Raw genomic sequence first — 576,716 nt, 5'->3', positions numbered from 1 at the left:
AAATGACGTTCATATGAAGATGGTTATCTGGGTGCAGCAAGGTAGTTATTCCGGGGGAAATTATGGCTGATGACATAACAGAGTCTGGTTAGTAATCCAAGGGACATCTTGGAATATGTAAAAGATTAAGTAACAATGCCTGGAGTGGACCAGATCAAGACAAATCAGATTCCAGTGGGAACTTTAGTGGCTAAAAGAGCACTAAATAATCACAGGAATCCATCTAAAGATTTAAGATGGAAAGAAAAAAAAAATCTATTTCTTTGCTTATATCCCCTTTGTCTGGTTCACAGTTTTATCGTTGGTGGATGCCTATCTCTTTAGCCAATGTCTAGCCTGGGTCTTTAGCCAACAGTTTATAGCAATAAAATACATTATTTATATGAATAAAACCTATTTGTTAGCAACAAATCCTGATTTTTACCAAATATGGTTTCCTTTCTTTGAGTAGCCCATCATGGGTCATAACCAAAGGAAAAAACCCACGAAGTTTTACTATTCACATTAGAAGTTTTCATAATGGATGAATGTTTATTTCTGAAGCTTTCACCCAGAAGTAGAGATCAGAACGTGTGTGGGAAGGTACAACTACATTTATACTTGGGAGCAATGAAGACCATCTCTTCTGGATTGACAGTGGTCTGCTGAATTTCCCTACCCACCAGGTATCCCGACCAAACTAGAAAGCTGACAATCCTAAGATACCTCAGTGCATTTGGAAATCTTGCCAAGAGACCCTTGACCTGGTGTATGCACACATCATTTTTACAAATATGTATTTATTTTTAAAATCAGCCTTGCTGTGTCACCTTCCCCGCTAAGCAGCTAATCAAGCAACATAATATAGCTAAAGAATTATGAAATTTATAAACTGCTAAATAAAAGAGCACAGCAACTACCATTCATCTCTCCACCCTCCGAAACCTGGTACCCAGCTCTTCACATCAACTTAATGCTTAGTAATCTGCTAGCACCACCTCCCCACTGTTGTAGAACACTTTTAGGGATGATAATTATCAAAATACCCTGAGCCCAGTAAGCATAATCATCTTGGTAACTAAGATAACTTGGACTCAACTTTCAAAAAAACCAAGCCAGGCAGTTTTCTCTATGAATGACTGTGGTATTTTTGTCCATGCCTCAACTTAAAGAATTGTGCATGTAGGTTTCGGAGCTACTGAGGCCCTGCAGCTCACCCTGCCTTCAAGAAGGTCTTTCCATAGCTCTGACAAACACATTGGAGGAGAGCAGTAACAATAGCAGACCAGAGTTAACGTTACATTTGGAATCCTGGAAGCAGATATAACTTACATGTCATCCTCTTCTCCTGAGATGACTAAATTGTCACCCACTGCAGTCAAGTCTGTATGTATTTTAACTGCTTGAAGGTAGATAGGGTGATCCGATCCACGAAAGAGACATTTTCTGAAAAATTAAGAGCAACGTTAGAACCTTTGTCCCCTCCATCAACTCTTTCAGGAACTGTTGTGCTCATTAGCGATGGTGCTGGCACAGGCTCACACGCTGCCCTCTAGATAAGAGAGATCCTAAGGGCAGATCCTATGCATCTCCGTATTAGGTCTCAATAGCAGTCCTACCTAAATCTTATGGTGTAGGACAGGAAAGCCTCTGAAAACACCCTCCCAGGCAATAAATGCTAATCAAACGTGTTTCAAAAGAAGCTAAGCAGAGCTCTGAAGACGGAACAAGAAAGCAGTCTACACACACAAAACTTGTACTGTGTCATAAATCGAATCTATGTCTCTCATTCAGAATTAACTGCCCTGCTCTTGCTCTAACGAAGTACAAGGCCAACATATTCTACCCACCTTCACTGAAAGCCAGTAATAAAGCTGTATGTGTCTCTGTGCAGCATCAAAACAGATTTCACATGATTGTTTTAAATAGCAAGAGGACTGCATGGAAAGATGTCTGTATTTTCTTAATAGCTGTAACCACACTACATAGCACATGTCAAAATTCTGAAAAGAGAACAGATTCCCAATGCTTTGTACGATGTATATAGTTTCTTTGCTTTGATGTCTCTGCTTCTTTATTGTATTAAATTATCCGGATTAAAAGAGACAAAAAAAAAAAGGTTGTCTTTTGTCTTATTACTGAACTGTCAAACATTATTTGAGCTAAGAGAACAGCCAGGGCCTCCAGAACAATTTGGGGAGCAGAGGATGGAAGAAGGAAAGCTGTTAAGTATCCTGCCTATTTGCACGGTTAGGTTTTTCAGCCAGAGAGATGCAGGGGGACCACATTGTTCTAAAAGTTGCTGTAAGTGACTTTTAAAACTTACATAAAAAGAGATCTACCCTGTCACTCCTTAGGGGAGTCCTGCATCCCTGTCCCACTACTTTTTTCTGCAGTTCTCCTTCCTTTCATACATTCCCCAGAGGGGCTTTTGCACTGCAGGATGGAGCAGTGATGGCAAGTGTCTCTGGTCATTGCTCTGGGGTCTGGGGTGAGATTTCTTGCATTCTTTTTCTTCTAACAAACAAGCATGACAGAGAGGGAAAAAAATAATTTTCTCTTTTTTTTAATATCTAGGGGAAAATGCCTGCCAACAGGAATTATATTCCTTCCACTGACTTTTTTTTTCTTTACCTGAAGCATCTTTAAAATCAATACCAGCTGTTGCAGAGAGGGATTTTGGTGCCCTAAACAGAGATTTATGACTTCAGGAGAAGGAATAAGCAAGAGGAGCACAGAAATCTCACAGAGAAAAGATTGTCCTGCCATGGCAGAGAGCTATACATCAAATAGACCTGGGTCTGCAGAGGAGCTGAAAAAGTGCTCCTTCAAATCACTTGTGCAATTGTAGACCTGGATGGATGAAAAGTGTGGCCCTTTGAAGTCAAAGGCAAAACTCCAGATGACTTTAGCCTGGCCACAGTTTCAACTTTCAACTCAAATTTGAATGCAAATTTAACAAATCACCAGGCATAATATGGTTCAGGTTATTACAAAATAGGCACAGGAGAGAGAACTGACTGTGCCAGAGCAGCATCCTGTGTGTGGGTCTGGAGGCCTCCTTTGCGCTTCGCTCTGGCTTATTCAGTGAGAGTTTCCACACGCTCTGCTTGCTATGTCGCTCAATAAAAGCACAAATCCCAGCCTGTAACCCTGAAAATAGAGTCGGCTCTCATTGAACTGAATGGTGCCTTCTGTAAAAATAGTACCTAAAGTTCACATTCAAGGATCTGGAAGACTGAGATCTGCTGACCTGGCTTGAGATCATCTAGCCCCTGGACATTCACAAATCTCTGTCTCTAACATCAGAAATGTTCGAATGCTAGCAGATTGCGATAAATTACGATTTTGAGGTCACAAGAGGGAGAATTAAGAGTTTAAATGGAAAAATGTTAGTGGAAGTGACATGAACTTACAGGTCTGCAGTTGATCATATTTAATAAATGTTGCTCACATATTTCTTGATCTAGAGCCAATGGCTAATACAAGCATGAAGAAATGTAAGCTCCTCCACCTTCCCTGTGCTGCTTCTGAGCCATAAACAAAGCCTGACAAAGAGCGGAAATGGATGCGGTCAATATTCAGTCCTGTAGTACAAGCTAAGCATAGGGTGTAGGCAGGAGAGTGCAAAATTTTGGGGGCAGTGCAGGGTAAATCAGTTCCTGGAGGGCTCCACGCAGCAATGGCTAGACCGCTTCTTATAGCTCAGGTTGTTCTGTTGGTCTCCTTAGTGCAGACAAAGCATACATTCGTTTTCTAGTTTCTTATGTAAAATCATTGATACGTAAAATAAATAGAGCTAGAAAGATGACTGATAGACACAATATCCAGGAAGCTCTAGTATGTTCCCATTTGAATTCCAATGCTTATAAGAGTTTAAGACAGGGAATTCACATATAAAAAGTCATAAGAATGTAGACCAATTTTATATCTTTTATATGCTCTACTTTAAGTCTACAAGCACAGTAGCAATGTCATTACTAACACTAGAGAATAAGCTCAGATTGCACATGAGTTAGGGGAAGTGACCGAACATTGCGGGGGAAAAAGCAGGAACAAGGAAATTGGCTTTGCCACCAAAGCCAACATGCTATACACTATGCACGCTATATACACCTATACACTGAAGCGCCAGTTCCAGCCTTTCATTTGTTAGCATCAGAAACAGCTTAGGCAGCTCTTTCCTCTTGCTCCCTTCTTCCTATGCCACCTCTCAGCTGAGGTGGTTCAGCTATCCATAGCACCATGTGGAAAACCAGAAGAAGGGATTAATCTTACACAAACATAAACATGCACAAATGTGTACAAAAAATAATTTTACACAAATGAAAGCAAAAAGGGTTATTTTAACCAGAGCAAGCCAGTGATCTCATTTGCCATGCTACATGACAGGAGCAACAGCAGTTCTATGGGCCAGCATGGGACTGGAACAAACTGCTGGAGTCAGAGCAGGACCAGCAATGGATGGCACAGGGAAGGCAATCACAGGCTCTCAGCAAGATTAATACTTGTTTCCCATTGATAAATCAAGTCCCATGAATACCACTGAAAGTAGAGCTGGGACTGCTGTGAAGGTCTGATGTTTAGCACTGCTCAGGAATCACTAAAGATACCTCGAAAGATGAAAATTCATAGCTCTAAGAGGTGATGCTCAGTGATGGTTCCTCACCCTGGTAGTAACTCTGATTGCACCTGATTACATGCTTTGCTATATCAGATCCTACTCATAGCTGCATGTATAGACTAATACTGCATTTAATCCATTACAGGAAAAAAAAAAAATCAAGACAGGAAAAAGGTTTAAACGCATTTCTTAAGGTGTGTTAGACTTGCAGGAGAACTGACCATACCTGAGTGCTATCATTTCCCAGGTTGGCATTATAAACAATTTTGGAGCCTGCTGCAGTGTAGGAACAATTTCACCAACAGTAAGTGAATTATTTAAATACCGAGCATTAACTATAGTGAGCATTAACTTTTTTTCTTTTTTTTTTTTTTTTAACTTGGTTACTAAAATAGCATGAGTTGACTTCCTTCTATTGAGGCTAAGAATGATATAATTTCTCTTAGTAGGAAGCCTACTTAAACAGAGGCTGGAAAAAAAGTGCAAGTTTTATCTAATCTTGTTTAAAATGCTTTTGCCTTCTTACTTGCAAAAATTTAACACTGAAGCCTTGACCATCTAATGTAAAAAGGTCCATTTCTATGCAAAGACTAACATTTGAGAGGTCTTGACTTTATTTGGTACTGGTATAAAGCCACCAACAGATTCATACACATTTAAAAGTCATGTAAATACCACCTCATAACTCCACATGTAACTTCATTCTAAGAGGCACTTGTAGTTTAACAAGCACTTTATTTGCCATGGAAAATTGAAGGATAGCGTACAGCAGCTCACACAGAGTGCTTAGTTTTCTGAAGACACGTGTGACAAAAAAAACAACAACCAACCTCTCAGCGAAAGCCAAAGCAGTAAGAAGTTGCTCAGCAATCAAATCATGGTGTATCATTTCAATGACATGAAGCTGACTTTACAGCAGCAGTGTTCACCACTTAAAATCAGCCCTTAACAAAAGCAATTGCTGAGACAAACACTTTTCTTCTGCTATACTTAGGAGATGGACACAATAGCCATGGGGAAATTCCAAGCTGCAGAAATCACCCTTAGTGGTTTTGGCCTCAGCCACATCCTGCTCCAAGGTATAGGATGGGAGCTGAGTGCTCTTGCAGAGAGGAAAGCAGGAGACAGCTGGGGAACATACCATCTTTCCTAACAGGGAGGACGAAAATCAGAAGTGACACCACACGGTATGTTCTATCATGCATGTAGGTAAACTTGGGTGTTTTTTTTTTAAATGTAGAAACAGAAAAACAGCACAGCAACTGCCTCTGTAATTTCAAATATCATGAAACAAACAAAAAACTAATTATATTTGTCTCATGATTTGTGAAATTGCAACACTAGCAATACCAGCAATTTTGCCCAGAGCTTAGCCCCAGCTTATGTCAGGATGTTCACAACTGTGGGAACTCATCTCTTCAGGAATTGGAGGTAAAATGCACAAGCCATCTCTTTAACCAAATAAAGTAATACATGGCACGTTTCCTTCCTACTATCCCTCCCCCCAAACTCAGTAACCTCAAAATCTAGCACTCTAGCATAATGGGGAGAGAAACAAGGAACACATTTGTTTACTTTTTGAAATATCTGGGATATCGAGTGATGCCTCAATGTTTAATGCCTGAGAGGATTACTCTCAGCTGTAAACTGGAGAACTGACAAGGGAAAATTTGAATTCCATTCACTAAAGTGATGAATTAAAATCTTATTAACTGTTGACTATTAATCCTCACCAAACCTGATGTCTACAGGAGCTCCCTCTTCCTGGCAGAATCCACCAATGAACACTTTCTGCCTGCCTCAGTGACCTTTCAGGAAAGGGTTTTTGCCTTTTTAACTGACTTCTTTTTTTCCCCTGCTACTTTGGTGATGAGTTCAGCATGGAAAACCATAACTGAGGCAACATTATTACATCTCTTACTTGAAATCTCCTTTCTTTACAGAAAACACCTAGCCTACTCTGCAGTAAGGATCTCCAGATGATGTCTGTCCTATTACTGCTCAATCATTTCCATTCCCATTGATCATACTCTATCCTCTTAAATACCTCCATCAGATATGGATAAAATGTATATGTTCTTTTTTGAAGGAAAATGAGAACAGAGATCATCATATAAAGAGTGCACATTGAAGTCTTTCCTACCTATTAAGATCTTCCCAGATTTTTTTTTAGTTTTATGCTTTGCCTTTTCTTATCTATTTGATTCTGCATGCAGTTGTACTCTTTGAAACAATGTTAGTGTCCTCACTTGTTTGTGTTCCTTGTACTCCATCACATCTCATCTGCAAAACACATCTCTTTGGGATAGATTTATCATAGCATCATAGAATGGTTTGGGTTGGAAGCGACCTCAAAGATCATCTAGTTCCAACCCCCCTGCTGCGGGCAGGGACACCGTCCACTAGACCACGTTGCCCAAAGCCCCATCCAACCTGGCCTTGAACACTTCCAGGGATGGGGCATCCACAACCTCTCTGGGCAACCTGTTCCAGTGCCTCACCACTCTAACAGTAAAGAATTTCTTTTTAACAGCTAATCTAAATCGACCCTCCTTCAGCTTGAACCCATTACCCCTTGTCCTGTCCCTACACTCCCTGACAAACAGTCCCTCACCATCTTTCCTGTAGGCCCCTTCAGGTACTGGTCAGCCGCAATTAGATCTCCCCAGAGCCGCCTTTTCTCCAGGCTGAACAATCCCAACTCTCTCAGCCTGTCCTCATAGCAGAGGTGCTCCATCCCTCTGATCAGCTTCGTGGCCCTCCTCTGGACTCTCTCCAACAGCTCCATGTCTCTCTTGTACTGGGGCCCCCAGAGCTGGGTGCATACCCCAGGTGGGGTCTCACAAGAGCGGAGTAGAGGGGCAGGATCACCTCCCTCGACCTGCTGGTCACACCTCTTTTAGAGCACTCTCTTTTAGAGCACTCATAGAGCTACTTTACCCCTAACATTTTCCTGTATCTTGCTCCGAGCTTCCATCTCTTATTGTGACTGTGTTTTCATGCAGCATAATGGAGAAATATGACCTGAAATATGAATGCCAATGTGACAAATTTTCCTTCAGAAAGAAAAAGTAGTCTTAATTATGCCATGTAGATAAAAATCTATCTCTTGGGACTGTGCACAGGTCCTTACATAGGAGCTACACAGAAGCCAAGCCCCAAGAAGGGGGCATGCATTGTTAGCATTAAACCCTGGATTGCATGCATTTCTCAGATTTATGTGGCAGGTTTCATTTGATCACAAAAATGCAAGCATACTCCTCAGGTTTAGTTCAACACACTTTCAGAACTGCCTGGGAATGTCACATTCTGAAACCAAGGTATTTCTATAAAGTTAGGACTCAACAGCTGAGCGTTGGTAGAGCTGTTTTCAATTATAACATTAAGTCCAACAGTTTAAATCCAAGACTCCTAATTTACAACAGTACTTGTTAATTTACAACACTGAGCTTGTATAACGTTTAAGTAAACACTGCACTTCTGGATGACAGAAAGCTAAACAATGAAATAAAACTTCAGAAACATATCTACTCCTGCAGTTTTCAAAGAGCTTCCAGTTCTCCAAAAACAAACAGCTCCCAGCTGCTGCCCAGCATTTACACTCAGGCATCCTGTACCGCTAAATATGTAGAGAGAAAGGGACCAACAGCCTTAACGTTTTTCAGTCAGAAGATCCTTCCATCAAATCAGATTTCAAGGTAAATTCTACTTTTGTCCACTGTATTTAGTTTTGTTTTGTGAAGGGAGGGAAATGCGGAGGAGAAAATAAACACTAAGGATAAACATGAAACGTACTCTATTTTTACCACTGAAGAGCTAACGCAGTCTGCAAGTCTTTCTTCCAATTAAGCTAAACCCTAGTCTTTTTAACAAGCGTTCCAGCTGAAGACAGCTCCCTCACGTTTCAGCCTTCTGCGGCTGAAACAAGTCAAATTGCAAGCTCTTCTTCCTAACCATCCATTGCCTCACCTCCTTTCCCACTAAAAAAAGTTTCGGCTACCCAATTTTATTTTTCTCTCTAAAATGCCACTCTCCTTTTCTCACTCTTTACAAGACCTCAGTACTAGGGGGTTGATCAAATAAGTAGAAGCTGTGCAAAATGTCAATTTTTCACAAAAATGTCTTCAATATATTTGTCTAAAAACCCAAAATAAGATGGCACTGGAAACACTCTTTTTTGATTAATTTTTGCAATTGTCACAAGAGGCATACACTTCATATAAAACAACCATTTAACTGAAAACCTAGTTTTTTACTAAACCATCCCAAAAGCCTGCTGTTTCAAAAACTCTGCAGAGGATGACCCCCTTTAAGGTCCTACTTGGTTTTCCCCCCAGGTCTATAAAAGCAGAGCTTTCAGAAGTTTTGAGCTTTATACTCAAATAAAGCGGTTTGGAGAACATTTCAATATGGAAGCCCTCGAAGGGGCAAGAATGCAGAAAATGTGTTTCACAACAGTCTTCCACGGTACAGAGTATGAAGAAAGGACTCGGAGACTGGAAAAGCTGAGGCATGTTCAAAGAAGTTGAGAGCCTGAGGGCAGGTTTTGCAAAGCCTAAATAACACTGGTGAGCCACGGAATAGGACCAAGAGCATCAAAGGCCTCTTAGGGAGAAATGGGATAGGACAGTGGCTTCACAACGTTTTTCTGAATATGCACTATTCAGGATCTATAATACCATAACAAATTAAAAAGAGTTTAATAGACATTATTCTTTGGGGGTGGGTGGGAGGGCGGGTCATGTTACCAGCAACATTTAGTCCTTTGGGAATATTCTGCATATTTGTGAGTGAAACTTTGTGTAACAGCCTAGGAAAATGCCCTCCAGACTCTTTGCCAGGTCTCTGGAGCAATCCAGCTAGAAGCATATACAGCCTAGTCCAGAGAAAGGCCGAGAGCGACAATTCCCTCTCAAATTAATGGGATTTTTGAGTGTTCAGCATCCCACAGTTGGCCAAGCCCTTTATGTAGCAGTAATTGCAGACAGCTCTCTGACTTGGGCAGGGAGAGAAACTTGGGGTTGACAACCTGAATAGCACTCTGCCTGAGTGGCCATTCGGCTACTGTCTTAAGACAGAAATCCTGACATTAATTGCTTGTGCATTTTTGAAGGCAAAAGTCCCAAGGACACTAGTGGGATTCTGCCTGTGTTAGCAAGGACTTCAGGCTTTGAATTATTACTGATTATTACTGATAAAGACGTTAAAAAAATAACACAGATACTCTCCAGCAAGATCAAATATCACATGTATAGCTTTAAATTTTGAGAGTTTTGTCTTTTTTTTAAGGTCTAGAACAAAGACTAAGATATATAACATCGAGGTCCCCTCACAAAGAGCTGAAACTCATATTCCAGTATAACTCTGCAAATAATAAATGCTTTCAAAATACTAACATGAGAAAAAAATCAATCCTTATCAAAAAACCAACCCCCTCCCAACCCAGAAACATGATAAGAAGAGTATTCTCACAATACTTGAACAGTAATGAAAAGCAAACACAGAGTTAAAACGAATACTGAGAAATGGGAAGTTTGAAGCAGAAAGCTTAACATGAACTGGAGAAAGGAGGGGTATATTTCTACTAAATGGAAAGGTTAGTATTTTGCAGAAATAAACTAAATTAGACTAAAAGATAAGTACAAGTCACATCAATCTGCTCTCCTGTAACAGGATACATGCCTAGTGGATAGTAGAAGTGCAATAAATGTCATTCAGTTTGAGCAGAGCAAGCCTTTTAATACTATCTCCCTTGATATTTTAATAAGCCACCAATATATACACAGACTAGATAAAACACTGTATTCAGGTTCTTATTAATGGCTAACTGGAAATACATACATACATATGTGTGTGTGTGTATATATATACACATTCTCAAGGAGTCTGTCCTCAGTTAGGTATTTCCAGTATTTTTAATAATGGCTTGAATTATAACACTGTCCAGGGAATTAAATGCTCTAAGTGGAAAAGGGCTACAAGGACAATGAAGACAACAATTATTTTTCATAACAATACTGATAACATTTAGAAATAATCCATGTTTAAAAGAAAAAGAACAGCAGCCAACAGAAATAGAAGGCACATGAAAGACCATACAGTTGATAAAGTCTACTCACAGTTAGACCACACAATGTAAGGAGCCTAAAAAGAATTGCCAGAAAAATATATCCTACTTTCAATTAGTGAGAACTTGTAACAACCCTTGGGGCTTCAAGCAGAACTAGAGAAATAAATGTGAAAGCATAAATCACAGCTAAAATTGAATAAATAAACCAAGAATAAAACAGATATGTGTTCTCTTTCTTGTCTCCTTGTTTTTAAGCTTGTTTTTATATCTTGCAAGTTCAGGAAGAAACCGTATCATCCATTTCCAGTTACATTTCACCCAGGATTGCCCCAAGGTCACATGAAAGAGAGTGGTGTTGGCAAAGGGTTGGGAACAAATGATATAACATTGGGTATGGATGCCACTGGCAAAACAGAGAAGAGGCTTGGTATGAGAGCGTGGCACAGCAAGTTCCACCACTCCTACCTCCCGCAGAGAGGAGGGTTGCCATCTACCCAGCCTCTCTCCTCACTTGCCCTCCCCACCAGGCTCCAAATGTCCTGTCAGTATGCGCATTCTACGTTCCTCTGGCCTATTAAAGATATATTGATACATTCCTAGCATGGCATTCAAGGGAAAAAGTACGCCCAAGAGATGTAACTATACTCCCAACTCTCTCAAAGTGAAATACGGATCATCGCTATCAGGAGATACAGGCAACACATAGGAAGAAACATATTTACAGGCAATAAAGACGAGGTTTGGCTCATGAAACTGGAATTGAGCATAGTTTGCCTGAATGGCTGGTTTTAATTTACACCTCCTGAAAGCACCAATAAGCTTTGGAGATACGCACCAGTGCCAAGTCTCAGGGACGTCAATGGGGCTGCAAGCAAGTATGGGGCTCGGCCAGGCTGCACGCTCAGAGATAAAAGCATGTCTAAGAATCTGGCTAGATCAAGCACCTACGGACCTTTAACTTATACTAATTGACAGAAGAATGTCCTCTTGCAGTAAATCAAAATGGGTTTTGTATCACTTTGTGGATAACTTGGTTATCAAGTATTGGACACCGGCCCAGATGTTTCACTGAGAGTGAAGTAGTGCAAGGGTATGTCATCACAGTTTTCAGTGAAGCCATAAATCTGCTGAATTGCTGTGTGACTCTTATAACACCAAACTGAAGTTAACTGCATATCCTAGCAAAATAAAACATTTCACATAGATTACTTTCACAGTGTGTTGCCTTATATTGCCATTTGCAATATAAATACCATTTTTTGCTGTTCTATAAAGTCATGTAGGAAGGTTTGAGGTCATACACGGAAATGTGTAAAAACTGGTTTAAGGAAGAGGGTTCATCCCCACAGGCTATGAAATGAGGCTCTGATATGGTACCTTCAAAACCTGTAAGAATTTTGCTATTGAACACAATACAAATAGGATTTGGACTCGAATGAGGGGATTTTCTACAACACCTGTGGATGTTTTTAATTTCTGCAATACATGTTAGGTCCCAAGACTACATCTGGCAGTGGTCAGAAGGATTCTTCCTTTCCTGTCTCTCTAGTTTCTTTGGTAGTAACTGTTGGATCACACTGACTTTCCATTCGTATTTCTAGATAACACAGTACGCTAGAGGTTCCCACACCAGACACCTCAGGCATCTTTCCCTTTTGATCTAAAAGAGGTTTCCTTCCAGACTGCAGTAACAGCCTTTTCTTAATATAATCTGTTTCTTACAAAACACAGAAACAGAAAATGACTTGAAAATTGTAGTATAAAAAAATCTTAGAAGACTTAATAAAACTAGAGAAGAGAAGGCTCCGGGAAGACCTAATTGCGGCCTTCCAGTACCTGAAGGGGGCCTACAGGAAAGATGGTGAGGCAGTGTAGGGACAGGACAAGGGGTAATGGGTTCAAGCTGAAGGAGGGTCGATTTAGATTAGATGTTAGAAAGAAATTCTTTACTGTTAGAGTGGTGAGGTACTGGAACAGGCTGCCCAGAGAGGCTGTGGAGGCCCCATCCCTGGAAGTGTTCAAGGCCAGGTTGAATGAGGCTTTGGGCAACGTGGTCTAGTGGACGGTGTCCCTGCCTGCAGCAGGGGGGTTGGAACTAGACGGTCTTTGAGGTCGCTTCCAACCCAAACCATTCTATGATGCTATGATGCAACTACACTGTATTTTTCACATTTCAATATTCTATTCATAATTGATTGGAAAAGCCTGCTCATTAACAGCAGTTGTTCTAAAAAACACGCAGTACTTGTCAGTTCCAAGAGGACAAGTGAAAGAACTAGAGATATTTACAAGCAAGCTTTTGATTTTTTGGGTTCCTTAGTGGGCTTCCAATATTAAAAAAAAAAAAAATCTACTGCACACTTGTTAACTCTTTAAAGTAATAGTATTCAAACCATATAAATACAATATTTGTCTCATCTATCAAAACATACTCCAGATATATTCCATATCAAAATATATTCTACTATATACTCCAACACGCACTGTATGAAGCGGCACAGCTGCTTGTTCCATTTTATGAATTTTCAGTAAATGTTAAGAAAATAATGGGGAAAAGGGAAAAAAAAGGCCCAGACAGCCAATGGAGAAAGTAGGCATGTATGATATGACACTAGTTCACTTATTTCTTTAATGTAGCCCAGCCTGCATGAGAAAAGCCTTCTGAGGCTCCGCAATCAAAACTTTGTGTGATTTCTCACTTGGAAAACCCTAGCACAACAAAATGAGCCTTGCAATGAGACCCAAAGGACAACAAAGAAAGTTCTTGGCAAAACGATAAAAGATTCAATTTCCATAGCTATGGTCCTCTAGCAGAGTATGTCCCTTTTTGATTAAACCAACTATGAGATCATCTCCAGCACAGAGCAAACAAGTGCTATATTGTCATGCCAGGAGTATGTTGCTATTTGCACTAAGGCAAGAAGACTTTCTACTTAACACTTAATTTATTTTTATTTAAACATGACATAGCTGTAACATAAAACAACAAGAACCTGGTGCTGACGGGTGTGATGATCTCTGCACTCCCGCACTCCACATACAAAATGGCTTTTGGTCTTTTCAGACAGACGTAACAAACATGGTCACTCCACTGAAGGAATGAGGTGATTTCTGAGGTAACATATTCCCAAAGTATTCAAAACTAGTTGCAGAAAAAATTTGCACTTAGTTCCAGAAATCAATTTCTCTTCATGCTTTTTGTTATCTTGATTAAAATCTCCCTGGGGATAGATATTTCTGAATAAAAGTGTCTTATTTCTTAATAAAGGGGTTTATATAGCGTATTTGTTGAGGTTTTCTTGCTTTCTGCTAAGAGACTGGCATAGGAGGTAGTGTAAAAGTCATTAAGGAAGTCACCAATCAAAGCTAGTTTTATAGATGTAAGGAAGAATGTGCTTCACAATCAAAAATATGGCTAGGTGAGTAGGAAAAAGCTAAACAAAATCTTGAAGTCTTAAACTGAATAGAAGATATAATGTAAATGTACCTGGACTGACTTATTCTCCTATATTCTTCCAGTGCTGCATACAGATTAGCAAATCAGGTATGGTATGATTTAAGAAACAACCATTTTTCCTACTGTTTGTTTTCAAGAAATAGTGCTACTGGTTCATAAAATGAGGCAGCAATAATCTGAAGGCATAGTTTTACATTTAAAACCCTATCATTTCTTAATTTGGTATCTACTATTAGATTCAAATTTTACAAAAGGGCTAGAGAATCTCTGTTTCACGCTATTGTTTTTTCAACAATTTTCATCTCAGGTCTTAAAAAAAAATATTCTTGTCCAGCTCAAAGTATGTTTGAAGTGAAGGCAGATGCATCTATGAGAGGTAGTGTAATATGTTTCCAGTGAATATCATCAGAGTCTCTACCCACTCAACCTATTGCAAACTTGTGTGAATGGAAATGGATTTCGGAAACAATTTGCTTTAACAGACATCTGCACCCTTATAATGGATCAAGGAATCCAAAGGATATTTGTCTCCTTCTGTAATGTTTTTTCTTATACTTGCTGTAATCATCACCTTTCCCTCTACTGTGCAAGAAATGCAACTTCGTTAAGAGCAAAGTGCAGGTGAGAACCTGGAGGAGTACCCAAATCGCTGACCCTCTTATTACCTCAGCTTCTACGAGATTTATATTTGGAAACTTAAAGTCATGGCACCCTTCACTTTGAAGAACACACCAATATTAAGATTCTGCTCAGGCACACAAAGTGTCCTCCAGCTGTAAAAACCCAGTTCACAATCCAACTATGAGGGGGGAAGAAAAGATATTGCAACTTGCCCAACTCCACAGAGCAGGAATTGAAATAGCTTCCAGGCTGTGATCAGGCACCATATCGTGAGCAGTTAATGTCAGGTACCCCAAAGAAAAGTTTGATTGCCTAAGAGTGACTGAAAGGGCTTTGATGACTTGAAATATATGCTGCCTCATCAGCATTTAATACCATTCCCAAATAATAAAGCAAAGGAGGAGAATCAAAGCTGACAGAGGAATTGAAAGGGGACCAATGATATCATCAATGTTGCTAACTGCAGTATCTATATTCTTTTTATTTGATCCCCTTCCCATAAGTAATCCTGGCTGGCACAGAAAAGCTTCGTGGTATTTCAAGTTGTGATACTTCAAAGCTCTGTGCAGTAGCAACAGGAGAGCATAAAAACAGTTAACTTGGATCTGTAGCTTCAGCTGAGGATGACAAAGCCGGTTGCTAGCAATGTGCATCAGCTGGGACTGACCCCAGAAACTGCCTTCACCCTTGCAAGAAAAGCCCTTTCTCAACCGCTTGACTGCCTGCAGAAGATATCCTTTCAAAATCTCCACCAGGATGAAAATTGTTCCTAATTCTTGTTCTAATGGTGCTTTTTCTTGCAGATTACCTGGTTTCTGTGAAGTTAATCTAACTGTTCTACTTACCACTCTCCTTTGGATTGACTACTGCGTTAATCACATATAAATGTTAATTGCCATTACTAAAGCAAAAAGCAAGAGATGGAAGTCTTCAATCAAAGCCCCACAAATCAGTAAAAGAAATGAGAAAACAAAGTTCAGGTGCAAATGTTCTTCTTCCAAGTGTGAGCTGTAACTAATTTAAAGTGCATGTTAGAAAGGAATGTATCATCTTGTTTACTCAAAGACCAGGGCAAATACGTGGCTCCTGAGAGGGGGATACTCAGGGAAGCCAGTAATTTCCTGTTTTAATCCATCACAATCAATGACAAGAAATGTATTGGAATAGTCAGCTCTCCTTTTTACTCATTACTTTTCATTAAACGAATTAAGCAGCTTAAACCAAACATTGTGCTGGTTCACATTAGCAAACTGAAAGCATACCTAAGGATGTTCTCTGCACAAGATTTTATGGCTAATTACAATTGATTCGATATGATAGTTAGAAAGTATCTTTGAGTTTTGAAATTAGGCCTATTTTGCTTTCAGAAAAAAGACTGTAAGACAAATATTCAATATGTCCTTAGGCCAGACCTGTAAATCAATGAATAACAATTTTGACCTGTTTTTGAAAGCCCAGCGGACATTTGTTCTGAAGGGGAGCGCATGTCAGGAGACTGCCTCTGTAAAATTCCTGTGTGATAACGCTCCCACCTGGCTGCAGCTACTGCTCCAAGCTATGATTTCCATCCTATACCATTCCTACATGAACAACTTTGAAGCATCACAACATGAAATATCATGTAACATTTTATACCACCCTGGATTACTTACGGGAAAGGAACCAAATAAAATTGGCTCTGCTACACATAGTCCACGTGCTTTCTATGAGTGTTTTATAACCATAGCTGTCTTGTCTTTCTTGTCTTCCCCCCCCCCCCCCCGCTGATGAGAGTGATTTGTTGCAGAGGCACCTAGCCTGAGCTAGGACTTTGCACATTTCATAGTGTTAGTCTTCAGAGAGAATAAAGAAGAAAATCCCTTCTTTGTCTGCTTTGTGCTGCAACAATACAACTATATTCTGATTTTTTAAATCTATATTATTTCCAGTAACAATATTAACCAAAAGGACAGTTGGGTTTGTTGTAGGGTTTTTCTTGTTCTATGGCATCTTTTTGTGGTGCGTGGGTTTTTTTGTTGGTTGTTGTTGTGTTTTTTTCTAAGAGGCCCAAGGTTCATATGCAAAATGAGCTGTACAATTTTGCATCTAACTTTGCATAGAATATGCCTATCAAAAAATATGAGAATGGATCAAGGGTTAAAGAGATGGATGAAACCTTTGAGAAAAACGCATGCCCGCAGGCTACTACACTTAAAATGTGAAAGGTATTTCTTCTCAACAGAAATAGATTTTTGCTAGGTTGCAATGAAAACCAGGTATTAGTGTATTTTTCTAAAACAAATAGTAAGTTAACCACCTTCATGTTAAGTTCTGGTGCTTATTCTTTCTTGATTAGAAGTACAAGCCATCATAAATTACATTTTATTAATAAAAAGATTCCTAGGGCAAGGATTTTACTGAAACAATGCTAAGAATTTTTGCACAGTGTAAATAATTTTTCAACTATAAAATAAAGGAAATGTGAAAGTCCAAACTTCACCTGTTGGCTCCATATCATATGTTGAAATTCAATGTACACATTCCCAAACTGGCTTAAGGGAGCAGAGCCGTGCAAAACCAGACACACACTCCTCATGGATAAAAAAATATAACACCTTTCAAGTGCACAGGCTAAAGATAATTGACATTTACTGCATTCATACCTTTTTTCCCATAAATACTTATTTGTACACCAAATTTACAATTTTACTTCACTCAAAGAAAGCAAACACCTCTATCTTATGGGCAACTGATCCTTAATTTCCCTGGTAGTGTCTTCATTCTTCAATTTTATTTTATTGTTTTTTAGTTCTTTAAATAGGAGTGCATTATACAAGCCAGGGGGGGTGGTTTGAATTTTGGCACTTCTAGGACTGCAACACTCTCTTACAGCTCTTGCATGTCTCTCACTGGGTCCAGATTACCTTACTTTGGCCTATCTGCCAAGGGATCAGCATGCCAGACACCTCCTCCGATTCTCCCCAGACCTCTTCCTGCATGGGGGAAGCAGCCAGGATCCTGACATTACCAGCGGCCTTCATTGATTTTATTTGACAAGGTTGCAGCTCTTTAATAGTTCCACTCTGCAGGACACTACCTGCTTTAAACACATCAGAGGGAGGCTATTCTTATTCCATGTATTATCAGAAGATCTCAGCTTGATCCCCACAATAGGTCCAAATCCTCAGCCAAAACAAGAGGAAACCAACTTTTTAACACCACGAAGCTCCAGTGAGAGCCTGGCTGTTTTACTGCCACGCGGCTGGCCTGGGTGCACTAGGACTTGTGTGCAGTAAACACTGGCATCTGGTGGCAGCTGGGAGAATCACAGTTCTACCTTTCTAGAGGCATAGCAGGGAGCAAATACAATTACTTCTTTAAAGATAGTAGTATCTGCATGAATTGGTATCCAGTGAGAAGATGATCGAACCTCTGATTGTGACCATCAGCTACATCAACAGCCTTGCAAGCCCCTTGTGATAACATGTTTATATTCCTGGCAGGAAACTTGATTCAGTTCATCAAGTTTCTAGTGCAAATCTGATATGAATGGTTGACCTGAACTCCGGGGGAAAAAGCTCTAAAGATAGTACAGGTGGACAGGGCTTCTGCATGTGGAAAACTAGTTGCTGGAATTTGGATGATGCTGTAATTTGTCCTAGATTAGTATTAGTCCAAAGCCAAGTCATTTGACTGACTTCATATCATCTGTATAAAGATATTTTGTTGACACAGATTTAGGCTGTAACAAGTGCTCACAGATTAGTAGGTGCCTTTTCAATGAATTCCTAGCTAGCACTTAAAACAACTCTTTGTTTCTATTCCAATCTTCTGTCAGTACAGGGACCAGCCTTGCAAGATGTTACGTGGTCTCAAATGCTGTTAGTGAACACAGACGTCAACAGGACTTAAACCTTGCACTATAGGGCCACCTCTCCTCATTAAAAAAAGGAAGAGGGTTTGTGTGTGCAACTATTGTCATTCCCATCTATTCTTCTGTTCATTTCAGTATCTTCTGTTGCATCTCTGCTGCAACATCAGGGATTTTTTCTCATGCAGAGTCTAGACAGATACAGCATATTTGAAATAGCTTGAGTAGTTTGGAATGAGGTTTGTTTATGAATCTGGAGTTTTATGTCCTCATCTGAACCAAACTGCTCATGCTTCTGAGCGTCATGCATTACTGCTCATCAGAAAGTTGTCTCTCCAGACAAGGCACATTGCTCCCAATTTAGAAGAGTGAGCAAACACATTTGAAGCGCAACAAAATTGGAAGGGGCTAACAAAACAAGTACAAGAATGGTTCAAGGTCTCACTTAAATTCAGTTCATTTGCTTTCTTCAAAAGGAAGATTAGAGAGTAGATTGATGTCCTTGCATGCCTATCTGAGGAAAAAAGGACGAGACTGATGAAGGCTACTGAAACCAGATAAAATACAAGATCCAGTGACTGAATCTGTAAAAACTCAGATTAGAAATCACAAGTGTACGTTTTCTGACTGAAGATTAACCATTCAACCAGCCAACACACAGCTACACAGCTATCATTACTGTCCGTCACTTGAAGCCTTTAATTTAAGATTGGATATTCTTCAAAAACACATGTTCTGTCCCAGACAGCTCCTGAAGCACTGTAGAAAACAGGGATTAATGATTTACAAGCCAGAATTGTGCAAAGAGCCTGAGTAGGTGGTTTTAACAACTTTTGGCCTTCAAAATTTATGAATACTTGGTGTCAAATTGAGCACGTGAATAATTCCTTCTCCATTTGCTAATTTCAGTGACTTCAACAGGACTGAATGGCTTAAATTTGTGCGTGGGATGATGTGTAATACTGACAACAAGACCATGATTAGAATCTGTAGGAGGTTACAGATGTCTCTCTAAGTAAAGTTGATCTTACAGCAGCTAAAAATCCGATAGCATTCTCAAGAAGAATAGGGAACGTTGCCCAGTTCTCACTAACCTTTTTTTTATCTCTCAGGAAAACCTCTTTAGAGATTTGGATCTGCTTAACAGCTGAGAATCAACTACTCTTTCAGAACCTGTTATAATCAGACATTTTAAATACTGTGAAAGAAAAAGAAACTTGGAAAGTTAAATTATGTTTCCATTCATCTGACTTCATTCCAAGTCTGTAATGCTTATCAACTGGATTATATTTGAGGCTCATATTAAGCAGTAAGCAATGTTCTGAAGGGCAATTTTTTTACCTGATGCACCACAAAAGGTAGATTTATAAACAGTATTCACTAGCTCATACCTAAGACATCACATCAAAACTATGCCATGCTCTTTCTCAAATTCTTTCTTGCTTTCTTCAAGTCTTTAAAAGAGTACGTCATGTTATGCTACATAAGTCTCTCATTAAGGGCCTTAGAGCCTTTTAGAGGTTTTCTGGATTCTCCACAAATTTCACCATAAGTAGGAAGTAACCTGCCAAGTAGAGGAGTCCAAGAACCACGTTTTATAGCCCATACCTCACAGGTGAGTCCCACAGTTGCCACAATGACTTTCTGCATATGGTACCAAAATCTGAATTGTGTGTCCTTTTAGGACACTGCACACTGTATGAAATGACCTGCTACTGCAAAAAAAAAAAAAAAAAAGCTACTGCAAAGCTAAACAAATACAAGCACGTTCTTAGAAGTCTCTTCATCAAGAAAACATAGTTTTCAAACCTGTGGTTTTCTTATTTTACAGGAACAGCAGGAAGGCAAGACAGTGAATATGGTGGGTGTGTTCATGAGCATGTATTTAAATACATAAAAGCTCCACACCAAAAAATCTCAGGAAGACTGAGAAGGAAGGCCTTCTAGTCTTCCTTGTAAAAGAAGCATGAAGAAAAGACTCCAGTCACCTCATAGAAAGAGCCTGCCTAGTAGTGCAGTATCTGAGGTGGATTTCACATACAAAGCAAGAATTCAAATTCTGTGCTTTGTATATATGTATGTGTATATAGGCATGTGTGTGCATGTATAACACATGTACATCACATATGTGCTTCGGTTGCATTCATGGTGCGTTCTGCGTGGATTTTCTGCTGTCCTTGCCTGAAGCTGATGAGATACCTGGGACACTCTACACTGACCTCAGCAAACTTTGCTCGGGCCTCTCAAAAACACCAGGAGACAATCCGAATTCCAGAATTACATTGCTTCAAGGGGTTTCCAAGAAGGCAAACAAGAAACCGTGGGGGGTTTTTTTCCTGATCACAGAGCCTTCTGAACCTTTTGGGTAAGCCTTTGAACTTCCATTAAAATGTGATCTGTTTAATGTTCAGATCTGTCGAAAGAGAGGCGGTCAGATAAAACCAGGCAACGTTGAAATTACTTGCTTCCAGCACCTCTACAGTTTAATCACATCTCCCTGAGCACCTTTGTAGATAATTATTGAATTATCTACATTATTGAAATTATTGAAATAAATATTCAAAGAGATGACTGACAAATAGAAATAAGGCAAATAAAGATAATTTATCCTTTTTCTAGACATCCAAAGGGATGCAGATCTACAACAAAGGAGCTTTATGTGTTCCACTGCCTATTGTAAGCATTAAACTCTTCACGGCTGGCATGTCTTTGGAGCTGAAAATTGTTGGCAACACATTTCTTGTTTTTGTCTCGGTCTAGGAAAATGAGATATTGTTTCTGTAGTAGAGTACTCTGAAATGAGTCACCTACAGCAGCGTAACCTGCCACATCCATTTAGTAACAATAGAACAGACAGCAATTTTCAATCTTATCAGAAGTCACCAGTCTGTAGGTATTAGTGGCGCCTACTGAATTTTATCCAGGGACCTAACAGAAAACATCTGTTCTTTTACTTCACAGCAAATCAATAGATTAAATCAACGTTCTCTTTCCTCCTTTATTCTGTTCATTAAAGGCATAGGTTTTCTTTCATTTTTCTTCTATTTCTTTTAATAACTCACTTCTCCTTGCAAGTCAAATCCTAGTATATTATAGAGATTTCTATGTCTCTTTCTGGGCTTACTTGGGGAGACATATATCTATACTCTAGCAAAAGACAAGCAGAAGTAATTATTTTTGAGCCACATATTTACAAAGAGCTTGGTAAAAGTATACCTAGACTTTGGACCAGAGCCCAGCAATTAAGAAAAAAAAAAAAAAAGTACTAAAACAAAAACATACCAGGACAAATGTTTATTGCCTTTTTTCAAGTCTACAATTCACGCTACAAAATGTGATGCTATTACTAAAAAAAAAATCTGTAAACAGCAGAATTAGTATTAAAAGTTATCACCAAGATAGCCAAACTGATCTTTTCTCTACTTGCATTGATGTTAAATATGTCTAAATATAGCCTGATAATTACATTTTTTCCGCTGAAATGACAGCTCCAGATAGATATCTTTAACATTAAACTGAGAACAAATGTATGTACACAGTTCGCACTTTTTCTCTTCCCTGTGCGGATTCCACATTGTTTATGCAGTCTCACACGAAGCCAAAATATGATTAAGTGTAAGTTAACATACCTACTTTTCACCCCAATAGGTAGATGTAAATAAAACACAGGAGGGGCATATTTAACTCGAGCTGAAATTATGTTATATTCATGATATACATTGCAGAGGTGTTATGAGAAGTATTTGATAGTTTTATTTCCTTACATATGAGAAGTTGATAAATACAAACAGAACTAGTCTATAATAAGGCAATATATACAAGTATATAAAGTGCTTTAAATCATCCAGCAAAGATAAACCACTGCCTGATCTAGATAACAAGAGTTCTGCTAGAACACTTCATCATACATTGCATATGTACTACAACCTGGCAGAAGCTCCTACATAAAACCAGTAACATTGGAACAGGGTAGTGTAGCACCCACTGCATTCCAATGATTTGGATCAAGGCTTATGCCCCAAATCATGACTGACTTAAGTCACAGTAAATCAAAACCCATTTTTGGCTCTGTGACTTTGAAACGCATCATATAGCGACCCCAGAACCACCATCATCTGAGATTTTTCCATCAATTTAGTGCAGCACCGTGAGAGCCTTGCCACTGGGACTATTATCTGTCAGTGAGATAAAGCTTGAGGAAACTTCTCGCAGCTTGAGGTGAGGATTAGGAGCATGTTGATTGGGGAAAAGAAAGTTATTACTAGAAATTATTTGAATATGGTGTCAAGGCAAAAAGAGACGGAAATAACGAAACATCTCTTAGGACAAGAGAAGAAGCAGAGAGAAGCAGAAGCAGGAAAAAAATTTAGAGAAGTGGCAATCCACAGCCAAGCAAATATTGGTCTCTAAGGGTGCAATGCTAAGCACACCAGACTTGGGATATCTTGTCAGCCAGGAAGGGAACTGATTTAACCATCATCTGATGAATGACAGAACAGCAAAGTCCATCCAAAAAGTGGGATATTGTCGCTTTCTATCTCAGTTCCCATGAACAAAGCAGATTTTTTTCATTTCAAATTTCTCTTTGTTAGCTAATAAAACAATAATGCCTCACTTGCTACTGAATAAAAACAATAAGAAACGGGAGGACCCAAGATGACTGAAACAAAACTCCATAAAATAATCAAACCTCAGACCTACCCAAATGCTGACATCAAATGTGTAAAAGCCATTGATAGTTCTCTGTCTCATTATGGGAAACAGAGATTGATGAAACACAGCTGTGTTCACAGCAATTGATGGTATACATCATCATTTCCACAGCATTCACATTAAATTACTTAGCAGCCATAGTGCCAGTATAGATTATGGGATAACCCAGCCCTTTCTTTTAATCTCAGGCATCTGGAATTTCAGGGCCAGATGAACATTTTTTCCTTTTTTTTAAGGCAAGACAGACGAAGTAGTAATACCAAAAGTATGAGAGTACCAAGTCTCTTCTAGGAACATGTATTCACATCACACTCAAAAATAACTTTAAAAGTAGTTCCTAAATTTTAATATATATTAATATCCAACTGCAGGAGCACAGGAAAAGAGAGCGCCTTACACTAGCAAGAAGTTCAAAAAACGTCCTGTAAAAGTATTGGCAATGCAGCATCCTTCTATATGAACCACAGCTGTGTGACTTGCCTATTTTCATTGCATTATACATTATATATAATGTATATATTAATGTATAATAATGTATATATTAATGTATATAATGTATATATTAATGTATAATACAATAATCAATGCACTAGGATCATCATACCATCAGAAAAGCAGCTGAAGTGTCAGAAGGTTCAAATGATCCCTTCTAACCAAAACTAGAAGGTACTTATATGCAAAACCATTCTGGATCATATGAAGTTCATCCTGGAATCACAACCACGATGCTTAAAAACAGGAACTTTAAGCACTGAGAGATTCAACTGAAATCCATCTGATATGATTAAAACTGGGCAAGTGCTTTACTTGCCAGTTCAAGGATTCAAAGGCAGGTTCTGTATGTAAAGTAACTTTTATTCTGAAAGCAGACAGCACAACTAATAAGCACCGTGATTCTACTGTCGTGTTAAAAATTAAAAGAAGGCAGCAACTGAACGTGTGGTTAAACAGGAGGCCAGACTAATAAAAATAAACCCCTGTATTTGCAGGTTATTATTCTCAAAAATTAAACTCACCATGATATCTAATAGAGTAATAACATAAGGAAGCAGCAACACAGTAAAGAATGTCTTCTAAAACTGGCAAGGGGTAGTTTAAGCTCAACCACAGTGTAAAGTGTGAATAATAAAAACAGGAAACTTGGGACGTCGGGTGGACTAATCTCTATAAAATAGCAATAGCCCCAGGAAACCATAAGAGTAAAGCCACTTGACCATGGTATTGATTTTATGAAAATATGTTCCAGAAAAACCCCAACTCAGACATGTACACATTTCCATGCCATAAAGATCCTTTATGTTCTCGAAATTTTGAGTTTCCCACCATTTCATTTTACTACGCTTTGAGGTGATTGTTACATTACAGCTTTTTTCCCTAGTGTGGGTTGATGGGGGTGTTTTGCTTGTTATCAGCTCCGTTTACAATCCCATTTTTGTAAACTTTTTAGGAAAGGTCATAAAAAACCTAATTTAACTACTAGCAGGTTCAGTAATAAAGTAAACAACTTCACCTAAAGCAAGTTAAAATTATCGAGGTCATTAGAAAGGTGCTTAGCACTCAAAGCAGATTCTGGTTTGTTCTTTGGTCACTGCATTTGTGTAAAGGGAGTTCGCATTTATGAGGTTCATCACAATATCTTAATAAACTACAACTCAGCTTTCCTAGCAGTTTTAAAACATTTTATATGAAATAGGTAAATACTTTGAAGTTCCATTCAGCATCACATGTTTAATACACTCAGTTACTAGAACAAAAAAACCAGTTTCTTGAAAACTTTCCACTATTATTGATGATACCAAATGGCTGTGGCCTAACTAGTTACAGGTTATGTTATATTTATTTCCACAAAAAGTAAACAACTGTGCATACTGCAGCTACAATTTTAACCTAAGATCTGACAGCACTGCCAGCCTGCTCTGTCTGCACAACATCAGACCCCGACATTCATTCTGAACTGAGTGCATTTTGGTGCTCCAATACATCAGTTAGGAAGCTGCAATAATTAATCCAACACAGGAGGATGATATTCCACCTCAAAGCATATCCCAACAAACACCCCTTCCAGCCTGCTGGAAAGAGATGGCCAGAGTGTACCTACTTTGCAAAGTTGACACTTCCCACAGTAACTCTGCTTGTAAGAGGACAGAACCAGGTAGCAGATAAGACTAGAGGTAGAGGAGCAAGTATCCATCATTGTCTTCTGGGATATCTCAGAGACAAATGAATACAATAATCAAGCACATGTCATTCATTCTCCTTAGTCAACATTACATAGAGAAACAACAAGCAATTCTTTCAAGCTGGCTGAGATACTCTCCATGTAGGAAGACATTGCCTACCTGGGAAGGACTCTGAATGATTTTTTATTTTTTTTTCCCCAGTCTTAAACACCTAAACAAAATCATATGCTGCAACTAATAAGTGCAAGGCAAGGATTCATTCACCTTAGCCTACGTCTCAGTTGTCCTAAGACATTCACGAGCCCAAAAGATCTAGGGCAGCCAAAATACACTATTGCACAGATCATTCCATCATTTCTTGAGAACAAAATAGACTCATTAACGTTTTGTATATATTTGTACACATACAAAAATACAGCTGTGCACAGCTTTCCTCAGAGAGAGGAGAGGCAGCCTGGACCATTTTCCAGGCTGGGTGGTAAGGTTTCACACTCTGCAGTTTTGGCAGGTTGCTACATGTCACAATGACATTTCTGTTTTCTGTCAAGGCCAGATGCCTTTTTTTTTTTTTTCCCCCTCCTTTTTTTTCTATGTTTAGGGAAACACCTTGCAGTCCTGGGAACTTTGTCTGCAAATATTTCCCTACCTGAAATATTTGCCCTACCTGAAAAGGTGCTTTGCAAGTCCCTAAATCCCCATTCTAATTGAGGGTCCCAAAGTTTGATTTATGCAAGCAGTAAGTGAGCCATATTGCACTCTGATAAAGCCGTTAAGTAGTCATTAGCAGCCTAGCATACGGCTGGTTTTAAGTGTGGTTACTTGTTCCATTGGTCACATGTAATTGCAGAGCCTGAGGAACAGAGATGTATACCAGTGGACTACATTTCCATTTTTACTTCATTTTTGATCCGCTGGTGAGCTGTAGCAAAATGTGTATTTGTTGCTTTAGCTAGGCTAGGCTGGAATCTAACATTACACGTATTGATTAGGAAGGGCAAATTCTGTCCTGCATCCATTTTTGCTGTGTTCCCATGTGCTGCTGAAAACAGAATAAAAATGCAGCATAATTGGCTGATGTTTTATGCCTCAGAGTAATTTCTCCATGCCTTGCATCTTCACTGCTGTTATTCCAAGGACTGAAGTCACTGCAACCAATACAACCTATGTTTGACCACCCTGGCAGAAAACTCATTTAAAGATCTGCACAAAAGGCACCAGGCACACTACAAAGACAATTTGCCTTTCCTCCCTCGTAGCATTAACCACAGTGCTTTTCTGTGCTCCCTGGGATCAAGTATTTCCCTAAAAGGTTACTGTATTTCTTAAATAGCTATATTTTTAGCTCCATCTGCCTACATTATATACCTACTGTATAGGTAGGTGGTATATAAACTACCTATACCTACTGTATGGGTAGATATATAATGCCTCAGACGAGTATGTTGACTCATAATACGTCCTTACCTCCTGCTTTCCACAACTTGCTCAACCACGGGGCATGAAAAAGGGATGCCTGCGTGTTTGTGTCACCATTGCTATGAGTGACCACAAGTGGCAGGTATTCTCTCCTGAACACCATATTCCTGCATACCCTGAGCTGTGTCTTTGAGAAGCAAGCCATTCAGCATTTCAATCTATTTTATTCTTCCTTCTTAAAAAGTGCACGCTCAGTGCGGAAGTAGGTGACACCGTACAAGCGTATTTCTGATATGCAAATGTCTGCAAGGGCAGCTCTCTGGGTGGGCTGTCTCCAAGATGGGAAAATCCCCAATACTAGCTCCACAGAGGCCAGCAGCGCTTACACAGGGAGCAAGACAGCAGCAATGGATATTATAGTAACTGTGCTGGAAAATTCCCCCCTCCTCCCCTGAGCATCTGTTCTACATGTGTTGAACAGATCTTCTTTGTCTCTTGTCCAGCAACACGCGAGTGAACCCAAGTTCCCCCAGGGAATGGAGGGATACGAGAGAAGTCAGCGTAAAGATTTGTGCTGGAAGGATAAAAGATAACAGCCTGTCAAACTGCAGACCTTTAAAGCTTAACACTTTCTTTCAAATTTGCTCTCACACTGTTATCCACTGCCAAAATGTAACAAGTTTGCGACCCCGACTTACGTTTACTGCTTATCAAGACATGTCAGATAAAAAAATAGAGAAAGAGTACAGCATATAAGCAGAAAAATCTAATTGGTAACTATTTGTATCAAAATTATGGTGAGATCTGTTCAACTTTTAGCAATCACAACTGTGCAAGGCAGCCTACAGACTCAGGCAAACATTTTCTTTGGTTGTTTCTTTGCAGAAGTGACTTTATTACTTCATACACACACACGCCTTCCTTCAGCCCCATCAAAAAACTTCAATTCACAGTTTAATCCTGATACAATCAAAATGCCAAGATACCAGATCTTGTGTCGTTGAATGTCCAAACCACCTAATCACATGAATTTAATACAATCTCATGTAGAATCACAACGTAATCCAAGATCACTCAAAAAAGCATGAACTAGAATGTTGGTAGTGTTTGTTGCGGGTTTTTTTTTAGCTTAGGGTGTCCCTATGAAAGCACTGTGCAAAGGTTCCCAAACTCCCTGCAACAGAGTTGACTTCAGAAAAGTACAGTTAAGTCAGAGCAGTACAGTCCTTGGGGGGGGAAAAAAAAAGTTCTACTGACAACTAAAACTTATTAGCACGGTATGATAACAAGACCATGTTGTTTTCAGGTCCCAAGTCCCTAGTAAGATATTTAGTTGGTAGCATTTGTTTATACTGGTCCTTCTGGAGTCAACCTTGTGCTTCAAATTCACTGTGTAGATAAATTTACCTCAGTTTTCAAACTGTAGCACATATTAAGGCATTTGTATTTCAGACTTTGCTTTGAGTAATTCACACAGGTTTTTGTAAATAATTTTCATTAGAGGAAGAAAAAATGGCCTGAAAACCATTCTTTCGTTGGTCCCTGAACAGAAAGACTGCAAATGTATGTCCTGAGGGATATAAACCATGTACTCATGTGAAAATCTTCAGCTACTTCACAAAAGAATTGGGAAAACTAATACACACATATGACATGTAAAAATGGTGGGCCCAAATTTTTAACATTATCAACTAATTGAATTAATGAATATTTTGAATTTTACTCTGTAGCACTGCTGCATTAAAGTGTCAGCCTACTCTCTTCTCAGGAGGCAACTTAACCATGAGACAGGACAAAAATTATTTCAGAGCCCAGGCATCTGGGCATCTCACTTTGATATTTTGAAACGGTATTTACTGAGAGGTAAAGCAAATTATCAGTACAGGAAGTACTTATGAGAAAAGCGGGGGGGGGGGGGGGAAGGAAGAGCAGTGGGTAATTAGGGACAAAGATCATTTGGAGAGCTGAGATGGCAGGCCCTGCTTCCACAGAGAGGCAGGTTCTACCTGTGTTATGCATGCGGCATCCCCCCCAGGGTTTCCAGGGCATGGCGTAAGCAAATAAGACCTAGTGGAGTTGCTGGAAGTCACCCCTCTGCTTGCATTGTCTGCACCTGGAGCCAGCCCTGCACAAGCTGTACGAGGGACAAGAAGGTTGGCTGCTTCCTTGCACACCCACTTCTGTCAGAGAGGGGTGTAGTACGGTAGTACCAGTTCCTACAAAACCACCTCTGGCCTCCAAGATCCACCTACGTAAGAGCATACAGGATGTGTCTGAGATCACCTGGATCCTCCATCCCTCAACCAGGGTGTTTGCTCATTGCAACTTTCTTCTCACAAAGGCCACCCAGGAGGTGACTAACAGGAAAATCTGTTAGCTGCTGCTCACCTGGTCTAAATTTTAAAAGGTGAACAAGAGGGTCCATATCCTATTATGAATCCCCCATGAGATCCAGTCCCACAGACTATTCCATTATTGCATTTCTTGCTGAGTACAGATCCACATTTTGATATTGTGCATGATGGAAATTCTCTTGGTTTTCTGGAATTCATTACAACCTTGATCCACTCCAAGCATACTGGAAAGCATGAAACAATAGAAAGAGCCTTCCAACTGTCACCTTGGATTTGTCATCAAATGTGGAATATTATGGGAAAACTTTCAAGAGGTGAAATATATGCCTTCCAAACTGGCAAAATAAGCAAAACAACACTTCATCATGTTTAACTGTCTCTCAGGTGTCTCCCTATAACATTTAGCAGTCGCTGACTTGAAGCTAGGTACAGTAATCCTGTCAGATGGGTTTTAAGCCTTATCAAGGGTCAAAACCATGCAAACAAATATTCCAATAATTTCAATATTTTTACAGTGTGATAAAAATATATAATTTAGCAATAAGACTCTGCTGCCTGTGTATATGCCACATACTTAGCCCACAGTGCATCTTTTAATACAGTGTGGACAGTTAAAGTTACTGAACTGTATCAGCTCATTTCTAAGATATAAATTCACTGCAAACCATCAATGAAATCTGTTCAGTTCTGTTATGGCATCTATGCAAAAACCTAATATATTTCACCTACAGTACTATCAAGACTGCTCTCTGAAAACTTGAAACACAGCCATTGGCTTCTGGTCTGAAGTAAAACATAGGCATTGCTGTAATTTAAAATGTGTTAGTTATAATATTTTCTTCTATGTTTTAATGCAGTGGAGTGTGAGTTGGCTGAAACCCAACAGGGAATTTTTCACAACTTCTGCACATCTAGAATCACCAAAATAATTTTAAGTGACCTGTATCATGAGTTGGATAAAATTTGTAATACAGTAGCTATATAAAAATAGTCAATAATTGATTCAGCAACTATTCCTGATGTAGTCATTTTTGGTTGCATTTTTTTTTTAAATAACATAAAAAATTAATGCTGCAAGCCTTCTGCTGTTGGCTATTTTTCTTCAATATAGAAGCACTAAAAATCAGCAGCCTCTACCTCTCAGTGATAAAAGCATAGGCCTATGTGTCCACATATCAATACTATAACATTGAAGATTCTGAGTCTTGGCTAAAATGAGTCCATCTGTTGTACTCTTAGTAAGATATTCCCATAAAATACAGATGCAATAAGAGATGTACACTTGCAGTCTCATGCTTTGGAGTTTAGGGAAAAAAGCTAAACCTTCTGTCTCAAAGAAAAAATATCTAAGCCAAACCAACTAAGCACAAATGGCTTCATCTTTTGATGTTGCTGGATCAAGCATTCTTTGCTGGCATGTTCAGAATCAAAAGAAACATCCTGATAATGAGACATAGTGTTTTTGTGATCTTTTTTGATTTCCTGTATTAACATTAATGAAATAAAGAAGGCAACATCTGAAGTCTAAGGTCTTCATTCTTGCATAACACATGAAAAAAAAAGGTCCTTTGTGGCCAAAAAGGAATAAAAAAAAAAAAAAAAGTTACTTATACATCCCTTAGACAAAAACCATATAAAATTGTTTCATGATAAGCAAACCTATTTCTCATTAAGTTTAATGTTCTCTACTTACTTCCCTCATCTGTTTGCTCATGCTCCATTTATGTGAAAAATCACATAAACGTTCAGGTCATTTACATTGCTCATATCCCCAAAACAGGGTTTACCTTAAGCTAACATGACACGTAGGAACATAACGGCCTATACACAACATGAAATTTCACCTGTTGCTTGTGTATTTACGATCCTTCTATAGAAGGACATCTTCTTCACAACCTTTCACTCCCTGACATCCCAGAAAAATCTAATTAGGTATCTACAAACATATGTTTTTCTTTTCCTGAGTATCAACAGTGAAAATCATCTTCCCTCAAGTAAAATAGAGTTGGAATACAACTTTGGCAAGTCCCACTGCTCTGCATAATACATCTGAACTAATTTCAGAGGAGTCTCTATTCCTGGTTGTTGTTCATTCCTGCCATGATGAAAATACAACAGTTCCAATTTTAAGTACAAAAACTAAAAACCAACAATTTGAACACTGTTCCAACTCAATGTTTGTAGAAATATTGGAAGTTTTTGGATCATTGAGGTACTTAAACCTGTGCAAAACTTTGAGGATATGAGTTGATTGCATTGGCTTCAAACAAGATTATCCCCAAACTGAAGTTTTAGGTGTATATATAGCTTTCCTCTTCTGTCAGTCAGAAAAGCACCTTCTTTGATTTAATGTTACAGCAAATATGTGCTTAATGATGACACCTTCTCAGTCAGCCAAAGAAGGTCAAGTCATCCATAGCACAGAAGCATTTCTCATTTTCTAAGTTTTTCTATGCTGCAGAAAGAAATCACTGTTTTCTATGGGGCTTTGAGAACAAGAGTCTTGAGTGTTACCACGTACTGGAGAAGGGTGTTTGTGAGCCTCCCATTAGACATCCAGGATGCTGCAGCAAAAATGGGGCCATGGGCAGTTTTCTCTCTCTCTCTCTCTCTCTCTCTCTCTGAACACACAAATAGGAGTCAAAGAGTCAGTAATAACAGGCCCAAAGAACCTGCGATCTCTGTGCTTCCCCAGCATCCTAACGTTTATATGCAGAAGACATGTCCTAGTCATATACCTTCAAGACCAGATCGGCAAAATAACATTTGATACAACAGTACAAACTTGATCTACCACCAATGTGGACACAAAAATTGCATTTCTCTCAAGTTAGCCAGAGCCTGAGTTAAACACACTTCAGGATGGCTACTGAAGGACAGAGGATACCTATTCTGCCAGGAGAAGAAATCCACCAGGGCAAAATTACCCTCTCCTAACACATTTCAACTAGCAAAATTATTCTGGATCAGTTTGATCCTTTATAATGCTTACCAATGACATAGTTGAGCCGATACTGGGCACCCTAAAATGGGATTTGCCATCTTATTTAACCACTCCTCATTTTCACTCCTCCTTGGTCTCCTATCTATCTCAATTTTGCAGCCAGCTATGATTCTGAGCCGAGTACAGTCTCTGTAAAGTTCAAATTGGGAAAAAAATTTCCCCTTGCATTTGTTTTACGATTATACAAAGAGTTACCCCCACATAGGTTTTTATATTGAAGCATTAGAGAAATGAGGTATGAGAATAGATGTTAGTTACAATTACTTCACTGAATTTAAAAAATAAGACAAAGCATCATTCTTCGGACTTTCAGTTTAGTTACTTCATCATTCCTATTAAAGCCTTATTTTTGAGTATCTAATTTCTCAAAGCTTAAGCCTGCATAAACATTTAAGCTTCTTATTAATATAGCTGAGCTTATTTCTTTTTATCTTAATATATTCAGTACCTCAGAAGGCGCCACAGCTGGAATGCAGCTCTTGGATATGATCATAAGTGCTTCAAAGGGAACGGGAGAGGTCAGCATGCCTGAAAGAAAAGATATTGCCACTGCGAGGGACCAAAGAGATTGTGACAAGATGGGAATGCAGAAGTTAATATAGAAAAGGAAAGACAGCTAAGAAAACCAGGGACAGAACCAGGTTCTAGTGGTAGGAAAGTTAAAATTCTTTGCTTTCTGAAAAAACACCATGAAGCAAACACAACAAACAGAAAAATCCTTCACAAGACACAAGTGAAAGCTGATAACCCAGTGCAGGGCTACAACAAAGAGATTCCTTACTGAAACGTGAATCAACTTAGGTAAAACAAAAGCACTTTATAAATCTATATTATTTCTGAGAAACAGGCCACACTGTTTTTGTCAAGCTAAACCACTGTGAGGTTCTGACATATTTGAACAGTTAATTGGTCTCTGTGTGTGCACACACTCACACACACATCTTTAATTTTTGGCTTTCAGCCATACTGGAAGTAGTGAAGTACCATAGGAAAATGCTTCTTGCAAAAGAAACATAACGTATCGGTTTTGTTCAAAGTAATATTAGTAAATCAGTGTAAATGAAATCAGCATTTGCCCCCAATTGGCTCAGAGGGAACAAAGTTCTAAACTTATTAAGAAACTTCAAAGGAAATACGAAAAGGAAAAGGTCTAATGAAAAGGAACATTTACACGGAGTTTCAAGTAGTTTGTGCCCATATACAAATATTTGTTCAGGGATTATTGTTAATGAAAATTCTTCTTATTGAGTTCAGCCTTTGTAACATCTTTCAATTTTCCTAAAGCCACATCCAGCAAAACAAGCACTCCAGATGTTGTAGCGGTTTTATGATGCAGACGGATGTTTTGTAGGTAAGGTCACCTTAACCATTTCTGTTGTGTATGTTTCAAGCCATTTTGTTCTTGTCCTGGTTGTTTCCTACGTACAAGAAGTTGAGCTCCTTTCAGGTAAACAGTAAAAAGCAATGAAGAAAAATCTAGATTTCACACATTCATACTTTACATGGTCTAAATACCCAAGCACTCCCACGTTAATTCACCATCCCCAGCACATGCAACAACTCCTCTCATACCTCTGTGAAAGCTTCACCTAAAAAGTGCTGCATTTGATAGGCAAGTGCAATGACAAGCTGACAAAGATTGGTGAAGGACAGACTAGACAGGAGAGTCATTTTATCCGCTGAATGAGGCAAGATAACATCTTGTCAGCCAAAAAGGCTTAGCACATGCAGGAACCTGGAATTGATACCCTCAATGGCCCAGAGTCAACAATAAATTTAATTGCTTTTATAGTAAAACATTAAGCTTTGGGAGAAATAGAGCAGAGACTACAATTCTGGAAGACCAAATATTCTACTTTCCCCAGTGTTCCACTAGTATAGTCTTTAAATGGTTCATGGTACATCATCCTCCAACTACAGGTATATATCTCTCGGTCCTTGTGCTCAGACCCATCCAAGTTTATTCATTACGGATGCAATCCATATCCGCTGCACCTGGACACTAGATTGAGTATGTCATTCTTCTGCTTGTCAGCATCCTCCAAGTACAGATATGTTTGATATTATAAAGGGAGACAGATTAATATTGAAAATGGATCTTCCAAAAGCCTATATAAGTACAATTACTGTATTAATTTCAGACACTTGGAAATTTGACAAGATTGCATTAAAAATATCAGAAAGCCTGTTTCTAGTCAGAAATTTTGCTAGCAACTAAAGAAATATACATAAGACCAATACACAAAACAAGTTGCTAAGCACACATTATTAAATATCAAAACAAAATCATGTAATTTTAAAAAGAAACCACACACACAAAAACTTGTTATTTAAAAAAAGCTTCATTCTTGTTCTACATGAATTTTTCCATTTATTTCATCCAGATTAGCAATTGCAGCTACAGATCCCTTGAGTTAGAGACCCTCAATAGTAACATAAAAATCTATACGCTCAAAACACCTCTTTTACAACAGGTCCTAATAGCTGTCAAATACTATTTAATTTGGGATGTCCATCTCCAATAGCAATTCATTTGTCGAAAAGCAGTGCAACCCATAATCCTCATTCAGGACAAATCCAAAGTTACTGGCAAAGTTCTTTGCCTTATGACAAATCAATACTTGCTACTCACATCACGACTCCAGAGATACTGAGTGGACATACTTGTTTACCCTTTACCCGGCTCAGAGAGAGTAATTGAAATTTGAGCAAATCCCAGACATAGCCAACTGGTAAATGAAAACCGCAAAACGTCGCATCATAGATGTACCATATTACCAGCAATGGTTACTCGTGCCTCATTGCGCCTTGTAGAGGATGGTAACTATTGGAACTGGCACTGAACCATCAGAACAGATGAAGCTTGGAAACAGCTCCATCCATAAGCTTTGTGAGCCCGTGCAGATCCCTCTCCTGCACACAATTTCTGTGGGCGGAATTTTCCAAGGGCTGCAAGTTCATGGGCCAAATCCCTCTGAACTCTGTGACTGGTAAAATGAGTCTGATTTTTCAGCATAGCACATTTAATTTCTCTTTCTCAGTTTTGAACCTGAAGATAACTGGAAAATGTAAGTGGTGATTTTTATTTATGCTATAGACCGAACTTTTCCTACAACATATCTTGAATTGTCCCTTTAAGAAAACAACTCTAAAGACTGAGGGTTAAAAACCAGTATCATTAAATGTCACAGAATTTAGCATAAAAATTATAAGGGGTACCAATCCTTGTTTTGAATGAATTTGGACAAAGTCATTTAGGTTTGGTGTTACAGTTTTTACATGCTCTTATGCAAAAATTTGCAAAGCAACAGTTTTGGTTGATTTTATTTTTCAATTAATTGCAACCTAAAAGTATACATTAATTTGGGAGGGCCCACAAATAGCAAACCCCCTCCAAGCCTCAGACTCTCATACTGAGAATCAATGTATCTATGCTTTTTCCTGACTTCTATCAGAACTGTCTTGCTATCATATTACAATTACTATCATAGTTTTGAAGCCAGCTTTAGTAAATAAGAAAGGCTGCTGCAAACAAACTTGTATCCACTAATTTCAAACACTACAGTTGCTTCATGAATGGAAGTGTCCTTGACAGCAGAGTGCCTTCTAGCACAACAGTGGAGCAAAGGATCAGTAACAGTCTAATGTCCTCTACTGATTCATTAGAAACATTTTTTTTTTTTTGTAGCATTTGAGTTTTCCTTGATGACTTTTCACCTGAGTACTAATCACAGTTGACTCTACTTAGTTCATAAGAGGTTGATCATATCACGCACTCAAACTCTACTGGTCTGCGGTGGAACATAGAACGATAATCTGTTTGAATTGGTGATTCCTTTGTAAATGAAGCCAAACCACAAGATCAGAACACTGTGATTGCATAGCAGGGCAATGAGTGACATGGGTTATTTACTGATTGATACTTCCCTATGATAATAACACAAGCTTCTATTGGAGAACATCTGGAAACATTACAGTGCTATAGTTCTTTAAAAATAATGAGGTCTATCAATCATTCGTATGACCACTGAGTATGAAAGAGCTTCATGTTGTCTATAAAACAACCAGACTTGATGCTACTCACTCGTGACTGGTGATTTCACTTTGGCCAGGACAAATAGGTATCTGCAGAGCAGCTGCTGTAGTCATAATATAGAGTATCTTCTTTGAATGGATTCATGTGCCAAGATGAGGGAGTGCGTGATGTAGAAAATAGCTCACCAAAAAAAAGAACAAAGCCACAACTACAAAGGTAAATAAGTCAAAGAGACTTAGCTCAATAAGATTTATAGGAGTTATCAAATCTTGAGCATGACTTCAACCATCCAAATGGTAACAAATATCAGAGCCATTGGCTGTTGGTTTGGGTTTTTTTTTTAATTATGCCACTTCAAGGAACACAAGTAGGTCATGGTATTATTAATTGTCTCTCAATATAAACTGGATAAGACTAATGTGTAAGGAGGTGTTACCATATAGGGTAAGCAAAGACAGACCTGGAAATACAGAGGTGGAATTCAGTTTTGTGAGAACTTACTGCTCACTATTGGCAGCGTGATTTCAGGAAAGCAACCCCAAACGCTTACATGAGTGACTTGCACTGCTCATTGTAATATCGCTTAGTTCTGCAGAGACAAGCAAACTGAACTGTCAAGTCATCCCAGCTGTTTCCACTCTCCAGTGTTGCACAACCGGTCAATCCCACATCTCCTGCTCACTGCACTTTTTTTTTTAGAATCGCAATGCATTCTGGTGAGCATGAGCAGTGTGTCAATGAGAAACCAGAGAAAGGGAAGAGAGGAAGAAACGGTGCAGATTACAAGGGGGAGAAAACGACAGTGCGGAATTCTTGAAGTTGCAGAGAAGGACAGAAAGATCAGAGTTTGATGTGATGGCTTCAGAGGCTCTGCGTTGCTTGGGGCAAGTAGAATACACTTGGGGTTTTTAGTTTGAGAATTTTCTACTGTCTGCCAAAAAAATGGGATTCAATCTCAGATTTCACAGATCAAATCCTTGATCCAAAATCAGACTTGGTCAACTAACATTAGATACCTCTATCTGCATGAAGGCATCAAATCAAAGGTCTGAATTTCCTTTGCAGCTCTTATCAAATGGAATTCTTTTAAATTGCAGGAATTTAATGTATATGGAAAAGCAGTTACTTGGATCCAAAATATCACTTACCACCTGTTTCGATACATTTTTGCAGGAAACCTAAAATAAGGCGAGTAATTCTCATTTACTATCCAAAATTCCATTTTAGGAGGACCTTTTGTCTGGAGTTCAGGTGACTTTCAAGTTTGGTGTAAAGTGCTTTACTATTTCAATAGTATTTCCCCTACTGTTCACCCTCTACTTTTCTCACTAGCTTTTCCTTTCTTTGTTCTCATCTCATTGTCTAGGTGGGGAGGAAAGAATTGACTAGCCAGTTACATTTCCAAAATAAAGGTAACAGAAACAACTTTGGAATAGAGAATATCAAGGCTAGGGGAGAAATGCTCTGACTTCTATCAGGCACCAATCTACCCTTTCAGCAACATTGCTGTAACACTGCTTCCCTTTCTATCCCAATCCTCTTTCTTTTAAAAAGTTGTTCTGAGAGGGCCATAGAAGAAAGCAAGAGAGTTATATAGAACAGTGCAAAGTAGAAGTACTCAATAAAAATGTGGAGAAGACAGAAACCCTCCAGGCATGCAGAAGGCCAATGAATTACTCAGCTCACTAGAAGTAAATAAAGTCTGATTGTCAATTTGTCTATTTTTTCCCATGCAATTTTTGGGTGAAAAAGATGATCTATCATCCATTTATACTAATAATATGCAATACTATTGCATCACTTTAGGGAAACACCCAGTCAGAAGCATGACGTGATGTATCTTCTAATACAGAGCACGCAGCGCTTCGTGAGGCATGGCCTGGTTTGCACAAATGCCAGCTCCAGACAAGGTACAGAAATCACAGAGCAAGTGCAGCCCAGAAGGTAGAGTTTGACTTTTTGAGTCACAATGTTTCCTGGCTACTGTCAAGCAACACAAGGATTCATTGCCTTATCCAAACCCTATGCTTTCTGAAGACTTCAGCTCTGAGAGGCTCTTCATGGGAAACCTTGATGTAATATATGCTCTCTTGCATTGGCTGGAGCACGTTCACTCCTTTTACCTCAGTCAGAGCAGAAGTGGAACTAAAAGGACTCTTATTTGACACCAGCTGAACTTGCATCAAGACCCATGCTCACACTACTGTGTGGAAGCGGCAGCTACCCTAATGTCAAGCATAACCAGCAAACAAGGGCAACAAGAGCTTGCAAAAGAAGAGTTGGTAATAAATCTGTTTCTCAAGCAAGTACCTGCTATACAAGTACATGCACTACAACTGAGTACTTGGAAAGTAGCTATTTATAACAGAGAGATGAATTAGGTTCATTTTTCACATTCAGTACAAGACAGTTTCTCAAGACCAGACTGATGAAAGGGGTGAATGCTGAGTCTGAGGCCAGATGGAATATTGCCCTTTCAGATCAATGCAGAAAAATGGTCTCTTGCCAAACAAATAAACAGAGGGGAAAAAAAGAAAGCAAGCCTAATTATACCAACCTTTCTAAGAAACATTTCCAAAAATACTTATTGGCCTTATCCGGAGTGGAAAGTTTCAGAAGGAGCACCAGAGGTGTTTTATTTTAGCTTGGCATGAGTAGGGAAATTATAGGAATGATTTCTAAGTGTGGCAAATGCAGCTGCTTCACAAAGACACAGTTTAAGGGTTCTACGTAAAGCCATAAAACCCTTGAGAGACTTGTAAAGAGCTGGCATGGTTTCATTCGAATTTAAGAACTTTTTTTTTTTTTAAAGAGCCAGTTGGATTCTGTTTAAGAGAGCTCAAGGCAACACCATTAAGACAATAGTGGGAATACAGTGATCAATTGCTCCAAAGCATCACCATGTTCAAGGCTAGGCCCTCTAAAACTCCTATTAAAATGACACCAATCCAAAAAATTCAAATAACAAGAGGAGAAAACTTGCCAAGGATTATAACCTCCCTTAGTTTTAGCAAATCACAGTTACTGTACAGAAACAGGCAGAAACAATTCAGAAGAAAAAAGTTAAATGCCTCATTAAAGCTCGCCAGACTCGTGTTATGACTACAGGAAACATTCTGGTTGTGTGTGAACTTTGGGTGGGGAGAGGTACAAAGCTTGGTGACAAAGAGAACTTTGGACTAGGCAGAGGTAACTTTTCCCTTTAGAGAGGTCATACCAGCCAGTGCAGATATGGGAGAAAAGGCTAATACACAAGAAAAAAGTTTCTCAGTTTTCAGCATGAAATTCTTCATAAAATATAAACAAGGCGGAATGAAAAAATGATAACTCCATTGCTGAAAATGTTATGGTCATTTGATGCTGACACAACCAAAGACTGCTCCAGGCAGTAATGTACCAGTTTCCTATGAAAGCTGGGTTTTGACTGGATAAACCACAAACTCACGTCCTTTAGGTGGAAAGCTTTATACGTTTGTCCTCTGCATTTTTGAAAGGCAGAGGTTTTCTAGCAAAAAGATGATTTGACCAAAATACTTTCACAAAACAAGACCCAGATTGGAAGGCAGCAGTAGGGTTACAGATCTGGCTTTGGGGATAGGCGCTGAGGGCATTGGCTGACCAGACACCGAGTTCATTTTAGACTCCACACTGAGGAAGTCCAAGCTCCTTTGGACTCTTCAGTTCACATCATGGCTCACACCAAACATTCACACAAGTTGTCTTACTTTCTCCTTCACACATTTTCTTTCCACTGCCTCACAGGAAAGCAGAAAGACTGTCATGAGTTTGTTCAGGTCTGTTCTGCAGATCTACAGAGCACTTCCACCTAGGATAACAGTTGAGCATTTAACATATGAGAGACTGCTGATGAAGATGGGACTTCCCCAGGCTTCATTCAGCATTCATCTCTGATGTCTCAAAAATCCCAATTCCTCTGCTTTAAAATTTCCAGTATATATATTAAATTTCATTTCCAGTGCATACACACACACCCCATTTTTATGATTTACTAGGAAAATTCCAACATGGCATTCAGTAAGGATACCAATTTTTGTTGTATTTATCATTCTTTTAAAACCTTGCTGTAATTGCAGTTTCCAAGACCACAGGAACTATTGGCAGATGAAGTGGCCAGGCCACTCTCCATCATATCTGAGAAGTCCTGGCAGTCTGGTGAAGTTCCCACCAACTGGAAGAGGGGGAACATAACCCCCATTTTTAAGAAGGGTAAAAAGGAAGACCCAGGGTACTACAGGCCGTTCAGTCTCACCTCCGTGCCTGGCAAGATTATGGAGCCAGACCCTCCTGGAGACTATGCTCAGGCACACGGAAGATAAGGAGGTGATTGGCGACAGCCAACATGGCTTCACAAAGGGCAAATCGTGCCTGACAAACTTGGTGGCCTTCTACGATGGGGTTACAGCATCGGTGGATAAGGGAAGGGCAGCTGACGTCATCTACCTGGACTTGTGCAAGGCATTTGACACTGTCCCGCACAACATCCTTGTCTCTAAATTGGAGAGACATGGGTTCGATGGATGGACCACTCGGTGGATAAGGAATTGGCTGGATGGTCGCACTCAAAGAGTTGTGATCAACAGCTCAGTGTCCAAGTAGAGAACGGCGACGAGTGGTGTTCCTCAGGGGTCGGTACTGGGACCGGCACTGTTCAACAGAGAGAGGTGGGCCCGTGCGAACCGCATGAAGTTCAACAAGGCCAAGTGCAAGGTCCTGTATGTGGGTCAGCGCAATCCCAAGCACGACTATTGGCTGGGCGAGGAATGGATTGAAAGCAGCCCCGAGGAGAAGGACTTGGGGGTATTGATTGATGAAAAGCTCAACATGAGCCGGCAGTGTGCGCTTGCAGCCCAGAAAGCCAACTGTGTCCTGGGCTGCATCAAAAGAGGCGTGACCAGCAGGTCGAGGGAGGTGATCCTGCCCCTCTACTCCGCTCCTGTGAGACCCCACCTGGAGTACTGCGTCCAGCTCTGGGGGCCCCAGTACAGGAGAGACATGGAGCTGTTGGAGTGAGTCCAGAGGAGGGCCACGAAGCTGATCAGAGGGATGGAGCACCTCTCCTATGAGGACAGGCTGAGAGAGTTGGGATTGTTCAGCCTGGAGAAGAGAAGGCTCCAGGGAGATCTAATTGTGGCTTTCCAGTACTCGAAGGGGGCCTACAGGAAAGATGGAGAGGGACTGTTTATCAGGGAGTGTAGGGACAGAAGACAAGGGGTAATGGGTTCAAGCTGAAGGAGGGTCAATTTAGATTAGATGTAAGGAAGAAATTCTTTACTGTTAGAGTGGTGAGGCACTGGAACAGGTTGCCCAGAGAGGTTGTGGAGGCCCCATCCCTGGAGGTGTTTAAGACCAGGTTGGATGAGGCTTTGGGCAGTGTGGTCTAGTGGAGGGTGTCCCTGCCTGCAGCAGGGGGGTTGGAACTAGATGATCTTTAAGGTCCCTTCCAACCCAAACCATTCTATGATTCTATTTAATGCAGTTCTAACCTAAAGCTTATCAAGAAAACATAAAGGGAGGTTCCATATGTTTCAGAAATTTGTCCCAAACCAGCACTCCTGCATAATGCAGTAGAACCATTCATCCTATTATTTTACAGTGTCCTGGTTTCAGCTGAGAGGATTGATTTTTCTTCATAGTAGCTAGTGTGGGGATATGTTTCGGATTTGTGCTGGAGACAGCATTGATAATATAGAGATGGTTTTGTTCTATGGACTTATTGTTGAGCAGTGTTTACATGGGGCCAAGGCCTTTTCTGCTTCTTGCACTGCCCTGCCAGCGGGATGGCTGGGGGGTGGACGAGAAGTTGGGAGGAGACACAGACAGGACAGGTGACCCAAACTGACCAAAGGGATATTCCATACTATATGACATCATGCTCAGTTTATAAGGAGCTTGGGGGAAGGGGGGGGGGGGGGGGTGGCGGCGTTCGGAGCAATGGCATTTGTCTTCCCAAGTAACCGTTACGCGTGACGGAGCCCTGCTTTCCTGGAGATGGCCGAACACCTGCCTGCCCATGGGAAGTGGTGAATGAATTCCTTGCTTTACTTTGCTTGTGCGCGCGGCTTTTGCTTTACCTATTAAACTGTCTTTATCTCAACCCACGAGTTTTCTCACTTTAACTCTTCCAATTCTCTCCCCCATCCCGATGGGGAGGGAGTGAACGAGCGGCTGCGTGGTGCTCAGCTGCCAGCTGGGGTAAAACCACGACATACAGAAAGATGAAAGATTGCGGTTTCCGTGAAGTGTAAATGTCAACAAATGTCATCCTTGGCAAGCAGGACAGAAATCATAGGTCCTGGACATAAGAGATTTACTGAAAATACTCTCTCCTATATAAAGCAAAGATATTTTCATTCAAATATGTCAAACAAGCACTAAAATTGTTGCTTTTTTGCACAAGGGGTGTGAAATGACCAATAAAATCAAGCCACTTTCATCCAGTATAGATTAAAAGAATCAGGACAGACAAGATCGAATTTGGAAACTAGTTCTAAAATAAGCACAGCATGTGGAACTGGAGCTTTTATCACTAGCAAATGTCATCAAGATGAACAATTAATATTTTACAGCTATATTTTCAGGTACATTTCAAGTGTGCCTCACTTTGCATCACGTCTTTAGGCAACGAACTTGCTGTTCTAACAGATTCATAACATTGCTCTTCAGCTAATTTTGAATATAAACAGTTTGAATCTTCACATGTGAGAACAGAAAATAAATATTGTTAGAGTACTATAACTCAGCCATATCCCACTATTTGCAGTTCTTCCTTTGGTTTCAGCAAGCACTGGAGCTGGCTTGAAGTTATGGGGAGTCAATGACTATCCTTTATTTTTGACAAAGTCTAGAATTTCCTTACTCTACAGCAACACAACACTATATAGTAATCAAAAGAATAATCTGCATATCACCTCTTTTTTTTTTCTTGAAAGCAGAGAAAACAAGAGAAATGAATTAACCATTAATAAATGTAAAAGCATATATTTCATTATGAGTGGCTTTTCAGTGGTAAGGATGATGATTAACTAGGATTATGCATGTCAACTGCTAAACTTGTCTACTGTAACCCCAATGGGCATGCTGAGCCTTCTACTTCTAATAACAAGTATGTGATTTTCCCTTTAAATTTATTTTTCTTCAAATAGAGGACAAGCAGTCTAGCTATATTTTATGCTAACACTCAATCCCCAAGTCACTGGTTTTCACTGGTTTTGTTTTCAGCCTATTGGTTAGAGAATTAACCCTCTCCTGTTTTTCTTCAGGATGGATAATAAGTAACTGTTCATACAAAGGTGGTAATGATATCCAATTTCTCAGGGTCTGCCATAATGAAATATGTCTGCAATTTCCTATTTTCTAGGTCCTCTTCTTCTCCTGTCTATCTGAAGCATCAGCTTTCTTCACTGCTTTGTTTCACAGTTGAGACTCTGCCAAGATTCATCATTTCCTGCTTACACAGCAATCTAAACCAGACTTTTTAATCAGATTCTCTATTGTGAATCTTTTTCCTTTTCACTTTTACCTAAGGCTCACGAGCCCTGAGAATTAGAGACATGATGGTTTGTTTCCATCTTCTCCTCTCATTTCCTTTCTTTTATCATATGTTCAAACATGATTTAAAGGTGAATGTACACAAAAGTATAGAGATTGTATCTGAACTCATACCATTTTTTGTGCTAGCTGAGGGCACTGACTAGATTTAAGTCAGTTTCTATCCACCAATTTCTAGGCAAGGATCAAGCCACCAGTTTAATATAGAACCTATCAACTACAAATCCCAAACCAAAAGACCAATATTTCATGTAAAAGTATATTAAAAACTAGGGCCCTGCTTTTCAGAGAGCATTTTGCCCAAGGTGTTATTCCTTTGCTATTAAAAAAAGACTGAGGAATACAATTTCCCCATAATTTCATTGTTACAAGAATTATCAAGAAAGATAGGAAATTAAATTTAGTTATTCAAAGCCCCAAGCAGCAGATTTTCTTATAATATTAATTCTTGGGCATGGGAGAGAATGAAAGAAATTTTCTGTATTCAACATACAGCAGTTTTAATACAAACAAAATAATAAAAAAATGATTGGAATAAACCCTCCTATTTCCTATGTAGGTTCATGTTATTCTCAGTAAAACATGGTAACAGTTTTACTGACAGTTTATGTCTTATGTTACTGGTTAATAAACATATATTAAAATAAGCTTGTTAACACTACACATATCACAGTAATGGATTCCTTAATAAGCACAAAGAGGTATACCTGTTATTAGCCCAACAGGAATGGTAGATGTGACTTTTTTTTTTTTACTGCTAGGATTAGTCCACAAGTTTATAAGTAGTCATTTTGTTAACTGCAGGCAGCATGGGGTTAACAGGAGTCCTCTAACACTCTTCATTTACTACAGTTACATGTTGGCAACTCCATCCCTATTAACTTCCAAAACTTAGCAGTAATTTCAAACCTTCTTTCATTATATGATATTAGTGATTGAATGGCTTAGGGAATTGGCTAGAGCTCAGTGTATAGCCCCTTCAATTCATAACAACCCTACCTTGTCACTCATAGTAATAGTTATTTGAATGTTAACTTCCTTGTGGCATAGTTTGGTGGACTCAAAGACCTAACATGAAACAGGCTGAGAGCAAATTCATACTGCATTCCAGATCAGATTACGTTCCTTATACAAATTACCAAAGTCACTCATACACGTTCTTAGAGCTACATAGGAGCGGGATGCTAGACCCAACCAACAACCTGGGCAAACAGTTTGGAGATACATCTCAGACTGCTACATCGGTAAATGATGAGCTCACAGGTTGTTATTGCCTTCATCCTTTGTCATGAAGCAAAACTATTAAATTCCTTACATATTTTATTCTTGTTAATACAATTGCTGCTCTTCCTACTAACTGTATAAATGTTTCACACTTCTCTTTTTATTATTTTAAGAATATGATGTCCCTATCCTTCACTTGTAAGTTTCATAGATTTTTTTTTCAACTTTGCTATTAAAGGAATTCCACAGTCAGAAGACCAGCATTTCAAAGGGGCTGGAGCCTAAACGATTTGTATGCCTCTCACAGCTCAGGTTGCTGGAGGAAGCTTGGAAGAGGTGGTGCTTGCTAAATGCTACAGAGAAGGCTTTTAGGACTCCCTCTCACTGGCACCACAGTAATTTCTAAACACAGAAAATCCTTCTGTATCACAGACTCAATTCCCTATTTTCATAGTTCACTCTCTAGCTCACCAGAGAAAGAAAACAAGATAATAACCGCACATTTTCAAAACCAATTTTGCTGAATACCTTCATTGTGCATGTATGAATAAGCAATAGTTTTTGCATTGAAAGATCCCAAGCTTATGTTCTACATCTACTGAATGCTCTTTAAACTATGGCCGCCTTGTTCGTAATTATTTTGGAAAAGCACAAGAACACTAACCTTGGGTTTTCTCCTCACCCCTTTCCCCACAGATTATTAGCAATTAGTATTTTAAACAATTCACATTTCTATAGCATGTTGTAGACGCGTTCTGCATCTGACCCCATAATACAATGCACAGTAGGCAGTATGTTACCAGGGGCCTGGCAGGGACATGGGACCAGTCGGTCACTGGAAGGCTGACAAATATACAAGCAAGCATCATAAAAATACACAAACTATACTGATTTACAGTTCTTCTCAAGAGTGCATAGTCCCTTGCTCTTTTAAAAACACCCGAACTCCTCAAGACTTGCTTACAAGAGAGGAAAGAAATTAGTCCTTTTCTAAAAAATCTGGCTTTCCCAGCTGTTTGAATTGAATTGTTAGATTCTGCTGCTCATTGCCCCCAGGGTATCTTGTGTTCCTTCAATGCTCTTTGGTCATCACAAATGGAAAAGCACTACTTTGAAGGAAATAATAAAGCAATAGGACATAAGCAGTTAAACTAGAAGTTCTTATCTACATCTAAATATGAATTTTGTAAGAGAAAGGAGATTTCAAAATATTATTGCCAAACTGATTTCTTTTTCCAGATTTCCATTTAAGTGACAGAGAGCTTTTTAAGGTGGTTAGAGTATTAAATAGTTAAACACATAAGATTAGCGTCAGGATGTATTGTTTATTATAAAAAGTATCACATAGCAAATATACCCAATTGGTATGAAAAGGTGAAAGGTTCTTAAAGGCGTCTTTTCTTTTTCGCATCAAAGTCCAAATAAATGCCTGAAAAAACATTTGCATCTTCTGCAAGGTACATGAGAAAATGATTCATTGATTAAAAAACAATTCTCACATGTAAAAAGTAGAGTATTAGCACAGTTCAATATGCTAATTCCCACAGCTCAATACATTAATAACAGCTGGAAAAAACTGTAAAATCCACAGAAGTCCCACAGATACTACAACTTTAACAGGGAACAATTTAGCCCAGATTCATCCGCTTGCTAAATACAGTACCGATTATATATGTGAGATGATAATATATGCCATTATATTGATCTTTTAGTCTTCATTAAGCATTCTTACAGCTGTTATTGAATTTGAAAAATTTTACTGGGTTAATCTCAGAAGTTTCTGAAGCTATCTTATTTTAGAAATTTCTAGAAAATACAAATTCGTCACAAGTTAATTATACAAGCAAATTTTAATCATCTGATGAAAAGGTTTGGCCTATAAACATGGATTACTCTGACAGGATTAGTTTAATATGTCAAAGTAAAATTTCTTGCAAGATCTGCAGGGCCTAGAGTAGATGTTATCTGCTTCCAATTCCAAAACTACACTGTCATGCCTACAGAATTATCTAAAATGTATACTCTCTTCAGTGATTAAACAGTTTAAATTTGCTCAAGTAGACAATAGCTTAAAAACAGCCTCTTCCACAGTTCTAGCCCTGTTGTCAGCTTGGGCTAGAGGTGGAAAATCATCACGCTGGGCTGACCTCTTGCTATGTCCTGAATGTAAGCATTTTCCTGTAAAAAGTGATGTAGAATTGATAATGTTACAGCCTACATGATGTTAGACAGATCACCAGGTTGCACACAGCTCCCAAAGAGACTCACACAGGTCACAGATTGGTCATACAACTGCATTTTCTTTAGATGACAAGAAGCCCCATAAAAGACGTGATAAGGAAGGCTGACCAGAAGTTGCGTGCAAATAAACCGGATAAATCATTCGATTAGGTAATAACTGCTACAGGAAAGTACAGAAAGCCGAAGAGAGTTCAGTACCTCTTGGAAAAGCACAACCTGAATCTCTCCTATCTTTCTGAATGGAGGTCATAGGCTCTCAGAATTATGACTTCTTAGTCATAATATAAATAGCTCAATATGAATATATTGCACATATGAACAGCAGCAATTACAACGGAAGCTGATACTTGAATTCCTTAAAAAAAATAAGGCATTAAAGAAATAAGGCTGCAAGAGTACCTAGGCTTTGACAGGCTCCCATACTGCAGCCTTCCTCTACCTCCTGTGGGCACAACACACATTCAAAGCAATGTTCTCGACCGCAAGTGATTCAAATTAGCAAAGATGAAAGAGCAAGTGGAAGATCTAGAAATGTTTTTGTGATATTAAGCACTATGGCAAAGCTAAGCTGTAGGCAAAACTCTAGTCCGTATTAAATGACAAGCATTTGTGTGGCACTGATTCTCTTCTAAGATCTCATCTGAGGATGGTCCTTGAAATAACCTCATAATTTCAGCAAATTTTCTTCCAGAACCCTATGCCTGCAGGAGAACATGAATTATTTTGCTCTGGGCCATTTAGTTCTTTGGAGGGCGTTGCATCCGTAACCAGTCAGACATACAAACTGGCTTCACACAGGATGCAAACACCATTTGTCTTTACTTACTATGCTGCAGTATTTTTGAGAAAATCTCTAGAGGATGTGAAACTGTCTCAAATACTTTGGCATTTGTTCTCAGAAAGAGAGAATAGTTTCAGCCCAGCTCAGGCCACTGTCTTTGACCTTGGTCAACAAAAACCACCTCCCATCATATAAGCATGCCTGTATCTTCGCGCCTTCGCGCCTCCTGCTGAAAGTACTTTTTTTAATCTTCTCTAGTCCCTCTTACAACATTTGCCTTCTTTGTTCTGTCTTTATTAATTTTCCATTACTTCAAACCTCCTACCTGCAGACAGGAAGAAAAAAAAAACCTTGGCTTTCATAGCCCATCGCACAAGCTATTTCCATCTCAACAACTAACTTCCACAAAGTAGCCCTGGTCTGCAAGGAATGCAGTGAAGCCCTCAGCAGCAGCATCAGAAATACATTTGAAAGAGATTTTTAAAAATTAAAAAGCCTCATAACTCCATTAAGTCAACCAGAATACAACTGCTACACACAGATTCTGTAAAGTTATCAAAATCATAAATACTTGTTTGTGGGAAAGTTCAGCCCAGAAACGCTTGCAGACCCATGGGAAATGGCATTGATTTCTCTCACAAAGTTTATGGAAGCTTTATCCATGTGGGCATGAATTAACACTAATTCATAAATAATGAATAGTGAAAGACAATTTAAATAAATTATTTGCAAACAACTTACAAGCCAAAAGCTTTTGTTTGAAATGTTCCCTCAGCAATTTCCTAACAAGGAACAAATTCATAAAAATCTAAGTCTTGCACTTAAATAGACCACAAACTGAAAAAGAGCAACATTTGCATATATTACTTACTACAAATGGACCACCCTTCTCTTGATGAAACTCTTAAAAGTCTTAGGGTAAACTGACCTATTGAGCCTTTTCAACTTCTTCCTCCATTTTACAGAACAAGGGAACATTTGTACGTGCTTTGAGCAAAAATTACTAAGGACCAAATTCCAAAAGGAACAGTGAAAAATCAGGCTGTGTGCATACAGACAAAATGCATACATGCAGAATGTTTTTAAGGTGGACTGCACAACAGTCTGCTAAGTAGAAACAGATACATGTCTGCAGGTACGCACCTGTGTTAATGCCAGTGTGACATCAAACTAAATATATACGCACCTCAGTTTCAGTGTAGTATAGCTATAGAAAACCGCCAAATCAGGCACATGTGCCTGGCTGTGACACTAGAATGTAGACAGCGATGAATCCTGATGTATATCCATTCAGCTCCTCAAATAGGCATGTGGAAGAAATGTATTTTTAATGTAATATATTATTGTTGTATATTAAAAACATTTCCAGCATTTACAATATATTGTAACTATAATGAACCTGCCACTTTTAAATAGTAGGAATAATGTATGGATGGACAATGCTGCATGGCACATGTCCTTCCTATAGCTGAAAACAAAATGTATCTGACAAATGGTCTTAACTGTCTTTCTATGCTCTCAATCCCTGGTCAAGTAATGACTAAAATTGGTAGAAGAGGACTGGGTCAAAAGTAGCAGTATGTAGGTAATGGTATGTAGGTATATGTAGGCAATATCATGAAAAAAACGGAGCAACACTTACACCCCTTGTTGCCAGTTAAGAATTACATGGCTACTCAATAATATTAATGTAGTTGTTAAAATGAATGACTACATACATATATTCTCACCATCTCTAGAGTGCTTCAGTATTGACAGTGCACAAATTTTAGCAAAAGGAGGCTCAGAAACAAAAATTTCTGTGCTTTTCAAAACAATGCCCTAAAAATACAAATCTGTAGAAATGTGATTTTTTTTCTTCTTAGGGGAGAAAAACAACCCAGAAAAAAAAAGTTTTATATTTTTTTCTGGAACAGTAGGAAAACTATTTGGGGCAGAGCCCACTTTTATATGAAAGAGTGGAGATTAAAGTGTAAAATAGATTAAATGTTTTATAAGGAACATAAGGCAGACAAAGGAATATGCTCTGAATGGTGAAGACCATACGGTCCACCACCACTTCTTTTGGTGTTGAGAGAGTATTTGAAGGAGGAAAGACTGGGAATCATATGATTGGAGTGGCGAACTACACCTCATAATCCACATTATGAAGTAATGATTAAAAATAAATGTGAAGAGTGAGAGCTGAGCACCAGTTGTGGTGCACTATTTACACCTACATCTGCATAAGCTCCATGTCTTGTTGTTTGTAAAGGAACTGGTTCCTTTTAGGAGCCAGCTGCAGCTGATTGCTTAAAAAAAGAACAATAAAAATAAATTGCTAAATAACTCTTTTCCTTCCTCCTCCTGAAAAGAAATTATTTTCTAATTGTCAACATTCTTATTGCATGCCAAGTTTTATATAATTTTATCTCACTGAGATTTCTGAAGGTTTTTTGCCTTGCTACGTACTCAATGATCTAAAGTGCCAATATTTAAAAAATTAAAAAAAAAAAAGGCACCAGAAAAAGCACTAAAGTGGATGAAAAGTGGAATACAGACAAAAAGTGAAAACCAGCTGATTTTCTTCTTCATCTTCCCCCCCCCCCCCCCCCAAAAAAAAGAAAAAAAAAAAGAAAAAGAGGACTGTTGGTCATACATGACTAAATAAATACAACCCCCGCTCCACTTTTCCCATCTTGGAACATACCACTTTCTTCATTAACATTTAAATTTTAAAAACAAAGCCAAAATGAACTGGATAATAAGCTCATCAAAAAGAAAGCATTACTTTCAGAATATTCTGTACCAAAGAGCAAAATTTTGGCATGGGCTTCCCCCCACAGACTTGATTTCCCATAGAACTGGTGAAGAATTAGAAACTCTGAAAGTTTGAAAGACTACAAGTCTTGGACACAAGCTCACCCACACTGCTCTTGAAGAATCTACAACATGCTCTTTACCAGACAAATTGCAGAGACTGACAACATACGGGTGAGCACAGATAGACACACCAGTCTATATGAAAGAATTTGATGTAGAATGTGCAATAGGATTGTCCAAATAAAATACCTTAAGTTTTGCATTTCATTTCTTCACAGGAATATGGTCCTAAGATTAAGTGTTATCATACACAACTGCGTAACTGCTACATTGTTGTACCAATTACACTGTGGCAATGCTATATTTCACATAAACAGGGTTGACAGAAATGTACACTGCGGCCCTGAGGCTGTAGAAATGTGTAAACTCCCAAATGGAGCTTTTATTTTATCCACATTGCTGTTTGATAAATCTGCTATTTTGTTCTTTTTGTTCTCTGTCTGTAGTCTGTACAGTCTGTACAGACTTCTAGGCTGTATTTGTACTTAAAGTGCAACCCTGGTCATTAAGGAATACTGTTATAGAAGAAAATTATCAGCTCAGGGAGGAAGGTGATTATATAAAAGACATCATTGTTGTAAACTGAAGTGTTTGATTGGAGGTATTTTATAGCTAGGAGTTGTAATTTTCATAGCTGAAAACTAACTTTAAAAAAATAAACAATTCTTCTAAAATGTAATAAGAAAACAGAATCTCAATTAATTTTCTTTTCGCTGTTGCCTGGTCCATGATGCAGGAAGCCTAACAAGCAAGCGTCTGTTGAACTTGTTCAGCTCTATAATCATTTTTGTGTTTCTGTGAGATTGAAAAATGTTAAAATAGGGATTTTATTTTCTTTTTAGTTTGGAAAAAGTTAGTGTTATTTTTTCTTAGTCCTGTAAACTTAGGTCCTGCAACTATCTCTGAAATCAATGAAAGACTGCCTGTTGAAAAGTTGGATCAGATCCCATAGCAATGACTTCACCTTATTTTGATTTAGATGAAAACAATTGGTTTATGACTTTGGTTTCATATGTGGTTTTAGTGTCATAGTATATGAACATCAAACCACTAAATTCATTTATGTTGCAGTATATACTTAGCAGGTGACTTTGGAATGAAAGATCAGTTCCAAAACCCAGCAGATCAGTATCCTAACATATACAGTCACCAGCACCCGATAGAGCAGAGTGGTCCAAAGCCCTGAGGAAAGTACATATGGGATCACTGTCTGCCCACGAGATGGACCAGCTCGGATAAAGGCTCTGGACACCCACATGTATCATACTGCAGCATCTGCTCCTTTCTGTCTCATCCCTAAGACAGAATCCAAACTTAGGAGTTATACAGGACAGATTGTTTATGCTCTACATTTTTGTCCTCATCTTTTGGACTCAGAGATCTGGATCAAGATTAGAGAAGCCATTCATCCGCAAAACCTAAAGCCCACTCCTGCTGCAAAAGATACCGTTGTAGAGAATTTAACAGATTAAAAATAATTTCTGTCAAAGAGGAGTGTTATCTGCCTACTGTAAAAGATTAAAGAGGTTAAAGCAGTTACCAAAAGACTGGGGAAACCTTCCTTAAATCCATTCACTAGACTAAGAGGATTCAAACTTACACTTCCCACCTCCCAGCAAAGTGTCATAATGCCTGAGTTGGGAGCCACTGGCAGAAAAATTGTCTTCCAGCCATCCTTTTGAAGCTGAACCTCTGTCTAGTAAAGAGTGCAGCCAGAAGTTTGGCACGCAAAAAGAAAAACCAATAACTGGGCATGTCAGTTCAGATAATTCTAAGTCATTTTGTTATATAAAACATCCCATTCCTTTTTGACTCTCAATTTCTGCCTTCCACAACTTATTATGGTGGAGTTCCCAGTCCAGCCAACCACACATTCTGTTGGTATTTCTTTCCGTCAGTTTTGAATTTGCTTCCTTGAAATGTCATGAATGTGCCCTTGTTCCACTCCCCTCTCTGAAACCTTTTATTGTTTTATTGCAGCTCTTTCCCTCTTGTCTAAGGGAAACAATTCTAGCCTTTTCATTTTCATTTCTTTTATTTGCATGAGTAATTTTCCACAGGATAATTAGCACAAAGCATTATTCTAAATGATGCAGCATAGTAGGTTTCTGTAAAGGCATTTAATATTTTCCATATGATCCTTCACCCTTACACATTCTAGTGCATAGCTTACATTTTCTAACACAGCTGCACACTAAACTGTCTATAGTGACTACTGATGTCCCTAGACCAATCAACACAAGCTATTAATACACACAGTGAATGCAGCTACACCATGTTATAATTCTTCAGAGAATATGAAATACTCAGTATTTTATCAGATTCACCAATTAATCCATTCATACCTAAATTTCTTACATTTCAGATTTTCTTCATGTCTTCAGAAATTAATTTTTACCACTCTATATGGTACCACTAAACTCTGCTTGCTAATGCCTGTCATCAAGTTCAGTTGGAGAAACATACCATCAGCTTACTATATTGAATATAAATCTATTAGGAGGTGTAAATGGAAAGGGAAGGACAGTCAATTAATCCTCTTTATGTTTACGTTGCAAATTTCTGATTAAAAGCAAACATTTGCTATGGAATAAAGTTGCTCCAGAAAACAGAATAGCTGAATAGCAGAAGTAATAGAACTGTGTTCCTTTTGCACTGGAAACACACAGACTAGGAGCACTCAAGGGATGAAAGAGAATGGTTTGTGTCACTCAGGAATTATTCCATTGTCAAAGAAATTCCTCAGGAGTCATTGCCACTGTGTTTGGAAACCCTCTGTGACAGGGCAACTAAACAAAGAATCAGGCTAATAAATTATGTAAAACACATTCCGCTGAAATTGCATGGTCAAAGATACAGGAAAAACACAGACTCGCACATTTGATGGAAAATGGTGAATGACATGAAATCCATGGGAATTTGGATTCATGGAACAGGGAAGACCCACTTGTTCCTCAGCTGTTGTTACCTGACAAAACTCCTTGAAAAGGGGGTTCTGATCTAATATCTGGGAGGTGTAAAATAAGGATATATTCCTAGAGTTCAGAAAAAAGAAACAGAAGGAACTAGCGCTGAGTCTACCCTTCAAAGACATGGACCACCATGCAATAAATGCCTTGTATAAAAATCAAAATGTTCGTAGGTGGTGATCAATGAGAGTTCTGGGCTGAATTTGATGACTGTGAAATAACTGCGTGTGTATTATTGCAACAGCTAGTTTTACAAACGCTTGAGGAAAAGCTTAGAAGAGTGAGGGAACTGTATGTCTCGCTCCAGCTGCTAACACCAGTTCTCACAAAATACTGGCTGGACCCAGAATTTTACAGGATGTACCAATTCTGGCTGGAGCCAGAATTTTATGGAGTGATCTTTAGGGATCACTCCTACAACCAGGCACACTATTTCAATATGCTCTCAAAAACAGAAATAAACTTTTTGTTTGCAACTAATTTTTACCACTATGCTGCAGTAAAGACAGTGCCCAAAAAATTTTGAGTAATTAGAACAGCCATCATACATGAGATTTTTCTAAACTGTCAGTGCAGGTTAAAGTCCCTGATAAATTCCTGACCTACCAGAAGAATTGTGAACTCTCTGAAAATTTATAGGAAAGATGTATAAAAGATAACTGTACAGTCAACTGGTAAAATTTACAGAGCCATAAATGCTATTGAACTCAGTAAAATAAAAATCTCAAGTAGCTACACTTCAGAACAGGTTTTGGATCCTAAAGAAGTCAATGATACAGAATAAGATTAACATTGAGAACTTTTGGAAACACATTACTTGGGTAGATTACTAAAACCAGATTCTGCCTGCGTTACTTTCTATGTGAAGTGGTTAGTCATCTGACATACAGATAAGCTATTCTACAAAATAATTAATGAAACTACTGAAAAATATAAATAGAAGAAAAACAAGCCGAAGGCACCCAAGAAGATAAGTTGAAGAGAATGCACTCAGACAAATGTCTAGACATGGTGCAAGACCACATCCAGTTTTACCTGAGCTACTCAGTAACAATCTGGACTAGTCTGAAATCGTAATTAGGCAAGACAACAGGTTTAGGTTTACAAGCTATGCTGATGCTCTGGTCCTGAGCTCCATTTTATCAAGCTACCATAATTATGGGAATATCAGTAAAGTCTCAATTTTCTACTGTTTCCTAGAGCTCACCCAACTAGGCTTGTGATGGCCTGTGACTGCTGCTTCTTGTGCCACGTCCTGTTTCTGCCCTCCTCCTAACTGCTTGCTTGCCAATTTCTCCCCCGTTGTTCCTCATTAACAGACTAAGCAGCTCTAGTTCAAGGAAACGTTACTTCTACAGGCACAGCACAGTCCAAAATAAGGAGATTTATTTCAGAACTTAAATCTGAACAAATCATAAAGTTTAGCTTTACAATAATTTTTTCCAATACATTTGACCAGATGTGGGCCTAAGCAGCAAAAGCCAATGATCAGTTTGTAGTTTCTCTAACACTTAGGAATACACACAAGATTTTGATTTTCAGATACATCTCTAACAAATCATCACAGAATGTTCAGACATCTTGAAATTAAATGATTGTCAGGATTTCTTTTGTAAAGCAGCTGAGGTTTTTGTAGCCTTAGACAACTTCCCTAAAATAGGGGCATTTCAATGAATACTAGCAATCCATAAAGCACACCATATTGTCACTACTTTTCCTATTATGAAACATAGGAATAGTAGTTTCACACACTAAAAGTCACAGAAAAAAGTCATGGTGCTTCATCAGAACAGAAAAAAAATTATTCCCTAACAGATGTGCTTATTAATGCAATACAAAAAGTGTGCCAACAGAAGCTATCAGGGAGACCCTGAGGCTTGAAAATTGTTCAAGTGCCATGCATATAGGTATGTAACCCTATAATTTCACTCCAAGGCAAATTTCCCACTGACTTCAGTGCCAAATTTGCCCTGAATAAGAGGGAGAACCTCCTCTAAGAAAAATGCTGCAATACAGAGCTTTGTTGAAGAACTTCTCCAGGGTCCTAGATGCTAGCACAGGTGCTCCTAGAGAGCTCACCCAACTAACTTGTGTCTGGTATTTTAGCTTTAAATAGATACCATACTTTTTTTGAGAAATGTGATATTATTGACTTTTTTTAATTTTTGGAATGAATTTTACTGAGTATTCAAAAATTATGGCTACTTATATTGCATGGCTATTGTGAACATAACCGTATGTGTTAGTGTAACAACAGATTCAATTCATTAGAAGATACTATTTGAAGTAATAACTTTCAAAGATGGTAAATTATCGAAAAGCGTTTTCTCTGACATACTCAAAGCAAGAAAATCAAGCAAGAAAACCCCCCTGAATATTCACACCCCTCCCTCAAACTAGCATCAAACCAGTTTACCAAGCAAGAATCTCCAAAAGCAGAGTAACACCCCAAATTATTTCTGAAAGTCTTTGCCTGAGTGGGCTGCTTCTGCCAGAATTAAAGAAAAATCTTCATCACATCAGAATCTGTGCCAAAAGATGCCAAACATGGACACTCAAGCTCTTTTAGCAGGAAGAGAGGTGACAGCATCTGACAGGAGGAGCAAAATCCATTGCTGCTTTGGGATATTTGATACGCATATACTTTCCCACAAAGGTGGGAAAGTAGCCCTGGACAGTTTGTACACTCAAGCCACATTCATTCTTGTCTCTTCTGTTTTCAACCTGATCACCTCCTTAAGGACCTTTCAGCTGGTCACACATTTTATATTTAACACAGCCTGGACTGCTCCTTTGTTGTGCAATTTAGCAAAATACTGTGCACTACACTGCTAGAAGATGTCAGAGATTGTATGACCTGCTCATGCTTTTTAAACATAATGGATGTCAATCTGGTGGAAGAGGCTCCTATCTCAGAATCATAGGATATCCTGAGTTGGAAGGGACCCATAAGGATCATCGAGTCCAACTCCTGGCTCCATACAGGACCAGCCAAATCAGAGCATATGACCGAGAGCGTTAGCTCGAATGATATCCTTGATGAAATTGTTTTAAAATCAATTTCAATGCAAAACTCACGTCAAAGAAGCAAAAAGGCAAAGAAAAACTGTCATTACAGACAAAAAAGGTAACTTACCACCATCAATCACTTGGTTTCAAGGTGTTGCTTCCTTTTCATGTTGAAACATAAATGTCACCATATCAGAAACCTGATTTGACTCTGCTACACAAAGCATTCAATGCCAAATACATCTTGATATCGATCTGTTTCCGATTTATTGCACAGCTTCCCTCCAGATTATTCTAAAATGGCCATAGAAGCATGTTGTTATCTGCGGCCAAACATTGCCATGCTGGACAAAGCCAATACAGCTAGAGATAGGATTGACCAATATCCTCAGATAAGCATTTCCAGTTCCATCTCTTTCATTCTGTCTTCACATGGAGTACCCTCACATCTTTCTTGTAAAAACAGTTGTTCCTCAGTACTGCACTGTTGACAGAATGACAGAGCATAATAAATTTTTATAATGATCTGAACATTTTCACCTAATGAATTCTGTGCAGCACCACATAAGATTGGCGGTGCCATGTCTTGTTCTTTTTCTTTTTCTGCCATATTATATAATACAGAAAAACAACAAGCCAGAAATAATAAAAAACTATAAAATTATAGATCTTTATTATGCTATAGGACTCTAGTTCACTGTCATATCTGTGGCCACAGAAAGGAAACTTTTTGGGTTTTTTTTACCCTGACACATGTTTTGCATAGGATAAAAATTCTTTGTAGTAACATGCTGGTAGAGTAATTCCTGCAGTCTTGGTTAAACACCAACTATTCAAACCCAAACGCAGATCAGCACAACCCACTGTACAAACTATCAAGCTTTTTACATTGTTTTGCATTTCCTTCATAGTTTTCTATCATTATTTGTACCAATACTACAAGCCTCAATTATCCTATTTTTCATAAGCATCTCAACAGAATATTCTGAGGGAAACATATACTGAGCTATATAGCTGGATATCCAGGTTCATAGAGTGGATGCAATGCCATTGAAATTTTGGGTCACAAACATGACTGAAAGCTGAATTGGAGAGGAGAATATAGGTATTAGTAACAAGCAAGTTCATCAAAGCTAAATTTAGCTCAGCATTATCTGTGCTGTAATTGCATAAATACCTTTCAAGGTATGGGAACATTTTCCAATGGAAAAATTCATGCCTAAAAAGACAAATCGGGCTCTACACTGTGATTTATCAGAACAATTGAAATTTGAATGCTCATGTGTAGAGGCCAGAATACAAAAGGTCATCTATAGTTGTGAATACTACCTGACCCCTGAGGGTTTTTTTGCATGAGCCAGGAAGATAGTACATTGTCCTGGTTTTCAGCGAGGGTAGTGTTAATTTTCACAAGAAGCTGAGACGGGACACAGGGTAGCTGACCCAAACTAGCCAAAGGGGTATTCTATACCATGATGGCATGCTCCAGATATAAGGGGAGGACAGGCCGGGGAGGAGGGATTGCTGCTCAGGGTCAGGCTGGGCATCAGATTCTGGGCAGTGAGCAAATTGCTTTGTGTATCATCTGCTTTGTATATTCTTTTATTAGTATTGTTGTTATTTTCCTCTTCCTTAGCTGTCCCAGTAAACTGTCCTTACCCCAACCCATGAGTTTATCTTTTTTTCCACATCTCCTCCCCCATCCACTGGGGAGGGAGGAACAGGTGAGTGAGCGCCCATGGGGTGCTCAGCTGCCCCCTGGGGCTAAACCATGACATACATACAACTGAAATAGACTGTTTGAAACAGTTGTACAATTTCCATCCCTGGAGGTTTTTAAAGAACTGGCTGAATCTGTAACAAATGTCTTGGGTATAGCTAACCTTAGAATCACAGAATTGTTTAGGGGAAAAGATCTTTAAGATCATCAAGTCCAACTGTTAACCTAGCACTGCCAAGTCAAGCACTAAACCATGTCCCTAAGCGCCACATCTACACATCTTTTAAACACCTCCAGGGCAGAGGGGCAGGATCACCTCCCTCGACCTGCTGGTCACACCTCTTTTGATGCAGCCCAGGACACGGTTGGCTTTCTGGGCTGCAAGCGCACACTGCCGGCTCATGTTCAGCTTTTCATCAATCAATACCCCCAAGTCCTTCTCCTCGGGGCTGCTTTCAATCCATTCCTCGCCCAGCCTATAGTCGTGCTTGGGATTGCGCCGACCCACATGCAGGACCTTGCACTTGGCCTTGTTGAACTTCATGCGGTTCGCACGGGCCCACCTCTCCAGCCTGTCAAGGTCCCTCTGGATGGCATCCCTTCCCTCCAGCGTGTCGACCACACCATGCAGCTTGGTGTTGTCAGCAAACTTGCTGAGGGTGCACTCCATCCAATTGTCCATGTCGCCAACAAAGATGTTGAACAGTGCCGGTCCCAGTACCGACCCCTGAGGAACACCACTCGTCACCGTTCTCTATTTGGACACTGAGCTGTTGATCACAACTCTTTGAGTGCGACCATCCAGCCAATTCCTTATCCACCGAGTGGTCCATCCATCGAACCCATGTCTCTCCAATTTAGAGACAAGGATGTTGTGCGGGACAGTGTCAAATGCCTTGCACAAGTCCAGGTAGATGACGTCAGCTGCCCTTCCCTTATCCACCGATGCTGTAACCCCATCGTAGAAGGCCACCAAGTTTGTCAGGCACGATTTGCCCTTTGTGAAGCCATGTTGGCTGTCACCAATCACCTCCTTATCTTCCATGTGCCTGAGCATAGTCTCCAGGAGGGTCTGGCTCCATAATCTTGCCAGGCACGGAGGTGAGACTGTCTGGCCTGTAGTACCCTGGGTCTTCCTTTTTACCCTTCTTAAAAATGGGGGTTATGTTCCCCCTCTTCCAGTTGGTGGGAACTTCACCAGACTGCCAGGACTTCTCAGATATGATGGAGAGTGGCCTGGCCACTTCATCCGCCAGTTCCCTCAAGACCCGCAGATGCAACTCATCAGGTCCCTTGGACTTGTGCGCCTTCAGGTTCCTTAGATATTCTCGAACCTGATCTTCTCCTACAATGGGCGGTTCTGCATTCTCCCAATCCCTGCCTTCTGTGACCTGGGCAGTGTGGCTCAAGGATTTGCCAATGAAGACCGAGGCAAAGAAGTCGTTGAGCACCTCAGCCTTCTCCATATCCTGGGTAACCAGGTCACCCGTTTCATTCCGGAGGGGACCCACATTTTCCCTCGTCCTCCTTTTATCACTAACATACCTATAGAAGCTTTTCTTGTTGTCCTTGACATCCCTGGCCAGACTAATTTCTATCAGGGCTTTGGCTTTCCTAACCTGATCCCTGGCTGCTTGGAGAGTTTCTCTGTATTCTTCCCAGGCTACCTGCCCTTGCTTCCACCCTCTGTAGGCTTCCTTTTCTTGTTTGACTTTGCCCAGGAGCTCCTTGTTCATCCACGGGGGCCTCTTGATGTTTTTGCTTGACTTCCTCTTTGTTGGGATGCATCGCTCCTGAGCTTGGAGGAGGTGACCCTTGAATATTAGCCAGCTGTCTTGGGCCCCTCTTCCTTCCAGGGCTTTGTCCCGTGGTATTCTACCAAGCAGATCCCTGAAGAGGCCAAAGTCTGCTCTCCTGAAGTCCAGTTCCCTCAGCTGCTCCTCATAAGACTTGTGCTCTAGACCCTTCACCAACTTTGTTGCCCTTCTCTGGACACGCTCCAGCACCTCTATGTCCTTCTTGTAGTGAGGGGCCCAAACCTGAATACAGTACTCAAGGTGTGGCCTCACCAGTGCCGAGTACAGGGCGACGATCACGTCCCTAGTCCTGCTGGCCACGCTATTCCCGACACAAGCCAGGATGCTGTTGGCCTTCTTGGCCTCCTTGGCACATTGCTGGCTCATACTCAGCCAGCTGTCGACCAGCACCCCCAGGTCCTTTTCTGCTGGGCAGCTTTCCAGACCCTCTTCCCCAAGCATTGCCTGGGGTTGTTGTGACCCAAGTGCAGGACCTGGCACTGAGCCTTGTTGAGTCTCATACAGCTGACCTTGGCCCATCGATCCAGCCTGTCCAGATCCCTCTGTAGAGCTTTTTTACCCTCAAACAGATCAACACTCCCACTTAACTGCAAACTTACTGAGGCTGCACTCGATCCCATTGTCCAGATCACTGATAAAGATATTAAACAGACCTGGCCCCAGTACTGAGCCCTGGGGAACACCACTTGTGGCCGGCTGCCAACTGGATTTAACTCCATTCACCACAACTGTTTGGGCCTGGACAGCCAGTCAGTTTTTTACCCAGTGAAGAGCATGTCCATCCAAGTCATGAACAGCCAGATTCTCCAGGAGAATCTTGTACGATATTATGTCAAAGACTTTAGTAAGTCCAGGTAGACAACATCCACAGCCTTTCCCTCATCCACTAAGTGGGTCACCTTGTCATAGAAGGAGATCAGGTTAGTCAAGCAGGACCTGCCTTTCATAAACCCATGCTGACTGGGCCTGATCACCTGGTTGTCCTGTATGTGCCACATGATGACACTCAAGATGATCTGCTCCATAACTTTGCTGGGCACCAAGGTCAGACTGACAGGTCTGTAGTTCCCCGGATCCTCCTTCTTGTAGATAGGCATTATATTTGCTAACCTCCAGTCAACTGGGACGTCCCCAGTTAGCCAGGACTGCTGGTAAATGATGGAAAGTGAGCGCTTCTGCCAGGTCTCTCAGTACCCTTGGGTGGATTCTGTCTGGTGCCATAGACTTGTGTGTGTCTGAGTGGTGTAGCAGGGCACTAACCACTTCCCCTTGGATTATGGGGGCTTCATTCTGCTCCCTGTCCCTGTCTTGCAGCACAGAGGCTGGGTATCCCAATCGATCTTACTATTAAAGACTGAGGCAAAGAAGGTATTAAGTGCCTCAGCCTTTCCCTCATCCTTTGTCACTATGTTTCCTCCCGCATCCAGTAAAGGATGGAGAGTCTCCTTGGCCATCCTTTTGTTACTAAGATATTTATAGAAACATTTTTATTCTCTTTTATGACAGTAGCCAGATTAAGTTCTAGTTGGGCTTTGGCTCTTCTAATTTTCTCCCTGCATAACCTCATGACATCTTTGTAGTCCTCCTGAGTTGCCTGCTCCTTCTTCCAAAGGCCATAAACTTTCTTTTTTTTTCCCCTGACTTCCAGCCAAAGTTCTCTGTTCAGCCAGGCTGGTCATCTTCTCTGCTAGCTCATCTTTCAGCACATGGGGACAGCCTCCTCCTGCGCCTTTAAGGTTTTCTTCTTCAAGAATGTCCAGCCTTTGTGTATTCCTTTGCCCTTCAGAACTGCCAACTCTGTCAACCTGTCTCCTAAACAGGCCAAAGTCTGCAAGGTAGCAGTTCTGCCAACCTCCCTCCTTACTTCTCCAAGAATCAAAAACATTTCATGATTGCTGTGCCAAAGGCAGCCTCCAACTGTCACATCACCCACAAGTCCTTTTCTGTTTGCAAACAACAGGTCTAGTGGGGCACCTTCCTTAGCTGGCTCCCTCACCAGCTGTGTCAGGGAGTTGTCTTCCACGTGCTCTAGGAAGGTTCTGGAATGTTTCCTTTCTGCTGTATTGTATTTCCAGCAGACATCTGGTAAGTTGAAGTCCCCCATGACAACAAGGGCTAGCAATTGTGAGACTTCTCCCAGCTGCTTATACAATATTTCATCTGCCTCTTCATCTGGGTTGGGTGGTCTATAACAAACTCCCACCGTGATATCTATCTTGTTGGCCTTCCTCCCAATTCACACCCATAAACACTCAATCCTATTGTCACCATCATTAAGCTCTTGATAACCAAAACACTCCTTATCCCTTCTGAAGAGTTTATAGTCATCCATTACAGCACTCCAGTTGTGGGAGTCATCCCACCATGTTTCTGTGATGGCAACTATTATCATAGTTTTCCTGCTGCACAATGGTTTCCAGCTCCTCCCATTTGTTGCCCACGCTGCGTGCATTGGTGTAGATGAACTTCAGTTGGGCTATTGATCCCACCACCTTTTGCAGGGGGAGGAGAAGCCCTCATTCCTACGTGAGCGTTCTCAGGCACTTTCGTGGTTTCTAATCCATCAATAACCCTTGCATCTTTGCTGCTGCATGGATCTCCATCCCCTACCTCTACTGAGACAGCAGACCAGAGGACCTTGCTAGCACATCGTCCCTCAAACATTGGTGTGCCGTCCCCAGGCTTGCCTCTAGCAAGCCTGGTTTTATCCCTTTCCCCCTTCAAATCTAGTTTAAAGCTCTTTCAATGAGCCCTGCTAACTCCCGTGCAAAGAACCTTTTTGCCCTTTGAGACAGGTGTACCTTGTCTGTCTCCAGCAAGCCTCGTGTCATGTAGACTGACCCATGATCAAAAAACCCAACATTCTGCTGGTGACGCCAGGCTCAGAGCCAGGTATTGATCCCTTGTTTCAGGATACAAGAATAAATGGATTATATCTCAAGATGCTTTCTAGCCCTACTTTCTACGATGCTGTGATCCAGAAAATGTTTCAATGTAAATACTCTGAGCATGGATTTCATTATGGACAGTACAGCCTGAACAAGTAATACAGTCTGAAGCATGCCAATTCTAATAATATTAACATATAAGTAATATTTCTTGTATTGGCATTGACAGTGATGGAACTACAGAAAGACCAACAACAAAACCTGAACCCCTTGCTTGTCCATCAGTAGCATGGACCAGCTGGTACTCCCAAGACCCTCATGGCAAACCCAGACAAGGTTCTTGCCTGAACTTGATATTTCTCTGTCACTACCACATTGTGTTTTCCCCAAAACATTGTACTTCAATACCTACAAGACTACTAGAAAGAAGTGGTTCTGCTATCACCAGTCAAGCCTTCCTACCCAGTTAAGCCTCTTCTGTGCAGAGCCTGGCACCCCAGAAGTAATCCTGACCCACTGAAGAGATCTAGCTGGAGTCCTTGGGCATCTGGAGCCCATTCACAGGATTATTCCCAGAATCACGAGGAGACTAGAAAACCCACAACACTTTTAACAAGTCTCCCAGGAGTAATTATAAACAACCCAGCCATGCACAAGATAAACAATCCCCAGTTCAATTGCTGAACAATTACTGTTGCAATAACCAAATAGAAGAACAGAGATTTGTGAACAATAATATTTGAGTCCCTGGAGATAAAGACGAGGAAAACATCAGATATGTGTGTTAGACTCATTCCCTACACTCAGGGGAGTACCCACATTTGTTCTTGGCTTTTCATTAGTCATATGCTCTGATGTATACTAATCCAAACAGATTTTGTGCTGAAGATATTATAACATTTATTAATAGAAAAGCAGAGACATTCTTAATAAGTGAGGTGTCACTTCTTCCTGAATCTTTAAGTGTCATATTTGCAGATAGAATGTTCTTTGATAAAAGGAAATGGAGCAAAACAACGGCTGCAAGGACAATGAGTACTTTTGGAGTTAAGCCATTGTAATGTCTTTATTTTGCTAAAAATCTTTTGATGAATCATTACTAATTTTAATTGCCAGTGGGACTGATAAAAAATATGTACTTTGAACAGCAAAGTGGATCTACGGTCTTTCACCAGAGACCAGATGTTTTAAAATATAAATAAGGTGTATCCTGTACGTGAGCTCTTTGCTGTATGGGAAAGCATTCGAGGAATGAAGGTGGGCAAGCATCATGATGCTAAGAGTTTGTTTCAAAAAAAGTGAGATATTGCCATTTCCACACATTTGGAGTGGTATTCAAACTGGAACATCTGTTTAATCCAACATAATAACATGAATTAGCCAAAGGAATAAAAAAAATAATTAGAGGTAGTTATGGATCTAGTCACTTGATTAATCTAGGTCATTTGACAGGGAGCCTTAGAACAAGAAAAATATGAACTGATTACTTTTTTCAACTAAAAAGACACTAAACATGGTCATCTTCTGTATTGCAGATTAAAATAGTTTCTTAAAAATGCAAATGGACTCTTCCTATTTCATGAAATTATTTACTACTAATATTTTTTTTTAAACAAAGGATAAGCGATTTAAACTATGTAAGACAAGATTCTGGTAAGACCTTATTATAAAAATCTCATGTGGGCAATGTTTTGATTTCATTTTCCATATCGTTTTACATTGCACATGAGCATTGACAGATAGGAATTTTCATCTACAAAAATATTCTTAGTTACCTTTTCTACCTATGGAATTTGTTTGTAGGCTTATATAACTGCCCAAAGCTATCCAACCAAAAAAGTCATCTCATTAATTTTAAAATTCAAATCAAGAAAATCACACTCTGATCAGAGAAAATCCACAAGGAGAAACAAGAGCTAATATAATGGTGGGAAAGACATGCTTAGATCTAGCTTTTAGACATGTGACCACTTATCTTTCCAAAACTTCTAACAGAACAGCAGCAGTCTCTTAAATTACCTAAAGCACTACTTCCATGTCTTCCACTTAGAATCCTTACAGAGTGTAATACCAAATATGCAGAGTTTCATGTATGCAACCACAGAACAAAAATGTCATCCCAAAACTGTCTGCACTCATATTTGAAAGTTCTGATGTAGGTAGCTACAATAAGAACAAAATAAAAAAGGCAACAAGTTGTCCTTTTTACAAATTCAAGATTCCTTCCATTGAGTATTCAAGCTCTTTTTTCTGCTACAGCTTCAGTTCCAGCAGAGAGGAGGGAATCAGAAGGAAGAGGACAGACCACCACCCTGAAAACTGGAATGAGATGAAAGGCGTGTGAAATTGAAAATGGGGAGGGGAGCAGAGCAGCTCCTGTGTCAATGGCTACAGCAGCAGACATTTACACTCTTGATTTTCATCTCACAGACATAAAATCTTCACTTCCTTCCTTAAGTCCATGCTTTAGACAATTGTTTTCAAAGGGTACAACTAACACTGCTATATTTTATGCAAGAGGAAACAGTGCCTAGAAGAGAATCCAAGAAGCAGAAAAGGTCTTCTCCTGGATCTGAAGCTGAACAGCCTTTGTATCACTGTGCTACAATACTTTGACCTTCCTTTCCTTTGGATGAAGAAGCCTTAATGTGCCTCTACGAAGGCTGCAGGTATTAATTTGGTACTTGACATTTAAAATTTATTGTGCACAACTTTCAGAGTTCATTTTTAAAGCCATATTGCTTCCTGCATTATCAGAGCTACCACAGAATACTACAGGAGCCAACTATACCGAGAGAGCGAGCTTCTGCAAATATCTACCCTAAGGTACCACACATAACACTGCTATCAGTTCACAGGGCTACACCATCCTAGAAGAAACAGGCCCATTATTCCACACACTGCAGGTTCATTTTTCAAGTTAGTTGGGGATTACGCAAATCTTCAGCTTCACTTAAGTGTAGGGTACCCAAGTCCCCACATCATCTGTGCTGTCACTTTCTTTTACAGGGAGAAAGAGAAGACAGCCAAAGAATAAAACTGATATGGCTCTGAGCTACAACCCCTGGAATTGCTTTGGTCCCATTCCCTGCTCTCCTGGTCTTTTATGAACTCTCTGCTCCTCATCATCCTCTTAATCAGGCGAAGTATGAAAAATAGCATTTCATTACTTCTAGTCATGCTTGGGAGGATAAGCACACTAAAGGCTGCATGTTAATTAATAGACCATTGAGAACTAAAAAGTTCCAGGCCGGCTGCTTTGCATTTCATAACAGTGGGCTAAACGTTGTAAGGATTATTTCTTACTCTAAGCAGGTAGTTTCAAATAACTATGCACGACAACAGGCATCAGAGAGGATGTCTCTGCTTTTGTTCCTAATCGCACTTGTGCATTCTGGAGAATGGCTGGGAAATATTTTCTTAGTAATACTTTCCATTTGACCCGCCATTCCTAATTGAAGGACACACTCTTTCATTATGTTTCTCTTCCCGGGCGCCTACACTGTAATTGCATACAGTAGCTAGAGACAAGTGGACTAGCAGTTCTGGAATCGTGAACAGGAAAGATGAACAATTTGTAAATTAATCTTCTCTTCTTGTGGTAACAAACAACTGAAGTATTTCTAAAAAAGCAGTTTTACACCAGTTCCATTTTGCTGCACGCTGAATAATGTCAACCTATTATGAAAGGTTTTGTACTAGTCAAATAGTAAATGAGCTCCAGCTCCTTCCCCGAGTTCATTACTCTATAAACTTGACTTTCATAGGGGTCCAAAGGAAAATAAAAGGATTTTTGAGGAATAGATGCCAATTTCAGCTGGAGATTAGCGTGCTTTATTCCACTGCTCCCGTTATACATGACACAGGAGAAGGAACCCTAGATCAAACCCAAAATGTGGTTTGTTAGTGAGGTTGGACTGCTTACAGTATGTAGAATGACAGGCATGTCTGTCAGAGGAAAAAGAAAAATATAACCCACAGAATGTGGACACAAAACCTTGTTTTTTACTTACTATGAAAGTCAATCCTACTATTACCATGACAGCTACTTATTTTTCTTTTTTTTTTTTTTTCTGAACCAAATCTTCAGAAGGATCATACTACTGATGTTTAACTGCAGGTGACTTTTTTTTTTATATAATAGAAATAAAACTTTCTTGTTAAAATGCAGAAACTAGTTCTCACTTCAGCATCCAGATCAGTAGATGCATTAAGACATGTGAGGTGCTGAGCTCTACAGAAAAGCCAAGTCAGATAGCCAGAACAAAAGTCCTTTGCAGAGACTACATCAGTATATTATTGTTGGTGTATGCCATGGGTTTGGCTTACCTTTCCCAGTAACATTAAAGCAGACATTGAACAAGTGCTCCTAGCTCAAGCATTGGAGCTAATGTTCTGAAAATCAACACAGGCAGTTTTAACAATTGAATACGTACAATTAGTGAACACTCATGAATTAGATTGGCAAAGCAATTGCATGTATAAATAACTGCATATTCATTGTGAGAATGATGGCAAGCAATACTGAACAGCGGGGCCAAGCTTCTTTCCATGACAAATAAGGGAACTTTGTTCAACTATACGTCTAAAAGCACGGCAGAGAAGATTGATAGTATCCAAAAAAAATCAGGAAAATAAAACTTTTTTATTGTTTTAAGCATCCTATTTGAGACATGAAATAATGTGTCTTTTTTTCACACTTAAACCTTGACAGAATAAAAATAAAGGTCCAGCAAGATGAAAGAAAGGGCTCAAAACAGGAGGCATAAGTCATAGGGTGTTCTGGATAAAGGCAATCAGCTCTTTCTCTCTGTCAGGTTCCATAATTGGACCCCTGTTATAGCTTTCTAAAAGGCAGATACTTAACTCTTGATGATTTTTTTTTTCTTCAGCAGTTTCTTGAAAGTTCTATCTATATGCATGTGAAACTATACCTTCAGGTATTGAAAAGAAAATCAGTACGTGGCCTAAGGAAAAGGATGTTAAAGTATTTGAAACAGTCACTTTTGGGAAACAAATATGTTCTTTTAGATGCAGTGTATGAAATTGTTTTGGGGTGGACGCTCTTCAGTATCAAACCCAAGAAGTTTTCTTTGAACTAGCTTAATTCACTGATCGGTCTATCAAACCAGATCATTTTAACATGCAGCCATCACAAGCAGGCGTCACTCAGAGCATCATCTTAGGCCACTGATTCATGCAAATGTACGCAGATGGTCCTGACCCATCTTGGGAACCCCATCAGCAAACCCACACAAGCTCAGAAATGCTGAAGTTAAGCAGGATGCTGTGGAAGGCAGGCTGAGTTAGCCTGGACAGCAGGATGCAGCGTGCATGCAGGTACAGTGTTTCCAGTATAAAGCGACTTTATTCAGACCCAATTCAGGCATCTCTGCATAAGTCACGTCCCTTGTGCAAAAGAGGCTGTCTGTGCTTGAACATTATGCGGGCTTGATGCAATCTGGAACTCCCAAAAATCTACAAATTAAATGAAATTAAACCATTATTTAAGAAAAGGAAAACCTCAAATGACAGGGTTTAATCAGGAGAAACTATTCCACAGTATAATATATCTTACCATTAGCACTTTCCCCCCCCCAAATGTTTTGGCTAGAATTTTTCAGTTCCACTATTCCCAGTTAGAGTCCCCTTTTTTCCAAGTCCCAAGTTCTTTGCCTTCCCTGGAATTTCCATGTAACAAATACAAAGCCATCATGGTCTGTCTTGGAAATTGTTTAGCCAAGCTTTCCATGTTTAGTTGCTTTTATCTTTCCTTATTAATATGTTCTTCCACCCCCTTGAGCATGTTTAAATGTTGATGGGCTGTGTTTGAGACTAGAAATAAAAAAATACAAGGAAGAAAGATGGTCTAAGATAACATCAGATTTTTTCCAGCTAACTCCATAATTAGAACTCATTCAAAACTGTCCTAGAATAATATTTTCATAGCTAGGAGATCACTAGCTATGAGGAGCAAGAAACAGCAAAGCAATTTATCTCTTTTGTTTGAAGCACTTACACCTAACTACTTCAAGTGATTTCCACATGGTTGACACATAGGATTCCAATGACGTACATGCTGACACTAAAGGCCTGTGTGATGGAGAGAGCTGAAGTAGAGGGTCAGTGCCACAGAATTAAGAGATAGTGTCTTAAAAGTGGATCACAGTGACAGATATTCATGAGATAGAGGAAGAGCAAATATCTGGAAGGCAGATCAAATTATTTTGGGGGGGAGGATGAATGACATTAAAAGCACTGAATCTCAAGGATGAGTCCCATCTTCAGTGTTGCAAGGATTAATATTAAGAGTTTATAACATAGAAACTTCAAAACAACATGTCAATACCATGCTGTGACAGATGCGTTTTAGATGTACCTGAAGCAGCCAGCTCTATCCTAGTCAGGGTGGCAAAGCACAGGAGTACAGCAGATTGACCAATCCTCAGCATATATTCAGTTGCTAAAGCCTACTCTGGGGCAGACCTACTGTTGTGCATGTATAAGCCAGTTTTAATTGGACAGTTTAGATGTGCCATGAGCTGTAATTGTTCCTCTGATCACAGCAGAGCATACCCAACTCTAGCTGAAGATGTAGATCATTTTTGTTTCTCCTCCTAGAGTCTGAGCATTGTATGCACCTAGATAGAATTACATATACACAAAGATATGTGTGTGTATATATATATATGGATTTAGGGTTCAACTTTGTGACTCTGATCCATGGAGTTTCAAATCCAAATCTGGATCCAGATGCTTCATTTGGAGAAGTGGGTGCAGAGAACAGAAGGATTCAGAGTTCTAATGTGCAGCAATATGGATAGAGCTTCTGAAACTAACACAAACTTTGTGCAAACAAACAACAAAAATAGAGAAATGTTTACATTAAAACTAAGGAATAGTCCTTTTGATCTTTTTAAGAAGGGAGAAGAAAAGCTTAAGAGCAGTGCTTTACAGGTGCCATGTGTGCTCTTCTAAAAGCTGTCCATTTAGTCTCAGACCTGGCTCACCTGTGAAAAGCTGCTCTTTCAATCAACCCCCAGTAACAATCACAACATGCCCTTTGTGTGCTGGTGGGCACTAGAAACATTCCCATACTCCAGTTTGTTTCCTCGAACACAGAGATTTCTGCTTCCTACACCTGAACTGAGCATCTCTTAGAAATGCTACAACTACCAGGGAGAAAACTGCACTTAATGTATTTCTTACATAGGAATACATTTGGCCAACATTATACAGGACTGTTTTGCAAGAGGGCAGAATTTATCTCCAGAGTAATGGGCCACATTACGCTGTTAACCCAAGGCAGAGCCAGTGCCTGCCAAACACGAAGTCTCAGCATAAAGTATACAGCATGATGATTCTTATTCCTTTTCCCAACCTGAAATCCATGTTAAAAGGTGTAATCAGAGATAAGAGGACTGTACCTAACAATATACAATATAATACATTCTTTTAAAAAAGCAAGGTCTTTTGAATACTTTCCATCAAAAGTTTCCCTCGCTCTAGGCACCAACCTCAGAGGTTCAGCACTATGACAAGGATTATTTATACTGAAGTAGAAGTCTATAAAGATAAGAGAACTTGCAGTCTTTATAAATAAATTTTGAATGGTGAGTTCCCAAATTCAATCTACTGATATACTAATACATTACAGTCTCAAACACATTAAATGTCATTTCTTTCTCACCTAAAATAAATTTTAAGAATTGGTACAGTATGTTAATTATTTCAGCCAATTAATACATTGCCTAAAGCAGGAACCAGTGTTACAAAATAAGGGGGAATCATTTCAATAGATATATTACATGATCTGCAGTCCTATAAAGCAGTAAAAAAATTTCTGCATTTCTGCAGTGCCAAAATTAGGACCATCATCAGGAGAAACACAAGGGATGTAAGTTAGGAATACAGTCTTACACAGGAACTAATTAGATACATAAGTAAAACAGGTGAGATTTGTGAGGATCAGAGCATAGACAATATGGTTATTTACCTAAAACTAGAAAAACACTTTGGAAAGAAATATGCTAATGAATACAAGACCATAGGGATCCCTGACTTACAAAATCTGGCTGTTATTCTTAAAAGCTAAGATGCAGTCCTATAAATCTATCACAATGCTTGAATACAATTACTGGCAGGAACAAAGGGATTCAGAATATGACCTGGAGTTGAAAAATATCCCTATAAATCTACAGAATGCTTTTATCACTTTTTCACATATTGCAGTGGTATACAGGACCGAAGTGTTACAAGTACACTTAAAAAACCTTTTTAGCATCACTCAGAGGTCCTCCTCACTGGTCCTAAATTCTATTCACCAGGTCTTTGTTGAAGAGCTGTATATAAAACAGCCTTGAAGTGAACTTGCACCTCCCTTTCTATTGTTGGAGTAATTTGCAAAAAAAAAATCAGTGTCAAAAAACCTAAAGACCACTCCTATTTTACAACTGTGTGCTTCCCCCTCCTCCCCAAGACCCCTCCCCAGTGCTTGGTGGCATATAAAAGTAACATCAGACAAGCCCAGTGAAGGATTTCTAAAACAAACATGGCATCTCATGTAGCAGTATGAAGCCATTCAGTAAAAGCAGACATATCGACACCATAAATGCAGTTGTTTGACAAGCCGTTTGTAAGACACATTTTTCTCATTTCTGACCTGTTAGCTTTACCTGCTAAAAGACAAGGCATCATTAAGCACCAAAAGAACTAATGGACACCGCTGATCAAGAGAGTGACAAAAGGAAAGGGCAGGTAGGAGCTTCCAGGTCATGGGCATACACAAAACAGGAGTCTTTTCTCAAAACTGAGCTGCAGCTGTGACTAGCCCAGCATCACAGCTACACATTAAAGACTCCTTAATATAATTTTTTCTGTATTAACAAGAACCAGCCCAATCTCAGCAAAAGTTTTTTTTCTTAATGCAACTTTGATTCAAAGCAATTGGAAAAAACACTGTGGTTTCTAGAGCTATTCAGTCTAACCAAATGTAGGCAGATCCTGCTGATAAAGGAATGATTTAACTGAAATGAATTTCTATAATCAAAAATAAACTAGGCTAGACAGCTCCAAGACAAGTCTGAATGAAAGAAAACTTTAAAAACATAAATTACTTGTTGCAGTACAGTTAAATATTAATGCATCCTCTTTAAACTCCTTCCAGTCAATCACTTAAAAAATGACAAAACATGGGTTTAGAAGGGAAATAAAATGTAATGTCTGGGTAACTTCCCCTCTGTGCTATATCCAAACACTGGAAAGGCCCAAATAACTTACACAGATGTAAAAGAACAGAACCTGAACCTCAGAAGTAAGCCCAGGTTTAGGCCAGACTTGAGCCCCTTACGCTGTCCTGCTGCAGCAAGTCTTAAGGACAGCTTCTGAATTCAGTTCCATGGGACAAAACCAACCATCTTGCCACCAGCCCACAGGAATCACATGGGAAGTAAACCAATACAAAAATAAAAACCAACAGACCTCTCCCAGCACATACATGAAACCTCTCCTCACACCTCAGTCTCCTGCACTGTACTGCTGGCTGCAGTAGCCTGCAACTGAAAGCCATGACAGGAGATCGGAAACACCTGGTTCCCCCTCCCCAGCTGAAACCTATCCAGCCTTACCCAAAACATGCCCCACAGGGAATTGGTTGCTGTCCTGTAAACATTTTAGACACTTTTTTTAATGTTCAGGCTAGGACATTTTCCCTCTTTCCCCACCTTCCTAACCCAAACCTGCAAGTCCTGGGAGTTAGTCTTTCCCAACAGCGGCAGAAGATTGAGCAGAAGGGTTAAGCAGGTCAGTGCAGGAGGGTAATCTCTCCAGAATTACCTGCTGGGAGGTATCACACCACTCCTACACCCCAGAAACCTCGACAGTTTCTCAGAGCTGTTTGTTTGTAATCTGGTCAGCCTACTTCAGCTTGCTGGTTACATCACATTTGCAGGAGAAAATATCTTCAAAGCATTCCTTACCCTGTGAGATATTTGGCAAAAGGAGAATGATGACAACTCTTCCTCCTCTGGCTAGTCTGAGAAACCCTCTGATTCCTTTGGTCTTTAGATGTTCTGATCAAAAAAATAAAAAAAAAATAATAAAAAAGAAATTTAATTGCTTGAGCCTTGTTTCTTTCACCTGCAAAATCAGGGTAAAATCTAAAGTCTACAAAGACATTTAGAAGGCATTTTCAAATCCATGTTTTAACATAAATAATATCTTCTAAATACGTGTATTGTACAGATTACCCTACACTTTCCTAGTTTTCCTGTGCAGGATCATGTGTCCCCAGCAATGTTCCCAGTAACAGCCAATAGCCCAGAAATCCTCCCAGAGATGCAGCAGCCAGCTTGTCCTTCCACAGTCACGTCATAGGAAAGGCGGCAGCTGTGCCATGAACTTTCCACTACCCCAGCCATCTCTTCCTTTCAGTAAATTCCTATTTTCTCTGTATGTACTTCCAAGAGCATGTGTAGACTGCAGGTACCCCAAGCCAACTCACAGGCCATCCTTTTTCCTTATCCAAGAAAAACACTGCAATTCTAGTCTTCCATTTGTCTTTGGCCACTGGGACAATTTCAATTTTCTTCTACAAAGCATACAGCAGTGTGCCTGCACTGAATTGCCAGGGATGCCCCTGGGCTGGAGACTCAAGTACAACATAACAGGGTATTTATTGCACTTTGCCTCCATCTGCTGCCTTCAGCAGTATTGTCCTCACGTAAACCACTGCCTACCTCGTCATTTGCTGCCTCTCAAACTCAAAGGGGAAAACTTCTCCCTGATCTATGTCTCTGACTACCTGTCATCGTAGTCACATCTCCGGGACACAACCAGATGGTCTAGAATAAAGGAAAATATTATTAACAAGTGTGCAGAAATGCAAAGCAATGCAACAAGAAAGGAAGAAATTAAAACTAAAGATGCTTGAAAGAGGTCAAGTTCTCCTCCTTGTGCAGTAATAATCCTTAGATTAGACCGTGGAAACATCACCTGCAGTGCAGTGGAAAAACTATTCTCTTTTTTCACAGACTAAGGTTTCTTCCATCACCGTACATATTCAGTTTTCTATGGCCATTTGCAAGCAATAAACATCCCCTTATCCTGAAGGCTCTTCTGACATAAAAATTTCATTTGTTGAATGTCAGTTAACACCTAAGTTGACTTTGCCTTCCAGATCACACTGAAATTGTAATTTCCTTCATTTGAAACAGTAAAACAGGGCACATTCTCCATCAAATAACATTTCTGGAAAATGACGATTTTTTTTCCCAAACACACAAACACTTGCACAATACTCTCATATTAAGCAGTAAGGACAAGTTAGGTCCTTATAGATATACAGCTGCTCACTAAGAAATGATATGTTTCCAATGTCATCAGTCAGCCTTAACGATTTCCCCAAAACCATTTTTGTGCAGAAGTTACCATTAATTATAAGTGTCCTCCTAGCCCAGTTTCCCAGGATGCAAAGTCATTTAACTACAGATCATTAATATTACATAGGAGACCACATAAGTGAATAAAATTGGAGCTGATCGGAGCTGACTTTGGGCTTTCCATTTTTTCGGTGACATTTTGCCTGAACCAGACAAAGGAGTGTTTTATATTAGCAGTAGGAGCTCCTGCTCTGTTTTGAGGAGAAAAAATAAATAGCCTTCACATAATGTTATGCTGTCTTAAAACAGACTTTTAACAGTGCATTTTGCACTTTATTCAAGTATATTCAAATTATTATTAAAATATATTAAAGTATATATTATTTAAGTATATTCAAATTATTATTACTGAATAAAGCATTATTCAAATAATGCTTTATCCATTTATAATGTGAGGTTGCAGCCAATTGTAAACTTTTTTGCCTGATTGTATTGATTATTATGAAAAAAAATCCTTTGGGGATTTTGACCTTTCTTGATTGATTTAATCTGAATTAAGCTATTTATTTTGCACTCTTTGCAAATATCATAGGAAATGTAAAACTTCCTCAGCTGCAGATGCCTATGCTTTTCCAATATGTAGAAACAGTCTTACAGTACAGTCCATGTAATGCATAGACAGCATAATAATTTTTGCCTCATTCCTTTAATGTTCAAAGTTTACATCTTGTATAGTAAGGCAGCTATATTTTTCTTTCCATGGTCTGCACACATCTCCCTAAATAAAAACACGCATTCACATCAGATGCAAAAAAACCAAGTATACATACCTCCATTTATGTTCGGTTTACCATATTTATGAGTCACAATTGACACATAGTGACCATAATCCTAAAATCTAGTAAATGCTTTGAACAAAATAAACTTAGTTCCTGGTCTACCCACCGCAAGTCTCCAGATCAGTTTTCCTTTCTTGTGATTACTTTGTCATTTTCAACAAGTGTTTTTCCTCTTCTGCTCTACAGAAGACCCTAACAAACAACAGTGAAAACTGGATATGGATTAAATATTTCCCTTTCATGATATAACTGTCCACAAAACTATTCCATAATTTGTGAAATATGCCATCATACACCTTTTTAAGAGTATCTAACCCTGAAAAATGTTGGAGTAGAAACAAGTAGAAATTTGCTAATTTCTGGAACAGCAGAGAAAGAAAGGTACAGCCTTAATTCTGCTCCCTGAAAAGCACAGGTATAAATCACTCCTCACCAAAGAAAAGGGAGGAAACTCGGCATTCCAGACACAGGACTCATTATGAAATAGATTAAATCACTAGAGGTTAACTGTAAAACCATAGGGGTAAAAAACCAATGGCATTATTTTCAAATTGACAGTATGAGATAGATGAGATATTAAAACAAAATCCATAGCCAAACCATTCTTAAAAGGTTCTGTTGTTTGGGAGGGAGGTGGGTTGTTATAGACTACAATACACCAACTATGGAATATTGACATTATTTGACAGTGAAACTGGAACAGACCCAAGTAGAAATAGTTAGCTGGGTTCTTTGTACACAAAAATTTAAAAATATTGATATGAACTTCAAATGTCAGGAATATAATTCAAAAAAGAAAATAATATTGTTGATAGTTATAGCTATTCGCAAGTGCTAGTAGGAAATGCTAGCACATCATTTTGCTTTAAAGCTAGTTATTCCTTCAATAAATAAGCTGGAAACATGTAGGATGCAACTTTGCGGTGAATGTGATAAAAATCATAAACATTTAGCTATTTTATTACTTTTTACGCCGCCTTGTACACAACTCCATTTTCAAGGCAGGGGAGAAAAGATATTATGACAAAATGATTGTCATAGCTTAAAATAGCACTAAGATTAAATTATTTAAATGGACAGAAAATGCTGAAAATTATTGTCAATTACCATTTTAGGTCAGCTTTTCCCCTTCTGCACACATAAAATATGTCTTTTGCCTGGCTTTGCCACCAAGTACGTTCTTTCTACTGGAATGTTCAGTGGATCAAAGCCAGTCATAAAGGTTTATGTTCCTGCAAATCTGGTGTGTATATGTTTTACTTTAGGCACATGAGTTGTGACATGAAACTTCTAAAAGAAAGAGAGAGAAAATAGAGAGGAGACTGAATGTACATGATGTGTCTGAATGACTTTGAGAAAAAGAGATTGGCCATGAAACCTCAAATATTTCACCAGGAAGGGTTGCTTTCTGAGAAGCTCAACCTGAGATGCACAAAATCAAGGGAAAGAGAATTGCTGACTACCTACATCACACTGTTCAAATCAAAGAGACACTTTATAGGTTTTATTTTGGTACAAAATACCTGAGATTTTCTTACATTCCTTAGCCTATATTTTTATAAAAATCTTTACCTGTGTTGTCTCTTTCAAATATTCTGTTTGCATATAACTATGTCATAGCTTGAGTTAAAGATAGTGGGATAATAACCACTTATTCTTCAACTAATAGTATGGCAGATATGAAACTGGGTGAAGTAGGACCTATTAACATGTGTTCAGCTCCCCTCCACATCATCCTAAGCTGTCCAAGAACTAGTAGGCTTCAACAGAATAGTATCTGTACAGACTGATTGTAGAGTTGATATCCCAAGAGTCCTATGCAGAAAAAGAGTTTTCTAGTGACCAGCAACAGCCAAGAAAGCCGATGGGCACATGGCAAAGATGTGAAGTGCACCTGATTCTTTGGACCTGGGAGATCACCAGGTCTGATGTCATAAAACCATTTTTTCCCCAACTTGGACTGTAAAAGACTCTCTGGGAAAAGTTCGTCTGCCTCACAGATCACTGGGGAATATAGCACCTACTTGGGTTCCTGTCACTACACAAGCCTCAAATATTGCTCTTTTCTGCCTTGAGTTAACCTCCCGCTCAGTCTGAAACACTTTATACGGTGGTTGGTCTTGAAAAGGGATATTTGGGTGAAGTATCTCTCCTGTGATAAACCAGAGATATGGCAAAATATTCTACGATTTCCTGCTGAGTTAGGAGTTTCTGAAATCCAAGCTACTCAATATGAATCTATGAGTCTGTATGGAGTGCTAAGTCTCCTCATCTTCTTTCCAGGTTGCTGCCAAATTGTGATTCTACCTTCATTCAGACATAGCATGTACCCAGAATCCTTCTTGTTCTGAGATGGCAGAGATCCATATAAATAGCTTGAGGTGCTATTACAGCAGGTAGTAAGAAGAAAGTATCTTGGCCACCAGTTATTTGGAAGTAAGAATGGACTAATCTGGGAATGCAGCCTATGTGCCAGCACTTGCCCTATCTGAATGTTCTATGTCAATCTATATTGAAATAATGTACATGACATAATAAATAATGTACATAACATCACACAGCTAAAAAGGAAGCTGTCTTGATAAAACTCTGCTAGCTTAAAAAAAAAGGCAACAAACTAATGAACTTGCTTTCTCAAACTGTTTGACAATGGAACAATTTCTGTGGAATTGACTTCTTAGATAGGATGGATGCTTACCATTTCCTCAAAAACTCTGATGGCTTAATGGTTTAAGCATTATTCATTCCCTTCTGGATTGGGCTGGTAACAGCCTAGTAATGTGAGATCTATTAAGATTCTCAAAAAATCCTGGATTTTGCTTTGTTTGAACTCTTAATTATGAATTCATTTTGGCTGAATAATATCCATGATATGCTTGGAGATTTTGCTGTGGAAAATCCCTTTATTAAAGAACAACATCTGAGATCTTGAAATATGCAGAGGTTTTTTTGCAATCCCCAGAGTACAGAAAGCCTTGAATGCTTACCAAAGAGGGTGATACATGTCTGTTCCATCTCCTAAAAACACTTCCTCCTTCAGATTTACAGTCACTAAGAACACAGAGCAATTTTGATCAAAAGAAGCAGCAGCTGTAAGGGAAAAGTGTTCATTTCTGATTGCCTCATCTGGACTAGAAAGGGGTAATAGAATAACTTTATTAGACCAGATGCAGTGAAGGACTTTATTTCATTTAATCTGGAGAACAGAGGAATTTGTCACATAGAGAAGACGAAAATAATCTTGTTCTTCTCGCCACCACCCAGGCATGATGGTTATTGGCTGAGTCCACAGAAGAAGCTGGAGTTTATGATGACTATTTACTAACTTTCTCCTGCATGAGCGTCCTAAGAGGGCTGGTATTTTTCTATGCTCCAGAGACATCTTCTGTTGAAAAGTTATTTTTGTTTGGTATTTTCTGGAAAGCATTTTTTTTGGGAATGTGTGCTTCTGGGATTTGTGGTAGGCTCGAAGTTTCAACTGTACACCATAACATACTATTTGTTCCTTCGTACAGGTCTTATATTTAAGTTGGAATTTATTAACATTTATTCTTATAACCTTCTGTATGCTGAAGTAATTTTTGACTAGCGATGTACACTGATAACAAACAATGGCAACAGATGTTTGGGTTTCTTTTTTTTTTTTTTATTCCATATCCTTTCAGTGATAGGATATATACCATGTCATTTATTTGTTTAAACTTAGTTTTGAGGGTTGCATATTCTGTAATTACATCTACACCATTAATTAAATATTATGGCTCTAGGCGAAGTCTTTTTTGAGCAGGAGCTTTGGGTAAAGTTAATAGATATGATTAATCCATGAGTTTTGGGTTTTTTTTTGACAAATAGATTTTAAATGCCACTGTTTCTGACATGTTAATATATTACAACTTCTTAGGAGAAGCGGTAATATCTATACAGAATGGAAAGCAGGGGAGAATCAAGCCCAGAATTTACCAATGAAGGAACGCCAGGCAAAAGTATTAAATGCATTTTTTGGAAGATGGAAAAGGAAAAGCAAAAGTTATTAATTTATTTTCCTCTAAAAGGAGAATAATAAGTAATAACTTGTTTTCAGTGGACTAGCAGGTTCATTAACATATATTTGGCCCACAATGCAGCCAGGAAATTGGGATCCAGATCATGTACCTTTGAGTGTCCAATATCATGATACCAGGTTGCTCCCATTCCAAGTCATGAGAGAGTACATGGGAAGCAAGTACTTCAAAGTTAGATACAAAAATATAGTTGTGTGTCTCCAGTCTAAATGTACACAGACCAGAAGTGCCAGACAAATTAAATCTTGTAAATGTGACTGACCATACAGATATCTTTCTGGAAAAAAAACAGACTTTATGAAGATTAATGCCTAATGGCCATAAATGGTTCTTGTGCAAAAGTAATGACACAATGGTTGCAGAAAAGAAGAGAGATTTTGGCAGACAGGCAGTCTAGCAGTTAGATTCTTGCCTGAATTCAGTTCTGTCACCCATCAGGAGAAACTCTCTTAGTACTCAGCATGTTTCTACTACATGTTTCTCCTGTTTTCTGGTGTCTTGACTATAGAACTAGAAACCAGCACTAGTGAAAGAAATCACAGGTAAACCACGGGTAAAAATCTCTTTGAAACACAAAGCAATATGCCCTCACACAGACACTCACAAAATATGGCTAGGCATAATTCTTTCTAACACTGTTTTTAGATCTCGATTTGCAAGAATAATCCTGCCCTCAGTGCACTACTTATGGTCTAGCTGGAATCCTACTTGTTATTATGGCTAATGACGTAGGAGTTACTTCATCTTTGCTGTCTTCATAGCACTTACGATCTTCCCCATTTCCTTAGTTTCCAAGGCCACAGAGGTGAAGCACAGTAACAGAGGCTTTGTAGGTACTCAGAACAGCAACAGGAGGGAACCTTTGATGGCCCCATAATGATCTAATACTACTTGAAATCCTGTCCTGTCAGTGTTTTTGTCATTGACTCTGCTTGCAAGTAATTTTTTTTTTAGACTCAGAAAGACAGATCTTCGTTTTCACCCTTTTCCATTGAAATGTCTGATTTAATTCTCCTAGGACCTATTAGTATTTACTCCTTCCTGCTAGTTACTATACTGGAAAGAAATAAAATATCTTTATAAAAGGATGGCAGGGATTATCAAGCACTGGGAGGCAGTGGCTACTAGTTCAGAGAACAGAAAAGTGAAAAAAAAAATGCTTCTGAAATATACATTCATGGTGCACAGTGTCCTGTGCCTGAGGAATTACATCTACTTTCTCCATTAACTGCACGGAGAGCCAAGGCCTATCAGGTCTGCATTATTAATGCTCCAAATCATACATTATGGCCCTAAATATCAGAATTGCATAACTGTTTTAGTCACTAGAGTAGGCAGTCAGTATAAAATCACTGCCAAAATCCTTGTGTTCTGTTAAATAGGGTAAAATGAAGTCATGCATTTACTAGATTAAACTGAAAAGTCAGCAGCGTGCTCTTAACTGAAATTCTTTTGTGATTGGCACAGGAGAACTGAAACACATTTCCTGAAAAAGATAAAAAGCATCAAAAATCAGACGGTAATTCAGTAATACTGAATTGGCTATTGTGTAAAAAGCACTGGCTGTTTCTGCTCGTCCATAAGCTAGTTATTTCCTTGTGCTGATTTAATTCACATTGGTATAAACTTTTATTATATTTGATTGCATTTGTTAGGTATGCAGTTCCCAATTCTGGAAAGTGCTTCGTACTAAGAATAGGACGTGAAGAGCAGTAATCACATCCTTTCCTGGATCACAGCCATTCCAAGGAAATTAATATTAGTCCTTATACCCAACCTAATGTCATTGATTCCAAAACATTCTTTCTTATTATTGTTTATTCCCCATCTCTCCTGTTTCGTGGGCTATCACACTGCTTTTAAACCACTTGTTGAAGACACTGCTGTTACCAGGGCATCTTCCATAGGCAGAACCTTTGGTATAAAACTGCCATAGTCCCGGACAAAGGGTGCGTTTCAGGGGTACAAGCAACATTCTGCTGTAGAGGGTGGGCAATACGCGCTGTGGGACACATCACTGGGCATTTGTCAAAGCTTGAGATGCAACTTCCCTTTCTCAGTGTGGGAATATCCATATGAGCATGGAGTTGGGAAAGATGACCTTCTGTGGGCCTGTCCAACTTAAATTAATTTATCATTTGAGGAACAAACTGTTAAAGCAAAGGTATTCAAAGAATGACACAAGAGCGTCAGTGGTATAAAGCCACAAAGCCTGCTCTAGAGCTGAAAGTCTAGCTGTTTCTTTCTTTCCCTGTACTATTGCGGCTAACAAAGATTTTGAAACCAGACTCTAGTAAAAAATTGATAATACATGAGCCAAGAAAAGATCAAATTATGTATCTTCCACACATTGCAGTCCTTGGAGACAAACTTCTGCTGTATACCACTTATACAAAAACTGTGCTTCTGGAAAGAAAAACTTTAATATTAATCTCTGGCTATCATGCCTCAGGCTGGGCTACCAGTTTCATGAGTGAACAGAGCACCTTCAAGCAAAATAAATTATGCATCTTTCCATCTGAGACAATTGGAATTATTCCATCCTGAGGATGCACTGGGTTTCCACTTAAATTTCTGCTGAGAACCTGAATGAATCCCATGAAGACCCACACAGAGTCAGAAAAATTGATGCTGATGTGCCTCAATAAAAAAGAGGAGAGTTACACAGAGCTGATTGAAGCAGACAAGTGTCAGGCAGAAGGTAAGTCCAAGCTAGCGGCGAGAAGAGCAGCAGTCCTTCCCTAGGAAGGACACTGCTTGAAGAAGCACTCCCACGGTTGTAATGTGCAAGTTCCCATTTCTCTAATTAGCCATATCACCCAGTGAGAGCAAAGTGAAACTGATTGACATTAAAGAGAAGAAGAGGTAGACTGGGATGGGAATTACGGTGGTTCTACAAGCAGCAGAAAGCAGATGTTGATAAATTGTTTTAAGCACCAGGAAAAACCTGGTGGCAACTGTGGACTTGCTTTGAATCTGCCAACTGACACACTCATAATTCTTTAATCTATGGTCAGGACGCTAGTGCCTGAGCACAAACACTGACTCACTGCTGCTTCCCTGTAAGGCAAGAGTAATGCAATAAGAGATGACCATAGTGTAAAAACAATTCCTACTCAGAGAGCCAGCATTCTATTCCCTCACTTCTCTTTTTCACCTCAGATCCTCTGCTGAGAGTGGAAGAATCACATACACCTTGTTTCAGTCCCCTGCTCACGGATCAACTTCATTCTGTGAAAACATAAAAATTAGTAACACAAACCTACCCAAAAAATTTGCCTTGTATCCTATGCATATAGAAGCTGCTTCCACTGTTGCCTCGGAAAGAGTTGTTTGTCCTTCCCTTTAGGCTGTGAGAAAAATACCTGTTTGGCTGACTAACTTTTCCCAAGCCCTAAAAGATAGATTAGTAATCCTCAGGAGGGGACCAGCAGTGGCTCTGGCTAATGACAGCAGATCCAAGGAACTATTTGTCCTACCTGCTGGAGAGCTCGTCTAGCAAACCACTCACGGCTACAGCAGATGTTAAAGCTTTACAGCCACATTTGCTCTCCCCTCCCAGCAGCAAGCTCACAGAGCGTGGATGTCTGGAGAGAAATGGGGCACCGGTACATTAAGAGTGTGCAGGATAGGACAGAGGATGTCCAGAGGCCTGCTACTGTGCTATTCACCAGCATGCTCAGCCTAGCCTTCTGCACCCTCAGCAGCTTCACGGCTGCACACCGAGGAACAAAACACACTGAAGAAATGCACTTCTTGCTCAAGTTGCATGCTTCTTTTTGATTCATTTAATCAATTACTGGGTTTCAGCGCTGATGGTGTTTTATGTTTCTGAAAATAAACACTTGCAAAGTGAGTCTTTCGTACTGATGAGCTTGGTTTGTGCTATCTTATGTGACTTCACAGCTAGAATATTTAAAAGCTTTACAAGCTAGGAAGGTGGAAGAAAGAGCCTAAAAACATAGATCCTGGGTTACAGTCACAGGAAAACAAAGTTCACAGTTCCTTAATGATATTTGAGTCTTTTATCTTTCAGGTGGATTTGTGTCTTCTTTACTATTCACTTTCCATGGATTCTCTAGCAAAAAGTTTAATGGCAGACACAGCCACCAAAACAAGGATTTCTAAATAAAAAGAGTACAGAAAGTGTGCCTAATGTATTTTAAAGTGGTGGTCCCAAATGTCTGTGCTGAAAAATTTATTTTAAAGTTTGTTCTGAATAGCACTAAAGTCTGTAGAGATGATTATGGAGTGTCTAAAGTGAAGCTATAGGAATATCATGATTCATGCTATTATTAATTTGCATGACAGTAACACTTAGGAGCCTCATTTGTCATCCATGGGCTATTTTAAGTCAGGATCATACACAAAGAACAAAAACTGACCCCCATATTCATGACAAATAATCTTCATTTGAAGTATATTTTGAATATTCACTACAAATTTCTTCTGAACAAGTTACAAGCCAAACTACTGTGCAGACACTGATGAATAATGCTGAATAATGAATAAATTCTAGAAAATTGTAAGCAGAAAGGCACAGCACAGACCACGTAATTTTTTCCTCATGCTTTGTCATCCATCTCTCCTCAGCAGGTACTTTTGTGGCAAGTTTCCATGGGTGGTGTTGATTTATTTGATTAATAAATGTCCTTTCACTTACTAAGCAACCAGTGAAATAAAGTCTTCCTACAATAAATGTATATTATATATTATAGTAAATTAAATGGAGTATTACTCAAATGGTAATGTATTTTTAGTAAACATGTTCCCATCACATAATTTTAATGTAACTAGTTCCATCTTCAGATAATTTCTAAAATAAAATGAGATAGAATTATAATGCGCTACAGCTGGTGACAGAAAAATTCTTCTATACCTCCCATACTAGGTCAGTACCTTCAGGGCCTTAAGCATGATACAGGGCATGCTCCATACCAGCTAAGCATGATACAGAAGTCAAGCCATAAATCCAGTGCAACAGGATGTTTTAGCATCAAAAGCGCTTCCAGGTTTATTGTCAAACACACCAAACTGCAGTAAAGTCACCTCAAAATCTTTCACTTTAAAGTGCTCCTTCAATAAAAATACACTGAGATATCACAGATTGGAGATAAAAAACACATCAATATTTTAAAACCAAAACATTTTAAAGGAGAAAAGTTGTATAGAAAGTAATTTGCTACACGTTTTACACATACATTACAAAAAGGGGTTTCTACAACAACATATGGAAAGTATCTGAATCAGTAAGACAACAACCTTCATAAATCACTCCAGGTTCCAATTTTAAATTATGTCTTGTTCCCCCTCTCATGGGATATTCACTGCATCTCACACAAACTCATGGTTATGTGTGCACAGTATTCCTAGCTTTATAGGGAATGATGTCATATTGACACAGAGAGGGTATGTAAAATGAAGAGTAAACACATTTTTACATGTCTCTGACCAGATGAACCCACATACTCCACTCTATCAGTTCCCTTTAGCTTAAGGGATTTTTTTTCTTTGTACATGATTTATTAAACGGATTCACCAAAACTTTGGGGGATTCCTCCTTAGACTTTATTTATGCAGCAGTGCACTGTGGGTGGCAATGGCCAAGAATAATGTGGGACAGAAATCCCATCAGGTACATGAAAGCTTCAGGTTTGTGCAAGCCAAAAAACAATTGCCCATGAATACAATGAAGATTTATGGGATTTTGATCAAAAGCATCTTACAATTCAGTTAAGACAGCTTTTTGTAGCTACTTACCTTTCCCTTCTGGTCACAGATATGTTTACTGGACAGATGTAGTGTATAGTATCAGTCTTTTCGTTTGTCTTCAAAAGCTACAACTGGGCATATTCCTCTCCTAAACGTACAAATAGAGTATATAACTGTGCATGCTCCAATTTTATCTCCTGTTTTCAGTAAATGTATACCTGTTCATCCTGTTTGCATAGTCTCAAATGACCACCTCAAACTAACACAACTTTGCCCAGTGATTTTAGACAATAATAATGTAGCTTTAATTACCTGTTCAGTATGCTCGCTTTCCTCTCTAGAGCTTTCTCATCCATAAAGTTTTCAGGGAAAACTCGTAGTAATTTTCTCCAACAATTTAGCAGTCAATACTTAGAAAAGACATGTCTCCAAATCCAAAGTTTAGTTCTACTCATAAATTATTTGTACCCAGAATTTGTACAATTATTTGTACCCAGAATATTTTCATTCAACAGCTGCTAACAACTATTTTCGCAGGGTGTATATGCAAAGTCCTACCCACCCATTGCCTTTGTAAAGACAAATGCAAGAATTTACATCATGCTTCATGGACATGATTGGTATCATAACCAATATATTTCTATCAAATTATTCTTTAGTGAAATTGAAGGTAAGATACAATAATAGCAGAATTTTACAGTGCTGGCCTTGAACATACATAGATTTGAACAGAATATTATTTCAAAATCTTTATTATTGAATGTGTAATAAGAATATAATCTTTGAAAGGATGCTTGAACTACTACTACTACTTTAGTTTGTGAACTAACTGAACTTGTTCTGGAATATACTGACAGATGATAAACACAAAATCTCAGCTCAGATGATCATACTTCAGTAGAAATCACACGTCCATCTGTACAGTTCAGTTGTATGTGGTAAAATAAACATTCTTTCTCCAGCTTGCTAACAAGAGATTTATGAATTAATAATGTCATTGCTTTGCTTAAACATTTAAATCTGTGTGGTTCAGGATCTTCTTTGGCTCTAGCAACCAGAGATTGTTTAAAACAATTAGACCAAAGTGCAGTAAATTGCAATTCCACATAACAGCTGTGTGAAACGCTAAACAAAAATTTTCCAAGTTTCCTACCAAATAGGCACAACTAAAAATCAAAAACTGGTCTTAAACTGTTGTTGTTTGTTGTTGGGGTTTTTTATGTAACAGATAAATGGATGGTGACTACATTTTTGCTAAAATGGTAACTGTTTCTTTCTAGTGACCTGGATTTGAATTGAGCTTTAATTTCAAATTGTTACATAGTTATTGGAACTTAGAGAAAGAAATGAGGTGTTAGTCCGCAGTCCAGAGATGAATCTGTTTTCTGACCTGAGACCAGAGATTCTCGTAAAATAGCATTTGCCCTCCCTTTCAAACCATATTCCCAGGCAAAGTTAAGAATATCAAACCCCAGACAAAAAGAAAGCATGATATTCAGCTTTAAATCAAGATATAGCTTGGATGTACAGTATATAGGCAAAGCACAGCCACATTGCAATAAAGACAAATTAATAAACCACAACTATATAGTGCAGGTAGCTGTGAAGAGAAAGAAAATACTACCAGTGCTGTATCTTAAGCAAGATACGGTGTTTTTTACTTTACTGGTGGTAAACAATTCAGCTTCTCCCAAGGGTGGCAGGATCTGTCTTGTGTTTTCAGAAATACAGATGAGCTTTCTGGAGGTAATCAACAGAGCTTCAGTGGAAATTTTGTGCCCTCTCCCAACAGGAACACACAGATGAGTGGACAAACACTATGAACAGCTAGTGGACACAAAGCCAGCTACTTGGAAATAAAAATTCCTTTTCATGCAGGTCCATGTTAATGATGTTCTCAAGCATAGCTTTGAAATTCATGTTACAGGTCTGCCTCACTGTTTTTCTGTATGCAAAGCCAAATTTAATCCCTTGGATAACTCCCTTGCCCTCATTAAAGTGCGCCAGCTTACACCATAGAGAATGAGGTAAGGAACAATTTTCCCTTTTTAGCCTAATACAGATAAATTTTTCCATATATAATATCACTCAGTTAAATATATAAACTGATTAAGTAGCAGAAAGGTAGATGCTGGATTTACATCGCTAAAGGGTATATATATTAAAAACATCATATTATTTTTTTTTTTTTAAATGCATTTAAGTTAATGGAACTAGAAGATTCTGATTTGAGATTCATCATGACTAAATAAAGTAGTTCTGGCTTTCTGATGTCTGTTTCCCTTCACTGAGACTAGCCACATGAACACTGCCAAATTTATCACTTATTCTTGGAATGTCTCATCTGCATCCTTTACTGCTCATGCATGTGCCAGAACAACTGGATCAGGACTTTCCCCACCAGCTTCTGCGCTGCAGTCATCAGGTTTCCTGAGCAATTTGACTTCCTCCCCTAAAGTAGAGGGACCAGAAAAATTCCTGAACATAACATCTAGTAAAATCCCTTTCCGACACACTATAATGAGGCCATGCCAATAATTCCATAGTCAAAAGGTAAGACTTTCCTTTAAACCATAATCCCAGTAGTGAATTCCTGTAACAGAGGGAAGGAATGGCACCTTTCAGTTTAAAATATCTCCTGTCTAGACCATACCCGGAGGACGAGATTTATCACGAAATAATCAGACAAACCATTTTTTAATTATGAGACACTGAAAAATCTGAAAGTTTGGAGTTGGGGGGTGCTGTTTGAAAATTATACTCTTTCTCTCTTTCTTATTTTTTTCCCCCTCTCTCCTATTCAAAGGCTAAGGACCTTCAGAGTTTAAAAACTTCCTACGCAAACCAGCCCTCAATGGGCTCAAAGAGCTATTTCCAACAAAAACCCATAAATTTGGTTATATATGAAATGATTGAGACAGGGCTCAAGAGCTTCCCTGACATAACTGACAAAAATCACACTTTGCCATGCCTTATGTAAATTTTTCATATTTGTGTTTTACCTGTCTACATTTTATCTTCAAGGACATGTTTGCTTACAAAAACAGTAGTGCATTGGGTCTGTACAGCTGCAGGTCAATTCCTGCATCACTTAAATCATGGGAACAATTTGGATATTCAACATCTTTGAAAAAATACTGCTTTTATATTTAGGGACCTAACTTCAGGCAAGTGATCTGTTAACTTTTCATTATTGAAATTAATTATAGCATAAAACCAGCAGGTCAGCTTGTAAACCTGTCACAGACTTTTTTTCTTCCCCCCAAGAATCACAGATGATTCCAGTGACCAAAACCAAATTTACTGCATGAAGACAAAGCAAGTAGCCCAAGTTCTATAGTTTTCCTACAAACTGGTAGTGCAGTTACCACATGTTTGTTATTCTCTGAGCAGTGGGTGTGATCAGAAGGATCTGGACCCATAGACAGAAACTTTTCTTTCCCAGTGAGCATCAGCTACCACTGCCAACAACTTCAAGTGCCTCTGCCAGCTAGGAAGGTCCAATAGGGAGAATATTTTCTTAAATCATAGACACCCAGAAGTAATACCACTGCCTTATAGACCTGTTTCCTTCTTCTGGACTATCCAGGGCCACGTGGTCTGTAATGCTGGAGAGGACCAATGACAAGTTTCAGATAATCATCAGTCATTTTCTCAAAAAAAAACCCCAAACAATTTTTCCTCTAAACACAACAACCCAAAACTATCAGGGTAAAAAGGTGAAAACTTAAAACGCCCTCACAGTCCATTGCCTCTATTAAAATAAATGTGCAACACAAAATGTCACATTGCACATTCCAAAAATAACCTCCTTGCCCTTGTATTTCTACCCTGCCTCAGGCCATTGAAAAGAACCCTCATAAACCACCACTCGCCTGCGGCATCTGGCAATTTTTAAAGTTCTATAATGAAAACAAGAAAGGTTGATCAATTTACTTGACACTTAAAAATAAATCTAATTCAGCCAGGGATTAACAGTAGAATTTTTAGGTCACAGAAATTTCCCAGCAAGAGCTATACAGGAATAAATATTGACAAATCAGGTTTCTAATGAACTCCTCGTCCTAATTTTCATTATAAAGAAACCACCATATCTAAATACACAGATTTCCTTGAGTATCACAGAATCAAAAAGTGTTTCTCTGATGGGTGGTTGCTTTAGGGACCCCAGGTTCTGACCATATGCAATCTATTTTAGGCTCTTTTTAAGCCCAGGTTTTGCCATAAAGTTAAAAGCCTCATTAGTTAGGCATGAAATATGCTCACAGAAGTTGCAGGCTCCACAGGTCATGCCAGCAAAGCTGATAAACCTCTGTGAGGCCTCCAATACCTTTTTTGCTCATGCTGGTTATAAATCTGTACGCTACCGAGAACTATACGTGGTGCCTCAAGGGACACCACCACTCTTGACAGCCTTCTGGAGAGCTGTCAGTCTCAGGTGAGCTTCTGATGCAATGGAGGTCTCACTACACCTAGAAGTGCAAACTATTCAGTCATTTTTTGCCATTTCAGTAAAGATAAAGGCATTTTTTAATAAAAATGCTTAGGTAAAACAGAATTAAGGCTGGGGATATATTGTCCTTAAAGGACACTGTCCTGGTTTCAGCTGAGAGGGTTGATTTTCTTCATAGTTGCTAGTGTGGGGATACGTTTTGGATTTGTGCTGGAGACAGCATTGATAATATAGAGATATTTTTGTTCTATGGACTTATTGTTGAGCAGTGTTTACACGGGGCCAAGGCCTTTTCTGCTTCTCCAACCGCCCCGCCAGCGGTATGGCTGGGGGTGCACAAGGAGTTGGGAGGAGACACAGACAAGACAGGTGACCCAAACTGACCAAAGGGATATTCCATACCATATGATGTCATGCTCAGTTTATAAGGAGCTTGGGGGAAGGGGGGGTGGGGGGGTGGCAGCGGCATTCGGAGTGATGGTATTTGTCTTCCCAAGTAACAGTTACACATGACACAGGCCTGCTTTCCTGGAGATGGCTGAACACCTGCCTGCCCATGGGAAGTGGTGAATGAATTCCTTGTCTTGCTTTGCTTGTGCGCGCGGCTTTTGCTTTACCTATTAAACTGTCTTTATCTCAACCCATGAGTTTTCTCACTTTAACTTTTCCAATTCTCTCCCCCATCCCGATGGGGGTGAGTGAGCAAGCAGCTGCATGGTGCTCAGCTGCCAGCTGGGGTAAAACCACGACAGACACATCCCTTAAATGTCAGAAAACCTCAAAATTTGTAGTTAAACTCCTTATGTCTGATCCTGTAACTTCACTGTTCTGTCTCAAACTGTTTACGCCAACTCTGCTACACAGACAACTCTCTACCGCAGGATCTGACTTCCACACTGAACAGTGGATGACTCTCCTTCAGTGCCTTCAAATATTGAAGGGAGCATGACGTCTGGAGACAGATTTGCTCTGGTGGAACCAGTATGGATGGGAACAGACTAGAATTTTACATTAGACTCTCAGTTTGAAGACGCAAGTTTCTGCTGAACTTCCTTAACTGCAGACATAAAGCATTTTCAAAGAGATGAAGAGTAAATCTCCGCTTAAACTGCTTCAGTATCTTGATCTACATGCCAAGAGATTTCAGAGCCAATAAGAAAAAACATGCCAGAGTTAAATTGAAATGGAACTGGCTACATTACTTGTGTAGCTTTTGCTTTTCTCTCTGGCTAGCTATGCTGCTGATTGCTACCATTTGGTTTCAGCTGCCTTGGGCACTGCTCCATCCAGCTCAAAATTAATTCTCACAGTGGCCAAAAAAACTTTGGAGACTTGTGTACTGGGGTCCCCAGCCCGTTTTGAGAGATCCAATAGGGTCAGAACAGCACCTGCACTTTTTACTGCTATCCAAACTAGAACAAACCTCTGAATATTTTGAGATTCACACATCACCACTATGCTATTATTTCTTAGACACTCAGTCTTGCCGGTATGAATTAAACAAGCTTTGCAACCTATAGTTATGGCTACCCATCGAATACAACATAAAGTACAATGCAGAGAACACAGCTGCACTCACTTGAGTTCTACAGGTCTACACGGTTTTGACAGATCTGTTGAACATTACGTTGAAATACCCTGCCTCTCATCCATGATTAGAAATTTTCCCCTTATGTGCATTTGTCTCTGTAACATGCTGCACCTCTGGGACAGGAGGAGCATGATAGCCTTACCTTTTAGCACCCTGTCTGTCCCAAGAGCTTAACAATGGCTCATATCACATTGCAAACAGCAGTTTTATGGAAACAGGTTGACACGCCCCACCCCCCCTGGCCTAGTAGTAACATGCCATTTACCTCAGGTTACTCAACTATTAACATTAAATGCCAAAAAAAATCCAACAACAATCTTTTCATTTTCCACTATTTTCCCACACTGAGAACAACATTCTGGTTGACATGTGGGGCATGATACTACACAGCTTCAGCAAGGAATGTTACACACAAAGCAAAATGCGATGAGTAAGTAGGACACTGATCTAAGGGAAGCCTGATCTGGCATGGGGAAAGCACAGCTGAATAGCCACCAAGTTACTCTTGTCTTCAAACCAGAGGAAGACCCCAGAAGGGAGTATAGCTATTAACTAACTCACTGAGCATATCATGTCATCTTTCACCTACCACGCTTTTACCTTGGCTTTTGAGAATAAAACCAGAGGAAGAAAAAAGGGTTTCAGCTAGTTAGGAAACTCATCCACACTGAAACACTTTGGCTTAAAGCACGGTAGGCTGGTCATCATCCAAAAGCACTAAAATTTTGCTCTCACCAACTTCTCTCTGACGTGGGAGCAAGATGTACCTGAAACCAGAGGTGGCAGTTTATCCTGTTCCCTGCTGTTGACGGGGCAGTTCATGGAGCGATGTGGGTAGCAAAACTGGGAGCCATGCACATGTCTGTCCTATGACAACCCATAAGCTTGTTCTCACAGTGCAGGCAGGTAGAGAGCAGCCAATACATGGCATGGGCTAGAAGAACACTTCAGAAGTAAAAAAGCAATTTAAAGAGAATGGGAGGGAGCTCTTTGGGGATATGGGGTGTGGGGGGGTGTGTGGGGGTGTGTGTGTGTGTGTTTGGTGGGTTGATGTTTGTTTACTTTTTTAAAAAATGACACTTCGTATGTAGAAAGCAATAATTTCCTACTCCTGTATTAAGATAAATGGTCTAGGTATGTTGACTTCAAAGCAGCAGCATCAGTTTACATTGACCAAGAATTACATAAATTTGTTTTTATTAAAACCTGAATAGTTTGAGCTACAGACTTCCTCATTTTTCCTGTGATCTTGTTCTAATTGCTCACTGCTTGCTAATTTAAAGTGTTACCAGTGTGGGGGTTGTTACTCTCTTTCCATTTCCAACCAGCATGACAAAAGTAACTGTAGCTGAGGAGAATATTTCTACAGTATGTAAATGCAAAAGGCTCTGAGAAGCTTTTAAAAAAAGCCTTTCTAAAAAGTGAGGTAGACCTTTATCATTTAAAGTAGTCATGGCTCAGTAGTTGACATATTTTTATGTGTTAGTTTATTGGATCAGACATGGAGGCTTTTGTTAAAGAAAGTGGAAGCAGACTGTGGGAAAGAATGTCATAACTGCAGACACAAAAGCACATTTCACTCTCACTGAAGTTTGTGGTAGTGATTGGTTTGACCCCGAGGTGTTGTGTGAACAGTAAAAGTGGACTGAAAGCAACTGAGGGAAAAAAAAAAAAAAAAAAAGAAGACATCTTCACTGGACCATAAAAAACCTAGGATACTGAACCTTTTTGTGAAGGGAACATAATGCAGTTATTGTTACCCCACATTACATAGATTTCACAAACACTTCCTTTCGAAGTCGTTACCTTGCATTAATTCTTCAGCAAAAATAAATATACAATAAATAAAAATAAATATTTGGAGGTGCCTGCATTGTTTCATGGAGCTATCCATTAACAACATCTGAAAAAAAGACAATTTCTGGTTGCGCTTCATCCTGGGAAAGCAAAATTCAAAAATTTATAGGCTTAGCGTAGCTTTTTCTCAACTTCTCACATTAATAATAATAATAATAATAATAATAATAATAATAATAATAAAGCAACTTACCCTCACTTTCTCTTGCCCCTCCAAAACAAATGAAAGCATTACATTTGCCTCCTCTTGAACTCTGTGGCTGGTGAAAACCCCCAGAAGATGTCTCTAAAATTTCATTCCTTAGAACTGGTGCACCAATAGTACTTTTGTGGTTGCAATAAATTTTTTTGCCTGAGACAGTTTTAATAAGAACAGATCTCCTTCCAATTTTATGGTGGTTAGCATAAAGAAAAACTCCCTCATTCTATACACACATTAGAATTTTTATAATGAAGAAACTCAAGGCTCCATAAAGAAATGTTCCTTCACAAATTCACAAGACAAAAGATTTGGAAGAATATAGACATAGAACTGGGGACGTGGTCTTGAATGTCTGAAAATGAGATGAAAATTCAGATTCTTCTGTGTCTCACATTGGAAATTTGTAGACTCTTTTAGTGAGGCATTCAAAATCACTAGTCACTTCAGAAAATCAAAAGCCCCTCCAGAGTAAAAACAGTAAGACAAGACAGTGTAACTGTAATTAAACTGAGACATCATGACTGTTCTTTTCAAGGTGCAACCCTTCCATCCGAGTTCCTAAGTGGGATTTTTTTAATAAGGATGGATGCAATTAATTTTTTCATGATTGGATTGCAACAACCTGACAAAGACTGCATGGTGGCTGCATAATCAGGTATTTATCTGCAGTACAGTGATACAGAAACAATAAATCTGTCCCTCTGTGTTCTAAGAGACATAGCAGACTCACCCACAGGAAGAAAACAATAAATTAAAATAATTTTTGGCATTTGATTTCTTTTTTTTTTAATGTTTAGTGCAGGGATACTACTTTTTATTTATATACATATATCTAGAATAAACATTTAAAAAACAGAAGGCCACAAAGAATGCTACGCCCTGTTTAACTATTATATTTCAATAATAAAATCACAGCATTCAGAGCAACTGGAACAAAGTTAATGCTTCTTTAATAGCTTCATTTGGGATTTGAACTAAGAAAAGCCACAGTGCTACCACTATTGATATACCTCCTACAAACAGACAAAATACCAAGCAACAAAAAAAATATGCCGTAACAGAAGTTTATCCTTTTTCCTACCATTCATTGTTGGAATGTTGTTTCACTGCTCAGAAAATGGCTCCCAGCACCTTCTTGTCTTTGATATGAATTAGGGAACTACATTATGGAGTTAATCTCATCTGCTAGAGCCACTCTTTTTTTGTGCAAATAAACATCAATTGTATCAAACCAACACTGCAGCCAAACAGTACAACAACCTTTGGGAGGTCCAGACTGAGTAATGTATCAGGCAAGGTAATGCACATCATTCCTCCATTGCAGAAGGCAGCCTATTTATCTCTTCTCTAGCACGTCACTCTTTACAGTTGTGTTTTTATCCACATCTCTATCTTTTTCTCCACTGCTGAATGAACGCAGGTTCCAAAATCTCAAAGTTTTATGCCAAACAGAATTATAGCCGGACCTAATGAAGGCACACCCAGAGAAGGCACTCACTTGCCTCATGTTTCTCATCTCCCTCCCTCCCTCTCTCTAACAATTATATCCTTTCTTGTGACATTAAGCCCTTCTTCCTGGGCTGCACGTTACATCTGCTACATTGCCCTTAACCTAAGAAGGTTCCATTTTAAGCAGCTTCCATCAGTTCAAACCTCAGCAAACAAGAGGCTGAGTACAGACACAAAAGAGATTGGAAACTGCACAACCAAGAGCATAGATCCGAAAGAATAGTTTTCTGGTAGTGTAAGGGCAGAAAATAAAGAGGAAGAAAGCACTACAATGAGATAAGGAAGAGAGAAAGACCTGGAAAGGGAAAAAGAGAAAACAAACCAAATCTAATAGTACCTGATCTTATCTTCACTGGCATATTGGGCAAAATTGCCAAGGGTGATGGTTTTAGTGAATATGAAATGTTTTTTTCACACATTTCTGAGTAGTTGAAAACTAACTATTCAGTTGAATTAAACATTTTTTGAGTCCTCAGTTAAATCTTGTGTTCGTATTTTAGCATTTTAGCCTAATAAAAAATTGAGAAATATTTATTTAGGAAAGCATAAGCCAAGCAATTTAACATGCATAAAATCAAAATAAAATGTTTTGAGAATATCTACTAATACTTCCCAATATTTTGTAGGACTTACAAAGTCATAAAATATCAAAATGAGAAATTAGAAGCAAGAAAGGAAAACCAAATATCTTCAATTGAGTTTTGAAAACAAAGTGTATACAAACAGAAGGCAACTACAACTGATAATATTTGATCAAGAGTATTGCATGTGAAACTATTGAACCAACATTTCACAACTGGGCATTTTGGCAGGAAAGTTATAAGTGCAAACTGTAAAGTGTATTTTTTAGTCATAGGTGAAGAAAAAAGGAAAATAATAAAGTGTTTCAAAGGTGGATGTAATGAAATTATTAGCAATTTAGACTGTTGTGTTTTTATCATCCAGTACTTCAGAAAGCAGGATAATGTGAAGCAAATTAAGAATTAAAAACTAAAAAGGTTTCTGATGAGTTCCTCAGTAGATGGTAACATTATATATTTTTTTTAATTAGTCCTGAAATCATTGTAAGTGCCAAAAAAATATCCTGAAAGACTTCATTCACTATGTAATATATGGAAGACACAAGGTATCAGTCAGCTTGACAGCACTCCAAGGCATAATTAAGAAAAACCTTATGTGGAATTAACTTAATACAGAGCTAAACAGTAGTGCTCTGCCTTTTATAATTTCCATATCCATATGTATTTTGCAATGGATCTCAGACTCCTTGATAGTGAATCTATCCCTCTGAAAAAGTGCTTTTTTCCTCTTAGTTGGTCTTTGCAGACTGTCTTTAGACACTTGTGTACAGTTGACAGCTACTGAACTAATAACCTGTGAAGGTAACAAATGCCAGTTGCTATTGTTTTAGAAAGCAATATTCTTATCAAAGACACATGACTTCCTTCTCAAGGGTTATTACAGAAAAAGTAATTGCATAGATGTAACAGATACAAACTAACAAAATGTCTGACTTCATTCCACATCACATTCAGTTTAAATCACGAACAAGTGAAATGCGCCTTAGATGGCTCAAAAACAAAGCGTTAGAATCAGTATTAGAAAAAGAAATCTAATGGTATTGTTTCTTGTGGATTCTACAGTATTCTTACTCGAATGAGCTTTGCCTATACCTCCCAGAAATCCTTAATGATGATGACAGTAGATATAGTAAAATACAGCAATAGTAAGGAAGACAGGTTTTTAAGATAAACTGATCTGAATTTCCTAGTAACTTGCATCCTTTCAGATTATATTAATTTCAATTCAGTGAAATATAAAGTAATGCATTTGGGGAAATGACGTGCAGGCCAAACCTACAAAATGGGGACCAACAATCCAGAGCCAAGGCAATTAATGAAAACCAATTTCTCAGAGCTATGCTGTGACTTAAGAGGCTGTCATGCCTTTCAGATGTATAAAGAAGGGAATGTGAGTGGGAGACAAGACAGGATCTCTGAATGCAACAAAGCACAAGGTAGTGCCTCATTCACTTTCAGTATCTGTCTTTTCTCTATATTTTTCAAAATTGTAAAAGCATAAGTAAAAATGAAAGCAGCATTTTTCCATCCTAGTCCAAAAGAGAACAGAGCTAAGCGATGCATCAAGACTTTTGGCCAGTTTTAGCAGATCATATAGTATTTCTAGACACTGTCCCCTGAGATCCCACTCCATCCCACTCTAAACTTTTCTCAGTATGAGTTTGAAAGCTGCTGACTATATGAATGACTTGCTGACCTTCTGTCCTACCCATCCCTGCCCCTGATGAGGGATTCTTATGTTTAATTTTTGCAAAACTGTAAGGGATTACACTGGGGACAGCTTATATACACAGATGTATAGGCACACATCTACATATATTTGTGAAATAACACAAAGTGCAAGAAGGCAAAGTTCAACAATGCCCATCAGGAATGAAAAAAACTGTTTGTTCAAATCCACGTTAAGGCACCTAATTAAAAGGTTAAATTTTCAAATCCACTGAGTAAAATTAAATTGAAATTAATCCTCTTAATCAGATGCCTGTATCTGGTCATAGAATCATTCAGTTTGTAAAAGACCCTTAAGATCATTGAGTCCAACTGTAAACCTAACACTGCCAAGTTTACCACTAAACCATGTCCCTAAGCACCACATCTACACGGCTTTTAAATACCTCCAGGGATGGTGAATCAACCACTTCCCTGGGCAGCCTGTTCCAGTGCTTGACAAACCTTTCAATGAAGAATTTTTTTCCTAATATTCAATCTAAACCTCCCCTGGTGCAACTTGAGGCCATTTCCTCTTGTTACTTGGGAGAAAAGACCAACACCCACCTGGCTACAACCTCCTTTCAGGGAGCTGTAGAAGGCCGTAAGGTCTCCCCTCAGCCTCCTTTTCTCCAGGCTAAACCACCCCAGACTCCCTCAGCTGCTCCTCATTAGACTTGTGCTCTAGACCCTTCACCAGCTTTGTTGCCCTTCTCTGGACACGCTCCAGCCCCTCAATGTCCTTCTTGTAGTGAGGGGCCCAAAACTCAACCCAGTACTCAAGGTGCGGCCTCACCAGTGCTGAGTACAGGGGGACAATCACTTCCCTAGTCCTGCTGGCCACACCATTTCTGATACAAGCCAGGATGCTGTTGGCCTTCTTGGCCGCCTGTGCACACTGCTGGCTCATATTCAGCCAGCTGTTGACCAACACCTCCAGGTCCTTTTCCACCAGGCAGACTTCCAGCCACTCTTCTCCAACCCTGTAGCATTGCATGGGGTTGTTGTGACCGAAGTGCAGGACCCGGCACTTTGTTTTAACATGGTCTGGTTAGATCTGTTGTTATCTCAACCCTTCGTGTCCCTTTTCAGGTGTCAAAAAGGACTGTCATGGTTTAACCTACCTGGCAGCTAAAACAACTATACAGCCATTAACTCACTGCCCCCCTTCCAGTGGGATGGAGGAGAGAATTGAAAATGGAAAAAAAAAAAAAAAAGAAAGTAAAACTCATGGGTTGAGATAAAGACAGTTTGATAGGAGAGAAAAGAAAGAGAAGAGTAATAACAACAACCACGACAATGATAATATACAAAACAAGTGATGAACAGGATGATTTCTCACCACCTGACGCCAATGCTCAGCTAGTTCCTGAGCTGTCCTGCCTCCCAGCCAACCCCCAGTTATATACAGAGCATGACGTCATATGGTATGGAATATTCCTTTGGCCAGTTTGGGTCAGCTGTCCTGGCTGCATCCCCTCTCAGCTTCTGGGGCACCCCCACCTTCTCATTGGCAGACCAGTATGAGAAGCTGAAAAGTCCTTGACTGCTCGGCAACAACTAAAACATCAGTGTGTTATCAATCAACATTATTCTCATCCTAAATCCAAAACACAGCACTATACCAGCTGCTAGGAACAAATTAACTCTATCCCAGCTGAAACCAGGATAGTGGTTTAGCCCCAGCCAGTAAGTACCACGCAGCCGCTCACTCACTCCTCCCTGCCCCAGTGGGATGGGGAGGAGAATTAGAAGAAAAAGGTAAAACTCATGGGTTGGGATAAGGACAGTTTACTGAGACAGCAAAGGAAGAGGAAAATAACAACTACAATACTAATAAAAGAATATACAAAACAGGTGATACACAATGCAATTTGGTCACCACCCAGAAGCTGATGCCCATCCTATCCCATCATGGGCATGTAGAATAACATTTAATTCTTTTATTCTTCATCTAATGAAAAGCATTTCCTAAAGGTACTTAAAATATAAGAACCTTAAGGAACACAAAAGGCTTCTCCTACTGCAGGATTTGCTTTTAAATTTTATTTTTTTCCCTAAAAGGCCTCATTTCTGACATGAAGAGAGCAACAGAATTAAGAATAGAGGTCTCATTTCTGATTACAGATGTACCAACTAAAGAACATCCTAACTAAGGAATGATAAATTGTCTGGGGTTTAACAAAGACATTCCTATTTTCTAGATTATTTTTTAGTCTCTAGAGTGGATAGATTTCCCAACATAAAATAGAAAAGGTTAGTGGGTTGCAGATCATATGCACTGTTTGGCATCATTTTTTCCTAACCCATGTTTGGATATGCTATGATGTCAGTGCATTCAAACAGGATTAGTGGCAATCCTTGACATTTTTCAGTTTCTCTGATGTTCTCTTTCGAGCCTATTACCTTTTAATTTCATGCTCTGTGAACAGAAGTACATTCATATAATTTTGGTGGTCTTCCAAGGAATATACCCAGTGCTTTCAGTATGTAGCACAGATTGCAAAGATAATCAAATGAAAGGGAGATACAATGGCCATTTTTTGTTGTTTTTTTTCCCCGGCTGCATGAAGCAGGAGTGACTGCGTTCTAGCTCTTAATTTTACATATGTTTGTTGTTGTCAGCTCAGTTTCAGATATTTAAGGAGAATTATTATTCTTTTTACCATGCCTTTATTTACAGAACAGGCCATTTATGACAGTTTTCTACATACTATACTAAACCCATGTTGGTAAACATATTTATTGTATTAAATGAGTTATGAATAAGAATTTCATTATGAAATGGTAATAGTATGTAAGACTTTCTTCTTCAAAGCACAAGCCCTTACTACGGCTAATGAAGAATCCCTGGCAGACTGTGACAGCTATACAGTTGCAACCAAACACAGCCATAATTTCCTCTTGTTCAATAGAATTTCAGTCTCAAATTCATTTGCATTTTCTTTCCCACTGACCTTAGTCAAATTACAATATCAAACTTTTTATCCCTCACACCCCATCTGAGCTTTCTAAGAATCTGTGGAAGGTTAGAGTCTTACATTAATAGGACATACCTGGCTGGACATGAAAGCAGGAGGGAAAAAAAAGTCAGTGAAAACAGCATTGCAGATTTGCATTATGAACATTTCTATCTGCCGCCTTCATGTTGTTTCCATTCAGCACTTAAAATGTAACTGCATGGGAAAAAAAAATTGTTAAAGTTCGGCTGTTGCTGAAGGAGGTCTCATTTTCATCTGCTGACAAAAGGTTTCATTAGCCTAACACTGCAAAGCCAATGAAACCAACAGCAGCAAAAGAGCAAACTGTCCTGACAACCTTATTTTTGTTAATAACAAAAAAGGAACTGCATGATCATTGTCAAACAAGCTCTGGGGCTGATCCGACTCAGTCTGGTGTTTATGTAATTTCCATTTTTGACTTCAGGAAGATCATTATTGTGATTCAAGTATGTAACATTGCTAGTAATTATAATTTCAAAAAAACACTATCAGGTTAGTTGGCTGTGACCTACATTTAGTAAACCCATTGTGCACTGAATTCCATACTCCACTTATCTTCAAATTATCCTTTCCTTTGAAATTTTTTCCAAAGCCCTGAATAATATTCCAATGAAGCTCATAATCATCACAAGCTTCCTTTCTGCCTTGCCTTAAATAAGCATAGTATCTGAGATAGTCTTGAGGGTCCACCTGACTAGACAGATATACTAAAAATAGTTGGTATTATAGCTAAAACTTTCATATAAGCTTTTTCAGAACTCTGGAAAAGTCACAGTCTAATTCTCATTCTCTCAGTTCATCAATCATAGAATCATAGAATGGTTTGGGTTGGAAGGGACCTTAAAGATCATCTAGTTCCAACCCCCCCTGCCATGGGAAGGGACACCCTCCACTAGACCACGCTGCCCAAAGCCTCATCCAACCTGGTCTTAAACACTTCCAGGGATGGGGCATCCACAACCTCTCTGGGCAACCTGTTCCAGTGCCTCACCACTCTAACAGTAAAGAATTTCTTTCTAACATCTAATCTAAATCGACCCTCCTTCAGCTTGAACCCGTTACCCCTTGTCTTCTGTCCCTGCACTCCCTGATAAACAGTCCCTCACCATCTTTCCTGTAGGCCCCCTTCGAGTACTGGTAAGCCGCAATTAGATCTCCCCGCACCTTTTCTCCAGGCTGAACAGCCCCAACTCTCTCAGCCTGTCCTCATAGGAGAGGTGCTCCAGCCCTCTGATCAGCTTCGTGGCCCTCCTCTGGACTCCCTCCAACAGCTCCATGTCTCTCCTGTACTGGTGCCCCCAGAGCTGGACGCAGTACTCCAGGTGGGGTCTCACAAGAGCAGAGTAGAGGGGCAGGATCACCTCCCTCGACCTGCTGGTCACACCCCTTTTGATGCAGCCCAGGACACGGTTGGCTTTCTGGGCTGCAAGCGCACACTGCCGGCTCATGTTCAGCTTCTCATCAATCAATACCCCCAAGTCCTTCTCCTCGGGGCTGCTTTCAATCCATTCCTCGCCCAGCCTATAGTCGTGCTTGGGATTGCGCCGACCCACATGCAGGACCTTGCACTTGGCCTTGTTGAACTTCATGCGGTTCGCACGGGCCCACCTCTCCAGCCTGTCAAGGTCCCTCTGGATGGCATCCTTTCCCTCAAGCGTGTTGACCACACCACACAGCTTGGTGTTGTCAGCAAACTTGCTGAGGGTCCGCTCGATCCCACTATCCATGTCGCCAACAAAGATGTTGAACAGCACTAGTCCCAGTACCGACCCCTGAGGAACACCACTCATCACCATTCTCTACTTGGACACTGAGCTGTTGATCACAACTCTTTGAGTGCAACCATCCAGCCAATTCCTTATCCACCGAGTGGTCCATCCATCAAACCCATGTCTCTCCAATTTAGAGACAAGGATGTCAAATGCCTTGCACAAGTCCAGGTAGATGACGTCAGCTGCCCTTCCCTTATCCACCAATGCTGTAACCCCATCGTAGAAGGCCACCAAGTTTGTCAGGCACGATTTGCCCTTTGTGAAGCCATGTTGGCTGTCACCAATCACCTCCTTATCTTCCATGTGCCTGAGCATAGTCTCCAGGAGGGTCTGGCTCCATAATCTTGCCAGGCACGGAGGTGAGACTGAACGGCCTGTAGTACCCTGGGTCTTCCTTTTTACCCTTCTTAAAAATGGGGGTTATGTTCCCCCTCTTCCAGTTGGTGGGAACTTCACCAGACTGCCAGGACTTCTCAGATATGATGGAGAGTGGCCTGGCCACTTCATCCGCCAGTTCCCTCAAGACCCGCAGATGCAACTCATCAGGTCCCTTGGACTTGTGCGCCTTCAGGTTCCTTAGATATTCTCGAACCTGATCTTCTCCTACAATGGGCGGTTCTGCATTCTCCCAATCCCTGCCTTCTGTGACCTGGGCAGTGTGGCTCAAGGATTTGCCAATGAAGACCGAGGCAAAGAAGTCGTTGAGCACCTCAGCCTTCTCCATATCCTGGGTAACCAGTTCACCCGTTTCATTCCAGAGGGGACCCACATTTTCCCTTGTCCTCCTTTTATCACTAACATACCTATAGAAGCTTTTCTTGTTGTCCTTGACATCCCTGGCCAGACTAATTTCTATCAGGGCTTTGGCTTTCCTAACCTGATCCCTGGCTGCTTGGAGAGTTTCTCTGTATTCTTCCCAGGCTACCTGCCCTTGCTTCCACCCTCTGTAGGCTTCCTTTTCTTGTTTGACTTTGCCCAGGAGCTCCTTGTTCATCCACGGGGGCCTCTTGATGTTTTTGCTTGACTTCCTCTTTGTTGGGATGCATCGCTCCTGAGCTTGGAGGAGGTGACCCTTGAATATTAGCCAGCTGTCTTGGGCCCCTCTTCCTTCCAGGGCTTTGTCCCATGGTATTCTACCAAGCAGATCCCTGAAGAGGCCAAAGTCTGCTCTCTTGAAGTCCAGGGTAGTGAGCTTGCTGCGTGCCGTCCTCGCTGCCCTGAGGATCCTGAATTCCACCATTTTGTGGTCACTGCAGCCAAGGCTGCCCTTGAGCTTGACGTCCCCTACCAGGCCCTCCTTATTGGTGAGAATAAGGTCCAGCATGGCACCTCTCCTCGTGGGCTCCTCTATCACTTGGAGGAGAAAGTTACCATCGACACATTCCAGGAACTTCCTGGATTGCTTGTGCTCAGCTGTATTGTCCCTCCAGCAGATGCCAGGGTGGTTGAAGTCCCCCATAAGGACCAGGGCTTGTGAGCGTGAGGCTGCTCCTATCTGCCTATAGAGGGCTTCATCTGCTCGGTCTCCCTGGTCAGGTGGCCTGTAGCAGACCCCCACTACGATGTCCCCTGCCCCAGCCCTCCCTTTAATCCTGACCCATAGGCTCTGGGTGGGCTCCTCCTCCATCCCCAGGTGGAGCTCCATGCACTCCAGCTGGTCGTTGACATAGAGGTTGACGCCCCCTCCTTGTCTGCCCTGCCTGTCCTTCCTAAAAAGCCTGTACCCTTCCATCCCAACACTCCAGTCATAGGAGCTATCCCACCATGTCTCTGTAATGCCGATAATGTCATAGCCTTGCAGGCACACACACGTCTCCAGTTCCTCTTGTTTGTTCCCCATGCTCCATGCATTCGCGTAGAGGCATTTCAGTTGTGCCCCCGATGAGGCTGACTTATGGGCTGGGGTGGCTGGGATTCTTTTGATGTATCTTCCCAGTGTTAACCCGTTGGTTCCTGTTGCATCCAGGGCCCCTCTAGGCTTCGAGTGTGCTGTAGTGCATCCAGCACGTCTCTGAGCAGTAGGCTGAGGGCCCTCACCAGCTCCCCGTCCCTCCAACCTGGGCACATCATCCCACAACATGTCGCTGGCAAGCCTGATGTTATCCCCTTCCCCCTTTGAGCCTAGTTTAAAGCTCTGTCGATGAGCCCCCTAGTTCCTGGGCAAAGATCCTCTTCAAAGATCAAGATCTGAGTTTCACTTTTCTTCCACTATGAGATCTTCTGTATCCTCATTTCTACTTTCTTTCTTGCTTTTATCCCTTTGCTTCACATGAACTTTGATTCAAGCTAAGAAAAGTATACTCTTGGAAGCTTGCTTATGCTATCTCTTAAACTCCTCCTCTCCCTCCTTTGCACAGATATGAAGAAGTGTGAAACATATGACACTGGTAAAATGTAACAGCAGCCATGCGGGGTCACATCAACAGTCCATTGAACCCCGTATCCTTCCTCCAAAAGTCATCAGACACATGACGAGGGAAGAGTACAAAAACAGTGTGAGCAGCTGGGGACACCATCCTGGAGCATGCTTTCAGCTGCTAACATTTCTCAACTTCAGACACTTCACAGGCAGTATCTTCATAGTATGTTAAATTATGGTTTACAGCAAATGGTGAAGACTCACTGACCCTACTGACTAATATAAGTAATCTGCTCTGTGACCATGCCAAGAAAAAATTTGTCCTGTATAACTTGCTCAGTACTGACTTCACTGACAGAGATTTGATGTAGCTTCTTCCATACTAAGAGAATAAGATTACACTCAGGCACATAACCGCTAACCTAAATGACACCCTAAGTAAGTCTCTATCACTGTAATCAGAAGTTTTCAAGGAAGCAGAAGAAAAATAAAAAACACAGCCACATTAAATATCACAGTGGATAAGAATGTTTTATACCTCAATTTTGTATTTAATAATCTATTTGTCTTTGAACTTGCTAACAACAACAAATTAAAAAATGGAATATTATATTGATCTGGAACATATTCTGAATTTCATTAACAAGAGATAAATCATTTACAAAAGACCTAGCAGGGTTGTAAATGATGAAATACATATGAAAGGGGGGAGGGGAATGGAAGCTAACACAGTATAGCTGGAGAAAAAATAATCGATAACACCAACTGGAAGAAGAATGTATTGTCAAAGAGAGTTAATGATATTATGTATCTATATTGCAACAGTGCCTGGAAGACCTGCTGAGAACACTGCCCTACTGCATTAGGAGTTGTGTAAAACCAAAACAATACAAAAATGCCCAAACAGCTTGAACCAAGTCTCCAAAGACTTCTTTCTCTGACAGCAAATCAGGAAAGCATGGCTTAAAAGTTGCTTCATGTCATGGACCAACAAGGTGGTCCTCTGCTGTTAATTATGTATAAACTCACAGCTGTTAACAATGCGCTCTTATACTGTGCCCTTTACAGTTCCACTACTAGAAAAATATAATTAAATAGGAAAGAAATTAAAATATGAGAATTACAAATAATTTTGGACTAATTTATATTGAAAAATTCAGAGTGCTAAACATTAAAATTAGGATAGAAAGGTCTTTTCAAACATTGACAGTGAAAACTTGGAAATTTGAACTAAAATATGTACCAGAAGTATTTCTGAAAGGCAGAGAGAAAACAGTTATGTATTATTAACATGAATACAATGCCACTCAAGGGCAAACCTCTACAGTATTAGCATATGACAAAGCAATTAGGTTGTTTTCTCCTTGTGTTACAAGATCAACTACTTCATATCCAAGAGTAGAAAATAACTACTTTACCAGATAGGCAGCATTTCCTCATAGAAATTCACCACTGGAACCAACCAACCAACCAAACAAACAAACAAGAAAAATGTTACCGAATCTGCCTCAATCCCACACAACATCAAGCAGAAATTATGTTAATAGAAAATTGCATTTTTCAATCCATACTATAGATCCCTTTCAGTATATTTATGTATATCAAAGCAGATAGCAAGAAGTTTTGCCATTAGTTTTCTGTTATGCAAATGACATAGTATTGTTTAATAGCTTTGACTCACTTTGCCAAGACGTATTTTGGGTTTGGAATTTTGCTGATCATAGGTTCGGAAACTGATTTAAAGAGAGATGTTTCTTTTGAGTTTTACTGCTGTGGTAGTTTTCGCTCCTTTTAAGCCAGGCCCTTTATTTTCTGCCAAAATGCACAATTACTTGATAACTAGCAGAATCTGACTTAAACATGTATCCTCAGTACTGACTTCCCAAGTGGTGATTACAAATAGGCACTGGAGGGTAATTAAAACAACAAGATTGCAGCAAGTGGAAATCTTGCTTATCTTGTACTTGTCAGCATGTATATAACACAGCTTTTGTCTCTGCCAGGAGCCCCTAAAGCTCTGCAAAATTGGAACCTCCTGCTTCAACTGATTGTTTGGCAATTTGTTCTTGTGCTACAGCTGCGTGCAGGTTTTTTGGCCATGGATTATTTTTACAATATTTTTAAAACACAAACCACTGACATTAAATTGTTTTAAACAGTGCAATTTTGGTGCACTGTTGGCGAGTTGAGTGTCTTTATGCAAAGTCCATTTCAACAAAAAGAGCACTGTTTACTCCAACAGTTTGGATCTGGACTGAATGGGGGAAAAAAAGTTTATTTTCTGAATTGCCAATGATTCAAAATATTTCAGTGAGGTCCATCCACTGCTATAATCTTTCATTAATACTATTGTCCTGGTTTTGACTGGGAGAGAGTTGATTTCTAATAGCTGGTATGGTGCTGTGTTTTGGATTTAGGCTGAGAATAATGTTGATAACACACTGATGTTTTGGTTGTTGCTAAGCAGTGTTTACACCAAGTCAAGGACTTTTCAGCCTCTCATACTGCCTTGCTAGTGAGGAGACTGGGGGTGCACAAGAAGCTGGGAGTGGACACAACCAGGACAGCTGACCCCAACTGGCCAAATGGATATTCCATGCCATATGATGTGATACTCAGCATATAAACTTGGGGGAAACTTGCTGGGAAGGCCACTGCTGCTCAGGGACAGGCTGGGCATTGGTTCACTGGTGGTGAGCAATTGTTTTTGATTTCTTTCATCACTTGTTTTTCTTGGGTTTTATTTATCTCCTTTTTTTTTTTGTTCTTTTCCATTTCATTACAATTTATTATAATTATTATTGCTACACTATTTTATTTCAATCATTAAACTGTTCTTATCTCAACCCACAAGTTTTCTCACTTTTACCCTTCCAATTCTGTCCCCCATCCCGCCAGGGCCAGGGGGGAGTGAGCGAGTGGCTGTGTGGTGCTTAGTTACCAGCTGTGGTTGAACCACGACAGGAAGCAAGATATAAGCAATACCAAAGTAAATATACCTGATACATGCAACAATACTCTAACAAGAAGTTTGATCTAATAATGTAATTTTACATGCCATTGGCTTGTAATGGCCATCAGATACAATAACAAGATGGGAAATCAGGTGGGGGAACATGTTCAGTAAGAAACTTGTTTCTAAAAAATAACAGCAGCATTGTTGACTATAGCAGCTAACAGCACTGCTAACTACATTTATTGACCCTGACAAACCAACAATCAACTACTGTCAGTGGAAAATCTCCAATAAATTCAGAATGCATTTTTGAAGACAGGCAAAATACAACTGAAATCTTTTTTTGACACCAATACCACAGTTTCTCATCCCTCTTAAGCCTTTCCAAGGCACGATTAGTAGTGCTTCAGGTGTATTAGGGAACTTTTTTCTCTGTACTGCCTAGTTTCATGTCCCTAAGGAACTTCACCTCCTCTGAAGGCTGCAGTTCATGATTGCAAGGAGAGCTCAGGCTGTGTCCCTTAGGGATACACAACCCCCTACATCAACACAAGTCCCACCAGTAGAACTGTATTGACCACACCAATGCAGTAGCTCTGCTTCAAGTCCTTGCCAAAGAGACAGGAGCAATGCCAACTATACACATAGAAAGAAATGTGTAAAGTATCAACACATATAGTTTTGGGAGGGTTTGGGCATGGGCACAGAGATGAGCAGGGGCACAGGAGGGCTAAACCAAGCTCTAGAAAGCAAAATATGTTGTAAATACTGTACTATTACACAGCTACTACACTAAAGCCACAGTACTACCATGCTACTGATATACAGTTCGTCACCAGTTCAAACTTGATAATCCTGTATATATAATGAAATAGAGCCTAGAAGAGATAAAAAATACCCTTTGAGGAGGCACGAATAGTATAGTCATTTATTCTCTGCACCAGCTTTGCCAGATGTGTCTTTTAATTCAACCACATTAAGTGATGATTATTTGTATTACATTGCTATACAATTATACATTGTATAGCATTCACTAGCAGCTACAGGAAAGCAGGGTGCCACTTACTTACACAGAAAACTTAGCATTTAAATAGAGAGGAAAAGATCCTTCTAGACAGAGGATCAACAAACAAATAATGCAAGGCTAGGAACAATGAAACCAGTAGGAGATAGATGCCTAAGGAGGGGTGGATTCACCAACAAGGCGGAAGCAATAGCTGTGGCAAGACAGAGCAGCATGAGCTCTCCATCCTGTGGGACAGCTGCATCCCACTCAGCTAGGCACCTCTGAACATCTGGCCACAGTGCCTTGCTCCAGGTCACATGGGAAAGAGGCAGCAAAGCCAAATCCATTTCTTTCAAGATCCAGCCTAGCTCGTAATCATAAGGGAGCCCTCCTTTTGGGGGTTGAATTTACTATGTTTAGAATAAGAATGCTGTACCCAGAACACTGAGACAAGAATGAAACAGGAGTGCTAGGACATAGATGTACCTTTTTTTCCTCTTGAAGCACTTGCAATTGGGCCTGTTTTGTTTTGGGGCTTTTGGTTGGCTGGGGGGAGTGGAGGCTGAAGGGATTGGTGGGAGATGTTAATTTGTTTTTTAACTGATGCATCTGATTGGGAAGGTTTCAGGCATTAAAAGGTACAGCAAGTCAGTTCCAGACTTCTTATTTCCTACGCCAAAAATAACAAGTGATACTTGTTACCAATGAATAACCCACATCAAACAAATAAACAACTGTAGAAGGACCAGTTCTGGTAAATACACAAGGCATTCACAGACATTACACAGAAAAAAACAAACCATTCAGGTACTTGATGAAAACTATTCACCAGGGTTTAATGTTCATTGCCCAACAAATGGGTTTCTAATTTATCAATATCCATTGTGCCAGTTGCACAAAATCTCCTGTACCTATAACTTGGACAAAAACTTTATGAACTATATCTGACTCATCAAATTCTATCCTTTTATTCATGTAATAATCCTCCACGTCACTTGCAAAGTAATAGGGTACATGGTGCAACTGATGATGACAGTGTCTTGCTGATAGTAGAAAAATAATCTTTCCATTGACTTGAAGGGGTTTGGGATTAATAAGTTTCCTAGCAAAATGCAAAAGCAAATGGTTTGATTCCTGTCTTCCTGAGACTCGCTGTCAAACAGGTGAGAGATTTTGTCCGATGAGCTTAAAAACTTCATTTGGAATTATTTATCAGCACTGATCTGAAAAGCTTGTTGATATCAATCTGTACCTCACTGCTCAGGAAATTATTTATTTTTTTCTCTTCTGCTTTGCCCTTAGCTTTGTTCCCTTTAAGCTATATTGAAAAGTCTATCAGCATAACTTCTGCATTTAAATCCTCCACCAGCAGCATGCTTTCAGTCTCTGTAATTTCCTCTCAGTAAAATGGTGGTTAAAATTGCTTGCAACAGCATTCCCAACCTGTTCTCATTGGTTCCTTACTTAATGCCAGAATAACTGATAGCTGAAGTGCTATATCCTCAGTTTTCATATGTAATATGAATTTAGTTTTGCCTTCCTTTAAAGATGCTAAAAGCTGAACAGGTGGTTTAGATTCATTATGCAATTTACACTGTGGCTCAGCCAAAATTCAAGCAGAAAGGTTACAGACATAGTATATCAGAATACTCAAAATCAGGAAGCAACAGCCAAACAAGAGTAAAATTATTTTGCCAATTCACTGGACGTTTCTCTAAGTTTTAAGATGGTCTTTGGTTGAACCCTGCCGCCCCCCCCCCCCCCCCCCCTTTTTTTTAAGGCTCGATCTCAGTAAATATTTCAGCATAAGCCTAACTGCCACAGAGCCAACTTTAGGCCCCACTCGACTATGTTTAGTCAAACAATGCAGTAAAGAATCAGGCCATTAAAGTAAAAGCAAATATATTAATCCCCAGATATATGCTAAGATAGAGGAAGGGATGAGGTCATACGTGGACTTCAGGCTTCTATAACATACTTGTCTGAAAACAATGAATAAGCAGGTTTACCTTTTCCAGAAAGGTTTCCTTCTTTTCTGGAAAACCAGTAGCAATATAGAATCTTACATTCCCATTCCTGAAGAGATAATGTTTCTAGTTCACTCGGTCACCTTTATAGAGGTTGGAGTCTGGATAATAAGAGTACTGTCAAGAGAGGAAATTCTCTGACATTAAGTCTGGGACTGAAGGCTGCCTTTAGTCTCAGAATTCCCAATCTCTGCACTGTGATGCAAGCCTATGCTTTTCATAACAAAAATAGAGAAATTTGAAGAGGTACATAGAATCATTTTGGTTGGAAAAGACCTTTAAGATCATCAAGCCCAACTGTATGTAGCACTACTGAAATGCATTACATCCAATTATCTACTGACTTTCTGATTATGTTCTTACACCATGACTGAAGTGTTACTCAGCCATGCTGCTCCTGTTTCAAGAGAAGCCTTCTTAAGTAAAATTCAATCTTCAGTTCTTCAGCTAAAAGAGAATTATACTCATCATGATCAAAATAGAATAAGGGAATGAAAAAGCATTACCGCTGTTGAACATTGTCATTTGCCTGAAAGGTGAGACAATTGGTGGGAGGTGCTTTTTTGTAAGGCAAACATGGCACATTTGAAGTCAAGAAAATTAATGCCTGAAGAGCGAGAGCTGGAGGCAATACTTACAAAACTGTCAAAGAGACAAAGGCAGATGAACAACACCTGAAAAAGGTCAACCTCTACAATGGAGAATTCTATACCTGTTTTAGGGTATAGAGGCTCCATTTCTACAGTCTCCAATGTATCCAGTTGCATTATTCATCCATTGCTGGTCAATCTTAGTCAAAGTAGTCAAAGTTGTTTGCTTTCCTTTGGAATTTATCAATTCACCTATGACAATATGCATACAAGGCATTTATTGAACCATAGACTGTTACAGAATAATTATTGTTATATAGTTCATTATACTATGTAATCCTTATTATAAGCAACAATGGACAATATTTTCAACACAGGACCAATTTCATTATTCTGAAGCAAATTTTGAATTTTAAGGAATTCAAAAGTTTTTACTCTGATTCCAGATTCCTTAGTACCTACAAAAAAGAGCAAGTAGTACATTTTCATTGCTAATTTAAGGGGGAAAAAAAAAAAAAGTGTTTCTGATTCTTTGAAACAAATATTGTTCAAATGAGTCAGATAAATTCACATTAAAAACCAAATTAATACTGTTCATGGTATTTTCTTAATTGTTTTTCTATGTGAATACTTTCCAGGTTCCACCCAACATGAGGATCTGGCAAAGATATTGAAATAAAGCCAGGAAGGACACTTTCATGCTCTTTCCAGCTCCCATCAAGCTTCTGGCATGCAATTTGTTCAGCCATCTGTGGGAGGAGAGGAAGAAAGGGGCAGTGAAAACAGCATATGCATGACAGCAGTTAGTCAAAGTCACCCCAATGAGGAGACCAATTATGACATTCAAAGCAATAGAAGTAAGTGGGAAAGAAAAATACATCTTAACCCAGCACAGTCATCCTATGATGTGATCTTTCTGATTTTGCCTATTGTCCTATAATATGAACTGGAACAAGACCTAAGCCTTTGACTACTTTGTACAACAAATATGTCCATAATTGACATTTTGAAGACACATTAGCAAAGGTCCATGTTGGATATCTTCATAAAGCTGATTCTGCATGATGTTGAGTGCTTTAGCCACCCTTGAGTTAGTCAGAAATCAAAAATAGCCAGTACTACTTTGGATCAGATGTTCTTAAGAAATGCAACAAGAGCTGAGAATTTGCTTGAAAACAGGTAGTAGTCTGACACAGCTGCTATGTAACAGCTCATTAGTGGTTTTCGACTGCTCCAAGGAAAGTCGGTAGGTATTTATTTATAATGGACACATCTGGAAACAATAGAATCATAAAAAAATGCCAATAGAGAAATGAAATAATAAATATTTTGCATACAGTTGTTCAACATAGTTGGGCTCTGGTACAAAGTCTTCCCTTTCCTGTAAAAATAAGAATACAGGTGAAAGGAGTTACTTCTGTTCTTTCCCTTCCTGAATACAATGAGTTTATAGTGGAAAACAAGTTGCAAAACATTCAGTACTTTTTGACTTACAGGTGCAGAAACAGCCATCCAACAACAAAGGTAAATCCTCCTCAAATTCACGCTCCTTTGTCTGCCCAGAAATCAAGATGGTAGTTTAATGTCCATTTGCCTTCTCATGGAAACTGTACAGTGCCCTCCTGCAAACCCTTCTTTACAGAAAAAGCTCATACCAAGAGAAATTGGATTTTGGATTTATGCCTAAACCCTCTGTGACAGACAAGATGTTTTGGGGGGGGTCAGGAGGGAGATGGGGTATTATTTGGTTGGCTTTTTTGGGTTTTTGGGGGGTTTTTTTGGGTTTTTTTTGGGGGGGGTTTACATTTCATTGCTCCTCTAAAAAATTAGGTCGACAACTTGGAGAGGGGTGTAAAAGACTGTGCTTGGCAGACAGAAGGCAAGACTGATGGAGGAAAGTCAGAGGAATTACAAGTTGCAGCAGGAAGCTTCATACAGGGGACAGAGTCACCGAATTGACAATGGTAAGGACGAGCCTGCAAAAATAGAGCAGGCAGGCGGAACTGGGAGGCAGTGGGAGCTGGGGAAATCTTTAAACCTGTCATGCCTCTCCCTATCAATCAATTTACTCAAAAAGTTAACTTTCTTTTATTGTAGTAAAACCTAGCTTTGAGCTTAAAAGCATTTGAGTCCATTCTATGGAAATCATAGGAGGTCTAACACATGCCAATACTGAGCAACCTTTGGCCTCAAAGTCTTTTTTTATAGTTTGCCAGGATAACTTTCTTCCTTAAAGTGAGAAAGCAATTGAGAAGACAGTATTTTTTCCTTAGTTTTTCTCTTAACTTCACCTTCCCCCCCCCCTCCCCCCCGCTTTTTTGCCACCTGAAGATGTAGATTAATGAAGAGATGGTAACTCCTATGGAACAGATGTTCTTCTACAGCTGTGGAAGGTGATACAGTACAGAGATAAATAATTTTTTTATCTTATAAGACGGGGGGAAAAAAGCATACATCTAGCTTTGTTAGAACAAACAAAAGCAAGTATTTTTATTCCAAAGTTTGTCCCTCAAAGCGTCCAGATTTTCTTCCATAGGTCAGTTGTAACATCGCAAAAAGTAACTTTCATCAGAGCAATACGATTTTTTTTTTTCCTAAATAAAACCTTTTCTTCTTTCCTTTTCTCCATCAGGGTTCATAGAGTAATTTAGGTTAGAAGGGACCTCTGGAATTATCTGATTCAACCCCCCTGTTCAAATCAGGTTACAGTTGAGTTTTGAATACCCCAAGGAGATTTCACCTCCTCTCAGGGCAATTTTTTCTAATATTTTAAAATTCTTGCTATGAATATGTTTTTTCTGAAAACAAACAATTTCATGTGTTGCCACTTGTGTCTGTTGCCTCTCATATCCTGCTATATACCTCCAAGAAAAGTCTGTCTTCATCTTCTCTAAACTCTCACATGCTCTAAATCCTCTCCTCAGCTGTAGGCAGACACAAGATCTCCCTTTAGCTGTCTCAAAGGCTGAACAAAGCCAGCTCTGTCACCCTCCCCTCGTGCTTCATGTACTCCAGTCCTCTGATGATCCCAGTGGCCCACTCCTGGGCTTGCTCCAGTACGTCAATGCACAGACACACTTGTCTCATGTCCTCCTTGTCTCCTAAGAATCCCAGGTCCTTTTTGGCATAGCTGCCACTTAACCCCAAAGCAAAAAAAGGAGTTAATATTCATAATTTTAAGTAGGCATTCTGATGAAAGATCCTAGTGTTTTACTTTACCAGGGTGTTAGAACTATATCAGTTCTCTTCCTGAAGAACTTGTGAAAAGATGATTGGGCAAAGATTCAGAGCCTTACAAATGCCCTTAGACTAAAAACTACAGTTATAATACTCTTGCATGTGTTATTTGGGCTATTGTACCATAACCTTGCATGATGTATAATGAATCAAGTATCTTTACTTCTCAGTCCAATGTTACATCCTAATAATCTATTTTTTATTGAGAAATGAATTGACTCAATATGAGTAATAAATAAAAGCAATAATTGCATATGCTTAATTTACAAATAACTTTGGGCTGAAACCAAACTATTTAAACTGTTGTTTAAAAAGGACAGCTAACCAATATTTATTATAGCCAAGGGACTCTTAGCTTACATGATACCAAGACACAGGAGGAATTTATAAAGAAACTCTTTTGAAAGAAAGGCCTTCTGGGAAAAGGATTATGCTGTCCTCATCATACAAAAAAAAAAGTCTCTTATTCATTATATGATTTAAACAGGCTTTACAATGTATTTTTTAAACATTTTAATTGTATGAAATTCCTGTATCAGAGAAGATATATTTTGTTTGCTTATTTAATTTTGCATGTCATAGAACAAATAATTTCTCCCAGAGTTAATTAACAAACAAAACTATGCTATTTGTAGTAAAACTAACGGATCCAGGTGGTGTTCATGTAAAACTCTGACCTCCTCCCACAATTGTATCTAGCATTATTTATCAAGATACCTCCTCAGATCTTGCTCTCAGGGTAAATGACGGTCTAGTTTTCTTTCAAGCATGGAAAGAGAACAGAGGAATTCAAAAAGTTTATAAATCTGAAGACAGGACACCGAATGTACTCAGCATTTGTTTTTCATCACAGGATCCCTTATTACCATTATATTTTCATATCTGGCAATGTGTTGTTTTTTTTTCTTTTCTTCTATGATACTGAAAGGCTATAAAGTCTTTAGCAGACTGCCTGCCTGCTAATTCAAATATACAGCGTTCATTTCAGCAGGCATGCGCAATGTATGACAGCAATAAAACAGCCAGTGAGATCTCTATAATTCTTATCACCCTCAATCATTCGATGTAATAACAGCACACTTTGCATCATAAGATTTTAAAATGTTATCTTCACATGCCAATTTAAAAGAATGAATAGGTATAATATCCCATCATACGCTCTGAAAGGACTTTGCAGTATATTGAATACAGAAAAGGAGGATATTAAGTTCGTGTACTTCAAAAGTATACAATAGTTTATCTGTATTTTTAGATTTTTAGAGATTTTAGAGATTTTCTTTTTTCAGATTTTTTTAATGTAGAGATTTTTAGATGTATCCTAATACTCTACATTTCTAAGATGTCATAGAATATTCTGTGGAAAAATAAGTTTGTTCTTCAGAATTAAGAGCACATTTAAACAACTATAGGATTCTATACGGGACAGTTAATATCAACTTGTGTGTGAGACAACTCTATGGTAGGCAATGATGTGATACATCCATTCATTTGATAAGAATATCAATGTGATTTTATACGCATTTCATTTTTAGCCAGCTAATGATCCACTCTGCGAACGGCAGCCCTGTGATTATGAGTGTGCGTGCCAGTATGTCTAAATACAAATACATATAAAAGCCTTGAAACCATCGGAAAAATGGCCTCCTTGAAACTTGGATGTTTTTTGAGTGAACTCCCCCTGCCTTTCCCCTTTGGGCCTAATGAGTAGCACTAATGGTGACATCTAATTCCATATTTCAGGACTCTCGGGATTTTGATAAAGGGCTGTGACTGAGGATTTATTCAAAGTACAGTGTTAGGTTAGCAATGGAAATACTTCAATTCCTTGTGAACAGTGCTTGCAGTGCAAAGAGTTTTTGCTTCGATCAAATAGGAAAGGTATTCTGACCATGGCAGGGACAGGAGTTCTTTTACTTCCCATCTCTATCCAATTACACCTACTTTATACTGTTACAACCCTCTGTGTAACAAACAATAACATCACACTAGCCTAATGGCATACACAGGGCCCAAGATTTTTATATAAAAGTTGATTACTTTCTACACATTTTCCCGACACTAGATAGCAAAGTTACCTTGGTAGGGGCCAGGCTGTGTGGTTACAACAAGCCTACTACTCCAAAAGAACCACAGATGTGCACCCTTAACTTAGGTTACTCCTTCTGAAAGAAAAACAACTTACCATGAGGCAGTAGAACTTGCACACACAAGCAATTTTCAGGGGGCAGCTTGCTCTCTCTGTTTTAATATCACTGCTTTCCACTACCAGTTTGTGAATTTGCACCATTGACCTCTGTGAGTAAATCAGCCTTTTTCTCTTGAAAAGAGACTTTGTATACTACAAGCTGTCAAGCAGCAGTTCCACTTAAAAACATTAGTGAGAAGAGTATCATAGAATCACGGAATGGTTTGGGTTGGAAGGGACTTTAAAGATCATCTAGTTCCAACCCCCCTGCTGCGGGCAGGGACACCCTCCACTAGACCAGGTTGCCCAAAACCCTATCCAAACTGGCCTTGGACACTTCCAGGGAGGGGGCATCCACAACTGCTCCAGGCAACTTGTTCCAGTGTCTCACCATCCTTACAGTAAAGAATTTCTTCTTTATATCTAATCTAAATCTACCCCCCTTCAGCTTAAACCCATTACACCTTGTCCTGTCACTACATGCCCCTGTAAACAGTCCGTCTCCAGGTTTCATTTCAGTATGTTAAGAGGGACAGTCACACTACTTGATATAAAACACTCAAGAATTTTTATTATTTTTCAACCATAATGAAGAGTAATTTGCAGTTTATGAGCAAGAATTTTCCAAAAATGAGGAGTTAAAACCCTCTCCCAGCAACAAACAACACAGCAGTCATGGCTGGCAGCTGGCATGCTAAATTTCAGCTGGGTAAAATTAGAAATGCCTCACATGTGGGAGCTTAGGAATTGAATTTGCCTAGCAAAAATGCAACAATTCTGTGTACAAACACTTCTGTTCTAAGAGGTTTTTAAATCCCTCACTACCACAGATATTTATTTCCATCTTTATAAACTACAGTGAACTATTTTTTGTTCAAGGCTTGTATTAATATCTTGTTACAAGAAAGACTAATTGTCCTAAAGTAGGGGTTTTTTTCTTTGCAATTACATCATCTGTTAGGATTACGTGAACATCTAGATTAAAAGTACCTTCCATCTTCATATATTTCTTGCTGAAATCGAGGTACGCCTCTCCTAGGTACTCTTGTTCATCTGACATTCACAGCAAATGATTGCTGATACCAGTCACCGGAAATCAGCAAAAAACTACAGGTGATCAGCTTTCAAACACAAAGCCAAAGTGGTGTATTAGAACCATCCATACACGTGCATTTCACACTTGCCAAACAGAAATGCATAATGGATAACACTGGTTAATAATATACATACTTTCAAATTTTTATAAGCCATTTCCAACAATGGTGGGTAAACAAAAAATTTAAACTTAATAGTGAGCAGCATTATCTTTTGAAAGAAATTAAAGACCTAAAACAGTTTAGCAGTTTTAATCATGAAAACAAGTTCTCACTAGAATTGCCTGCCTGCCTGCTGTTTATGATTTCCATTTTCCACATGTTTTTCTGAAATGAAGCCACAAAACCACCAGGCATTTACCCTGTTGGCTTTTCTGGAGTTCATAGATCTACCAAGCAGAATATTCAGGAAATACGTTGATCCTCTTTTGACATCATTAGCCTGCTTATGTTCCCCTCAACCATATAAGGAAGAAGAATTTGGTCACAGCTGAATGCTTCTGCAAGTCACATTCCTTTGTCGCTGCAGTCAGAGCACCGCCATATGCAATCTGGGAACTTCTCATTCAGGATAAATTATATGAATATATTCTGAACCTTCCTGTGGATCAACTGTACACCTTTGTATAGCTCCTCTTACCTACGATATTTCACCTGGATACTCCTACATCATGCCCAGTTTTGTCTACAACACCTTTCAAAGGCATGTGGCCTTTTGATGAAACAAGAGAAACCATCACACCTCTAGGTAATTTGTTCCAACTGGTAATCATGCTCACTACAAAATACAGGCTTATTTCTCATTCGAATTTCTTTGACTAGTCTCTCTAGATCACGGATCTCTGTTCCTCTACAACTTTAACCTCACTGTGTGTGTTGGGTCTGCGTGGCAAGGTTTTGGTAGCGGGACGGGGGGGGCTACAGGGGTGGCTTCTGTGAGAAGCTGCTAGAAGCTTCCCCTGTGGCTGACAGAGCCAATGCCAGCCGGCTCCAAGACGGACCCACCGCTGGCCAAGGCCAAGGCAATCAGCGCCTCTGTGATAACATATTTAAGAAGAAAAAAAACAGTTAGGGAGGGCTTTTGCAGCCAGAGAGAGGAGTGAGAAGATGTAAGAACATCTGCAGACACCAAGGTCAGTGAAGAAGGAGGGGGAGGAGGTGCTCCAGGTGCCGGAGCAGAGATCCCCCTGCAGCCTATGGTGAAGACCATGGTGAAGCAGGCTGTCCCCCTGCAGCCCATGGAGGGAGGATGAGGGGGTGTAGAGATTCCACCTGCAGCCCGTGGAGGACCCCATGCCGGAGCAGGTGGAGGCACCTGAAGGAGGCTGTGACCCCATGGGAAGCCCATGCTGGAGCAAGCTCCTGGCAGGACCTGTGGATCCGTGGAGAGAGGAGCCCACGCCAGAGCAGGTTTGCTGGCAGGACTTGTGACCCTGTGGGGGACCCACGCTGGAGCAGTTTGCTCCTGAAGGTCTGCACCCCATGGGAGAGACCCACGCTGGTGCAGTTCATAAAGGACTGTAGCCCGTGGGAGAGACTCACGTTGGAGAAGTTCGTGAAGGACTGTCTCCCGTGAGAGGGACTCCATGCTGGAGCACTTTTCAGACCCTTTCTGAATGTATTGAATTTATTATGGAGCACTTCAAATGTCTTTCTGTAAAATGTTTTCCAGTTTAAGTTTATTTGGATCTTATGCTGATTTTTTTTGTATTCTTCCCTTCTGTGCTAACCTAAGATAGCATCTGATCTTTGCAGTTCTGTAGAACAACAGAATCCCACACCCCTTCCTACTCCTGCTCCCTGTTTATAAAAATCAAGAACTGCAGTAGCCATTATGCATTTTTCTTACAACAATGCCATAATCCCTTTTAGCATTTGCACCCTACAGATTTTGCATAGTATAATGATCTTCCCACTGTTTGAACCACAGCCCTTACAAGAAATAAGGAATTCATTGGCTCACATGAAAAAAAGAAAAAAGAAAACAAAAACCAAAAAAACAAACCTAACCAAACCCAGAAAAAAACCCACCCATAAGATGAGCATCAGTGAAGGTTTAAAGAAAGTTCAGTGCTCATCTACACTGAGCTTGGTAACTATCAATTATGAAACACTTAAGGGCTATTAAAGAGTCATTTTCTGAAACATAAGAATCTTGCATTTTGTCATTACTCTGTGTAGAAGGCAGGACAGCTTTGGTTTTTAGAAGATAAAAATCTAAACCAGGGCTATGAAATAAATTTCTAGAGCTTATTGTTTTGCATTACAGTAAGACCACCTTCCAAGGCTTACCTCTAAGTTATATTTCATTTATTCTGAGAGACAAAAATCAAATGATCTCTTCCAAAGCTCTCCATGAAGCTACAACTATCTTAATACTGTGGTCAATCAGAAGACAAACTACAGCAATGCGTTTAAAAAAAACAATCCAAACCCACCACATCAAGTCTCCAATTCCCTTCACTAGAATTTTTAGCAATAGGTATAGAATTAGTATCTTCTAATTAATCCCATATTCTGTTGCCTTGAGCAGTACAGGTGCCCAAAATACAGATGAAACTTAGAGTTCACACATGCTTTCAGAGGTCATGTGTTTTGGGGTCGTTCCTTTTTTCTTCTTTCTAGCAATCTACAAGACTCCTGGCTATAAATTGCTCCTTCTAGCAACCACATGCCATGATTTTGCTGGCTATTTTTATTCATTAATACCAGCTGCTTCACAGTGCCTGGAGGTAACAGAAAAAATATGTATATGTGTTTTAGCCATATGGTAAAAACTGATGAAGGCCTTTTATGTAGAATAATCCATATACCCAGGGTAAAATTCACTCTTACGCAAAGACCAGGCTAAAAGGCCTGTTCTCCACTTGAACCTTCAAGAACCCACACCACTTCAAGTTTCTGAGCCAAATCCAAATGTTTAAGTTTGCATTGCTCCCTTGAAGTCAGCAGAATAACACCCATTTCCACCAGTGTGGATATTCTAATTAAGTGGTAAAAGCAAGCCTTTATTAGCCTTCTGTACAGGGATAGATTTTACCATTGTGCTTAAAGCTAGAAAAGCACGGGGTCCCTTCTAACAACCATTAGCCATGCTACGCTTCAGTTCCAAAACTGTTCTGTTGCCATCACTGCTAAACAAATAAGGTTTTCTCTGAGATTATCAAGTTCCAAAGTTTAACATATAGACAAAAATTAAAATGGGGATGAGACAGCTGCAAAAATAATGTATTCAAATGTAATGTTCTAACTGTCTAGAGAAGTATTCAATAAAATCAAAGACATTAAGTGCTACCACATAATCAAGTGCAGAAGGCTTTACTTAGGAAAATACTAAGTTTGTGCACAATAACAAGTTTTGTACCTCTTAACCACAATAGTCTCCAACACAGAATTATAGGACACATCAGAACAAAACACAAGAAGATCAAAATAGAAAGGGAAATGGGGTTGACAGAAGAATAACAACAAAAGAAGATGGAAAAGAGTCATGGATGGATTTATCCAGGAGTACTATTTGGATCCCAAGCTAAACTAATTCCAAGAAACTATCTGGATTTCTTTTTCTAGAGGTTATAGACTATTCTATGTGACCCTTTTCTTTCCAGGATGATCTACCAATTCAGTTAATGGATTATTTTTTATTCATGAGATTTCTGTTACATAGAATTGGAAGAGGTTTGCGTGGGTTTGGTTTGTTGTTTTGGGGGTTTTTTTGTTGGTTGTTTTGTTTTGCTGGTTTTTTGTTTTTTGTTTTTTTTTGTTAGGGTAGGTTTTGTTTTGGTTTAGGGTTTTTGTTTGTTTTTACAAGACTGCATACATTTGTGAATTTTCTTTCGTACCAGTCTCCCATTTTCTCCTTTACTACTACGTTCAGGTATGAAACATTAATGTAGCCAGCATATTCTCTGACATAAAAGAACAATCAAGTCCACTGAAATCCTGAGCATTCATCTGTGCTGCAACTTCATTAAAAAACTGGACACAGAGAAGAATACCCTTATATCATCAGGGACAATGTCTTCAAGATCTGCCATTGGCTTAAATAGAAAAAAATTCCCAAGTGTGGGACAAAGTTATACCCACTCAGAAAGTTAATTCTCACAGAAGTTGTCAGTGTTATAGAGTAGAATTAACCTCTTAAAATGACACCAAACTGAATTTTACGAAGTGATTAAATGAAAAGTTAACAGTGGACTTTTTTCTTCCTACACTCTCTGTGAATATCAAGATAATTCAAACCATGATTTTTCTATTATATCTATTACAAGAGAAAAAAAATGTTAAGAGCTTTCCTTGAATCTAAAATGGCCTTTATGAAATCCTGAACAGTTCTAAAATCTAATAGCAATGAAAGTCTCTTTACCTTTGGCTTAACAGGAAAACTTTTCTCAGTGATATTAACTATTCTTTCTTTGCTATTGTATATACACAATTAAATTAAAACAAAGTAATAAAAAACCACACTGAGTGTGCTTCTCTGAGGTTAGGAAGGACATCTTGAACTCTAAAAATCTTCCCTTATGTGTTATATGTTCACTTTGTTCTCAAATGACAATAACAAGAGGCCTAGGAGGTTTGTCTAGGTAACAGAAATGAGTAACCTGAAAGGGCTTACAATAACATTCTGTATGCTCCCTTAATCTCCAAGAAACATTCCAACAATGAAAAAAGATACTGTTTGCTCTTCCTCAGTGATTTTCCTGCTACTGACTTTCAATATGCAAACTTGGTTGTATGGCATATATCTTTTTCCCAATTGCCAGCAGAGACAGAATGACAGAATCTGAAAAATCATGTATTATTTCTGCCAGAGGCTATGCATCTATCCTCTGCACAAAATAACCAGACTAACCGACCACTTGGCTGATTAAGCAGTATGGCAGCCAGCTCGTTCTTCTATATCTGTATTAGCCTGCAATCCCAACAGGTATAACCATGTGGCTTTGTCACTGAAGAAAACAGATGAAACTCAATAGAAACATATGTTGTGGTTAACATACTTTCTCTCTTTTCACGTACCTCTATGTATGTATCTATACATATATATACAAACACTTACAAATACCTTAGTATCTCCTGAATGTGAACAACACTGAAGAAAAAAAACCATGTCTACGAATTGTCACTTCATTATCAAGAAAATCTTTATATTTCAGAGAGAGCTTTTTTAAAAAGAGCTCTCTGGTAGTTCTCATTATGTGATTTCTACTAAATAACACTTAGCACTAGAACTCTACAGAACTAATTCTGCAAGCCAGAAAGGACCAGTAACAAACTCACCTCTTGATCATAAATTAGGATGAAACTCACCTAGTAAAACAATTTCACCATACTGAGTATTCCTTGCTCACCCATCAGGAAACTTGCCCTGTGGAAACAGGCTAGTGTTTCTAGTGCACACTCCCAGTGAATGAGAAAATCATCACAACATGAAAAATGAATGCAAATTTAGTATGAAAAAAATATTTTTGCTTCTAAATATGGCTGAAGATTTATGTCGGGTTTTAATGGTAATTGAACTAATTAAGCCACAAGTAAAAGTTTGGTTTATGGGTGATAAGTATCATGTAGTATAAATCCAGACAAACAAAAATCCCCAAACTGATAGAAGTTAGATTTGGCAAGTTCTTCTGAGAAGCAATTAAAAGCTCTATCAAACAGTAGAAAGATTAATTTAGCCTAATTTTACGCCCCTCATACTCTGATGCATAAGAATTCTTTAAGATGAAATAGAATCCTGCCAAACTACATATCCCAGAAACAAAAATGCAATTTTTTTCTTCTTAGGGCTTACAGTGAGTGAACAATTAATAATTTAATTCATTATTTTCTTTATGACAGAAGTAGCCTGATGGCATTACAGTAAATGTAGGCTTCCATCAGAAGGAAATAAAAGAAAAAACAACAAACCAAACATCAGTGGCTAGATATCTCTAAAGAAGAGAAAATGGAGAGCAGAAAGGACCATGTTTCAAAAGTTCTACTCAGATAAATATACAATCCACAACTGTCTGCATAAAAGAAAGCTTAAATAAGCCTGTAATTAAATCCTATTCAGTTCCTGCTTTTTTATTTGGGCAAAAGATCAGAGCAAATGCAAATAAGCGTGTCACATATGAACAGCAGGTCTGGCTGGTATTTAATTCTGAGGAAGACCAATACAGTCCTGCTTGTTCAGCAGAACTCTGCAAAGGGAAGACTTTTATTCTTCTACACTTATTTACAGAGAATGTTCAATTTTACCAAATAGGACAGAAGGGGTAAAAGAAATCCCTCAGCAACCACTGAAGTTTTCGACAATATTTCAATCTTCCAATTAAGCATTCTAATATACAAGACAGCAAGGCCTGTTCAGCAGTGTCAGGAAAAGATCAAGTACTGACTCCTGCAGTGAAACCGCAATGCCCTTTTTTTGCACTTACAAAATTACTTTTCCAGGGACAAGATTCACCTCTAAACATAAGAGGGCATCTGCCAACACTGACTGCCGCAGAAAAAAGGTCCAAGCAGCTTGAAAGCCTACCAAGGCAAGAACATGCTAAGCCAGCTGTTCTCATAGCAGTCTGTTCTCACAGAAGTCTATGTAGCATTTTGCACTACATCCATTAAATTAATCCCAGAGCATGAGCTGTAAGGGCAGATCTGCTGTTATCCCATTGGGAATGACACCCTAATTAGTGCAACATCAACAGGCCCACAGAGGAGCCGTAACAGAGCGTATAGATGTGTTCATGTGTAATAACCATCAACCTGCAGATTCAGCTTTATATTTTCAGGCTGGGTTGAAAACACTGATGGTACCAGAGACAAGGGAAAAATCTAAAACATTAAGAAACTTACAACTTTCCAAGTGCACTTTCCTGTCCTCCTACAATTTAAAAGTGCTATTGATTAGAAGAAATTTAGCAGTTCTTAGATAATTGAAAGTCATTGTAAAAACAAGAAATGGTAATAATCAGTTCTTTGAACAAGCTTAATCTTACAGCTTTTACGCAATCAGCTCTTTACTAAAGAATCCTACTTAAGATCAATATTAGTGAAAACACTAAGTTCCTTTAGTATTTTGTCTGTGCTGATTTGAAGTTTTAATGTCCCCTCAACGCTCCCAATCATTGCAGGACTGGTACGTTTCTATTTGGAGAACAGCAGGCTTCTCCTTTGCTCTTTATTTCCAATAAAGCCTGTAACAAATTTGCCTTTTTGATTATTTCCCAGTTTGTGCATCAGTACCATGGGTGGTGTTAGAACAGTTCTGTGAACATTTTGGAAATGAAGTGCTACCAGATGCAGCTTAATTATGTCATACTGCAAACAAGGAGGCTTTCCTCACTACCATGATTATTTATCATTTTACCTTGAAATACTGAAGAATCATGGCCTTTATGTCAGATTAGTAGCAAACAAGGTTTAATCTCTTCGATCTTCACACTTACATTGCCACTTGATGCTCCATAGGTAGAAGCATATGGAAGTAGAGCAGTTGCAAGCAATTGCAACTATCTTTACATTTTCTCTGGCTACATCAGAAGAGCAGTATCTGCCCAATATGGAAAAATCTCAGGATTTCTGGAGCTGCAGCTGCTCCAGCCTTCAGAGCTCTACTTAAGAAGCAAAGGTTTATTGGGTTTGGTTAGGATGGAATTAACTTTCTTTACAGCAGCCCATATAGCACTGCATTTGGGATTGCTGACTAAACCAGTACTGGTAATACACCAACGTTTTGGCTATTGCTGGACAGTGCTTGCACAATATCAAGACTTTCTCTGTTTCTCAGCAAGCAGGCTGTTGACTGGAAGCTGAGACATGAAAAGCAGCAGCAGAAGCACAGAGAGATGGTGAACTAGGATGCTTAGGTTCATACTACAGTAACTGTTGTTTTCAGCTCCACAAGTATAAGGCAGGGGAAAAAAAAAAAAACATAAAACTCCCCTACAACCAAAAAACAACCCACCCCCCCAAAACCACAGACCACAAAAACATGCTCCAGAGATAGTAAAAATAGCAAAGCTCACTGGAAAGTGTGCTCAAGAAACCCAAAAAATCTGGCTGTGAAAGAGATCCAGCATCTGCCACAGTGAGAAAGCAGCTGAGAGCCCAAACAGAACCAACTCCTGGAGCCCCACAAAGATAGCTAGAGTCCAGGTAATTCCTAAGTATGAAAGATCAAGGCCGACAGGCCCAAGACAAATAATCCCCAAGTAGCCAAGGTTAAGGCAGCAACCACATGGCAGACAATCCTTGCTTTTCTGATGAGAAAAGCAAGTGGAAGAACATTAGTATTCTACATGATTTCTTCTTACACTGACAGGGTTCAACATTATGTACACAAAACTTTTGTAGATGAACATTCCACTAGATAAAGTGGTGGTATATTCCTTGGCTCCAACTCCATATCTAATGTGCAAGAGGTCCCAAAGTTCAGGGTCTCAGTTCCTCTTCTGCTCCCCTTTAACTGGAGAGCAAGAGTTATCTTTCCTTCAGATGCTTGCCTCCTAAGTTTTGGCTGGTTTGGAGCTGTTGTCTTTGCTTTCATTGGGTTCTTACCTGTTTCTGGTAATGTACAAACCCAGAAAGCCAACATATACCAGCAACTTTCTTGTATGCAGTAGATGTAAAATGGAGTTTGGCCTAAATAGGAACATGCTAACCTCTCAAATACTGCCTACTCCATGTATAATCATCTTTTATCCCTTCCTTTGATTTTTATTCTTGTTTCTTTGAATGTTTCTGTACTTTGTAATTTTATATAGACAAAATACGTGAAAACTTCTTAACTGTTATTCTAGACCAATGGTTGTAAACTTGTGAGCTGCACTTCCAGAAAGGCTCACAGACTACCCTTAAAGGAACCTCAGAAGATAATTAAACAATAACACGATTACAGGCTGACTAATGCTCACTAAAACAAAAAAACCCAACCAAATAAAAAATGCTACACACCTGTCTGCAAACCAAGAAAAGATTGTAGGTCCCTGTTATATCAGCCTTGACCAAAATTGGAAACTTCATTGTCACAGAACACTTCAGCCCCTTCTTTCATAGTTTTCACAGGTGACTGATGAAACTGTAAACTGCATGAGTTCCCTTGTAAACTGCGATGCTTCCCTTGGAACATTCAAGTCAAGAGAATTTTCAGCCTGAAACAATAACAGAATATTTTATGAGAAAAGGAAGAAAAAGATACAAGAGTGGAATGTACTATGAGCACATATTTTATTAAAATTTCATGTGGAGATTGAGCAGACATTGAAAATTCCACAGGAGCCATGAAATGCACAATAAATTCATACTGCATAAAATCCTCTTCGATGCTGGAATTCTTCACGTTACTGATAGTCTCCCTGGGGATATACACATGCACAAACCTCTGGGTTTTAGTGGGCAGGTCGTATTTAATTTCTACTGATCATTTTGTAAGCCACTGGCTAAAAAGCTCCTAGTTTACAATTTTTGTCTTTATTTGGCTAATTAAGATAAGTATTACTTTGGAAACCCCCATTGTGTCACATTTAAGAAAACAGTGATTTAACCATTTTCTGCCAAAATAAAAGGCTCTGCGTATTCCAACATCCAGTCACAGACTTACAGAGAGGAGAGTTAACACAAACTCCGCAGGCTCTCAATACAGATTCATTTCTCCACAGGCAGCCAGATCTTTCAAGTTCACATTGATGAACATCGATGATGTCTTCCAGAGATAACATTACAAAAACAATGTGGAAAGGCACCTATTTCCTTAGGATTAGTTTCAAGATCTACAGACACATATAGGATAATAATCAAACCAAGAATAGGTAAAGAGGCTGAGTTTTCTTTCATTAGTTACACAGTTATGTAAAAAAATCTGAAATAAGGAGTTGTAGCAGGTTACATACAGGTGAAAAAAGTCAATTGAGTATGTCTAAATGAAAAAATGAGTTTGCATGTTTGAAACTGTCTAGTGTAGAATTGGTCTAAATAGACCACGATTTTCAGTTCACTGCCAATATTCAGCAAATGCTCAAACTGAAGCCAATGCAACTGTGTGAATAAGAGACAGAAAACACGTTGGTCGCCTATCAAGACACATCTTTTAAGTATGGAAATGGAAAGATCAGGATGTTTATGTTTCATTTTTCAAACACATTCAAAATGTGAAAAGGAAGCTTTTTCCCCCAGAAAACCACCGACTGAAGAATGTTCATTTCTTTCTGTACATCTTTTAGACAGAACACGCTGCTTTGAATTTGCATTTATTTCACAACTATGATTATAGAAAAGGCACAATATTCTTCTGAAAGAATACATATTACACGATGTGGTCTTTTATTGCTGGTGCTTGAATGAAGCTATCCTGGAATTCTCCACCATCAACTCACCGTCTTTAAATACAGTTTTCTCCATCACATGAAGTATTTGACAAGAAATCCTCACAACACAAATGAAAAGCTTGTATGAAAAGGAAACCAGCTATAGTTATTCTAATAGTTGATGAAAATTCTGTACCCAATCTCTACATAAGATCAACCTTTATGAGACTTTTTTCCTCTTTGTACAGAGGAAAAAATGACCAAACTACTAAAAATAAAATAGCCAAGAACGTTTACAAAGGAGAACTTTAAACCTTTAATGTTCTTTCCAAAGCCATTTCATTGTGGAGCTCAGAAGTGTGTGTGTATTTAAAAATACTCACAGCAAAACAGTAAAAACTATGAAGAATCACTGCCTTTCCGAGTGTCTCTAACTACCAAGTAAAGGCAAACGTATTTTCAGTTTTCAAAAAGAAGTATTTTTCCTTGAAGAAATAATGAACAAAGGAGTTATAAATGTCTCTAATGAAGAAGTGTCAATAATACTTAGCATTTTGCACTGTACTTCTGATGTTAACTCTGATGGCATGTTTACTGCTCCACTGTCACATAGCATGATAGGAAACTTTTGCTCATATAATTATAACACTGGATCTTTCAGACTGTACTCTAGTTTATATTTAAACTATAATAGTGATAAACTTTTTCCTAGTGGAAAGTTATGCTTAAACATGATCTTGTGTTATGATTGTCTTCATTGTCTGGAAACAACTGAATCAAATGATCAAAATATTGTTTTTCACAGGTGGTAGATGAACTATACATAAGGCAGAACTCAATGACACATGAGCAATCCTGCCAACAACTTTTCGTGGACTATCCGGCTGCAGTTTTCCATTCTACAGCAGACAACCCATTTGACCCAAATGTTTAAGGGTCAAGGAGTCTCTTCTGCTTCCACTTAAGCCTTTGAGAAAGCTGTTGATCAAATCAAATTAATAGTACGAAAACCTAAACGTTTTTCTCTTTCTCTGTGGAGCACTCCTGAAAACAGATAAGTGTTTCCATGTTAGAGGAGTACGTTTGTCCTCCTGAACAAAATGTCACGTTCTATAATAAATCAAATGCACCAACGATGTTCAGGGAATATTAACACATGGATATAGGTGTCTTTCATCTGTCTCATCACAATTGTTTCAACAAACTTTACTATCAATCATTACAGAAATAATTGATTTAGACCATAAAACTTCAGGCACAGGTCAACTGGGTGGAAAGCCTGGAGATCTGCAGGTGCTCAGTAAAAACTGAAAACCTCACAGCTTAGACTGCAAGTCTTTTACTTGCAATCATAACTGCTGTTACGAGATGAAAATAAGTGGATATGGCCAAAATGTTTGTATTTTCTCATATGACGCAATTTAGAGTAATGAGTGTAGGACCCAACAGACAAAACAGCTTTGTTTGCAGAGGATAAAAGCAAGATTTGGGCACTATTTCCACTCCACTGAAATTTATACTGAAACTAACCTTTTTTTTTTAAAAAATACACAGACAGGTAGCATTCTGACTACAATCACACTTCAAAGCATTGTGTAGTTGCATTTTAACACGAAGGTCGGGTGACAGTCCTTATACTGAATCCAAGGCTTCTTGAGTTTTATGGCATATAAAATCTCTGTATTCTCTGTTTTAAGTTGGAGCCATTTACTATCTAAGAATTCCAGATGTGGCTTTAAAGTAGTGTTTTCTAGCTTTCAGTGTAGTTGCCTTCCCCCTCTCAACTTCAAAATGATATCAAGATGAGGTTTCTAGGGCAAACAGCTCTGGAAATGTTGAAGGCATGATTCTGGCTCACGCACATACATACCCTCCCATAAAGAAAAAAAGAAGTGATTTTAATAAAGACTAAATAATGAAAAAGGATACAGGTAAAAAAAATCCTAATACCACAAGAGCAGACAGAGAGCTTGCAGGAGACACAAAGAAAACCCTTCAATGGACACTTCAAAAGCCTAGTAAAAATCCAGCCATATTCATAATCAAAAAGGGTTTTTTTGTGAAATGAGAAAGCAAATTTAAAAGAGGCCCTGCTATTCCAGCCCTCAGGCTTTCCTCAAGGTAAAATACCAGAAATGAGCAGAAACCTCAGCACAGTCTTCCTTTAAATCACGTTTACCCGACACCTGTTTGGCTGCTGGCAAGGAACTCTCATATCCAACGAATTGGCCGTTGAAGGCTTTAAATTTACCCTTGGTAATCTAGCGTCTCACCTCTGTCTTGTAAAAAACCCTAAACATTGGAAAAAACAGAACTAGTGTCATGCTCCTCTTTAACAGCATCTGAATCAGGAGTTTTGGTAAGCAAGTTTCCAAGACCAATTCATAAAGAACAACAAAATATTAATTCTGAGCTATCAGTTGCTTCCATTCTACCATTTAATTCAACAAAATTACTCCAGGCTGAAGTCCCTATTATTTTACAGTTGGTGTCGGCGAAGGATTCTGTGTCAGGTGTGAGAAGTAGAATACCACCCCTACAGATTCATTGTGTTCAAGCACCACAGTAAATCCTGTTCCTATAGATGCATAAACAGACATATATGCAAAGTTTCTATCTTATTTTTTCCTGTGGATTCTCCAATACTAAGTGAAGGAATAGTTTTCCCTTTCCCTGTCTTTAGAGATGGTGCCATACTAAACTTGTCTTCTGACTCACTGGGAAGCAGAAATGCGAGCTTTTTTCCTATGTTCCTACAGTGCCTAGTACAAAAGCTTAAAGGTTCAAGACTAGAGAGATACAAGAGATACCATGTGTGTAAATACTGAAAATGACACACACATTTGCTTTTGAAGCTGTCAGCATTTACAGGGAAAAGGATAATACATTGATTAGCACCTTTAATCCATCAGGAAGGGAAAAGGATCTGGACTAGTCTGTTAGTATTCGATCAGGATGCTCAAAGTAACTTTTATTCTTTTTGTAGCATGGAAAGGCAGTACATTTAACTCTGTGTGACCTACCTGTGGAACTTTTTGAAATTAAGGAAATATGAAATGCAAAGGAGGTCAAAATTCAACCCAATTACAGTATTTGCAACCCAGCTCATGGTAGCACTGTTCTATTTCCACCACCACAATGACCATCATGCCAAGACATCCACTCATTTTCTTCCCCTCCTGACTTCTACTGAATTATTCCAGATGTAGAAGCTTGGTTAGCTTCAAACTGCATCTAAAAAAACCTGTGACCTGGTCTACATTTTCCATTTCACGTCTCTGATGTATTACTTTGATAGTGCTCAGATCCCCTATTGAAAGATTAAAAAAAAAAAAAAAAAAATCAGACAGAAGTCAGCATCCTCAGCATTCATCAACTATTTTTCTGTCACAATCTGTGGATCCTTACTTGAAAAGTTACTCTGAGTAATTGTGCTAGTCAAAAACAGGCATATAGGAGCTCACATAGGAAAACAGAATTCTCAGCCATGAGGTTCTTAAGAAAAAGGCAAGTTTTTTGTAAAGTTGCTCATAGGTATTGCAGGAATCAAAGTCATCTGGAATTAATCATTTCACCTAGAAAAGGTGGTAATTTTGTACCATTTATTTAACCCTAAGGATTAGGGTTTAGTATTCTCCACCTACCTCATTAACCCTTGTATTTTGGAAAGCTGGGTCCAGATTGTCCTTGTATCAGCCACACGGATTGAGGGTGGTATTACTTTCATACATCAGAATGATCAGCTAGAACTGAATAATCATCCTGAGACTGTACAAGCAGCACAGTATAACAGCCATAAATTATCCTGCACAAGAGTAGCAAGTAAAGAACCGTTTACAAGGTAGATCGATGTAGAGGAAGGGGAAACACTTTTTGACATTTTTCATTTTAATGAACAGAGTAAAACTCCTCTTGATTGCTAATGCAAAATGACCTTTAGAAAAAGGACATACTCGGAAGTTTGATTTTGCTGTTCTTCATAAGAAAAAACCCACACCTATATAACTGCTTAGATTCGTAATTCATGTACACATCAGTACTTTTCCAGTAAGAGAGAGTTGTTTTAGGAACTGAAGAAATGCAACAATGGAGCTTTTTATTTTCCCAGCTGGAAAGTTAGGTCCTGCTTGCCCTCTTATCCATCACATGGTTCAAGAGTATTATTGCTTTTGTATGGCATGCTCCTGAGGTCATTGTTCTTTGGTGACAGAGCAGGTGTGGGAAGACAGGTGTTGGGTGCAACAACCATTATCTCATTAGTACTGTTGCTGCCTCCTAGAAGACACTCAACTGTTGTTTCAGAAGATCTTCAAATGCCATAGCACCCTTAATGAAATTTAACCTACAGAATGAGGACTGGCCAACTGACAATGCTACCGACTGAGATAAGGCAGAGAAAAGCTAAAGAGAGACACTGACAAAAAGAGTAATTTCTGGGGTAGCCCTTTTCTGTAAGTATAGCTTCCTTAAATAAAGCAGCTACAGACAAGAGGAAAAATTTGAACTCTACAGTGAAAACTCATACGATACCATAAGATACTGCTGCATAGAGCAAGTCCTGCCCACAAATTGACCAGATGCTCCTGTTCTTAATCAGCATTATGCTGGGAATGCCATAGCTGTTGGCTTAATGTTAGAATAAACCTGAAAGCTGCTTTAATACAGAGCCTTGCAAGGAATACTTTCCAGAAGCACTGTAACAACAGGCCTCAGCTTCAAACCAGCTAAGCATGAAAACTAGATCTGCTTGTTATCACTGTATTAATTTGCTCAAACTTCCTGCTTCTAAATTAACTTCTAAATGATTCACATTCATGCTCACCACTCCCACTTACTTTCCGAACTTCATATAGCACACATAACATTTTTAAAACATTAACTTCTACAAACTTTCACCTGTATTTGCTATTCTGCCAAAGTATTTTTATTATATTTCATCATAGTTAGCAAAAGAATCAAACCTGACAGCAAAGAGTCCAAATTCCAATTTCCAACAGCAAATCCCATTTTAGCAGCTGATAACTCTTGTTCACCTTCATAGTTGAACTTGAAGTTTTGCACAAACAGCTGCACATAGATGAAGTCTTTCTTCTGGATTTTGCACTTCCTACATATTGATGCAATCTAAAGAGAAAGCCAAGTTTGAAGAAAATCTGTTCAGCAATTCTGAAGAAATAAGCTTTACACTACCAAAACAGTCTCAAGTAATTGTTGTGGTTTGCTAATAAACATGCCTCTTGCCTTTTCCCAATTCTGCCTTACTATCAGAGATAAGAATCCCATTGAAAGATACTTTCTACATCTCTTCAAAGAGACAGAGGAAGAAAAGAGAAGGAAGTAATTATCAAAGCAAGTAAACAAAGATTGCAAGTAGCATTCGTCCCATTCATTACACAGGTCCCCTCATCACAACTTTCCCCCCTATCAAAAAAAAAAAAAAAAAAAAAAAAAAAAAAGAGAGATAAACATATGCTTCATCCAGGCTCAATAGGAGGACAGTATCAACACTCTAAAAACAATTTTTAGCTGGTTCTTCCTATATACACTGCTTAATAACAGAAAAGTAAGTTTCTGTGAGAAGGATATGAGACAGTTTCTAGCTAATAGGCTAAAAGGGGTTACGACACTTCCACCGATTAGCTGCAAATGCTTGAAAAGATCCCAATAGGTCAGTGTTACTTTACACTTGAAGTGTTTTACTTTGTTTTTTATGTCTTCCTTTAGCAGTTAATGTTTCATATACTGAATGAATCAACTTCAGGATTTTTGAAGAATCCTAGAAGAACAACACATGCTTCGTCTTTCAAGCAAGCAGAGTTGAACCAAGAGAAGGACATTACTCTTTGGAGACCTTGAAAAATAGCCAGAAAATTAACCTCAGGACTAAGCATTTGTACCACAGGAAATGCCAAGATCTAAAGTTTTTTTTATTTTTCTTGCAATAATTAAACATGAATTCAAGGTTGCTCTGTCATACTTTTTTTAAAGTTGTAGTAGGCTGAACAAAACCAAAACAGAAAACTGGCAAGTTATATCAAATGAAATAAAACATTTCCTACTGACACCTATGGCAACAAGCACACATTAAAAAATTAAAAAAAAAATCTAGATTAGTTATCGATTCAAAGTGAAAACTGGATATTTTCTTTTATTCATTACTTGGCCACCTTTACAAGTCCACAGCAGAAGAGAATCACCACCGGACAACTCAATGAACTTGAAAGCTAAACAAAGAAAGCAAAAAAGTTTAATTATGCTACATAAAAAACCCTCTGCTTTTTGATTACGTATAGTGAGAAATTAATGTTAAGTGCTTCTGGAGATGAAGATGAGATAAAAATGAGGACACTTTATAGATGTTTTAAAACTTATTTACTTTTTCAATTTATAGATAATCTATTCATAGTTAAGGGTCTAACCATTACCTTTTCTTCTATAAACTACTAAAACCAGGGACTACCCAGCAGTTTAAATAACATGTGAAAAAAGCTGCATCTATTTAACAGCTGCAGAACTTATAGGACAGATGCAGTAAAATATAAAAAAAAAGACAAGAGTTAAAAATCCTACTGCAAGAATATTAACTGTAATAAAAGAGAAGACATTAAAACCAGCAGCTAGTTAGGTGCCAGGACATAATAGAATCCATAAGGACAGGCAAAGAATGATGCTAAGTTAGGGAGAAAGAGTCTGTTTTCAGAGAAGAACTTCCTGACAGACACCACAACAAAGCAACATGAACGGTGACTGTGTGGTCCCCTTCTCGTAAATAAATCAGGCGTCAAAGGTTGATCTGCAGTTAATAAGAGGCCTAAGCCTTCTCCAAGGATTTGTAGTATTCTGTCAGCACAGTCCAAGCCTTAGGAGCCATGAAGCCTTCCGGTGGGTTTTGTCCTTCTCGAGCCAGCTTGCGCATGCGGGTCCCCGATATAAATTCAAAGTCTTCATGGCTGAGAGAATAGGAGTGGGGACAAGGGGGGAGAGGGAGAGGAACAAAGGGGGGGAAAAAGAACATATTTTAAAAGCAGGCAAAGTTGCTCATAACCCTTCTCCTTTCTTGATGCTTTATAAATTTCTGCTTGGGAGTATAATGCTGTATAATGTTACAGGCATTTGGCCAGCAATGCCAGTAAATCTCTAGAATATACATCTTCTAAAATAGTCAAGCTTAGTCAAACTCCTGGGGTTTAGCAGCATGGTCCAACTGATCTGTGGACTGAATTGAGTTTGTGCTTCCATCTATGGAGGATGAGCTTCCATCTGGCTCATTCTTTATGAGGAAATAGGGAACTGCTGTTGGAGACAACCATCTCCTCCACCTCCTGTCTCAGCCCTCTGCCAAGCAACAGCAGCCATCCTATTTTGCACCTCGCCCTGCCATGGCAGCAGACCAGCCCTATGTACTGGCTGAAGGCGGTCATTCTAGTGCTGGTTGAAAAAGGTCATTTCAGTACCACTAGAGAATGTGAAATGACATCATTGCACAAAATCTTATTGAAGGACAGTTTGCAGAACAGAGAAAGTAAAAACCTCAGAGTCTAGAGGCAAGCTCCACAGCTGGGCCACTGCAAGCCACTGAGCATGCATGCACATGTATATGCATATCAGTAATGTGACACATACAGTTCAAAATAAAGAAAAAAGCAGGGGAATAATAAAAATACCTTTCCCTAAAAAACAGAATTCAGTTGGACAAATGCACAAATGAACTCAGATCAAGATTGTTTATTATTGTTAACATGACAATCTAAATTAATATTAACTTCTCAGGTATGTGGTCATAAGCAGCAAAAGCTCCACAAGTTTAACCCTTACTCCTCACAGGACTGAAACAGTAGAAGCAAGACAAGAATGCCAGAGTTCTATCAAATGCTCCAAAGCAAAAATTATTTATTCTTAAATTAAATATGCAATTTTACTTATGTCATTTGCTCAATTTGCAACATGTATGCATTACTCATTCTATACTTGTCTGTTTGAAATAAAAGCCAAGTATTGATCTCAGATGCACATGCCTTAGAGAAAAACAAGAGCCAAGTGTGTGCATCAGAGGGCAGAACTTGGCTCTAAGTGCTGAGCTACGCTCAGTAGGGTATGGAAGTTAGCAAGAAGCAGAAAGCATTCCACAGTTCCCTTTCACAAAACCACTAGCCCCATAACTTTTTGATTTGAATTGTACACATTTACACAGCGCCACTGCCATGCATGCTCTGTTCTTTTGCTCTGAATTCAGGACTGTGGGTTCCTGAAGTACGACAAGGCAAAAAACCCTACTGTGCTTCAATTTCGCAAAATATAAATTACATTAAAATGAAAACTTAAAGTTGATGTAAGCCCACGGGAGAAAAAGTTATGTCACTGCTATTTATAACACGTGAAAATTTTGTTCATTGTAAGAGAGATGCTGACTGTTCACTAATGCTGCTTGAAGATAACTTGCGTTCTTTGCAAAGAACTATTTATATAACCTATATATGGGGACGTGATAAGCCTGGTTAACTCTAGCAAAAAAATATTGAGTCTTCAGATGATCAGGAAGAGCACAGTAAAGCTAGTGCTATAAAGTTTCTCCATGTATGGTTTTCTCCACAGTGTGGTAACCATAACAAAGTTTGAACATTAAAAAAATGTTAGCTGCTTTATCCCCTCCTTGTCTGTTAAGTTCTCAGAAAAACACTCAACTTTCTCCCATGCCCTACAAGTGAAATAAAGGTACTCAGACAATAAATTTAGATATGCCATATAAGTTTGCTTCAATAAGACCCCCAATTCCTTTAGCTGCTTTTTATCCCTAGTTGCATAAAAAGCAGCTCTTGGAATAGGAGATATCAAGAGAGAAACATAAAAAAAGCTAAGGAGATCTACAGAAACTATAAGAAAAGGAAAGAATAACATGAGCGAGAATCATTTAAGAAACATATTGCATTCAGCATCTCATAACATTTCTAGAAATGTTTCCAAAATACTATTAAAAAGTACAAAAGTACTAATGGTGACCTCTCATTATCCCAAACTTCTCTTATGAATGGGTTTTTCTCTTTAAAAAAAAAAGAAAATACCCTCATTAGTAATCCCTAAAGTGACTTAAACAGAGCTTTGGCAATATATACTGTATGTTGAAACAACACAGTAATTTTTGCCTTTTTTTTTCAATTACTGCATTTGCAATTTTATTGTTTCCAGTTTAATCTCCACTGTCATATCTAAACCAGAGAAATATCTAATAACCACTCAATACTCATTGTCTTTGGTAAAAATCAAAACTGTTGAATATCAGAAACTGATATTTCCTCTAAGCAGAAATACCTTACCAGTACTGGCACTGTGGTGTGATGTGAACCACAAGCATTTTGAAATAAAACATATCAGTAAGGGTAATTTACGTTTGTGGAAAAAGAAACCCCAAAGAAGAGTCAAGTAGTTTGGATCATAGTGAATTTTCAGGATATTAGGAGTTACTGTACATAAAATTGATTTAAGCAGAACATGAGAGGGGGAAATACTTGACCATTACAGCTGCCATGAAATATAAATGCCAAAGCCATCCAAATTCCATTCTCAATTGAGATTTGGAATGACTCTCAATGAAACTTAACCCAAGCCTTTTGTGAGCATGAGATTTAAGTGCCTTTGAAATTTTTATTCAGTGGCTGCTGGAATTAGCTTTCTTTCAGTCACATTGTATGTTAGTAAATGCTTGTAACGTTGACTTGACCTTTTACTACCAATTTAGTTTGACTAGTATCAATGTAATATTTGGTGCCAATGTAATTAAAAATGTTCTCCAAAAGAAAGAGGAAAAAAAGGCAGAAAAATTCACAACAAAAACTTGTCAACAGAAAACCAGTCTTGAAACATATTACATTGAGACTAGTATTTGCTCCATGGCATAGCATCCTAGAACCCTATTAGACTCACAGTGTGGAAAAAGCCTTTTATACACACGCTGTGAAATCTCCTTAATTACAGAGGACAAGGCTAGGCAAACAGAAAATACGTAACTTTGCTGTGGTCTCATACATCTAGCAAAAGGAGTAAAGGAATCTTTTCTTACACTTTGGATTGTGCTCTCACACAGAGCTATATACACATACAGATACCCACAGGTGCACAAGATAAGTATTTTATATTTGGAAAGTAGGAAGTGTAACATAGGAACAATTTTGTGCTGTTAATTAATCTTCAAACTATTCACAGTAACTGACTATGAGACTCAAAGGACACTAAAAACTATGCACAGAAGATTAAGTATTCATACACCAGTTTTTTCCTTTCTTTCATTTACAAAGACTTACATTTTAATGTTAAATGGATTTCCCATTTTTTGTGCATTCAATAATAATTTTTCACTCTAATACCACAAGTGACCCCAGCAAAAATTACAGGTCTTTATGCTTTGTTATGAGCTCAAACATGCTAAGAGCAGTGTTTGAGGCTAAGATTTCAAAGACCTTATGGTTCTTGTGAGAAAACAAAGAAGTTGCACCATTTTGCAAGTGGGAAATGACTGCATGAAGATGCCCACAGCCCTACAGGAAACCTCTGCTGTATATCTGATGTGTCAATACAGTACCTTAATACAGCGACTAAGAAGAATATTTTTTCCAGTTCAACAATTATTCCCTACAGGTTTAATCTAAGTATAAAATATATTAAGTAATTGATTTTTCACTTGGGAGCACTAAAGGCCAGTCATAATCTTGGGAACCCTGACCTTCTGTTGGGGTATCTGGCACTGTGCAAATGCCCTTCCTGGAATTCCCATTCTCTTCGGAGGGCAATGTCTGGTGCTCTCAAGGTCTTAAGAAATTACTCTTAAATACAAAACTCATCATAAAAGTACAGACCATTCTTTCACAGTTTTGCCTATTCATAAAAGTATTTTTTTGGGGAACAAGTGTATGGAAATAAAACAATAACATGACTTGTTCACTTTGGTTTGGCTTCAAAATTACTGCCATGTTCTACTCAGCTGGTAAACTTTAGATCCAATTAATTCCTAGGATAATTCACAGCCTCCTTATCTGGGATTCAACCCTTTAACAATTCTCCTTCTCCAACTTCACACTTCCTGAACAGAATTAGTCATGAGGTAAAAAACTAAACTTACAACCCTTTTCAGAAGGATTCTCACTGAATTTAAATTTTGCTTTTGCAGCATCAAGTCATGACTTACACAGTAACTCCTACAGGAACAGAACATTGTCCCTTACAGTGTCGTCTTTGTTACATCGGTCTATGCTGTACCTTGGGAATGCCCCATGATGCTGAATGAACCAACTAGTATCAGCTGGGTTCAAAACCTAACTGTCCAAGAGCAAACTCTTCGTGAAGGTAGAACATAATAATGTGATTACTATCGACATAGGCCAAGAAAATCCTTTACCTGCTGTGAATAAAATTCCTTTCTGACTGGCAGGAGGGTTTAAGTCTTCTGAGCTGCTGTAGTGTTTCAATGTATCCTAAATTATGTACTAATGTTAATTGAGAAACCATATTTCACACAGCTTATCTCAGCCTCCTACTATCACTTTAAAAATCAGGTATCACACCAAATTTGGGAACAGTATGCACTTAGCTGAAACAGCTGTCCTGTAAGTATGACTTGATAGTATTAAAGCAGTCATGACAACCATACTAAAGGTCCTGGGAATAAACTATATAAAGTTTCTCTTTACAGATACCCATACTTCATTGACATTTTACAGAAAGTATGAACCATCTGTCCCAGTACCCTTACTTACGAGTTTCTTTTAGCCAAAATGATCTCATCAGTTTGCTTTCAGGGGGGAAAAAAAAAAAAAAATTCCCGTTTTTCCAGACACTGCTGTGGCTTTTTTAATTGCCAGACTAATTTCCTTTCTTAATTGAGTTTTTTCTCAGCAGCAGTCTGTGGCTGCATTTTATAGGACTGATCTTCTGTAAAGAATTGGGAATCTCTGCTCACCCAAACAACTACTATTATTAAGCCACCAATCCCAAATTACAATTGTCTGCGGTAACTGTTTGAGAGGCCTTTTTGGCTGAAAAAACACACTGTTTTTCTGAAGGGATTTCAGCATTGGGTAGGGATTTTTTGCGGGGTGGAGGTGTTTTTTGTTGGTTGCTTGGTTCTTTGGTTGTTTTTTATTTATGCTTCAGTCTAATAGTGGTTCACAGATCAGACATTCATTTGGAATTTCTCCCTTATAACTAGAATTCTTCCTGTAAACTTTTCCAAAATGTTTGGACATATTCAATTACTCATCCAAAATTCTATGCAATCTAAAAGGGTAAAAACTACGATAAGCAAAGTACTGTACCAATATTTATACTAGTTTCTATACGTATTATTTCTTCAGAATACTATGCAAGTGGAAATGCTCAGGCTTCTCACAGAAACTTAGATTAGGCTTGCTATTTGACTTCAGCAACAATAAAAAGGGAATTTTTATTATCCTCATTTTGATCATAGGAAAAATAAAATGAAGTTAGCTCTACCTGTGCTGCTACACATTGCTTCAAATGCATTCCTCAAACCACTTTCCTAGATCTTAGTTTTAGACACATCTTTTTCAAAAATATGTTTTAAGACTGTGGTTCTATGAGGTGCTAAACCTAGTTCTGATATCCAAAAAATAAAGTAAAAATTGTGGTGGCTTCATGAGGTAAAATACAAAGATAGTTTCAATTCATTGATTGTTCATAGGTCTTAATACTTTAAAGGGCAACTTTAGTCAAACAATTCATACAAGTTAAACTTTGTGCACCACTCTGCAACTACAATTGCTGTGCAACTAGTATAAAGGCTTTTACATTAGTCTTTTCTTACCTCCTTTCCCCACACACAATGCTCCATGACTATCCCTGAATGCCTTTCTCTTTATTCCTATCTCTGCCTTTCCTCATAAACAGGGGTACATGTAGATACACCTGCTGCAAGTGACTTTAGCTCTAACACAGCACCACAGCAGCTCAACGTTGTTAACCAGCAGCATGACACCCTAACACACAGTTATGTTCTCCAGACTGTTCCCAAGCAGAGATACCGGGTCTACTGAAACTGCAAGGGCAGTGTGCGTTCTGGAGGATACTAATGGAAGTGAGAAACAAACCTAGCTTCTATATCAACTATGTAAAACTGCACTTGCATGGACACCTTTGGGAGCTGAAGCCCTTAAGAACAATGACCTCTTAGAATCACAGGCAGCACACCTGAGAAGTAAGGGCCTTTGTTACTAATTTGGAGGCAGGGCCAGTGGTAGGCTTTTCGATGCTTCCCAGGCTTGCCACCAGGTCATGAGCGGCTTAGCCACAGCTAGGTACCGCATAGTTGCCCACTATCTTATGGTACGTAGCTGACCAGTACCAACTCAGCACACAAAAGCACTCCATGTAGGCCTGTGGGGTTAGGTTTTCAGCAAGTGTTACATCTTTCGCATAAAAGCTGAGCATGAATGTTTAGAGATGTCACAAGCAAAGCAACTCTCTGCCACTGCTAATGCTGCAGCCCCAACTTGTCAAACATCCTTCTGGCAGTTGGATCAAGCTTTTGGTAACCTCTTACCACTAGCCAAAGATTCATCCCCTATCGTCCCCACGGCTTGGGATGGCCTTCAGAAGCAGAAAGATAATTTACTAACATCAGCAAAGAGCCCAGCTGCAATAACCTCTGCATGTCTTTGCTGCCAAGCCAGGTGTGGGCCCAACTCTGCCAAATTAGAGACACCCAAGATAGCAGATGGTGTCCATTATGGCTTCTCACAAACACCTTCTCAGATAGAAGAGTCTAGGAGGCCTGAAAGAATAGAAGACATGACCACTCAGGGAGAGAATAACTACTTCCAGCAGCTAAGACACACAGCTCAGCTATAGCTCAGTCCAAGGGAAACCCACTTGCCATAACCTTCTGTGCATCCATTAGCGATGTAAATTCTTGAATTGCCTAGTTGGTTGTCAAATCGCCAAGCCTCAAACAACTGAGAATGGTGCAACAGAAATCAAGTTACTTATTTCCAAAACAAGTCAGAGCAATGCTTCTATGCATACAACCCTCTTCCCCACATTTTCATGCTGTGTTTTTCACCAGGTAAGTGGTGCACTCATGAAAGATTTCAGTGAACATCACTATTTCACATCCAAGGGTCTTCCACCAGTACTGATCCTCTCATACTTCCAGACAACCCTCTCTTCCCTGCCACCCTCCTTTACAGAGTCAAACACCACACAGTCCAGGAGCCTGCCACATTTTCAGCATTACACAGACTATCTTGAAATGCAGCCGGCTGCACCCACCCAAGTTCTAACTCTCTCTGAAGCCTACAACAGTGTTCTGTCTATGGCAAGCAGGAGCAGTAATGGCTCTGTCTTCAAGGAGTCTGCATGTGTCTGCATTGCCATCTAGAGGATCGCTGCCACACTCCAGTCCACCCTGTAGTTTACAAACAGTATCTAGGGAAGGACAGCACAAATGGTCTTACATTCTGACAGCAGCAAGGCAAAAGTGCACACTAATTGCAGTGTGGTCTTTTTTCCAAGACAGTGACAGAAACAGAAAAAAAAAGTCTCAACCCAAAGGGTCCCCACAGGCGTAATGAAAGGACAATAGGGTGCACATAATGCAGTCTGTGACAAAAGGCAAAACCTGTTATCACAGAATTTTTTTTAATTTTTTTTAATCATTTGTTCTGGCTAATGACAGAGGTACAATTTTACTCCCCTTGATCTAAATCAAATCTATCCTAAGAGTACAGTATAAATGATCACAGAATCAATATTCTTCTACAAAGATTTTCTGTTCCATGCAATGAGAATTCTCGCCTCTCATATTGCAACTCCCCTTCTATTCCAAGTTATAAGTGATACACCAGTATAACTATTTCACTTTAATCTTTGTGTATTTATCTTCTAAAATTTGCTGAATTACTTTGACAACAAACAGGACAAATACCCATAGTATCTACTACAACAGCCTTTTGAACATTATGTTATAATGTATACAGGTTTGCACAACACTAGCAATATTTACATCATAATCTAGTTACTGTGCACAGCAACAAGGCTTCCAGATGCATCTCAAATAATGAAAGGCACAAAGGTAGGGAAGTGTTCAACAGCTAGCTAAGAGGCATTAATTCTAGGAAAAGGCTTTCATGTCATATATGCTAGGAGTACCCTTTCCTCTGATTTTATTCCTCCTAATGAAAATACCATGTGTGTCAGGGCATAGATCTGATCTGATGCTACTGTCCATAGCTTCACTTAAGAAGAAAAAACCTGTTGCAATGCCATCCAAAGAGAAGTTTCACAACAATAAGGAGAACCTTACACTGGAATGCTGCCTATATGGGATGGAGAAGGAGGAAGAACATCATCATCAAACTCCAACTGCTAAATAAGCCTCCCGGATTAACTTAAATTTTAAACCATCTGCAATATAGCAGATTTCTAAACACATATGGACGTCAGAGTCATACACAGTGAAACTATTTTAATTGTCAGGTTTCAACAGATTTGCCTTTATCATGCTGCTTATGATTTCCAAACAACAGAAGAACATATGAAGTTATATTTAGTTCTGCAAGAGACAATAACACTTTGCAGCTTTTAAAAATAAAAGCAGACTAATTCAAGTGCTTGTAATTTACCACTGAAATATAAAGCGGTTACACAGCTTACGATCAAGGTTAAGCCAGCACACTAGCTACTAATAAACACAACTCATGGTAAGAAAGACACAAGCTGCTGAATAAAACTTGCTGGTTGCTTGTCACAAGCCACTTGGAGACTTTCATACTCAGTACAAATGCAGCATAAGCAGCTGAAGAACAAGAGATAAGAGATGGGTTCATTTTTACAGATCAATCTATCCCATGCTGATTTCATGCTTTCAAAGATGAATTATGTTGTACAGACATACTTCTTCAGTTAGAAGCAGTAGAAAATAGCCAGAATATAAAAATTCCAAGGTTTTTTCAGAAAAACATCTTGCTTGACAGTTTGTATTTCAGTACTAACTTCAACTGCAGTTTGATGTCAAACAAAAGTACAGTTCAATAAAGAGGTTTAAACTGACAAGTCATCTTCCCAGTCCCACTCATTGGTAACACAGCAACACATGTAGTGAGTTTTGGACTCCGCTATGCCACAAGTGAAAAATAATATTGGAACATGCAGGAGGTGAGATTACCTGTTCTGTAACTGGATTTATTAAAAAAAAAAAAAGCAAGCTGAAAACCCTGGGACATACAATGGACTTAGGGCATCATGTTGCATTATTGTTAAACAGAGCGAACAGCTATTTGTCACCCTCTCGTCTACTATATTCTCCCTGCTACACTCTCTCGTTGTTTCTCTTCCATCATATTTGATGCAAACCTGACACCTGACCTGAGAAGCACATTTAGAAAGATAAACCAGTAGAAAGCTAATCTTACCATTAAAATAAATAGTAATATTTTTCTGTGGATTTACTAATCTGTGCCAACAAGCTCCAGAACTAGAGAAACTTCAGTACCTGGGAGGAAAATGGGAGCTTCCAGTGGCAGCTAAAGTTGGATCAGGTTAGTTGTGCTGTGAAACCGCACCCAAATCATGGTGAAGTCAGAAGTCAAGTTTCATTTGTGATCTAAAACCACTTCTAAACACTGCCATCTTTGAGCAATATGAATTTAATTAAAAACAATTTTTTTATGTGGGCAAGGGGTAAGAGGCAGCTATTGCTCAAGAAGTTTTAAAATGAAAATACAACTTACTGATCAGAGTCATAATAATCCATGCACTTCTTTTTCTTATTATAAGCTGCAACTCTGAAGGGTACAATTTCAAGTGCTCGGAGGCCTGGAGCCATTGTCAACACTTTGGCACCATGGGTTGGTTCATACAGATCTTTCCCAGTGTCAGGGTGTGGCATCCCTGCTGGATCTCGCCCTACAATGTAGAAGTTAGCTCCTGCAACCATCCGTGATCTACAGTGCCATTGAACCTAGAACAGAGACAGTTAACAGAAGAAAACAGTCAAAATATAACCCTTAAAATGTGCATGCATTGTGTAATTACCACTTTTTCCTCTAATCAGACATGATTTTTACTGTGGAGTCACAGCAAAACAAAGAATCAGTTATGTGAATCACCACCAAACTTACAGCTAAGACATACTATTCCTGTTTCAGTTGCACATTAGGATACTTAAAAAGTTACTTTAGAACAGTGTTTGAAACACTATAATCAGGTCAAGAAAGATGGAGCTCATCCATTTCTTAGCTCAGTTCTTCCTTATGTTGTCACCCTCCATCCCTTTCCTTTTACATAAAAAGATCAATTGAAAAGCAACTGCTTTGGGAAGCTAGTGGGATCTATTGCTCTATTTTAATCACAGTAATTTCTCTAAAAAGACACCCTGACCAATACATAGCTGCCAAACATCTCATCGGAAGACAGACAAGATAGGTTACTTAAACACAGTGTTCACAAGTGATCTAATCAATCGATCTGCACAATAAAAAAGAAAAAATACCCATGGTCTGCATTTTCACCTGGTGCACGCAGCAAGGATGCTGTCCGAGACAGGACTTTAACACTTATAGTCTGTGTCAACGTTAAGACCCAAACGACATATAAACTAGGTATATACTGCACATATATGTTTGGAATAGGCTTTCAGAGCATTAAGATTGCCTATTTATACCACAAGCTTCCGAGATGAAAACTGATAAAGCAACTCGAGCTTTGGTAAATATTTAGTCACTTTTCCCCCGATCACTTTGAAATAATTTGATTCTAACACATCTATATGAACTGAGGAGGAACCAATGCCAAAATCAGAAGGCAGCTTTACTGAATTCTTGCTTGGATGCACCAACTCCTTTCCACCTAATATTTGAAGTATTGTAAATATTGATGAACAGCTTTGCCACATTACCTTGCTGCACATTTTAAAATGAGTTTTTCGTAACAACTTGATTTTTACATTTTTCCTTATAGCTCAGTTAGTACCGAAGGTAAAAAAAGAATACTTCAAAGGAAATTCTGCACACAGACTATTCAGTCATCCATATCCTACAACCAAAGAAAAGCTTTCAAATTATTTAGAAAAGCATCTCTTTTACTAAATATGGTGAGAGGAATTTTTTTCTCCAAAAGACTGTTTGCAGTATTTACTACGCCCTAGACTGTTAGATGTGTTATACTTAATGACAGTTTTTAGATATATTGCGTTATAGGACTGTTGATAAATTTTCTTAATTCATTTTTATATTTTTATATTGTGTTGGTTTTGCATGGCAAGGTTTTGGTAGCGGGGGGACTACAGGGGTGGCTTCTGTGAGAAGCTGCTAGAAGCTTCCCCTGTGTCTGACAGAGCCAATGCCAACCGGCTCCAAGACGGACCCACCGCTGGCCAAGGCCAAGGCAATCAGCGCCTCTGTGATAATATATTTAAGAAAGACAAAAACAGTTAGAGAGCGCTTTTGCAGCCGGAGAGAGGAGTGAGAAGATGTAAGAAACTCTGCAGACGCCAAGGTCACTGAAGAAGGAGGGGCAGGAGGTGCTCCAGGCACCAGAGCAGAGATCCCCCTGCAGCCCGTGGTGAAGACCATGGTGAAGCAGGCTGTCCCCCTGCAGCCCATGGAGGGAGGATGAGGGGGTGTAGAGATTCCACCTGCAGCCCATGGAGGGCCCCATGCCGGAGCAGGTGGAGGCACCTGAAGGAGGCTGTGACCCCATGGGAAGCCCACGCTGGAGCAAGCTCCTGGCAGGACCTGTGGATCCGTGGAGAGAGGAGCCCACGCCAGAGCAGGTTTGCTGACAGGACTTGTGACCCCGTGGGGGACCCACGCTGGAGCAGTTTGCTCCTGAAGGTCTGCACCCCATGGAGGAGACTCACATTGGAGAAGGTCATGAAGGACTGTCTCCCGTGAGAGGGACCCCACGCCGGATCAGGGGAACGATGAGTCCTCCCCCTGAGGATGAAGAAGCGGCAGAAACACCGCGTGAGGAACTGACCGTAACCCCCACTCCCCGTCCCCCTGTGCCGCTGAGGGGGGCGGAGGTTGAAGCTGGGAGTGAAGTTGAGCCCGGGAAGATGGGAGGGGTGGGGGGAGGTGTTTTTAAGATTTGGTTTTATTTCTCATTCCTCTACTCTGTTTTGCTTAGTAATAAATAAGATGAATTCCCTCTCTAAGTTCGGTCTGTTTTGCTCGTGATGATAGAGAATGATCTCTCCCTGTCCTTATCTCGACCCGTAAGTTTTCTTTCATTGTACCTTTTCTCCCCTGTCTAATGAAAGAGGGGAGTGATAGAGCGGCTCTGGTGGGCACCTGGCCCTCAGCCAGGGTCAACCCACCACATATATGTAATATTTTCAATAGAAAATTTAACTGTACAGTACAGGAAAAGTAATTATTACATCACTTTAGGTAGCAAAGACACATCACTTCAGGAAATGCCACTATGTTCTCATATTGGGAAGTATTCCCTTAAAAGAATTGTCATACTATCTATATATCTTAGTATCTACCAAAGGATACTCACAGAAGAGTTTAAAAAAACAGCAAGTATATAACAGTACTTTGTTATATGTGCAGCCTCACCTTCACACAAAACTGAAGGGTCTACCCAGTAACTACATAGTGTAAAGTAGCTTCTCAAGTTAAACAGTAATAAACATCTGTCAAACCATCTGTCAAGCACTAAAGGAAAAAAAAACAAAACAAAACACAAAAAGGAGACAGGAGGGAAAAACCCCACAAACCATAGGACAGAAGTTGCTGGCACTACCTTGGAGTAAATGGATGATGTGATGGATAAATTTTCCTTCCATTAAAAAAAAAAAAAAAGTTATGCATGCTGTTCTATGTTAATAGGCTTTAGACAAGAAGCTCAAAAGCTATTTCCAAACTAGCAACTAACTGTTAATTCTACATTAGTTGTGTAACTAACTGTTATGGAAACCATTCAAGGAGAAAATTCTGCAGTCGATAGGGACAGAGTTCTGTAGATGAGTAGTCAGATAATAAAATTAGGAACAAGTCATGAGTTATGAAGGTACCATTGGTATCAGTTTTCATCTTGACCACAGCCAGACGTCACACACGCCGGATTCCACTGCTATTCAAGCATCTAGGTGCTATGGAAGCATCTGGATGCTGATAGCTATGCTACTAATTTTAATATTTATGTTACAAGCACAGAGTGGGCCATACACATGAAATTCCAGCATACAATACCAGCTAGCTGCATATTTTCTGAAACTATTCTAGCACAGTTAAGAAATTTAAGTTGTCATTTGCGTAACAGCAATTAAGAACTCCATTTTGAATAAGTGAGGCTATTTGACTAAGACAATTTAGAACAATGCAAACCACATGTTTGACACATAAAACTAGCAGCTCTTGTCCCATTTCTATACATCCATACTACCTCAGAACATTATTTACTTTCCTAAGCAGGTGAATTTATTGCATTTTGATACAGAATTTTCCCTTACAGAACTGTTTCTTTTCTTCCAAGGTTTTCTTCCATGAGGAATGTTAAAAACACAAAAATGCTAAATTCATGCTAATGAAATATGTCCATTAAAATCTTTACAGACTGGATGGTCACATCCATCCTGTAGATTACCATACTAACAGCTGCTTGTTGTTCTGTAAAGTACTTGTGCTACAGAAACAGATCTGGTGCCAATGTCTTTTAAATGACCTACGGAAAATAACCAAAGGAAGAGTCTCTTTTATTACTGCTCTACAAATATTGAATATTATTGTCAGACTGTATTCTGAGGTGACTGGAAATGCCATATAGGTTAGGAGAAAACTCTTATTCTGTTCAGAATAAGGATTGTGTATTTTGTTCCTCCTTCTATGCTCATCAATACAAGACTGAAGTGAAAGATTTCTGTTAATTCTCACAAAAGGCCTATGGCAAACAGTACCAGAGTCCCTACAGTAGCTCACTTACGTGCCTCAATTAGATCTGGACTACAGTTTTTTCCTCTGGACTGAAATGCAGCGCAAGCTCTGTTCGATCAGTCAACTGTCCAGTAGAAAATAAGCGACACCTGTCTAATTTAATTCCACTGGTGAGATACCCTATCTATTAAAAAGCTACCAGAAAGTTAACCTCTTGAGCCTGGTCAGAATTTGAACTTCCTGTGACTCATGGAGGGTGGAAGGAGGGGGAAAAAAAAAAAAAGAAAAGAAAAAAAGTAATGAGATGGAGAACCAATATCCCCTAAAGGAATTGCCCTCAAATGAGAGCATTTATTCTCTCTGCTGCTTCCCACAAACCTCTAGGGATTCCAACCCAAGATCTGGCTTATAAATAAAGTGTTACCAAAGAATTATTTCATACAAAAGCCTTGAAACAGTTCTCTATGAATCAAGTTTGCCAAAAAATAAACAAAGCTTTTTTTTTTTTTTCCCTAATTTGTGTATAGCCTTCCAACATACAAACTTCTTGCTTAATAGTCATAAAACTTAAGTATCTTAACATTCAGGACAACTATTTGGTATGTTAACAGATCTCATAATTCCTTCTGAAAAAGACTGTAAAAAAGGAGGAAGGATTAATTCATTACCATGCCCTTAAAACTGTAAAGAAATGAGGACATAAACCCAATATTGTCTTCCACCACCTCCAGCAAAATCCTCCAATATAAAAGTTTCTTCATAGAAGAATGTTTTGGTTGATGACAGAAGGAGCCTTTAGAGTCTGGTCTCCCAAGGAAAATTAGCCTCCTCTCTCCATTAAAAAAAAAAAAAAACAAAAACCACCAACCCCACAATGCACAAACATCAGGCATAGCATGAAATACTTTAGTGCACTACCAGAGTGGTTTGGTTTTGTTTTAAACTCTTGATGCATTTACCTCAGTTGGTCCAGCATACATCATGGGGGAAGGGAATATAGCCACTACTGTTGTTTCTGGATTCAAGATCCCCTCCTCCAGTACTGCAGCATGTTGCTTCATGCGCCACATGAGAGGAACATCATCCTCCTTTGTCCAGCCTCCAAGAGGATGCAAGAGTAAAACTGGGCGCCGGTAGCCACGTTCCAAAAGCTGTTTATGAGTATCCTGCATTAAAAGAGCGTGCCCATTGTGCACTGGGTTGCGCAACTGGAATGCAAAGACAGCATCTATGGAGAAAGAACAGACAAAACATATAAGGAAAGCAAGTTATTTTATCAGGAGTTGAACAACCGTAGAAAATTCTTCAAACAGTACAATCTTTCCTCTGAATTCTATTAAACAAGTATAATAGCAGTAGTCACAGGTCACTAAAGGATTATGAATTATTATAAAATCATTATACTCAAAAAGCAAAACTAATAAAAATCCACCACACTAAAAAACCCATAAATCAGCTTCCTTCATTTTTGAGATTTCCGCAGAATTACTCTAGTTTCTCCAATAGGTATAATCTCTTTGGATTTTTCACTTGCATGAGTATATAATATAAAGTTATATTCTAAGAGAAAAATCAAACTATGCTACCTGTCTTAGAGGCTCAATGTATCATTAGGAGAACAAATGGGACATGTTTGCAACAAAACAGAAGAGAATTTAGAGTGCCTTAATAAGTTTCCTTCACCTAAACAGCTTAGTAGAGTTTACACACAGTAAGAACAAAGCCAGGCTAACTGCTATTCCAAAGTATTACAAAGCCTTCAGCAGAAAATCCTGACACAACCAGGTTTTCTCCCTTCTGCAAATTAAGATGAACTTAAGTAACCTGCAAGACAGCAAAATCACCATAACTGAGAGGTTTTCCAATAAAGAACCAGTGAAATCTAAAGAACTGGTTGTTTTCACATATCAAATATATTTATTTAGGGGTTAGCTAAAACAAAGACTGGTATCTCAATCCTGCAGATCCGGGAATTACTGACCACACTGAAAAAAGACAGGAGCTCAGGACTAATCTCTGTTTGCATTCTTGGTGTTAATCTGTTCCTCACACTTAGAGGTGCTTAGCAGCTATCTGCCAGTCACTGCCACAATGAAGGCAGTTATGTTTGATTGTTGTCTGCTTTATGACATTACTCAGCCTCTTATCTGCCTAACACAACTGCTTTAGTAAGAAAACCAGCTTTGGTTTTTCTGCAACATAAAGCTAGCAGTTAGCTCACAATTTTTTAACTGTTGATACCTGTGAATATTGAAATATTAAGATCAGCTCAAGCAATTAGAGCCATTACTCAATAGATGTAACCAAACAAAAAGGGAAACCATTGTAACTTAGAAAATAATTAGTTATAAGATAAGAAGCTCTGGAACAATCTCATTTTAAACAGCTCGGCCTTGGAAGAACAGATGCGCAAAGATAAGAAAGTTACAAGGTGATCACAAAACCAGCCTTGAGGGATAAGGTATATGTGATACCAGGACTGAGTCTGAAGACCCCCGAGGACCACCCAGAGGTGCCAACAAACATGGGCGAAAGACATTAGCATATGTTAACGAGTTCCTGGAAAATCCATGAATATGATAAGCACTACTCGGAAATATACTGAATATGTATATTAACATAGTATAAATACTTGCTAGTTTTGTCTTTTGGGTGTGCACGTTAGGTGGAGTTATCCCCCATGCACCCAGAGCTGCAATAAAGAATGCCTGCTTTCTAAAACTTCAAAATAAGTCTTAGAGAGTGAATTATTTTGCCGCTTTCAGGTAACACTGTGATATATTCCCCTTTGCACCAGTTTACTTGCATTACAGTTATAAACTTTGCTCCCCAGAAGTAGCATGGAACGGACTTAAAAATAGCAGAGCATGAAAGCTTAGTGCTCAACCATACCTCTACAGTGTTAGCCAAACCTGATAATTCTTAAATCACATTCTACCTCATTTTAACATTATCTTTTCTTGCATTAGCAACATTTCTAGTGTGCATGGGAAGATAAAATTCAGAACCTTTGTATTTAGGCAATGCAATGCATGAGATCATGAAAATTAATATCAGTAAGAGGCAAAGAATGCCACTTAAAAGCGCATTCACAATCTTCATCCTTGAAACAATGCAGGCCCCTGTGGTATTGAGGCAGCAGGCATTTGGATAAATCTCTGCAAGAAGAAACAGAACAAGAAAAACTTGCCAGCATTCATTTCCTTGAATTTCTGCCTTAGTTCAGCTGGAGTGAGACGGTATTGATCAAGTCCATCATTCCAATAAATACGATCAAGGACTTGTAGATCTCCACCTACAAGCCAGTTCCCTTGCTCCATAACCATCTAAAAAAAGAAAGGAAATCGTTGTTAGGATTGGTTGTCAGCTTCTCCTGAGCATTTAGAGCATCGCAATGGGGTCACATCTTTACCAAGGGAAGCGTTCCAGGTTAATTTTATTTGACAGTCTCAAGCCAAGCAGAAATGTTTTAAAAAAAAAAAAAATTAAAAACCTCCCCAAAACCACTGGAACATAGTCCAGACACGTTATACCACAGTGCAGGAGAGATGCACAAATCTTCAGTAGGCATATGCCTTTCTCAAAATAAATGATTTATAAGTATAATAAGTAACCAGTATTCTTAACCTACATTATTACATGACAAAAGGAGATAGTGGCTGGAGAGCCTAATACACTAAGTACAATAGAGTTGCACATTTTATAGTTGTTGATCAAAGCAAATGTAGTTCTAGTATCACTCTGCATTTCACAAGATTCTGGTCAGCAATAAAGTAATTAATAAAACAGTTCTGATTAACTACTCACCCACTTCAATTTACAAATAAAATCAGAATCTTTGAGGTAGGATAGCTTTTGGATTTATTTCATGGTAGCACTTTACCAAGGCAACATATATTTTACACTCACTTGAATTGCTTTGATATCATCAAATACCAATTCAGCCTTTTTAAAAAATAATTATGGCAAGCTGCTTAATGTACTCTAGCACTGGCCATAGAAAGCACTCAGAAATTGTTAATTTCTGAGAATACATTTGCTTTTGAAAATGGAACCACAAAACCACTTCCACATTTCATACACATTTCTGATAATTTTTTAGCCTTATGTAATTTAAGGATGACAACAACAGTTGATATAAGACATTATATACTAAACCCACAATCCAAGATGTTAAAATTAAGTGTGGATTTGTCAATTTATTTTTGCTTGAAGGTAGACAACCTGCTGGAATTAAATGATGCTACAGTCACCGCCCTCTTCCAAAAGAAAATGGCAGACTTTGACATCTTACCAAGGTGAGAGGAAGGAGATCTTCATAAAGATATGAAGATGAGAAAACTCTGCACTACAGTAACTCTCAGGCATTTAAAGATTTCTGATGAATTTAGGAGGGCCACCAGATTCATGCGCTGTCATACTACTATGCACACATTCATATGCTGTAATGATACTACTATACGCCCCAGTACAGACACAAGAACATAGCCCCTTACCTTCTACATTAGTTTCAGCCATGTCATTCTGTAATTGCTAATGCATTACAACAAGTCATTCCAATCTTGTCTGCATGAGATTTTCTTAGAATTTTTTAAATTTGTGTTAAGTTTTCAATAAAGGGGTAATCTTATGTTCATCAGCACAGAACACAGCAAGGGCTTTGAAAATCTTCCAGAATACTCTTACTTGTATCTAGCAGGAAACGTCCTTTTTCAGATATACTCCTGAATACAACTTCAGTCAGTAAAAGGATGTCATCACACATTAATAAAGAAATTGATTACATTATTAATAAGAAGTAAAAAAAAATCCATAGTTTTCACATATGTATAACTATTAGTCATACAGATACTTTTAGAACACATCAAAGGCAAGCTCATAATTTGAGGTTTGATTTCTTTTTATATGATTTTAAGTCATAGTTGTAAACAAAAAGAAACTATAGAGACAAATGGGGAAGAAACATGTTGGCTCTGCAGAGTTAAGATGCACCACTTACATCAGCTTGCAAAACCAAACACAGCATTGTGACGAGCATGTTACAATTAGAATATTTCAGTATGACATACTCATAAGGTCAAGATAATAAAACATACTGAACACAATGGATGGGAAATAAGTGCCCAGAGACTTAAATGATGAACCTCCAGGAACCAGGCCTATTTCAAAAGCATCTAAACCAGGCAGTTCTCACGTGCTCCACATGCAAGCACAATAGAAGTTTTCTTGCCTCCACAATGCATATATCCACTGATTAGGGAGCTTTGATGATCCCTCTGGCTACACAGAGGGATGTGTTTCCTAGGCACACTAGAGGGCAAAGTTCCCTCTTCTGTAGCACAGATTCTGCAGTACATTCTAAATTCATTTCATGTGTATGTATTTACATGAGATTTTCACACTAAGTGCAGACTATTCAACAGCTGCATAGAACAACAACAAAAAAATCACCTTTGTTTCTGCTCAAATGTTTTAATTAGTTCCTAAAGTAATTTTGCTGTTGAAATACACCAGTCACAGACATCAGCTTCACTAATTTGCAGCTCCACAAACAGTACAGCTAATAGGACTAGATTTTCAACTTTTAAACACACACCTTGATATAGGGATGTTCCTTGCATGTTGTCCCCCATTGCCTTGCACAGCGTTCCTCTTTCCTGTGTTCGTAGAATTCAGGATTACGGAGAATGGCCACACGGCGACCTGCATACACCAGTGCAATTGCTGTACACCCATCCAGTCTTTCTTTGTCTTCTTGAGTAGCCGTTAGCACTATAGGCACTGACAGATTAATAACTCCCCCTGCAGAAAGAAGGAAAAACAAGTCCTTATCCTTGGTAATGGTCATCAATGACACTATGAAAATCTATCCTCCTAAGAAGGTAGAGTCCAGACCGTATCACACAACATGTAGTTCAAGTACCTATTTTAACAGGGGTTAAAAGCAACTTTTAGCATGAACTCTTGCAAAAGATATGTGTCCTATAAAAACGTGCAAGTACTGAGGTTTGAGAAAGAGTAAAGACAGTACTGAAAAGAGCAAGCACTAATAGCTGCACACAAGTATTTAGACTGTGAAGATACTACTTTTTTGGGATCTCAGATGAGTATCTTGTTCAAGAAGCTATACAGTAAGCAGAAATACACAACTGACATTTTTAAACAGATCTAAAACATTATGCAAAACTGCTACTGGAGTGGATGAGTAAAAAAGAAATAGCATTAGATTGGATATTAGGAAAAATTTCTTCATCAACAGGGTTGTCAATCATTGGAATAGGCTGCCCAGGGAAGTGGTTGAGTCACCATCCCTGGAAGTACTTAAAAGACTTGTAGATGTGGTGCTTAGGGACATGGTTGGACTTGGCAGTGCTAGGTTAACGGTTGGACTTGATGATCTTAAAGGTCTTTTCCAACCAAAATGATTCTATGATTCTCAGGAGCCGTACTTCTGGTCTGTAAGAAAAGTTCAATGCGATAGAAGCAGCCAAATGTACCCAAGTAGTTAGCATGTATAATTCAACTATTTCAAAAGGTGACTTTTTCTGTTTACATAAAACTGTATTCAGATTCAAGCATATGTATTTCAGAAAAAACTGTTGAGTCAGGCAGACATTTTGCACAGTTTGTTCAGCTGAAAGCTTAACAGCTACTTTACTTCTAAAACTAAACCAATGTATCTGAATTTTAAGGTTATGTGTGATCCTCATTTTTAAGCATTTACTCCACTGCTAGATGCTGGAAGTCTTGGGTTTTTTGACTACAAGAGCAAGATTTGAGAAACCCAGTGGAGTAAATACTGTACAAAGGCTTGAATTCTAATGAGCATACAATTGCTGAAAGAGTGCAAAACTTTTTGGTGCTCTCCAGCAGAAGAGTCATGGGGGTTTTGCTATTTGCTTTAGTGGGGTCAAGACTCCAAATAACACCGATTTTGCCAACTTGGTCATAAAATTGAGCTTGGCAACAGTCACAGGGTGATTTGCCACCCCAACTTGTTAAATTAAAAATATCCTTTTGCTTTGCAACCAATAAATACTTCAAACTGGGAAGATATCTCAAACCTGTTGATTATTACAATTTTGTCAGCAACTAATAATAAATATATAATACCTTTGATATCTGTCTGCAGCCACTGTACAAACGAGAAACTGAGGCAAGGTAGTGGAGTGAGTTTGTTAAGTCACAGATGAGCACAGTGTCAGCTTGAGACTATTTCAGATAAGCTTTAAAGCTTAAGTTATCTGAACACACCTGCACAGATCTCCATAATGTAGAAGTCAGTCAGTATGAACGCTGCATTAGAGCCCAAAGGAGGAGATACATTGAAGGTATCAAACAATTTTTCTTGCCAAAATCAAAACCTTGGAAAATGACTGCTGCTTTGAGATTCCAGAACTAACATACCAAGCAGGGAGAAAACGTTTATGTTTTTGTTTTGATTTAACTGTTGCCACTACTTCAAGCAGCAAAGCAGCTTTAAGGCAAACACATTTTTCTAAAAAGGTTCTCATATGTAAATGTTACAGTAGATATTTAAGAAAAGGAGATATGGTAGCATCTAAAAAACCACGACTGTCCTATTCAAGCTTAGGACTGAAAATCAATAAGTTATTCATTACTTTTTATTACTCATATTTTTTGCAGCATACGTGAGGTACTAAAAACAATTGCAAGAGAAGTTTAAAAACTTGTAATATTGGCATACGTGAAACACTCGCTTATACAAGGTCTTAAATGTCTTATAAAAATTCCAATTTACAGAAGATTACAGAACAGAATAAGGGGCTACAAGCTTTTTTTAGCAGTTGAATGCATAGCATGCCATCTGCAGAGGACGTTTCACCTGAATGAACACACAGAAGGCAAATGGAATGAACACAAAACTAGCAGTCCAAAATGATACTTTAGATACTCCAAACTTTAGATACTCCCAAATAACAGGGTGACATTATTTTGCCTAGGATAGTATCTGACAGACTTATAGAAAAGGGGACTAGAAAAATTTAAGAGGGACAACAGATGTCTGGATCATAGATTTGAAAGACAAGCAGCTTCTTTTTTCCTGCTATTTGGTCTCCAGCAAGAGAAGAGTAATGTAGAAGAAAGTGGGGAGACAGGAATTCTTACTATTACTTTTTGATATAGAGAGTGCAAAAAAACCCTAAAAGGCTGGAGTAAAACAGAGCCCTCAGAGAGGAATAAATGAAAAATAACAGACGATCAAAATCAAATTCCAAAACCTGAGGATGTTATCAGTTGTAGACTGCCTTAAGTAATGCTTGCTCTTAGCCAATTGGTAATGACAAAATAAAATATATTTGTTTAAATCATCACAGGATAATTACTATGTTAATTACATGTGACAGTTGTTCATATTCAAGCCACCTCCTCAAGTTCTGATTTCATACTTGCAATAGCTCCAGCACTCAAATCAGTTCATTGTCCTTTCCTTCATTGTTATTATGGAACAAATGTTTTCGCACACATTATCTTTTCCTTCATTACTATTATGGAACAAATCTTTTGGCACGCAGAGCTAAACAGCAGTTCTGAATTCTAAAATCAATTTCTTCAAAACAAATTAGAAATGTGGATTTTAGGTTTAAATGTTTTTCACAAATGAAAAAATTTGAAAAATATAAAGGTAAAATTACAAGACATTCAAACTCTAACACAACAGTAGATACAAAAAGAATAAAACCATAAAATTTAAACTGATGATTATAATATCCCATTCTCTTACCCCAGGTTGCCCACTAGCCTGATAACATGTCACCACACCAGCACAAAGCAGCAAAGCATCAACAATATTTTAGAAGTAGGATTAGTTTGCTCAGTTTTACCAATGCTAAGTTTTACCCTACCATCGAGGAGACAGTCAAAGTGAAGGCACTGTAGGTATTCTCTCTCTCTCATAAAGCCATTCAGGGGTGTTGCCCAACCTTCTGCTAGCACTTGCACCCATTGCATATCCACCTTATAAAGACATGGAGAAATAGAGCAGATAAAATGTGTTGCTTAATGATTGACATCAGGTATTAATCATAATAGATCATGATTTACCCATAAAATGCAGGACAGTATAAATGGAAGATTTCTCAGTATTAGTTTTTAATCACAAAGAATTCAAAGTTTCTACAAGTAAGAAAAAAAAAAAAACCCTAACACCTTGTTGCACGCTGTTCATATTTTTGGCTATTTTCCAGTTCTTACACTAGATCAAATTTGTCAAAAAACAAGCCAAACAGCAACAAAAAACCCCACAACAAACTTTATTTGTAAATGTTTGATGAAGTTCAACTTAAGAGAATTAGAGAGCTCCACTTGCATTTATTTTAACAAAGCAAGATAACCAAGAGGTTAAGAAAGAAAAAAAAAACCCCAACACATACAATTACCCCCAAAATATCAGAATGTTAAGAGGTCTAATCTTAAAACAGATTAGAAAGAAAATTTTTATTGCAGAAACCAATGAGACAATCCAAAAGTAAAATTCTCTCAGGACTAGTACTTATTTTAGTTTAAGAGGTATCAACTTACAGGGAATTTCCTTCTTTAGCACTTCAACAGTCATATTACGACTTAGTGTGCAGCCTCTATTATTTCTGCATGTGCATTACTAAGACTCAGTCAAGTCTTTGACAGACAGGCTATGCTGTGCAAGTCTCTTTTGCAAAGACCATGACTAATTTTACTACACCATATAATTTATGCTGAAGCAAGTACAACATACATTTTCCTCCCAAGCTTACATTATATGCTTGCTTGATATTTAACAAATAACTGGTTGGAGGTGGAGGGGGAAAGGATTTGTTTTTCTAGATAGGGAGCAATTTAGAACAGGACACTACAAAAATTTAATAATGGTGACCTTAAATATTTATTCCTCATCAAAGCAATAAATAGCTTTACAGACACATACGTGAAAAAAAAATCTAGTAAGATGCAGTGAAAGTAAGTATTAAAGTTTATTAGTAATAGAAGGCTAGGAAAATTTTAAAAATATTTAATTCAGTGCTTAGTATGTCATCTCAGTCTTTCAAAGTCAAGTTACTCACTGCAGATGCTCAACTCTGAGCTTAGTCAGCTCCTATCAGCTCCTAGATCAAATGCTTAGCTTTAAATTCTAGTAATACTGTCCAAAAAAAAAAAAAAAAAAAAAGGCAGTGAAAAAACTTATGCATTGTATCTGTGTTTAGGCCTAGTTCTTCAGAAAAAGAAGATGAGGTAGAACAGAAACACAGTCAGAAGCAGCTTTAATTTATCTCAGTTGGAAAATAAAGCATTTAACCAAAATAAGAACAGTTGATCAAGTTGATCCATGCTTTTCCACATTTTCTCTGCTGGAAGTCAGAAAAGTAGCATGAATATGTTCTAACCAGAAAACAAACAAACAAACAAACAAAAAAACCCCAAACAAGCAATAAAGTAGATCTGATCATTTCTCTGTAGACTTAAGTTTGCAACTGTTTGAGCTTGGTATATAAGGTTACTATCACTCAGCTGAAGGTTACCAACAAGGAGAATCAAGAAGCAGTAACTGATTTCCTTCATATTTCTAGGTCATTACCATTCAAAATAAAATGGTTTGTGTAAGTAAACTGGGGAAAAAAAAAAAAAAAACAACCAAAAAAAACCCCCACAACTATTTCTTCTAGAAAACACTATTCATACAAGCCATGCCAGGCATGGTTTAGTCCATAGATGAAGAGGTGGTAGGGGAGACATGGGAGGAAGTCATTGTAAATTTAATCTCCAGGCTTGAGACAAGCTAACACTATACCAGACATTATTTAGGAAATTACGAAGATTCAATTGTTATCTCTAGTAAGTGATCAAAGAAAACACAGATGCTGCTATTTCTCTCAAGAAAAGAAGGCAAAAGTATATTGAGATAAATTGTGTAATCAGTACAGGTGTTTTGACTATATCTACTTCCACTCAGCAATAGATTAGACTGCCTTTCAACTTCACCAATGAGACAACTGAACATACAATACCTTATTTATTTCCAGGGTTAACAGAGACTCAGCATCAGTTTTGGCCAACTGTAGCTTGTTTTCTGGCACATAAAGCTCTTTCACCTCATAAGAGGCATCCACTGGTACAATATCCTGTATAAAAGGAATAAACAGAACTTAATGTTTGCTCAGAATGCTGCTTGGACACTGAACATATGGTCAAGTAGTAAAATTCTAATGTTGCACTACTCTGTAGCAAGAGTTTATTCATTAAGCAAATTTTACTCATTTAAAAATCAGCACTGTTCCAAGAATATGATATATTGCTAGCCAAGCTTCTGGCTTGAGTAACTAAAGTGAAACATTCTGACAAGATTTTTTTTTTCTAAACCTTAAGTGCCTCATGTAACATTTACCTGGTAAATATTTAACTATTGAGTTAAGTGCAGTTTTATGACTTATTAATGCATATATTATCTACAGCAGAAAGGAAAAGTCTATGCTTTTATACCTGCTAAAGTAAAAAAGGTTTTAGAGAGTCAGCATTTATAAATTTAAGTCTTTCACTATACCACAACCATTAGAAGTGGTAACATGGAGGAAAAAAAAAAATAAATCTCTCAACTGAAAGTGATTAACACAGAAGTACAAATTAAATTTATTACCTACAGCTAATGCCATAACACCAGTGTCTTAATCTATATGCTGACACTTAGAACATCTAAATGTGAGGCCATTTGTGCATATACATATGCAATGAACTGAAATCTAGTTTCATAGCCAGAATACCACAGAATATCAATTGTTTATTTGGGGGGAAAAAAAAAAATCAACATTTTCCTCCATGTGTTTTAAATAAGACATTCTCACTCCACGATGCTCAGGACTCAAGACTTTAAACTTCTGATAAGATATGAATGGCCATCACGATAAAACTTTAAAGGATGGTGTAAAATGTCAAAACTTAGTCAAATGTTCCAGTGATACTCAGTAGCAAAAAAAAACAAAAAACAAACAAAAAACCCCAGTGAAAGGTAGTTGACTATTCTTTTTAAAACAGATTTTTCAGTGTTTTGGAAAATTTTGTAAAGTATTGCTTTACTTTTTGAGAAAAAAGCTCACCCTTACAGCAAAGTATATACTGACCTATAACAAGAATAAAGAAGTTATCTTTATTTTTCCAGTATATGCAACTCAGAGTAAACAGGTATGCCTGTAGGAAACACAATGTTTGCCCAAGCATTTTAAAGCATTTATCAGACATTAGGCACTACCTCCATGGAAAGTAAAACAAAGGGAGTGGGATGATGAAAGGAAGTGGGAGATTAAATGACTACGGGAATAAAAACACATAGTGAGTCTCACTGGCTGTTACATAATTCCTATCTCCAAAGACAAATTAGAGGAAAATTAATTAAGCTAGCACTTAGAAATTGTGTTTTATAAGGAAAAGCTCAGTCCATTACATATCAGACATCATTTAGGAAGCTGATTTTATTAGACAGTAAGTTACACAATACCTACCTTCTACTTCCTTTGCCTGAGCAGCAGCATTACAGCCCAGGAGAGCTGCAGCAGACTCCTGCCACAGCAATAAGCCCAGAATCAAATAAAGGTAATACCTGCTGTAAAGAACAGCAGACCTTACAAACAATATATAATGACTGAGTACACATTATGCTGCTTCACAGAAGATTCCCCTCTGGACCCTAGTTCACTACCATGCTAGAATGTCCTAAGTTTACAAACCATCAAAAGCATAAAGTAAACATACCTATTAAAAAAATCTCTTCAAATATTACACTGTTTTTAATGTCCCACTAATGGGCAAAACAATGGAGAAAACAAAGGTTTCACGATGCAGTTTCTGTCAACAACCTATCTCATTATAAGGATGTAAACAGCTTGAAGACAGTTCTAGCAACACTGAGTCAGACATTTAGAAAATTTGTAGGATTAGTAAGCCTAGACTCCCTTGCAGACATAAAAATTGTATTTAAAACAAGATCTTAGATTTAAGAAAAAGCAAACCAACAACCAAACCAACCAAAAAAACCACCACAAAACAGCAGCAAGAGGAATCCACAGGTCTTCAAACTGTATGAATTTTAGGAAAATGCTAGGCTAGCAAGCCATCTAGTGACCACTTTAAGGTAGTCACTTTACTCAAAGGTTCATTTTACCAAGTCTCTAAAACTTTTTTTTACTTTAGCAACAAAACATTCCTCAAGATTTATTATTTCTCAATGCATTCAAATAAATAACAACCAAATAATAAAAACATAAACTAGATGCTTTATGGGAATGTGCTGCCTCAGGCTGCGGTGGTAGGTTCTTTGCTAATGCTGTCTAACATCCTCAACATTCTGTAAAGAAAGGGCCTTCAGGCAAGTTTCCGGTAGATGGGCGCTCGCAACTGACATCCAATTTACATTATTGAATGACTAATCTTATAAGTTCATATTAATTGAGGTGTGAGACCACTGAACTGTTTATATATGGAAAAAACAAACATAAGTATTGCTTGACTAAAAACCACTGAAGTGTTGGTACCTACAGCTTGCAGAGAAGTTTGTCAGTACTTTAAGTATAGGGAAAACTGAAAAGTGCAATGACAGCCATGATCTTAATCTGCCCATCAGTTGTGCTCTATCACATTTTAAATTCACTTGAGCCATAGGAACACTCCTCCTCTTGTGTCAACAAGAGGGATTTCTGACCCCAGCCATTCACTGCCATTTTTCTCAAAAGATGCCCTTTACACATTTGTTTTGGTCAAACTAAGTCATGTTTAGTTTACATAGTACATCTGTATCAACCTAAATCATTACGACCAAAACCATCTAAGAAATACTCATATAAACCTATCAGCAGATTTAACTGGATGACTGTTGCCTAAATGGTCTCTGCAATTAACATGGAATGGCTCTGAACTTAAACCTTGCCTGTGCCTTTTCCCAGGATACAGAAGTTAAAAACAAGAGAAGAAAGCAAAAGAAATAAGTAACAAAAACTACACCATCACGATATTTAATGACTAAACAATTCAAGGTAACTGAAGCTTGTTCTTTAATAATAGTGCTGAAATTTTACATGCTTTTTTACCAATTTGAGCTACTGAAATCTATTTCTATAATATTTAGTAGTATATTTTCAGAAGAAAACAACCACAACCAAAGCACACATACCTCAAAAATAGGAAATCTATAACTTAAAATACAGGAATTTCTGCTTACTTTCCTAAGCACGACAAGAAACTGATGTTTCATTGATGTGGGAAGTTGACTACTGAAGTGTTTTGTGGTTTTTTTAATTATGCTTAAAGACTCATACTGGTTTCTGTTCACTCCAGCTTGTTGCATGTTTAAATCTTCACTGTAACAGTATAAAACCAGTAGTATAATCTTGCATATCCTTTACATAGAGTGTGGGGGTTTTTTCCCAGTTTCTCACACAAAATAAGTATTAGCATTATCACAGAGGGGCCTCTAGAGGTCATTTCATCCATCTTCCTGCTCAAAACTAGTCCCAGTACAACAGGCTGCTCAGGAACTTGGCCAATCAAGTTTTCAATATCTCCAAGGATGGAGCATCCACAAACTCTCAGGGCAACTAGTTCTAATATTTTATCATCTTTATAGTCAAAGATTTTTTCCCCTATGTCTAGTTTGAATTCCCCATGTTTCATCTCATGTCTGTTGTTCCTCATCCTACCCTTGTGCACCTCTGAGAAAAGTCTTCATCAGTCTCCTCTATACGCTTCCATCAGGCTGCTAGAAACAGCCACAAGACCTCCTCTAGCCTTCTCTTCTCCAGACTGAAGAAGTCCATTTCTCCTCAGCCTCTCCTTGTATGGCAACATGCTCCAGCACCTGACCGTCTTGGTGGTCTTCTGCTCAACTCACTCTAGTACATCAACATCTGTCTTCTGCTGGGTGAGGTAGAAGGGCACAAACACAGACATGGTATGCAGATAAGGTCTCACAAGTGCCACACAGAACAGCAGAATTGCTTCTCTCAACCTGCTGACTATGCTCTTGCTATTGGGGAAAGTTCCTACCGACTCGAAGAGGGGGAACATAACCCCCATTTTTAAGAAGGGTAAAAAGGAAGACCCAGGGTACTACAGGCCAGACAGTCTCACCTCCGTGCCTGGCAAGATTATGGAGCAGACCCTCCTGGAGACTATGCTCAGGCACATGGAAGATAAGGAGGTGATTGGCGACAGCCAACATGGCTTCACTAAGGGCAAATCATGCCTGACAAACTTGGTGGCCTTCTACGATGGGGTTACAGCATTGGTGGATAAGGGAAGGGCAGCTGACGTCATCTACCTGGACTTGTGCAAGGCATTTGACACTGTCCCGCACAACATCCTTGTCTCTAAATTGGAGAGACATGGGTTCGATGGATGGACCACTCAGTGGATAAGGAATTGGCTGGATGGTTGCACTCAAAGAGTTGTGATCAACAGCTCAGTGTCCAAGTAGAGAACGGTGACGAGTGGTGTTCCTCAGGGGTCGGTACTGGGACCGGCACTGTTCAACATCTTTGTTGGCGACATGGACAGTGGGATCGAGCGGACCCTCAGCAAGTTTGCTGACAACACCAAGCTGTGTGGTGTGGTCGACACGCTGGAGGGAAGGGATGCCATCCAGAGGGACCTTGACAGGCTGGAGAGGTGGGCCCGTGTGAAACGCATGAAGTTCAACAAGGCCAAGTGCAAGGTCCTGCATGTGGGTCGGCGCAATCCCAAGCACGACTATAGGCTGGGCGAGGAATGGATTGAAAGCAGCCCCGAGGAGAAGGACTTGGGGGTATTGATTGATGAGAAGCTCAACATGAGCCGGCAGTGTGTGCTTGCAGCCCAGAAAGCCAACCGTGTCCTGGGCTGCATCAAAAGGGGTGTGACCAGCAGGTCGAGGGAGGTGATCCTGCCCCTCTACTCTGCTCTTGTGAGACCCCACCTGGAGTACTGCATCCAGCTCTGGGGGCCCCAGTAAAAGAAATACATGGAGCTGTTGGAGGGAGTCCAGAGGAGGGCCACGAAGCTGATCAGAGGGCTGGAGCACCTCTCCTATGAGGACAGGCTGAGAGAGTTGGGGTTGTTCAGCCTGGAGAAAAGGCGGCTCTGGGAAGATCTAATTGAGGCCTTCCAGTACCTGAAGGAGGGCTACAGGAAAGCTGGTGAGGGACTGTTTATGAGGGAGTGTAGGGACAGGACAAGGGGTAATGGGTTCAAGCTGAAGGAGGGTTGATTTAGATTAGATGTTAGAAGGAAATTCTTTACTGTTAGAGTGGTGAGGTACTGGAACAGGTTGCCCAGAGAGGTTGTGGATGCCCCATCCCTGGAAGCGTTCAAGACCAGGTTGGATGGGGCTTTGGGCAACGTGGTCTAGTGGAGGATGTCCCTGCCCGCAGCAGGGGGGGTGGAACTAGATGATCTTTGAGGTCCCTTCCAACCCAAACCATTCTATGATTCTATGATTCTATTACAATACAGTATGCAGTTGGCCTTCTTTGCTGCATGGGCACATGTTTTCATAATGCTGAACAATTTATTGCAGTTCTCTTGCATCCTCCTTACATCTTAGGAGGAGAGATACTTTAGTTATCAAAAAGGTGAGTTATTCCACACAATGTCAACATATATCAAAGTTAAGATGTAGGTATGCTGCAAGTTAATGTCATTGTACTATATTTCATGCAATGCTGGCTTACTTCCAGCATTTTAAACCATTTATAAAATCCCCATGGTTTGCACTTTGTCTTTTGAAACCCAGCTAGTCCCGTCCCATCACCTTTTGCTGTAGATATTTGGTTTGAACACTGTGTCCAAACAACGGTTGTATTCGTACAAATTTTCTGCTGAAATGATTTTGAAAGCAGGAGGAGACAGGAAACAGTTTCATGTAAAATAATGATTCAGTACCCAGCTAGCAGCTGGGTATAGTCAATTGTGTCAAATATACTCTACTGAGGGCCTAATTTACAGTCAAATAATGAAAAAGTGGGCTGAAGACCTGTAATGCCTGCTCTACATGAACATAACAGATATTAAAAACACTAAGCTCCCATGCTTGCAAGCTTCTCAAAAAAAAAAATACTGAAAGATGTTTGGGAGCCTGCTGTAATTCACGTGACCAAAGTGATCACACAGAGTATTCTTTATTATCAAATATTTGATAAGTGAATGAGGAACTAGACAAGATTGAGAACTTTGCTCCAGAGAGAATCATTGTGTTGTTTACAGTTATAGCTGCAGTATAATCCAAGGTATAAAAAAATCCAATCAAACAAAAAACTAGATGTACAGAACAGCAGAATCCATTTCTACATATTTCCTAGGAACCACCAGCCTCAAGCATCTTAAAAAAAAAAAAAAAAAGAGACTGACCTTATAAACCATAACAAAGAACTTCTACTCTGCTTCAAATTCTAACCACTCCAAAATACAGAATTTGAACACAATTGCAGGGAATTGTGTGAATATAGATAGGAAATCAGTACTATAAGATACCATGAGGACCACCTTCCCAAATACAGGTGTAACACCAAGCTCAGATAAGAACTTGGGTGTAACTGTTGGGGGATGGATAGGAGATGGAAGAAGGGACAGAAAGTTTATACATACACTCAGAGAGGATTGATCTAAGTAGTAGTAGAAGTGCATAATGAGATTCCAGTTTGGGGGATGGTATTCGCAGAGCCACCGTTGATGTCCCTAAGAATGGGACTTTTATACAAAGGTAGTTAAAAGTTTAAAGTTACGTACTGGAAATGCAACTCTTTCCTTGTATACTTTTGCACTTCCTTAACAATAAAGGTGACATTCCTGAGCTATGACTTCTTCAGAAAATATTTTCTAGGCTAAATATTGAACTTATTCCATAGTTAAGAAAAGATGAACTCTGTGCAATAGGCTAGATCAGCTATATTTGTTGACAGGAAAAACAAGAATGAAAACAATGAAACCTTTACAGCCAAACACCCACACTGGTCTTGTCTGACTCCATCGGAAAATATCAGCAGATTGAAAGCCAAATTTTTCAAGCTCAAAAGCCACACAAGCCTTTTTGACTGGAGGGGGAAAAAAAAAAAGTGTGCAAGCACTGATTTGTATAGTACTGAAGGGCTGGGGAAGAGGGAAGAGTAACTTTTCCTATTACTCACACTTGGTAGCTTTAGGAGATAGTCATCAGTACCTTGCCTTCTAGGTCCCTAAAAAGAACTTTGCTTGTAAATGCAATAGATACTTCAAAGAAAAAGAAACCAAACCAGGTGACTCTCAAAACCAAGTTATACCACACAAGAACTTTCCAGATTCAACAGCTGCTTATCTCCTATTTCTGTGTGGTTACCTCCCTTTTTCTTCCATAAAGGATTGAACATGTTTTTGGAAAAGACCTGATAAATTTGTTTCAGAGTTCTTCTCAAATATTATGAAAAATTCTAAGAAAATTCTAAGAACCAAGTAATTCCATTACCTATAAAAGAACAATGTTTCAAATTCTTGTTTAATAAATATACACATGTGTATATCTGTCTCTAACTCAACACACATTTATACAGTTCCAGCTGTCTTCTCTTTACTGCCATTATTGTCTGAACTAGTATAAAAACAGTCCTTGAAAGTCAAAGATTATCAATACTTTGAGCAGACTACTTCTTTAATAATCCAGCAGAAGAACACAGATACAGCTTGTTCCAACTAAAGGAAACCTACAGAAATTATATTCTCTACATATCACTGTATTAATACAGCCTGAGAACAAGACATGCCTGTTCAGCCATGCCTTGGTTTCATTGTCTCTCATTAAAGTAAGCAACAACCAAGATATCTTGGCATTCATGATACTGTTGTCTACAAAGAAAGGGGAAAAAAACGTGCTAAGATGTGCCTTAAGCAAAGGACATAGCAAAGCTGACTGGGCCAGGAGCCAGCATTCAGCACTGTGTACCAATGCAAAACTTTGGGGATCACTGTCTTGGCACATGCGACGTTGGTTTCTACAGTTACGAAATGTACTGAATTGTCCCTCTGAGCAGGAGATGCAGGGCCTCCCACAGTCAGGAACTGCCGTCTCCCATTGGTAGAACTCCTACACAGCTCTCCTTTTTTTCTTCCACAAAATATTCAGATGAGCATCAGGGTAAAAATCTAGAATTCTGCTCTGGTTTTCTGCCCTGTCTTATCTCTTGAGCAAACTTGAGCAAGCAGTGATCTATTAACAGAATTTTCTTGAAAATTTAGATGCAAGAGACTAAATTTCTCCAGAGCTGTACTGGCACAGAAAGTTAAAATTAACTCCATGCTGGCTACGTGATGAGGTCTTTTGCTTGTACAACTTCAACACTTGGTGGAGCTTTACTCAAGCAACTGCCTACACCCTAAATTTCCAGAACATCCATCTCACAAAAAAAACATCAATAACTGTCTGCTAGAGTATCCAAATTAAAATAATTGTCTGAAATATCATCTCACTACCCACCGACTATAGATAAGAATGTAAGGAGACACATTTCTTCTACATGAAGATTAGCATATTCTGGGGGTATGATTTCAAGAGGATAAAGCCATCTCATGGCTGCCTTCACTTTTAGTGGGTTTTGGGTTTTTTTGTCTGTTTTCTGTGGATGGTTTGTTGGGGGTTTTTTGTTTGTTTCTTTGTGGGTTTTCTTGGGGTTTGGTGGGTGCTTTTTTTTAGGTTGGGTAATGAGCCGAATCCACTTATCAGACAACAGGAGAAGGCCCGGAGGCTTCAAAAGGGATGGTGTAGATTGTATGCATGACTGAGGAAAGAGCCCTACCTTTTCAGAAGCTATAAACCATTAACTCAACTCAGCCACATCCTGAACTGGTCATTACACAATCGCAGGACCACTTTTACTAGTGCAAGAAAAACAATGACAACAAGGGAAACCAGTCACGAACACAGCAGCCCCTATTTAAGCCAGCTCAAATTACTGTGTAAGCGCATCCCTGCCTCTTCACATCTGCAGTACATATTAATTTGTACACCACAGAGGCAAAGGAAAAAATTTCAGCCTCTTACAAATACTAGCAACCAGTTTTAAAGTCAGCATTCATCGTTGGTTCTGTAACAACTGACACAGCCTTCTCTTCCTTCCAGTTATCAGTCATAATACAAATTCATTTTCCACTTGTTCAAATCTCACTTCACTTAAGAGATCAATGTTGTTGCAATGCTTAGGTTTAAAAAGGAAACATACAATAGGACAAGTTTAAAAGCTAGAATTTAAAGATATATAACCCTTCAACTCTTAAAAACTGTCTCTGCTTTCCCCAGTACAATACATTCAGATTGCAAGCACGAATGTTTTGAAAAAAGGTTACTAAGATATATCTGCATTTCTGCTCACCCTCTCCTGAAGAAGTTCCACAACTTGTTGTATGCAATCATTCACATCACAGGAATCAGTTTTCAGCACAAGCTCTGGCGCTTCTGGTTTTTCATACTCAGAGTCAATCCCAGTAAAACCTACAGAACATAAGACAAAAATTGTAAGTGACTTCTTCCAAAAGATGACTCCAATATTGTTCACAGGCAGTTTTTTAGATATAAACAAACACAACAGGCAAGAGCACAGAATTTTAGCTTCATTAATACAGGATTTCTTAGGGAAAAATCAACATTTTTTTCTTTATCAGACCATCTGCTAACCCTACTACATGACTGCATCAAACTTCAGCATTCTGCAGCGCATATACAGCACGTTTTTGTTGAAGTTATTTGATTTATATTGTGAATAAAGAAAGGAGCACTGGCAGAGGAACTGTAGTGGGGTTTTTTTGCACAGAAAGCATGATGTTGAACAACCAGTATATATGTAAATTTACACTCATGCCACCAAACAGTACTCTGAAGAGTAAGGAATTCCAATACCTATTACATTAGGTTAGCTAATATACCCATCTTAAGATAGCTGTTAATGTAAGGTAGATGTTTGTGTTTACTATAGGTATAATAACTCTTGTCACAGACCATACAAGCTACCAGTGACACTTGTTCTGGTCTACTTAGCTAGTAATCTGCTTTGAAACAGGAGATTCTAACTAACCATGCATAAACAAGAAGGAAAAAAATCAAGCCCAAAGGCAAAGCACGTAAGCACTACAAATCAGATCTGCAGCAGAAATATCAGCTGGGCTACAGCAACTGAACATCTGCATCCTCTACAGTTGCAAATGCAAATGTTGAAAGTTGAGTTTTTCACTTCAGACTTAAATACTCTCAAAATTAGTAGCTTAATTCCTCATCTAAGTAAATTGCTGCAGGACTCCACATGATAAAGAAAAGCCAGTATCTGTTACAAAAACTGTATACTTTATAGGTATCTGATTAATGGAGGAGTGGGAACAGTGGGCAAAGAAAGTGTCCTATTACCATTGCCAGATAAAAAGAAGAGAGCAGTTGCTGACTTTCCTTGCAAACAGGCAAGTTCATTTAATTTTCATCCTACACGTATCCAGTCATAAGATACAGCCACTTGTAGCTTACTCAGGCACTGTATAACCCACTACCACTCTAAAGTAACACAATTCCATCACGGGGCTTGTAAAGTTAACAAAATACTAAGGAAGTTCTACAGCATAAATAAGGATTCTGTACAGAACTACATCTTTTTATTGTGCCACCTCAAGCCATCTTGCTTTGATTCTCAGCAAGCCTTAGTTCAGCCTTATTTATTCTTGGTCTTCACATGATAAATTGGGTAGTACTGGACGTATCAAGCAACCAGTCATGGGGATTGTCTTCGATTTCTTGAATTTTATATCACTTTTGACTAACAGTGCATCTGCAAATGCAGCCCCTGAAAGCTATTGTCAGCCTCTGCAAACTATAACACAGAACAAAGAAGCACTTGAAACAACACTTGCAATGAGTGATCACATATTTAAGCTTTTTTATTGCAGGCTGTACTTAAATCTTGATCTGAGGATAGGAAATCATTTTCATGGGCACTAGCATAGAACCCTAATATGAAAATAAAAGTTAGCCACTTCAGAAGTGTTCTTAATGGTCTTTACAGAAAGATGGTGATCATGCTTTACTTTTTGGAAGTTAGTAACTCTTAGTAATGCAATTCTTTATAGACTTTAGAGAGAATCAGACTCTTTTTTACCTAGTCAATGGGCACACAAAGGAGATAGACTAATCCTCAATCATAAGAGCTTGCAACAGAAACCATGTAATCTGCTCAAGGTTTTCCCGATGTGAGGATAGCCAGGCTTGCCCCTTTTACTGTCCTACGCATTTAACTAGTCAGTTGCATGAGCTAGAAGTTGATCCGAGTTTTCTACTTGGTCCTATACACAGTCCATGCTGCTTTTAAGGATGGTACACCTGCAAACTTGAGCACATCCCCTTGTGTGGGGTCAAATTACACCAATGTTTCACTTATGTAGAAAGGATGTCACTACATCTAGGTTCACCTTTAATTTCTCCAGCCCTGGCTTTCTTATAGAGTCCTTTAACATCTCTCTGCTCACAGACATGCAATGGAGCATCCACAAATACTTCAAAAAAAGGCAAACTTGCCCCTTCATGAATCCGTCTGGCATTATTACGATCCTGAAAGAAAACAGAAAAAAAAAAAAAAACCCTAAAAGATTGCACCCACATATTGTTATTGTCTTTCTGCTTTCAAAGTTCATTTTAAAGAAGCTGATAGTAAACTGTAAACAAGTTCTCAGAGTTTGAAAAAAGAAACATGATTTGATCAACTGATGCCCTGCAAGCTACATCAGTTTAGCTACAGTTCATTACATAGTAAAAGCTGACATGAAGATCTGAGATATTTTACAGTAACGTGATTTATAAAAAAAAAAAAAAAAAAAAAGAAGAAGCGCCAGGCATAGAATGCAGAATTTTCTATGCCTGCCCCATCTTAGGGGTTACATCCCCAGTAGTTACATCTGCCTAGCTCACTGAAGTCAGAGGAGGTATTACCTGCTGCTCCTGATAGGATCGTCATTCTCTCCAGACCACTAGATTTCTCTACATTAGTTAATCGGACAAGACTTGTATACTCCAAATACTATTTTACTTGTATGGCTTGCCAAGCATTGAAACAATTGGTGAATTTCATTTAGAGAACAAAAAAACCTTCCAAAAATTCCACTAAAACCATGTCTTACTGAATATGGTTATTTTTCCTCATATCTAAAGACTTCTGTTTTACTGCAGGACCTTGAGTTCCCCAAATTATCATCAGAACTGTTTGTACCACTATAACCAAAGAATTAACACCTTCTGAAGTTGTGAAACATCTGAGCTACAGCCCCTGGGTCATTCTTCAAGATACTTGGCGTTCACACATCCTTTTTGTCTCTCCTATCCATGTTCTCATACACAGATGAAAAAAAGTCTTCACAAAACAACGTGAATATAGATTTACATTAATTTTCAGTATTATCTAATGTCAGGTTGTATACACAGCATGAAACACGATAAAGAAAACTACGGGAAATTAAACATTTTTCCCCTCAAGCCACTTGATAAAATACAGCTCACACCATTCATTCACTGAAGGAAAAGTTGCTATTAAAAAAAACAATTTAACTGAGTCTCCAGGTTAAGTGCATGCTTAGTCTTCATATTCATAAAGTACTGGAATCTACATGGATCAAACCAAATACTGTAATTTTAAGACTCTTTCTTAGAGTATCATTTGGGTTTGTTCCTAATATTAGATTAATAATTCTGCCTAATAGACTGAAGGACAGTTCTAGTTATAAGACTAATGTAATTTTTTTTATATTTAAGATAAATGTTTCTGAAATTTGAGTAATCATCTCTAGAAAGCACAAATGTCATTAAAAAAAAAACAAGCAAGCATTTGATTCTGGCTAAGTTCAGCGAGGAATTCCTGTAACTAAAATGCAGAGTGACATTTTGCATTTTGTATTTTCCCTACACTTTATCTAGAGGGTTGTCACATTTACCTGAGTATAAGGAGAGATGAAACTAGTAATGCACACCAAACCAGCATCTGCAAACAGTTTAGCAACCTCAGCAATACGACGGACATTTTCTTCTCTATCTTCTGGTGTGAAACCCAGATTCTTATTAAGGCCTTGGCGAATATTGTCACCATCCAATGTGTAGCATGGAATGCCATGGCATACTAAATACTCCTCCAGTGCCATGCTCACTGTAGTCTTTCCAGCACCAGATAGACCTAGAATATTCAATAATAATATAAATATATATTATAAGCATAGAAACATGTTAGGGCAAATTGTAGTACAAGTACCACTGCTAGCATGAAAAATCCAAAGTGACATCAGCAGCAATGCCTTTTGGAGATGCTTACCTGCAATATAAGCCAAGTGCCTTTTACACAGACAATAGGTATAGGAAGAGCAAGGCACAAAGTTAAGTGTGCAATTAGAAGCAGATAAAAGAGCTTGGCCTTGAGAGCTGTTGCCGCTTATAGAGATGATGCACGTTCCCCAGTGCTACTGCTGGCAGTTGTTACTACCTGAGCAAACTAAATTCAGAAACTCAACACAGAGTTCAGATGTAGTGTTTACGTCAGAAGAGGAAGATCTCACACTAAAGTGAATTTCAGTTGACAAAAGAAATGAGATCACATCAAACCACATTCTGTTCTTACTCCTTACAGAATAACAGTACTGAATTAGACACCACAAACACAACAAAACTCACTCGAGACTCACACATAGCAGTCATGCTCCACTAACCAGATTGTGTTAGCAACAAGCAAAGACAATTTCAATATTAAATTTTGGTCTGGTTCAGAATCTTTGGCAACAAACCTTTAAACAATTAAGAAGTCTTGCTGCCAGTCTTTTTTTTTTCTTTTTCTTTTCTTTTTTTCCTTTTGTGTGTGTGTGTGGGGAGGCTGTGTTAACTTTACTGCTGATTTAGCAAGTTGAATTGGCTAAAGGTTGGGCTGGGCAAGCATTACTGCTTGTGCAAGGCAAGAAAAGGAAAGCAAGGCTGGAAACAGAACAGTTGTCTTTTGGCAGCAATTAAGTACATCCCCATCCTAGAAAATAAGCATGGCAGTCCAAATTAAGATTTCAACAACTTCATCATTTACTTCTAATTGATGCAGTCTTTGAATTGCAATTTTTGTCTCCACATCTAGCTTGCTATTCACTCAAATGCTCTAGCTTTTCACACATCATTTGGTCTCCAACATGTAATGAAATGCAAAAGTTAAGGCTATATAATAATGAATTTTAAAAACAGCTTTTGAGCTGACATGTCTTTAAAATAACTTACACTCAAAAATTCATACTATTTTACACATGAAAGTAATACTTTAACATATTTTTGATACATCACTCAGGGCTTTTTTTACTAGGACCCTGTGACTCAACAGCACAAGACATTCATTAGAATTTAGCTCTCAAATAAATCTTACCTTAAAAATGAAAAGTGATCTCTGAAATATTTTTCTATACACTCCCACCCCATGAGTGCTGATGAGGTGAGAGAATCTTGAAGGGAGTATACTACAGTTTCAGCTTTTATTCAAAAACCTAGCAGAGTTTTGAAGACTCATGTTTGCACAGTTCTAGAATGGGTAGTATTGCTTACTTCAATACCTACAGTCCATTTCACTCCCTACTATTAGTGCTCAAACATCTTCAATAACCTAGCTTCCCCAACAGACTCCGCTTAATACCTGAAAGCCTTCCTACTATTCTGTATTCTGCCACCACCCTTCTTTAAAAAGGAATTTTGGCATTAAGATTACATTTGTTTAAAAAGAATGATGACTGAAAAATGTTACCGTGTAGATAACTGAGAAAACATTTTTATCATGACCTTTTTCAAAAAGATATTAATGAATTACCAGGAGAAACACAAACATTCAACTTTGCATGAAAAAAAAGGAACTACAGCTAAGTAGCTTTTCAGAAGAGTAACTAAAACAAAAGGATCCTCAGAATCAGTGAGAGTACCTGTTAACCAGACTGTGCATCCACGAAACCCACTTCTTGTTCCTACCACCTGGCCTCTCTTATTCCTGCTGACATGATGAGCTTGGTAGGTAACATTGGTTGCCCTCTGCATTCCCTGTAAAAGAAGGAGTTGATTAGGTCTAACTTCTGAAAGGGTGAGCTGGCAAAGCACACTAAAACTTATTCACAGGCACAAAGAAAGACTCGGAGACAGACCAATGGAAGTAAAAACAATACCCAATCCGTCAGCTGCAGCATAGATCCAAGGACACAAAGGAAATTAGAAAAGCCACCCATAGCAAACCACATCCCTTGTGCTCCTTCTGTGAAACTTGGGATTGCCAGGTTAAGTCAACTACTACTTGCAAATACAACTTAAGAAAAATCAACTATAGAGATGCACCGCTAGAGATGCTAGACTTGACTTCTATTCAAGTCATTTAAGTCTAAGACGATCAAATGGATTCTCTCTCTGAGCTACAGGTTTCCATCATAAAACAGCCAAACACTGGCTCATTTTCAACTCTTAAGAGGCCTTTTCATTGCAGACTGTGCATGCCTGGTCCAACTTTCAGCTCAGCAGACACACCTGCAAACCACTCTGCCTTTACCTACGATATCTTTAGTCTCCAGAATCGAGAGTTATATATTCTGGCTGTTTAAAGAAAGTACTATTTCTCAGTGATTTATTAAAGAATTTACTTTAAAAGATGGGATTTTAATATAATTTTAATTAAAACAAAGCTAGTTACATACTTTCTTAAAACTACTTATTCATCATAAGAAGCTGCTATATAAATATCTTAAGGAAGATGACACTGCTGTCAAACATATTTCACAATATAAGGCAAGGGAACCCACAGGAAGATCAGCCTCAGCATTCCCTTAAGCTTAAAGGGTATCTGTTTATATGAACTTTGTTCATAAAAGATCAAGACCTAAGATAAACCAGACAAAGCATGAACAATTAAACAGAAGAGAAAGCTTAAATAAAAAGGGAGGGGGGAGAGCGTTAGGATTACTGGTGTATGTAATGCTGCTTTGACTTCTCTTGCTTATAAACATAATGCAAGATATTTGCACTATCTTCTGTTTCATCATTGTATCAGTGCTAGCTGGAAAGGAAAGCACTTATGACATTTAATAAAAAAAAGAAAGAAGGGAGGATATTCATCTACAGAGTACTACCAAAGAGCTGTTCAAAGTTTTAGAGAAAGACACCACAAAGTAAGGTTAACAGAAAAATTGTATCTACTTGTGGCTTCAAGAACTGGTGCTACATCATTCTTCCGTAGAAAAATACTTCAAAAGTTTATCCTTAACTTAACAGGAAGTTATTAATTTCTGTGACTGTACATCCCCACTTCTATACACAGCTGGGCTCATAGTTGATAGAAACAGAAACTCAAGGTAGGAACAGATGTTCAAGTTTTTAAATATGATAACTCCATAATTCAGTGGTGAGAGGCCAGCATCTAAAGTTAGATCAAGACTGAATACCAACCCATAAGAAACCACCACCTGCAAACAGGTTATAACTATAGAAGATTAAGTTATGTTTGCTTACCGTGTTATCTTCCAATAATTTACATCCTAAACCAAAACTGGTTTGTACACAAAATCAGTGCAATACAGCTAACTAAAACCAGAAGTCAAAGACTCAAAATATCAAAAAGTTTTTCTTCTTATAGTAAAAGCAATTATGCACTATATAAAATTGGAGATCTCAGCAAGCGAATGCATAAATCATAGAATTAAAAACAACAAATAGAATTTAAGTACTTAGCCTTCAATTGAAAGAAAAATATACTGTGCATGATGAAAGTACACAGCAATTCAAACATACATTAATAGCAACATTCTTTCTGATTAATTCCAGTTGCACTGTATTGTACCAGGCACTGGATAAACAGAAGACAGTCTCAAAGCACAACTCCCATACCACTGTCTCAGTAAGTTCTATTGCATTAAAACATAAAACCAAACATAAATCATTTGGGTTGGAAAAGACCTTTAAGATCAAGTCCAACTGTCTATTATCAGACTAAAATACTTTGGAAGTCAAATGTCTCATCCAAGGGGATTTCTTCCAGTCCATATTCACTAAGTTACATCAGTTTTCTTTGTTTTCCAGAACTTGTAAAGCAGCAATGAAACTGATCAGGGTATTGCACTAGGCTTATAAACCACATGAAACTCTGAATAGGCAGACAAGAGGCATTCTTAAAATTCTGAAAAAGACACAACTTTAGAAAAGAAAAAACAAAAAAAGTATCAAGTAACAAATTAGCAGAGATGACAAATCCAGGCAATGAGAAGGCCAACAGATTGCTAGAGTACAAGGCACACAAGAGCAACAGAGCAGCCAGCAAGCTCAGTGGTGGGACAATCATCCATCTGTACTTCAGAAGCAGGCATCTCAGACTAAAGGTTAAAGTGCCCAAACAGTCTGCATGTATTCAAAAACACACCCGTCCTCAGCAGCCCCACCTTTTGTTTATGGGCACATGCACACAAACAAGACAGCTCAGTACTGCTACTAGGGAAAGCAGTAGCAAAATCGTCCATATCTTCCAACAGAAAACAGCTTTTTATAGAGGTGCTCTAAAGAGTTCATAATTTTGCAAGTCATTCTCTCTTGCTGGAAAAACAAAAACAAACAAAAAAAAAAAACCCAAAACCTCCAACTAGTAATGTTTCCTAATCACATCCACTTTGCTACTAGACGATTCACTACCACCACTGAGCAACCAAAGCTGAACACTGGATTCTCAATAATAAAAGTTTTTAATTACTATCCCTGATACATACACTTACTACAAATATTGATGTGGCACAGAAAAATACCCAGGAGCAGAAATCAGTGGCTCACATTAGTTGTGCTCTTAAATTACTTAGCCAGACTTCAAATTCCTGTACATGATATCTGATGGGTATCAATTGATGAAATCAAACAGCCATCCAAAATGATAGCAGAAATAAAAATCACTCATTTCCTTTTACACTGTATCAAAGCATCGCTCACCTTGGAGATTCATATTATCAATGTTAAAAGAAATGTATCATAAAAAAATGAGTAACAGAAAAACTCAATGTGATGAGCAAGTACTCTTAAAAAAGCTATTTTAAGCTTCTTAGCCTAATTACATTTACTATAATAGTCATTACTGAAAGGACACGCTAGATTTTTGTAAAAGGGCTAATGAAAAAAAGGGCATTAATCTCAAAGGTCTATTTATCTGCTTTTTTTATAACCATTGGAAATTTCCCTTTTGACGTGCCCACAAAAATATTTCTTCCACCCTGTGTTGCACACTAAGTGCCTCTGCACTACTTATATAAACACTGCATTTTAATAATTTCCCTCCTACTCACCACATTAAATAGAAATAATGCTTCAGTCCACTGTGTTTCATTATAACAGTAACGTCAGCCGAAAAGGCTGATGTATCCTTCCTTTCTTCTCCTCCCACTATACTAGTTTGTTTCCCACATGAAATCTGAAGTGCCAGAAAGAAAGAAAGAGACCAAAAGGAAATACTAACTCTGTCAATTTCTCCATGTAAAGATTTGCTAAGACAGACTTGACCCATTTTTTTCTTACCTTATTCTTGATGTTTTGCCCAGTTGCAACTGTAATTTCTTTTTGCCAAAGCCAAATCTGACTATCAGTGCCAAACACTAAAAAATTAGATGTAAGAACTTAGATCAGACATCCAGATGAAGAAGAGCAAACCGAAGTTGCAACACCAAGATCAAAAGACAGCAGAAAAAGATTGTTTCATAGTTAACAGACAGATCACTACACTGGCATAAACTGAATTTATTCTTCATTACTTCAGAGCAACAATGAAACATTGTGCTGCTACAGTCACTTTACATCAAATTTTAACTCTTCACAAAGCAAGACCTCTGGGGTAGAAGTAAAGCTTTCAATGGCAGGCAAAGACTCCCCAGGCTACAGCACCAACTTGAGACAGCTTTGAGGTTGGAAGCATCAGGAAAGAACTGTGTAAAGAACAGGCATAGTTTCTATACAAACCATACATACTCAAGAAGCTGCAACTAATTCCATATTCTTCTGCTTTAAGATGACAGTGTTGATTGCCCAAGCTAACAACTCCCATAAGCTAACAATAGCAACACACCCAGCATCATCTCTGAAATGCAGTCTTATCTTTAATGTCTTTCCCATTTCCCAGTCATCTCAGATATTTTCTAGGCCATTTACTAATTTGCTCACCATGTGCCTCTTATAAGCCAGGGGTACTCCGATAACAACACATTTTTATGGTACTTATTTTTCAGCACCAATTTCCTTCCAAACTGCTCTCTTCAATAGCCAAAGAGCAACTCAAGCAGAGCGAACATTGCCCATTTTCTTTGTCTACATACAAAGACAAGCAAGGAGAACAGACACAATTCCAACATAAAAATTCGATCACCACGGATGCTAAAACAACCGCACTTCACCTGAGGGTCTGGTTTTTTGCATATTTAGGTGAAGTTTTGGGACCTATTCACCAAAAGCTCTGCCAGCAATGCCTTCCAATAGCTATTTTCTCAAATTCTGGTTTGAAAATTTGTGCTTTGATTTGGGCAACTGTGCTTGGGAAAGAAGGACAAGCCCAGAAATTATATCTGAAGGGTAAGATGTTTTACAGTTATTAAAAAAACCTAACAATTCACCAATCCATATTCTGCCATAGCCTACAGCCTTACATTTTCTCCCACTTAAAACAAAAATTCTTACTCTTATTCTCACAACTGCCCTCCAGAACGCAGTTTGCCACAGCAATACTGATACAATAAGGCATCTAAACATCTTTGCATGTAGCACCACCCAATCTGCCAAATGCGTGCTCTCCTGCCATTTACACAGTGTGGTGGGTTGACAAGCTCATCTTTGCCGGATGTTCTAATGCTGGGACAGCTTCAAAAATCACAGCAGTAGAAAACAGTCAGAATCTTCTATAGTACTGTGGACACAAGCAACTCAGCGTAACCTTACTAGAAGGACTTCACTTGCCACCTGCTGCAGTAACAGCACAACCAAGAGCAGAGACAGCTTATTCACCAGTGCTGGAGTGGAGTCATCGGCTGGCATCAGAGGGAACAGACAAAAACGAAGCCAGAAATCCTCTGCTGAATATGCTCTCAGAAACAAGAATTGGGGCAAGTTCTCATTAGGAGTTTCTTGCAAAATGATGCAACACCTCAGTTGCATTACAAATTCGAGCTACACTAAAGGAAGCATTCCACAAGTCTTCCCATCAAGCTAGTTTAATGGCAGCATTTGTGGCTATGTTCTGTGCTGCTCTGTAACATGGAGTTTTCTGTGCCCAGGGGCGGGCTTGGTGAGGGCATTTCCACAGACAGAGGTGTATTTTGAATAGTGCTAGATGCTCAGAGAAAGTTTGGATGGTAAGGCTCTGCATACTCTCCTAGGGGCTGCCAGTTCCATCAGGGTATAATAGGTCGCTTTGACTTTACTCTCAGCTGAACAGACGCAGTCAGAAGTCCCAGAACATTTGTCTGTGGAACGTGTGAATCAGCAGCATTTTTTTTTTTTCCCTGGTGAAGCTTATTGGGTTATAAAGAGCATTTCAGCTGAGGTCCTCCGAGGAGTAAGGAAGAAGCGGAAGACTTCCTCTGCTTGCCACATAAAATAGAGGGGGTTGCTAACCTCAACTGAACTCAGCAAACAGTTGGTGTCAGTTAAGTTTTTTTTAAGATATGATTTGCTTCATTTGGACAAACCCATCCTGGCTTTGCTGCTGACAAATTAAATGATACAGAGTAACTTTTGAATACACTTTGTTACCCCCATCCAGACACCATCTATTTTACTATCTTCAAAACATGTGATTTTTACCTTTTCCTCATAGAAACATAAAGAATGTAACTTATCAATTGCTCTTTTATGTAAACAAGTTTGAACTTGAATGCAGTGGAAGATGCTTGGACAGGCACAACATGTACTGAATGCTTTTCAGTACAATACTAACTTCCCTGTTTTTCAGGCAACTGCGAGACTCTTCTTCTTTAAAAGATTTGTCATTTTAATAAGAAAGTTATAGCCTGTACTACTCACAGCAAGACTTCGAAGATTGTTTTACACTGTTACTTTCATAGCAAATGTTTTCTGGATCTTATCTCTCATCTGCTTCAGCCCAGCATTGTTCGAAAGAAATTATACTTTTTTTTTTCCACTTGTCTTGCATCATCAAAAGTATCAAATGTTCTCAAAGGCCTGCAGTGTATCTTCTAAATAGCTGCATTTTGGTCTTTGCTGTAAACCGATCTTCCACCATCTTTATGAAGAAGAATGAAGGCTTTGGTTAGATTTTTTAAGCCCTGTCTCGACAGTTTTCCACATAACACCCACCATACAAAGAACCTCAGTCTTTGGCCAACCCAGGGTTATGAATGGCCACATTGTACATCGCATTCTTAAGCCTTCCTTCTTCCAGAACGCTGGAAGCTGAGGGCTCACAACGGAAGAGGCTGGGATGAAACCCCCAGAACCCCGGTCCTCTCCGGAGGGGCTTCCTGCCCTTATCCACAGGCAGCCCCCATCTTCCCGAGGGCTGCGACGGAAAACCAGCACACCGGTACGGGGCGCAGCCCTCCCCCCAGGGCCGCCCCCGCCAGACTCCATGGCGACGCTCCCCTCAGGGTGCCCGCGGGGCTGTTCCGTTAACGGTCTCGGCTCGCGGCGCCCCGCGCGCCCTTCACCCCGCATCCTTCCCCGCCCCGGGCGGGCGGCAGGGAGCTGTGCAGGGAGCCCCCGTCCCGGCTCCCGCTGCCGCCCACTGCCACATCACCACGGAGCTCGGCCGCTTCTTCCTCCCTTCCCTCTCCTCTCTCCCACCCCCCACTCCCCTCCACGCCCGCTCCATTCCCCCGCACGCCCACCTGCCCACAGGCGCCCCGCTCCCCGCCCACTCGCTCACCCAGCTCGGCACCCTGTTGCTCAGCTTGACTTTCTTGCACTGGCTCTCGGGCAGCTCCATGGCCGCGGGGGCAGCGAGAAGAGGAAGGGAGGAGGAGAACGGCGCCTTCCCTACGGATGCTTGACGCGGATGAAGCCGCTGCCGCCAGGGAGCCGTGCCGTGTGCGCGTCCCCGCCCGCGGCTTGGCCAAAGGTGGTGCAGGGAGGAGCCGCGGCCCGGCGGGAGGGAGGGAGCAGGCAGGGAGTGAGGTGGCGGGGGGGGGGGGGGGGGAACCAAGAGGAGGGGGAAGAGGAGCCTGGTCACGCGCGTGCGCCGCCAGGCGGGGCGGTGGCGGCGGGAGGCGGCCACTTCCGCCCCTGCCACGGCAGCCCGCGCGCTGCTGCCCCTGCTGGGCGGCGGGGGCTGCGCGGTGCCCGCCCGGGGCTGCGCGGTGCCCGCCCGGGGCTGCGCGGTGCCCGCCCGGGGCTGCGCGGTGCCCGCCCGGTGCCGGCGCGGTGCCTACCGGCGCAGCATTCCCGCTCGCTCTGCACTATAACGTTACGCTTGGGCGGCATTACGGATGCGTTATCTCTTGCGTGTCACGCTTTGGATTGCAGAGTCAGACCTACTCGTTTGGAAATGACGACTGCGGCAGTAAGAGGCCGTTTGCCTGCTCGTACTGCCGGGGTCGCTCCTGGCACCCGTAACCCAGAAGCTCCCCAAATTCTCCAGTTACCACACAGAGGTGGAGGAGAGGCTGTTACGCCCCGATGATATCAGGAAAAGTTGGGGGGGGGTGGGAGGGGGCGAAGCGACTGTGTCATTTTTCTGTGATAGGGGCAAGCTAAAGAGGTAGCCAGAGCACCCTTTTCCCCTGCCTTTGCAGAGAGGTAGGGCTTTGCTGCAAAGCTTTAGCTTGGAGGTGATGACACTCCGAGAAGCAGCAGAGCGGGCATGGGTGGTGATGCTGTCATGAGTGACTTGGAAGGCAAGGATTGTTTCGATTAAACCTCCCACCTTTTAAGGATTTCCCCAACAGACAAAGCTAATCCTGTGCTGCGTTCTAGGAAATGTCTCGTACTGTGAATTTAGAACCAGTTCTTGGATTCTTACTTCCAGAAAGGAACTGGTTTAGCACTTGGGTGCTAATCCCAAGGTGGAGATGATGTCATACTAACAGGAGTTACATTGGCTGTATAAATATTAGGCCATTTATATTAGTTCAAGAAAGGAATTGCTTTAGCACTTAAGTACTAATCTTAAGGTGGAAATAGTGCTGTACTAACGTGAGTTGCATTTACTGTAAAAATATTAGCCCATTTACAATCTGTCTGTAGATTGTTTGTTCTCTGGTAGTTTAAACAGGAAATAAAAAGGCCGTCTTTGTGGATGAATGTTTACTCCTAGTATATTAGAAAGACATCCTTCCAAAGATACTAAGGTGTTGGTTTTAAAGGACATTTTGGAATTCAGATTAAAAGCTTAAAATCCTTACACAAGGTAGATGACCTCTCTTAAATCAGGAAAAACAATTACAAATACTCTCAGACAATGTGAAGGTCAGATAGCATTGATACAATGTAACAAAGTGTTGTGGTTTAACCCAGCAGGCAGCTAAAACAACTACAAGGCCTTCGCTCACTCCCCTGCATCCTACTCCAATGGGATGGAGGAGAGAATTGAACAGAAAAAAAAAAAAAGCCAAAACTTGTGGGTTGAGATAAAGACAGTTTAATAGGACAGAAAGGAAGACATAAAGGAAGACATAGTAGTAGTAGTAATAATAATATAGAATATACAAAAGAAGTGATGTGCAGCACAATTGCTCACCAACTGAAACTGATACTCAGTTAGTTCTTGAGTTCAACAAGGCCAAGTGCAAGGTCCTGCATGTTGGTCAGCACAATCCCAAGCACGACTACAGGCCGGGTGAGGAATGGATTGAAAGCAGCCCCGAGGAGAAGGACTTGGGGGTATTGATTGATGAAAAGCTCAACATGAGCCGGCAGCGTGTGCTTGCAGCCCAGAAAGCCAACTGTGTCCTGGGCTGCATCAAAAGAGGTGTGACCAGCAGGTCGAGGGAGGTGATCCTGCCCCTCTACTCCGCTCTTGTGAGACCCCACCTGGAGTACTGCACCCAGCTCTGGGGGCCCCAGTACAAGAGAGACATGGAGCTGTTGGAGAGAGTCCAGAGGAGGGCCACAAAGCTGATCAGAGGGCTGGAGCACCTCTGCTATGAGGACAGGCTGAGAGAGTTGGGGTTGTTCAGCCTGGAGAAGAGAAGGCTCCAGGGAGATCTAATTGCAGCTTACCAGTACTTGAAGGGGACCTACAGGAAAGATGGTGAGGGACTGTTTATGAGGGAGTGCAGGGACAGAAGACAAGGGGTAACGGGTTCAAGCTGAAGGAGGGTCGATTTAGATTAGATGTTAGAAGGAAATTCTTTACTGTTAGAGTGGTGAGGCACTGGAACAGGTTGCTCTGAGAAGTTGTGGATGCCCCATCCCTGGAAGTGTTTAAGACCAGGCTGGATGAGGCTTTGGGCAACGTGGTCTAGTGGAGGGTGTCCCTGCCCATGGCAGGGGGGTTGGAACTAGATGATCTTTAAGGTCCCTTCCAAGCCAAACCATTCTATGATTCTATGATTCTATGAATATCCCTTTGGCCAGTTTGGGTCAGCTGTCCTGGCTGTGTCCCCTCCCAGCTTCTTGGGTGCCCCCCTGCCTTCTCATTGGCAGGCCAGTATGAGAAGCTGAAAAGTCCTTTACTGCTTGGCAACAACCAAAACATCAGTGTGTTATCAATATTATTCTCACCCTAAATCCAAACCATAGCACTATATCAGCTACTAGGAAGAAAATTAACTCTATCATCTCAGCCGAAACCAGGACATGAAGAAATACAACAATCATAGTTCTTTATTTGAATTGACTTGAATGACAAGGCTGTACAGCATGTTGTCCTGCAAATAACTGTTCAACAGATGGTCCCTGGCTGTATACAGACATTCTGAGCATGACAAACAATGACAGAGGCAGGGCCTGGATTTTAATTAGCAAAATCTCTCACACAATGCTCTCCCAAGCACGGAAAAAGAACCAGCATACTGCCATGGGACACTGGGTTGAGGGCTTCCCCCTGTTGACCATTCAGTTATGTCCAGGGCAGGCATAGTTAACTGCCCTTTGTACAACGTTGTTTTTCATGGCTTAAGAGTAATTCTAAATGTTATTTGCAATCACATTCTTTTTAAAATTCTATGGTTACTTTATTGTATCTGTGTTGGTATAGATCGGTACTGTTCATTCTGCAGTCTGAGACAATAGTGGGAAGATGGTAGTTTACAAGAGTGGTAAATTAAATCAAAAAACGCAGGCAGCCCACTTAACTATGGAAGTGACTTCTTACAAGTACCTTTGGCTCCCTTGTGATACTCACACACTGACTGGGAGCAAGACACTTTGCATTTTTTTAAATGGTCTGCTTAGGGGTTTTGCCTTGGTCAGCTGTTTGCCAGCAAGGAGTTCCATCCCATCACGGGATTTTTTTTTGCCACCTAGTTTCTAAAGGAACTGTGTTGGAATCTGATTTGAAGGTTGAGAAAATGACGCTTTGAGCACAGGTGAAGTTTTAGGCAATGGTACTTACAGTTTGGAAAATCACAAGAAAAGAAAATACAGTTGTATTAATCAAGATGTATACACAGTACAGCCCAAACAGACTGAAGGTGGGGAACTGCATGATTCCTTCCACAAAGTATTGCAAAAACCTGATGAATGGACCATATACTAGTGAAATATGAAGTGCAAATATTGAAACTGGTGGCCAGACGGATGACATAATCTGTCTGGTAATAAAAAAACATCTCTGAACAGCAATTCCTAAAACAGATTACCTTTTATGATTACACTAACATTCTAAAATAATGTATACATACGTATGTGTATATAGTATAGTAAAATATTAACTATATCATAAAACCATGTGTATGGATGAGGTATATCAGGCAATAACCAACATTTACATATTTTACAGAGACTAATGTCACAAACATAGGTCATATTGGTTCAGTTCTTGTCAACGCCATTTCAGTGAAAATGCAAGTATATTTTTGGTGTTCAGCAGTTTGACGTATAAGTCCATCCAGAACTGCCCAGGCATTTTTCCTCTCTAACATATTAAACTACTAAAAAAGGAGATGAGAAGAGCATTCTTTAAACATAGGGAGCAAAGATATGTTAGTTTATACAAAGTTTTGGGGAAAATGAACAGCCTATAAATTCTTTGTAAGGTTATATGTAAGTTCTGCTTTGCTATTAAGGGGTAAGTTCCAATTTCACTTTCCTGAAATCTTTCATGATGAATTGATTTAGATATCCAAGCCAGGTGTTTTCTGAACTTGAAAAGTAAATTTCTGTGGGAGCTCTTAGTGAAATTCAAATCAATAAACAATCTCTGATGAATTGCTGTTATTTCTTAATCTGCTTCCAATTGGAGATCAAAAACTGTTCTCACGGCAGCAGGTGCTCTTGCAACCGTTCTCCATGGAGCTAATGTGCTGTATGCCTGTGCCCTAACTAAATGTTAAAGTCTGGTAGGAGAATGACAGCAGAAATGACATTATGAGCTAAATCTTTGGCTAGTCTGAGACCCCCAAAAGAAGGCCCACTCTACCTCTGGAAGAACCACCAGGATTTAGTATTCTTGAGTTGATTGTGATGCTGAATACTTCTGTCAAAGACCTACTCTGTAAAATGACCATAATAAATTTGGATTTAACATTCCTGTGGGAGCAACAAAAACAAAACGTCCATTACTGTTGTGCTTAATTTCAAAAAAAGAAAATTACACAAAAATGGAGGTACTTGTTAAAAAGGAATTACTAGAAACTTTATGGGCAGCATGGAAACTGGTTAAAGAAACTGTTGGATCCTGCTTTGAAGGTTGAGAAAAACAGGCTTTGAGCACAGATGAAGTTTTAGACAAAGCAGCCTACACCCACATAATAGCACTGAAGAAGGACTGACAGCTCAAAGCAAATTCTACACATGGAAATGTTGACCAGACCAACTCATAGGGAAATCCTTTCAATTCTACATAGGGAATGCCATAGAAAAGAATTCTCTACTGAGCTAGCTTCTGCATAGCCAGTTACACTATCTAATACCAATCAAACCCAAACATACAGTAAGAGTCCCAATGTACATTATTTAACATTTTCAAACAGAGAGACACATGATACCATACAGTTTCAATCTCCAGTAAAATGTGAGCTACTGACCACATCCGGAAAAAGATGAGAAGATTTCATCTTAAGTTAAATTCCAAAGAAATGTACAAATTTGCAGGGGGAAAAAAACAGCTTTTTAAAGAAAAAGTATTTATGTAATCATAATATCAAAAAATTATGATGTCTGAGATATTTACTTTTTCATATAGTGTTTCATCAGGCAATCTGTCCCAAGATGTCAATTGAAACAACAGAGCTAAATCAAGCTTTAGGATGTTCAAAATTAGACAGGATTATTTCAAATAACTTCCAGACATCAGTTATAACATAAAAGGAATGTCTGAATTAGACTTGACTACAGACTAGAGTCAAAGTATTCTCCTGTTTAAGACTGATCATCTACTTGTATATGACTAATATACAAACCCAGAAATGCCTTACCTATAAATATTATCTTTGAGATGCATGTTCTGTTATTTCTAGGAAGAAAAAAAGTATTAATGAAGCATTCTCAAGAATCCATCTACTGTAGTCACTTTCAATAAAATGAGAAGCTAGGGTACAAATTCCTTTAATACTGGAATTGCTCCTCTAGTAAGCATTCTGATCATATTTTGATGACATGTCATGGTCATGTAAAGATGCATCTATTCAATTATTTTTTTCTTGAAAAATATCGACAGCAATTTTGCCTTTTTTTTTTTTGAGAAAGAGATCATCTTCAATGTAGCTGATGCTGCCTACATAGAAAAGGCTCGTCACTGTTCTGCCAGGATTGTTTCCAAACTTTATTTCTCACATAAATCATTCTTCTTTTGACACCATTCTGGTAAGTGAGAATTTCAGAATGCCTTTTAAACAGATTAAGCATTTTGCTCAAGCTCTTCTCAAGTATTTTTCGACTCTGGAAGTAGGACCATGAAGCAACCTCTCATGGCTCTTAACCATAAATTCCTTATTTAGTGGTGTCCTGTTAGAGGTGCTATTTTTCTTCTGTTAGGTTTGTGTAGCAGAAAAGATGACCACCAAAGGCTACCTGAGATTAATGAAATCAATGTGTGGATACTTCATCTGTAATGCAGCTTAGGTTTGCAGACAAGATATGCTCATCTACATACAAAATACGCAGATGCAGGAAGTCCTGTATAACTCCCATATTTGAGAAAGATGGGAACAGAGAAGATATTTCTGGGAACCCATTCTCTGTCTTTAGCAAAAGCTTTTAATAAATTCTTTAATATTTGGACTGAAATGTACGCCCAGCAGAAGAACAATCTGTCCCAGCTGTTTAAAGAAGCCACAATCAGCAGAAGGGCTAATAAAAACCCTGGGTGATGAGAATACCATTTGTTTTCTGACATACTGCTGAATGTTCACCTCAGATTTCTTTTCGTGTTCCACAATAGTGAGGATTAGAGCTCTCTTCCCAGTTATGTTGCCAGTATTCCGTCTGCTGGGTTTGCTCTTTAGATAGACAGATAAACTCACTCCATGTGCCGTCAGCATTCAGAATGAAGTGGCAGTGAGTTTATTTTGGCCAGCAGTGAGAATACTGGTTGGTGGCCAGTTCCAGGTAATACAACGTTATGAGAAGCTGAACAGGTATCATACAAGGTAACAGGATACACAGTAAGGTTGTGTTGTCTGATGGAAGGCTGCCTCTGACAAAAGTTCAAGAGAGGTGGACTGAGGGAGGTAATGACTGGCAAAGAGACACAGCAAGGGCCAGTGCAGATACTAAAATTCTGGCTTAAAACTCCTCCAGAGTTCACAGGGTACTCACTTTGTAAAGTTGAGTAAAATAGAATTTTAATAGTGAAACAAGGAAGCCTTCCAGGTGTAGAGCAAAAGAGCATGGTGCAAAGTTTTGAAAAAGTTGATCTTCATGCTCCATATTTTGCAAAAACTGCACATATCCTCTGGAATGTTCCGAGCGCTGGCATGTCAGCTGTTGTAACAGCTGTGGTGACCACTAGAGGTCCTTCCATGAATAAGAAATAATTCAGGCTATGGCCTTTCAGTTTGGCGACTATCTCATTTGGGGTGTATTTGTTTTATTTTGTTCTTTGTCATTAACAACATAAAAAGGTAACTTTACAAGAGAGCTAAGTACTGGACTTCTGAAGATAACTGACTATCCATGTACTCTGTAGGTACACAGTGACTATAGGCAGACCTAGGTGACTGCTGACATTTTCAGGAGTGCTAGTTAATTTGATTGGGAACTAGACATACACCTAGGAACCTGAATACTTTGTTGAATGCTTCTTTGTGTCTTTCGTTAATTAACACCCTTAAAAAAGCTGGTCCAGTGTGTAAAACTTAAAAAATATTTATCTATAGGACAAATGTCTATTTTCCATAGAATTTATTTATTTTAAATTTAGGTACTATATAATTTCACTGTGTTGTATCAGTCTTTGACAGATACAAGGACATGTGTATTGTTTATTTAAACATCAGGTGCAAGGCTGAGAAACTCTAGACAGAGGAATCTCTAGTGAAGCAAAACTAAAGCCAGAATAACTTTCAAGGTGATTTCTCTATTTGTATTGAAGTCTTTGTTCAACATTTTTTGAAAACGACTATTTTTTTCCTTCTTTCTTTTTCCACGGCTGGATGTGACACTATGTGGAAAAAGAAATCTTGTGGAAATCCTGTAAATAAGATAAACGTGGTGGTGTCTCTGGGATTAGGAATGGAACAGTAGTAGTTTATCAGGCAGGAAGATAGAGAAGAAAACAGGGAGAAGGATGAGCAGTTACAGCTCCTGTCAGGTGAGCAAAAGATGAAGAAGAGATATGCAATAGTTCTTATCCCAAAGCCAAAGAAGGACCAGCTCTTCTTAGCTATGATCCTAGTAGGAGAGACAAGCTGAGAAAGAAAGTGAACCTGAACTAACACTTTGTTTCCTCAGGGATGAGGACATACAGAGGACTTTCACACTTGTCAACCATCCCAGGACATAACATCCCTAGGACTGGTTTTGCCAAATCCCAGCTGTTGAAAGGGATATTCCTTCCAAGAGAGTAAATGGTTTTCAACTAAAATAAATTTATTGTACATAAAGATTTGCAAAGTAATTTCTAATGTCACTGTGCTATTGAGTTGCTTTCTCACCAGCTACAGGTATTCTACCACTTTCTGTTTGCTACTCACTACATACATTGTTCAGCTTAATAATAGATTTTGTCATTAGAACACAAACAAATTTTCATTAATGAGGAAAGCCCTTTCTCAGAAATATTTGTAATACAATTTCTTCTTCAGTCATTTGATTTGTTGCAAATGAAAACTGAGCCATTAGAGTGCTTTTTAATAATTTATTGCTCTCAACATGCAAATCCATTTCCTAACAATAACACATTTAGGAGAAAAATACCTGTCTCATCTTGAAAAGATTTTTGGACAGCTGAATAGAGGGCTGTATCACAAGCATACCCACCTGTTGGAAACAACTGTAGCAGCCTGACTATCTGCTATGATTAATGGGATGAAATTTAACAAGTCCAAATGCCGGATTCCGCACCTAGGATGGTGTCCTGGTTTCAGCTGAGAGGATTGATTTTTCTTCATAGTAGCTAGTGTGGGGATACGTTTTGGATTTGTGGTGGAGACAGCATTGATAATATAGAGATGTTTTTGTTCTATGGACCTATTGTTGAGCAGTGTTTACACGAGGCCAAGGCCTTTTCTGCTTCTTGCACTGCCCTGCCAGCGGGATGGCTGGGGGTGGACAAGAAGTTGGGAGGAGACACAGACAGGACAGGTGACCCAAACTGACCAAGGGGGTATTCCATACTATATGACGTCATGCTCAGTTTATAAGGAGCTTAGAGGAAGAAAGGGGGGGGGTGGCGGCGTTCGGAGCAATGGCGTTTGTCTTCCCAAGTAACCATTACGCGTGATGGAACCCTGCTTTCCTGGAGATGGCTGAACACCTGCCTGCCCATGGGAAGTGGTGAATGAATTCCTTGCTTTGCTTTGCTTGTGCGCGCGGCTTTTGCTTTACCTATTAAACTGTCTTTATCTCAACCCACGAGTTTTCTCACTTTAACTCTTCTGATTCTCTTTCCCATCCCGATGGGGGGGAGTGCACGAGCGGCTGCGTGGTGCTCAGCTGCCGGCTGGGGTAAAACCACGACAGATGGATTGACGCTGGGCACAAATATAAATTGGGAGAGGAGTGGCTGAAGAGCAGCCCTGCAGGAAGGGGTCTGGGGGTGCTGGTTGGCAGCAGGCTCAGCATGAGCCAGCAGTGCGCCCCAGCAGCCAAGAGGGCAAACCCCTTCCTGGGGGCACCAAACACAGCATCACCAGCCCGTCAAAAGAGGGGATTATCCCGCTGCATTCAGCGTTGGTATGGCCTCACCTTGAGTGCTGTGCGCAGTTCTGGGCCCCACAGTCTAAAGATGTGAAGGTCCTTGAATGCGTCCAGAGGAGGGCAAAACAGCTTGTGAAAGGGCTGGAAGGCATGTCCTGTGAGGAGCAGCTGAGGACTTTGGGCTTGTCTAGTTTGGAGGAAAGGAGGCTGAGAGCAACTTCATGGCTCTCTACAGCTTCCTGAGGAAGGAATTATAAAATGTATTTTGGTGGAGAACACCCAAGGGCCAAAGCTAACAGAGATTCAAAACACATTTCTAGTTCAGACCATAAGGTGCTTAAATGCAGCAACTCAGGAACAGGGAAAACTCTAAAATACCTAATCAAACTACAGACATTTCCCTAAAGGTTAAAAATATGGAATTATTTGCTAGATGTGCAAGTCTGAAGCAGCTTTAACTGAAAGACTGTCTTAAAGACATCTCTAAGGAACTTAGAATTAGTATTTTCCCAGAATAACTGCTTTAATCCACATGGGATGCATTACCAACCAGAGTTAGGAACAGAGCTGTTGTTGCAAGCTGTCTCGGTGATACTTCACACCCAGAATTGGTCCCTTTCCGTGACCCCCCTTCTGGTTAACAGTGGCAGCAGTAACAGTTGTTTGCTTGGTTCATTAGTTAACTAACAGCTAACTTGGTTCCAGAGTAGCAATCTCTCACTTCAGTGCTTCAGATCAATGCTCATCTCAGCCTGACTTTACTGTGGCTTCGGTCAGTGATACATAAGTGTTTGTACCCAGATCTCTCACTGACTTAAGTTAGAACAGATGATTAGTGCACTTAATCAAATCAAAAGGAGCTGAAGGTTTTAGCCCTTTTTAAGAGGCTTTCAGGCCAGTAGCTAATGGGATCAATCTCTAAATGCTAGAGTAATCGTTTATTTCCTTTCATTCCTTCTGCTGTTTGAGAAGAAGACTCTGCTATACTGACAAACACACCAGCAAAATTGAAATAGGAGAAAAATAACCAAAAAATGCTAGCAATTTAACTGTTCTTTCCTGTGGGCACAGTCAATTTGGTCGGACCCATTTATCTAGTCACCTCAGCTCCTCTCTGTCTCCTCAAAATTTCTCTCCTATGACTACAAACAATATGAAAAATGGGAGGGAGAGTTTTATAAAGGTCTCTGAAACCTTTTAAACCTTTTCAATTTTGAATCTCGTTGGAGTAATCCTTTGAGTCACTAGAGGTCCCTAACCATAGAGCTAAATGTGATCATGAGGGTCACTCCTGGAAAAAAGTCTGGAATTGTTGTTACTGTCTGAAAAAAAATGCACAGTCTCTTGAGCTAACTCTTAAGTGAGCAGACCAGATGGGATTGCATCCAGAATCTGACATTCCATTCAGTGACAGCAGATCATGTTTCCAGGCTGGAACCTGTCTGTTCAGCAAAGCTTCAATTTTGAATTGGGGGAAGAAATCCTGAAAAACATAGCCCCAAGATAGTGCCTTGAAGGCTTTCAGAACAGGACACACTGAGGTGGGAGAAGAGTAAAAAGAGCTCCTTTCATCATCATGTGAAGAATGCAGAAAGAGAAGGAGGCAAAGAAACTAGGAGAGCAGCTATACGTCTGGCGGGAAAGTTTTTCTGAAATGTCAACCTGTAAAATATCTCAGTAAGAATGAATCATTACTTCATGAACACTGTAAGGCATGTGTCCTTATCATGCATCTTTCTTTGTTGTAATATCTTTCTGCCATAAACACTTCTAATCATATCAGGCTTTCTCCCCAATATCAAATGGTTCATTTAATATAGACTCCAATCAGATAAACTGGATGACTGTTAAACATTGTTATGAATATGCTGCATCTATGTGGAACACATTTGTACTCCGGTACCTATTCTAAGGATTTGATCTGATTATGAACTGCATTTACCTTGGACTTAAAATATTGATTGTAAGCCCATATGTCATTTCTTTACCTGTATTTTGAAGCAGAATTCCAAGAGGAGTTGGCAGAAGATTGTAACATTTTGGCTATTATCTTTTGGACAAGGAGATGCTTGTATTACAACACACCCTTTCTAGTCTGCAGCAGGAGAAAAGGATAGGGCATTTAAGCTACAGATCACCCGATTCCAGAAGGTAATGACAAAGATAGAGAAGGACTTATGGAAGAGGGTCTGAGAACTTAAAAAACATTAAGAACTATTTTACTTGGGCATTTTCACCTGAAGCAGGTAGAACAATTGCAGGAAGGAGTCCTGTCACATTGAACAGATAGTCTGATAGTGATTTGAAAGAAAAAAGCACATTGTATTCAGATACTGTTTTCTAACCAATAAATCTGCTACCTTGTAAGTAAAGACAGTATTTTAGTTCTTTTGCCACTAAGTCTTTGCCTTCACATCTATGTATGCCCAAAGGACTAAAACACAGCCTCAAATGTCCATGCAAATCAAATTCTTCTTGAAAGTGTGCTTAAAAAACAAAGGAGCCTCAAGAGTCAACAATAGGCACAGGAGTCAGTTTGCTGAACTGTACGTTTGGTTTCAGAAGGGAGCATTAAAATTTGCACCTCACAATACAAACACAAATGAAGCACCTGGAGTCTCTTCAGGCTCCAGAAGCTTAACACATACCAGGCCTTGTGGACTGGGAGCAAACAGCACCATCTGGTAAGTGTCCAAGGAGCAGACTGACCTGGTTTGTGGCAGCATTAACTCATGTATTACATTGTGTTTCATTTGGGCATGACAGATGTGGCTGCAGTTTCTTTGGCATTTCTAAATCCTTATAAAGGTTATGTCTGTATATGGCCTTTAAAGTCCATGGTTTACTATGTATTCACTTGCATTTTAATTCACGCAAAGGATTCAAGTAAAGTTCAAGAGAATGCCTAATAGTAATTAGAGAAATCTTGGGAGATTTATTATTGTGATGAATAATTTTTCATATTAACAGTATTACTCAGAGTTAGATTGTAATGATATAAAATACAGCCATGCAGAAAAAAGAATTTTTCAACAGTGTGCTTTTGTTCTCTAGAAAACTGTGCTGCAGCATCATCTTTCAAGATGTTATGAGAGAATGAAAAATAAAGCTCACAGTAATTTGAAAAAAAGAGAACATCTGAATAGGAGGGCCAAAAAAGCAGAACGGAAAAGTTAAATGAGACAGAAAACAAAGAAAGCTTTGAATTTGTAAAGCGAGGTGTACCTGTGCCAGAATTATCACCGTATTCATATCCAAATTTTCCTTTATACAAAACCTCCCATTTCAATCTTCTGTTAGTCTGGAAATCAAAGCAGATGATCAAGATGAAATTACTTGAAATGCAGGCATTCATATAGAGTCACCCTTTCAAGAAAATTGTTCTTCCTCAGTAAATTTTAGAGACAGTGCTTCATAAACATCATTGCAACATTTCCAGTGTTTACATATTCCCTGATGATTTAGGGTAATAAACACCATGGTTGTTTTGACTGGAAGAAATGGTTACATCTAGGTTTAGCTTACCACATGTAAACATAATTTACATACCTCAATCTGCAGTCAATCAACGGAGTGCTACCTAAAGTCAATCTACAGGACAGAGGGGAAGAAGCATGATGATTTAGTTGTTTAGGGTCTAAGCCAAAATGCTTCTACATAGAGCTCTGAGTTCAATAATTTATCTAAATAATTACATTGACTACCTTGAGGTAAGGCTGCTTTAAACTCCTCTGTAGGAGCTGGGCAGTAAGCATGGTCTTGTTACTACAAGAAGATGGAATATTGCCAAAGGACTATTTTATCCATATTTCAACAAACACTTTATTTGGGGGGGGGGGGGCTGTGTGTGGAAGGCTGTCGTGTAGAATTTTGTCATAGAAAGGTAACCTGCAATGATCATGACAGGAAATACAGTTATTTGTTGTTTATTTTACTATTTATGATTTCAAACTTCTCCAATTAACAAAAAATACAGCTAAGAGATGGAAATGAAGTTCCTTCTGAATTGTTTTAATTTTGCTTATTTAGTTTTTCGTTATCTTTAAAGCATCCTTACTGTTTTATTAAAATGCTTTGAATTAAGGGTAGTATCTTCACAGCAAACTCATCAGACTTCGTTTCAACTCCCATTGATTTTAGTCCCTTAGCTTGGTTAAGCTGTTACTTGACTTTATCCAGAACACGGTTTCAAAGCTGCAGGTGAACAGCTGGCTACCTGCTGTGGGGGTAGCTCCGTGTGGTCCTGAGCCTTTGTGCTTAGTCCGTTCGACCTGGTTAAACTGACCTGTACCATAAAAGGACTTCATTTCTTGCTGCCACTCACATTCACCTTGCCTCATGTGCCTGGAACCATCTCGTCTACTTGGATCCTAAATAATTTGTCTATACATAGAGTTTTTCAGCAGTTATAGTGACCAGTCCACAGTGTGTAGAGACAGGATTTACCAGCAGAAGTTCTTGTTTCTGAGTCTGGTTTTAGCTACTGGCTGTTCTTTTCAGATTTTTTTCTGTTTTGGTTTGGTAGAGCTAAAAATGGATGAGGGGGGCTTTACAGAACCTGTCATTACAGCATTCAGTGAAAATTGCACCAGATGAAAGCCTAGAGCAACTATTGTGGGAAACCACATCAAGAACCACTCTGTGTATATTTACACAGTGGCCTATAAAGTTTAATTCTGATCTGACATATGACTATGTCCTCCATAATCTTCCTGTGTAATTTGAAATTGTAGAAGTACAGTTTAATCGATCTTTTTTAGCTCAGAGAACACATTCTTCTCAGAGAATTTCATAGGTTTCTTGGGAAATTTCCCAGAGATGTAACTAAGGAGGGAAGGGCTAACCTGTCAAAAACAGAAAAAAGAAGATAAAAAAAGAGAAAACCAATATAAGCAACTTACTTACACACATGTCTTTTAAACAACCTCTGTGTCTGTGTATATCAGGGAAGTGTAGAACCTGAACCTTTGTATTAAACCAAACTACAAAAGCAGTTGTTTCTTCTCTACAGATACTATGTCATGAGAGCACTCAAGGCACAATGCTGTCTGCCAAATCTTTCACACAGAAGAACAATTTGTTCAACATGTAGAACACAAACAAACTTCTCACAGACTTTCCCCTGCACTTTAAACAATGCAAACTTTTCATGTTATTTACTCAGAAAAATATAATTGAGATCCAGCAGGTGGTTTTCCATGGCTTCACACTGCATAAGGTTTGCAGCTCAGAGAAAAAAAAGAGCAATCATCTTGGTCTGAGATAACACAGTGATGTATCTTCCGACTGAAGAAAAACATGGGATTGACAGTCCCCATACAAAGTAACTCAAGCACAGTCCTCCACACTCCATGCTTGTCAGAATCTATATAATTTGGCAGGTTTGGATAATTTTGTTTGCTACTCACTTCAGCCTCACCCTTTCTATCTAAGACTACAATTTTCAGGCCACTGGCTTGAAAGGCTCTGTTGTAGACCTAACATTTATAGCAACCCTGGTGATACATCTAGACAAGACTGGCCTCTCTTCAGAATCTGTAGTCTCTCACTTCAGAGCTTATATTTGAAGCCCTTGATTCATTGTGGTTTTAAAAAAAAAAACAACTTTGAAGCAAAATGCACTCTTTGGCAATAATGAAACCCACAGGCTTCTGGCCCTTTTGACCAATCTATCTGATGCCTAGGAAAGCACAGGCCTTCCTCTATCTTAATAGGCATGTCCCTGAAATAGTAGACATGGTGCACATTGACCACCTATTTACATTTCAAGAGGACGTTAACCAAAAAAAAAAAAAAACCTGCAACAACGAGGAGACATTGTTTTCAAAGGTGTAGAATAAGCTAGTGCATCATCTTGAATACCACTGTTAAAAAAGGAAGGCATCAGACCAGGAGAGCTTTCTGTTCGGATGCTCTGGCTTCAGCAGAAACAGCTCCAAAGTATCTGTGGCCAAGGCTTTGTACTATGAATGTTAAGAGAGTGAGACAAACAAATCTGGGAGAGTCAGAACCAAGTGGGAAATACTAAGACCTCCCATATTTCTGGATAAATGTTCAAACTTTAATCCCATGCTTTACAGAAATTCTAACTTGATGGGCTTTCTTTACTTTACAAAAATCAGATTTCTCTGGAGTCATTACTAGAGTATGCTAAATGGCTTCATTTACAGCGGATATTGCAAAGAAAAATCCAGTTCCCTACGCAAGGAGCAGGAGTTCAGATTCCAATGTGAAATTTTTGCAATTCTCCTTCATGATCTCCTTCTACAGCACAGGGCAAACAATGAAATTATTGTTTCATCCTGGAATGGTATTTTTTAAGTAAGTTAGAGATGGATGTTGTAAGGATCTAAACCACAAGTTTTATTTTTCACATTAAAACAAAGGATATAAGGATGACAGTTTCAGATGCCTTAGAGATTTCAGCTCTGCAGTGCTCTGCCAACACAGAAAAATTCAATTTCAAATATATGTTATGCAGTTGGATTTGTACCATTCCTTATGGGAATACCCTGGTCTTTTTTTTGCTTGTGCCCTTTCCAAATTCTGACAACATTCTCCAGAATGCTGGTCAGTCAGAATACTGTGCAGTTGATGCATCTTTCCTGTTTTGGAGTAGATACAGGAAAAAACATCACATGTTAATTAGGAAATATATCTGAGAAGGTCAAGATAATATAAACAACTGAAAAAAGTATCACTTTTTAAGAACATAGCATATGACAGAGAAGAATGATTCAGACGAAACAGATTAGTAATTGTTATGGTAAATCACAGTGACTTCTAATAACAAAGACAGGGAAAAACAGGCGTTTCAGCGGTTAACTTAAATGAGATACATTTACAGTGAGGCTGCTCCTTTTATCTCTAGTTTAGATACAATCCCTGTGGATTTGCTGACCATTAGGCAGGCAGCCAAATGAGTCCTGTATAGTTGTTGCTTTAGGCACCTCAATTCTGCTCCTAATAGTACTGTACTCCTTACCAAGCTTATTTTTGGAATGACAAAATTTTAAAAAGTCTGTTACTTGCCTGAAATGGTGAACTGGAAAGCAGAGGATTAGTTAATTACGTGAACGAGGTAAAGATTGTATCATATTACTAAAGATTAGCAAATGGAGTATGGGGAGAGAAGAGGAAGTAACCAAGTAAACTGCAACCCTATTAAACTGACTTTAATAGTATGCATGGTTTTAAAACACACAGCATAGGAAAAAACAATTAATACATCAAGGTAAATGAAATCTGAAAAATGGTGAAGAGTAAAAAGTCATTTAATGTGAAGCAGACTATATGAGATCTACCTAGTTGCCTTTTTTTCAGACAAAAACAACTTCTTTTTCTAGTTAAAATAAGCCAAATAAGAATAATTTTGATGTGCCTTATTAAACTATTTATACATTAGTCCCTCAAAAATTAGCCCACAGTGGGAAAAAGGCTTCACTGTGAGAGAAAATAAGAATTTAGAAGTAAGAAATGAACTGGAATCAGATCAAAATTACAGAAAAAAACGACAAATTCCTTGGTGTTGGACGGATTGTACTATCTTCATTACCAGGGCAAAAACGCAAAGATTCAACCTGTTGCATTGAAAGGGGAAGTGCATGTTTGGAGGAAAGTTACCAGCAGAATTCTCTAGGATTAGTTTGGAGACTAAAAATAGTGCGTAGTATCATAGCTAATTTTGGCACAGCGTTAAGTGTGTGCTTATGACATTTTCTGATGACAAAGTCTGGAGGCAGTGTCACACTAGAAAAGGCTTGGAATATCATAAAGGTCATTGAACTTCAGTTACTGAAAGGGGATGAGGTTAAAATATACAAAGTGCAAGGTTGTACACTTTGGAATTAACAACAGGAATTTTCTATTACCAGCTATTAGTTCATAGTTCAGAAAAGACACTTAGGGAAAAACCTACTATATTCATCTGTTGCAGCAGAACTATGTACTACCAGGGAGATGAAGCTGTAAAACCCTCCCCACAGTTTTCCTATAGACAGGCAAGTGTACAACCTGTTATGTAAGAATTTGTTATAACTTTTTCTGAAATAATGAAAAATAGGTGAAAATCTTGATAGAGGAGATGAAAAGGATTTCCCTTATATAGCTTATTACTTTATTTAAAGAAAATCTGAGAAAAGGTTTATTATTGCTCTCCAAATATAGTGGGGGTAAAGGAGGAAAAGAGAAACACTGAAAGGAAAGATCCTTAAAGTAGAACTCAGTATCAGTATAAGATCACCTGAGTAAATTGCCGTCAAAATTTATCATGGGGATTAGAAAAGTTTCCAACTGTCAGGGACATAAAATACTGCAACAGCTTCTCAATAAGAGCATGGAGGCAAAAACCCCAAACCCGTTTTAAGATGAAAGCTTGATAAATTTACAAATGGGATTATATGACCTGTTTAACTGCTGCAGGAAGGAGCTAGACTCCATAGTCCATGAAATCTTTTCCGATCCTGTGTTCTATTTAGAAAAAAGTAGATGAGAAGGCTTAAGCAATGAAGGAAGCAAAAGGCAACAAGATTTCAGTCTCAATATAAAAGAACAAAATTTAAATGAAATGCAGCTGTGATCTGATCACCTGGACCTAGGTTAGCTGGCAATAAGGCGAACTCTCTTACTTGAAATTTTGGAAAACATTACTGTTCTGTTTCTTCTACAGCATACCCAGCTGCTCTTATAACTACAGTTCTGGGACATTTCCAAAGCTGCTATGAGAGACAGATTTGCATCCTTTCTGAGTAGTTCTACTTTTGTTTCAGTTACAGCAAATGAGGGCCTGTTTTCACTAGGCTGATAGTCCAGAGACAGAACCTCTTTTGGTAAGGCTCATGTATACCCGCCCCAAAAAAAACACTTTGCTCCCCAGGGATATTCCCTGTGTAGCAACAGCTTTCAAGTCTTAGCCTGAGAGCGTTTGGCAGAACGGAAAGGAGTTCCTGTAATTTGTGTACCTATGACACCTTTCCACAGCTGCACAAACCTGAAGGTTTTGTTTGCCCTAAAGCTTAGCTGGTTTTGCCAAAAAGAGCAGTTAGTCCAATAAAAAGCAATACTCTTTATAAACCTTGCCTTGATCATCTTGTAAACAACGGGAAAGTCAAAACCTAAAGGCTGTTCTTTGACCACTTTATTTACTATGGAAACAATTTTCAAAAATCTAAGTAAAGTAACTCGTAGCCCTTTTTTCACCCCCAGCCTTGGGTTCTGCATTTTGGTGCCCTTGTTTGGCTGGATGCTCGTCTCTGGTTATAACCAGCTGCCGCAGTTGCGCTTCCTCCATCACTGCCGGTAAGTGGATTCACTCCCTTGCAACAGCCATGCCCTCGCTGGAGCAACCTCCCCTTGGACGGTCTTTTCTCCCATTTTCCCAGCACGGGTGAGCCCAGGGTATGCACAACTCGCTTGGGCCACTATCTGCCCCAGGCCAGAGCCTTCTGCAGCGGCTCCGAGGGGGCAGCTCTCACCTTCGGGGCCTTTCTGAGAGAGGGCGCAGTGGGCCCCTGCCCCAATGGCCAACGCTAACGGCTGCCGCAGGGGCCGGGGCCCAGAGGTGGCAGCCGGCATCACCAAGCCCCTCGGCTGGGGCAGCCCAGGTGGAGGGCGGCAGCCGGGGGCCTGAAAGCTCTGCCCGAGTCTGGCCGGGAGTGGGCCGTGGGGATGGACGGCACTGGAGGACTAAGGTGAATGGCAATCCCAGAGCCTCGGAAACAACTGTCATCACTCCTACATTATCCCCAGGCAAGAAAACTTCACCCTGTCCCTCTTATTTCTAGTTAAACCCTCCAGTTCAAAACAAAGTAGCCCCCCTTCTCCCCACAAAAATCAGCTGGTTTATCCATGATTCCTCTCTGCATGTGCCTGCAACTTCGGCTTTTCCACAAAGATATTTCAGTGTAAGGTCATGGCTTTTAAATGCTTCGGGTGGTCTCCTCAGGCAGCCAAACGTGCAAGCTGTGCTTTTATTTTAAGGAGAAATGGGAAAAGCATTTGATTACAAAGGGTGCTCAAACAGACCTCTCTAATTTTTGATTTCTTCCCACTTTAAACTATAAATATAGCTGAAGATTACAAAGGGTTGTAAAGTAAATACCAAAAGACAACATTTACAATTTTCCACACAGCTACACCCTAAACCAATAATATATGGAAATCTGTCCAAAACTTTGAAGTGCTATTATAGTTTGTTATATGACAAAACACTGGGGTTTCTATGTATTTATTTAGCCACCTACCACTCCCTCACCAAGTTTTTAAATCCATTTGTTTGCTACATAGAAAAACATAATATTAAGGGGAGTTGTATTTTCAAGTTATTTGTATTACAAAAACATTAAGTGAAAGCAAATTCATGCTAACAATGTATCTTTGACTTGTATGATAAAATCAAGATCTGCTTTTAATCTATTTTTGGGGGAGGTGAAAGGAAACCTTTGATCTGATATACCTATTTTCTCCTCAATTATTTTCCTCCCACTGAATGTTTTTCATATGATTATAGCAAGAAACTTTTTTAAAAGTAATTTTGACCTTGGATCCCATTAAATAAACAAAACAAAACAAAACAAAACACAAAAAGACAGATTAGTAGTAGTAGTATTTGTGCTCATTTGGGAGTGCATTGAAAGTAGCAGTTGATACAGATGATCTAATTTAACCAAATGATGTAATAAAGCAATACTGTGGCTTAGGAAGATTTCCTTTCCTTATTTAAATTCTCTATCATCTGGATTATAGTGCCTTATGCCTTCCAAAACCAGATTCTATTATTGCAGCTGATGGAATTATATCTGAAGATCAGATATTTTTTTTTTTCCGCATTAGGAATTTGTCAGGTTGCACTGCCTACTTTGTGTTTTAATCTTTTTTTTTCCCAAAGTGTATCTCATTTGCAGTTCTCTGTGACGTTTCCAACCTCAGCAAAATTGCACTCTTGCTTCAGATAGACATCCTACATTACGATTTCACCTTAGAGCTTTATCAGCATATTTAGTATGAGTTAAACTCAGATCTCTTCTCATATAGTTCGGTCTACTGAAGTTTATGGAAACACCTTAATGGATCTGAATTATCCAGCCAGGCGCTGGCTGAAGGATCAGGATGCTTATTTCTTAGGAACAAATGGTAAACTCTTCCAGTAGGAGCGGACTTGATATTTACCATGTAATGTAGCTTCTCTTCTTTGCTACATTTATAAGCAAGCCATTTGGTTTGTATGGAAAAGCTTGAGTAGAATCCACTGAAGTCATGTGTAGTTTGGCTGCTAAGGATTTGAGGAAAGCTAAAAGAAAACATTTGGTTTAAACACTGGATTGCAGTGGTGTGTTCTTGGAACAAGAACAAAAATATTTTGCCATTAAATGAAAATATTTTTAATTATAGGAGAAACCACACTGAGTCTGTGATGCCTGTTTGAATCCTTGTGTCTACAGAAATGCATTAACAGTAAATTTCAAAATTTTCCATCAGATGGCTACTATGCATTGTATGGGATTCTTAGTGCAAATAATTCTACAGTACTATATAATAAGTTCTTCCTAATATTAATAGAAGCTATGTTGCCTCATTTTAAACAGTTCTGACTATTACTCAATTGTCTATGCATCTAAAATTTGTACTATGTATCTAAAAATTGTTAAAATTCTAGTGCTGTGTGCATAGGTGCGTAGCAGTATTGATAGATACGTGCTCCAGGCATCCCCATACACCATGAGATAACTGAAGTTGTAAAGTGTAAGTTTTGTGAACGTGCTACAACCTTTTTTTAAAAGGAGGTATTTACAGGCAAGTTAACCTGAAATGTAGCATTTCTGCAATGGAAAGTTGCAGCTAGCAAAGAGCACACATTTTGTCTCTTCTGTAATTTTAGACAAGAAGGGAGTAATACTAAGCCAGTTAAAACCACTGAGTCAACTGCAATTACTCAAGTAATTTACTGAAATTACTCAAGAGCATAAGTGCGGGTAGTTGTGCATGTGCCATAGGATTTACCATACTCATAAGGAGTTCTCACCTCAGCTCTCAGTTCCCAAGGAACATAGTAGAATTTTCCCATAGTATAGCTTTCCCTATGTATGTATTAGGCTCAACGCTGGCTTAATGGAATTATGGCATGCTACTAATACTGTGTATCAGTTCAGTGCCTGAAATTATTGAGGAATATTTGAACTTTTGTAACTGTAGCAATGAAGATGAAACGAAGACAACACTCCATGAAGTGGCAAGAAAGGCTTCAGGAATAATATGGTCCTTAAGTCTTTCAATGTTACTCATCAGATACCCGAAGAAGGTAGTTTTTTGAGATGTAATACTCCCCCGAACAGTGATCCTGCCTAAAAGCTTCCTGACTCAATCATCAGTGCAGCCAAAACATTATGTGGTGTGTACATGCAGGCTGCATCACTTTCAGAATAGTCAAGAGAAATGTTTTCTGTTGGTTCTTCAAAAACCACCACTGACAGCTCGTAAGAGTCTCCTCCCAATACCAAAAATTGAGTGGGTGCTACAGACTGTGAGGAAAAAACTAAGACTAAATTTGAAACAAGAGATTGTTTGTTACTGCTCACTAATGTCAGTGCCAGATTATTGTAATTTGAAGCTGTACCTCATTGCCTCTTTCAGGACACAGAAAATAAATGACTTTTAACATGTTCTTTGGAGAACCCAGATCTGTCTGATGGGGTAAGAGTCATCTCATTTACCTTTAGCTAGATATGTATCAGAACTAAGCTAGTTGCCTGCTCTTCTTCCAAGCTGCTTTTGACTGAGTTATGTTCATTTCTGTCTTTTTAGATTGGCTACGGAAAGCCTACATGATTTACAGTAAATACCAAAGTTTTAGAAAGCCAAACCAGACAAGATGCATTTCAGAGTCTGCAGCTTGGCTGCATCTCTTTCATATAAAGATTAACAATTTGTAGCACAGCTTTAATCCTTCAAGAGTTAGCTGCAAGAATGTGTGTGTATATATATAAAAATATATTTAATAATAAATAATAAATATTCAATATGTAAATATGTAGGGGTTTATAGTGAAGAATATGTGGAATCAGACAATCCAAGGGAAGGCCGCAATTTAAGTCCTTTAAAATGGGTCATTTAAGTCAAACGATAAACTGTAACTATTTGAATAAGGTTGATCTATATTTATCTTTATAAATATGATCTATCTAAAGGCAAGTTACATGGGAGTTTATGGGGCAACTGAAAAATAGTGGGGTTTGTATTGTAATTCTTAACATAAATTTTGTTGGTCTTCTCCCTCTTTACAGGTCTTTCCGGACATGCTTCACTAAAATGGAGGGTTAGTAAATACATCGGGATTTCGTACAGAGTAGTAAACTGAAATCAAACAGTCTAAGCTGAAATCCATTTTCTGATATCTAATCCATTTACCAATTCAACAGTGCAGCTTTAATTATAGTAACATGATTTGTAATGCGTTAAAGCAGTAGGAAATGCTATGCTAGATCTGGAGCAATACATAACAAGAAGTTTAAAAAAAAAAAAAAAAAAGCAACAATGCTGGTTTTACTTGCAGACTTCAAACTCCAAAAGACTCTCCACAACACAAATTAAAATCCTGGAATGCCTTGAGTGTTTCCTGAGAAGTTAATGGTGTTAGGGCATCTTGAGAAACACCTTTAAATCCAGCTGGTTTTACATGCTTTAGCATGTAATCCCTTACAGTCGTCAAGGAGTAATTATGCTTTATAGGTAAGATTTTTTTCTCATTTACATACTTAACTTAATCCTCCAATGTCTTATATGCTACAGAAAGTGAAAAGAAAAATTTGTATATTGGTAACTGAAGTCATATACGTTGTAGAGCTGTAGAGTTATGTCTGCAGTGTTTTGAAGAGAAACTCAAGCTAGATTCAAATGAACTAGCTCAGTACTGGAAGCAGCGTAGCCATGGCAGCAAGCAGTTCAGTGTCAGCTGTAAAATCTGCCTGTAAAGGTAAGTAAATATTTTGACAACTTGCTGGCTCAGAGTTCCTGTGCTACAACAGTTACACCACTTAGCTATTTTATATGCCGCTCAGGATGACCTCAGCCTAAGAAGACAGCATAGCTGTACCTGTGGGCTGCTCAGTGCCTTGCACAACAGGGTTGGAAGCGCTCATGAAATGAAAAAGCAAAAGAAATGAAAAACTATACCAGTTCTTTATGAGTATCTGTGTAGTAACCTCTTACTCAAAAATGTGAGACTCTAACAGATGCTTATTCCTAGTCTTGAGCTGTCAGTAGCTCTTCCCTTCCCAGTACTCAAGTATCCCACCTTACAGAGGAAGTGATAATAATTATCAGTGTATCCAATAAGTATTACCAGTTATTGTATGTATATGTTTTCTATAAACAATGTGTTTACATATTCTTCTAAATAGTCAGATGATGACTTTACAAACTTATTTTTGTTTCTGCACTGCTAAAGTGAGGAGTCCAAAAAGACTAGTGACTTTGGCCAGTACTGTTTCAGAGAGCCCACTGAAGGCCTCATTCCATTCCTCTTGAAAATGCACACCTGGATCATTTCACTAAGTTGCTTTATAGTGCAGCCCCTATTCAGGGGAATATACATGTGGTAAGACACTATTCAACAAGTTGAAGAGTGTTAGTCTCAAGCCTCTAGGACTGATCATGTAATATCCACATGGTTTTGTTTCCCGCCCTGAAACAACATAAGCAGGCTAGCACTCTGGGGCAAAGAGATATTCCATTAAGGTGCCTTCAGAGGACTGTTACCTAAACTTTGCACCACTGCTTTTATATTCAGTGTCTGAGGGTGGTTTTTACATGGTGATTGAGGTATTATTAGCAACCAAATGATTGTTAGAAATCACTATAGCTAAGCCAGCTGACTTTACAGTTCTGCTGCCCTTAAAATGGATTTCAGTAAAGGTTTTTTTTCTAGAATCTAATTTTGTTTAGACATGAATAATTTACAGACTTCTTTTATGAGACACCACAAAGGATCAATACAGATATCAAACATGCCCACTACTGTATATGCCAGCTATTGCAAAATGCCACACTGTTTGCAGAACAAATTGCAAACATATGCACCTATTCAATACAGATTATTTTCTTTAAATCATATGAGCTATCCATTAATTCAGTAGCTAATAGTGATTTTTAATTCTTTTATCTTTCTTCCAATTACAAAGTCAGATACCAACAAAAAAAAAAAGTTGCTTTTCAGTGCTCAGCTTAGGGAACAATAATGGCTATTCGTTCCCCAGGGTTTATTTCTATTTTAAATCTGTGTACCTATGCTAATAGTTAGAACCCATGTGTCTGTAATGGGGGTAGCCAGGTGTTTGATACATTTTTTGTCATATCTATGCTTTTATGTGCTTATGCACAAAAGAAAATTGGACATCAGGAAATGTGGTTATTTAGATGGCCTATAATTATTTGGCTCTACGGTTCTGAATAGGCAGAAAAGTGCATAGAAATGCCTTTGTCTGTGAACATCTAAGTTCTGCAAAGTACATAGATTGGTCTTTATACTGTTATAATTAGGCTTCAAAAATTAATATTGATGTGAATGATGATAGCTGGCTCTGTCTAGAATGATTTGGATCTGATTTGAAAGTTCTACATTTGAGATGTAAGTTTTGTAATGGAAGCAATTCACATAAACAGAATTCAGGAGAATCTAGAATACAGTGATGCCCTAGTATATAAACTGAAAAATTAATTTACATTAATATCTAACTGGAATCTAATTGGTTAATCTCAAAAAGTGGACAGAAACCAATGCAAGTGGTCAGTTGCTGTGAACAGCAACATCTTAAGACAGATTACATTTACCACAAACCCGGCATTCATGGTTTTTACTGTGAAACCTCAAAATCTTTTTCTAGAATATGTATATGCAGAGTTTACCACCCACCAATACAAGATAACATCATAGTCAACAACATCATATGGGGAGTACAATACAAACTTACCCTTCCCCAGGTCTGGTCATTATTGTTAAAATTTAAATAACGAAGTCATATGCACCTACACTTTCATTTGACCTTGGCTGCTGTCAGTGTTTTAAACCACATTACTGCCTCTGCTCCTGAGAGATTCTCTAGTACATTTTATATTCTGGATTAAAACTGATGTTACACAGCTGCCCTTATGGGGGGTATTCTTCTGTATAATATTGGAATGACTCAGCACTCCCTGGGCAGGGTGTTAAAACCCTAGGTAGCTACCGTTAGGATCTAGTGATGTGCCTAATTTGTACTTTTTCCTTTAAAACTTAAAAATATCCTTCAGAACCATTTGTCAATTCTACCTCTCCCAATTCCCATTATCTGTAGTGGAGGGAGAAATTTAAAAAGCCCAACCTCACTTCTCTTGGAATAGTTTAGTTTCATTTGCAATGTCAGCAGAAAAGTGCATGGCTTTGGAAGCTTTAGTTAACTGTTAAGAGTTCAGAGACACCAGCAGCTGCGGTGATAGCAGGCCACCACTGGCAGTAGCAGCTCTTGTCCCTGTGTTAGATTCTGCATCATTTTGAAATCACTCACTGACCAAGAACAGTGCACATACCACAGAATTTCCCATTGGAAACTCCTATTCTAAGGACAGAGCAGAAAGTATGCCCTTCAATCTGCCACACCAAAATAAAGAATGCTACATCTACTAAAAGGACTATAAATATTTTTAAATACTAGATACAATAAGACTAGAAAAGTCTTCAATTTACACCACCATAGTCTGGTAGACCTTCAAGAAGTTCCTTACTTTTCACTTGAGGTATGATAAAATTAAATATCTCTACTGGTGCAGTGTGCTAAACCACCTTCTACTACTAGTACTTGTTAAATACGATGCATATAAGCTTGGTGAGTATTGTTTCTTGAATATCAAGGATAAACAATTTCCTACATTTTCTAATTGCAGTGGTACATGAGAGAAATATAGGGAAATGTTTTAATCGTTATGAGGCAAATGGACGATTCTTGCACAGACGTACTAATACGTCTTTTAATTGTCTTGAAGTTGGATTCTGCTGTGTCTGCTCTGCTGTGGTATTTTAATCTTTTCATAGTTGATTTCCTTTCCGTGGTTGACCTTATTTATAAATTACTGCCTCATTTTGTTCTAACATATTATGCTTTCTGTTTCTATATCAATATACACGGATTTGCATCTCAGGAACCCCCCTTTTTAGGCACTGTGACACAACATGTCTCTCACACTTCACTAACTTCCACATACTTCAAAATGCAGGGCTAGTGGTAGCTCAGCTTCAGAAGTGGGCTACAGCACCCTAAACCCTAATGCATGTACATTTGTGGCAATGTTTCTGTCAGCACAAAAGCACCTGATCACTAGTTCTGATGGTCAGGTAGACAGAAGAGGTCAACGTGTCACTTGCCATACACTGGCCAAAAGCAATGGGTGGAAGGAGGGTTTCCACACTCTGGAACAAATTGGAGTTGATTCAGCCACTCATACTCTTGCATTAAAGACTGAAGAAGCTGATAATTTGGAAAAAAAAATGTGGAAAAAGACATCAGCACTAGTAATGTTGCTTGTTCTCTGCAAATGTGAATCTTTTTTCCTGTGAACTTAGCTTGGATAGCACAAAAATAGTCTCCATTTATTAAAGAAAGGAGCTTCTTTCTTGCCTCATTTTCACCCATTGTCATCAATCATTCTCACACAAAGAGAACACAACATGACTACAATGTTCTTCTTACACCCTACTCTTAGGGTTTTTCCTAAGAGTTTAATCCGGTTTAAAAGGGTTTAATCCAGTTTAAAAGGGTTTTTTAACTTGGATCATTTCACTGAGCTGATTTAAAGTACAGACACAAATGTGTGGGTTTTTTTCTCATAGCAAAGGAAGCATGAAATTGTAGCACTTAGGTGGGAATGAGTATCAGAACAGGAGGTGTTTGGGGGTGGAGGGTAGCAAGAACCTCTTTAATTGGCTTTGCCATTCAAGGAAACTGTAATGTCAAATTTAGTTGATGGTATAAAATGTTCATTCTTCAGAATAAAAGCATTTTTACCCTTACCTTGCATCCAGCTTTTAGAGATGAGAATGTCTTCAGCACTTGACAAAACTTGAGAAAACTTGATAAAGCCCAGCAAACTTCCTTATTGGTCACATATACAATTACTGTTAAAACTGAACAATTTAAAAAGTTAAATTGCTTTTCCCTACCTGTACTATGTTATCTACACTTGATGTGTTATGCAGAGTATACACAAAGTGCACACAGTTAGCTGTACTTTCCATTTCTTTTTTTTCCATGCATTAACATTTTCTCCTGGTGTTTGGTGTATGCCCACTTTAAGCAAGCTTAGAATCCAAACAAATATCTTCAATTTTAATAAGAAAGCATATCAGTTATTAAATATCAAAACTGTCTATCAGAGCTCTTTTCTCAGCTTTAACTACCTGACAATATTTTTATATTGTCTAACACAAATGAATTTATGATCATAAGTGATTAATGTTTTGATCAGACAGTTACTAGCGATTTGACATTGGTTAACGTGGTCTGAGGGGTTACTGCTTGCTCAGCAAATATGCATTCCTGGCTTGCTGCAAGGTTTAGTAAAATGTGTTTGTGTAGAACACTATGGAAGGTGCTCTAAATTTTTCCTTCACATTGTAACTGCCTGGTGATGATTACAAATGGAGATTGTTAGAAGTAAAATAGGGAAATGCCAAATAAACAGGAAGAGAAAAATGTCCCGGTGAAGCAGTTAAGCACTGGGATTTCTTGACTAAAACCCTATGGAATCCACATCCTTGGAGATATTCAAAACCTGAGCGGACAGTCCTAAGCAACTGATAGAGTTTTAAAGGGCTGTGTGTGACCTCCAGAGGTGCCTTCTAACCTAACCTCTGCTATGATTTACAGTCAACTCTCTGTGCCCTAAAGTACCTTCTGTTTCAATCACAGGAAAAGATGGAAATACTGTAGGCCAGACAATTTATAATAGAAAATGTATATTCAGTATAAATTTGTGATTTTGTTTCCACTTGTACTATTTTAAAGCTTAGTTTCCAGACTGACTTGTTTGAAATATATTTTTTAATGTGTTTATAGGCTGAGCTGCTCTGTATTAACTCTAAAAAAAAGGCATTTATCATGGAAAGCTTGACCCAGAGTTAATTTTAGAGGTGCTAGCAAATGCTGCTGTTATAAAGCCTCTTTTCCTGTTTATGGTAAGAACAGATCTTCTCTTTTCCTCATACTTATTATCTTGCCAAAACCAGAGGTCATTAGCAAGGTGAATCTGTTTTTTCAGTGCTTGTGTCTATATAATTTTAGGAAATACACACAACTGCTGTACAGGTTTTCAGATGGAAACCTATGAAATTTTCAAATAGTTAAAGAAACAGTATTTCAGCCTACATTTTTCCCATTACTGTTATTGATGGTATTTGTGTTTGTTATGAGAGATATCAAGATTTTGTTAAAATTATGTTTCTTAGAAACTGCATGGGATATATTGTTGAAACATAAAGAGGCCCCTGCAGTTTCTCTAATACACTAATACAAGTGTATATTCATTAGGGCTTACGATGCTATGGCCCAGATCTTAGCTGAGCTAACATCAGCAGTGCTTAAAACAATACAAGCAATATATCCATATAAAAAAAAAACCAAAACAACCTATTTAGTGCACAATCATGCAAAACCCTGGGAAGTCAATAAATATATAATACAGATAAGCTTAACTTGTGTTAACCCATACTCAGTAATGCAAGTGCAGACATGGAGTCGGTTTTCCAGGTTTTCACTTTTAGGTGAGGATGTCAAAAGTATTAAAAAAAATGGACAGATAAAAGGGGAGAAAAAATAGCTTGGGTTTTTTTTTCCCCCAAAAACATATACGTATACTTAGCTGAGGGTTTCAAAATACAGTCCCAACCCACTAAAATCTTTGACAGAGGAGGCTGATCACAGGTCCCTTGTAACTGGGCTATCAAAAAACAGTGAACACTAATAAAATATAACTAGAAGCAACTTGCCCAACATCACAATGCAGAGCTGGAAATAGAATTCCAGTCTTCTATTTAAAAATCCTAAGATAAACACTAGATTTACAATGTTCCCGATCTTCTATACAGTTTGGGATTTTTTTTTTTTTGGCAGGCTAACAAAATTTAGCATAACACTGTGGGCTTAGGTGGCCTTCTTTCTCTCTGTAGCGTTTTTGGAACAATGTTAGAATGTGCTCATGTTAAAAGGATTTTTCCAGCACTTTCTGATTCTGAAGTTCCTTCGTATATTTTGTGTACCAGAAGCCTGATCTGTCTCGCATCTGTGCAAGCATGCACACAGCCATTTCCCTTTGTTACTAATATGTTTGAATTCTGGGCTTATTTCAAATTTCCAAGATTTATTTATTCTAGGCACACTAGATTTCCCACTGATAAAAAATGGTGTGACGTTGGTTTACAATATATAGATCAGTGAGCTGAAGTCAGGAATCCTCATCCTGTTTCTGATGAGCAGCTGAACCTTGGAGAAGCCACTACTGTACAATCTGATTTTTGTCTGATAACTGGGAAAATCATACATACCTTCCTTTCTAAAAAAGCCATATGGATAAAAAATGCTGAATATTCTATTACTAATAATAAATGCTTAGAAAAACCAACTGAATTAGATTACATACTAATCTTTCAAGGAGGATTGAAAACATTAAAATTATGTAAAACTTACATTTACACTTAAAGAAAACAACCTTACAGTATATAAAACCTCCCATATTTTTATTTTATTTTATTTTCTTACGGACTTAAGCGTTTAAGTTCTTCAACATGGTCTTAACTTTTTGTCACCATATCATATAAAGAAAAGAAGGCAGGTCATACAAACTTTCAATGAAAGTGAGAATATACAGAAAGCACTGCAGCCATCAGAAAATTTGCAGAGCACAGGGAAGGAGTAGCAGAGGAGTATGATGAAAATAATAATGAACAGGGAAAGCTGTAGTGAATTTAGGCAGAAGAGAAGCAGTCATAGTGTATATGCCTCAAAACTTTGAGTTTGGTAATTCATGACTGGCTTGGAATCTACCATGAGTAAGATTTAAAGTTTTTTACAACTGAATAGTCATTGTGAAAATGAAATATTTATAACTATACCTAATCTTGACAAATACATTATCCTCATGCTACAGCTTCTGTTCTTGATAAAGAAAATTTAATTAGTAATTTTAAATCATGCAGAACAGAAATTGTTGTTGTTCTCAACCTTTTTCACCTGTTATCCCAAATGATAGAAAAAGGGATGTAGAGCTTTCTGCCATTTTATTTCAGAGACTCCCTCTTAGATCAATATAAAGAAAGAGCTAGCGATTATGACCCATCACCTATTTGGGTGCTAAGGACTGAAATAAAATGTGATTTTGCATTTCTCTTACAAATGTTAAGTCCACAAAAATATTTCTGAATATTTCATCATATAGAAATTTAGTGGAATTTCTAGGATTTTATCAATGACCTGCACAACTTCATGGATTTATCAAAACTTTTAATCCAGTACCTCCCTAAACACTTTACAGATTTAATAGATGGTCAGTTAGAGCAGAGAATAACTTTGTCAGAAGCGAAGCCTTAGTAAGGACCTAGCAGCAGCCTTCCAATGCTTAAGAGAAAGTTACTAACCAAGAGTCCAATGCCAGGCTCTCTACAGAGGGACAGGGAGAGAGAATGGGAAACAGCAATCAGAAATTGAGAAAGGGAGTTCCAGCTAGATGTAAAGAAAACATATTTCAGTATGATGATATTTAAGCATTGGAGCAGGTTTCTCAGAGAGACTGTGAGGTCTCAGAGGTTTTCAAGACCCAGCTGGACAAAGCCCTGGGCAGCCTGGCCTGAATTCAGTGTTGACCCAGCTTCAAGGAGGGGCTTGCACTAGGTGACCCCCAGAGGTCCATTCCTGTCTGGTTCAGTCTCTGATTCAATTTGCACTGAACGTGACAACTTTTTAACAGGCAGTATGCAGCACTGCTCAAGAGTTTAGGACAGAAAGCAGGATGTAACTATGATACTCTCAAGGAAAATTTAGCTAAGTAGAGCAAATGTAGGCAAACTGCAGTCCAGTTTCCTCCCAGTAACTGAAAACCAACGAACGTGCCACAGTTTTCCTTTAAGCCTCTTTGGGCAGTCACAGTCAGTAGTATTTGCATGCATCCCATTTGTGCTGTAGTCTGCCTGGTATTTTTGAAAGCGTAGCAGCATAAAGACTTCACCATGTGAGAAAGTCTTTTGCACAAATCCATTACAAGGACTAAAATGTAATGCTAGTAATGACCTTTAAGTATTGTGACTGTTTTAAGAGAAATATCCAGGAAGCAAAGATTATCCCAGGAGTTGATGTCTCCATAAAAGGACTGCATGATCATAAACCTGCTAGCATCAGCGTGTAGACTGTAGTGATGTAGAGGGAAAAAGTGGAATGGAAGTGATTAACACTGGCCACTGGTGGGTTCCAGTTCTTCTGTTCTCGAGATGCCCAGCGTAAGCTATGTCATGATCTCTCAGGCAAGAGCTCTCTGGTTCAAAGGCAGTTAATCCCCAAATGATTCCAGAAATGTAAGGAGTACAAGACACTTGTATTCCACTTCCCAGATTTTATATTTTGGATATTATTTTCTGTAGAAGGTAACCCATGCCTACTCTAAAAATCTGGTTTTCCCCTCTTTCTGCCTGTAACAGGAGTCAGAAACATAAACAAGGACATGTGAACTAGGGACTGCGTCTACTTTGTCCTTCTCCTTGTCTCCATATGGCAGCAAAATAACAATTCCTTAAGATGTAAAGAAGGGCATTTTGATTTAAGTAACAATAGGTTTTAAAAAGAGCTAAAAAAAATCCCTGTACTTCTAAATACAACATTTAACTAACATAATCACTGCAGCATGCAGTCTTCAGGAATCATTATGTAGCCTCCACTTATGGCTCTCAGGTGATGTGAAAATACTTTTCCACTGTATTGTGCATTGTGCCATTCCCAGCCTGCACCTGTCCAGGTCCCAGCAGAAGGGGAGGTCATAATTAACGAACTCCCAGTTGCCGCAATATCCAGTTTATCCGTGACTGCCTACCATGGCATAGTTGTCCGTTGTTGCAGTATTTTTCTGCTATTCTCATTACCCTTTTCCTCAACAATATTGCGAAGAAATTAACAAATTTATAAAATAATGTTTAGAAAATAGAAGTATCAAGCAGAGTAGAAATAAGAGATTTGAGTGAAAGCACATACTGGATATTTACAGTGGGGTTTTTTTGCCTTAGAAAAGACCACACGTACTGCAGATTTTCCACATGGACTAGAAAAATGCTTGCTCGGAGTTACTTCTATGAGGTTATCAACAAACGTTGCTTTTGATTCAGGGAAACATACTAACAAGATGCTTCTTTTCATTAATTACATCTGATCAGTAACTCACTAGGGATATTATTGTCAGGGCTGTGGATGCCAACACTTTCTCACAGCAGTTATATGATCAGCAGTCTTTCCACAAGTCGCCCAGTTATTCCTGAGTCAGAAAGGAGTGCTCCAGTCTCTGTCAGAGAGACTTTATGATAATATATAGAGAGATATTATGCTCTCCAGTCAGAGCATAATATGCTTTGCCTTTCTTCATACTCTGAAACAAAAGCTGAGGATCCTTGTATTTCTGGTTCCAGTATATTTCCTTCTTCGAAGCCTATCACTCTGCAGGTCTTTCATGCTTTCGTACTTTTTATGTCTATCCCTGAACTGGCACAATGCTAGTTCAGCTCAGTGCATAATTAATCAGTATTGATTATATCCATACTAGATACAAGATTCCCATCAGCTTCAGATTGCAGAATACTCTTCCATCGCCATCTTACTTTCTATTGCCTTTCCTAGTGTGCACAGCCTTCAAGACATCTATATTTACAACTCCTTGTGATTTATTTATAAGAGCAGAACAAGAATCTCTGCCCTTAACAATGAAGACATCTCAAAGGTCTGCCTACTTATAAACCTGCAGTACCTAATGTCAAGATTATGCTATGGTGTTTTCCACCAAGACATTTCATGGAAAACTGGCAGCCTCCTCATCTCTTCTGAGATCTGCTAGAGATCAAGCTGGAGACTTGAGAAGACTGTTCATCTTTTTTTCCTCATCAGATTATAGGGAGAATCCTTCTCGCTGTACGATGACTCACCCTTCCTGCATGCTTCTCCAAATCAATTAAAAATTATGAATCAAAAGAAAAGACACTTTAGAACACATTTTTATGACAGTAAATGTGCATTTGGCAGGACGTAACACTACCCGGATCCCTCTACTTTGGCTTCATGCCATCAGAAGCCATCTAGTCACATCTGTGTGATGATACATACAAACTGGCATAAAGACTCATCAGGAAGTGCTTTTCAGTCTAAAAAATCATCCATTAATCAACATTTTCTCAACTGGGGCCTCTGTGCCAAATCTCTTGGCCTTGACTTTCCGTAAGTAGAATCAGGGCCTTTGCTCCCACATAATAATAAACCCAAAATTACTTCTGGATACATTTCAAAGAGTGGAACAAAGGTCTACATGCATCTTTTCACCAAACCCATTTATCTTTTTGAGTCCTCTGAAAAAGAAGACGTGTTAAAGCCCTGCTAATACACTGAATATCAAAAGAAGCAGGTCATATTTGAAATTCAGAACTGATATATGAGTCAGCTCTGTCTTTTGCTTCTTCATTTGAGGTTCATGACTCACTTACTTACTTACTTGAAGAATATCTGTCAGAATGTCTTTAGCCATTATCTCACAGTCAGACTTTATTCTACAGTCTTGCACAAAGTAATAGTGAGATTTCCTTTGAGACTATTTTGTATACCTTCCAGTGTTTTTCCTCAAACCTTTTTAAACTCTTGGAGAAAAAGGCGCGGGATTGTATTAAAATATATTTGAGGAGTAACATACCCTACACAAAAAAACATGCACCAAAAGCAGCAATTTTTTGGTGCTCAGTGCCTAACTTCATTAAGCCCTACTTGTTGGTTGCCGGTCCTTTTATTTGAAAGGAGAAAAAGCATCTCCTGTTATGCAGCCAGAAAGAAAACTAAAATCGAGTAGTTTGGAAGGGTAAGTAGGTAAGCAGCTAGAATAGAAGGATCCTTTACTCCTTTTTATCCTTTTCGCAGCTTTTATTGATATTGTTCCTATTATGAAGCTTCTTGCATTGCCTGCTACCAGAGCCAGGACAGCAGATTAGATTGGAGGTTACCCTAGTATGATAGATCTCTCCATATGTTTCATACTGAATTTACATTCAGATGATAACAGCAGTCACTTTTTCTTTAAGTAGGCCACCTGTCCCTCATGCAATTGTGTCAGCTTCTAAGGTTTAAAAATAACTTTTGCTAAAAAAAAAGTCTTCATACTAGTAGAATCCTAAAATGTAAGATAATGAGAGAAAAGTTACATTGCTTATAAACTTCAATGGAGAGAGGTAAATCTTAGCAGTTTTGGATTGCTCATTCACATTCTAGTCTTACTTCCTTTTCCCTCTATTTTTTTCCCCCTTTCCCAACTGAATAAGATAAAATTCTCCTTCATAGAAAAAGCACATGCAGAGACAAAAAGAGATCATCTAGCAACTCCTCCCGGTCAGCTGCTGTTAGTTTGTATTAAAAATTAGGGGCTTTTTGTTTTGCATTGCTGGTGAAAAGCCCTATAAACTTTTTCTTGAAGAGGATGTTTGCTAGCAGTGCTTTAGCACAACTATTCTGCTTCAGATGGGCTTGCTGAAAAAAATCCGAAGGCTGAGAAATGAAAAGGAAGCCACACTGGAAAGAGAGGAAAGCTATTCAGGCGCATGAAGAGAAGATAAAGTAGGTAAGGCTGAGTAGCAAAAGAAAATGGGCTAATTCAGCTGTCAGTTGACTTTGTGGTAATTGTTACAGCTAAGCCGTCTTCTCTTAATTTTCATGCATTTAATGTCATATCCTGAAATTCTTATGATGTTACAGAAAAGCCTTAATAAGCCTTTTCAGCTGCCTGGCATCATTCTTCTGATCTACTAGTTGTTTCCAAAAATGTTACCTCTTTTCCTAAAGAGGTTGAGAATATTTCCCATACTTCTGCTTGATGCAGTTTCCTAGAATCACCTTGATTTTCAAACTTGCAGATAGAGACAATAAACTAGAATTTATTTTTATTGTTCCCTCATCTCCTGTTTCGCCCCCTACACCCTCTGTCAAGTAAGCACATGCACTCTTACTATTTCTTCTGAAGCCATGTTTCATACAAGAAAAACATTTCTTCAAATGCTGCTGTTGTGTATAGAAAGAGCTCTGAAGCTGGAGTCAGTGATTTTGGATGCATATATTTTTAGATAGAAAATCAATTTTGGCTTCAGTCATAAGGGAAACCCGTTTAAAGAAACTAAATCAGTTCTCTTATTTCACAGCTTCTAAAGCATGTCTGATTTCAGATAGTTCGAATACTAAAAGCATTACAAAATCAAGCAAACTGCCCCCCCCATCCAACCCCACGGTGGTATCCAAAGGAAAAAATTGGGTAAGTTTGTGATACAGCTTTTTCTGGTTATGTAACTGAAACATTGAGGAGAAAGTGCAAAGTTTGTTTTCAGTTATTGCTTTGTTAAAAAAAAAAAAAAAAAAGACTGTAGTCTAAACCAGTTTTTCTTTCCCATGAGCTTTATCATGGAGTATAAATTCCACAAAGCTTCAGCAATTTTTTCCTGAAATTATCCAAGGATGTTCTCAATAACGTGTGAGCCTAAGTAAAAATAGTTTGGGAAAATTCCTATCTCTGCTCAGCTTTTGGTTATGAAAACAGCTAATATAGCAATCTTTGAGGAATGTAAACTGTACAAAGCTCTAAGATTACACAAACGGGAAACACTAATCACAGGTTTTGTTAAGTCTCAGAAATTAAAAGAGAGTAGCTGGAGGAAGCCTCTACCCTTCAGAGATGCTTCAAGCAGTTCCAAGCTGGACAGGCTATCCCTGAAGACCACATTGCTAACCTGCTGGAGGTAGCTCCCTTCGTGCCGTGCCCTCCCGGCAGCAGGCAGCCGGAGCCGGGCACCTGCGTGGCGCGGCGGCTGGCTCCCTCAGCGCGCCCGCCCGGCCGCCATTGGCCTGCCGCCTCTTCCCGCCTCCTTTGAAAGCTTCAGAAGGGCGGGTGGCGGCAGCGCCTCGGCAGTCGGCGGCGGGGCAGCGGTGGGAGCGCTGGGCCGGAGCAGGAGGCTGCAGGTACTCCCCGGGCAGTCGGGGGAGGCTTTCTTCACTCGGAGTTTTCCCTCATGAGGGCCGAAGTCGGGTTCAGTTGACTTTGGTGAACCTCAGTGAGGTTTCTTTGCTCACGGGTCTTCTTGCAAAGTGGTAGTAGCATTAACCGAAGTCTTCTAAGTTTGTATACTTAGTATAGCAGTATTTGTTTTAACATGTTAGTGCTTTATAGTAGGTAGTATTCTTTTTCTTTACATGTTTATTTGAGTTCAGCTTCTGCTGGCCTTAAGATAGACTTGCTGTCTAAGCAGCAGAGCTTGTGGTTGTGTTAGCTGTGATTTATAAATGTGTTTCTTAAAGTCCTAACTTGCAATAGTAGGGCAGGACTATGTACTCTTGAACCATGATGCTTATGAGGTAGTAATGGAAAGACTTATCTTACAATTTCTCTTGTGGGTTATCTTTTTATCTACTTGTTCAGTTGCCAAAAAATAGTGACATTAATGGTGAGTCTATAAGGTAAGATTTTTTTTGCTTGTTCTGAAGCCTTTGATGATGAAAAAGAACTAGTGAATTGATTAAAATAATTAGCTGGAGACATAGAAATCATGTAATCACTGAAATGCATCTAATTTCAGAGTTATTTTTGTTAGGTAGTGTTAAGTATTTATCAAGTGTATCCTGATGAAGAATCTCTTTATGAATTGATTGTCTACAAACATGTGGCTTTAGTGTATTTTATTCTTTGATAATGGGATGTGAATAATAAATCATTCTGGAGTTACTTCATCTGTTTCAAGGTAGGAGTATCAATTAGCACCTTCATAGATATAACAGGGCTGCTGTGAGAATCAGGGCATAATGTTAGGCCTGTATAGAAGCAGTTTGCAGGATTATCTTGATTTATATGCTACCTGAAGAAAAAGTAAGTATTGTGAAGGACTGTACTTGGGGGGGGGGTGTATGTGACACTTCATTGTAAAATGTCTATGTATGTTTTCATCTGCCCTTCACACAGCTGTAATAAAGACTACAAATATGTGTGAACTCATTAGAATATGTGTGCTTATAGTTCATTAGTTCTGAAACTACTTAGGCTAAGCACAGATATATAGTTCTTCCCTATTGAATTTCTGCATAGGTGTCTGCTATGGCTTGGCTACAAGTAGGCTATTTTTTGTACTACTGCTTACTCTGTCTATAAACTGTAAAGTCAGCTTGAACTAGAAATTCCTATATGGTTTTTGCTTCCCCCCACACAAATCCTATCTTGCAGCTTTAGTTCTGTCCCATAGCTCTAAGCAGGATTCTGGTGGTAGCTGCTTTTGAAAACTGCCTGGGTGTCTCTTTGGAAATAGTCAGAATTTTAAGACACAGGCTGGCTGTGTTAGTTTATAGAATTACTGTTTCCAATAATATCCCTGCTGATCTCATGAAAGGGGAAAAAATAAACAGTAATGAAAAAGATGCTGGGTTTGTTCCAGCTGAAATGAACAGTAATTTTTTTTTCCCCTCAAAACTCTTCTCCCTCCCATCTGCCTCCCTGGGAGGTGAGAGGAAATGTGACTTGTATTTTGGTCTCCCCATATAATTTTGTATGTATGTGAGAGGTTACTTTTTCCTCATAAAATAAGTTGTCATTCTGAAGGTCTTAAGTTCTGTCCCTCTTAATTCTTGTTTGAAAAGAACCTTGTGAAGTTAATCTAGTTTAAAGTAATGATCAAGAGATGTGCTGCTAATTCTTCTGCCAAGTTTTGTGACTTCACTTGCTCTCAGAAGTTTGTTGCTATGCAAGACTTGCAAACAGCAGCTGCCAAATTAGTCACAGAACATCTCCTGCAAGCCACTCTTCCTAGATGCACCTCTGAGCTCAATGGGAGCTCCATGCCCAAGTTCTACGCTGCTTCAACAGCTCACCTGTGAGGATGGGCTTGTAGGGTTGGATGTGAAGTGTAGCCTTGGACAGAGCGAGCTCATGTACTGTTATTTTTTTGCTTTCAAACGCAGTGCTTCAAAGAATAATATTAAAACTAAAGAAAGGACAGTGTTGCAGATAGCTGTTGTATCTAAATAACTTAGAAAAATGCCAGTAACTTGTCCCTTCTTTCTTTTAAAAGAAAGAGTTCTTTGTTCTTTTCTTCTTTAAATGGCTTTTTCATTAAAAAAAATGGGAGCCCTCTATTTAGCACTTGCTATATGTATGTTTGTCTGTAGAAACACTTTTTACTCATTACTATTTCTACTCTTGAACTGTTACTCCATCAGTTGTTATCCTTTGTGTATCATCAAGTAAAACCCAATTCTGTGAAGATTTGCATGTAATTAAGTATATATATAGGTCTCTGTAACCAGTTAAAAGCAAACACCCTACCTTGCCTCTTCGTTTTTCAAATTCATTTTAAAGGATGCATAACCCAGTTACAGGAATTGGGAAGGAACTGGAGCAGGCAATGAAGAATGCTGTGGGGTTCAAACAGGTTTCTTTGATTTGGCTCTACAGGTATGGTATATATGCATTCACCTAGCAAGAGGAGCAGCAGCAGTCTGGCTGAACTGTTTATCTGGTTATAATATACTATTTGTGTTAAGCCCGCAGGAGGGAAAACTTAAAATCCTGGCTATACCAGTGCTCTGCCTGTTGCTATTAGATCAGGGTAGAGTTTCCCTGTCCCACAGAACTCTGAGAGTGCAGAAAATGTTTCCACCCTGTGCTGGAATAAAGTGGCTCCCCCTTCCCCCAAGCTTTTGTGGGGAAAAAACAAAGTGTGAGCAACCCCAGCAGAATAGCGGACAGCTGGGTGAAGGGGGGTTTCCAGGGATGCAACAAATGCAGGGTCAGGTGCCTTCCCTGAATCCAGGGCTGTGAACCAGGTCTCCTTCCTTTCATGTGACTGCACTGGTTGCTGCAGCTGTGGGAACTGAAGGCAGGACAGGTGTACCTCGCCAAAGCCACTTTTGGTGTGGATGAGTTGACACCTTCGTCACCCTCCCTCCCCCTGCCAGTCCTGTGTTGCTATACCAGGGACTCCCAACAAATCCTGTTGGTATGTAATGATGGGGAACAAAGCCAAGTCCGAAGGCAGGGATGAAACGCATGAGAAGCGGGGGAATTCAGTGACAGTCATCCTTCATTTCAGAACAGAGTTCAGGGAATTAAATCCCTCGGTAAATCCGGGAAGCCCTTCCCTGCTCGGGTCTGGCCTGGTGATGGGGGTGCGGCCCAGGCCCCCGGTAGCTGGAGTGGCCCGAGCACCTGCGCCTCTGCCACCGGGCTGGCTCCGGGCAGGCAATGCTTATCTGTTAACAAATGTTTCGTGGGTGCAGGACGGATGCCGCTGTCCCGTTGTGCCAGCTAACTTAACCCTTCCCCCGCGGCAGGGGAGGGGAGCCACACACACACACACCCCGCAGAGGCGTGTGTGGTTTGAGGAGGAGAAGGCGGCTGCGGGCATGGCAGCTGGGATCCGGGCAGAGGCTGCGGGCAGGGAGGGGAGAGCCCTGGGAGGGCACCGGCATCTCCGCATCTGCCAAGACCTCGCGTACCGCGGAGGAGGTGCCGTCCCCGGCCCAGTTAAGGCGGTTCGGCGGCGCCAGGAGGAGGCTCCCCGGCCGCACGGGGCGGCGGGCAGCGCGCGCGCGCAGAGGCGCGGGTTGGGGGGGGGGGGGGGGGGGGGGGGAAGCGAGCGGGCGGGGCCGCGCTGCCACGCGCCACCTTTATCAGCGGGCGGGGTCTCCGTTAGAGGTCCTGCCGGTTTTTCTAGCCCTGCCTCTGAATAGCAGCAGCGCCGGGTGAGTCACTGTTTGGAAATGGAGTGGGCGGGTGTGTGTGTGTGAGAGAATGAATGATGTCAGGGCGGACCGTGGCTCTCGCGGCGAGCATGAGACTCGCGGTAAACACGGCGGCAGCCCCGAGCGATCGCTGCTGCCCCCGGCGCCCCCCCCGGCCCGGAGCCGCCCTCCAGCGGGGGAGCGCTTCCAGTGCGGCACGGCTGAGGTAGCGCTGCGGGCAGGAAAGCTCTGAGAAGTGTCGCCTCCGCTGACGCCCTTAAAGCCAGTCCCCTTCGCCGGGAAGGAGAGGAGTCTGAGGCCGGGAGAGGAGCGGATTGCAGGGGAAGGTAGCGATCGTGGCAAACTTTCTAGCTGCTTCTGCGGGCTGCTGCCTCAGTGGTGGGAGTGCCTGGCCAAAAGGAAACGGCAAAGCCCGAACCTAAGAGCCCTGAGGCTCCAAAAAAGACTTGAGGAACTGCCAGCAGTGCGAGCTTTTGCGTTACGCAGCTGAGTAGGTAAGTTGGGAACGGCACAGGTGGAGTGCAAGTATGGCGCACCGCAGATGGGCGCTTAGGGAGCCTCCTTCACACGAGACCTCTACGTGTGAACCCAGCGGAGACGGGGAAGAGCAATCCTGCGCTTGCGGTCTCTTCCATTTCTAAAGCATGTATGTTTTAGCTGTAAAATAGTCGTAATTTTACTCTCGAAGAGGCCCTTCTAATTAGGGAGGGCACCTGCTGTTTTGATTTCTCTTGCGAATATGTAATGTGTGGAACATACTCGGTTAGCTGGTAAAACTATACGTTCTTGATGTGGGCAGTGTGCACGCAGCGCTTGGAGCCCTACCGCATACCTAGTTGAACAGGAGGGGACTTCAAAATGCCCGATTTCAGCTCGGGAAGATAAAGGGTTACTGTAAGGATCATGACGGTGTGGTAAAGGGTTATTGCTGGGGGGCGTTGTTTGGGTCTTCTGTTGCTGTAGGTCTGCTCCTTTGAAGCCACTCTTAAACTTCCTGAAGCAGAGCTAAACTAAACTTCTTGACTTAGTGGCAGAGTACATTTCTGTTAACGCTGCATGGTTTCTGGCTTAAATTTAGCTCAAAATCCTTGTCAAAAGTAGTTAATGCATAATCTTCTGGTGAGATAATAAAACACCTAGAATACAACATAGACTAGCTGGTGTTCACTTTAATCTGTTTCTAATATTTTTATTTGATATTTTTAAAGGCCTTAGAAAATAAAATAACTCTCCTCAAACCACTTAATAGGTATTAATTTAGACACAGTTAATCATATAGGTGAATAGAGGTATTGCATAAACTGAGCAGGTGCACGATATTTTCTGAGCAGTGAGCCTTACAGGAGTTTTGGCAAGCTTTGCTTTAAGTTGCATTTATTAAATGGTTTGCCTAAAAAAAAAGAAAAACCCACAAACCCAAACTGCTCTTTTTATTATACTTAATGTAGTTGCTTATATGTATTATTATTTGATGGGGCAAGTTTTCAGAGATGGGATAGCCTGAGATACTCTAAGAAACCGGTAACATTCTTTAACCTAACTTAAATGATCTAGGACTTAGTTTACTAGAAAGGTCAATGTGCTTGCTTCCACTTTTTTTATTTTTATGGATAGGATTTGCATTGCTTTTCAGTAAAAAAAAAAAATCCATGTCTGATTTTAGAAAAACATATATTTGTGTCTCTGTCCTTCAGAAAAATAAACTTCAAGTATACCCTGTGTAGTATGTGCCACTCATATGGGGTATTTGGACAAATCAAAGTGGTGGTGGTGGGAACTTTAGGTGAAATTGTGAAGTGATGACAATAGTATGTAGATAAAGGCTGCTAATGAGATTGATTTCTGTACTGTCCTTGAAGTGAACTTATACAATGGAGAAATGAGAACTTGAAGGGAGCAAAGATGCAATCTTTTTCTACTCTTAGGTTGGTAATCTGAATCTAGAATGACTTAATATACCCCTAAATTTTAAATTTTGAGCCGCGGTTCACACACAAATAATAGGACTTAACAATCCTGTTTTCATAAACTAGTTTTTTTCTGAATTCAAAACTTAATGTTCGAAGTAGACTTGGAAAGTATTACATCATGGATGCAGTGTTATGAAAAACTTCGTATTTCCTTATCAATTAAAAAAAACCAAAAAAACCCCAACGAACAACGAAAAATCCACACACATATCTCCCTGTCTCTGGGAGAGCTGAATAAGGGACTTCATCTCAAGTCTTTTTTTAAGTCAAAAAGACAGAGAATTCTTTATTTGCAGTGTATTAGTGTACCAAATAAAAGTATGAAGACTGGAAAGTAGTGTATTAAGGATAAAAAAAAATTAAAACATTGAAACAAGTGATGGATTTAAAAACTGAATAGTTTTTCTGAATGACCAGGGAAAAGAAGGGTTTTGAAGACTTAATTACAATTAAGTCTCTTAGTATAGAAAAAGACTGTGAAGATGCAGATAAATGTAAAATTGCATGCATCTTCTGTTCAGATTTTTTTCTGATTTTGATGGGCTGTTGGTCTACAGTGTTCTTTGATACTATTTGTGGGGAGTGGACAATACAGATGCTGTGACATTTTATTTAGCATGGATATGGTATTGCAGTAGTCCGAACAGATGCTGGGAAGATTAATGTAACACTAGGTCCACTGTCTTCAGAGATCTCTGTCTGCTGGGAGAATTGTTTGTACCATGGACACCACTGTCCCCGAAGATGCTGCGGACACTAGGAATGTCAGGCATCCAGGCACCACTGTCCCAGCAGGTGCTGAAGATCTGAAGAGCTGCTGATGGGAAAGTTTTATTTAACACAGATAGCTCTGTCTTATCTATTCTGCACCTGTTTGAAAGAGATTTCTTGAGTATACTGAAACTGACTGGTTTAGTGAGGCTCCAGAACTTTAATAACCAGGTGTCTCCTATATAAGGACACTTGCTTATGTTATCACTGTTTTTTTTTCCCCAGAATAGCTCTTGTGTGGAGATACATGTAGTACAAAGAATGAAGTACTTCTTACCAATATAATTGGTTTTGGAAGCCTACTTAATAGCTATTGATATGAATTTTAATAGGACTAAGCTGTACCCTAAAACTAAAGCAGTTTCAGGAAAACCTGTTACTACATCTATGTTAGCTAGAGGGTAAATATCTGTAATACAAAGAGACTGCTGTGCCTTGAGGTCATGCTTGTGGTTGCTGAGTAAAACTTGCTGCCTTACTGTGTGTTAGGTCCCTTTCAAAATATGCAGTGCCAAGTGTGGGTCCCCTTGTTGTTTGTACCCTGATGGCATTAAAAAATATTGAAGTCTAGTCTGTGGTATGGATGAAGAAATTAAAATAGCTTGTCAGAGTATCTGAAGCTGTTGAATTCATCATTGCAAATAGAATGGTTCTTAATGAAACAGTGTTCAGGTCTAAATCCTCAAAGAAAATAAGTCTTGAACGTGATTACTCAGGAAAACTTCATTGCGTTCACTGACAGGGCAGTTTTATAGTAAAGTATGTATTTGATATCTAACTATTTAATATTCCAGATAAAATACTTTTTCTCAGATGTGTAATCCTAGAACATCCTGTTCACTTGAAGGTACCTGAACAAAGAAGCAGATGTCTTGCTTTCACTTAACCTACATAAACTGAGGAAGGTAACTTGCAACTGCCATATTTAAGTTTCAAGGACATCCCACTTAGTTTTTGTTTACAAAGTTTATAAAGAACAAGTTGCTGCTATCAGTGGAACTGTGAGGCTTCCAAAGGGTGAGCTTTGCTGTGCAAAGCAATGTCTTACTGTTCTTGGCTTTTAGAGTTAATTTCTTGTTGCTCCCTTCAGTAGTCTTGTGTTTCCTTTTCTGTATATATTTGAATTTCCTTAGGCTGAATCTTACTACATGGATACATTTAATCATTATTTGCATCTCCAATTGCAGAAATGTTACTTTGGTGATAGAAGGCAATGGACATCGTGGAAAAAAATTGAATTGAGGAAAACAAAACCAGGAAATATATTTAAGCTGTTCATTCTAATCGCCCATCTGAGAATTTACAAACTGCCTGCAGCAGTTCTAATCACTGGTTTTCAGAAACTCCCTAGGCAGTTGGTAATGTTCTTAGTGAAATACGATGTTTCAGAGGCCAGTTTACCTGTTACTTCTCAACTTCACATGACACACACTGGGTTATGTAACTTTGACTCATTTGGGAGAGATCTTTTCACCTAGTGTCTCTGTTAGTATCTTGGGCCCAGGTCAGTCTTGCTACTATAGTAAACTTGAATGTTCCAAGAATAAAGTTTTAAGTACTAATATGGGTTAAATCATGCTAGTATGTTCAGTTTTTGTCTTTATGCAAGTTCTGATGGCCAAGTGTCACTGTGAACTAGCAAACTTACTGGAGTTTGCATTTATAGAGTGTAACTTAGAAGAGGTTTTGTTTATTTTGTTTAATTGCAAATCTCTGGTGTTCATGCCTCTCATACTAGAATTTAAATTTGGTCGATTAGTTTGTTTTTCTTTTTAAAATCTTGGTTAACCGTAAAATAAGTGGGACTTTGTAACCCTATCAGGGTGCAGGATCTGTCCATCCTCAAATAACAAGCCTCTGGCAGAACTTGTCTAGAATCTGGATCTTGTAAGACCTAGCTTAAAGCCCTAAGCAAAAGGTAATGGTTTTCCTTTATTGAAGTGTTATTACAAGTGTTTTGGCAGACATTACCTCCCCAATATATCTTTAATAGAACACTTGCATCTGTAAGAGTCTTTTATTAAGTCACCTGCTCTCACTAATTTTTTTCCTGTTGACATGTTTGCATTTCTTACTTTTTTCTTTTTAGAGCTTTTATTCTGCTTAACCTCTTGAGAATTTAAACTATTGCGTGATGAGTGCTGAATGACTTCTCACAATTAATTTCAGTTATGTGAAATGTACACAACAGTGACAAAATATTTACTTATGCACACACCCAAGTTCCTGCTTATGTTAACTCTAGTGCTGGACAGTTGGTTAGTGGAGCAGACCTAAATAAGGAGAGTCTCCTTATTTAGGTGACATAACTTATTAAAGAGAAACAGCAGTAGAGAAGGTCATGCCTCATAGTCATTAATTCTGTCTTTCATATGAAAGACAGAATCTTATAGCTTGTTGATAGTTCTAATACACTTCTACAGTAATTACAGCTCATCTGACTTTTTTGTAGTTCCCCCACACCAGCCTTGTAAGTGGGAAATGGCACTTGCTGTTTGTAGATGCTTTATAAGGGTGCCAAATACCACTGCCCGTGTCTTGGTTTGAGACTGAACACAGACGGTATTGAAGCAAACTGTTCCCATCACTACCTCTGCCTCAAAAGGACAGTTTCAAAACTGGAATGTTGCATTACTGTTGTAATAGTGCTAAAAACATGTTTAAGGTAGAATTCTGTCGTTTTACCCTCTACCGGTTATTCTGGTTCAAATTTATGTATTAGAATTCCAATATAAAAGCATTTAAACTGAAATTTTGAAAGCAAATTTTGTTTAATGCTGAGAGAAATTAATTGCTATGGATCTACTTTAGATTAGTTTGAACTTACTAGTTTTTCTGCTAACTTACCTATTTCAGGAGTGCATAGAAACTATCAATATGTTGTAGCTTAAAGTTAACTCACATTACTTTTAGTTCCTGTGTGTTAGGAGCCTGACTAAATTCATACCAAAGCTAGTGTGTTCTCCTGTTTTCGTAATACTGTACTAATTCATAAGGATGCTGTGTAAGGGTTCTTTACAGTGCCATTCTCAAAAGCATGAACTTGTTTTCATTGGATTTCACTCTGACTATATACCATTTTGAGTGTGTCACTTAAAGAGTTCATTCCTGTCTTCTGGCATGCCACCTTGGTCTTGTAGAGGATCATGAGCACAAAGCTTGGCCCTGCTTAAGTAACAAGGCTAACTTAAGACACTTGCTCAGCTGCAGTTGTTGAAGAAGTACAGGTGCTCAGTCTGCTGTGTTTTTGCAGAATTGTTTTCTTTTGCTGCATATGTATACTTTGTATGCTGCTATAGGGACTGACTTTTGAAATTTTTTTAAAAAGAAACCAAACAATTCTACTTGATGTGGAAAATATGCCAGAAAGCTAAAGGTGGTCCTCCAAAATGAAGTTGTGTTTCTTTCTGTCCTGTGAGAAAGAGGATTGACTGAAATGGTTTGAACCCTGTATTGACTATTAAAAGTGATCATGCACTAAAATAGAAAAACAACTCTTTTCAGTGTTTTTGTTTTCCTAGAAATATATTAACTTCCATGATGGACTTCAGTCTTGAGAGAAAGGGCTGGAGCATCCTGTTTGGCTCTGAAGCAAGAAGTATTAAAGGCACTGCTTCTTCTAAGGTGCCATAGTGAACTTGGAAGTTAATATGAAGACAACTTACTGAAGAGTTGAGTGTTATGGGTTTAAACTTACGTCCGCTGCAGTCATTGTATCCTGAATTTGCAGGCACTATTTAGAATGCATCATCTTAGTAGTATTTACCACCATGAAATTGAATGCTACGTATGCTATATAATTGAACGGCAAGCTCTCCTCACTGATAGCTTTTTTGTGGTAACCATGGTCATTAGCTTAGCCACTTTTCGAAGAACCGCATAGAGGAAGGTATTTTCATACGTACAAGCAGGCGTAGGTATTATGATAAGTAGTCATTTGTTCTGTGTAGAATAACTAGTCTGTGTCAAGTAGGGTGGAATAATGTGTATGTCTGTGGTAAAAGTCAGTAACTTGTACTGTCTTTTAAAAAGTTAGAAAGATGGATGAAATACACCTCAGCTGACCAGCCACAGGGCAAGGCACAAAACCTGTCATATCAAAGTTAAAATAGGTGGGCTGAAGAAACTTTCAGCTCTAACAATCTAAATTACACTTCTTGCTCTAGAAGTCTTTTTCATTTATATGTAGTGTTTCTTTTTTAAAAGCATAATTCTACAGATTGCAGGCAGTTTATGCTTTCCTGTGTATGATGCTTTCTAGTAATTGGACGATCCAAACAAGATAAGTAGCTGCCTGGCTTAGTTTTACTCTGCAGGATGAATGTTCCCATAAACAGTTTAGGTGTTTTTTCTTAATTTGGACTTGGAGAAAGTTTATTTTAAACTCTTACATATCATAGAGTTTGGACTACAACTCTTTAGCTCTCTTACATTTGAGGAGCTCAGTACAGAATGACTGGTGATGAAACGTGGCACTTCCTCCACAAAGGCCTGGAGTGCAGCGAAGTGTTGCAGGAAAGCAGGAGCTCTCTGTTCTATTGTGCTGCATTAAGGGTAAACACTAGAACTGTGTTCTTTTACCTTACCCACAACTTTTTTTAAGTGTGCATGCATGTGTACTTTCTTCCTATTCTCCCCCTGCATTCTGTTGTGGTGAAATCGACAACAAAGCTTTTCGCACTGCAAGCCTTTCTAGAACATGTGTTTAAGGTAGCATGGTTTAGTCAAAACTTGACTGTGATGTGCGCAATATGCAAAAATTTGTTGGTTATCAAAGTCTGTATTGCAATTATAAGGAAAGTTACAAGAGGAATATTGTACTGAGGCCTCACATAATTTGCTCAAAGAACTACTATCTTGATTAATCTTCCATAATGCTTGCTATTATGAAAATCCCTATTCTGGTTTTAATGGTTTGTATCACTCAGCAGGTGTTAGGCTGATACTACGTGGTTTATGATTTGGTCATGCATTGCTGAGAACAGAACATGAAAAAATCTGTTTACACATACATTTGTGGTCATATTCTATAGTGTTTTCAATTAGAGTCAGGTTACAAGTGTTTCTCCTTTCATCAAAAGGCTTGTAAACTGCAGGACGCAGTATTTTAGTTGTGTATTTGTAATAGTATGATTCAGTGGAGTAAAAGTCTTGGTGGACAGAAAATGTATTGTTATTTAGGATGACTTATTTGTCTTGTCACTATTATGACTGTTTTAAAACACTGTTTCCACACCCTTTATCTCCTCTTTTCATGAGTCCTATAGGTCTAGGACAGCTCAAGAGCAAAGGCAGCCTTTTTTTTTTGTGCTGTGTTACTTCATAATACCAGGTATGTGAATTGGAAAACATCTCCGCTTTCTTAGTTCAGAATTTCTTGGGCATTGTTTCAACTATAAAATGGCTGCTGCTTGTTTCTCTGCTAAACCTTTCAATTGTTGACACAAACTCATTATGAGCAAAATGTCAGACTTGGTCTGAAGGAACAGATTGAAATGTTTCAACCAAAGTGAGTCTGTTTAGGGAGTGGAAGGCACGTAGACCAGATGTACTCATGAATGGACCTATACCTTAGCTCAACAGGACCTTCTTCCTGAGGAGATGAAGGCATCAAATCTAGTTAATCAGTTTTGGCCTAATGTTTAACATCAGCCTAATGTAACTAAAGAGGTAACTTGAGATGTAACTTGTTTGAGAGGACCTTTTTGTCTGTGTTTACTGCTTAGCCAGGCAGCACCTATAGAGCGATTGCCCATGAAGTATGTTTGCGGATAATCAAGCTATATTTCAAATGTATCTTCATGTTGGTACATGTCAAGCAACATTTAGCCTTTTACCTAACAGTTCAGATTGGAGTTACAACTTTAGAGAGAGTATGTAGATGTGGGAGTACCCTCTTGTCCTGTGTTATTCTGCCTGCTGTGTGTGTGATGAAAATGGTTTGAATAGTTAAACTGAGTAGTAGCTTGTTCCCTAGTGTTTTGGTTTGGTTTTGTGCTTTTGTGGGTTTTTTAAATTGCCTGCTGTGAAGTCCCCACTTTAGCTTAAATGTTGAAGGTTAGTGGAAACTTGAGTTCCTGCTAGAAAGTGTCTCGGTATGGGTGTACAAGTAATCAGTGTTCTGATGTCTGAATATGCTTAAGAAATTTTACTGTGAGTTCTGACCCTGGACACTTTAGGTGACTCCCCTGACTGATGCCTTGCAGAATGAGGGATCACAGCTTGTGCCATCATAGGGCTTGTGCTGTTGCCCATAGAAGCAGGGTTGAACAGGTCTCAATTCTGTCCAAATCCTTCATAAATTGTGCAGTCAGACATGAAGAAACTTTGGGAATCTGAGAGCTTTCTCTGAAAAATCCTTTTTAGAGTAGGATAGTTGGAATTCAACTATTTCAGAGTTGAAGATGATAAAACTTTTGAGTGTATGGTTTAGTATAGTTTTCCTAGGAACGTAGGAAGAAATGGTTTTGGCTTTGGAAGATGTCTTTACTCAAAAGATGTGACACTCCTTTTCTGCTTATGAGCTGCACATCTGCATATTCAATACTTAAGGCAGCTCACAACTTGTGTTACCTTAAATAAAAGGAAATCAGATTTACTCAGAGGCTGGATGTGATTTTCAGGCTGACTTGTTTAGCAGTCTTTGCTAGAATACTAATGCTCCTACATAGAAAACCTGTTTCTTGTGTGTTGTCTTGAGTGAGGTACTGAATGATGGAAACTCATCTAGAAAGTTTTAGGAAGGGATAATATAGCTGCTGTATGGCGTAGATCCTGCTTTCTGAAGGACTTCTACGAATCAAGTTAGAATTTCTTAGTTTCTTGTGCCAGAGCAGCATTGTGCATTACTTGATGTAAAGACACTTTTTAGACAGTTTCTTTAAACTTTTTTCATATGTGCATACAATTAAAAAGATTCTGGTTATTAAAAAAATCCAACAGAAAAAGACTTTCTGACTTCTTAAAAGTCAAAGTATTAGGAAGGGGAAAAAATGGATTCCTTCTGGTTTTCTTTTTTAAAAACATAACCAACAAAAACCACCCTACGCACAAGTAACTTGTGACCCGCTATGTTTATGCAGAAATACAGTAGGGATAACTGTACTTCATGTAGTTAAATAAAATTAATGTTAAGCTGTAATATGAGTTAAAATTGCATGGCCTAGACTGTTTGCAGGAGCTAACTCTTAATTGTTACTGCTGCATTGAGGGGAGTGGAGCAGCTTAACATGAGGTGGAATTTGCTAGTATCCCAGCTTGACTTCTGCTTCCAGCTAAATAAAACATGCCCTTCTGGGTGGCAGCTTGTATGGCAAGTTCTGAACCAGCCCCATCTCTGTGTCCCATCTTGATAAAGCAGTTTGAAGAGACTGCATGAGCTGGGATTAGTGTAGAAAGTTTCAGGCCATCTTCTTGGCCTGCCTGCTTGGAATGCCTGCTGTCACTAACATCTTAGTATGACTCAGATGTTAGGGTTGTAGCCTAATGTACATGGGTCTTTGTTTTCTTCCTAATTGGTTTTCATTAGTCTAGAGGGCTCTTGTCTGTCTCCTTTGCAATTGTGTAATTGCTACTGTGGACGTTTTTCTTCTTACAGATGTCTGTCATGCAAGGCATGGTATTGATGTGTATGACATTGTCCTTGTCTTGTTGTGAAATAATGCTTTATCTTCTGTGCTTGTTATGCAGCTATGAAATTGTAAAGTTACCTGCTTTTTAAAGTAATGGCTATCAAGTGAAACTAGCATGGTTGAACTTCTAGATTAAGTCCCTGTGTGACTTCCCTTCATGCCCTTTGTTGTCTCTCTAGAACAGATGTGAGTTCTTGAGGTAGTATTGGTGCCACTGATATTTGGGTGCACTGGCCTACTCCTGGCAAGACGATACTCTCCTAGGAGAGTAGTTAAGAGCAGAGACATGTGCAATGGCTTTAGCCCTTATGCTGGCCTGTTTTGCTAGGTAGGTACCTGAACAAGTGGCCTGGATTGCTGTAGTGCTGTGCTGATGAACGCTCTTGACATCCAAGCCACTGGTGTCGAGCTTTCAGGTTCTGCTCTAGACAGTAATTGTCTCAGATTATGTCAATTAGGGCTAAAGTTAGAAGGTCACTTCTGAAGCCAGTATGTGAACTGTCCTTGCTGATACATGCATGGTATTTTTGAGGAAGATTCATGCAGGAACACAGCTGAAATAGCAATATGTAATCAGATGTCCTTCTTAAGAGACCAGTTGGTAGACCAGAATAATTGTTTTTACTCAGCCCTAATTTTGCCAAGTTCTGCATTTTCTTTTAAAATGGATTACACTAGTTCTAGTTGAACACTTAGTTCTTTCCTTAAACTTTTGTAACTGATCACATGGAATTAGTTGATTCACCTTTTATTTACTGTACACCATGGTTACTTAGCACACATTCACATCATCACTGGTCTTGGTCACTCTACAGAGGAGACTGACTACTCTTTTAAACAGTTTTGGCAGCTGCAGTTCTGGCTGCTGCAGTGTGCTTTGGGAGAACAGTTTATAGAATCTGTCACCCTGTTGTTAAGTTTTTCCACACTCCAGCTAGTCTATGTGACTCTTCCCTTTCCTCTCCCAAGTCGTCTGTGTGTATATACATGTCTGGCAGGACATGGGATAAGAATGCTCTAATATGCTTTTTGAACAATTTTTATAAACCACTTTTCCTTTTAGAAAGATGTTTTAGAGCTCTAGGACCTCACCTGAAAACATGACCAAGAACTATAAACAATATTCAGCTGCAGCAGACTGTGCAACTGATACAAGTGCCACTTAGCAGACAGTGTGATTGACCAGCTTGTATTTCCACTTCACATTCATGAATGTGATTAATTGATTAATTTGGGTGATCATTTACTTTCCTGTACTTCTAAAGATAACATGTTCAATGACTGGAAACCTCCCTTGAGCACAGCAGGTAGCTTACAGAGTGTAAGTTGCTACCTGAGGTATGTGGTACAGTGTATTATAAAAGCATTTGATGTAGATTCAGAATAACCTCATACTTTCACACCAGACTTTACCAATTGGTAGAGTCAGTGTAACTCCAGTGACTAGACTATTAACTTCATTTGTACCTTTTTAGTCATGCTGTATGTGCATGGGCAAGATGTAGATGTTACGAAGCAGTTGTCTAATGCTACAATGAGAGAATCTAGTGATGGCTCTTTCCAGGAGCAATGCTGACAATGGTACTCTGCTGTTTTCTTGCAGGAATAGTTTTAATCTTGCAGTTAATAGGAATTTGGGATGACCATCACTAGCTTTGTTCTTTAAAACCTTTCTTGGCTCTCTAAATCTTCTTTAAAAGCTTTAAAAAAAAAAAAAAGCTATGAACTTCTCAGACTACTAGGTGAGAAGGGAAAGGAGAATAAATGAAAGGATTGTTGTGAATGGTAAAAGCCTCTACGCTGAGCCTCATGAGAAGCTCGGCATAAGATTGTTATTGCGGTGATGTTCAATGCAGGGTTGTTAAATGCTGGAGGACAGAAAATATTTCTTATCAAAGGCTGCAGTTTAGCAGGGAATAATGGAGAGGCTTGAAATCTTTTGGAGATGTTCAGGTAGGTACTGAGATAAGTAGTAACTCTGAGGGGCAGTAAAAACACATTAATAGTATTCTCGGCCTCTTCTGACCTGTAGGGTGAGGCTGAAATGGAGATAGCAAAATGTCTGGAAAGAGTACTACAGAAGATATTTGGGTGATACTTGTAATTATTTTCTACTGCTGTCCCACTGTTACCATCTTCTTGAAACCTGTATTTAACAACAATGCCCAGTGTTGTGGGGAGATAGTGTGCCAGGCAGGAGAAGAGATAATTCTAAGGAAATGTGTGTTTTGTTTGTCAATCTGTGGTAGAAACAAAAAGGAAGGAAGTGTTGAAGTGCATAGTACTTCAGTGTTTAGTATTTAAAGCTAAACAGTGTCTTATTCCCTGACTAATTAAATAATATAAAAAAGAAATGTTTTTTCTTGTCAGCATAATGTGGAAAGTATTTTCTTCTATTAATAGAAAATATTGAACTAATGGAACACTTGAACGAGTTTAAGGAAGACCATGGGGCTGCATTGGAAAGTTAAGCTGTGATAACTTTTAACAGTTTCAACAGTGTGAAAAATGCAGTTATAGGAAACTTGATACATATTACAAACTGGAAGCTCAAATAATATATCATGAAAGGATTCTGTGCTGTTCTAATTCCCTACGTAAACATCTGTGTAGGTTGGTCGTGGTAGTCACTGAAATTGCTGAGTAGTCTTAACTTCTTCATCTTAGAATTAAACTTACCTGGTTTTACTTCCAGAAGTGTGGCATGAAAAACTACAAAAAAAGTGAGAGGGGACACAAATGTTCAGTGTGTGAGTTAGATGTAGATTTGGGTATCTGAGCCAGTGAACAAATGGCTTGAAGAGGTTTGAGTATTCACATCTCTGTTGCTGGGGGTGTTGGTTGTCAGCCTTATGTTGTCACTGCTTGGTGAGGTTAGGAACTGGTAGTTGAGGCAAGAAGATAGAGGGGAAGACCAAAATAGTGGAGCAGATCATGTTTCATGATCAGTTTCAGCCAATCTGTGTGTTTACCCTCAATGATAGTGGATATGTTGTGTCTGTGTCATCCTTCTTAACTAATATTCATGAGGCTTTCCAGGAAGCTACATCAGAGTTGAGCAAGCTGAAAACTATCTAGGGGTTTTGAGGAAGGAGTGAGGAGGTGTTCAGTGACTCTTTACGACTTGCTTGGCAGTGTATAGTGTGCTAGATTTTCGGTGTTGGTACAGAGGGTAAAACACTGATCAGGATATATGTACAGGATACCCTAAGATAAGGGGAGGAGATACTAGTGTTTCTGAAAAGGGATGTTTTTGTTGCCTGAGCCTCTGAACACAACAAGTGTCACTCCTACGTAGAGATACCTGATTCGTAATGTGCCAGTTGAACTGAGGGGTATGTGAAACTAGCTTATTGTATGTTTTAAATACGCCTTGTCTGAAGAATTTATGTGGTGTCTTTCTGCTGTCACTAGATAAAGAGTAGTTAATGTTTGCCTCTTCAATGTCATATGCCTTGCAAGGACTAATGTCTGTATTGGACTTCTGTTACATGTGAGTTATTAGGGATGAATCTCTGTGTGTACTTCAGTGCTCATACACCTTTTGTCTGGGTTGTACAACTTGTGCGTGTATTCCTTATTACCTGCCAATGTTGTAAAATACTCTGCAGATTGAAGCAGTTACTGTCCTCTCACTTCAAACTTTTAGGAAGAGGGTTCTTACTGCTGCAGGAAATATGAGAATGTTCTCATAAATGTGAGAACTCTCTTATTTTGGAGTTGGCACTGCTGCTTTTTTGTGAGTAGCACAGAGGAAAAATTTGACAGGCATTATCTTAATTACCCAAATATTTTTAGGGTGTATCGCTGATAAATTTACTTTGTGTGTGATTTCCTCTTCTAGCTGCCGGACGGCTGATAAGCTGTGGTAGAGTCACTTTAAAGCACACATGAGTCACTGTGATTCCTCACCACCCTGTACTGAAAGTGGTAACTAATCTCTGGATCTGACTTTCCATTATAAAGTGCAACCTTTACCCTGGTAACTAGGTGGAGGATTTCACAAAACAGTCTAAAACATTCCTGTCTTCTGTGTTGGGGCCCCCCACCCCACAGCCAGTAATCTGCAACTTCTGCGTGAGCTAGAAAGGATGTGGAGTATCAGATCTGCTTCACAATTCTCTAAACCTTGCTGTCTCTTTGAGAAGAATCTTACTTTGGATAGTGGTTCTTCAACAGTGTCTGTAAAGCTACAGCAGAATGGAAGCAATTAGCAGTGAGAAGCTTGGACAGCAAACTACATAAGCGTGATGATCCAGAAGTTTCTTTTGGCACTCTTTCAGAATTATTTTCCCGGATAAGACTGAGGTAGTACAGTTACTTCCACTCTTTGCAGACTGCTTATAATAGTAATTTTCAATGAATGGAAAAAAGGATATAAGCCAAGCATTTCTTTGCAATGTTACAAAATATGCAGTGATAAAGCACCTTTTTTGTCTTCATTCAAAAGCAGCTGATTCAGAGTGTAAGTATCAATTCAGGTTAGCAGACTTTTCTGTCCAGATCTGAAATACTAAAGCAGGCTCATTTTGGAGAGGATGGATTAAGTAGGAAGAAGGCTTACTCTTAATCTCATTTTTCTAGAGCGAAGAAGTTGTGAGGGAGTCTTTAGCCTGCTGGGAAAAGGTCATTATTTCTTTCGGCTCACTTGAGAAGGGATTTAGCAGTGTGGATTGGCAGCCAAGGCAGCCAACACTACCCTGAGCTGTATTGTAAATACTGGCTATGCTCCTGTTCAGGGAAGTGATTCTTCTTCTCTGCTTGGCGGTACTTAGCTGTACCCAGAATACTGTGTCTGGGTGATCCCAAGATAAATCCAGTTAAAACACAAACCCAAGGCCTGTGCAGGGATGGTCAGAGAGGTCAGGAGGCTGGAGCACAGGCCAGGCGAGGGGAGGCTGGGGCAGCGGGGCTGCTTCAGCCTGGAGAAACGGGGGCTCCAGGCACCCAACAGCAGCCCATTTGTACCTACAAACAGGTTGTTGGGGAGGCTCTTTACAGCGGTGGGAGGATGAGACGCAAGGGGCATAATTTCTACAAAGAAGTAGGTACAAAAAAGTAGATTTGAAAAGAAACACAAAAAAACTTTGGCAGCGAGAACAACCATGCAGTGGAACAGGGTGCTTGGAGAGGCAGTGAGCACCTGACCCTGAAGCCACAGCTGATCTGGCCAGGGGCTTAGAGACCTCCTGAGGTTTCTTCTAACCTGAGTTATTCTGTTACCGCTTCTGATTCTGCAGATAGGTCTCTGAACATTCTTAAAACCTCTGTTTTAGGAAGGACTGTTAACCTGTAAATAAAACTGTCTTAGTTTATGCCATATACATATGGATTATTGCCAGAATGAGTTACTCCAGCACTAAAAGATAGCAAATAATTGCCATTTAACAAGTATTGTGACCTTGGATCTTAAAAGATAAGAGTAAATAGTGGGAGAAAAATCTAAGCCTGTCATGGTGTCAGGATAGGAAGCGCCCTTAAAGGGCATCAACCTCTTAGTCACCAAATACAATCCTGTAACGTTTGGGGACCAAACAGTTGAAGAGTTCATGGTTAAGGTAAACCTATTCAGCAGTGTTCGGAATGATAAACCACTTCAAAGATACTTTTTTCTTGCTTAGGTAGTCACTGGGGTCCTGGTGAGTGCTTTTAAGGAACAAATTACAAGTATTTTATTTATAATCTACATATTTACATATATGTGGAGAGGAATATTTTTGTGCTTGTGGGACATATTGTTTCAGAGACTTGGCACTGCTGTGGAACCCACTGAATACTAAGTGCCAGGAAAATAGAAACTAATACCGTTCTTCCTATTAAGAGGTGTGAAGAAACAGAATTCCACAGAACTGGTAACATTTGGGTTGTACAAATAGATAATTGGTACCCTTGATGCTTTTCCCCTCTATCTGGGTAAGTGTAGAGATTTAGAAAAGACAGCTTCTGTTGGTATATTAGTAATCCTAAATGAGAGAATTGCAGAATCCCTTTCTCAAGAGGTAGAGGGAGTATCCTGCTCTATTTCTACTACTGAAAAGAATTTTATACAAGGTAAGCAGTTAATGCTTTTATAAAAAGTTGAAATGTATTGCAAGTGACAGAATGATGATGATCTCAGTTCTGAGAGCATTTGAATGAATGGTACTTCTGTAATTTAGCTTTCTTACTTGCACTTTATTAGCATCATATAAGTGAGAAATGTGTTGGCAGCCTATTAGAGAATGTAGATAAACTTGTAACTTTGAGATAATTCACTTCATGCATATAAACATTGTACAGCTGGAAGATGAACACAGCTCTGAAAATATTTTTACTGTAGGGAAGTAGAAGTGATAAGCAAACCTACTAAACTCAGTCCTGTTTCTGCATACCTAAATGTACTTTGCTCAGATCTGGTTTAGGAGTTGTTTTTTTGGGGGGGCTTTCCTTCCCCCATTCCCCCCCTGCCCCCAGTGGTCTACATGCTGTGAGGCATACATATAGCATGGAAGAAGGGATACTACAAAAACAAACTAATACCTGAAATGCTTTTAAAAATAAAAAGATAAACCTCCAAAAGCCAGGTTTTATTTATTGCTGTTAAGGTAGCAGAGGCTACCAGCTTCTTTTCTAGTTCTGGTCCCATAGGTAGTCCTAAAATTTTGAATGAAGAACATAAAGTAGCTAACAGTTGTTATCTATATCACAATTAGCAGGAAACATGAGAGAAAGTTACAGTATCATATTGTTATCTCCTATTGCATATTTGTTTTCTGTAGTACTTTATTTACAGATCCTTTTTCTGCAACTACCAAATACAAGAATATATTATGGCTGTATCAAATGTTTGAGCCAACCTTAACAAAAGTGAATGAGGCTTAAAAATACCACTGCCTAGAAACCCTTTTTGATCTTGTATATGTGTATGTAGCTTTCCTTAACATCGGAGTAGATCAGTCTTACTGTTTTAGATGCTCTTGTTCCAATAGTGCTGTTCATATCTGGAACAACAGGTTAAGAACTACTTAATTGGAAGGTCTGTACAAACTGTGACTAATCAGTCCTTGATAAATTATAGAAGTTAAAATATTTTGAGAAATGTTACTGAAGTTCCAAATACTGGATGAGAAACACCAATTGTGAGCTAACTTTATGTGAAAATGACCTTTATGTGAAAATTGGATGACTAACAAGCTAAATAAAACTGCTCATTATTCTTAAGTTCTAGTGTAAAGAGCTGAAGGTAGACATGCTTTTTTTACACTTGTCTCAAAGCTGTACCCCCAGCCAACTATTTGCTTTTGAATGACAGTCAAATAGGGATGCACAAAACTAAAGGAGCTATTTGCATGGGAGCAAGTAGAAGCTGAGGATAAACAGTTAGGACCCCTGCTCTTTTTGCATCTTTGTCACTCTTAAGATTTTTTTTCCACAAAATGTGTTGTTCCTTGTGGCAATCATGACTCCTTCTGTAATATTGCTGGTTAAGAAGCTCTGGTCCTTGATGAGGGTACATGTCTATTTTTAGAAGGTATGGAAGTGGTTCCAAAAAGAACTTTTTCCTAAAACCTGGATATATCCCTTACACTAATTTTATTTATCCTTTTGGGTTACTTGTCCAATTTTGTGTGAGTCAGACTCCCTCAGTGGATGTTCCATAGCTTAGAGCAATTTGGTTTGATTTTAACACTCTAGATGTTGGCAAGGTGGCTGGGTCTGAGCATTGCTGCTTGGTTACTGAAGTCCAAGACTTACTACTAGGCAGTTTATGGGCATCTACTGTTTTTGATATAGGGGCATTCCAGGTTCAATGAAAGAAGCAATGAGATATTTTACTTAAATTAACATAAGGGCAATGTGGAGTCTAAAAGGAACACACTCCTCAGGGGAACTTGAATGGGTATGTGAATTGGAGACGGAGTTGGCAGAAAAAAAACCCCAAGTACTTCTGGGGAGTTCCTTTCACAGCCCTTAGCAGAGGATAATTAGGCTGTTGGTGCTCTGGCACTTCTCTTGCCAGTTAGATTGGCAGCAAGGGACTGAAAGCTTCAAGCAGAGGGGTTTTTGTCATCTTTCATCAATACAGTTCCTGCTTTCTTTTAGAATATGGGAGAAACAGGTTGAAAAGGTACTGTAAAGGAAAGCCTTTATGTTCTTACGGATCACTGATCAGATAATATATGGCACCTTGAACTATCAATGTAAACAAAGTTTTGACCACAGTATGCACTCTGCTTGAAATAATCGTGATGAGCCATTAGAAATAGTAGATCAGTATGCCTTACAATCCATTTAAAAGTACCAGGAAGCAACACAACTTTTTCCTGCAAGCTGGTTATTGTTCATCTGTAGTTCAGATGCTCTTTAATCTTTAAGGCTTACTTGGATGTCATTAAATACCTGAGGGTAAAAAAATCTTCCTTTTAGTTATGTTACTAGTAGTGTTAAGTATTTGTGGGGAAGAGAAGGAAATAACTAATGTTGCTACTTACTGGAATGTTCTCTGTTCTCCAGTAAATGTGTAATTCTAATAATGCTTCAACTGTGCAGGATATAAAATATATCAAGTTTTGTGGCTCTCCACATCAGTGACTGCTATGTATAAATTATGTTGAGAAGAAGGGTCTTGACTTAGTAGGTGAGTGCTAGGTAGACTTGTGTTCAAAAACTTAAGGAATTAGATTTGGATCTCTTTCTATACTGTCCCTTAAGTGTTCTGTTGTATGCTTGTCTTTAGTAGACAGAGGGAATAAAAGAATATGTGTGAGAAAAGGACTTGTGAAAGTTGAAATGTTGTTCTGCTACAGTTTTGAATCAGGCCGTTGCTTTTGCAGCTGCTCTAAAAGAATATCCTTAGTTGTAGGAAGCATCAGAGGCCATTGCTTAGCTGCCCTGTTAAACATCTCCTTCTCTTAGGGGAGTTTTCAGTCTGATTAAGAGGGAGAAAAAGCATCTGAAATCACCATTTGTTGTCTTGGGTGTTGGTGGTGGGTTTTTTGGGGGGTGGAGTGGTGTTCAGGTGTTTTGTGTGTTTCAGTTTTCATATACTTGTTGATTAGGGATTTACAAAAGATTTTGGAAACACTGCTGAGTGGTTAATTTAGAAATGCTTCTTGAATATTTCAGTATTATTTGTGTGAATATCACATATTTGATATGAACCTTTACCCCTTCTCTCTTTCAGTGGTAGGAGCAACAGCTAGGAGATCAGTGGGATTTACAGGCTGAACATGTTAAAGGTCTTCTCTGTTTGTGGGGGTGAGGAACCAAAACAAACACCCAACTTTCCAGGCTATTTTGAGTTTAGATTGTCCTTGTGATGAAGGGATCAGTTGCTGGATAGGTTTTTCCGAAGCAGGTTGTTTTCTCTTAAGTTCTGTGATGTATGATTAGGGAGACTTCCAGCTCTAGTTTCCATCATGACGACTTAATTGTACATAAGCATGGCAAACTGTGGCAGCCTGTGTTGGCATGCAGAGACTTGAGGTGGTGGTAGTGTTAAACTTCTCTTAGAGGAACAATTAAAAAGAACTTTAATTTGCTGGTAACTAGTAAACACTTTGTATATGATAATAATACTTTTGCCATAGGAGCTGAACAGAGTGGTAAAAATAAGTACATCATAACTATGTTAAGTGGTTTCACAGAACTTTAAGGAGGGAATGGCCTTTGTTTTGACTAGAGCACTGTCAGTTCTGCAGAAGTGAACTGTGTTCTTCATAGAAAATGTTGTTATAAAACATATGCACTTACCTATTCTTTTAATCTAATGAGATTTTACTGAATTGACAAATGCAGCCTGAAATAAATCCTGTGCAATAATGAATCTTGCTATTTGTTCTTGTTAAAAATATGTCTAAATAGATATACTTTTTTAAAGTAACTAAAGGACAAACACAGATCCGTTTGAGGTCTGTTCTACATACAGATTACCACAACTAATAATCTAATTCAGAAGTATATTGTTCAGTTCTCTGAAATTTCAGAGACGATTTAGTGGGTAATATAGTAGCTTATGTAGACACATTTTTGTACTGTTTTGGTTGAAATACTTATTTAGATCCGAGAAAATTTAATGGAGCTATCTCTTAAGTAGATTTTTCTAGGGGAATATAAATTACTTTATGCCTTACAAAATCAAATCCTGTATTGCCCTTCTGTTTTTTGTCCTGTCACCTGCACTGAGAAGATTACCTGATCTATATGGACAAACTGTGTTAATATTGGTAGCAACCCTAGGGTGAAAAAAAAGAGGTATTTTGCATGGAATGCCCCTAAGCAATAAAATTAAATATTGCTGCAAATATGGATTAATCTTAATTCTGACAACTGATGAAGCAAATGCCGTCATGATCACTAAAGTCTATGGATCTTGTCTTTTAAAAAAAAGCGTACATTGCTACTAGTTGCTAAACTGATCAGAGACTTACCAAGTTACTTGGTAGAAACTGGCTTGAATTATTTCACAATAACCACCAGTCTCTAGTTTGCTGCTTGACTGTATATGTAAGTAGATTTGGATGGAACTTAGAATATGCGTTTTTAAGATATTTGTTCAGTGTCACATTATTAGTTCTGAAGATTCTCAGTGTCTGTTTTGGTGTTTTTGCAGATGATACAGCTCTAGAGGAAAGAAAGAGTTGTCTTCACAACTTGCTGTACAGTATCTGAATAGTGAAAGCACAATGGACACTTTTTAGAGTTTTACAGAAATCAAAAATCATCTAGGAAGAAGAACGTTTGACTTCAAGGAATAACAGACTTCAGAGAGCCCAGGAATTGGTCACTGATAAATCTGATTTGGCTATACAGCTTGGGAATGAATACCATTGAGACAGCAAAGCTTGAAGAGCATATGGAGGGTCAAAACAATGACACTTCTAATGGCTACTCAAGACCTACTCTCTCAGTCAGTGAAGAGAATAAAAATGGCACTAGCAAACCAAAGGGCTTGTCTAATGGCTTACGAAAAACAACAAAGAAATATCCTGATTACATCCAGATTGCTATGCCTGCTGAGTCTAGGAACAAATTTCCTCTGGAATGGTGGAAAACAGGCATTGCCTTTATCTATGCTCTCTTCAACTTGATTCTAACAACTGTCATGATCACTGTGGTCCATGAGAGAGTCCCTCCAAAGGAGCTAAGCCCTCCCTTGCCTGACAAATTTTTTGATTACTTTGATCGTGTGAAATGGGCTTTTTCTGTATCAGAAATAAATGGAATGATACTAGTTGGATTATGGATATTCCAGTGGTTGTTTCTTAGATACAAGTAAGTAGCTATACTTTTTTCTCTTGTATGTTTTCAGAACATTGGTTTTCCTCATTTACTTTAAGTAGAATCTGTAGCAATATTGTAGAATAGGGTTGGCAGGAAAATGGCATAGGGATGATTTTACTTAGACAATGTTCCAGTCTCTGTGCTGGATACAGGAAACAGATTTTCTCCTGATTATTGAATGATGTTTTTGAAATCCTGAATTTGAAACCTACTTTGTACTTGTCAAATTTATTCTGAGATTGGGATTTTCAGAGTGTGTTTACTGACATGGTGATGTTTAAACAGAGGAAATCATGATGATGTAAAAAAGTCTCATGCAAATTTGAAGAACCCACTGTCCTCTACAGCTAGACTAGAAGCTTTTTCCTTTGTATTCATTTGCTTAACCTATACATATTTAAGTACATGGTTATAATATGGGACTAAAAAGAGAAGGTCACTGAATTGAGAACTATGCCTGACTGCACATAAGTTGGACTAAGACCATGTTAAATTGGTTAGATAGCTTTGGGGTAGTTATGTACTATTATGAGCTAGCAAGACTAAAACCTGAAGCAAGACTTTAATATTTGATTTAGAGAAGTGTATGGTGAAGAGCAGGACGTGGAGCTGCTCTTTAATTCTAGGGATTTAGCTAAATAATAAAGGTAGAGCTCCCTAACTGTTATATGTATATCCTGCATATGAGCTGTGTACTCAATGTTTTTCCTTTACTTTCAGATCAATAGTGGGACGCAGGTTCTTTTTTATAATAGGAACTCTGTATCTGTACCGCTGTATTACCATGTACGTTACCACCTTACCTGTGCCTGGAATGCATTTTCAGTGTGCGCCAAAGGTAAGAGCTTCCTAATTCTTGCCTTAGTCTCTGCCTGAGTCCTTATGGCTTGTTAGAGCAAATAGGAGATAATGTTCCAGGTGTTAGTAATAACACAATCTATTCTCAGTTGATGTCTTCAGAAACACAGATAGTGATAAACCAAAAAGTTGTGTGATACAGAAAGAGCCTCAAGCTGTTGCTGAGGTTAAGATCCTTTAAGAGAGTATGTATGTTGAAATAGTGCTGCTACTAAACTAGTAAACTTGTTTCTGAGGCTCAAGCTAATCACTCTAATACTGCAGATTAGAAAAAACTGTAAGTTTTTTCTTACATGATGGGATACCTAATGTCAATACTGTAATTCATAGGCTCATACACAAGCTTGTGTTACAATAGCCTTTTAAAAAAAAACCACAATGTCATCATAGGCTTTGCACTGTTTCTCACACTATCCTGTCAAGAGCTGTCGCAATACCTGAAGTCAGCTGCCTGTCCCTGTGTCCAACCTGCAAAATGTATATAAATGACTAAGGTTCAGCTATTTAAATGAGCTGATACATATATAAACATGTACATGCTAATATTTCTCCAAGAATATTTAAAAAATTTTGTGGCAGTGTAGTCAGTGGCATAAAGGAATTCTGTTACTGCCATTTTAGGTTACTAATAAAAAGTTGCGGACATATAATTGCCTTGGAACAAATTGCATCCTGTTGGCTGCACTGAAAGAACAGTGCACTTGAGTGAGTAAGAAACAGTTTGTGCACTGGGAAGATAAGCATTTTGAAACCTAAAAACATTGCCAATGTGGGGCATAAATTTGTCACTTCTTGTATAGGATCTCATCAGTCTTGAGGTACAGCATCGTGTCTGTTCAGTCTTTTTTCACATTAGGACAAATTAGCAACATAGTAGATGAACTATTTTTCTTAGGAATCGGTATCTATTTGAAAAAGCTTTATTTATGTACCACTGTTCTAAAGACTCAACTGGTTTGTTCTAGTAGCTTGGGGAGTGACTTTGTAGTAGAGTGTGTATTGAGGAATAGGAAGAGGTAAGCAAAGGAAGACTTGCATGTGTCTGAAAGTGCATTTTGCTAGCATTAAAACGGGATTAATTACTTGAGCTCTGGAAGAATTTCTGGATTTCTTTTTTGTTCCATGTGAATATTTTCTGATTATGGAAAGCTCAGTTATCTCTTTATCTTGTTTGGGTTTTTCCAGAGTTAATCTTTAAACAGCTAGGTGAAACTGAGTGTTTGCCTAGTATCTATGAGAAATCAAAAGCTGATCCTAATGCATGCTTAAAAAAAAAATCCTCTAAATCTGAGTTAAGTCCTGACTGAGATTGTAACCAATTCTAAAATTAAGTGAGTTTGAGGTTTTTGTCATGTAAAAACATTGCTTAGCTCTGAACAGAATGACAGAAGCGGTATGCAAGCTTGCACTGTATTGGAACTAGTTTGAATGTGTTTTTATCTGTTCTGTCAACTGCTATCATGAAATACCTGACCTCACAAATTTTTAATGCTTACCTTTCCAGTATATTCTACATCTCATTCTCATACAATGCATATTTTAAAGTAGCCTGGGAAACACATAGCATTCTGTCTATGCTTATCAAGCTGATCTTTAGCACCTGTCAACTTTAAGCATGCTTATTTGTTTAAGAATATGTGAAAGCAAGCCAAAGAAAATGAGGATAGTTTGTGTCCTTTTCTCCTCTTTCCCTGACCCTACCTATGTTTGGGCAAGAAGTTTACCCAAGTCATTTACAGTATAACTTAAAGTTTTTTGTACTCTTTTTTTTTTTCCTGGTGTTGTAGTTGAATGGAGATTCTCAGGCAAAGGTTCAGAGGATCCTGCGACTGATTTCTGGTGGTGGTCTATCTATAACTGGATCGCACATCCTGTGCGGAGACTTCCTGTTCAGTGGTCACACTGTGGTATTAACACTGATCTACCTGTTCATCAAAGAGTGTAAGTGATGGTATTTCAATGCGCTTTCCTCATTCAGATCTGTTGTACTGGGAAAACTGGTGATAAAAGTGCATGTAAAACTGTAGCCCTCCAGAAGTTTTACTGGTCAGCTGTACACAGACTGTATGTGTATGGGTTTGAAATACAAATCATGACTTTGAGTGAAAATGGAATGTGGCTGTAGTAGAAGTAGTGTGGGCTTTAAGTGACATGTCTACTCAATTGAGCCCTTATCTATAGTGTTTACAGGTTGATTGAAGCAAACCAGCTTTTCATTATTCATTGATAGGTTCTTCAAATTTTGGGTAATACATACTGTAGTTAATTAAGCAAATTAGCTCTGTGCAGGTTGGCTGATATACCTTAGACTTCGAAGGAATTTTTGTGGCTTCAGCACAGCATCATTGCAATGTCATTTATTTTGTGTGCTGTGCATTACTTCAAACAATGCAAAGTTGATTCATGCTCCTTGGATATCTTCTGCTGAAGTCTCCTACTTATGCCTCTTGAAGTTGGTAAGCATTTGGCAAGTGTGCAGAAGTTAGTTGAGGTTGTGGTTTCTGCCTTTGCTTTACATTGCTATGGAGCATGGGGGGAAAAATCAGTTTGTGCTGCACACACAGCATCAACTGAAGCTTTGGAGAACTGAGCACCAACTTCTAAATCTGATGTATGGTAAGCAATACTTCTACCCTGGGAACCTGGCTGCTCATGAATGTGTAGTGGGGAGTTCCCTTTCCAGTTCACGTGTTTGGAATTGGAAACTTCGTTCCTACTGTTGTGTCCCAAACTATGCAAATGCTAGCTTGGCTCATGGGAATGTGTAATTCTCACTGAAACAAAAATAAGACTAGCCAGCATCAGTTAAATGCCTTCCTTTTAATAAAACGTCGAGGGAATGAAGTGTTGCAGTGCTGTGTTTTGCCTTAAACAAAAAACCACAATATAAACCCACCTATTTAATATGACAAACTTCAAATCTGTGGATGCGAGACATTCTTCAGCCATTTAAGATGCTGATCATAGTCTGCTGATTGAGGCCTAGGCCCTTCTTGTAAAGTGGGGGAATGGCATATGTAACTCATCAATGTTACCAGAGCAGGATTAGGAAAATAGCCTAATAGCTTTGTTTGCCTTGTTTTGTGTATCTTATTGCAGCTTAATGCTGGTTACATACTCTTTAATATCTTTAGTACTAGGAAAGATGCAGATAACCCAGTATTTTGAGGACTAGTATAACTCATGTACTTTTGTCATAAGGGGTTGGAGGACTTGTATCACATATGTTCTTGTAATAAGCCCTTTGACTGCTGCCTAATTGTTAGGCACATATTTCAGTGCAGTTGTGCTCTATAAATAAGTGCATAGCTTTCCTTTTTCTGCCTCCCATATAATTAGCAAAATGTTATCTGAGCAAGGGCTTAAGCCCTATAATTGCTCTGAATTAGAGGTTGCTTATGGTATTCTTTTCTGCTCTCTTGATATGATACGTCTTCAGTACAAGATACATTCTGAGGCTTTTATTATTTCTGGCTTAGTGAATTTTTTGCTCTGCTCTTTCATCCTTTTCTGCTTCTTCATTTATTCCCACACACTCCAGCTTTTTTGCCCAGAATAGTTAGTTACATTTTTAGCCTTGGTATGTCTGTCTTGCTAGTGGCTGACTTCATCTACTTCTTGAAAAGACTTGGCTTCTTACCATTTTTATTTTTTTTATCAGTAGCTACAGATTTGTCTGCAATGCTTTGGACGGAGTTGAGAGAATTTACTGTTTTGACACTTGCACCAAAATTTCAGTTGTCCTACAGTAACTATTTTGTACAGGCCTCGCAAACTACTAGGGGTAGGCTTGTTGGGATCAGTAACTTTTGTGCTGGTATTGTGTGAAAGTAAAAGCTGACCATTGCCCCACAAGGGAAGGGGTGCCAAAACCTCCCACTGTGAGTGAAATGAAACCCGTTAGCCTGTCAGAAGTTATGAATGGTCATTGTGACACCCAAGGCATTTTTCAATGGGGAAAGAAGGGCAGGGAACTTTTCCACTGAAGTGGCTTAAATGCATTTTGAAGAATAGCTTCACTCCCACTTGTTAATCTTTAATGAAAGGGTATAAATTCACATGCTGTACTTCCCTGTACAGTGTATTGGTTCCCAGAACAGAGGTTTCATGCAAAGCAGTTAAACCCTAGTAATTAAGAGTGTCTCTTCCTGTTTAATCTGTGACCTCTGCTCAGGTTATATCAATTCTAGAAACTTTATGCTCAAGTAAACTTATGCTCAAATAGACTGCAGAAAGAGCAGAGATTCAATACACCCAAGTAAAATAATAAAAAGTGTATGTCTTGCCTCAATTCTGTCTCTTCCCTTGTACCCCCCCTACCCTAGAAGTGATTTAACTGTAATACTTTCTTAACTGAACTAGAAAATGGGTGATAGTGCTGTCTATCTCTAACTGCAAGCTTATCTTGGGCTCATTTTACATTGTAAGAACAATTCAGTAACTTTGCATAATTCTTCAGTCTTGTTTTCTATGTCAAAACAGGGTTCTTGTACCAGTGTGGTACAAATGAGTTAATTTTAAAGTTTAGTAGCCTTAATTAAATCATCTGGTTTTAATCTTTTCCTCTGCCCTTTGTGAATTGCTATAATAATGTATATGGCTTTCTTTCTCCCCTCTCACCTCCCTATTTCACAGATTCACCACGTCATTTCTGGTGGTATCACTTAATCTGCTGGCTAATGAGTGCTGCTGGCATAATTTGTATCCTTGTTGCTCATGAACACTATACCGTGGATGTCATCATTGCTTATTATATCACCACACGGCTCTTCTGGTGGTACCACTCAATGGCTAATGAAAAGGTGAGTGGCAAATATCTTTAGAATCAATGTAGAGCCTGCACTTGTTAATACCATTCAAATGTCAAAATTAGTTCTTAATTTTGAAATAAAAATAGAGGTTCTGTATTGACATTTAAACAAATTAGGCAAGGAATTTCACTGTGTTTTAAGTAAATATTTAATGGATTAAGATGTTCTTTTTTGATTTGCACCTAAGTTATTTAAAAATTATTTTTTAATAAAGTTATTTTTTAAAGTCTTGATATGTTGGCTTAAAAACATTTTTTTAACTTTGAGGTTTATTGGTGTAGTGGGTGTATAGAATAGCCTTTGTCTAAGCTTATGAATAAACAATAGTTTAATAATAAATTTTCTGACCAACCTGAATTACCTAGACCATACTAAAATTCTAGAGACAGTTCTTCTGAAAATGTCACTAAAAGTACACTGTTCAGAAAGTATCTGCTGCAGTTGTTTCAAGAACACCTCCAAGTAGAAGCATAGCTGCCAAGCCATTTTAATCTAGTGTTCATTTTAATCTAGTTTTCAACTATTAGTCATCAATGACAACATGACATGCCTGAAAGGAAGCACTCAAGTCTTTCTGAACACAAGTTGTGTCCCTAAATTTTGTACAGCAACAAAGCATCCCTTTGTGCTAAAGACGCTGAGTTTGTAGTATATATTTTGGCTATGATGTATACACTGTCTCAGTACTCTGATTTTTCTAGGCTAAATGCATGTCGTCTTTGCAGAAATGCATGTGAATATATTGCATTTTTGTAGTTGTCTTTGCTCAGTGTAATTGATCATAATGCTTTAAACTGATTCTGTTTCCTTTTCCTCTCTACCTTCTTGTGCCAGTACAGACTTTAAAGGTCTCTTCGCAGACGAATTTTCTCTCTCGAGCATGGTGGTATCCGATATTTTATTTCTTTGAGAAGAATGTGCAAGGCTCTGTTCCTTGTAGCTTTTCCTGGCCGCTATCTTGGCCTCCCAGCTGCTTCAAATCTTCATGCAAAAAGTATTCACGGGTTCAGAAGACAGGAGAGGACAATGAAAAATCTACCTGAAGAGGAGGAGGAAAGCATCTGCTCTGTTTTTTTACCAAAACATTAATGCTGTAACCAAAGTTCTTAAGAGGACTATACTGTAACTGAAGAAGTGGACCAAGCTTCTGTGCAATTGATTGGAAAGACAATTGTAGACACATATTTCCGTTTCATATGTTTTCCTATCATCAGACTGTACAGACCTATTCTACTCTTCAGTGCTAATAGAATGCACCACTGATGGGATTTTTTTATTAAAGAAAAAATGGAGCAGCACTCTGCTTTACTAATGAGATAGAGGTGCCAAAGACCACATTAACACTTTCATTACTATCACTCATCCACAGAAGCACCCAAAAATCTCATCTTCAGAGTTCTGGAGTGCGTAAGGGTAAAAACATGCTAAAATGTAGAGGCACGATATCGGCGTACTGAGGTATATAAAAAAAACCAAACACAATTGTGGGAAGTGGTTTGTTGCATTATTCTTGCTAATGAAGGTAAGGCCTTTGTGTGACTGGTACAGCCGGAAGCGAGTCTTGACTCTTTTTTACACTCTGTGGGTATGAATATCTTATGACCCTAAACTACTACTTACCACCATTATCTCCCATATATTCTACTATATACCAATTTTTACATTTTTATTAGTAATTTTATATTTAAACTGTTGTGCTACCTGATGACTTTGCAAATTAGGAGTAGCTGCTAACATCAGAGCTCAAGGAGCCTAAAATTTTTATTTTTAAAAAAGGACACAGTTTCAAAGTCTAAATCTTTAACTGCAGTTTGGCCTTGTGTATATAGCTATACAGTGCCTGTTGGTGTATGTACATGCATATACACACAAAAGCACACACTGCTATGTAGTTAAACACATAGTAAACAAAACTACTTACTGGGAAGAGTGATCATACAGTTCTTAATCCAGGCAAAAGTCCTACAGATCTCACCTGCTTGAGGAATGCAAGGCCAGGTCCAAAAGGGGGCTGTATTAAAAATAAACTTTTTAATTTTAGTAACTATTTCTTGCTGAAACTGTATGTAGCAAGTTTGTTTGGGAGCCATAGTTCTGCATTGATTTATTTTTTCTTTTCTACCTGTTGGCACATGTTTCTGTGACTTTAGGGGAAAAACAGTACCAAGTTGAATACCTGCAACAGTAGCATTTCTTCAATTATTACCTAAACCCATTTCATATTAAATGACACTGGTAGAACTCACATGCAGATTCTTTTTTTTTTTCCCCCCCCCCAGGGTTTCAGTCCAACTAATGGCTATTTAAGCAAGTTGGCTGAGAACATGTGGAAATTACCATGGCATAAACATGTAACAAACCCAGAAATTAAACAGCTACCTGGTTCTTGTTGGTTTTTATTGTTTTGTATTGTTGGAAAAGCAAAGTAGAAAATTAGCATACTATGTTTAACCATTTATGTTCTGTATTAATTTCTGCAGTTAATTTTATTTTCAAATCTTCAGTAAAACCTGATAGCAAAGATAGATCTGTGTTAAGTGATACTAGTATGAAGGAAATGCTGCTTATTTTAAGAATATCTTGAACTGAGTGACAAGTGTGAACACAATTTAAATAACTTGTTTTTAAAAGTCCAGTTAAAGTTATAAAATGCAATACAGAATATTCAAAGATTATTTTTTTCAGTTAAGGGGATCAATTGCTGTGAGTTGTACATGAGAATATTATTGATGTACATTTCAAATATTTTTGTGCATTATCAAAGTAATACAATAAACAATGTTCTTTACAGTACATCCTTGGTAAAACTTAGCTAAAAGAAATTCTCCTGATGTTTGGTTTTGTTATTTAAAATAAGCTGCTTAGAATCTTACAACATGCCCCTTGAAGTTGTGTGTATAGGCATACCTGTGTCTTCATTTGCTTGCTCCTGGCAGACCTTGAGAAGTGAAAAATCCAGTATCAAAACATTTATATGAAAGTCGTTTTTCTGTATCATATAAATGAATCAGTTTGGTCTGTAAATCTCCCAAGATACTTGTTATTATGATCTATGAAGCAATATTGATATATTTTTTGAAGCTGAATTCTAAGCTTAGTGATACCCTAAATATGGTCAGGTTAAGCCACTTGTAGTAATACTGTCTTTTAGAAATTGTGAATGAATTTCATTAGCGGTAACCATGCCTTGAAAATAATATGATGAAAAGCATTCACTAAGGAGCTTAAACAGTGGTTTTCATCTGGTGGCTGAATAATAAATGCTTTGATAGTCTAGATAGCTAATTGTCTGCATAGCCACCACCATGTCTCAGTGGGATTTCTGTAATACATCTTCAAAGTAAAATTTCTTCATGAGGATGAGGTGTTTGGATTTTTTACGCTTAATTCTATTTCCAGAAAGAAAAATATGAAAGTGATGGAATAGAACCAAGTTAAAGATTTGTTGGGCAGTGTTGAGCTGTCATTCTGCTGCTGAATTTGATAGAAACTTCTATTGTAATACAGAAGGAAAGTTTAAATGGCAGCCCTAGCTCAAAATACTTGATTCCTTTTCTGTCTCAGTCCTCCCTTCAGTGCTTAAATTTTCTCCATTGTATCAAAGGGGAGGTATATGTGTTTTATTAGCAGAAACCCCTGCTTCTCTACTCTCAATAGCTTTAAATTGGTTTTGCAAACTTGGATGGTATAGATGTATTTGAAGATTCTTTAGGCCTGTATGTCAGGTGATGAAAGGGGGTAAGTAATGGTATATGCTAGTGCTTACTGCTATAGTAGTTTATCCAATACAAACCACAGCTGGTACATAAAATTTTTTAAGAACTTAGTGATCACTGTATATAAATACTATGAAGCTAAAAACATGGCTTCATTCTAACAGGAAAAAGAATTGCAGCAGGTAAAAAGAATAGAAGAAACTTAGACTTCACTTAACGTACTGATCACTTGATTGTAGGCTTATTTAGGCTGTATATGCCCAATGTTTTGCAGTATGTCACTAATTTTTTCGTAGAGTTAAAATAATCTCTTACTGATGTCACATGAGCTGCACCTGTACTATGACTAAATAAAATGCTCCTTCTCTCTAGTGAAGAGCATTTACACATTGCACTTCCCAGATACTTAAAAAAAACCCAAAACACTACACTTATATACCTGGTGTATCAGTATGACTTAGATGCTGTTTGGTGCTTTGTATTTATGAAACAAGCTTTCTTAAATGCCTAACCTAAATTTAAACTTGGATTTAAAAGGTTAACTTGAGTATTTAAATAAATGTGCTGCTACGTGGTCATGCTACAGATGCTTAATTCCAGTGCCAGAAACTATTAACATACTTGAAGCCACTGTAAATTGACATTTTTATGGTATGTGCTTAGCACTCCCATGTGGATGTAAATGGTACTAAATGTTAATCATTCTTAATCGTTGTTTTCTTGGAAAGATAAGTACAGGTGGGGTAGTAGCAAAAAGAGCTGTGCTAAACATGGTGCTGAACTCTAGTACTCGACTTGCTTCCCTCCTTTAAAAAAATGGGGCATGGAAGAGAAGGAAGATTTAAAAGAACCCTTAAAACTGTAGATGTTAAGATACACTACCTTTTGTGTAATAAAGAAATAAAGCTCAGTAACAGACAGAACTGGGAAGTATTTTAAGAGATGAGAGAGAATTCTCTTAATTAGATTATTGTAAATCCACTTATCTGTATCTTAAATTGGAATCTGTTCAGACTTTGGCTTTCTCCTATCATTAGTATCTGGCTAGACAATTTATCCTAAGTTGTTTGGTACTAACCCAAATTCTTTTTCTGATTTCAGTAGATATGAAGTATGATTTGCAGTTCTAGAGACCGGTTCTGTTAAGTTCAATGCAAGGTGAAGTCTTTCCATTTACTTTAAGTGAACTTTCCCACAGGTCTTAGGTGTTTTTTAAGTTAAAAAACACCTATCTTAAAGGTTTGTGGGGTAACTTTGAAAACATGTCCAGTCTATCAGATGTACTGGACCTGTTTTTCCTTACTGGCAGACTTAACAGCTGTGAAGCTCCATTGTCACCTTGGTATTTTTACAATATATGTGGTTTGGACTTAGAAGTCTTCTATAGGCACACAAAATACTGTAAGATTGAACACTTCTGAGTAAGTGTTCTATACCAGGCATTGTAAAATCAATGTCTTACATTGATTTACTGAGAAAAGAGGTGTTAAATACTTCTGTTGGACACCATTCAAATGAGTGTTCCTGCTTATGTGCACATGAGAAGAATATCCTAGTGTGCCACTGAAGCAACTTTGCTTCTAATTTAGCCTTCGTATGCTACTTTATGATGCTTCCTAGTGTGTTTAAAAAAAGTGCCAAGAAACTGAGAATGAAGACAAAGTATTTACAAGAAAAAAGGGGAAAGACAAAAACATTGAAGTAGATGGTGATTGTATATTGCTTTTTACACAAAATTTAGCTACAACTACACTTAACTTGTAAGTAATGTAGAATTATTTTTTGTGTGATAGTACTGCAAAAGAACCAATAGAGAACAGGCAGTATTGAGCCCTCCATTCTGCAGCACAGACGTGTGTCTTGTGCTGGTTCTTGTCTGTAACTTAAAATATAAAAATAAAACCCAACTCAGTGAGAGATGCTTGGAGATTTTAAAATATTTTAATGATTTGCAAACTTTCATAAGTTGTTTCTCCAAGCTGTCACTAGTAGTTTCTAAAACAAGAAGAAAGTGCTACAATGCTTAACATACTGAAACTTTTTCTAGTTGGCTCAAGTTTCCATGGATTTAACAATTTGATTAAATCTTATTAACCTAGACAGTAGTGCATGATAATGTCAAGGTAGGTGTACAGGTAACTTAAATATTTGTAGGAAAAAGTTCTAGTTCTGAATTCGCCTCTTATTTTGGTAGATAATCATTCAGGCATTCAAAGTCTTTTATTAAGAAAGATGCTTTAAGATGAAGTAATGATACTGTGCAGTCTTTAGTGTCTATCTAAATACTAGTAGTGTTGAGGATGCCTTCTCTCCTGGTGAAAGTTAGTACTTAAAAACTTGGGAAGACTTGACTTGTTTTCATTAAAAATGTTTTAATTCTTAAGGACTTGAAGCTTAGAAAATACTAGAAGTGTATCTGTGGCTGTTTGCTGTGGGCTAACCTTTAACTTGAAGATGTAACCCAGGTAGGAGGAGAGGGCAAACCAGCTCTTGATGGAAGTAGTAGTTTGACTTTGGTTGCAGATTGTACTGGCTGTATGCTACAGGCAGTCTTAACCATCCTATAGCGGGGAAAAAGATGCTGTATTACAACCTTACATTTAGTGTTCACTGTTTTTCAAATGATTCTGTATTGGTTGGCCCAGTCCTTACCCCAGTTGAGGAGTGAGTGGTTTTGTCCTTTGCTTGCTGTATGGTTAGTCATAACTGGTTTTAGTTCAGGTAAACATCAATGGAAAAAACATAGATCTGTTGTATACAGTGCCTAAGGTGTGTTTAAAGTCTCTACATGTGGGTTTCTTCTAGGAGAAATACTCTTATTTCAAGCTATGCCTATATAATATTAATTTCTGCTGTTGTATTATGCCCTCTGCATAATAAGGTCTTTAGGAGGTTAGCATTTGTGAAACTGCAAAGACTTATTACAGCAGAATCTCCTTTGTGCCAATTGAGATTAATTTTCACAAAATAACTTTGCTGAAATGTATTTGAAGGTTTGTATTGTTGGTTTGGTTTTTTTAATTAAAAAATGGTCAGAAACTAGTCTGAAGTGTAAAGGCTTCTTGGGCAGTTGAGGACCTAGGCATGCATGTCTCGAGAGGGGTTTCTGTGGCATAGCAATATTGGATGGAGTACACAGGGGCTTCTCTGGGAAGATAAACAGTTGTACTCACATAGTAGGCTGTGAGCCATCTTTGCTTATCCTTTTGAGCTCTTTTCCGACTGAGGCCACAGTACCAAAAGTGGCAGTAGCTAAAAAGTGGGGTGAAGATCACTTACAAACCAGAAAACTATGAAAGGTGGAAAAGGCAGACCACTGTAAAACTAGTCATCAGAGAGGCGTGCTCTAATTCAACAGAGTATATAATGTGATGTTACTTGAATGCATGTTTTAATGCATGTGAGTTGCATTTAAAATGAGTGGGTCTGTTTTCTTTTTAAATTACTGTTATTGTTGGGTTTTTAGAGATGGCAAGAGTGCTAAGAATATTAAGAAGAAATTTGTCTCTCTGCTTGCCTTTACCTCTACCAGTGAAGTGTTTGTATATGGGCCTTAAGCAGTATTGCTAACCTCCAGCCCCTCTTCCGGATTGAGTAATTTATCTATGCTTTGCTGCTTCTGTAAAAACTGGGTTTGCATTCTACTTTTTTCATAATTTGTTGCCACTCAGTGTTGCTTGTGCTTTAGCCTAGGCTGCTTTGGGCTCCTGTCTGTCTGCCTCTGCTTCTACTAACTGCCTTTTCTAAATGGCTCAATACAGAAGAGTAGGGTTTGCATTTGAGAAGGCTCCAAAATTAACATGAAAGCCTAAAGTAGTCTCATCAGACACATCTTTGCACAATTTGAAACTTGAAATCTTTCTCAAGTACAAAACCAAACATCCTAGGGTATACTTTTTAACTCGGGAATCAATTCTTGCTCTTTAAATGTTTAGTACGTTCATTTGTGTTTATTCTCCTGACTGGGGAGAGCATGTGTGAGATGTGAAAAAGATAAATTCTGAGTTTGTGAGGTCAAGGTCACACCAAGGAACATGAAAGTAAAAGAGGAAATAATGGTTCTTGTGCTTTCCATGTGACTTTGAGGAGAACTCTAGACTCCTGTAAAAACAGTACCAGATGTCACTTTTACCTGCAATGTGGCTTCATCCTCATTGGCTGGTAGCTCCTCTTGTATGAGTTCTCCCAAGTTCAATCTGTAGCTCTGTACATTAATTGGAGCTGTGTATCCAGCCTGGGAAAAACTAGGCAAGAAAAGCCATTGGCTGCTGAGGAACCAGAGATGGGAACATAGGAATGCTGTAATCCTTGTATGATAAGGAGCTAAATAGCTTTAGAGTCTAGTTTTGCAAACACTCTACAGCATAATGCTGCAATAACAAATGATATTGCTTAAAGACCTTTTGTGCTGTATTTTGTACTAATATTTGCAAACTGGGCCTAATTTTTACATAATTGTTCCTAATTAGCAAGAGTTGGCTTTTATGTTGCAAAACTTTCAGGATGACACTTTCTAGCACATGTCAGCTATTTTGGTGAAGTGGATGACAAGTCAGTGTTGTGGTTTGCTATATTCCATGAGATACTAGAATTGTGATTTGTAAGATGTTGCAATCTATGTTCACTGTGCTTAAAAAAAAAAGACAAAAATCCCTACTGCACTAGCTGTAACTTTAAAAAAAAAAAAGGCAATAATGTGAGCATCTTGTAGCTTTTTATCTCCAAAGGTGCTATCTGTCATAATCATTTGCACTGTTGACCATGAATTTGGTAAAAATGTATTAAAATTGTCCTATGTGGTTTACTCAGCACATACAAGTTGAAACTTTTTATGGTCAGTCTGCATACTAAGTAATGCAGTACTTTGTTGGAATACTTACATGACCACATACATCTTTAAAAATCAAAAATCTAGTGCATTTATGGTGCTAATGATCTCAATTATCAAGAGCTGGTATTCTCTTCTTACCCATGAACACTAAGGAAAGCTGTTGTGACACCTTTTCAATAAAGCAAAACTTCTCTACTTTTAAAGCCTGTTCCAAATGCTTTTTATATAAATGACCCTTTTCTATTTCTGTTTTATATTAAAACAGCAAAATATTATAGTAAGTATTTTAATGCAGGAAAATGTTAGGAGTGTATATGGATCTAGACAACATGTCAAAGATTAAATTTTCATGCATGCTTAGGATAGCTAATCTTCTGAAACTTGGTCTAAAATAAAAGAATTGTATTGGGTAGGATTAAGGCATAGGCTAATAGTTTAAAAAAATAAAATTACCAGGTTTCAGCATCACTGAAGCCTTGGAGATGGAGAGGATGTGAAACGAACAGAACTGTATTAGAACACTGTGCAGTGTAGATCCATCTGTTGCTGAAACTTCTGAAAAACTTGTGAAAACATGACAATGCAACCATATCTAAAGATCAGAAGTGAAACTTGACATAATTATCAAGACAATTCATAGCAGGACATCATAAAAATACAGGAAAGAGCCTTAAACTAAGATTGTTTAGATTGTGGAACAGCAAAGTAATTTTCTAACTCTGTTTTAAAGCTTCACAAGCAACCTTCTCCTAAAATGAAAAACTATCATGTGCCTTCTGATGTAGAAGATATTGTTGCATTTGTTTTTCCCCCTTTGGTTATGATTTTACGTTACCTATAATAAAGGACAATGCACTTCCAAATCTTTTCAAGAAGCATCTTTGTGCAGCAGTACCTACACTTTCTCTCCATGGTGAATACAAGGCCTTTAGTTCTTGTTAAAAGCCCCTTGCTTCTGAACTTGTAAAAGTGTGTGCTTGTAATGCTTTTGGAAATCCTACTATAGTCAACTCTGAAATAAGTGTGATGCTCTTAATTGATATGGACATGTAAATGTGCAGAGCAGGTGCCATGTCCTGGTACACACTGGGGAGCAAGCAGGGTGCACGTACAAGGGTACAGTCTGGAACATGTAGCATGCTTCCTCTGTGCTCAAGTAGTCGCACCCTGAGGTTTTGGTCACTAAACTGCCCTTTCTCAAACTGGAGCAAATTCTCTTGAATCACTCGCACCTAGTACTTCATCAAATAAACAGGCTTCTCTAAGATCTATTTTATAGAACTTCTGTGTCTGTGCAAAGAATATTCCAGGTGTAGAGTAACTTCATTTAAATCAGAAACAAACCTGCTATTTAGGATAAAAGCAGGGCTGGCTGGGTTTTTTTTCTTGAGTGAAGATGGATAGTCTAGTAATGGTAGTCTGCGTTGTGTCTTGCCACTGTTCTCAGTGCTTGCTTTCATAGTAGGAAACTTGGAAGAGCCAAAGAGAGAACAAAGTCATCCATACCAGTTCTAAGCCACATTGTAACTTTCCTATGTTTTAATTACTAGATGCTTCAGAGAAAACTGGGGTTTTTTAATTTACCAAGAAAGTGCAATATTTACAGAAATATTAAAAGATAAATGGCTGCATGTTTAAATGCCCTGCAAAAAACAAAATCTTTGCAAGCATGTGACACACACTTTGAGAGCAGATTTTTAGCATCAGCACCTGCTGTGAGTTACAGAAATGTGTTTGTCAGTGCACTGGTCCAACTTAGAACTTTGAAATATTTTTCAATATTCTTTTGACAAGGACAGTGGGGTTTTTTGTGAATAAAGTGCCTGTGGAAATAAAAATCCAAAAGTTGCCTGCAAGCATAAAACCATAGCCCATACTTGAAGACAATGGGTGCTAACTCAACACCTGTATAGAGTAACTGGTCAACAGTCCCAGGTATTAATAGGATTCAAAGGCTAAGATAAAGTTTGAGAAAGGAATATTATATTGCTTTTGAGAGTTTACTGTTAGTTAAACTTGCAATGTTTCTGCTTGGGCCTTAACTCTGTAACTTGGTTATCTTTAAAGAAAAGTAAGTTAATTTGAACTATATATTTTTTTGAACACTTGTTTTAATGACAGACTTTACTCTGGGGTTTTTTGTTTGCTTGTTACATGGACATTTTTTACATGTTAAGAGTGGAGTCACCAAATGCTTTGATTACTCAATTTAGGGCAAAACAGTTTGAGGAATGGATTTTCCCTAAGTGTAGAATTAAAATGGGGAGTGGTTTTTATTACACTGATACAAAAACTGAGGAGGAATGATTTCCAAGGAGAGTATTATAGTGCTAAAACTATGTAGTTATTCGGGGTATGCAGAATATTAAAGTACTTGGATATATTTTGCTAATAACTTTGTTTTGAAAAGAGGCTATTTGGTTTTAATTTTAATTGGAAAACCTGACTTTAATGTTGCAAAAACTGTTATTTTAAAGTAGAAACATCTATTTAATGATACTTTAGAGCAATGTTTACATTTGATCAGTAAATTTACTTAAAACTATGAAAGTAGTTTCACTTTTATCAAAATTAATGAAATTTTAATCTCTGGGCAACCTAGAACTGGCCATATGCCACTGAAACCAATCTTTCAACTGCATCTGGAGGCAAGAAGAGAATTTCTTTATCTAGTGCTACTTCTCAACTAGACTGAGAAGGAAGTGAGGCTAGATTACTCTTCTATAAAGCAAATAAGCAAAATTGGTAATGTTTCAGCTGTACTGAATAGCTTAGCTGTTTATTTTCAGACTGTAGAACTTAAACTTTCCTTGAGACTCAGATTTCAAATGTCTTTGGTTCAGATAAATTTTCACCTGTTTTTCTGTATTTTTCTAATAGATGCATTATATTGGTGTACATTGTAATTAACCACTGAATTTCTGCCAAATATGGACAAAAAAGCTGCATTCTGTTCTGCCAATTTAAATGTGTGATCCTAGTTTTTCTACTTTGTTTCATCCATGGCTAGTAAAATATACATTTGCTGTTTAAAGGCAGATTGCATCCAGTTGCCTTAATTGCTTAGAGGAAAACTGATCTTGAACATTTGAAGCTTTATGTATTTCTAAAGTTCCTGTAACTCCTGTATAATTGCAATAAAACCTTTTTAATACAGTCCAGCCACTATTTTAAGAGCCACTTGTCACTATCTTTTATGAATGTTTAACTATTTAAAAAAAAAAAAACAACAACCCTACAACCCAATGCCCTTTTTAATGAGTAAGCACCATTTGTTCTTTGCATTTTTATTTTTTCGGAGTCACTTTGAAGGTGGTGTACTTGTATTTTGCTCACAGTGATTTTCTTTTTTTAGTGAGGGAGTATCCAGAGTGCTTAATAAAAATCACTGCTGCTGCAGCAAGTGGTTTGGAAGACCATGCAGTAGCATTTTTCAACATCTGATTACCTTTGTAGAGATTAAACTTTTGGTGGTGGTTGAGCTGGAGAAAGCACACTGATGTGCATTTCACAGGGAGGGGGAAGTTACCCTGAAAAAACCAGTTGGGTTTTTTTTGGGGGGGGGGGGGGGGGGACAAGGATAAGAACTAAAACCATCTTTCCTCTAAACTTTAGGTCAGCTCTGAGGAGCCTGTGTGTGCTGTTCTGCATCTACCAAGCAGTTCCTTAACCTAGAGCTGGGACACTGTTCCAGGTTAGTCCTTGGTTATGAAAATAGTGCCAGCTTTTGTATTTGGGAAGGGGAAGAAGGATCACATGTATTTCCCAAATAAAACCAGATTTTTTTCCATAAGAGGCATTTAAATGCAAATCCTGTGAGACTGTGAGGAGCAGTGGTGGGGGTTTTGTTAGACATGTGATTATGTTAAAAGATTTCATTAAACTTGGACTTAGTCCAAGTATACAGTCAGCTTTTGCTATCCCCACCCAAAAAAAATCCCACAAAACCACCCCACCCCCCGCAAGGACTAACTACTCTTGCACTTCACCATGTTTAACAGAGCCCCTCTCCCACCCCAGCCGCAGCCCCTGCGGGGCCGGTAACCTCCGGGCCGCTTTTCCTCCCCCGAGCTCAAGCCAGCCCCCGCGCCCCACAGCCGTTGGGCCACCGCTAACAGCCGCGGCGGGAGCGGAGCCCGGCCCCGGGGCGGACCGTTAACCGCCCACACCCCCCCCCCTGGGTGGCGACGGGGTCAGGACGCCGCAGGCCTCGCCTCCCGCCCGCCCCCGCCATCTTAAGCCGCTACGCGCTGGGGGGGGGGGGTGAGGGCGGGGCGGGGGGGGGTAGGTTGCACACCGCCTGAGAGGATGGCGGTGGAGGCGGCGGGCATGGCCGCTTGGACGTGGCTGCTGCGAGCCCCCACCGCCACCGAGCTGCTGTTGGCGGTCCTGTGCTGGCTGGGCTGCTACTGGCTCCTGCGGCGGCCGCGGGTGCCGCCGGGGCTGCCGCCGGGCCCGACGCCCTGGCCGCTGGTGGGTAACTTCGCCTTCGCCCTGCTGCCGCCGCCGCTGCTGAGGAGGTGGGCGGTGGAGGTGTGGGGCTGCGGCCGGGGCTCCCCCGCCTTCTCTCCCCACGTTTTCCTCACCGGCCTCACCAGGATGTACGGCAGCGTCTTCCGGCTCTTCGTGGGCAGCCGCCCCTTCATCGTCCTCAACACCTTCGGGGCGGTGCGGGAGGCGCTGGTGCAGAAGGCGGAGGTGTTCAGTGACCGGCCCTCCGTCCCTATCGTCCTCATGATCACCCGCAAGAAGGGTAAGGGCCCACTGGGGGGGCGGCTGCCGGGCCTGGCGGCACAGCCCTGGAGCTCCGAGGGGCCGGCAGGCTGCTGGGGTGCCCGACGGGAGGGGGGCGCGGCCCCACCGGCTCCCGCTACCGCACCCCTAATGAACGGCCAGGCCATTTGTAGCAAGAATATCGAGCGGGAGCTGCTCGGTTTCGCGGCTGCTGCGCCGAAATCTATGAATAACTGTTGTGGATTACAGACTGAATCATCTCTACTTGCGTTTTGCTCATCGTGTGTGTGCGCCTTGCCCTGCTGGTGACAGAAAGCATGCAGAGAGAAACTCGCCCTACCGTTAGGTGAGCGTGTAGCATCCCTATAAACTTACCAGTGCTGTGGTGTGCGCAACACACGACGTCACGATGACTGAAATGCCGTTTCCTTTACTTCTGCTAACAGAAAAGGGAAGGGTGTTTGTGCAGGGATTTAAGGAACGGCTAGTCTGTCACCTAGAGGCTTTCTGATTTTAGCTATATCAGGAGAAGAAATTTCAAATAATTTGGCTGCAGTATGAAGGAATTGTGTGCTTCCCCGATTCTGCGCAAGGTGATGATGGCTAAAAGCAGGCTTCTGTGGAGTTCCATAGCTGTGTGGTCTGCACTGCCTGCATATGCGCTGCTGTTGCTGAGGTGGTTGCAGGTGTGTTATTCTGCTTGTCAAAACTTACTGAGCATATTTGGGTTTGGTGTTTTGGGGTTGGTTTTTTTTTTTTTTAGTAGGTCAAAGGAGAGTTTACGAGCTTTTTTAAAAAAGAAAAAAAAAGGGAACGGGGAGTTTAAACGTCACGGCAATATCCCAGGTAATCTCTTCATGTTTAGTCTCTAGGTCCATTAGATCTCAGTATTTGTGGAAACCTACCTTTCCTTTTTCAGTTTAGGAGGGGTAGCACAGAAGGCTTGTTAATGTGCTAACTGTATTGTGAAACTTTTTTTTTTTTTTTTCCCCCCCTGAGGCCAGGGAAATCTATTGGTTAAGTGCTTGAAACTTTATCTTCAATATTTTACTGTACCAGAATTACCTCAGTAAAGATATGAGGAGAACGAGGGACCTAGATTGTGTTTATTAAAAAGCAATCAGGTGCCATTGCTATAATTGATTTAAAGGATAAAAAAAAATTATTAATGATATTGGTTTAATGATACAGATCTGAGACAGATCTTACTGGCATGTAGTTGTTTGTGTGAATATTTTAAGGTACAGTACATTTAGCAAGTAGTTGGGGAGGAAAGGGGAAGAGCAGTTAGACATTAGATCAATTTTAGCGGTGCTGTAAAACTGCACGTTTGGGCTCATGATTTGCCTTGAATGCTGTGAATTTTGTATGTTTGTTTTCTGCAGACAGTTCTCTGTTAAACTTTCTTGAACATGGTGACACAAGTAGCCAGGACAGTCGATGCATGCTACTTACAAAGAATTTGTGTAAATGCCTGAATAAAATCTCTGATAACTAAGTTAGCAGCTTCCATGGCTGGATGCTCCGAGGGAGTTGAAAGTGTCAGGAGGTTGTTGCCCAGAGTGTGCTGCAGCCAAGTGCCTGCCTGCCTGTGTTGCACTGCGCTGCAGCAGGGACATTACATTGCTTTACATCTGGTTTTCTCTGGAAGGTTGCCACAGCTATGTTAAGGTACAAGGACTATTATGTGAGGGTTGCCTAGTTGTCTATAAAACGTACCAAACTGTTACGTATTGCTTACGTTAGCTGGTGCAACAAGTTGAATTGCTGCATATGCCAGAGTATTATAGATGAGCTGCAGGGCTAGTGTATTTTGGGTACACAAAGGGAAAAGTCAGCGAATATGGGCAGTGTAGGCCTGTCTGGCCCCTGCGCAAGGAGGTTCTCCAAAAGCCGCTGGAAATCGCAGCTGTTCTCAGTGGGCTGGCTTGGGTTTAGTGGTGGGATGTAGGAGATGACCAAACTTCAGCGATGCTGGATTTGTGCTACTGGGAAGGCATTTTCTGCAGGACCTGGTGGGTAAAATGTGAGTGTTTTCTGAAAGCTTTGTGTTTTCTTTGGGGTTTTTTTTGTGTTTTTTTTGTTTGGTTGTTGTTGGTTGTTTTTTTTAATGGTATAGGTACAATGTAAGTCTTTAATCTCAGTTTTCAGATATTGTCCATAAGAGCTCTGGGCTAACAAGTATTTCTTTTTGTTTGCGGTTCATAGAGGAGGTGGGTGGGTAACAACACTGAAACTGAAGGCCTCTTTAGATTTGGTCTGGGAGCCTCCTGCGCTTAGTTTCAGGAGTTCATGGGTGAGACTTCATTACAGATCAGGTCAGTGACAGTTGTGTTCTGTTCATATGTACTAGGAAAGGAATTGATAGAAGTTGGATGATTGTGTAACTTCAGATCTACCACTCATAACTTGGGTACTACAATGCTGGGATACTTTGAGTCAGTAAGTGTCCATTTCTGATTTCTACATGTTCATTCTGTAAACAAACTACCTGGTGTGAGCTTATGGGGCTATTTTCCTTTAAGCTGTGTTTTCTATTGTAGTTTTGTCTTTACTCTGAGCTGACCTGCTGGATACGTTATGGGAGGAAGAAGGACTTATCTCAGCTGTGTGTGGCTCTGTTGCACGTATGACGCAAATAAAATATTGTCCCCCGGGGAGAACAGGTAGAAGTATCAGAAATGGCGAATACTGCATTGCAACAACTAAGTAGTGCAGAAGGGGGGCTGCCTTGGCTGGATGGGAAGTGTGGTGAGAACTTAAGGGAGAAGGTAGAGGTCAATTCTTAACTGCAGGCTTCTGCATACATACCTGCAGAAGGAGAAATACTAGATTGGTGAGAAAAAGTAGTTTTTTACATTTTTGGTTTATTAAAATATTTTTGTATTCTATAACTATGAGAGGTAGCAAAGGCTCAATCTCTAGAGTGGATGCAGCTTGAGCGGTCAACTGCCTTTATAGTCCTGCCCTGTGCACATCCAGATGCAGACATTGGACAATGCAGAAAGTTAAATGTCTCTTTGTCAATGTTCCCAGTGTTGCAGCAACACTAATTAGCCTTTGCCAGAACTTGCTTCTTGTAAGGATTTGATTCTTCAGGGGTTTTTTTGTTTGTTTTTTAAGAATACAGTTGTCTGTGTTGGGTATGTTGACTTTTCAGGTCACGCAGAGATTTTCTTTGAAAACAGTGAAGTACTATTCCATTACTGTTGCCTGGCAGTAATCCAGTTGGCAGTTTTCTTTCTTATCTCTGTTATTCTAACTTTATGCTCTTCCTTCTTAATCTGTCTCCTATGTTATTCTTTCCTAATTTGTAAATCAATTATTAGTATTCTGCGGTGGTTTGGGGACTTCAGAAGACATTGTGCTGAGCAGCCATGCCCTGTGCAGGATTGCTGGAGAGAATCTCGGAGTGCCAGGAGGTTTGTTGTGACTAGGAGAGTCGTCTTTACATTTAGAACAATGGGTCCATTTTCTTTTATGAAGGTATTTGGATCCTAAATCTAATTTTCCTAATGACAGAAAAGGGAAGAGATTGTGGATGTATAGTCTATTTGGGAGATATTTGTAGTGGGATAGAAATAGTGATAACATTGTTTTGTTCCAAGAAACCCACAGTTCTCCACCCCAGCCACAAACCCTGAAAACCCAAGTGGTTTCTTGGCCAAATTCAACCTCAAATAAGCCTGTTTTTTCACCTATTCTCCTTGAGGACACCAGTGCTACAAGGAAACATTACGTGAGAAAGGGGGTCTGAAAAGTTTTTGGTTTGCAGTTGACAGAAGAATTGATGTTGCTTTTATAAAATAACTTGATTTCCAGAGAAAATCAGATGTGGTGTCACTTTACTAGAAGAACAAAGCAGAACTAGCTCATGTTTTGATGACTTTAGGCTTTCTCAGGTTACCCATAGAGTATATAAGAAATAGCAGGTCGTATATTTTGTTACAGTGAGGTATCTCTGATGTGGTCTGACAAAAGAGATGTTTGTAAATGAGCAATGTTTATATTTGAAGTTGAGGCATTGAATTTAAATTGTCTTTCATAATGACACAATCATACAGAACATGTGCCTAGAGGCATCAAAACTGTTGAGATGCAAATCAAGTACATTTTTTCCAAGTGGCTCTGAACCTGTCTTCATCTTCCTAGTTTGCTTGCAGTGCGCATATCCTGTATTTTGATTACAGTTAAAGAAAAACCTTCCTTGTAAATATGTGCACATGCAAGCAGTATTGAGAAGTTTATATAATGTGAAGGGGAAAAGAAATGTAAACAGTATTGAGAAGTTTATATAATGTGAAGGGGAAAAGAAATGCAGACTGGTTTGTATTTTAATATTTACTGTTCTGCCTCGCTGAAGGAATTTGAGGAGAAAATGATATAGCTAACATATGTCCCAGAATTAACAATTCCTACAAAATTGTTATCCTTTGTAATAAAGCACCTACGGTATCTCTTCTCCATCTATTAGTGTCTTGCAAAGACTAATAAAACTATTGATGTAGCTGTTATATTGATTTCACTGATTGGAAAAAGGAGGGACAAGATTTCCTGAAGCTATTACAAAGAACCTTGTGGTGTTCTTCTAGCTTCTAGCCCAGTGCTTGGGCTAGATTTGCTATGTATTGTTTCCCTCTCTTCTAGCTCTTGGGTTGTGGGCCTAACTATTTCTTCTTCAAAATAGAACATTTTGGTTTTAGGCTCCCCCTTTCTCTTCCAGGTGTTATTTTTGCACCTTATGGCCCTGTCTGGAAGCAACAGAGGAAATTCTCTCTCTCAACACTGCGTCATTTTGGAGTAGGAAGACATAGCTTGGAGCCTAAAATAATTGAGGAGCTGAAATTTATAAAGGAAGAAATGCTGAAGCATGGAAAGGATCCATTTAATCCCTTTCCGATCATTCGCAATGCAGTGTCCAATGTTATCTGTTCCATGGCCTTTGGCAGGCGTTTTAACTACGAAGATGTTGAGTTCAAGACGATGCTGAAGAACATGGCCCGCGCACTGGAGCTAAGCGTGAACAGCTCTATGATCCTGGTCAATATCTGCCCTTGGCTGTACTACCTTCCCTTTGGGCCTTTCCGGGAACTTAGGAAAACAGAATTAGATATTACTGCTTTTCTGAAGAAAATAATTGCACAGCACAGGGATACACTGGATGCAGCAAATCCCAGGGACTTCATTGATATGTACTTCATCCATGTGGAAGAAGAAAAGAACAACAAGGAGAGCAGTTTTAATGAAGACTACCTATTTTTTATCATTGGTGACCTCTTCATTGCAGGCACAGACACTACTTCCAACACGTTACTGTGGTGCCTGCTCTACATGTCTCTCTACCCAGACGTACAAGGTAAATATATTTTTATTCTAGGTGTTTTATTCCAAACTGTAAAGTTCTAGATGAATGTTCAGAAACAGAAGCAAACAGTGACAGTAGACAAGTCATTTGGAGTGCAAATAGTACATGTGTTCATGTAATTTGAAAGGTTAATATGTAATCAGACATCTATCCTGCTCTGCTATGATGATCTCTAGGTTAGTGGTCTATATCAACTATCTAAATGGCCCTTTATGCATTTCTTCTGTTTGGGGACAACTTTCTTTCCCAAACTATTCCAGGGAACCTTAGCATGTTTGAAAGGCTTTGGCAATTGTGGCATTCCAGGCCTATAGTAGTGCTATAATATATGTGATACATAGTGGTAAGGACTGCTTTTATGCCTCCCTGAGGGAGGTGGTTGAGCCTAGTGGCAGAGTCTGGGGAAGTGAAACACTACCCACTGCAGAGGAAGATCAAATTAGACATAGCTTAAGCAAAGTGGACTTACACAAGTCCACGTCACCAACTGGTCAGTGTCATCCCAAGGCCTCTCCCCATCAGTCTTGAATGGTCATGGCAGTTGGGTAGGTTGCTGATGACGGGGGAGGAAAAGACACGTGGAGCACGTGGCCGCAAGGGAGAGGCAGAAGAAATTGGGCTTGTTCAGTGTTAGGGCAAGGTGACTGAGGGGAGACCTTATGCTGTCTACAGCTACCTGATTGAAAGATTCTAAGAAGATGGAGGCAGTCTCCTCTGAGGTGTGCAGTGGAGGGAAGAGAGGCAACAGAGACAGTCTACAGCAAGAAAATTCTGATCAGATACTGGGAAAAAAAAATTCCCTATGAAGGTAGCAAGGAATGCAACAGATTGCCCTCAGAATGAACAAAATCACTGGCTTTGAAAATATTCAAAACTCAGTGGGCTATGACCCTGAGTAGTCTGATCTGTCCTCAAAGCTGGATCTAGCTTGGAAGATGACTTTGCTTTGAGTAAGGGTTTAGATCAGGTGGCCTCCAGAGATTCCTTGCAACTCAAATTATTTGGTGGTGTTATGGTTACTGTTTGTCACAGAGTTCTAGAAAATTACTTGTAGATTTTTGTGGATATAAAAAATACCAATTATGTTGGAAAGGTTACAATATTCAAATAGTACTTGCTATAGTTACATTTCAGGACTTCTTAGGACAAATTTCCATTGCCAAAGACTTAAAATTCGTTTTGGTTAAATGCTTTTCTATACTGAATCTTGTTACAGTACATGTGGCTGCAAAGCCAGCATTTGCTTTAGTACTGTTTAGCAAATTTAGATGGTTGAATGTAAGAAGAATAAAGCAATTGATTTATTAATTCGTTAGCAGCTTCTCCTAAAGTGCTACATAGAAACTGATTTCCACTAGAAAGATTGTCAAGTATATGTGGACTGGAAACCTTGGCAGGATGGACAGATTCTACTTAGGTGATTCTACCTCAGTTTATAGTAGTGAAACATTTCCACAAGAGACCAGTGCTTTGCTCAGACTTCTTGCTAAGAAGACTTCTTGCTTCACTTCTGGAGTGAAGAAGGGTAAACTTCAAGTTATCTAAGAACAATATAATCCTGGAATGCTTTTATCAAGTATTCGAGATTTTGTGGTTTTCATGTGCTGCGGCTGCATTGCAAATAAGCAAATAGATACTTGTTTGCAGCACTTATCTATCTAGAATAATCTCTTTAAATAGGTCAAGATCATAGTTTATTGCACAAAGTCAACCCAATTGTTGAGCAAAGATTGCAAAATAGGGCATCGGTTCAGTATATGGGAGAGACAGTCCCCTGGGGACAAATGTAAAGTAAAATTTTATTGCATAGGCTTATTAATCTATTTTTAAGGCTTGTGTGTTATCACTATGTCCTGGTTTTGGCTGGGATAGAGTTAATTTTCTTCCCAGTAGCTGGTATAGTGCTGAATTTTGGATTTAGGATGAGAAAAAAGTGTTGATAGCACACTGATGTTTTGGTTGTTGCTAAGCAGTGTTTGCACTAAGTCAAGGACTTTCAGCTTCTCAGACTGCCCCACTAGCGAGGAGGTGGGGGGTGCACAAGAATCTGGGAAGGGACATGGTCAGGACAGCTGACCCAAACTGCCCAAGGGATATTCCATACCATGCCATATGACATTATGCTCAGTATATAACTTGGAGGAAGCTGGCTGGGGGTGCAACCGCAGCTCAGGAACTAGCTGGATATCGGTCAGCAGGGGTGAGCAATTGTGCTGTGCATCAATTGTTTTGTATATTCTTCTATTATCATCAGCCTTTTCTGTCCTATTAAACTGTTTTTATCTCAACCCATGAGTTTTACCTTTTTTTTTTTTTTTTCCTGATTCTCTCCCACATCCCACTGGGGGGGGAGTGACTGAGCAGCTGTGTGGTTGTTTCAGCTGCCTGCTGGGTTAAACCATGACACACTGCTTGACTTGATATGCAGTTACATGAATTAGATACGTTCTAATGAGATCAAATGAGATCTAGGAGAGTTTTGTGTTTGTTTTTTTTAACCTCTTTCCCTACTGCCTGGTACTGTACATGTATGTGCCAGTCAGTTTTCTCTCTTCTGCTGATCTCTATCAGTTTTATTGCCTTTCTCTGATTCCTCCTTTCCTTATGCTGTGGCTGTTGTCAAACAATATAAATAAGCTCAGTAGTCCAGAGTGTGTCACTTAGCTATGCAATGTAATTCCCTTACATAAGGAATGAGATAATAGAAGTATCCTGATTGCCTGGCAGTCATGTATGGATCTCGTTTGTTTGTTTGTTTTTTCTCCTGGTAATATGTTTCTCTTACCCCCTAAAGGAAATACCTGAATTGCGTAACTTTTTTAGCAGTATCAAATGTTGCAGACACTTTCTGGAAAGGCAAATGAAAGGCTCTCAGAGTGAAAAATCAGAAAGAATGTGTTTGTCTGTAGAAGCCAGTTTTGCTTGTTCCGTGGAAAAAGAGGCATGTGGGTGTGCATATGTCTGCGTGTGCTCATATAGGGAGGCAGTGGGGAGTATTTGGTTTGATCTGTTCCTGGACTTGGTTTTGGTCCTTGACTTCTGAAGATCTGTGAGATTTTTAAATATATGAAATGCAGTGGGAGCAGTTCAAGTAGCATGCTGTTAGCGGAGAATTCTCAAAGTCTCCGTTTTTGCAGTTGGTAATGTGAGCAGCAGTTTGGCTTCTTTCTGTATAGTTCCACATATTTTTACAAACTCCTCAGAAATGTTCAGGATAAAATACTGGCATGACATTTGATGTGAGCCAGTCTACTTAATTTTTAAATTTTTTTTTTTTATTTTGAAAATTTTACTTGCTTAAATTACTGTGGACATGCATACCTGAATACAGGACCATAATGCATCATTAAAATAAAAAATAGGTAAACCCCACAAACCAGGTACTCAAGAGCCACACCATTAGCAGATCTCTTGGTGTCAAAGTATCTTTTACTCTGTGTGCCTCATTTGAGAACTTGTTTTCCTACCAATCCCAGTAGGTGGCAGCAACTGTTGAACACAATTCATGCAGTATTTCTGAATGCTGCTGAGACACTTTTTTTGCATTGAGCTTTTATTTAATCTTAAATCAATGCTAAGGAGAGAAAAGAGCAAAAACTCAGAGTACCAGCAGCATGGATTCTGAATCTTGGAAAAGGCAAGCAGGACAACCACAAAATATTCAGGATATCAAGGGTAGAAAAATCAAAACTTTTATTATTTTTGATTAAATGTTAATTTTGAGATCTCCTGTCTTAAGATTGTCTTTTGCGTGTAGCCAGATTCCAAGTTACCTGGAAGAAAAGCATCATCCTGTGCATGGGTGAAGCAAATCTTGTATCTGGTAAACCTCAATGAAGAGAATTGCTTGTATGCTGAGCCTTTAGCTAGATGAAAGGGGCAAACAAATATTTTGACACTGTCTCACATGAGAGAGGGGAGATAAGCTTGTTCACTTCTGTTTTCCCTTTGCAGAAGGGCTGTGTGGGGGAAGGAACATATGCTGCTTTTTGGGGAACTAGGAAACAGCTGAGATTAGGTTCTGTGAATAGAAAGTAGGAAACAGCAAGAATAAGTTAAATAGCTTCAACACTTGTAGTAACAGCACCAGAACTCCTGCTTCAGTATGGAATATCTAAAGGAGCTGCATGAAAAGGTTTTTTCCCACCTTTCCCAGTGCTGAGAACTGGATCTCCCCAGGGACAGGCCAGCTCAGGCAGTGCAGTCTCTGGTTGGTTGGTTGGTTGGTTTTTTTAATGCAGGCCAGAAGCTTGATGTTTGCACCGTTCAAATAACCATATAGTGAAACTCTTAAACTAAGATTATGAATACATTTAGAACTGGAACAGCAATTTTCCTGTACTCTTTCAATACAGAAGTGTCAGCAATGTCTGTCATCTCAGTAGCTTTACTCTTGACAGTTGACAAGATTGTGCTTGGTTGTTTTATTCTTAACTGAGTCCGTTCTTAAGGTTTATGTTGCTGTAGTTACTTTAGCCAGGGATCACATGTCTTGCAGTCATTTTTGACAAATCTATGTAAACAATGAAGCATAGGCAAATGAAATTGAGATGGTATCTTATGTTTTGTGCATATTTCCTATTTTTTTTATTTTCCTCACTCTCTTTGAATAGAGAAGGTTCATGCAGAAATTGAAGCAGTTCTAGGACGTGACAAAGTTCCCTCTCTTACCCACAAGGCTCAAATGCCCTTCACAGAGGCAACCATTATGGAAGTGCAGAGGATGACTGCGGTTGTTCCCCTTTCTATTCCTCGTATGGCCTCAGAAACTGCTGGTAAGCATTTGTAGAAACTTCTTAATACAGCGTTTCTTTTGTGGATAAAGATCTGATGGGATATCTAGTGAGAATTTACAAAGAGCTCATGTATTAGACATGTAACCTAAGTATGTAAAATGCCATTTATAGAAAGTAGATGGGCTTGAGATGCTCTTTTACTTAAGCAGCATGTCTGACCTAATGTCCAGAAGTTTTCTAATTTAGAGCGATTTCTTTTCTGGGGGTCAGCTTGTGCTGAGTGATGTGCTTAGCGGTATTTGGCAGCTGAGACTCCACTTTTGTACCTGAAACAGCATCTGGTTTTGGCCATCTGACACAGAAGCTTGAAAACATCAATTCGGAGTAGTTGGTTTGCTAAAGCTTGAAAGCCTTATACCATTGAGCTCCACATCTACAGAAAACGCTAATAAATATCCTTTCCCAAGTCATCTTGTTGGCTATATGTTTTCATAATCGTCACTGAACACTGGTTAAAGTGAGTGGGAGGTAGCAATACTTGGCTTTCAAACCCGGTACTGAACTGATCTGCTTTTTAAATGGTTTGGCTCGCAAGAAAGCGAGGTGCAACAAGCTGAAATGAGACTAGTCACTTCAAAACCCATTTGTGATAACAGCACAAAACCCATCCCTCTTCCGTACCTCCTCCTTTGCTATGGTGGGGCTCTGTGACAGCACAGGAACAGGAGGAAACTGGGTCATGGCACTTCCACACAGCAGAGTGCATTTCTACCGATTGCTGCTGCCCTTTCCCTGCAGGGAACTGTTGATGTAACTTGATGTCTTTCCAGCTGCTCTGGCCTGCGTGATTCTGAGCCAGGCAGGCTTGCAGAGATCACCTTTGCCTTAAGCTCCTGCTATGTTTGCAGCCCACAGCTAGGGATCCATGTCATTTTTGTGACATCTAGTCTTCTTTTTAGTAAGTCCAAGTCTCTCATGTTTACTTCTTGCAACTTGTCAGATCTTCTGTCTCTGTTCTTTTGTTTGAAGTGCTGCAGGGATATATTATTCCTAAGGGCAGTGTGATCATACCCAACTTATGGTCAGTACACAGAGATCCTAACATTTGGGAGAAACCAGATGAATTTCAACCATCGAGATTTCTGGATGAAAACGGCCAGCTAATTAAGAAAGAGGCATTCATTCCTTTTGGAATGGGTAAGATATCCACGTGCAGTCAGTAGCTGGCTGGGGGTGGTGGCAGCGGTGTTTGAAGCGTAGGGCCCTGGAGGTGTGAGATGAAAAAGTTGTGTATATGATCAACTACAGAACTTGTTTTATTGTTACGGTTGGTGACTTGCAAAATGAGTTCCTAAAGTTTCCAGCTGCCAGGCAGAAATGAGAAATGATGAATTGTTGTTTGATAATACTTTTGCTGTGGATGTAAATGCTGTTAATATGAAGCAGTACAGCTGAGCAAGGCTTAGGCTCAAATACAGGAGACCAAAGCTTCAGAGTTCATAGCTTAATAGTACTGTAAGTCTTTCTGCGTTTGGACAATGCTAGCACAGGAATTAGCATGTGTGTTAACAAATGGATCAACTGTATAAAACCAGTAATACGTCTCTTCTAACTGTTCTTTAGGTAAACGTGTGTGCATGGGAGAGCAGTTGGCAAAAATGGAGCTGTTCTTAATTTTTGCAAGTCTAATGCAAAGTTTTACCTTTTTGTATCCTGAAAGTGCTGCAAAGCCATCTATGGAGGGAAGGTTTGGCCTAACTTTAGCTCCATGTCCGTTCAATATAATAGCTTTGAAGAAATGATATAACATCAAAAAAGATTAAAGAAAGAAATATTGCACTTTTAAAATCCAGCTTTGTTTCCAGCTTATTTTGTTACTGTCTTTCCAGAAAAACACTAGCTGCATAGGCTTTCATAGTCAGCGAGAATGATCCATTTGCACTTCTGGAAAGAAAAGATTTTTTTTTTGTCAGCTGTTGCATTCCACAAATGAACTGACAGCATAGTTTGCAATTTGATATTAAAACTTGCTGGGCTTAACCCTTCTGTCTATAAGCTATTACTGTCAGTTTGTCAAATAATAATTATGGGAGAATGGTCCAAAACATCTGCTAATACTTTAGCAAATAGTAATTGTTGTTTTGGTAAAAGCAGTAAGTAAACATTTAATTTACAAATGATGGAAGGACATCCTGTAATACCAAAATGATTAATGAATGAGAGGGTACTAGTACTTTCTGTGTAACAAAACGTAACTGAGCTTAAATAATGACAAATACTTTTTGGAAATGACTAAATGATACTTCTTTTAACCTTGGAGGATTCTGTCTTGCAAGAAACCTATAGGTGTAGATTGGATCAAATAGGTCTGGATTCCTGGATCCAAACATTCTTGATTATCAGGGCTCACTAGAAACAAGCAGGTACCAACTCTAAAAACCCAGGCTTGGAGGTCAAGTGAACCATTGAATATACCATGTTCTTTAATGTGAAAGGAATGTGCAGTGTCTGGATGCAGATGTTTTGGTTGAGAAGGCAAATGAGAGCGGATTTCTCTAACAAGAAACAGCAGGAGTCTGTTCTCTCTGGTGTCAAGTAGATATTCAAGACGACATCTGTGCTGCCACTTCGCATTCGCTGTTTTCCCCATGTCAGCAGTGGCATCTTGTTCTCTGGCTGCAGTCTGGATGAAACCAACAGCCTGCTCATTGAGGAAAACTCTTAAGTGCATAATCCTGAAGGTGGTGCTTGCGCTCGCATTTTTCATTTACAGGCACTGTGGACAGTACTCCCACAACCTGTTTGGCTTTGAGAACTGGAGTCTTACTTCAAATATGGCATCAATATGGCAGTACAGATGTAGGTCTTACACATTCAGGCATGGAATATGAGGAATCTGACAAACTGGAGGTTTGAGTATAAAAGGCTTTATCTTCCATACGGAGCAAAAAGATCTGTGGTTCGTAGAATATTAGTGTATCAGTACCTTACTCTTTTCACATGCAAAAAAAACCCCCGTTGTTGGGTGTTTCGGAAAAGGGCACTCAATTTTGCGTTTTATTTGAAAAATCCCTTAAATATCAAAAGTGATCTTTTGGAGGACGTATAACAATGAACTTTTAAATAATTGTTATTAATTATCCTTAAATGTCTTTATATGCCTTTTGATCTAGCAGAATTTCGTATTGGATGAAGTACATATGTACTCTTCTAAGCAAACTTTTTTCCCCTTGCTGGAGATCTGGAAAACACTAGCAGCCTCCTAATGTCAAGTTTACAAGACTGGAATGTGAAATTGACTGTAAAGTGGAAGTGGGTATTCCATAGCAGAAACTAAGCCTAAATTGTAAAAGAAGAGTCAACTCTTCAGCTTTAACCTCTGTTTTTGTCACTTTTAAAAGCCAGGTAATGCCTAGCAAAGACTGTAAGATATATTTCTTCATATGAAATTTTTGAAAACCCCATAGCACAATAAAAAGTTGAGTTTGGTACTAATGCTAGTGAACTTGCACTAAAAGCTGACAGTATTGGAGTAATAAGCATTTATTTCTTTAACTCTGTATTTTTCCTATGTATATAGATTCTGTACAGTTGGGATTTTTGTCTGGAAATTCTTAATGATATATGCTTAATTGCAAAGCTAAAATTAAGTGCTGATAATATTTATCTTTCTGTTGAAATGCCTCTTTAAGCAACATAATGATGTTGGTGTGCAACTAATCACTTATATAAAATACCTGTCTTTTTAATCAATGAGGACACATTTGAAAAGCACTTCAGTATTTTTCATTTTTTTACAGATTCCAAAGAAGGCACAATTCATATAATTCCCTGGTATGTGGAATCGTATATACTTGTGCTTGTTTTGCCTGCTGGGTTTAGTTTAAAATGTCACCTTTTGAAAACTATCCTTCTACAAAATAGTGCTTTGAGATGTGGTTTTTGATGATACCTATAATCAAGCACTGCATAGCGTGACAAGCTAAAAATACTGATGTGAAGGTGCAACTGTGTCAATGTCTGCCAGAATGCAAGATGCTGTTGGAAATGCCAGTAAACACCTGCCTTTCATGCCTTCCAGATGCACTGAAATTTTCACAGGATGCCATGAAAGTAGCTAAACAATAGCATGAAAGCAACAAAATGTTTGTAGATTTAAAAATGTGTTGCCATCTTTGGTAAACTGTAAGTAAAGTGGTAGCAGATTTGGTTTGTGTTCGTAAATGTATCCTTCCCCTCCCTTTTTTTAGCAGAGGAAGCATCTCAAATGCCTTATTGAAAAATATATGTTTATTTAAGTGGATGGCTATTTCTGAATGCTTGAAAATGTCTTTATTTCTAAAAATTACTTAAGACTTTGCTTCAATGTAAATTTTATTTTTAATAAAGTAATTCCCAAATAAGTGTCTGACAGCTTTGCATAGTCATTTTAATGAGTTCCACTTGTTGACTAAGCTCATGGTGTTTGGTGTTTTACATCTTACAAAGAAAGCTTTTGAGTAAGATGATGTTACAAAATGTTCTGGACAAGTGAAGGAGGCAGGGGAATAAAGTGATATTGGGTAAATACAATGCAGGCATGTTATGATGAAATGATAGAAAGGGTATGTTTTTTCATTATCTCAATGCAGTTTTAAAAACAGTTCCTTGGAATCAAAGGAGAGGGAAGAGTAGAGATGAGGAAGATGAAAGGGCGAGGAGATGCATAGTCTGAGGAATGAGGTGGGACGGAAAACTGTGGTGTGGTTTTGTTGGGCTCCTGGCATAGAGGGATCAGAGAGGGAAGGGAGTGCCCAGGGAGAGCCTGGGGCCAGGGATGGTCAGAAACCTGGGGCCTATAGAGGCAGGAGATCCTGCCACATAGACAGGGAGTGCTGAGCAGGAGACAACCAGAGCGCTCCTGGGGATGGAGCGGGTGTGAGTGCTGGCGTGTATAGAGAGCTGGTGTGTATAGAGAGCAACAGCTGTATGTGGAAACCTCATGTCTTATCCCCTGGAGTTAGGTTGCAGGTAACTTGGCATGGTGCTATTTTTTTTAGGGAGTTTCATTAATTACACAAGGAACAGTAACTCTGAGCCTCTGTTTAGGTAGAGCCGTTGCCAGCAGCCACTTACTGCTCCTGACTAATCTGCTGTCAGATGAGGCTGAGTGAGGAAAGGGGGATTTTTTTGTGTTGCGCTTCTGGTACAAAGTGCAGACATAGGAGAATACTCTGCTGCTTTTGTTTGAAGAAAACAAGTTGCTTAATGTTTACCCTGATGCTGACTCAAGTAGAATATGCTGTAATTGCCATGTTGTCAGCTGCTGCTGTTGCTGACTTGAAGTGCTCGTTGTTCTGGTAATAAAGGATTTAGGTGGAAAATGATGGCTGGCTGCATCTGAGATGATGTGGCCATTAGTATTTATAAAGGAAGGATTTGGTGTTGGGTTTTTTTGTTGTTTTCTGTATAGTTTGTGCTAGCCCAAAAGCGAAATCCCCTTCTACTTTGGAAATGCTCTTATTACGGAGTGCTTCTAACATTGAAAAAATGAGCTGCTACAACAACCGTGAACGTTTTGAGGGCAATACAGTGACCTCTGCTGCAAAGGGCAGACGTCGGAGGAACCTGTGCCTCAAACCTGCCGTCGGCCAGACGCCAGCCGGGGGCAAGCATGGCGTTTAACCGCGTGCGGCAGTATTTCTGTTATGCTGACCTTGGTCTTGCTCCTTGACGCCTCTTAAGAAATGAAAAGTAGCGAAGGTGAAGGATTCAAAGCGCCTCTCCCCGCGGCGGGCAGCTGGGCCCGGGGACGGCCACCGCCACCACCCCCCGGGGCGGAGCGCGGCGCTCGCCCCGCCCGCCCCGACCCCGCCGCCGCCTCTCGCTCCGCGCTCCCCGCCGCGCGCCTTCGCCATGGCCTTCGCAACCCGCCACTTCGTGCGCGCCGCCTCCTCCACCGCCACCACGGCGGCCGCCAAGAAACTGATCGTCAAGCATGTGACGGTCATCGGTGGCGGCCTCATGGGCGCCGGCATCGCCCAGGTGAGCGCGGCGCGGCCCGGCCCGGCGATGGGACAGGGGGTGAGGGGAGGCGGCGGCGCTATGGCGGCCGTTGGGCGGCCGTTACTCGGCGCGTGCAGCGGGAGGGCCCCTTCGCGTCTCGTTCGGAGCTGGTCGGATGAGGCGGCGATCGTGCTGCCGCTCTGCTCGCCCGCGGGGGCGGCGGTTCGTGCTCTGCGGCAGGCTGGGGCCCCTTCCCGGGCCGAGGCTGCAGGGACACCCCACCTCCGGCCGCCTCTCGCGTCCCCTTCGCTTCTTGCTTTCCGCTTCGGTTTTTTTACCTAAAGCTGCGGCCGGCCGTGGCGCTGTAACCTGCCCCGAGCGAGGAGGGGGAGCGGGCGCAGCAGCCGGTCTGCGCTGCGGCTCCGTCCGGGAGCGTCACGTGTCGGTGCCAGTTGCCGGCCCGGCCTCGGCCGACTCCAGCGAGTCGAGTCGCCGCTCAAGCGTTCTCTCAGAGTTGCAGGAGCAGTACTTGGAAAAAAACCAAACAGAACTTCTCTGAATGTATTACAGTTTATGTTCAAATTACGTCACGCTATGCTCTTTTCAGCCTGTGTTTGTGTGAGAAGCAGCGGCTGTTCTCGCGCTGGAGGTGCGTATGCTGAGCAATGCCTGACAGCCCTGGTCCGCAAACCAGCCGGGCAGGCATACCCTTCTGGAGCGGGCTCTGGGTTCGGCCCTGTGCAAGGCACGTCGGGGAGCTAGCGTGGGCAGTGTGTGGTCATCGCAGAGGACCAGGGCTGCTAGGAGTGTGGATGGACGTGCCCGGCAGCCATGTTGGCAGAGTTCTGTGAATTTTGGGTTTATTGCTGCGGAGGAGTAGAAAGCACTGCCTGTGCTCCTGCTGCCCAGTTGCTCAACTCTTAAACTTTTTGTTCTCTTGCTAATCCACTCGTCTTCAGGTCAGACAGGTAGGCAAGAACCACCAAGGCTGATGTTTTAAATTGTTTAAAGTGGTTCTTAAGGCAATGTGCGGACTATTTATAAACCCGACAGCGTGTAATAATATTTGGAAAATGTTAGTCCAAGAAAGAAGCTGCTTCTAGTTTGCCAAGGGAGCAGATCGAGTGACGTTTTACAAGTTATTAAAGTAGAATACAGCAGCTAAAATGAACGTTCAGCTGTCAGTCATCTGCAGAATTATGAAGTGGTTAATATTTAAATAGCACTTATTTTCCCAGTGTATAATCTCAGGCCTTTGGCTTTCAAGTTCATCTTTAACTTGGTAGCTTTGGGACAGAAGACTGAACAGTCCTGTCAGTAGCTTAAGATTTAGATAATGACTTAATTCACAGAAGGAGCCTGTTGCCCACGATACCAGAGTAGTTCACAAACTTCGCAAAGAGTAACAGGAGTATGCAGGCATCCCCAAGTGGAAACTCAGTGAGGTTGGAGTTCGTAAATAGCACTACTCTATTTTAATGAATTAATGGGTTTCCTTCTCAGAAAGATTTCTCACATTCCTGGCAAATCTCTAGCAGGAGGAACACAGGGGCTTTTTTTTTTTTTTTCTTTTCTTTTTTTCCTGAGGAATTAGCTAGTTGTTCATTAACTTATCTGGTAAAAACATTCCTCTGTACCTTGATACTAGACCTTGAGTTTTCCACTGAAGGAACCATTAAAGAACAACTTTGAAGAAAGTTGTTCTCATGTTTGAGGAAGATGCACGCTATGCCAAGGTTATAATTCTGCAGGGACAGTGAACTGATCTGCATATTGTGTTAGACTGCATGTTTTCAGAGAGCAGCTTGTCAAGAGAAACATGCCTGGTATTTGGCAGTAGCAGGGGTTGCAGTTTTCTACCACTGTTAAGGACCAGGGATTGTTTTGCTGACCATCTGCCTGCAATTTATCAATCCAAAATTATCTCAAAGCAGAGATGATTGTAACACTGAGCGGGGTCTCCTCTGAACCCTATTAATAAAGCCTTTCGTCCCTTTTAGAACACTTAAGAAGTTGTCTTTCCTTTTTCCTTGCTTTCTCATACTGCCAGGAGAAGCTAACCTCTGCTAAAATGTATGGCTGAAAGCCAGGAGTTTATAATTTCTGATTCTGCCACGTGAAAAGCACTTCTGTATGAGAAAAGCATTAATTGACTCCCTGGCACTCTTGTTGTTTCCTATTTAGCATTCTTAAGATTGTTGGATAGTAGAGTCTGAGCGAGCATGTGTTTGAATTGCAAGAGATAGTATGACGTTTTGCCATTTTTCTTCTTTCCTGTCTGTGGTAAGAATGAGGTGGGAAAAGGGAGATGTTAATTTTCCTAGGATTTTTTGCTTACTGGCCAGTGATGGTGTAATCATAAATGCATAATCAGTGAAGCTTCTCTTACAAATATGCTTGGTATTGATTTTTTTTCTGAAGAGAGGGTCTTGCTTTGCTATTGCAAATGATCAACAGCAGATGAAGTGTTAGGAGTACAAGTTTAAGCTTGGTTTAAATGTCTTTTATGATTCAGTTGTTTTTATGAAATGGCCATAGTGAAAATAATAATTAAAAAAAAAAAAAAAGTCATGTCCAGCTGCAGACTGACACCTTGTTAAAGCTATAATGCTGTTGTCCAGAGGCAGTCTGGCATTCCTTTATTTGCTGGATTAGTGAGGCAACTTGGAAGAGAATAGCACCATGCTTTTCTTCAGGAGATATCTGTATTTTTCATTTCGGCTAGCTTTGTCGGAGGTCTTGTGGCCACAGGAGAATCTTTAGTCTCCAGGTGCAAGGTTAGATGTAAAGTAAAAGTTTGCAGAAGGTAAGTTCCTAAGTTGCGTGACTTTAAAAACAGTCAGTGGAACCATGTTTTAACATCTGTTTTCCACAGTTACTGTATTACAACTCTGTTAGTTCAAGAATTCTGAAAATGAAGGTAGGCTGTGGCTATCTAACAAGAGAAACATAAGTTAATGAACAGTGAAGTAACAGATAATGAACAGCTGATTTTTAATAGACTGTTGCAGTGTGAGAAGGTGACACTATATTTGAAATTAATTGAATACCAACTAAAAAGACAACCAGTAGTGCTGTCTGTACCAGAGCCAGTGTTTGTACCAAGTGTGTAGAAAGGAGAGTTTGCGGGCCATGCAGGTCTGCGAAGAGTCCTGGGGTGCCAAACATTTCACTGCTACTCCCAGCTCCTCAGTCACCTTCCTGTTGTTGCAGGGATGTGCTCGTGGCCTAACAGCAGAGTTGTGTTACACTATGTCCCGGGAACACAGGGTTAGCCATCCCTTATGCCATCCGCTGACCCTGCCAGCATTCTGGTTTTGGTCTCCACAGCCCTTTTTCCTCACAAGATCCAAGGATCACAGCTAAGGCACTTGCTCCTTTCAAGACAGCTGTTCGTTCTCTAGCGATAGCTGCAGAATTCAGCTGCCTCCAGGTGCATGTAGCGTTCTACAGACAGCTCAGGGGAAAAATGGATTTCTTTTTCCTTTTCCCTCAAGTTGATTGAGACCTTTATCCCTTCCCCTCCACCCCAACTATGTGCAGGTTTTTATGATTTTTCTAGTAAAGTCTGTAAGTCTTGATTCAATGTTCTTTAGCTCTCTTTCACCTAATTCATTGCCTAGTGTATTGTCTACCCCAACACAAATCAATATGGTTGGTTGTTTTATGATACTAATGTTGAATCTTTTTTTTTTTTCTCCTTTCTTTGTTTGTTAACTTTCAGGTTGCAGCAGCCAGTGGTCACACGGTGGTGTTAGTAGACCAGTCAGATGAAATCCTTAAAAAGTCTACAAAAGGAATTGAAGAGAGTTTGAAGAGAGTGACAAAGAAGAAATTTGCGGATAAGCCTGAGGTTAACATCATCTTCTTTATACCTCTAGGAAAACTTAGGAGCATAAAACTACCTTACTGAAGTTCTGATAGTGTGTACAGTTATGTGTTATAGAGCATGTTAATATACTGGCCTAGAAAGGAAACTTTTTCCAGTGTGCTGAAGTACTTGGTGGGGCTTTTTTGCTTGTTTGTTTTTTCATTTCTTTTTTTTTTTTTTTATTCAGGGAGGTTGAAAGATGTCTTACCTTATTTTCTTTCCTTTATAGACTTCAGCTTTGAGATAAAGATTTAAAACAACTTGGTGACCTTTTAAAACAGATGCAAAATGTGAAATGGTGCCAAATTATTCACCTTAACTTAATAGCAAGCTATCTTTGATTGTTTATCTGGGAATGCACCAATTTTGTCCAAAAGTCAAGAGTAACAAAATTGTCTGAATACCTTCGTAAGAATTTTTTTTAAGACTTGGGCACAGGGTTACTGCAAAAGAAATTAAAGTGCAAGTTTAACCGTGAAGTAACATGAATTAGATGTATAAGATACTTTGCATTTACATTATTGAGTAATACATTCAGCAAGTCACTGTGAAGCAGTTGATGCATCTAAATTTGTATCCTGAGGGTTATTTGTTGCTGTGCCTGTTTCTGTAAATTCCACAGCAGATTCAATTCCTCTTTTGATACATATTAACATCTATAATATATACTGGTATTTATGATTACCAGCATGAACGAATGCAGCAGACAAAAGAAAGAAATAGGACTTGTTTGCATGAGGGAGTACAGAAGAAAAATTATAGTAATACCAGGATAACCAGAGCATGATAATTTCCTGTTCATAATTATGGGGAGTCTTTTTTAATTAAAAAAAAAAAAAATTGTCCACATGATTCTTGTACTTCATATGTGAGATTATATTGTAGGGTGTAGGTATGTTTTTGCTTGTACTATGTCTCCATTTACCCTTGGTTCAGTCTTGCAGTTCTGTTTGATTTCTGTCCTCACAAACTATGTCAGTGATTGGCAGATTTACTACTTAGTATAATTTTTCCCCACATTTGCACTGAAACTATAGTGAGTGTAGGCCATTTAATTTCCTGAAGTATTCAGATATGAACAAGCACATATCTGTTCATAGGAGTGAAACCAGATAATCACTGAATGAAAACAGTGCAATGGTTTGAACCTGGAAAAGTTCCTCTTTATGGAGGATGAGTCCAGGTTGTCTCAGAAACTACTGATTGACCAACCAGTTGTTCACTCAGACTGTTATGCTGAAGGTTGGACTGTAGCACAAAGTCTTCCTGAGAGAATTAATTCAAAGATCTCCTGTTTGCCCCAAAGCAGGTTTGATTGGCTAGGAAAATTTTGTCAGTGAAAGCATTGTATCTATATATACACTTGGAACTTTCTCACTGATTTGGAAATGTAGCAGAGTGAGTTTTTGAGGGCTAAAAAACACTTCAGAGCGCATAAGGGGATTTTTGTGTGAAAATAAATTAAATCATTGTAAATAGACATTGCAACTTCTTGGAAATTTTTCAGGCTGGTGCTGAGTTCATTGAGAAGACCTTAAAGAACCTCACAACAAGCACAGATGCAGTAGCAGTGGTCCACAGCACAGATCTGGTGATAGAAGCTATTGTGGAGAACCAGGAAATTAAAAATGAACTCTTCAAGAGGCTGGATAAGTTTGCTCCAGAGTACGTGTGTTTTTCCTGTTATATTTTGAAACTTAGACCTTTCTATCTTCTGTTTTTATTCTTACACCATTAGTTCCGAATTTTCTTAGCTGCTTTTGTTAAAAAGAGGAGTTTTTCTCCCTTAGACTAACTTTAGTGTGTCATGTGGTATGGAATAGTTGTTGTGCCAGGTGCATGTGTTACAAACACTTTCGGGTGTATTCAACCAGGTTTATTTACTTGTTGCATTGCTTCATTTGATGTGCTCCTGGGTATGTTTGGTCATAAGGTTTGTCCATCTACTCAGCAAGTTGAAATCCAAATCCACAACAGTAGAATAAGCTTGTCCTGGTACACATGAGATACGGTTAACGTATGTGTTCCCATATTTAAATGGGGAATTGAGATGATAAAATATTTGTTTCAGCATGCCTAGCATGAACAAGTTTTACGAAGTCTCAGCCTGTTCGCTGTCACAGTCAGGTCAACAGTGGCTTAAGTGAACTAAGTTTACTTTGTATTATTAGAGCTTGGAAATAGCTAATTGTGGTTATTGTGTGTGAGGTAAAAGTGTAATTTCTTAGCATGTTCCTTGGAACTTTCTTTGAACTATATTTGATAACTGTTGGAAGTTACGGTTGAATTATATCCAAACCCAAAAATGCTGTTAAATGAGTGTGCAGCCTCAGAAGCTTGATCCTTGTAATGGATGACTTGGGATCACAAGACCTTGACTGCTTGCAGGTTTTAACCAGTACAGCTAAATCTGGGGGTATTGGCTAAGAGGTATTCTAGACTGTCTAACTAAAGAACTAGGCAAGCTGCGGCTTGAATATAATGTCAGGGGAGAAAAGATGTTATCACTAGTTGACTTCAGCCTGGGGAGATTTTCGGGCTGTCTCATGTAGTCGGTAGTCAAAATTAGCTGGTATGTCTGAAAACAATAAATGATCACAAACAGCAGTGCACTGAGCACAGGGTAACTTGCCCTTACCCTTCATCTGACAGACAAAAGTAAGTAGATGCCTTCAGCAATTATCAGGATACCTTCTCATGATGAGATTGTGCTTATTTTGTGAAAACAGACCACTGGTTGCCTGAGTCATTGTTCAAATTCAGCAATGAAAGCTAATGAGCAAATGAGTGTACTAAATGGCAAACTGTCTAGAACCAGCCAGCAAGGAAAAGTGGGTACAGGGACTTGGAGCCTCATTTAATTATACATATATTTGGAACACCAGAGGCTATTTTTCCGAAGACTGAGCTGTTTATAAGCATAGCTGCCTTAAAACATCACATTTTACATTATAGAGTGTTGAAAGACACTGGGAGTTGTTCAGATATGCTTCTTCCTGTGGCAGAAGGCATCATTTTGCAGGATTGGGAAAAATGACATTGGGCAAGAAGCCTTCCTTTTTAAGAGAAACTATAGTAAACATACAGATACCTTACATGTAGGATAAAGAAAAGGGAAGTGAATGGTGAAGAATAAGGTTTGCAGAGTAGAAAGTCTAGAGGAAAAGAAAGAAAAGCTAGTAAAATAATGAAACTTAGTAGCCAATTGTTTAAAATATTAGCTATTAGATACAAATGGTAATTGTAATTATGTGAGGAATATGGAGTTGTGGATCATGTGAGTAGCGTGGGGAAAGGCAGAAATGCCTAGTGAGCGTTTTTCTGTGGGTAGAAGGAAGCAGTAGGCTTTATTCATCCCGTGTGGCACTGCGGTGGGGCGGAAAGCTCTTCCTGTCAGTGCAAGCATCCTACAGCCTTCACTAAAATTCAGCGTTTCAAAATTTCTGAAACTGGTATGTGGACTCACTGTTGTGGAAGCTTAATGTGGTTGATGGGTAATGAAGACAAGACTTGTTTAAAGAATAGCTTTGAGTCTTGGGAGAAGCTTTGCTTCTGTGAGGCCCTGGGCGTTAAAGGCACTGTCAAGTGTGTGTTATAGGCAGAGATCAGAAAGGCCAGGCTTCTGAGGAGGGAGGACTTGGCTTAATTCAAATCTCAGGACTTACCGTGGCGGTAGCTGATCAAAACATAAGGGGCTGTGTATTACAGTTGCTCAGACAAGATGATGAATTGGAACATAAGCTGTGTGAAACCTTGCATTTTTCTTCTTTTGTACCGTATCCTGTGCCTCATGCGTTTCTTCAGCTGCAACAGCTACATGTTTGTCTCCCATATTTTTACACTACGATGAGCTCTCCAGTGAAGATAAATCTGGGGAGAGCACAAAACCAAAGCGTTGCATTAAAAAAACCAAAACAAAGTTAACTTACTTCCTCTTCCTTTTTCCCTATAAAAGAACTGTAATTCCTCTGAAAGTGGATCTATACATGGAGGGGGATGGTAAAGCTATTCTTTATTGAGAGAAGTTTTATTCGGGGATGGGGAGTGAATTTCTCTTAAGTTTTCAGAGAAAATGTAAAGAGCTGGGAGAGTTTGGCAACCCCAGAGAGCATTGGGAACTCGGGGTATTTCTCATCTGGGTAACTGTCCAGGTGAAATGGTCAGTGCTGTTTCCTGGATGCCATCAGTCTGAGAGCATATTGATTTATGTACTTAGAGCTTTGCAGAATTGCTTGTGTATGTTATATTCCTCTCAGTGTTACACTCATCCTCCTACTACAGTAATTGTTACTGTGTTACACAGTCATCATCTTTAGAGCATGTGATAAAGCACTGCTGCTCACTCTCAGTTCCATTTTCCTTTTCTTGAACTGAGTCAGTCTCACCTTTCCGTTTTGAAAAGGTCGGACTAGGGTTTTTGTAGAATATTGCCACATTTTTTGTGGCTGTTAGGCCCTTAAACATGGCATCACTTTTCCAAACAGGATTTTAATGAACATGACAAAATAATTCTTGGGTATCCACTTTAAGAGCTCTTGCCTGCTTGCTTTCTGTTTATTTCTGGGTGGTGGAAATGCCCGTCAACATCTCTTGGCCTGGGATTTATCTTTAGGTGTGGAAACTCAGCTAGGAGCTGGCTAGTGGTTATGAACTGTTCACTGTGTTATAAAACTGTTGCAAAAGCAGCGTTGTTCAATGTCGCTGTGTAAGGGAAATGGGCCGTAAGAGTCAGTTTTATTGAAGTGGTATGTTTCTCTTGTGTTGGACTCTGTTTTTAATGCCTTCCCAGGACCCACTAGATGGCACCAAGAGAAAGCACATGGTGCCTGGAAAAGCAGCGCTACTAGTACTAGTACTTCACTAGTACTGTTGCTTTCAAAAGCCTTCCAACTCTGCTGTCACCTGAAGCACGGATTATGTTATTCTAAGTCACAGAGGCACGTAAACTCTATTTTAAATTCAACTTGAATCAATTGGTTGATCAGAGCAGAAAATGTAAATAAAAAGCCCTTGTATGCAATACAAATTTAATGTTTTTTTCCTCAATGTTTTATGTTGTGTGAGGATACAGTATGCACACACAGAAGTGATGCTGAGGTAAAATCTCTTAGTTTAAGTGAACACAGATATAAACCTAATAATCAATCATTACATCTCACAAATTGATGTGCTTAATTTTTAGATGAATATTTGAATTCTTTTTATACAGTGGCAGATTTACAGTGAGGATAAGTGTCTTTTGGGTGCATTGACCTTGCAAGGTCAAAACTATCAAATGTAGCATACTCTTTTTAGTACCCCACCTCAGAATAATAGAACGCACACTTTAAGGTGGGGAAATAACAAAAGAATATTTGTAAGAAGCGCCCACAGGAATTTTCAAGATTTTTTTATTTCCTTCTCCTTAACAGATTCTCAAAAACTGGGGAAACATAATAAAAAATGGAAATCAGTCTGGTTTGTTGTTGGTTTTTTTTTTTAATCCCCAAATGTTTTTTTTAATGCCACTGTAAGATGTCCCTATGATTTGGACATAACTTTTCTGAAAGCTCTGTTGCAAAGCTCAGTTATATCTTAGTGAAATGTAAACAAAATACCCATATAGATTAACATTTGATGAGGATAACTTTTTGAAAGTTTTATATATATATATACTGCCCAGAGTAGAAGGGTAGAGTTTCATCTCTAATATAGTTTCTGATTTTTGTGGTTTGATGAAAAAGCCATTTCTATAAATTTTCAGTGTGATAGCAGTAGAGCAGGGCTGTTAAGGTTCTGAGATATTTCTGAAAAATAAAACCCCCCAAAACTCAACACATTATAAATTGCAATTAATAAATCTGGTTTATGTCTGGAAAAGACTTCATATATGTCTTAAAATTCTTGTGACTTTGTATATCTTTTGCAGTGTTCTATGCATGGCAATTTTTATCTTTTCTCTGGTTTTCTCCATCAGCTCTTTGTTCTGGTGGTAGGTTTGCTCATCACGTCTACCATTGATCGTTATTTAAAAAAGAAATAGATTCCAAATTTTTCTTAAGGCTCCAAAGTGCATTTTTGGCATGGCAAGTGATTGGCTTTCCATAGATGTGTAAATGATAAACAATAAAAAATACGACCATTAGGTTTCCAGGTGGAAATTAGGAATTACCTGGAATAGATTTGGGGAGTTAACAAAAATTTTCTACTTACAAAATCTTTTTTTTCCATCACCTAATATAAGTATTCAACATACTTACTCGAGAGCGAGAATCTCACACAGCCCTTCTAGTGGTTATTTCATCATTGCTGTACGTTGCTCAGCAAAAGGACTGTGATAATCTGCAGGGATATTTCTGGGAATTCTGTGGATGGTTAGCCAATGGATGGCTATTTGTTTAGTGCTCCAATCTCCTACTGTCAGAAAAATAGCTGGCATTTATGCGATCTATGTTTCTTTTTTTCCAGGCATACAATATTTGCAAGCAACACTTCATCCTTGCAAATCACACAGCTGGCTAACTCAACCACCCGGCAGGACCGATTTGGTGGTCTCCATTTCTTCAATCCTGTGCCTATGATGAAGCTTGTGGAGGTAGTTATATTATGTAGTTGCTTGATCTGTGTCTTTGAATGTATCATCCTCTTGCTCCCCCTTTTGAAATGTTTGAACCTTTTGGCTGAAATGAACAAATTTGTTTTGGAGGGTAGTTGTCTGATGAGGGCTCAGACACTTGCAGATTCTCTCACACTAACTTCTGTACCTACGCGGAGGTGGGGTTTTTTTGTTTTGTTTTCTGTTTTGTTTTTTGTTTGGTTTTTTTTTAGTTTAATAGTGCATCCTGTATATTGTGAGTAAATGCTCTGGGGAAATGTTACAAGAAGGGAGGAATTTTGTAGGTGTTGTCAGAGATAGCAGAAATCTTTAGCATAATTCCTTAGGCTAACATAGGCTTTATTGATTTCTGTACTAAGAACTACTTGTTGGCAGTAATTTATTTTTATGGATGAAATGGTCTATGCCTTGTCTCAAGCCTGAAATAAATCATAGTCTTTAGAAATCTAAACTAAGCCACTGTGAGATTTGAAAAATACAGAAGATACCTATCATCGTTCAGAAAAAAAAACCAAAACAGAGAAATCCCTGTCTGACTGATGTGGTCAATCTATTATTTGTAGGTTTTTTTTCACCTGGCTTATGAATGTCCTATCCCAGAGTCACTCCAGTTGATGGAGTGTTTGAAGAAATTTAAAACACAGAAGCTATGCTTTTAGTGACTTGATCTTGAAAGATGCTAATACTAGTAAATAAAAACACTTTTTTAAGCTTTACTTTTATTTCAGATCTACTGCTGTAAATCAGAATTGGCATTGACAAATACTGTAGAACATTTTCTGTGTAAAACAGGTGTTTCAGTTTGAAATAATCAGGGGACAATCAAGAGAATTGCCAAAACTATGAAAGATATTACTGAAATTGCCAATCATCTGTCATGGAGGCTGTCTGTCATGGGTCACAAATCTGCAGTGCCTTTGAGTCTTCTCTGTTCTTTTCATAGTTTGTCGATCTCGTGCTCAGAAGCACATAGCTTTGAGGGGATATCTTTCTCTAATACTCCAAAAGGCTGGTGCTAATATTTCAGAATTGTATATTAAAAACTCATTCTTGAAACTTGCAGTCATATGTAAGTATCTCAGACATTTTTATCTAATATCAAAGTAAAAGAACACTAATTTTTCTACTGAGAAAAAAGCGTTCTCCTCAGTCCTTACAGTGCTTTTTTGTGTTGGCCTAACGTCAGTCATTAGGATGGGGACAAATCTCTGTGTGACTTAATTGTACGAACAAGGAGGTCAGCTTTCACTTCTGATGTATAGAATAATTAATACATTAATATATTAAATGTCTGTGTCATGTTTAGATTGGGCACAGGGTAGATGTTACAACCCTTTGTATCGTGAACTATGTCTGTTAATATGGTACTCTAGAGTGATGCCATCATGTTTCCCGAGGCAACAAAGACTATGTAGTTTTAAAAATTGTTCTGTTTATGGTATAATCTCTAAATGTGATTCCAGAGGGTGGTCCCTTTTACCATTGATACTGGCTGAGTGGGAAAGTGTCTTTAAGAAACACATAATTTCAAACTGTGAAAAATACTGTATCTGTCTTTAAAATAGATTTCTGTATGTGTTACGTACGTACCCACTGAAATTGTTTTTTGCAAAACAAATGTTTTGTGAATTTCTGGAACAGTATTCTAGATTGTAATCATTGCCATACTAGGAAATGATAGAGATTCTGCTCATGAATGTGCTTACACTCTCCCTACCATCCCTCTGCCCAGGTCATCAAGACTCCAATGACCAGCCAAAAGACTTTTGAATCACTGATGGATTTCAGTAAAGCAGTAGGAAAGAGTCCTGTCAGTTGTAAGGTGAGTAAATTTTGATTGTACAATGTTCAGAAGATCTGTTCTTGAAAACTGTTAAAATTAAGTTAGTAGTTTTTAGTACATGTAAGAGCACTTCAAGAATTTCCATGCTGCTTTTTGTCCAGTTTGTCTTCCCCATTAAAAGCATTTTGACGAAGAAAACGTCCACATTTGCCACAAATTCCTCAAAGTAGAATGACTCTAGACATCCTGTCTATGGCAGCAAAACTCACAAGTATCAGGGTTTACAGTTTTTGGTTTTTCTTTTCCAGTCCTGCAGAAGCCTGGACTGGAGAGCTTCAGCAGGAGCTCATCTTTAGCCATGCTAGAGACAAGACTGCTACCTCTTGTACTGTGAGGCAGCTGGATGGATCTTCCATGGTGTGTGCTCATTGCAAGTTTTTCTTAAGACTGCAGTAACTAAACCCATATTAATCTTCATTGCTTCGTAGCTTTGTTTTTTGTTTTGTTTTGTTTTCTCTAGAGGAACACCCTACTTCCTAAGCACACTTTTTCTGAAACCATTAAGTTGTGGTGTGGGTAGCTTTATGCAAGCTATTGCCTCGAGTTTCACAGCCCCCAGGAGACATTTGATCATAAAAAGAAGGGCCTGCAATCTGGTAGTTACCAGGAATTCAGCATCCGGATGCTGGTTTCTAATTCTAGCTGTACTGCTATATTGCTCTGTGGCCTTAGTTGACTTTTTTCCTGTTTCTGTCACAGTTTTGCAGCACTTAATATCCAGAATATATGATGAATTACTGTTATAAATTAGCTTGGGTAGAGGGTAATGCAGTCTCCATGTCTGGACTTTTATTTATTTTTTTTAATTCCTGTTTGTAGAAGGAAATTTGCTTGGAATTCTCTGGATTAAATATTGCGATAAAATGGAATGAATAATAAACATCTGAAACAGTAGTATGCAAAATAATACTATATTTGCAAAGCTCTCTTTGTATTTTTGATTTTGATTAAAGCTTGTGTAAAAGAAGTTCTGTATCAGTTTGTTATCTTCTTCTGACAGTCTGTATCTTATCTTTTCATTGATAGCATTGGTGTTTGCTATGGAAGTGATCCTAACTTTGAAAAGCATGGTTTACCAGTGAGCAGTGTGGGAGGAGTACACTATTTAGCCAGGAGTGTTTCTAGTAGTGAACACACAAGAAGAACTCTTAGGGAAGAACTGTTCTTAAATCCTTCAGGAAATTGTAACAGCAGAAGTTTGCTAAAGAAAGGCATCTCCCAACTGACCACATTAAATTCTTTTAAGATTGAGTTGGGCTTGTAGTAGTGTTATTGTTCTCAGTCATGATGAATGTTTATGTGCCATTCCTTGTCTGTGACATTCATCTTCTGTGTTTTAATACTGAGCAGATAAATCAGATGAAAAATACAGTTGAGAAAGTACCAGAAGTTGATCATTCAATAAGTGTCTTCATCCACTTGTTTAATTTGTCTTGTAGCGTTTGAGTGTAGTACTGGTAAAGAATGTTTATTTAGAATCCCTTTTTGTCTTTTCATAGGATACTCCAGGGTTTATTGTAAACCGTCTCTTGGTGCCATATATGATGGAAGCTGTTCGACTTTTTGAGAGAGGTACTTGTTGGAATATTGACATATAACTGCTGAACATTATATTCCTTCAGAAAAGCCTTAGGATTCCCTCAAAACTTTCAGACTTAAAAGCCGGAAGAGAATAGTGAACATCAAATACGAGCCAATATGTGTAGTTGGAAAGACCTTGTCTTCACTTTGAAATGTCAGTGTATGCGGAGTTGGGAGGTACTAGTTAGTTGTGTGGGAAAGTTCTGGTGGTAGAATATGTTTCTGGTTTGGAGGTGACGACGTCAGTGTAGTGCCATTGTAAAAATACCCTCTGCCAACTGATCAGGAACCTCCCTCTCTGCATCCCAAGAGACATTAACGAAATTGGTTGAAAATCCCATAATGGGACCATTAGCAAAGTTCTGAGTTCACTTACATTGGGCTTGTGAAATAAACCACCAATTTTTAGGTGTATAATAGTAGTATAATACTCAGTGTCATACTACAGTACTGACATACAAGTATGATGATTTGGGCTTAACTATTGCCCCACAAAACCTCCTGGTCCCCTTCTGTGTCCTTCTTTAGACATAGGGTATTAAGGAACTTCCATCTCACTGCTGGTCTCTTTTATATTAATAGTGATTGTATGTAGAAATAATCACAAATCCCCAAAGAACAACTACATTTTTCAAAGCATTGATAATTGTTTTGAAAAGGAAACAAGCCAATAATGTAGTGGATAAAGAGGAAATTACAGAGTATAATTGCTTTATTTCAAGTGCTCTGCTCATAGCTGCGTGCTACTAAGAATGTAATTTGAAACATTTTGATTTTGAAATCACTGCTTTTTTACAGATGAAAGCACTCCATTATCAGGATTCTACCAAATATGCTTTAAATATTAAAAATCTGTTTTATAGCACATGGAAGGGACGGTTTGATCTCCAGAAAAAAATATAAACCAGCACTACTTGTTTATCCATCAACAGATGCACTTAATTACATCTCAGAGGGAGAAAAGAGCAAATTTAGTAACTTGAAAGGCAAAGGCATGGATGCGAGGGGGCGTTATTCTCTTAGACAAAGTCACAATTTTAAGTAAAGTGTACGGGTGTTCTAGTGTGTGTAAAAGAGGTACCTTTAAGTGACGTGTATCATTATGCATATTTCAGGAGACAATAGAACTTTTAATTAAATGTAGAAAACAGTCACTGAGATTGTATGTTAAAATCGACTGTTCTCTGCCTAAGCAAAACAATATTTTGATTTCATCTTTATTCTGTTTGTGTTTTGTTCAACAGTATGATACTTCCAAACTTGTTAAAGTTAATTTGTGAATTATTTAAGTCTATTTAAAAAGCTAGTTAATGTTTTGAAAAGCCTGATGGCTGTCTTCTAATTCATATTTTCCATTGAATCAGGTTAAATTTTTATCATATCATTTGCATTAATTCTCGAAGTAGACACTTGAGCCAGATTGTCATCGACATTAGGATGAAATTTGGGTCTCTTTCCTGGCAACCCCAAGCACTGAAACAACATTTTATTGAGTCAGGCCTTGAATCTTTATTTATACAAAATTGCCTTGTGTGAAATGTGTGCTTTTGCATAGGCAAGATACCTTTAGTAGATGAGCAGTGATTTAAATAGGGGGCATATTATAAATATTAATGTATGGTGCTCTGTACTGCCCTATTCTTAGTGGAAAACTAAAAAAGCAGTCACTCAAGTTTCTGTGGAAATCTGCTTTGTACTGGGAGACTAGTATGAACTAGGGGTATAACCCTTGTTTGCCCTTTTACTATTTTTAATTGTAACACAACTGTGTGCCAAGTCCCAATTTTGACAAAGTGGGACAAATCTGTTGATAGAAGTAGTATGTACATCTGCATCAACTTCAAATGAGTTGAGAGTTTACGTGTGTTTGAACTTGGGGAACTGAAATTATGTTAGAATGAAGTAAGGCTAATTTTCCCAGTTTCTCAGAAATAAAATGTGGTTTAAAAAAAAAGTTAGCTTTAAAGAGTAAAAGGAGATACATAAAAATTACTACTTCATACAGAACTTTCACTGAATTTGTTGCCTTTACAAGGGATTTTGAAAATTTATTTCTAAGATTCTCTGATTTTAGGTGCACAAATTGCATAGGCTATGTCTGTCAAGCTTTTGGACACCCTGAATGCCTGTGCACGTCGAACACGCAGGTTACTTAACAAGTACCTCTGGGGTTTGTTTAACTTTGTCCTTTTTATAGGATCTGCAAAGAAGTGCACTGCCTTTATCAAAATATGTATAAGAAGCAGTAGAGGTGCATCTGCTTTCATGACTGTATAAAATATGCATTCCTAGCAAAAGAATGAGGTGAATATTAACTGTGACAACTGCAGTGTAGGATTTACATTTTTATAGGCACAGACTGAAGTAGAAGTAAGAAATTTCTGATAATTTTGATTTATTTTATTATATCTAAAAATAATTTTGCAATTCACAACTTTAACTGCACCTGCACAGTCTCTACAGGTGACTCCTATCTGTCACCTCTGATGCTGATGGATATCTTCTGGTTGCTGTAACTAAGCTGTTACTCAGCTGCTACTGCTCTCCCTGTGCCTGCCTTGTCCATCAGCTGGGTATCACTTGCCTTCCAGCTGTTGTAGAGTCCTGTGCATCATTCAAAAGCTGCTGCTGATCTCATGAAGTTGAAATTGAGATCTTTCCTTACGTGCAGTATTCAGCTGCCTCTAAAAGAAGCTCTTGATTCTTCATAGTGACCAGTTCTTCCTCTAGTCTTTCTGATAGGTTGAGCACAGTAGCTGTGGCTCCATCAGTACTGTAGTGATCTGTATTGAAATGTAAAAGGAATTTAGAAAAATGGAAAGCAGGCCTGCAGGGCACTTTTTTTTTTTTTTTTTTTGTGAGAGATTCAGCTTTGTACTCCAGTGTGTGTATGCTGACTCCAGTTTTTGTGGTTCTGAAACGTGAAGAGATTTCTGTGAAGAGCTGCACCAGGGTGGAATAACACCCTGTTAATTATTTACAAGTTTTGCCAAGTAGAATCTTTTCTGTTCGTCAAACTGTCAATCTTTTCTCTAGGAGATGCATCAAAGGAAGATATTGATGTTGCTATGAAGCTTGGGGCTGGCTATCCCATGGGTCCATTTGAACTGCTGGACTATGTTGGGTTGGATACCAGTAAATACATTATAGATGGTACTGCATGCTTATTTTCTTCTGTTTTTCCCCTTTTTAGCTAAATTGTAGATGAATGTTTTAGTGAAAATCTGACTCTTAATTAAACTGAATGTTTATGGCATAGCCTTTTAACTGTTGAGGAGAAGGAACAACAATTCAGCTCAGAATGCTGTATGAGTACAGCATGCGTACTATACGCCTGTACCCTATATACGTGGGGACAGAACAGTGGTGGTTTTGCTGAATTCATCAAGTTCCAGTAGAAAACAATAAGAATATTAGTGGCACTTTATATAACTAAAAAGAATCAGTGGGAAGAGAGACATGTACTGGAGGTAAGAAACTCTGATGAAGAGCAACAAATGCTGAGACTCCCTATCTTTTTTCTGCCACCTATGTTTTCATTCTCAATTAATAGGAAACCCAGTAAATACCTTAAAAGATACAAGTATACTATCTCCCTTTCACTTCAGTTGATAAGTGGATGAATGTCAGTACAATAACAAAAAAGGCATAATTGGTGATAGCTTTTTGATGATTGTTGTATTACTTTGAATGAGCAGCTTAAATATTCTCCAAGGCAGAATGTCAACTTTCAAGTGGAATCTTCAATGAAACCTCTTTTGATTTTAGCCAGTACTGTGGAGTAACGTTATATTGTTCTAACTGACCATGTCTTTCACAGGTAGAAATTCAGCTTGGAAATTCTTTCCACTTGAATTTCTTTTCAGCATAGCCTTTGTTTTATTTCCTTGTACTTAACTATATTTTAAAAGTTCTCCTTAATTTTTTTTGAAGTATAAAAAATCCTCAGTAATGGAGATTATAAGGTGTTAGAGTACACTACACCTAAAGACTAATTGCTAGATTTGCTCATAATCATAAATACTGATCTGTGCTTTGTGCAGCTGTATTGAAGGGTCTTAGAGAGTCTAGAATAAGTTCCATACCTCCTTCACTTTACTGACCTCTTAAAATTTTTTAAGGAGGTGCAGATCTCTGTTATCTTTGCATATAAACAGAACTGTTACTAATTCATCCACTTCTATTCTTCCACCAGGATGGCATTCATTAGAGCCCAACAATCCTCTTTTTGCACCCTGCCCACTCCTGAATAAACTGGTAGAAGAAAAGAAGCTGGGTAAGAAGACCGGAGAAGGATTTTACAAATACAAATGAACTCCAAACCTCGAGAGGCGTTAAACTATCTGTTTAAACTACCCTGTTCACCATTGCCATATTACCGGTGAATTCTGAATTCTGTTGAAACCTTCGCAAGGATGGCACAAGCTGCATTTAGAACATAACCCACCTCTGAACTGAGTGATTGCACTAGTTAACTGTTTCTCTGGTGAAAGCTTGATTTGGTAGATTATTTTTTTCTTATAATTCTGAGAAGCCTTATATGTACAGTGCCTTCATGCAAATGTTGATTTTTCAGGTGCAGGACAGAATGACAAGTGAATTTACGTATTTGAAACATTATTATATTAACAGGAAAAATCCTAAAAATAACCACACTTTCTTAAAAAATAAAATTTTCAACAATTCTTTATTGAATGTCATGGCTTGCAGTTGATGTACTTGGTTGTAATCCACTGGGTGGCAGTCTCTTTTCACTCTGGCAAAAGTAGTGACCGAAAGGCAGTAAGTTGTTTTGTTAGGATTTTCCTTAAGTGCAGTGTTAATCTGTAAGTGTAAATTATAGTGCCTTGAACAATAATTTTTTTAATGTCATATTGTTTAAAAAAAAAAAAAATCCTGCAATGGCAGGCTGTCACCTGGACAGAAGGTTCCCAATACAGCATTTAAAAGCAGAACTCATGATTTGTGTTGGGATTTTTTGGCATTTTCAATTTCCGGTTCAGGGCCTCATTTTGCTAGATGCTGTAGAAACATAATGAAGAGGCAATTTCTATTCTGAAGGGCCTAATACATAGATTTGGTTTTTATTAACTAATCTAGGAAGCTGGTGAAAGCTTCTGTATGCTTTCTAGAATCTTGTAAATTGGCTTTAATTACTGACTATTCATTTTAAGTGTCATTTTTACACACTACACTACTACTGTAGTTGAGTACTTCTTGGGATTGAAATTGGAGTCTGTGCTGTGTAAACAAATTGGTGTGTCTGGCTGTGTGAGGCACCTTCTGTTTTACAGCTATATTTGCCTGGCGCTTAGCAGAGCCTGGATTTGTTGATGGCAGGAGTGCTGCAAGCCTGCCTTTTCTCCAAATACTGCAGAGCAAGCGGGCGTGAGGGTTGGAGTTCCAGTACAACTGAGTAGTAGCCTTCTTTTACTTTGTGCATTTTGAATCTGCAAATTGAGTGCTTATATATATATTTTTAATTAAAGAAATTATGAATAATTATTTAACTCTTTGCCTCTTCCTCCCTCCCCTAACATCCAATTCAGATTGCATATAAAGAAACAGAGGCTGACAGATGTTAATTTCCTTGCACATGATCACACAAGAAATCTCCGAGCGGAGAATAAGAATTGTTGGTTTATTGAATCTTGGTTTCTAATTAGAGATCTGATTTTGAGTTGCTTGTATTGAAAGAAGAGGGTTAAAGAAAAGAAATGGTACTGCAGACAGTCTCCTTCCTTTAGTAATATTTTGTTAAATTGAATTGGTTTTCCTAAAATACGGTCCACTTCTTGCATCTGAAGTCTGTTTTACTTGAAAGTTCTTAGTGCCTGTAATTCAGTTTAGTGACTTTTAAGTGCTACAGGGTGAAGTTAGCTTCAGAACTACTGTTTTCAGTAGCAATTAAAAAGGGAGACTGTGTATTACTCCGTGTCTTAAAAATCCTATTAATTTTTTACAAAAACATTTAGGCAGAATTAACTTGATGCTGCTCACGTTACTCTGAAGATCATCTTTAATTTGGAAACACTTAGGTTATAGCAAGGCATAGGCTATTTAATATTAAATTTGCAAAATATTTTTCGCTGTTAAATATGATATTTTAGAAAAACAAACTTTCTCTAAAACAGTGTTTTCCTTTCAGGACCTCAAACAGGTACAGTATGCGTATATGTAATACATACAAGAAACCTGAAAGAGGCATTTGTAAGTTTGGCTTGCTATTTCAGAAGAGACTTCTTTTTGTCAGTAGCGATTGGCCACGTGGAGATACTTACTGGTGGGTGGGGATGGTTTATTTTATCAGCATGTGGAGTGCTGTGCCAGGATGAGCAGAGACGAGGTAAAGGGCCAAAACTTCAAATACTCTCCCTTAAATCTAGATCAGAACGCATAGTGGTAATTGAATGGAAGACCCAGGGAACTGCAGGCCAGTCAGTCTCATCTCTGTGTCCAGCAAGATCATGGAGCAGATCCTCCTGGAAACTGTGCGAAGGCACACGGAAAATAAGGAGCTGATTGGTGTCAGCCAACATGGCTTCACCAAGGGCAAATCATGCCTGGCAGATTTGGTGACCTTCTACAACAGGGTTGCAGCATTCATGGATAAAGGAAGAGCAAATGATGTCATCTGCCTGGATTTGTGCAAAGCATTTGGCACTATCCTGCATGACATCCTTGTCTCTAAATTGGAGAGACATGGATTCGATGGATGGACCGCTCGATGGATAAGAAATTGGTTGGACAGTCGCACTCAAAGAGTTGCGGTCAACGGCTCAATGTCCAAGTGGAGAACAGTGACAAGCAGTGTTCTTCAGGGGTTTGTATTGGGACCGGCACTGTTCAACATCTTTGTCAGTGACATGGACAGTGGGATCGAGCACACCCTCAGCAAGTTTGCCGATGACACCAAGCTGTGTGGTGTGGTTGACACGCTGGAGGGAAGGCATGCCATGCAGAGGGACCTTGACAGGCTGGAGAGGTGGGCCCGTGCGAACCGCATGAAGTTCAACAAGGCCAAGTGCAAGGTCCTGCACGTGGGTCGGCGCAATCCCAAGCACAACTATAGGTGAGGAATGGATTGAGAGCAACCCTGAGGGAGAGGATTTGGGGGTGTTGGTGGACGAGAAGCTGAACATGAGCCGGCAGTGTGCGCTTGCAGCCCAGAAAGCCAACCGTGTCCTGGGCTGCATCAAAAGAGGCGTGACCAGCAGGTCGAGGGAGGTGATTCTGCCCCTCTGCTCCACTCTCATGAGACCCCACCTGCAGTGTTCAGCTCTGGGGTCCCCAACGTAAGAAAGAGATGGACCTGTTGGAGTGAATCCAGAGGAAGGCCACAAAGCTGATCAGAGGGCTGGAGCACCTCTCCTATGAGGACAGGCTGAGAGAGTTGGGGTTGTTCAGCCTGGAGAAGAGAAGGCTTCCAGTACCTAAAGGGTGTTTACAAGAAAGCTGGAGAGGGACTGTTTACAAGGGCATGTAGTGATAGGACAAGGGGTAATGGCCTTAAGCTGAAAGAGGGTATATTTAGATTAGAGATCAGGAAGAAATTCTTCACTGTGAGGGCGGTGAGGCACTGGAACAGGTTGCCTAGAGAGGTTGTGGATGCCCCATCCCTGCAAGTGTTCAAGGCCAGGTTGGATGAGGCTTTGGGCAACGTGGTCTAGTGGAGGGTGTGCATGCCCGCAGCAGGGGGGTTGGAACTAGATCTTTGAGGTCCCTTCCAACCCTAACCAGTTTATGATGCTATGAGTGACTGAGGCCATTGAATCAAGGTAAGCCTTTTCTTTTGCTCCTCAGTGAGGAGGCATGGGAGATGTAGAAATCTTCTTGGGTTCAAGATCATTATGAAATTTGTCAGAAGCAGGATATTAAATAGTTGCTCCTGATTTGTACAAGAATTTCTGCAGCTCTGACAGTTTAAAGATGTCTAGGAAGCTTAAAGAATGAGTAATGAAATAAAAAACCCTGGCTGTCTCCACCTTTCCCTCAATAAAGATTATTTCCCAGCCCTTGCCATGCCTGTGCCTTGATGCAGAGGTACATGAGCCACCTTCCACTACATGAAGTGTTGACGAGTGAAGGGGAACCTCCTGCTAGTTGGTACCTCAGTCAGGACATGGTATGTTAGACCTGCTCTCACCAGTGAGCCCTTCCTGAGATTTTTATTAATAGGGGAAAAGAGGTTGTGGAAAAAAATGAGGGATAGAAGAGAAAGGAAGAAGGGCGTTTGGTTTCCCTCACTGCCTATTTTTAAAACCTTTAGTCTTCGTTATCCTTTTTGTCAGCAGGCTTCACAGATTTAGAGCGTTTGCCCCACTTCGGTCAAAGCTTTGAGACGTACATTTGGCACAGTTTGAGGGCAGCTTGACAGCCAACAGCTGAGGAGTCAGACGTGAGCCCAGCTACTGCAGCTGGGAAGGTGGCTCCAGATTCAGCATCTGGGTCATTTCAGCTGCCAAATGTGCTCTATGGTCGTCCTAGCTGCTGATGCCGCTGGGGAGAAGACAGGAGCACAGCAAACCTTGCAGAGGGAGTTGAAAGCACAGTCTTAATTGGACTGGAGGAGGATGCTCTGCATGAGTGGCTTATGGGGTATAAAGTGCAAGAGGTGGCAATAAAGTTTGATCTGAAGAGGAATTAAGTGTGTAGAAGTTAAGATTTGGCTTTGCACTAACAAAATAAATATTCTCCATTAGCGGCACTGAGCACAGTAATACTTGTATGTGGGTCAGTAGTAACAGCTGCCTGTTTGTTGAGTGCAGATGTCCTGAAGTTCTAAATCTGCATATGTGTTTGCAAACATCATTGAGCTTTTACCGTATGTTACCGTAGCAGTTTAATTTTCTTAGAAGATACGAACTTGATGAATGGATTTGAATCTGTAATGGAAAGTGGAGTTTGTTGCTTCCTCCTTCGTTGTGGGGACTTGCAGAACATCACCTTGGTAGGAATTTACTTGGGGAAACAGCATTGCCAAAGAATTTAATGTATGTTAATTGTCTGTTGATGAAGTTTAGCCCCTGGAAATTAGTAGCTGCCTTGAAGTGAATAGCCCCACTCTGTCCAGATGCGAGTGTTTCTCAACCTATGCCTTATTTTACACAGTAGGAAGAAGGGTTGAGCAACAGCATAAAACATGTTGGAAAAGTATCTTTTTTTCTTCCTTATAAGTTGTATTTTTCCCCCAAACCATCTGACCCAAGGGTTTTGAAGTGACAATGCAAATGTCCTTCAAAAATCAGTTGTTATAAACAGCAGGCTATTGACAAGACAGGAGTTAACTCCAGCATCTAGCATGGGCTCTTCAGAGCCCTGAGATCCAGTACTCCAGCAGTGAATCAGGCCTCTGAAAACCACAGTAGTGGCTTCAAAATGAGATTTGGAGTTCTGGTTTTGTTTTCTTAATGCCATATTTGGTGGTTCTTCTGATCATCTGTGGATAAAGCACTTACCACACTTTCAGATATCTGTGAAACTTTTTAGGTTAGTCTATCGATCTCTTCTGTAGATCCTCTTACTATAAATTAGGGAATGGTTATCAGGCTGGAGAAGAAAAAGATAAGAAACTTTGTATAAAGCAAAGTGTAGTGAGATATGATTGGTTAAATCTGTACTTGTTATTATAAAGAGAAGGGCATTTGAAAAAGAGGTAATTCCAATTTGCCCACCCAAAAGGTTGTCTTGGTGGGAAAAGGTCTTGTGTGTTCCTTACTTTGTGCCAGGCTTTGGTCAGTAAAGTCTGCAAATGCAGGATTGAGGTCTGATCGAGGTCTGAGATCCCCGAGGACAGTATCATTTGGGTGTGTGCAGCATAGTAGCATAAAGATGATGGGATTGAATTGTTTCTTATGGGGGGGGGGGAAAAAAGCATATGATCAGCCATTGGAAAGCATGTGTTATTTCTGCTGCTGCTTTGGGAAAGCACTTCTGACGTTTTTTATTTCATGAAAAATTCTTCTCCTTGCAGAGAGATTGGAGAACTTGTGTGAAACTACAGATGCTTGCTGTTCTCTAGTGAATTCTTTGTGTAAGCATCCACTGTATAGCATCCTGAGATACAAAATATTTTCCATGTCTCAGGGTATTGCTCTTCAAGCCTGTGTCCCTTTTGATATATAGCTGATGGTTATTGCAAATGTTCATATCAATAACATTTATTAAGCTATTGATGCATAATGGCCAAAGCTTAATGCGTGCTTGTTATTCTTGCATCTAGAAAAATCCATTTTACAGTACCAAGTGGCTTTAGAAATGTGGGCAAACCAGAAGCAGTTTTTTGTAGTGACCAACTTTCCCTAAGAATTTGCTGCTGTCAGTTTTGGAGTTGATTTTTTCGAGAGAGGCAGTAGTCCTCTTGCACCTGTAGCTGTGGTGCAGCTACGCTCTTAACTTTTCTAACTGGTGCCACAGCAGTGACCCACATCTCAGTATTTTTATTCACTGCAGCAATGATGTGAGCAATTATAAAACTGACCTGAATGATGCCTATTTCTCTGTGCTTTTTGGAAGAGCTGAGACCAGGAGCAAAAGCAGATGCTATAATTCTTTTGAGAGCTACACCTTTTCATGTTGCATGTTCCTTCAGCAGCTTTTCCTGTTGTTCACAGCCAGAGGGAAGTGCTTCTGCTGAATTCTGTTAGAGAAGAATTTAAGTAGAGCCACAGTCTGGTAACTGTAAAGATGATTTGTAGAATGATCTGTCTTGAATTTTATGATCTTCTCAAAAGTTCAGGTTGAAACCGAAATCCCTTTTTATGTACCATTTTCTATCCAGTATACTTTTCCATTTATAAATGCAGTGCTATGCAGAGTCTTAAATTAAATGTATATGATCACAGAACAGTATGTAATGAGGTCTGGCGTTGTTATTGGTACTATATTAGTCAGCTTTAGGTTTGTATGCCCATGGAGCAACTTTGCACTTGTTCAATTCACTCTTCTCTCTTATTCCTTTAGAGGTTTTCTATTTGGTTTTCTATCAATTGCAAATAACTCACAGCAGTGCATTCTTTGCAGGGAAAACTAGCACCATAAAGCTCTAATGCTGGCTGGATGTTTTGGTTGCTTCTGGGGCAGGAATAATAGAAAACACCAAACCTAGTTGTTTAAGGAGCCGTTTCTTTTGTCATGTGGTGGCATGAGGTATCGCAGTGTGGCATAAGGCCAAGCTTTGTTTCCAGCCTTGGGTCAGATGCTGTAAGCTGGCCAGGGCACAGGAGGATATTTTAGCACAAGGCTTTTGCTTGGCGGGCACTGAGGAACTTGTTGCTTACTTTGGCTGTTTCATGCTGCCAGATCACAGGATTTTTTCCTAGCCTGTTGTTCACTGCTGCTTTGCTTGGTGCATCTCTGTCCTGCCTGGTAACAGCTTCTTCTATTCTGGTCCCGCTTTTCTGCCAGCAACCACTTCTAGGGTGGTTTTCTGTAAATGGACAAACTCTTACAGTATTCACCAGTTAAAGAATGCAAAATTTTTGTCATTAGTAACCTAAACCCCCCATTTGGAGTCTTGGCTTCAGCAACAAAAATCTTGTGGATTAACCACTTTCACCAGCAAGAGGCTTTCTGATGAGCTGTGGGAAGAAGTGTACGCTTGGCGGTAGGTCCACAGTAAACAGCTGGAATTTGCATGTGGTGAATTAGCACCAAATAAAATCCCCCTTTTTTTTGCTTAATTATCCTTGCATATGCAAATGGCTCTATTAAATATTTGCGCAATAGAAAATGGTAAACCCACACTTCTACAATAAGTGGGTTTTGATTGTGCACAGACTGCGATTTGTCTGCTCTGCTGGTGCAGGGCCTGTGTAGGTGCCGTAACGGTCTACGATCTGATGAAGGGACCGCTCTGTTCCCTGACTCATCCTCAGCATACAGTGATGCCTTGAGCTGGTTTCAGCCACTCCAGCCATTGGAAGCCCTTTTGCTTCAACTCCTTTACGTGAACTTTGAGACCTGCTGTTTTGAATCCTACAAAGCTGCAGGCATGAGCAGGTGTAAGATATACTGGTTTTCTATTTCACAGGCTTCTTAGTTGTTGGTTTTCTCCTGGGAGGCTGAAAAGGTAAAATGTTTCTGACAACTACTTGAAGTCCTTATTTCTCTGAAGAGGACAAGAAGGCTAATGGGTTCTTTCCAGCTGATGTTGCAATGCTTTCTTATTTGCAATTCAGGGTGACATTTCTAAAAGTCTTTTGTTTCGGATGGAAGCCTAGTGATGTTTTCCAGAATGTCTAAGCAGGTGAGGCATCTAGCTTCCAATGATTTCTTTTCAGCACTGAAATGCCTCTCAGAACTTAAAGAAGAGGTATTTATGGAAGAGCCTGATTTTGGAGGTCCTAATTTTATTTAAAACTTGATTAAATTTTCAAAAGAATGGGGAATATCAGAAGAGAACTGGTGTGGATTTTAATGACAAGTTCCACCACTCCGCTCTAGTTCTTGAGAGAGTGTGAAAGAAAACAGCAATTTTCAGGCTTTTCCTTCTCTGTTTGCTGTTTATATACTTTCTTCATAGAATCAGTTGCAGGAACAAAACTCTGCTCATGCTGCTAATTACTAATTTCAGGCAGTAACAATCAGACTATACTTCTAACAGTCAGGAGAAAATACTGCCTCCTGATTTCTTCACCTTCCCACTTCACTTTCTTTTGAGCCAAAGGGTTATCACAACTGCTGACAGATGGATTTCTGGGTGCTATTAGTGTCAGAAAGCGAACAGCAGAAGTTGAGCACCCAAATAATATTTTAAGTGCCTAAGAAAACTTGTGTGAGTCCTTTGAGGAAGGGGTGTGGGTGAAATAGGCTACAGGGAAATAATTCATTGAGAGCAAGCTGGTTTGAAAGAGGCTGTGGATTCTAAAACCCAGTCAGGGTGCTTTTAGGAAAATGGCAGTGTCTGAAGAGTGAGATCTATGATAAGTATTTAAATAACTTACTATAGGAGCCAGAAGATACTTGGGAATTAGATACTTGGGAATTTAATTTATTCAGTACTAGAGAGATGAGGTTTTTAAAGTGGTAAATTTTTCTTTTAAAACGGAGGGAGAATATGGGTTGGGGGAGGAGATGCTGTTAATTTCACATAAGTGCTTTTCCTGATACCATCTTTTTTATTTCTTTAAACAAAAGCATTAATTGGAACTGAGGAAGAAGTCTTTCTCTTTCTTAGAGACTTGGCATTTCATTTTTGGCTAAGACTGAAAGCTATTGTTGCCTAAGTTGACGCTAAACTGGCAAATCTATGAACTGAAGCCAGTATTGTTACTCGGATCTAAATTTGTAAGGACATTTGGTTGTCTTAGAATAAAAGTTGAGCATATAGTTTACCTCAAGGGCAGAATTATACTCAAAAGATTATTTGCACAGGTTTACAGCTGAAAATGTTGCTTTGCTTATTGACACGTGACATTTAAAGTAGCACGTTGGTGGAAAGGAAGAATAATGGCAAATGATGATGAATGTGTCAAACGTTCATACAATAGACACGATCTTCACCCGCAGGCTCACTGCTTTTTGGCAAAGGGCAGAGCTTTTCTAAAGTGGCAGCTAACATTGCAAGGAGAAAAGTTTCCAGTGAAGACTGTGATTTTGAAAAATAACTCTTACTGTGTTTTTAGGGAATGAACTGTTTCATTGACAGGTAAGACTGGCCTTAGCAAAGGCTGGTACCAGTTTGACTTAGAATTTCATTTTAAGTCACATTATGAGAGTAGTGCAAACCTACAGGCGCCCAGCTCAACTTACAACTGATTATATTGAAATTGGGAATTAAAATCTAAAAGTCAATCTAAATAATTAAACCAGTCTAAGTAATGGCGGTGCCCATACAGCAGGCTATCCTGATTTATGTATAGCCGTTTGGTAAGGCTTGCTTGCCCACAAAGCTTGCTTTCTTTTAACTAATATTCCATGTAAATTTTTGGCTACTGGCAGGTAAGGAGAGCCACTTTCTCTGCCTTCTGTGTGGAAGGGAAGGTCTTTTGGAGAAATAGCTGGATCTGCTGAGGAATAGAGAGAGCAGTATCAGAATTTGATATTTGACATGGCAGCTGGAAATCCAGTATGTGTTAACGGATTTCAGATACCTTTGAATAGAACTGATTGCAAGATGTGAATTAGCAAGGACATCCTTCAACCCCAACTAGTGTATGCTCCAAAGAACTTTGCAGGCTTTCCTGTCCTATTTAGTTGTCATGTCTATGAATTGCCCACTTTAACTAAGTATTGTCCGTAATGTCTGAAAAAAAATTGGATGAAATTTGGTAAAAGGACAGGTGAGAGAGTGCCTAGTCTTCAGTGTTCAGCAGTCATAGTGGTGGTGGGTAGTTGGGACTGGTGTTAGCTTTTCCATTTCGTCTTTTCTGTGAGCTCCTAGTTCTGCTTCCCTGAGATCATGGAAGGGTAATGCTACAATAGTGCACAATAGAAAATAATTCAGGTGAAACACTTAAATCCATGCCCATCAACTTACTCTGTTCTCTTACTGTTCTCTGAGTTGTTACCATTGCCTCTGGAAGTGAGGTAAATCCCAAACAAAAATGACAAGGGGTTAAGCTGTTGGAGTAAGATGATCTGAAGAATTCTTCAGATGTTGGTTGATAAATACAATATATTCCACGTTTATATAATTGTGTGGTAGCAGTTATAATAACTATACCTGTAGTGTAGTTGTATGCATCTCATTTAAGATATCCCTTAATATTTATGTCTGTGGTTTACACTAGTTATATATAATCATATCTGATCCTCACAACATATCTGTGAGCTAAGGAAGTACCATCCTTGGGATGCATTTGGGGAACAGGTGTACAGGGAAATTCTTCCTTAAACTGAATTGAAAATAGTCTTTTCACCCATTCTTTCTTCACATAGTATTTATTTCCAAACTGAACTGAATAAAGATACAGTATAGGTGTTAGACCTGTGCTAGATTTAAGCCTATCTTTTTATGTTCATAGGAAACCCAGCATCAGGTCACTGGAAAGAGGAGACTGCTTCCTAGCAGAGGAGAGCACTTAGCAGTGCTGTTCGATCAGCGGGGAAGCCCCAGCTGCCCGTGAGGACAGGGCAGGAGCAGAGGCATCAGTCAAACTTGAGAGAGAAGTGGGAGGATGGAGAAAACCTAGAGCAGGAGTGAAATCAAATGGACCAGACGAAAAAAGGAATAAACTGCTTGGATATTGAGAAATTGTTTGCTATTCTGTTTCAGTAAGTAATTTCAGTAAATTCACACTGAAAAAAAAAAATGTGGGGAGTGACTGCTTTAGAATACAAGTATAGGCAGAACTAGCCTGCTCAGTGGTTAACTGAGTGCTGTGAGTGGTTTTATTTCTGAGTCATGCAGTTATACCAGTCTCACACAAAGGGAAACTTTTAGACCATATATCAAAATCTTCCTTATAAAATCGGAATTTTCAAACAGTGACTAAAATCACTTATTGTTCACTTTGTTGAGGCACCTTAGATTAAGGTGTTTTGATTGTGAATTCTTTCAGGACATTGTACTAAAAAGTTGGCTAGAGTTTGATCTAGCAGGTTTTTACAGGAAGAAAGCAGTGGCCATTCTGTGCTTCCTTAGGCATGGTTTGTGTGCAAATATGATTACTGCCTATCTAATTTAGGATTGAGTGGAGAGGAAGAAGTTGTTGCTGATTATGTTAGCCATGACAAAACACATTTCACAGGAAAATTGTAAGAAGGAAACATATTTCAAGATAGCAAAAGCAGCAACTAGATTTTAAGTATCTTGTCCATCTCCAGCTTTGAAACTTCGTCTCAGTCAAGGGATGTAGCCACTGCTATGTTCTGCTGTGTACTGGCCCCTCTTTATTACCCAGCACTTCATTTGCACAGGCAGGTGCTGAGAAAACCTAACCCTTATATAGCATTCTGCTTTGTCAAGATCTGAGTCCTTGTTTCTGTGGTGACACAGAGTCGGTCCTGCGTCAGTCAAATCAGTATCCTGCGGGATTTTTTTAGCCAGTTTTCTTAGCTGTAGGAAATTAGTCCCAATTCAAAGAGTTGCCTCTCCAAATAAGTGCCTTGACCATCATTAAGTTGCAGAGTATGTTATCTTTCTTATTCTGCTGAAGATTCTATTTTGTCGTAGTTACCTTTTCTCAGCACAGTGAACAGGACAGACCACTTCTTGGGTGAGTTGCTCTTCTTGTATGAGGCAGATCGAAATTTTTCTCCTAGCTCTGCTGGCTCCCATTGGTTTTCCTTAGCTGAGAGGGATGAACAAACCTGTTGCTTATTTGTATGTGTTGGGTTTCTGGGAGGTGAGATGGGTGAGTTTATCAAAATGTGTTTTGTAGAACATCAGTCACAGGAAGGAACCCTTAGTATCCCAGACCAGGTAAGTAGCGACTATTGTCTCAGCCAAGCAGACTCTGCTTCTGTGTCTCAGTGAAGTTGTGGTTGTTGCAGGAGGAGTGTGCCAGCCAGAGAGAAAACATCATCTAAAGCCCATGGCCTGATGATATGAGTATTTACCTGGGAGGACAGGGAACAGAATTTCAGTTCTTGCTTTGACCTGACTGAAAGTGGGTGGTTAAGAGGTTCATTTCCCGTATTTCTGTCAGACATGTCCCTTTTCCTGGGGCTGCAGATGCTCGTTTGCTTGCTTCCTAAAGCTGATCTTTATATCCATGAGGAGACGCACAGTGTAAATTCATACATTAATCCAGAGGTTCTCTTCCTGGCCTGTCATGTGGAAAAATGAATGTGTTCGGGCACACTTTCTAGGTTTTTGGCTTCATCTCAGAACGTCTGTGTTTACAGCAGGCCATTTTCTTGTTACAGCTGCTCTCCTTTTGGCTAACTTCCTTCTTAGCCCAGTAGTTTTGTCACTGACCTGACACAGGAGAAATGTGTTCATAACTGACTGGCTTCTGGCTATTTGTGGAGTCCCTTCTTTCCCCTGTAATGTTCTACTTGGTTTTAGGTCCTCATGCTGGAGAGGAGGCTGCCTGGCACGTTACCCCTCTTGTGAATGCAAGGGAACAAACTGCAGTGACGTTTTTGGAGAGGTTACTAGGCATTTCTTAGTCTCTGCGGTGTCCTTCATTTTCTGCCTGTCTTGCTTTAGCCTAATTAGCTGCCATGTGGATCAGAGCAGGAGGCCATCAGGAAACAAGGAATGGTTGCTTCAAAGCTTTGTGCACTGTTGTGGTTTCAAAGGAGTGCAGATGACTGATGCTCCAGATTCTGCTGTCCTACAGCCTGGAGCAAGGATTGGGTCCTTAAGGTCCCACATTTGCTGCAAATTGACCTAACCATTGAGCTGTCACCTCTACAGCTAACTTACTGCCTGTTAGCTAACCCAAAGCGGAAACTACAACAGAAGAGAATTCTCTAGAGCTGGTGAGTCCCTATAAGCACAACTAGTGAATCTGTCATCACTCGCTGTGTAAGAAGCCAAAGTTAGCCTGGGGCATTGTTCTTTTATGTAACAGAGGGGAAGTGGCTCTGGTCCAGGTGATCCAGAAGCCTGAGGAGCCAGACCATCCTGTGATGTTGGCCTGATTAGCTGTAAATAATCCTGGCTCAACTGCCCTGTTCTATGTCTTTGCTGTTTTTTCAGTGAGAGGAGAGGGAAGGATGCGTGTTTCCTAGCTGCTGGGGTATCTTGTGTGTTTATGAATGGGACTACCTGTACCGTGATCTGTGCAGAACTGGTCTTGGCACATGCATGGAATGAAGTATGGCGGGAGAGAGCAAGTTTGTGAATTAGGAAGAAATTCTTTACTATGAGGGTGGTGAGGCACTGGAACAGGTTGCCCAGAGAGGCTGTGGATGCCCCATCCCTGGAAGTGTTCAAGACCAGGTTGGATGGGGCTTTGGGCAACGTGGTCTAGTGGAGGGTGTCCCTGCCCATGGCAGGGGGGTTGGAACTAGATGATCTTTGAGGTCCCTTCCAACCCAAACCGTTCTATGATTCTATGGATGCTTGTACAGAAGCATCTGGATAATTAACTCAGACATTAGGTAGGAGCATTTAGATCCTTAAAGACATTTTCTGTGGGAGGTACGGCATAATCATCTCCTCGGGTACCCAAGAAGACGTGGTTAGATGCTGACTTCTGCCTTAATTGCGCATCAGGAATTTAGGTGTCGATTTTGAGTCTCACCCGAAATAATTTATTTGGCATCACAAGGATTTAAACCTTATCTTACTGCCAGGGTACCACCACCATCAGTAGACCATTTTTACTAGCTTATCTGTTTCCACTGAAGCTGGCGCGGTACCATGAGGGCCCAGGTCAATTTTCTCTTTCAGTCCCACAGGAACGAATGCTGATCAGCAGTGGGGGGTCAGGAGTGGACACTGATCCAAGTCACAGAGGGTATTCCAGGGTAGCACAATTACTCTGTTTCAGGTACTCTCATGGGATCATCCTAAGCCGTGCATATTAGTTAACCTTTCCCATAGTTGCTTTATGTGAAAGGGCTTTGATCTATGAATGAGCCCAACACATGGTGCTTGCTCACTGTATGTTAACAGCAGAGATGTTATTTTTAGCTCCTGAATTCTTTTCCTCCTTCACTATCAGAGCTGAAAGACCTTTCGTCCTTAAGACAGGCAACTGTTCACTATATAGTGTATTTGGGACAAGGTGCTATGTAAGGTTAACACCTCTACTGGGGGCGATTTTTTTTGCAAAATGGGTAAGTAAGTGGCTTTTTAAGTAGCCATTAAAAAATCTAAATAAAGTAGTCATGTTTTAAAAAGAACTGTTATCTTTGGAACATGTAATTTACAGAACTCACTGCAGGAATCCTTGATTTAGAACAATTACTGCACTAAAGTACTTTTTTTTTTACTTTGAAAACAAAAAACAAAACCAAACCCCAAACCAAAAACCAGACAGGTTTCCAGCAAGGGCTGGGATAATTGACTGGAATGGAAACTTAGCCAAGTCTTGCAAAACTCCAGTATACAGTTGCTGTTCTCTCAGAGGTCTTTTCTCCTGCCATCTGAAAGCATTCCTTTGCCTGGTCACTTGTGTGGAGCCTTTTTTTTTTTTTTTTTTACGTAATCACTAGTTGCTAGAAATAAATACTGCCAGAACTAATATGCTGGTTACGTTCTTACAATTGGGTTGTGTGCAGTGCATGCTGGTTTAAGCGGAAGCTGTTTCATAACATTTTAAATTATGAAATTTCTTGTGCAACAGAGTTTAAGGATCAGTTATAAACAATCTAATCACAAAGCTTCCTTAGGCAGTAACTCACCTATGTAATTTCTTGTAGCTCAAGCGTGACTCAGTCCAGTCTCACACCAAACAAGATTCAGGAGCTAGAATACAAGGTATGCCGATTCAATGTACAGTTCATATTTCTTTTGCAGTCATGCTCACAGACCATTGGAGTAATTTATCTATGGCTACAGTGGTGGTTTTGTTTTTTTTTCCCTTTTGAAATCCTTTAGTAGCAGTCGGGCAGCTGTGTCTGTTTTTCAGAGCTGTAGAATACCAGTCCCTGAGCAAAAAGGGAAAGGTGTCAGAAAAGTTGCTGGTGGCGTTTGGGGCTTGAAAGACTCAAACACCTCTGTTTTCAGTTTTGAGGCATGCAGAGGAGCTGCTTGCTATTGCAGGAAGGTCCCACGGGCACCACTGGCAGTAGGCGGGCCATGCCGACTCTCTGGATCTGACACCATGAAACCAGGCTCTCCATGGCTGATTCTGCAGCCAGCTCCAGTCCCTGGCTTCGGGATCTTTTATGCAGCTATAAGAAATTTAACTGTTGGCTCTTACCTCTTGTGTGGGCACGGACTGCATCCAAAAAGAAGGGAATCCATATTCCTAATCATCAACATTAAAACCACTGCTGCATTCAGTAAGATTTTAGTAGGAAACTGAAGATAGAGGGCGGGATCACAGACCCTGTACTTCCACTTGGGCCAAATTGAACTGAGAAGCATAAAGGAGCACCAAGCCTGCCCATTCCTTACTCCTGGTATGCAAATGAGACTTCTGCTCTGTTTAGGAAGAAAAAGAAAGTCATCTTCCAAAATGACTTTACTTAAGGTGAGCAAAGATCCCGACAGACACATTGCATTTCCTGCAAGGGAAGACCGAGACAAAATTCTTCAGCCTTAGAAGTGACTCTGCCTTCCTGGGCTTGCTTCTACCTTCGAGGGATTCTACTCCATCAAGTGTGAGCCATTGTCATATTTTTTCAAGCCAGACAATTGACTTTAGTTTTATTACAAAGCTTTTATTAAAAAACAAATGCTCAGCACATTAACTCAAACTGGAATGACAAAAAAAAAAAAAAAAATCGGTTGACAGTATTTTTGGCAAAGGCTGTGCCTTACTATTTTAAAAAATGGGTACATCAATGCTCATTTCAACAACTGGCATAAAATCCCACTAACAGGCTAACAAAAACAGATACAAATACAGAACAATTGAAGTAATAATTCAAGTGCTGGGCTTTTTACAAGGAGAAGGGGAATGGGGTGAGAAGGAGAACTCACTGCAGTCAGATTTGCTGGATGTATTGCTTATGGTTACAGAGTAGATGATGCAAGACTGACATGTCTACTGACCAGCTGACTGTTGTTACATTTATTTAGTTCTATAGGACACTGTATTATATAGACTGAGAGGCCACTATTTGTTACAAATAGTTTAACAAAAAAGCCACCTTTTTTCCATACAGGTTTTTCCTCTGGCAGAAAAAAAAAAAAAGAGAAAAAACCTTTTATTTTAAAATTATTTCAGATTTCTGACACTTGTTTAAAAGCTCATACCTAGTAAAATATACACCAAAGAAATTACAAACTAAAAGTTAAAATATAAAAGCATTCAAGTTTCTTAAAAAAGCTAAAACCAAAATTGATCCTGTCGCACCATTAAATAAAAAGAAGGTTGAGTGTGTCATCCTGGTCCAGGCAAATTTCATTCCTTGATGTGCTTGCTGTATGGGGCAGCTATGCTTGACATTACTCTGTTGGCTGAAGCAGGCAGACACAGCCACGCTACTTTGTTTGCTGACCCGATATGGACACAGATGAGACGGGGGCTTAAGAGTGCAAGGCAGAGGTGGAGTGAAGACAAAAGCTGCTCTGCTGACCCAGGAGCTCATTTGCTCTATTTATATTGGGGCTGGACCTTGTGATAATGAAGGATTTTGGCAGTGATTGTCTTTATGATTCAGTGTCTCTAGCAGTGACATCAGGGTGAATGACATCCTAGACAGACTCCTCGGGGGTGGTCTGTGTGGATGAAGGACACACCTAGGGTTTAACAAGCTTCCATCTCCAGAAGAGGTCCTGGTGTCGCTGCCTTTGCTTTGCAAGTTGAGAAAGCATTTCTTTTCCCACCTACAGGGAAGGGAAAGAGAGAGAGAGATAAAGACTATAAGAAGCCTGGTTTGGGGTTTTTTGTTTGTTTTTAAAATCCTTCAAAGAAACTGGTGATGGGTCGCTGTAACTCTATGACACAACTGTATTAGTGGAATGTGCATTTGCAATGTCAAAGCTAAGTGCAGAGTATTGCTATTTGCTCTTGAAGTTTGCAAGAATGTTTACGGAGAGTACTTTGGATTGTAAATCAATGTCCACACCAACTAGAAAGGTGGGGGTTTAAGCTGTTTAGACATTCAACATATTACAGAAGTAATTCCCTTTTGTAATGGGTTTCATTTATCTACAACATTTGACCCAGATAACTGTTACAAAACTAGACATCCTCAGGCTTTGGTACTACAGTAGTTGAGGTCAATTAACCCTCTACTTCAGAGCCTCAAGCTCTATTCCCTGCAGAAATGAAGAAATGCTGTCTTCTCTAAGCAGCTAGGTAGAGGACTGTGGTGGGTGAGGCTTGTGCGAACACTGACCCTACATCGTGCATCCACACGACTGGGGAGGAATTGTTCTGCTCTTCAGTGGGGTAGGATACATCTTCCGGTTGTGTAAGAGCCGTAGGCCTCTTAGCTAGCAGTAAAGTTCACTAGGATCTTGGAAGGATTTATGTTCTTATAGCATGTGAAAAGGCCAACAGTGCAAGCCTTACAGGTATTGCTCATCCAGAGAACAGTTCTTCAACATTAGGTCTCTGGGTTACATCAGCTGACTTACACAATCGCTAACTCAACCATCACCCCTGCCCTTCTGACCCAGACAACTGGGTTGTAACAGGGACTCCACCCAAAGCCTGGCTAATGAGTCAGGCATTTTTCCACAGACAGACACATGCTCTCCAGTAATGGTCTCCGGATTATTGGTATCTCAAAAAAAATCTACATTAACCTCTGGGCCTCTAGGTACTACTCAGCTGCCAAACAAGTAGAGGGTTCAATGAGCAGAGCTTTTGAGAATGACCAAAACTAGCACCGGAACGTAATTTGATGGAGAAGGTGAATGATTTTTCACCAGAATAAACACAAAATGCTTAGTCACACAAAGAATATACACTGCCAGCACCCTGAGTCACGCAAGGCAAGACAGAACAAGTTTATGAAGAAATGGCGTTGTTGAAACCACAAGTCAAACTTCTGTTAGACTACTCCTAACAGATAGGCTGCTTGAGCCTGTAAGAGCCACAAGCAGAATTAATCAGCAATTATTACAGCAGCAGAACTTAAACCAGGGCCATTTACAACTGGGCACCCACCTCCCATCTGCTGCGGCTTCTGTATAAGCCAGCACATTTTGCCCACGCTGGCTGAATACAGCTCCTGAATAAGGAGTTACACAGGCTAATGTACTGCAGGGTAGAAAGCCTCCAAAATAGATTTTGGACCATCTGATTTTAGTGAGCGCTAGCTGAGGCTCCACAATCTTACTAAACAAGTTGATTCCTCATCAGAAGCCACCCACGTGGCCATTGCTTTAATGGAAAGGAAAGGTGAGGACACTGAAGAAATTCAGCTGCAGACTAAGTAAGGTAGAAAGAACAAGCGCAGATTTATGTCAAACTCTTCCTATGTAGGTTTAATTTGAAGGATGCTCTCTCCTCCCCCAGCTACCACCATCCCTGATAGATAATGAATACTTTTCACCTGCTGCTGGTAGCCACAAAAGGACGTCTAAAGCCACTGTGGTCTCTTAAACAGCACAGCTGAAAGTCCACTGGCAAACCAGTGGTTTCAACAGAGGTGGTCTGTATTGACTAATTCAGTTCCTATTTCCTCATAAAACCAGCCTGAGTCCCAACTAAAAAAAGCCTTCTGAGCTTCCTGGCCCCCCCCCCTTTTTTTTTTATAAAGTAGCGCAGTGCTCCATAACACATGCGGATCAAAGAGCTATGAAGGGCTCTACCTTTCCAAGGAGCACGAACGAGAGGCCAAGCAAACAGCAGAGGAACACTGGGGAGAGCACCCTGCAGCTTTATATTTATTTTGTGCCTTTTCATCCCGGATTTTCAAAGGTTTGGTCCAGGTTGCTCTTCCTGGGAAGGTTTTCCTCTCAGTCTTACATGAAAACATTCAGCTTCCTGTTGAGGAATGGCCTTGAGGCGCCAGGCCAGTAGTTCACAGCAGTCTGATACAAGCGCAGTGATTCAGAGCTACTCCCCATTAGCAGCCAGGAATGTCTACTTCACTGAAGGAAATGAAATGCTCTTCTGTTGAGATGGTTCCCTGCCTCCTCCCCCCTTTCCTTACCAGCAAGCTGTCTTTGAAGTCAGGAGGTTAAAATAACGACCGCGGCCTTGCTCTGGCCCTCAGCTTTTTCAAACAGCGGCCATCGCTGCTTTCCCGATCCAAAGCAGCTTTGCAGCGCCTGCCTCCTTGCTGTAGCCTCTCTTGGCACCTAATTACCCCTGCTCCAAGAGGGAGGCTGCAGATATGACTGTAATTCTGCAAGGGGACAAGCACAGTGAAGCCCTAAATATTTTTGTTTCTAAGCGAATACTGCAGTACAGCAAATTACACAGTAGCTGTCCCGAAAACAGCATCTAGAACCCAGCCTTTCCCCAGCTGCACATTAAGGCTACATGCTGGAAATTGCTTCTAGTGCTGATAAACCAAATAATACCTAAAAAATATGAGTGACAATAGTGTTGCCTTACAGATATAAAACAGGTCAAATCAGGATTCTTTTCAAGAAACCACAGGCATGTGCTAAGGAGACTGAAGACTTCCCACATCTAAGGCTTCACTGGGGGGCTGTAGCTGAAGTCTCGCCAAGCGAGGCATGCCCTAGCAAAGCCCAATCCACAAGTGAAGTCGGCGCAATCAAAGGCTGCAATTACAGCTCCCTGGCTGTGGTTAGGCTTCAAAGAAAGTGCTGCAAGTCACATTTTACATATGTGAAGTCTTGAGCCTGAGCCACAATAGGAAGCACTGTCTGTGCCATTTGCAGTGTACATCTGACTGGAGGAGAAAAGGGGAGGGGAACAAATCCAGAACTAAAATTCAACAATAATTCAGTGTAAAAAGAAAAGCCTTACTACCAAAAAGTGATAAAACTCTATTTCAGGAATCACTACAGTAAAACTAAAGCCTCCTAACAAGACTGGGCTCCGTGGCTGAGGGCAAGAGCATCAGAGGGGTATCAAAAGTCCTCTCCATGCTTGGGAATGAGATGGAGTGAAGGATGGGTCTGCAAGGGCCTTGTGCTCCTCCTCTTGTCTTTTAACTCCTCGTCCTTTTTCTAGAACAAGGGAGAGGATTATGCAGCTTCATCTAGGTCATACTAATTGGAAGAGGTTATGGAAGAAAGTCAAGGGTGTCTGGGTCAGTACAGGAGTAAGTACAGAGTAAAACAGATAGCTAACCCTTCACAGCAAGCAAGAGAAAGTAGAGTTTAAACCAGGTGCTTTTTACCTTTACCTACTGTAGGTTGTTTTCATACAGTTGTAAGAAGAGACAAGACTACATATAATGGCAGTCTTGTCTCTTTTACATGTATTTAAAAGAAAAAAAAAAGTCAGGCTCCAAACCTGGCTTTTAATCCAGTACTTCAAACAACATGGCAAACTGAAGGATCCGGCAGCTGAAACTGTCATTTTCTTTTGAAGTCCAAAATGAACATGTTCGACTTACTGCCAGGGTTTATCCAATGCTCCAGAAACATGGGTATGCAAAACCAGGTCAGTATTTATCAGAAAGGTTCATGCTGTTTGTGAAGCCCTTTTTTTTTTTTATTTTCTTTAGCAGCAAAGCTGGAGAGAGTTTCAGGCACGAGCAGATAGATGCCGGCGCTGCAGTCTGCTCCTCTTCCTGCCCAGCTGTGCCATGGTTTGCAGGGTTAGACTAAACCAGATCCTTGAAATGTTCTGGGCAAACAAAAACAAACACTCCACAACCTTTGTTGTTTCTAAACAACAACAAAAAAAACCACCCCTCCCAACAAAACCCCAGTCATTTTAGTAATCTGATTTGCTGCAGGGTCCCACAAGCTGTTACAGCACGTGGATGGAGAGACCTATGGGAGACAGGAAAAAGCCCTCTCTGCAAGAGCTGGATACCATCAGGCAGCAGAGGAAACCTTTTAAGCTGTCTTTGTTGCCAAAGAAATTACATAAAATTGTACCCTAAAACTGTAACAGATTTTGCCATGTTGAAGCTATGTCAGTAAGTAAGTTTTTCTTGGTGGTGTTCCCCCCCCCCCCCAGTACTGTTAGCCTCAGCCCATTGCTGGTAACTGAATGGAGACTCCAGTAGTAAATTATCCCTCTGTGTTTTAGATGCCCTGAAGTAATTACTCCTGAAAAATACCTCTCCATTGACTGCAGGTAGAGCCTGGAGTTCCAACTTGTGTCCTCTTAGTCTGGCCTAAGCTAGATGCATTAAGTGAAGAGCAGGAACACAGCCCTCCTCCATGAGTCAGAGACCTCTTCCAGAGCAGGTTAGTGTCAGTGTCAGCATGGGAAATGCCCAGGTATTTTAGGTCTGCCACTTTGTGTGGCCGAAGTCAGTGATGCCAAAGCAGGTGTGGTTCTTATCGAAGGCCCCTTGTGTAGGCAGCATGAGACTAGAAGCTCTATCGCTGAGCTACAATCTTTAAAATGATCCTACTGGAAGACCCAGGATGTGTTTTTTCCTGTTGAGGGTGGGAGGGGAGAGAGGTTCCATGTTTGTAATTAAAAAAAACATTACCTCTAGACAGCCCTCTCTAGCAGCTTTTTAAAGAGGAATAATAGGCTAAAAGTGATCTGCAAGGGAGGAAGAAATAGGCTTGTCCCCTTTTTCTATCTTTATGGCAGATAATAAATATTCAGAAGATTATCTTTTAAATTATTTATTTTATAGACTGAGAGCTGTGAAGAAAGATGTGTCAGTTCTAGGGGCACTGAAATTGCTACTTCAGTTTTCACCTGCTGTAACAGAAAAGAGATGAGGTACTGGTAAAGTAAGTGAAAAGTCTTTAAAAGAAAGAACTAACATAGGCAAAATTTCCTTTATAGATCATCTTTTCTGCCACAATTAAACATAGGTTAGAATTTACACTGTACTTTGAAAGACAATCTCAACATTTAAATCTTCTAATAGATGGCATAATTTAAATAGTTACTTTCATGCAACCAAAAGGTAAGTAAGTAAGTCAGATGTAACTTTTTCTTGAGCTTCATCAACTCTTCTACACACAGGCATCCGCCGAGCAACACTAGCAGCGGAAGACAGCAGTACACAGAAACTACTACAGAATTCAGACACACCAACTTAACTTTGATGCAATTAAGTCATGCAGAAAGTCTCTGCTGGTCCAAAATACACAAGCCTCCTATCATGTATCTCAAAAGACACACATATGGGAAGAAACCCAACTATTCATCAAAACGTAGTCTCACCTAGTGTCATGGCAAATGCACACACAACATAAAACTAATTATATGTAGTTATTTAAGCAATAACATTTTACACTGTGCAATTTCACGTATCCCTGAGATGAAGGATAGAGGGTTCTCAAAACTCCCAAGTTTAATTCTGATGCAACTTAATGAGGAAAAAAAATTTTTGCAAGGAGGAAGCAACTTCAGAAATTGTCTCTCTGCTCAGTTAAGCCTCCTTAGTTCTCTTACCCCCTGACCCTGCTCTACTGATGCCTGTGGCAAGAACACTAATTCAGAGAGATGGTCACTGGTACCATTTCCCTCAGTTGCATCTAACCCTGCTCGCACACTACACCCCAGTGCCAGTGACACCTTCGCTGCACAAACATTTCCAACGTTTGCTCCTACCGCTGGAACCAACAGTAGAAAACTGGCCTCCTGAAAGATCAGACTAAAACCCACGCTAACTGGCTGCCAGTCTCCTGTTTAACTGGCGAGGCAGCGGCGCTTCAGCTGGCCCTGCCGTGAGCTTCCTTCCTTGTACAGCTTTCCAAGCTGCACGCGTTCAAAATTGTTTATAACAAGTGGGTAAAGTATCAGAGATTTAAAAGATAACTTGCATAAAAAGTCTTAAACTAGAGGATTAAGGAACTGACTGGTATGAGAAGGTGGCGCTATTAGCAGTATCTTTTGCCACATCAAATTTAGGCTTTTTGGTTTTGGTTGGTTTCTTCTTCAGGATGGCTGGTTTTGCATGCATGTGTATCAGAAGACCTCTTCAATCCAATCATAATATATACAACAAAAAGTGAGAGGCAGACAGAAACAAAACTCAGTGCTACAGTTTGCTAAGCTTTGACAGAATTGCATTTGAATACAGTTCTGTTGAAATTGGAGGACAGATTTCACCCAAGCTTAGTCTCCAGAAACAAATGGGAAAGACTTTGACAATGTCATAACAACTTGTTTTCTAGCTGTTCAGGAATACCGTATCAATTTCTCATTTTGAAATTTTTCATGTAAATACACTGAAAAAAGAAAAAAAATACAATACAGACCTGAACCTGAGATGAATATTGAAATGCTGAGGTTTTCTTTCAATTGGGAATGAAACCACATTTCAAAATCTTACATTTTCTTTATGAAACAATTTGTTTCTGCAGAGTTTTTCTCATGACCTTAGAATTCTCAATCTGGTGGTGAGTTTACTAAATCCACTAATGTACACTGTCTGCATCCAGAGAAGAATGGTGCACCAGCCGTCAACTCCCTGTCCCCACCCTGTCCCACAGGAAGAGTCAGAACAATAGTTGTCCCACTGTTCTTCATTCTAGCCCAAGCTGCCTATTGCTAACACCTCAGACATGAAACGATAGGGTTGTTAATTCCTTGTAAATATGGTTAAATTCAAATTTCATTAGGCACTTCTAACTTCACAGCAGCATCTCTGTCAAATAAAGAGGCTCTAGACGTTCACCTGCTGAATTATCTACTTTTGCCCTTTGCCAGGGTCAGCTTAAAATGTGAAATGCTGAAGGTCAGCATCATAGCTGATCGTGCTGCACCCTTTGAGTGCAAAACCAATTTTGTAAATACTTAAAAAATTTTCTTGTTTCTCTAATCCCGTATCTATGCTGATTGTCTAGTTGAAAGTGTTCTGCTTTTATTTATTTAGAAAAACCTATGCTTGGCCCCTACCCTGACTTACCCTTATCCCTCCCATAGTCTCTGATTGCACCCAAAATAGTTTTTATACCCTTCCTTCCTTCCTTCCCTGCAGCACTTCACAAGGCTCCTCCGCCAGGCTGGTGAAGGACAACTGAGTCTGCTCTGCCGCGTCTCTCCCAGCAGGTGTCAGTGCCCTTCTGTACCTGCCACCTGAATCAGAGGTGGCTCCTTGCCAGGTTTGCTCTTTTGGCATTTTTCTTGATGTCAGAGAGCCTGAAAGAGAGGAGCTTTTCTATCTTACACCCCGGCAAGATCAATGCCGGGTCAGAATTATGTTGCAGGAGGGGGATCTGTCTCAGGGCTATACCCCTCATCTTTGGGAATTTCTATGCCTCTCAAAAAAGGCTGAAGTTAACTGAAGTATTCAAAATTATAAATTTTTCTTGCCAGGAAATTCTCTTCTGTTCATTCTGTCCCTCTTGCCTATGCTGAAGGCCACTGTTCACAGGCAAAACAGGGAATGGGGAAACATTGTTTTTTAAAGCAAATCAGGACACGTCTCTGCACCACCAAATCCTCACGCACACTAACTTCTGCACAAGTCCTTCAGGCTCTGTTTAAAGCTTCTGAGCAGTCAGGGGAGACGGAAAGGGGTGGAGCGTTTGTTTCATTTTCAACTCCAGCAGCTATTTCAAGGGCACTGGACAAGCCAGGTTAGAAAACACGTGCCTCGGGAAGCAAGGTACCACATCCTCTTTGCATCTCCTTTCTAGGATTGCTGGCCAGAAACCCATGGTCAGCCATGCCCACAGTCGTCAGATGGTTCTTTTCCACAGTATTCTGGCTGTAGATTGGTCCACTTTATAGTCTGCTTTCACAACCTCACTCCATTTTATTTCTAAGTAATAAGGAAGAGATAATCCAGTCATAAACTGTTTGTTACAACACTGTCCAAAAATCACTTCTGCACTGCAATTTGGCTCTAATTTCCATGTAGGAAGTTTGAAACTTTATAGATAATTCATTGTTTAAAGTTAAGCAGTCTTAATCTGATCCTTTTAAGTGTTTCTGATTGTAAATCAGTATTAGTCAAGTTTCCTCATTTTTGAAAGCTTTGCTAATCTAAATGCTAGTTGTCATGGAATTTTGCAAGCCACAAATACACTTCTCACAGGTTTTCAAACTTCTATTAAGCTTCTCTATCACTCTTTTTAGCCCTTGAAGATATGCCAAAACACAATGTTAAATTATGTAGCTTGTGAGGACTTTCCAATTGCATCCTGCCATATGTCAAACGATGTGCCTTTTACAATTACCATACATAGCAAGTCATAAGAAGTTAACTATTTCCATGTTGTGGAACAATCAGGAGGACTTTTTGTTAATACCCTTCTATTTCCTTGCTGATTTAAAAATACTCATGAGATGCTAAAAAAAAAAAAAACCAGTTTTTTTTTCCTTCCAAAAGTCAAATCAGATAGGAAATCAGGAATCCCCACTTTCAACACAGAATTGTTCCCATTTACACGCCTTCTAGAAGGTTGTGCATAAAGTAACAAGAAAACACCCACCTTTCTGAAAGGTGCTCAGCAGACGATCTCTACATTGTCTTTAATCTTAGCTTTCCTCATTTCCCCTTCCCTCCTGGCCTCTCCCAAATTCATTTTTAGCATTATCAGGTCTTATGCCACTATCAGTTGATTTCAAAAGGAGAGAATAAATACGAGTTATTTCTTCAACAAATAAAAGTTATTTCAAACATTGTGTAGGGCCATGTCAACTCAAAAACAAAATCCTGCTTGGGGACAGTTCCACAACTTTAAAGAATGGCGACGTGCTTCAGAGTACCCCAGCAAAGACTGGAGCACCAGGTCACAGTATTCCTAAAGCACTATAATATTAAAGTGGTTTACAGACTGGCCATTCAGCAGGCTGGAGGAGATCATGAATCTCAGCTAAATCCTAAGCAGTGAAGCCATAAGCAGCTTGCTGCTGTGTACAAACAACCCTGGGACAAGGAGCAACTTAGTGCTGCTACCACCTTGACTTCACCACTCAAATGATGTCCAAGCCAAAAAGCAGGCTAGAGGTCCACCTTAAAAATCAGTTATGTGGTGAAGTGTTCATGGACAAAAAAAACCCCCACACCCAAAACTTTCACAGTATCTTAAATCATTTCTGTTTGCACGTCCCTTCCGTTACTTTCCTCTGAACATCCCACCACACAACCCTCCCACTATTTCATCCTTCTCACTTACATCACCGTAATTACAGCCCTGGCTGATCTCCTTTGTGCTGATCTCAAGATTCTTTCTTTGGTCTTGCCACCTACTCATTTCTGATTCTTCTCAGATAACAGAACGCTTGTCTCCTTCCCAGACCTCCCACCCTCCTTCCCCCTCTTCCTTGCACCACCCATACGAGTAAGAAAGCTAGTGTTTTCCTGTCTTCAAGAGCTCTTTGCGGCACTCACTGAAAGGCATTCCCAAACTTATTATCTCCATCCAGTAAAGACTACAACAGCTCTGCTGTGGGCCTGGTAAGATATTACGCTTGTAGGCAAAACATTCTTTGGATTAGACTTGCAAAGGGCAAGAGTCTTAACCTTCAGAAGTTTACTTTGAAGTCTGGCTGATTCAGGTTCCCTAAATCATTCTGTGCATTTACTTCCAGCTAGAGCACATCTGTACATCTCCAGTGGAGAGCATTCACTCAGCGCGCAACGTTTAGTGAGGCTGCCTACATGTGCATATATGGAGTCAACAGAACGCTCCCCCTTCAGTGGGAGAGGATACCTACTGTTCTCATACTCCGTCTTACAAATTGCATGAGGACAGAGAGCCGGGTATTACCAACAGTTTCTACACTGCTACAGAGCTTGAGGGGAAGGAAGAAAGGGGCGTAGAAGTAAAAGGGCAAAAGAGAAAACCCACATACTCAGAACATTCATCCTCTTCTATTTGAGCTCATCCTCTACTGAGGAAAATACAAACAGAGAAACTCCAACAAAAGTAGTTCAGTGTAGGCAAGACAGTCCTCCTTAGATTGTAAGGCATCCAAAAAACCAAACATCCCCTGGTCACTTGAACCTCAGTTGTGTTCCGATCCCAAACGGGTGCTCTGTATCAATTCAGGTAAAATTATGTGTGTTTTGCTTATTGGTACTGTGTTAACATCGAAGGGAAAAATACTCACAATAATCATGGACCTGGGCAACAAAGCCGAAATATCAATTACAAAACTCAATGTTAAAAGACTTGCTGGTTTTGTTTTTTTTAATAGGTATAATACTTATGGCCGTCACCGTAACTAACGATATGTTACAGCTACATTTGTTGTGTAGGCTACAGAACCCGAATGCTGCAGTCCACATCTAAAATCAGCATGACTCAGGCACATTGCAAAGTGTAAGACTGTCTGCTTGCCTGAAAAACTTTTGCTTAGCAGGAAGAAAAAAGAGCACGCGTTTTACCTTTTCATTTTACTCCAGCTTTAAAAAAACCGAAACAACACGAAGTCTTAAACCCAACCAAGTTTAGACTAACCAGCATTATGGTGTAACTACAGAAGAGGCTTGAATCATGCTGACTGACTGACGACTGACACACTGCCCAGAATGAAGGGAACTTGGCTTTCTCTGGCAGAAAGCCCGAGCAGAGCAGAGGGCCAACAGGCGGCCGCTTTGCTGACCACTCCGACTGCCAAGGGCACTCTTTTGGGGCCAAACAAGGCAGAAGGAGAGGGGATAAAGAGCCCATTTCTGTTATAATGCATAGGTGACTTTAGAAAGTGTTATTTTTTTGCATGGTTCCTGGAATTCTCAGGGATCTCCTGAGAGCAGTCTGGGTTAATTAGACAGTGTAGAAGCAACTATTATGTCAAACGAATTCCATTCCTCCCAGAAAACGAGGAAGAGGGGAAGAGAAGGACCAGCCTTCCAACACAAACACTGAGCAATATGAGGATCTCACTGTGGTACTGTGTGCACTCACAAGCAGATTAGATGGTGTTTTATGGGATATGTGTAATCACTAGTCATTCCACCTTCACTGCAGACAGTACGATATGAAGAGAGAAAACACACTGGAAATACAACAACAAAAAAACCCCAACCCGCACCACATGTGAAATACCACTGTACAGTTGAGGGAGAAATTCTTGGTACAACTGAAACACAGTCCCCTTTTCTTAGCAGATGTTTTGTTAGTATACAGGTGAATAAATTTTAAAAACATGTACCCAGCCAGCCAGCATCTTGTAGATGTCAGCACATAAAACGTACTCCGAAGCCAGTGTCTAACCTGCTCTCATGAACTGTGACAATCCGCTGGCTGGGAGGGTTTGCACTGCTTAGTAAAGCCCTCCCTGTGCTTCACAGGCAGACTTGCAGCGAGTCAGTGAGGTATGGTCAATTTGAAAATATTATGGTTAAGAAGTGAAATGGTGAACACCTAATAGATAGCCGGTATAAAAACCATCAGTAGTCAAAGTAACATTAGCTTTGGGATATGATACTTCTGCAATTTTTGCTAAATTCATATTATTGCATAAAATTTATAAGAAAGCTTATTTTACAATTCAGTTTTATCATCAGGAAAGCTTTAGAGATGTTCTTACCATGCTTCAGATGTAGGCAGCTGTCATTCTGGGGCCTGTACCTGTAGAAGATTGTTTTCCTTTAACAAATTTCTGTTACAGAGTTTTTGCACATTCCAAATAAGTTTGTTTGCTACAGTATTACATGGATTTTTTTGGTGTGTTTTTGATTTTGTTGTTTGGTTTTTTTATGGTTCTTATACCAGCCATTTTTGTTGGGGAAAACAGGGTATTTCTTTGTATAGATTTTACAGGCAAAGGGAAGACCTCACTGATGCTTTTAGCCAACCTACTAGGCAGCTGTTAGTGTACACAGAAATGTAAAATACAGTGATTAAAAAAATACAGCAGCTACAAAAAGGTCAGAGTAAAGTTTCCAGTGTCCAATAATCCCACACAGTATTTGAGACATAGTTAAGTCTAAGGATGATACAACACTGATTGAGGAGAAAAGCAAAGGTAAAGCAGGACATTGCAGCAATGCGTAAGGTCAGCCAAAGATGATGATGCCGTCAGGACTGCTGCGCGGAAAGGCGTAAGGGAAAGGAGACGTATCGCGTACATTTTCACAAGCTTGCATTCAAAGTCAAGTATCTTAAAACATCCATCAGAAGCAAGTGTTAGAGAAAAGCATGTAAAAATTAAATAGCGCAAGCCCTGGTTTCTAAAATATACCCGAGGTGAATGGTAAGAGTTGGTCATGGCCTACCTGATGCTGATTCCTGCAACTTTTCTCTCTTCCTCTTCTTTTTCTTCCCCTGAAAAATAAGAAATTTTACCATATCATTACATGCACAGAACTTTTTGTTGTTGTTCCCCCACCTCACAGCATAGAAAAGAAAGCCATCTGGAGACTGAGAAAGCAGTTAGGAAAAACACAATTGTTTTTGGGGGTAGCTAAAACCTTTTCTAACCCACTTCCAACTGTTTCAATGGTAACAAGGTTTGCTTTCAGTATGTATGGAGAAACACACACGTGAGCAATATGCATTTTTATATCCACACAGAATTATAATTTCTGGCAGTTTTTCAACTAACGCTGGCAGCCACAAGCATCTAAAAGACTTCTCACGCTTAATAATCTGATGACACGTATGTTGATATCATAATTTATGGCTCTTACAAGAACTCTTCACACATTCAGATACTTACGCTGTCAATACGTGGCAACAGCAGACAGGGTGTTGAAAGTACCTAGGCCGACCGTGACTTGTCCCCGGGGTGCAAACCGGCCAACTACAACTGTTCTGATAACGCTCGTACCTTTACCAAAGCCAAGTTTCTCCTGGCTGTGCCTGGAGAACGCGCCGTGCAACAAGCAAACAGCGGACTGCTGTACAGCAGAGCACCCTGAACATGACCGAGGTGCAGGACAGAAATGGACGCCCCAGCAGCTGTCTTTCTTGGACACCACACCGGCACCAGCATGCCGGCGCAGGCTCGTCCCGCCGACCCACACGCTCAGCCTTCTCCTGCACCCCATCTATGGAAAAGGCCAGAGTTCCCGCTTCCCACGGTCTTTCAGGAAACAAAAGGTCAGTTTAGACTCACAATTTTAGACCTCAGTCATCTTGCATCGCCCTAATTACCACTTCGATATTCCTCCATATGACTTCTCTTTATTGTCCTGTGTTGTCTTTCCGTTAGCTAGCTCTGCAGGGCCACGGTGAAGCTACGGCAGATGAATCTTAGTCCCCAGCCTGCTCTGGCAGCCTGGGCTCTTAAGCCCCTGCCCCTATTTTATCCTGAGGCTGGCAATGGGGCTGGGCAATGCCTTGTGAGCGAGCTCCCAAAGACGGGACCGAGACGAGAAGTTGGAAAGCAGGTTTCAAGGGCTCTGGGAAACTCACAGCGATACGCTTTATCACTTGGGCACCAAGGCAATACTCCTTTATGGAGGAAAGTGCATTAGTGCAGATGTTAACATGGAAAAATCACGGGAGGAAAACTACATTTTACACTCTATGGCAGGCTGACTTCAAGAGCTAGAAGATACTGACAGCTGATCTGGGATCCATCTATGAGATACCAGAAGCAGAGGAGCAGAAGGAAAAGGCCGGGCTGAAAACTAGTTGTCAGCATTCCCAAACGAGGTAGTTTCTGACAACTCCAGCACACACAAACACCAGCACATTATGAAAACACTGTGCTTCTCCTGACTATCACACAACTTTGCAGGACTACTTGGGGTGTCAGTAATAAAAACGTAATAAAGAGCACACAGTTATTGCCAACATTTGAATAGCCATGCTTAACATTTTCTTGACATTTCTGAAATCCTGAATAATAAGGCAAACCAAAATAGAAGAATTAAAACCAAGTAGTACATATTTTTTAATTGTACTGTTTTGTGAAATTCAGCGGTGTGAAACAGAAGAGTCACCCCTAAGTCACTTCTCTCAAAATACTGCAGTAATATCTGTGCTAAATGATTACAATTTCATTTTTGACTGCTCAAGTTAGAAAAAATGAAGAGAAAACAACAACAACAAAAGATGACATATACCTGAAAATGTTTCAGTGATAAACTGTGATCTACTATGATCACCTTCTCACCACCACTGCAACAAACGTGTGCATTACTGGAGAGGCAGAGAGAAGGACTGCAAGAGGAAGCTAGCAGAGTTCTCCATTGTAACATATAGGACTGGAGTATGTCAGAGCTGTACTTCCACACAGGATGGAGGTTGGAAGCACATCAAAGATAGAATTCATACGTGCCACCTTACACGCTCTGAATGTCTGTCAAGGCATTTAAGAAACCGCAGGTCCATTGCTTGCGCTGTATGGCAGTAGGCTGGGGCAAAACACATCAGGTTCTCAAAGTCAACATGACTGAGCATCACAGGACAATCATGAAGGCTGATGTCCAGTAAGCAGGAGCTGACAAGGCTCCAAACTGGTTTGATTTTCCAGCAAGTAAGTTCAAGACAATTGAAATCCCCTTGTTTTCAGGGAGTGTATCACTACGGTCCTATTTGTTCCCAGATATATTTCAAGACAGCTCTGTTGACTGAAGTCAAGAAATACTACTGTCCACCCAACACAGATGGAAAACTGAGCCAGATACAGCACATACACTTCGTATCACAGTAAATAGTGCCACAGCTGATGGGGGGACGCAAAGGAGCCCAGATCTCAGGCTAGGATCAGGATTGCAGCTTGCGAGTTTTATAACATATGACTACACTGACAGCTCATTGTAAGCACAAGAGTATAATTGTGCAGTGCAAGCTGTGCAACGTGCTATTAACATTTGTTTGATACTTGATTATAAAATAAGAGTAATTGTAAGAAAACTTAGCTTCACCAAACGGCATAAAAGCAGGATCTATCATGAAGTTTACTCACACAAATTTTGTGGGCTTTATTTCAGAGACAGACCATTCTGAATTACTTTCAGCTAAAGTTCAGTCTGCATTAAGACCTCTGGGCTTTCAGTTGTCTTGAGACACCTCTTTTATTCTCAGGTCTAAAGAAGAACTCTGGATAGCAAGTGGTTGAATAGAAAATTATGGAAAATTCACAGCTGTACAGTAGCACATAAGCTTTCAGACAGTACTGGCCATTATCTTAGAAAAAAAAGCTTTCCATGTTAATTTTTTCCCCTCAAAAACTGTGACCTTCGTAAGAAGCATCTCAGCAACAACAAAATCTCAAGTTTTCTAGATGTGTGAAGTGCAAACAAATATAAGGCTTAGGTTATATGTTTGTTCACCATCCCTCCATCCAGAACTTTCCACAAGTTAAAGAGAAAAAGAAGAAAGAAAAAAAAGTTAGGTAAAGGAAGTTAATTTAAAAAAAAAAAAAAAAAAAAAGCTTTCAAGTGAGTGACTTACATAGTTGTCTCTTGCAGACCAGCCTGGATAAAGCTGCATGTGTAGCTGCCTTTCTTTACGAGCTAGTTCATAATATTTCGCTTGTTCTTCACGGGAGAGAGCATGCCACTGCAAACAAAATAAACATAGCATTAGACTAGGAAATAATTCATACCTAGGCAACAGATGACATCAGCAATTCTATTTATGACTTTGATTCAGTCCTTCCCCACTGCAAAAATGAAATTCATTAGCAATTACAAGCACCCATGTTTATTAACCAACTTTCAGGCATTTGTCAGCTCTGTAACTGCCAAGTGCCTTGAGCAAGACAAAAATCATTTATGGAAACAGGGCTCACCAAATAATCTGCTCACAGAACCATGCTTTCCCAACACCACTTTAGAAAAAACACAACCAAAACAAAAAACCCCAAACAATCAAAAAACACCCTTCAGCTCCTGACAAAACAGAAAGGTTTTGTGCTGCTTTTAAAGGGCAGCGAGCTCCCCACCACAGAAGGGTACACCATCTTGTTTTTAAGCAGCAGCTACACATGGGTTTTCAATGCCAAGGCAGAGGGCTTTCTGGGCACCAGCAGGCTCCTGTTTCAAGATCAGCCTCTAAGGATTGAGCTTCAAGGTACCTGCTTTCTGATTTCTTCTTGTAATAGAAGAAAAGAATATGGCAACTGCAAAAAGCACCTAAAATACAGAAACCACAGAACTGCAGCCTTCCAAATTATGAGTTGACTTCTGTAGCCAAGTAGGGATAAACTTCCTGCTTTTATGTACTTTAAAAAAACCCAAACCAAAACAAAAACACCTCACAACCTGTACATTTGAAAAGGCATCAGCTGTATCAGTATCTAATAATTTTCTTGTTGAAACACCTATCATAGGCCTGAGCCTAAAGAGTAAAGACCTTTTATTTAGAATCAAGTTCCACTGCTGCAGCATTAGACATGTCTTCTTGTTTGACTTTGACAACACACATGGAGGAACAGGCTGGGGAGAAGAAGATATTAACAAACAAAAAAAAAAAAAAAAAAAGAAAAAAGACGGACATGAAATTACTAAGATACTCATGCAAGAATAATTTACAGAACTAGGATTTCAGATCAGATCACATTTGTATGATTTAATATGTCGTTTTGTTACACATCAGAAGATGCGCTTGTCTGGCTTGGCTTGGCAAGTTCGATGTGTTACTGAGAGCACAGCAGTTCAGCCTCTTTGCAACTTTCAAACTCCAGACGTGCATTCCAAAAGCAGAAGGCAGTGAACATTATGCCGAGGCGTCAGAGAGCGTAGCAGCATGCAAAGCGTCAGCTCCAAAGAACAGAGGTGGTTCCTGTTCTGGAGTGGCACAGGGTATACTAAATAGTGACCAGGATGACTGAACACAAAACATTTGATAATAATTAATCTCCAAGCAATTATACTGGATAACTCATGCGTTGTTTGTACCACAGTAAAAGTGGAATTTGAGGTACTTTCACAGAGAACAGTAACTTGAAAGAAGGAGTCCAAGCTGTGGAAAAAGCAGGCAATGGAGCACTGAGGCCTGATTCATTACCAAAATGGAGATAAGCAAGCCACTGCCCTCATTCAGGCCAAGAAAACAAGGCTGTCACACTAAGCAACTACAATCGATTACTGAGGGAGTGAGAATGAAAGACTTGCATGAAAAGGCAAGCGCCAAGGTGTCCTTTAAGAAGAGCTAACAAGAACATCAGAGAGAAGGCAGAAGGCTGCAGGAACCGGGACAAGTACCTATAGATTACTGCTCTGCTGGGCAGGGCGGAGAGAAGTCTTCATATTGTAAAAGAGAAGTAGTAGTTAAGGTCATGTTCTGACTTCCCACTTAAAAAGCACAGGGTTTTCAGAGAGTTGCAGTGCCTCTCAGTGCTGCCTTAGTCAGTGGTCAAGAAGAGGAGGTCACTGAACAAGAGGATTTGAATAATCCCTACTCAAAGTCAGATTGATACAAAAGTCATCCCTTTTCTAATTTCCCATACAGTCAAGGCCAAAATAGGCATTTACCTCTGCTGCTTTCCCTTGGAAGCGGAACACTGGCAGTGAACATGTATTTTGTAATTGTGGGTTGGACTGCATGTGTTTTTTCAGAGCATGGAAAGACCAAAACGTGCCTACAATGCCACAGAAGCAAATGGCTCTCAGCAAGGCTCTTGGACAACATATACTGGGATCATCAGTACTCGCCTGTTGACTTTAGAGACATTCAAAACTTGACTGGACAAGTCTCTGAGCAACCTGATGTAACTGGACCGGCTTTGAGCAGGTGTTGGACTAAACAACCTCCACAGGTCCCAACCTACATGACTTTACAATTGGACCACACTATATTCACTTTCGAGTTCCATCTCCACTGGCGTGCAGTGTTGATCTTTGAATGATCCCCTCCCACTCTGATGGACACCAGCCTAAGGGAGAACCCATAAGGTGATCTGAATGCTCCTGCAGTACGTGCATGAGGATATTTCATGTCTGAGGTGCCGACACCATGTCATGAGTAGAATAAACACCAATTTGATGATGTTGCTAATGCTGAAAAAAGAAAAATCAAGATACTGCTTTTATTTTTAGTTGCATGTTTTATCTTCTATAGCTAATTTGATAGTTGCACATTAGTTAGCACCTCAAGCAGAAAGTGAGCCATCACACCCAACTAAAGGGAAACACACAAATTAGCAGCACATGTGAGCACACACCCCCCCCTCCTGTACATACCCTTCTGCCAAGAATCTGGTTGATAGCTGCACTTTCTTTCAGAGTACACTCTGCTACAACGTTCGCTCTCATTTCTTTCATGTACAACATGAAAGCATTCAGAGGTTTCTTAATATGAGGTCTTTTTGGCTCTTGTTCTTTTCTCTGTTCATGCTGAGGCTTCCTAAAACGTGGTGGGGGAAAGGGAAAGGAGGGGGAAAAAAGCATCCATTTACCTTCAGCCTAAAAAAAACCCAATGGAAAATTACCAAACTGTGGTTACAGTAGCATTTAAGTAGTAAGAATGAGAATTTCAGTGGTCATGTCTCATCCACTTTCGTATCTTTTCAGAGAACTGACTTAATTTAATAGTCAGGGAGGATGTCAGGTTGACATTCTTTAGCAAATAACATTTGATCTGTGAATCCACTCCAAATTCATCACTTGTCTCAATTCTCTTTCTGAATGGCTATCCATAGTACCCTAGAAGACCACTGCTACAGGCAGGAGGATAGCTCCTCATTCACTTCTGTCTTAGCCCTTTGGCCTTCAACTACTAAGCAAAAGGGCCACTTTTTACTAGTAATTTTGCAGATAAGACCTTTTCCAGCAGAAGTTTGTGAGTTCACACTCAAGCAACATCCACAGGTAGACAGGTCCATGATTATGTCTGAATCAAGATGACTGTTGCTGATAGCTAAAAAGTGCCGGACTGGAATGAGAAATGGCTTCATGTCTCACTACTCTTCCCAAACAGTAGTCCACATCTCCTGTTTTAGTTATAGGAGAAGAGTTCAAAGAGGACATGAAAGGCACTTTTTTTTTAAAAAAAACCAAAACCTCCTTGACTCTTCTTCAGATAGAGTTAGTTCTCAAACATTTAAAGATTAAGGGCTAGTGCAGAAAGGCAGACTCACACATGCATTAGCTCACTGTCGTTGTGCGGATGTTCTTGTTTTACTTGAGGTGTTACAATAGCTGGGTGAGGGATTCCAGTTGTGTGAGGGCCTGGAGGACCAGGAATCATGTGATGTGAAAACCTAAAAGAGAAAGCAAAGAAAGCTCTGTAACCCTACTGAAGACAGGCATCAAACATGTATGACAGCAGCGGGATGTCCCAAGAATACAAACGCTACGGAGCTTGCAATGGAAGACAATTCTTTAAGAGTGCATGAAAAATATTTGGCTAAGATTTGTGCATTGTAGCCCATTTATTCAAGAAAAAAAAAAACCAAACAGACAAATCAGTCAACGTTTTTGTTGTAAAGAAGTTATTTTATTACCTTTCAGGCAAAAAGTTTTAGCAATGCACACAAGAAACATGTAATGATTGTACTGTTGCACTGCCTAGCAATAAAAATACACATTTCTTAACCAAAAACTGTATTTCCACACCAAGATATAAACATTTTTAAAATATCCACCACCAGCCAATGCAAAGGAGGGAACTGCCATGCAGAAACAAATAAAATAAAAGAAGAGTCTTTTCAAGAAGATGGCTCTCTAAGGAATATCTTACTTTTCAAGGTACTTGAACTAAAAGATTTTTAACATCACTTCATCTAAACTCACTATCCTTCTCTCAAATACTTAAAATAAAAATAAACCAAAAAAATCCTGCATCCTCGAAGAAGGGGGGGAGGGGAGCAGAGAGACAGACTTTTCTCATAAATAAACCTTCCCTTCATTTGTACAAGAAGGAAAATGGAAAAGAAAATCAAAGCACCACTAACTCGATCATCCCACCCTACTAACCCAGGTCATCCTCAAGAAAAGCTGAGATGGATCTTGAAGGTGCTGAGCATTGCAAGCTCAGGCGCAGCAGAAAACCTGCATGCTTTATTTTGAACTGGTGGAAAGTACCGTTAACATCAAAAGCAAGCTCATGCTCCAAAGGTTTGCTGAATGAGTGCTGGTTAAGGAATCACATCCAGCCTCTCCTTTCTCCATTCCCTAGTCACCTTGCTTTTTTCCTTCATGCCATCGAAATAATGCAAACACAAAGCCCTGCAACCAAATCAGCTCATTTTATTAGGGGAGAAAGAATGGGTTTTCTTCCCAAACACCCTGACAGGCACATGCTTATCATTCCCCTGTAAAGTAGTGAAGGGACAGTGATAATCCAAAGGAGCCCACACAAATAGAGGCAAGAGGACCCACCACTTATCAAGTGGCCTGTCTTAAGTCCCTGTGCAAGACAATGTGTCTCCTACTACAAGTCACACAAAAAACCGCCCAGAACGGTATATTGCAACCTTGTGTACACCAAGCACAGGATGCAGAAGCTGTCTTTAGAGTGCAAAAGCAGAGGAGAGGAGGTCTGGAGTGTGTCATGGCCAAGTCTCAGTTAGCATCGCTTGCTTGCACTTAGACATAAAGACACAGTGCCTGATTCACACACCAGTACAAACACACTGTGCTGGCATCCCTTGCCATTAGTGGTTTTGGGCTATGAAATACCTACTTGCGAACAAGTTTCCACACAGAGTGATAACTAAATGATTCAAGACTAATTACCAACAACTTTGAAATTAGAACTAGAGAACGCAGACTAGAGTGACAATCCACCTGGTTGCATACTTGCATGAGCAAAACCCAAGGATGCACACTATATGTTGCATCTAGAAATGAACTAACGACTCATTTCAGATGAAACAGCTCAATTAATTGTTGACAATTCACCGGTGCTCCTAATTGTAATACTTCAGAGACTGCCAAGAAAATGCTGAATGAGACCAGTGTGGGATCCAGGCAAACTGTATATACACAAATATGTTAAATAAAAATGTACGCATAAGGTTTTAGCTGACTGAAAAGCAAGCAAAGGCAGACCAAGATGCAAGCAGAAGAGCAACTTGCCCTCTAATGCCAGCAGTTACTCCCCAGTCAGTCATTCACCTCCTACACCTACCTGGACATGGAAGGGTCGACTGAGAGTGAGGATGGATAGGGCTGCCTGAATCCACTCGAGATGGGATATACAGGCTGACCTTGCCTGAGGTCACAGAAGAAAGGAACCCATCAATCATACAATACGGTATTCAGTAGTTACTCTAGAGTTACAAGCACTTGATGGGAACTTAGTACTAGTCACAAAAAAAAAAAAAAAAAAAAAAAGTAATGGGTAACACTTTCAAGATTTCTGCTGTATTCAAACCTAATGAATACTTGAACACTTTGGACTTTCTCCCTCGCTATTGAAAGATTCCCAATCTGGTTTCCACTGGGGAGGAAAACAGCACAACCAGCCTTCCTCCCCAAAGCACACGTGCACGCACACACATGCGTGCGCGCATGCATGCAGTCTATCTTTCTCCCTCTCTCACCTAGTTTTAAAAACACTGGAATCTGATTTGGTTAACTAGCTCTTAGGAAAGAGGCATTTTATTCCAAATAGTTCTACTGTAGATCAGTGCAAGAACACAGGACTGAATTGTCAAGCTAGAAAACCTTTTGAACAGTTTTATTAAGTCTTTGAAAACTCAGGACTCTTTTCCTTTGCATCTTCTATAGTGAGGTAGAAGTGGCCAGCTCTTCTGAGAAAGTAGAAGTGTATTTGATAAAAAAACCCCCACAACTACCTAAAAGCCACAAGCAACGCAAGTGCATCTGAACTACTTAAAGTTCAAACCTTGCAAAGTAAAAGCAGCTTGTGTGAAATTCTTACCTCCTTTATACTCCCACATATACAGAGTATTTTGTCACCAGCCTGTCACTTGGACTCTTGTGTCATCATCACCACTGTGTTTTGGTTACTTTCAGTAAGTAATGGTTCAGGTCGTGACTACTACACCCTGAAGTAGCATGCTAAGGTAATGCAAACAAATACCAGTTCAGCCCAAATACGTAAACCAGCCCAGAAAGACCACCACACACCAATCCTATTCAGTTAACTTATTGACGGGCAGATCAGCTTTCAAAGGGGCGGGGGGGGGGGGGGGGGGAAGGATATTGGCCTTTGTATGGTTCAGAATACAGGTTTCACACTTGGAGTGCATTACTGGAAATGGGCAGTGAGTGCTCAAAGGGAAAAAAAAAAAAAAAAGGTGGAGGAAGTCTCAGTAGTGCTACTGCACAGAAGGCGGCTGGAAGCCGTATAGCATAAGGGATGGCTGGGTGCGTACTGCTGTCAGTGAGCGCTGCTGATGAACACATCCCCAAGCCTTGTAAGACTGGACCTTGTCTCTCCTCTTCTCTCTCTTTTCCCTCTTCCCTCCCCCCAGCCTCCGCATTGAGAGGCTATTCAAAAGAAATGATTGACCACATCTGGAAAACGAATGCCAGGAACTGCCTGGTGGTGGTGGAGGTGGGGAGTCAGCTGAGCAGCAATGAAGGGGGGGGTGGTGGTGGTGGGGAAAGTCAGATACTTCCATATTTTAGTTTGGTATCCGATAATAATTTGTTCCAAAAAGGCATGTGGCACTTCTGGAAAGGTTTGCCAACAATATAGCATTTCACCATCTTCTGCTCCCTGTTTTCTACGCTTGTTGTCACCTGGGTCATGTTTCCCTCCCATAAACAATTAAAAAAAAAAAATCTGCATTGCTCATTGCATGGGCACAGATTGGCCAAGATACGGATTCTAAAATACTGAAATTGTTGCTGAGTTTCCTTATTCCTTGCTCCGACAGATCTGAGGACAAGTACCTATCTACCCCATGCAGACACAAAGCATCCTGCCAAATCGACTATTCTGAAAATACCACGTGTTTCCTCCAAAAGGAAAATGACACCCTGAATGGCAGAGAGAGACCCTGAGAGGGCTAGTATCAGCAAGAGCAGCAAAATCTCCCAGTGACGGAGGCTCCTCTCCATACAGAAACTGTGAAAAGCAGCAGACTACAAAAGTTTGTTGGCCATTTTGGTGCAGTTGCAAGATTCCCCCCCCTACACACACTCACACTTCAAAGTTCCTTCTTACCTCCCCTCCCCTCAGTAATTGCAATTTTGTTTATTAAAAATTTACATTTAATTCCTTGAGAACTGTTTTCTGCTATCTTTCCAAATGCCAAGAGCCACAAATCTGAGCCATACGAAATACACAGACTTCAAAGTGAAAGCTGCACTTCAATTTCTGTACGTGTTCAAAAACCAGATTCAATTCATTTAGAAGATCGACATTTTTTGATCTTTTCAACTAAAATAACACAGTAATTTCTTACTGCAGCGACATTCATATTTTGTAAATGCTGCGATTGATTCAACAACAGCAAATGGTGTGAACATGCATCTTTGTCTGCAAAGAATCTAAAAGATCTTACCAGCCAAGAGGTGGTGTTATCTGTCCAACCCCCCCTGGAGACAAGGGATAGAAGGTAGGGAGATCAGGAGCTGGAGGATGCCTAGACATGCCTGTTAAAGAGCACAGAAGAATGAATTACTTTCTCCTTAAAATACTACACGTGAGCTACAGATCACAGCTAACATGGCCAACGCTACAATGGAATTAGTGCTCTGGATAAGAAATAACCACCTTCATTAGTGTTAAAAGCAAAAGGCTACCCATGCACTTTAAAAATAATAAATAACTTGCACACAATACTGCAATTCAAAGGGAAATACTGGAAAAAAACCAAAGTGGAAGGAGGGAATAAATGTATGGGTAAGGACCTGCACAAGTTTAGATCTCCTGTAAGGCATGTTAGGCAATACTGTCCTCTCAATGGTCTCACCAGACCCTATCGGATCCTGAGGACCTCTTCTAACCCAGCGTGAAACAAGAGGAAAATAAAACGTTGTCAAAGAGGCTACACAGCAGAGCTATTAGATTAGGTAAATTGCTACTTGTACGTTTTTGTGGGTTCCCTTATGGATTCACAGATTTTGGAAACTTGCTACCACAGAGGATCAGTGGTTAATTAAGAATCATTTTCAGGCCTGTAATGGTCACACTTGATATGATTCATTTGGCTTCCAATTGTCACTCCAGCTCCAACTAAGCTCTTCATCAAGTTGACTCCTGTGGGCTCCAAGGTCAATCTGTTTTGCATTGGTAGTATTTCATGGAAAAATAAGAGTCCCATCAGAAATGATCCATCAGCTCACATTCCCCAGAATACAGAGTCCTACAACTGCAAGAATCACCTCAAGATTAAAGCTAATCCTCGTCCCTAAAGGGTCCACAGTCTCCATTCTTCACCTAAACCTCGTGCCCCCAGGAGACATGGAATTATAGTTGCAGAGGCCACAAAGACATCGGTTTATTTAAATGTGTTTGGGGAAGAGGCGGCTGAAGCAGAAGGAATTGTTAAGTCTACTTCACATGTTAAATCAGCTGCTTTAAAAGGGTATTAAATATTTATGTCATGACACTCCAAAGGTCCAAGACTGAGTGTGTGCTACCTTGAGACTTGGTTTATAGATTGATGTTACTGATTTATTTCCCTCACTCACGAGTTTGTATTTAAATCTTCTGAATTTAATTACAAGATTTGAAGAATATCTTTCAGGATTGTGCACAGCAAAGAATGGAAAACGATACTGATGGTGTTACTGTGTCAAAAAAGCTAAATTCTCAGACTTGGGACCACAACCTGAGGATCATATTTTTGACCAGTTGTCTTTTCAAAGGTGTAAAACAGTTGGTGGCTCACAGGAGAGGGAACACTTTATATTTATATATCCCAGGGTTTTTACGTGAGAGGGAAGAGAGTGAATGCTCTTTTAGGGCAGTTAAAAAAAAAAAAAAAAAAAAGACAAAAAACAAGCCCAGCCTCTCATCTCTGTCATCTCTGGTGATGGTTGATGGTCCAGAGAGTTACAACACAACCTTGGCCTTGCCAGACCAAGTTCTGTGAAAGGAGCTGGGCCGCTTCTTCCCCAAAATCCGCATTTCTTATCAATGGAGGCAACGCTGCTCTTTCTGTGCTCACACACAGCGGTTATCGCTAGCCCAAAACTTGTGGACCCTTATGGGGGGCTGTCAGCTACCTATCGCCCAGCAGGAACATACACAGCTACCACACAGCCAGCACCCTCCAAAGCAAGCTCTTGCTCATGGGAGGCTTAAGAAAAAAATAAAATAACATAATAAAAAATAAAATAAATTAAAAAATAATAATAAAAAAATAAAATAGACTGCCTTGAGAAAGGAGGTGGCTGCGTGTCCATCCCAAACTGCCTGGGGTGCAAGAGGCAGCGCTGCGGGCAAGCTGCTGTGGACCCTCTCGTCAGAGGATTTTGGCAGGAGGAGGGCACCCTGGCATCAGGGCTGGGGCGCCAGGGCAGTGCCTCGCTCCAGACCCACAGCGGGAGGCGAGGACAAAAACAATAGTCAGAGGCATTTGGCAGAGGACCTGAGGGAAAAAGAAAAAAAAATCCTCTCTTTGCAGCAACTGCATGGGCCACTTCACTGGGGCTGCTCCCACATGCCAGCGGCGCCAAAATGGAGAGCATGGAAAGACCACACACATCAAGGAGACCATCACAGCCGAAATCAGAAATCTCTAGCCCACGTTATCCATCCCCATCTTTGCCAGACACTGTGCAAAGGGATCAAGAGCTTGTTCAGGAACACCAGAGGGGCACAAGCTCTGTGCCAGAGAGGCCCCCGGCCACCCCCCAGCAGAGCCAGGCTCTGGGCTTGTGCTCAGGGATGGGGATGCGAGCCGTGGGATGCACCGGGGCTGGACAGGGGAGAGGGCGAGAAGAGGCAGAAGGGAGGACAGGCAACAGAAACAAGAAGTCAGACGTTGTTCCGTTTGGGTCTGCACAAGAGGAGTACAAAAATTAACCAGGAGTAAAGGCAAAGAACTGGGGTGCAGGAGGGCAAACCATCATCCAGCAGATGAAAACCTCTTGAGCTCACAAACTGCAGCGGCAGGGTGTGCCCCAGCCATCGCAGCCAGCTTGGGCAACAGGTGGGAATCCCGTTCTCTAACACGTGGCATCCCTGGGATTTGATGGAATGAGCACGAATATCCTTCTCCTGGGCACTGAAGGAAGATGACAAATGAGGACAGAAGGTCTCCATTTGCTTCTTCCAATTCTAAAAAAGGTATTATACATGTATTTACAGGCCAGGCTTTCCAGGTGGAGTGCTTTTTGTACTCCTCCTACCTAAAAAACCCCACAACTAACAAACAGCAAAAAAGCACACAGAGCCACAAGGCCATGGTATTTTCTGGATGTAGCCCATATTATCTGCGTAGTAAGGCCAAAATGAAAACAAGGCATTCAGGGAAAGTCAGAACTAAAAAAAGTCTCTCTCCCTGAACAATGGTGGCTAGACACCTCTCCAGATAAATGAGACAACTGTGCATGTGGATGCATGCCCAGGGAAAGCAGAGCTTCATGATCTTGTCAGCTAGGTGTCACACCACGTGGTGGGACACGTGAGTGCACAAAGAGGCAGGACAGGCACCAACAGACATCATGCCCACGCACAGACATCCCAACTACAGCAAACACCTTCATAAACCCTCGTAAACCCTCTGCTCCCTCTCCTTCCCTCCTCGCCACCAGTTCTCTTCCTCAGGCTGTTTACCCAAACGCGGGCCTACCCTGCACCGTCTGGGGTCAGTCCTCCCCTTGCACCCCCCCTGACAACCATCACATCCCCCCCAGCTCCTGCATCCCAGTGCAAGCAAACACACCCAGGGGTTTCCTGGGGAGGGTTTGCCGGGGCACCGGGTGGGAGCTCTTGGCACAGGCTGGGCTTGGCACCCTGGAGATTGTCAGCACTTCCCTGGGGACCCGCAGACTGACCTGGAACGGGGCTGGCCTGACACCCCCACATGAAGACCTGGGGGGTTTTTTGTTTGTTTTAAGGAGCACTAGGGGCGCAGAGAAAACTGACACATGCAACCCTGGCATCTAAAACGATGCTTTCTGCAGAAGGCAGCGGGCATCAGAAGGTTAAAAAATGTCATGTTTGCAAAGCCTTAAGCTGCGCGGGCTCAAAACTGTATTTTATGGGCTATGCTTCAGTTATGACAACTGACGTATGGAAGAATTCAGACAGCCAAAATACAAGGACATAAAATACAATTTTGAGTGAAAGGGAGACAGAAAAGGTTTCAATAACACCACTACTGAAGTACTTTTCCCCCATTTGCAGGAAGGTGAGGCATGATTGCCATTTCCACATCTGCACACTGCAAGCCTCAGGCACAACAAGGGGGTGGTGAGGCCTGGCTGCTGCTTATTGAGATTTTAAAAGATTTTGATGAGTAAAGCAAGCCCAAATTATCACATTAGAAAGAGCACGAAGATTTAAATGTCCAAGTTAAATATCAGCATCACGGCAGAATTACCATCTCTGAAAGCAGGCATGCACGCCTGGAACCCTCCCTCTAAAATATTAAGAATAAAGACGTATCAGTAGCACGGGGGGGCACTGGGACTACTCTGCATCCCTGCCAGGACGGGATGGGCTCACCTTGTTTGGAGCTGACGTCGGAGGGGATGTGAGACGGGTGCGACCCTGGGGAAAAGTGCTCATCGCTGTACGTGATAAGAGGGGTGAGGGGGTGAACCGCATGAGAAGGCTGTACCACTGGCACCTTGTTTGACTGCAAGAGAAGAAAATAAATTAAATTAAATAGTGTTAGAGAGGTAGGGCTTCTGCATTCAAAAAAAAAAAAAAGCGCACCTCCAAAAAGCAATTTTTACGTATTTGTATTACTGAAGGTAGGGGAGACAACATCGGGGCTGGCAGACAGCAACCAGGTTTGCTGCTGGAATTGGCATCCTCGAAGCACCGGTGCCTGAGGGATGTGGGTGTTGAGATGGGTCCAGGAGCAGGAGGAAAGGTGTTTGGGAGACACGGAGATGGGGCCAGGGAAGTGGCGGCCGGAGAGCTGTGGGGCAGGAGGAGCACAGAGCACCACGCCGGGCAGGCAAGGCGCCACGCACCAAGGGCTGCGACCAAAGGGTGGCAGAGCCAGCAGCAGCGCTGAAGAAACCGTTTGGTTATGGGATCAGCATTAAAAAAATAAAAGAGATTTAACGTGCAGGTTTGCCAGATCTCTAGCCTTAAGAGCAACACAAGCATCATCGACATCACTCCTCCTCTCCATCGCTTTCCTGCGCAACCGTGGCACAGTGCAGTGAGGACAAGCCCCCAGCCTTGCCAGAGGGTACCGCGGGCTTTTCCCCTGGCAATTTTACAAACACCACTTGAAATCTCCTGGTCTGGGTAGCAGACAACTGAAAAACCACTCTTAAAAGCCTACTTTCACATATAAGTGGTTGGCAGTGGCCTCTCAGAGGGGTCAGTTAGGGAGGAGACCCGCTGATGGCTGGGAGACCTCTCACTGCGTCACGCCAAGGAGAAATCAGAAGTGCTACAAATGCCTGAAAGGGTCCCAAAATGGGTGCTGCAAAACAACGTCCATGCAGACCAAGACACACGCTTCCCATCGGCCCTTCCCACAGAGGTGCAGGGGAGGGGGCACTCGGTGAGACAGAGGGACCCTGCCCAAAATCACGCTGCAAGACAACGGCACTTGTCTGTCCCAACGAAATGCTGCCGTATTAACGCTGCTTGAAACACAAGTTGCTCTTCCCATGAATGAGACGTAGCGATGACGTCAGTGTGTAACAGGCGCTATTCATTTGTGCCCTGCCACTCTACCCCGTCCCTTAGCAAAAATAATTGTGGCACAAACAAATTTTTAATAAATTAAAAAAAAAAAAAAAGCTGTCCTTCAGACAGAAACGCTGATAAAACTCAGCAAGGACAGCCTGTCAAATAAATTAATTTTTGGTCTTAATTCCTTATAAGAGCCCAATGAAATTAATTTTGAGTTCACTATTGAAATCCCAGCACAAACAGATGTTAGGACAATACTCCAAGTACAAAACCAGGACTTCTCTGGACTTCTGGAAGCAGAAGGGTTATTAAACAGACAACTCAATTTATTGTTAAGGCTGGTAGGAGTAGAGGAAAGGGAGCAAACGGGAACCAGTGCAGCATTTTCTGCTTGCCTTGTTTCCAGAGCACCACCTTAAGGAACTTGCATTAGCAGGCAGTATCTTCTTAATGTCTGACCTATCCCTCCAGTCATATAGCTCAGAATCTGGTGCCATGAATTTTTGCTAAATTATGCTATCCTTGCTCTCCTCTTAATTTTACGGTTTTCAACACAGATTTGCTTTCCTGTGGGAATGAGATAAGAACCTGAGGATTTTAATTTAAGCTTCGGCCTTGTCTTATATTTTGCAAGATGGAGAGAGAAAGCAGCGCTAGTAGGTGTTTTAAACCCAACATGCATTAGGTCCATTTTTGTGACCAAATAATAAAAGCAATATGAATTCTCAATAATATATGAGTTGAGTTGTAAAGGGGATAGCTCAGACTGCTATTCATCTGTATAAATTCAACAAAAACCAGATGCCAACAAATTTCAGACGATTTACAAATCAGGCCTCAGTCTTTAGCTACGAGACTTGCGGGCCAGCCCACCATTCAGCAATTACTTTATCAACAATAAACTGTATATTATGAATAAAGATCAGGCAATAGATGTATTTAGGTCACACACACGCAGCTGCTAATCAGCATTAATTTCTCAAAATTTAGTAATTAACATTTTGTATTATACTGAATGTAATTGTCATGCACGCCCCTGGTATCAGGGTTACTTGCTTTCAGAAATCACCTATTTGTACTTTGAGCAAGTCAATCCCCGTACCCCCTCACTCTCCAGCATCCTGCAGATTTTATTTTCTAATTCTCGGCACCTTATCCCCTAAGCCCATGGCAGCGGCTTTCAACGGGCGAAGGAAATGTGAGAAGTCAGAAGAAAAAGCAAACTGCTTGTCAGCAGGCTTAAAATTAACATATAAATGGGCCGTATCTCCATTAAAGTGTATTTGGGGGTCTGCAGAGCCAGAAACCAGGGCGGGGGGGGGGAATTAACAATAAATAACAACAATAATAAAAAGCTCTCTGGTGTGCCTGCCCCACACCGCTTTGGGAGGACCTAAGGAGCTCTGGCAGCTAAATCCTGCTGGGCACCCAGACGTGCCACTGGACGAGGGCTTGGTGGGCACAGGCTGAGCTTCCCCGTTCCCTGTGGTCCCACCACGATGACCACAGTGATTGACAGGGGGAGAAAACACAGAGCGACACATGTGAAACGAAACCAGGATGAGAAAGGCCTGATGACATGTTTTCCAAAAGCCCTACGGACTAAACTGATTCTGCTATGGCACCTGCACTACAAGTCCACCCAGATGGTTTATCTGGGACCTCCTCCCTGAGAGAGTTCAGGGCACGAGACCAAAATCTCATATGCAGGTCTGGATGCCCTTCTTGCCGCCCTCTCAACCCTCCCACACGCTCCGGCTGGCCCCGCAGAAGCTGGCCTGCACCCTTCGCTCTTGGGGACATCTGGACTAGGGACGATGCTGAAGCCCCTTCCACAGCCCACTGCTTGCAGTGGACATTACTGCCCCAAAGGCTTTTCAGGGCCGAGCAATGTGGCCAAAAATCCTACTTTATGCTGAGATACAAGATGGCCCTAATCAGATTCCTCCTACTGCAGCACAATTTATTTGCCCATAGGCTTCCTCCTCCTCCCACAAATGTGCCACCCCTTCTACATTCATCTCCCCAAATCCGGCAAAGATGGCACATAAAGCTGCAGAAACACTTGAGGATTGACAGAGACCTGAACCCAGGGAGCACCAATCTGGGTCAAGGTGATCTCCATGCAGGGGGAACTCGGTCCCCCGTGCTTCGCTCAGCCCCTGTTAACCAAGCTAGCAACCGCCATGGCTTTCCCCAGCACACGGGTGACATTTACATCTAATACAGGCACGGTTTGCAGAGGACCTTTTCTCAATACAACCTCAAAAATCTTCCCCTGCAAAACCTGATCAGTCCACATGCCTTTGATGAGACAATTACATCATTACCCATTGCCCTACACGAGGGTCTTTAATATTTCAGTACAGAAATTATACCTCATCCGCCCACCAAAATGTAGTATCTTGGGGCAAGCTGGTACCTAAGCAGCTTCTAGAAACACAATAAAGCAGATGAGAATGCAATTCTCATTTCCAAGACCATCTGAAGAAGTTGGACGTTCATTGAAACGGTTCCTGACACAGCTCTGACGCAGCATACGTGGTGTACTGCCGCACCGCATCAGTTTCGTCACCTTCATTAAAATCTGGGCCTAAGCTTCTTCACGCACCCTGGAAAGTAAAGGAAATTTAATGTACAGCCTAGCTCAAGATCTGCAATTTGGAAAAATAAATAAATAGCTAAAAGTGAGGACCTGTGGCTTACAAAGGTGTAAGGCTTTAAGGCACCTTGTCACACAGGTGTCACAGCCCATTATGAAGGCTAAAGGGTAATGGCGAGGGGATCACCCATGCAGCAGACCCTGCAGCAGCATCCTTGGGGATCCTTGCACCTGAAGGAACTCTCCCCAGCCCTCCCTGGGGCACTTCTGCTGCTCAGACATTTGCTCATCAGCTTGGCCTTCAGAGCTGGTATCTTTTATTTCTCCCGAGCACGTACGTGCTCAGGCTGAGGCGAGGCAGCGCGGGCAGGGGACGGTCCCCTGAAGGGACACCAACAGGGCAAAGGGGCAGGGCTGGTGGAAAATACATCTGTTGGAAACAGCAGGAGCTGAATTATTTGACCAGTTAGTGCACGGATGAAACTGCTATTCAATTTTATGATCGATTTGGAAAAAAAAAAACCAAAACAAAACAAAATCCCCAATGAAATGTTAGTGAGCAAAGGGTAAGAGCTTGCAGGGACAAGGACCCTGACCCAGCAGTAGGCATTACCCTGGCAGGAGCTTCGCTGTGCACCAGACACCGGTTTTAAACTATTGCTGCGTGAAAGTAACGCAGGCACAACCACCCAAGTCAGCACAAGAGCCAGCGTTTCTCTTGCAAACAGCAGAGTCTGCAAGCATCAGGCTTGAACCGTACGCGGGCATTCTGGGCAGGGCAAGGAGGGGGGAAAGAAACCATTGGCACAGCCGCTGCCTCCCCGCGGGACGCGGCTCCTGTGCCACGCACAGCACCCAGTGCCGGCGGAGGAGCTCCTCTACCAGCACACGAATGTGGCGGTGTTACTCACCATTTTAAATGAGCAGTGTCCCCTCATCCAGGGAGTACACTTTGAGACAGTTCAAATTAATGTCCGGTGAGTTGATGGTGAAATGCTGCATCTCAGATTCAGTCTGAATCTGGGAAGGTTCTCCTGACTTTTGAAAAGCAAGACTGCCAGGAAAAAAAACCAAACAACAAAACAAACAACCAAGCCCTCCCTGAACAGCTAGTTAATGCTTCAGCAAAGGCCCGCACCTGTAAGGTATCCTATATGCAACAAGTGTGCAAAAACTATAAAAAGCCTGAGACAGCCACGGCAAAAATGCCTGTAGGTCAGCGCCAGGCGAGACGGGCGGCTGGGAGCTCCCGCTGGAGCTGGGGGGACCATTTGTTCCAGCTGCTGCGCAGGGAAAGATATTAAATTAACGACCCTTCAAAGGACGCACATCTACAAAGGAGGTCACAGACGGGCAGGGAGGTTCACAAGGAACTGCGAGCAAGCGAGCCCGTGCATACAAGACCCAAGTGTCCCCACGTCAACACCTAAAAAGGTGCTGGGTTGGTTTTTGTTTTTTCCTCTTTTCTTTAAACATAAAGCTGCTTGTAAAAAAGCCAAAAAAGGCCCTAGCCTATCTACTTTTCCTCTCCTGTCAACAAGTTGTGCATTGGGTACAGGCACTAGCAGATGGTCTTCTAAATTCAGACTAAAATAAGCCAATTACAGGGGGAAAAAAAAAGCAAACCCACAACCAAAACTTAAGGATGGAGAAATGTGCGCATTCCCTTTTGTTTCTGAAAGAGAGGGTCATTTCAAAAAAACATGGCTTCAAGTTTTTGACAGCAAATGTTAAATTCAGGAAGAAAATAAAACAACACATAGCTCCTCAAAAAAACCCCAAAACAACCAAAACCAACCAACCCCAAACCCTTCCACTATTGCTACAGCAGTACCTCAAAATAAAATGACCAACGACTTTGCTGGAGGATTTGAAGATACCTTGACCTGAAGAGGCAAGAAAAATCCATCCCTTTTTTTAGCCTATTTAATTTCTAATTTTTAGAGCCCTGAAATCATCCTTAGGCAGAAGGTTTTAGCAAACCCAGAAGATGGCAGTTTCAGTTGTCCTCTCAAAATGGCAATAGCATTTTAAAGGCATAAACGCAGACTTAGTTTAGCCATTGCTGACCAGCTGTTGCAATAAAAATGCAAGACCAAGAAGAATGTAGTTTTGGAGCAATGTCAAAACCAGGCCCACGTCCAGGTTCATCATGGACAAGCTTTAGCACAGGAGGACCAAAGGTTGAAGAAGAGGAGGTAACGGTAACGTGTTTTGGCCAGAACTAGTTACTAACAGATGAAACAAGCTCATCAACACCAGCAATAACTGCACTTATAATTTGCCACCTCCCTGGGAGCTATCGTACGATCCCTTTCCATAGGTAACTTTGCAGAGATGCAGCAAGCTCAATAGATAGAGTCCTCCCACCCGTCCTCAAACCATTTATTTAGAGCAAATAGTTTTACGTCCAAAGCCAACCTCCTTCTAGGTTCTTGACAGCAGAGATCGTTTTATGCTTAATTTTGAAAACCTTCTCCAATCCTTAGACAGTACAATTGGGAAAATGACCTAGCAGGTGTGGGGGCGGTGGATTTGTAACCTTACTTTTAGCCTCACCTGAAACTAAAATGAGCAGGGATGGGAAAGCACGCCCACAGGAACACCCGGCTCACAGGAAACAGGGGCTTAAGAATATTGTGATTTATGAAAGCCAAAGAAAAAAAACGCAGTCTTTTTATCCTGCTTCACAACTCGGCAATGGGGGGCCATTTATCTCACTGACCTTTCGTGCTTACGAACAACAGGGGTGACACCCCAGGGACTCACCACAGTAAGGAGACAAAATGAAACGCTGCATCCACTCCGATGCGAAGCTTTACAGCTTTGCAACCACTAACAGTTTTTCAGAACAAAACTAGAATCAAAATCGCACATCTCAGGGGGTAAACTGATGGCTTGCCAAGGTCAGAAAAAAATCCTCCTGGTCCCCCTTTCCTCACGTCCTGTACTTCAGTGCTTTGCCATGTAATTAAGTTGTATTGAGTGCTGGGAGCCAGGGAAGGGGAGAACAGGAAAGTTACTTTAAGTCAGTCATTGAAAGCTTCCCCCTCTCCCCAGGACACCTTGCATCAGGCGACTGCAGAGCTGCGGCAGCCCAGGAGATCCCTGGGAGATGGAGAGAAGCAGCAACCAGCGCATATGTAGGCAAAGGAGACACCCAGGATCCCTGCGAGAGTTTCCCATGGTTATTCAGGAGCAGAAAAAGTTTGTGCTCCTCTTCCAGCTGCCCAGACTGCCTTCCTTTTTGGGAAGCCCAGCAGCAACCAGCTGTGAGGGCAATGCATGGGAAAGGCAGCTCCACGGCCGACGACGCTGTGCAAAGACCAGCACCCAAAGCAAAGGGGGTGTCACAGCTGGAAACGCAGGCAGCGTACGAGGAGAGGCAAGAGGAGTCGGAGCAAACCACTCTGCCTGAAGCCCGAAGGGTCGGCATGCAATAAAAACTTCAGCACAACAGTCAGGGGAGCATTGCAAAGAAAAGAGTAAATGCGATTTGATAATGCCTGGGATAAGCATGTATCTAGATGGATTGCAATCAGTAACTGGATTCAGGTTAATCGCAATGTTAGTGAGAAAGCACCACGTTAATGGCTTGCTACATTCTTCTCTTTTTCCAAATTTTCCACCCCCTCTCCTTCAATCTTGGAAATTAATACAGCACAACTGTGACGGGTTTTTGCTGAAAAGTTGTAATAAACATTTGAGTTCCCTCAAGACAACTTTAAAAACATGGGTGTTGAATCTCTGACAGAAACATGCTTTATTTCAAGTGTTCATTAAGCACTGCCATTAAGTAAGTGATTAAAGCACACCCAGTATTAAAATAGCTTGATTAGAAATCCCCTGCTATCTCCGTTTTCTTCTCTCCCGTGAGTTCTTAATTTGTTTGTTCTCGCCTGCTCAGGAAGGCTGTCGGGAAACCTGGAGTGCTGGTGAACCACGCGGGGAGCCAGGCAGGTCTTGCAGGACTCTGATGGGAAGAGGACAAGCCCATTTCTATTTACACACTGCAACTTCATGTATACACAGACTATACTTAGTGTTGCACAGCCCATTAGTTTTAGAAATACGTCCTAATGACTGATACGGCATTAAATCGCCAGCAAAGCCACATGCTTGCAGGGAAGGGTTTCTCCTGTTAAAATATTTTGCAGCGGTTTATTTTGTTCTTCAAACTCGGCACTGGGTCCTCTCCGATGGCCATTAATTGTCAGTAAACGTTCTGCAATTTGCCAGCTCATGCTCATTTTAAGCTCCGGTGCCCATACGATGGGCCTTTTAATTTTGCCCATCCTGAACAGTTCACCTTTTCCCTGATGTAAATACATGCACCAAGAAGCCCGCACCCAACAAGCGACAACCTGCAGCATCAAACCACAACTCGACCCCAGGGGTCACTAAGCAGCCCCAAAACCTGGTAAATGGGACTGCCAGCAATGGAAATACTTAACTCTCCGGATGGCATATGTCCCATGGGCCGCAGCTCCCCCAGCCTTATCCCGTGCAGCATCCCTGCTCCCGCCTCAGGCATCCTTGTCACACACAAGCTGGTCCCGTCAGCTCAAGAGGCGTTCCGCCCCGCCCCCCCCCCCCCGCCAGTTGTTTCCTGACCTGCCCAGAGCTCTTTCTGTTCTCAACTGGCCAAGGGGAACACAGGCACCGCAATGTTTTAACAAGCCAAAGCTCGAGGCCTGGCTTATTAATTGCTTTGTCGATAAGGACCGCTGCCCCAAACCAGCAGAGGAAGCCCATGGGACATCAGAGGAACTGGTGCCCGCAGCCCGGCTGCTTGCCGGGGGACGGCGGGGTGATCAGCAGGGGCTTTATGCGCCGGGAAGCCCCGGGGGTTTTGGGTGGTGGGAGCCTATCCTGGTGTCACCTCTTGTGCCATCTTCAGCTCTTCCCTGGGGACAACACTGCTCTGGTTTCTGTCACCAGAGCCGTCCGCTGAGTTAAGACAAAGAGATGAGCTTGCTTGCTTGCCTCAAGGTTATCAGCATCCCCTGCTCACAACAGCTTCGGTATCTTCTCCGGGGTACTCAGACCTGTGAGCTAATGGGCTTCTCCTGGGCAAAGGGATGTGCTTCGGTCCAATGCTCAAACCAGGGACTCCTCTGCACCCCCAAGCGCTCACTTAAATCAAGCCCGCAAACCGCTCAGGTAAGTGAGATGCCAACTACTACATAAGCACACAAGTTTTGCACGAAAGCAGGCAGTCCGATGGCAGCCTCTGAAGCCTGGTGTTCCTGTTCTGGCAGACAACGTGCGTCACAGGATGGGATGACTTTTCCTCATCAGCCTCCTCATGTCCCACAGGATATGGGCTGAGGCTCCTGGGGGAAACCAAGGAAAAAACCCCGTCCTGCACCCTGGTGACAGGAAGATGCCTTTCAGCATCGCACCGGCGATGCATCAAAAGTGCTTGAAATAAGACCTCCACTAAATGTATTTACATTAAGTCTATGTTACAGCCTATTCAACACCACATGCCATAGCAAAGACCACCAGAGGCCCAGAAGACTGAGAAATGGGTCAACTTCTCTTCGAGCAGCAATTTTTAAGATGCACTGAATAGAAATATTCTTGATTAAGAAAATGCAAGAGCATGACACGCATTGGAAAGACATCTGAGCTTTGTCTCATACAAGGTACAGACAAGGGCTCAGACGCCTGTGCAACCACCTGGCACACCTTTACATGTCCAAAACCTCTGTTTGTGCCCTCAGCATATGAAGGGGTATGAAGGAAGCACCAGTGGGGCCAGTTTATCCACATTCGAGGCTCCCAGGCACCGCTGACCCTGCGTACGCACTGGAAAAAGTTTTCAAGTAACTTCCCTGAGTCCAGCTAAACCGTATTAACAGATTTATCCAATAACATGCAAATTCAGATTTTAATGAAAAGTCTTAAGTCTCAGCTCTAAGTGATTTGGACTTTTCTGCTAATGGCATCTGCTAATGACCAAAGATTTAATGCATCAAGTCTTAGCATACATCAGTGCAAACAATATAACCATTTAGTGGAGGTAAAAAGTCATCTCATTAGACATCCATCATTGGATGTGGGCAAGATGGTCCAAAGGCTTAAAATAAAATATTCATTTTTAAACTAAAAAAAAAAAAAAAAAAAAAAAAAAATCCCTAAAAACGTACAAATGATTAGGCCAAAAGTAGCAGTCTGCTAAAGCTTCACTAGGATTGAAAATGCAAACCGCAACATTTATCTGGAGGTAAAACGCATTTGCAAGTACTTAATTTCTGCAGCACTGTTCCACAGAAGGGAAAACCAATTTTAACAGGAATTAAAGCAATAGGGCCCTCCAGAAACAGGATGTCTCTTAGACAGGTTATTTGAACCATCAGTAGAAGGTCACAACAGGAATTATTTCTCTACCACATTGTGGAAGATGATTTCAGTACAAACAAAAGTGTTGAAAAGCTACTAACTTCATTTTATGTATAAGTCCCACGAGGGTTCATCATGTCATAAGACACAAAAACATGCCTTAAAATTACATTTACGTGTAGCTAAAAATATAAAAATCACAGCATGCAGCTAAGCACAAGCAAAGAATGACTTGAACAAGGCACGGGCTGAAAGAAGCAGGTCTGCAAACACTTTTTTTGGCCGAAACCATCGATGCTGACTGTTTCATTTGAACTTTTGGCGTGAACAGGACCAATAAACCTAACACAAAACACCACTGGATGCTGAGCTACCGATGCATAATCTAAATGCTCGGTGTTTGTAGTCCCATTTGCCAAACGGCATCTCAGAAGATATAAAAAAGGGACCGACGCATCCCAGCCATGGGCTGCCAGTGGGAGACTACTTGGGTCAGGGGAATACTGCAATTATAATGGGCCCATGCAGGCTGCCAGCCTGTTTGCAGCAGAAGCGGAAAAAGGAAGGGAAAGGGGTACCCAGAAAAGATGGAGCACCCCACCTTCGGTTCTGCTGTCTCCCCGGGCTGCTTAGAGAAGGGGTTTTTCCCCTCCCCGAAAAGCAATCTCATGGCAAGGCGTGCCTCCAGCTTCAGAGAGAAGCCAACAAAGGAGCCCCAGAAGGATGCTCTCACGTTAGCTTTGGGGCTAGATCAGCCCCCGAGAGCCGCCCATCCCTGCCGATACACACCCTCCTGACCCAGGGGTCCTCAGGACCCAAAATGCATCCTTCCCCGTGTCGGTGGCATTGGCTGTCCTCGAGCTTTGCTGCAGCCCCGTTCACCACCCATCCTCGCCTCTGCCCCACCACCCTGCGCTCAGCCCCGGGAAGTTGCCTGGACCCCCCTGGCCCCGCTCAGCTTGTTTTACTGCACTACACCCCTGAGCTCCCCAAAACCAGCCATTTCCTTCAGTTTTCAGGCCTTTCCTACACAGGCACACAGCCGTCCTGGGTATTGACCTGAAGGGTCTCCAGTAGCTGAGGAGATGGGGAGAGACGGGGAGAAACGTGGGGCTCACCTGCTCCCCCTTCCCACCCCACTCGATTTCGTCTGTTACTACTAAACCTCTTCCCCCAGTTGGCCACAGAGCTTAAAAACGGTTGCTGGTATGCACAACACACATGATGCCTTTTAAATCCTGCATAGGATATCTCTGCCTGCTGCTAGACTTTTTTCTTTTTTTTTTTTTTTAAATTCAAGAGCTGCCCTTTAAAATTTAAAAATCGCTCTTAAAAAGGAAAAAAACACACCCAGCCCACAACCTAAGTTTTGTGCAGCAGGCACCTACATCCTCATAAAAACCCTGGGCTACACTTTATAACATTGGTAGAAGTCTAAACATCGTAAAAAAGAGCCTAAATTGCCAGATTGCCCAAGCCTCCAGTAAATCACCCTTCCAGATGGGCTTATGGCTACACACAGAGCCCTGCTAGTAGCGACGGGTCGCCCCGCAATTATATTTCAATCCTACTAAACTCAACAAACATTATATGAGAGTTATGCTCCATTTCATTGAAGAGGCACTTCCAAAGTTTACCATCGCCCCGTCGTTACCAACAGTTTGATTTTTCATGCAATTAGCACTCCCCTGTGCAATTAACTCCACCCCCCCACCCACCCCAAAATGTGGCGGGGGAAGAGGTGGACAATTTCTTATGATAACCCCATCTCCCCTCAGTACTTTTCATTGCAGTAAAGGCCAGGCTTGGGAGAAATACAGCCACGTCAGACTCCGCAAACCACCGCTAAACAATTTATCAGGCAAAAAATTAGCTTACGCCAGGAGAGCTCAGGGAAGCATTCAGCCCCTCTCCCCCCTCCACCGCTAACAAGGCAGATGGTTGAGGGAGCCAGAGATGCCCAAATGCAATGCTCACCCTTTTCTTTTTTGGGGCAGATGCAGGAGACCTGCACGCGTGCTGCCGTGGGGCAATACACCCCAAAAACTGCTGCAGCACCTGGTGTGGGCTGGGCAAACTCAGCCAGCGACATTCCCACCCATCAACCCCTCCAGCTGCCGCCACCAGCCAGGAACCTGACTGAGGTCTGCAACCACGTACCTGAGAAAATTTTAAAATTTTAAATTCCCCCTTCCGCCCCCTTCTCTCTCCCTTTCCCCTGCTCCCAGCAGAACCAGCAGGCTCCCTCCCCGTTCCCAGCACAGTATTTCGGAGGTCAGGACCAGACCCTTCCCTCTCCCCTGCAGACGGAGCACACTTTTTAGCTTGATGCTCTGGGATTTGAGGATCGACTGGAGGTTGAGCGGCAGAGACAGGCCCTCCAGCTGCAGGCCCCGTAGGTGCTACACACAGACACATTTTCAGCTTCCTTGAGAGGCTGCTGGTCCAGCAGCTGGTTGCACAGTTTGCCACGTTTATTTGCAGATGAGGTAAATTTTTACCCCCCCTTTATTCAAGAAACAAGCTGGGTGATAGATTCAGGGGTATCTATTTCAGACCTTTAAACAAGGAATCACTGCTCTGTTTTAAAAGAAAAGAAAAAAAACAAACCAAAAAACCCCCCTCATTTTCCCCTTTCATGGCATTAAGTGCCCTTGCTGTGTAATATTGCATGCTGTGAGAGAGAAAGCATGTCTAGGTGTCTCTTACTCCTATCCTACACCTAGGATAAGGATACCTTAACCTCAGTTAAAAATAAAAGTTACACCAACTATCAGGCTGTTGACATGCTTCCACCATCTCACAGGTGCTGGGTCACAGCCAAGATGCTGTCACACTGTGAAACACGGGAGAAGAAGTCCCCTCTGCCTTTCACGTAGTTTCAGCGCCCGTGCCTGAAGACAAAGCTGGCAGGAACACCACGCCGACCAACCGGGCTGAGGACAGTCAGACCCCAGCCGCAGCCAGAGACGGGACCGTGAGCCACGGGGTGAATGCACATCACCCCAACTCGAGGCGTGCAGCCCCTCATGCCACCGAACTAGCACAGATGCAATAGTATGGCATCTGACGTGCAGAAGCAGAGACAGGATTTGCTCATCTCGAACATCTCTTCCTTCCGCTCGCCCTCCCCAAACCTCCCTGTCCACGCACAAGCTGCTCATGGGGGATAACCAGCTCAAAATGAGAAATTAAATACCAGTCTATCAAAACAGTGAGAAAACACTATCCTCTCACCGGAAGATACTGTGGATAATTTCTCATATGCCCAATATTTTGGAACTCACCGTTTGTATCACTTGCACAAAACTAGGAGCTGAGAACATTAGGAAAGCAGCTCCTTCGGTGTAGCACAGAGACGGAACACAGCTTTTCTCAGCATCAAGCTCTCTCACACTCAGTCAGAGGAAGGAAATGCTACCTCCCCCACAAAAATATTTAAAAAAAAAACCAAAAAAAACCAAACCACCTTTCCTCTTCAGAAAACCCAGGCCAGGTGTTACATGCTCTCGACATCAAGCTAAGGCCAGGCTGGCTAATCTGTAGGTTCACTCGTTAACGAGATAAAGGATTTCAGTGTGGTGCTGCAGTCTGGGCTGTGGGAGCTGTGGGCTGGAGGAGTGCTGCCGGCAGCCGAGTGTCACTCCTGGAGGAATGCCTGACCTTTCCTGGGGCTTTGATCATGCTGGCTCACAGCGTGAGATAACCAGCCCTTTGCAGAATCCGGAGGTAATAAAAAAAGCAGCTTTGAGGCCTTGTGTTTTTTGCAGGGAAATACTTACCTGTGTTCCCAGCACACTGCCCAGTCCCCACTGCCACCCTTCCCAGACACCAGCCACCTTAAAGCCAAACCCGCTGTGTTGGGGAATCATGTAAAGCATTCAGGTGAGAGGTTTTAGCTTTTGTTTAATTTCTCTTAACTGAAGAGGGTACTTGTGCGTTGCTTTTATGGAAGATGCATGTATACAGAGTCAAAAAAGAGCAGAGCAACAGAAGTATGGTCTCCAATTAGTATGTGATTAAGCTGTAAGTAGGACAATAAGAGGAGAAATTTTGTATCTTACACAAACAAGATAGCAAAAGAGATAGATAAAAGCACAGAAGGGGAATAAAGCTTTAGTCCTAGTTTTCCTCTGAACACTGAACCCATACAGAAAGGAAGGGCTGGATTTGCTGAGGTGTTTTTGTTTGTAATTATTTTAAAGGGGGGCTGTCTTTCTCAGGACAATTCACGATGGGTAATTTAAACAAGCCAGTGTAGTACCAGGTTAGTAAAGCATGAAACACCTGGAACCCTGGGTTGAATATGCTGAACCTGTAAGTGATAATTACATCAGTCTTGAATACTTCCTTTAGTGAGTCTACGCAAGCACCATGTCTACCCAGGCTGCTTGTGGTTGACAACCTAGAGAAATTCGCATGATCTTCTCAGGCTGGGGTTGTTTTGTTTTGTTCCGGCCACTGCAGTATGGACTCTCAAGCTGGAGCTATGATTCCTCTGCAGGTTGTACACGAGGCACAGGGCTTGCTCTGCAGCGCTCCTCAGCTGCAAGCGGGCTGATGCCAAACCCAGCAGACCTGGATAAGTTACCCCCCGGGGTTGGGGGGGGGAAAGTTGTGCTCAGCTATGCTGTCTTCCTCACGGGGGTTAACTATGTAGATTTCAGATGCAAATTTTACTTTAGGGCAGGCTTTATGGTATTAAGAATCTCTTTTTCAGCCTTCTGAAATTTCATATGTATACATGCTAGAGCTCTCTCATCTCTGTTAATTGGGTTTTGTGGAATTTTGAGGCCTGGGGGCCAAGGGGGGAGGGCTGCTGATTAAAGCACGCCGTGCAGAAGTGGATGCAGAAGTGTTGCACAGTAACAGGAAGGAGCCCGAATTCCTCTGAGCTACCTGCCTTCACGTGTGCGCCCTGCCTGCTGCCGAGGAGGAACCCTGTCTTTCACCCTGGCCTTCCCAAGTGTGCGAGGACAGCTCCTGCCCCCTCCGATGGCATCACAGGGCGGATGCTCACCCACCCTTCTCCGTTTGCACAAATGGATTTTAGAGATTTTGAGGCTGGTCTGTAGCTACATTTGATTATTGCATGGTGCCCATGTCCTCGCTGCAGACCCGAACAGGGCCATCTCCCCGCAGCCCTAACCCCAAACTGGTGCTGAAGGGGGGGGGGCAGGGGCAACCCACGCCCTGACCTACACCCTTCAGGACCATTAAGGAGGAATGAAAGGATGTTTAATCTCCCTTCATCCCCTCTCATAACCCAGCGTGCACATGTGTGTCAGAACGTGTTAGGCTGCGATGCCTGAATTGGTGAGATGACGTGTGTAGGTGTGTGTCTGTGTGCGTCCGTCCGTCCCCACAATTAGGGCACAGAAAACACCCGTTCCTGCATTCGGCTGCACTGTGTCTCTCCACATACGAGGATCCAGTCCAGGAGCTCACTGGCTGGAGCTAAATACAGATATTCACACACCCATTATAAATGCAGTCTAGTTTCATTTTTAACCCACAGGAGGGTGTGGAGGGAGAAGACATCAAAGCATGGACACAGGCTACCCTGGCATTCTGGGTGTGCAATTTTATGTTCCCCTCATTTCCCTCCTCTCCAAACCAGCTGCTACAACTATCATGATGCTTGCCCTCCGGCCAGTATGCTGGAAAACTGGCTTCCAAGGCAGTCATTAATCTCTCCCCATTACCCAGCTGGCACAGGATTTTGCTTAGATCAGAGGAGAGTCAGCTCCCCTTGCCCTCCGAAACACCAGTGGCGGCTCCCGCAGCCACGCGTGCCAGGTACCCACCGGCCCCCGCTGCGGTAGAAGGGCCAGCGTGCGAGGGATGCAGAGGGTAAAACCCAAAGAAACGTGCACCAAAGAGCACTGAAAGAAGATCTTTGATGTGAATTAAATAAAACCTGCTTGTCGGCAATGACGGTGAGAACAAGTGCTATGCATCTTCGGGGGAAGGTGGCTCGGATCAGGGCTAAGTTTAGAGGCTGACTCCTCGCATAGCAATCGCAGCGGAGACTAGCCCCTACGTATGCAAGTTATGCAAGTGAAATGAAGATGCGCATAAACCTTTGGCAAGAAAATGCAGCTCAACCACGTTAAGCTTTTTATTCGGCCATCAGGTTTCGACCCATCTGAGGTAACGGGGCTGGAAATACACGGATAGGTACATGGTATGCGGAGCACAAGCAAGGGTAAAGGGTAAGCTCCAGTAAAGCCGAGCTGAAAGGAGAATAAAGCAGGCTGAGAAAGTAATGACGGATGCGGCTGCAACTTTGTTAGGGAGACAAAGTAACAAGAAGGGTGTTTTGTGCAATTACCACCTGAAAAGCAGACTTCTACCGTCCTACACAGTATACCGCACTGTTCCAACAACGCTATGAGGCAATGTTTGACCATCTACACAGGGACAAAAATAACCTTTTCAGACCATACTTTTCTGTGTGTTGATGGGGTGATTCATACCAAACCTGTCACATCCTCTCAGTAATACTGCTCACTTGCTACTTTTAGAGGGGAACAACAGGGCCCACTGAGAGCCCTGGGCATACATACATAAACCTGCATTTGATCTGTCAGTAGGACCGTAGGTTCCCCCAAGAAGAAGAAACACGCAGACGAGTTTTTGATCTTCCTTAAAGTACTGCTTATCTCAGCTTTTGTTTGTTTTCTGTTTTTCGGGTGTGGGGTAGTGTCTGATGTGAATGCCACCCACCGTAAGCTATCTAGGCAACGAAACAACCATCACAAACTACCGCTGGAACAAAAATAGCAACACCTTTCTCTCCCCTGCCTCCCCGGGGTACGGGCCACATGCAGGACGATACTGCCAGCATGGCCCTTTTCTGCAGCTGCAAGTCTATTTTGCAGATCACAACCTCAGAGGCGCTAAGCATAGGTCTCCCGCGGGTCCTTACTGATGGCTACCAGAAGGATCAGCCCTTCCCCAACAGCCGTGGAGCAGGGGAGGACCCCCAGGCTGCTGGCGGGTGCAAACTCCAGCTCGGCCGAAGGAAAGCTGCCGCATCTTACATGCAACGAGCCTAAACCACAGCGCTCTGAGCCTTCTCCTGCTGCCCAAGTCTTCATCTTCTCACCCCCTCCTTGCCGTCTAGAGGGAGCGCCAGTCCGCAACTAGACACACAACAGGGTACAACAGCAATGGTACCAAATCTTAAGGTGACTGGGGGAAGGGATCTGAAAGGGATTTACTTTAGGTTGCAGGTTAAACCAATCTTTGCCCATGCTTACGGCTTAGTCCCTCTTAACTCCGCAGCACGCTGGCCAACCACGGCCACACCTGAGCAGGGGGAAGAGGTGTCCAAGCAGCTATGCTCCTACCTGCTTTCGGAGGGGAGGGAAAGGACAAAACCCCCAGCGGCCAGGCTGAGGAAGAAGCTTCTTAATTAGCAGGAGGCAGCCATCAGCTGCTATGCCGCCTGTTTTGCAGCAGCCGGCCGGGCGAGTACGTGGTGTGCGGGGCCACCGGCGAGCGCCACGTGAGCTCTCCGTCCCCGGCACATCCTTCCTCGCCAGGAAAGGACACGAACCCCCGGGAAGCCCAGCTGCGGGGTCTGCTGCCGAAATCCTGCAGGGCTCCCGCTGAAAAGCACACTTAGAATGCATGCTAAAAATAGAGCCCGCACTGAAGCTATATTTAGCCAGAGGGTGCATGCTTTCGGAAGGGCCGTTGTCCCCTCCAGCATCAGGGGTGAGGCAGACGGGCATGCCCCCAGGATGGTCTCACATACCGGCACCCAGCACGAGCGTGCCTCAGGAGAGCCGCGTTTTCTTATGGAAAGGCAAAAGCAGGCTGCAGGAGGCCGTTTGCAAGCCCGCTGGGAAGCGGTCCTTGCTCCAGAGCAGCCAAGCAGGAGGCAGGAGCCCGGCCTGCCCTGGGAGCTGTGCCACTCGACTGTCCCATGAGCGGATGCTTCCTTCCCTGTGCCTGGGTTCTTCTACCTGTGTAAGTGAGATAACGAGTGTCGTGTTCTTCGTAAAGCACTTAGGGACACGCTGCTTCATCCAGGTGCTCGGGAGAGCCAGGCACAGCTGTAGGAAGTAGTGTTTAATAAGGGCCACCGAAAATTGGTCCGCTAGTGCAAACACAAAACCACCCGCTTAGCTTGTCAAGCCAAGCATCTGTCAAAATCCTTGACTAACCGTCTCCCAAGTAAAAAGCAAAACACCCATCCGCTGGCCAGACCATTCAGACTACAGGGGCAGATCCAGAGCTGACCTGACACAGCTGCTGGGCTCCACACCAGCGAGCCCAAAGGGGTGCGTTTGCGCTTTCCACATTTCATGCTGGGTTTCCTCTCCCCCAGGGCAAAAGCTGAGGGGATGCTCAGTGCGAGGAGGAGAGGATGCTGTGCTGTCCCTGTGGATGCCACACAGGATGAAGTGGCACCTTCCCCGTTGACTCGCAGAGCCCCGTGAGGCGGCGAGGCAAGGCAGGGGGCATCCCACCTCCGGCGCCTGGGAGGAGCCACTGAAAGCCGAGCTTCTAATTAAGACCATGGCTTCAGTTAATTGAGTCCAATTCACCTGTGACATGAAGAGCCCCAATCCCATCAACAATAATGGAACTGCATCAGCTTACACCAGTAATGACTTCAAATCAGCGGCATAATAAAACTAATTCAATGCTTCTCCAGGTCCGGCTGATGAGGCTGCCATGAGAGAGCAGGATGCAGCCTTGCTCCTGCCGCGGGGACACCTCCTCTGGAAGAGAGGGTGACACGAACGGCTGGGGGGTCGGGTTGGTTAGAAAGGCAGGAAATGTAAAAAGTAAAGTAAGTTTCCAACAACGAGACTAAGGCTTATTTTTAAAATTGAATTACTCTTGCAGGTGACCCTGTGGAAGTGCTAACAACGAAGCAGTGCTCCCCATGACTACCTGCTGGCACGAGGAAAAGCAAAACCCTGCAAGGCAGCTGCAGGTTTCCAGCCCCCCGAGCGCTGCTGAGCCACCCCACCGAGCCGGACCCACCGATTTGGGGCACCAGAGTGGCATGGTGCCTGTACTGGGTAGCGCCTGCCCAGGCATGGGAAGGGGCTCACAGGAGATAGCTGCACGCTGGCGGCCCCGGGGAGGAAAGCAAAGCGACATGAAAGTTGCCCGACGTAGGCAGACATGCAAATCAGCAGCTGTGCGGCCACACCGGCAACCTCCTCCTTGCCACGATGCCCACTGCTCTCTCAGGGTGGGGGCTGGGGGGGAGCCAGGAGGTGCGGGAAGGAGCGAAACGCTCCCGACGGAGCAGGGGATGGGGCCGGGGCTGCCCCGGGACGGCCCGAGCACCCTGAGGGGTGGGAATGGCATGGCTTGGCCCCCGGCCGCCCCACACAGACCACTGCCTTGCACACACAAATTTGTCTCTGCCTCCAGCCAAAAAAAACTAAGCCGCCACTCTTCTAAAGAGATGCGCATTATTTTAGAGCAGTCAAGTTATGACTGGTCTGATTTCCATAATACACACTCTGCAAACATCTGCCTGTTATTTAAGGCTCGGCTCCACTGGGACAGAAGTTGAACAGGGCAGACCTTTGAGCCTGCGTGTCCGCAGAGGACTCCTTGCTGCTGGAGCGGTGGTCAGGGTGGTCACTCCTCACTCCCCTGGCCACAACCGACTTCATGTTTCTGCAGTTTTCCCCACGCGCCGCCGATGCTCCCACTCCCGTCACGGGAGAGCTCTGCCCCCCTCTTCACCAGAAGTACCTGCTCACACCAATGAGCAGCCCCCAGAGCCCACACCACACGTAGGGGGACCCAGCCGGGGTTTATCTTTCCCAGAGAGATACGGGCTATGTATCTCGGGCATCTAACAAATAAATCATTTGGCACCTTCAGGTTGCCTGCTGGTTTTTTGCAAGCTGACTGTCGAAACCTAAGCGTCCCAATTAGACGACGTTAAATGCCGCCCTGAAAGACAAACGTTGCTGGCAAGAAAGTTATCCTGGCGTTATTGGACTGCTCCCTCCCTACTAAGAGACCGCAAATTGGTGTTTACTTTAGAGGCTAAGTAGGCCAGCTTTGAGAAATTGCGCCCGCCCCACCATCCCGCAAGCTCCGTCTTCCCAGGGTCTCCCCGGAGGCCACAGGACTGAGCACCGGCTCCTCGCCACGCACCTCGGCACCGTGCCCTTGCTCTGCGCCTAGCCCCTGCTCCATCCCAGCCTGAACGCTTGGCTGCTGGTTTTATTCCCTGCACGCTGTACTGGGAGAGCTGAAATAACCGAGTCTCTGTACTGCGGTGAGTTGACACAGGCTAAATCAATTAGCTGCTGGGATGCTCAGCGAGGCCAGATCAAAAAAGACAAAGAAAGAAAAACCCCGTGCCGAGAGGAACCGGGCCCAGTCAACATATTTATCTCCCATACTTTAATCAACGTATTTGAAATGGGAAAGGGAGACAGCTGATGCTTCCCAAAACAACTAGGTGTGGGCTTGCTCTCCTAGGGCAGGAGGGGCAGAGGACAGGCAGAGCGCTGCAGCTCCCATTCACCTCTGCTCCATCCTTTGTTTCCATTCAACACACACTTCAAACAAACACAAAAAAATCAAAATACTCTGTAAGTTCAGTTAAGGCACTTTCCATTTTCAGAGTGGGTTGCTTAAGCCCTGTAAGTCTCCTAGTTCATCCCGATTCAAAACAGCGCATTTTGGAGGTTGTGCTTAGCATCCTTCAGGAAGGACACAGAAAAAATCACAGCGCACCACTTGCCTCGCATGCCCCCCTTTCTCTGGGCAGGATTTAGTATTTTGCAGTAATCTTTGCTCTGCATCAGCTTTCCCAAGGACTACTGGTCTTCTTCCCACTGACCCTTCCAAAATCAGACCGGTCAATAAGCAGCATGTCCCATAACCAGCATTTTGAGTATCAAGCCCTGGACCCACTTTTTGCCTCTGCAAAACATAAAGTGTTTCTTTTGAGACACTGACAATTACTGCTGACAAGACTTCACCTAAAGCTGGGACTGGAGGAAACCAAAATTGGTAAAGGATAAAAGCGGCTCTGCACCACCCAGCTGTAGCTGGGCAGCCTCCAGCTTCAGCTCAGCCCCTCGTGCAGCCGCTCTGATGAGAGGTATCATGCCATGCTGCTCCTCACTTCAAAGAAGACAACCGTAAGGAGAACTATTAAAGCAATTAAAAAAAATTATCTTTAAGATGCAATCTACCCAGAGATGAATGGGAATAATTACCAAGCTGCAGATTTTTATGGGTTTTTTTCAGGCAATAACTGCCTGAACACTTCTTATGAGTAGAGTTACCTACAGTAACTTCTACCTTATCAAAATGAGAGACTGGAGATACCATTTTTTCACGTTGTGGGCCACATCTTCCATACCATATCTCATAGTAACATCTATACTCACTAACCCTTTTCCTGTTCAGTTTGTAATCCCATCAACAACTCTGCAGCAGCTCGTGCAATTGTTTACATAGAAAAGCGTGATTTATGTTTTTCTCAAAACAGCGAAGGCAGCAGTTGGGCAGCCTCAAGTGAGAAGAGCCAGCCCCAGGTTACGAGGCAGCTGTCTGAAATCGCCGCCTCAAATTCTGGGTGAAGAGCAAGACCTAACATCAATACCCTTGCCTCAGCTTACTTTCATCTGCATATCCTGAATCCTTTATTCTTCCTCTTCTGCTCTGTTGTCCCATCTACGAAACGGGTATTACACCATATTGCAGACAGGAAACAAGCCCTGAGACATCAGCTACTGGGCTAAAGTCCATCAACTAGACTTTCCCAAATCCTTTGAATGTTGGTGCATTCCAGGTATTTTTGCACACAATGTACGATCCATGTCTATTAATCACTTTCAGTTGGATAAATTGTTTTCTGTTGTTGAAGTAGCTATTACGTGAAGCGATAACCGCTCCCGTCTGCCTCTCACGTGCCCATGGGCAGGTACCAGCACCAGCCCTCCTGAGCCAGGGGTGCCCACAGCCACCTTCAGTTCCTCCTGACGGGACTCAAACATGCGCGCTGGCCCCTATTATAAACACCTTCAAAGATGCAACAGAAACAGAAGAACCTCGAAGCCAATAGACCTCTTTCCAAAGAAGGCTTTTTTTGGAACACCCCGAGATGTTGATCCTGCAGAGGCACACAGAGGGGTTTAGCTCGTGTATTGCAGCTTTGAGGCACGATGCCCTTCTTTGCAGGTTAAAGCTTAAGCCACGTGCTTGATTCAATCAAGACAGTTAATTGGCATTAAAAACTTCACCAATCAGCTATCAAAAAGGGTTACAAAATTCCATATTTTTTTTTGGTAAAAAATCCATTTTAAAAATTCCTTTGCAATTTACATTTATCGGGAGGCAGAGGGAGGCAGGAAAATATCACCAGAAGGTAACGGGTTTACCTTTTTTGAGATTATGCATCTTTCACCAAATACTTAAAAAGCCATCTTGGTTCATATTTGTAATAACAAGGGATTATCAGAGTACTTAATTTACTCTTGAAGTCTGGAGTGAAGCTCGTACCTCAAGTGAGGTGCAGCCTAATCCCTGCGTGTGATTGCATTTAGGAGTGAGAGGGAGGTGTGCGGAGGGTGGGGAGAAGCAACTCTTATTGAAGACAACGCTTCAGGCAGCCCTGGAGCAGAGTGGATCCAGTTTGAAAAGAATTGGCAACCTTAAAACTTTTTGATAAGATAAAAATTCATTGATGTTGGCTCACACTAGGCCCACTTCAACTCTGCACTTGTCCTCTGTGTTTCCTTGGCATATCTGTTCCCTTCCTCTATCTGCTTTAGCATAACTTTATTTTTCTCTTTTATCTTTAGCTAACTGCACCCAGGGACTGGAGGGATTGATTTTTTGTTTTGACTTATTGTTTGAAGATCTGTAACTCAAAGCAGCTTCTTGCGCCTCTGATGTCTAAGCCTGAGCCGTATAAAAGGTAAAGCTCGTCCTGTGTACCAAACTGAGCGGGGATACCATTTTATAATCAGTCATCTGTGTTTTATTTTGCCCTTTTTGGGAGGAAAACTATTTTAAGACTTTATAGGCAATAATACTTTAAATAAATATTCTCATGGCAGATACTACCCACCCCACTTCTCTTTTTAAAGACAGTCAGCTATTGCTCGCCACTCAGGGGAAGGGGAGAAAAAAAAAGTTCCTAATTAAAGGAGGCCATTACACATCAGAAGATATTTTGAGCATCACGTCATACTACCGACCGCCTACTGCAGCCAAAATGTTACCATGCAAATCTAAACACTCTCTCGCTCAGAGATGCGCTACCACGAGGCTAGCCTAAATCCCCGCTGGGAGGGGAAGGCAGGAGACGCGAGATGTGCTCATCAGTGCCGCTCGTAAACAGCGATCCCTCATTGCCATGTTAATACCACCCCGTCCCAAGATACGGAGGGACGGAGCAGGATTTTTCTTTGCTTCCTCTGCCTTCTGAGGGCCGAACTCAAGAGATGTCTCCTTTTCCCAGGCAATTCTTCCCTCTCCCTTCCCCAAAAAAATGCCACTAGGCTGTTTTAAAGAAGCAGTTTTTGAGGACGCAGCACCCAGGTTTCTCACCACACGTACGCATTTCTGTATCATAGAGAGCCGATAGTCACGGCACACACCGACTTTGTTTACGATCGCCCGTCTCCGCTATTCCCTGAAGTTGCCCAGCTTGCTGAAATATGGTTACATATGCAAACATTATCTCCCAATTGTAACCTCATTTTCTGCTCTGCTGGACAGCGTGACCAGCATTTGTCATCTCGCCGCCCCCGCCCGCCACATCATTCATGTGTCTATAATTGTCATCAAGATGTGGCATGTCAGCAGGACTCCCGCGTCCGCTGCTCCCCATCTCCACGCAGTCACTCAGGTAACAAACCCATAATCTCGCCCTGTTTTCATGATGGTTGAATTACACATAATTGTTTCTGCACAGTGATTGATTTCTGCCTGAATAGAGACCTCTGCCTTTTTTCAATGCGAGCGAGTGGCAGCCAAGTCTCTCCATCTAGGAGGAGGCAGCAGCCTTTGAAGAGATCAAAGCCAAGGCCGCGAGCAGTTGTGCGCCCTGGGAATATGGAAAGCCTTTATGCTCTCAACCCCATTTCCAACATCATGTTGGATTGCAGCTGCATTACATTCTGCCAGCATTCTTAATGCTTTTAGTATTGACTCTGACATCACCGATAGCTGTTTTAAAGTAACAAAAGCCGAAGGATGACTTATTTTCACAACTCCGTAATTGGAACATGCAAAGTTAGGGGAAGGGAGCATTTGTTTTTAATCTGAGATACAAAAGAAAGCACAGAAAATTATATAAGTTCCCCAAAATTAAAAACACGTTTTTCATATGGAAAGAACAGAGGGGGCATTTTTATAGCCTAGACCACACAAAATGAACTGATTATGCACATGCTTTTTCAAGCCTAAAGGCTCAAGTAAAAATACAATTGGGCAAGCGAGTCAAATTGGGAAAAAATATTGTGACTCACGGTACGTTTACTGACTTTTAGCACCTGATGCAAGGCAAAATAATGCAGATGCCCAGGCTGTCGCCTCCCCTCTGCAGCTCCTGACAGTGGCTCACTTACTTACCCTAAACCAGACACACGGCACATGGCAAACGAACACTAAATCCCCAATAGTTATCTAAAAAGATAAAAAATTATCTAAAAGTGTAAAATACTGCAAAGCTCCCTCTAAGATTCCCTCTCCTCCAGCCACACAGAACTCTCAGGCTGCCTTAAAACTGCTCTTGCCACAAAATTGTTTTCAGGGGCATCAAAAGCTCCCATGCTCCTCCTCTCACCTCATCTGGCTTCACTGGTGAAAACAAAAGTAAATCTCTATCCAAAAAGACTGTCCTGAACTTTGATTAAATGTACATCTACACTGTCTTGAAAAAAAATATTTCCAGGGAACTTTCAAAACTTATGAATGGAAAGGAGGGGGGATAAGGAGCACGTAAAAAGCGAGAGCCCGGGAGAGCACAGCAGCTGAACCACTCTGTGTCCATACGCTGACCAATCTGAGCACCACTGCTACTCTGACAAATATTTTTATTCATTCTAAAACCACTGAATAGGAGCTTTTAAGAGCAGCAATTTTGAAATATGGTAGCTGCCACTACAGCATGCAGAGCGATGAGGAAGGAAGAATGTGCAAATAAAGCATAAGCTGTAAAGACTTGAACATTATAAGCTGCAAAGAATTAAACACCATGAGCACCCATGTATTAGCAATAAAAATAATTTCCTCTTAGCCATATAGTTTTTCTTCTGCTGTTCTAACACTCCTTTTTTCCCTGTAGTCATTAAAAGCCCGACTCAAAGACAATGGCAAAGGGATCTGCCCTCCCTCCCTGTGGACACAGAGCTAATGTCCCTGTCATTTCAAGGCTGGGAAACCGTCTCGGTTTTACTTTGACTGTTTCTTAACACACACTGATCATACTGAGGCTGAAACTAGAGCCAAACGTAGCAAGCTCTTTACCAAGATGTAAAAGCGTATTTTATTTTTTTTTAGTAGTATTAAGACAGAAGTCTTTCCTGTGTTAATCCAAGGTTTTGGGGTTCCCCCCCCATTCTCCTGCCATCCCCAGCAAATTTACTGCTTCCTCTGCACAGTCCGCTTTCTTAAACCAGGACTAAATCGTTGTGGCGCTGGTGTCCACTCTGATAACCAGAAGGATGTTCATAAAGCAACACCGAGGAAAGAGCAGCAAGATACAGGGAGCTGGAGCAGTCACTGTAGCCAGAGATATCTGCTGCCATGTTGTCAGGGCAGCTAATTCAACTTCTGCCTATCCCACAAGGAGCCCCAAGCATCTGGAAACGAATGCTCACCTCCAGAAACCAAGCAAGCAATGTGCGTAGCATTGCAAAGGTCTCCAAAACACTCACTGCTATGAAGAAACAGCAGCAGAGAAGTCACTGTTATACAGAGCTGCAACCCTGCCTTTCTGCATCAAACCGTTATTGTGATGAAAAAGTATGTTTTACCGTAATTGCTGCTTATTTTCCCTTCCAGGGACTTTTTCATTCATTTGCAGAGGATTCACTTGCTACTTGATACTTTTGCTTGAAAGTTTGCTACTTTTTTGCACCACTCACTGAAATTTAAGAGACACCATTTAGCCCCAAAGAGGCGCGCAAAGGCTGTTGGCCAGCTTTTCATCGGGCGCAGCCCACCGCATAACCCGCACAGGCAGCTGTCCGTGCCCGAGCAGAGGCACGGCTTCTCCTCACGCAGGCTTTTTCAGTGACCACGTCAGAGAGGGCCGGGACACCTGACAACAAACCTCACCAGTTCCTTAAATCCCGATCCCCGCAAAGTGACAACCTTCATGACTGCAACAAACTTGAGCGTTAGGTTTGGCTGCGGTGCTGGGGGATGCGCAGCCGCCAGCTGTGGCCACTGTACATATGCGGCAGCTACAGAGCTGTGAAGGAAAAAGAAAACACCACCGATGACGGGGGTAACCCCGGGGAGGTGATGCCACCGGGGCATGCCGCTCAAGAAGCACAGGTAGGAAGCCGAGAGCTGCACGCCAGCAAACACAGCCTGGGCGCACATTAAAGTAGCAAGTATTTCAGGATGCCCAGAACTTTAAATGCTCCAGCTTCAAGCCAGCCAACACCTCCGTTGCAAATGACTCTTCCCACTGGAGGCTGCTGAGGTGTAGGGCATGGATGTTGCTGAGGCCACGGCAGGTGCCCAGCACGGCTGGAAGAGGAAGACGGATGCCATCGCTGTTGAGACACCATCCCAAATAGCTGCTTTAAGAAGCAGCAGACAAGGTCCTTCCAGCCCCATGTTAAATGACGAAAGCCTAGGGGAGATGGCTGAGAAACCCTGGTCAGCTGTCCCCAGCCCATCATGTGCAAGAGCCACAAAATGATGGCAGCTTCCTGGGAGAGGGAGTACACCGTCCTGGTTATCTATCTGTGTTTGGGCTGAATTTCTGAGAGAGGGAGAGAGACAAAAGTGTGTGTGGGGGTGCAAATAATGATGCTGAGGGCAAGCAGCCTGCCCCCCCCTGCAGAGGGACAGCAGAGTGGGAAGATACAGGTGCTGCTGCGATGGCAGGGAGGGAAAATGGGAAAAAACAAAGTCTGCTTTTGGACAAAAAGGTTTTAGGCTATTTTTTTTTAAACTCCTCCTTGCTTTTACTTAGAAACTTCAGTAGGATTGTTTGGTCCTTAATTGAAAGGCTGGGTATGAAATACAGCCACAGCCAGCGCTGCCACCAACTTTCTTCTTATCTGCACCAGTTTTAATCCTCTTATACCCCTTCCACACATATCCCAGTTTTTACTTTCTCAGACTTCTGGTTTGCTTTCATGAAAAAAAACAAAACAACCCAAGAAACATATCTTTATAAGCAAGCTTATTTTCAGGTGGGTTCCTGAAGCGAACTCAGGAAACGTGGATTTTGTTCCTGCCTCTGCTGTCACCTTCCTCTAAGTCTCTGAACAAATTTTGCTTTTGCGGTTCCTCGTTTGCAGAAGCCTCCTCCCAGACTGAGACTGATTTTGGGAGCAGGGTGGGGGAGGCAGGGGATGTGATCGCGCCCCCCCCCCGTGCTGGCGTGGGCGCCAGGGATACCTCCTGGGAATTTGCTGGCAGCCACCGACGCGCTGCGATTTCCACAGGTCACGTCCTCATGCTAGACTCTGCGTTGGGTAATTACACATAGAATTTACCTATTTCATGCTTAGTTGCACAGGCACAAACTTTTGCTCCGCTCCCAAAACAGCTATAACTAGCAGCAGCACTTGTGTTACTACAGGCAGCTCTCCCAGTCCTGGCTTAACCCCCTAGGCTCAAATCTCAGCCACTGTCTTAACCAGCCATCCCCTCCTGGGAGAACCCACGGAGCCCAGCAGAGGAGAGGAGATGCAGGTAATGCACGAAAGGCCAACGTCAGCCCATGGCTGACTTGTGAGCTACGGGCTCCTGGGCTGGGAAATGACACCTCCAGAAGAGAAATTCAAGACCCACCCGCAGGCTCTTCTGCTGAAAAAAAGCTTTGGCCAGATTCATTTAATGGAGGAGGGCATTTTTTGTGCGGTGAGCACAACTGTTTAACTAATTGTCTATATCTACTTGCAGTTCTGGAGCCAGAGCTGGAAGACAAGCTCACAAACCCCCCTCTGAAATCTCCTTCTCCTAAAAAGTCTGCCTGTGCCCCCAAACACAGGGGTTTCTGAATCAGCTTTGATTAAACCACATTTACCGATTGAGTATTTGTTGTTCTACCCCATTAGCCTGTAATAATCTCATTTACACACACATCTCTGGGAAAAAAAAAAGAAAAGAATTTAAAGTTTCAAAGAAAGAGGGGAAGCTTTCTATACATGTTGTTTTGGGAGGGACCTTGAATTTAAAAAGTTTCGAGCAAACCAGCATTTTGACAAGCTCTCCTAGAGTCTCTTAATATTTCCTTATTACAAAGTGTGAAGTCATCTTTTACAGGTCATTCCGACGAGAAGCTTAGTAATTGCCAGTTTAAAAAAAAAAAAAAAGTGTTTGCAATAGTGCTGTCAAACTGTCTGGGGAGTTGCCTAATAAATTAGCTTTTTTTGCGGTTCTCCTATTCCGAGTTTTCCTTCTGGAAATTTACATCTGAAACAGAATCTCTGCACTATTATCTTAGAAATATCCTCAAAGTAGCTGAGAGAGGGGAAAATAAGTCACAACAAAACCATAAAAATCCACATGCTTAAGAGCTAGGCTTTTAAAAAATTATTTTCTTCCTTTAAATCCAGCACAGCTTCCCATTCTCCCTGTACCAGGGGTATTTAAGATATGAAATAATGTGTGAAAGAGAGGGGTTCTTAAGTAATAAATTTCTCAAATCCAACATCCTCAGTTCCAACATATTTTTTAAGCTGAATGGCAGCTGCGCGCAGGAGGAAATCGGGCAATAAAGAACAGACACAAAAACAACACAGCCACGCTAGTGTCAGAGGGGCAGCAAAACAAAAAGCTTTAGGGGCATTCTTCAGGATAAATTATTTTAATTGCTCACGTTTTTCAAAATGTATTTCAATGCGTTCGATATATATGGCCGATTTCCTCAACATCCTCAAAAGCTCTCCCATCGCCAGCTGGGTGAGCTCACTTTTCACCTCGGTGCCGATCCCCAGCAGCCCGGAGGGGACCTGGGCACGCTGCGGGTCACCCCACCACCCTGGGCTCCTACACCTGACCTTCACCCAACCTGCTCGCTCCCACCCCGCTCCCAAAAGCTGCTCAAGAAGCTGAACCTGTGCATATGTTTATATTTCAGAGGGGAGGAGCTGTTATATGAAACTGCAGCTATAGGAAAGGCAGTACAGGACTGGTGGCAAGGGGGATGGAGCGGAACCAAAAACACAATTACCACTTGTAACTGCAGCTTCCTAAACCTGATACGGCACCATCAAACTTCACAAACCAGAGACCCTAAACAAATAGCTGGATTGTAGCATTTTAACAAAGTAAACACATTTGCGCCACCGGACACAGTTTATCTGCATTTTAGCACATAGCCAGGGAAAAGGTTTTCTCCCCAAGCACCGCCTGCATTTGACAAGTGTTGACACCTATAATCGTCACCTCCATATTGTACTTTTTTTTTAATGCTATACAAAGATTGCCAATGCAAGATTTGGGGGGATGAAGAATGATCAAGGCAAGAAGATATGCCAAAACTGCAGAGAGACAACACACGTTTACAAAGATAAATCTCTGAGGCAGTTCTGAAATACAGAAAGAGGCAGAAAATTGAAGAAATAGAGCCTTGTAGCATAGCTAAGTGACCAGTAACTGAGACAAAGCGTTGGCTCCGAGCAGCTGCTGTCTCTAGGACCCCAACCGAGAAATACAGGGCCTACAGGGACAGCTTTTTAGAGCTCACCTCTCTACACCTCTGAGCCAACAAAACTGCCCAACGAAAGCCCCACGTTCCCGTTCCCTGTTTTTCTGGATATACATGATGAATCACACCATTTCCAGACTGGTTTTCTTTGGATAACCCCTGCACCCCCGTCCAGAGCTGCATTCAGGTCAGCCAAGGGGGAAGCTGGAGCTGCCATCAGCTTCGTTCGAAGCACCAGCATTTTCAGACAGTACTTCGTGGCAAACGCGTGCACGAGATCAGAGGCTCCCAAGGGACTTCTCCCCCCGTGCGCCGGCCGGGGTGAAGCAGACCTGCCCGCTGACTCGTGCGGCACCGTTTGAAGCACAGGGCTAGGGTATTGAAAATGCTTGGATAGACAGACGCCTTTGGGAATTAACTGCTCTCCGGTTTGCCTAAGAACTCCTAACCAAAGCGATTCTCTGGTTTACATGTTACAGCTGGTGACAACAATACATTTACTTTTTAAGTTAAACTGCCCATTTTATAAATATTGAATCAAAGCCTGCTAATATTACACTTGTAATTTTTGCTGACTAAGCTCACCCTATTGATTTTATGCCTCAACCTTACCTACACCCACAGCCACTTAGCGAAAACAAACAAACACCAAGTCGACCTTTCAGCTTCGTGAAAACGTTCTTCCACACGAGGAATATGGTACCTTTGAAGATCCCAGGCAAAGATATTCCAGGTCCTTCATCTCCACCTGAAGCATGAGCAAGCACTGCCAGAAGCCGGGGAAGGCATGCCACTTCTCCTCAGGCAGTTCGGACCACTTTTCTTCCCCTTTAGGAGAACAGGCAATCCCTGGCCGATTAGCACAGTTGGCGCACTGTTAACTCCCTACTGCACTTTTAGCTCAATCCCAAAGATTCAATGAATACATTTTTATTTAAGTGCTCAATCACTTTCTTGCTGAGAGGACAGATTCCTTTGAAGTGGGAAACCCAAACTAAATAAACATTTCCACAAGATCCAAGCCTCAAAATAGAAGCCATTGGCTTGGCTAGATTAAGTTATTCCAAACGCAATTTTCTTAAGTGAACCTAATGCTTATGAAGGGCCGGAGTGACAGACACTAACCCCCAACTGCCCAGGCAGGAGCAGCACGCCCCGCAGCTGCGCCACCTTCTCCCCAGCGTCCTGCAAGAAGGGACCAAACCCGACGGCCAGATGAGAAGAGTCTTCACGCCAAACATGCCTTATGGCCAAAAGCAGCTTAGCGATAGCTGCCTGCTAGCCGGGACGTGGGCAGTTTGGGGTAAATGGGAGTCTTTTACGCACAAGCGGAACATCATGGCACGTGGCTCCCCTGCAGCAGCGGGGAGGACACACACTGAGGACAACCTGACCCACAGACCACCCGGTTCGTGGCAGCGTTTCCCTCGGACCGGCCAGGCGCTGGATCGGCATTCGTCCGTGCGAGAGCAACGTGGGAGATCACAGCGGGCCACACGACACACAGACCCCGGGCTGCAAAACGTTCACTGTCCGTATTAGAGCAGACTCTTGCACACGTGTCTTCTGAGAGACGCAGACAGCGTTTCACTGCTAGCGAAAAAAAAGCACATGCCTCTAATGGGACTTCAGAAATATTACAGCAGCAGTAAAATGCTTTTGTGTGGGTTATTTCCTTCCCGTATCAGGAGGAGTTTTCCCTAACTATAAACAGAAGTACTCGGGAGGAGCCAGGCCTGCGGTACCCAGGTTTTTCGATGCCTGCAGCCATGCAACATTGCAAATATCTGGAAAAAGTCTTTTCCTCTTTTGATGCCTGAACCTGTGGAGCTTCAGGCTTTCTTCTTCAGACATATCCTCCCTGGCACTCGCAGTCCACAACAAGCTATTCTTATTAACAGTTTTTCTGGACTGGCATTAAGTTAGAGAAGAGGTGGCACGGCACCAAAACAACAGGAATGACATTTTGTTTTTAAACCACCTTAAAATGGAAGCGGCAGCTCCACCTTTTACAGTTTATATCGAATTAGCTCCTAGATATATAGGAAAAAGGAGATTTAGAACATAAGCATACGCACATCTTGATACACAAAAGCTCCATGATCCGTAGAGGGTGAGGTTTTTGATTACATCTCCACTGAAGCCACACACATGCAATTGCTGCCTCTGGACTGAGACAGGAGGAGAACATTTTCTTTCCCCTTTGCTCATTCACAATTAGACAGATTTACTAATTGCATCACCCTGACAAGGCAGCAAAAGCAGAAAGGCTGTTTTCTTCAGCAGTATGTGCCCAAAGACCATGCTGATGATGGGTATAAGACTCTGCCTGGATCGTGCCATCTTATCACGAGCAGCCAAATCAAGCTTTGGACAAAGCCAGCCTAGAGGCACCACGCTAACTCCTTCTGCCCCCTTTTCCAGAGAATTCATTTCACTAAGGGGAAGAAAGCAAGCACCACCCAAACTCTGTCCACAACCATTCATGGCTTGGATTTGTGTTTCAAGGAGACCTGGCTTGTATCTTAGCCTGATCAGCTGTGACGCTTGAGTCAGAGCAGCTGACAGACGCGTTTGCAGCAGTGAGGTCCCTCTATTAGCGCCGAGCAGATTCCTCTTCTCCCCCAGTGCTGGCATTTGGTGCGACTCACGGAGCCCCTCAGCAAATAGCAACAAAATTCCTCCCCGCGCAAACCCGAATAAACCCCGCAACTTCTGCTTCCATAGAGTGGGGAAGCTTTGTGCTCCTCTGCACCTGATTTCGAAGTTATTTAAGGAGCTAATCGGCGCCGTTCGACTTCATTGAGAAGATGTGCACCACGCAGGGTACAGCGGCAGACCCTCGGTGCTGCATAAGCAGCTTTGGCTCGCCGAGCCCTTCGGCTGCCTGTGCAACCCCCTTTCTTCAGGCACGGGTCTGGGGCTGCAGGGGGAAGAAAGAGACGTGCAACAGGACCACAGCTGCCCATGGCCCTCAGAGCATCCTGCTCCGATGCCAACCCAGGAATTAGTGCAAAGCTTTCTGATGGGTGATACAGGAGCAGGAGCTGAGCCCCAACATCTCTGCTACAAAGCCCATTTCATATCCAGCCAGGGAGCTTTCAGCTGACCACGGCTCCCAGCAAGTACCTAAAACTGCCCATTCAGCAGAAGCTGACTCTCAGGAAAAGACAATATTATGAAAAACCAGGTTCGTGTCCTTCTGCAGCTGGATATGCTAGCTCTAACACTCCAGTACATTCCTCTCAGGGTCCCAAAAATTCCCCACAAGCAAGTGAACAGCAAGATGCAGCTAGGGAAACAAATCCTTCTTACTGAGGCTTTGTAGCCACTCATTCTTGCTATTTCTACCCTCATCCCTCCTCCTGACCGTATTATTCGCCCAATTTTTCCTGGGACATTAGTTCTTCAAGAGAGGAGCTATCTCCATACCCCTTGCCATGCAGAAGCGCACAAGGAATATGCAAAACTTGGGCAGGGTAGGGGGGTCCTGCGTATAAACCTTGTTCCTTGTGTTCAAACTCTCTTAGCAGAATTCCTCATCATTTTCAAATGGATATGCTGTGTTTTGCAAGTAGCTGTAAGGTGTTTACAGATTCCATCCTCCAATCTATTTCACACCTCCAGCTGCTACAAAGAGACAGTTTAGCCACGATGAAATAACCCCAGACTCCAAGAACAGATAAGAACAGACAAAAGGGAGGTTGCAGAAATCCTCTATCTTCCCACAGAAAGTTTAATTCATTGGGAAAGAGGGAGGAACAAAGACAAAATGATTTTCTGGATGAATTTAAGACACAGAGAAATGATTCTTCTTCAGTCACCTCCTTTGTCCCCACGTTCCCATCACACAGACGAGAAAGGTTTGCTACGCCAAAGCTAGCCTCATAAACGAAAAAGCAAGAAAAAACCCATACATGTTAGAAAACAAACAGATGTCTCCATCTCCCATCTTCAGTAGCCCCACGATGCTGAGAAACCACCAAAAGATATCTCGAGCACACAGGATGCACATTCACCAGGTGTTACTGCGGTTTTAATACCATCGTGCCACTTCTCCTGCAGCCACCCAAACCAACTGCTTTGCTTTTTCACTCACCCAGCTATCTGATAAGAATTTGTACTGCGGTGCGAGGCTTGTAGCTGAACTTGTAATTAACACTCTTCTGCTCCTACAAATCCAACTTGTGAAAGGCAAATCAGTTGCCAGTAAAATAAAAAATAAATTAAAAATTTAAAAAAAAAAAGAGGAGGAGAAGGGAAGATGAGACCACTCTAACAATAGCAGATTTAGGAAAATTTTAAATCCTCCTCATATGCCCTCTCCCCTCCAAAAGCTGCACTGAAATTACACTACAGTTTTCTTCTTTTAAGGTTTATTAGACACGTTATGTCTGACTACAGGTAAGTATTTTTAATTTTACAGAGCAAGAATGTAAAGCATATGAAAAAAAAGACAGGCTTTTTCCTACATATGTTGGTGAAAGTAACTTTTTTCCCATTCCAAGAAACCTTTGCTCTCTCTGCTCTGGTGTAGCGAGCCGAGGCCGCCTCTGTCAGAGATGGTCCCCATCCTGGGTCTGGCCGCCTTTCCCCAGGGGTGCATCCCCCGGGGCGGTTTGCAGGCAGCCGGGTCCTTCCAAGGGTCTGCGAAGGCCAGAAAAAAAGATTCAGCGCCCCAGGGCGGCTTTTTAATCCTGCCTAACACCTCCAGGCAACAGATGCATCAACAAGAAGCAGCTTTGTCATGCAAATGGCAGGGACCAGGTACACACTGCAGGGCTGCTCCACGCACAAATGGCCTGGGACTGACACCCCAGGGAGACCTTCACCTCCAGAGCTTGCTGATCCTTGCCCCCCACCCCCCCACCAGCCCAGGCATGTCCCCCCAAAAAGGGGAGCAAAAGCAAACCCGTGGGGCGGCGGTTGGGACCCAGCAAAGGTGAACAGGCAGCAGCGCGCGACGCTGGAGCTGTGGTTAGCCGTGAAGCGAGCGAGCGTGTCATCTCCTGGATGCGGCGTTTTGATCTCGTGCGCATTAAAACCCAGCTGTCAGCTAGGAGACTAGCAAAGATTATAGTTCAATTAAACAAAAAAATTATTTAATAACTCAAGCGTGTAGCCTTGCGGTTAAACTGAAAGAACTCCAGGCTTATGTCAACATTGCAGCCCTGCAACAGCACTATTTTACCGAAACAGTGGTGCTGCTCTAACATGCAAGAGCAACACAGAACGAAATTAGCCCCTCAGATGTTCGGCGGGCAGCTTTACAATTAGAAAGCAGATGCGTTTTCCCTCCCCTCCCCTCCAACATACCCACATAGGACGGTTCCTCAAGTACCTGAGCAGACAGCCTCTGCAAGAAGCCGATATTCTGGGGGCATCGATGCCACATCAGTAAAGAGCTGCAGCCCCACAGCACGCATAGGTGGAGAAAATCCTCAGTGAAAAATTAAACTGGATTTTGTTGCTCAAAGCCTTGCACCAGCCCTAGGGACCTTCTTGGGAAGGTAACGTGGGAAAGAGGGGGTAAAAAAAGGTCTGAAGTTTCCTGGTCCTCAAAGGGGCAGAGTCTCAGTGCCCTCTGGAGAAGGTGCATCCTTTTCTCCACGATACATCTGAACTGAAGTTTTCTGTACAGCAGCGTTTACAACAACAAATACCAACACACCATGGTCATCGTGCTTCACCCTAAATGGCTGCAGGCCTCTGAACTGTAATTTCTACACAAACAAGGTCCTTTTTAAAAACAGAGCTATAGAAAGGAATATATTGCACGAGTTTTTGCATCTTTCAAACACAAACGGTGACAGAGAAAACGGGCAGATCCGTGTTTCCCAGTGCCAAACCGCCCTGTTATTCTGAATCCGAACATCCACTAATTTAACACGCTTTGCTACTTGTCATATTACCAATACAGATTAGGCCCCCTCTTTTTTGTTTTTGAAGTCAAAAGCCACAACCCAGAAGAAAAATCAAGAACACTGGAGAGCAAAATAATGCCACTTGTTTGACAGAGACCGCCAAGTAAAAATCTAAGAGCCAGTAAGAGAGAAAACTGCTCTATAACAGGGAAATAACAGCATCCAACTTCTGGTATCACAGCACACACAACTGCAGCGGCATTTTTTCAGCAGGATGCCTACAAGCAAATTTGTTTCCCACTCCACTCTGGTTCTACTAATATAATTTCCACAGCTCATTGCCTCCCCATTGCTCTATACATAGACCAAGAGGTTTACAAAAACAAATGGGACTTGACTATCCAAAATTAAAAGTACATTAAAATCCATCAAACGTGCATCTACACCAATGGAAACAGAGGGACCAACCTGGAAGAATCAGTGCCCACCGCAACATAAAGGAAAGCTGTAACTACTGCGTCACGGTTGATAGTCATTCCTAAACAACCATTTCACAATTTGTGGCTGAAGACACAGAGTATGTTTCAAAGCAATACTCCCAGATACATAAAGCCTTCATGCAGAGCAACTGATGGCAGAAATAAGTATCAGTCAGCAAAGAGCAATGCCATATCTGAAGAAAAAAAAAGAATCCAATCTTTTCATCTTACTGACAAGCAACTTCAGCAGTTCTGCTTCCAGCCCTCAATTTTCCTCAACAAACGAAGAGTTAAAGCCAGAAAATTCACATCTGTCCCAGTCACTACAAAGGCGGCATTTACATCATTCCGCCATACATTATCCTACAGTCGTAAAGCAGGGTTCCCCCCCTCCCAAAGCCCCCAGCCCTGTTCAAAGGACGTCAGACACTGTTAATCTCAGCTTTTCCACCACAACTGCAACCAAACTCTCAAACTCCACTGGACGGAGGCTCTGAACAACAGAAGCGCAACCTTCACCGTAACTGAAGCTACCCAAAAAAAACCACTGGCGTGAACACGCACTGCAGACCAAACAGGAGGAAACCCAGCTCGCCAAAAACGGTCCTTGGAAGAGATAACTCACTGTTCTGGGGATGGGTGGCGACAGAGATCCATTAGGCATGTACGGGTCGTTATTCATATTTGGCATCATGATATACCCAGAATAACCAGAGTATGATGGTCCCTTGCTGTATAAGCCACTGTCTGGATGCTTTCCTATGGAAGAGGAAACAATGATTACATTATTCCCCACATACGCATTTCTTGTAAGTTAGAGCACTTAAACAGGTACTGTGCATTCATAAAAATGTTCTGCATGCAAACGTTTCCTTACTCATGGAAATTACCTCTGACAGAAAGTGGTCCGCAGCAATTTGCAATAACATTTTTTTTAAGAAGAGTTAATTCTTAAAGGAGCAAGTACTCTCCATGAGGAGTTTATGCTTCAAATATGGAATAGCCTCAGAGTAACCAATTTATTTTGCTAGTCCCTGTTCAAATCAAGGCAGAAACATCAGCAATGACATCACATTTCTCAAGTAGAAGTTCTCCCCCATTTTATACATCCCTCTAGGATTTGTGGATTCAAAAGTATTGCTAGTATGGGTTTCCAACATCATTGTTAGGAAAGGGAGGAACAGGGCAGTGATAACTAGATATAATCATTTCCTTCTCTCACTGAGCCACTGTGTGCAGCAAACAATTCATTCTGGCCATGCTCACCGTGAACAATTAGAGGGCAGGGGCTGGCTTGGAAGGAGACCCTAACAATTTGGGGTGGGGGGGGAATATGTGAACACACGTGGCACTACAGTCACGTAGAGAGAAGCCAAGCGAGGTAGGCTGTTTTGTAGGAAAGTAAAGAATTTGGGTCCAGGTCCAGCAAAGAGGGGTGACCAGGTCTCCCACCTATATGCCCATTGACAATGATACTACTCAAAGGTGAGGTTTTAAGGGGATGTAAGGCTGAGAAGAAAACAGAGCTGACCTCCTCCCCCTCACTGCCCAAATGCTACAAGCATAGACACTATTGCTTTTAGGCTGTTTAATGACCAGTTTGGAGAAAGATTGCCACAGAGTCCCAGAAAGCACCAGGACTGAACTGTGCCTTTCTTTATACGGAATTTATGATCTGCTTTAGTTCATGATAAGCATTTCATTTTAAACATAACTTCCCACCCTTCACAGCACACATTCTTTGTACGTGTGTCCAGCTTCCTAAGTCATACTCTATGAACTCCGTATTTTCCTCTGTCCTCCTCCATCAAAATTAACCAGCTGGTACATTAAAAAAAGCAAGAGGTCTGTTCATGCTTAGATTTGGAAGAGGAGATTTAAGTGACAGACTTTGGCTATGGGGAAAAAAGCACAGAGTTTCTGAACACACACACAACTCAGCTGCACTGTATGAGTGAAGAGATAGATGTGTTTAAACTGATATCCTAAAAATAGTTATTTCTTCAGCGAAGACCCATTTGGCCTACTTATCAGTTTCTAAACAACTGAAATACCATTTGGTCACTCAAGATAAACGTGCTGCACATTCATCTCCTTTTCAAATGCGCTTTGAAAGCACCGTGGCATCCCCCTTCTCCAAAAGGTACTAAATTTATATTTCTCAAAAGAAACCAAGCTCCAGCTTGAGGACCGTGCGGAGGCTCACAGGGGGACTAAGAGGGACAATATGGCAAGACAGGACCATGCGCTTCTCACCTTCCTCGGGGTGCTCTCTGCCTTTATCATGGTAGGAATCCTGCGCTTGGGTCTGCCTGGAAACCTGATCGCAGGGAATCCACCATCAGAAAGAAGAAGAAAAAGAAAAGTCATTGTATGGATGCTCATTTATCGATCAGAGCGGTACAGCTTCTTGTAGAAAGAAAAAAGTTAGGGCAAGAGATAAGCATCTTTCTTTTCCCTCTTAAGTCGCTTGGAAGGCAACTGTACCAGAAACGTTTGTGTGAATGATCGTTTTATGACAACGTTAATAACTATGAGGCTTTGCGAAGCGTTTCGAGCAGAAGCACCCTACAGTTAGTGAAGGGGGCTTATTTCTTGAAAATATTTGGAGCTTCAGTGGTCAAAACACTCTTGGTAAAAAAGATACCCAAAATAATAATGAAAATCGACTTGCCCTTATTACTAGATCTTTAGGGGGGAAAAAAAGAAAAACAACAACCAAAAAAAAGGAAAGACAAGGGAAAAAAAACAACAAAAAAAGGTTCCCCGCTCGCCCTGATGTTGTTTTAGCGTCGGGAATTTCTTCCCAAACAGTTTTATGCAAATCCCTTAAAGAGTTTACGGTTAATGCTCCGACCCCGCTGATTTTACCGAAGAAATTTCATGGCTGCTTGAGGTCTAATACCACCGCACCGTCGGGGCACTCGAAGGAACTTTCTCGTCCCGGACCGAAGCGCGGAGGTGCTGCATCCCCCCCCCCGCCTCCAGCCCACCCCGGGCGCGGAGCTCGCCCGGCTCTGCCCGCCGACCCTCTCGAAACGGGAGCTGGGATGGAATTTTTCTTTTTTTTTTTTTTTTTATACGGGAAATTCGGAAAACAGGGGTTTCCTCGGCGCCCCGCCGAAGCTCGCTTCCCTCCCTCCCGGCGGCTCCCGGAGCCCGCCGGCACCCCGCGCCCCCTCCGCTCCGCGCTGCCCCGCGGAGCCCCCGCGGCCGCGCACCTCGTGCCCGTTGGCGCCGGGGGCGATCTCGGACTCGTTGACGAGGGAGGACTTGATGTCGGCCAGGTCGCCCTCCTCCTCGGGGTGGCTAATCTCGGCGAAGATCTTCTCCTTCTGGGGGTCCCCCTCGTCCTTGAAGGGGATCATCTCGTCGGTGGCGCAGAGCTCCGGGTCCCCCCCACCGCCCCCGGCCCCCGGCAGCTGCGGCATCCTCACGGCAGCGCGGCGTCTGCTGCGGCCGCCGGCCCGCCGCGGGAAGGGGAGCGGGAGCGGGAGGAGCAGCGGGGGGAGGAGGAGGAGGGAGGAGGAGGAGAGAGGAGGAGAAGGAGGAGAGAAGAAGGAAGAATCCCGTGAAGTCCTCGGGGTTGCTCTCGGCAGCTGGAGACCCCTGCCCGCCCGCCCGCTCCCTCGGGGCCGAGGCACCCCCGCTCCCGCACGGCAGCGGCCCCGCGGGGAGCCTCGCCCCGCCGCGCCGCACGGACGGAATAAGTCGAAATACACCCGCTTGTGTCCTGCCCGCCCCCAGGGACCGCGCCGGGGACCGCCCCCAGGAGCCCCCCCCCCCCGATCCACCCCCCCACCCACCCACCCCCCCCAGGGCCCGGGCTCACCCTGGGGGTGAGGGGACGCGGAGGGGAGCAGAGCCCGCCCGAGTTTCGCCTCCGAGTGAAGTTGCCGCCACCCGGGCGGGTCCGAGTTAAAATGGCTGGGGGGGGGGGGGCGGGCAGGGGGAGGGGGCGCCCCGGGGGACGGGGACGGCGCTGCCCGCGGCACGCACCCACCGGGCCTTTGTCCGCCGCTTCACCCGCGGCTCCGGGCACGGCTGGGCTCGGCTCGGCGGCACCACGGGGGGCGGGGGGGGGAGGAAGAAACAGCCCCGGGAGGGAGGGATGGAGCGGGAAGAGAGAGGCGCCCCCCCTCCCCTCCCCGCTTCCCTCCGCGCCCGCGGGCAGGGAAAAAAGTTGCTGCCGCGGCGCCTCCGCGCCCCCGGCCGCCTCCGCGCTCAGCGCCCGGCCCGGGGGCCGCCTGCCGCAGCCGGCGGGCGCGGCGCCCCACGGGGGGCGGCGGTGGGGCGCGGGGCGGCGGCGGCGCAACTTCAGCATCGCGCCCGCCCTCCCCTCCCGCCCTCCCTCCCTCCGCCGTCGGGGCGGGGCGGGGGCGGCGGAGATGAAAGGAGCCGCCGCCGTGACTGACACCGCGCCCGGGGCGGGGGGGCCGGGCGGCGGGGGCGCGGAGGGGGCCGGGGCCGGCGGCTCAGGGGGGAGCGGGTGCGGGGCTGCCCCCGGGCAAACTTTGCTCAGGCTGCGCCGAGCAGCCCCTCTGTGTGTGTGTGTGTACGTATACACGCGTGCGTGCGTGTGTGCGTGCGTGTGCCGCATCGGGGGGGGGGGGGGCTGCCCCGGGGCACTGCCGCTCCTCTCCTTCCCCAGCCAGGATCCCGCCGAGGAGGGCACAGGCACTCTCCGCATCCCCAGGCAGTCAGACCTGCTTTTTTTTAGGGCTGCTTTGTTGAGACTTCCCCTTCTTTTGGGGGGCAGGCGGGGGTGCTGCGGCCACATGGCGCTGCTGGGGTAAGGGGAGCGGGAGGAGTGTGCGAGGATTCGCCCGGGCGCTACCCGGGCCCGCTTCGGACGAAGGGCAGAATTAACCCATCGCCATTAAATCTTGCAAACGCCCGGCAGAAACGCGTGGTAGCCCCCGAGCGCCAGGGAGAAAACCAGCCGAGGGGAGCTCGCCCCGGTTGCAGACCGGTAAAGGGAACGGGAGCGGTAACAGAGATTCACCCCTCGCCCCGTCCCGTTCCTTCAGCAGTCGCGCTGCCCCGCTAGCTCCCGGGCGACACGGCATCGCCCCGGTGCAGGGTACACATACGTTAAAAAAAAAAAAAAAAAAAAAAAAAAACCCAAACAAAAGCAGGCGCTGCGTTTGGGAAACGCCAGGATCCGCAACTTCTTTTATTTTGCGAACGCGATGGGCGCGCATTTTGCAGGAAACAACTCCCCATGATTTTGGCATCGGAAAAGTGCACTTCGTGTTTTACACATGCCCCGCGAGGTTGCTAAACCTTCCAGCGTCGGGAGACGGAGAAACGGGAATATGTGGATGCTCAATCCGTTTTCAGCAGATGTTGGTCTCGGCGCGGCGTGAGGAGCGGCCGGCGCGGCGGCACCGCTGGCTGGGACACGGGTGGGCTCGGCCCGGCTGCCCGCACCGCCGCTCGTGTCTCCGCATCATTGCCCACGAACGAGTAATTAAAATCCAGCTGAGAAATGAGACCCGCCAAACCCCGAGAAAGGGAGCAGGTAGTGGGAAACGGGGGATGGACTTGTCAAGTCGAACAAGTGCGTAAAATAAATAATCGAGAAAGAAAGAAATTACAAATGTAAACCCTGGGAAGGGGCTTAATTGTGCAACGCTCCCCGGATGGAGGGAAACCCCCCCTCTCCCGAAGGCGGCTGGAGAGAGGCGATCGTGAAGCGGTTGTTGGGAAAAACGGCAATTCGGGGATGGTTTGTGCGCGGAGATGCCGCCGCATCTCTCCCGCCCCTCTTCCCTTCCCTTCCCCGGCGCTCGGCGGGCATCGAGTACCCGGGCCGGCGGAAGGTGCCCCGGGCCGGTCCCTTTCGGAAAAAAAGCCCTGCGGCGAGCGCCCGAGCGTTGCAGCCCGCTGCCCCGACGGGGCGGCCCGGCCCGGGAGCCGGCAGCGCGCCCACCCGTCGGTTTCATTACCGGGTCCCTCTGGAAAAGCAGCCCCCCCCCCCCCCCCCCCGCCCCTCCGCCGTCCCGGGGTCTCCCCCTTCATGTGGGCTGGAGTTTTTCCCGGATAGGTTTTTTTTGGTGGAAGGATTTTGAAGGCAGAAAAGGGCCGGGGGTTGGGGCGACGGGGCGGGGGGAGGTGGAGACCGTCGTGATTTATGACAAGAGGATAAACTCAGGAAACCTCAACTCCAACGCCAGATTTCACTGGAGACAGCACAAAGCTGTCGCTTTACTCGCAGTTCGTGGGGCTGGGGAGGGGGGCACGGCCCGGTGGGGGGGTGTCCACACAAGGCCCGAGGTAGGGGGTGCCCCGCGGTGCCCCCCTCCGCGCCCGGCAGGACCCCGCCGCCCTCTCCGCACCGCCGGGAGCGCGCCCGCCGCCGTGCCCGCTGCCCGCCCGCACCCGGCTCCGCACCGGCTGCCGCGCGGCTTAGTACTTTAACAGGGTCTGGTTTTGCGGTTTAGGTGCTGGGGTTTTTTAATTTTTAGCGTGTTTTTGTATTTTCGCGTGGGTTTTTTGTTGTTTTTTTCCCCATTTTGGGCGTTTTTACATTTTAGCTTTTTTTTTTTTTTTTTGTCGTTTGAGCGGGTTTTGGCGTTTTAGAGTGTGTTTTTTTTTTCTCTTTTTTCTTTTCTTTTTTATTTCAGCGTTGAGGGGGACCGCACTTCGAGCACCCCCCGACAGCCAGCCCGGCTCGCCCGTCCCCGGGGAGGCAGAGGCGAACAGGGAGAGGAAAACCCGCCGTCAGTCCCGGGGCGGGCCGAGCACCGGCTGTCGGGGCAACGGGACGACACCCTGCAGTTTCGCGGGGGCTGACCGGGCAGAGTGGGGAACCGGGCTCCCCAAGAACGAGCACGCACACCCGAGCGCAATAAGCGGGTAGGGGGGATACAACACCGAACACCCTCGCGTGCAAAGCGCCCTCCGCCGCCGGCGCCCCCTATATAGGGGAGGGCGGGAGCGGGGCGGGGCGGCGGCGCCTTTGATGTCCCGCCGGCGGCCCCTTTCATCCCCCCCCCGGGCCCTTTGTGTGACTAAATTTGGCAGGAGCATGGAGGCGCGCCAGGGCGCCCACGTGTGCGCCGAGCTCCCAGCTGAGCGGGCAAGGGTTTTCTTCCGGGTAAGGAGACAGCGGGGGAGATCAAAGAGTTTGGGGAGCTGGAGCCGAAATGTGCAGTGGAAATAAAATAAAATAAAATAAATAAAAAAATAATAATACAAAAAGAAGGGGCGGGAGGGAATCCTCCGGCTTGGATGTATGCCAGTCCGGAGGCACGGGGGAGACGGGGGGCTGCACGCATGGTGGGGAGGGACCGGCGGGAAGGAGCTGGTTTTCTCCAGGAGGGAAAAAAAAATTAAAATATATTTTTGCAAAGAGGGTTGCAGTTATTTTCTGAGAAGAAGAAGAAGAAAAAAAAACCCAACAAACACAACAAAACAAACCAAAACCCCAACTCTTTTGTTTAAAACCACCGGGCTGTGGAGCCCGGCGGGCTCCGCCTGGAAGCGCTGCCCGACGGCGCGTCCCTGCGCCCGCCCGGGCCGGGGCTGCGCGGCCCCGGAGGGAAAACTCCTTTGTATGGACCGACAAACGAGCAAACGGCGACAAAAAGCCCCCCTCCCGCTCGCCCGAGAGGCCAGTGCCAGTTTGGAGGGAGTCTTTCTAGGCAAACCCTCCACGGGTTTTTCTCCCCCCGCGGGAAATGTCGAGAGTGGCCCCCCGAGGGATGGGTACGCTGGGGGGCGGGAGCCCTTTGCGGGACCCCTACGCTGTGCCCTGCGGCTCCGGGGCAGGCACAGGCATGCACCCCGCTGCTGAGGTGCACCATGACATTTTATGAGCTGTGAGGTGCATGGGTGGCAGAGCTGGGGTGCGGGAGGGGAGCCTCGGGGGACCCCATGACCACCCCGTGTGCCCTGGCTGTCCCAGACCTGCAGGGATGGCCACCCACCTCTGGGCTTCCGCTGCTCCCTCAGGACTGCAAAGCACAAAAAGGATGTCAGATTTCAAAATCTCTCAAATCAAGCTTTTACAGTGCCTTTTCAAGTCAATGTGACCAAATTATGAGTGTTCCCTGGGTCTGTGTTTGCCACCCTATTTAGATAACATCCATAATTTATGTGCAAGTTGAATATATAGGCTGAATTCCCAAGTTCCTTCTGAAGCGAATAAATCCTTCTCCGTCAGGACGTGGGGTGAGCGGGGCCCGAGCAGGGATGCGACAATTAGCCCTGGGCTCTGCAGCGTTGTTGCTGCGGTCTCCCGCACGCTTTGCTGCTGTGCAGCACCACCGGGGAGCCAGCCCCGGGCTGCCTCAGGATGCATGAAGGTATTTAGAAATACAGCCCTGTTTCTTGCCTCTAAAACAAGGATAATACTTCTAAGCCTCTTTTTCACCCTGTGAGAATAAATGCGTTTTTGTGTGTAAGGGGCTCGCGTGCTCCTGACAAATGCCATAGGAAAAGCTGTAAATAACAGATCTGGATGGGTTTTTGAGCAAAACCCAAAGCACCCTCACTCTTGTGTTGTACCAGGCAGACAGTCCCTTTGGCAGTGCAGTCCCTTTTCAGTGCTGTTACTAATGCAGGCTCCAGATAGCTGGTGTGGCTTTGGACTTGGGTCCAGGTTTGGGTTGCAGACACTGACCTACAGCCCCATGACCCGCATCCAGCTGCTCATCGGCGTGGGTCGCCCTGCTGTGGTCTCCAGATGCTGCTGGGGCTGTGGGGTCCCAGATGTTGAAGCAGTGATGCCGGTCCCTGGCAGCCCCAGGGGGATTTAGGCAGGGGTGGGGAGGATTTCTCACCACACACATCATAATTTCCCTCATGGTGGCTCAAAGGGCTTTTTTCCAACAGTCCGTGGTTGGACAAAGTCAAGAGGAAGCTGCCGAGTAAAGGGAAAAGCTCCGTATTTGCTGCAGATTTGTGCTTTGAATGGAGGAAAAAAACAAATAGGGAATAATGTGTGCTGGTTTTGAAAACTCAGTTATTATGAGTCTTTACGAAATGTGGACTCATTTTTTAAAATTATAACAAAGGGCATCCTGGCTATGTTTCTAGCAGCTATATCAAAGAGTAACTGCACTACTCATTTAAAGCTACTTTGAAAGAGATCACATGTAATAGGTATTAGGATATTAAGAGTGTATATGTGCTTTTTGCTTTTTAATTTACACATCCAGCTTTCCAGTTCTGGGATGCCATTAATGTTCTTAGCCCAGAATTACTCTATTTAAAGAGCTAGGTTTTCTTAGCCCTTGCGACAATACGGGCTTTATGAGATTTGAGTGGGCAAATCTCACCAGCGCATTTTTCCTGTAAGAGCTTTTGTTTAGAGGAAGGCATTGGTGGCTCAGATCTCACGAATATGTTAAGTTATCTTATTTTGAGATTTAAATAGTCAGCAGTTCAGGGGCTGCTTGCTTCTTTGTTCTTTAAGCACAAGATAAAATACAGGGAAAGTGGCATGGTTTATTCAAATAAATGGTGACACGAAGTAGCTTGCGAAGTAACCCTTACATCGAGTAGTGCCATTGCAGGATTATTTCTGATGACTCATCAGATCAGATAATCCGCAGTGTGTAGATAAAAGGGGAGGCAGGACCCAGAGTCACAATCAAACCCCGAAAGCCACACACAGGAGAATGCAAAATGTGAGGTTAATGCTGTATTAAAGGTAAGACCTGAAAAGACCACAGCAACGTGCTGCCCCCCAGCAGGGATTTTAGTCTGGGATTTTTGAAAGGACCGAAGAGATGTTCAAAGGCAGTAGAGTACTACACCCCCGAGGGGGCCTTTGAAAATCCAAACTTTAGTAGTTTTCTTGGACACTACGTTTATGAGAGATTCTGGCTGAAGAAGTGTGTTTTAATTGCAGAGTAGCAGTTTTGCCCATTTACGTCAACATTTCCTACTTTCTTAGAGGGGGAAGTTCTGCTCCTGAACAAATAAATGTTATACGTGACCCAGAACGGATGAGATTTTTCTCCATCCCCGAGCCAGGATGCCGCACCCGGGGGCAGTGTCCATGGGCAGGTTTTCAAAGGCCCCTCCGACCGAGTGCAGCTTCTGCTCCTCCAGCTCTGCACTCAGAAGGGCCGGCGCGTGTCTCACACTGCGGCTTCGTGGATGCACCAGGGAAAGCCACCGAGGGGCTTTTGACAGGGGTTTCGTGCATGCGTCATTGGAAGCCTTACGCTGAAAATGTTTATTTCTATTGGTACTTGCTCATACAGTGCAAAATTAGTATCTGTAGTCCCAGAAGTATGTGAGGTGCTTTGTGCAGAAGTCATCCATCTACAAAAGCCCTTGGCATGGCTATAGGTAGGCCTGTTTTGGAATTCAGCATAAACCAATTGATATGCCAAATGTATAACGAACATGCAGAGCTGACTGGACACCAGCGTTTCCTCCTAGCTTTTGAAATGGCAACCGTTCCCTTTCTGTGCTCGCAATGAAATCAAAGCATCTTGTAATCCCTCACTTGTTTTTAAGTGACAGTAGTCCTCTGTGCCCTGACAAATATTGCCAGCAGAAGCCTGGTAGCTCCAGACAAGGTCCTTTGAAAGAGGTGGGAGGGGAGGGAGGCTCCGCGGGCAACTTTCCAGCGGCAGCTGTGCACTAACGGCATGGGAGTGTGGGAGGCTTCTCCCGGGTTAGTAAGACAGTTCAGCAATGCAGCGAATGCGTGCTCCCAGTGCATGACTCCTATTTACTTTTTTTTCAATTCTCTGACCTCTGTCTGACCAAGTCCGTTGCCCATACGCAGCTGGATGCGGAGGGGGAACAGCAGCCGGGCTGTACCAGGGATCTCGCTGCGCTCCTAGAAATGCACAGCACTCCCCCGGGGGAAAAATTTGAAGCAAGTAACGAGGTGGCGAATTTTCCTTCTTGCTGAGGAAGTTATTTGGAGGTGGGTCTTATTTTAAAGTACCATCTCTTGCTTCCCAGGGAAGTAACTGCCATTAATTTGCCCGACAGAGGTATTGAACAGTAACAGCTGAATGCCAGTCGAAAGCAGTGGTGTTTGCTAGGGAAGCGTCAGAAGAAGACAATCAGGAGTTTGCAGGAGTCTGGGGTATTGTTCAGAGCCTTGTCATCTCAGCATCGCAGCTTCACGATTTCGGGTCTGGTAATGATCCAAAAATGCGTGTCTTCATGGTGACCGGAAGGCAGAGAGGCACGGCATATGGGGACAGCAGTTAGGGCTCACCTTTCGACAACGAGTGAGATCAGTCTGAGTTGCAGCTGGCCACTTCACCTTTAGCTCCATCCTCCTTTGCATGGGTCTCGTGGGCTACTGTGTCCACATCCTGGGAAAACGGGCAGTTTCAGCTCACAATTCAGAATTTCAGAAAGGCTGTCTAAGGCTGAGGGAACTAAAGGGCTGTGAACAAAAGTCCTGCAGGCGTGGCTGGGTTGTCAAAGGAAGGCAAACATCACATACGAGGAGGTTTGGGTCAGACCTTGACTCATAATTGTGCTGGAGCAGAGATCTACAGATGAGACCTTGAGCTGAAAAACGGGGATGACAGTAAGGACAGCGTGGGGTAGAGGAGAAAACCGTAAGTGAATGGTAGCACTTACTGTCACAAAATTCCCCACGCGGTGCTGGCCTGAGTCTCTCGGACCACTTGTGGTTCCTGCTGATTTCAGCCAGAGCTGTGGGTGCTCAACCCTCCTGGGAGTCAGCCCAGCCTAATGAGGAGGACGGTTTCTGCCCCGCTGGAGAAGGGTAATGAGGGAGGGACCTGTTGAGACTGGCCAGGCGACTTGCGGAGGGTAGAAGTCAGACAGGGTCCAGATCGTGGCTGCTGTTACTCACCTGCCAGGTCAGGCCGTTACGCCATGATTGATCAGCCATGTTCTGGCTTCCACATCTCAGCAGAAAGCCGTGCTTTCTCTCTGGTGTTTACCTGACCTCCTCTCCTGCTTTGTGCTGGCCAGAAGGAAGGAGTAGATGCAAAGCCTGCATATCTGGGTGAACCTCCAGCAGCCTTGCCCACCCAGCAAGGCTTTTCTACAAAACAAGGGACTCTAGTTAGCAATACTTTTCTGGGCCAAAAGATATTAATAACTTTTACTAATTTCAGTACCTTTTTTACACAATGTGTAATTAAATTATGAAGCTCCTTGCCGTAAGATGTTATGGAGGCCAAAATGATGAATGGATTCAGAAAAGGATTAGGCAAATTCATTTGGGGTATGAAACGTGACCGGTCGGATACAACCTCCAGCTTAAAAAGTCCCGGAACCTTCAATTGCAGACAGTCCTTCTTGGCAAGAGGAAGGTAATACAGCAGAAGAGTGTGTAGTAGGAAACCAAAAACTGCAGAAACTGACCCAAATGTGTGCTGTGATGGAAAAGTCAGATGTCTGCAATCCGATCTAACTTAAAATGAGATTTAATATATCAATCAAGAGGATCACCTTTTTTTTTTCTTCAGAATTTGAATTTGCAGCATGCCATCAGTCACTGGCCTCAAGCTATAACCAAGATTAATACCAGCTGATATGTGTATGCCGCTACTATGTTGATAATGAAATAAAACTTTCCCTGGTTTATTTGTCTGTCCCTCGAGGAATTCAGTCTTTCAGACCTCTCTTGCAGCCAAGACTACTTTTTATAACATTTATTTATGTTTGCTAGCCATGAAGCATCTAAATAGTGTTTCATAAAACAAAATCTTTATACAACAAAGATCAGAAGTGTTGCACAGTATTTATATTTCTTTAAAGAAGGTATCATTGGCATGCAGACAGGCTGTGGCTTGACGTTGTATGTTAACAAAAGATCATCCATGAAACATTCACCATAACAAAAATAATATTAGATAACTAAAAAAATTAGCTTTTAATGGGATTTAATTTCATTTGTGATTTATCATTTTGAGTTTCGGGAAACCTTTCTGTTTTCTCTTGAATGCAAGCAAACACCTTGTTATGTTAAGCTCTCGTCTTTTCCTCTTACGCACCGTGCATTAGCCCTGATACAGGCGTAGGATTCACCAGATTATTTTGCATTAGAAGAGTGCTATCTTTAGCGAGAGCAATTAAAGAAAAGGGGCTGCAGGCCAAAGCGCTAGAGCTGTATAAGGATAGCAGAAGCTGAAGATTAAGCTATATATTAATTACTTGGTTCCCTACTTGCAGCTATGAGCAGTGAATTCTTTAATTTTATGTTGCATTTTTAAGGTAGTTTGTGGTTCACTAAACCCAACACATCAGGAGGTTTCGTATGTAGATATTAAAATGGTGGTGCTTTAGGAACTACTATGGTGTTTTGAAAACCAGCTGAGACAGACTGCAGAGGCAGATCCAGAGGAACGGGTGCAGAGCAGCTTTTGGGGGTGTTCAGGTTGGTTGCTTTACGCAAGCTCTTGCGCAGGGTTGCAACGAGCTGGTTTTATCTCATCCGGACCCGGACCTGTGCTGGTGGATTTGATGTTGTGGGTCCGAACAAAGGTCTGATTCAGACAGGAAGGTCTCCCCGCCTGCTCCTCCCCCCCAGTTTATGGAGGTGCCCGTGCAGCCTCTGTTGTGCACAGGATGCTCTCTGAATTAGCAGGTCTCTGCCCAGGGGAGCTTCTGCTTTGGAAGAAGTTTCTATCGTTGAATTTATTTGAATCATCCTTATCTGGGAATTGAATTATCCTTCAGCTCCTTCTCACCTCAGAAGCTCCCTGTCCCCTCAGCCACACTTCTGTCTACCTTGTTATTGCTGCACTACGCACTCTCCCTGCAGCCGGGGATGCCTGCAACGTCCCCCGGGACCTGGGGCTAATTTCAAGCCAGGCACCAGCGCGGCTGCCTCCTGCCCACCGCCCGAGCCGGGGAGGGGGTCCTATTAATGTTACTTGATTCAGTTGATCTGGATCTTGTAAAACATATGTGCTTTCAAAAGTCCTGGCTCTGACCTGGGAAACAGGTGGCACCTCGTAAGCCTTTTCAAAGGGAGTTCTCCTGAACTGCTGTGTAATTTAGGCCCCGGTCCTGTATTAAAAATAACTTTGTGTGGAACGATGCCTGTAACTTGTGCTTGTTGTGCATGTCGGTTCAGTTGCCACGGGGCAACCTCAGCCCGGGCTAATGGCCTCTGCCTGGCTGTTGTCTGTCACGTATACAGGGGACCCTTTGTGCCTTACTCCTGTCAAAAACACAAACACCCATTTGCTATACGGTAGAGGAGGAAACGGCAGCAGCAACAGCTTTCACACTGATTCTGAAATCCATGCCTATGGTAATGGAGAGATTAATATAACATAATTTAGTCAGCATGTGGGTTGGGTTTGTGTGGCAAGGTTTTGGTAGCAGGGGGGCTACAGGGGTGGCTTCTGTGAGAAGCTCCTAGAAGCTTCCCCTGTGTCTGATAGAGCCAATGCCAGCCGGCTCCAAGATGGACCCACCGCTGGCCAAGGCCAAGCCAATCAGCACCTCTGTGATAACATATTTAAGAAAGAGAAAAACAGTCAGAGAGAGCTTTTGCAGCCAGAGAGAGGAGTGAGAAGATGTAAAAAACTCTGCAGACACCAAGGTCAGTGCAGAAGGAGGGGGAGGAGGTGCTCCAGGCGCCGGAGCAGAGATCCCCCTGCAGCCTGTGGTGAAGACCATGGTGAGACAGGCTGTCCCCCTGTGGCCATCATTTGGATGATGTGGAAAAAGCACGGCTTGAGATGGACCCAGGTGCTCGGCTTCCTTCAAGATTGCTGCGTGGGTGGAGGATCCCGGAGAGAGACGTGGCTACCATCAGGCCCAGGAAGAAAATGCCCGTGCCCCGATAGGATTGTTGGAAGTGGTTTCGAGGGAAGATGGGCCAGGCTGGTTGAGCAGAGACTGCATGGCACGGCAGCGTGCTTGGCAGAGGTGCAGGAGAGGGGCCTGGCGGGTAGGCAGGCAACAGGGGAGCCATGCTGCCAGCTGGGCAGGGGAGAGACGAGGAGGCAGCAGCTTTCCCGCAGGTGGGAATGCTCAGGCGCAACCGGTGGCTAAACCGAGCAGTGTGGAAGAAGATGGATGAAAGATGGGCGAAAAATGCTTGAAAATGGCTCGCTAGGTGTTCAGCTCTGAAAGTATAGCTTGTTAGAGGCTTAGAGCAGCCCTAGGTCTGACCACAAGACGTGACATAGCCTTCGCAATTGCCCTCTAGGGAGTCTCTCCGTGCTGGATGTATCGGGGGCGCAGGCTTTTTTGACTGTGAAGTTATGTGCAACAGATGGATGGTCTGAAAATTGCCCCAAGGTCACTTACTGTCTCTTGGTCTCAGTTTTATGAGACTCAGACATGAGGCCAACAAAGAAAAAGAAAACAGCATTGACCAAGACCTAGAACTATTTAATGTCAATTGTTCCTTGGTAAAGGGGAGGAAACATGAACTAGTCATGGAAGAAGTCAAGGAGCTGATTGCCAGAGCTGCCGTGGTGCTGCTGGGCTTAGGGTCCTGTAAGAAGTCGTTTGAAGGAGGCTGGCTGCTCATTCCTAATCTCTTGGCCTCCAGCACAAAGGACAATGAAAGAGTTTTCAGGCACATACTTTCAGAGGTCTTGGCAGCAGTTGCTTAAAATTAATCCTTACTTGTGGTTTCACAGACTTGCCTCTTGAAGCAAGCCCATGGTATCCTCTGTATTTGTACCATGAGGAACACAACAGGACTCCAATCCCAACTAAGAGTCTGAACATACACCTATATGTGCATGTGCATATACGTGTCTGTATACATATAGCATATATAACCAGGCTGAGCAGCTTGGTGTAAAGGCCAGTGGCCACTGCCTGTGGCTAGGTGTGAAGGCCTGGGCCACTGCCTCTGTGGCCAAGGCGGTGGCCCAGGCAAGCAGGCCCAGAAGGGTCCAGGCTAGCCCCTCCTTTTCCTGGGCCAACAGCACAGCTCCCTGCCTTGCCACAGGAGAAACCTTGCTCTCCCACTTTCTTTGCTCAGGTGAAGTGTACTTGGCACACATTTTTCTTGGCAATTGTAACACTGCAGGTCCATGATAGTCACAAATACTAAATACAGGTGTTATTTTGATTCGTAAGTGCTGCTTACAGTCTTCGATTAGCTCATGTGGCCCAGCGGGGGCCTCTCAGAGCAACAGCACTCATTTTGGCCATCAGCACAGCACAGTGTGCAGTACCACTTCGGTTTTGATGATTGAAAATGTCTTTATTTCAACTAGATGGCCAAGCTGGGAAGCTGTGAGGGATTTTCCTGAGGGGAAGTCTTTAGCCCTCTCCCTGGAAAGGCAGGAGGCTACCTAACCAGGGCGTTTTATTTGTTGTTACCTCCTTGTCCTGTCTGAGTTTAGTTCATGTAGCCGTGGGGCAATGCACGTATGCCTAAGCAGGCTAGTTTGTTGGCTACACTTTTCCTTTCCAATGAAAGGTTTTCTTCTGTGCAAGTTACTGTATATGAAAACAACCTATTGCTCTGAGCAGCTGGACTATACCAGTAACCATACTTACTTAACCTAGGAGGGTTTCTGTAACGAGGCCACCATCTGTTTACTAATGGTGAATAGGTCTGCCCATTCCGACACACTGGTGTAATGGGAAGGCTTTATCAGCAGAAATTTTGCAGGAACATCTATTTATTTCATTTACACAAAAACTATAAGGACAGCTCTCTAAGTTTGTAAGGCTTTAAATGCTTGAGCCAAATGAAACTATTAGAAGAACACAGAACTGCTCACTCAACTCTGCGAGCCCAGCTCCTCTCTCAGAAACCCATCTCTGCTGACTGCAGCCTAGATAGATACTCTTTGCAGTGCTTGAAGAGCCTTTGCTGATGCTGTCCTGGGAAAGGTGGGGAGAACTCTCCATAAAGCTGAAGGAGCCTCACAGCAAATGCTGTACCCTGGAGCCCTTCTTCCTTCAAACTTCGTAGCATCTGGCTCAAGTGCCTCTGCCAGCTGTAATGGTTTTGGAGTAGCACAAGCAGAAAAGCTGCAAACCATTTGGAGAAAAAAAAAAGTAAGACACCTGACAGTAAGATATCACGTGGGGGTATCAGGGACACTCAATAATTGCACCCCTGTGTACTGAGCAACCTCAGTTTTGGGGTGGTGCTGGCCATTTCCCTGATATATAGTAGGATCTGACCCACTTCTATATTGCTGGCAAATTCGGAAATCATTTGACCTGAGAGTCAGTCAAACATACCACCCCATCATGTTCATGTGCTTTCTTGTGTGTTTTAGCCTAAAAATATTTTTTCAGCAAGATTTTGGAGCAAGATTTATTTTTAGTTTCTTTTAAGGCAATTTGGAGCCAGAAAGGAACAGAAAAGCCTCCAAACCCCAAATGAAATGGCGCCACTGAACAAAGGGGCTCTTGTTTGTAAACTTCCATTTTAAAGTGTTGTTGCATATTCTACTGGAACAGTTTTTCATCTTTCACTTACACAGTCCAATTTTTTAAATACTAACCTATTCAAGAGTCAAGTACTTTTTAGTTCCTTTTTGAGTGTCTTTTCAGTGCTGGTCCCTGTTTCTCAGAAAGCTGAACTTGCTTTTCTCCCATGTATTGATCCTCTTAGATAATTTCTCCAGTGAGAAAAATAAGAGAGTGTTTCAATTTGCAGAGGAGTAAGGTTAAAGACACTGAGCTGAATCTGTCCTGTAATGTCAGCTGCAGAGCCTTCATCACTTAATGATCCTCACCTCATGTTTCTGCCACTCGCAGCACAAGAACAGGACTCTTTCAGAAAAAAACAACCAAGGAACAACAACAAAAAAATCCCACTCCCTTGCTCCCCCCCTTCAATTTTCCTTTGAATCTAGACATGGTCTAGCCAGGAGAAATTTTTTTCTCTGCACTTCTACCTTAATATTTCTGTCTAAATTGCTTTGCCTTTCTCTGCCGCCAAAGCTAAGTGTTTGCTGAATTAAATAAACCATGCCGCGTTGACAGAGCTTGTGAATGCTGCTATTGTCACCAGAATCCTTGCGCTGATCCGACCCCAAATCCTAATGCCAACTCTGCGCATACTGCCGCAGTAGTAAGTGAACAAGAATCGATCATGCTGACGAGGCTAAGAGAATCTCCAAAAAGTCATTTTATAGGCTGGTTTTGTTTGTCACCAAGCGGCAAAACTTTGGGTGTCTTATACCTGGTCTGGTTTGGAATTGGTTCTGTCTGTCAGGAAAGTGTTTTAAATTAGTAAATGCTCAGTAAATTAGCAACACTTTAGAGAAAAGCTTTTTGTTCTATTGCTGAAATAAAAATAATCGATTATTTCAGTTGCAAGGTATTTAATAACATTGGATTTAATGGATTTCCAGTGTTTGCATAATGCAATAGGGGATGATGCAAGGAAAAGGATTGTTCCTGTCTGTGTTGTGGTGAGGAACCACAATGTAAAGTCTCTAAGATGAAAAATTAGAGCCATTTCTGACAATATAGTTTCTTTAGACCTTAAGAGGAGAGGTCTGAATTCTCAAAACAAACCCATAATAATTAAAGTCCTCTAATTTTGCATATCTTAAATGCCTATGCACTGCTATATGTTCCAGAACCAAATACTCTTGTGTCCTACTGAGAAGTTCATGTAAAAAAATTGGGTCTACTGTTTTTTCTGTGAGGTCTAGAAACAAACGTGTCTGCCTTAGACTCCAGTCGGTCTTTGCCAAACCAGCCAGCAAAAAACCATCCTGCCTCAAATCCTGCACCATTCTTTCCTCTGACACCTATGGTCTCTTCTCCTTTTGGCCATGCTGAACAGCAGCAGCAGGAGAAGAGATGCTTTGGGGAGTTATGGCAAGGAGCTGATGGCTTAGACCAGTATTGGAGTTCCAATAGCTGTATTGGCTTAAGGGTTTCGGTTTCTCTTTTAACTTACTTGTGTGAGACAGCACGATAGCCTTTTTTTAGTGATGTTTTCCTTTTCGCCTTGTTTTTCTTTCTGATAATACAGCACACAAAAATTGTGTGGTTGTGTAGAGAGCTGTTGCGTGAATGACTCACGTTGTCTCTAGACATTGTATTTCACCCTTGTGCGTCCTAATCCGAGAACTATGGTCTCAGCCCCGTGGTTTAGGTGAGTCACGCTCAACCCAGCACCTGGCAATAGGATAAAGGCAGCTTTCATTGACTTTTCCCAGTTTCGCCCTTGTCAGGGCGTACGTAGTGCTGGGTTACCTGTGGTCTCACGGAAGCACTCTATCTGTTGCACTGAACGTTGCCTCTTAGGCAGGGTCCCCTGGCTTTTTGATGTTTTGGCATCAAAGAAGCTTGGAAGATGCCCACTTTCCCCCAAAATGGGCCCCTTCTGTGTGAGCTTTCTGGTTTATAGAAATAAGGGGAATTATATTCTTCCTTCTTAATGTGCAAGGAGAAAAGTGTCATAGTTTATAATGCTTTCAGGTTTGTAAGCAGAAGCTCAGGGCTAACAGGGCTTGCTCTGCTGATGCTCTGGCATCTTGGAGGATTGCGGGAGAACTGGCTCCCACGGGGCCGAGGCAATGAAAGAGCATGGCAGCAGCAAATTGTTTCCTTCCTTGGCCAGGGGAGGCTGAGAGACCGCGGCTTGTACAAAATCTCTTCAAATGACAATGCCAACCTTGCATTGACCAGCAGAGTCCAGATTACCATTTGACTCTTGCTACGCAAGCAGAGGCTGGTACAAACCAAACTGATAATTCTCATCTACTGGAATTCAGACTGCAGCTCAGAAGTGACTCTTTAAAAGCTCCAGAATAATTATTTCACCTGGAGCTGGAATTTTTTCTCCAGGCTCAACTTACAGTGTATAAATATGTGAGATAGGAGATTGGTAATTCAGTTTATAGTTTGTATGAACCCTGAAGCTTATGTCAATGCTGTTATCTATTATAGAAATGCAAACATGCTCTTTGATGTGTTATTCTCAGTGACTTGGGAGGATAAAGACGGAATGGTCTATGGGCATTTGTAAAAGAAATTCAGAAATTGCAAGTCTACTAGGACCTAATAACATATTTTCATTTATTTTTTTTCCTCTTTTGCAATGTGCTTGATTACAGTAACTTAAAAACAAGAGAAATATTGCATCTATCTAGGTTTCAGCAGTAGGAGAGCTCAAACTGGTTTCCCTGCTATGCCGAAACTCCTTTTTTGAATATGCAGAGCATTTATTATATTATATCAGAAGGGAAATGTGGTGCCACATATGTATGATTTAGTCTGTTGAAAGTATTTTCTTGCTATAGGAGCACCTCCTGCTGGCTCTGCGCTGCACTGCCCTTGGACCACTCGTGTTTTCCAGACTTGGGAATAAAAAAGGAAGCCAAGCCAGGTTTCTTGAGATAAAGTGATCAGCGTGGGATCAGCTCTGCCACTGTGAATGGTGATAGGGATGGCTCTGGTGACTGACACTACACAATTTGCTACAGATACATATTTATATGGTCCCTAATGGAGTATTGGTACTCCACTAACTCAGTTCAAGAGGGTCGTAACACACGTTCTGTTCCCACATTTCCACGGCAACCCAGCTGAAGTCCACAGAATAGCTGGCAGTAAAACTCAGTTATAGAGAGGTGAGAAATAGCAAGATGACATTGTGCTTGTCCCTGGTAGCTTCAACTAGACCATGAAAAATAATTTGAAATTTTTTTTTTCACCAAAATTGCCATTTTCATTTAAAAAAGTGAATGTCTAGTGGGTTTGTGACCATTTCAGTGAATTTTATTTGAAAATATAAAAGCAAGATATTAATACGTCTTTTTTGACTACTGCCACAACAAGCAGCTTCAGTATTTTGTTTCCAGGCAATTTTTTCTTGAAGGTTTGTTTTTAATTTTTTTAAGGAAGCAGTTAAACAGTCATTTTTAAAAATAAAGTAAAAGTCAAACTACAAAGATATGTTAAATGTAAGCTAAATAAGCTATCCTGACCAGAGCAGTTTTTCTCCTTGAAAAACTAGTACAATTGAAAATACTTGCTGTCATTCAGATGCACAGCAAAAATAAGTTCGAAATATCAACATTTCCCCCAGAATGAGAACACTGCCAGCTCTGACATGTTCCCTTTGGTGATCAAAGCTCTTGGGATGGATGGAGATGACATAAAGAAAATGTGGTTTGTTCGTTTAAATGCAGTGGGTGGGGAGAATGAGAGAGCAGAGTGTTGTAGGGAGTAGGACTCAAACAGAAAATGAGCAGGAAAGATCTGTTCATCAACGGCTATTACTAGTAGTAAGCATTAATGCTGTAGTAGCACTTAAATGCTCCTGTTATTTATTGTTATTCCAATAGAGTATAAAGAGGCCATTGAGATAGACACCAGAAAACAAGCACAAGAAGACACAGACCTTGTCTCTACAGCAATTAAGCTTTTGTTTTACAGAGGGATGACCCACGGTTTATTACAAAAACCATTTTCATCTTTATTGTCCTATTTTAATATTTCGACACACCCTAATGAAAACACAGCATGCCAGTACAATGCCATGCTGTACTCTGTAGCCACGTATTTTATGGCTGTGCGTACCCTCCGGCGTGTTTCTGCTGCCTCCTCCCTTGGTTAATTGTCACCTATGGCTGACTGGCTGCTCCTAGGGAGGATGCCACGAAGGTAATCGATAGGGTTCAGGTGACACCCATCGCAAATGCACAGGCGGCAGCCCAGACAAATGCTCAGCCCACAGTCCTGCACCCTGTATGGCACATATTTTACAGAAAGGAAAACTAGAAAAGAATTTGGAAATATTGTAGAAAATGGTTTAAAACTTTTCCGGGGCTATTTTGGTAAATCTTGCTGCTTGTAAAGCCAGACTCCTTTTATCTCACAAGGAGTGAAAGGCAGAAAAAAATTATGACTAATACATTTTTAAGAATTAGAAAAAATTACCTAACCCCACATATTTGGAATATCAGAATATTACCATTTAAGGCTGTGATTTTTCAAAAGAGCTTATGGGAGTGTGGCACCCGGACCTACTCCTACCCCATTGAAATGCATATTAATTTGCTATCAACTTTAATGTGAGGGATCAAAACTCTTCAGCTCTCACTGAATTTCCCTGGGAGTTTGGTGAGGGTTGCAAAAATCCCAGCTCAAACCTCCTAGCTGTCACTCTCCTTTCAGGGGGAATTGGGTGCCTATTGCGAAAATCCCAGGCTGAACAGCCTGATAACTCCCCACTTTCAGGGCGGGAAGCAAGCACTGTGCATCTTCCTCGAAAGCCAGCAGGAATCTCTCTTTTCCACTGCAAAGAGTTTTGACATTTTGGCCTTAGCTACATCCCTCGGGAGTGTGACCTGTCTGAGGCTTGTGATGGGTTTCCTTGATTCGGGGATCAAGGAGAATCTACGTCTGGGCAAGAGAAAGCAATATTTGATCTGGCTGTTACAATCCATTTCTATTAAGTAGCTACTGTTTGAAAGGTGCTCAAAAATTTGCACTGACAAAAAGTAGGTCTCATGAGCTGGACTGGGGGGTTAAGATGGCTAGGGCAGTCACAACCATATATTGCCATATATTCCCAGCCCATTTCAGTGCCACTGTCACAAAGATGCCTTTCTCTTTCTGAGACGAAAAGTAATGTGTGCGTTATGTCATACAAAATTACTGCACCTAAGTCTGCGCAGTGTCTTTCCAACACGGAATATAACCAGCTGCAGTCAGTGGGATGCTGCAGGGGAAGAAGTAGTCACTTGTACAAATCTAATGATGAGACTACGGCTATTGTGTGCTTGCATGAGTGTACATGGGGGTGCACACCCTGTCATGTGCACACACGTGTGCAGATGGACAGCAGCAACAAGAGGGACTGCTCATTGAGGAAACAAATCTGCTTTACAGTAGCATCTCCGGATCGGTGTTTTATTTAGAAGAAATAATGCTTGTGTGTCAAACAAATAAACCAGCCCTGCTTGCCAGTGCTCTCAGAGTCATGGTAATTACATAGATTTTTGGTCAGTCCTGTCATATTTACTCCACTAAGTTGATTAACCTATGTAATGAGTACAGGACTGTGACCAAGACTGACCCCACATCAAAGGCTGGTATTGCTGCTGTGTGCTGACCTGAATTTTAATTGTTCACTAGGTTTTGTAATTAAACCACAAAACTGCTAAAGAAGAGATTAGGCATTTTAGCTGGCAGGGTATGCATTTTCCCGGGTGTGCCAATTGTGTACACTATAAAACATCCAATGCCCTCCTCAGTACGCAAGTATCTAACGACATGTCATTTCACAGATACCTGAAGTCTGTTCCTTTTTTTTTTTGCTTGATATCTTAAAATGAGGAACAAATGTAATTTATACGCTAAAACTTTTCTATATACATTACTGTGTTTCACCAAAGCTCTTGCACAAAGGTATATAAATAAATCAACAATGAATAAATTAGGACTTCAAGTGTCTGTGAAGTTCCCACAGGCTTACGCACTTGGTCCTCAGAGTCCAAAAAAGCTACTGCAGACAGATGTGTTTCTCTTCCTCAGGATCATCAGTGTGGTGCATCAGTTGCTTCAGCCAGTGGCTATGCCAGACTCGAGAGAAAACATGCTGCTTCTTAAATAAAGACAACTATCAGAAATAAATGAGAACATTTGGAAAGCTACGGTGCCTCACTTTTGTTTGAAAGACACTTCTCTCTTGGAGGCCCTCACAACATAAAAGAGAGGAACTGTGCTGCCTCGCTCCTCACGACCCCTCCCTCTCTCGTTCTGCTGGAGAAAAATGCGTGTTTCGACATCTGAGTTTTCCAGCACATGTTGCCTTCTACCTCACGCGCCTGCTCGTTTGGCGAGGAGAAGTCCAGTGTCCCTGTTGGTGCGGCTCCCCGCTTTGCTTCTGACCAGGTAGAGGAGACTGAACTAGAAAGAAGTGGGTTAGTCTGGAGCTGGGGGGGTTGTGCTGGAAGGGCACAACAGGGAAGAAGATCCATCTTTCATTCATAACATTTTGTTTGAAATATATGGGAAGAATTAGGAGCTACATTTTCATCTTGGAGAGCTGGGACTTGGGAGCATATATTGACATTTATGCAAGACTGTGAGTTTGGTCTCAAACTCTTCTTCTTTGGTGTGCTTGTACTTCTTCCGTCTTCCTGTGATTTAGCCGTTCTGTGATCTACCAGCGATGGGTGTCGTCAGGAGTCACAAAACGTTGTTCACTCTGTGGATTTCATTGTGATCAGAGAGCATGGCCGAAGGAAGAGCAAAACCTAGCTTTCTTTCCTATGAGAAGACTGTTGCGCATAAAGAATAATGAGGGCGAGATGACAAAATGTGGCAGGTTTGAGGAGTAGCAGTCTCTGAGATACAGGATTTGCCTCACACCTTTGATAGTGGGAGTTCTTCTAACGTTGGGCAATTTGCAGTTGTCTACTGATACTTTGGAAAGAAATAATTTTGTGTGTGGCTGTGTAATTTACTGGGATGGTGAGAGTCTCAGTCGTCTTTTTTTTTTTTACACCCACCGCCCCTGCAGACTATAAGAGTACCCACCTGGCACTGAATAGTGTCATGTACACACTGGTCTTAATGTAACATTCACAACGTACTCTCTGGGGACAGTCTCCGCTTTGTTTTTCTTTCCTGTGTGCTGCCCAGGAATCCCAAAGGCATCTCTGGGAAGGTTTTTCTTTAAACAGGGGAATTGTTTGTTCAGCCGCGTAGTTGAGTTTACCAACTGGATGTGCTTTTTCCTTTGCTGTGCGCTCCTGTATGCCTTGATCCGCTCTGAGAGAGCCTCAGAAGCCAGCTGAGCATTGCTTGGGTGTGAACTTCTCTGCCTGTTTCCCAGCTCAGGTCTTTCTCAGGCACAAGGCTTTGCAACCTTTTTCAGTTGGTCCTGCCATAAGGATAATTCCTGCATGCTGGAGTTTTTAAGAGCGCTGATTTATGTCATACTGGCATCGGCAAACCGACATTTTTCTACCATTTTGCAATAGTCAATCATCCATTTAAGCATGTGACCAGCCTTGAAAAACCAGTGAGAACTCTTAAACGCTGACTGCTGGACTCTATGAAGAATGATGCCTTTGTTATCAGAGACCTGAATACTCACAAGAACCTTGCTTCCTTGTTCAGAAGAACCCTCGCCTCTATAGAAAATACCTTACCAATGGCTCCCGTGACTGGCCTTCTTGAATGTATTTGCAAGGACTGAGTGTTAAGTAAAACACCTGCTAGCTAAAGAAAATAAAGTAGCCCTGCCAGAAATACTGATGTGATATATTCTTTAAGAGTGCCTGCGTGCGCTTGTAAGAGCAGATTTTAGATTGTAAAAAAGACCTCCAAATTTTCCCCATGTCTTAAGCTTGCAATGACAAAAGCCCATGCAGTGCATAGTGACGCCTCCAAACAAAAATATATAAATGTGCAAAAAAAAAAGTAATTTTTTTCCAGAAATGTCAAGCTCTGTGAAATAGATTTTGACTCTTAAATTGAGACAGTAGTATTCAAAATTAAATGAGGTAACCCAAGATTGAAATCCTAATACAAGAATTAACAGGGAAGAAAAGTCATAAACAAATTACTGAAATATAATTTTAAGGTAAATATGTTAATTTAAAATAAGTTTGCATACTCATTTGAAAGATGTAATTTCAAGAGAGAATAACCAGTTTAAAATTAATATAATTTATTAACAATTAAAAATTATAACACAAGTGGAGGGAGGTTGGAGGTGAAATATTGAGTTTCCTTTGATAGGTAGAGTAATTATGAAGTATGCTTTTGAAGTTCAAGAAAAGAGCCTTAGGACACAACATTTTTAAAAGTAAAAATTGGCTAGCACTCTGTTCAAGTGATTTATTTTGCACTAAGAAATGGGTGTGAGACATGATGTGATTTAAAATGTCATCCCTTGATGGAACTGCTTGAGGGTGACATCATTTTTTTTTTCTCTTTTTTTCCTCTCCTTTTATTTATATATATTTGGCTGCTTGATTTCTAAAGTATTCTATCTTAGGCAATCTACTGACATTATGTAGAAATTAAAAAAATCCAAATCACCAACACCCCCTGCTCTGCCCCGAATACAACTTTCCCCTAAAGTTCAGGAAGCTAAAAGCTAGACTCTGGAGGGAGCCACTGGGAAGGAATAAATTTTTCAGCTGCATCCGTGTCATCCATGTTGTTTACCTGGTGGCCGTCTTTGAGGAATGCTCCTTGGACATGCCACCAAACAAACGCATGTAGCAAATGTTGCAGGAGTGTTGCTGCTCTTCAAAACCAGGCTGTCCCACACCTCCCTGGACAGGGAGGACCGCTCCTCCTTCTGTCCTCTCTAGGCACCTTTTTGCAGGTGGTATGTTTGCTTGCACTGGTCTTTACTGGGAGGAAGAGGTGAAGCTGGCTGTTGTTGCAATGTGCCTGAAAGACAGAGGTGGTACTATGGCCGAAATACACCCTTGCTTACCTTTGCAGACTCAGCTCTTGTAAAGCTTTTGCTTAACCTTTTGTTTGAACCCCTAGCTGTCAGAGGCAAGGAATTATATGAGAATCTCACAGATTTCACTTCATGGTGAATCTCATGATGTTGTACCTACTGCTAGCTGAATAGATCTGGTGGGTTCTGGATGGCACAAGCATCTGGACACACATCTGCTCAGTTGGGCAGCTGTAGGGGAGATCCACCTGTGCTTGCTACCTACGGAAATTCCAGCCCAATTAAAAAAACCCAAACAAACAACCAAACAAAAAAAACCACACAAAAACCACCCAAACCCCCAAAACACAAACCCTGCAGTTTCCCACAGATGTGCTCTGGAAAGCCCTGAGATGTGGGTGCTCTTTTCTCTCTGAGCTCCACCAGCTCTGCAGGGCTAAGCGATTGAAAATGAGGGGAATGTATTTCATCACCAGCATGAATAAATTATAGGTGAATGCACACAGGGCACAGATCTGCCAAGTAAGAGAAGCAACTTTTTTCCTTGTCACTTTTCAAATAAAATTGCCATCTAATCTAAAATACAGCAGTCTTGCTGAAAGTCTATGAATTCCCTTTGTATGAGGAGCTGTAGCAAAGTTCGTAGCCAGACTTGTTATAAAAACACAGAAGTTAAAAATAGCTGTGCAGTCAGGGAGCAGGATCCAGCTCTAAATGGGTGGCCCAGTTTGCTCTCACTCAAGTACTGTAAACAAAAAACAACCCTTTTCTTTTTAGGCTGCTGCGTAGAGCTTTTCCTCTTGCCATGGGGAAATGCTGGCGCTTCCCTATCAGCTCACAACTCTCGACTATTTTTGTGGTCTTTGTTTGTTCGTGAAAGGTCTTTGTCAAAAACGTACAGGTATCATTTTGAGCATGAGCAGCACATCATTGGGAAGGTGTTTCTAGTGGGGAAAAGGGAGTAGCTTTTTTTTTTTTTTTTTTACAGAAGACTGGAAAGATTTCTGCAGGACCTTTGCAAGGAGCTAGCTATGCTTTTCTTCTGGGTCTTCTGCAGGACTAGATACTGCTCTGATTAGTAGAGAAAATTGCTGCTGCATTAAGAGATGGATTGGCTCCTAGTCCCACTCCGATGGCCATGAGACCTACATGAATTACAGAGCCTAGTGTTTTGGGTGGAGCAGTTCTGGAAGATTCATCCCAGCTGTGTCTCACACCAGGTGGCAAAACAAACTATAGTCCCTGCGGGGCTCAGGCTGTGGGTATATGGATTGCTGGCTTCCCTGTTGTGGGTAGGGGTGGCTGTGTGTGATTGCTGCCCTCCTTATAGCACCACAGAGAAAACTGAGGCTTTAAAGAAGGAGTGGGTAAGAGATATCTAAGCTGGTATAAGTCTGTTATGGCTAGAAGTTACTCTTTTTTTTTTTCTTTTACTGAAATGATTGATTGAAGAATAAAGGCAAACTCTCTGTTTTCTGACTTGTCCTAATCCTCAGCCTTGCTAGAGCCTGTGCTGTTTTACTTTGCAGGCCTTGTGTATGTCTATTAAATACAGTACAGAAAGGTCTAGCTATCTATGGAATGGGAGAATAGTATTTAGTGATCTCACAGGGGTTTTTCTGAGAAATTTTTCTTCTGTTTTTAACTGTAAGCCTTTTGAGACAAGGTTCTTGTCTTTGGTGATTTCTTGGTGCCAAGAAGAGGTGCTGTTAGAGGCAGGCTGTAAAAAGTGCTTTAAAATCACTGCCTGTGAGGGCTAAAGAATTAAAAGGCATTCCTTTATTTTAGTTGTTTAAAATATTGACAGTCCACAGAAGGCTGTAAGCATGTTCTCCAATACTAACTCATATTTTAATGTGTGGTCTTACAAGAGAAACAATATCTGCTATTTTCCTAAAGCTGGTATTTTTAATAGTTTACACTCCTGTGATACAGTGTGAGGGGTAAAGCCAAAATGTATGTTGCCCAAGATGCATTTGATATTGTAGTCTATGGTGTCCTACTGCTGAATCAGTTCTTGCAAGCAGGTTGGTAGGCATAAAAGGAAAGCTGTTTGTCCTGGTTTTGGCTGGGATAAAGTTAATTTTCTTCCCAGTAGTGGGTATAGTGCTATGTTTTGGATTTAAGATGAGAATAATTTTGATAACACACTGATGTTTTGGTTGTTGCTAAGCAGTGTTTACACAAGTCAAGGACTCTTCAGCTTCTCACACTGCCCCATCAGTGAGTGGGCTGGGGGTGCACAAGAAGCTGGGAAGGGACGCAGCTGGGACAGCTGACCCCAACTGGCCAAAGGGATATTCCATAACATACGATGTCATGCTCAGTATATAACTTGGAGGAAGCTGGCAGGGGCTTTGGACCGTGACTCAGGAACTAGCTGGGCATTGGTGGTCTGTGGTTGGTGAGCTGTGCCTCGCTTGTGTTGTGTATTCTTTAATTGTTATTATTCTCTTCTTTTTCTGTCATATTAATCTGTCTTTATCTCAATCCATGAGTTTTAACCTTTTTTTCTGATTCTTTCCCTCATCCACTGAGGGGAGGAGCAAGCAAATATCTGTGTGGTTGTTTTAGCTGCCTGCCTGGTTAAACCATGATATTGTTACAAAGCTGGGAAGCACGTGGCTAATCCATAAAATCTCAAATATATGTAAAGCAATGTGCAAATGACACCTACTAACTGGAAATTGCTACAGATAAAAGAGATCTGGCAGCTGAATCACAAAATATTATTCAAAGTAAATACTTACACCAACTTAATAGCCTGGAAACAGTTCAACTGCTTGAACAGCCTTCAGAAGTATCAACTAATTTGAAAGAGTGGGCTGCTGTTAAAATAATAATGAATCCAGCCCTGTCTCCTGTCTCCTCTCCTTGGTATCCTCCAGGCTTTCTTTGGTGGGGTTTTTGGTGTCTTTTCTTGTCTGATTCAGCAAAGCACCAGGCAAATTTTAATCTTAACACAAGCTTAAATCTGTCTAGGTTCAGAACAGGATTTCAACATGTGCTTAAAGCTCAGCACATAGCTGCCCCAGACCCCTCTACCAGCAGGAAGACCCAGCACATGGACAATTATGTGTTTTCTCTTGCCTAGTGAGGTGTTGAAGGAAGGAGGCAGTAAGCCTGCTCTTGTGCCTTTTACTCATAAATAAGCACTTAAGTGAAAGTCTAATGGTTTGCATAGTGATGGAGAGATGGGATGGCTGGCACTGTCTAGCAGGCAGTTTTGGTGGGTTTTGGCTGGCAATCCTGAGGCAGATGTGTATCATTAGCCAGGGAGTTTGCTTGTGTCTCTTCCTCAGTACCTAATTAGATGAGCACCTACATAAATGCTGTTCCTCAACCTTCTTCATCTCAGCTTCCTGCATTGTAGTTGTGGGTTGTGCTTGGGCTACCACACCAGCACCAGCAAGGGTCACCTGTACTGGCATTGCTGTTGCCCTTCTTTGCTTGTGGGTCCCGTGCTCTGGTGGGGCTGCTGTGTGGGGTCACAGCACTGTTTTGCCTGCTGTGAGGATTTAAGAGAACCTTCTGTCACTGATAAATATCAAAGTAAGTCTCAAAGGTGGGACTGCTGTGTGTAGCTGAGGGTTTGCAACATGAGAGCCTTAAATACTGATGCTGTACCTGATGCTGTTAACAATTTCACCTACTCTAGCAGAAAATATTCAGGAGATCTCTAACCCTTTCCCAGAGGTGGGTGGGCCTATTAAAATGAATAAGAACTTGCCATCTTGCTGGTATAAGATATTTGCATACTTAGCTAATGAAAATTTACTCAGTTTAATTTCAGTGAAGTTCCCGCTGCCCCATAAGCTCAATGTCTTGCTTTGCAGTTCAGGAACTGCTGGGTATGGAGTGCAAGGGAGCTCCTTCCTTCTGTTCAACCTAAAAGGATGCTCTAGAAATTAGGGTGATGTAGGATGTGGTAGGTTTAAGTTCACCTATTTGCTTCCTTACTGACTGCCTGTGTGATATTAGGCTTAGCCTTCCTGTATTTCATCTCCTTGTTCAAAAATAGACACATAGTGAGGACATGGTGGTGTGAGACTGCTAAAAATTGCATTTTGGTAGTACAATGGTGATATGGTCTGAGGTATACATGTGGGTAAATATAATCTAGTTTCTTTACATTAATATCCAGAAAGCTTGGCAGTGGCTTGCATGAAAGCTGCTCCTACCATTCTGAAGAAAAATGTAAAAAGAATGTAATTTGGTTTTGAAATTAAGGACTTCCAGACACTAATTGCAACAAAACTAACTAAATTATGCTTATTCTGGGTCTCTTTCAGTGTATAGAGTGATCCCCTGCTGAGTTTTATGCAGCCTAGCCTGGGCTGCTTCTGCTATGGGAACTGGTTCGCTGAAAGGCGAGCATCTGCACTGCATTGCAGGGTGCGGTGGAGCTGTACCTTCAGTGTATGGCTTCCAAACCATTGCTCCTTCACGTACAGCAGATTCTTTGGTGACTACTATTGCTTCATGAACTGTGGTTCAGGTTCTCTATGTAATATATAGACTGGGCATGAGATGTATAGAAGACTTATATGGTGCCTCTTGAGTTTTGTGCTCATAAACTCTGTGAAAGGCTACCAGGGCCTTACAGATTCATAAGAAAATTGGCTGTGTTTATTGGAAGAAACACATAAGGAATATACAGTCTTCTGCATCTCTAAGGACTAGGTCTCCCTTTTTGAAATGATAGTTAAGTTTTTAAAAAGAAAAACCCGAACTTCTTAGGCTGAAAACCTGACTATAACTATTTGACCTCTTTATTTATCGAAGAACATTGTCAAATCTTGAAATGAAGAAAATAACCTATATTATACCTGTCACAAATAGAACTCCATGGATGTGTGTAGCCCAGCTGCTGAGCTGTTGGCTCAGCTTCTCTCAAGGAGAGCTACAAAGCCACATGGTGTCTCTGGGCACAGGATTTTGTACTTGGACCTCTGTATTAAAACTCGTAGAGTGACAGCTCCCTATTGGATATACATCTAAAGAGCCGCAAGAGTGCAAGTCATTCCAGCAAGGGTCTGGTATAAATTACACGCAGTAAATTGGCTCCAGATAAGTCTATTTTGGACTGTGGAACATGGAGAACTTGTGTGGTGTACCAAAACCTCCTATTTCTTGCCCAAATTCTGTCTCTTTACAGGGAGCTGCTGTCATAGAAATATGGATCTAGAGGCTGGCAGGTTTTGGAGGGCAAAATCAGATTTTGCACAAAGACTGCTATTAGCCTCCTGGGCATATTATTTAACAACTGGGAGACATGCAGTGGGATCTAAGAGCTGTATTGGATACTTCCTTTAGCTGTAGCAAGATGTCTTTAAGTGGCAGCATACATCTTGATTTTGATATACACAGCCTGAGATAATGAAAGAAGTAGACATGGTATAGTTGTTTAAACCTCAAAATATGCTTTAAATAATTGATTTCCATGCATCTAAAGTAAAAATCAGTTATTCAAAACATACTTATAGTTGCAAAAAAAACCCCAGTATGACAAAATAAATACTTATAAATAATTTAAAACATATTTGGAGGCTTTTAATGTTGCAAAATATGTGTCTCTAACAGTGGTAAAACCTCAATAAATATGATTTAATAATTCTTTGTATATTTAATACATAAGCATGCTATTGAGTTGAAAAATCAGATTTAATTAAGTTTAGCAATGAGGAAATGAGTTCACAAAGCCAGTTTCTAAGTTTACACCTGTTTTGTGAAAGGCATGTGCGATTATATGAGAAGAAACTGTTCTTTGTTAAGAATCCTGACTATTGATCCAGTGCAGGTGCAAACTAGTGCTTCATAATCTGATAAAGCTATGTCAGGGGAGGTTCAGACTTGACATGAAGAAGCATTTCTTTACTGGGAGAGTGGTCAGACACTAGAACAGGCTTCCCAGGGAAGTGGTCAGTGCCCCAAGCCTGTCAGTGTTTGAGGCATTTGGACAATGCTCTTAATGTGCTTTAACTTTTGGTCAGCCCTGAAGTGGTCAGGCAGCTGGACTAAATGATCATTGTACGTCCCTTCCAAATGACATACTCTACATCAAGTGAGAAATGTTTGGTGAGGCTCTCCAGGCTATTAAGACCAACAAGTGCAAAGTGAATTTTAAAATGGATGGAGGTAGCTAAATGAGAATATCTCTAAACTGATGAAGTTTTGACTGTTCTGCACCTCTGCAGAAAGCTAAGGGATGTGATTTTTTTTTTTTTTTAGGGGCATGTCAGGGTGTAAGAGGTAAAGAGAAATACCGTGAAGCTCAGTCATCCATTGGAGTAAGGACTGGGCCACCTCCTAGGAGAAGCAATGAAGGCAGGACTTCTCTAGCTCTACCCTTCCCAGAAGCTGGGCAACTGGTCCTGGTCCCTGTGACTGCTTCTGTTCTCTACCCCTGGCAGCAGTGCATGCCATGGTGCCATTGCTAGGGAGTTGTAGTTACATGCCTGCATCTTATCCACTGATGCAAATAAAAGGTGAGGTATAATTCTTGCTTTACAACAGAAGAGGCAAGCTGGCTGCCTCTCCTTGGGCAGAGTTTCTGCTGACTTCACCAGGTGCTTTCTTGGAATAAGGACAGCAGAGCATGCACCAGAAGAACAGTTAGACACTAAACATTTGGTGTCACTTCAGTCTCACTTGTAATGTAATTAAGCTGCCTGCCTGTAAAATGTTCCCTTCCTGTAGTAAAATAACTGTTATTTGAAATCCACTTCAGATATTGAAATTCCCTTCCCATAGTGAGATCAGTCCTGGCAAAAGTAAATGTAAATGATATTGGTTTGTGGTCTGTAGATCTTGACCTGGTTTTGACCATATGCCTTTTTATATTGTCAGGATGCAATTGGCTTCCTTGGGAATAATTGCTGATTACAGTAATTTGAAGGCTTGTCTACATGAAGTATGTTTAATAACTGAATTAGGGTGTGAATGTAAATCACATTAGCTCTTTGAGTCTCTGTGCGGATACTTTTACTGTGAGTGCCTTCATGGAGTTTGGGCTAATCCACATCCAAAGTTAATTAGCATCCTAATTTGTTCTGTGCTAACTTTTTCATGATCAGCAGTCTGTATCAATATTGATCCCAATACCCGTGAGCTCCCAAATAATCTTTCTTTTCTCTTTCATTCCCATTACATAGCAGTGTGATTGTATACTCAGTGTTTCTGGAAATATTGTCAGCCTGGAATTCCCCAGGTAGAAGTTATATGTTTTATGTTGTGCACTCTCTTTCTGGCTCTGAGTGCGATGATGAGGGTATCTACACATGTGAAACTCTTAGGTCCCTACAGTGAAGAAGTTTAGGTGAGCACCTATCTTCCATACTATCAAATACTATTTTGCATGCCTTTATGAAAAGGGTAATGCAACACAGAATGCTGTACATGGGTTCTTCCAGCTCTGAATTAGTCTCTTTTATCTGTTTCTGACCACAACAGATGTTGGCAGCCTTTCTATTCCGTATCCTTAAGTCAGACTAAGAATATCAGTTCCGCTTAGAGAAGCTGTAGGGGAAAAATTTAACCCTTTCGGGAGGCTTTTCCCTAACTTATTTTCTCTTTTTTTTTTAAATAAAAGCGGGGGGGGGGGGGGGGGTGTAGCCAGCAAATGTCCAAAGTGACAAATACATCTTTGGGGCATCCTCTGAGTTTAAATTTTTCATAGAGGTGGTCATTGGTCTCTGCACTTTGAGTCAACTTCCCTCCTATTGGGGACACATAGACAGAGGTTAAAAAGATCACAGAATGTTTCCACTATACAGTTAGCAAAGGAATTTGCGTCAAATGGCAGCAGTGCTGTAAAAAGCTTGTGAATATAATCCGTGGCATTTAGAAAGTACCACACTGCGCCATAGACAGTACTGGCTATGTCTTTGGAACGTTAGCCCCTCTTGTCCTTCTCAAACCATCAATCAGTTAATTCTGTTGCACTGATGATGGTATGAAACATTGTTTTAAAGATTTGAAGAGAAGCAGCCTATTTTTTCTATAGGCAGAATTAAGAGCTTTGCTTACGTAGATTCTCTTCAGGATAACCTGGCACTGTTTGTTTTCATCTCAACTCAAAAGCAAGCAAGAAAAACCCATGGATCTATAATTTAAAATAATTACAAATGTACAGATATTTTATTCCTATTGTACTTAAAGCTCATCAGAAAGTCATAATAAAAAGAAAACACTATATACATATAAAAACTATAGTAATCTGAGAAGTGCCCATTATATTTCCACATAGCCCTTGCAGCCTGTTCACCACAGTGCTCTGAGGTGACCAGCTATCAGAAAAACCCTGGCAATGGCAGAACCAAGCCAGCATTCTTCTTACCGTTCTTCTGCTGCACTCGTGCCTCTAACACAGCCCTGTACAGCCTAATGTGTAGCTAGTTACATGTCTTCAAGGCAGAGGTCTGTAAGGATCTAATTTTACTGACTGACATGGACTGCAGAAGCATACGCAGCTTGCTCATATCCTTTGTGGAGTTGGAAGCAGAGCCACCTTTTTTCTTTTTTCTTTTTTTTTTCCACTGCACAGAGACGCCATCACATATGTTCAGAGGCTGATGAGCTGAAAAGATCTGGGAGCCACATGTGACCAGCAGAATGAGCATCAGCCTAGCGTAGAGTTTCAGTGGGAGATGACTTTTGGGTAAGTTCCCACAGAAATGCCATTGTAGTGTTTCTGTGTTGCCAGGCCTGATTTCATTTATTCTGAGGCTACTTTACATGCCCCTGGCACTGCAAAAACTACCTTAAAGTGGGTATAAAGCACATATGCAATTACATCAGGGCTCTCTGGCATCACCAGAAGGATGCCGAAGGACTGCTTGTATCAAGGAGGATCTGGCCCACTATGTTTATTCATACAGCAGCTTCTGCTGAGTCACAGTGTTGGCCTGGCAGCCAGGAAAAGGAAGGGCTTGTTTCCCTTAGGGGACATCAATGCTATCCAGTGGCTGCAGAGCCTGCTGAGGCAGGGTCACAGAAGTCTTTCTAGAATGCCAAAGCAGGAACGTGTTAGTGTGATGAGCAATGCAGTTGGAAAGATGGTATTTTCAATAATACAACATGACAGTCTGTCATTAAGGCTTAACCTCCAAAGTGTGGATAGTAGGGGCTGATCCCTCCTCTCCCATGAGAACACAAGCGGAAGACCTCAGGAGGTTGGGATGACCATGGAAGCAGGCAAGTCTCCAGCCAATTTGCTCACCAAAGTGTGGGCATCATCTTCTCTGAGGGCAGACCTGCAGGTCCCCTGGCCTGAGTCAGCCTCCGAATTAGTTGCCTCTTCACAGAAGGGAGCAACACAAGCAGGCTGGAGGAAATGTAGAGGAAAGATAGTATTTGCCCCAAGTTACAGGCTTTTGATATCTTGGGTAAAGTTTTGTTATCCAGCTTATAATGGACTTTTTGGGTAGACAGGGTGTATGGAGGGAGGGAGTGGTGTTGGGGGCAGCAGCGGGGGTAGGTAGTAAGGGGACGGTTGCCCTCAGAAAGCATTGGTCTTGGTCATCTTGTTTGGTGCAGGATGGGGCTGTGGAAGCCCACGGGTTCCTGCTGATGGAAATGCAACTCTACAGCTGCAGCCTTCCAGCAACCTGACAGATGCTGGCAGGAGGAGACAAGACGACAAGCAAGGGCACACCTTGGTTCTCCTTCCTGATGCTAAGAGGGTGTAGTGATGTATAGAGCAGAGATGTTCTGGTCCCTGGCTGAGGAAAAATATCTGATCCCACTAACTTCTCAGCTGATAAAGTATTTTATATAAGGGACTTGTAACAAGCATTTCAGAAGCAGTCGTTCCCACTGCTGCAAAACTGTTAGGACACAGCAGAGAGGTTTTGGTCTCTGCCTCTGCAAATTGGTTTCTGATTTATATTGGACCATGTGGTACCCACCAGCACCACCTTACTGGCTTCCCATCCCCTGTATTGCCAGGGTACCATTAAGTAAGATGGCCTCTAGCCATCATACTCCTATTTACAAGATGAGGATTCATGCAGTCTCAGGCAGAGAAGGGATTCGAGACTGGGCAAGTGCTTTATCCACTTTTAAATAAAATTGGGACATGCAGTAGCCTTCTGCAGTTTTGTGCGTCTGGCCCTTTGCAAGCACCCACAAATGTTTCATAATTAAAACATGTTTTATGCCCACTGAAATGGCTTGCTTTCACTGTTGTGAGAAAAGAAATGAAAATTTTGGAAGGATTGTAGTCAGGACCCTTTCCTGTCCTCCCTGTTTTGTTGCCAGCCTGAAAAATCTGTTATTCCTGTAGTCCAACTCCAGGCATAATGTCAAGATGTAACGGAAGCATCATGAAATGTCTTACTGTGGTGAGTGAGGGCTTTGGAGCTTCTACCCAAGAGACTTTTCTTCCTGGGAATTGAACTCTGGCTTATTGTGTGATTTAAACAGTAATATATCCTGCAATTACTATAAAATAATATTAACTTATTTTAGAGTATGCCAGGCCTATTGGTGAATGTTGTCTAATAATTGATAGTCAGAAGGTTTCTTAGTTGCTTGTGGCAATGTGGTCTTCCTCGTTGCAGGATTATCAGTCTTTTAAGTGGGATCCAAGAACTTTCCTCAAGAGTGGAATACTAGATTCTGCCAAGAAACACTTTGAAATGAAGTTTAACCTAAGTCTGCCAGTGTTACAGAACATGAAGGGATAATATTCTCTTTCTCCCGTCTTCAAATCCACATGATTAATAAAGACAGAGCTTTATACAGTATTTAGCTATAGATAAATAATGCAATTAATCTCCACTGCAATTCAGCAGTGAAATATTTTTAGATGTTGTGTATGGTATCCGCTCAGTGCTAATTTCTTTTCAGCAATATGTAGTTTTGCATATATGTATAATTCTAATATACTGGCATTCTAATGATTATTCCTTTTATGCTTGATAAACATCTAGTACTCCTTAAAGAATATGGAGGAAAAAAAAATTGAAGATGAGCTAAATAGCACCACTGAGAGCAATACCGGTGATTTCCTGTAGTCTAATCTGTGTTTGTGGGATGGCTTTCCTAAGAGCATCCTAAGTTGCTTCTACCTTTCTAAGAATATGAAAAAGCCTCATTGTCCCCAGGTTTGTTTACATTGCAGTGTGGGACCAATATGCTAGACATAGCTCTAAATAAGATTGATTACATTCCAGAAACACTGGAGACAGTCTGGGATATTTAAAACTGGTCTAATAACAATACTTATAGGAAGGGTGTAAAGGAATGAATTAGATGCTCAGAAGATTCTCTCTTGTCTCTATGTTAATGCACTCCTTTCAGTTGCCCAGTCCAGTGTAAGCCTGGAGTTGACACAATTCCTCCAAAGTTACATTTTATTGTCTCTCTACTAATTAGGGCCAGTCCATTTTTGTGAAGCAGGCTATTGTGCCAGGTAAACAGACCATCACTGGTGCTTGGCTCAACTGGTGGCAAGTGAGTGTGCATGAATATTCAGAAGTCTGTGAATCTGAAAAAAAGGCTGGCCTATTGTCCAACAGGTAGACACCGAGACTTGAAAAGCGCCCATCCAGATCACATTAACTTCCTTGAGCACTGGCGTTGTGTTGGAAGAATACAGGGCTCAAGCGGCTGGATACTTGGTTATCTTCCCGCTGGTTTATTTTGGGGCTGAAGATTTCCGCTAACATTGGTGCATGTTCACATGAGTCATGGAGTCATGTTGCAATCACAGATCATATTGCTTCTTCCAAAAAGGCTGTGAGTGAAATACACAAGCTCAGATTTTCTCTTCTCCAGGTTTGTTCTGCTCTCTCGGTCTTTTGAAACAAGTTTCCATGTGAAATAGTCCCAAGGCTAAACTTTGTTACTAACCCCCTATGGCAACTAAACAGTTTCATGAACTGGCTACTGAGATCCTTAAGGAAAAAAATCTGTGCTTGTTGGGCCAAAGCAGGGGTGTTTTTTGTATTTTATCTACCATGATCCTCAGTGATGTGGGACTTTAATAGCCCAAATTGAAACACTATTTCAGTTTTTCTCTGCTGCATAATATTCCTTTCTTGCCTGCATATTTTTATTCTGGGGTAATATAAAAATATATTTTCCCTCAATCAGTGACCACTGTTGCAAACAAATGTAGCTATTCTGATATTTGGTTCTCAAGGAGTGTTTAAGAATAGGCTCTAGAGCATCCCTGAGACTGTCCCATCTATAAGCTTTGCCTACATTTGGCCACCTGAATCTGTAGACTGAAATTCTACTCTTCCATGGTCATTTTCTTTCCTTTCATTTCATGTCTTGAATGTCACCTCCATCTTGTTGAAAAAATAGGGTTGGAAGAGAATAGCAACTCCCCTTTCCTATTTCATTGCCATCTGATGTTTTAGCTACAGATGGTGACTGACTAATGATGAACATCCTGTTCCCTTCTGCTGCAGGAAGTCCACATAGGAGAAATAAGAGCACAGATGCCCCAGGAACCTGCTGGGCTCCCCACTGGGGCTGTCTGCCTCCCCATCCTTGAGAAGCTGCAAGTGGCAGCACTGTGCTGAGCTCCCAGAAACTGGGGATGGCACAAGAGCCTACCATGTAACTACTAATGTTCCTTGGGTACTTGCAATGGTGATGTACCTGATTGACTTTGACTTTTTTGTTTGTTTGGGGTTTTTTTTTGTTGTTAGTTTTGTTTCTTTTTACTAAGTGCTGCAGGTTTTTTTGAGGTTGGCCATTTTAGTCTATGGTTTGAAATTTTTTATGGCTTTATTTGGAGAAAAATATACCCCTGGTGACCATATCTCTGCTCAAATGTGACTCTTCTACTGAGCAAGCATTAGTGAAAAATGGAATAGATCTTCAGAGCAACCCAATTCTTCAGCTTGAGAAGAAATCCCTGCAGATTTGAACTCCTAGTACTCCTGTGTCTTGCCTGGGTGGACAGAGTAAAGAAATAAGGAGGCTCTGAACTGCTAAGTTCAGCTGCAGCAAACTCATGAGCTTTTGCCTGAGAAGATACTACTAATTGAGCTATACAGAGAGCATGAGCTGCTCCATCTTCCTTGAGACAGAAAAGCTCTGAACTCTCCAAATAAATCCAGTTTAATCCAGTCCTGTGGTCTTTCAAAGGATTCTGAGCAGAACTTGAAGTTGCCTGGACCGGATGTGCTGAACTACTCTTCGCTCTTTGTACTTTTAGCAACTTGGAAACTTACCTCTTTCCGGCTTGAGGAATGCTGATCCTCAGAAGTGATAGAACCTTAATACATAGGTCATGTCAGAAGAGACACACAAAGATTATGTTCATCCCAGCATGAGGGAGCAGCTAGTTAACATTATTAAACAAATAGGAGAAGATACTAACTCTGTAGGCTAAGTTATTTCACTGTTTTAATGCTCCACCGATTCCAGTGTTTGGCATAGTAAACTTCATGTGATAAATTACATTTGTAGTTTATTTTTACTTGCTTCATTTTTGCCATCACATTGATGAAGTCCCCAGAACTTACTTTAAAATCTTCAGAAAAGAACTTAGGTAGCAGGCTAAGAAATTGTAGCCCGAGTATTTTCTTTTCTCCTACCTGCTGCTCTAAATACTACAACTGCCTGATGTATAAAACAGAAAATATTTAGGGATAAACTGAAACTAGACTTAGGAAGCTATATGACACGAGCATGTAGATCTAAAAATAGGGTATTTCTACTATTAGTGATAGATATTCTAAGCTTCCCAAAGAACTACACAAGAACTCCTTAGGGCTAGAAAGAAGCAAGATGATGGATGCTAAAATAGTGTCATTTTTAGGCATTTTTCAAAATAAGTGGCTATTTCTTGCCATTTGGGAGCTACATAGCAGGATTAATGGTAACTAATGCAGTGTAGGTTTAGACAAAAAGTAGACCCAGCAAGCAATTATAAGTCTCTCCAACATTATCTGATACTGTAAATAAATAGGAATACATGATCACATGACCTGATTTGTTGGCATGAGTATGGGTTACTATCTTTAAGGTGAAGTAGCATATAATTTAAAATAATGTAAAAAAAGTTTTCCAGTGCCTATCCTCAAGTATTCCATATATACTGCATTTTACAATATTTTCTATATATTGTGCATTTTACATGTGCTGTCTCTCTTGCAAAGTTTATCAACAGCTAGACGTTTTACAAGTATCTGGTTGTATAATATATTACTGTTGGTGATCCTTCCACAATATTAATTTTACTCAAGGTCACAGGGGAAGCATTGTTTATATGCCTTGGGGAAACAGTTGTAAACCTTATAATAGAATTGCTTTATGAAACAACAGCTGCAAATACTTTTTCTTCAACCCCCTTTTTTCTGCTGCTTTTTGACACTTTCTGCAAAAGATTAGTAACTTTTGAAAATGAAAACATCATAATCTTATAATATACCTAAGCTCAGAAGTTGTTTGGCAATCTTAACTTCAATTAAGCCTTTCCTTTCCCCACAAAGATGTGAAAATAGAGGGAAAACATTTGAAAGAAATATCCTAGGCAAAAACTTGCAAATAATCAAGATTGTTGAGAAAAGAATGCCACTTTTGATTTAGAAAATACAGCTATTAAAACAAACAAGCAGTGGACTAATTATAGTTGTGGGGCAGCTATTCCATGAGAGTTGCAAAAATGAGGATAATGGCCCACACTCAGGGGAGAGAAGGGGAGCGGAGGCAGAGGATGCTCAGTTGTGAATCAGGCGAATAATGATACTTCAGCATGTCTAATTGTGTAATGCTGCAGTGTGTGTAAACTAGGGCAAGCTGTATATTATACAAATTAAAAGCAACCCAAGGCTTTCTTCTTTTTTTGTATGAGCTCTGCTCTGCTGCAGAAGAGTTGGCTTTGATGGGAGTTGTGCTTTTTGTGTTGCTCACTGCTTGGCTCTAGCAATATGGAAGTGGAGATGTCATCCACTTAGTTTTGAAAGATGCAGTCACATCAGCATTCTGAAAGACTTTTCCTATAATTTTGTCTTTGATCTCCAACAGTCCTTCTGCCTTGCCTTCAGAGTTTGAAGTTGGTAAGTGCTCAGCGAAGTCGTGTCTTTGGATGCGAACTGAAGGTCGTCTTTGTGACCTTCCAAGTTGGCATGCGGACCGCATGGGATGTGCTAAGGGGAACAGGAGTGGTGTTGGATTGAGGAGGCTTTGCATCATCTGGCTTCAGGCATCGGAAGTGCTTTGATTAGGAGTTTAATCTCCCTGTAGTGAATGCGGAGACAGGCTCTTCAGAGGAGAGACTCAGAGTACCTAGACTAGAAGACTACCTCTTTCAAAATTTTTTTTCTCTGAGTTTTGGAATTACAGCATCTGTAACATCCCTCCTAAAGATATTAAGACCTGAAAAACTCTTGTTTGTGAAACTACTGAAAGAGATGGGGCCTAACAATTTGAGGAGAGGAAGAGAGAGATAATGGAAGCTAGTAAAGTGTTTAAAAAAAAAAAATTGCAAATAGCAGAGAAAAGGTAGCTTGGAACTTCTATTTTCCCTGTACCACAATATGCTGTCTTCCAAACTCACCAAGCTATTTCACAAAAAAGGAAGCTGGCCAGCTCAGGTCCCCAGTTGCCTCTGTGGATATTTACCTCTACTAAAAATCACTGTCTACCTCTTCCTCACCACATGCCTTGAACCTATTTTTTAATCTTAATTCAGTTCTAGGGTTTTGGTAATGTTTATCTTGTTAAAGATCTTAATTTAATCCATATACCACTTGAAGTGGTAGTAAAAGCTGGCTAATAAGAAAAGTTAAACTGTGAGCTAATTTTTCTGTGGTGGGAAGGGCTTGAGGCTTGTGTCCCATCACATGTTTTCCTGGACTGGGTCATTCAGAGTCCAGCTCTGTTCTATGCTTTTCCTAGCACAGGGTGCTGTCAGCTGCTCATGTGGGATGCTAGTGAGCCTCCTGTGTCTCAAGGACTAAAACCACTTTGGCTCTAGCCTTAGCAAACATTATTTAATTTTTTTCCATAGCAACTTAAAGCTGTGCAAAAATTAATGTAAGTTAACAGGGTATTTAATGTGGAGGGAAATGAGTCAGTACAGCATCTGACTATGGCACACAAATAAAAGGAGTAAGCAGGTGCTGCTGCTTGGCAGCATCATTTTAACTGGTGCTGAAGGATGGGAGCAGTCATGCTATCCCACAGGCAGTATGAGACAGGTGGTGTGTGTTGCTGTAGGATGGGCAGGTAAATAGCAGGTAAAGAACTTCATCTCTCAATACCCAAAGTCGCATTTTGATTTTGGTTACTCTGCTAAAAACTAAGTAGCTGCTGTACACGTATCACTGTGAAAAAAGTCTACCTTGAAGAAATAGCAGGAACATAGAGTTCCTGTAGAGAGACTTGTAAAATCCTTATGCCTGGACAAGTATTAAACCCCTGCCTCTGCACCCCCTGCAACAGAGCTGAGTTTATCTGTAATTTTTGTCTTTATAGTGTCAGGCTCTGTTTGGGGGAGTGAATGGTAAAATGTGGAAACCTGTGAGAGGGCTTGAACCCAAAGGGTTGCCTGGTTCAGGCTGAAGGCTCACCAGATGGGGGTTGTTAAGCCATCAAATCAGAGTGTTTATCAGAAGTAACCAGCCTTCTGGACTGCTTGAAGTTATCCTGTCAGGAGCTGAAGGTCACAGGTCAGCTCCTTCCTCAGGTTTCCCTGCAAAAGGTGAGAGCCAGCACTTTGCAAACTGCCAACATAAACACCTCCTTTCATATAATGCTGGCAAATGTCTCTGTATGCAGATATATGCATATCTGTCTAATTACCAAAACTCCTTCCAGGGTCAGAGTAAAAAGCAAGCTACAAACCTGTGTCTTTAAACACCCTGACATAAACCTATGTATCTCAGCACACCCAGACTTTGGAGAGTTTGAAAACATCCTGATTTGGATCTTGTCTATAATGCACATCTCTACTATAGCCACAAGTTCAGCACACTCATGCCTTTTAGTAGTTATGCGAGAAAATACCCAGAGACAGATTTGTGTAATTAAAACCTTGATTACTGAGGGGATCAGCATGTGATGAGGCAAGAAATGGTGGCTAATATCTGATGTTATCTTGCAAAAAAGAGCCCTAAAGCTTGAATTTCTTTAATGCTCATTTGGCTTCCCCTATATGAATGATACTGATCATTTTTTGACAAGCACTGCTGATGATAATGGGTGAGACCAGGAGTGTTACTTGTTTTGGTTTGCATCACTGAGCATGACATTCAAAAGCAGTGAAAGGCACTTGTTTCAAATCTTTCAAGGAGCATTTTTTCAGAGTTGAGCTTCCCCTTCCCATTTCTGTGGGACTAGGTGCTTACAGCAGCTGACCAACTGCGACCCGGCATCACTGCCTGCTAGCAGATGTCTTCTCTAGTACTGCTGAAGGACGCCTCTGTAACCGGCACTGGTTTGGGTATGTGTCTGCATAAAAGGTTATGTGGTATATTTGATTTCTGGAACAAGGGACTGGATCTGATGACCTAAAAATCCCTCTGAGCACTAGATGTGCTTGTGTATTGTCAGCCTTTCACATGAATTGGAAACTTGGCAAAGAAAAAGACTGAAATTACTTTATTCCCTCTGAAATTTCAGTGCTTCTGAAAATCTCATCCATAGAGAGCTCTAGTTAGACACTGACAAAGAATCCTTGCCTTTAATTAAATTGTAAGTATTTCTTGGTAGTGATTACAGTTATCATTTTAATTATTTCCACTAAGTACAATACCACTGGCTCACACTGGAGCTTTTCAAAATGCATCTGTCTCTACCTAGAAGGACAAATAGTGTGCTCTGATCAGTGAACTTTTGTGATTTGGAGATACTGTAGTTAACAGATTAGTGTTTCTATGATTTTGAAGATATAGCTGTCATCTTTCATCTACTTTTAAACCTCACTTTTCTTCTTTTTATCCTGAGGGTATTACAGAAGGAGTTTCTTGTTAAATTTATCTTGGAGTTATCCAAACTGAGAAAAGAAAATTAAAGAATACCCACAGTTCCCATGAGAGGTGTGGAAAACACAGAGATTATTCAAGCTTTATTGGGAGGAAAAAAAGGGCAAGAAAGGAACAAAGATAAACAATTCTACCATGTAGGTCAAGAGGGCATCCCAACTTGCAGAGGATATTTAGACTGAAGACAGCATCCCAGTGCCAGTGGGGTGGGTATGATGTGCCAGAGCTCCCTGGTGAGCAGTCCCCTGGTCCTGCTTATCTGCCCCCTGTTCCTCAACCTTAGAACTGTGCAAATCCCCTCCTGTCCCAGCACATGAGCAAGGGGACCTGCTCCTGCTCTTTGATCAAAAAGACAGCTTCGCTCTCACGAGGAGCATGTGTGGTGCTGTATGATGGAGCGTGCGCATCTGTTTTAGGTTGCCTGATCTGAGTTGCATGACAGTCCTTCCTGTGTCAGGCTAGGGAATGATTTAGGTGGGACCCACCAGATACCTCTAATAGTCTCAGGACAGCCAGGAATACAAAGGAATACAAGCAAGTACTGCACAAGTCCCAGGTGAGAACACTGTCCTCCGGGCAAACAGCACCTAAAATGACCAGTTCCGAAGCACTCTCACATGCCTGAAAATGCCTTGCCAGGGGCCTAAGGGCTAGTTCAGACAGAAACCAGAGGTTACTTGTATTGGTTAGGGCTCACTGGATTAGGCACGGTAACCAGACAACTTCTGTTCAAAACAACTACCAAATATAAAGGAAAACAAGAAGACTTTAACATTAGTTTAGTAATTCCAGCAATATGAGGAAGGTGGTTATAGGTAATGCAAATGCTACAAGGTGCCATGAAACATAGTAGATGGAGCAAAAGTTGCCAGATAAGTAAGGGGGAGTTTCTTCTTAAGGACGAAGTCTCTTTCAGCCTGTAGAAGTGTTGTATTTCAGTTTGTATTAGCTGCTGTAATGCCCTATGAAGCACTGATCCAGTGGGTATAATGATGTCTCTCAAATCTGGTCCCTGGTATTAATTCCTGTAATTTTTCTTAGTGTCTGAAATTACGAAGTAAATTTTAAATGCTCTGCTGGGTGACAATTGCTATGATCGCTCATTTTTCTTTGCTTCAGACTTAGTATATCTGTTTTCCTCCTGATGCTTTCCCACTTCCCAAGTGCTCTTTTAAAGTGTTTCTCAGAGGTTCTCTGTCTACATGTCATAATTCCCCAAACCCATTAAAATAAATGTCATCCCAGCCTGTAGCATTTCCATATGTAACCTTGCCTGTAAAAACAAATGAACAGAAATCAAATACTACTTCATTCAAAGTTTCTGCTTCTTATTAGACAATTTCAAAAATGCTATTCATATCAAATTTCCCTCAAAATTTGTGCTTCACCTCTTTCAAATACTGGCAGAAGCTTTTCATTCTTCTAACCTTCTTCCAGCTCAGATCAACTTCTTGTTCTCTTTCTCTTTTTGATTTTTTTATAGCCTTTTTTTTTCCTTGCAAACCTTAACTGGCTCTGCCTTCTCATTTAGTTTCTTCCTCCTCCTCCATTTCCAATACAGATTATTCTTTGTCCTTGGAGCTTTGAGCGGTCCCGTGTGAACACTCATCGGTTGCTACTGCTGCTTTGCTGACATGAGTGTTGCAGTGTGCAGAACAGGAGAGTCAGCAATGCTTGGACCTTGATTATGAGAAGACCCTCCCCCTGCTACTTAAAACCTCCCTTCCAAACACTGGAGGGGAGGGGAAACACATAGTGGAGCTGATATATTAATACACATACAATAGCACCACTTGCCTGCAGGAGTAAAAAAAAAACCCTGAACACCTAACTTGAGAACAAAATTAATTTTAAAATGTAGGTCATATGCTAATGCAGCTCCCACTGTAACCTGTGTAGCACCACCAAGCACAACATAGGAGTGGATTCTGCCTTTCTGTTTTTCTTGCTGTATTTGCCGCTTTCTGTGTATATACCACTAAATTAGCTGTCAGACTCAATGGCCACATTAAAGACAGGATTCCTTCATCTAATGATCAATAACAAGTGTTATGCATTCTTCTTATGGTGGGGACTGTGATATTCCTTCTCCATTGCTGATGAGCAAAGGAGAGAAAAGGAAGGATTCCTCCCATGATCGAGTTACCTGGTGGGCAGGCTGTGTTGCGGGGGATGCTTGCTGTCCTATCCATCTTGTGCTTTACAGTAGTTGTGCCCAGATGTTCTGGCCATGGGGACTGGAGAGCTCAGACCTACTAGCAGGAGCAGGTTGTGCTTTTGTGGCTGCCTTCTATGTGGTGTGCGTGGACTTAATGTGTGTGCACAGTATGATTTGATTTATGTGCCCAGAGTGGACCCAGTGTTTTCTGGTAAAGTTGGACATCCCTTCTCCTGTATGCCCTTCACAGCTTGTCCATATATGAAGTCTCTGGTTTTTGGCTGTTGGATGACTGTTCAGCTCTGATGGGATGTTTTTTTTTCTCTTGCTGTTGAAGTTGTATCTTTGCCACATGGTTCAGACCTTTGCAAAGTTCAGGATATTTAAATGAAGGCTGTGACAGATTTAGAGCTGCACAGTAAGAACTTATGAATACTATATGCTGACTTGGGTTATTGGTCTGTTTACTGCATAATGATACTGTTTAATTTAATACAGGAGGATGGAGAGAAATAGGTAAGAGGAAAAAAGATGCAAGATAAGCTACTTCTCAAAAAGTTTGAGTAATAATGGGCAATGCCAAAACAAGAAAGAGGCACAGCTCATCAAGAACAAACAAGCGAGCAAATGCAGAAGTGGTATTTGGAAAAAACAAAGTGTTTTAGCGCAGAGAGGATGGTTGACTGTTAGGTGCTCTAGGTGGTCAATCTGGTAAAAGGCTGAATATGGGTGTCTGAGGAAACTGAGCTTACCTATGTTAGCATCTGGAGGAAGCAAATGTATAGCAAACATATTGGCTCTCACCTGCAGAGTTGGCTGAAGTGCACTGTGTGTGTTAAAATGGGAATTCAGTGATGCCAGTTAATACCGTAGGAGTTTATTTTTGTCTCTTTTGGTTGTTTTGAAAAAAAAATTGTAAAAGGACTTGTGTTTTCTTCCAAGACTATTTTAAAACAATTGTTCTTCAATTTTGGTATCAAAAGGCTTAAGAAATTGTAAGTCAAGCAAGACATTGTTTCAGATCAGTAAATTTTTTTTCTGCCTCAGCTTTTCACACATAAGGTGACTTATGCAGAGAAAGGTCTTTTTTTGAATCTTCCAGCAAATAAGAAAATCAGTCCATACAGCTGTTTATAGTTGGTGCAGTACTTTAAAACATCCCTCCTCAAAAAGCTACCAATAAAAAACCTCACAGATTTTGTTTTACAAAGACTAACTGATTGCTGACTTTATTGGAAGTTTGACTTTGGAAGAACTGGGAACTGGACCTGGTAAATGAGAGCATAGGCTTTATCAAGTATTTCCACCCAGTACAGCAAGTGCATCAGAATAATGCATGTTCCCCATACTGGCAGCACTGGGCTACAAGCCGCTTGGCTACCTGACATCCCAGGAGCTGTGGCTCCTGCTGCGGACATAAGAACTGGATTTCTTGGCAGACCTGTACAGCCCACCTTGATCCTCATGTGTTTGGACCTGGAGTGGTTTGGTATTACTGCTGGCATGTTACAGCTGGCAAAGTGGGCACAGCTGAGCTGGTGTAGGCATTGCTGAAAGCAGCAAAATCAAGAAATACTGCCCTGAAAAGATATGAGCAGACCCCTTGGAGAAAGGGTGGAAAATAGGTGGAGGAGCTTCCCACAGTTATAACACAGGTTCCCATTAGAGGAAGGACTCATTAAATTTTGTGATTCAAGTGCTGAGGACAGCCAGCCATTCTCTTGGGCTGCTTCTAGTAAAGATGAGCATGTAGCTCCTGGCATGAAGTATGTGAAGAAAACATGAGAATTCCAGTTTTTCTTTTTTGCTACTGCAAAAAGCAGTTGCTGCACTTATATGTAAAAGCTGGCTGGATAAGGTGGTAGCATGAGGTGTGGAGAAATGGTTTAGATGACGTACACTCGAATGGTCATCCTACCAAACAAACAACTGTCCATTTAAAAGTCTACTTATAGTGGCGCCAGTTTGTCCCATGTTCGTTACAGTTGTGCCAGCATTTTTACAATAAACCTTCATTATCTGAATTTTATATCTGTCCCTAAAACAGTGCTCTAGGCATGTATGTCATATATAAGATAGGAGGGAGGAAAAATGTAAATACCCATTACAAGTTAAGTTATAAGTAGGCATCATGATTTTGAAGAAAATATTGTAGTCTGGCCCTATCTAGTAGACTTGCAGTAAAGGTACGCCTGCTGTGGAGAAGAGCTGGGACCCTTGTTCTCCTGAAAGAGGAGAGCTGAGAGTGTGTCACCTTGCTGATGACTGCCTGGTGGGGTTGTGCGACGCTTGTGTGAGAGGTCCTGGACAGGACGGCAGCTGGTTGTAGCACTGCGTGCTTTGGTCTGCTAGCCCTCAGTTGAACTGGTGGTTACCACATCTGCTGTGATACAGCCCTCTGACCAAGTCATTTCATGTCTCCACTAAACTTCCATACCCTCAATTCTTGCATGAAATGTCGTGACACATTTTCCATCCCCTTTAGCTTCTTTTGTCTTTCCCCTCTGCTTTTATCCTTTGGTTTTGGGTTTGGTTTTCTTTTTTCAAAGTAGGCAAAACAACGATTTTTTTATGATGTCTCCCAGCATCACAAGAACCCACAAACGAAAAATTTGGTAAACCAGTGTAGATTCCCACACACCTATACGTTTCTCTGTAGCTTTATGTTCTCTTTCTTAGAAGCGCAGCTTTCAATGCCCTCTCGAGAGAAAAATCATTCCAAACAAGAAGGTCTTTGCCTGGTTGGTTTTTCTAATCTGCTTGACTTTCCTGCCTCTCAGCTGTCCAGGTGCTTCTGTAGATCCCTCAACTCAGCTTTGGCTCACATCTGTTAAAGGGCCTGCTCATTTACAGCAATCTGGTGGTATGGGGAAGTGCTATTGCCCCCATTTATTTGACTAAATATAGCCCAAATGAGATTTAATGACTTGCCCAAAGGAGAGCAGCATGGACAGCAAATCACTGAGTTGGATATGTCATAAGGAAAAGGCAACTTTCCTTCTTTTCTGGGTAACTCATTGTTTTTTAAAGAAAAACCTGGGCAAGATATTTTTTAAAAGCACTAAAGATGTTATATGAGACTGTCATGTCACACCTTTGTTTATAATCCCACGAGTTGTGTTTTCAGACTCTTACTTGGAGTTTAAATGTGTGTTGTCAGTTTTGCTCATCCATTTTTTTACATCTGCAGGTGTTCACTTTTATGTTTGTGCAAATTGGGTATTTAAATGTCAAAACCCCTGATATGATCATGTCTTTGGTTGATCTTCCCCCTGTTGAGGTAACTGCAGGGGCCTCTGATTATTAAGTAATGGGAATTAACAAGACAAATGTAAACATTTGTTCAAAGGGATTGTACTTGGAAGCCTTAATTAGAGGGCATGAAGCCATTAAAGAGTAAAAGCCTGCTGGCCTGGGGCTGGCGGGAACGCTGGCCTTCACAGCTACAAGCCCAGCCAGTTTCTCTGCTCTCTGTCGTTTTATTTGTTTTTAGAGACACAGTTGGAATTGTCCACTTTTTCACAGTTAAGAGTAACTCTTTTCTGGTTTTCCCCATACCCAATTGAAATACTTTATACAATGTCCACTTTCAGCAGTGTCTTAGAAATAGAAGCACCTGCTTCTGACACCCAGTCTGGCTGGTGTTGAGCTTTGTAGAACTGCTCATTTTGTAAAAATTCTTGCATTTCTTTGTCAAAATTCATGCAAGTAAATAAAACATAATCTACAAAAGTCATAGAAGTTTTTGATTGCATAGGAATAGCACCGAACCTCAGTGGATGGTGACTTCTCTATTTTAAAACATATTCTGCTTAACACTGTTCAGCATGTATCTTGCAGACCTTTTTGTTGCTTTCAAAGAGCATGACCAATGGAAGAAGGGGGAAAAAAAAAAGGCCAGGTTTTTGCATTTTTGTAGGTTTAAAAAAACCCTAGAAATTATCACCTAATGAAATGAAGGGAAATTGTAATGCAAATTCTAGTGTTACTTTAACTTAACCCATGGTTTTCATGCTTACCCTTCAGATTCTCTCCATCCAGTTTGGGGGTGTGAGGATGAGTGGCTGTGTGGCTGCCTGCCAGGGCTAATGCACAACAGGGTGGAAGCACATCAAGGGAAGAGTAGGTGTTGGGTAGTTGGCAGCCTAACGTGAATCGTCAGTAGAGGGCACGTGGCCTGAGACTAAAGTCAAATTTCACACCTTGCTTAGCGTTTTGCAAGGGTGCTTCTTTAGTATAGCTGGAGAACACGCAGAAAGTGAAACAGGAGGATGAGGAAAGCAAGATAGTTGTGGGTAAGAGACTGAGTACAGTTTCTAGAGGAATTGTGGAGCCAAAGGAGCTTGTCTTTCTGACTCATTAGGGTGTTCTTCAGAGGTCGGTGTGATTGTTCTTATGGTCCTCCCCTTGCCCAGGTAAAGGAAACTAATCCAAGGCATTGCAGAAGGATGTCCTTCCCTGCTGTAACGTCTGTAATCCCCAGGGCTTTTGGATGGCAGTCTTATTCTGAGAGCTGAGTGCTAATGTGCATGATCAACCGGTGAGTTCTTGGTCATCTTATCAATTCTTCACACCTTGTGTTTTCTTCTGCTGCCTTCTTCCAAGAATTACATGCAGCATCTCCAAAGGCTGTTCCATTGCTCTGGTGATTTTTATTCAAGTAAAAGACAGAACTCCTCAGGGTCAGAATTGCTCCTATTGAAGGTTCCAATGGGATTAAGATTGGACCCTTCGTTAGGGCCTGACCAATGAAGCTGTTAGCCTGGTCCAAGAAATTTAATGTCTGTTACACAGTTGCAAGTCTAAGTGCTGGTGCTGGATAAGGAGGACTGTCTGGATAGTGTTATGTTACTAACTATGCAAAGTGAATGTAGTCCCAGGGTGACTATTTCTAAAATGCATAACAGAATGAATTATAGCACATGATTGAAAGGAATGAATTGGGTAAACCTACTTTGATGGCAAAATGGCTTCAAGTGCATGCCTTTTTCCAACTCCAAAAGGCTTCACTGCATCTGGCGTGTAGGCTGTGATGCGCGCTTGTACCCTGCAGGGTCATTCATCTACCTTGTTGCTTGCTGTGCGTATTCCCTGCAAAGTTTCCTTTCAGGTGCCCTTGCAGTGTTGAGCATTAGCGATTCATGAGGAAAATCCAGCAAGTGCTGCTTGAGATTTTCAAATGACAGGCAGATAGCTATTAGCATTAATCCTCTTTCTGTATTCTCCAAAGAGCTCTTTGACAAGGGTGTGTGCAGGACAGGAAGCACTTGGCAGGATTCAGCTCCCACTCAAATCTCTCCATTGTAAATGAAGGAAACATAGATCCTCCATCATCATCCCCAGCACTGGTGTAGACAGCCTGCCCTGGGAGGCAATCTCTCCACTGGGGTATGTGGTGGGGGACGGTCTCTAGCATCTGTCTAAAAGGCCACCCAGGAGTTGTGTAGGTTTGGAGAGCGATAGGCACTGAAAGTTATGGGCAAGGCACAAGTCTGTAGCCAGGAGCCCCTGAAACAGCACTGAGATGAGCATTGCGTGGGGTCGCGTAGGCTCTGTGATCCCCAGCGCCCCCATCCCTCTTCCCTGGCCTGTGTGGGATGGATGGAAGGCAGCGAGATAGCTCTCCTGCCACTGCTAAAAGAAGGGTCAGCCCCACTTGAGCTGGGCACCTTCAAGTCCCGCAGAGCCTACACAGAGCTGTCAGCAGACCAAGGAAAAGGGGGTTACAGGGAAGGGGCTGCTTAGCTTGAGAGGCTCTGCACCTTTGACTTGGGGGCAGTATGGGTCAATGTTATTTCTAGAGGACTAAGACTAGGTTATCCTGCTGAGGTTGTGTAAGAGGGACTGGCAGTGAGGTCATGCCTAGGAAATAAGGGATGTAAAGCTTTTGTGCCTGGAAGGCACAAAACTGGCATGTCCATCTCTGACCATCAAAGTGTCTCTCTTCCGAGGCTGTCTGACTTGCATGCTGTACCTCATGGCTGTAGGAAGAATTACTTATTGGTTAAATACAGCACCTCAAAACTGACATGTTGAGTGTTTGCCCTGTTCTGGTTTTTGTATGTAATGAACTTCATAATGCTTCTTAAAAATAAATTACAAGTTATGTATCTTCTTTAAAATATATTGCTTATAATCTGTACCTTTAATAGACATAAAAGGGAAGAAGTTGGCCAGCTGGGTTTGCTGTGGTGAAGATAAACTTTGCATATGTATAACTCAGTGTACTGTGGACATGAGAATTCGAAGGATTCTATAATCTGTAACTTCACTGATAAAATCAAAATTTGTCTCCCTATGGCCTTCTTTAAATCCATGCTTCCTTGATCCATGGTTGTAGCTGACTTTAGTGACTCCCTAATTCCAGACTTTTCTGCCAAAACCCATCAGCCTTCCCCATGAAGATCTAAGCTTTTCTTCGGGAAGGAAATAATTTAGTTAATTTGCTGAATAAGTATGTGGTGGAGTTTTGTGGGTAAGCCTAAGGGAGAAGATTAATATCACAAAACACATTTGAACATCAGCTGCTGTATGGAATACAAGACAATGAAAGTCAACACAATGACAACAGCAATTTAATAGTGTATTTAAAAATCTGTAGCATTTTGCTACAGAACTGTGTAGTGATCTAGGCTTTGAAAATGCTTGTGTCTATGATGGGACACTACAGCTTGTCTTATATCAAGACTTGGAACTAAACACAAACGGCAATGGAAGAGCATTACTTTGTAGAAAGTCTGAGGATGCTCTTTCCTCATTTGCTATCTAATGATCAGTCTAGCTGTCACCACATGTGAACTCTTTATCTTACAAATACATTACCTCAAAAAAATCTGCACTCAGCATTTGCATTAAAGGTTCGCTCTTAAACAAATTCTTGCAATAACCGTGTGATAAATCCTGCCTTTCCAAAAAGTTGATTACTGTCTGCTTTTGCCCCACAAGCATTGTATCTATTTCATGACACTTAAAACTGTTGACCATAGCTTGATGTTTCAGATATGAAAATCTGTCTGTGAAAGTTTCACCAGACCACGTAGCTGATTCGAGCAGCTAGCAGACTTCATCCTTTGTGGAAAATCCCAATCTGAGAAACAAGGCAGGAAGAGACAACAGGGTTCAGGGTCTCCATGGGGAAGGAATGTTATGAGACCACCATAGTCCCTACACTGCACAGTCTTAAAAACCCCACAACCTAAGCCAAAACTTCTTCTGGATAGAAATGGCTGGTTAAATTAATGTTACTTTATGTAAATCCAGTAAGTGGTTCTGACCATGAAGTGACCAGCAGCATAGGAACAAGGCTGAAGTTGAAAGGACAGACAGACTGTTCCCAGAAGTGTGAAGATGCATCACACTTGGCATTTCCCTGCCTTTTGGGTTTACTTACCAATTGCTATATGGTCTCATCACTGCAGATGGACACCACCAATTCAGCTTTATCTTGTTCATATTCATAGACCCTTCTGTGAAATATCCCAATTTCAGCCTCAAGAATGCTACAAAAACCAAAAGCAATTTGTTCTGGGTGGTCTAGGAAAAGTAGCCCTTCTAAAGGAAAGAAATGAACTTCTTCCCATGCTTATAAAATTAAAAAGGTAAAGAAAATTGTCCTTGAAGCCTTTCAAAGCCCTGAGTCTTTTATATTTGGCCTGACTCTGAACAGGTGACTGTACCAAACTGGAGGCATTCTTGAGCTTATCCTGGTAGCAGAAGATTTGGATTAGCAATGTTTAGGCCTGTTAAAAGTCTTGGTCACAATGTCAGTTCATGTTTTCTTGAAATTGCTAGTAATATCAGTGCCTCTATATCTGTGGAGTCTGTTTAAAGGAATATGATGAAAGGAAAAAAAGCTCAGCACTCAGTTGCTGCCCCTCTTTCAGATATCTCAAGTTCAGCATGAAGAAATCACAAACAGACAAAATAAATAACTAAAGACCTGGTTCTAGAGTGTTTCATTTAGGGATCTCAAAACTACTTTTCCTGTATGTGGTATTACAATCTCTGTGTTCAAAGCAAGGCAAGCTCTTAAACCAGATTAGTTCATAGATAATGTGGCCACCTCTCTATTCCCTTCCTGAAAACTCAAGGCTCACAACATCGCACTTTATAATGAAGACTGAAAACTTTTTAAAGCAAAGCAGGACTTTCGCAGTATCCTATAATTCCAGAAAAGTCAATAAGAAACTTTAAACACAGGGCTTGAGATAAAATAAGTTTGCAGTACTATGTATTGTATTCTGCCTCATCTTTGACCACAGGGTAGGTATGTTTCATCGGCCTGTGATGGGGAAGCTGGGACAAGATGCAGTGTTTCCTGTTCCTCCCAGGATCACAGTATGAGGACAAACCCCACTGTTCCTCACTCTGACCTCATCTCATTGGCCACTGAACTAAAGGGCTCTACTGTGCTTAGCTTAGTGATGCTTAGAGTTAACTGCTATGAATCTCCTTGGGGTTTTATCTTGGTTCTTACGGTGCTTATTGTGGTTTAAACTATCAAGATTCAGAGTGGATGTGAGTGGCATTTTGTAACTGAAAGGTGTTTTCCATTTCCATTTTATTCATAGCCCTTGAATTAAGTCACCATGGAAAAATGCCAAATAATACACCCTTTTTTTGGCAAATAAATGTAAAAAACTTGATGCCTCAAGCATATTACATGCTTTGCAGGAAATTCCCAGACTCTTACAACAAAGAGACAGCTAGGCACCGTATCAGCTCTTCAGAGGATATCAAAATTGCAGTTACTTGCAGGAGTTGTGGAGCTGAATATCAGAGCTCACCTATTTCAGCGCCATTCACACGCACCCCTTTCTAGTTGCCTGGTATCAGGGAGATATTGTGGCCACTGGTTGTCTTTAAGGGGCATTATTATATGAACCAGATATCCGTGGCATCTTCAAAATGCTAGGAAGAAAAATAACGTGCATCTGTATTTGTCAGTTATCTCAAACTGGAGAGCCCACTATTAATACTATAACACATTACTATTGCATATTTCATTAGGAATAAGGGAACTTTTTGTATTGAAATATTTGAGTATGTTTGGGGTGAATAGGTAACTTCCATCTCACAGCAAGGAATTTAGGAGTTGGGTGCCATATTACACAAAGACTATTTGATTTTATTTATACAGCATGTGCTGATAAAACACTTTTCATCAAAATACAGTTAAGTTTGTGGGATCAGACTGTGTAAAGCAGAACTGCCCTAGACAAAGGGCTGAGCCTAGAAGACACTTTATTAATAATGTTGCTTTTGCTCTGATAGAAGGATGTAAATTACCCAATCCATGTTCTCATTTCGTTACGTCAGCCTTCAGTGTTTGTGTCCGGCATCCCAGTAAAAAGTCTTGGGAACTGGGCTCCCATCCTGATGTGGTGCAGCATACAGTGAGGGCTGAACGGTTTGCACATGTACAAGCCCCCGAGGCAAAATAAGGGGGATTTGGCCTTGCTTGTCTCCATTCTCTTCCCTTCATTTCCCATGTATTATGGTCTGAAGAGTGGGATTCTCCCCAGGGAGATGCACGGCCTTTGTGGTGTACCAGGACTGACCTCTCTTCCACAGGCTTCAAACCAAATTGACTTCCACATCTGAACAGCTCTGATTTGGGGGAAAAAAAATTCAGAGCCAAATATGAACTTTGCAATTCAAGGCCCTAGGACAGCTTAAAACAATGGTTGTACATGTACTGTGACTCATACTCGGGGTGTGGGTTGCTGACTCTTTTACTGTGACTGAATAGCAAAAAAAACAAAAAAACCCCCACCACCCCAAAAAACTAGGGGCAGGACTCCTAACCTCATCCTTACATTTCATTCACAGATAGCAAAATCCTGATCAGCAGTTCAGTGAAACTGAACAGTGAAAATGCAACCATTGCATACTGTCCTGGACCACTGAGGCACATCTTTGAATGCCACCTTTGTTTCATGCCAGGGAAATTTTTTTGATAAAGCCGATCAAAAGGAAAATTTATTGCACATACTCCATGAGTCTGTGAAAACCAACTTTTGTAATTTCTTTTGTTGCTGTTACGCCCTCTGGAGTTTCTGGCGCAAGTTTTTCTTGCCCTATGGATAAAAGAGGTGCCTGAATGCCCCAGAATGTATTTTTTTTTTCTGCAGTCAAATGTTTCATTCAAGACAAAATGACCTCCTTTTTCTCTTCCTGTTTACCTATACCTTATTTCATGTGATTGGGCACTGGGGTATCACATGGTGATGTGGGAGCATAATTTCCTTCATCCTTCTTAGGATCTCAACACTTCTATTGTATACTTGGATTACATATTCCTTGCTTCAGGCTGCTTTTTCCCTGCCACAGCTTTTTGAAGAGACTGGTAAAATCTGGTCTTTTAGTACTTCTTGTAATATATCATATAATTTTATCAGATAAATGTGGACCTATAGAGCCTAATGATGCAAAGGAAGGCAACAGTGAAAGCAGTGCCAAGTTCAGTGCATGAACATTAGTAGTTTTGATGGCAGAGTTCATGGTGTCAGCACTTTGTGGGAGTCCTATGACACTTAGACACAAACCCTTCCCAGTCTGAGTACAAAATTAACTTTGCCTTAAACAGAGCCAGGATTTAAAGTTTTAGTTTGAAAAAGAAGTTGGGAACTGAGTTACTGATATATACCCATGTGATCAGGAACCTAAATATAGCTTGAAGACTTAATTATGCAGTGTAGCAAAAATGCTCAGAAAGGCTCTGAAAATCTTCCCTTTTCCCTCACCTTTTATTCTCACTTATTTGATAGCCTGTGGAGTATTGCCTTCCAGTTATCAATCCAGGAATGCCTAAAAGTTTGAGGCTTCTTCTAGGACTTAAAGTCTGGAAAGCATTTTATGGCTCCAAAGTCAGGTTCTGCTGTTACTCAGTATTTGTGTGGAGCCATAGGTGATTTACATGGCCTCTGGCCCAAAGACGTTGCAATCTAAATTGAACTCTACGAGACGAGATGCTGAGGGAGATAACACCAAGCAAGGAAATGGAGGAGGATTCTGCTGGACAGGTTTATGGACTGTTTGGGAAGTACCATTATGCAGCATGTCAAAAATTTTTTACATTTTTAAAAATAGGGCAGTGATTAGCCTGTTGTTATGTGGAACAGCGTTGTGGATTATGGAGCTATAGGAAATAGTCTTAAGGAAGGAGTTGCATGAAGCCTGTGGGAACAGATCCATAATAATCAGGCTGTGTACTGCAGAAATAAATATCCTGTTTGACTAGAAAGCCTGGTAATTTTTTTTTGCTGCACTGAAATGGAGCAGTGTGCTGCTCAGGAGCGTTTGAATCTAAGATGAAGGTATGAAGCACCCAACGCACTTGGGTTTTCTCTTCAAGTTGCTTTTGAATTCAGCCATGAGCTAAATCAAAAAGGATCTTGCCTCCTCCTGCTCCATATGTGTCAGCTCATACTCAAACCAAGTTTTTCTGTAGGTTAAAAAAAGAATGACTATTTTATTGTTTACTGTTATTTATTATGTTTCCTTTTCTACTTTGGATTTCTGAAAATCTTCTCTCCTCCCCCCCCCCCCCCCCCCCCCCCCAATCCTTTGTTGCTTTGCTTTTTTTTTAACCATATCCCCTACATCAGCTCAGACTTTTTGTAGCAATTACAGGCTTTTGTTCTCCCATGCTTTTGGACTGATGTCCTTGAGAGCTCCAAGCACTCTAAATGGTATTTCTTGCAGAAACTGCCAGTTTTATGTTCCTTAGTTAGAATACCAAGAATTATCTGTATTGTGCTGACACTCTTAGTTACAAGGCAAGATCAGTCTTTTAAACACACACGCAGAGTTCAGTTTTAATGTTGTTTTGTGACTATCTTGATGTTTTTGTGTACATATTTTTCTATTTTATCAAGCATGTATTATGACTTGTAATCCTGAATGCTTGCAAAGTATCATTCTTCAGCCAGGGAAATAACTTGGATATAGTTTAATTTAAAAAATGACCTTTTTAATCTGAAAAAGATGATGCATGTAGAAATAAACCAAAAGAATTAGCATTAAAAGATGTCTCTCCAGACCGGGATTCGCAATGTCCTGGCCAAGTTACACCTATAAGCAGATCCAAAGATGTTTCCTAAAGCAGATGACTAGGCTAACTCTGTCTCTGCTATTGACCCTTATTTGTTCTGATGTCTTATAATGTGTGTCTTACTCCAGAGTGCTTACACGCAGCACGGCCTATGATATTCCCAACAGTCTGACCCTCTAACAAGGGCATAATGCTCCACAAGTTAAATGGGAAGTCAGGATAGTTTATCTATCTTGTTCTCATACCTAGCCAAGACTTCGATTTTAATAGGAAATTCTGCTGGAGGAAGGAATATCTTACCTAACAGTCATGTAAAAATTAAAAATGTGAGAATGTTCCTATTTTATTTTGATGACAAAAGCAGAGTTTATTGCTGACTTGCAATGGGAGTTTTCTGTTACCCCAAAGTAAGTATCAGCATAATACTCTGAAATAATTTTCTGGTTCAGGCAAGTTGGCTTTCCATTATTTACTGGATGATATCGCTATTCTTATTCACTGTTAAATCCAATTTGAGCTTCTGGGCTGAGGGTGCCAATTTTGGCTAATCTGACACATTCATTTTGCTGTATTGCAAAATATACAAAAAAAGTGTGCCCCTGGCCACCCTAGTAGTGCTGGACTCCATCCGAGATCCCGAAGAGCCAGGCTGGCTCTCCTGGGGGATGCAGCCCAGGGTAAGGGAAGGGAAAGGAGGATGGAGGGAGACTAGGTAGCCTCGAAGGAGCTTCATGCCCTCTGTTTTCTTGCTGCTTCCTGCAGCTCTCAGGAGAAATGTGATGCTTTGTGTACTGGTGAGATGGCCCAGAGCAGTCTTGAAGAGGGTGTGCTATGGGACCTTGTTTCTGCCCCTCCAAACTCTGGTATGTTTTTGTGCTGGGGCTTCATGGGAGCTTGCACAAGACAGCCCGTGGTTGTACTATGCGGGATCAGCAGTAACAGACGTTGTGACTGTTTGCCTTACTTATGGGAAGAACTCAGTCATTTATAACTAGATAGGCAAAATTTAGAGAAAGGGGCTAAATCATGTCTTCTGATGCAGGTTTTTGTGGTAACTGTTGTTTGCTAAGGGCATAGAGCTGGTTAGCCATGATGCATCTCTCCCTACGCTGGTAGGTGTGTGGATGATGGAGCGAGCATGTCTCACTCTCATACCAAACCCTCAGATTTTTAAGTGTGCAGTAAATGCCAAGGGCCATCCAAATGTCATGGATTGCCCGTGTCCCTCTGCGAGGCTGGCGAGCTCTGTGGTGGGCTGCAGGCCAGAGTACTGGCACACCACAACTCCATCGCTGCCCCCTCACCTGAGAGAAAGCAGGAGGTGTGGGATGGACAGCGTGCACCCGAGGCTCATCAGCATCCAAGGGAAAATGTGACTCTGAAGCCGGCAAGTGCTCTCAGGATCCCCAGTGTAGTCAGACCCACTGAGACCAGTTTGACCAACTTCATTACACCATCCTCGGCAGAGACTTGTAGTTGTAGGAAGGAACCACTCACTGATCCTGGAGCATGAAATATGAGCACAGCCGGGGGTTTTTCTCTTCCTACTGCTTCTGCTTGGAGCCAAAGCAACATTGTCCTAACTCATAATTTATGGCTGTTCTTTATAGCAATAAAAAAAATTGGAAAGAAGCTTTCTGGCACCATTTGCTGAAGTTCTCTTTCTCTTAACACAGCTAAATGATTTGTAATTAGAAAGAGTAGTGTACTTTACTCACTGTGTTCTGGTTATACAGAAACTCATTAAGCACCATGCATCCAAGTGCACTGTTTTATGTAAACAAGACCTCTCAGAGAGATATAGATGTCTGATAAAGATGAAAAGGAAAACAGACTATTACCAGGCCACATTAATAATGGCCATGTCATGTTCTTAGAAAACAAAAGTCATCTGCTGTGCAATTATTGCACATTTCACAGCAGGATGGGGGCAAGGTAAAGAACAGAAAAGTATACAGAAAGGCTAGATACAGATTGTAGATGCGAATGATTTAGTTGCAGCTGGGTTTGAAACTTTGCATGATTTTCGTTCTGTGATGAAATGGGACAGTTGTGCTCCCACGTGCTTAAGACTGGTATTTTGTGAATGTTCTTTACTGAGACCTTCCGGACGCAGTTGTATTTCACACTGAACTTGTCTAAGCTTCAGCAAATGAAGCTGACAGAATTTGTCTTGTTATGTCTAGGTAGGGTTTAGATTATTGATGCATTTAGCTGTGGCTTCTGTTGTTAATAATGTATTTAAACCAAATGGATAGTTCAAGTTCAAGACTCTTCCTCTGGCTGTGTCCTCTGGTGGTGCTGTGTGGATGGTTTGAGCTCTCTGAAGTAGTTTAGTTTTTCCCTCCAAGAGGCAGAGGCTTTGACCACCTTAGCCTCGCAGCCCTGCAGTGTTCTCTGTGGTTTTTGGAGGGGGCAGCCCTCCAGAGTTGAAATCAAATTTTGCTCTGCTCCCTTCAGGTGTTTTTGCACATTTTCTTGAATTCAGAAACCAGAAAAAGTACATGAGAAAAAATGCAAGTAAGAATGGCTTGGGGAGGCTTTCAACCCAGATTTATGGAATGGAGAGAATGAGGTTTTCCCTGTGTGATGAGTCCTTCAGTTTGCTTAAATACCAAAAAAGGAAGTCAACCCTCCAAGCTCCACAACCTGTGGAAGATCATCAAACTTGCATAACTTGAAATAGCCAGGTCTAAAGACCTTAGACAGCTGTATACTATATAGTTTAATATATAAAAATAGTTATATAATATAAATCTATACATGTATTATGCATATGCATATACAAATGCACTTAGTGAAATAGTGCACTTTTTTCTAGTAAAAAGCAGGGTTTTGAGCTTAACAAGTCTGAAGATTTAATATGTGACTTCTACAGTATTACTGAGAGCAGTGGATGTTGTCTACCTCAACTTCAGCAAGGCTTTTGACACTGTTTCCCGTAACATCCTCATAGGCAAGCTTAGGAAGTGTAGGTTAATGAGTGGACGGTGAGGTGGATTGAGAACTGGCTGAATGGCAGCGCTCAAGAGAGTTGTGGTAAGTGGCGCAGAGTCTAGTTGGAGGCCTGTAGCTAGTGGTGTGCCCCAGGGGTCAGTACTGGGTCGGGTCTTGTTCAACATTTTCATCAATGACCTGTATGAGGGGACAGAGTGTACCCTCAGCACGTTTTCTGTTGATACAAAACTGATCAGTGGCTGATATACCAGAAGGCTGCACTGCCATTCCGCGAGACCTGGACAGGCTAGAGAGTTGGGAGGAGAGGAACCTAATGAAATTCAACAAGGGCAGGTGTAGGGTCCTGCACCTAGGGAGGAATAACCCCAAGCACTAGTACAGGTTAGGAGCTGACCTGCTGGGAAGCAGCTCTGCGGAGAAGGACCTGGGAGTCCTGGTCATCAAGAAGCTCTCCATGAGCCAGCAATGTGCCCTTGTGGCCAAGAAGGCCAATGGTATCCTGGGGTGCATTAAGAAGAGCTTGGCCAGCGGGTCAAGGGAGGTTATCCTCCCACTCTACTTTGCCCTGGTGAGGCCACATCTGGAATATTGTGTCCAGTTCTGGGCTCCCCAGTTCAAGAAAGACAAGGAACTACAGGAGAGTCCAGCGGAGGGCTACAAGGATGATTAGGGGACTGGAGCATCTCTCATATGAGGAAAGGCTGAGAGAGCTGGGTCTGTTTAGCCTGGAGAAGAGAACACTGAAAGGGGATCTCATCAAGACTTATAAACATCTAAAGGGCGGGTGTCAAGATGATGGGGCCAGACTTCAGTAGTGCCCAGCAACAGAACAGAGGGCAGTGAACATGAACTGGAACACAGGAAGTTCCATCTGAATATGAGGAAAAACTTCTTCACTTTGAGATACTGGAAAAGGCTGCCCAGAGAGGCTGTAGAGCCTCCTTCTCTGGAGATATTCAAAACCCGCCTGGATGCAATCCTGCGTGACCTGCTCTAGGTGATCCTGCTGTGTAGCAGTGGGGGTGGACTGGATGATCTCCAGAGCTGTCTTCCAACCCCTGTCATTCTGTGATTCCAAAATGACCAGATTTTAACTTAAAATATATCATCAACAGCAGTTTGCATTATCCACATAAGACAATGTAAAGGCCTGTCGTGGTTTAACCCATCTGGCAGCTAAAACAACCACACAGCCATTTGCTCGCTTTCCCCCTCTGTGGGTGAGGGAGAGAATAAAAAAAACCCAACCACCACCACCAAAAAAACCCCAACAACCCAGACTTATGGGTTGAGATAAAGACAGTTTAATATGACAGAAAAGGAAGAGAATAATAATAGAATACACAAAACAAGTGATGCACAGCACAATGGCTCACCACCCACTGATGCCCAGCTAGTTTCTGAGCTAGAGTCCAAATCCCCTGCCAGATTGTCCCGAGTTGTATTCTGAGCATGACTCGTATGGTATGGAATATCCCTTTTGCCACTTTGGGTCAGCTGTCCTGACCATGTCCCTTCCCAGATTCTTGTGCACCCCCAGCCTCCTCACTGGCAGGGCAGTCTGAGAAGCTGAAAAGTCCTTGACTTAGTGCAAACACAGCTTAGCAACAACCAAAACATCAGTGTGCTGTCAACATTTTTCTCATCCTAAATCCAAAGCACAGCACTGTACCAGCTACTGGGAAGACAATTAACTCTATCCCAGCCAAAACCAAGACAAGGTCAGACACTTCCTCTGAGACTAGGTAAACATGTTGGAAGTATGCTAGCTTGAATTTTAACTGAGATGACTTTAAAGGCAGTTTACATAAATACTTGAACTAGTGTACTTCTATGAACTGAGCCATCTTAACTTTTTCCATAGATAATCGTGTAGACTCAGTAAAGCATAGGCTGTAGGCACTTATGCCATGCCTTTCACTGACAGCAGTTCTCCTGTGTAACATAATAGACCTGATTACCACCAGCACTGAAGCAAATGCTTTAGCCTCTTTGAATCTCTCTTTATGACCAAATTCTCCAAGATGTTTTCTGAATAAACTGGTAGTTTCTTCTCTGTTCTGTTTTCCACAGAGTTAGTAGCTGTGGCTGATGCTATGTGTCCATGATCAAGAGCTCCTAGAGCTCAGTCTTTTTGTGATCACAACTTGTACTCTTTCAAATGATAATGAAACCTCATTAGGTCAATTGGGCTATTAAAATAAAGGCACACTGAGTATGACCATAATTGATAGATTTTGGCCAGTCCCTTTCAATGCCATGCCAGTGTAAATGACCTGTTCTTCTAAGTTGCTTGGTGAATTTAGTTGAGCTTGCTTTCTTCAAATTGTTTTTAAGCTCTTTTTCTATCTGTTAAGTTTTTGACAGTCTCTGTAGAAGTGACTACAGTGTTCTTGTCTATTTAAATATTTTTTGTTGTAAGTACTTATCACTCTTTCTGCATCTCTGTGGTCAGAGGCTAGTGGTTACAGCAGTGACAAAAGGTTCTTGATAAAACTGGAAAAGTGTCTGCTTATCCCCTGGAGCCAGCAGGGTCCCAACTCCCAAAAGATTCAGTTTCAAGGAGTCCTCTGTTTTCAGTTTGTCTCAGAATTGGTATTTAAGAACCGCCCTATAATCCAATTGTGGATGGGAATCATAGCAGAAGGCTTACCTGCAGCCCGTATATTTTCTGCTATTGAAGATGCATAAGCAATAGATTCTCAGCTGCTATACAAATGTTCCAGTAAAAAACCAGTAGCTGTCTGCTGCTGCCAGTGAAGGACGCTCAAGGAGAGAGTGAGCTATTGATGGAGTGTTAACTTGAATGGGTTGAGCAGAGATAAGACAGAATTTGCTCAGTAGAACAGTACTGTGCTGGTGCTGAATGATTAGTGGACAGTTTTGCTTTACATAAAACGAGTTACTCAGTTTGTACTTGCTCAGCCGATGTGTAAAACTTTGTATTTTCTAGCTGCTGGCCTCCAAATCAGATGAGCTGTCAAATGAGGTTCCTCCTGTCATTCTCAAGAGGTCTGACTCAACGGAGATACGCATCAGGTGAGCATGCTGAACAAGGGTAAGCAACTTTCCTCTCCCAGCGAGCCACACGCCAAATTTCTCAAGTGGCTGAGAGCCATCAGACTTGTATCTTGGAGAGCCGAGGAAGGGGAAGCAGTGGGTGCAGCTCACCCGCAGGATATGATTGTGGCCTCTCACTACAAAAGCAGGAACGGAGGGTGTAAAACCACATGCCAGAGAAACTTAGCAATACTGACCTCTGCCCTCCCTGCTAACTCACTTCCTTCTGCCTGGCACAGGAGTTATATGACTGCTGAGCTTTGTTCCTGGCCATATGATTCATCCTCAGCCTGAGAGTGCACTTGAGCTTCTTGCAAACTGCACATACTCAAAAGGCAGAGCTTGATAATCCTTGTGCTAACCTATGTCTGTGTTTGAGACTTGTAGGAGCCACCTCAACAGAGACAAATTAAGCCAATGCTCAGTGTGCTTGAAAATCTTCCTTAGTCCCTGGTGTATTCACTTTTCACTGCTCCAAAATGTAGCTGACAGAGATGCTTCTATGTCGTCTTCCCTTTTTTTGCTGTTTTTACTATTCTTCTCTCTTCCTGTATTTCTATCTTTATGCTGATAGGTTATCAATGATATACAGATTTTGGTCTAAGCTTGATTGAGTTGGATCTTGAGGATTTGGTTTGTTTATTGATGTCCATGACCCAGATGCTTTTGGGGGAAATCTACTGATAAATTAGACACAACTAAAGTATTAGAGATGATGGGTTTCTGTTATTTCAATGCAATGCTATTATGGAAGGTAATAGTAAAATCCTGAATGTCCTCTGTTGAATTCTTGCAGACATAGTCAAGTGAGTTGATAGAAAGGTTGTGAATTAAGTACACAACTCCTGGTTAAACTGAAACTGAAAAACCAAAACGTTGATTAGTATTTTGGGTTTTTTAATTGTTTGCAAATATTGAGACAGCTTGAAGTAACCAAGGTGCCAATGTTTTCTAATGGAAGAATTGAAGTGGGGCACGTGCCTTTCTTAAGTATCTCCAGAGGATTTACTTCAATCACAAAAAAAAAAGTAACTAAAAGTAAGAAATGCTGCATGCCCATAAGATCCAACCACAATGGAGTTAACAATGAATTGATTTTATGCTAAACTGTGTTACATCCCAAACCAGCAGCAGAATTCAAAACCAATTCTACAATGGGAAACATTAATGCAGCTGCCTGAAGAGGATTTTTACCCTCTCCGTGGTTGGAGTGCGGTGTACATTTCAAAAGGCAGGGGTTCTACGTTCATCAAACAAATTGTCATTTTGTTTGCAAGTTTGAAGGCCAGAAAAATCAGTGAAGGAAGGAAGGAAAACAGGTCGTGCAGTGGCAGCAGAATGGCCCTCTGTACATACTGAAGGCACTTGTCAGAAATCGTGTAGCAGGAGAAATGCACCGGTGGCAGCTTTTATGGTGTCCCTCGTCCCCTGAGCCAGCCCCTCTCTGCTCCCTGTTCCGTTGAATAGGGTACTGTGAAACAACGGACTTCATCCAGTGCGCTAAAATCCAAAGACTGCTGCATGTTTGACAGGTGTGTTGCTGCTAATCTTGCAGATTTTAAAATAAAAATGGGAAAGCAGAGGATAATTGGTCAATTTGTAGCTGGGAGGTGGTACTTGTTTGAGATACACGCAGATTATGCTTTTCTCTACCAGTACAAAAATCCCAACAAATGATCTGAAAGAACAACCAGCACTGGGGTGAGGATGTGTGTGTGCGCGGGTGTGTGCGCGCGTGTGGTGTGCCTGGTAGGGTTTTCTACCCCCTCTTGCAAAGCGCAGACCTTAATGAGTTCCAGGGGGACAGTGGCTTGTCAATCACAATATACTTTTCAAGTAATAGTCATCTCTGCTCCATCACAGAACCACAAGGCATGAAATAATTAGAAAGCCCAGAGTAACTGCTCTGTTTTACAAGAGCAAAATCCATGCGTGGATCATTTACATAAACTTGTCACTTCCCATTACGGTTCTAATGCAAGCTGGGTAATAATCATGGGACCAGGAGAGGGGAGGTCAAGGTATGATGCTCCTCCATGTTTGAAGCACAAGGTACGCATGTGCCTAGCTTTCCATCCCCCACTGAATTAATGTAAAGTATCTTTTATTTTCCATTAAATAAGAACTATTCATGCTGCTATGGTAGCAGACCATGTGCAGCCTCCTCTTCTTAAGAGAGAAAAAAGGCTTTTGCGTCAAGCCATTGTTAGGGGAGAATTCACTTTGAGGAGCATTTCAAAGCTGATCCGATTGGGGAAGGAATAATGTTAAATATTTGGTATGAAATATTTATAAGATGCACACATGAACATCTGACAAAGTAGCCTGGAAAATACACATTCTCATCTTTGACAATTTTAGCTCTTTCTCTCTGAACGAGAGGGTGGAGAGGAGGTGTGCGCATAGTGAGAACTGTGTATGTGTATAAATGCATCTAAACACACGCACGCATACACACACGCAGAGGCAGACACACTTGCGTACAAACGCCTGAATGGGTTGATGGGATTTAAGGCAATCTGCATCTGAATACTGCTTACCAAAGATGGTAGCAATGAGGGCTTGCCGAAGTCTGTTTTAATCATCGTGAAGGAGAAAGCTCTGCACTAACCCCTATCGCGAGGGGCATCCGTAGAGTAACGGAGGTGATGGCTGCTGCTGTTGCTGCTGCTGTTTTCCAGCAACCATTTTGCTGGTGTTCTTCACAACTGTCATAGGGCACCATCTGCGTTTCTGCCACAAGAAAACAAGCCTCTGCTTTTTGCATGGATTGACTTTCCCCACGTGCGTCCCTGCATGGCTGTTTCATTTTACTTTTATTTTTAAAAATGAGTACAATTAAAGATGAGCAAAGAGCAGATCTGCTTGTAGGCAACCAGAATTGTATTTTTTCTAACCTTTTCATCTCTTTCAGATAAAACAAAGTAAAATCTCTTTTTTTTTTTCCCCCCAAGGGTCTCAGAGAGGTTTCAGAAAAATGGGTTATCACCTCATTCTCAGTCCTTATGACAAGAGATAAAGAGAGAATGTAATGGTTCACTCCTTATGGCAGTCACAGTGAAATGCACGGGGATGGCATATATTAAATAACCAGGATAAAGGAAACCATGTGATCTTCTTTCCTTGTAAGGGGATCTAATAGCTCTCTCTTAGAAACCTTATTTCCTTTTCCTTTGGTGTTTTTGGGGCGTTTTTTGGTTGGTTTTTGGTTTTGGGTTTTTTTTTTTTTTCCCATGTCTCTTCTTTGCCTTCCCCACTTGTACCAGCTGTAGGCTGTTGTTCTCTGGTGTAAATGCCTGTCTGGTTTAGGCTGTAAACAGGTTGGAGCAAGACCTTTCTGTCTGTAAAGATCCTTTTTACACGTGTAGTGCTGTACACATATTAATTAATAGCAATGGTCTTGATGAACTAAAAGGCCATATATTTCTCTTCCTATGGGCTGAGGATTCACTCTCCCTTTAAAAAATTGCTAGATCAAATGCCCCAGGCAGGCTCCACGCATTGTACAACAAGTTTCTATGTGAGCAGGCGGCTCAATAGCAAGGCAGCATCGTTTGCCCTCATCTGCCAGCTTTTGTCTTTGAGTGGAAGTGTGGGGCCTGGTGAGAGGTAGGATATGAACTGTGTCCAGACTCTGTTCCTTATCTCCGAGATCACCAAGAGGGAGAGCATTGTTGATGGATTTAAATCAGCTTTTTCTCCCCTTGTGCACAACAAAAGTCTAAATCCCTTTTCAGGCCAGATTGCTCCATTTCGCTGCATGGGCTAGGCAGATTGGAAACATGTTTGTCACTCAGCTTTTCTCCCAACCTAATCAGTAGACACTGGGGTGGTGCGATTTTGGTGCTCAGCGTATCACCCTTTAATCTATGGAGTTGGCCTTTAAAAGCTGCTGATGCTGTTGCTGCTACGTGTGAGCTGCTGCTGTCTTTCATTTCTGAAGACATATATAAAAATAATGTTAACCACGAGCGTAAGCAGAGGGTTTAGCAGGGATTTGAATCTAAAATGTGATACTTAACACTGGCCAACTTGATTTGGTCCAGCAGAGCTGAACCCCTTATTCTGTTATAATAAAGTGTGTTGTATATGGAGAGGATTGCGATGGGATTTACTGCCTCTGTGTTTTAGTTCTGCTTCGGAATGGGCCTAAATGGTGAATAACCATAGCCCACTGGGAGCTATGGTTGGAGAAAAGTGGCTCAGCAGACCTGTCTGCAGGTTTCAAAGATCTCTCTGGTAACACCACGAGCTCACCAGTGTCTGCTGAGGTCCGTAGCATGCCGACTTCATCTGTGCCTGATACAGCAGTCCTAAAGTGACAGATCATCACAGCAAGCAGGCTAGCTCTCATGAATTTGCAGAGGTCAGCAGGATGCTAAGAGGGAGAGTTATGCGATAGGTGTGATGAAGGATGTTAAAAGCTTTAAAAGAATGGGGGCTCTTCAGGGCAGAGGCTGCAGCTCTGTTACACACAAAGAAGTCTGTATCTGCACACACACACAGGTACCCAGCATGGTAAGCACAGCCTGAAACAGATATTGACTGAGGTCTCTAGATAAATACAAGATAATTCCTTCTAGGAAAGATGTATTTCATTGACTAGGTATGCGAGAACTGTTCTAATTTTTTCTGCTACCAAAATATGCTGTGGATACCTTGCATCCTCTTGAACCCCATCTGTACTGTTCTGTGGTATTGAAAGGTACTGGTAACATGCAGAATTACATCTATCAGCCCCATGTAAGGTCCCGTATGGCCCATGAGAAGCTGGGTACGGAAGGAACATGAAACTGGGTACTTGGAAAGCAAGGGTGGTTCAAGAATTCAGCTCAAATGTTCAGTCTTAATGTTTTGCTATGAGGAGGGGATGGCTGAGTGAAACCAAACAGTTTTTCTGGAACCCATTGAGTTCATTGACAGATGGGGAAGAAGAGTTGCCGGTGCTCTTGCCAGTCTGGCATCCGGCTTCCCACCAGCCTGCCCCTGGAAGAGTCAGGTCACTGCCTGGAGCTCTGACCTTCCTGGCAGGACAGGAAACTTTTTTGTTTCTCTCCTCTCTTCATCATTTAAAATACAAAAGGGTTTTGAATGAAAGTTCCATTTTCAGCAAGCTTAAGTTTGTTGGTTATAGTAGTTGTAAGCTATGGCCAATTGTTTTGTTTAAGTGTTGAGAAACTCCTCTTAGTTTTGGCTACCCAAGGACAGCAAGAAAAATACCAGTTGTCTTTCAGAAACTCTCCTTTGTTTTTGGGAAAGGACACCAATTTTTCAAGACTTTCCAGATTCTCTCTACTCCTAGAAGAGCTGGAAGGCTATAAAACAGGCCATAAAAAGGCAAATTTTCCCATGTGTTTGTTCTGGTACTATACTGTTTGTCCCCTGTACTGACTGTCCCAGTCTCTATTCCTGCCTGGATTAATAACTGAGAACATTTTCAGCAGCTTTCAGTATCCAAGTCCAAAATTTGTCACGAGATGGACATTGTCAATACCTATGTCAAGAGCCTTTGGCCTGGTTATGAATAAATAAGGATCTTTTGGAGATGCCATTCCAGTGGGTGAATCTAGAAGTGGGGGCTGAGGATTTCAGTGTCGTCTTGGATTGGTCAGTAGCAGACAGTAATTAAGATAGAGCCTTAGTAGGGTTTCTGAACAGCAGGAGCAGATGAGAGGCCATGATGAAGATGCTAAAAATCAGAGACAAAATGTGAAGAGGTAACCCATATCTCTCTAAAAAAAGAAACTTTCATTTTTTTCCAACATGCCAGTTGAAATCCTGTACACAGTACAGCTGGCTGGTGGGACAGGGGTTTAACCCAGTTCCCTGGTGAACCACATGCAAGCAATCCATCTGAGGACTGTACAATAGTGAGAACCTGGTTCCAGCAGTGGGAAACAGGGAAAACAGGTGGTCTCCTAGCAGATCTCTCTCTTTTAAAGCAAACTGCATACGTGCACATGTATATACATATTTATATATATTTATAGCAAATTTAATTAAAATTCCTTACAAGCTGAGACTGCACAAGACAAGATTCAATCAAGAGCCGCTATTTTTCAATTCCCATGTTCAAACAGAAGTCCCTAAGAAAGGAGGACTGGAATATTCCACACAGAAAAGTGTTGGCTTTTCAAACAGGTTGTTTACAGAAGGTTTTAGTTAAATCATCTATTAGATTAACAAAGATTTGGGCTATGCCTGTGTGAATCATTGATATTACAGGTTGGGTTGGCAACTAAATGGGAAAAACTAGAGAAAAAATTCAGTTCAGTTTAACTACAAATTTTAACAAAAGTTTGACTTCAGCTGAGTAAAAAATTTTTTTTTCACTGGGATGCGAATAGATTTTTCTCATTCAGGAAAAAAATTCTCAGTGTCAAATGTAGTATTTTGTTTTATGGCACTTTTAAGGAGAGGAAATGACAAAGTAGATGCAATCCTTTTCATCCAAGAACTCAGTGATTAGAGCACTTATTCTGTACGTGGGAGGCCAGGATTACATTCCTTCCTCACCTTGAGGACATTTGAATCAATATCACTCAGATATTAAGGTTTTGTTTAGGTGGAGGAGAGAGAAGTTCTTAACTCCTCTTGTTCTACTTTTATTGGGAAAATACTTGAAATACTTTGGAGGCCATGAAGAGAATAATTTTGTGGCTTAGTGGACTCACCTAGGAGAAATGAGATCTGTGCTCCAGGCTGCATTATACTGACTACTTAATTTAAGAGTGTAAACGTCTCCCGGAGCAGGGACTGCAATCCTTTTCTGCTTCCCCCATGACTCCTCTAACCATTTAGCGATGAAGTTATTTTGCACGCTGAACCGTAATGAGTGATTTATTCTATGTAAAATATAACCAGTTGAGCAGGAGAGACTGAGCCTGGCCCCAGGCAGACAGCCTGGCAGGTAGGTTAATACCTGGCAGACACTGGCTCATACGCCATCCAGGCAAAGGCAGAGATGGGACCCAGCTCTGCCGCAGCCCAGCCTAGTGCCTGAGTGACAGCTCTCCAGCTACTCGGGAAGACTTATAAATCTAGCAACAACTTTCTTTTCTCTCTCTCTCTTTTTTTTTTTTAATACCCCCAGACAAAGATAAAACTATTGGCCCAATGTTTAAAATAGCTGTGGGAAGATAAGAAATCACAGTTAGCCAAAAAGCTTTTTGCCCAGTTCTTTTCTTGACATCCTAGTCACAACTACAACTTGAAAAAGATAATAACTGATAGGTACCTTGATTACTTAGTTGGTTGTATTGAGAAAGGAAAACTGAACTTTAGTAAGACCTTAGGTCCTCTTGTCAGATCAGACAATATACTAAAAAACATTGGGACCATAAAATGAATGTAGAAGACAAAAGGTAAATGAGCTTTCCAGTTATAGGAGCACTTTTTTCTTTATCTCCCTTGTTTTGTTTTTCAGAGGCTGAATCTTGGGGCAGAACTACAACAGGCAGTGCAAGCAGCATGATAGTAGCAATGGAAACATTTTGAATCAAATAAGAATATCTGAAAGATTGGGACAGTTTATTTCCATTTGGAGACTGAAGGGAAGGAGGGACAAAACACCTGAATTGTGGTAAGGGCAATCCTGTGTAGTCAAAAGGATTACCTAGATGAGAAGGACTTTCTCACAACTTTAAACTGTGTTTTATTCCTTTTCTTGGCTTCTTACTCTCCTTGAATGAAAATCACTGAAAGTCAGATTAATTTTATCACTTTTTCCCTGCTTTTGTGCTATAAGACTTTCTTCTGCTCTCACGTTAATGCTTACCCTGCTTTCTTCTCAAAGCATAGGTCCCTTCCAGAGTCACTGCTATCAAAAGATTCCCTAGATGAGAATGATGCCAAAATAAACTGCTTGAGGTCCCACCTCCCAAGAGTCTCAGGAATCCCAGCAGAGACTGATGAGTTAGATTTGGCACCCATTTTGTATTTTAAATATATTATTTTTCCCCTCTAGGTCATGGATATTTAGACAGATGTGTTTAGAGATTTGCAAAAATTAAGGGAATGACAAGGTTAGCATTGTGTTATTTAAGGGACCAAAAAAACCCAACAGTCATTGCCACAACAAAGTGAGCAAGACATCAGGGTCTAGCTGTTCTAGGCTGTGTGATGGAGTTTGTTTTGTTCTTTCTGTTAGTGACAGACTCCCTTCAGCAGAGGTGTTAAGACCCTTATGGCCTGAACGCTTGCTGGTGTCATTCCTTTATCGCAATACGTTGCATGTTTGTATTGCCTGAGATGCTAAAGTATTTGCTCAGGCCTTGTGAGAGACTGACCTGGGCATCTGATACCACCTCTGAAAATCCCGCTCGTTATGGCTACACCTTCACCTCTGCGCTTCTGCTGGAAGCAAAGCTCTTTTTCTAAGCAGAGGTGTGACTCTCACTGCTGTGGCTGCTGGAGAAGGAAAGCCTTTTAATTGAAGTGTTACACCTGAATGACTGTTATCCCTGCAGGAAATAAAAAGAGAAAAAAAACCACTCTCATGGGACCAACAAATAACTAATGAGTCTATCTACTGAGGAGCAGCAAGAAAAGCATGTCACCTTGTCTTGTTTGGTTTGGCAGAGCTGGAGTGCTCATAAGAGACGAAGCTGCTATAACTTGCCTCCCCTGCTCCCAGAGCCATGCAGCCTCCGCTGCCAAAAAGCATTCTTCCATCGCCGCACGCGCGGCAGTTAAGCGTCTGCCAAATGACAAAACACAAACCTCCTAACGAGCAGCTGAGGGTAGGGTGGGGATTCCAGATAGAGACAAATCTATGTCCCTCAGGAGATCTGGAGCAAACCGATCAGTATAAGAAGTATTTCTCTGCTAATTAAGTCTTGATGCTTTGGCTTCACTTAAAACAGTTTGAGAGTATATCAAGTTTGAGAGCAGGTGCTGACTAGCTTGAAAGCACTGGTCCATCAAATCAGGTAAGGGTTTTATATTCAGAAACTCCCCTAAAAGGGAGACTGTAACTTGCTAAGTGATAGATATACCCAGGCCCTTTCAAGTATAATGCATAAGTGATAGAGTTATAATGCTTCTGGCTTACATTTATTCCCCCAAACGTTTGCAAAATTCCCCTCTGCTCTGACAGAGCCTCCTCTGTCTCACGCTCTGTCCTCTTCATTTGTGTGTATGGAATGAATGCCGAAGGAGGCATGGCCAGGTGCAGCTTGGAAATCCCAGGAGTAGTTGCTTCTGCTCTTCCTGCCTTCGTTTAGAATCCAAATCCAAACAGGAAAGTCTCATTTTAGGGGAGATGCCACCTCTGTTCCGTTGTGTTCAAAACTTTCAAAGGTTAAGAGCAGAAGAAGGTTGGATGCATGGTACGTCATCTGCCCATGTGCCAGAATATTTAGAGGAGTGGTCACCTTTTATTAGTAGCTCTTAGGTTTTCTTGACTGACAAGAATGAAGAAAGGCCCAGAAAATGTGCAAGTGAAAAATAATTAGCTGTGTATGCAGTGGGGAACTGAGATAGAGAGGTCATTAAAAATTTGGGTTATGTTTCTCTGTATCTGAAAAACTTCTTCCTTAATGATCTCTGTGCTACAGAATACAACAAAGCAGGTTAGAATAAATAAAAAGCTGTACCATGCCTCCCTACTGATACAACTGCCTGAGGACAGAATACAGAATGGTACGTACTTACTGCAGCTTGCAGTATGACCAGCTCCAATTGCTCCCAATCATAAGTTGCCTTAAAATCGAGGCTGAAAGATACATTTTTCTCATAATTTGCTCTCTGAAATTTGGGTGTTTAACGCTAAATTTAAAAAAAAGAAATTTTCCAGTGTCATAGTCCTGCGTTCATGGGGCCAAAAGGATTCTGTGACTACCTCATCAATTGAATGAAAGGGATACTTAAAAGACAAAAACATTTGCAAGTATAGCAGTCATTCTTTTACTACTCCTCGTTGCATTGTCAGTGTTCTGGAAGTACGTAAGCACTCTTTAAAATTTCCGGTATGCCTTCAAATTTCTGCTGCTCATACTGAGAATCAGAACCTGCTAGTGTACTGGTGATCAATACCAGTAGATTGATTTTCTTCATCGTAGTAAGGTTTTAAGTAAGGTCTTCCTTCAAGTGTTGTGGTAGTGGTATAGTTACCATCTTGCTTCTAGTCTTGTGGAATTTGGCAGGCAGCTGATAGTTGGAAATTTCTTTGGAAAAACAAAAGAGCAGCAGCACAGGGATGTTTTCTTCCCTAATATCTTGCCTTGCCATAAGAAACCTTTGCATGGCTTTCTCTGTCTCTCCTATTGCAATGCAGTGCTTTCTCTGTCTCTCCTGTTACAGTGTAGTGCTTCTCTGTGGCTTGAGGTGTGTGGTGCTCTCAATGCATTATGAGGTTTTTCACACTACAGGCTGCTGAACAGTTAACGTGAGGCTAGAGGGCCAGCTGCTGTCTAAATTAAGAGCCTTGTATGGGTGTAACTTGGAGGCAAAATTTCACCCTGCAAGAGATAAACTTGGTCCAATGTGCCTTGTACTGTGCAGCAGACCCATGTTCCTCAAGCTCTGCTAGTAATGTGTCATTCACCCAAATCACATATGTTGATTTTTATAATGAGGACTCTTGGTGCCTGTGCTCCAATCATAGTTCTTTACTACCTGTATAAAGAAGTCTTCCTAACTGGACAGAAATAGTGAAAGGATTTAATTTGCTATTGACAGATCTGCTATAAACCATCCATTAATGCGTTATGACAGCTGTACCTGCTGAAGAGTATTTTACTGAGTTTAAACATCATAAATGAACAGAGTTGCCCAGTACGTTGTGTGGATGAGAAGTGGTTGAAGTGTAGTCTGACAAACCTTCCAATATAGGGGTGCATATCCAGAGCATCCCTATTCAGATCACAGAAAAGCATGGCACCAGAGCAGGCCTGTTGTTATATGGTATCTCTGATATAAAACTGTGTGCTTTCCTGAAGAATTGGACCTAAGTAGTTTGCAAGGTGAAGGATCTGTGGAAGACCCCTGAGAACCTCTTCTATCTGGACCACAACACTACACAGTCAATGTGGTTGAGTGAATTAGACTATTGTTTTCAGCAGGAGAAGAAACAAAGGGGATTAGTAAATTAAGCAGATTGTCCAACAACACTAGGCCATCAGTTCTGATGGTTATACCTTTCCTTTGCTTTTAATGTGGAACACTGGATGATTGTTAATGATGTGTGCCCAGAAACAGAAGTTGGGAAGGAAATAAGAACATGGGATTGTGGCTCTCCAGTTAAAATGTGTTCATGATGTTAGTTCTCCATCTAGCTGTAATCCCTTTGTGCTCCAGCAGTGAGGATGAAGGCTGCTTAACATTTGTCTTCATGGGTTTGGTCTTTGGGTGGAAGGACTTGAGCATGAGGCTGGAGTGAGGGAATGTATGCCCTCCAACCCAGCCCTACTATTTCTAGCTGCAGAGCATTATTGCCTCCTTTCCTGAGGCCCTTTTTGCCAGGTGAAGTTGGCACAAGAGGTCACAGAGCAAGAGAGAAGCTTGGTGCCAACTTGTAAAAACACAAAATGCATGTGGGTTAGGAGATCTAAATCTCACGTGCAACAACTGAAACATGGAAAGCGATCTGACAAGCCCCATGAAGGCATTTTCTGAGCATGGGCAGCCAGTCCAATGTGCCCTTTCACCTCTGCCACCATATAACCAGTAATCTGTGGTGCCTTGCACTATTTCTTTCTGGTTGCCAGAGTCCCTCTTTGTATCTAATTTAAGGTAGTGAGGCTGTTCTAATGTGAAAGAGGTGAGAAAAGGGCACAAATTTTGCTTAATCTTTTCCTCTTTTCCTCCATTCCTGCATTTGGCAGAGCTTTGTTGGAGTGCTGAATTGGTGGCACTGGCTCTATTGCTTTCTGAAGTGGTTAGTGTATGGCTCAAAGTTTTGGCATGTCTGAAATTGACCCATTGAGCCCAGACTGCAGCGAGACTGAGTGGCCCAGCCAATGCCGTGTCAGATACTGGCAGCAGAAATAAGGTGTAAGGCCTTTATGCTCACGCATCCCTTAGTGAAAAGACCATTCTCACTTGAATTCACTGAATTGTCTTCTAGACTAGATTCTCCTGCATGAGCCTGAAAATAAATTATGCATCCAAACTAGCGTTAGAGGCCACTGTGTCTTTCCCAGCCAATACTGCCTGGAGGCTTTTGGCACTGATCAGGACGTGGATAATTTCCTGTGAAGGTGGAAGAATTGCAAGATACTCTTCAAGTACCAAGAAATAACATTTAAACTGTGGTTGTTCTTATTCCACGAAAGTTTTAAAACATTGTTTGAAGCTGGCGTGCTGGAGAAAGCAAGCTAAAATCAGCTCGATTCTTCCTCACCTTAATTGCAGTCCCTTCCTTGAAAGAGGAGAAAAACGCACACGTTGATGTACTACTATCAGTTTTTGGAGGAGCCAAACAAGCCCAATAGAAACGTTAAAGCAGTCAGCGCTCTCCTTACCTCTGTCTTCCGGCCCTTCCCTGGGATGGATATACGGCACCTCCAAGATATGGCAAACGTCCAGTTGCTTGTGAGGCCACGTCCCCACGTTTGAGCTTGGAGCTACCAGCTGGCAGTGGCTGCAGCCCTGTGCCGTCCGGGTGGTTACAACCGGTGGCTTTGAAGTTCTGCCCTTCAGCTATCTCCTGTTGCACGCAGCTTGTGATACGTGAGTCTGTGTCCTGCAGCTGTCACCATTTAAGTCAGCAGGCATCTGAAGCAATGCTGGCCACCCTGGGGAAAGGGGGCAAGAGTTGAACAAAGTGTTCATCTTCAATTAAACCATTGGAATGCCAGTGCAGAGTCTGATTCCCTGCCACTTTCGCCTCTAAAACCAGTGTCGTGTCTGGGCTTTTTAATAGGAAAGAAATCAGGGGCAGCTGCTGAGATCTGCTAATTAGTACGGGTTTGAACCAAAGGGGAAAACCAGTAATGGTGTCAAATGGTTTGTAAGTGGGACAAGCTGATTTTTAGATAGTGATTTCAGTAAGCTCCAGCTCCCCTTTAGACTGCCGCCTTCAGTTTGCAACTTTGCTGCCAAATATGTTAGAGGAAGCCAACAAGATAATACCCAGGCAGCTAAACCAGCAGAAGAGTTTTAAAAATGTTTCCTTGCAGTGAGCCAAGTTCAGATCTGGTGTAAGTGCAATTCCTCCTAAAGCCAGTTCTGAAACTGCTGCTGAAGACAGGTTGAAACCAGCAGTCCAGATCTTCGTCTTGCATTGCACTATCTTGGTTGTCTTCACCAGGAAAGACTCCATCATGCAAAACATAAGTAAGAGGAAAATATAACCCACCTGGCTGCTGCACCCATTTAGTCCTGGGGTGAATTTGTTCAAGTATCTCCTTTTTGTCTTTCTTGCATATTGAGTATGCCTGCCTGTTTTGAGCCACAACAAAAGCAGTAACAACAGACTTTGACACCTGTGTTTCCGCCAGCTGTGAGTCTCATCTTTTTTCTACAAACCACTTTATCCGCTTCAGAATGCAGGGCCAGTTCTCAGAATTACAAATGTTGCTCTGCAACAAATGGTCTCTTCATTTGTTTTATCTGTACAAGTTTGTGTTTCTTGGTCTTCTTGACTGTTTCTGTGAACTGTACATGCTGCAGGGTATGCCCCTGACTTATGGAGTGAGTTTGATACAAATTGCACAACAAAACAATTTACAGTGCAGGCTCACATGTTTAAATTCGTGGTTATGTTCTTAAGGATCTGACTTTGTCTCTCCCTTACCAGCTGTCCTCCCTTAGTGACTAGTGCTGATAACAGCCCTGCTGAGAAAGCAAATGGCAGAAAGCAAATTGCTTCTTAAAAAAAAAAAAAAAAAGGAGGGGGGGGGAGACAGCAGAGTGAAGAAGCAAAAAGGAAAAGAGGGTCAGAAAAAGTTATTCTAAAATGCAAACTGCTGTTAAGCCTGAGTAACTAGTCTGGCAATCTTTGATAAGACTGGAATCATTGACACTGAAATGAGTGGAAAATGTTGTTGTCATTCACAGCAGAAAAGCAGCAAAGGAATTTATGGTATGAAAGTTGTCTCTCTTCTAGTGCATCTGTATACACCATGTGCTGGGCCACTTGGCAGGCCAGGAGATTACGTAAAAAAAAAATAATCTTGGAAAGTCTGTTGTCTTTGTTTAATATATCAGAAATACTATTCTTCCATAACCAGAGCAGCGTTTCTGTATTAGAATTTTTAATGCAGGGTAGTGAATATACCCAGGAGAAACAAAAGCTGTCCTTTCAAAAGGACACTGAGAGTACAATCAGAAAAATATGGTGGGCAGTAGCATAAGAGTAACTTCTGACTCACACCTTACTCTGTAAAAAGTCATTAGGCTTCACAAGAAAAGTAGACAACCCAAATAAAATCATATCACATGGATTTTACCTGCTGTATCACAGCAGGAAAAAATAGTACAGGTAGAAGAAAATTGATTGACTTGCTCCTGAGGTTGTAGCCAAGAAGCCAGGAATGTGGGATGTAGTTGAAAACTCTTGGACGGCTTTGAAAATCTTCCCCTTCGTTTCCAACACTGAACCAAATTTAGGTCAGCCTGATCCACCTGCTTCCCCTCAATGGGTCTGAGCGAGGAATTCTGTCTGGGTAGACACATTTCCCAGCCTAGATAATTAATTGCATTCATTTATTTTAATTAAAACAGGAATAATTTTACATCACAAATTAGTTGTCACTATTTTTATTTTTTTTTTTTTTTTTTTTAGTGTTTGCATTTAAGTCAGCTGGAAAGATCAAATAGACTTGTTCATTTCCCTCTTTGCTTGTAGTTGTTTTTCAGTCCGCTTCCTGTTCAAGTCCTTATGCACACTACATTTTGCTTTGTACTTAAACTTTACTGTAGCTTTTCAACGATATTATTTAAACCATGTCTAATCCTGCAAGTTTCTTTTGTGCCATTTGTGGTCTGTTGGACTTTGCCATCTCTTTCATAATTATTTGGAGCTTTAGCATGCATTGGTAACTTCAAATGTGCAAACACTTCTGGTTTGGATTTTTTCATCTGGGAGATGTCTGATCCATAGTACACCATTTTATAGCCCCAAAACCCGACTTATAAATATTAACAGATAGCAGGTGATTAAATTTGGAGAAATGCTGCATCATTGTTTTGGCAATTAATAGGCAGCCTGGGACTCATTTAAGCCAGTCCTTAAAAGCCTTTTTTCTAGCAAATAAAAAAGCATGATCCTGCTTTAAATAACTTCTCAGTCTACTCTCAGCCATTCCTTTCCATATTTTGACCAAAAAGAGCCCTAACTTTGCAAGTATACTTAGCTTAACCTGCAATATTTCTGCATAGATAATAAAAAACTTATTCCTAATCTGGCTGCATCTTCTAGTCCCTTTAAATTACTTTGCTATATAACATGCAGAACATATACCAGGCTCAAAAATATATTTGTAAAGGCCTTGTGGTCTTTATGTGACTGTGTATTAGATAGTTCTTCCCACAACTGTCAATAAGAATGAAGTCATCAGAAGGTACCAAGAGAAAGTTATTTGCACAATGGGTGCATCAGGTAAGCTTGTACTTTTAGAAAAAAGTATTAGCTCATGTATTTTGACAAACACGGTAAAATCGTTATCCCATTACGCCCAGCTTCAGAGACCCTACACAATTTCATGTATTCTGTGATAGTGTTGCATATATTTTTAAAAGCTATTCATAAGCAGCTTGCTTACTCTTACTTTAATTATTTCACAGTCAGAAAAATGCTACTGTCTTCATATACAATCTCATGTAACATGATCAGGAAAATATGGACAGTTCTGGTTTTTTGAACCACTTGAATTAAAATGTTATTTTCTTTCCATAGGCCTCTGCACCCGAATAATAAACCCACCCCCCCGCCAAAAAGAGTCTCCCTGCTTGATAGGTGATGAAAGCAATTTTTACAGAAGTGTATGAGCTTTCATCTCATTTGAATTTTGTAGGACTTTTCTATAAGGACAGAATGTCCGTAAAATATTATGTTACCAAAAACCAGGATTTTCTGCTTGAACTGTTTTCTGTCAGAGCTAGTACAGATAGATTGGGCAATGAAACTACCTATTGTAAATTACTATGTTTGCATGTGTTTCTCTCTGACTTCTCGGCTGGTCCTGCCCATTTCTAACGGGCGATGGCATTGAGAGCTGTGCACTTGCCTCTGGGTCTGTCATGAGGCTTGGCTGGAGCTGGACCTTCTGAGAATTGGCACTGCACACTTTCACACGCTGCAAAAATAATTTCTTGTGCTAATCCCTTGTGGCATTTACATATTACACAAGACCCTCTTTATAGAAGAAAAAACCAACATTTTCCCATGACCATAGTTAATGTACTGTAAATCTGTGACCTATTGGATCTGTGAGCCACATCTCGGGATACTTTGTCCTCCAGAAAAAGACTTGATACAGCAGCGTTGCTCTGTATCAGAGAGAAAAGGTCTGGTGTGGCTAAAACATTAGTTCTAGGCTTGAGAGGTCTGAGTTAAAATTTATGCTCATCTACTGACTGCGGTGTGACTAGTTGTTAGGGCACTACATAAACACAAACCCCAAATAGGTCCTCTTGTGGTAGACACAACGTTCAAGAGTTTAAGAACATCTGTCCTGGCTCGGGCTAAGGGTTCATTGAGCCCACTATCCGAGGTGGTTATAAGCAGATGCACAGGGAAGACTAAAAGTAAGGCAAGAAATATACTTCCTCCAAGTACTCTCCCTATTCCCAATATTTCATAAACCTGATGTGTGGGGGTTTTCTATTTAATAACCCCAAATGTCTGTCTCTTCAAGGTTCTTGTACGGGTTCTCTGTCAGCCCATGCAAACATCTTCCATCCGCAATATTGTTTTGCAGAGAGTTCTGTAGCACACAGAACTATCTTTTATTTTTGCTGAGCCTTGCTCTTGCAAGTTCTATTTGGTGTCCCTTAGGTCTCACACTGGAAGACACAGTGTACAGTCAAATTTTATCCGTCTTTTCAAAGACAGTCTTTAATTTGCTGATCTCTGTCACGTATGACCTGTCCAGGTTGTATTTTTTCCAGGCTGACAAGTCTCAGCCTGCTCAGCTGTCCCTTCAATTGCATTTGGTGGTGGCTCATGCTTTTTCACTAATGGGGATCTTGACAGAAGATTTTGCAGCAAACTTGTGTCTTTGTGCATGTGCAGATATATATGTTTATATATTTTAAATATAAAATACAATGAAGGTTTAAGAGAGCAGAACTATAGAAAACAAGAATAGTGTCAGATATTTATTCTGAAGCTAATATTAACAAGATGAGGCTATTTAATTGTTATTCATTGGAAAACAGGGAAAAAAGTAACCATTGCCTTGTAAAGGACCTTGTAACTTTCTCCTGTGTTTTTACCTGAATGGCTACATGCCCGTTGCTGTGGAAGCTGGAGCTCCAGCAAAATGCCCACTGAGGGAGACTGCACAACCGAAGAGATGCCCAAGAGTTCTGTAATGCATTTATCAAACTTATCTTTCAACAGAGACAATCTACTTTGTTCTATCTTGTTGAGGAAAAGGAAGGCTGAATCTTACTGCTGCGCAAGAACTTCTCACAGGCTCACCTCACGAAATCAGAGGTCAGGTGGGGTGCCAGGACCTTCTGACTTTCTCCTGCATGCTGCTTGTGCACCCAGCCTGAGTCCATCATGTCCATCTCTATGACTCCGGGGAAACGCCCACGGATGGCTTCTGCGCAGGACACAGTAAACTCGTGATGCTGGACGTGGTGCTAGTACCTGCATGTTCGTGCTCGGTGTCAAAGGCAAGCAAAACTCAGACAAAAGTTGGGGGCTCTGAAGATCCGGTTTCTTTCCCACTGATCCCAAGGTAGAAGCCACTCCGATTCCTCACTTGGGTTCATCCTTGTTACCCTTGTCTGAGCATTTGAACCTGTTGTTTTTGCAATGAGGGGATAGCACAGCACAGGACAAATAAAGTGTGAGCGAACCATGGATTTATAGACTGTATACGTAATCACATAATGGTGTTCTTTGCTAGGAACTGTGGCGATTTCTAACATTCTATTTGTTTGGTTGGTTTTTGGGTGTTTTTTTCACTGTTTCTGAGCGCTGAACTGATGTTTAGGAAAGGCAGTCCACAGTATTTGCAACCCAAGCAGAAAAAAGTTGGACCCAGCATGGGCAGCGTAGGATAGAGCATAACCCATTGCAACCTAATGGAGCGAATGAATGCCCGTTCTTTAATAAATAATTTTTTGACACGTCATTTTGCTTAGATCTGTATTGAACTAATGTGACTTAATAAAAGTATTTTTGTAGATGGATTTGGCTAGTAAGAGGTTGTGTGCACGGAAGGAACCGTTAAGAGGACGAGCAAAAACATAGTGGTGAAGCAGATAGCAATGGGGCTGATGCAGACAAATGGGAAGAGTGAAGCTCATGTAAGGATTCAAGGTGAGCAGCTAACAGAGAAAGTCCTGTCACAGCTCGAGAAAAATCTTCTGAATATCCTGTGCCTTGGCTACTTACACCATTGCTTCTACAGGCTGAAGGAGTTTCTTTTTGTGCTTGTTTCCCCAGCTTATGTTCAGAAACACTTGTGGGGGGGAGAGGGTTTGAAAGATGGAGCTGAACTGCTCATTTCAAGACTGGGCGAGAGTGGGGAGCAGAGGTGTTTAAGTAGAGTCTGGTTTTGCCGGCCTTCCAGGTGTATTTATACAGCTGTCTCTGCCTTGGTTGGTTCTGAAGCTGGTATTTTTCTGAGATTGCAAAAGGTATCCTCTCTTTGCTGCATGAGTCTTGTTTATTTACAAACAATACGCAAGGTTGTCCTCTGTTAAAACAGGGTGAAAGTAGTAAGAAAAGAGTTGCTGTGGTCTTTTACTGCACCTGTTCCAGGAGTTCTTTTTTTTTTTCTTCTTCTTCTTTCTCAGAACTAAATTACGAATATCTTAGTTGCTGATTCAGGAGTGCAGCCATGCTGAAATCCTGTCCCCTTCTTACCTCTGCACAGACAGAATGAATAACAGTGTGTATTTCCTCCACAAGATGATAAATACGCAAATTACTCGGTGCTTAAATATTTTGGTAACAGGGCACCAGATGAGCATAAAAGATAGTGAGATTATTTTCTTTGTCTCTTTTTTTCTTAAGCTCTCATTTTTTATCTTTGTTCCTACTCATGCACAAAGATTTGTGTGCCTGTAGGCTGCCTAAACCCGATGTGGTGATCAGTGGAAATGAGCCCTATCAGATCAGATGAATACTTCTCGTCTACTTTGGTGACAAATTTCTGAGCTTAGCTCAAACCAACTTTACTGTCCATCAAATAACTGGCTTTGCTTGGGACGTAAATGAGGAATATTTGTACAGTCCACTCTCATGGCTCTGATGGAGAGGCAATAAGTCTGCAGCAGAGTAACACTAACAAACTAAAGAAGAGCTAATGAATGATGCATGCATTTGTCCATGCCCCTGGTTGCTGCCAAAATGTTTATGGTTCATCTACGTGCAAATGCCCAGAGTTGCTGTGGAAGTAACGCGGGCTTTCACAGCGGCGTTCCTGCGCTCCCTGTTCACGGCAATCCTCTTCTTAGGAGTCTTGAGTAGAAAAGCATCAAGACAGTGAGCTGCTGACTTTGACTCATCCTTCTGAGCTGTTTCTGATCAAACACAATCTTAAGCCCATAGCCAGGAGTCTTTTTTAAAAAACAGAGATCTCTCTTTAGAAGTAAAGATCCTCTGAACCAAGCTAGGATCTGTCTTCTAGTAAAAAATATATATATATTCTGGCAATCTTACCTCTCCCTTGAAACCTTATCCTTAGTCAGAGTAGGAATGGTTTCAGCTAAAGGAACACAACCGTTTACAATACTCAAGTAAAAGTGTGTAAAAATACATGCCTAGGTGGTTTTTATCTCCTTCTGCTTCCGTTTAACAATAACCCAGCATATGACTCCCCTAGTTGGCAGACTGCTTACAAGAAGTCTGCCATTTTTATTGCTGACATATCTCTTGATTTTTCCTCCTCCAGACTGTGTGGCATATTTAATTAAATTTTGAAACTTCAGTATGAAGTTTAGGAAAAAATAAAGATAATATTCATGCGGAGAAAAAGGAATTCTTTTAAAGTCAGCTTCATTAACTATTGGGCTATTAGAGCGAGGGTCACTTTGCCCAGACTGAAATAACTGGATCTCCCTAATTGCTTTTTATTTGAATTATTTCTTTATTTCAAACATGTTATGCTTGTTAGTGGTTTAATATGACTGGAAGCACAAATTAATTATACCTGGAATAATGTAGGAGAGTTATGGTGATCAATGTTTATGCTGGGATTTTTTTTTTAATGTCTACCTTTAGTTTACATACTTGGATCATTTCGTTCCCAATCATGAATAAATATTTGCTGCTTAAATGTTCCCATGCAAATTGGATTAATTTTAGCATATTCATGGAAGAAGGACATCACTGCCTACCCTCAATATTAAGCTAGCTGAACAAGCAAAGGTTGGGTTTTTTTTTTCCCCCCTGCTTAAGTAGTGAACGAACTAGACAGAAAATTCAGCACAAGTTTGCTTATCCCAAATGGTTTGGGGGCATCCAGGGTATTTGGAGAGATGGAGGTAAAGGCAATCAAAGAATTGACCGGGAAAGAGACTCTTCCTGGGGCCCTAACCTTGCAGAATTTCAGTTAAGCACTGCTCAGCTAAATGGGATGGTAATTGGATAAACAGTGTGGTAAATGTTTGGGTTTGGATACGGACAGAACTCAGCACATGCCTGGATGTTTTTATAGCATCTCATGCAGTCTTCGTGTCCTCTCTGACACCACTCAACCGCGTTGCATCCCGTGCTGTAAATGCGCCACGACTTTGGCACCACAGGCTCTCCTTTCTCCCCATTTCATTAGCTGCCATTTCAGGTGGGGGGCAAGGAAATGTTCCTGTGGGGCTGTAAGAGCAGAGGGACTGTGCCGTTTCTCTGTGTCACCAGCATTTCATGTCGTGCTCGGCCCCTGCACGCTGACTATGGGCAGCTGCTCCTGTGCAATGCTGCCTCTCTTCTTGTAGGCAAGTGGTCGCTTTTCTGCAGAGCTACGTCCCGATGGTGCCCTCTGAGTCGTGTCCTTTTTGGGGGACTGCTTCTCTTTTCCCAGTTCTCCTAACAACAGGGGTGGGTCACCCCTTCCTGGAAACTGAGAAACCCTCATCTCTGTATTTGGCAGCAGAACTGAACTGTGGAACAAGCCTTGAAGTGGAAATCCCTTTTAGTCAGAGATGTGACTGTTGGCTTCTTTGGGCAGATTAATCGGTTGTAGGAACGCTGTTCCTTTTAAGGCAGCAAGTTGCTGAGGGCTCGTGCGTAGTTCTTGTGCCGTAATGCAGTACCAGGAGCAAGGCAGAGACAAAAGCACGGGGTCAGGCAATGCTATAGCACGAGAGCCAGTAGCCAGCGCTGCGAGCTCCGTACTGAGGAGACTCTTTTTTATTGACACAGTAGGCTGTTTGGTTGGGAAAGGGGTCGTCATGCAGCAACTTTTGGGAGTTCAGCACTTGGACCAGGCAGCGTGCACAGGAATTTTAGGGGCCTGAGTCTGGGCATCAGGACTTGAAAACCTCAGCCAGGATACTGAACCCGTCTGGGAAAATAGTGGGATTTTCTGTCATCACTCAAACTTACCTTTTCAATGGTTAAGGCAGTTGGATACAAGTTGTGTTTATTTGCTTCCTGATGTCTTGGAGGATACAAGACCTCTAGGCCAGTGGAAGAAAGGAAAGAAACAGATTCAGATTTTGGGTTTGAGTCCCTTAGATTTGATCTTTGACACCACAAGATAAATAATAACATGCACAAAAGTTCAGCTCTCCTCCTTCCACTGTGGTGGGTGTTGCTGGAGGTCCTAGAGGATAGGAAGATATAGTCTGAATAATGTCGTAAAGCTCAACAATGAAACAAACAGTTGCCATATCATGCCTTCCAGCCTCCTCAAGCCCTAGAACAGCAAATCTGACATCTCTCTGGGATCACGTGTATGTGATCGATGCCTGTGCAGCTTCTTCCAGTGTGTCCAGAGTCACTGTGCACGTACTCCAGGAGGCTCGAATGCCTCCTGTAATGTCTGCCCCTCTGAACTCCTGGGATGCATCAGATGCTTGTGTGATACGGAGTCAATTTTTGCATGGTTGGTGGCCGTTTGTCTGAGATTTCCAGATGTTCCAGCTGCTAATTGTCTGGAAATCTGGTGGAATACTGCCCAAAGCAGTTGAGTTGGCAGGCTTGAAATGTCTTTTACAACTCTAATTAATGTAGTGTGCATGTAAAATGTCTTCCTGTGCAAAGAGGACCAGGAAAGAAAAGTACAAGTTATTAACAAAGGCAACTAAATTAGAACTTCACTTCTTTGTGCATCTTGCAGATCTTCATTTTCGCATTTCTTGTATCAATGCTATTATTTTACCAACATGCAATAATAAATATTCAGCAAGTGTGTGTACTTGTATTTACATGATATGTTCTGTGACATTTTAAAAAATTTTTTGTGTTTCAAATTCAGCTGCTTCCTTGATACCATAGTGTTCCTTGTACTTTTGGACGTTTAAACTTTGTCTTATGAAGCCTTGTGCCCACTCCTTTGTATCAGGTTGAACATAGTGAGAAAATTTATCATACCCAAACACCAGAGGCGAGTCTATGGGCTTTTTCCAAGGCTGCTTTTCCTAGGAGAAGTTTTTAGATCAGATGTTTAGGGTATGGCATTATATCTATGTCCTATTTACAAAGGATGATTTGAAGCTTTTTTGTAGTTACCTATCTGCTTAGTGAAGTTCTGCAACTTTGCATTTTGAGGCCTATGGTAGCTGTCCGTTTTCTTTCTGCTCTACACGAGTTAAGGTATTTAGTGATGACCCAAAGGAGCACAGGAGATGCTCACTGATTACCTTTGCAGGTGACACAGGACTGGAAGAACCAAGGATTATGAAGAGGATGGTGATATAGACCTTTCTGTGTGAATTGATAAAGTAAGGGAAATTTAATTATTAGAATTAGGATGGAACATGAGGGGACAAATATTAAGGCTATGATGACAGAATAGGAGACTGTGCCTGAGAAGCAGCAAGTACAGAATGTGGTGGAAATTTTTTAGATAGCAGAAAACAAATTCCCAGTGTAACACCATCCTTTTGACTTAATGACATTCTTTTAAGATGTTAACCATTGTTGCACGTATGAGCAAGGAAACTTAAAACATAGACAATGTTATAGCAAATATAAGTGGGAATTCTCTGCGGTAGGGACTGAGCGTCACATTCTGCCATCGACAATTCAAAGTTGGAGTCAACTCAGGGAAGAGATGTGATTGCTCAATGATAAAAAGTCCTGTAGAGTGTGTAGGAAAACTCATTTTTCCCTAGTTTACCTAAAGGTAAATAATAAGAATAATCCTGGTCAGAGTCTACCAGGACCTAATGTAGTATGAAGTTTGAGAATAGACTCTTCTGTTTGGGAAAGGATTAATTGCCAGAAATTGAAGCAAATCACATTTTTACTAGGGAAAACGTGTGTATTTCTAACAGAGAGGGCACTTAAGCATTAGAACATGTATTCTTAATTGAGAAACATCTACAGACTATGCAATTATGCAATTTCTTTTCTTTTTTTTTTTTTTTAAAAGCTGGGACTATTCCCTTGGAAGCAAAACTAAGGGGACTATTGTTGGGTGAGAAAGGGGACCCATTCCAATTTTACAAGAATGCTTATTCAGCTGAGCTACTTTAGTTTTATCGAAAATATATAAAATAAGAGGATTTTGTGGTAGCAATTTCTCTAAGTTTTCTACTATCTTAATTCCTGTAACTATTTAACGAAGTCATGTTGTTTGGTATCTGTGATTTTTTTGTGCCTTACCACCATAAAGTATTGAACTACAATAAGGTTTCAATGAGAACCCTACCATGAAGTTTGGTTCACTTGTGTCCTGTTTCTTTGTGGCCAATATTGTCCACTGGATCTTCAGCCAGGAGGAAAGATTATTGCTGGTGTCTTTTGTTGGAAGGCCATTATGAGATTCTGACGTTTAGAAAAGAAAACAAGTGAACTGAAAAATCCTACCCTGCATTATACTGGAAGTAATTCTTTGTATTCCAAAGTAGCTGTATTTATGGGAGATGTTTAGTAAGGGGACATTCATAATTTTGTTTTGGGAGGTCAAGAAGGGGTAATCTAGACATGTGGGAGGCAAAATTTAGAAGAAATAGGTTTTCTTTGAGTGCAGTTAACATGGCTTTCATGATAGAGATGCCAAAATAAAGAAATACAGAATTTAGAATAAACTGATAGAAGGTTAAAATTTAATTTCATGAAGAAACTTCTCAAAAATCATTCTCTTTAAAAGTTATCACCTGTAAATTGAATTGAAATGTGCATTTTAAACCATAGCTTTTCCTAATGCTCAGTCATGACTACTTCTTCAGTGATCTGCATATGGAACAGAAATTGTACATTGTCTTCTAGGTGACTATAAAAAGGCATTGGAAAGGGTCTGTGAACATAAGGAAGAACCATGTTTTCTGTACTTTAATCTATTGCACTTTCAGAGTTTATAAGCAAACAAACGCTTTTCCTAGTATTCAGGCCTTGAAAATTCAGTCTGGATCAGAAAATCAGTCTTTTCTCTTTTGGCCCTGCCTGATTGTTCTGTTGCTCTTTTGTCTAAATGGGGGATGAAGAGGTAAATAGGTTTGATTTTTTAAAAATTTCTTTTAACATACTAAAAAGTTCTTCTAAGTAAAATTATCATACAGAAAAGAACAGATGCATTTTTCCATACATTTGCAGCAGAAAGGTTGGACTGACTTTAGATCCTGTGATCCCTGGCATGGATTAGCCAAAACTCGCTGGTGATAATGGCTGATATTAGATGCTGGCATCCCCTGCTGGTGCAGCTGGCAGTTATCAGTATTTTTTGCCCAGTGAACTGTTGCTATTGACAGTCTGCTTTCATCTTCCATTTTCTCGGGCTGTATTATTTCCCAGCACTGTAAAGGGGATATGCATTGGGAGATTCTCTGGTCTGGAGGGCTGTGGGGTGAGGATCCACAGTAGGGGAACCTTACTGTCACCCTGGGAGCTGTTCTTGAAGTCACTTCTGCGACCATGAGGGTTAGAAAGTTGCTGCCGTTGTTCTAGAGTGAAGAAGAGAGCATCTCATAACTAAGGGACTCTAAGGAGGACGGGCTGAAAGAAGACATCAAATATCACAACACTCACAACAAAATCGTGCAGGTTGACCATGCTGTTTGCTCGCACTGTAGCAATTGGCTGAAGCTGGGAAGGACTGTGATTTCTGTTTAGAAAAAAAAAAAAAGGAAAAAAAGGCAGCTCAGCTTTTCACAGGCTGAGGTAAAAATAATAATTTTTTTCCACTTGCCACCTTTTGCCTGTGTATATAGGAGATTGCGTTGTATATGAACATTCTTGCTCCCCCCATTTTGGCAGGCTGCTGAGCGTGGCTTGCTCCGCAGTGACACTGCAAGTGCTCCCGGAGCTGGTTGTGCATTAGTCGTCATCACAAAGGAGGGAATGACTTAATTCCACCAACAAGGGAGAGGGAATGGCGTGCCTCTGACTTCAGCTCGGTGTTTTTGTTAAAATGAATGTGTGCTTTCCCATTGATATATCTGCCCATCAGATAGAATCCACCAGGTCTGGACTTGACCCATTGTTCTACCAACAATGTACTCAATTCAGTAGCTAATGCACGCATAAGATGAAAGCTGAAAAGAAACACCTTTGCCAGATACGTTTTAGTGCTCTGCCAGCTACCAAGGGACCATACTTTAGAGTATTGAAGTCAGGAGTTGTAGGAGTTACCACAATAATTCTTGGTGCCAAAGGTCAGGTCTTTTAATCTTCCATGATGATAAAACTACGTTTGCCCTGATGAGAACAAAGGGACATAATTTTGCCCTAGTAAATGAGCTTTTAAATGAGTAGAGTTCAACTCATTGCTAGCACCTGAATGCACAGCAAGAGGTGAAATTAAAATTTTAATATATACCGTTGAATCAATATGAATGAAGATGAAAACAAAAGCAGGCAAAAATAAAATAACTATCAAATGGGAAGTACTTAGGGCTAGACTTATATGATGTTTCAAAGCATGAACTGTAATATGTGTTTAAAATATGGCTGTTCCTTTATTCTCAGCATGTGGGTTAGACTTTGAATATGGAACAAGAATTTAGCCTTTTTCAGAAGCTGCATTCTTAACAAATTATTCTTGAAATGAAACCGTTTAATGAAACTGCTTTTTAACTGCTGTATAAAACCATGCATTATTAACAGACAACCATACATAATACAATAGAACTCTCTGCAAGGTAACAATAGTTCTGCCAGCTCATTCTTACGTGGTTTTGAACTTTTCCACTTTTACTTTAAAATATAACGGGCGAGGCACCATCTTTGCCAGAGCCCAGCGCCAAGGATAAAGCACGGCTCTCCTGGCACAGCCTCAGCGCTGGGAAGTTGGGGGTGCTTTGCAGAAAGCAGGTGCGTGAGCAAGGCGTACACTGCAGGGCAGATCGCACAGCTGTAAGGTGCGGAATTCCCCTCAAAAGGATCGGCATGCCTTTGAAAATGAATTCAGCGCTGAAGTAAAAGAGATTTCTGATGCAGGGGAAGAAAATAGGGTTTGATTAGTTTCAAATTAACTCTGTTTTGTGTTTGTTTTGTCTTCATCTCCCTCTCTTTTCCTCTTTCTCACCTCCTTTTCTCCAAGAGATGCTTTTCAAGAATGAATACAGGGGATGTTTTCATCTTTAAAAGGTGGTACTGGACTGTTGCAATAAACTCTTCAGTGCAGCCTGCTTCCCTGTAAACACAGAGCACGCTGGAAGCTATTGTATCTGGAACATTAGATTCTGGAAACACCGTGTTTCCTCGGTATCTGTTAGGAAATGCATTCATTGATTATTTTCTCCTTAGAATGCTTGCAATAGATTTCTACGACTAATTATATTTCGTTGTATTTTTTTGTGGATGGTGACAACACAGCGCGCAAATTAGGAAGGATGCCTGCAAGGCATTTAATGCTCCAGTGCTCTAAAGGGACTTGCAGGTTTGCAGCACCTAGCAGGATTTGTCACTGTATAAATGCTCTGCAGTATTCTTATTTATTAATTCATTGGCTGCATGAATGAAGATCCTGAGATTTTAATGCCAGATTTCTTTCCTTATATTCTCGAACTTACCATTATCAACAGTTCAAATGTCAGTTAAGACCTAAGCAGATGCCCTCTCCAGCTTGTTGGAAAGTGCCATGCGGAAACAAATGAGCTGCCGGGCACTTTCCTAAGTTCTTGTTTTATTCTGCAGCACCAGAGCTTTCGCTGCTCTTGCTGATCAATGTGAATAGTTTCACGGCAGTGAAAGTCAGCCAAGAAAAATATTTCTCTTTTGCATCTGATAAAAATTTTATTGCCATATCAAGCTCCAAATAAAACTCCTACTCTTTGAGCAATTCCTGAAAAACACAAATTAATTTGGGTTTGAATAATACCCCCAAACTATTAAAGCTGCCAACTGAAAAAAGAACAGATAATTAGGAGATGACAACAGACAGCACAAAGCCAACAGAGGAAAAACTGGAACACAGCTAGACAGCAACACTGGCCATCTAATCCATTAACAGCCTCCTATAATTATGTTTTGCTTTTGCATTAAACTGGTATAAGCACAAAAATTATTTCCTGAAGTTTTAATCTCCAGCAAAAGAAATCTCCTCCTGCCTAACAGCACGCAGCACACACACAAATGTGACTTCAATTAGCACTACCGTAAATTTTAATTTAGCACTTGGTAGGAGCATTCAGCAATGTATGTAAGAAATAGGGGCTGATGCTCCATTAAAGACATTCCATACAATTATCCTGTTGATCCCTTGATTCATGTTTGTGGGGTGAATAGGAGGGGGAAGATTTAGGAATTTAGAGCTCATGAAAAATGCCTGAAGATTCCCCCCACCCCCCCAAAGTCTTTTTCTGTAGCTGCGCTTTGCCTGTTATCACGGTGTCACTGTCACCTTCGAGCTGTCCTGTTTCTGCGCAGGATGGGGCATCGGGGCCAGCGGCAGCGCCGGCTCCCTCGCCCTGCCCAGCCGAGCCCCTTATCCATGGCAAGCGGAAAGCACCTGCAACCAGGCCGGCACCCCCTTTGCACTTCCCGCCATTTACTGCCCTTGACGTTAGATTTTGTCCCATGGGCACCTGTTTTCTCTAAGCATGAGCGGGACAACCCCCAGCACACCGAAGCATTCTCGTTGCATTTTACACACTAGCCTGCGAAGCCGACAACAGCCCAACCGGTTAATAGGCAGCGTTAATAGTTAGCAAGGGCGTGCATGTCAGCGCTGCGCTGTGGTACGTTCTCTAGTCGTTGCCACGCAAAGACAACTTGCAAAGTCTCCAGTATCCAGCTCTGTCATGGTGCTCTTGGTTCTCCTTTTTTACAGGATTATCTCATGTGAGTAGCATACAGGTTTAGTTCTACCAGCCGGCTATGGTTTGGGTTTAGCACGTTAGAGCACCGAGAACTTGTTTTTTGTTGTTTAAAGTTATTCCCTGATGGCAGCGCTTATTTGTGTTTAAACTGCAGATGCCAGCATTTATACAATTTACATTGTTTAAAATGTCGCTATTTGTTTTAAAAAATTTCTGCTAGGTTTGACAGGGTGTATCCTGTGATTTACGGTACAGCCCTGTGCTATGCCATTTTAGTGAGCATCTTGAAACAGGGCCCTGTGGTTTTTTTCCCCTTTTGCTGTTTGTTCTGCTCTTTAATTACATTCATATCAGCTACTTTGAAGTTAATGAGACTGTTGGGATATGTAAAAGAGAATCCCGTATTGATTTCAGTCCTAATATCTTATCTTTGTATCTTTCTCTTCCTGCATGTAATGTGTTCTGACTGAGTCACAGTTGCTGACATGTTGTGATGGGTGCAATAGCTTTTGCCTGACATAGGGCTTTATCATACAATCCAAAAATAAGAGGAAACAGATAAACACAAAATGCCGTTCTGCCTTCTCATTTGCTCATTAAGCCTGGCATGTAAGGAGTATAATTTATTAAAGTTGCTGGGTTCCATCCACATCCTAGGTTATAAAAAATATTTTTTTCCTGTTCCTTTATAAACAACCCTTCTCCTGACTTCTTCTCCCTCCCCTACTCAGAAAAAAAGAGAGTAGTATAGAACATGGCAGGTGATAATTATGAGGTTGGGATATACATTAGCCTATGTTAAGATTCAAGACCAAGTTAGGACTTGAATTTAGGTACAATGGAAGCGAAATGTTTAATTGTTCTCGTGCCCATTGGCTAGAGCCAGGCTCTTGGATACAGTCAGAAGACGATAGAAGATGGTCGGCTAACGTGAAGGGCACAAGTCTTCCAACACCAACTGCTCACATAACTGTTTTTGTACCTGGAAAAGAATTTTGTAAGTGTAGCTAAGCCATCAGTTTTCATCTGGCTTTTTTTTGCAGCCAAACCCAGTAAATAATCACTTCGTGGTTTTGCAGCTGTTTCCGAACTTGAACCCTCCACGTAAGCTCGGGTTCTCCTGTTCCACTGCCAGGTGGAAATCCCTGCAGAAATGTTACTGACTAACTTGTGCTCTCTTCCAACTGCTTTTTCTTGGTTTTGCTTGGCAACCTAGAAATGCCAGGGACCAGGAGCTCAGCAGGCATCTGTTCTATTCCACAACGTGATCGACCTACTGGAGTCAGTGAAAACTAGTTTAGTAGTTTTAAATGGAAATCTTATTCTGCTGCCTTTCAGTTTTACAAGGCTATTACCCATGCATGCTCATTCAAAAAGACTGTCCTATTACATTCTGGTTTTCTCCTATTTATAATAAAACCTGTGATTTACGCTCATGATACCAGACCATTTGGAGCTATGTGAGAAGCCTGAGTTGGCAGCAAAGCATCCTTGTGTTCAGCTCGGTTTCGATTTGCATGGCATTGCCAAATTCACCCAAAACTGATTAAAGCATAACTCGGGCAACAGAATGTCATCCTGTTTCCCACCAGAAGGTTGAATTTGGATTTGAAATAGGATCGGTAGTCCCTTTTGTTAGTGCTGACTCCAAAATGTGTAATGACATCTGAGGCCATGTTTTACTCCTGATATTTTGCCCAGCCCAGCTCACCGCAAGGCTTACCGTACCTTCATAAGGGAGCAGCTCGCATTGCCTGCATTAGAAAACTCTTGATCTCATGTAACTGTTTTACTAGAGTATGAGAATTAAAATGCAGCCAATAAGGTTTACAAAGTTCACTCCTCACTGTGGAAGTGCTGCAGGGTTGCCAGGACCCTGTATAGCAGTGTATGAGGAGACTCAAGAGATGGCAGGACTGTAGGTATTTCTAACAATATCCTGTTCAGTTCCCAATCCAGTAAAAGATTTAAGGACACTCTCAACCTGAAATAGCCAAGGATTCTTTTGTTTTGTTTTGTTTTTATAGAGTTATTTGTGTACTTCTAATGCACATACGGATAGAAATCCTTTGCAATATAGGCATCTAAAAAAGCTAAGCCCCAGCAGGTACAAAAGGTCTGTTAAACACAAGGTTTGAAATAATGTAAATGCAATAGTCAAGTTCCTTTCTTGAATCTTGCAGTGGCATTTTCAGCCACAGGCACTGTCAGTCTTGCTGTGATCCCATCAAATCATGTGAAATAGCATTGGAAGGGCTGTCCAAAGGTTGGCGAAAGTAAGGTCCCCAAAGCAAGCTCATTTTGTGTCCTTTCATCACCGTTCATAAGTCACTCCTTTTTCCCTGTGAACGTGAAGTCCTTCTCTAGCAAAATGAAGCAGCTTCAAATCCCAGAAAAGGCAGTATTAGTTGGAAACCAGGGTGAGAGTTGCTATATTGCGATCTGTCAGTGTTTCACGGCCAAAAAAATTCCACACACTGAATACAGTGTAAGCTGCATGATAAGTCCAATGTGTAAGACTAGACTGTGAGGACAACTCTTTTCCATCCTCTCTGCTCTTTGACCAAGTAGATTCCTTGAAAGGTCTCTTCACTGGTTTCTGTCTCCCTTGCTCCCCTGAAAAAATGTTATTTCCCATCGTCAGAAAGCTCTTTGAGATGTCTGGGTAAAAATCTCTACATCAAGTCTTAAGTATTTTTTATTATGTATATGCACACTCGCCAAACACATTTGGACAATATTATGTTTTAATGATTTCCTTTACTGCAGATTTCTGTGAATTCATTGTAATTGCTAAAGCTCTGTATTTTCCTATTCACCAAAAAAATCTGCTCTTCATAGTCCTGTGTAAAAATAAACTCTATTCATCCATTTATTTATTTTTTTAAAATTTAAAATAAGATTATGCCTATTACAATTCCATCTGTAAAAAGTGTCTTGGCATATCCTTTTAGAAAGAGCTTATCTAATCTATTAATCTTTTCCTAAATTCAAGTCTTTCCTACACCATTTTGCAGTAGAAATATATTTTAAAGCAGAAGTGAAATTCCCTAAGTACAAAGTGTTGTTTTATTCTGTAAAATTATGTTGTCAAGCAATGACAGAATAAAATTTCCCCATATAGACAGAAATGCTGCAATGGCCCAATTTATTTCTATTCTCAAATATGGATTTTACGTATCATTAATCATATTTTTGTTATGAAGTGGTAGGAAGCTGGCCTAGAAGTCTAAAATAAAATATGCTTCATTGTCACAGGGAAATCTACTCATCACCTGAACTACTTAGGATTTTGATTCCTATACAATGAATATGAGGCACTTCAGGCAAGAAAAATTATGACATAATTGGCAGAAGTCCCATCTCCAGATGGAAGAACTTCTAAGACTGACACATTAGCCTCACATAATTTATGTTATGGGAGAAATAAAATAACTGAACCCCCCTCTGATTACTCCACCCAGAAGCAAGGTTTAAGCAGGCGTGTTCTTTGAATTAAACCCAAATTCTTCCCTGAAGTCTTCAGTGAATTCAGAAAACCATGTTTGGAAGATACACAAAGGGCAATTGCTGCAGTTAAGCCTAACCTGTAGAACCCAAGAGCACTTTGCAGAGTCATTATAGATTTGCTTCTGCTCCTCCAACTACATCTTAGAGATTTACATGCCTCCTGCTCTTCTAATATCTGAGTGCCTACCAGTCTCTATTTATACTGGCAACACTTCCGTGTAGTAGAAGAGGATTATTTCTCAGATGGAGAGCGGCAGGACAGAATAATGAAGTAACTTGTTAGGGAGAGGGAACTGAACCTGTATCTCAAGTACTAGACCCTACTCTCTCCTTTAGGCAGCAGCCGTTCTGGCTTGTGCAGAGCTTGGGCTGCGTAAGACCAGCCTGCCAATGCACGGTGATGCAGACCACTTGGGAGCCAGGCCAGCTGGATGTGTCTGTGCTAAATGATGTGCTTACCAACACTGGAGGTGGCAGGCAGGAGGAAGAGTCAAACTAACTAGGAATTGTGATCATGGTTTAATGAAATGTTCCATTCTCATATACCATCTTTTGGGGATCACTTGAAAAAATGTCAATGCTCACTTTTCTTCTGATTCTCCTTGGTCACAGAGAATGCTGACTGAAGAGGAAGAAACTTGAATATAAAGTCACTAAGAGCTGGGAAGCATCTTTTGATGAGTGTGGTTTTTCTAATCTTCTGTCCTCAGTAAAGGTTGTGCTTGTTTTTGTTCAAGACACAAAGAGAAGACTGTTAAATATTTTCCACTAACCCTTCATATCCCCAAACCTGGATGCCAGTGTCCCTCATGCTTAGGTGGTAGGATGTATTTCCATGGCAATTGTGAAATAAGGGTTTAGCTAATTTGTTAGCTAATTTAAGAAAGAATTAAGTTAATAGCTTGCCTCAATATCCATGCAGATATAAAAAGAGGTGGCTCTTTCAGTATATGCTGCTGCTTACAGCAGACACTAATATTGGGTGGGAGGTCAGAAGTGGTCCCCCAAAGTCTACTATTTGCCTGCTGCCAACATGGCAGTCTTGCTGTTGAATACACAGTCATTAGAGTTTAAAAAGAAATTTCCTTGTTCCTGCTCACTGGCCTCTGAAGTATCAACAGTTTGAATCTATTTATGAATAGATTTGGTCCAAACCAAAGGTGTGACATGCTTTGTCTGCAAAATGGCAGGAAGCTGGCATTCTGCCTAACTTTCTCTCTATTCCCAGCTTTTATGTGGTAAAGAGTTTTATGGGGTTTTCAGTTGCTGGTTTGTTGGGGTTTTTTGTTTGTTTGGGTTTTGGGGTTTTTTTTAGTTATTTAATTTGTGCTCTTACCTGAAGTGTGACACTTTGGATTAGAGGGTAGGAGGAGTTAATGAGACGGCTTTGGTTTGCCCCACTCTGGTAGCCTTCACACCAGCTGTAAATTATGTGCTTGTCTGCAGCCTTCATAGCCTGACCACGTCCCTGCAGAGCAAGAGCTGTGGTGCTCAGCCACCCCCTGTTCCTGTATCCTCTCTCTGACATCGACTGGGGTGTGAGATTCAGAAGATGTTTCAAATTCTGAAGGTGTTTCTGCCACATCATCAACTGGTCCCAGAAGTGGGATGAGGAGTATAGGACGAAGGTAGAGCTAAGGTCATCTGGGTCTGAGCCTGATGGGAGAAAGAGGAAAGGAGAAGGAAAATGGACACAACTAGAGGAGCACTCCTCTGAATAATAGGGGTTTTAACAACTACTTTGGGAACCACCTGTGATTCTAACAGCCAGATCCACTCAACTGTACTGAACTGCCTCCAGAAAGCTTTGGCAAACACCTTTGCATATACATTTATAGGATAAATAGACAGCAGAGGGGTGGGGTTTTTTCATAACTCCACAATTTAAATGTTGGCTTATGCCCTAAAACTTGGAAGGATTGTACTCCCTCCAATGGTTTGTTTATTATAATAATGATACTTCATTTTTAACTCTTGCTGTTGTGATTCTTGTCAGCCACACAGCTCTCTAGTCTCTTTTGAAAATGGTCTTTAGCTCTTGGTCTCTTGGAGAATAAAATTGGAAGACAGAAAATTGTGTTCCTTTAGAGATCCTATTGATGCAGAAGTTTCTAAAAATAAGGTTTATTTCACTTTAATGACTGGTCATTGTCAGCTCTGGTTATGTTTTCTCTCATCTCATTTCTATATATTTCAGTAATTTTATTTTCATAACAGAACTTAGAAAGAAGGGCTGTGAAAGGTGTGAGCTAATGATCTGGCCAGTCAGGTCTTCTGAACATTTGGTCTGCCTTGTCATATAGAGCTGGTCTGGATTATACAGTAACACCTAGGGATCCTATTGTCCAATTCTACTGTTATTCCAGTAAAATCTTACTGAAAGGTCCTCCACTCTTGGGAAAGGACTCATTTGAAGTGGGTTCTTTAAATATAACCCCAGGTTTGTGGAATTATACTGTGGTTTGAAATAGGGAATATCATTCTCTCTTAAACTCTGATGTTCAAATATCTGTAAAAGTTAATCCTGCCTTCAATTATAAAATATGTTTCTACCTGGTAATAATTATCAGAAATGTGAGCTAGCTAGAAATCTAAAGAGCACACACTGTGTTTATTTGCATGACAGAGACCAGAGTTTCGGGAGTTATCCATATACAGCGTGAATCTGCTCACTGCCGATCTGAACAAGAAGCCAGTGGAGCAGGTTGCAAGTCTTATCTCCATGATATGAAAAGAAGGGCACGAGGCCCTTGCAAAGTCACGTATACCTCACTCCTGTGCTGGGTAATGAGTAATGAAATGTAACAAAGCTGGGTGATATGCACTGAGGTGTCTGTTGTAGCCCTCATTCAGTATGTTTGATACCAGGGCAAGTTTGTCTTTTAAAAGAGGAAACGTGCCAGCTTTGGTCAGAGAATGCATGTGCACTGTGTCGGCTGTTTTCTGCATCATCTGCAACATGGAGCCTGTTATTGCAGGTTGCGCTTTTATCCTCAGCACTAATCAGGTCAACTCTGTGCAACCCCCCAAAGACACTGTGACTCATGCGTTTGTGTTCTCGCTGTAGCTCAGTTTAAGATGGGTTGGTGTCTAATTCTCCTAATTGTTGGCCTCGTTGGACACATTAAAGCCTAGATGGGATTAGTGCCCAGTACAAATACGACTGCTGTGTACAGGAACCTTCGTAGTGACTGCTTGAATGGAAGATCCTTGAGCTCTTACAATCTACCTTCCCATGGTGCCTTTTTCTTCTCTTTTTTTCATTGCTTGTAACTGTGTAAAGCTGGTAATGCATACACTGAAAACTACCAAGAGGCCTCTTGTGAGCCCCATTAAGACAAGACTTAAAACTTCTTTGAGATAAGTTGAAAGTCTGATCAACATGCCCCTGAAAAAACAGCAGGAATTTTTATTACATCATTCTGCATTAGGCACCTGGGCTGTTCTTTTTTTTGTGTCTGTCATTTGGCATTTTACTTTGCTTAAAATGGATAAAAAGTAGTTTGATGTATGGCAAAAAAGTATAGAATTTTTAGGTACAGTAAAGATTAAATGTATGGGTAGTAGATACTCAGAGTACACCGAATGCGGAGAGTCAGTTCTGTACGTGAACTTTGTTGGATTTTGGAGGACAAAGCTGCTTCCTGCTCCTTTCAGAAAGGAGTAACACCTATTTCATTCAAAAGTTCAGAATGTATCATCTGTACTTCCCTGCAAGCGAAAGGTCTAGGAAAAAGAAAATCTACATATAGTATTCTTGGCACTTCCATAACACATTATTTCTTCAAGAAGCTTTGTACAAACATTAATTCATTAAGCTGATTGCTTTGCCAGGGTCACTTGACCCTTTGCTTTCGGTTCTAGAGCTGAGGCTGTTATTGAACTGCCAAACACTCAGACTCAAAAATGCCCACAGAAATAACATCCAGTGAACCATCAACCTGTTGGAGGATGATGTAGATTGTATAAGATTTAGGGGGTTATAAGAAACACTGGGAAATGTACACAATTACTCTAACAAATAAGAGGAGGTAAAAGAACAACAGAATGGAAAATGATTTTCTATTTGCTCTCTGGGATGATACTAATAGCTCTCTTTTGTTGTCACGAAGCCAGTTTTGTTAGAAATTCTATTCAGAGGGCACAGCTGGCAACAGCTGTCTGTAGTATGAAGTGTCTATTTTAGTGCGTTTAATCCTGTGGTGTCTTAAGTTAAAAACATTACACATTCAAAGTGTATTTTTTGTATGCAGGCTATAAAGAGTAGTTAGCATCTCAGCAGAATGGCTGTTATTTATGTTATGTTATTGTTGTCCTCCTCCATGCCGGACAGACTGCACTGTGCTAGCTGTGCTTCAAATGAGACCAAAAACATAGTCCGTGCTCAAAAAGCACTTACAGTATAAGTAAAGAGCAAAAAACAATAGGCTGAGAAAAAGGAATAGTCGGGAGAGCAAACAAGCAATAAAACTGACAGGCAGAGGTCTTAGTACAGTAGCTGTCAAACCGTTACCACTTTGCTTACAGTGCCGTGATAATAATCTCAAGGCAGTTGTACCAGCTCCTTCCACAAAGAGACGCGTTGTTAGATCAAAAACTGATGTTCAAGTGCTGCAGTTTTCTCTAGGAGTTTTGAATGTGAATGTTTGTACCCTAAAAATACAGGCTATGCTTGAAGATGCTCGGTCTGTCTAAACCAATTGTGATCTCATTGGAGCGGAGGGATTAATAGCGGCTCCTTCACGTGTTGGCTGTGCTGACGAGGAAGAGGAGGACCCTGCAGCACTGGCCTGCGTGGTCGGGGGCTGATTTGCTGATTAGTGACATTTTTACCAGCCTTGCCAGCACTCTGGGCTGGGTTCTCCCTCTTCCTGGGGTCAGGAGGAGGCATGCTCTGATCTCGGAGCAACACTCAGGAAACGGCTTAGTGAAGGCAAAGAGGCCTCCAAGAATTTCCATGTTAGAGAAGACTCTGAAATCAATACCCTGGCCCAGATGAATGGAGCTATTCATTTCTGTGGGGTGTGGGTGGGGAGAGGCCGGGATCTAAAAGACCTGCCAGATTTTGTAAAGGCCCTGCACTATTCCTGCAGTGTGTGTCTCACAGCCCTGGCCAGCCTCTTCCATGGCAGGGAGCTACCAGCGAGGTGTCCTCCCTGACTTGCGGCTGCTCTCCCGCTGCCCCTCCAATTATAACGATACCTGCTTTTCCCCATAATCTCATCTGAAGCTGACTTCGCCTTCTTCACCAACATCCTGCCTGACCTCTTAGCCCCTTGTCTCCTTTCCCTCGCCCCCTCACTTGACTTACAAGCCCTGAGCAGCACTCCCACTCGCTGAAAAAGCCCTGCTCCTGTTTCCCCAAAACACTGGTCCTCCTCTGATCCGTTTGAGCACCGCTTTCTCTCTCACCTCTCCATTTCTTTCAACAAAGCGTATTTACCCTCTGCCCCATGCCTCACCCTGCCCTCTTGAGACCTCCAATCCATTAATGTCTATCACTTTTTTGTCGCTCTCAGCATCCTCTCCCTGCTGTCTGCTCTCTTAAGTGACCTCAGCTATTGCTTCCCTCCACTTCAGTCTTTCCTTGATCCTCAGCTCTTTCTTCGCTGTCTCCTCAGAAAATCTGCCCCGTGAACCCACTCAGTCCAGCTTCATGACAACAGCTCTCACCACATTGTGCTTGTCATCTTCCCTATTTGTTTTGCTTCTTCCTCCCCATATGTACCCTGGCCATCACTTAAATTCAGGAAACGCTTTCCTTGAACTGTCCTGACGCCCATCTCTCCTTCATGTTATTTTCTGAAATCTCCTTCTTTTTTGATACAAGCATCATTTAGGATAGAAAACGCACACTGTTCTTCTAAACATCTTTGTATGTTTTCTTCTTCCTTGCCCTTTGTTATCTGTCAATTATTTTGGCATGTTCCTTCGTATTTGAGTAACACATTCTTGTCGTAACACAAAAAAGTAACAGTGCATGGCTACATCCAGATGAGAGAGCTGAACTCTTTTCAGCTTTTCTTGCTGACTGAACAGGAGGAAGACGTTATACTTTTCTCTCCTTCTAGGAAATGCAGTCTCCCCAGTTTGCTAATTTGTCTATCAGCCTGACCGTGTACAGCTGCTGGTGGTGGGGATTGCACACTGGTTTGCCTCTAAATTCACCCCAAACTGTAATTTCCATAAATACCTTCTGTGCTCTGCACAGTTTTGCTCACAAATCTGTTTAAAAGGCTCTACATTGTCTTTTCCACATTAGCAAGTGAATTAATACTGCCAGCAGCTGATGATTCCTGAAGAGGGAAGGCGCAGTAGGGAATCACTATCACATCTCCAATTGGTTATTGTTTTAATATCCTCGAGACATTACCAAATTTGCTCACAGTACTTAACAGTGAGTCCAGGAAACAAATGCAATTTGCTCTGCTTGTAATAGGTTTATTCAGAAGCTCAGCAGCAGCCTGGAAAGGGTTAATGAGGGCTTGTCTACCTCCGAAAACTGTGGCTGCGGCCCAGGCACGATGGGGCAACAGGTACAAGGCAGGAGGGTGTTTCACTCTGATCCCTCTGAGATGCAGCTCTGCAAGAGGACAACCTGCTCGGGGCAGGCGCAGGGGCTGTGGCGTGGGCCACCTCTTCTCCTCACCATAGCTAGCTTCAAACACTCTCGCCGTTAATTTTTCATATTCAGCGTTGCTTATAGTTTATTTTTATTCTACTGTACTTGTCATGATTAAACTTCCCCGGCTCTTTACTGTAGAAACTCTTCTGATTTATTAACTTAGGATGAATTTCATAGTATCTCAAATACTTCTACCAGGCACTCAAAGTATCTATTTCTTGCTCCCTTTTCTGGTGTTTATACCAATTCCATTTTACTTACACTTGAACAAATGTGTGTAGGATTTATATGCATTTTTAGATTTATTCAGAACCTTAAGTTTTTTGACTGTTATTTCCCATTAAGTTTCAACCTGGAGCTGGTTCAGGAGTTAATTCTTTTTTCCCTTCTAAAAAAACCTGTCCACAACTCCTTACAGCAAAGGGACTGGAAGAGCATTGCTCCTAGAAAGAGTCTTAGTAGCTGAACTTCGGTTACAGTATTTGCTAGGAACATTTATCTGAGGCATGAAATAATAAATAATTTTAAATTAAATTATATTTTTGATGCAATCATAAATTTGAAAATAATTCTTGCTTTCTACTACTGAGACTGGAAAAGTGAACAGCTAGAAATAATGCTGATTACAAGGACTGTAGAATAAGCTGTAGAGCTCCAGGAGGAAGTCTTGATTAAAGATAGTGTTAAGCTCCAAGGAAAATGGAGACTTGGAAAAATCTTTCAAAACTTGTAACTTGAGAATGTTTGCCTTTATGGAAGGGAAGGAAGATGGATGGTGCTTGAACCACGCCTGAAATAAAAGTGCCTTTACCCTTTCCTTCTGATTAAAGCTTTTAAAATTTTCCTGAAATACTGTGATTGTGCTTAAACATATATTTGCTTTTGAAACCTGACTAGTTTCAGGAGGTTCCCTGTCTTAATTACAGAGAATTTGTGCTCAGTTTCTCATATCACACTCCTGTATTATTAAAAAAAAGAAAAAGCTGGAGCAAATCTTGCTAACCTCTCAACCCAGGAATTGAGGAATCTCTCAAACTAGTAAAATGTTTCAACCAAACCAAGAGAAACTAGTTCCAAAATGAGGAGGCTTAAATATTTCCCCTCTCAAAGCCACTTCTCACGAAGACGCTGGTCCAGCTCTTCCCTCTTTGAGGCTTCGTTCTAGTTGTGGCTCTGGCTGTTGTATCATTGCACCTGCTTTTCTTCTTGATGCGCAATAACTTGAAGAGCTGAAATTAACTAGGAGAGTACATAAGATCATGGAAAGGTCAAGCCTTCCTACCCAAATATCTTCCTACCCAGGCTATATCTGCTTCTCTGTTTTATGCCTGGTATAAAGAAAGCTTCCTGAACAGCCACTGTGTGGTCCTGTTGGAGTCCTACCAGAGACTGCAGGCTCGAGCCTCCTGTCTCCTGCATGAACTGCACCTATCTGTACCTCAGACAGCATTTTGCTGTTCCGGTCTCTGCTCTATACTTTGTGGTGTTTGCCACACATATGTTTACATCACTAAAGGAATACAGCTACAGTCAGTAAAGATGTGATATCCTATTCCTGGTAGCCCTTGCTACTTCTTGCTTGGGTGATTAAAAGGGTTTCCCCTCCCTTTCCTCCTTGTAGACCTTCTCTCTGTCACCACTGCCTCCAGCCAGGAGGGCGGTGAGGGCCTCCTGTATGATGTGTCCCGGTCCAGACCGTGGTGGTTTCTCTTTGAGTGAGTCAAGCCTCCTCATTGCCCTGAAAGCAGAGCACCTCCCCGTCCCTCCCACCTGCCAAGCAGGAGCACGGACCAAAAGGTGCATGGAAGCAAAAAGGAAGCCCCTGTACATTGACTGTAAGAAACACAGGCCATAACTGTCCACTCTCTGAATTAGTATTCCTACAAAAGAATTGAAACAAAAAATAAACCAAAAGACTCCATGGCCTGGTACAAGTTCTGCTTTTTGCGTATTGCATAGAGCAGGCATATTCGGAGAGAGGGAAAAAAAAGGAGTTATATTCAGGTGCCAATGAGTGGCAGCTTAGCTGAAATATTCATAGCAGTCCAGACAATGACAATAGTACTTACACTTTGATCAGCACCTTTTAATCTCTCCTATGATAAATTAAAAAGATTTGTCTTCATCTCCAGCTACTGGAGCTGGATGCAGTCTGGTACCCAGATGACTTAAGTCTGGTGCCCTGTCAACTTTAAGGAAGTTTGGCTCCAAGACTACTTTGCTGTAACAGTCTAGGGCGTAGAAAAACAATACAGACTTTGGGTGCATTTCATTTTGATCTCTGGAGATCCAACAGACTAGTCATGACTGTGAATGTGGCCAGTTTGTAGGGAAATTGTCCCACATGCTGATCGTATATCTGATGTCCAAATCTACTCAGTGGCATCAAAGGATTATCTGCAAGGAAACAAGAAAGGAAGTAAATCTGAAAACAGCTCTGAAACTTGTACGCAACATCTGAAATGGTTTGGCCCCCTTATGAACTGCTGACAGTTTTGTCGCTGCAGTCTGTGTGAGAGCCATCAGAAACAGTGGAGGAAAGCAAAAAACTAAGACCAAAGTAGAAAACAGTTTGCCTAGGTCTAATGAACCAAAAATGGAAAAAATTGATTTCCACAAGCACATCTGCACGATGCGCATTGAGCATGCTGGAGACTGAACAGAATGGCACATACTGAAGGAAAATAGAGGAACTTAGTAGGCAGAGTAATTTTAGTGACATTGTTGCATCAACACTTGAGTAATTTTGTTCCCGGGTATTAAAATAAAAGCAGTTTCACAGGATCTCTTTCATTACATTATTGTAAACACTGAATGGAGAATAGCAAAGCCTTACTTAGCAATTCTGAAAGGCAGGTAGTAGCTTGATTGTAGAGTACAAAGGAATTAAGGCCTCGGAAAAAGAAATTATTTGTCTGCGGCTGAATTACAAGAGAAGCTATATATTTGGCCATTGCTCAACAAATCATGGGAGAAAGCAGCAATGTGAATGTTCTTCAGAAACTTTTTTTTTATTTCTAGGAGAGGACAGGGACTATCTAGGGTCCACAGACATTGACTCCCATCGTTATTACTGTAGACTTCTTCTGTTTTCTTCTTCTGATCTGTAAGTGGCTGCACAGCATAGGTTTACTCACACCCTCTCTCAGAATCACGTCAAATTGATCTGATTTCCTCTTAAGACCAGATAACATGCCTTGTAAAAGGAACAACTATTTGACTTTATTTGACTTTAGTGAGGTGTTTGACATTCTTGGGGGCATACATAAGACAATGTTATGAGCAAATGAGACAAAACCGTTCTCAGGGAATGATGATAATTTCCCTGTCAGATGGAAGAATACATAAAGCATAGCTGAGATTTGAGATGAGTCTCATTCTGCTTGATGACTTTCATTACTAACAGCAGGTAGTTAGGCGATGGAGTAGAGAGAGTCCCTACCGCAACCACAGCAAGCCAGAGCAGGAGAGGAAGCACTTCAGAGATGAGCTTTGGAGACTAAATGATCTTGAAGAATTGGTGACACGGTCTGAAGGGAGCAGGAAGCTTTTCAGCAGGGGCAAGGAAGAAGAAGAAGAGCACAGCACCAGGCGTAATCGGCTGCAGAAACAGGGAGTGCAGAACTGGGTAGGGAGCAATGTGCCCAGGGACTCGTACTTCATGCCCTACATGGCACCGGGGTGGTTGTGTTCAGAGGGTGTTAGGTCCCTAACACCGTGGTTACTCGTGCATATTGTAGCTGCTTTGGGCTGTATTCTCAGAAGTACTTAGGAACCCAACTTCAGCTGAAATCAGTGAGAGTTTGACTCCTAAATACTTTCCAAGAATCTGGATCCCTGTTCCTCATCTGTAAAATGCAGAAGATAATACTTCCCTCCCTCACAAGTGTGCTCTTAGCATAAATACGTTAGAGATTGTAAAGAATTAAGATGTAAAGAATTAAGTAATGGGGATCATATAAACGCTTTAGATAAAGCTCTTTCTCTTTCCTCCTTGCACCTCTCTACATTTCAAATTAGACTAAAATTAATCCAATATAGCTTTCTCATCCTTATACCATTTTTACATGCTTTACAGTGCTGGTTTTGGCACTTCTGTCCTTTAGGGCATAGCATGGAGTAGCACTGTCTGATAATTGTGAATAAAATGGGACAGAAAAAGCTGAACATGTGGATACCAGAAAGGTTTCATCGCAACAATAATCATTGGAAAACTCCCAGAACTTTCTCTTCTTACATTTGACAGTCTGCTTTTCTTATGACTTCATAGAATATCTTGAGTTGGAAAGGACCCATAAGGATCGTCGAGTCCAACTCCCAACTTGAGATAAATAATCCAAATGTGGGATTCCCCTTCCTAAATTACTTCCAATTAAATCTCTAATAGCCACCATTTGCAGGTATGCATGTACTCTTTTAAGCATTGTTGGTTAAATCCTTGCTAGTTGCAAGTCTCATCTTAGGCTGCAAGAACTACAGGTGTATTACAGAAATATACAGGTGTATGTGTCTCCTTGGATTATACAGTGAAAAGTTCAAGCAGTTCCATGTGTAGTTCTTCAGGAGGGTTTGAACCAGCAGAGGACACTCAGTTATCTAGTGAGGAGATCTAGTGAAGAGAACAAAATGCATGGACAGAAAGTCTGTCTTAAGTATTTCCAGAATGGGACCAGGTAAATATTAAAGAAATGAATTAAGGAATCTGTGCAAAGCCAAGAGAAAAATGCTATGAGAAGCGAAGCCCAAATCCATCTCTTTTTCTGAGATCAGAAGAGTATGGAGCTGGATTTGAACATTTTGAAGTACATTTTGAATTATGGAACAGTTTGAATTTTGATCCCAATGTCAGTTCCCAACTGCTGGGGAGGGATGTAGGGTGGCGATGGAGCTTGCTATAAAACAGCAGTGTCAATTTTTGGTAGGGGACTTGCATAGTAGCATGATAAAATGATTTTACTTCTTATGTGTCTTGTCTTCTGTTCACGACAGCAAGGTGACCAATGGTGACCAATGGCAGTGCTACTAAAGTCCTGGCCTCGGTGGCCCTTCAGCACTTTTTATTACACTCAGGAGAAAGAGGTTGGACTGAATGAGAGAGGAATTTAATGTGCAGTTTTTGGCAGCAGGAGAGCAAGTGGAATGGCTGGATGTGCTTGAATCTGGAGCCAGAGGGACCAAAGGGAGAGCAAGAGGGAGGGAGCAAAAAGGAAGTCAAGTCTGTTTGCTGCATGACTGAAGTGGTGTTGCCTGCAATACTCAAGCAGGAAATGAGGTGTGTGTTGGACAGAAAAGTAAATATTTGTGGTGTTTTGGTTTTCAGGAGGGATACAAATTGAGACTTTATAAATCTGGTGAAAGAATCGGGTTACTTTGATGTGGAAGTGGTTCTGGTCTGTAGTGGAACGGACGTGTTTTGTAGTTTCCAAAATCAGCTTTAATAAATATATGTTTTGGGGTGGCCTGCAGAGAAAAATACCTTCAGGATTTTAATATTCAAGGAGAGACATGCCTGTGAGGACTCTTCAAATGAACCTGGGTTACTAGGGCAGTTTCTGTGCCTGTGACTAGGCTCACTGTTAATACGTCAGCAGGCAGAAACCCAAGCAGAGCGTTCATGGGCTTTATCTTGCTACCCTACCACACTCCGATCCTGTTCCTCTGAAGTCTCTCTAAGTTCAGTAGCAGCAGATCCAGCCACAAGTGAGCAAGCAGCAGACCACCAGACAGAAGAAGCTACCCAAATATTTTAGGTCTTGCCCATGCTGGCAGGATATATAGATACTAAAGCATTGCTCATGCACTGCTTGAAGTTGTTTGCAACCAGATGTGCTCTAGTGCGTGTGGCTGCACAGTGCAGCTGTGGCTGCAGCCTTGTGGGAAAGCATTCAAATTCGTTGTTATTATAAATCCAAGCCCAGTTACTATGACCTGAGGCTGTATCCTGTTCACTGCCCTGACTGCACAAGAAATCCAAGCAGGACTTTGCAAAATACCTGCATGGCTTTTCCAAGTGGGTGCCAGTGTTTTAACACAGTATGCAATGGTCATCAGCAGTTAAAAGATTGGCAAGATACGGTGCAGGATGGACTATGAACTCTTCGTAACTTTAAATGGGTTTTAAAAGCAAAAATATCAACACATATATAATATGTATACTTCAACACATGACCCCATTGATCATTAGTGTCAGGAGTGCTCAGAGTACTACAAACCAAGGTACTAGGCTGTATTTTCTTTAATAAGTCTGTGCAAGTAGCAGGAGATAAGAGGGACAGGAAAAAATACTGGAAATATCTTAGGAGCTCACACATATCTTCTGAAGAAAGCTTAGGGAACTTACCTCACGGAAGTTTCCACATAACTCTTCGTTTGATAAATGTTTCTTCCTTAAATGCAATTTGTGTGTCATCTCTGATTTTGAGGCTGGGACACGTCTGATGGCTGTGCCTGCGTGTTTGTGAACGCTCTTTATGCTTTCTTACTATACGATTGTGAAATGTCTGAATGTGCTTTGATTTGCATTATTTCTTTTCTGTCTTTCTTCCCATCCCAATTTTCAGCTCCCTTTTGTCCTGAGAAATTAAATAGTTTTCTTTTTTGGCAGCAAAGCAACTGCCTGGTCGGAGTAAAGATGTCTTTTTCAGCTGCGTCCTCTTGCTGCATCCCCCAGGCCACCCTCCCTGACAGGTCACCCTGTGATGGTACCCAAGCCTGCTCGCGAGTGCTGTTATTAATTGCGGTGCCAGGGAGGGGATGCTGTGGCCAGCGGGCCCCCTCATCGCCCCCGAGGCGGCCTGGACCACGCCACACGCAGAGCGCCTGCGTCAGGAGGCACAAGGCAGCCAGCAAAAGAGCCCACAAAGCAGAGGAGCAGGCTCCTGCTGCCAAGTATCATGTCCTTATGCTCTGCGTGCCTCGTTGGAAACCCTGCAGCACAGGCTCAGCATTCAGCCTTTTCATTGCCCTGCAGGAGGTTTCCCTACACCACACCGGGGCCCAACGCCCAGCCCCAGGACGACATGAGGGCTTGCTCTCCCCCCGCTGTGGTAAGCAGGGAGCTACCTGGGTGTACAGCCACGTTTTGGAGTGACATAGCAGAGCTGCGGGAGCAGCATAGCTGGCAGAGCAGCCAGAAGGGGTGCAGCCGGCAGCTCCGCAGAGCAAACCCGTCCTGCAGCTCCCAGGGGGCTGCGTTGGCAAGCACAAGCTGGCCTCCCACCCTCACCCAGCGGTGGCCATGCTGGCTCCTGGGGGTCGTTCCCCACCTGCAGACTTGCTGTCATGTTGCAAGTTTGGTTGTAGCCCCTGTGTCTTACAGGTGAGCCAGGGCTAGCCGTTCTTGTTCTGTCTTGCTCCAAAACATACTGTCTGGTGAGGCGCAACAAAGTGCCTGGAGTGGTCTGAAAGTGCCCCGCAGGCTTGAGGCACGGGTGCGGATGAAGGCACTTCAGCAAGAGTCTTGTTTGTTGGGATTGTGCTTGGGCAGAATTTAATGGACAGTAATAGAAGAAAGATGGCTTAACTTTTTCCTACTGTGTGGGAGCTGGGCTAAAACAACGTGAATGGAAGGCAGAGGCCAAACAGTGTTCATCCTTGAGTGCTGCCAGGCTCCTCAAACCTACTGTGTGTGGCCTGTCTGTGGCCCTTGCGGCTAGCAGTCCTCTGCAGATGAGGGTGAGCCCCGCTCTTTGAAAGGATGTGGCTGGCTTCCCCAGCTCTTGCTTTCCTAAAGCCCCTTGCTTTGAAACCTGACCCTTGTGCAATTCTTGGTGAGGACCATCCCACTCGTGAGGCTGTTACCTGGTTTAGGGGTGATGCCTCATGGCCCCTGTAAAAGTCCCATTCCAGAGCACCTGGATCATGTCACTAACAGCACACCTGCCAGCACAACTCATGGCGTGTGGTCACTCCTCAGTGAAGAAAAGCCCGCAGCAGAACAGTTGTCAGATCCAGCTGGGCTTTATGATTATACCAGCACGCCGGAAAAAGCTGCGGTGTTCACGTGCACCGTGTGCGTCGTATGCTGCACCAGCGACATCGTTTCAAGTGACGGGCATGACTTGCCCTGGAGGCTGGGATGATGCAATCCAATGGTGAATGGATAGGACAGCAGTTCACAAAAATGCTGCTTTTAAAATGTGTCCTAGTGCATGGAAAGCAGGAGATCCTGTCATATACATCACAGTTTCTCTCTCTCTCAGGAGAAGATTAGTGCGTCTTGCTTCTTCCAGTCCCTGCCAGTCCACAAGAAGAAGAAACACAATGTGGGGATGGGATGCCATTGCTATGACTGGATTGCTGTCACTGCAGTCGGGCTGTGTCTGTGGAAAGGGAACACTGCCTGTTCCTTGTGCTGTAAGACTGGAGAGTGTGTGTCCCCTGTTGATGCAAACCCTGACTCCAACAAGCTGGGTGGTCTCAGTGGAGACTTTTAACCTCTCTGCACTTCTGCTTCCCCTATGTATAAAATGGGGATAGTAATAATTAACTGTTTCACAGAGGTACTGTGTTTTCATGTCCATAGAGTGCTTTGAAGGGTAAAGTACTTAGTGCTATTGAAGCTTTTCAAATGCAGCTGTATTTCATTGCGTGCATAACAGAGTGATATATTGGTTTAAAAACGTATTTGAAACTCTTGATAATTAGGAAGTCGGGCAATGGCAATTAATGCTTTCAGACATGGTGTTACTGCTCTTCTCCAAACTATAGCTCATTTAAAATCCTAGCCCTATAATTTATTAGCAATATTTAATACCTCAGTGACCATAAAACTTAGTGTTTTATTACCACTGATTAACATACGTTTGATGTTCTGCCCAGTGTTACACAATCCAAAACAAATTACTCTCAGGAAGCTGGATATTATATAAATACAGAAAAGCAATAAATAATGCATTGGAGAAACATTTTTCTGTGGGTTCTAACATGCCACAATCTCTGCAAATGACTTAGACTTCTTAGGCAATTTCTCGGTCCTCCAGGAGCGTTTGCACCGAAGAGCACACCACGCTGGCTACTCCCCTTGCTGCTGGTTTGCTGGTGATTCCTGGCATCCTGTCAGCCTCTGATACCACAGGCTACTCATGCCCTACCAGAGGAAACCTGGAGTTGCTTGGTCAGAGTGTCTTCAGTTATGATAGTCTTCTTAATAAGGTACAGATGTGTAAGAAACAGAAAGGCTCTTTCACATTTCAGGATGCTTTTTTCCCTCCTCTCAACCTGGCATGAAGAAAAATAAGAAAAACTTTATAAATGCATTTATTACTGGTTCTCTTCAGCCCATTTAAGGCACATGTGGGGTAAGAGTAGGGGTTGAGGAGAAGGAAAGCTGACTGACTTAGGGATTACAAACTGTTTGGAGTCAGATTTTTCAGTTAGATTTGATGGTGCAGCTGCGATAGGTACCTGTTCAAAATCACAGCCTATCTGGTTGGATTTTCATTGACCATGCCCAAACCATCTCTGCAAATATCGATATTTTCAGAGATTCCAGCTAAGACAAGAAATCCAAATGAGATAGGTCTAATTGTACAGCTGATTTATACATGGTCCATCCTACAGCTTATTTTTCTGACTACCTGTAGTCGACTTTGAATGTTCCTGTCGTGGACTTTCATGGAAGGGTTGGTTGCTTCCCGTCCTGAGGAATTTACTGTTTGAGTCTGTGATGTAAAAGTGGGAAACGGGGAAGATGAAACAGTAAAATGATGAGCCGAGTTTCTAGCTGCCGTGATCCAGCCCTGGCTGAGGCACAGCAAATTGCTTAATGGCTCCTTTCACACTTCTGCTCAGCCATACAGTATTTGGAAAAAGCATCAACCTCAAAAATGTACTGACTGCAGACTCTCCTTTTTTCTTAAAACTTTTTCTTGTACCCAACATATTCTAGCAACAGGAGGTTTAGTCATTAGGTGAGTTCAGTCAATAACGGATATTTTGTTTCAGTGGCTGACTTAAAATTGGGCTAGGTCAAACAAAACTATGTATTTTCCTTCTTTTGGTGAAACAGCAAAATGAGAAAATTCATGTTAGAGTCAACCTGAACAATTTCAGTCAGCTGCAAACAAAAGGAATTAATTACTTTTTGGACTATTTAGCTTTCTTTCCTAGTCTTGCATAGATCAAACTTTAAATGAGAATGACATTGCACAATGACAATTGAAAATTTTATTTTAAAAATGTTGAAAAAACCACTTTTGGCATCTTTGAAATGGAAGTGTGAAATTTGTCAAGTTTTGTTCTCCGGCTTTTGAACAAAACCCAATTTTTGAAGGATTTACTGAAAGAAGTGTTACCTATCTATTCATAAGCCGTCTGATAAACCACTTCCAACACCAGACCAAAGCAACTCCCTCTTCAAGGAGCTTTCTGGTGGATCAGTACACGAGATCAGAAAATGAAGTTTTTGGATCCCTGTTACAGACAACTTACTACACATCTTAAAGGTTTCACTTCTTCCTTGGTATTGTAGCAATATAAAACAGAGTTTTGTGTTGTCACCAGGGAAAAGGATTAAACTTCTGTCTTGCTGTGACCTCACCGTGTGCAAACTAGAGACCAGATGCTGCTAACCCAGTCTTGCAGACTTTGTACGTAAAATCTATCGCTCGCACAAATGTAGGTAATTTCAGCCTACCTTTTCCAGTCCTGGAGAGTATATGGTGAAGCTGACAAAAGCTAGGAGTTTATATTGCAGCCAGTGCTAAGGTAGAGGACATCCAGCTCTTTCTCACACTCGCCCCCAGCCCATCCGAGAGATTTTTCTCTGTAAAACTCTTCTTGTGAACATCTGCTAATTTCTCTTAGAAATATCAAGAATAAGGTTGTGAAAACACCAATTAAAAATTCACAAAGAATTGCTAGTGACTTGTTTAGCATTCGCTGAGGCAGATGAGAGATTTGGGCGCCAAAAGATAAAAGGATTTTGACACTGTGATTTATATGTTAAGAAGCCTCCCCCCATCCCCCATTCTCTTTTTATTTTTTAAACTCCCCTTAGTCTTACTGCCCTGCAGCATTGCTTTTTGAGAGAGGCTAAAGCAACTTTGTATTTTCTCATGAGTGCATGTCAGTGCCTGTTCCTTAATTCTACATCTGGCTTAAGTGCATTCAGGTGACTCATAACTTTGTGCTTAGTTTTTTTTCTCTTTCTTCATTTATCAACAACAACAATATTATCTGGGAAGCTTTTTTTTTTTTTTCCTTCTAGTCTACTAACCTGGAAAGCCATGTGAGTGGCCCTGAATTGAGCAAATAATGAAATATTACACAGGATGGTGAGAGGAAATGAGATTGCCCTTTCATAACAGTTTGGTGATGAGTAAAGGTCCCTGCTACTGTTAGCTGGATTTATACTCATACATGTAGACTAAGCATACTGCCAGTTTATACTGAAGTGGCTTATTGTTCTTTCACCCCTCTGCCACGGCACAGATCTTTTTGCTCTTCTCACTCCTGATGCCTTAGACTAGGGTGCCCAAATTACAGTCTTTGGGCCATGAGAAATGGACCATGAAAATTCATTCAGCCACAGCCATATACTGGGACTCCTATGAAATGGAGAACCAGGGATGAACTGCATGAGCTGTTCTCATTCTAGCAACCCACCCCAGTCTCTCTTTCCTGCAGGAAGAGTTACTGCAACTTATCTGTGAAAATTGCACCTTCAACAACTTGTGAGAAGCATGTGCGGAGGAGATGCCATGATATGTGCCCTTTCCTTGTTTCTGGAGTGGGCATGACTGGAGAGACTGGATCTTACGGAGATGTTTGTGGCAGACAGGAACTATCATTTACTCTTTTGTCTATGGTATTGAGCTCAAAGGGTCCAGCTGAGGCCAGAATATATACTGTAGCTTGAGTATGTAATACAAAACTGTCATCACCTGCTAAGACAGTAAACATGGCAGTCCCTCGTTTTGTGCGGCTTGAAAGTAGTCATCTTTGCAAGGAAAAATACATGTCTAAATCCACAAGAAATGTTGTTCCTACTGTTGCAGGAAGCATCCATTATCCAGGAAGCATCCATGTTCAGACAACACAGCCGAACTGAGCCTTTGTCAAAATTTGAACAGAATGTTTCTTGACAATTTGGAAAACATTCTCTTCCTTGCATCTCTCTTTCCTATCTCTACTCTTGGTTGCTTAGATAGTTACAGGTGTCCTGGAGCTCAGCAGCATTCATTTACTAAGAGTATCTAAGCTACTGAATTAAATTTCTATTTGAAGTATAGGGAAAGAAGTACTTAATAAAGATCAGTGCTCATTTCAGTCAGTTACGCTTAATGCAGGACATGTGTGTGTTTGGGAAGGCAATGGGAAGCAGTGAGCTTTACGCCACATCTTCTGTTCCCTTTCCAATCTCAAAGCTACTTTGTGCCCAGCTGCAACAACCCCAAAGATGCCTTTTGCTTGTACTCTGTGTGTTCTTGGTTCCTGCAACTTTTTGGTCTTGTGCATCATATGTCCTAGGCTGGGAGAGCGACCAAGAAATCTGTCAAATGAAATGTATGATAGTCTCCTGAAGTCAGCATTTAGCCAGCAACATAGGTGTATCCTAGATGTCAGAGGTTAGGTGAGTACTCCAGAAAAGTGTCAGCTGCCCATGCAGGGTAGCTATAGTCTTTTTAAAATACCTGATGATGTTGGCTACTGCCAAAGTCAGGCCACTAGTCAGACGTGGTATGGCTGTTCTTATGTGTATATATGTGCACAAGTAGCAGATGCAGGTAGGGTAACTTGCTAAAGGCTCTTTCTAAAACTCAATACAGAAGGAGGAATGGCGGCTGGCTTCTGATCTGAAGCTGTCTGCTCCAAATGCTCCAGGGCCCTCTGCCAGGTACAGTTTTCACTCTGGAACCCAATGTATAGGTTTGCCTTGGTACTCTACTTGCCCATGATGCTACTGCCTCAAGGAGGTCTCAAGAGGGCCCCAGCCCTGGCCTTAGCTGGGGGCAAAGCTTCCTTGCTTGTGAGAGGCTAAACAAAGGCAGACATCTTCCTGTTTCAGTTATTCGAGGTAAAAGTTGTACGTGGGTCGCCTTTTATGCAGGAGAATAAAAGGGCTGCTGTTTGGTTTTGCACCTACCTGTAGGGATCTTACTGATGGTTTGCTTGCCATCCTCCACCGAAACCAGTCATGTGGGAAGTCACTTGGGAGAGTCAGGAGCAAACCAGGTGCTAACATTATCTGTTCTTGATATCTCTTATGTACAAATATAAACAGAAGGAGGTTCTCCTTGAGTGATGCAAATTAGCTTTGAACTGTCTGCCCATTTGGGAGAAAACATGACTGTTCATCCCAAATATGTCTTGGCAGTATTGTTAAGGATGCATTTTATGTGTGAACCTTATGCCATATTCTATACATAACACAGATGCGGCTTTCCAGCAGCCTCTTCTTACAGGCAATAGGCTGCAGGCTATGTCATCTCCCAGGTGCATTGCTTAATGCTAATCTTACGAAATGCAATGTTCACACATGCTTGACACATCCCTGTGTGCAAAAAAAATAAATCACCCCCTGAATCCAAACAAATACCTGTAAACAGCGGCAAAAAAGAAGTTAATTTGTCATCTGCAGCCCCAGTGCAATTACAGTGTACAAGTCAGGCAGAATGAAAATAACCCTGAAGTCCCAACCACCAGGGAATCTTGAGCTCAAGCCAAGTCTCCTTCCTGTGCCCGCCTTCATTGTCTGTGCTCAAGTATAAGACTGAGCATTGTTAAAAGACCTTCTGAGACACAAACTTTTTTTTTTTTTTCAAAACCCAGCCATAGTCTTACAAAACGTCTTACTTAAGAGAGCTTGGGCCACTATCCGAAATTGCCATCCTTTATGGGATTTTTTTTAAGGAAGGCATTTTGATCCCATTTTGTAGAGCAGATAAGCAACTATTCAATCTTATTTGGCTTACAGCACCGCACAGACCGCTCATATCTGCCCTGTAGTTTGCAACTGTTCTAGGCAGCGGTATTTTAAACTAGATCTCGCAATATAAAATGCAGGAAGACAGAGTACTGTCATTTCATTTTTGCAGTAACTGCCACTGCTGTTAACAAGGGGCTTCCTCAAAAGAGGCTTCCAGACTTAGTCTGAGAGAAACCTTGTAGGCAGAGCCTCTGCATTCCCATTCCCAGGGAGAGGAGGGGCTTGGGCAATGTACTAATTTGTTTTCCCATTCAAATCAAAATGCTGCCTCATAACGCAATCAAAGAAAGAAACAGCACCACCCAGTAAATAACGTTTGCTGAAAACATTCCTGCTCTGCTTTCAGAAGTCAATTGAGTATGTTGGTGCCAGAGCGCTTGGCTTGCCTAAGTCAATATGGCAACCAGAAAGACGGGAAACGAGAGGCGGCTTCTTTCACTAAGTGTGAACTGGCCTATTGCAAAAGGATACTTCAGTACCTACCCCTTTTGTGATTCCCTGGGCTAAATGTCCTCTGACATAGTTGACTAAGCAACCTCAGAAAGGGAGTGAGCGTCAGCAGTGTAGCGGAAGCTACCCATTGATTTTTGGGCAAATTATGCCAGTATATTCCATGTATCATGTAGTAATTCACATGGAGATGAGTTGTTCTTCACAGTGGTACATTTTCAGCACAAGTAACCATTTTCAGCCTATTTTATCGCTCTTTTTTTTCCCCTGAGCACACATATCTGTAAGTGCCTACTTCACTTGTAAGGGTACAAAATGGATACGAGGGTGGATTTTGCCCCAAATGGTCATATTATTCCTACTCATTAGCAAGGTAAGCCATTGTTAATGTCTGCGGAAGCTTTCCAAGCTCAATTAAGTTGTACCACTGTAAAACAAATGTTTGCAATAGGGCAAACTTCTTCAGCTCACATCCGGACAAAACCGACAGTGAGTAGTCGGCAGGCTGCCCATATTTAATTACATTATCCTCTGCCTGCAGTGTGCCACAGGCCTCTGGAGGCAATCCAGGGCCATATTTATCTTGTTTATATTTGCCTGAAATTTTTTGTGATTGGTTGAAGTTTAGGGAAATCATTATGTTTAAAATGCCACGGCTTTGGAAATAGATGCATTAGACTCTGTGCCTTGGCTTTTAGGAGTTGCACTTTGGTAAAGCTACCAAGGAAGAAGAGCTGGAAGAGGTTTCTGTCATTTACACCAACACAGACACAAAAGGTTTAGTTCCCTTAATCATCAGGTCTTGGTTTTATGTGGCCTCAATGGATCTTGCCTAAAGTTTAGCTGATGTGAGAGCAGATCACCTTACATGTGTGTAGGTTTGAGGGAAAGATGGATGGCTTACAAATCCCAGGGGAGTGATAGACTGATGGGGACAATTCAGACTGGGGAGCAGGTGTTGCCACTGGCCCCAGCTATCTGTCCTTCTCGGCCTTGGGCTGCTCCTGAACCACCCCAAGAACTGTTGAAATTAACAGTGCTGATGAGGGATTTCTGGTGACCGCCACGTTCAGATCATGTTGGTTCCTTTGTGATGAAAACTGCAGGATTTTGGAAACGGATTCCTGCACTGCTGAGTTACCTGTGTGCACAGGATGGGCCCAGCATCTGGGGGTGGTAACCTGGATGGGCACTCCAGGCTAACTTGTCAGTGAGACAAGAGAAGAAAGAATTATTGTTTTGAGTTGTAACTCAGCCATAGTGGTCTGGAGTCAGCCTCCCAGTGAGCATTTATTGGTCCTTCATGGTTGACTCAGCCAGAGGCATTCAAGACTAGACTTGCATACATGCTGAAGTATTTTTTTGCTGAGTATGGGGTCTCCAAAGGCAAAGCAACAGGGGCTCTGAATAAGTAGCCATTTTTAACCTCTGATTAATAATACCATTGTAACTTGACAGAAATCACGTGCAGTTAAGCATCATGGAATAGGTTGCTTCCGTGTTTGAGTTGCATTATCATCCATTATTCCGAACATTCTGAACAAAACAGGAGTTGGAAAAATGTTGATTTTTGTTTTCCTCCCTAAGCATTTTGAGGCTATATTTTCTGGTATGGGTTCAGTAGATGTATCTATGAAAATGTCTTCCTTCTACATGTGTAAACCAAGTAACAGAGTGCACATCTTTACATGCAGAATCACCCAAACCACATGCACTGGTGTGCTGCTCTGCAGTCATCACCACCTGTCTGCAAGAACTGCAGACTCCTTGAAAAATGTGTCCTTCTTATACTACCCATAGTAGTCTTGCTCTACGTCTGTCCTCTCACAGGTGAAATTGTTAAAAGGTGCGAATAAAGCAAGTAAAGGCTATTCCTGGCAGATTGTTATATATCTGGTAGGTAAAGCTGCAGTAGAAGTGAAAAGAGCTTCTGAAACAAAGTTTGCCAAAAAGAAGGCTTCTAAGTTTTCAGCTGGAATTTGCCTCCAAACAGCTTTTTAAAAATGAAGGTCTATAATGATCCTGAAATAAAGTTTCCGAAGTTGTACATCATTTTGTTTATGAGTAGCCTGAGGGAGAGAAGTACAAGAATCCTTTTCTGGGTTTCTCAGATTACCTGAATTTCATCATACGTAATAAGAAAATTATTTTGTATTAGATATAAAAGGTGGTTTTCAACAGTTAGGACTTGCTATAACTTTATTATGCTATAACTTTAAAATGTTATTGCGTGCGTATGAGTAAGAATTCCTCACTTGTTTTTTCTTAGACAAAGGATTTTGATGTTGTTAGTAATATGTATCACAGTGCCATAGCACCACGTGATGCTTGCCACGATGGGGGCATTGTATGTTGGTGCAAAAGAAACACTTGGAAAAATCCATTCTCGGCCTTACTTGATGTCTGCCTGCCAGTTTGTTTTTATCTGTCTTTGTTACGGTTAGTGTTGTTGCCTATGGGTAGTCCCTTGTGCAGGGGATCAGCTTTGGCTGAATTCCATGTCAGCCTTCTGGGTAGGCTTCAGGAGGACTCCAAATGACACTTGGTCCACGTACTGATCCACTGCACGGAGACAGATTTTACTTCTTGAGCATTAGCAAGTGTTCAGTTGTAAGCAGTGTATCATTGACTTCAAAGGGATCCTGAGGTCAGCTGGAATTAATTTTATTTAGAGGTAAGCGTAACGACATGTCCCAATAACAGTTGCACAGAATATTTGCTTAATAATTTTATTTATTTATTTATTTGAATTCATCGCACCTCTTTGAACGAAAGTAAAACCCCAGAACAGACTGTTGGGATGTGCACGTTCTTGGTCTGGAAGGACTGGACTTGCAAACCTTGAAAAGGCTGTAGGGCTTCTGGAGTTTTCAAACTCTTCCCATACTACAGCAATGCTGTATATTGAGAGATGGGTGAGCGCATGTGCTGGCCAAACTGGAAGATGGCAAATAAACCAAATTACCAAGGGTAAGCTCACCTCCTTGAAAAGGTAAAAAGTGGATATAAACTATATTGCACAAATTAACCTTCCATTATATATCTTTTTTTTTTTTTTTTTTTTTTTTTTGCTTCTGAATGGAATTTTTCCAGCTATCCTTCAGTACATTTGTCTATCATTTGTGATCTTATACTGTTTGTGGTCATCAAGTGATAAAGCTTTCCAGATTTCAAAGCAAACCTCTTAAAACCTTACTGCAGAGGAAGCTGAATGTCTAGAAATTATTTGGGATCTTATTTTAGTTATCCAAGTGTCATCAGGCAGAGGAGAGAAATTTCTAGAGCTTGGAAGTAACTTTCACAAATGCCCTTTTGTCCTTAGGGATACACGTGCATCTTAGGCGCAGAAATACTCCAGCTGACCAGATATGAGCTAACTGGAAGCAGGACAGTGCACAGTAGAGTGAGACTACATCTGCCTCTCTAGGTTGTATTTTACCATAGTTATGTCTACTGAACCTGAGCTAATGAGCCTCAAGATCTCATGAAAGAAGAGTCTCTGGCTCATGTATATCACAGCTGAAGTACATGGAGGAGTGCACACACAGTCAATCAGATTTAGCTGAATTTACTAAGCAAGCCATGGGTCTGGTTTATTCATGAGAGGTGGCAGTTAGGTCCAGAAACAGCTGGTGTGCTCCAACAATGGCTCTGTGGCAACAATATCTGTATCCAAAAGGTGCTGAAGGACATGTGTTGCTCTGAGGGGGATGCAGGAGATCTAGAAATCCCAGACAAATCTCAAGTTCTCAAATTCTACCTTGACAAGATTTCCAGGATCAAAAAGTAGATGTATCCAGCAGAGCTACACATTTCATCCTAGCTTCTTGGGCTATGGTGCATCTGGACTGGCATTAACATGGTTGGGATTCAGGTTTGAATGCAGCATAAGCCAGGAGACTAGGGTGAAATATTTAGTACCTCTGCATGTCATTGCCTTGTGTATGCTGGTCAGGTATCTGCAGTAACCCCTATTGCTTGAGAAACTGCATCCTAGAGAGACAATTTTAAAACTCTACCTGAAGCCCACAGCTGTTATACTGATGAAAATATTGTGGGCTGGATTTTGTTTTTCCTCTTACTGTGCTCTGTTTTCCCTCCTTTAATCTGCTATAGATTTGCAGCAAGGGTCTGTTTTTATGCCCAGTTCTCCAGCTGGGATGAATAAAACAAACAGAGGTCAAGTGACTAATTCAAACCCAAACAGTGCACCAGCCCTTCAGCTAGGGTTTTAGAATGAGCTTAATGATTTTTAACTCCTTGCTGTAGCTGCTGCTTTAAACTGTTCCCAGCAGGCTGGCTGTCAGGTCTACCAAGCTGCTGAGACCTGTTTCATGGTGTCGAAACCATCATAGTCAAAATTACCATAAGCCCAAGGAAAAGCATTTGCACTGGTGTATGGACAAGTGTAGCACACAATTCTATGTCTATTACACAAATTATGTCGGTGTCAGCATTTAGGGGGACATGCTGCCTGCGATTAGTCATCATAAAAGCAAAGTCTGTATATATGGTGAACTTATGACTGATGCTTGAAACTGAGGTGGTTAATTGCAGGAGATTGTGACACATTCAGAAAGAAAATAGATACTGCCTGATAAGCTGTTCTTTGACACCGCAAAGGCCTGAGATAGGAGTGAGGAGGCAGAACTAAAGTCAGGAGGGTTAGAGTGCTAGACAGCTGACTGAAGCTGGTGTGGTTTGAATTAGAGTTGGGAAAACAATTGCCCTGTACGTCACCTAGCCTCCATCCCTTCTGCAGGAGCCTAGGGCATTAGGTTTTTCCCCTGTTCCTCTTAGGGCTCACTTCTCCCTCTTCTGTATAGGATTTTCTGGAAGGGACAGAGATGAACAAAAGCTTCTTACCCTTGCAATGCTACTTGTTCTTTACGTAGGGTGGGCTATTCCCTGCCTGTTCCTCGCAGGGAGCTCAGCAGTCCAAGGGGGATGAGAAGCAGCTAGCAGGCTTTCTTCTCCCAGGTTGGCCAGCTGCACGGGGAGACAGAGACAATCCTTTACCAGGATTAGTAACTGTGAGGCCTTGGAAGGGAAAATGCCCCTAGCAAGAGGGCCTTCTACATGACTCCCACCAGAGGGTTGTGTCTAAGTGGCATAGCCTTGTCTGTAGCAACTTGTCTGTTCTAGTTTTATGTGACTCAACAATAGAGTTTCCACTGTTTCCCTTGCAAGACTCAAAAGAAAGCAGGTCTTACAGACCAGATAACCCTTCCTTATTCATGTGGAATAATCCTACTAAGAAGTCATTCATGGGTAAAGCAAAGAGAAGCTGTCCCTAAAACAGCTTTCTGCGTATTGTTTGAACCAGCGGATTCCTGCCTGTACACTGTTGTGTTTTTGGAACAGAACACACAGGCTAGGAGCAGCCTGGGGTATGTGAATGTAACTTCTCAGCAACACGAGCAAAACACCACCACAAACAGCCCCCCCTGCATCTTTCTGGATTCTGCTTGAATGGAGAAGTAGAGAAACAGGTCATGGCGTGAATTCTGTTTGCACAAACAAGGGACAGCATCCCCCACATGTAACACAACAACCTCTAGTAGGTGTTCAGACTGTACGAAACCATGAAGCCCTCTGTGCGTGTTTTAGGTGACATAATTGTCCATCTGAAGGAAACAAATTTAACTCCTCTGTGGTTTCCACTCTTTGTTCTCAGGAGTGGTGAGGTCTGTGACTCATTATGAACCCTGAGCAAGACAGAAGTATTACACACTTGAGTAAAGACTTTGCTGAGCTTGAACTATCAGGTTCTGAATGCAGTAATAGTCCCAGGCTCTGGAGAGAGGCCCCTGAAGAACTAAAAGACAGGTGTCTTGTCAACCGGTTGACACAGCAGTTCCAACTTGTCCTTTGGCAATCCGCACTTCCAGTGAGTCAAGTACAGTGGCCTTGATAACAGAAGGAGCTGCCTTTGGCACAGGTCTGTAGCTTTGAGCAAATACACTCTCATAGTGCAAAGGAATGCCAGGTAGATGATGTCAGAGATGAATCCAAAACCTGTTCCTGCTTGTATTGCAATCCTTCAGATAGATTGGGGTTGCGATGAGTGAGGCATGGTTTGATAACTTGTCCAGTGGGACAGCTTCAGGGGTGCAATAGTCAGATGAGGAGTGACATGCAGAACAATGAGGAACCCCGCAAGCCTCATCAGCCAGTCTCCCTTAATAACAGCTTGAAAGGATTAAATCTTTGGCTGGTTGCACCTTACATTCAACCAAACCATGCGCTTGGAGACAGCACAGCGTGATAGTGACAGCTCAAATTAGTGTGCTTTTGGTGAAGCTCTTAAAATCACCAGAGTTAAAAGGAGATCCTAGGGTCAAATGTGACAGTATCCAAAAGTCTGTTAAGTTTCATAGTTGAGAAAGAGCAGAGACAGTTGCACTAGCTGTTTGTGAAGAGAGCAAAATCACCTCAAGCCTTGTCTAGATAAAGTTTAAAAGTGATTTCCAAGATATCAATCAGTATGGGATTTGGATCAGGGTTTCTTGGGCATTTTTAAAATAATATTGGAGGTTTTGGTTATGTCAAGGATCTTGGCAAGTGGTTGCCTCCTTTAGGACTTTCTCAGCTGGTGTCAGTTTTGGGCCGTCAGATATAGCATCAGGCCAGCACTTTCAGGCTCGTGTTTTATTGGGCGTGATGTATTAAGATAGCAAAAGTGTTAGCCATTCTGCTTGAGAATAACAGGATCATGTCCCCCTGCGTTATGAGCAGGCAGTTCATTTGTCAGGTTAAAAATGAATTAAACTTTTTGGACAATTTCTTGGCTGGCTGTCCTCTAATGTCAGCTGGAAACACAGGGCAGCGTTGACTCCTTGGCAGTCAGTATTGCTACCTGGTCAGCATGAACTGACAAACCAAGGAAATATTCCAGCAGCAAAGCTTGCAATGACAATGAAATAGCACAGTCTGGGACCACATATGCAGCAGCAGTTTGCTCAGTACACTTGTGTTAAGAGTTCTTAATGACTTGCAAAAATTACAAGATTTAGCAAAATATTTCACCTCTGTGTTCCGAAGTGTTTTAAGAGAATCGCAGGAGTGACTTGTGGCCTACGCGAATCTCAGATGGACAACTGTATATGTTAACTATGAAGAATTTTGATTCCTGCAACAGCAGGAAACTCTTCTCTGTAATTCATGCACAATTTTATCTGTTGCTATTAGATCTCTTGAATGAAACACTAGGGGTTTCATTCCTATGCGTGATAGAATTACATCAAGGCAGTAAGACAACTTTTCAGAAATAACAAGAAGCGGTCTCTGTTGCTGTGAGCGAGCACAGAGTGAACTGCAACTTGTCAAATATTTTTGGAGGCCTCTATGTTCTGGCAGGTCTATTGCCATGAAACTCCCATGATGAAAAACTGGTGAAGTTCAGCACTTGTTTCCTTTTTCTGTGGTAGAAAGCTGTGGTAGGAACTGAGCAATCCAAGGAATGCTTAAAATTCCTATCTGGATTTTGGCACAGGGGCTTAATTAATTGTCCCTATCGGTATCTGTGAGATTGAGGCCAGCTGCAATGATGCAGGAATCCAAGAAGGATGGCAGTAGTCCCACCAATTTTTCATTTTTCCTTTATAATTTAGATACTTGGTTTCTTAATAGTCTCCAAATTTCTTGAAGTTGTTCAGAAAATATGCGACAGAACCCTCCCTGGCAGAAACATTGCTGAAGAATATCTGGAAAGTAGAATTTTCAGAATTCGTTGCAAAATTAATGATGCAGCAGAAATTCCAATGGGAGATGCCTAACTCTCCACCAAAATGGTAGAGTTAGTCTGTAAGAATAAGGTTCCATTAATAAGAGTCTATGGATAAATATAATCCACTGAAAAAGAATCAGTGTCGCTTCTGTAAAGGGAAGTCTGGTGGCATTCTGTGAGAGTGTCAATAAGCCTGTGGATAAAGGGCATCCAGTGGACATGTTACACTAGGATTTTCAGAAGGTCCTCAATGACGTTCCACACCAGAACTTTTCAAAGACATAAAATCACTGTGGGGTTAGAGGAAAGGTTCATTTATGAACTGAAAGCTGATGAAGGGTTAGGAAGCAGAATCACTTAGTGGGCATTTTTTTTTTTTTGTGATGGGGGAAAGTCAACAGTAGCATCCTTTTGGGATCACTACTGGGACTAGTTTGATTCCAAATCTTCATCACTGACAGGACAGGGAGTGAAAAGTGAAATCTCTGATTTTTGGATAAGCAGTTTTGGGAAATCAAATGCTACACCAATGGTGAAGAATATCCAAAGAACCACACAAAACTGAATGAACAAAAAGGTGGTGGATAGACTTCACTTTAGGTAAATGTGAGGTAGTTCATCTAGGAAAAAGTGATCTTAACCAGGCATGCACTGTGCTGAACTCTGAACTGTAAGTAATCACTCATAAAGGAAATCTTGAAGTCATTACCAGTGGTTCCCAGAAATTCTTGGCTTAATGTACTGAAGCAGATAAAAAGCCAACAAAATCATGGGCATCAGCAGGAATGATGCTGTGAACAAGACTGAAGAAGCATTTTGCTCCTGCGTAAAATTTGTGTCTCCACATCCTGAGTGCTGGGCACAGTTCTGGTCTCTAATTCTGAAGAAGCGTACAGTGAAGTTAGACAATGCCCAGAAAAAAGATAATTAAAATGATTGAGGCAAGAGAGCAATTATCTTATGAAGAGAGATTAAAAATGCTGAGACTCTTCGGTTTGAAAGCAAAATGGCTGAAGGGGGATATGATAGAGGTCTGTATCACATGAAGGTGATGTATAAACTAAATGATGAACTGTTACTCAGCAAATCCTGTAATACTAGAACTAGGAAACACTTTGTGAAACTAGCAGGAGATCATTTAAAAGACATGAAGTAATCCTTGTAAGGCAGGTAATGAACTTTTGGACTTTCCTACCCAGGATGTTTTGGAGGCACAGTGTCAGCAAGTTCAAAAAGTGGTTAGACAGATTCACAAACAAGAAGTCTATAAACAGATATTAAAAGGAACAGACAGGGGTATATCCTCTAGCACTAACGCCACTGCATTTCCTGAAGGCGTAAGAGGGAAAGGGACCACAGAAAGTGGTTAGCATTACCTGCTCTCCCTAAATAGCATCACTTGATGTCCTGTGGTGTCCTTACCAAGGATCAGCTGTTTGTATGCTTGAGTTAGGTCTAATTTCATGACAAGTTTTCCCTCAACAATAACACTGCATGGCTGATTTACAGCACGTGCTGATATGAAGTACGCTTAAGATTGGTATTAGTGCACTTGTGATTACCATACATTGCATGACACCATTTGGCTTGTAACTTGGTACGACTAATATAGCATGATTGTTTGAGAGGCTTGCTCTGGGGCTTCATTGCCAACGAGATGCTTGAGTTCTTTATCAGTCTTTGGCTGAAGGGGAAGAAATGTTCCGTACGGACCAGCACAGGCAAGATACTGTAGTGGAACAGTGCTAGTCCTCCTTGAAAAATCACCATTTTCAGAAAGTACTTGAGGGAATTAAAGTTCTATCTTAGGAACTCTTGACTGCAAGGAGGTTCTTGCTGGAGGAATTCCTCTTTGAACAGAGCCATAGTGAAGACTTCACCTTGCAACTTCCAAATGTATTGCTGTCATGACCCCTGTAGTCTCAGAGATAGGACAGGGTGGTATTGACCCCACTATACAGGATGATGTAAAAAGGAAGGATTTAAGGTGACTCCATTGGCAAGTGTTATCCCTCAGCTGGATCTGTCTTCCATTTTGCCCTTTTCTTTAGCCAGTACATGTCACTGCTATGGACATGTAGTAAAAGTCTCCTCATCTTCTTGTTGAAGAAAATAAGAATGAGCGTTGCCCTTGGATCAGCAGACTTCTGTGTTTCACATGGTTCTTTTTCTTTCCAGAAATGATTCTCACTGCCTTGGAATGAGTGTCATGTTAAATAAAGACTGTCACAGATGTCCTGCCCAGTCTGAGCAGAGACTTGGGTGATTGGTTTTGGCTGATGATACTGATGTGGCAGAATTGCCAAAGTTCCAGTGAGTTTCTCAATGACAACTGTGATGACAAAGTGTGCTTGTAGGGGTTTCCAAAATATGAATTTCCTTTATACCTATTTGCATTCATTCAGTGCAAAAGGCCTTTTCCTGGGTGACTGTGAAGTAAATCCACTTAGGAAGGAGATAGAAAAATCTCCTTCCATCTCCCTCTCATCTTGCCATCTCCAAAGGAGGCAATTTCTCAACAAGCTGCTGAAGTTTCATTGTTCAGGTATAGGATGCAGTCTGATAGGCAACACAGGTGACAATGGCCTTGTTAGCTTGCTGATTTTGCTTGTGAAACTGAAATCTGTGGCCAGTGACTAATGATGTGGTAGGCAAGAAATGTGCCTTCAGCAAGACTACAATTTCACTGTATTTCTGCATGTGAGGCAAAGTGGGAACTATGAGCAACGTTATGATGACAAATGTCTTAGTCCGACAGAACTACAAAGGGAAGAGTCTGTTTCTGATTGGAACTGTCTATCTAGTTGGCTTCAAGATGATATAAAAGTCATGCATAAGAATCCCATGATACGGCTTGAATGCCTCAATCTGTCCCAGAGTTGTCATCTCAAATTGCAGGAGGGCACGTTCATTTGTATCCCGCGGTGACAGATCGTTTATTGCAAGTGCTTGCTGGTTGAAGACTCTGTTCACCTCTCAGTGGCTCCAGAAGTCTTGCTGCTTGTCCCTATCCCTCAGCAGGATCCAGTCCTGATGATCAGGAATTTGATGGCATATTTATGGAAAAGATTGCACAGACTTGAAGCAGCAAGCAAACGTAACTTTTTCATTGTCAATACCATGAGTTACAGCAGTGAATGAATGGCTGTCCTGCATTCCCCTGGCTGTTGTTGGATGAAGAAAGAGGGGAAAGAAAAAGGTATAATGTAAATTTTTTTTCCCTTTGGTATAAACAAGAAACAGACCATCTCAGATAGATAGGCATTAATGCCATACAAAACTGAGGTCTCTTATAATGCATACAAAGTTTATATGTTCACCTGAGGGCAAAGTGGAAAGACTCTGCACCAAAGAATTGATTATTGCTTCTTTGAAACTGGAGGAATTCAAGTGTGAGCCTGCTTGAAATGCCTGTTGGAAACCTCTTTCTGATTAGAAACATTTAGAGATAATATCTGTCACACTGATCTTTGCCATCAAGAGCCAAAGGCTAGAGAGAGATTTTAACCTCTCACCTTCCAAAGGGAAGCCCAAAGGCAAGGAGGGAACTGCCAGCATTTCCATGAACGAAAGAGGGACCTACCATGGGCTTCTGTCACCTTCTTTCAGCCACAAAACTGGGATGCAGCAAAAGCAGGAAAACCTCTGCACGTAAGCGTGAGGTGAAGTGGTTTGGTTCCTGCCCAGCACAGTACAACAATCCAGCAAACATATGGCCGCCAATCTAAATATCTTCAAACAGTGAGAGAAGAGCCATTAGAAACAGTGAAAACACAGTGAAAACACAGTGAAAACACAGGTGGTGTGCAACAACCACTTCTGGGTATGTGTTTCTTAGGGAAAAGCACAGGAGTGACTTTACTTACTGACTATCTACACTGCCTAACCACCTCTCCATACTGATAAGTTGAGGCACAGAAAAAGCGTGGGAAATGATGCTGACGGAGGAAAAAGGAGCAGAAAAAGCACACGCTTTATTTATGCAGAAAGAGTAGGCCCTCAAAGCTACAAAACAGGCTAATTGTTTAATTTAATGGGAAATTGTGGGAGAAAATGCTTATTGAGGTAAATTGCCACTGGGAGAACAAATTTAGAATTTTTTTTACTTAAGTGCCTTCCAAATCTGGCTGATGCTGAAATACAGCTTTGGAGTCTAATTTGAAGATACCCATTTATCTTGACCTGAAAGAAGAGTTACCAGACAATCCCTAAAGTGCCTGAAGGAAAGCCTTAGGGAAGCTTGTGTGCATTAGTTTTGGGTAGTGAGGTTTTATTTCTTTTCACAACAGGATGCAACAGCTAGTTCTGGTCTGCACCTGACAGCCGTCAGGTGTTCTCCTCCCAAATACCCACGAAGTCGTTTCTTCAGCTTTTCTCCCTGACACATTTCCCAAGTGGCAGGAGAAAATTGTGCTTAGGTGGAGGACAAGTTTTTGTGCCCACACTCCTGCGAGATTTTTATTTTAAAGGAAGACATGGCAGGAAAGTTCCCAGGAACCCACTGTAATGATTTTTATCCAATGTCTAGTGGTGTTTGTTTATTCTAAGCAGTATTACTTTCATCTGCTTAAAGGATGTAACAAACCCCCTTAAAAATATTATAGGAGCATCTACCTTGACTAGCTGTTGGCAGGCAGCGCTGCCCGTTGTCACCCCCACCCCCAACCGTACCCCCCATAAGCAGTACAATATTTAGTCATTAAAGCCACAAGAAATATCTCACATTACTCAAATAAGACGGTACTTTCCATTTTAGTTTACCTCAGGCAAATTAAACAGGCCCCCTTGAAACAGTGACAAGAAGAGTTATAGGAGCTTAGCACCAGACACCAATTACGATTTGAGAACTAAATGCCATAATTAACAAGACGTACACTTTAATCTAAAGCAACTCAAATATGTGGCTGGAAAAAGAAAAAAGGTAAGGGTAAGCTCTGTAATTATAATAAATCGGTATACTGAGGAAGTGTGTACCTTTGAGGTATATTCTTTTATTCTGCAATTAACTTTCAAGTGTTTTGCTAAATACCACCCCCTTCCACACGCACATACAAAAACTTCCTTGCATTCTCATTTTCCCCAGCTCTCTGAATAAGTATTTATTTCCATAGATGCTCTTCCTACTGTCTGTGGATGATAGGTGTGCTGGTAGCTGCGTATGGCAGTTTTCCCCCATCTATGAACTTCTCAGAGATACCCGGTGACAGCCCAGTTCTGCCTTCAGGAACGGCAGCAGGAGCCGTATTTGCGCTCAGCGCAGAGCAGGAGCACTGCTGAGTGCTTTTGAAAATCTCATCACAAACTTCTCCAATATAAAAGAAGCTTCAGAGAAATGCAATTTTTCACAAATATATAAGTAACATGTATTTGTATACTTGGCTTTACATCGCTATCTGACAAATATCCTATTTTTCCTTAAATATATTTAATGGACAGCTTAATGCATCCTTTCAGGAGCCTTATTTCTACAAACTTCTGCTTTTGCCATATTTCTGGCATCTACAATAGACATTTAGGATGCATTAATAATAACCCATCTTGAATTTCTCCATGCTTTTGCTAACAAAGATAAGTGAGAATTTCTTTGCTTTTTAAGACAGAACAGTAGCCTCTTCTAATTTAGAAAATTAAGTGCCAGAACCAGACAAGTGAAGAGGAAAGGAAAAGGGACTGTTAAAAGTGGAGCTTCGTGAGTATAAGATGAATGTGTCAAGGTTAAAGTATTCCTCTAATCCCGGAGTCAGGAAGGAAAGCTGCAGCTAATAAAGCCCATCCATGCAGTTTTATTCACTTGCATGCACTTTACTAAAGGAAGAGGTACAGTCTGGAGACCAATTACAAATCACTCGTCTGATTCTTTTAATCCCTTTATTTCCATATCTGATCAAAATAAAGATTTTTTTTTTCCTATGTCTAAGGAAAGAAAAAATCCTAAATTTATGTGCAATGCATTGTTTTCTGTTATTGACAGGCAACCTCATATTTTATTCTGAAGCTTTTCGGTTCTTCTGGCTATCAGTTTCTCATGGCTATGCATGGGTCTAGATTTGTGTTTGTTCAGCATTGTTTTTTGATGGTTTGACATGGTTTGGAAAAATTGGGACCATAAAGTTCAATTCTATTAGAGAGCCTCTGCTTTAGATTGCCCCTTGGCAATCCCCACTGATCCAGTGCCTGAAAACTCGAAGGAGAAGCATATGCACGGCAGCAGAAAGAACTGATCCCTTAGTATTTTCTGGTTATGCAAATATATTTCTGTTTTCAAAATACCATAGTGTTTTCTAAAAATTTGGAGATGAATTGTGGTAAAACTGCACCTGCAGCATCAGAGACAGGAAGGACTAGCAGTATTTAGAGTAAGGGCAGGGGAGAACGCTGCATTGCTGAGGATCCACCTTCGACAGATCACATGTCTGGGAACGGTACGTGGGAGCGGTGCAGGGTCCCTCTCCTCACCTAAGGGCATTTCAGCTATTGCTGGTCATCAAGGAGTGCAGTGAATGGTTCAGAAGCTCCAAGTGGTTTATTCAGCACAGTGATGAAGGATAGAGAAGGTTAAAAACAGAAGAACCACAACTTAAGGGAGTTTGAGTGCCGAAGTCTGCAAAAGCCTGAGTGTATGAGTTAGTGTTTGGACATAGGCAGAGACTTGTTAAAAAAAGCTCCTGTCTTGATTGTGAAAAGATGGAGCACTTAATTGATCCTCTCACTCATTAAGGATATATATCCTCCTTAAGGATATATAACATCATTCTCCATTTTAGAAATTTGCTCTCTGCCTTTCGTTGGTCCTTTGAGTGATCTCTTCAAATAAGTTTTTTTCTACCCAAACCTAATTAATAGCCTATAATATCTTCTCAGTAGTGCGCCCTGAGTGAACATGACAGTTACTTCTGGCATTCAGTGTGGTAGAACATGTATTTTATTCTCTTAATCATTATGCTCCAGATGCAAGAAATGCCCCACATCAATGAAGTGAGCTTCAGCATAAGTCTGCTGTGCAGGTGCTAACTCTGCAAGCTCTTTCGGCTCCTTATCACTCATTCCCTCCCTGTTGTTCTCTCACTCCGAGGCTGCGTGTCGAACGCTGCTACCCAGCAATGAGAATAAAGTGGGTCCCTGCGAGACAACGAACCCTGAAGTCTGACTGTTGCACTTGCTAGTGATAAGATGTAAGTGAAGATTGCGTAACTCTTCCAGCAAAGAAGTCTAGCTGCGAGTGAGAGACTCTGAGCTCAGCTCACAGGGTTTGATTCTGTCGTCAGATAGGGAGAGCCCCAGCTATGCGGAGTACCTTATCAGATCAACCACCTGATTTTACAAGATTTGCAGAATGCCGTGCCCTTAAGCTAAGGCAGATGCTGAGCACTGGGTACGCGCTGCGCCTCCGTTCAGTGATGGTGTAATTTCTTAATCCCTTACTTTGTAGCTTAGAAACTGTGCCTCGTGTCAGATGGTCTCACTGTAGTGCCACACCAGTCTCCATTGCTCACTGGCCTCTGTTGAGAATTCTCCATCAAGAATTACCTGAATATTGTGAATTAGTGAGAAAAAGCCAGACAGGGTCTGTTTGGATGCCCGAGAAGAAATCTAGGGTGCCAAAATCTTTGTATGCACCTTGCAGTCATGCAGTGGCCAGCTGTCTGCTCTGGGCTGATGTAGTTACCACAACTTGCTTCATGTGGCCAGGAACAGAGAATAAATGATTATTTCAGTCACGTGTGTATGGAGATAGTGAGAAGTGGTGAATGCCACTTAAAGCTCGCGCACCGTGGTTTGCTCAAACGTCTGGAGAATCACCCTCTCCTGATACTTACCTGCTTTTTTGCCATTTCTCTCTGCAGTATCTTCTTAACTCAAATGTACCGTGAGCCTGGTCCACTGGTTGACTTGGGTTTGCAGGAATTGTCAGCACTACTAAGCTTATCCATTTGTATGGGAATATTGAGTATCTTTGTTAACTTCTGACAGTATTGTCACTCTTTACTGTTCACTGGATTTTCACACTTGTGTGACAAGCATGAACCATTCCCTCACTTGGCATTACTAGGCTAGGATACTGTTACTGAAACCTGTTGACTGGTCACTCTTTGTGTGCTTATGTTTCTAATGTGTGGGGTTTTGTTTAGAGAGGGAAATAAAATTTGCAGGGGAGAAAGAAAATGCACATATCTGGTTATGTTTGAATTTGTAGCCTGCTCTGTTACTTGCGGGAATAAATCTGGCATGAATGTGGATGCAAGTTTCAAAACCATGTGGTGGATATATTACTCTTGGAAGATACGTGCCTAAATCTGTGTGACTGGCTCAATGTTCTCAATCTGCATCTTGAAGCATTTGCAAAAGGTGGCAGAGCTGGAGCTCCTGGTCACTCCTTTGATTCTATGCCATCTCTTGACAAAGGTTTCTAGGCATCCAAGCTGCTTTTGAAAGTGGGGCGAGGATCTAAAGCCATTTAGATATCTTCCATCCCTGACTATCAAGTAACCAGGCAACAAGGGCTGAGCGGTCCAAATCAGTCTGCACCTGGGGCAATAATTCTCTGCAAACCTTTCCCGTGTTACTGTGTCCTCGCTGTTTCTGCCCTTGCTCTCAAGCATCTGGGTTGCGTCTCTGTGCTGGACCATGTCAAGATGCTTTCCTAGTCCATCGGATCTGTTGTGGGAGACCTTGTGAAAGGGCATTGGCATGCTGGTGTGATTTTTGTCTGCATTGCAGAGGCTGCGATTCTAAAGGAGCGAAGCTAAAAGTATGTACAAGTTGCAGGGACTGGAATAAGATCTAGGGTATAAATCATTATATGCACCTGAAAAAATTTACTTTTGCTCTTAATTGTTAGAATTTCCAGCATATTTTTGAGTTTGGCATGATTTCTTTCCTTTGCATGTGTGACATACTTGCCCATTTCTCTTCATGTATCTGTATTTATACATATGCTACAAATAAAAGCAGATTTGAGGGCAAACACTGTAAAATATTGCCTGAGGATTTAAGCTGAGATTATATGTTGCTTGAAGGCTCTGGACAATATTGCTTGAACAAAGGAACCCTTTTAATCCAAAAGGGTTTGTTTACTGTAATGACTCTCAAACCAAATCAATATTTGTTTTATTAACCTGTTGGGTGGATTCAGTTTAAAGTCTTACTGTAGTTTGTTTGAAGTGGTTTGTACTTGGAAGCTCTGTGAGAGGTAAACAATGCTGAGAGTCACAGCAACAGTGGCCTATTGTATTGAGCTATTCCCTTTTCTACAGAGACTGTTGACCACTTGTGTTGTTTTTGAGGATATCAGCATATGCTTCTTTCCTGACACAACCTCAACCATTGAAAAATCCCAAAGGTTGGTAAATATTTATCAAGATGCTTTAAAAATATTTTTCTCGCAAGTGTTTGCTGGCTCTGCTGTGCAGTTTTCTTCTCTTTTAATATTTTGGTACAGATGCACAAGGAGGTGAACAAGATCATTGTTCACGAACATCAAGAGCAATGCAGCTGCGCCTGATTATATTAAATGATATGATGACGTACCATTTTTGACATATGCAGCTTCTCTTTATTGTAAATTAATCACCCTAAGAATCTATTTTCATTAGTTAGAACATAAGTGTTTTGTCTCTTTATGTTTTGCATTATTTAGAATCATCATGGGCTGAGTTGTTTATTTACATAATTAGCTCCATATGCCTTCACTACATTCAACATATGGTTGCAACTGTGTGGGACTCCTGTCCCTTTAAGAAGCTGTGCTGGCCCTGAAGGCAAGCCTGGTAGACCTCCTCTGGGCATCTTCATGAGCCTACAGTCTTCACCACCTTGAGTGGCGATGCGGCAGCCACTTTGAACCTTAAAATATACCTTTCCTCTTTAATTGGGATAAAAAGAGAAAATATCTGTGCCTGCGATTGCTGGTGCTAGCAATGCTCACCAGTGAGAAGTTGAGTGGGGAGGACCAAACCGTTCTGCAAAACTCTGGTATTGTCTTAGCTGCAAGGGAGCAGCCTTCTCAAAAGCCGACTGTGGCCTCAATTCGTTATGATTTTGAGGCATCTGTAGTCCTGCCAGACTTTCATGCTCAAAAATCCCGAGCTACCCTCCAACATAATGTGAGGTTGATGGCAAGATCATGAGATTTTAAAAAAAAATAAATCAGTTCTGGATTCTTTTATTTTCCCTTTGATGTTCAAGCCCTTGGTGGTTCCCATTTCCAAGCTTTTGTCTGAGACTATGAACACTAGAAACTGCTTTAAACGAAAGCTGAGAATAATCCAAAATTACATGATCCCTGGGACCTATGGCTTTGACCTTCCCCTGTATCCCAGATTTGAATATTGCAGCATTTGAAATCCCAGCTTGTGGTCACTTTTTGGTTGTCTCCATCAGCGCTGCTGCGGGTGTGTCTCATAAAGCAGCCATCCCGCTCCTCTGATCCTCCATCTGCTCCTCAGCTGATCATCAAGGGGATGAAGCCTACGTGCTCCGAGCTGGGGCAGGGAAGCGCCGAGCGGAGGAATAAAGCAGCAGTGGGTTTGTAGCTCAGCAGGAGGGAAAACTGCAGACCTGCGTGCAGAAAACGTGTGAAAGGGAAATATTAAAGAGGGGGCAGGCAAAGGTTAAAGAGAAGGAACAGGCACCCTGAACACGGTTAGGTGTAAGAGGGGACCCACTGTCATCTTCAGTTTTTACTTTGTTTCTGGGAAGTGCCACTAAAAGAGCCTTGCTGTGGTATTGGCATTTTCTGCATCGTTATCAGGGCTTCCACGTGTGCCTGTGGAGTGAACGATAGTACCCAAGTGCCGGCAGCGCCTGAGCTATCCGACTGAGTTTAGACGTTAAATATAATTTCGGAGCATGGTTCCCCAGTGAATGCTTCAAAACAGTGAAGGGTGCTTAAAGGTGTGCTAGCCAGGGGACATAAAATTCCCCTGTAGCTGCTGCTTCCTTCTGATTTCATATTCTGTTTCAAGAAAACACTAACTGCGAGCGCCCCAGATCTGCGACACGTATGCTGGGTAGTTAGAAAGGGAACTGGGGACAGCCAGGAGAGCTGTGCCAGCCGCCCTGTCAGAAGCAGAGCGCTGCTCTGTTATTTACCAACTTTATTCCCCAAACCCTGAGGGATTAGGGAAGAATTACTGCCCCTTTCCAAAGGATACCGACACTCAGGCAGATTAAAGACCTTGCTCAAGGTTGCACACAGAGTCTGTACTTATCCTGACAAATGAATTTAAGCCTCCTGAGTCCTAATCCGGAGCCCTTTCTACTAGAGCAAAGATAACTAATCTGAGCTCTTGAACTGTACGTGGCGTGGGAGCACTTTCGGCAGGGCTGGCACGCGAAGGCAGCAGCACGCTGCTGGCACGGGCTGGCCAGGGCCCGCTCCTAGCTGCGGGGTAAGGTGAGCTAGCGCCGGGGTGGCCCTCATTGTCCCCCCTGGTAGTGAAGTGGTGGAAAGTGCAGAGTCGTCGTATTTGGCTTTTAGAGTTTGCCCAGGGTTTCCCATCTGCTGCCCTGTTGAAGGGCATCGTCTCAACCAGGGACTCAGGACATGGTTAGAGCCCCAGCTGTGTTCTCCCTTATGTCACAGTGAAAGGTAAGTGTGATACCCACAGAAAGGAGATGTAGAACCGTGGGCCAGAAAGGAGCTGGGGATGAGGTTACGTACAGTCTTTGTGTCTTGTAGCTCTGCCACTAAAAGAGTTTAATATGCAGATAGTAAACATTAAGTTTTGCTGAATTGCTCTGAACTGTACTTCGCTTACACATGAATGTTGGGCAGATTTACCCCATCTAGGACTACAGTGAAATTACAAAGTGTACATATCTTCTTCTCCTCCTCCACCAACATGTGCTTCATCTTTGAGCTTCCAGTCTGATCCTCTTTTGCTCCCCAGGGTTTAGTTCCCTTGCACCATTGCAGTGGCTTTGCAGGCTTGGCTGATACGCTGCTACAAACGCCCACAGAGAAGCATCTTGCAAATGGCCGATACTATTCACGTTGCGCAAGTGAACCCACTCCAACAGCTTTAAGCAATTGGTAATTGCCCTCAGGCTCTGCCCCTTCCAACGTCTGGCATCCCAGTGAGTACAATAAGGCATACCAAGCATGATCTATGGTACACATTGGCCAGAAGATGTTGTCCTGGGCCAAGTATTGCTGTCGGTCATGGGCCATCCCACATCTACTCATAGAGAACACCACAGTGGACTGTAGCATTAAATCCTCTCTCTGCAATTATACTGAATGCCATTCATTTTGGACAATGCACAAGAACGATTTTTGTTATTCATTACCGAGTCCTCTGAGGATTTGCTTTTTTTTTTCTCTCTTTCTTCTGGTGATTGTTCTAAAACCCTTGAATCTTTAATTAGAATGAAAATTTGCTTTATTGCTCAAGAGTCTCAACAATATAGCAGTTTGGATGAAATGCTCACAGTCCAGACACAGCTCAGCATGCTCCCTTCTACACTCTTCTCACCCCACCACTCTCCCATGTGCTACACATACGTGTCCACTTTTCTTGCCCCCCATAAATAAATTCAGTTCCAAGACTTCCACGCAGAGAGGTGCCGTACAACCCCCACTGCATGTCCACCCACCTTCTCCATCTCCAGCTTGCTCCTTTTTCTTTGCAATTGCTCCGTGCATTCTCTCTTCTTACCCCTCCTCTCCCTAATGCCTCCAGCACTGGGGTCCTGACACTGAGGTCCTGACACTGTGTCTACCACCATGGGAAAAAGAGCACAGCATGCACTTCTCCCTGCCGGGGTTTTTCTCCTGGCTGGAGCGCTAAGAAAAGCATCCCTGCTCTTGCTTTGGACTCGTTTTGGACTTTCAGAAACACTTTTCCAATGGACTTGAGCTTAGTGTTGTGAACCTCTGCGTAAATTAGTAGTTTAACAAAATAATTTTACTGAAAAAAAAAAAAATTTACTGAAAGCATATAAAATATTTTCCTTTTTGACAAAGTTATTTCAGTAACTTTATATCACTTCATCACCCAGCCTTTAGAAGAGTGCTAAAGCAGGCGATAGTCCCCGAGTCCGTAGGTCACTTAGCTCTCCTCCCCTGACACATAAGGATTGCTCATTCATTAGATATACTTTTTTTTTTCCCCCCTTCTAGTGAAAAGGGAGAGTAAAAATTGAAACAAAGATGACTTTATTCTTGTTTTCTGCTCTCTTGATATTTTTGTCCAGGGATTTAGTGGGAATAGTATTCCGACAAAAAAGAAGTGCGATTGAGTACAAGCTCCTGTTTAAACAGGATACATTTCAGGCTGCCAAGAGGACTTTTACAGAACTAAATATAAGGATCTTAACTGAAAAGGAAAATTGATTTGATACCTTGACACAGCCTTTTTTATTATTTATTTTTACAAGGGACTATTCATGTGTGCGCATGATTTCTTAGCCTTACATAAGTGACATGCTTTCTTGCATCTATAAATATTCAGGTTAGCGCATGCAGGACATCATTGATTTTATGGGTGATACCAAGTTGTACATTTGTTGCAGAAGGGCAAGTCAGATGCCTGGTTCGTAATATTTTTTTTCTTTTTAAACGCGTAATCCATGTGTTTCAAAAGCTGCTTTGTTGTTGAGGAGATGGCCGGAAAAAAACCAACCCCTCGGCAGCTCGTATTTCGCGCAACCAGGCTTTTACCGTCTTGGCATCGAGCAGAAAGATGAGTCTGCTCGTGATGTTTACCCACCTTGGGCCCGTGTTTGCCTAATATATATGAAAGGGATTCTGTTATCATCAGGCAGGCATTCCGGAGGAAACACTTTGGGAGCCGCAGCCAAGGGAGGGGAGCAGGGGGGTGCTGGCTCCCCGCCGCCGGGCTGTCTCTGTCTCTCCAGCACCACCTAGCGAGACCCCCGGTGGTGCCGGGGGGGGGCTTCAGATTTAGGGGTTCAGCACCGGTGGTCTTACCAAAAAGCATGGATGTGTTCCTCCTCGTCCACTGTAATTTTTGCAGTCTGCGTTGGTATCTGCTCTGCCTGATGGCGGGCATCACTCGATAGCGGGGCTCACGACGGCTTCCTCTCGGCTTTTACTACTGTTCCGCACGAGCTGGGAAAACCGCTGAGCTTATTTTTGCTTTGGCTTTCCCATCTGTGTAACACGTGCCACGGTTGAGTAAGGTTAATAGAAGGCATAAATAATCCCTAAATAAAGGCAAATGACCAAGAAATCCTGAACTCAGATCTTCTGATAAAGTTTGGCTGCTGAATGTCTGAATTGCTCTCGGCTTTACCGTCCCGCTCACCGCACAGCAAGCCGAGGGCTGTGCCTGCGTCCCATGGGAGCTGCGCAGCATGCGCCCTGGCCAGAGCACAGAGCCTTTGTTTAGAGTTTAAAAGTAACGTTTGGTGGGTGGGAAAGAGAGATGAGGGAAACAGATTGGGGCAGGATGCTTCTGGAGCAGAGTAGATAGGTTGCTTGAAGATGCGAGGGAGCAGCTCGCCTGGCTTGTGACAAGATAGGACATAGGTGCTAGGAACACGCCCAGGGCTATGGCTCCAGCAGTAGAGGTGCTTCAAAGCAGAAACTATCTCAAAACTGAAGCAGGATTTCCCCCTACATTAACTGAAGGGCAATAATGCCTGAAATTCTTCGTAGAGTAAAACCTAGCTGACAGATTTACGCTGGAGTTGCTTCAGCTTTTCTTGATCTGGGCAGGAGGCAAGGCTGCCCTGTAGCCTCTGTGGGGATGTTTGATACGGGCCATGTGCCCAGCATCCTGCGATGGGAGTGCACAAAATTGTCACGCTGATGTTCCACTCCAGGAAGCTGCTGGTTTCAAAGAAAAATCAGATTCACTGTGTATTTGCATAAGGCAGAGCTCAGAGACCTTCTGGCGAGCAAAAGTAGAAATGTCTTTCCCCCAAATACAAGCGGCACTTGCTGATCAACTAGTGTGTTGAATTTTTAGTCGTAGCTCAAAGAGACCTTCCCAGTGAACCATGTCAGTCTGTTAATAACTTGAAGATGTCTTCTAATAGACTGGTCATAACTGGGTCCTCGGTTAAATATACTCAAAGGCCCTCAGGATGTGATTAAAAACTTGTAAAAACCCACCACTTCAAACTGCAATTCTGCCACTTTTCTGTCCTGCATGTCCTAAGAAAGGAACAACAATTCAGAATCTTCTCCCAAGTCTTACCAAATTTCAGTTTTCAGTGTGTATTATTAGAATCGAGGGCTTAAATTTAACCACTGAACAGATACAGTTGTGAACAAGTCAAACTTCCCCACAGACATGCCTTAGCTCTCACCTACTATCTGAGGCACGCTCCACGCTGGGTCTCTGCCGCATTGGCAGTGACCATGCCTGGTAGCATCAGCTGCCACATGAGATGCACACCTATCCAAATTCATGTTTTGGAGGGCACCAAGCAGACGTGAGAAATTAATGTTGTTTTATCTTAGTTTCACTACTGGGTTAGGTCTCAAATTATTCTCAGATTTGTGCCCTGGTTTAACAGGGAACCTCATCCGGCAATACCTTCCTCAGCGTAGTCTTGTGTTAGAGTCAGGCAAATTATCTTGTTATAGTTTATGGAGGCAGCAATGTCTCTGACTGCACTGAGGTTTCTCATATGTTTAGGGACTTTGCCTGATTCAGGCCCACAGACATTATCAGTTCCCTGATCTGTTATTTCTTTGTAAATTCAGTAGTAGTTTGGGGAGTTGTAAATTGTCATCCACAATATCTACCAAATCACATCTACCCTGGATTACTGATCTGTGTTTTTGCAGATCTGGCTGAGGTTGAAATTTGAATCTGAGCAGCTGCCAAACAGGGCATCTGTCAAGAAATTTACATACTGTTATATTTCTGTAGTTCTGCACTCTATGTAAATAATATTTGCCTCCTGGCATCTTCCACACAGAACTGATTTCCTCCCTGTGGTTTCTTGCCAGAATCTTGGCCATTTCAATAATTGAGACTCACACTGAGACCTCAGAAATGTTAATACCCAAAAGCACTAAAATCACAGAACACTGCGTGATTATGACTATTCTAAAAACTGTATTAACAATCAAATATGCCATAGCTAGAGAAACATCCTATTTCCTTGCCCCAGCTCTGCACCCCTTTGTAATACAACCAATGGAAACTGGAACAACACCTGCTTAGTTGATATTTGCACTCTGGAGGAAAGTGGAGCTCCTTGGCCACTATGACTATTCCAGCTCCATTTCACCCAGCACCAAAACAAGGGGATCGGGGGATGCCTCAGAGTGGTGAGAAGGTAGGCTCATCACCAGTTTCACAAATCCATATGTGATGCTAAATATCCCACAGCCAGCTAGAGTATAGTCCTCCTCTAGCTTAGTTCAGGAAATAGCAGCAACCTGAGAGTCAGGAATTTATAACCAGCTCCCTAAGGGTCTCTTTAATCTTGATCCAGGAGGGAACGTGTCTCCAGTCTTTATCAGCAGGATCTTCCCAGGCAGGGTCTGATTCTTGTCTCCGTGAGTGCTGTATCAATGAAATCATATGTACATCTAGGCGGCTAAATAAAACACGGCCAGGGACCAAGCTGGACCACAGATTGCCTTTGCTGCCTAATTATTAGCACACTCCTGACACGAGCCAAGGAAAAGCGTACGCGAGGGCTATTCCCCACTTGTAAGTATGGGGAACACTGTGCCGTTTGGCTCCTTCCAGCTTCTGTGGTTTGCTTACCTCCATCTGTGGCACCGTCCTCCCAGGCGCTGCACCCCCAGGAGGTCCCCTTGTGCTCACCTACCCCAGGGCACGAAACGTATAACCTCAGCATCTTGCTATGAAATCTAGTAAGCTGCAACACGTTATTGCGCACACTTTGAACTGAAATAAACACATGAAAAATAGTAATTACGTATTAGACTGCAGGGCATCTGTGGAGCCTACGAAAAACTCTGGCAAGTGCTATACCATGTGGTTAGGCCATAAAAGGTCCCTGGCCCTGTTTTATTAGCTTTATAGGCAAAGGTACTGGTATTAAAAATTGTGTTACTATGTTTAGCATGCTCCAGACAATGTAAAAATTCAATGAGCTGTGTAATCCACAAAAAAACCCCATCAACCCATCACCATGTCCAAAAAACAAGTAGAAGGGTTGTGCAGTATCTGTGACTCTCTTCTTTGGCACAGTATTTCATATTCTCTTCCATGTTAGCTACCCTGGTAGAGGCCCATTCTGTTTTCAAAGGAAAAGACATTTTATTACTTAAATGCATAAATCACAACATTGTCTCTCTATCTTGACAAACTGTGTTTTCTAATGAACACATGCATGTCCGTATTAATTGACACTCATCGAAGGGGAATTTGGTCCTCGTATGTTTGAAGCTGAACTGAAAAGCATTCATAATTCATTCTCATTATCAGTTTAGCTTTGCAGGAAAAAAGTAGAAGAGATAGGAGCTTCTTTGCTTTTTTCATGCCTTTTTGGGAAAGACCCTATTTATATGTGATATGCAAGGAGATACAGGGAGTGTTTAGAGAGTGAAGACATATCTAATACCTAGACAAACTGCATTAAAAACCCAAACCAAACCCACTGACTCTTAGTGAAGCTGCTTTGGTTTTACAGGGCTGTTTTTTTCTGGGCTGTTAGCGTACAGACCAGAGGGTGATGAGAAAACCCACCATGTTGTGTCATATCCTAGCCACGTCTGTCTGAACAGGAGATTTATTTGCTTAAAATCTTTCTGAAACTCAGCTGGTTTTGGTCAGTGCAACACCGCGACACGGAGGCGTCTCTCCAACCCGTTGTGCCCGTTTGTTTGTGTGTCTGTTCTGCGGCGGCTGCAGCAGGAGCTGACCCAGCAGACAGAGGAGGTTAATGCACCTTAATCGTGCACGCTGTGCTCGTGCCTGCAGTCGGTGGGGACGGCAGGGTTGGGCGAGGCTCTGCCCCCGCGGGGAGCGTAGAGGGACCCTTCACCTCTGAAGCCTGAATAGGCAAGGCACCAAGCAGGGCAAAGGCATAACGAAAAAAACAGGGGATGTGAGATGAAAGCACATTGCCAGCTTGCTCCACGGGATCCGTGTCCATGTCCTGCCAAACGTGAGTGAGATGGGGAGATCCCATCCCAGCGGGAACGCTAAGACCGGCCGTGTGTTGCATGGCCACGGCGTTGGTCAGCAGTAGACTTGGGCTGGATCTACTTCGTTTTGAAAGTGTTTAAAAGGGGCTCGTGGTAGAGGGATTTTTAGGGGAGCCTCCTTGCCTCCCACTTTGAGATCATCCTAGCCTGTTGAGCTCTGGGAGGTGGTAGATGCTGCTGCTCCTTGAGTGACTTCCCAGAGTGCGGGAGTTTCACTGGGGTCCTCTGGATGAAGGATGAGAAGCGTGCTGTCTTGCTGTTATATGACTTTTTTGTCCTCAGTGGTTGTTTGTGATAGATTCACATAAAGCAGTGAACGACTGGTCCTCATTATTTTTCTAAAAACTCTTGCTTGATCAAATCATACTAGCAGAATCACTTCCATCTTCTCTTTCTATTAATTGGTTTATTTCTTCAAAACGGATTTTATTTTTAACATGGTTCCACTGTATTTTCTATGTATCTTCTAGAGCAAAAAGAAATCAATTCTTTGAACAAGTTGCTTCTTTCAAGAGCTCTTTCCTTGTTTAAGTGGGTTCCAGTATACTGAGAACTGAGCTGGATGCCACTAAGTTAACAACATTTCCAGACATATTCCTTGGGTGTTTCTCTACACTATCTAGGTTTAGGGAGTTGCCATGGAGGTGTATTTGCTGCCAGATGACTCAGAATTATTTAAATATGTCTGTCTGGATCAGAAGGTTTTATTCCAAATTATGAAAGGTGTGCAAGCCTTCATCTCTGAACAGCCCCTGCCCCTGCAGCTCCTTTCCTGCCGACTTGCTGCCACTTTGTTCTCAAAGCACTTTCCCCCTTTCAGGTCCTCTCCGGCTCTGATGCCTTTGCAGGGGTGTCTTTTCAGCTTCCTCTGGCTGGAATTGAAGGCAATGAGCCTTTCCACCACAGACCTGGTTCAAACCTTCATAATCAGTGGAAATCTTTTCTTCCATTGGCTTTGCTAGGTGTTTTGTTACCCATGCCCTGCCTGCCACCCTTCAAGGGAATTAGAAGTAGTTTCAGGGTTTCTCCCTTCTGAATCCCCAGTAAATGTGGAATGACTGGGATGTCCCTTCTCTTCCTGTGCTTTTGGCCTGCCCAATTTCTGTAGGACCTTGTTCGTCAGAACTGGGGTCTCCTTATGTAAGGAAACAGAAACAATAGATTGAAAGAGCGATTTAGGGAAAGATTCCCTTCGCTGGGTGTTGCATCCATGGTTACCTTAAAAATATGCCCAATAAATCACAGCTCTGAGTGGAAGAAAGAAATATTGATAGAAGAGTGATTGTATGTGCTTGGAAGCCTCATTCTTCTTCCTGAGGGCTGTGAGCTGGAATGCATTTGAAATTCTTCAGTAGCTTGTGGAAGCAGAAATAAGTGCTCAGACCAGACACGGACAGAGCCCCATGCTGTTGTGGGCTTGCAATTGCAGCGGCTCTCTTTTGTCTTAGGTGGGCTTTCCTCAGTCTACAGGAACATTACATCTCCCTGAGCATCGAGGTGTTTAGTGCACAACTATTACCTAGTTTCTTTTTATTTTTTCCACATCCTCTGAACTCTTACGCTTTCAGAAAAGATACTATCAGTTGCCCCTTTATGCACACCCACATTGGTTCATCTCTGTAGCATGTAGTATAATTGCTAACGTCTGTAGAGATGCTCATACAGGTATGAAGACCAAAATAGTAAACAGATGTCAAGCATAATTATGATATACATGTGTGCATGTCTTAATCTGTACAGAAAAAACAGCTTCAAAAATATTTTGTTTGTGGTCTTAATCCAAATTCGCTTCACCAGCCTTGGGATTTTGCAGAGCCACTTATCTCTAATTCCGCATTACCTCAAAACAGGGATTTCCCATGTTACTTTTTACAATGCCAGAAGCGCTACTCAAATAGAAGTAGGTCTGATGAGCCATATGGAACAGCATGACCTGGAGTTGCTTGCCTTTGGCTGTAGGCAACTTTGCTTTACCTTTATGAGAAAGTCTAGAGGAAAGCAAAATCATTAAGAGTATTAGTCTGCAGGTACAGCAAGGTGAACTCTGTGGTACTGAAGGCGCGAAAGGGCAGATGCTCAGCTGATGTCACTACTCCCACAGTTTTTCATTAAGGCTTTGTTAAACTTTGTTAAACATTTTTTCCTAAATACACAGTGTTTCAAATTGCAGGCAAGACAGTATGAGCAGCAAGAGTGGTACCTGATTGTACAGGCTGGATGCTCAACCCTATTTCATGAGCATAGATTTTGACATAATGTTTCTTCAGGTTAACTTCTGCAAAATGGAAGGCTAAATGAACTTTTAAATTTCATACTTAGCAAACTGATGGGGTAAGGTTTGATTGGAATGTGTCTACCAAGCTTTCTTCAGAGACTGTCCTAGGCACACACATCTTGTTTGTGTTGTCAGTGACACGTTTTTCTTTTCTGACATAATCATTACATCAAAATCAGTATAAACCAGGTTCTTACCTCTTTTTTGGGTCACATCGATCTATATTCGAGGAGGGAATGTTACTATTCATGCAGAGTAAGCTGTACTAGCACAGTGTGGCTCAGAAATTAGTGACAAACTGTTATGTCATTAATATGCAGAGCCAGAAGAACTGAAATATCTGTGGATGTGTCCTAATTTTTCATTGTGCTTTTTGTTGAAAAGGTGTTTCACATCTAAGAACATTCTTTGCCCTCACAAAGTCTCACTTCTATCAAAAAGTTTTGTATCACCAAAAAAAATACTGTCAAATTTAAAGGAGCTGAGTGACAAAGTTGTCACTCTCAAGAAATCTAGGAAGATGCCACATCAACATTATTGGTCTGTGATTATTCCCATTTGCAGCAAAGTCAACTAAATAGTTAATTGTCCAGCAAATAGTTAATAGTCCACCAAATGTCTTCCTTCCTTGGGAGCAAAGCACTCACTGTGCCACCTTTTGCAGTTTCCTCAAACGTGATCTCACCCCAGTGTATGAGTTCAAAGTGTTAATAAGGAGAGAGGCAGATGAGGTATTCATCTTTCACCATATCCCAAGAGGTCTGGAGCATTTGGTCTTGTAACACTTGCAGCCTATGTGGTCTTGGGGGTTGGGATCCTCTGGTTGTTTGGAATGGGGCTGGCCCATTTGTCCTTCCTCACTAGGATGTGACTGACTGATGGCTCTTACAGGTCTTGGCAATTATTACACAGTGCAGGTCTCCTTTAGCAGAGCTTTCCATGAAGACGTGGAACGCCACAGCCTGAGGTCTTTGCCATCATGATGGTCTTTCTGTTGATGTCCTTCAGAAATGGCTCCCTGCATGCAGAGTGTCCTCCATATTCTTCTGGAAGCTGTAAGCTTGGAGAAAGCAAGCACGGAAAATTTAGTAACTGCCTCCCCAGATAAACACAGATTTACCACTTTCATAGATTTGTGGTCAAAAATCCACTTCAACTGATACTTACGTTGCTTTTAATTTACGGTATTCACCCTGTGTAATGCCTTTTGCTTGCTGCTGCTGCTAGCTACCATAGGACATTGTCTGTTCTATTGTTCTTTATTGGGCATAGGAAAAGTACACAAACTTCTGAGCTGAAAACACTGAAACACACTTAAAGGAGAAACAGACTAACTGAAGACCTCACACCCACCCAGAAAGGTTGTGTCACCAAAATTATTGTAAAGTTGAAGGGAATCAGCTTTTTAGTTTGCTTATGCTCTTCACATTAGAAACTTTAGAGGTATTTAAGCCACAAAAGTTCAGGCACCTACCTTTCCTGTGACTGAGGAAACTTGGCTCCCTCTGTAGTCAGTGAAGAGAAAGAGAGGAGTTCCAGCCCAAGAGATCAAAATTGGCTTATTATTTTCCATAAAGAATTAGACATCCTGCACCACAAATACACATTGGGGGGGTTTGCAATTTGCTACTGCTTTTATGCATCTTTCACTTACTTAGTTTCTCACTCATTCAGAAAAATATTTACAAAAATATTCAGGAACCAGAGAAACTTGCACGCAGGATTTTTCACGTGTTCTAAGTTCAGGTCATGTATAAAGCTTCCTCTTTTGAGAATTTGGATTAATTATTCAGACTTTTAGAAGAGTCAACACTGGTATCTGAAACTGAGCCTTATATCTAGTGTCACAGCCAATTAATGCAAAACCCCCCGCAAAGTCGGCTCATCCATCCTATTTTATCTATATGAATGGGATTTCTGGTAACTGGTTTCACACACCGTTCTTTAGCTTTTTCCACCTCTTCTGCTGATTTGGCATATAAATATCAGCCTGTTTACAGTACACACAGAAGAAATTTTGAATATTGATGAGATTTTCCTCTGCTTTAAATGTAAAAGGCTTTGTGCCACATGAAAGCCTGCTTTCCCTCTCTCTTTATAACATGTTACTTCACACAGAAGTTAAATGACTTTTTTTCTTAAGTGACGAATGTGACCAAAAGGTTTGAGACCCTATAAATCAAGCAAGGTTGCTTTTAAGTTGTCATCTACCTTTTGCAGTGTGAGTTAGGTAAAAAAATAAATAAATCATATTATCTTCCATGACAATGTAGATACAGCTGGTAGGACTGGAAATATGTCATGAAAAAGTGTAACACCTGTCTACCTTGCTCTGGGGCCAAGCACAAGTCTTCTCAGTTTGCTCTTATGTTAGTGGGGCGTGGGAATTACTCATCTGCTGAGTAATCGGCATTGCTCTCAGAAGGCTCTCCCTTCTTTTGCTGAGAGACGCACACACATAAACAAACCAGTCTTTTAAACTGCTAGGATTTATTTTGATATTAAAAGAAATTTTCACTACAGAATTTGACAGGAAATGGAAACAGAAAGTCTCAAAATTTCTTTGGAAAAATTCAAGGTTTTTAAAACTAGTAAAAATAAGGTTGTTTTGCTCTTGAAATTGTTTTCAGGTTTCCAATAAAAATAAAAAATATATAAAGCCGTATTTTTCAAAAAAAGGGCCTGGCCCTATCCGGAAATATTTTTTTTGTTGGTTTATTTCCTTTACTTATCAGTCTGACTTTGCTTCAGGATGTTCATTTCAACAGACTACAAAACTGCATAGAATGAGCCCTGCCGTTCTTGTTGTAATTTTCTCTGTAATATTACTGACTTCAGCACGGCTATTTGATAGTATGGTTAAACAGAGTGCAGACAGCACATCCTTCTTCCAACAGATGTTTTATCAAATTCACATCTTAATTCTATTGCTTTTCGCTAAGTTAAATCAGCATCACTGATTCATAAATTTTTGGCCACATCCAAACAAATCTCCCATTTATCCTATCAGAAATTTTGCTCTGCTCTAGGCTTTTAAGATTATTATTCATTAAAAGGAACGCTTAACATTAGTAAAATATGTCTTACTGACTAGTGGTTTTGGAAGATTTTTTTAATAGAGTTTATAATTTAAGAACTGAGTTTGCACATCTTCCAACGTATCTTAAACTTTGCTTTATAAATTACTACAAACTCATTGAGAATAAGAAAGGGGCATCAGGAGCTAATATCAGTGATGAGAAGGATAAAAGCAGAAACCCAGCAGCAAATACTCTGCCTGTATGAGCCTGAGATTCGAAACTTTCCCCAGCTTGTGCGTAATATCACATTTCCCCCTCCTCTGTCCCCACCCTCCTACTGAGATCAAAAGACAATATTCCTGCCTCTCTGTAAGCACTGTGCCATCTGCACGGCTCCATTTGCAGAAGCGAAGTCCGACCCATCCTCTGTTTCCTCACTTAAATGTATGGTACAGTCTGTACTGCCAGAGATCTGATGTGGTAGCAGCAGTTTTCTTATGTGTGAGCCTAACAAATTGAAACCTGCCCTCTGCGCTCAGTCCTAGTTGAAACAGCTTCCCACAAAGTCAAGCATCAAGATCACAATCAGTGTTTTGAGGCAAAATATGAGCAATGCATGGTTTTGGTTTTTGTTTTTTTTAAATGCCACAACTCTAGTGGACAAAAATGCTGTTTATTACATATTTGTGGCCCGATACATTTGCCTGCTCTCTTACTACACTGAGGAAAGGTAAGATGTATAGGAGGTCACAAGCAACATTCTTCAGATGGTGATCTCTCCATCATCATTCAAACACGTGTTGAAACCCCAGCTGGCTGGAGGCCCAGCTGTCCCTGGTGGCCTGGACACCGCTGCTTATTTTTAGTGCGGCAAGACAAAGCAAAGCTTCCCATGGGTATTTTCAGCCCCATCGGTAGCACTGAGAGAGGATAGAGGATGCCCCTCTCGAATGGGTATGGGCCAAATAAGCTGGAGGAAAGAATTTTTAAAAGGAACTAAAAATTGTAATTAACAGCTGGGTAGAAACAATTTCTGATGTGGCCAAAAGTCAGAACTGCATATTTGGAAAAGAGGATTCTACTGATTTTAAAGAAAATACCTGCAAATAAAACCACTGGTTATTCAAACAAACAAAAAAAATCTAAAAAAAGATATGAGAGATGAGTAAAAAAAACCCAAGAAAGTTCATAGCAATCTGTATAACTTGGAAGCTAGAAATTTAAGAAGTACAGGGGAAAAGGGATTCTTTCTAGAATAAACGTCTGTTAGGGATAACTCAGGAATTATTTTGTGTCTCTGGAATCAAATTAGTGTGAATACATTATATGTCTTGCTAATAACAGAGAAAATATGAGAATGCTTAGAAAATATTTCACTTTCACGTTGGGAGTATCCAGCCAATATTTTGCTTCGGTGTTGAGAAGATCCAGATGATGTCACCAGCTGTGGATGAAACGCTTTTCACTCCAACAGTAGCTCAGGAGAATTTAGTGTTAAGCAGGGATTCTGAATGTGGACATTTTCAGTCTGCAGGTCCTGTCACCCTGCTCTGTTGGTGAATCCAGGGCATCTCTCCATGCTTTCTAATGCTGTGGGTCAGCATTTGTTTATATGTGATCCCTTCCTCTTGTCATTTGGTCTCTTGGAGGACTTCCCACAATACTGTAGGCTTTTAGGTCAGCCATTCTCTTTACTTCAGCGCTTTCTTGTTTTTCAGTCATCTTGACAAATCGATGCCATTTCTGTTTTCAAGTTCTGGGTTTTGCCCTTTGCTGCTTCATGAAAGAAAGCTCAAAACCTTGAGACCCCTCTGAACTGCATTTCTTCCTGTGATCTCCATATCATGCTACAGGTTTTGTATCTCTTTGAATTACAGGGCATATATATCTACCTTTCAGAAAGTATTCCAGAAGTACGGATGTCAGTAAGACCAAGACGTCCAGGTCACAGTGGTACTGTCTGAGACCTTGCAGTGGAGCTCCAAGGCTATGGAGCTGGCTGTGGGAGAATGAGGCGTGCTCACTGTCACCAGGTAGCAGAAATGGAGCGGTCTGTTTGTTCTTCACAAAGGAGCCAGACCACAAGCTGTAAGGAAATGCCTCTAGCCAGCAACAGCAACAGCTCCGGGCAGGTCTGGAGGTGGACTGTGAGGAACTGCAGTCCACTCGCACCACGCCCAGCCAGGGTCCGCTCTGAGCCAGCTCTCCTGAGCCAGGCCCTAAGCTCTACCAGTCCTCACTGCTCTTCCCAGCGGCAGAGGTGCAAATGGTGAGAAGATAAGTGCACCTACACTTCAGATGAGCTGTTTGTAGATCCTAGTCCTATACAATCGTGCATGAAGGCTGTTGTGGCAGGCAGCTGCAGGTAGATGCGCATTCCAGGCACCCTTATTGCATAGATGCATCTTCCACCTTCCACCACTGCAACAAGGAGAAAGCCTTGTGTGCAATCTGCTACCTTTGCCCAAGCCTGGCTGAGACAAAGCCCTCCCTGTGAACCCTGGCAGAGCAGAGCAAAGCAAGCATCACTATGCTATATATATGCGGTAATTGGCCCACATACTACTCAGTTTTTCTTTATTCAGTCATGCCCTGTTGCACACTGGGTCTGTGCTTGATTTATGCCATCAGCAAATTAGAAAGGGGAAGTTTGTCAGTGGGGTTGTACAAATTGACCCTTGACTCAGCAGGAACAAGAATAAGCTGCCTCCATTTGAAAAGGCTGTACAAACTGTCCGTATTTTCCTGCCCCTGTTTGTAAAGCTCTTGAGAGTCTAGCATATTTAGCTGTTAAGGAAACTGCCATAAGGTCTTTACAACACAGACGAGAGAAAAAACAGTCCGAGGTATGGTATTTTGGTTGAGTTCTCTGCTTCAGACGACTGGCTGTAGCCAGAGATACCAGCGCCACTGTGAAGTAACTGATTTCTTGGTAAGGAGCTGAACCCGCGTCTGCTGTGCAGCACTTCATGTGAAACTCAGATTGCCCCTTTCCAAGTAGATGAAGATGTCTGCATGTGCAATGAAAATCTCACAGTGCCCTCAGTTACGGGGATGCACAGAATGATGGATGGTGAAGAGAACGAGATCAACAAGCAGTAACCCAAAATCTGCTCTCATGACCTGCACGTGACATTTATCCTGGTTTACCTATATAGAACTGGAGATGTTTATGTAGCAATGATGTGGTAAGATAATTTATTAAACAGCGCAGTCCCTGCCTGCTGTGCTGTGGCCAGAAGCAGTGTGTTCTGCTGCAGCAGTCTCCTGAGGGGCACACTGAAGTCCAAGTCCTGCAGGACCCGGAGCTGGCTCCTTCTCTAGCCTCTCTTTTGGAGCAGAGCTATGGTACAGGACATCACCACCTGTGAAGAGGAACACTATTGCCCACTTCCAGCACTTGACTGTGAGCCACCACACATACACACATTGTGGGATTATTATTATTTTTTTTACATGGCATTGTTTTAATGTGTCAACAGGGCTTCTGGGCCTTCAGGATGCACTAAGTTATATTTTCAAGTTCACTTCAAATGGAAAATTTAAATGCTTATTGCACTTAAAGGAAACTCCCTTGTAATCCAACAGCTGGCTTTTTAAGAAACTGCCCCATATTTTTAGCCCAGAATCCCCTCTGTGGATGACTCTTTCTTGGGTTTTGATTTTTTACCCTCATTTAGCTCCACCAACATCAGCAGAGTCCTCTCTGTTTGCCCAGGGGAAGGCAGAACAGGACCCAGCCTGCTCTCCCCAGGAAGCAGAACAGGGACCTGGTGTACTAAAGCTCTGATTATTTCCCTGGCTCTGTATGTCTCCTGAGAGACCTGGAAACAAAGTCATACATACAAGTTATTTAGGTGGATGTGAGCTATGAATATGAAGAAGGAAAGGAAAGGAAAGGAAAGGAAAGGAAAGGAAAGGAAAGGAAAGGAAAGGAAAGGAAAGGAAAGGAAAGGAAAGGAAAGGAAAGGAAAGGAAAGGAAAGGAAAGGAAAGGAAAGGAAAGGAAAGGAAAGGAAAGGAAAGGAAAGGAAAGGAAAGGAAAGGAGAAAGAAAAGAAAAGGGAGAAAAGAGAAAGAAAAGAAAAAAGAAAAAAGAAAAAAGAGAAAAGAAAGAGTTGTGGAGGCAAGGAAAGAAGATAGCAGGTGATGGCTTTTGTAACAGCACACTATAAAATGCTACTATATTTTAGGATACATCTAGGTGTGTATTACAATCGGAAAACAAATTTCTCTGCTCTAGGATGGTCTAGTTGCTTTGTGTCCTGGTTCTGGCAAGGATAGACACTTTGAAAGACAGGGTTCGATAGTTTTGGCTCAGTGAATGAATTGCTTGGCTTTTGGGCAGGGTACAGGCAGAGCAGTCGTAGGTCTGTCCTCATATAGCATGCAAGCCTATGCCTGGTCATTCTGATGTGACTATGGAAGGGCGTTTTTGGGAGTGCAAGCCACGTAGCTCTCCTCCGCTGGTCTTACTGATTGCTGTGCATGCATGTGAACCCTTTGGATGAGTAACAGCTGAAAGGGTTTGGTTCTCTTCCCATTAAAAATAAATTGCAAAAATTGTATTGATTTCAGTGCAGGAGGATTGGACCCTTAGCCTCCAAGAGGATATTTAATATATTCCGTTACTAGCATCTTAATGGGATACAGCTATACTATGCTGCACACAGAGCTGCATATGATACAGCTCCCTCGGGCTGCTTGACAATATGCTCTCCACTTCAGAGACTAGTACATAAATACAATTCACATGCTCTGTCTTTAGTCATGCCACAGTTTTGTCAACCACATCACATTTTTCTGCCTCAGGCTGTGGTGTGTGCTGTTAACACACGTCTCCGGACCCAGGTCAGTGAGCACAGGGACAGCATTGCATTGCTTCCGCTTTCATGGGACTTTCCTGTCTTTTCTTGTCATGCAATTAACTTGCCTCTTTCCTCTTTTAGCCTTCTTTTTTTTTTTTTTTTTTTTTTTTTCCTCCCGCACAACATATATAGCGACTTCACCTTTTAGCTCAAGTAGACATCAAAAAGAGAAATAGTACGCGGTGTTGAGGCCTCATCTATAGTACTGAATTCTGCTAAACCATGCTGATTTCCAGCTGCTGGAGATTTAGCTCCTGATAATTAGTCTCCTTAGCTTGATATTACTACCCTGAATTGAAGTGTAACAAAGCAAAATACAGAAGGGCAATATCCTTTTCTCTTAGAAGACTCTAAAGTTAAATTTAATGTAAATACAATGTAATTTGTACAACTCATTCTATTTTATTTTATTTTTTCAAGTAGATGTGAAAAATGCTGAAATTTAGGAAAAATAAATACCTCTCTAGCATGTGACTGTTCTGAGTAAGTGAGATCTACTCACTTTCTTTCTCAAATTACCACCAAATCTACTCATCTTTCTCAAATTTTTTCCCAGAAGACTTCAAACCTATGCTTCCTTAGAACTCATAGAAATTTATCATAGGTTGAAGTCTTGATTAACCTTTGAACTTTTAAAAATTAACATGGAAAAAACCTTTGGCTGCATTTTCAGAAATATTTTCCCCAACCATAGAGCAGGCCAACAGCTCTCCAATTTTCCATATGAAATTTCAGTAAAAATGGGGAAGGAGTGAACAACCATGAATATCTCTTTCGTGTTGAACTGACACCCAACACGCTGCAGCTGGAGAGCTGGATGGTGTTTCGGGACAGGGGGTCTTTGCTGCTCCGTATCTCCATGGGCAAGGTTTCTCCCAGGATGCCGGCATTATCCTGAGATTTCCTTCCCTCCTTCTCTGGACTGTTTTTTACCATGGCCTAATGTATACAGCGATGAAATAGATGAAAGCTGACCAAGGGCATGCAGAAGGCAGTACAGCTGTAACTGCAAATCCCTTTTCCTCCATTCTTGTTGACCGACCCCACCCCTTAGAAAAGCTTTTGTCTAAGAAAAGCAAAATCAACATAAGGCTATGTAGAAGCATGACTTGCTTTGTCTCCAGCAGCAGTAGTAGCTGGATGAACAAAGAGACTGCTCGGCTTCCTGTATTTTCTGGATTCAAAATGGAGAGTGCTTTACAATAACAGTTACTTCTTTCATCTCGGAAACGCACCTTCATAAGGAAAGCCTAGTTAAATAGAAATCACAACGATGTCTCTTTCTGGTCTCTTTTGTAAAAATTTAGTGGCATCATTTGTTTCTAATACATGAGCATTCGTTTTCATCATTGTACATCTTTTAAATCAAAAGAGAATGAGAAATGTTAATGGCAAAAGGGAGAAAGGGCTTCTCTCTGATAAGTTTCTTTAACCACTGCACGTCAAATCAAAATGTAAGAGACAAATCGGTCTTCAACACATGCAGCTGAAAGGAGCTTAGTAGTAGGCATACACTCACAGCCAGACTCTGGCCTCAAAATACAGTTTATGATGGACCATACAGGTGAAGATTATCACCATATCCCTCTCTATTTACTACTCCACTGTGTTTCCGCTTGGGGTGGGGGTTTGACAAACTTCATTTGCCTGTGAGACTCGTAAAGGATGTTGATATTTAAGTAGGTACTGAGGCTCCTGCTAGGACTTTGTGCTGCTCCTTTAGAGATGTGTGATTCACAGGAAGGGAAAGGGTGGCCAACGGAGCTTCAAGCAACCACTCCTGCCCCCATCCTGGGCTTTTCCGCAGCTGCTAGCCTGGTTTGGACGGCTGCATGAGGAGATCTGCCCGTGCTGAGACAGCCATCCCTTTACCTGTGGGCTGCTGTACTGCCTTGGCTTGCTCCAGCCTTAGCGCCGTGACCCTGCCTTGCTCTACCACTGCATGGCTGGTTCTGGCCAGGCAGCTGTACATTTGTCAGCTGAAATTCCTTCATCGGTGACATGCCTCATGAAGGCTTTTAGACCTCTCTGCTGTTACATATGTCTTCCCTGGTGCAAAGGGGGAAGATGCCCTTATGTGAATACTGGACAGTACGGTGGGGTGTTTTTATAAGCAATAGTGTAACTTTATTACAGCCCATGCTGCCCTGATTTCTCCTTCTGCACAGATAGCTCAGCATAAAGTGTAAGCCTCTCTTTCTGCTCTAGGCACAATGTGGTCTGATTATAGCCATGCAGTACCACATCCCGCTCCCAGGGGACAGCTGACAGTAGTACAGTTGTTAGTTCAGACCCTGAAAGCTTTGGCTTTGGAAATGGCGCACACAGTCTTGCAATAAACAAAGGGAGAAAATGCCACAAAGTACAGTGGAGTAAACAAGATCTGGTTTGCAGAGGCTGACTAGAGACAGCTCGGCAGAAGCACTTCCTAAAGTCACAAATTTTCTTTTTGCTGCCTCTGTGCCTGCTTCCTGAAGGACTGAAGTGTTTTCATGGAGTCCAGATGTAAGACAATAGGTCAGTATAATTAAATACCCAAAGCAAAAGCATATCATAGCTGCTAAATTGCATAGTTAGGCTTCGTACGTCAAAAGTGTCACTTGGTTAGAGGACCTTGGGTAGAAACACACAGAACAGCCTCCTGTGCCAGGCAGGTCAGGTTTTAGGATCTTAGTTATTGAAGTCCTCATGTAGACTAGGCATCGTGTGTGAGAAAGATGAAAGAGGTCATTTTGCTTTTTGTAGAGTATGTTTACATTGGCATTTTTTAATGATCAGATATTGCTTGTGGAAACACCGCATTCTCAGTTTGGTCCCAGTAATACAATGCTTATAAAACCCAGGGTAAAAAAGAGTACCCTGGTGTTCCATAAGGACTATGTAGGATGTGGCATTTTGTGTAAAACAGCAGGGTGGGGTAGGAAAAGCCTCAGTACCGGTTCTGAAAAGGGAGCCCTCCCTCACTTGAGATGCTCTGCTGAATCAGTGGAATTTTTTGCATGAACAGCTGCTTTCTGGCGTGAGCACGGGCTGCAGGATTTGGTCAGTCGGCACCAACTGAGCTTTGATAAAAATAAGGCCCAGGTATAATTTTTAATATATCCATGGGCACCCTTTGTCATTATTTTATCTATGCGCAACTGAAAGGAAACTCATCTAGAAATAAAGAGACTGACGTGTCACATCATGACATTAGTACAGTGTTACATTTTGTGGCCCATGTTCAATGCAGCCCTCGAGTGATCTGTTCCAATAACTCAGATAACAGCTAGTAGGATGATTCACCCATCAAGCAATAACGAGCAGCCATTGCATCACCTTCTGTTGTTTATTGTACCCTGAGGCTTTTCAGAATACAGTTGCCTTGATAAAAAGATAAAAGAACATAAAACTTGCGTGAAAGAAAAATCTTATTAAGCTGAATCTACTTCTCGTCTCCTCTTTCTCTGTTCCCTTTAAAATTATTATTAATAGGGCCAGACTGTTTGATAGTGAGCAAGCATTTGTATGAGGACCATTACTGGTGTCTCAACACCTCTGAACGGCTGCTCGAGTCAATGAATAGATGAGGCCCAAAGAATGTAGGACAGATTAGAGCAAAGTCCAGTCCAGGAGTGAGAGACAGGTACATTACAGACCAAATTCTGAAGACTTTGTTCCATCTACTTGGATTTTCCGGAGGTCAGTAAGAACTCTGCTAGCATGAGAGAGCCGAGTAAAACCTGAGTGATCCCTTAGGCTTTGAAGCTATAATAATGTTTATGTCTCAAGCTCCTCTCAGAGTTCATAATGAGCGTTAATTAAATACACCTCAGGGCTCCCTATGCAAGTGCAAAATACTCTTACTCCTATTAAAGAGAGAGAGGAAACCAGTCCTTGTATAGGAGGGCTTGGAGCTTCCTCCGGCTCTGGGTCCTATTTCAAAGGACTGGGAGTTGCCAACTGGACATCCAGGAAAATGTTGATCAGATTTAGCTGTGACATTGAAGATTCAGCTGTGATGTTGATCCTGTGGCTCAATTACCAGGAGTGATGACCTCCTCCAGCTCCCCGTATCTTCAGGCAGAGATGTCAGTGCTTAGAGATCCATATGCCAATATTCTGTTTAGCTTCAAAAACATGAGGTAGAGCAGTAATCAATTTAGTAGACAGTGCAAGGAGATGTTGAAGATAGGGAATGTACTTCATCTATGTGAGGTAGGCACTAAGTGCTGACTTAGTAATAAATATACCTGAATCATTAACCTTGGAGATCACCAATAGGAAGCCCTCTCTAGTCACCAAAGAAATAATTCAACAAGTTGAGCTAAGTAATTAAAAAATACATTGTTCTGGTTGCAAAACGAGGTGCCAGATTTTACTCTGGGATGCAGCGTTAAACCTTCTCAGCTTTCTAGTGGGAGTGCTGGCAAACTCTTTGTTGCACATTGCCCTACTTGGTGTGTCATCGCAAGCCAGAGCACACGAAGAAACGATGACGTAGTTTATTATCCGTGAGCCTTGCGCTAAAATACTTACAGAAACAAAACTCACCTCATTATCATCATAGGGCCATTTGCCTAGATTAGGTCTTCTGATCAAATGATACTTCAGTTGCCTATCAGCTGTTTCAGAACCAGCACTCACAAGAACCTTGATAATGGCGAAAACTTGGAGGGCAGGGAGGGACTTATGGTACAATAGCAAATTATCACAGTTCATACTCTCTTTTGCTGCTGCTGAACTGATCTGCATGCAACCCGAATCTGCTCGTGAGCATGCAGGAGGCCTTCTGCTCTTTGTATGCCATGCGATGGCACTAGCAGTGCTCTCTGTATAAGCTCACTATTGGAGTTTAGGGACATGACCAGCACGAATCTCAGTCCTGCAATACCAGGGAAGTGTTTACACACTTTGCGTGGAGGTTCCATTCATCCTACCATGCAGCTCCAACAGCACATGAGTGCACACACTCATAAGAATTGCATGCTAATATGCACATTCATTTCTTTGTATTCCTCCGAAAAACTTACAGAGCTAAATCACTCTCCCCTTTTCCCTAGATTAAATCAAATTTATGGCACTCCTGATTTCCTGAAACACTTATGGTTTCTCCAAGTTTTCTGTGGTACACTTGAAAGCAGAGTTTGGTTTATAATTCGTAAAATTTTCGTTTTAGGTTTTTTATCTAGATTATGCCATAAAATCTCATATTTTCACTTTGTCAGAAGTCTAAAGTAAGGGAAAAGTTATAAACTTTTGCCCCATGTCTAAGACAAGACTTTTCTTACGGCAAAGTGACGGGCAGGAGGAAACTGGCCAGACAGTCTGAGTGACGACCTGGGGGGGGGTTATGGAAGCCCCTCTGGGACAATGCTTTTTCCTGCTTCTGGAAGTCCCTCCTATTTCCACATTGGCTTCTGCATCCGGTACTTTACCAGAATTCTCTTTCACATCAAAGCATCTCTCCCCGGGCTACACATGTAGGGGCACAGCCTTAGTTTCTATGGGAAATAGTTTTATCCCAAAGGAAAGGGAAAGAAATGTTTTGTTTAAATATACTTAACACTCCCCCTTCTGTATAAGGTGCTCTGTTGTTGCACTTTCTCTGGTCCCTTGGGATAACAACCTACTCTTTACCACACTAAAGCTTATTTTCTTAGTTGAGGTGTCTAAAGGGGGCTGTGGGGGAATTTTGCTCTCATCCACATTGGTTAAACAAACATCAGGCTGAAAGCTTGCTAAATGAATTGCACCAAATTATTTTTTTGCTCGTCTCACCCTTAGGATGAGTTGGTCCCAGTTCTACCATTTAAAAGAACTCTATGATGCAGACAAAGTGGAGTTTCTGCTTCTCTTCTAAAGTTATTAGAAACACAGAAAGAGTCAAGGTACTGGTGATAAAGCTGCTGCTTAGATTACTGAACAGACAGGAGGGATCTACGAATTTGTCTGGAAATTGAAGTCAAGATATTTTCCTCAATAAAGAGCTCTGATTAGAGATGAGCTGCTGACTCTATACTTTGCTGACTACTTTGTGCAACTGCAGTCAGCCCACAGAAGGAAAAGAAATCTTTGGAAATGAGACAGCTCTTGAGTTGAGTGTCCCTCTTGAGTAAACAACCTACGAGCAAAAGTTGCAACCTTCATGATAAGGGTTATCACAGCTTAAGGATATTGATGTGATGAGGTTTGTAGCTGATACAGATTAATAAAACAGATGAGCTTTTGAGTGCACAAACCCTTTTTCAAGCTTAGTGAGAAGACAGGAGAGTGTTTCTGATCTGGCTATGAGTGTGGGACCATTCGAAACTATAGAAGTTCTTGCTGTTAGCCATGACTGATACCAAGGAGGAAACACCCATTGACTTCCATGGTGGGGAATTAACCAAGCCTGGGCACTCTAACCACACAGACTTCTCCTCATCCCAGATACTTACAAAACATGTAATTTGGTAGCCCAGCTTTTTGAAGTCTCCTGAATTTGTTTGTTATTCCACTGTTGATGCCATTGGTTCCTCCCCCATTTCCCTCAGTTGGCATTTAATCTCTTTGGGTTGGTTGCTCATGCCTTCAGGGTCACTGGGTTTCTTTCCACAGCAGGCTCTTTGATTCTGCCTGTATTCGGGGGCTGGTTAGTCTTTTGATTATTTGAAATGCTTTGAATGCTAACTTTAATTACACTGCCTTGTAAGAGGCTCTTCTACAAGGGTTGCTAACTGCAAGGCCCCTGACTGCCTCAGTAGCCAAGCTGCTAGGTGGAGAAAGTGTGAAGGAACACATGTAAGCGCTTCATAAAGACAGCATCCACTGAAGTTCAAAACTGACAGATCAACTTCAAGAATGCGAGACTTTGTTTTGTTTTGTTTGTTTTATTTTATATATATATTTATTGGTACTAACAGAAGCAAAAATGCATACGCCTACCATGGAAAAATGCTGAATCTGGAAACAGATCTCTAACGTCTCAGTCAGAAGTGTGGCATTTTTCTGAGGGACAGATTGTCAGCCATGGCCAAGCAGGGCCCAGCAGAATTGAGGATGTAGATGAATTGGAGATTGTCCAGAAGAAAGCAACAGGAATGATAAAAGGTTTATAAAACATGACTGATGAGGAAATGTTGAAGAAACTGAGTTTGTTTAGTCTAGAAGAAGAAGTCTATGGGGGAAAACGTATGAGTTTTTCAGTATGTAAACAATTGCTTTAAAGAGGACAGCCATCATTTGTTCTCCATGGCCACTGTGAGAAGGACAAAAATAAATCAACGTAATTTGCAGCAAAGAAATTTTAAGCTACACTTTGGGATTTAGGCTTTCTCTGGATGTTGAGCCCTTTCCCTGGCAGATTTGAGAACAGGTTAGACCAACACTTTACTGGGAGGAGGTGGCTAAGTCTGATCCTGGCCCACGGGAAGGTGTGGGACAAGGTGATTGCAGGAGACTCTTTCCAAGCCTTACATCTTTATAAATTTATGAAGGAGGACTTTGCAGGGAAATGGCTGCGTAAACATGTAGCTGCATTTTCTAACTGGTCACTGCAGTCACCCTGATGCCACTTCAACAGTAAGAAATCATGTCTGTGTGGCAGCTGTACAATGATGTGATCATTTTGGGAACAGCATTTTGAAGTCATACAGCTACTCTGTTTAGCAGAAGCTCCCGTTCTTTCCTCTTTGTTCAGCCTTTTAACTTTCCTCCAAGAGGCAGAAAATCTCTCTTTTGGGAAATATTTCTTGGTCTCCCTCTTGTAGGACTTGGAGGAGCCTTGTTCACCTTCTCACACTGATTTGAAAGCAATCCCCAGTCTGCAGTCACAACCAATTCCAGCCTTTCTGGCAGGCAAAACGGCTCATGGTGCCATGGTGGGATAACACAGTTGCGTGTTTTAGGAGCCATCACACCTTAGGCCAATTGATCTGGGCCCTCACTGCCACCTTGAGGAAGTTTTCAATGCACGTTCATCTGATGTGATGTTACCGGGCTCCTCGGCGCATGCCAACCACCGTTGCACAGTCCGATTTGCAGTCCCGTTTGCAACAGCGGCAGGAGTGTGGTATTTGCTGTGCCCATACAACATCGAGATTACGTTCAAGCCAGAGAAAGGGGCCTTCTGGCCCACACAGGTGGAGGGTCAAGGATAAACTGGAGGAGCAGCTGAAAAAAACTGAATGTTTTAGTAAAGATTTTGAAACTGCTAGAAAATTGCAAGGCTAATATGTTTAGGCGATAGAGGAGGTAAACAGGGAGCCTTCAGAAAATGTGCTTCTGTGTTTTTACCTTAGAAGCATTTTCTAGGGAATGATAATTAATTTATAATTAATCACTAATGTATTTATTTTTATCAATATTGATTTCAGTGGACCAGGCAAGACATAAAGTTAATAAGTGTGAGGCATTTTGTGTGCAAAACCTGAAGTACCTCCAGGTTCATTGCTGTGCCAAGTGCATTGATCAAGAGCCAACGTCACAACACGTGGCATCAGGGAGCCCCTTCCTGCCGGCAGCAGAGGAGGCAAAACCAGGCAGCCCTGAGCAGGCCGTCGGGGAGGTAGTATACTTCTGAGATTAAATCCTATCTGTGTCTTAATAGAGATGACTCCTCTCCACAGTATCTTTCAGCATCCTGTTAATTAAAATAAAAAAAAAAAAAAAAAGGAAAAAAAAAGGATTAGGATAAATTTACAAAAATAAATAAAGAGAAAGTAACTTCTGCCAAAAAATGAACTTTCATGTTCAATTTCTGCTTGAAACTAACTTCCCAGGAGCCAGCTTTCTCGGGGAATAGCCTGTTATCAGATAAAGGAAGGACTGAACAAGAAAGATAATTCTTTTGTTATGAAAGCCACCCCCTTTTATCACGACCTTCTCCCCCAGCTTTTAATGCTCACTGACTTACCTCTGATCTCTTGGCATCTTTGTATTTTCCCACCTGTCTGTCAACCTCCTCTGAGGGTATTTTCCTTCTTGAAGCTAAACTTTGCAACACGACTAAAAGAAAGCAAACAGAAAAGGCTTCAATCACTCTCATTGCTTAAAAATTCATAATCATTTCTATAGCCGAAGGCAGAAAAGCTAATTATTTACTGTCCCAACCAGCCTTATCACCTCCCGGGAAAATCTGCTACTGAGCTGGCTGCGCTGATACATCTGCAGAAGGCAGCTCTCCTTGCTGGGACCCAAGCGTACTCGCATCACCAGTGGGAGTTTTTCAGCTTTGAACAGAGCTGCTGCGGCAGGTTAGCTATAAGGCAGAGGAGCTCAGCCAGCAGGGAGGGGGAAGACAGCAATGTCTTGCTTCTCTCCCTAGTGCACCCTCTGGCCATCTTGATATTGGCATTTATAGAAGAGTGAGCTATTTAGGGAAAGATTGTGATTTTATTTTTTAAGTGCAGCCAGTGTAAGCTTGGTACATAGGATATTATGGAAAAGAAGAACCGGAAGAATTCTGGCTGATCAATTCTGGCAGGCAGATACCCATCCCAAAAACCTTCCCTGAGCGGTGGCTCTGCCTTTCTGTTTATTTGTCTTTCCTTTTTAGGGAAAGGTGTCCAGCTGTGGTGACTGCTGTAAGAGATTTGGGGGATTCGAACCCCACCTTATCTCACTGTCGGATCCCACTGGAAACTCTTCTATATTGACATCCTGTTCCTCATCCCTTTGAAGCAACTTTTTCCGTCTCCTTATCTATCTGTCTGTCTGTCTATCTATCTATCTATCTTCCAAGGGCCTTTCATAATCTGCCTCCAAACTGAGTTCAGATCCAACATTTGTGACTTCTGCATAACATGTTCTGGACCAAAAAGACCTTCCCCTTGAAACCTCAAATTCTTTCAGTTCCCTCATCCAAATTCACAACAGACTCTTCCTCCTCATCCTTTTCTTTGAGCAATCTCTCGCTTTTAGTTGTCAACTTGAGTAGACTTGCTGCATTTCTCAGTCAATACCGAGAAAGACAAACTTGAATGCATAGCCTATACTGAGGTAGCACTGTGGGTTACCTCAGGTGCTGTCTGCTCTTCTGTATGAGAACAAGACGATGCAGAAAGCTACAATATGTACCTCATTCATATGGCTGACATCTTCTAAGCCAGCAGAAGCATTTTAGTAGTTTTAATTCAAATTCTCATACATTTTGCTCATAAGAAAGAACATACATAATTCTGAAAAATAAGGCTTCACCATGACCAAAATTCAGAGAGAGAGAAAAATTGAACAGAAATCAGGTTTGAGCAAGATACAAAACAGATAGAAGTTTTACTTCATAGGGATAAGTAAAGTATTGGTGTTTTCTTCCATGTGCTGTTGATTGTAAGAACTCCAGCTGATCTCTAGCAGCCTTTAATTACTGTAGCTGATTAAAAAGCCTAAAGACCTGGATCTTTGATGGTGTTTAAATATGGCTGGTGGGGATCTAACCGAAGATGGCATGCTCAGGGATGATACAGCAGGAATGACATGGTGATAGTACAGATTGGGTAATGTGGCCATCAGCGCTGGGGCTGCATGTGGCAGAGCCAAGAAAAGCAGCAGATCAGAGACAGCGGTGATGGGAAGGGCCCCGGCAAGGTGGGGAATGAAGCTGTGGGAGCAAGCTGGGACATGAAGGAGAGGACACTGAGATGCCAAACACATCCATGCTTGGCAAGTGGAAAAAGGTAGACTTGTGTCATATGTTACAAGTGTGTTTACATACCATCATTGCTTTGCCCAGTGATCACTGTGGAAAGGACCATGCTATTTGTAACACTTGGAACCAAATTATGCTTCTGTGATGTGCATCATAAAGCAACCAAGCATATGTACAGGCCTAGCCTTGTACCCAATAGAGCCTAACTTGTGCCAAGGCCCGCCCACAGAAGATCCAAGAAAAGGCGGGGTCTCCAGCACGGTATTTAGGTCTAGACTTCAGTGCATTGGGATGGCTGCTCAAAGCTTTGCTGTGCTTTTGCTCCACCTTGGCCTTTCCCACCCTTGCTGTGCCCCAGCTCCTTGACATCCCAGCTCTTCCTACATTCGGGCTTGGCTTCCTCTCCCGGCCTCGTCCCAAAGCCTTGCTGTCCCTGCCCTGAGCACAGCAGCCACCCTGCCTGGCCTGAGTGGCCGGCAAAGGCTACTACTGCCAAAGCTCCCGCCTGCTAGCGAGGGGCAGCACCGTCCCCTCCCAGTGCCCAGCCAGGTACTTGGCTTTCACACACGGGGCTGAAGCCAGCAGAGTTTACTCGCTTTAGGCAAAACCTCTAGGTAGTTGAAGTCTGCTGCTGTTTCTGACAGAATAATGATACTGACGCGTGCATGGGGAAGCATCTACTTTTTCATTTGTTTTCACTGAGAGAATTTAGTGCTGTTTCTCAGGGCTGCTAAGAGCTAATAGACTGCAGTCATGAAGCAATGCCAAGATTTTTCCCTTGTGAAGGCACAGGACTAGCGACCTTCCCCTTCCAGGAAAACCCTAACTTCTCTTCTTCCCATGCTTTCACTCTCCCACCCAGCACAACTTGATGTTGCGTTGATCGAGTAAATGGTACAGAAGGATGCTAACATCTGGGTGTTGGCAGCGTGTCTCCCAGATGGCCAACACTCTTACTTCCTCCTTTTTCAAGATAAAAGGGTCCATTTTAAAGCCAGTTAAAAGAATATTAGAGAATTGATCTGAACACAGCAAAGTGAATAGATCTCCAGTTGCATTTTCATCCTCTACTGCCCTCTATTGAGGATGGAGCCATCTGCAGAAGAAAATCTAAACTGCAGCTATTCACAACACAATGCAATTTGGCTTAGAGATTTATCCCCACGAAAATCATAACTTTTTTTAGCCCATATGTGCAGTTCAGAATGCATTTTCATTTGCAAAGCTTATCAGTGTGCTTTTCGACATATTTATTATATCCATGATTTGTGGGTTCCATACACCAAGGCAAAATTTTCTTAGATTAACCATCCAATCCCCTGGATACACTTGGGGAGAACCTGTTATATTAATAACCCAATTAATGACTGACTTATTATGATTATCCAAAATAACCCATCTGGGACATGATGATGCCAGGTGGAACCTGCCCTGTAGGTTCCACATACAATATATTCCACAAACAATATGGCAAGGGTCCTTTACTTTCACCCTGACCGAATCAGCTCATATTTCAGTGGATGAAAGAGCAATTATCTATACCAGTCATGCTTGGAAACTGGAATGACAATGCATTTGTCTAATAAAAAAAGAACTCAAAAGAAAATCTGCCTCTTGACTTTAAAAAAAACTCTCTGGCAATGTGATTCCTTGGCGCTGTCATTCCTTCTTTGGCAATATTTGTGGAAAAATGTGGGGGAAGAGAATGAGTTATAGTGATGCTAAGAGAAAAAAGAAAAGATTATCATGTCCTGTATTTTTCTACCACTTAGCATCTTATGATCTCGAAAGGCTTTACAAGTACTTGTTTACAAAGTAATTATTTGCAAAGTAATTATGTGTGGATAATTATCTTAAAAATCACAGTGGACAAGCAAAGATTGAATTTGGTTTTGTTTTACAGATGGGGAAATTTGAGAAAAAATTAAAGTCTAAAATGTTTAAATCTGAGGTGCCTAAAACTAGGATTCTCCAGTCTCCTCTTGTCCTTTCAAAATAAAAACTTTGATATTCAGAGTTTTGTAGCACTTTCAGCTACATAAGAGACAGCAGGGGATTCACACTGGTAAACCCCATGACCTAACATATTTTTTTTCAATGAAGGTGTCCTACCATAACATCTTCTTCATTGTGGAGTTTAAGGCTGAAAAATTACATGTTCTGGATAAAGCTATGAGGATTTGAAAATGAATTTGCAAGAAAATGCCACCTATTCTGGATGCTGATTCTAAATGAGAGTAAGGGAAGGTGTACTTTTCCGGGCTTTCCTCACGTCCACACTATTTTGTTAGGTGCCCACTGATGTTTCTAAGTTCTCTCCTGCCCTTGACAGCTAAACTGTGACAGGCTCCTCCCCTCCCCCTCCCCCCAAAAAACTTATTTTTCCCTCTCTTCTATACAAAATGGTGCCATTTTTACACCAGTTGGATTTTCCTGACTCTCTTCTGCATCTCGGTTCTGTGAAAGGACAGATTTACATTCCAGCAACATTGGTCCTTCGGTAGAAATCTGAGCTCCCTGAACAGGGAGCTGGGATCTTAAAAAACAACGTGCTCCGCTACTGGAGCTCTTATGGCATTTCATAAAAGCAATAATCTGTCCTTTGCCAAGCAAGGATTCTCTCCCACAGACCATCGATGTGGTTTCCATCTGCACATTAATTGGAAACTGCTTGGGGTAAAAACGTATTTAGATGTTTCAAACTGCAGCTGTTCCCATGCACTGGCAAGGTGCAGAGCACTCTCTTCCCACAGCCCAGCCCTCCGAGGACAACCCACAAACTGGCTGCAGACCTCGAGCAAGAAAAATCTGGGGCATTTGGGTAGTATCAGCTGGACCGATGTGGAGCCATATACCGCTCCTCGCTCGAAGGAGCAGTGTCCCTGTTTTCCTGTGCCAAAGGAGGACCTGCTGGGTGTGCTCCTGCCTTCGCGTCTTCAGCAGAGAGTCGCCTTCTCTCTGCCGGCTGTGCTTCAAGGAACATGCATTTTGTATCGTTTCTGCCAGGTAAACGTCTTTAATGCCCCCAACACTGATGCTGATGACTTCCTTCAGGCATGTGAGCCATGAAACACCCAGGAGAAGCCTAGGAACACAGATGAGCACCCTGAGCACAGAAACTAAGCTGAAAATCAGCAGAGGCTGAGCAGATAGATAGACTACTTCAGGGCCTTGTGGTCTTACTCAGACCCTCTCTGGAAACTGGGGTTTTCCCCATACAGAAAATTATAAGGACCCTGAAGAACAAAATTTATAGCTGGTAGACAGGCTTTGCCTTGCTTTTACTGGGAGTGGCGCAATAGTGGCTTATACTCGACCATTATCACAACAGCTTTCTCCCCGTGCAAGGGCTAACAGCTTGGCTAACATTCACCCTCCAGAAATGCCCACAGAGCAAATCCAGGAAATATTTGACTCATAAAAAGCCCACTCTGGCATCTCCTCACCATGCTTAGGAGATGTAGGGACCAGAGAAAGGGCCTGGATGGATTGTACACTAGCTGGAAAACTCCTTTGCAGGCTTGCTGTCTATGCTGATCTCCCTTGCAAACTCATCCTTGGGACCTTAAGAAAAAAAGTACCATTTATAAAACATCAGAGCAAATTTATCTGTAGCATAAGCAAGCTTCATGCCATGGATATCATTTTAGCAGTGGATCCAGATGGTGACCTACAGAAATTTAGTAGTCAAGAAGATTTTTACACTGGTCTGAGATAAAACATTTCTCTGGTCTGAAATCAGGGAAATTGACTGACAGTCTCTCTATAACAAATAAATAACGTAAAAGAAGAGTGAGCCATACGGAATATTTATTATTATGATTAAAATAATCAGCAAGTTAATTTTAATTCAATGTAAATGCAGGTTTTATGGAAGGGAGTGTACATGACTAAATGCTATGTAGCATTTTTCCATTGCTACAGGGACTTCACTGCAATATAGTTAAAGCCCCATCCTCTGTTTCGGCGGGGCTGAAAGCCTGTTAGTGCTCTGAAATGATGAAAGCAAACGAAATTGAATAGCAAACAAAAAAAGTTCAGACTTGATCAGTGATGATGAGAGAACTCCAACTGGGCTCTCTTGGGAGCAATGATCAAGAATTAAAGTCTTGATTATTTTTAAGCTAACAAATGAAGCTTCTTTATTCTACTTAAATGGGATAAGAAAAGCCCTATTAAAGAGAGCTAACAGTAGTACTAATCTGGAAGCAGCATCCCTGTTGGCCCCAGTAGGGAAAGAAGAAAAAAAAAAAAAAGAATGGCTTCTAAAAATGTTTAACAAAACCCACACAAAATGAGAGGAGCAAGAGATAACTGAAAGAAGTGCAACTTTGTCTCTGCAAAGGAAGAAAAGTCTGTTTTCATAACTGAGGGAAGAGGCAGGATCGTGGGGTGCCACTCTCATCCCTCGCGCTCCAACCTCCAGAGTTTACAGTCTGCGAGCTCTCTGCAGAGTGGCTCTTGCCAGGTGTATGAAGGTGGCCTGGGCTTGGGGTTTTGCATTTCTTTTTTGGTTTTGACTAAGGACTTGATCCCCCCAGGCACCTGCCTTACCAGGATTACTTGCATTTCTGGCACGAATGATCTCAGCAGGTGGCTACGTGGGGGCAGCGTGCCCGTTCCTGGGCAAGCCGCAATATTGGCCCTCTCTGCTGTCACACTGGCAGCCTTTAATGTATGCTCATCTCCATATAAGTATTGCTTAGGCTCCAAATTTGGCCAGTTGTGAGATTATTGCACCATCTGTAATCCGTATGCTCTCCTGAATCGCTGGCTGGCTTGCTGGCTAAGGGGATCTTTCAGCAGTCCTGCTGTATCTCCTCCCATGTCCGTGTTCTCTTGGTGGCACCATTCAGCGTTGCTGACCTGACTCTAGCTGGCAGGAAGAGCAATAGCTGTGAAGATGTGTGTGCTGGTTTTGGCTGGGATAGAGTTAATTTTCTTCATATTAGCTAGTATGGGGCTATGTTTTGAATTTGCAATGAAAACAGTGTTGATAGTATAGAGACGTTTTTGTTGAGCAGTGCTTACACAGAGCCAAGGCCTTTTCTGCTCCTCACACCACCCCACCAGCGAGAGGCTGGGGGTGCACAAGGAGTTGGGAGGGGACACAGCTGGGACAGCTGACCCCAAGTGATCAAAGGGATATTCCATACCATATGATGTCATGCTCAGCACATAAAGCTGGGGGAAGAAGAAGGAAGGGGCATTCAGAGTAATGATGGTGTTTGTCTTCCCAAGTCACCGTTACACGTGACAGAGCCCTGCTTTCCTGGAGATGGCTGAAGACCTGCCTGCCTGTGGGAAGCAGTAAATGAATACCTTGTTTTGCTTTGCTTGCTTGCACGGCTTTTGCTTTACTTATTAAACTGTCTTTATCTCAACCCACAATTTTTATCACTTTCACTCTTCCGATTCTCCCCCCCACCCCACCAGGGGTGAGCGAGCAAGCAGCCGCGTGGTGCTCAGCTGGTGGTTGGGGCAAAACGACGAGAGTCCTTTTTGGCACCCACAAAGGGGCTCGAAGGGTTCAAGATAACAGCAAATTTGATTGGAATGTGCTAGATCAAATTTATAGCTGTTATTGCTGTTTAGCTATTAATTGGCAGGCTCCTGTGCTTGCCATGGGGCTTGCTTGCCTTACTGTACGGTAGGGTCTAGTGCTCATTAGCAGCTGCTTTTTGCTTTCGCTGCTCGCTGTAGTGCTGTACTGCTTATCATCGTACTCTGCTGTGCCTGGGAACGTTTTGATAACAGTGATGGCGATGCGCCTGGGCTGGCCAGTGGCCAGGGCATCGCTGCTGTTTTTGTGCTGCCGTACTGGACAGGTTGGAACTCCAGTGGGAACTCGAGTTGAAGGGACTGTGACCTGGGCATGAGTCCACCTGGGAGCAGGACACCCCAAAGCATCTGTGGCCGTAAGTCCACCTCAAAAGCGTCTGTGGCCTTGGTTATGTCTGTGCCACAGCAGGTATACCTCTGAAGGGATTGCGGACCAAGGATAAGTCCGTGCTGGAGAAAGTACACCTCGAAGCATCTGTGGCTGTGGATAAGTGTAAACATCACTGGATGCCAACGAGTAGAAGCAACCTGAAAGCATGCCCAGGACTCCTGAGGAATTAAGATGTGGCTGCTAAACCTTGGGGCTGTTTCTGTACAACCGTGGTGACCTGTGCTGGCTAGATTAGTGTCAGAGTAATGCCGTAAGGACACCTTCACAGGGCTGGTGGACTAATCCCTCAGCAAGTGAGGAGAGGGAAAAACAGTACAAGTGAGATGAAGCAGAAAATCCCTTGGCATATGTATATTAATAAGTTAGGAAGGAACCACTGATATGAGAATTGAGGATAAAATACCCTTATTAGTCTAAGACATAAAAAAGAAGGGGGGCGGGGGGAGCAGGGAAGAAGGGTAAAACTTGGCCCCGTTGTAAAACTACACAAAGCAACAGTTGCACCAGAGTCTTACCTTACTCTTTTTTCACATGGAGAAAGCCCGTCTATGAATCGGTAACCAAAATACAATTTCCTCCTCAGATCAATGTTTAAATGCTAGTGATCAGGAAGAGCTCTTGGTATGCACATTAGGACCCTGAGGTCATTTAGCCTCAGGAAGAGAAGGTTCAAGGGCAATCTTATCAATCTGTATAAATACTGAGCAAGGGGGAGTAAAGAACACAGAGCCAGAAATACAGGAAATACTGAAATACAGGTTCATAACATAAGATAAAACTTACTTACTATGAGGGTGATCAAACACTGGAACAGGTTGCTCAGAGAGGTTGTGGATTCACTATCCTTGGAGATATTCAAAAGCAAACTCAACATGGTTCTGGGCAAACTGCTTCAGCTGACCCTGCTTTGAGCAGAGGGGTTAGACTGAGTGAGCTCCAGAGGTCTCTTCCAGCCATTTTTTCCTTTTCACTCAAACTCATCATGGACTCAAATTGCAACCCCTTGAGGAGATCAGCGCAGTTCTTAAACTACTTCTCACCAAAAACACGAGATGTCCCATGAAGATGCGTGCTCTTACATAAAATTCACAAATTCTCCAAGTCTTGCACTTTTAGCTAAACATTTGTCCCCAAGAATACAAGCTGTAAAGTGCTTCCTGATTTGCTGTTAATGATTGCATCGAATAAAGCAGTGATGAATTCAAGGCCAAAATCAGGCCCTTTAGGTAAATCTCAGAACTTCTAGCTCCTAGACACAAAAATCATTACTACAGAATTATGACACGAATAATCGAGTCATTTATCCAAGCTATAACAGGTCAGAGCTTTGACAGTAATTGCAATGAGAGCACGATGAGGTCATTTGAGCTGGGCTATATTTTTCAAAGAACCAAACCTAATTCCTAATACCAGGAAGTATGCTCAAATTACATGGCTATATATTTTAAATAGAAATCCCTTTTAATAACCTGGATTTAATGCATTTTACAATGTATTTATTATCTCACACTGTGATATTTTGTAACTTAGATTTTCAGCTAACGAGTAGCTCATCTAATGAAAATAATGATTTTTTCATGCTGTACTACATGGAAACTTAAAGTATTTCAATTAAACAAACCGCCTCATTAGTGTGCCTTGATAATATAGTTGAGTTTTCTTTGATATGGTCAGAAATATCTAGCATGCTTTTGGGATGCAATCAAACTCTCCAATAAACTTGTTGCTAAAGAGAGCTGCCTAGCACCATGTATTTCTTGAGCAGTCAAATGACCTAGTTTAGAAGTGTTTGAAGCCATTTTACACTGTGGAAGAAGAACAAATTAACCTTGTTTAACAAGTAGTTTTCAATTTGTGTTCCAGCGCTCTTCAACGCTCTATCCCCTCCAGTGCAGTAGCACGGCCTTATTTCATCCTTCCTGTTACATATCCCATATACCTAATGCCGCAGCTTTGGGAAGCACCTCTCACCTGCCGCGCGGACCCTGGGAGGAGGCACTATCGTTGCACTCAAAATGTACCTGAAGCCACCGGGCTGGTTATCTGAGGGCTGCTTTCACTCTTTTGTGCTCTAGGAAGAATGGAAAGAAAATGACGGCCACTGTTGCCTTTCACTGTGATTTCTCTGGCCTGCTCCCTGGAAAGGCTTGTTCGAATGAATATTGCAAAGGCAGCAGAGAAACCTGCAGCAGAAACCTGGATTTTGGTTTAGCCAAGACCAAACTGAGCTACGTCTTTACTGCAGAAGATTTCTGTGGCTGCACCTAATTCTTGTTGGGATGTGGGGTCAGACCTTTGGCTGTTACAAATTAGTATAGCTCTGTTGAAGGAGCTGGATTTTATCAGATGAAGCTCTGGATTCAAATTCCCATCATTTCTCTGAGAATGAGCATTTCTGGGTAATGCTTTTCCTATACAGGGTTAATGTGCATTAAAGCTACAGTGAGGTGCTGTCTTTTAGCCTCTCCCCTTGGAAAATTTGGTTCAGATTTGGCTCCCATCATAGGCAAAATGAGTTGCAGGAAATCTCTCTGATTGTTGAAAGTAATTAGCTACTCACCAGTCAGCTGCAGTGGACCGTACGTTGAACACAAGATAGCTTGACCTTCTCTACGTATTCACTATAAAGTAAAAGCAGAGGCAAAGGCGTTTACTAGGTGCAGCTTCGTCCCCGTGCCAGCTTACCTGCGGTAACCTTTCCTTTCATGCTAGTGCCTAGTCAGTTCTTTAAAATAGGACTTTAACGCGGCTTTTCCATCACTGTTAAAACCACATTAAACAACAAACAAGCAAACAAGCTTCTTACACACCAAACTTAACTGGTGAGCTGTAATACGTTTGGGAAACTACATGGTATCTCCCATCTGTATTTTTTTCTCCCTTAGCAGCAAAACTAGACTGGAACATGTTACTTTTGTTTCTAATCAAGTTAATTTTTGATGCCTTCTGTTCTCAGCTCAAAGATAAGATACTTGTCTTCACCCTGTTGCAAAGAAATATTTACACCCAAAATACAAGCTCCCATCCACCTACGCCTGCCTGTTACAAACCCCTAAATTCTAAGCTTAATGTAAGTTGGCAGCGTCCCTTTAATCAAAATTTAATGCTTATCTTCAGTCTCCTCAAAGCACTTAAAATCTAGAGGCTTTGGAAGGGAGAGAATCATTAGTGCCACTGTCCTGCTCTGCGTCCCAGTGAGCGGGACGTTTGACCGTGGGGGTGTTAGGCAAATGTGGGGTTTGTGTTGCTCTGCGCAGAGCCCTGTTTCAGGATTTGTGTTGCTTTCCACAGAGCCCTGTTTCGGGATCAGCCTGTCAGACTTTTGCTCTTTCTGCTGCTCATGGGAAGGAGGGCACAGAGCGATCTAACAATCTGCTCGAGAACAAGATGCAGCCAACGCTTTTCTTCAGAAATTCAGAGAAGGCCCCTGCTTGCACCTGCCAGCTCTGTACAGGCAGGTACTAAAATTCACATCTGAGTATGTCAGAAATACTGCATTCAGCTCTCTCGACTTCTGTGACAAGCATATCTGCTAAGAGAGGAATCAGCCAATTAATCTGGGATGCTCAGAAGCGCTCAGTGCAGTCGTCCCGATTCCTGGACGTGTGAGAAGCCTGGCTTGGAGCGTGGCAGCTGAGTGCTTGGAAAGCTGGCGGTGAGCCCCTCTGAAAACTTGGCCTTGGATCTGCAAATATGCAGCTCAGAAACCGCCGTAAGGAATAAGGAGCAGCCAGTCTCATCCCAAGCATAAGCCAAGTTCATCACAGCTTCATGAAAAAATAACACCTTCTGGGGTTTTTGCCATGCACAGCAAAGTACAGTGTTGCAGAAATATTTTGTAGGCAGCTTTCTGTACAATAACCTGCTGCTCTGCAAGCACAGCTACCTATCATTGGTCCAGGCATTTTTTTTCACCACAGCATCACATTTTGTGTTGCTGTCAAGCAGTGCGATATGCTTTAGGTTTTAACGTGCTCCATTGTTTTCTTCTCAAACCACCTCCTTTTTCTACTAAATTCCCTTCAACCACAGCAATCTTGTGTTATATGGCATTATTTATTTGTTGCAAAACTTCATAAATACAGATGTATATGGGTACCTGTAGGCCTTAATCTTTTCTGTTAAACACCTGTAAAAGTGTATCTGGACAGATAGCTAGATAATTTAATGCGTCACTAATTTTCAATGTACAGTTTAGGTTGTACCCAGCGAGGAATATCCAAACCCTCATGTGCACATATGCTTTCTCTCTCTGTTTCTGCTTCTCTCCCTTTTGCATTTAAAGTGTGTAGTAATGTGCCAGACTTTTACCTTTGGAGAATTCGGTTCAAATCTGACTTACATTGTAAGCATTGAGTTGCTTATTATTGAAAGTATTTGCCTGATCTTTAGTATGTTATAGCGTGGTCGTTACCATTGACAGTATGTTACAGTTATAGCTTTTAAAATATGTTCACAGCAGGGCACTACCTCGATAGCTCCCGTAGTACAAACCAGTGTGAGGGGAGCGTACAATACAGCGTGACAGTCTAAAGGGCAGTAGACTTGTTCCAGTGAATGAGCGGTAGATCATTGTTCAAAGGTGAACAATTCTACATCGTTTTAAGATGTAGTTATCTATACAGAAAACACATCCAAAGGGATTGTTACATTCCTGTCTTCTTGAAGAAGGAGGGCATTGATGGAGAAGTAGGGTTGGGAGTCACGGGGAGAAGGCAGGAGACGGCTCCTTTCGTGGACTTAGCGCCGAGATATGGATACACGTAACTGGAGGGGGAAGGGGCGATGCTTTCTTCTGTCTTCATATGATGAAAATAAAAAGTGATCAAGATAGATTTTTGTTATCCTCTGGGCATTAAAAGCTTAAATGCAAAATGCATGACTTGTTATATCTAGCCAACTCTTAGGGGTAAATAGGCAGTATGGGGAATTAGTTGTTGTTAATTGGACTTCTGAGCTGAATTCCCAGGGTGCTGCACTGCAAGCATACCCCTTTTGTTTTAATATTGAAATAGGGAGAAGCCAGCTCTGTGATGGATTAATCCCAGTATAGAACAGCAGAGCATGCTAAATCATCTTCATCCAAATACTTAGCTGCGTTTGTTGAATGCAAATATTTTAGGGTTAATTTCTACATGTACTGTAGAAGGTATTTGGTTTTCCATTGACCATTTTAAAACTGGAAGGCAGATCTCCAAATAGCATAAATTGCCTGACCGTTCTGTAATACCCGAAGATAGGGCTTGCTGTTTCTTAAGCCATCATCTAAATATATAAAACATTTTCTATGAAATTTGGGGCGCTCGATTCTGCCACCGGTGAATCAAACTCTTCAGAATTGCAGGGCAGTGAGTGTAGTTTCAGTAAAACCACTTTATTACAAACAAAAAGTGCAATCTTGAAAGCCATATTTTGTGTTGTTTTATCAACATCATGCACAGTATTTCTTCTTTAGAATGTTTTAATAACAATCATGAAATAAAACCAAAGATCTCTTGCAGATTCGGGAGACCCAGAAAAAATAGGTTTTGCTTGAGGCTCTTGTTCTAGGAGCCAGTCCAGTCTGCACATGCTGAAAAAAGTGATAAAGTAGCAATCCCTGGAGCAGAGGCCACAGGTCACACGTCTCCTTTAACACCCTGTTGTAGCCGATCCTCCTTGCATAGCTAATTGCCACTGGTATAATCTAAAAGGTAACAGAAAAACCCAGGCTAGCCTTGCATGTTCCCACCAGTAAAACATCACAAAGAAATGTTCCTACTGCTGCTGAAGTACTTAGAAAAGTAACCTAGGGAGATGTTTAAATGAATTATAAGCCCCTTACAGATCCTAAGCAGCAAAACCTTCCTGTACCTCTTCACGTATCTTTAAATCACAAACACAAATATATTTTTTTAAAGGTACACTGATGCATGATTGACCTTTCATTATTCTTTACCTCACCGTGATACGATCAACGTTTGCCATGGTAGGTAGCCCTTCCTATTTTAAAGAACAAAGCAACAGCAAAATGTCCAAAACACCAGATCCTTTCACACTGAAGGGATCACTAGTTTGGTCCCAGTCAGTTCAAAGGAGTTTTATTTTTTATTGGACTCAACATGGAGTCTAGCCTATACCTTTCTCACCTATTCATGGGATCCATGGTCGATTTATGGCAGATGGTTTTGAGTCATTTCTTGTGGTAAGCAGCTCTGTGGAAAGGAACGACGACTCCTAGTATTTGGTGTTTACTGCTCTCCCAAAACTCTGCAAATAAATAATTGCACACTAATTGTCTTCGCAGAATCCCTGAGATTTTATTAAATAGTAACATTAATTACTCTTATTTTAAAACTGGGAAAGTTGGACTTAGACCAGTTAGGATTAGCACTTAGGTAACTAGATTGTCAAGGTGTTTGGGAGGTCACCACCCGAAGACACTACATTACCGACACCCAAAATCACGGTAACCACCATCAGCACCCACACGCTGATCACGCTGCCCTGAATGAAGTGATTTCCCCAAGTCTATCATAGGAACCCGCGTCAGCGAGGACGCTTTGCCCTCTGGTCCCAGCGTCCTGCACACCCTCCCATCCTGCGCAGGAGAAATGCATCCATACCCCTCGCCTCAGGTGGCTGCCGTGGGGGGGAAGGAGCAGCAAGGTGCTGATCCTGAGCAGCTCTGGAGATGTTTCCAGCATGGGTCTTTCCGGAAATGTGAGCTGCCTACAGCATTATACACGTTGCTGGGAAAAGATTGCCTCCGTGCCCTTGATGCCTGGATGGCCAGAAGGCTTAGACGTGAGCAGCTGACAGGAGGTACCTTGCGCTTGGCACCGAGGATGAAATACACTTTTCACAGCCTGGAAGAGCTGCGCAGAGCCCTGTTATTTTTCCATTGCTCGTCACTGTAGATGGGTGGACCAACATAGCACCGCTGCACCAGGAGGACCGACACGGGAGATGTCATAGGCCAGGGACCCCTACTTCCTCTCGGGGACTGGATGAAAATCAGCCCTGAGCCGCCACCGTGCAGAATTCACCTCTCGGCTGCGCGGGCTCGGTACCTTGCTCTGTCTTAAACACTTTCCGCAGGGGGAGGGGGAGTGCGCACAAAGCCTGTTTAATTAGGCGTCGTGTAGGAAGGACGATCTCCATCCCAAGTGAGATGGAGGATTGCATGTCTCCTCCAGATGGTGAGATTTTTTTTTTTTCCTAAGTCAGAAGAAAGTAAGCAGGTGTGAGTATGGGGCCTACCTGTATTGGTTTTAATCAGCAACTTTAAGCAAACTCAGTGTTCTCATCAGAAAAGGGGAAAAATAAACAGCTGAGCACTGTGATTCATTTACACTTCAAATATACTTTGAGTTGGTTATTCCTCAATTAATCAAATAGCTGGTGTATCCCTAAAGTAGTATAAAGTGACACGCTGTGTGAAATCAATTTTCCCTTCCAAAATCATTAAATTCAGTAGCCTGTGACTACATCCCTGCTAATTCTAGTACCGGTCCTTTCATCCTCCATTAACTTTGGCACGCCTAACAGGCTGTCAAAAATAATTTCCCAGAACGTAAATAATTCAGAAATTAAAAATTAATAAATAATAACAGAGAGCTACTGGGAGATAGACTGGGTCAATTAGTCAGCTCTGCATTCTGTTTCTTCGCAGCAGGGGGGCAGCCACATTCGTTACTAGAATCTTTCCTCCGATTCCTAGGTCTGATTTACGGCTCTTCATTACTGGATCCAGTCAGACACAATTACCTCCATCACTATCTCAGTTCCTAACTTCAAAGAAACACACATTTTCTTGTCTGCTTTTTTTCTCCTTGCAGCAGCCTCAGCTTGACGTCCCTGGAATTTCTTCCACGCGGACTAATTAATAAGACTTTGACTTATCATATTCACTTCTCTTCTTTGATGTCCTACCTTAGTCAATCATCCTATTTAATTAGAATTTCAATGATAACTTTACTTATCTCGTGGCTAGATGTAAATTAAAATAACGGGATTTTAATTCTCTTTCTTACGGGGTTATGACATTTCTGACAGAAAAAGTTTCAACCCAAATATGATGTTATGTACTTCCTATGCTAGGAGTGCATTCCACTAAATTGTTTTTCCCTTTGCTACAAAATAATTTTGCTTGTTTAACAAGCTCCACTGAAATGGAAATGAACTACAGTTTCTCATAACGTAATTTGCACAGGTCTGTGTTGTGGAAGGTTATGTTGATATAAATGAATATAATCAGATCGTGACACACACCACGTAGTTAACGAGGAAAGAGAAGGGGATTTTTAAGAAAAAAAAGCTCTGGAGAGACAATGGACCATAGGACCTCTTCTTCTTTCTGCCCGTTTTGGCAGTTGCTAGTACTTTTCCAAGGTTTCTCGCTCCCTTCCCTCATTTACAGACCTAATCCTGAGGTGGGATTCTAATTTAAACGAGACATTTCTGAAACACATATCCTCTGCTGTTCATAGAAATGGTATCGTGGCTGCAGCTTAACGGGAACAGTATAACGCTCAGCTATCACTGAATCACACATACGAGTGAAAACAATATCTCATGTTTTCATTGAAGCTTATGGTGCAGGAGAGCCCTGGAAAACTGCTGCACTGTAAGGATCCATGAGGAGAGGTTGATGGAGCTGCAGAGTCCTCCAGTTGATGGGGCCTGGGAGATCCTGGGAAGTGGGAGAGGAGGGTGAGGAAAGTGAAGGGGGATGCTTCCCAGGGGTCCAGCCGGGCTCATCCAGCCCTGCTCATTTGGGCACTTTTGCTCTCACTCTGGTGGAACTTCCCATGCGACCAAGGGAATGGTTGCACACATAGACAGGCATTTTCATAAGAAAGAAAGGTAAGGAGAGGAACATGTGGAAAAGAAAGAAAGGATGGTCAATATATCACAAACTGGTCTTACACTGTGAAGAAAGCCTTCTTCTGGTGCAGTAAATAAAATTGGTGACAACTTGCTGGCCCATGCAAAATGCACCACATTACTAATCTGCCATCAGAGATTATTATCTTTCTAATCATGTCTGGTAGAAAAGAGGTTTCCAGTTTTACAGTGACAGCAAGCAAATGCACCCTGGGAGCCAACCTCCAGTCTTCTTAAGGAAAAAAGCCCACATCCTCAGGTCCTTTGCTTCCCCCGACATCCTAGCAGGGGAAAAAAATGATGGGTTTTGTAGGACACCACCATTACTTTTCCAAGTTGGCTGGTTGTGCGTTTGCTAATCCATCCCCTTTGTTGTACTCAAGGAAAGAAGAAAGTGGAGAAAGAGTTAATGAGATATGTCAGACATGAGAAATAGCCGCTCCCAAAAGAGATGGTTCGGTCCTGTGAAGAGGTAGGAGTAGCAGAGAACATGGGAGAATCTCTTGGCGAGCACTAATCTGTACAAAACGGGCTTAGTGAGCTCCTGCTTCAAATGTTATCCCCACATTAGATAGCATTAAACCAGTTGTCATAAAGCTAACATTTTTGGATGCCCTGGCGAGCCGTTTGCCTGACAGCCCTGTTCCTTTTACAAAATAAACTGAAAATGTTTGAAAAACTAGGCCAGGGCATCAGTATAAGCGAACCGCTGGAATTTAATTGACAGCTCCTACAACTTACACCAGTTGAGTTTAGAGCCCAAATCAGGTAAGTTCCAAAAAAATCAACACAGTTATTCAATAATAAAATAGTTACCTGTTGCACTGGCAACATCTAAACTAAACTATTCCATCATAATTTAATAGTGTTGTTCTTTAACAATTGGAATCTGTTACACTTTTATATTTAGGCATGATTATTTAATCTAATTTAATTGGCTTGCTTATTCCCCTCAGGGTTCTGGGCCTAGAAAGTTCATATTAAATACTCTAATTGCTCTGAAATTTACTTGTCATCTGCAACACACTCCTATTTTAAATATACCCTAAAATCTAGTTCATACATATTTTCTCTTCTTTCATGAATTAGAAAAATTCTGGTGTCCATAATTTGCACTTAAAAAGAGTCAATAATTAACCAAAATAACAATTATAGATTGAAAACAGGGAGGATGCAGCACAATGAACCGTGAGTTGCAAACCCGTAAATAAGGCCAGGAGCACACATCAAAGCTTTCTGAGCACGCGCCACTCTCCAAAAGCAAAGCCGAAGCCGCTAACGATGGCAGCGGCGTCCTACATATTTAATTTGCGGGTCCCTGGTTATCGCTATAGAACAGTGCTCAGGCCAGCGGAGCAAAAGGGTATGTCACGGCTTACAGCCGCCGGGCCCAATCCTGCGGTCCTTGCTGATGGCGATCTCCCATTGCCGCTGCACCGAGACCGTGCCCGCGTAAGGCGGCATCCATTTGGAGAGCAGCCACAACGCGCTGGCACGCGTGGCGTGACGGAGGGGGTGAACTTTGTGCGGCTGTGCGGGACCACCGCCTGCAGCGAAGGGATCGAAACGCGTGCTTTAAAATCTCTTGGTCTTTGGCGCGTCAGGGGCATGCACGCCTGGGATGGGAGCTGGAACAAACGTCTGGGAGAAGGGTAATCCAGTGGGGCTCCTTCTGGTGAGCATTCCTCCTTTCCTTCCTACGAAAGTGGTGCTTAATGTAACTGCAAGGGGCTGATAGGGATAGCTTTTGTACGTTTATTTTTTAATAACCACAGATTTGGCTCATCTGGCACCACTGGAATGCTGTTTCTGGCTGATGACAAGCCATCTTATGCTCCCTTAGCTCTTGCTGTTTCCCTTCTTTTCTTTTCTCAGGGAGCTACCAGAGGCTATTAAATACAAAATTAAGAAAACACGACCCAGCTCAGGAAGCTCCTAAGATGCTGACGGCGGAGCGTGGGGAAGGTCTATTAAGGGAAAGACCAACTAGCTGTGTCCCGTTTCCCCTGTGCTTTTCCTATGGCTTGGAAATGGGATTTTGGGTCAGGTGAACCTTTGACCTGACCAGCAGAAAGTTTTATATCTTTATATTCCTGCCTGAGCGCCTGCCCCGGAGCACGGAGACCGCGAGCACGTGCCCTGCTGAACAGCCAAGAGCATTTTCCGTCCAAGACTCCCGGCGCGGCGAGGAGGTGTCGGGCAAATGCCTATTGTTTTGTTTGGTATTGTGCCCCTCTCCGCAGGGGCCCAGTTTCGGGATCGGGCGCAGACTGGTGCGGTGCCCGGGAAGGCGGCCGTGGGGCGGCAGCGAGAACGTCTCCGGGGGTGTGTGGGGGGAGAGCACGGCGGTGCTCAGGGCCAGGTATTCTTGAACAACTTGAACGCTGCAAAAAGCGGGGAGGTGCAACCCCCTCCCCCCGACGCTGGCAGAAGGGGTGCAGTGTTCAAGGGGGAACCAGCTTTTTCCCCACGTAAGTTTTGCATAAGAGCACATCGTTTCCAGGTGTGTTATCTGCCGGTTTGGCGTGGAAAAGCGCGTATGAGTGACCGGTAATTTAGAGCTTAGGACAGCAGACTGAGAAACGGCTTATGGGCCTACAACTACGTAACTGCCATCATGAAGAACAAAATGTTTTTTCTGGGGAAAGCAGCTGATGGTTTAGAAAAATGGTTTTTCAGTAAAACATACAAAAAATTAAAAACAAAAAGGGGGGGGGCAGAGCATGTGCAGAGGATCCCTGGGAAAAGCGAAGGATGTGCAGCAGAGAGGATTTTGTCGCGCTTTACCGAGACCCCGGCCCCGGCCGCCCCCCGTCACCTCCGCCGCCGGCCCGGCCTCTCTCACCCCGCTCCTGCCGCTGAGCGGCGCCCCGCCCCGCTTCAGCCGTACAACATGGCGCCACCCTTGCACCTCCGCTGCCGTTCAACATGGCGGCGCCTACTCTCCATGGCCGGGAGACGAGCTACAGCGCGCAGGCGCCGCTGCTCTTTCCGCATCCAAAGCGCCACTATTTCAATGTTGACCCGCACGCTTCCGCTTCCTCTTCCGGGTCCGGCGGCGCCAGGTATGGCGGAGGGTGGCTGAGGGCTGTCGGTGCCCATCCGCCCACATCCGCGGCCCGGCGGGCGGTGGGGTCGGCCAGGGGCCCCGGGGGGCTGTGGTGAGGGACCGGCGGCGCCGCTGCCCGCGCTGGGGCCGGCGGCGGGTCGGAGCTGCGCGGTGGAGAGGCCGGGCCTCCTCAGGCCTCCGCGGCGGGGCTGTCCAGAGCGGCATGCGTCTCCCGGGCCGCAGCGAGCCGGGGCTGCGGCGCTGGGCCGGGGAGGGTGCCAGCCCCGGCGGCGGGGGGTTGCCCTGAGGGGCTCTGAGGGCGGCTGGTGCCGCCTTGGGGCGTTACTCCCTTGCGCCGCTGCTGAAGCGGGGTACCGCGGGTTTCGCTGCTCTCGTCGCGCCGTGCGGGGCCCGGAGAAGGCTCCGGTCTGGGCCCGGGGAGTGACTAATAGTTTGGTGTCAGATGAGAAAAGAAAAGATAGCCTTTGCTTCAGCTCGGTTTTCAGCCTGGCCAACGAGGCTTGCATTCATTAAAAAATACACAGCTGGTAAAGCTTTAAACAGTTTTCTAAGGAAGCATGACATCACACAGCAGGACCAGGATGTTGAACTGCGTTCAAGTTAGTTTGAGTGAATCTTTATTGCAAATCACATTCTACCCACTGTCACGTGTTTTGGTGTTTTTTAATGTAATTGTGTTGGTTGCCATTGATGAGGAAATGCTTTAATTTTGTTAATACCTAATCAGCAGCTGCTGATTCAGATCTAGCTAGGTGCTTCAGTGCAGGTGATGCTGTGGTGTGCAAACTTCCATGTGGATGTTGACCTCTTAAACAAGTGCTGCTCTGTTTTTAACTAATTTAGGTGTAAAAAATGGTTCAGCGCCTGACCTACCGCCGTAGGCTGTCCTACAATACAGCTTCCAACAAGACTAGATTGTAAGTAAGACATAGTTTCTAAAAAAAAAAACCCTTAATTTTTAAGAAAGCTAAGTTTAGGGTTTGATTATTACATTAACAAAGTATTTTTCTGCCATACTTAGGTCCCGCACACCCGGGAACAGGATTGTTTACCTTTACACCAAGAAAGTAGGGAAGGCACCAAAGTCAGCATGTGGTATATGCCCAGGAAGACTTCGTGGTGTAAGTATTAGGCTTACTGGCATTTTAGGTTTTTCTTTCAGAAATGTTTATTCAGTACAAAGAGCCTTTTCAAGTCATATATGCCTGCCTATTGATGGATTCTCATATGAACAACTTTCTTCTTTAACATATTCTTATCTGAATGTTGTAACATTTAACTTGTGAAACAGGCTTTGAAAGCTTAAAAAAATACGTGCTTTTTCAATGGTTGTGGTTTTCATTGCTGTTACATCTGAACCTCCTTGTTCCAGAAGTTGTTACTGGCTGAAATTTTTAGAGTTAGACAGAGGTGATTCTGTGGCCAGTTTAAAAGTCTAAATTGGACCTATTAGGTCGGCTTTCAAAAAAACCCATAAACTAAGTTTGACTTTCAGTTTTAGAAGAAAGGAATGAATGTTTTTAACACGACAGTTTCCTCCAAAATGCGCTGTTGGTGCAATGCCATTGCTCTTAACAGTGATGGGAATGCTTGAGTAATGTCTGTCTTTGAGCGGTTCCTACACTTGGGAAAACAATCTTTTTTATAAAAATTGTTTAAATTATGAATCTACTGGTGAACCTGTATGGTAGAATGAAAAGATCAGCTTAGGAATGCTGAAGATGGTATGTATAACAAGCTGCAACTTCAGTCAATTTTTTGCGTTTTGAATAGTCAACTTCAGGTGCTGCTGCTTTTTTAAATTATCGAAGTGAATTTTCTTAATATGGCTGTTATCCAAAATTACTATCTTACTATACACTTCTCATTTTGCTTCCTGTAGGTTCGTGCTGTGCGTCCTAAAGTTCTGATGAGGCTGTCAAAAACGAAGAAGCACGTTAGCAGAGCCTACGGTGGTTCCATGTGTGCTAAGTGTGTCCGCGACAGGTAAGCTCACAGAAGGCTAATTTTATTGTTGAGCTTATTTTGTACGAGCTTTTTGCATCTCACTACTTTCATAATGTGGGCCAAAACTTAGAAGACTGTTGTCTGACTTTGGTGTAGTAAAATGGAGGGGGTAAGCATGGGGCACATTAGCAGTGACGTGTGATTTTCGTCCCTTGGATTGGACTGCATGTGGAGCTCCTTTTGTAGAGAGTTTGTGTTCTTTGTGATTTCCTACTGCGCTGTTGCTTTGGTGCTAAACAGTCTGCTCGTTACGGGGTTTTATATTGACCCTCCATAGTAAAGATTTTTTTCTCTTCTATTCTTTTGTCTAATGCAAAGATAGTTTTGGCCTCTTTGTGGTATTTTGGGATTAAAAGGTATTAATTTGTTGCATATTAAGCATCTTTATGTGGTTAAGCTTTAAGATGGCCTTTGATGGCCCTTCCTGAATTCAGTTTTTTCGGGTAACAGCTGTACATCCATACTTCCTTGGCAAGTTTGAGGAAGAATGCGTATTACAAAGAATATGCCATCTCTGTGAGTGGTAATCAAAGCAGATCTCTGGAGTTAGCAGTCTAATACCATTTTTTTCATCTGTAGTGCAAAGCTTGCCAGCAATTTTTTTCTGCTTGTATGAATTCTAAGTTAAATCACATTAGGTGCCACTGAAGACAGATTGTTATAGCTACAGATCTATAGTGTAATTTTTCTCTGTTAAAAACCAGATTTTTTTGAGTTGTTTTCCCAAACACTTTATTGAGCTTGGTACATGAGTTTTGAATACAGGAGTATACCTTATTCTGCCTAAAACCAAAATCGCCTCCTTCCCTGTAATTGGCGGGTGTTTCTCCTGTGTCTGTTTAGGCATCTTTGGTAGCTTTATTGTGCTTTGAATGTAGCCATATATACCAAATGTACATGGAATGGCATTGTAATGTTTTAAAGGTAGAAGAGATTGTGGTATATTTGTGCTTTTAACTTGAAGCCACCAAATAGGCTGTTCGTGTGTGAGTACTATCACATAGGTCCATCTGCACCATGGCCCTGCATGTCTTCCAGAAATAATCGTATTTAGGCATGACTTGGCCTACCAGGGTTTTCTCTGTTTATGTGCAAAGAAGCTTTAATCCTGAGAGGGGAACTGTTCTTCTTTTGGTAGCACGGTTCACGTAAAGTTTCCTGTAGTTCTAAGGAAGAGAGCTGACCACAGCTGGTCACACCAATTCTGACCTTAAGAACTGCTAAATTAGTTTGCCAGTGAGGTGTTTTGCTTTTTTGCCTTTGAAGTTCATGAAGGTGGTAATTTTTCGAGTGTTCAGCCATCAGGTATTATCTCACCTGCCTACAAGCCACTCGCCCTAAATTTGTAGCTGCACTAGGCCTTCTTTCTTCCCTGAACCGCTATGGTTGAACAGTGCCACCGTCCCTGTCTTTTGATGGTGGCTTCTTTTTAAGTAGTTGTGGAACTAACACCACATGTGCAATGAATGTTGGAGATGGCAAAACTAACTGTAAGTTTGTTTTATTTTTGCGTTTCCACTTAAGTAAATACATGTCCTGTTGTTTTTCCTTTCCAGAATCAAACGAGCTTTTCTCATTGAGGAGCAGAAGATCGTTGTGAAAGTGTTGAAGGCACAAGCACAGAGCCAGAAGTCAAAGTGAATCTATTTGTAGTTTCAGCCCAATAAATGAAAGCACCACTTTCCTTGTGTCCTGTCATTCCACGTGCTATCCTCAGCTGGTAGGAGCTGCTTCTCACAGCTTCTGTAACGCAGAATTGGGGCTTGGTGCAACAAAACCCTTAAGTCAGGATGCTGTATTCTGTGCTGCCTGCGGACAGGGAAGTTGTGCAGGTGGAAGGAGATCTGGTTAAATGGGACTCCCTGATTGTCTGACAATCCTGTAGAGGGATTGGAGTAACTTTGAGCAATGCAGGTGTTTTGTTCACAGCAGCAGCTATGTGTGAAGTCATCAGAGGACTTGGCTCAGAAGAAAGTTAGGAATCTGAAAAAGAAAAGCAAACAAAAGAAGACAGACTAAAGACTGGAAGAGAGATTGTTAGATGAGGAGGAGAGCTAGTACAGGCCTAAGGTAATTTTTTTTTTAATAGTATGTGCTGTAGTTGCTGTTACTCGAGTGTGAGGGTGCAGAGAATAGTCTGACATCTGGAAGCCAGGGCTGTATCCACCAGACAGTTGTGTACTGCTACATGTGGATCTCCTGGGAGAAAGCTGCAGATGTTTGTTTGTTAGGTGCTTCCTGGGTCAGCAGTTAGAGGTATGATACAAGCAGTGCTCCAGGGCACAGTTAGGACAGACCTTTAATGACTTCCAAAACTGGGTTTTAGAGTAGCAATTTAGGCCACTGGTATTGAAACTTGAACCAAAGTTCTGTTGGTTTATCACTGGGATTGTAATGGTAATGTACAAAGTGGAAATGGACTCATTTTGCTGCTTTGCTTTACTGTGTTTTGTAGAGAGAACTATAAATGTGCCTGTAACGCTATCCAGGAGTGCTCTAACGCACTCAGGGTAATTCTTGCATTATTCCTCACCCCCAGCTCTGAATTTTGCAACTGTTCTTAGTATCTGACAAGAAGTGGGTATCTGTTCTTACCAAGAATTATTTTTTCAAAAAGTAGTGAGCTCCACCACCAGAATAAGGAAGGAGGACACATAATTACTGAGTGCACAGACTTACAGGGAGCAGTGAGGATGCCCTTTGAAAAGGTTTCTTAGATGACTTGTGGAGTCTGCTCACGCTCCGGCTCTGAGATGTGTGAGGATTCCTCCTCCTGACTGTATGCTGTCTGTTCACACCGTGCCTGGCTCTGAAGCTTGCCAGGCTGCACAGTCAGCCAAGAAACAGAGCACAGAAAGTGGAGTTGATGAAAAGACCTGCCCTTTCAGTGACAGCGAGCTGATACTATGGGTCAACCGCCTGCAGACTCGAGGGTGGTGTTGGTGCCTGCTGGGTTTGACAAGAGGAGAAGGCCGTGGTCCGGGATAACTGACTTAACACTGCACGGGGTGAAAGGAGCCGTACCCTGCCAAGAATTGCTTCACAGTGTGCCAAGTCATTGAAATAATTCTGTCAATGTTCTCAAAATGGATAAATGTTGCAGATAATTCATACAATCTTAAGTATGAAGAGTTTATTTCTCCTCAACTCAGGTTATGCTAAAACTTATTCCAAAGGCCGTAGCTAATTAAAGGAGGTTCTAAGACTAGCATTGCTACTCTGACATTTTTAGGTGCTGTTACTATAGTTAGTTTACAAAGTTAAAATTTTATTAGTTGTTGCCTTACTGTGCTAGTACGAACTTGAGTACTTTGGCATGCTGGAAAAAAGGTTTTTTAAAGAAGCAGCAGCAAGTAGGGCAAGTGTGTCTAACCTGCCCCAAAAGTGCTCCTGTTTTACATTAAAAGCTGCGAGATTAAAGTTTTCCTTGGGGCTTTCAGAAAGGAGGAAAGATGGAGGGAGAGAATAGTTTTGGAATAATTATGAGAAATGTCATAAATGTCTGTTGACAGACAAATCGCGCTGAGAGGGGGATTTTTCCAAACGAGGGCTAAAACCGAAAACAGCTAATTATAATGGCATGATTGCACTGAAAGGCAACTGAAGTATGAGTTTGGAGAAGTGGTATCGCCACTGTGGGCAGAAATAAAAGCAGTGATTAGGCAAAGTGTCAGTGAAATGGTTAATAAAGCCCTTATTTTTTTTTTTTAATAGTTTTGAAAAGTAATGTCCTGAGCAGACAGCTGCAGCGTAGGTCTGGGGGCAGTCACTGGGGGCACGATACCCCTCGGGGGTGCCGGTGCCCTCTGCGCAGCGGGTGGCAGGCTGGATGGCTCGGCGAGGCAGGGCGCGCTCACCGTGTAACCTGGAGTGAGGGGTTGGTGTTGAGATGGTTTTGATTGCTTCTCTCTGGCGTTGATGCCCGCTGAAAGGCATCAGTCCTCCTATATTTGGGTGCTTAAGTGGTTTTTGAGGGTTTTTTTATGGCCCTGTTACTTCTCTTCAGCTAGTGCTGCCAGGTGCCTTTTCTGAAGGAGACACTTCCCGTGCTGTCAGGAGACTTGACCTCAGCTCAGGTAAAGGTATAGAGAAGACAGGAACTGCTATTTCTTGCCCCTGTTGATGAAGCAGGAGGAACTAGACAAACTTACACTCAAAACGGGGATTTTTTTCTCCCTTCAGTGCTGCCTGGGTGCTTGTCTCCATCCCGAGCCTCAGCGGAGCTGACCAGCAGCTTGGCCCTGCTGCTGGCCTGGGCCAGCAAGGCGTTTGTCCGCTTACAGGAGCGTGTGAGGGGTTTCGTGTGCACGCAGGTACCGCGCTCGCCGTCATCTGCTGCTGGTTTGACGCCCCGCTCTGTGTGCAGCGTTGGGGTCTCCTCCGGCTGCGGGCCAGGAAGTCACCGCATCCCGTGCTGCAGGCAAGGGGCGTCCCCGCCCTGCTCCCCCCGCAAGCCCAGGGACTCGGGTGGAGCCTGCTCTGGATCTTTCCCTTTCCCTCGGGCCCGTACCGCCCCGGGGCGCGGGTGTTTCCTTCCCCCTGCCAGGAAGCTGCCGCAGCGCTCGGGGGTCGCTTCGCCCGAAGGGCGCTCCCGCCCCTTGGCTGCGGGGCAGGTGTCGCACGTCCGCGCAGGCACTATTCCGTACGCGAGGCTGGTGGCGTAAAGCGTCCGTACGTGTCAACGCGGGAGCGCGGCGCCCGGGAGGGGGCGGCCACGTGGCTGCCCAGCCCGGGGGCGGGGTCTGCGCCCCTTGTCCCGCCCTCGGCCCCGCCCCAAGCTCCTCGCCGTTACCCAGCACCGACACGTCAGGGCTGTTGGATCCTGGCAGGTGAGTAAGATGGATAGATTCCCCCGGCGGAGGCGGTCTGCGTTTCCAGATGTTTTTGTGCAGAAAAAAAAAAAGCCTTTACTTTATGTCGCTCATTTTCTCCTGAGCGTCACTTTTGGGTGGTTTCATTTAGGTCGGCTTTTTAAAAATTTGTTAATTTACCCTGTCAGGACGCGGCAGCCAATTTCCGTTTCCGCCTTCGTGTCCGGTCGTGGAGGGCGGCAGCGGCGGGGCGAGCCGGGCCGGGCCGGGAGCAGCGGCTGTCCGTTGGGCCGCGCCGCCGCCATGGAGACGCTGTACCGCCTGCCCTTCGCCGTGCTCGAGTGCCCCAACATCAAGCTGAAGCGGCCGAGCTGGGTGCACATGCCCTCGGCCATGACCGTTTACGCGCTGGTGGTGGTGTCCTACTTCCTCATCACCGGAGGTGAGGCCGGGGCCGGTGGGGCGGGCGGTGTGAGCGGGAGACCCCGTTTACAGAGTAGGTCTTCCTCTGGGGGCGGGGGGGGCTGCAGGCCCCTGCACCGGGTAGTAGAGCCGCCGCCGCCGCTGCTGCTGACTCCTTGTCCGGCTCCAGATCGGTCGTAAAACGCGAACCTCGGCCACCTCCGGGCGCCCCTGCGGTGTGAGAGCAGTTCTGGCTGTTTGCTGCGCTGAGTCAAAGGTGATGTTTGCTTTTCTCCCTGCAGGGATTATCTATGACGTGATTGTGGAACCTCCCAGCGTGGGGTCGATGACAGATGAACATGGGCATCAGAGGCCAGTGGCCTTCTTGGCATACAGGTAGGAGCAGGGCTCCGCACCCGCACGCGAGGTGCTGCAAATCATAGCATCATAGAATGGTTTGGGTTGGAAGGGACCTCAAAGATCATCTAGTTCCAACCCCCCTGCTGTGGGCAGGGACACCCTCCACTAGACCACGTTGCCCAGAGCCCCATCCAGCCTGGTCTTAAACACTTCCAGGGATGGGGCCTCCACAACCTCTCTGGGCAACCTGTTCCAGTGCTTCACCGCCCTCATCATGAAGAATTTCTTCCTCACATCTAATGTAAATCTACCCCCGTTCAGCTTAAGGCCATTACCCCTTGTCCTATCGCTACATGCCATACCAGTCCCTACCACTGCTACCAGTCCCTCTCCAGCTATCTTGTAGGCCCCCTTTAGGAAGGCTGCTCTAAGGTCTCCCCATAGCCTTCTCTTCTCCAGGCCGAACAATCCCAACTCTCTCAGCCTGTCCTCGTAGGAGAGGTGCTCCATCCCTCTGATCAGCTTCATGGACCTCCTCTGGACCTGCTCCAACAGCTCCATGTCCTTATGTTGGGCACCCCAGAGCTGAACGCAGTACTCCAGGTGGGATCTCACGAGAGCAGAGAATCCCCTCCCTCGACCTGCTGGTCATGCTTCTTTTGATGCAGCCCAGGATACGATTGGCTTTCTGGGCTGCAAGTGCACATTGCCAGCTCATGTTGAACTTTTCATCAACCACCCCCCCCCCCCAAGTCCTTCTCCTCAGGGCTGCTCTCAATCCAATGCCTAAGCACAAGTGACTGAACTTGTCTTACAGAGCTGTGCATTGACTTTTTTTTTTTTTGAGCTCTCTGTGCAAAGCAGGATCTGTTCTATATCAGTCCTTGTTTTGCAAATATTAAAAAAAAAAACAAACCCAAACAACCAACAGCATTGAAATCAATGGAAATGGAAAAACTAAGTCCTTCTAAAACTTTTAAAAATGAAAAGACTGATAAGAACAATGTCTTGAGCTGCCAGTACTTTTCTTTATTCCAAACCCTTGCTGTTAAAGTTGAATTTTGTAGTGGATGCAGACATATTTGGTCATATTTTATAGCAGCATACATAATGTTTGTGGAACTTCGGGTTCTGGCCTTTTGAATTCCAGTGTAATTGGGACTCTTACATCTGAGAGTGAGGAACACAGTTATAAATGTATAAGAACAGTGTTGTCTTTGAGTCTTTTGTTTCTATTACTGAAAATAAACTAGAGACTGCTTAGTAACAAATTGGTCTTAAGAGGGTTAAATCTACATTTGTAACTATTTTTTTATGTGTATAGAAACAAATAATGGATTTTGTTAAATACCTAAAAAGTTCTTTGAATCTGTGAGGTCTGTGACATGCCTTGTGCAAAGATTTTGACTTGGACTAGATGTAGTATATGTCTCAGACTGGCTTAGATTGTTGCAATATGGATGAATCGGGTTACTGCAGGGAGTTGATAGCACTTTAGTACAACTCAGTGAAAACAACATGAAAGATGATGAAATTGTTTTCAGGATATGAGACAATAATGATAATCTTCATTTCTGATTAGCATCTGCAGTAGTTTAATCTATGCTAATTTTATGAGGTTGCTAGTATTGCTAATTACAAGGATAGGAAGAAGGATTGGTGGCTGTGGGAGGCAGGAGACTTGTGATCTGGGTGCAATATTTCTTTCTATATCTCGGCTTCCCCTCTCTCCATCTGAGCTTTGTGAACAGGAAATTCAGCAGTGTGGAGTGACAGAGCTGGGGTGCTTTCAGACTGGGTCTCCACAATCTACGTGCAGGCTCAGTGAGCTGGTAGCAAAACGGAGTGCAGGCAAGAACTGCTTCTGCAGTGTGCTGGAACCTGTAGATGTGCTTCATGCGCTGACATAGTGCTTTGAGTGGGATTTGTACTGGGAAGAGGATTCAGGCACTGTTGCCTAAACATCGGGATGGAAATAAGACTTGAGAAGCTCGGTGGCTCTGGGGTCATGGTTCCACACCTCGAGTCATCTCTGAAACCAGATGCTACTTTGGACTAGATATTTCTGAAAACTGAGGAGCTTGAGTAGTAGCCTTTAGTATACACTATTATGTATAAAACAACGACTATGCTTGACTGATCACCTTGCACACTATCAGTCCCAGACATAAATTACATGTTAAAGCCTTAATGTAATTGTGTAATGTCAGTTTCCATACCTACTTTTTGTTAGAAAGTCAGCTATCAGATTTAATCATCCTGTATATTTGCACAGCTAAGGCAGGTTGAGTAGATGGGGTTTGAAATGTAACTAGTTTCTTTAATCTTTTCCTGACTCTCTCTTCTTCCCTCCCCCCTTCTTTTTCTTTAGAGTAAACGGACAATATATTATGGAAGGGCTCGCATCCAGCTTCCTCTTTACAATGGGTGGCCTAGGATTCATAATTCTGGATCGATCCAATGCACCAAACATCCCCAAACTGAATAGGTTTCTTTTGCTCTTTATTGGATTTGTCAGCGTGCTTTTGAGCTTCTTCATGGCCAGAGTTTTCATGAGGATGAAATTACCGTAAGTGATTTAATACTCTTTCAGCTTTTCTTCTGTTTTTCTGGCTCATGTGCACCTACGTTAAATTTAAAGAGCAGCAGACAATACAATGAGATATGTTAAAGATCTATAGCTTGGCTATAAGTTGTTTTTCTTCAGAACAAGCCACCTTGAATGAGGTGGGATGGTTTTGGGGCCAGCTACTGTAAAATTGTGCTGTCGTTAAAAAAAGGTGACAGTTCCTGGTATGTCAGAAGATATGATTAGTGAGTCTGACTTACAATGAATTTTAAGGTAGTCTGAGTATCTACTGGTCAGCTAAAAGTAATTACAAGGTAGGGCTTTGAGGAGAAGGAAGTGTCAAAGAACTTGAAGAAAGGGAAATGAGTTCTTTATAGTGACAGTGTACATGAGAGATCATAACTAGAAGAACTGATGGCAGCCGTAACAAGTGTTTAGAAACATCCAAAGCAGTCTGAAAGTAAAGATGATGTCTCTGGGGTATTTTTTTGTTGCTGGAAAACTGAACATAATTTTGAAGCATACACTATTTGTGACATTTTAATGCATCTATATTTGCAGATCAAAAAATAGGAAAGATCTGGAGATTTCAGGCTACACAAAATCCAAATGCAGGCTTTTCAATCCCCCCCCTCCCCCTGCACTTTATTTCTCAGTCCATCTATTTCATTTAGAATAGCTGAAACCTGATGTTTAGAGGTACTGGTAGTTAATTTCTGGAGCAGCTCCATGAGATGTTGACTTAACAATGACAGTCATTCCTCCTTTCTTTTTTTTTTTTTTTAAACCTCTGCAGTGTAGTTAAAAACTTGTTTCATAGCACAGAAGTGCTGGGTTCCCTGGCAGCAGGTAGCTGGATAGGGATCTCCTCTGTATTTTCTTGCTTCATCGATGGTATATATTCTCTTGTTTCATTGAGTACACATGTGTCTTAACAGTTCTCTTTCTCAAACTCATTAAAGAAACAGGGTTTCAGAGAAGTGGAAGAGAAAAAGAGACCAGAGTTGTGCCAAGTGCCAGAAAATGTCAGGTTATATTGAGTATCTTAACACTGGTAGTTTGTGTAAAGGGTACAAATAAAGAACCTTTCATAGAGTGTAATCTGGGATTCAAAAATTCCAAACAGTTACCAAGACTGGATTGAGAACAGGCTAATCCATTTTCAGTGTTCATTGAAGAAGATCAAGTGAGGAAGAAGCGTGTAGTTAAGCTGGCCAGTTTGTACCTTGGACAGGATTTATTCTTTTAAATAGCCTTGATCAGCAGAGTTTTTGGCAGTCTGAAGTTTTTGTTTTAAGACCATATGCCTCTTTTTTTTTTTTTTTTTTTTTTGGGGAGTGCTGCTAATGTTTGCTAACTTGATTTTTTTCTGTAGGGGCTACTTGATGGGTTAGTACCTCTTGTGATGTATGAAAGCCCGAGCTGTATTTACTTCTCTTCATGAAGTGCTTAAGAAGAAGCAGCAAGAAACAAATTCCATAGTCACCATCAACAGGAAAGAGACCTGACCATGAGAAACAACTGGGGAAAGAGTGCTTTCTTTGCCAACAAACTCTCACTTTCAATGGCTGATTTGTAGTTTTGAAGCAATGTTTTATCACCTCTGTTTTGGAGCTTTTGAAAAGAGCGAGTTACCTAGCTGAGTTTTTCTTTTATACCCCAACTCAGTATGAAATAGAGAACCTGTCTTTAGCTCCACCTGAAATGAGTATTAGCCATTGGCTTGACAGTTCTTTGTTGCAGGTCTGTCTCCTCTTCCCTGTGTGGGACAATTACATGTGTGAATTGGAGAAGAAACATCTGAAATGTTTCTTTCCAAGTTATAATTAGAAAATTAGTAACTTTGGATGCTTTACAGTCAAGATACATGTCTGAAATTATTTCAAAGGCACCTTTTGCCTTGACATTAATGGCTCTATGTGAGCAAATCCAGACATGCACTGGGAAAGGCAAACTGTATGAATATGCATTTCTTTTTGAAAAAGTGTACGAAAGGAGCCAAATAAAACTTATTTTCTACAAAATTATTTGAATTCTATGCAGTTTCTGAAGCTTTTTCTTGTGTGCATGACCTATTCTACATCCAGGCTTGAGATGCTATACCTTACCATGACCACATAATTCAGCTTTATTTTTCACTATTGAATAATGATTTTTTTTTTTTTTTAATATCAGGGACAAGAAACCTCATATTTTCCATGAGCTTGTACTTTCCATGAACATTATATCCAATGACATACTGCTATCAGTAGCCAAGAAAACTTACTTTTGAAGCTGCTGCTTTTTTGTGTGAGAGGCTCAGCTCCAACTTACTTTGTTTTAATTTTAAAAGATTGAATATTACTATCACATTTCATTGAAGTAATGTATTGTATTCTGGGGAAGGAAGGATCCCTCTAAATCTCCATAAATGTCTTTTTTGCAAGCCATATGTGTTTGAAGCGCTATTTTCGTTTGTATAATTGTCAGTGAGAAATGTTGTTAATTCCTGTAATTGCAAAGTTAGTATTGCTGTTCACATACTTAATCAAATTTCTGAGCTAGCTGTTAATCATCCGCCCTCAGGATATGTCACTTCCACTCCCTTATTCGTACGTACAATGTGACTTCAGCATTTGCTCATCATACATGTTCGTCTTTAAGATTTAAGGTAGCTTAAGCTGTTTTATGAGGCTCATAACTGCACAGTTTCCAGTCTTTTCAAAGCGGTTATCTTTTGGTCACTCTGGTTTTGGTGAGACATATGCTTACCCTCAAGGGGTAATATTGATATTCTGTAACTAAATAACTGAATATGTGTCAACTTTTTAATACATCTGAGAGGGAAGTCAAACCAGAAAGTCACTTCAGTGAGTATAATTGAGATCCCTGCAGCTCAGGGCTTGTCCCGCTGCAGTTCAGCCTCAGACTCCCAAGTTTGCAGCTGATTCTAAATGAGCATGCTCTTAAACAGTGGTTTTAATAGCATGGTTGAATACCTGTGGTCTATGAAATGCATTTGATCATAATTGCATGCTAGGTGACATAACTTGGAACAAATAAAGCGGACTTGTAATTGCAAGGTAGAAGATAGTTTTTGGAGAGTAAAACTAAGATCATGACTGTCTGCAACAAACAAGGTTAAATGATCCCTTATGTTTCCTTAGTCACAGGCTACGAACTAGATCTGGTATGATCCTCTGCCAAAGCATGAGGCACAGAGTGAAACTGGAAAACAAACCCGTAGCAGAAGACAGACCACCCAGAAATTCAAAGCGTGCTAGGTAGGAAGATGTCAGAATGCACAACTGGAGATTGGTTCATTGTGGACATGGGTTGGAGGCTTCTTGGTCACCCAAGGAAAGACTTCTACTGAGCACTGTTGAATAAACTGCAAAGAAGAGGTATTGCTATGCATTATAGCAATTTATGCATTTTCAGTTAAAGAAAGGCTGGTATTTTCTGTAAATATCTGTTGTTCTTTACAGGTAACAGTAGGTGGCCTCTACTGTGTAGAGGTTTAGGATAGGAATATTTCAGTAACTGAAAGAAAACTTCCTGTAACTAGTGACAATACCCATACGTGTTTGGTGCTTATATCTTCTAGGGTGAACTGAACTAGATTGGGGGTTGGAAATTAAAAACAAAATTGAAACACTGTGATAAAGGTAAAGCAGAACTTATAAGAACACATCTTTTGATGATTAAAAGCAGAAGTTTGGCCTTCTTCCAAATGCAACAAAAAGAGGCTGAAGTGTAGAGGTCTTGATTTTCTGGCTCTGTTGCTGCAGAAAATACCATGGCTCCTCCGTAGGCTTCAGTATAATCTCTGAGTGATGATGCCTAGTCAGGAATAGGTATACAACCTGTGTAGCTTTTGAAAGTTAGTACACATGTATATGAACCCTTAACGATCCAAGTGATCTTATACTTAATTGACTTAAGCTGAAAAATACCTCAGTTCCTTCAGCTGGTCCTCATCAGACTTGTGCTCTAGACCCTTCACCAGCTTTGTTGCCCTTCTCTGGACACGCTCCAGCACCTCAATGTCCTTCTTGTAGTGAGGGGCCCAAAACTCAACCCAGTACTCAAGGTGCGGCCTCACCAGTGCCGAGTACAGGGGGACGATCACATCCCTAATCCTGCTGGCCACACCATTTCTGATACAGGCCAGGATGCTGTTGGCCTTCTTGGCTACCTGGGCTCATATTCAGCCAGCTGTGCACCAACACCCCCAGGTCCTTTTCCACCAGGCAGCTTTCCAGCCACTCTTCCCCAACCCTGTAGCATTGCATGGGGTTGTTGTGACCCAAGTGCAGGACCTGGCACTTGGCTTTGTTGAACCTCATAGAGATGGTCTCAACCCATCGATCCAGCTTGTCCAGATCCCTCTGTAGAGCCTTCCTACCCTCCAGCAGATCAACACTCCTGCTCAACTTGGTGTCATCTGCAAACTTACTGAGGGTGCACTCAATCCCCTCATCCAGATCACTGATAAAGGTATTAAACAGAACTAGGCCCAGTACTGAGCCCTGGGGAACACCACTTGTGACCAGCCACCAACTGGATTTAACTCTGTTCAACACAACTCTTTGGGCCTGGCCATCCAGCCATTTTTTTACCCAGCGTAGAGTACACCCATCCAAGCCATGAGCAGCCAGATTGTCCAGGAGAATGCTGTGGGAAGCGGTGTCAAATGCTTTACTAAAGTCCAGGTAGACAACGTCCACAGCCTTTCCCTCATCCACTAAGTGGGTCACCTTGTCATAGAAGGAGATCAGGTTAGTCAAGCAGGACCGGCCTTTCATGAACCCATACTGACTGGGCATGATCACCTGGCTGTCCTGTAGCTGCCGTGTGATGGCACTCAGATGATAACGGCTCCATAACCTTCCCAAGCACAGAGGTCAGACTGACAGGCCTGTAGTTCCCCAGATCTTCCTTCTCGCTCTTCTTGTGGGTTGGCATCACATTTGCTAACCTCCAGTCAACTGGGACCTCCTCGTTTAGCCGGGACTGCTGATAAATGATGGAAAGTGGCTTGGTGAGCACTTCTGCCAGCTCCCTCAGTACCTTTGGGTGGATCCCATCCAGCCCCATAGACTTGTGTGTGTCTGAGTGGTGTAGCAGGTCACTAACCATTTCCCCTTGAATTATGGGGGCTTCATTCTGCTCCCTGTCCCTGTCTTCCAGCTCAGGGGGCTGGATACCCCAAGAACAACTGGTCTTACTATTAAAGACTGAGGCAAAGAAGGTATTAAGTGCCTCAGCCTTTTCCTCATCCTTTGTCACTATGTTTCCCCCTGCATCCGATAAAGGATGGAGATTCTCCTTAGCTCTGCTTTTGTTGTTAATGTATTTATAGGAATATTTTTTTATGTTCGTTTACAGCAGTAGCCAGATTAAGTTCTAGTTGGGCTTTGGCCCTTCTAATTTTCTCCCTGCATAACCTCATGACATCTTTATAGTCCCCCTGAGTTGCCTGCTCCTTCTTCCAAAGGTCGTAAACTTTCTTTTTTTCCCAGAGTTCCAGCCAAAGCTCTCTGTTTAGCCAGGCCGGTCTTCTTTCCTGCCAGCTCGTCTTTTGGCACATGGGGACAGCCTGCTCCTGTGCCTTTAAAATTTCCTTCTTGAAGAATGCCCAGCTTTCATGGACTCCTTTGCCCTTCAGGACTGCCTCCCAGGGGACTCTGTCAACCATGCCCCTAAACAGGCCAAAGTCTGCCCTCCGGAAGACCAAGGTAGCAGTTCTGCTGACCCTCCTCCTTGCTTCTCCAAAAATTGAGACATGTTTGGAACATACGTGCCACTGAAACAATTTTTGGAGGGAGGGGGACATTTCAGCCATTTTGAGGAGATACTGATAAGTACTCTTGCTGATAAAGATAAGCATGGCATTTTTTTATAAGCCCAAATATCACCTTTTTAAAGATGTGTAATTGTTAACTAAAACCTATAATATTTTTTACAGGTAAGTTTATTTACTGGTATGAAGTAGTCCACACCGATGCCTGAAATAAAACTGTCACCTTAGACTGATGCAGAATATTTTTAAGGCACTGCCATTAGACTTTCTTACTAATTTACAGCATTCTAATTCTAAATATATTGTGCTTAATGGAATTTTACTTTGCTGCTTGCAAAGCTGGATACGTGTTCACAGAATACTGCTTGATATGGTTACTATAATCTACCTATTTCCAGTTCCAGTTGTGTATTTTATATATGCATAAATATATGTTCTTAATATATGAATTATGAAGCACTAGATACTGCACTTCTTAAGAGTTACAGCCTTAGAAATGGAGACAATCCTGAATTTCTTCTGCTGCTCCCAATACAGGGAGTGAACATGGATATGAGAAAGACAGCAATTCTCATTTATTTTCCTGGCATGCATGGAAATACTGCATACAATGGAAACTATTTTCCTACAGCATAGCAAAGTCTGTGACAATGTAATTTGTGTTGCACATTTGTGAATGTGGTAATTGTATTCTTCCTTCAGCATTACAATTTTCTTCACAAAAAAGGGTTGCAGCAATAGCTCTGGCCTGTTTTTAGAATTTCTAATTGGCACTTCTCAACTTCACAGTTACTTTAGAATATTTTTCTTCCAGAACTTGGTTAAAGAGGGTTGAAACCGTTACAAGAAAGGAATTGGAACAATTGTAAGAATCTTAGAAGGAGCACATTTTGTAACG

General features: G+C 41.4%; 7 protein-coding genes and 1 long non-coding RNA gene across 23 annotated transcripts; 6 read left to right on the top strand and 2 right to left on the bottom strand.

Moving 5' to 3' along the window:
• Positions 1-129,338: 129,338 nt before the first annotated feature.
• Positions 129,339-181,879, bottom strand: PAPSS1 (3'-phosphoadenosine 5'-phosphosulfate synthase 1). Of its 4 annotated transcripts, none has more exons than XM_075751490.1 (12): positions 181,565-181,823; positions 174,609-174,723; positions 172,614-172,849; positions 171,102-171,240; positions 169,028-169,146; positions 159,683-159,796; positions 157,547-157,658; positions 154,276-154,481; positions 151,870-152,005; positions 149,639-149,907; positions 144,528-144,757; positions 129,339-132,918 (listed from the first exon to the last, which is right to left on the bottom strand). In XM_075751490.1, exons 1-12 carry the CDS (start codon positions 181,622-181,624, stop codon positions 132,750-132,752), a joined length of 1,905 nt encoding a protein of 634 aa, XP_075607605.1. In that variant the 5' UTR covers positions 181,625-181,823; the 3' UTR covers positions 129,339-132,749. The 4 variants fall into 4 exon arrangements, with proteins under 4 accessions (XP_075607605.1, XP_075607603.1, XP_075607606.1 ...); XM_075751488.1 differs by lacking the exon at positions 181,565-181,823 and adding an exon at positions 179,686-179,787; XM_075751491.1 differs by lacking the exon at positions 129,339-132,918 and adding an exon at positions 133,916-134,744 and having other exon boundaries at positions 181,565-181,879.
• A 40,087-nt stretch (positions 181,880-221,966) lies between these two features.
• SGMS2 (sphingomyelin synthase 2) lies at positions 221,967-254,545 on the top strand. Of its 4 annotated transcripts, none has more exons than XM_075751485.1 (6): positions 221,967-222,107; positions 243,071-243,732; positions 244,462-244,579; positions 246,387-246,540; positions 249,235-249,401; positions 250,250-254,545. In XM_075751485.1, exons 2-6 carry the CDS (start codon positions 243,278-243,280, stop codon positions 250,451-250,453), a joined length of 1,098 nt encoding a protein of 365 aa, XP_075607600.1. In that variant the 5' UTR covers positions 221,967-222,107; positions 243,071-243,277; the 3' UTR covers positions 250,454-254,545. The 4 variants fall into 4 exon arrangements, with proteins under 4 accessions (XP_075607600.1, XP_075607602.1, XP_075607599.1 ...); XM_075751487.1 differs by lacking the exon at positions 221,967-222,107 and adding an exon at positions 222,149-222,601 and having other exon boundaries at positions 250,245-250,378; XM_075751484.1 differs by lacking the exon at positions 221,967-222,107 and adding an exon at positions 222,151-222,601.
• Positions 254,546-262,241: 7,696 nt separating this feature from the next.
• Positions 262,242-277,195, top strand: CYP2U1 (cytochrome P450 family 2 subfamily U member 1). Its single transcript, XM_075751464.1, has 5 exons — positions 262,242-262,710; positions 267,415-268,047; positions 272,670-272,831; positions 273,822-273,989; positions 274,416-277,195. The coding sequence occupies exons 1-5, from the start codon at positions 262,266-262,268 to the stop codon at positions 274,592-274,594; spliced, it is 1,587 nt and encodes a 528-aa protein (XP_075607579.1). The 5' UTR covers positions 262,242-262,265; the 3' UTR covers positions 274,595-277,195.
• A 1,430-nt stretch (positions 277,196-278,625) lies between these two features.
• HADH (hydroxyacyl-CoA dehydrogenase) lies at positions 278,626-297,357 on the top strand. The gene is made up of 8 exons (XM_075751476.1): positions 278,626-278,816; positions 282,502-282,630; positions 284,156-284,313; positions 289,096-289,222; positions 290,976-291,065; positions 292,586-292,658; positions 295,704-295,820; positions 296,863-297,357. Exons 1-8 carry the CDS (start codon positions 278,688-278,690, stop codon positions 296,979-296,981), a joined length of 942 nt encoding a protein of 313 aa, XP_075607591.1. The 5' UTR covers positions 278,626-278,687; the 3' UTR covers positions 296,982-297,357.
• Positions 297,358-311,887: 14,530 nt separating this feature from the next.
• On the top strand, positions 311,888-313,194 carry LOC142601698 (uncharacterized). The gene is made up of 2 exons (XR_012835261.1): positions 311,888-311,988; positions 312,140-313,194. It is a non-coding gene; the product is annotated as an uncharacterized LOC142601698 (long non-coding RNA).
• LEF1 (lymphoid enhancer binding factor 1) lies at positions 312,876-382,108 on the bottom strand. 8 transcript variants are annotated; one of them, XM_075751468.1, is made up of 12 exons: positions 381,905-382,108; positions 381,123-381,354; positions 380,158-380,221; positions 378,527-378,660; positions 341,596-341,728; positions 337,478-337,568; positions 335,128-335,211; positions 333,134-333,256; positions 332,238-332,400; positions 329,506-329,613; positions 326,376-326,424; positions 312,876-314,007 (listed from the first exon to the last, which is right to left on the bottom strand). In XM_075751468.1, exons 2-12 carry the CDS (start codon positions 381,330-381,332, stop codon positions 313,928-313,930), a joined length of 1,239 nt encoding a protein of 412 aa, XP_075607583.1. In that variant the 5' UTR covers positions 381,333-381,354; positions 381,905-382,108; the 3' UTR covers positions 312,876-313,927. The 8 variants fall into 8 exon arrangements, with proteins under 8 accessions (XP_075607583.1, XP_075607584.1, XP_075607585.1 ...); XM_075751469.1 differs by having other exon boundaries at positions 381,123-381,351; XM_075751470.1 differs by lacking the exon at positions 381,905-382,108 and adding an exon at positions 381,734-381,829.
• A 97-nt stretch (positions 382,109-382,205) lies between these two features.
• Positions 382,206-563,572, top strand: RPL34 (ribosomal protein L34). Of its 3 annotated transcripts, none has more exons than XM_075751480.1 (5): positions 382,206-382,216; positions 560,727-560,801; positions 560,906-561,005; positions 561,767-561,870; positions 563,448-563,572. In XM_075751480.1, exons 2-5 carry the CDS (start codon positions 560,737-560,739, stop codon positions 563,530-563,532), a joined length of 354 nt encoding a protein of 117 aa, XP_075607595.1. In that variant the 5' UTR covers positions 382,206-382,216; positions 560,727-560,736; the 3' UTR covers positions 563,533-563,572. The 3 variants fall into 3 exon arrangements, with proteins under 3 accessions (XP_075607595.1, XP_075607596.1, XP_075607594.1); XM_075751481.1 differs by lacking the exon at positions 382,206-382,216 and adding an exon at positions 559,813-559,879 and having other exon boundaries at positions 560,728-560,801; XM_075751479.1 differs by lacking the exon at positions 382,206-382,216 and adding an exon at positions 559,984-559,994 and having other exon boundaries at positions 560,726-560,801.
• A 3,325-nt stretch (positions 563,573-566,897) lies between these two features.
• LOC142601696 (oligosaccharyltransferase complex subunit OSTC) lies at positions 566,898-572,060 on the top strand. Its single transcript, XM_075751477.1, has 4 exons — positions 566,898-567,144; positions 567,407-567,500; positions 569,836-570,033; positions 571,409-572,060. The coding sequence occupies exons 1-4, from the start codon at positions 567,006-567,008 to the stop codon at positions 571,425-571,427; spliced, it is 450 nt and encodes a 149-aa protein (XP_075607592.1). The 5' UTR covers positions 566,898-567,005; the 3' UTR covers positions 571,428-572,060.
• Positions 572,061-576,716: the final 4,656 nt, after the last annotated feature.

Source organism: Balearica regulorum, chromosome 4 (genome assembly GCF_011004875.1).
Source record: "Balearica regulorum gibbericeps isolate bBalReg1 chromosome 4, bBalReg1.pri, whole genome shotgun sequence".
NCBI lineage: Eukaryota > Metazoa > Chordata > Aves > Gruiformes > Gruidae > Balearica > Balearica regulorum.
This window is presented reverse-complemented; position numbering and strand designations above follow the sequence as displayed.

What these genes read in the sequence shown, in the direction of transcription:
- CYP2U1 (XM_075751464.1), top strand. Translation starts at nt 262,266, where the DNA reads ATGGCGGTGGAGGCGGCGGGCATGGCCGCTTGGACGTGGCTGCTGCGA. An exon ending in CATGATCACCCGCAAGAAGG is followed by an intron (nt 262,711 to 267,414) that starts GTAAGGGCCCAC and finishes TTTCTCTTCCAG; the next exon opens with GTGTTATTTTTGCACCTTAT. An exon ending in TCTCTACCCAGACGTACAAG is followed by an intron (nt 268,048 to 272,669) that starts GTAAATATATTT and finishes CTCTTTGAATAG; the next exon opens with AGAAGGTTCATGCAGAAATT.
- LOC142601696 (XM_075751477.1), top strand. Translation starts at nt 567,006, where the DNA reads ATGGAGACGCTGTACCGCCTGCCCTTCGCCGTGCTCGAGTGCCCCAAC. An exon ending in CTACTTCCTCATCACCGGAG is followed by an intron (nt 567,145 to 567,406) that starts GTGAGGCCGGGG and finishes TTCTCCCTGCAG; the next exon opens with GGATTATCTATGACGTGATT. An exon ending in GTGGCCTTCTTGGCATACAG is followed by an intron (nt 567,501 to 569,835) that starts GTAGGAGCAGGG and finishes CTTTTTCTTTAG; the next exon opens with AGTAAACGGACAATATATTA.
- SGMS2 (XM_075751485.1), top strand. Translation starts at nt 243,278, where the DNA reads ATGAATACCATTGAGACAGCAAAGCTTGAAGAGCATATGGAGGGTCAA. An exon ending in TGGTTGTTTCTTAGATACAA is followed by an intron (nt 243,733 to 244,461) that starts GTAAGTAGCTAT and finishes CTTTACTTTCAG; the next exon opens with ATCAATAGTGGGACGCAGGT. An exon ending in CTACCTGTTCATCAAAGAGT is followed by an intron (nt 246,541 to 249,234) that starts GTAAGTGATGGT and finishes CCTATTTCACAG; the next exon opens with ATTCACCACGTCATTTCTGG.
- PAPSS1 (XM_075751490.1), bottom strand. Translation starts at nt 181,624, where the DNA reads ATGGAGCTGCCCGAGAGCCAGTGCAAGAAAGTCAAGCTGAGCAACAGG. An exon ending in TGGAACTTCTTCAGGAGAGG is followed by an intron (nt 159,797 to 169,027) that starts GTGAGCAGAAAT and finishes CCTTTTATACAG; the next exon opens with GATATTGTACCAGTGGATGC. An exon ending in GATTATTATGACTCTGATCA is followed by an intron (nt 132,919 to 144,527) that starts GTAAGTTGTATT and finishes CTTTCTCTTTAG; the next exon opens with ATTGCATCAATATGTAGGAA.
- LEF1 (XM_075751468.1), bottom strand. Translation starts at nt 381,332, where the DNA reads ATGCCGCAGCTGCCGGGGGCCGGGGGCGGTGGGGGGGACCCGGAGCTC. An exon ending in CCGGCGCCAACGGGCACGAG is followed by an intron (nt 380,222 to 381,122) that starts GTGCGCGGCCGC and finishes CCCTGCGATCAG; the next exon opens with GTTTCCAGGCAGACCCAAGC. An exon ending in GACAGTGAGCTAATGCATGT is followed by an intron (nt 332,401 to 333,133) that starts GTGAGTCTGCCT and finishes ACCACGTTTTAG; the next exon opens with GAAGCCTCAGCATGAACAGA.
- RPL34 (XM_075751480.1), top strand. Translation starts at nt 560,737, where the DNA reads ATGGTTCAGCGCCTGACCTACCGCCGTAGGCTGTCCTACAATACAGCT. An exon ending in GCTTCCAACAAGACTAGATT is followed by an intron (nt 560,802 to 560,905) that starts GTAAGTAAGACA and finishes TGCCATACTTAG; the next exon opens with GTCCCGCACACCCGGGAACA. An exon ending in GCTAAGTGTGTCCGCGACAG is followed by an intron (nt 561,871 to 563,447) that starts GTAAGCTCACAG and finishes TTTCCTTTCCAG; the next exon opens with AATCAAACGAGCTTTTCTCA.
- HADH (XM_075751476.1), top strand. Translation starts at nt 278,688, where the DNA reads ATGGCCTTCGCAACCCGCCACTTCGTGCGCGCCGCCTCCTCCACCGCC. An exon ending in TGGGCGCCGGCATCGCCCAG is followed by an intron (nt 278,817 to 282,501) that starts GTGAGCGCGGCG and finishes GTTAACTTTCAG; the next exon opens with GTTGCAGCAGCCAGTGGTCA. An exon ending in TGTTCGACTTTTTGAGAGAG is followed by an intron (nt 292,659 to 295,703) that starts GTACTTGTTGGA and finishes TCTTTTCTCTAG; the next exon opens with GAGATGCATCAAAGGAAGAT.